Source organism: Bufo gargarizans, chromosome 5, assembly GCF_014858855.1.
Source record: "Bufo gargarizans isolate SCDJY-AF-19 chromosome 5, ASM1485885v1, whole genome shotgun sequence".
Lineage (NCBI taxonomy): Eukaryota > Metazoa > Chordata > Amphibia > Anura > Bufonidae > Bufo > Bufo gargarizans.
The window spans coordinates 49695825-50272540 of NC_058084.1; the positions used below are offsets into that span (position 1 = coordinate 49695825).

At 43.7% G+C, this 576716-nt stretch overlaps 1 protein-coding gene across 2 annotated transcripts; it reads left to right on the plus strand.

Annotated features, from left to right (window-relative positions):
* The first annotated feature begins 56830 nt into the window (after positions 1–56830).
* Positions 56831–383349, plus strand: ANGPT1 (angiopoietin 1). 2 transcript variants are annotated; one of them, XM_044294293.1, is made up of 9 exons: positions 56831–57512; positions 222373–222528; positions 226963–227084; positions 258792–259024; positions 305552–305679; positions 311336–311437; positions 320370–320536; positions 362786–362916; positions 379756–383349. In XM_044294293.1, the coding sequence occupies exons 1-9, from the start codon at positions 57195–57197 to the stop codon at positions 379914–379916; spliced, it is 1518 nt and encodes a 505-aa protein (XP_044150228.1). In that variant the 5' UTR covers positions 56831–57194; the 3' UTR covers positions 379917–383349. The 2 variants fall into 2 exon arrangements, with proteins under 2 accessions (XP_044150228.1, XP_044150229.1); XM_044294294.1 differs by lacking the exon at positions 56831–57512 and having other exon boundaries at positions 222499–222528; positions 226963–227081; positions 258788–259024.
* The last annotated feature ends 193367 nt before the right edge of the window (positions 383350–576716 follow it).

The window sequence follows — 576716 nt, forward strand, 5'->3', positions numbered from 1 at the left end:
TGCTCAACACTATTGGCTAATAGTCCAGAGGTTCAACTAGAAAAATGAGGCAGCACTCCAATGTTTGTAGAAGGGTAATGGACCAGCTTTATTACCCTAAAATGCAACATTTCATCCCAGTTCAAGAAAGGCTCCATTGAGCTGGGCTGAAATGTTGCATTTTGGGGTAATAAAGCAGGGTCTATCATCCTTCTACCAACATTGGAGTGCTGCCTAATTTTTCATTTATCTATCTATCTATCTATCTTTCTATCTTTCTATCTATCCACTCTATCCATCAACCCTGTTTATTTGTAAGCCAATGTATAAGTGCTTATGCTGTAATATTAACTGTTGTCACTACATGTCGCTGTTGTTGCACAAGCAAGAGGGAAGTTATATAAAGTGCTGGTAGCAGAAAGTAGTATCAGCGTGTGGTTGAATCCACATGTAGTGCTGGGGAGGCTATTAAAATTAGCCTTGTGTATATAGAACACAGTGAGTAGGGTTAGAAACCCAACTTTATAACCAAATACAGCGGGCTTCACAGGCTGGCACAGTGATCATAATGGGAGATTTTAACTTCCCAGACATTGACTGGGGTCATGGTTCTGCCTTAACCGCAAAGGGGAGAAATTCCTCAACTTGCTGCTGGGCCACTTTATGGGCCAGTTTGTAGAAGCTCTTACTAGGGGCGATGCTCTGTTGGATCTGGTAATTTCTAGTGATGCAGAGCTTGTTGGAAATGTTACTGTTCAAGAAACACTATGTAATAGTGACCACAATATAATTATATTCCCCCTAAACTTTAAGAAGCAAACTCTGTCAGGCAGAGCAAAGGCACTGAATTTTAAAAAGGCTAATTTCCTTGGGTTGAGGACAGCATTTCAGGGCATAGACTGGGAGCAGCTACTGTCACATACTAATACTGAGGATAAATGGGAGAACTTTAAATCCACATTGAGTAATTGCACTTTAAAAATGTATTCCTTTAGGTAACAAGTATAAACAACTAAAATTAAACCCCCAAGGCTTACAGCTACTGTAAAAAGGGCAATAAAAGAAAAAAAATGGGCATTTAAAAAATAAAAATCTGAGGTATCAGCTGTAGCGTTTGAAGTTTACAAATGGCTTAATAAAATCTGTAAAAAAGAGATATAATTAGCAAAAATACAAAATGAACAGCAGGTGGCAAAAGAGAGCAAAACAAATCCCCAAAATTCTTAAAATATATAAATACTAAAAATCCAAGGTCCGAGCAGGTAGGTCCCCTAAATAATGGTAAAGGGGACGGGTTTAGCACAATTTCTATTTCAGCAGATAACACTAAGCTGTGTAGCACTGTGCAGTCTATGGAGGATGCCCATAAACTACAAGCTGACTTGAACACTCTGAGTGATTGGGCATCAACTTGGCAATTGAGGTTCAATGTGGACAAATGTAAAGTTATGCATCTTTGTAGTAATAATCTCTGTGCTTCATATGTCCTAGGGGATGTAACCCTGCGGGAGTCACTTATAGAGAAGGATTTGGGTGTCCCTGTAGATCATAGATTGAATCAGTGGCGTAGCTACAGGGGCCCCCCCACCGCCTCCTATTCAAAATCCAGGCCAGGGCCCGCCCCGGGGGCAGTGTGCACGGCGCAGCGCAGGCTGTTGGCCGGGCGGCTCGCTCATGTGTCTGTCATGTCAGAGGCGCGGCCTTGAGTGAGGTCTGACTGAGGGAGGAGGAGCCGGAGGCGTGGTTTCCGCGCATCTCCGGCTCCCAGTCAGACACACTCAGAAGCAGGCGGCAGTGCGGAAGTGCGGTGGCTGGCGGCGAGGTGAGTTAACTGTCTAGTGGTGACACTGACAGTCCAGACAGTGTCTCTCTACTCTGAGTCCTGATCCACACGACCTTGAACCTGCAGCTTGTGCTCATTGTTGATGTTTTCAGTGCTCAGTGAAGCAGAAAATACCACATTGAGGCAAAAAAAAGCTAAATTGCTGCCCATAAAGCCAAGGACCAAAGCAGAGCTGATTCTGTCAACGCAGCAGAGCTTGGTGTTCTCATCTAAATGAACATCATGACAATGTAACCAGCGGCTTTATATAAGAGAGCAAACAAGCTACAGTATCATAAGAAGAAGACAATCTCAACTCTGCTACATCTGCTCTTCCTACTGAGTATAAACGCAAACCGGCATAAACAAAGCAAACAAGTGCTGGTCCTTCCTGTCCTGGGATAGGGGGTGTAGTAGTGAGGACCGGCTTACGTGGCTTACTGTTTTCAGTATGCCACTGGCCTTAGACGTGAAGAGTAGACCCATTTTTGGTGACCAAATGCTACATTTTGCACCCATAAGGTACAATTTCTGGAAGGGTTAGAAAATGTGTCTGAAGGTGCTCATACCAAAGTGATGGTGGAAGTGAGGAGAAGGTGTCAGTGCCTCAAACCTCGGCCAAGTCTGTAGCAGAGGATGTGTTGATAAGAGGCCTGTGGGGAGCATTAATATCATAGAGACTTGGGAGTGCGGCTTGTATCAGCACAATGACTACCATCACATGTAACAGGAACCTCAGAGTGCAGATCACCACCTCTGATAGAGCGCACCAAATGGACTTAATGGATCTCTTCACCCTGAAAATTACCCGATGCTTCCCTCACAAGGGGTGACCCCATCCCTAAAAGCTTTTCTGGAAGAAATGCCTCTCCAAAGAGTTCAGCAATCTGCAAAGATCATCGATCCGGTGCAAAAACTCAATAATTAAGAGAGAGAAGAGAGAGCGGCACAGAGGAATAATCTGACTAAAATGTCTTCTATCTTAAGTAGAAGCACAAGAAGCTAGAAGTGAATGTGTAATATATATATATATATATATATATATATATATATATATGTATATATACAGTGCTGCCCATAATTATTCATACCCCTGGCAAATTTAAACTTAGTTACTATTATTTAACCAGCAAGTAATTTTTTGACAGGAAATGACATAGGTGTCTCCCAAAAGATAATAAGACGATCTTTAGCTCCCTCCACAGATTCTTAATTGGATTCAAGTCTGGACCCTGGCTGGGCCTCTCCAAAACGTTAATGTTGTTGTCTGCTAACCATTTCTTCACCACTTTTGCTGTGTGTTTTGGGTCATTGTCATGCTGAAATGTCCCCTGGTGCCCAAGGCTAAGTTTCTCTGCAGACGGCCTGATGTTGTCGTTGAGAATCCTCATGTATTGCTCTTTTTTCATGGTGCCGTTTACTGTAATTAGGTTCCCTGGTCCATTGGCTGAAAAACACCCCCAAAGCATTAGGTTCCCACCACCATGTTTGATAGTGGGCAGGGGCGTAGATATAGGGGGTGCAGAGGTAGCAGTCGCTACCAGGCCCAGGAGCCTGAGGGGGCCCAAAGACCCTTGTGCCACATAAGAAGACACTGGTATTATGGAAAGTGCATGCAGGTCAAGTTACACCTCTGGCTGCAGGGAAGGGGTCAGGTCAAGAATTTGGTATGAGGGGGGTTGGGGGTGCCGTTTCAATTTTTGCCTCCCTGGTCATAAAGCGCTGAGGGAAGGGGGGCCCAAGCTGAAATCTTGCACCAGGGCCCATGAGACTTTAGCTACGCCCCTGGATTGAATAACAGCATACAATGTCAATCAGCTGCTTCTAAGGCCACCAGGATATTGTCATGTATTAGAAGAGGCATGGACTCGCTGGTCAGGGATGTAATATTACTAGAGTTGAGCGAACACCTGGATGTTCGGGTTCGAGAAGTTCGGCCGAACATCCCGGAAATGTTCGGGTTCGGGATCCGAACCCGATCCGAACTTCGTCCCGAACCCGAACCCCATTGAAGTCAATGGGGACCCGAACTTTTCGGCACTAAAACGGCTGTAAAACAGCCCAGGAAAGGGCTAGAGGGCTGCAAAAGGCAGCAACATGTAGGTAAATCCCCTGCAAACAAATGTGGATAGGGAAATTAATAAAAATAAAAATTAAATAAATAAAAATTAACCAAAATCAATTGGAGAGAGGTTCCATAGCAGAGAATCTGGCTTCCCGTCACCCACCACTGGAACAGTCCATTCTCAGATATTTAGGCCCCGGCACCCAGGCAGAGGAGAGAGGTCCCGTAACAGACAATCTGGCTTCATGTCAGCAGAGAATCAGTCTTCATGTCATAGCAGAGAATCAGGCTTCACGTCACCCACCACTGTAAGAGTCCATTTTCATAAATTTAGGCCCAGCACCCAGGCAGAGGAGAGAGGTCCCGTAACAGAGGATCTGGCTTCATGTCAGCAGAGAATCAGTCTGCATGTCATAGCAGAGAATCAGGCTTCACGTCAGCCACCACTGCAACAGTCCATTGTCATAAATTTAGGCCCAGCACCCAGGCAGAGGAGAGAGGTCCCGTAACAGAGGATCTGGCTTCATGTCAGCAGAGAATCAGTCTGCATGTCATAGCAGAGAATCAGGCTTCACGTCAGCCACCACTGCAACAGTCCATTGTCATAAATTTAGGCCCAGCACCCAGGCAGAGGAGAGAGGTCCCGTAACAGACAATCTGGCTTCATGTCAGCAGAGAATTAGTCTGCATGTCATAGCAGAGAATGAGGCTTCACGTCAGCCACCACTGCAACAGTCCATTGGCATATATTTAGGCCTAGCACACAGGCAGAGGAGAGAGGTCCCGTAACAGACAATCTGGCTTCATGTCAGCAGAGAATCAGTCTGCATGTCATAGCAGAGAATGAGGCTTCACGTCACCCACCACTGCAACAGTCCATTGGCATATATTTAGGCCTAGCACACAGGCAGAGCAGAGAGGTCCCGTAACAGACAATCTGCCTTCATGACAGCAGAGAATCAGTCTGCATGTCATAGCAGAGAATGAGGCTTCACGTCACCCACCACTGCAACAGTCCATTGGCATATATTTAGGCCTAGCACACAGGCAGAGCAGAGAGGTCCCGTAACAGACAATCTGGCTTCATGACAGCAGAGAATCAGTCTGCATGTCATAGCAGAGAATGAGGCTTCACGTCACCCACCACTGCAACAGTCCATTGGCATATATTTAGGCCTAGCACACAGGCAGAGCAGAGAGGTCCCGTAACAGACAATCTGGCTTCATGTCAGCAGAGAATCAGTCTGCATGTCATAGCAGAGAATGAGGCTTCACGTCACCCACCACTGCAACAGTCCATTGGCATATATTTAGGCCTAGCACACAGGCAGAGCAGAGAGGTCCCGTAACAGACAATCTGGCTTCATGACAGCAGAGAATCAGTCTGCATGTCATAGCAGAGAATGAGGCTTCACGTCACCCACCACTGCAACAGTCCATTGGCATATATTTAGGCCTAGCACACAGGCAGAGCAGAGAGGTCCCGTAACAGACAATCTGGCTTCATGTCAGCAGAGAATCAGTCTGCATGTCATAGCAGAGAATGAGGCTTCACGTCACCCACCACTGCAACAGTCCATTGGCATATATTTAGGCCTAGCACACAGGCAGAGCAGAGAGGTCCCGTAACAGACGATCTGGCTTCATGTCAGCAGAGAATCAGTCTGCATGTCATAGCAGAGAATGAGGCTTCACGTCACCCACCACTGCAACAGTCCATTGGCATATATTTAGGCCTAGCACACAGGCAGAGCAGAGAGGTCCCGTAACAGACAATCTGGCTTCATGACAGCAGAGAATCAGTCTGCATGTCATAGCAGAGAATGAGGCTTCACGTCACCCACCACTGCAACAGTCCATTGGCATATATTTAGGCCTAGCACACAGGCAGAGGAGAGAGGTCCCGTAACAGACAATCTGGCTTCATGTCAGCAGAGAATCAGTCTGCATGTCATAGCAGAGAATGAGGCTTCACGTCACCCACCACTGCAACAGTCCATTGGCATATATTTAGGCCTAGCACACAGGCAGAGCAGAGAGGTCCCGTAACAGACGATCTGGCTTCATGTCAGCAGAGAATCAGTCTGCATGTCATAGCAGAGAATGAGGCTTCACGTCACCCACCACTGCAACAGTCCATTGGCATATATTTAGGCCCAGCACCCAGGCAGAGGAGAGAGGTCCCGTAACAGACAATCTGGCTTCATGTCAGCAGAGAATTAGTCTGCATGTCATAGCAGAGAATCAGGCTTCATGTCAGCCACCACTGCAACAGTCCATTGGCATATATTTAGGCCTAGCACACAGGCAGAGGAGAGGTTCATTCAACTTTGGATAGCCTCGCAATATAATGGTAAAATGAAAATAAAAATAGGATTGAATGAGGAAGTGCCCTGGAGTCCAATAATATATGGTTATGGGGAGGTAGTTAATGTCTAATCTGGACAAGGGACGGACAGGTCCTGTGGGATCCATGCCTGGTTCATTTTTATGAACGTCAGCTTGTCCACATTGGCTGTAGACAGGCGGCTGCGTTTGTCTGTAATGACGCCCCCTGCCGTGCTGAATACACGTTCAGACAAAACGCTGGCTGCCGGGCAGGCCAGCACCTCCAAGGCATAAAAGGCTAGCTCTGGCCACGTGGACAATTTAGAGACCCAGAAGTTGAATGGGGCCGAACCATCAGTCAGTACGTGGAGGGGTGTGCACACGTACTGTTCCACCATGTTAGTGAAATGTTGCCTCCTGCTAACACGTTGCGTATCAGGTGGTGGTGCAGTTAGCTGTGGCGTGTTGACAAAAGTTTTCCACATCTCTGCCATGCTAACCCTGCCCTCAGAGGAGCTGGCCGTGACACAGCTGCCTTGGCGACCTCTTGCTCCTCCTCTGCCTTGGCCTTGGGCTTCCACTTGTTCCCCTGTGACATTTGGGAATGCTCTCAGTAGCGCGTCTACCAACGTGCGCTTGTACTCGCGCATCTTCCTATCACGCTCCAGTGCAGGAAGTAAGGTGGGCACATTGTCTTTGTAGTGTGGATCCAGCAGGGTGGCAACCCAGTAGTCCGCACAGGTTAAAATGTGGGCAACTCTGCTGTCGTTGCGCAGGCACTGCAGCATGTAGTCGCTCATGTGTGCCAGGCTGCCCAGGGGTAAGGACAAGCTGTCCTCTGTGGGAGGCGTATCGTCATCGTCCTGCCTTTCCCCCCAGCCACGCACCAGTGATGGACCCGAGCTGCGTTGGGTGCCACCCCGCTGTGACCATGCTTCATCCTCATCCTCCTCCACTTCCTCCTCATCCTCGTCCTCCTCGTCCTCCAGTAGTGGGCCCTGGCTGGCCACATTTGTACCTGGCCTCTGCTGTTGCCAAAAACCTCCCTCTGAGTCACTTCGAAGGGACTGGCCTGAAAGTGCTAAAAATGACCCCTCTTCCTCCTCCTCCTCCTCCTCCTGGGCCACCTCCTCTTGCATCATCGCCCTAAGTGTTTTCTCAAGGAGACATAGAAGTGGTATTGTAACGCTGATAACGGTGTCATCGCCACTGGCCATGTTGGTGGAGTACTCGAAACAGCGCAACAGGGCACACAGGTCTCGCATGGAGGCCCAGTCATTGGTGGTGAAGTGGTGCTGTTCTGTAGTGCGACTGACCCGTGCGTGCTGCAGCTGAAACTCCACTATGGCCTGCTGCTGCTCGCACAGTCTGTCCAGCATGTGCAAGGTGGAGTTCCACCTGGTGGGCACGTCGCATATGAGGCGGTGAGCGGGAAGGCCGAAGTTACGCTGTAGCGCAGACAGGCGAGCAGCAGCAGGATGTGAACGCCGGAAGCGCGAACAGACGGCCCGCACTTTATGCAGCAGCTCTGACATGTCGGGGTAGTTGTGAATGAACTTCTGCACCACCAAATTCAGCACATGCGCCAAGCAAGGGATGTGCGTCAAATTGGCTAGTCCCAGAGCTGCAACGAGATTTCGCCCATTATCACACACCACCAGGCCGGGCTTGAGGCTCACCGGCAGCAACCACTCGTCGGTCTGTTGTTCAATACCCCGCCACAACTCCTGTGCGGTGTGGGGCCTGTCCCCCAAACATATGAGTTTCAGAATGGCCTGCTGACGTTTACCCCGGGCTGTGCTGAAGTTGGTGGTGAAGGTGTGTGGCTGACTGGATGAGCAGGTGGAAGAAGAGGAGGAGGAAGCCGAGAAGGAGGAGGTGGCAACAGGAGGCAAAGAATGTTGCCCTGCGATCCTTGGCGGCGGAAGGACGTGCGCCAAACAGCTCTCCGCCTGGGGCCCAGCTGCCACTACATTTACCCAGTGTGCAGTTAGGGAGATATAGCGTCCCTGGCCGTGCTTACTGGTCCACGTATCTGTGGTTAGGTGGACCTTGCTACAGATGGCGTTGCGCAGTGCACACTTGATTTTATCGGATACTTGGTTGTGCAGGGAAGGCACGGCTCTCTTGGAGAAGTAGTGCCGGCTGGGAACAACATACTGTGGGACAGCAAGCGACATGAGCTGTTTGAAGCTGTCTGTGTCCACCAGCCTAAATGACAGCATTTCATAGGCCAGTAGTTTAGAAATGCTGGCATTCAGGGCCAGGGATCGAGGGTGGCTAGGTGGGAATTTACGCTTTCTATCAAATGTTTGTGAGATGGAGAGCTGAACGCTGGCGTGTGACATGGTTGAGACGCTTGGTGACGGAGGTGGTGGTGGTGGTGTTGGTGGTACATCCCCTGTTTGCTGGGCGGCAGGTGCCAACGTTCCTCCAGAGGCGGAGGAAGAGGCCGAGGCGGCAGCAGCAGAATAGGCCGAGGCGGCAGCAGCAGAAGAGGTAGCAGGGGGAGCCTGAGTGACTTCCTTGGTTTTAAGGTGTTTACTCCACTGCAGTTCATGCTTTGCATGCAGGTGCCTGGTCATGCAGGTTGTGCTCAGGTTCAGAACGTTAATGCCTCGCTTCAGGCTCTGATGGCACAGCGTGCAAACCACTCAGGTCTTGTCGTCAGCACATTGTTTGAAGAAGTGCCATGCCAGGGAACTCCTTGAAGCTGCCTTTGGGGTGCTCGGTCCCAGATGGCGGCGGTCAGTAGCAGGCGGAGTCTCTTGGCGGCGGGTGTTCTGCTTTTGCCCACTGCTCCCTCTTTTGCTACGCTGTTGGCTCGGTCTCACCACTGCCTCTTCCTCCGAACTGTGAAAGTCAGTGGCACGACCTTCATTCCATGTGGGGTCTAGGACCTCATCGTCCCCTGCATCGTCTTCCACCCAGTCTTGATCCCTGACCTCCTGTTCAGTCTGCACACTGCAGAAAGACGCAGCAGTTGGCACCTGTGTTTCGTCATCATCAGAGACATGCTGAGGTGGTATTCCCATGTCCTCATCATCAGGAAACATAAGTGGTTGTGCGTCAGTGCATTCTATGTCTTTCACCGCTGGGGAAGGGCTAGGTGGATGCCCTTGGGAAACCCTGCCAGCGGAGTCTTCAAACAGCATAAGAGACTGCTGCATAACTTGAGGCTGAGACAGTTTCCCTGGTATGCATGGGGGTGATGTGACAGACTGATGGGGTTGGTTTTCAGGCGCCATCTGTGCGCTTTCTGCAGAAGACTGGGTGGGAGATAATGTGAACGTGCTGGATCCACTGTCGGCCACCCAATTGACTAATGCCTGTACCTGCTCAGGCCTTACCATCCTTAGAACGGCATTGGGCCCCACCATATATCGCTGTAAATTCTGGCGGCTACTGGGACCTGAGGTAGTTGGTACACTAGGACGTGTGGATGTGGCAGAACGGGATATAAATTCAGCGGGATATAAATTTGAGGCCTAGTATTTAGGCGCTGGGTGACCGGTATGGATTTAGTGACAGAATTAGACTTGGAAATGCACAGAAGCGTGTGTGTGTGAAGTTATTCTGAATGACCCAATGTGCACCTTGAATATTATATACCCTTTTAGGGATAGATTTCAAATAGCTCTGATATAGCAGAAACCACTAAATTATGAAATTGTTAAATTGGGAATTGTATTTAAACCCAGAACAAAAAATGTGCTTTGACGGACACTAAATAACTTTCCCAGCCACAACAGGACAGCGTTAACGAGAGATTTAGCTGGATATAAATTTGAGGCCTAGTATTTAGGCGCTGGGTGACAGGTATGGGTTTAGTGACAGAATTAGACTTGGAAATACACAGTAGCGGGTGTGTGTGAAGTTATTCTGAATGACCCAATGTGCACCTTGAATATTATATACCCTTTTAGGGATAGATTTCAAATAGCTCTGATATAGCAGAAACCACTAAATTATGAAATTGCTAAATTGGGAATTGTATTTCAACCCAGAACAAAAAATGTGCTTTGACGGACACTAAATAACTTTCCCAGCCACAACAGGACAGCGTTAACGAGAGATTTAGCAGGATATAAATTTGAGGCCTAGTATTTAGGCGCTGGGTGACAGGTATGGGTTTAGTGACAGAATTAGACTTGGAAATACACAGTAGCGGGTGTGTGTGAAGTTATTCTGAATGACCCAATGTGCACCTTGAATATTATATACCCTTTTAGGGATAGATTTCAAATAGCTCTGATATAGCAGAAACCACTAAATTATGAAATTGCTAAATTGGGAATTGTATTTCAACCCAGAACAAAAAATGTGCTTTGACGGACACTAAATAACTTTCCCAGCCACAACAGGACAGCGTTAACGAGAGATTTAGCAGGATATAAATTTGAGGCCTAGTATTTAGGCGCTGGGTGACAGGTATGGGTTTAGTGACAGAATTAGACTTGGAAATACACAGTAGCGGGTGTGTGTGAAGTTATTCTGAATGACCCAATGTGCACCTTGAATATTATATACCCTTTTAGGGATAGATTTCAAATAGCTCTGATATAGCAGAAACCACTAAATTATGAAATTGCTAAATTGGGAATTGTATTTCAACCCAGAACAAAAAATGTGCTTTGACGGACACTAAATAACTTTCCCAGCCACAACAGGACAGCGGTAACGAGAGATTTAGCGGGATATAAATTTGAGGCCTAGTATTTAGGCGCTGGGTGACAGGTATGGGTTTAGTGACAGAATTAGACTTGGAAATACACAGTAGCGGGTGTGTGTGAAGTTATTCTGAATGACCCAATGTGCACCTTGAATATTATATACCCTTTTAGGGATAGATTTCAAATAGCTCTGATATAGCAGAAACCACTAAATTATGAAATTGCTAAATTGGGAATTGTATTTCAACCCAGAACAAAAAATGTGCTTTGATGGACACTAAATAACTTTCCCAGCCACAACAGGACAGCGTTAACGAGAGATTTAGCAGGATATAAATTTGAGGCCTAGTATTTAGGCGCTGGGTGACAGGTATGGGTTTAGTGACAGAATTAGACTGGGATATGGCCAAAAAATAACCACACTATTGCTGGTTAAATGCACTTGGTGACGGGCGCAGCTTGCCCCTGATTTAGTATATGGCCAAAAAATGAACAGACTATTGCTGGTTAAATGCACTTGGTGTCACAGCTTGACGCACCACACTACTGAGGGTTAAATGCACTTGGTGACGGGCGCAGCTTGCCCCTGATGTAGTATATGGCCAAAAAATGAACAGACTATTGCTGGTTAAATGCACTTGGTGTGACAGCTTCACCCTGATGTAGGCTTTAGCCAAAAAACAACCACACCATTGAGGGTTAAATGCACTTGGTGACAGGCGCAGCTTGCCCCTGATTTAGTATATGGCCAAAAAAATGAACAGACTATTGCTGGTTAAATGCACTTGGTGTGACAGCTTCACCCTGATGTAGGCTTTAGCCAAAAAACAACCACACCATTGAGGGTTAAATGCACTTGGTCGCAGCTTGGATGCACTTGGTCGCAGCACCGCACAAGACACAAAATGGCCGCCGATCACCCCAGAAAAAAGTGACTGACAAACGGTCTGGGCAGCCTAAAAACAGTGAGTGAGCATTTGAATTTCAGCAGCTCAATGATGCACAGCTGCAGATCGATCGATTAATCAAGTGAAGTCCTTTGGAGGAGTTAATCTGCCTAATCTCGCCCTACTGTCGCATCCGCAACCTCTCCCTACGCTAATCAGAGCAGAGTGACGGGCGGCGCTATGTGACTCCAGCTTAAATAGAGGCTGGGTCACATGGTGCTCTGGCCAATCACAGCCATGCCAATAGTAGGCATGGCTGTGACGGCCTCTTGGGGCAAGTAGTATGACGCTTGTTGATTGGCTGCTTTGCAGCCTTTCAAAAAGCGCCAAGAAAGCGTCACAAAAGCGCCAAGAAAGCGACGAACACCGAACCCGAACCCGGACTTTTACGAAAATGTCCGGGTTCGGGTCCGTGTCACGGACACCCCAAAATTCGGTACGAACCCGAACTATACAGTTCGAGTTCGCTCATCCCTAAATATTACAACTTTACAAAGCGTTGGTGCGGCCTCATCTGGAATACGCAGTTCAGTTTTGGGCCATACAAAAAATACGGTGAAAAACTGTTCCATGTAAAATGCCCTCAAAAGACAAGGGGGCACTGCCTCCGACTGGAGAAGAAAAAGTTCAGTCTCCAGAAGTGTCAACGCTTCTATACTGTAAGAACTGTAAATCTGTGGAATAGACTTTCTCAGGATGTGGTCACAGCAGGAACAGTTTTAAAAAGGGTTTAGATGAATTCTTAAAAGTAAATTAAATTAATGCTTATGAAATTGTGTGGAAATCTTAGTTTCATTTCCTTCTTGGATTTGTGTCCCCACCCATCCCTTGGTTGAACTTGATGGATTTATGTCTTTTTTCAACCGTATTAATCATGTAACTATGTAAGGTTCAAATATGGCAAGTAACTGCCTGATGAGAGTGTTTTGGCACTTGATGGAACAGAATGCAGATAACCTGCTTGTTGGTTGCTAGAAGACCTGGGATTGGTATATGTAGTTGTTAGGCCTGTGTATGTCCATGACAGTGAGCTGGAGGCGAGAATAGATTGTGCATTGTGATAGTAACAGTGGGCTGGAGTGAGTGACTAGGAACCATAACAGAAAACAATCCAGCTCCACCACAATCAGGAGCACACCGCCACTGGGGCGAGGTGAGGCAATTGTCTCACGTGGCACCACCTAATGAAGAGTGTACATTAATGGTTAGGAATCTTGCTTAGTTGATGGAAACATGTCATTTGTACTCACTATTGTTACCTGTGATTTTTTTAATGTTCTAAATAGAGATGAGCGAATTTCAAAAAAATTCGATTCGGCCGGTTCGCCGAATTTTTCTAAAAAATTTGGTTCGATCCGAGTTTATTTGTGGTGAATCATGCTAAAAAACTGCTATTTCCTGGCTGCAGAGAGCCTTTATAGTGGTGTAGAACACTGTGCCTTGCAGTAACACACATAGGGAGTCTGCTGTGGTAGTGAAACAATACTGTAAGTCAGTATGACATGCAGATGACAGGCGTCGCTCTTAGAATCACTGCACACTTCACTTATTTAGGCAGTTACAGGGCCAAAACTGTCTGAATAACTCAAGTGTGAACAGAGCCTAACAGGTCAATGTTAGTGTCAAGAAGAAGTGCACTCCTTTTACAGCGTCGTCAGCTGATTCCACATAGATGTCTACAGAACCTATTCTATTAAACACTTATACAAGTAGAGCCCCCCTGAGTGGAGAGGGTGTCAGCAGTAAGTTTGTGTTGACGTCACTGATTATTTTGCCCTTGATCCGTCAGAACAATAACCCCCAAAAAACGGATCCTCTCTGTGGAGCATCCACCTTCACTTGGTCAGCATTTATTCAGTATCCATCAGTATTGCTAAAGCAAAAACAAAACAGTAGTGGATCCAAAACAGAGATAACACGTGAATGGAATATTTGCATGTCTTCTGTGTTTTGTACCCACTCCTGCTTTTGGCTACCAAATCATAAGCTTCTGATGCAAAATAGGGACCATATCATGCAGACCTTACAGCTGTTACATAGACAGGATCCGTTGTGCGTCTCATTTTTCCTTCCTCCTGACAGATCAGAAGAAGGATCAAATAAATGATTATGTCAGCCAAGCCAAAAAGGCAAAATAGTGGCCAATCATGAAGTGGGGAGGGTGGTAACAGCATGAGAAGTCCACAGAGTGGCCCTATGACATAGTGGTGAGGTTGATCAAAAATTGTACAACAACCTCAATGCACTTAAATTCACAAGTGTCGAGGTATACCGTCACACACCAATATATATCATTAAACTACAACGTGGACCGGATTTATCTTACAATATAAAACATAACTTTTACTAAATATGCAATAGAAATCACTATAGAGACAGAAACAGTGAGTGTGCTAAAAATACTGGATCCTAATCGACCCACCTAGAAAGTTGTCTAATAAAGATGGTAGGTTCAATCTTACCACCTCCAGACGTATGAACCATAGAACAGCAAACGATGCCAGTTGCGGCCACAAATCCAGTTTGGCTGCCCAGTAGTCCAGCGGATATTCAAAGTGGGGTCGCAGGGTGCTGTCCAAGTATGCCACCACCTGCTGGTTCAGGTACTGCTCCAGGTCTAGCTGCTGGTGGTGAGTAGTTACTTTACTTGGTGGGTGAAGAAAGCTGCTCATCAGCGACTCTAGACCCAAAGTTACTGCTGATGGAGCTGGGACTTCTCCCATCCCCCACCAGAGGGGAAAGTGAGCACAGAGGGCCCGGCTAACATCGAAGTTACACAGCGGAGTACTCCTGTCCGCTTGGATCATCAAGAAATCGTTTATGGCCTTTCTCTGTTCGTATTGTTGGTCCAACATATGGAGGGTGGAATTCAAACAGGTGTAAAGTCGCATATCAGCCTATGTTGGGGGATGCTGTTCTGCCGCTGCAGCTCAAGGAGGGTGTGCTTTACGGTGCACAAGTGGCTGAAGTGCATGCAAAGTTTCCTGGTCATTTTTCGGATGTCTTGCAGATGGGTGGAAGACTTCATGAACCGCTTGACAACCAGATTGAACACGTGTGCCATGCAGGGCGCATGGCTCAGCCCTCCTTGATGCAGCACCGACACCATGTTCTTTCTGTTGTCACCAAGGTTCCGATTTTGAGTTGTTGTGGAGAAAGCCAGGATTCGATTTCTTGGTGAAAGACAAGGAGCAGTTCCTCCTTCGCCCAGTCAAACGAGGTGCAGCACGTTTGGCTCCCGCCCTCCCACTGATGCCACCCTGCTGACTTCCAGCCACGCTAGCGACCTACTGGCTCCGCCGCTACCTCACGGGCAAGCTGCCTCCCTCTTCTCCTTAGGCTACATGCACACGACCGTGTGTGTTTTGCGGTCCGCAAATTGCGGTTCCGCAAAAAAAACGGATGACATTCCGTATGGCATCCGTTTTTTTTGCGTATCCGTTTTTTGGGCGGATCCATTGTAATAATGCCTATCCTTGTCCGCAAACTAGAAAAAAATAGGACATGCACTATTTTTTTTGCGGAGCAACGGAACGGACATACTGATGCTGACAGCACACTGTGTGCTGTCCTTGTTTTTTGCGGACCCATTGAAATGAATGGGTCCGCATCCTATCCGCAAAAAAAACGGATCGGACACTGAAACAAAATACGGTCGTGTGCATGTAGCCTAATGATGATAAAGCCCCTAATTCACCCTGCTTCCAAGTGCGATCAGCTACATCATCATCATCGAGTACTGTCTGCACGTCACTGATGTCCTCCTCAACTGTCTCTGGGTCAGAAGCCTCACCACTTGCAACACCAGCTCCCACGCCACTCTCCTCATCACTACTTGCCCACCTACTGGAGGAAGCGGCGGATATCTCCTCCACATCTTGGCTGGGCAGTAGCTGCTGACTGACCTCTAGTAGCTCGTCCTCGCTGTATAGTGGGGCTGAGCCCACAGCATATAATACTTCTCTGGCTGAGGGAACAGAAAAGGACAGAGGCATGTTGAGGACAGGTGAGGGCACAGGGCCTGCTCCTGGGCCTTGCCAACTAAGGGTTGTGTCAGAGAACCCACGACTCTTGGCTGGGGGTGTCAGATGTCACTTGTGATGAAGTGGATGACCGAGTCAACCATTCAAGAACCGCTGCATTGCTGGTCAAGACATGACCGCTAGATGACACCGGGAGTTCAGGCTTCTCACTGCGACTCCTGCTGCCACGCCCCCTTACTCTGCTGCGACCTGTGCCAGAAACATTTAGTCAGGGCCTGTGCAGGGCCTGTCACTTCTATGTGTGACATACTGTTAGATCAAATAAATAAATAGACAGGAAATTAAAACACCCCAAAAAAGTCTGTAATTTTCTCACTTCACCACACAACGGCTAATAAGTGCTTTTTTTCCACTAATACACTCCAAAAAGGGCTTTAGAACATATAAGGGTTCGTTCACATCACCGTTCAGCCTTTCCGTTCTCCTGCTCTGTTTAGGAGCAGGAGAATGGAAAGGACGGATAAGCACATAACTGACGCCAAACTGAGCCCTTAGGACCCCATAGACTATAATGGGGTCCGTTATGTTTCCGCTCAGAAGATGATTTTTAAGCGGAGACAAAAGTTGTGCATGCAGGACTTTTGTCTCCGCTTAAAAATCAATTTCTGAGCGGAAACATAACGGACCCCATTATAGTCTATAGGGTCCTAAGGGCTCAGTTTGGCGTCAGTTATGTGCTTATTCGTCCTTTCCATTCTCCTGCCCCTAAACGGAACAGGAGAATGGAAAGGCTGAACGGTGATGTGAACGAAGCCTTACTGCACCGCTGAATGGCAAATATATATATTTTTTGCCACTAACACATGCCAAAAAGGGCTGTAATTTTCTCACTTCACCACACAACGGCTAATAAGCCCTTTTTTCCAAATAATGCACACCAAACAATGCTTTAGAACGTATAACTGCACCGCACAAGGGCAAATAAGACATAGAAATATTTCCTTGTAATAAACCCTGTTAATGGCTGTATCACCCAGCACTTGCCCCCCAATAACAAGAACGGTTTGCTAGAATTGACATACTGGTAGATCAAATAAATAAATAGAAAAGAAATTAAAACACCCCAAGAAAGTCTGTAATTTTCTCACTTCACCACACAACGCCAAATAAGCCCTTTATTTTTCCACTAATACACGCCAAAAAGGGCTTTAGAACATATAACTGCACCGCTGAACGGCAAATATATATATTTTTTGCCACTAATACACGACAAAAAGGGCTGTCATTTTTTCACTTCACCACACAACAGCTAATAAGCCCTTTTTTCTCATTTCTCTTTTTTAAATAAAGAAGGATATTTTAATTTTCATTCCTGTGGAGCTCGATTCCTTTCTGTTTTGATTCTTTTACCTACACTTGCTGGAATGGAATGAACCTGAATCTTCCCTGGGATGGATAGCGGTGATTATACTACTCCATGAGTGACAAGGAGCCTGTGGAGATACTGCCTAGTGCAGTGATGGCTAACCTTGGCACTCCAGCTGTGGTAAAACTACAACTCCCAAGATGCCCCCCTTGCTTGGCTGCTCCCAGAACTCTATAGAAATAAATGGAGCATCATGGGAGTCGTAGTTTCACCACAGCTGGAGTGCCAAGGTTAGCCATCACTGGCCTAGTGGGTCGCCTAGTGTGCTTTTGGGGACCCATAGGTGATAGGTGCTATTGCCAGCAAGGCCTGGAGAACATCACTGGAGGGCAGATGGTGACTCAACATAGGGTGTCTTTGCCAGTGGTAGTGGGATGGGATAATGTAACCGTGGAAAGGAACAGCTTTTGGGCTGAGGGTGCTGTTACTGATAGAAAGAGTCAGTTCTGGGGAGCCAAGAGAAAGCCAAGAAACAAGTGTAAGGCCGATTCATTGGCCTGGATTTGTGGGAGGGGCTGGGCTGCCTACTTCAACGGCTAGCACCCCTCCCACCTTGTACGTCGTTCAGCGTTCCTGATAGAGCACGTACCTGGTATCGATCCTGCAGGCGAGGGTAAGGACATTCGGGTCCGGTCAGCACGGTCGGCCCCTTGGTGAGTGAGGACCCCGTGCTCCGGACAATCTTGTGACCGGAGGGGAACTCTTCTCCCCCCCCCCTCGGAGTGCCGGTGAGACCGCTTGCAGCCGGGGGCGGTGCACGCCGGGGAGCTCTCCGCTCCGGTAATGTGTCAGGAGGCCGCGCTGACTCCCCACGCGGCGGAGCGCACAGCCGGCGGCGGGCCAGCCCCTTAGGCGAAGGGGGGCTCCCCCGCACTGTGCGCTCTGCTTGGGAACATGTGGCATGCTCGTTTGTCCGGCGGGGGGCAGAGCCAGGATGTTTCGGACCTCCCCCTGCCCGGCTATGTGTCAGGGGGTTGCGCTGGGTCCCCACGTGGTGGAGCGCCCAGCCGGCGGAGGGTCAGCCTCTTAGGCAATGGGGGTCCCCCGCTCTGGGCGCTCTACCTGGGAGCAGTGCTGCCCCCCTCGTGGCACGCTTATTTTCCGGGGGGGGGCGGGGCTTTGATGTTTAGAGCCTCCCCCTGCCCGGCTCTATGTCAGGGGGTTGCGCCGTGTCCCCACGTGGTGGAGTGCCCAGCCGGCGGAGGGTCAGCCCCTTAGGCTATGGGGGGCTCCCCCGCACTGGGCGCTCTGCCAGGGAACGGTGCGGCCCCCCACGTGGCAACATTTCACTGACCGGTGGGGGCGGGGCCCACGTTAGTCTGGCCTCCCCCCCTTACCGGTTCATGCCAGGGAGCTGAGCTGCTCCCCACGCGATAGAAGCGCCCGGCCGGCAGGTGGGTCGGCCCATGGACGTCGAAGGGCTCCCCCGCACCGGGCGCTCTATCAGGGAGTCGCGCGTGCTCCCCACGTGGCTCACGAATGGTGTTCGTGTGGGGCGGGGGCCACCGAGCAGAGAGAATCCCCCCGCGCCGTCCCACGATGCCAGGGAGTTTCGCGCTCCCCACGTGGTTATCGTTGGGGGGCGTGGGCGGTGCGGTGGCCCCGCCCCTCACCTGCATTAAAGTCTGGCACGGGCCGCCGTGCCGCATAGATAGGGGGAATGGGTCAGGGGGAACGGGTGTTAGCCGTCGGCTGGCCTCCTCCTACCGGCTGCTCTCTAGGTTCACTACCACGTCTTCATGTCTTACTTTTTCGCTTGGTTAGTTGCTACACGTGCACATCCAGAGTTGATGCTTATTGTTTTGCTTCTAGGTCCTAGTCTGTCTTACATCCTGAGGTTGTGGCCTGTCGGCAAGGTAGTAGGGGTACATGCGGGGGTAGGGGGTGAAGAGGCCGTACTAGCGGGGTCGTGTCTCATGCACTGTCTCACGTTCAGGTTGCATTGTTTACTAACTCCCCGCGGTGGTCTTTCTATAGTTTTCCAAACCGGTAAGTATATCATGTTCTCTCTGCATGGTACTTCTGGGTGTCGGTTACGGTCCACTTCCTCACGATCCTTCTGGTGTTAATGTGTGGAGCTACACGGGGGCGGGTCACCTTTCTATACACGGCTGGGCAGGTCACTGGTGCTGGCGGTCGTCCAGTGTAGCCGGTCATTTATGTTACTGTTTCCACAGCTGTGATGTCGCACGCATCGGACATTGTCGAGGCGTCTGTGGATGAGAATGTGGCAGGAGTGTCTGAAGGGGGCAGTTTACCTTCTCTGAGAGCTTGGACTATCCCTAGGCTCATGTCGGAACTGACAAAGAAGGGTATCCCCTTCCCGGCTGCCGCCAGGAAGGCGGAATTATATAGATTGTGGAAAGACTCTGTGGCGTCCAGTCAAGATGTACTCCCCATGTCCACGGTGCAAACATCGCTCGCGCAGCTACATGTCATGCTGAACGGCCTTACGGCAGCTGTAACTTCCTTACAAGCGAGGTTGGAGTCAGTTGAGTCTCGCGACTCGGTCGTTCCTGCTCCCCCCCCTGAGGTTCCGGTAGCCACTACCTCTGCTCTAGGGGAAACCCGTACTACCCTGGCTGTTCCCAATGTGGCTCGCTCTCATTTTGTCCCGACCAACGTCAGGAAAGACATCCTAGAGGGTAGGGATGTTAACCTTGCATCTTTACTGATAGCTTCCAGGGATTTGTCCGATAATAAGGTTATAGCTTGCGGGGAAGTCTCGGTGGTACTGAGAGGCTGCGACCACAGGCTTAACCGCAAATTAACAATTCCCGAATTTGTCATGGCATTTAGCCTTTTCAGAGATGTTATATGTTCTGCTAGGCCGGATAGGAGGGAGGAACTTGATCTGTACCTTTTTCGTGTGACGGAGTTGGGTCATAAGTACGGAGGGGTTTCGTTTTATGATTACCATTGTTCTTTCTCGGCCAAGGCAGCTGCGGCTTTTACTCAGTTTGGTTATGTTACAGATTGGTCCAACTTGGATACTGAATTATTTTGCCGGCATTTTGCGGGTCTTAAAGCTCCCTCCTGTTCGGCCTGTCAGTCCATCTTCCACTCTACCGAGTGGTGCCACAAATCAGCCATCAGTGCTCAGTCTTTCCCTTCCGGCTCGTCGGCTGGGCCACTCGATGTGTTCAGACCTCCCAGCTCAGTCGACAAGTTAGGCCGGCCCATCGTGCAGTTGGGTAGGTCCCAGATTTGTAATAATTTTAATTTCGGGTCTTGTAATTTTGGTCAATGCCGTCTGCTACATATCTGTACCAATTGCTTTAGGGCCCACCCCAGAGCTGCATGCTCATTAAAATCAGTTAAAGCCTACATGAGTGTGATCAATACCGATTGTTTACTAAAGTTTTTGCAGGGACACCATAATCCAGGGTTCGTGCAGTTTCTAGTTGCTGGATTCTGCAAGGGCTTTCATACGGGGTTGATCACGACACCCGAATACACGTATGAGTGCAAGAATCTCCAGTCTGCCGACAGGAACCCCGAGTCTGTTGACAAACTAATAGAGTCCGAGTTGGGCAAGGGTTTCTTGATCGGTCCTTTTGAGGTGCCCCCCTTTCAGCGGTGGAGAGTTAGTCCTGTGGGGGTGGTCACGGGCAAATTTAGTAAGAAGGAGAGACTCATCATCGACCTGTCAGCCCCACATGGTTCCCATGTCCCTAGTCTTAACTCCCTTATCCCTTCTGAGGAAGTGGGCATGAGGTATTCTTCCATCGATCAGGCCATCGCCATTATTTTACAGTTAGGGCCCGGAGCGATGTTGTCCAAGGCTGATATTTCGGACGCCTTTAAGTTACTTCCCATTATGCCAGCGCTCTGGCAGTGGCACGGCATTAAGTGGAAGGACCAATATTATTTCTCCACCAAGCTTACCTTCGGTTCTAAGAGCAGCCCCTGGCTCTTTGATCAGCTGGCTCAGGCCCTTCATTGGATTTTAGAACAAAAAGTCCGCTGCGAGTTTGTCATCCATTATCTAGATGACTTCCTGCTGATTGAGAGGCCAGGGGCAGCTCCCCTAGGCTTGGGGAAGTTACTGAGGTGTTTCTCCCAGCTAGGTGTACCAGTCTCCCCCAAGAAAGTCGAAGGCCCGTCCACAGTCATCACCTTCCTGGGCATTGAGCTTGACTCGCAGGACATGTTAGCCAGGTTGCCGTCAGACAAGTTAGTTAGGATTAGGGAAGTCATCCACAGGTTTTCTGTCACAACGGTGGTCACCAAGGCGGACTTACAGTCGCTACTGGGCATGTTGAATTTCGCCATGCGCATCATCCCGCAGGGCAGGTCATTCATCTCCCGGTTGCTGGTGCTTCTTGCCACGGCCCCGGAACAAGACAGCCCAGTGCGTCTGGACAGTCAGGCCTTGGCAGACCTTCACATGTGGGACCACTTTCTTTGCCAGTGGAATGGGGTGTCTTTGTTTATCCCTGAGTTGTCCAGCCAATCCCCGGTAGTGTTTTCTGATGCAGCTGCTAGCTCAGGGTTTGCTGCTATTTTTGGCACCCACTGGGTCGCAGACGAATGGCCGGCTGAGGTGAGACAGATCCCAGGTTTCCTACATTCCTCAGCACTGTTCGAACTGTACCCCATCGTGGTAGCCGCCCATGTGTGGGGCAGTAACTGGGTAAATCGCTCTGTCTTGTTTATTACTGATAACGCTGCGGTGGTTGACGTTTTGAATAGTGGGTTGTCTAAATCCTTGCATGTCATGTGTCTCTTGAGACGTTTAGTTCAACTCTCCCTTCATTATCATTTCCGTGTCTGTAGCACGCATGTACCAGGCTCACAAAACGTGGCTGCTGACGCCTTATCTAGGGCTAATTTCTCCCTTTTCTTGCAGGTCATGCCAGAGGCAGATGTCGTGGGCGCTACCGTCCCTCCCCACGAGTCATTAATACTAATGTGACCAGACACCTAGAGACGGCCCACGCCTTAATATCCAAGTCCCTTTCACAAAACACGACCAGGGCGTATAACACCGGGTGGAGGGTATTTTATAGGTTTCAGCAGGAGTGTCCTCAGGGGGAGTCCAGTTTCGTGGAGTATATCCTTGCTTTCATTGGCCACTGCCACGCAGAGCTTAGGCTATCCCATAACACAGTGAAGACATACTTGTCGGGGGTGCAGAATTTCCTTTCGGTCAGTCATCCCGAACGGGCATCAGTTTTTCCATACATGCCGTCAAAGCTGCATTGAGGGGTCTGGGCAGATGTGGATCTGGAGGCCAAGTGCGCAGACAAGCTGTCACCGGGCTCCTTTTCCGCAACTTGTCCGACGTCCTGGATAGGAGCCCTTTTGGGGCCTTGCCTAGCCTGGTGCTTAAATACGCCATTTATTTAGCCTTCTATGGTTTCTTAAGACCTGGGGAGTTCACTTGTTCTCCTGGTAGTGGCAGGTTTCTCACGGTCAGCCAGTTGGTTCAGTGCACCGAGGGTTACGTGCTACTACTCAGGACGTCCAAAACCTCGCAGACGGGTCCCCCAGTTCCGGTGTCCTTTTTCCCCACGACTCATCAGTGGTGCCCTGTTGCAGTCTTCCGTCAGTTGCAGTCAGCGTTAACTGGGCACGGGCCGGATAGTCCTTTACTGCCATTCGGAGTGATGCCACTCACTACTCATCAGTTCGTGTCCCATGTACGCTCCTTAGTGGCCAGTTTGGGTGGTGATCCAGCTGCGATCTCAGGACACTCATTTCGCATAGGTGCCGCGTCCGCGGCCTCTAAGAATCAGGTGCCAGCGCATGTCATCCAGAAGTTAGGGCGTTGGCGCTCCGCGTGTTTTAGCCGTTATGTACCTCATCCCAAAACTGAGATGTCTATGGCTTTCCAAAGTTTGGTTTTGTGAGTTATGTTGTAATAAATTATTCCTGCTAACCAGTGTGTCTTTTGCCCTCTTTCAGGCGTCCCCACTACGGCGCGGTTGCGGCACAACTCTAACCGCTTAGGGAACAGGGTAGTTAGGCAGGGCAGGGACGCTCCCCTGGTTGCCACGACCACAACATAAAATAAGCTGGTTGGCTGGAAAAAGAGGAAAGTTTCAGGACAGTCAAGAGTTTCACACCACCAGGAGTAAACAATAACCACAATGCATCATGCTGCCTTCTACAGTGTATTGTAACCATCAAGCTTCTGTGCCATACGTGTGAAATGAAAGCATTAAGTGTCTTGTGCTATTAGTTTTTGAAGAAAACTGTTGGAGCATTACCTTAAGAAGTTTGAAGTTTGCCCCAACTGGATCTTTGCTTGGAATACTAGAATGGAAAGCTGTTTCAAAGAGTGGCTCCTGCTCTGGTTGATTAGTTGAGAATAGGCATTATGCATTTTCCCTGCAGTGGCTGATTTACAAAGATTAGGAAAGCTATGGAAGAAAGAAAAAACTGAAGAAAAAAAAACAATGCAGCCAAAATAATAAAAAACTGGGGTTGTATAAAAATAAATCCTATATTCTAATCAGGAATGCTGAGTTCATAGATGGGGTGACCCCTGTTCAGGATCCTCTTTATTTAGCCATTGTATAGGGTAACTAAAAAGGGCATCCCTCACTCTGGAGGACCTGTCCTGCATTCTACATTAGCTAAGGGGCTTCTGCAAGGGAACACTTTGTGATCAGCCTATTCTCCAGGAACCCCTCTAAAAAGTAGGGATTGCCCAAAAGTAGAGAAACCAATTAAGGATGGCCATTATCCCTCACAAAACCTTCATAAAACATTGGGATACATAGTTAACAATGGAGGTAGTGTTGCCCTCACATATTTCCCATCTGCCTACAGAAACCTCAGGAGACAGCAGTTTTTGGTTGCCCATATCCTGCTGTATGTCATCCATGTAGACGAGAACTTGGTTAATTGCAGTTTGTACTGTGTGGGTGGACTAATTCTTACTATTTCTTAGATGTGGACAGATCATACTACTTTTATTCGCCAATACTCAAAATGCCATAATGCCAAATTAAACTTTTTGACTACCAGTTGGCCAGCCTTACCAAATGAAAACATTGAAGTTAAAGTATTTCTATAAAAGCTTTATAATTGGGATATACTGGCTCAAAGAAAGAAAATCCAACTGTATTAGCTTGATGTAATACAGATACTCTAGGGGAATGTGTTGTTAATTAATGCCAGCAGGTTGCCGACTTGACCAAAACTGCTGACGAAGCAGATTGCCAATGTATGTGTGACAACCACTTCTTTATCCAATTCTTTACAGCTAATATCCTGTCTGCAGGATCTAGGGTAGTTTCATAAGTCGTCACAACTGATGCTGAACATTGTAAAACTAGTAAAAAACTATGTAATCTTCTGGTTCTAAGCTTGGCTGCTATACAGAACCTGAGGATCATTCGAAAACAAAACTGGAATGTTCTACGCTGTTGATATAAAGTGATGGTGCTGTGTCCCAGAGGACAACTGCAAAGGGTTAATTACTGCTAAAAGGGCTCATATACTGTTGCTAAATTAAATGTTGTGATTTGTTATTAATACACATTTCTTTATGCACTGTGTATACCTGATAGCAATGTATTGGGCAATATATGGTTAATACTGGCAGACTGGTTAGGTTACCAGAGTAAAGGACTAGGTCTGCCCCTTGGTAAGTGAGTATAGTCTTAGCAGAGCTACAGACAAGATCTTCATGTGCAAGATCCCGCAAACTAGGTCCAAGTCCAGACAACTTTTCTCTCTGATACTACAACTGCCAAAGAAGCAACTTTGTCATCACAGTACTCCTGAAAGAAAAATACCGAGATCTCAGAAGGTCGAGAACCATCAAGACGGTGCAGGATAAAGACACCAAGGTATTCACTCGTTTATGGCAAAAAGACTTTGCTGCTGTGGAAAGGGTTAATTGCCTCCATCATTTGCCACACTCTAAATTTTGCACCCCTCAGCCCGAGAACTACAGAAAGGGTTGACAAGTACGGAACAGCATGCCTGTGGTTATTTAGAAAGACTGAAAATGTCCTCAGGAGTGTCAGAGAGTACTACCATTACCATTAACCTGTTCGCTACCAGCGATGTGTAAACATGGCACCCGCTCGCACGTGCAGCAGGCACCATGGCCGGCCGATCTCGGTAAATAAAGGCTTTAGATGCCGTGATCAAGTGTGGCCAATGTGGGCGTCGGTAGTTGCGCTGAGCACTGTAAGCCTCGCTGACGAGGTTTATAGTGTCCATGCTGCAATTCTTATTTTGCTTACCAGATGGCAGTCCAGGATAAGTAATTAGCATATTGTAGTGTAAATCTCATTGTAAAAATCCCTGATAGAACATAGTAACATAGTAACATAGTACATGAGGCCAAAATAAGACATTTGTCCATCCAATTCGGCCTGTTAGGCCTCATACGCACGACCGTTTTCTTTTAAGGTCCGCAAAAACGGGGTCCGTAGGTCCGTGATCCGTGACCGTTTTTTCGTCCGTGGGTCTTCCTTGATTTTTGGAGGATCCACGGACATGAAAAAAAGGCCGTGCAGAGCCAAACGGATCCATCCTGAATTACAATGCAAGTCAATGGGGCCGGATCCGTTTGACGTTGACACAGTATGGTGCAATTGCAAACGGATCCGTCCCCCATTGACTTTCAATGTAAAGTCAGGAGTCCCTTTTATACCATCGGATCGGAGTTTTCTCCAATCCGATGGTATATTTTAACTTGAAGCGTCCCCATCACCATGGGAACGCCTCTATGTTAGAATATACCATCGGATTTGAGTTAGATCGTGAAACTCAGATCCGACAGTATATTCTAACACCGAGGCGTTCCCAGAGGCGTGATGGGGACGCTTCAGGTTAGAATATACTAAAAGAACTGTGTACATGACTGCCCCCTGCTGCCTGGCAGGTGCTGCCAGGCAGCAGGGGGCAGACCCCCCTCCCCCCTTGCAGTTAACACATTGGTGGCCAGTGTGGCCGGCCCCCCCTCCCTCCCCTGTAGTTAACACATTGGTGGCCAGTGCGGCCGCCCCCCCTCCCTCCCCTGTAGTTAACACATTGGTGGCCAGTGCGGCCGGCCCCCCCTCCATTTCCTGTAGTACTGTAGATTCATTGGTGGCCAGTGGGCCCCCCCTCCCTTCCCCTCCTAATTAAAATCTCCCCCCTATCATTGGTGGCAGCGGAGAGTACCGATCGGAGTCCCAGTTTAACCGCTGGAGCTCCGATCGGTAACCATGGCAACCAGGACGCTACTGCAGTCCTGGTTGCCATGGTTACTTAGCAATTTTTGGAAGCATTATACTTACCTACGAGCTGCGATGTCTGTGTCCGGCCGGGCACTCCTCCTACTGGTAAGTGACAGGTCTGTGCGGCGCATTGCTTATAGCACAGACCTGCCACTTACCAGTAGAAGGAGCTCCCGGCCGGACACAGACATCGCAGCTCGCAGGTAAGTATAATGCTTCTAAAAATTGCTAAGTAACCATGGCAACCAGGACTGCAGTAGTGTCCTGGTTGCCATGGTTACCGATCGGAGCCCCAGCGATTAAACTGGGACTCCGATCGGTACTCTCCGCTGCCACCAATGATAGGGGGGGGAGATTTTAATTAGGAGGGGGGGCCCACTGGCCACCAATGAATCTACAGTACTACAGGGGAGGGAGGGGGGGCCGGCCGCACTGGCCACCAATGTGTTAACTACAGGGAGTGCAGAATTATTAGGCAAGTTGTATTTTTGAGGATTAATTTTATTATTGAACAACAACCATGTTCTCAATGAACCCAAAAAACTCATTAATATCAAAGCTGAATATTTTTGGAAGTAGTTTTTAGTTTGTTTTTAGTTTTAGCTATTTTAGGGGGATATCTGTGTGTGCAGGTGACTATTACTGTGCATAATTATTAGGCAACTTAACAAAAAACAAATATATACCCATTTCAATTATTTATTCTTACCAGTGAAACCAATATAACATCTCAACATTCACAAATATACATTTCAGACATTCAAAAACAAAACAAAAACAAATCAGTGACCAATATAGCCACCTTTCTTTGCAAGGACACTCAAAAGACTGCCATCCATAGATTCTGTCAGTGTTTTGATCTGTTCACCATCAACATTGCGTGCAGCAGCAACCACAGCCTCCCAGACACTGTTCAGAGAGGTGTACTGTTTTCCCTCCTTGTAAATCTCACATTTGATGATGGACCACAGGTTCTCAATGGGGTTCAGATCAGGTGAACAAGGAGGCCATGTCATTAGATTTTCTTCTTTTATACCCTTTTATGCCAGCCACGCTGTGGAGTACTTGGACGCGTGTGATGGAGCATTGTCCTGCATGAAAATCATGTTTTTCTTGAAGGATGCAGACTTCTTCCTGTACCACTGCTTGAAGAAGGTGTCTTCCAGAAACTGGCAGTAGGACTGGGAGTTGAGCTTGACTCCATCCTCAACCCAAAAAGGCCCCACAAGCTCATCTTTGATGATACCAGCCCAAACCAGTACTCCACCTCCACCTTGCTGGCGTCTGAGTCGGACTGGAGCTCTCTGTCCTTTACCAATCCAGCCACGGGCCCATCCATCTGGCCCATCAAGACTCACTCTCATTTCATCAGTCCATAAAACCTTAGAAAAATCAGTCTTGAGATATTTCTTGGCCCAGTCTTGACGTTTCAGCTTGTGTGTCTTGTTCAGTGGTGGTCGTCTTTCAGCCTTTCTTACCTTGGCCATGTCTCTGAGTATTGCACACCTTGTGCTTTTGGGCACTCCAGTGATGTTGCAGCTCTGAAATATGGCCAAACTGGTGGCAAGTGGCATCTTGGCAGCTGCACCCTTGACTTTTCTCAGTTCATGGGCAGTTATTTTGCGCCTTGGTTTTTCCACACGCTTCTTGCGACCCTGTTGACTATTTTGAATGAAACGCTTGATTGTTCGATGATCACGCTTCAGAAGCTTTGCAATTTTAAGAGTGCTGCATCCCTCGGCAAGATATCTCACTATTTTTGACTTTTCTGAGCCTGTCAAGTCCTTCTTTTGACCCATTTTGCCAAAGGAAAGGAAGTTGCCTAATAATTATGCACACCTGATATAGGGTGTTGATGTCATTAGACCACACCCCTTCTCATTACAGAGATGCACATCACCTAATATGCTTAATTGGTAGTAGGCTTTCGAGCCTATACAGCTTGGAGTAAGACAACATGCATAAAGAGGATGATGTGGTCAAAATACTCATTTGCCTAATAATTCTGCACTCCCTGTACAGGGGAGGGAGGGGGGGCGGCCGCACTGGCCACCAATGTGTTAACTACAGGGGAGGGAGGGGGCCACACTGGCCACCAATGAGTTAAATACAGAGGGGGGGGAGGGGGGTGGGGCAGTCATGTACACAGTTCAAAGTATATTCTAATGAGAAGCGTCCCCATCACTATGGGAACGCCTCTGTTAGAATATACTGTCGGATCTGAGTTTTCACAAAGTGAAAACTCAGCTCTGAAAAAGCTTTTATACAGACGGATCTGCAGATCCCTCTGTGTGAAAGTAGCCTACGGCCACGGACGCAGATGCCAATCTTGTGTGCATCCATGTTTTTTCACGGACCCATTGAATGGGTCTGTGAACTGTTGTCCGTCAAAAAAATAGGACAGGTCATATTTTTTGACTGACAGGAAACACGGATCACGGATGCGGCTGCAAAACGGTGCATTTTCCGATTTTTTCACGGACCCATTGAAAGTCAATGGGTCCGTGAAAAAAAACTGAAAACGGCACAACGGCCACGGATGCACACAACGGTCGTGTGCATGAGGCCTTATCCTGTAAGTTGATCCAGAGGAAGGAAAAAAAAAAACTGTGAGGTAGAAGCCAATTTTCCCCACTTTAGGTGAATAAAAAATTCCTTCCCGACTCCAATCAGGCAATCAGAATAACTCCCTGGATCAATGACCCCTCTCTAGTAGCTATAGCCTGTAATATTATTACGCTCCAGAAATACATCCAGGAACAAAATCTAAAATTTAAAAACCTTATTTATAGGCTCATATATGAGCTTTAAAATCATCACAAAAAATATATATGTACCGTATATAAAAAATAACAAAAATATAAAAAAGTTTAAATCACCCTCCTTTCTGTATTATTAAAAAATAAATACCTAAATAACAATAAATATAAACATTATGGGTCCCATCCTGACCAAAAACACCCGTACTATTTAAACATAAAAAAATATATAAATATGGGGTGTTGTTGTAATCATACTGACCCAGAGAACGAATGGCATGGGTCAGTTTTGCCGCAAATGAAACTCCATGGCAACCCGTAAAATGGTGGAGTAATTGCGTTTTTTCTTTCCAATTCAATCCCATTTGGAATTTGTTTACCTCTTCCCACTGATTTTATGCCATTATTAATGGCGGCATTAGAAAGTACAACTTGTCCTGCAAAAAATAAACCCTCATACAGATATGTGAACGGAAATATAAAAAAGTTATGGCTCAAGAAAAATAGTGAAGACAAATGAAAACGCAAAAAACAAAAAATCTCCAGTATCCTAAGGGTTAATATTGCAACCAACAGGCCTTATTATTGACTTCATCATCCATCTGCTGACCATGCATCCATACTTCTGCCTTGCACCTTTCCAACCACTTAACATCAATGGCAACTCAACAACCATCATGCATTTGAATCAGGTCAAATTGATTCTACCTGAATCAAATATGCTCTAATTGCTCAGAAAATTTGTATATAACGCTCTAAGTTCTCTATGGACTCATATGTTTTCTCTCAAGAAGACGAGAGAGAAAAAGAGAATTCTTGGGGGTCCTCTTTCTCATTAAGGTGACTAACTAGTATGCATGAGGAGTATTGTAGTCCAGCCAAAGGTCTTCTGCATCTCCTGGAACCATATATGCAGATCTCTTGCTTTGAATCTTTGAGTTGTCCAAAGTGAATCACAAGAAACTCGGGTTTGTTAGAATTCAAAGTTTTGGGGAAATTCAGGATGAACTCCAAATTGATAGAATTGATTTGCTCATCTCTAGTGCAGGGGTGCATTGATTTAGTTTAGGGCAAAGAATTAAAACTACAGTACATTTAATATATAAAGCTGAGTATATGTATGTATGTATGTATGTCCGCTAAAGGAATCTGCACCGTCGCATTTACAGTCACGAAATTTGGCACACAGGTACATCAGGCGTCCAGAAAGGTTTTTGACCAGGTCTCAGCTCTCTAGAACTTACCGTTAATGAGATAATCCCCCAAAAAGCAAATATTGCACCATCATATGACCTACAGTAGCCAATTAAAGCCTGTAGGTCTTTCTCTTCATATCCCAACTGCCATACGCATGGTCACATGATCCTTATCAGCCAATAGAAGCTCGCAGGCCCTTAGTCTGCACATACACACAGTTTTACATCATGTTCCCATAACAACCCAGTCATTTTTCTTCACTGCTGTAGGTCAGCTTTAAAGGGGCAGGGCACTGTGGATGACACTGTTAGGGCTGTTTCACACGAGCGAGTCCATTGCGGGAATCACGCTCCGTGTGTGAGTGCGATCCTCCGCTTTGGACTTGCAGGAGCGCACGGCATTATCATGATTTATAATGCTATGTGTCTCTGCATGGCCTTTTTTCCACAGAATCATAGTGACACAAAGCTGTCAGTATGATTCTGTAGAAATAAGGTCAAGCAGAGACACATAGCATTATAAATCCTGATAATGCCGTGCGCTCCTGCAAGTCCAGCACACTCACACATGGAGCGTGATTCCCGCAATGGACTCGCTCGTGTGAAACAGCCCTTAAAGGGAACTTGTCACCAGTTATATGGTGTCCGAACTACGGGCCACATAAATAAGTGACTGATTCTCTTAGAAAAATGCTGGGTCACTTTCTTTAATTGACCCAGTCAATCTGCCAACATCTTGTTTTGAAAAGCTCCAGCTGATAATGATGAGTCATGAATATTCATGAGCTCCTGACTCTCCCCGCCTACCTGCTGCTGATAGACAGTAATTTTCCATATGAATCAGCAGCAGGTGGTCAGGAGAGTAGCTATAGCTCTGGACTCACTGACATCACGCTGGACTAAAATCAGCTCATTAGCATGCGGCATGTGGCATCTTTATGTGTATATTATGAGGTAACCATCTGTCACACCAGTAAGTGAATACATCTAATGCACTTTTTAGTAGTTAATGATTGTATATAATTAGTTAGATTATAATCAAATATCCACATGACAGGTTCCCTTTAAGGGAGCAGAATGCTGTGGAGGTCACAGTTAAGGGGACAGTCCACTATGGAGGTCAGTATTAAGGGGCAGATTGCTGTAGAGGCCACTATTAAGGGGGCAGGGCGTTGTGGAAATCACTGTTAAGGAAATGGGGTACTGTGGAGGTCACTAATAAAGGGGCTGCCGCTGTGGAGGTCACTGTTAAAAGAGCAGGCCACTGTGGAGGTCGCTGTTAAGGGGGTGGGCACTGTGGAGGTCACTGTCAAGAGAGGAGGGGACTGTGGAGGCCACTATTAAAGGGGCAGTGGGGTACTGTGAGGTCACTGTTAAAGGGGCAGGCGCTGTGGAGGTCTCTGTTAAGGGGCATGGATTGGTGGCGGTCACAGTTAAGGGGACGATCCGCTATGGAGGTCAGTGTTAAGGGGCAGAGTGCTGTAGAGGTCACTGTTAAGGGGGCAGGGTGTTGTGGAGGTCCCGCGCATGCACAGTTTACCACTGCCCCAGGCATGCGCTCTGGCCGCTGGTTTTGTGCCAGCGCATGCGCACTAGATGTATTGATGCTGCTGCCCACAATGTGCATCACAGTGCTCATGCCCGGGCCGGCGGTGAACTGCACACACGCGGGATCTTGTCCGGTACTGGGGATGACGCAACGGACTTACAGGGCAGGATAAGAAAGAGGCTGGGGAGGAGTAATGTGAAAAAAAGGCAGAGCGGCCTGGGCACCTACACCACGAACCCCGCCCCGGGGCACTTGCGAGCCCTCATTTATATATGGCTTAAACTTCGTATTTTCAGCTGCTGAAAGTGACAACAAAAGAACAAAGGTACCATTGGAATCATGGCTAGTTGTGCTAGAGCCACATGTAAGCAGTGTATAATGTCCAATTTTGGTGACAGACTCCCTTTAAGGAGATGGGGTACTGTGGAGGTTACTAATAAAGGGGTAGCCACTGTGAAGATCACTGTTAAAGGGGAGGGCGCTGTGGAGGTCACTGTTAAAGGGGCGTACACTGTGGAGCTCACTTAAGGGAGGAGGGGACTGTGGAGGCCACTATTAAAGGGGCAGCGGGGTACTGTGAGGTCACTGTTAAGGCTGCGGAGTACTGTGAGGTCACTGTTAAGGCTGCGGGGTACTGTGAGGTCACTGTTAAGGGAGCGGGGTACAGTAGAGATCACTGTTAAGGGAGCGGGGTACTGTGGCAGTCACTGTTAAAGGGGCAGTCTCTGTGGAGCAGGGTGCTGTAGAGGTCACTGTTAAGGGGGCGGGCCCCTGTGGAGGCCACTGTCAATAGGGGTTGGGTCCTGTGTAACTCACTGTTAAAGGGGCAGGCTGCTGTGAAGATCAAAATTAAGGTGGTGGGCTGCTGTGGAGGTCCCATTTTAAGGAAGTGGGGCACAGTGGGGGGGGGGGGGCAGTTTTAAGGGGTGTGATGTGGAGGTCACTCTTAAGGGGGAGGGGTGCTCTAGAGATCACAGTTAAGGCTGCGGGGTACTGTGAGATCACTGTTAAGGCTGCGGGGTACTGTGAGATCATTAAGGCTGCGGGGTACTGTGAGATCACTGTTGAGGGAGCGAGGTTCTGTGGCAGTCACTATTAAAGGGGCAGTCTCTGTGGAGCGGAGTGCTGTAGAGGTCACTGTTAAAGGGGTGGGCCCCTGTGGAGGCCACTGTCAAGGGGCTTGGCTGCTGTGGAACTCACTGTTAAAGGGGCAGGCTGCTGTGAAGGTCAACGTTAAGGTAGTGGGCTGCTGTGGAGGTCCCATTATAAGGAAGTGGGGCACTTTGGGGGGGGGGGTCAGTTTTAAGGGGTGGGCTGTGGAGGTCACTGTTAAGGGGGAAGGGTGCTGTAGAGGTCACTGTTATGGGGGATACTGTCAATATCTTTTAACGACGCACAGAAACATTAAATGAAATATACCCGTGCAAAGCCGGCTCCTTTTGCTAGTTTTATCATAAACATCAGGTCACAACTCTGTCTTGCTGATACAGAGCTTCAAATCGCCTGCTTCCTATAACCCAGCTATAGAGTAACATCCTAAAATTCTTCATTCCTGCTGCCACCAATAGGGGGAGCTCACTGTAAGGGGATTCAGCTCTAAATTAAATCCATACACAGTGATCTCTCTCCAATACTGAAATAATGTCTTCCATGGGCCATAGGTTTCACAACATTCCCTTACCTTTTGGTTTATAACATTGAGATTGTACTTTATTCTAGTTTATACTGCTTTCATTGTACTGAGATTACTAACATTACTTCCTCTATGTGAGGTGGCAGCATTATATAAACTTAGCACTGTGACCAGATGTCTGATACTGCTCTGGTTTTTGTAAAATTCATCAGCCATGTCTACTAGGAAACTCTTGTCTTGTCATGTCTGGTGAAAGCCTGTATTGTTCCCGACTCATCTACAAATAAGAATGTGCTGTTTACATCTCAAACATATCTATATGCACAGAGAGCCTTCCTTTTCTACCAGGCTCCAGCCTACTTATGGAAAGGATAATGGCTTGTGTATACAGCTGCATTCATAAATCAAGACTCCTGCGGATCTTTTTGTATTTACTTAAAGGTACAGTGAAATAAATGGCATTTGTGCATGGGAAAATGGGAAATAACTTTAGTTGCTCTTGCAAACATTGCTCTAAAATTTATATTGCTCCCAAATTATGCTATACCCTATGCCACTATGCTTCTGTGTTCGGCTACATTATGAAAAAGATAAAAGTTTCTCTTGGTTGTAGTCAATAGGGATGTTTGTCATGGCGACACTTCATGCCAGCTGCCATCCCACTTTCCCGGGCAAGCCTCACTCACTTAACTTCTGCCCAGGGCCAGCTGCCATCCCACTTTCCCGGGCAAGCCTCACTCACCTAACTTCTACCCGGGGCCAGCTGCCAGACCACTGTATCCCATGCTGCAAGCTGCCGCCTGGGGGACGGCTAGGTCTCTAACTGTGTGTTTATTACTGTCTTTTCATTGGACTTCACCATGCAACACTACATCAATTAATTCCCTTTTGCTCTATGTTTAGCTGTTTGACTGTTGAGTTAATCAGTTCTCCTAAATATACTGGACTGTTTGTTCCACTTGTGGCCTGAGCAATCCTTTAGATTCCTTTTTAAGTTTCACTTGCTTGCTAGGCCTTGCAAAGGAGCTATAATCCATTTGTCTGTGTACTGACTTCTGCCTGATTCCTGGTTCCTTACTCTCTGCCTTCCGATCTGTCCCTTGCCTTTTCACTGTACTGACCCTCAGCCGCCTGCCCTGACCTCTGGACTGTTTCATGGATTCACACGTTCTCTGCCTGCCCTGACATTTGCTTGTTTCCTGAATACTTGTATTGCCTGATACCCAGAAGATTTGCACCGGTGTCTCTGATACCAGTGGGTTAGCAGCCAACCACATTGGGACTATTCAAAGAGGTAGCCGTCTGGTGGCTCCCCTGCAGCGAAGGCCAGATTCCTGTATAGCGGTTAAAGTGTGAAAACCAGGAAACGTCCTGGACAACGCCCTCAGGACTACCCAAAGGCAAACTGGTTGGTTGGCACAGTGGGTCCACATTCATGGCCTATAACAATGTTTCATTATTCTAAGACTTCTCATACATGGTACATGGAAGATGTAGCCAATGTAGAAAATCATTAGTTCGTTATGAACTGTTGTTCTGCTTAGTGCTACAAAATGGCTGGAAAATGAGCACTTCCCCCTGCCTCAGCCCTAAGCCCATAAAGATATGACATCATAGCTGCATTTAATTCCTTACACTCAGTCTTTGACTTACAGTAACTGTTCGAGTACTACGACCAGTCCAGCACACTCGCATCTACTACCAGACTTGGCACTAGCTACCCTCTTCAGCAAGAGCTGGCAAACTTGCCCTGCAAAAGGTAAATGAAAGAAAAAGAGAAACCTGTCAATGGCGCCACATACCTAGAAAAGCAATACTATCCCTCTAAGTAGTAGTCACTGGTTAGATATGCAATATTCAGTTATTGACTGTATAGTAAACAACACCTATACCTCTTAGGTAGAGTGGTCCAGTTATTAATTGATAATAATGGGATACAGTTGTGTCCTATGAACGTTGAATAAAACATAGGCATAAAAACATTAAAAGGCACTCACTTCACCCAGGAGGGGCAGGGTGGGATAAAGCTCAAGACACCCACTCTGCTTCCTCCTGCGCCTGGATCGCCCGTAGAGTATCCGGAATTGACAGCAGTCACACTTGGTACTTCTGGTCAAAATATTCTTTATTAAGCACAGGGTATGGGTGGGGTGCAGGCTCATCCCACCCATACCCTGTGCTTAATAAAGGATATTTTGACCAGAAGTACCAAGTGTGACTGCCGTCAATTCCGGATACTCTACGGGCGATCCAGGCGCAGGAGGAAGCAGAGTGGGTGTCTTGAGCTTTATCCCACCCTGCCCCTCCTGGGTGAAGTGAGTGCCTTTTAATGTTTTTTGCCTATGTTTTATTCAACGTTCATAGGACACAACTGTATCCCATTATTATCAATTAATAACTGGACCACTCTACCTAAGAGGTATAGGTGTTGTTTACTATACAGTCAATAACTGAATATTGCATATCCAACCAGTGACTACTACTTAGAGGGATAGTATTGTTTTTCTAGGTATGTGGGGCCATTGACAGGTTTCTCTTTTTCTTTCATTTACTCTTTTGCACTAGGTCCATATAGGAACCTTCCTAATTGGACCATATACCTGTGGCTGCCTGTACTTTCTCAGTTACCGATTATACTCTTAACCACCAATACGGTCTTTCCTTTGGCGCCCTGCCAGGATATCCCAGACCCTTTTTTCTAAAAGGCCCTGTGACTAATCCCCTCTCCTTTTTTTCTTTTCCTTGTCTTAAACTTGCCCTCCAACACCCCTATCACTGCAGGGTCCCTGAATTACAGTGGAATAGCAACCGTGATAAGGACGATCACACTTAGGATCCTAACTAGTTAACTCTGATTGGTCCCTGTGCGTAATATAGGATTCGATCTTGTGTTCACCAGGTACCTGTTAGCAAGTGAAGTGAACAGAGTCAGAACCACAGGGAAAAGAATGCCAAAGTCAGATCAGTAACCAAAATCCACATCAGAGACAAGCTAGGTCAAACACAATAGAGATAAACAGCACAATAACAAAAGGCAGGAGGGCGGTCAAGATAATGGTCAGAGGTCATACACAGTAGCAAATTCAAGATAAAGGCAAAAAGTAGTCAGGTAAACGAGCCTGGTCAAAAACAGAAGAATAATCACAAAATATACTAAGCAAACTAGCATACACAGGCACCAAGAAGAAAGTCCAATAATGGCATTCAGCAATATCACAGCGGGGAGTAGACTACAGGTCTCACTCTTTGACTCTCAAGTCATGTCCCCCTTGCCTCTCTGCTCCATGTTAAGTGCCAGACCAAATTAAGTTGTCACAGCTCTCAGGCTATGCCCTCTCCTACCTCTTAGCCTGGCTTCTGGAGCACAGATTGTTACTTTCACCTGAAGAATATATCCCACATCCACTCTCATCCAGGCTCTAATCATTGCTCACGTGACAATGTAACACTCATTGTTCATTCTTATTATGTTAACCAAACTGGCCCTTTCTTAAACCATTTGGAACACAGGGGTCAGAGTTTCTCTCTGAAGGGCATAATTGTGCCTACATTGATGACTGATCCTTATAGCAGAATTTAAAACTCCTAGGTCATATCAGTTCTCCTTGTAGCTGGTGTAAGGAGTCTATAGGGCAATGTACAGTATATTTCGACAATATTTTGGCAATATTTTTCTCCCTCAGAAGGAGGAAAATGGTCTAGGTAGTGCCACCTATAGGTAGCTAAGTCCTTGTCCAACCCTGTAAAGAGCTTTGAAACCTGACTAGGGATATCAGCCAAACCAGAGATCTGTAGACAGCATTGTCTCTGAAGTTTTGCTCCTTGTTAGTTCAAAAAGCTTTGTTCCGAAAATCTGAAAGGGTTCGTGTCACAAAACATATGGTAAATTTTTTAAACCAGCACCTGGATCTAAATACTCTTGTATTTGCATGTAATTATATACTTAGCATAGCCAGTGAGTTATTCAATAAAATGTATCTGTATAGCACCACCTGCTGTCTGTGCTTTTCCTTATTTTTTGTCCATCTCTCTGAGCTGGTCGCACACACTCAGTTTAAATCTTTAACTGCCACCAGTCATATGTTCTGTTAGAAGCTTTGTTAAAAAGGTATTGTCATGTACTTTATGGCCATTAATCATGGCATAACTCCTTTAAGTTTAATAACTTGAGTATCCCCTTTAAGAGCAATTATCTTCATTAATTGTTTCTTGTATCTGAAAATAAGATTTGCACATCATCAGAATGGAGTTCCTTGGGCCCACTAGAGGAAATTACTCTCCGGGACCAACTCCTACGTCATTGATAAAGTCTAATTGATTCAAAATGTAAGGCATAGACCGTGGTGGACAGTGATTAGCTCGAAAGGCATCTCCTAATGCAATTTTTCTCATTATAGACAAGGCCCAGCGGAGGATCTTCTGGTACTCTGGTAGGCCACACTGATCCTGGATTTACACAACATCGAGGACACATTTTGAACCACATGGAGAGAGGTTATAGCTTGTATAAAGCTCCAACACCTTCATCTTCATTACCGTCACTGAAAGGGAGACTCCAGGGCAGTGTTATCATCTCCCAGGGAAGCTAGATACAAAGTCTGAAGGTTCTCATCAGTGGAGACGCAGCCTGGTGGAGTAAGTCTACTATTACAAATAGAGAGTGTGTTACCAAGCACATTGCTTCTAAGTAAGCCTGCACCTTCAAAGAGACTGTTGTAAAATGTAACCATTAAGCATTGTTGCCCAATATGAGACTGTAACCATTAAGTCAGTTTCCTTATGTGAGACTCTTGTACCTACCAAGCTTGTTGCCCCACATTCGCTCAATGAATAATGCTGTTCAAGTTAGACCTGTGTTCATTTGATTCCTTCTGCCATCCTTGAGTGGAGAAACCATTTATGCCACTCGCTGGCCAAAGACATTGTGACTGCCGTACAAATGTAAATAACCCATAAACTGTACATTATGCTATGTGATTATGCAATTTCATGTAGAACAATGGGTAAAGAATTTCTCGGCTCCTCGCATAAGTCTTGCTTGATGTGGTCTAACCATTATTGGACATAGATGGAAAGGATGAATATAATTTGCAATGATCTGCTGCCAAAACTGCATTTATTTTGCACGCTTTCTATAAACATCAAAGCTATACAGCTGAAATGCATTATATGAGCAAATATTTCAAACACGTAGGAACAACTGATCTGTTTTTGTGCTTTAAAAACTATAATTTCTTGGCTTTACAGTTTAGGTCTGTAAGAAAACTTAATCTGATTATCCTAAAGTTCTGTGGTGGAACAATTTATGGTCACATTGGATTTGACGTAGAATTGTGGTTTGTTAATAAGGAAGGTTGACCTAAACGCTTTAAGTATTTGCATTGTTTTTCCTATAATGATCGACTTGGAATACGTAGCAGTGACCATGTGGTGCAGCATTGTGTTCGTGACACAGTAAGCACTTGCATGTCATCTTTTCCATCCCAAATTGTAAAGAAGTTTTATTCCTCTTTTTAATGAGTATTTGGCGCCGATGGAAAATGAACAGTTTGTTCCCGATACCTGCCAGCTAATCAGAGATGGTGAGAGTGGCAGTTACATACAGCAATCATCTCCTCTGTATGGGGACGAGTGATCACTACTGCGATCAATCCTCCTCATTCAGATTCATTGTTTCTTTGCAGCAGTTTTCTGTTCACACGGGAGGATCTGCTGAATGAAAACCGTGATTTAGGTGTCTACATCAGTGATGCCTTTCCTCCAATGAATGAGCGCTTGCTTGTTCATCCGGTGACCATTGTGGGAATTGTGCTGGTTACTGGGGGGTTTCATGATACTGTAGTTTTTCTACCAGTTGTATTTGGCTATTGTAACTTTAAGAGTAGCTTTAAGAAATAGAAAGACTGAGGTATTCAAAGCAAATCACTGATATTATATTTGTAATATACAGTAATCAGTGTCGGACTGGGGTGCCTATGGCCCACCAATAAAATGTATTTTGGGGGCCCACTGTATGGATATATTCAAATATTACCTGCTCACACAGCAGCAAGATGCTACCAGATGATTGAATATGGGGTTCCCTGCAGCAACTTTAAGAAGGTAGGTCCTGGGGAGAAGAGGACACTGGCAGCTTTCCTCTCTACCTAGAAGTCATCTCATCTCTGATCGTGTCTATAATAACAAACTGGGGAGTTTCTTTAATAATCGATCAAGTGTTTTAGATGAATATAGGCTGGTTGAGGTGCTGTACATTGAATATATGTATATAGTACAGTAAGTCTACTGTGTTATGTGCCACTTGTGCAGGGAATGGGAAACTAAGGGACCACCTTGCTCAGGGGCCCACCGGGGGGATTCACCTGTAACCCTGTGGGCCAGTCCGAGACTGACAGTAATACACATCAATGGAAAGTTTCCATTGCCATGTCTGCGAATAACATTACCTTCCAATGTCAGAACTTGATGAATCTAAAGAGATAAGTGGGGGTGGAAGGGATCAGAACCCACAGGAATGTCACATAAGCTTTTTAAACAGTAGTACTCACACAAAGGCACATAAAGCTTTATGGTTACAGTCACTTTTAAGGGGTTTTTCATTCTCAACATTTATGGCATATCGCTAGGATAGACCAAAGATGTCAGATAGTTGAGGGTTCCAGCTCTGAGACCCCTCCTATCTTCAGAAAAGAGTCCCTGAAGTGAAGGAGATACCCACCATGTCAGAGTTCCCACCACTCACCATTCTCCACTATGTTACTGCTGGAAATAGCAGACCCAGCGCTTGGCTATTTTCAGAGCTCGTATAACAGTGAATAGAGGGTGGCCACACAGAGGCTTATCTGGTTACCTTTTCACAGGTCTTCCTTTAGGCTTCTAGGCAGTGAATCCTCAATGTCCTTGACTCTGAGGTGATACGTTTCTCTGCTAACATTAACTCAGCTTTGGCTCGCATACACAACAGTCTCTCTGTCACTCACTAGCACTTCTCTCTCTAATACCTCCAGGGCTTTACTGTTCACTCTCTGTCCCTTTGGATCCAGTGGTCACACTACTAATATGCACCAGCTTTCTCATGGCAGGTACTCTAGACAGTCTTTTATAGATGCACCTCTACGGCCACCTACCAGTGTTGCGATGCAGCATCTGTTTGTTCCATGCTGTAGCCTCTCGACCTCCTGCCTGCTGTTCTTTGTCCCCTTAGGGTGCGCACACTCTCCCCAGCCAATTGAGGCATTACTTGGGGTATTTAAGGCATTTCCCCCTGTTGGAAGGTGCCTGAGCAAAGACCGCTTACCACGCTCTTGTCTGTCCCCTTGGTGCCATGCACTGGTGTCTCCTGGCCCTCTTGGGTCAGCTGTGACTGAAAGGATTCTAAATCAAAAGATAGCAGATAGTGATTCCCCCTCAGCAGAGTCCAGATCCCTGTACAGGAATGAAAGATTGAAAACCAAGGTGCATTAGCAGTAGACCTAAGTCAAATCTGTTCAGTGGATCCACACCTGCTGCACTACATAGATGCTAGCCAGTCACAGATTGTTTTAGAGGAGGCTCACTCTCTTGTGTGAATGACAAGTCTTAAACAAAACTGGTTCTTCAGAGGCTGCACTTAGTATTATTTAGACTTGCCCTGCTGGTGCAAAACAAAGCAATACCCACCTCAGATGTGGACAATCAATTGTGGACAGGAAGGCCATTTCCCATTAATCTTCAAAAAGAGGTTCTACAGAAGCTTAGTTATATATTATAAAGAATAATATACGCACTACAGCCATCAATAATAGGACCATTGAAAGTTGGCTAATGAAAGTGTTTGGCTGCTTTGTACACTCTCATTCATATCTATCGAGCGAGACATTGGATTCCATATTTTTCATTCAGAGAACAGATATTTGGTGTCCATTGTTCTCAGCATCATGGTGGTGGTGGTAGGGATCCCAAACATACGATGTCCCCTTATCTGAATTTTTTCTGATAACGTGTCGCATTGATGAATCCTAAAAGTCAATCACTGCACAGGTCTTGCGGCAATATTCTACATCTAATTTTCTATTGTGAGGAATTATCCAGTATTGAGATAACTAAATCCTGTCCATAGCAATAGGTCTTGATGTAGAAGAAGTCTCCAAAATCCTCCTTTTGAGAGACGCAACAGCAGAAGAAACCTAAACCTGTTAGGTCAAAACAGAGCAACGATATTCACTGCTCGCTTCTCCACTGTGATCTTCAGTATTATTCTTGACATGAAGCAAGCTTGAGGAAAGCTGTACAATAATTGGTTCCTCTAACTGATAGACAGACAACCACCACCACTGGTTGATCTGCAGCCTGCAGAGAGCATAACTTCTCCAGCTTTCAGTTGATCCTGCTGCTCATAGTCTACATCTACAGCGTTGGACTGGACCAGAAGTGTACCAGGGGATCCTTCAGTGGGCCTAGGCTTTAATACCATAGAAGACCCAAAGATCCATGAGAAAAAAAAAACATTTGGAGCTGCCTTTGTGGTCAATCACTTGCCACTAGGGTCAACTTCTTTGAATCAAAACCTATTAGACTTTATTGGTAATATCAGAATATTTTCCTCTGCTTGACCCAAGGATCTTCTATCTGACACGTCATATCTGGATTTCCTATTTTGTCCAATGTGCTGGATATACTTTGGATTCAGCACCCAGTGTGATTGTATCAGTCCCCTTTGACTATGAAAAATTGGCTGTATCTATTGTGTATTGATAGATCATCTGCAATGCACTGGTTTGAAAAATACTCATTGTCACGGATCAGCGGGTGTGAACCCACTGTGCCACTGACTGGCTATACTCTGGAGGGGCGTGTCTAAGCAACTACCTGGTTTTCACTAAAGCCTAGAGAGATAGTGAGGATAGACTTAAGCCGGTAGGGTAGTTGCCAGGGGCTAAACATAAGAAAGAAGAAAAGTCCAGCTTCCCAAAGAATGTGTTAAACTTTAATCAAAAAGTGCCATAAAAATCCGACATACAGTCCATGTCTACGCGTTTCAGATCATTAAATATAGATCCTTACTCATCAGGCCAGGGGCTACTCCAGAGAAATCCCTGAGTCAGTGGCAGCTTGTCAAGGTGGACCAGGAGATACCAGGGTAGGTACCAGAAGTACACGTGCAGTCATGCAGGCAGGGTTGTAACCAGGATCAACAGTGCAGTACCAAAGGATGAGGCAGAGGCGTAGTCAGACAGGCAAAAGGTCAGGGCAGACGGCACAGGTACAGGTCAGGCATTCTGGGTTGGCAACAGGAGAGACAAGGAAAGCAGGGAGGGATCAGACGATAAGCAGAGTCCAGGAATGAACTATAGGACAGGAGCACACATGAGTATCAGGAACTAACAAACGCAAGGACCTTAACACTGAGGCATCTGGGAGTAGGGCTCGGCCACTTTAGTACCTGCAGGAGAGCCAGGGTTGGTCAGCAAGGTCACCTGAACTAACCCACACAGCCCAGGGAGTGATGCGCTCTGCCCTTAGAGCAGTAAAACATGAAACCTGCTGAACACTGGCTGTGACCAGGGCTAAGTGGAAGCTGAGGAGCAGAATCCTCAGAAGCAATAGCAGAATCCCGCAGAACACAGGACTGCAGCGGTAAGCGGGGGAACAGCTGCGCCCCACAGCCACTGTTACACTCATCAGAGAAGGAAGTGCCTTCACCTTTTGCAGCTCTTCAAATGATGGGTTTTTCTTGAACCACCATGATCTTAGTATCATACAGTTCCTGACAAAAGTTCCTTATGAAAGGTGCATTATAACCATTTACACAGTTCTAGTAGGTAACAGGCCTGCACGATATATCGCCAAAGAAATCGTATCGCGATAATCGATTATTGTGATATGGCGATTTGGCCGACCCAGAAATGCTGCGATTACTTACAATGATACCTGGCCGCCGCGCAGCGCGGTCGGCGGGTGTATCAACAGAGGGAGGAGGGGCTGGGGGCCGGCATCTGGATTAGGAATGACAGCGGGGACCGGTGCAGTCTCTGTATTCTAATGCACCGGCCCCGCTCACTGTTGTATAATCTTATCTAACCTGTAGGCCTTGTTATAATAATCATGTGTTATTCAGCTGTATTACTTACAACTAAATCTGTAGCAGAGAGGAGGGAGGAGTCAGGCCAGGAGGGCGGGCGGCGCGTTACTCACTACGTCATGCACCTGCGCCGCCCACTTTATGAATGGAACAGGTGGCGCGTGACGTAGTAAGTGACGCGCCACCCGCCCTCCTCTCTTCTATGGAATTCAGTTGTAAGTAATACAGCCGGATTACACATGATTATTATAACAATGCCTACAGATTAGATAAGATTATACAACAGTGAGCGGGGCTGGTGCATTAGAATACAGGGACTTCACTGGTCCCCGCTGTCATTCCTAATCCAGATGCCGTCCCCCAGCCCCTGTATTGGGGGTCATTCACACTACAGGGACACTGTTATGGGGGGGGGGGGGATCTGTGGATGGCACACAGCATAAGATGCTATTTATGTGTCATCCACAGATCCCCCATAGCAGTGTCATCCCCAGATGCCCCCATCACAGTGCCATCCAGTGATCCCCATAACAGTGCCATCCAGAGATCCCCCATAACAGTGCATTCCACAGATCCCCTCCATAACAGTGTCATCCACAGATCCCCCATAACAGTGTCATCCACAGATTCCCCCACAACAGTGCCACCCACAGATCTCCCCATAACAGTGTCATCCACAGATCCCCTCCATAACAGTGTCATCCACAGATCCCCCATAATAGTGTCATTCACAGATCCCCCCATACTAGTGTCATCCACAGATCCCCCATAACAGTTTCATCCACAGATCCCCTCCATAACAGTGTCATCCACAGATCCTCCATAACAGTGTCATTCACAGTGCCCCTCCATAACAGTGTCATCCACAGATCCCCCATAACAGTGTCATCCTCAGATCCTCCATAACAGTGTCATCCACAGATCCCTTCATAACAGTGTCCTCAACAGATCCCCCACAACAGTGCCATCCACAGATCCCCCAAAACAGTGTCATCCACAGATCCCCTCCATAACAGTGTCATCCACAGATCCCCCAAAACAGTGTCATCCACAGATCCCCTCCATAACAGTGTCATCCACAGATCCCCCATAATAGTGTCATCAACAGATCCCCCATACTAGTGTCTTCCACAGATCCCCCATAACAGTGTCATCCACAGATCCCCTCCATAACAGTGTCATCCACAGTGCCCCTCCATAACATTGTCATCCACAGATCCCCCATAATAGTGTCATCCACAGATCCCCCATACAAGTGCCATTCACAGAGCCCCCATAACAGTGACATCCACAGATCCCCTCCATAACAGTGTCATCCACAGATCCCCTCCATAACAGTGTCATCCACAGATCCCCCATAACAGTGTCATCCACAGATCCCCTCCATAACAGTGCCATCCACAGATCCCCCCATAACAGTGCCATCTACAGATCCCCCCATAACAGTGCCATCCACAGATCCCTCCATAACAGTGCCATCCACATATCCCCTCCATAACAGTGCCATCCACAGATCCCTCCATAACAGTGCCATTCACATATCCCCTCCATAACAGTGCCATCCACAGATCCCCCCATAACAGTGCCATTCACATATCCCCTCCATAACAGTGTCATCCGCAGATCCCCCCATAACAGTGCATCCACAGCAAATAGAACTCTAGCACAATTCCCTTAAAATATTGCATCGCATATCGTTATCACAATGTTTAGGGCCCTAATCGCAATCGCACAAAATTCCCATATAGTGCAGCCCTAGTCGGGAATAAAACATTAGTGATCTAGAAAATATGTGTAACCACTAATTAATACATGAGTCGTGCAGACATCTTCTTGTAATACAACTTTACCAATAACAATCAATGTAATAAGTGACTCGTCTGCAGCACAGAAGGTCATACAAGGATGATTATGGCAACTACATATGAGAAACGAATCGGCATTTCCTTAAGTCTGTGAGGTCAGATACAAAAAAAGCTGTTTGTTTGCTACATTCCACAGACGCTCATTTGGAAATTATTAATGTCTTGGACGATCTATTAGGAGACTCCGAATATTTGAAAATTACATACAGTATATAAAGATGCAAAGGAAGATGCTGACATTACTGGAATAGTCAGAATTTTAATAATGCTTCACAGGTTGGGTTATCGGCAAGAGCAGTGTTTAGAGCGTGGTGGCCAACCTACCAAATGACTCTTTCTGAGGGCCGCACTTTATATTCAATGTTCTATGTGCAGCACATAGGGCCACCAATGCACAGTTGATCTCCATTATATTCTTTAGGAGATATGGAAAAAGCCCATATGTGCATACTTTAAGTGATTTACGTACTCACTGTATTGGAGAGACCCTGCATGGAAAGCTTGCCTTTTTCATGACAAATCCCCTCGATGTAACATAGATGTGGAAAATATAAATGTTCAGACGATGCTCACACAAAAAAATAAATGGTAGTTTTGTAAAGGTCCATTTACACTGGGTGAACATCGGCTAAATAATCGCTAACAAGTGTCTGTAGGAACGCTTGATAGCGATTATCTGCTGATTTGTTCCAGTCTATGGCTGGCCACTTATGTGTATTTAAGGCCTCATGCACACGACAGTATTTTTTTGCTGTTCCGTTGTTCCGTGATCCGTGTCCGTTTTTGTTTCCATGTGTCTTCCTTTATTTTTGGAGGATCTCCAGACATGAAGTCAAGTCTAAGTCAAGTTTGCCATGCAAATGATAGGAAAAAAAACGGACGCGGACGCCGTAGGCCTCATGCACATGACCGTTGTTTAATTCCGTGTCCGTTGTTCTGTTTTTCGTGATTTTCTGCGGACCCATTGACTTTCAATGGGTCAGTTGAAAACTCGGCTAATGCACCGTTTGTCATCTGCCTCCGTGATCTGTGGTTTCAGTCCGTCAAAAAATATAACCTGTCCTATTTTTTTCACGGAAAACGGTTCGTGGACCCATTCAAGTCAATGGGTCCGTGAAAAAACGCGAAGGCACACAAGATTGTCATCCGCGTCCTCGCCCGTTTTTTTCCTATCATTTGCATGGCAAACTTGACTTAGACTTTTTTTTACTTTCCTTTATGTCTGGTGATCCTCCAAAAATAAAGGAAGACACACGGAAACAAAAACTGAAACGGATCACGGAACAACGGAACCCCATTTTGCAGAACTGAACACAACAACGGTCGTGTGCATGAGGCCTTAGACAGGTGTAGAAAATGGTAAATGAGATGGGCCTGCCAGCCCTTCCCAACCACGCCAACTTTTTTAGACCTGGCCTGAGCATGGAAAAGTCGCAGATTGTGGCACAAAGGACCTTTGAACCGCATTCTGCACCAGAGGTACGTCTAATATAGGCCTCCATTGTGTATAAAACTATAAATCCTCTTTCCCAGGAGATCAAACAAACCCTTCTCTTTCTCCTCAAGATACTGTGTATGGCTGTAGGTCAACTGACTGCAGCAAGAGCCTCTCCCCTCTGTGCTGTCTGCAGTGTGACACAAGTCTTGGTGAGCTCTACTTCCATGAAGGTCATGGCCCTCAGGGCTGACTATCAGGAAATTAACCCCTGTGTTAGGATTCCTGCGATAACGTTTGCTTCAGGAACATACAGAAAATTCTGGAGACTAACAAGCACTCTGGGAAATCATTGTTTTCTAGGTTTAACGTTCCTTTAAGACCAGTAGGGGAATAGTCAGAAGGCTTAACCTCCAATATACAGAACCGTGTCCATTGTTATTATGATCACTGTCCATGGGAACGTGATAACAGACACAAAGGTCAACAGGTTGAGAGTGCGACTGTTCCTCGTGTGTTTATATGGTCGAAAGGTCACGTCACATTAAATCAAATCTAAGATACTTTCATGTAGTGCCCTTATATAACCCTGTAAACAATGAAAACATTCTCAGGTTAGTAATCTGATGATTCTGAGACCACCAATGGGCTACTGACAAAATCTCTCAGAAAGCCCTGATTACCATCAATTTCATTTCTGTTGCCCCCTATGTGACCTAATTCTGACCTAATGACCAACTTTGGTTGCAGAGCTGAACATTGTATGGTATGGCCTGCTTTATCATACTACAATGGTTATATCCATTCCCTTCAAAGGCTGAATTAAAGGGGAGGATGAAGATCAGAAAATAGGTCAGCTTTTATCATAAATAGTGCCACTCCTGTCCGTGGGCCGTGTCTGGTATCACAGTTCAGCTAACAAATATTTTTGAAGAACTTTTTTCAAACTTTAAAATTTCATTTCATCAGTAAATTGACAAATGTGAGTTACTAATCCCCTGGTCAGAAGAGTGTGTCCCTATACAGTCTGTTAGTTCCCGCTTAACTCCCACTGCTGCTGTCCCCCACTCTCCTGAGGATCTTGTGCCTACTTTTACTTGCCTCTTTAAAGAAGTGCTTCCACAAAAATCTTTATTCTCTGGCTCACTAGAAAGGTACATGGGCTAGTAAACTGTAGTGAAGGCAGTCTTCTTACCAGTGACTGTATTTGTGAGTTATAACCTCCCTTCTGCTCCTCAGTTGTGTCATGTGACCAACACTATGACTTTCCAAATAATACATTATCTTATGTATGGACAAGAAGCTAGTTTCTCTATGTATTCCTATGGGCGTCTCATTGTCAGCCTCATAGGAATGAATAGAGAAGTGATTGACTTCCTGTCCTTTGTCAGTTGGAGATCAGAGTGTTGGTCACATCTCTTTAAACGGGTTGTCCAACTAAAAATATCATACAGCTTTCAAACCAGCACCTGCATCTGAATACTTTTGTAATTTAATTTAATTTTTTTTTTCCATAGCCCCTGAGTTATTCAATAAATTGTATCTGTATAGCGCCACCTGCTGTTAGTTTTCTTCTTATTTCTTTGTTCTGCTCACTGAGAAGGCCGCACATGCTCAGTTTCATCCTTCAGCTGCCTCCTGAGCTGTGATAGGGAGAGCTGAGACACACCCCCTGAGCTGTGATAGGAAGAGCTGAGACGCGCCACCCGGAGCTGTGATAGGGAGAGCTGAGACACGCCCCATGGGCTGTGATAGGGAGAGCTGAGACACGCCCCCTGAGCTGTGATAGGGAGAGCTGAGACACGCCCCCTGAGCTGTGATTGGGAGAGCTGAGACACACCCTCTAAGCTGCAGTAGAAAATAAACTCCCATTGGGCTTTCAGCTTTATATAAATCTAGCAGAACAATAAATGTGGAGATCTCTGGATCCATGTGAGGTACAGGGCTGGTTCTAGCTTTGTTAGAAAGAGATTGTCATGTTCTATATCAGGTCTGATTTTCATTTTTTACATTAGCTATAGGATAACCCCTATAAGGAGAGCCAGGACCCTAAGTATGTCATGTTGCAAAGAGGGCTGCATCACATGACCTTTACCTAGGCCCCTTATTGGATTTATTTCCCCTTATAAACTAGAAATGTTCCCCATTAAAACCACTCCTCCTGAGGAAGCAAGACGGTGAAACGTACGTCGAGGAGCCAGCGACCACTCACTCAGTCATCACTTGGGTATGATTTGTTTTATTATTAGATTGGATCTTCCAGTTACTTTGTCACATTATGTCTCACTAGCAACAGCACCCGCCCATTTTGGTATCAGGAAAAGAGCCACTATATATTTTCCTTACTTTGTCACTTTATGGTTATAGCCTTTGGGAAGGTACTTAGACCAGTGCAGGCAGTCACTTATTTGTGAGGATGGATTTCCCTATGTACTAACTGAGTATGCACAGATAATATTCCACCTTAAGTGCCTTTTCACTGGCTACAAAATAATCAGTAGATGATTTGGGTCGGGTGGCGCTGTTGATTAGAATTTTCTACATATGTTGGCAATTACATATTGAGTATGAACATGTTTTGTCATTTTATTGTTGTCAGTTAAATCGCGGTGGCATCGCGGCGGGTGTATCAGCTGAGCGGGAGGAGGGGCTGGGGGCCGGCATCTGGTTTTATAATGACAGCGTGGCCCGTGCAGTGACTGTATTCTACTACACGGGCCCCGCTCACTGTATATACCGTAATATTATCTATAATTGTAGGCATTGTTAATATATACATATTTAGGGTAATCAGCGCCTGTATACTTACAACAAGCGCTCGGTAGCAGAGAGGAGGGAGGAGGCAGGCCGGGAGGACATGCGCCTGCGCCGCCCACTTTATGAATGAAGCAGGCGGCGTGGGCGCATGACGTAATGACATCACGCTGCCAGCGCCCGTCCTCCTGGCCTGCCTCCTCCCTCCTCTTGCTACTGAACGCTTGTAAGTACCGCAATACAGGCGCTGATTACCCTGAATTTGTATATATTAACAATGCCTACAATTATAGATAAGATTATGGTATATACAGTGAGCGGGGCCCGTGTAGTAGAATACAGTCACTGCACGGGCCACGCTGTCATTATAAAACCAGATGCGACCCCCACCCCCTGTATTGGGGGTCATTCACACTTCAGGGACACTGTTATGGAGGGGATCTGTGGATGACACATATATGTGTCATCCACAGATCCCCCATAACAGTGCCATCCAGAGAACCCTATAAAAGTACCATCCAGAGACCCCAATAGGAGCCATCCAGAGATCCCCATAACAGTGTCACCCACAGATCCCCCATAAGTCCCACAGATCCCCCATAACAGTGTCACCCACAGATCCCCCATAACAGTGTCACCCACAGATCCCCCATAACAGTGTCACCCACAGATCCCCCATAACAGTGTCACCCACAGATCCCCCATAACAGTGTCACCCACAGATCCCCCATAATAGTGTCACCCACAGATCCCCCATAACAGTGTCACCCACAGATCCCCCATAACAGTGTCACCCACAGATCCCCCATAATAGTGTCATCCACAGACCACCATTAGTTCAAAACCCACCAAAAGCACACCTTTTTGTTACAAATATTTTTTTTCTTATTTTCCTCCTCAAAATAGGGCGAAAAATAAGGTACTTTTTAATGATTGTATATAATTAGTTAGATTATAATCAAATATCCACATGACAGGTTCCCTTTAAGTTGATTTAGACCTATTTGTATATTAAATGTTGCAAAGAGGGCAAACTATCGTAGAGATTCACCTGTACCCTCAGATGCTCTAGATTCTGGAAAGTTGGGGATACACACCTTGTATATGGTGATGGAGCCACAGTACACCCTGAACTCGATAGACATTTTAAGAACATAACTCGAATGAGAAACCTAATGTTTCCTTATGGGGTTTTAATGATGTATTATGGATGGAGGAAGAACTAAAAGAGCCGTTAGCCCGATGATGACTATTTACCTATAGATGTTGGAGGTTATACCCCCGATTAAACCAATAATTTAATACAATTTACTTTGTCTAAGAAAACAATGTAGAAGTTACCCAGTTACAGTGGTATTTCCTCCGCTTTGCTGATCACATTAACAACGTGGTCGATATTTTGGACAAAGTAGTTGTGCAAATCTCTCAAATAGCAGGTCGCCATTATTTACGCTCGGGTCAGTTGATTCTAGTTCCAAGCTGATGATGGTAACGCTTTAACTCTGGTGACAGGACTTTCTTTCTATTGAAGGGTAATTATTTAACTAATGTGTTTGGAGTTTTCTTGACCGCTGATAAATGAGCTGAGGAGCTGAAGGTCCCAAAGTAAAAGCAAGCCTGCATTTCCCGGAAAAAGACAAACAAGCAACGTCCTGTGTCAGGTCTAACTTGGAAAGACTCTGGAGAAGAGATCAAGTGCTTTCCTGAGAAACACCACAAGGGGGTCTCGTCTAATAGCTTTCCTCACAATTACTCCATGGGCCGTAGCCTTCTCATCCATCATCTGTCCCTGGACTGATTGCTGGAGGTTCAGACTAAAAATCAGGGTATTGTCATCCCTCGTAGAACATAAACCAAATATCCCGCACTAAACAAACAGGACTCTGAGAATTAGAGGGGCACGCTCGGAAATCCAATTTCTGCATATTCACTCATTAACCCATAAACAATAACAGCTTTTATATCTTCTGCGTAAGCATTGGTGGACACAATGAGATATGTTTGCTGAAAGGTGCCATTTCAGTCACAGGAGATTAATGGCTTCCCAGGGGTGAAAAATAACTCCGTGCTGAGTTATTTCAGGCAGTCAGTAAATCACTTTTGTTGGATAATATTGGAATTGGTTAAGAGCTTTGTAAATACGGACAATGAAATCCGCTTGTAGAGTACAAAACTTACAGCTTTGAGCAAACGCCTTTAAGGATCTGCTCACACTAGGCCAGACCCAACTAGAGATATATGCAGTCCCTTCGTTGACACAGTCACAGTGGCCCAGATGTCTACTTCACTCTTGGCTTGACAAGTATAGGGCATGTCTATCTGGACTGGCATGGACCCACACATGTCCTATTGGGCCCTGCTAGCTAACATTTGATTGGTGCATCAGGGGCGTAACAAGGACCTATGGGGACCCATAGCAAAACTTTGAATGGAGCCCCACACCACCATGACCACCTTCAGTAGAATGGATATCAGAAGCTTCTGATTAAATTGGTCACAGTGATGTCTCAATGGTGGAATAACGTACTCTATGAAGTTACAGCAGCGGCATAATGTGCACAATCATGTCACAGTACAGCAATAAGGCTCATAGCGGTACCACAATAGTATGATAATAGGCTTGGTGATGTACAGAAATGAAATAAGTGATGTCACAGCACAGAAATAATGCAAAAAGTGACGTACTCACATGTTTGAGTGTAGATGACCCACTGCTACCCCCGGTAGTTACATGCATCCTGGTGCTTATGTCATCCCTTCCCTCCCCCCAAGTGATGACATCATCCAACATTGTGTATATAGTCAATACGGACATCATGTCATCATGTTGTATTGTCAGCAAGACAGCGGGGAAGTTAATTAGTTGTCTTCATAATTCCATCCCTTTCCATAGGATATGCAATAAGTATCTTGTGGATGCAGGTCCCATCTCTTTCCTCTGACCCCAGTCCAAACTAGTGAAGTGGTCATCACATCCAAGTGGAAAATAAAAGGAGAGGTGGCTGGGCAAACACCATCATTCAAGATGGGAATACACTTTTAAAGGGGTTCTCTTAGGATGATAGTCCCTGCTTATGTGCCCTATTAGGGCGTATGGACATCATAGAGGAGCCTTCCCTGCTCTGGAGCCCCCTCTATGTGCCAGAATAGACAGCTGCTTTATACAAGCTCCTCCCATCCTCTGGCAGGCTTGGAATGTCCATGATCTACATGGTGGGCCATTCATTAGAATGGCCATCATGCAGTGACAGACCTACCATGGAGGCAGACCAGATAACTGCTATGGGACCTAAGAGAAGTGGAGGGCCCAGTGTTGAACTGCATCTCCTGTTCTCAACATAGATTTGTGGCATTTTCCTGCAGCCGCCACTAGGGGGAGCTTAGTGCATAGAGATTTTTGCAGCTTCCTCTGAGTGGAATGATAACCGTACAAATTCCTATGCACTGAGCTCCCTCTAGTGGTGGCTGCAGGCAACCAATTTTTATATTTATTAGATGAAAGGAAGCAGAGGTTTTAGAGCTTTAAGTAGGAGATTTATCAGTGTATTTATGTGTGCTGTAAATACATTGAAAAATATGATGTTCTGAATAAGGCCCATATGTAAGAAGCAAGTTCAATTTTTTTTCACAATTTGTTAAAAATAATGCTCTACTTAATTAATAATGTAATTTTATCAGAAATATCAATAGGGAGGTCCTATGAGATCTGCTCCCTACAGCATCCCAGATGTGGTTGCTGAGTCCAAGTTCTCTCAACACTCGGTGAAGATCTCTGTGGATCTCTATGTGAATGCATTTACATGTATCTCTGGTTTTATTACATTCAGGTGTTTCCCCCATTGACTCTAGTCTTCAGAAGGACTCACCTTCAGCATGCGGCGATATAAAAAAACGTGAAAAAAAGCACAAAAAACTGAACTCTCAAGAAGCACACAGCAGAGCATCAGGAAAATGGAGATGACCAACACAGAAATGAATGCTGCATGTATTGTAGTTACTTCCATATATCATCATTACAGTCACACATACAAAGGTTCCTTCAGTTCCACCAGCTCCTTCTTGGGGCCGGATTCTTTTTGGCTGTGACTGTATTTACTGACTTATTAATCCTGCAGAATGTTGCGTTCGTATCATTAGCCAGAGTTACGTTTCTTGCCCCGGGTCACAGCACAGATAAGAATTCAATAAGTCTGATAATCCGACAACTTGTTTTTGTAGCTCGCAACTGCAAAATAACGTACAGATCTTTTCTTTTGGCTCGAGTAGGGATGTTGGGATGAGTAGTCTAGCAAAGATAACAACATGCAGACTTCAGTATAATATCCAGTAATTACTGGGAAGGATCCACCCAGGTTTGGTAACATGCCTTACAGCCCACATGTGGATGGCTGGGAGTGCTGCTGATTGTGATGTACTATGGATCCCAGGATAAGTGTCGCCAGGTGACCATCTTTAAGAAATAAGGCCTTTACGTTACTCTGGTACTGCTTGTGCTATAGGTGTCTGTGAGAGAATTGTGAGAAATTGGAGCCCTTAAAGGCGTTACCTGGGCTTTTTCTATTAAAGACCTATACTCAGGATAGGTCATCAATATCAGATCAGCGAGGGTCTCACACCCGGCAACCCCACCGATACGCTGTTTAAGGAAGTGAGCACGTTCCGTCTCTCTTCTCTCTTCCTGTACCATAGACATACAATGGAGAGCAGGAAGAGAGAAGGGAGATGGCACTTGCGCACTGCTGCGTACAGCTGATCGGTGGGGGGGGGGGGGCGGCAGGTGTTGTCTATCGGTGGCAGCCAAGGACAATTACAATTTAGCAGTAAAATCATGTGGCCATTGGCGCCATCTGGTCGTACTATTACTTTCTCTCCACTTGCTTACCGTATACAGCCTCATATATTGCCCAGCGCTCTACTGATGCTGTCACCATTGACATCAGTCTTCTCCCCGGTAGGACTCACAATCTAATTTGCTAATGAACGTCATACACATAAATTATGAGGTCCATTTCATACCAAACCAATAAATCGCTACATATTTTTTTTCTTTTTGTACTGGGGAAAGGGGCAGAGAAAACCCAAGCAAACACAGGAGAACCTACAAACGTCATGGAGTTGATGAAAGCCAGGGCTTCAACGTTGCAAGGTTCGGTTATATTCACATATCAGCACTAAAGGGGTATTCCCATATCAGACATTGGTTGCATATTGCTAGGATATGCCATACATGTCAGATAGGTGTAGGTCCCACCTCTGAGAACCCCCAAAGTGTTGGAGAATGCACTGAGCAAGAGCAGCCACTCTCCATTCACCGCTATGGGAGTTCTAAAAATAACCACTTGGCTTGGCAAATTTCTGTAGTCCTATAGGCGTGAATGGAGTGTGAACAGTGCTAATTACTGAGCCATGGTGGCCAGATGCATAACTAGGGGGAGCCACCAGTGCATGTGCCCTGGGTGCTGAACGCCAAGGGGGTCGCCAACAGCCAGTCTAGTGCTGCAAACTGAATCTTTGCCCCTGATGAAAGAAAGTCTAGTTATGGCTCTGACTGCTGCTTTTAAATACGAAAAGGATTACATTTTTATTCTGACTTTTCTTCCTGTGACCCCCACCCTCCATATGACTATAGGGGTGGTGGAGCACGTGCGCTATTGCTGTATTCGCCTCTACGGTCTGCTGGAGATAGCTGAGGGCTGTACCCTATAGAGATGAGTGGGGCAGCATTGTGCATGCTCAACAGCCTTTCCTTTCATATGGAACAACGTTCATGGATCAGGGGGGTCCCAGTGGTCAACCCCTCACTGATCAGACACTTATCACCGTTACTGTGGATAGCCGATAAGTTTAAACCTCAGGACAACCAGAATATTGATCTTCAGGATAGGTCATAAATATCAGACACCAGGCACCCTTACCGATTGGCTATTTTGGGCAGCCACCGGTGATGGAAATTTTACAGTGGGCGGAAGGCTGCCGACGTCGGTGTACTGAAGTTCAGCTCTCATTCACCTGATTGAGAGTTGCGATGCAGTACCCGACCTATACACAGTAGACACAACTAGTGATGAGTTAAGTATTGGAAAATTCGATTTGGATGCTTTGCCGAATTTTACAAAAATAAAATCTTGGTGATGAATGACTTTGTCATGAAGCACATTTCTTTGTAAGTAGCGGGTGCAATGACAGAGAACGGCGATTGCGCTGCTCCCCGTCACTATACCCCTCAGATGCTGTGTTTATAGCTGATCGTGGCATCTGACAGTAATAAAAAATAATAAAGAAAAATAAAATCATACTTACCTTATCCATTTGATCGTGGAGAGCCGGCCGCCGCCTTCTTGATTGATTGAACATCACGTCGGCCAGTGTGGTGATGTCATGCGAGTTCTTCAATCAAGACTATGGCAGCCGGCTCTTCACGCTCAAACGGAGGTGGGATTTTTATTTATTTTTTTACCGCCATTCAGGAAAAAAATTTATTCACTACCACGAAGCACGAGGAAATTTGCCTTTGCGGCGAATCGAATTTTCCCTGAAATTCTGATCGAATGGAGTTCGATTCGCTCAACACTATACGCAACCTTATGCTTCTGACTCCTCTGACTTCCAGAAACAGCTGATTGTGAGGGTGCCAGGTGTCAGACCCCCACCGATTTGATATTGATGACCAGGCTATCAATCTAAGCGAGGAAATTCTCTACCCCTGATAACTGTCTGACAATCCAGAATATCTGAAAACCCAACACTTGTGAAGTCTCAAATTTTTGAGTTTTGTCACATTTTCTGTGACGCACAGGAGCAATGTCACCTCGCCACCCTCATTGTCTATTAAATCAATTGTTTTAAAAATGCCCGTCTGTGAACTCCTAATCTATAAGACCCGCAGTAGATTCACGCTGCCCCCCTTCCCCTCGTTGTTTCACTGCGTCTCCTTCACCTCCATTGTGTTGGGTAGTTACCTGCAAAAAAAAAGACAAAAATAATCCCGTCAACCTTTAGGTTGTCATCGGCCGACGAGGACAGGCTGCCTTTTCCTAGAGCTTGTCTGGGGCTGTTAGTTGTTGCGAGGAATAAGCCTGATTGAGGTGGTGCATGCAGCCAACTTTTGTAAACTGATATCTTCCTCCTCAAACCACCAGCTACGCTTTGCATAGGGGCGCACTCGAATTCCTGTCAAGCCATCTCTTAGGCTGCTTCCAGCTTGAATGCCTTCATAAAACTCTGAGGGTCTGAGTGGAAATCACAGAGCTGCTGCAGCCAGAGCACAGGCGAGGGGGACCAGGGCTTTCCATGTGTGCAGCCGACTGGTTAATCTTTAGACTGCAAATGAGGATAGACAATAGATCCCTGCACTAAATATATCTATTGGAGCTGAAGATATCGCAGGGGTGAAATCAAATTGTGCAGCTGGACGTTTCTCCTTCTGGCTCTTTCCAGACTTCTCGAAGAACTTCGAAGGGAAAACTTCACTTTTTTTCTTTTTTCAGATTTTATTTTTTTTGGGGAAAAAGAATTCTTCTTGCAACACGGGGATGGCATCTGGATTTTTATTCGCCCTTTGCCTTGCACTGATTGCCTGGACGGAGTGCAACGTGCCAAGGAAAGGGACGGACGGCAACGGCAGAAGATACAGTCGCATCCAACATGGGCAGTGCACTTACACTTTTCTCCTTCCTGAACACGACGGGAATTGTCGCGAGGGCGCCACCGCCGCCGCCACCGCCACCGCCGACCAGTACAATGCCAACGCTCTGCAGAGGGACGCGCCGCAAATGGATCAGGATTTCCCGTCCCAAAAAATTCAACGTCTGGAACATGTGATGGAAAATTACACTCAATGGCTGCAAAAAGTAAGTGACGTGCCTTTAAGAGGTTTCATCTATTTTTTTGGGGGTGCTAATAATAGTGCGTTCCCGGAACGGGAGAAAGGATAACAGGGCTCGGAGTTTGTTCTTAAGTTTCGCTGGTGTCTTGTCCTTGTATATAAACGGGGGGCGCTATATTTGACTCCTGCGATGATAAAGAATGTCTTATCCTCTATATATAGAGCTGCTACCCTGAGCAAATGTCACCCAACATACCTGGGACGTAGAATCAGGGCAGGATCTAACGGCTGGATGAAGGGGGCTCATTGTAAAGTCAGCCGCTCAGGACAAGGCAGTGAGAAGGAAAGGGGGGGCTGCTCTGGAGGAAAGCTGCTCACACAGGGGGTCCCCGGTGATCAGCGGATGTCACCAGGTGAGCTGCAGAAAAAGGACGCAGCCCCTCCGAAAGCAAAATGACACCTCTGGCTTTTACTTCTTGCTCTCTGTATCTCTGTAAAGAATGTTACGTTGGGGTATACAATGTATCAAATAGTTACTGAGATGAGGATATAGCAGCGCCATTGGCCGTGGCGTTGTACAGTCTCTAATATTCAAGGTTGCACATAGGTGTAGTCAAATATGTGCCGTTTGGATCATCTTGTATACATAGGATTATCTGTATAATGTAGCAGTTATCAGTGACCGCAATGTAGCAGAGAAGGGTTTGTCATTTGGCACAACACAAGGGGAGATTACAAGGTGTTGCCTGAGGCAGAGCATTGCACCAGAGGTGACGCTATTTTAAACTATTTTGTTATAGTTGCATTAAACCGCGGCCATTATCTGTGTATTATCTATGTGTCTGATTCTGCGGGAATCTAAAGGTGAAGTGTTATAGGGTTTGTATTGTGACGCGACACATGGTGATACCACAGTGCCCGGCGGCTACAGCCGAAAATCATGTACATTTACATCTATCTGTCTATCTATCTCATATCTATCTATCTATCCATATATCTATCTATCTATCTATTATCTATCTATCTATCTATCTATCTCATATCTATCTATCATCTCCTAGACTTCTCCTATCTATAGGTTGAACTTGATAGACCTGTGTCTGTTTTTAGCCTTGCCATCCATGTTGCTCTGGGATCAGTGACAGGTCCTATCAGAAGAACGGGGTGTAATGATTTCACAACATTCCTAATGAGGTGGCGAGTAAGGTCAGTGGCATGTAAATGAACTCTGCCACAGTTTTCTACAATCAGACCTTTGTATGTGACATTCTTCTCTAGTAAGACATTGCATCCACACATCGTACCCCTGTTGTACTGGGAGGGAGTCTGCTATCTGCCTATACACCCTGTATGAGGTGGTACATGTAGTGGTGTATGTGGTGGGATATGAGGTGGTGTATATGTAGTGGTACATGAGGTGGTGTATGAGGTGGTACATGTAGTGGTATATGAGATGGTACATGTGGTGGAGTATGAAGTGGTGTATCAGGCGGTACATGTGGTGGTGTATGTGGTCGTATATGAGGTGGTGTATGTGGTGGTGTATGACGTGGTAAATGTGGTGGTGTATGGGGTTGTACATGTGGTATATGGGGTGATATATGAGGTGGTACATGTGGTGGTGTATGGGGTGATATATGAGGTGCAGTATGAGGTGGTACATGTGGTGGTTTATGTGGTGCTATATGAGGTGCTGTATGTGGTGGTACATAAGGCAGTGTATGTGGTGGTGTATGAGGTGATACATGTGGTGTATGTGGTGGTGTATGAGGTGGTATAAGAGGTGGTGTATGAGGTGGTATATGTGGTGGTGGTGGATGTGGTGGTGTATCAGGTGGTACATGTGGTGGTACATGTGGTATATGTGGTGGTGTATGAGGTAGAATATAAGGTGGTATATGAGGTGGTACATGTGGTGGTGGTGTATGTGGTGGTGTATGCGGTGGTACATGTGGTGGTGTATCAGGTGGTACATGTGGAGGTACAAGTGGTCACGTCGCTTATTTTATGCTATTAGCTTTGTTGCTGCATGTCTTTGCTGTATTAGCACTGATTCCTGCTTGTTACTAGTATGGCTCGCCTATCACACAGTCATGTTTTCTGGTGGCCACTAGGGACCTGCTGGGATCTCTGCTTGGACATCTAAGAATATTGCTTGTAAACTCTGAGAATACTTCCGGCCCCAGAAGGTGTCATGTCTTAGGAACTGATGAGGGATCCTGAAGGAAATCTGTCCTGCGATCCTTATATAAAGAGATAATGGCCTTCCTAATGCCGAGGAACAGCCGACCGCCGCAGCCCTCATGTGATATCACAAGCTGACCCAACATGTCAAGAAAATATTTGGTTTCCCTCTCGCCTTTGCATCTGTGAATTTTTAAAAGACACATTTGACCTGTAAAATTAACTGTAACCAGATTATATTCACCGCAGCCGAGGACCATACAGGACATTTAACCCTTTCCGAAGGATTTAATACTAAACATCGTTTATCATATCAGAGTTTATTCATCTCAGCACAATGTTTGTTTAATATTTTAAACTAGAACATGAAAGTAAAAAACCTCCCCTGTGCTTCATGGTCCACCTAATGGTAGTGTCACTAAGTGTTATCCATATCATCTATCTATCTATCTATCTATCTATCTATCTATCTATCTATCTCTCTACCTATCTCATATCTATCTATCTATCTATCTATCTCCTATCTATCTATCTATCTATCTATCTATCTATCATCTATCATCTATCTATCTATCTATCTACCTCATATCTATCTATCTATCTATCTATCTATCTATCTATCTATCTATCTTCTTTATATCTATCATCTTTCTATCTATCTATCATATATCTATCTATCTATCTATCTATCTATCTATCTATCTATCTATCATCTATCTATCATCTATCTATCTATCTATCTATCTATCTATCTATCTATCTATCATCTATCTATCTATCTATCTATCTATCATCTATCTATCTATCTATCTATCTATCTTCTTTCTATCTATCTATCTATCATATATCTATCTATCTATCTCCTATCTATCTATCTATCTATCATCTATCATCTATCTATCTATCTATCTATCTATCTACCTCATATCTATCTATCTATCTATCTATCTTCTTTATATCTATCATCTTTCTATCTATCTATCATCTATCTATCTATCTCATATCTATCTATCTATCTATCTATCTATCTATCTATCTTCTTTATATCTATCATCTTTCTATCTATCTATCATCTATCTATCTATCTATCTTCTTTCTATCTATCATCTTTCTATCTATCTATCATATATCTATCTATCTATCTATCTATCTATCATCTATCTATCTATCTAACTATCTATCAAGCTCATATCCATCTATCTGTCTGTCTATCTCATATCTAATCTCTTATCTATCTCATGTCTATCTATCCATTTATTATCTACAGTATATATCAATATCCATCCATGTTATATCTATCTATTTCTTATCTAATGTATTATCCATCTACCTGTCTATCTATCTATCTATCTTATATCTATCAAATCAAATAAGCTTTATTGGCAGGACTAAACACATTGTAGCATTGCCAAAGCAAGTGGAAAATAATTGGGTAGGGTTGGGGGAGGTGGGGACACGTCCAGGGTGGGGATAAAGGAGTCCAAGGTATATCAGGCTCCTCTCAGTCCATGGTAGGCAGTAATATATTATGCTGCTATGGCCGCTGTGTTCTCCTCTTCTCCCAGCAGTATAGAGAGTCTCTCTTCCTCCTCAATGGAGGTGAAGTCTGGGCAGAGATCAGACAGTCTCCTGAAGTCAGTCTTCCTCACTGCTGAGTATTTGGGGCACCGCAGCAGGAAATAAGCCTCATCCTCCACGGCCTCCTGGTCGCACTGCTGGCACAGTCTGCTCTCCCTGGGCATGTACCTCTGTCGGTGACGCCCGGATTCAATGAGCAGGCTGTGGGCGCTCAGTCTGTACCGGCTCAGGATCTGTCAGTCTCTTGGATTGGAGAGTTTCTCCAGCTATAGGGCCAGCTATTTCCTCTCTCTGCAGGCCCTGGTATACTGTCAGCTTCTGTGATGTTTGTATGTCATTCTTCCAGACGCTAATATACTCTTCTTTGCTCTTGTATATCATCCTCTGGATTTCCCCCTTTGCCAGGCTGTATTGGTTGGTGGCTTGGGCAGGCTGGGTTTGGGTGACTTGTTGCAGGGTGCTTTGTTTTTCTGGGGCTTCTTGTAGTGTAACAAGGCTTTGTGATGGTAGGAGCTGGGACTGCTGCTATACAGATGGGCTCTGAAGGATAGCGCCCTCTTCTGGACAGCAAAGTAAAGTGGGAATCTCCCCAAATCTGCTCGACGGGCGCTGTTTGAGGTGCTCCTGTGGACCTGGAGAAAGTGTTTGCAGAGTTCTAGGTGGAATAGTTCTGTTGGCCCAGAGTCCCACTTTGCCCGATCTGGGTATATGTCTGGGCCCCAGACTTCGCTGCCATACAGGAGGATTGCAGCGATGATGGTGTCAAGGATTTTAAGCCAGACGGTCACTGGTGCTTTAAGGTGATACAGATGCCTTCTGATGGCATATCTATCTATCTATCTATCTATCTATCTATCATATCTATCTGTCTGTCTATCTATCAAGCTCATATCTATCTGTCTGTCTATCTATCTCTTATCTAATCTCTTATCCATCCATCCATCTATCTGTCTATCTATCTCATGTCTATCTATCTATTTTGTATCTACAGTATATATCAATATCCATCCATGTTCAATCTATCTATCTATCTATCTCATATTTTTATCTATCTATCTATCTATCTCATATTTTTATCTATCTATCTATCTATCTATCTATCTATCTATCTATCTATCTATCTATCTATCTATCTATCTATCCATCTATCCATCTTTCTATTGTGATCACTAGGCATTCTTCATACTGACAGTTGAGTTGATACAGTAGATCCCTCAGTCTGACTCTACATAGTATTCAGTCGTTACATAATAATACCCATCGTTGGCACCTGTATCTCATACCCTTGTGTCACTAGGAGCTTTGCCTTTCTGGATTTTAGGAAAGTTGGGCGACCGCCGCTGTGATTGCTCTGATGGTTATGATTTATTTTCTTTTTTTCACACAACAATCTAGAAGTTTAAACTCGGTGGGAATTTCAGCTTTTCTTAGAAATAAAATTGCTTCAAAGTGACGGGGGTTGAACCCCACAGCTGGAGGTTCACCCTTATCAATGGTCGTCATACATGAAGTTTCATTTGCATTAATCGCGTGTTGTTGTGTCTAAGCCCCGTATAATGAAAACCTCCATCTGACTTGTTATGAATTGAAAATGATCCGCCAGGGTTATGCTGTTTGATCTGTCCGCTTGTGTTTATAAGCTGGCGTGATGAAAACTGTCACAACATTGTATGACTGGCACTTCAAGGAACGGACCATAGGAAGTGACTGTGCCGAGGTGTTTATACAGCTCCACACGTCTGCCATGACACGAAGTGAAGATTTGGCATCGCAGTAAATGAAAGTGTTTACTTTATCCTGACAGCAAATGGTGCAGGGCGCTTTTAGGGAATATCCACCCGTCCCGCCACTTGGAGCATAATAGGTTTCTTGCTGCTTGGACGCCGGAGCGATGGGATTGTCAGTTCATTTTACATCAAGTGGATCTGCGGTGGTTGTTGCTGTTGGAAGCCGTTCCATGCTGAGCCCCGCAGTGTCTGGAAGCATCAGCTCTTAGGACACCACCAGGCATCTGCTAGGTTTTTCTTGGCCCTTCTACTTCTGTTTTGACGGATCTGAAATCATAATCATATTGAGGAGCAAGTGGATTAAAATATTCTAGAAATCAATACATTGTTTCATGATCTGTTCTACATTGTATCGTTATTTTGAGGGTTTGTCTATTTGCTCATTTGTAGGATCTGAACTGAGGGTTACCTTGGAGACATACCGTACTTTTCAGTTGATATATATATTAAAGAGTTACTCTACTTTCACACAATTTATTTTAATAGAGAATGGTGTAAATAGCAAATGTCCAAATCACTTCATTTTAAAAATATGCCTGGATCATGCCTGTAAAGTCATGGCCACTAGGCGGTCTCAAGTCTTCCACCTAAGCTGCAGTCCCCTGCCTGCTGTCCATATAAGATCCGTCCCTGGTAACAAGACGGATCTTAGATGGCTAAGAGAAGAAGTCAGGGGCGTGTCAGAGGTAGCTAAGCTCCTTAGTCTGATAAAAGGACATCTTTTACGCTGCTTCTGACATCACATGAGCCTCCTGTGTGTCTTTAAATGGAACCTCTCAAGTGGATATTTGAATATAATCTAACTAATTATATACAATCATTAACTACTAAAAAAGTACCTTAGATGTATTCACTTACTGGTGTGTCAGATGGTTACCTCATAATATACACACAAAGATGCAACATGCTAATGAGCTGATTTGAGTCCAGCTTGATGTCAGTGAGTCCAGCGTTTTTTTGAATTCAGAAGCTATAGCCACTCCCCTGCCCACCTACTGCTGATTCATATGGAAAAAAACTGTCAATCAGCAGCAGGTAGGCGGGGAGAGTCAGGAGCTCATAAATATTCATGACTCATCATTATCAGCTGGAGCTTTTTAATACAAGATGTTGGCAGATGGACTGGGTCAATTAAAGAAAGTGACCCAGCATTTTGCTAAGAGAATCAGTCACTTATTTATGTTGCCCTTAGTTAGGACACCATAAAACTGGTGACAGGTTCCCTTTAAGTGTCATTTATCCCTCCTTATCTGTTCTGTGAGCTCAAGAGCTGAAAATAAACATAATAGGATGTCACAGTAGTACAGTGCTGGTACAGTGCTTCTTAGAGAAATGCATCTAGCTGTACAGCTGAAACATGGTATAATATGGCTAAAAAAAAACATTAGGGAAGCCCAAACATAACTCTCCCTTCACAGTTATGATTGTACAAAGAAGCATTACCATTATGCAAATGTATAAAAAAAATTATATACGCTTTGCTATATATATATATATATATATATATATATATATATAGTGAAACACAAGCTATTGGTAGCTATAGACATTGGATTGTTGTCGGCCAAACCTGATGATTTTGGTAGGACTTGTTGATTATCTATGTCTTTGATGTCAATCTTGTGATCCTCCAGCTGTTGTGAAACTACACCTTCCATCACGATTGGACAGCCTACAGCTATAATGGCATCCTGGTAATTGTAGTTTTGAAACAGCTTGAGGGCCACGTGTTTGACATCCCTGATCTATTGAGTACGGGAAAATTTCACCGATAGTACATATTGGGGGAAGAAGAATTGGGCTATTAAAATTTGACATGCCCATTCACTTTGATCTGAAAGAGAACCAGTCAGCAGGATCAAACCTATTAAACTACCTGGTAGGGTAGATCCTGCTGCTTAAAATAATACCTGTTTTGTAAAAATCAGATTTGGTGCTCCTGAAAAAAATACTTTTTATGCAAATGAGGGCTCCAGTGCACTGAGGGGTGGAATCCAGCCCCTCAGTGTAGCTCAGCTTGCCAGTACTGGCATGCCCCTTGGTGCACTGAAGCCTCTTATTGCATCATTTTAACCCTATCAGCCAGTATGCCTAGTTGAATAGGATTTTTCTACTGAGAGGTAGGAGGTAAGGGAGGTAAGAGTGGCAGGGGTTTAAGCTTGCCTTACTGATAAATGTTAGATGAACCCAGTGATGTATGGGAGGCCTTCTGACTCTCCCCCCCCCCCTTCCCAAGGAAAGAGGGGGGAAAGAAGGATCACGCATGTTAGATGTTGGATTTGAACATGCCCAGTGGCTTATCCCCTTCTATCCAGTCTGGACACATGCACACTTAGCCAATCATGCATGTGTATATGGGGAACAGGACAGATAGTTGTCAGCTCACTGAGAACAACTGGCCATGCATGTGAATGGGGTGCGGTCTGAAGGATGTTCAGCCAACACTAATCAAAACTGTATGGCCAGTCTAAATTTGCAATACAGAAGGTATTTACGTGCTCACTTCCATCTTCTATCCACTTGACAAATAAATCCTCACTCTGGGATACAAATTTGTCCACCCCTGTATGCAGAATAACTGGTGTGAAGAACAGATACAGCCTTACTGTGAAGGTACACAAATACTGTAGGTTTTGTGACCTTTTTGCTGCTCTTTTATAACCCAATTTTCTCAAAAAAAACACCACAAAACCTTTCCATGGGTTGCGTCTGGAATTGAAGCTCAAGTTCCATTGGAGTGAATGGGACTGAGATGCAATATCACACAGAACCTGTCAATAGGAATGGCAATGTCTTTCTATGACCAGCTTTGATTTCAACAGTTTCTTGATTACTGGTCACATGCATGAATGACTAATACCAAGATTTGTGGAGAGAGCACCTTAATCGACAAGGAGAGATAGTACCCCCCAAATACTCTCACCCAGGTAAGCCAGTACTCTCTGCTCTGCACAGATGAGGGGAAATCACCCAGACACAGATGTCTGCAGATGAGATGCTGACTTATTTAATATCCATGTCATGTCTCAAGGCCTATTTAAAGGGTCAAACATTGACTTATAGGATAGCTGCCTTACATCTGGTGGCATCAGAGGTGGAGCTTGTGAAGAGCTCATTTACATCCCTTTTTTGACTAATACCAAAGAATGGAACAGAAAGTCCTATAGTTTCTATAGCCCTAAAATACACAGATTGAAAGCATTCATACTAATCCCAGAAAAGTCCCCACAGTAATACATATTTGGAAATACATATTTGGAAAATGTGAAGAAGCCAAAGCACCACACAGAACCCCTCAAAATAAAATAAAAATATTCTTTAGGTACAACTTTTGCAATACTGTAGTGACACCTTTGAGTTGTTTTTTTACCATAGTCCCAACTAGTGGTGAGCGTGAGGTGCCATATTCGATTTCGACGAAATTCACGAATATTCGCTAGAATATTCGTTTCATATTCGTCAAAATCGAATATTTGTCATTATTCTAGTTATCGCGATTAATATGCGATTTAAATAATTGCGTATTGCGATTGTAACTTAAGGCTACTTTCCTATTGGTTTGATATCTAGAATTAGCGAAGATGACGAATATGACAACTGTATTCGTCATATTCCTCAAAACGAAGATAACAAAGTATTCTCCAGCTTCGTTTTAGCTACCTATTCCTCAACTTCGCTAATTCTAGTAATCATATAGGAAAGTTGACTATAGAGACAGCTAAGTTTAATTCGCTATGCGATTGATATTACTTTGCTTTTTTTTTATATAAATAGAATAATTATAATACTTGATAATTATTATAATTATTTTATTTATTAAAAAAAAAAGTAATATAATCACATAGCGAATTAAACACAGCTGTCTCTATAGTCAACTTTCCTATTTGATTGCTAGAATTAGCGAAGTTGACGGATATCGAGCTAAAACGAAGATGGAGAATACTTTGTTATCTTCGTTTTGAGGAATATGACGAATACTTTTGTCATATTCGCTAATTCTACCAAGCCAACCATAGTAAACCGGGTCTAAGTTGAAATTGCAATGCGATTAATTCAAGTTATATTAATTGCATTGCGATTTCAACGTAATTCTCAAATCCGACAGTACATTCTAGTATGGAGACTGTTCCCATGGTGATGGGGATGCTCCATGAGCACGGAAGTTGGCAGAAGCGGCAACGGGCACTGACTGGAGCAGCCAGGAATCCTAAGGACAGGTAAGAACTACTTTTGGAAGTGGGAAAGAAAAAAATATAACAATAAAAAAAAATAACGAATATTCGAAATAGCGAATTTATAGCACTATATTCTAAATATTCGCGAATTAGCAAAGTGCCGATATTCACTAAAAAAATTGATATTCGAATATTCGCGCTCAACACTAGTCCCAACATTTTTGGATAGTAGACCATCAATAAATAGCCATTCTGAAATGAAATGACTCAGAACTAGAGCTAATTTCGTAAAGTTTGATTCAGGTATTATTTTTCCAAATCAACATGGAAATTAATTTTAAGAAAGTCTACATACATTCAAACTATTCTGAGTGCCTGAAAAATCTTTCTTCTTTTATCTCTATTTCCTTAGAATCAACATTTACCCTCATTTTTTTCATAAGGGATCCTGATGGATCTAAATAAAAATTAAAAAAATCCGGAATTTTGATTCTAAAGAATTGATTTTCAGATTTCTACTCAGAACTAATTGATAACCTGCATTTCGCAACTTCCTTAAAGGGGTTTTCCTGGAATTAAGAAAATGAAAATACTTAAATATTACTTTATAATGAATATATTCACAAATACCTTCATTAATTATCAGGCTCATTTTGTTTGGGGAGCAATCATCAGGGGAAACAAAATGGCCACCATCCTATTATTTCACACAAAACCTATCCTAATCACACAGGAGGACAAGTTACTTCACAACACTGAGGTAAAGAGTTAACTCATCCTCCTTTCTGCCCTACTGGTCAGGGATTATGACCTGAATACAGATGATAAGAACTTTAGCTGAATCTCTGTGGAATTTAGTTCATAGGAGACATGAAGTACAGAGAGGATGGACACGACAGGCTGTGGTAATGTGTTACTGTGGTAATGGAGACTGTAAACAAGTGCTGCTGCTCATTAGCCACACCTCACCTTCCTCTCATGTCTCCTCATCTTCTCCATTCCCCCAGAAATTTACCTGTATTCAGAATCATGATTCCTGACAAGTAGAGCAGAGAGGAAGATGAGGCAGATGTTTACCTCAGTCTTGTGAAGTAGCTTCTCTTCCTGTATGATTAGGACAGATTTTGTGTGCACTAATAGGACGGCGGCCATTTTATTTCTCCTAATGATTGCTCCCTAGACAAAATGAGCCATTATAACTAATGAAAGGTATTTGGGAATATATTTATCATAAAGTAATATTTAAATATTTTCATTTTCTTAATTCCTGGAGAACCCCTTTAAATGAGTTATCCCAGGAACATATCTGGAGTAATGCACACCATTATTGTAACATTGCTGTCGTTTTTTCTTTCAGTTTATTTCTTTACTCACCCCTCTGTAGCTTTGGTATCTTCCATTTCTATTACTGGGCAGTAGCTTGTCTCATGTAACTGTCAAGCACCTTCATCTCCCAGGAGTCCATTTCAGTCAGCTTTTGACAACCCTTTCCTCCCCTGCCTAGAAAACAGTCCCCCCCCCACACACAGCGCCAGAACCTTCACTAATAAATAGCACTATAGTATGTAATGCCCCCCAATATTCTTGTCTACTGTCTAGAAAGAGATATACAGTAGATACATACTTCTATGAATTTAGAAGTTGGGGCAAATGAAAGAAAGGTGTCTGGAAGACTTCTTGAGATCATTCCAGAGGAGGAAGAGTGGGGACATCAGAGGGTGCTACTAGAGAGGAAAACAGAATGTCCATAAAAAAAACCTTAGTATATTTTTATTGCATGTATAATGCAATATTACTTCACTTGAAATGCTCTGTGCATTGCATAGAGACAACACCTGTCCTTATGCCCAGTGAAGGCATATGGGACAGTCCTTATGCTTGGTACATCCCTCTATGAGCTAAATATCACCTGTTCTGGTGGACTCAAGCCGTCCATCTTTTACATGGCTGCCCATTCATTTTATTATGGAATTATCAGTTCCTCTTGAAGACCATTTTCTAATTGCAAGTTTTTGGTGGTAACTGGTCACCTCAAAGAAGTTTTGCTGTTTTTTGCGTCCACCGATGGTCTGGCATGTTCCTTTTGGCTTCTGTTTTTAATGTTTCTACTTGAAGGAACTTGAGTGAAATTGTGCTTATGGCCTAAGATATGTCTGGAAGCTATGGATGATACCACCATTTGCCGTTACATGGATTTTTTTTATTTTATCAAAGTTCTTTATATCATTTGGAGACATTGTATCCTATACTATACTGTAAGACTGAAATCAGGCCTTGCTGTGTTGTCCACAGAGATTTACTCATAGTTGAGATATTCCTGTCTGGTCCTAAGTCCACTGTATCTCTTCTTGAGTCATTCCTGTACATGTTTCAGTGATTTTACTCCAGATTTCACTGTATCCAAAATTCTGTTTGGCTGAATATTTTCAGTGGGATTAGGTGTTTTTTTTCTGGAATGTAAAATATCATATGCAGAAATAATAATTTAATTTTCGAATCTGGCAATCATTAGACTTATTTTTATATTTTCTTCTAAAGAGAAAATAAATTCCGGCTATTAATGGTTTGTAGGAAATGAACAGGGAGAACACATGGGGATATTTCATGAATTCAACAGAGATAGAGGGAAAGAAAATAAAGAAGGACCATTTTGTACTCTATGTCATAGATAAGAGATGTTTTCCATGTCTAGATCTGGCTGTCATCATGCAACAGGCTTGGAGGAACATTTTCTTGGAGATATCATATGGTCTCTCCACAAACCATAATAGGACATGCTTCATATACAGTACACATGGCGAGAGTGTCTCATCTTCATGCCTTCACATTCCATGTGTTGTATTAAGTCACCAAACAATGGAGATGAAAAAATGTCCTCAGTTCCTTACATAGTTAAATACAGATGGAATTTCATTTTACGTATGGGACACAGATCTCAAGAAATAAACATGGTAAGCCAAAAGAGCTTACAGGACCATAGAGCAGTACTTAAAAAGATTCATGGCTGGTTCTGGATATGATATGTGGCGTTTCATAGAAAGGATGTGCAGATTAAACTTAGTAGTTCACAAAAATGCCTCAAGATGGGATTATTGGAAATAACTTTCCCATTGAGACAAGAGAGCAAAATGCTTGTTTGTCAGATGGTCAGTTTATGCAGCACGTAATATAATTTGCCGGCAGAGTGTTGTCCTGTGTAAAATGGTCTATATGGAGATGAATGATCATAGGAGCGATCATTCATCCCCATACAGAGGGGATGATCGCTGCATGTAAATGTAAAAATCAGCATGCAGTGATCAGGAATGAATTGTTCAATCCCAATCATTGCTCTGTGTATTGGCCCATGGAAATGGGTCCTTATTCACAATGCTTGTGATTGCATCCTTCCATTAATGACATTCTTCTATTTTGTAGTTGGCCACCCTCCTCCTCTTTTCCCATACACTTGCTTACACATTACTATCTTTCTCAATGACCTGAGCTTGCCCATAATGTGCCAAGAATAGGAGAAAAGTTCAGTCTTTCAGTGAAAGTTGCAACTTCATTTAGTCAAGGATCCACTTATTTCTTTTCCCTTCTATCCAAAGCTTCTCAAAAGTCTTTCCCAACATCATTGTCCCTTTCACATCCTTCAAAAGCCACAAAATAACTGTTCAATGAAAGCAATCTCCACCTCTCTTCTCCCATTGTGTGTATTCACCATATGATCAACTACTATTCGTGTACCCAAAACAGTTTACATAGCGTAGAGGCACACCATGCAGCTGCTATGGGTTGAACTGGTTGAACCCATGTTCTTTGGTATTAGGTGTTGAGGAACCCCATTCCAGATGACCTACATTTTCATCAAACGACCCAAGGAAGACCACATACCATCTTCTCCTGGGTGGCACAACCTGGCATCCCTGCACCTGAACTAAAACTTGTTAAAAATGCTTCATTTGCAGCACATGAATCCTTTAGCTTAGCTCAGGGGACGTCATAGTTTAGTGGGAGATTTCCAGTTCAGATACATATGTTATTTTTTGAAAAGTTTATCAAGAGTTTTAGAAATCCCAACTTTCCATAAACTTAAGGTCCATCTACTGACTGACACATGTATAGTCAATACATTTGGCATTTCCACTATTGGATTGGATGTTTATTAAGCATCCTGCTGAAATGTATGTTTCCACTACACACAGATGTGGGTAAAGCATTTTTAATGATATCTGTTTCCAAGCAAATATTTCACAGTGACGTTGCCTCTATTTTCTCTGGACAGGGACAACAATAAACTGAGCTGTCTATGAACATATTCCAGTCCTCGATTGTTCTCCTTTAATTGTAATACTTAGAACTTTTCTATTGTGTTTTCCTTAGTAATTATTTTTACAAGTTTGGCTCACATTCTAAGTCAATGCACGTTTGTGGTTTAGCTAGGCATGTTGTCTTATTTAGCCTGAATCCTACATGGTTTTGCTTCTACCCAATCTGGATTTACCCTTTCCAGACCTCTGTCTTATATTTACTGAGTAAGTCTGGTCTTAAACATAGTGCCCGCTCAGAGTCTTATGTTCTGTTTTAAAAAGAAGACACCCGGAGGCAATGTCCATGATAAGCGATAACATTGATCATCAACAATTAACACCCAGATGCCGTGTTCAATTTCAACCATGGCGTCTGATACGGCTCATTGCTCCTGGGACCCAAACATCTTCCCCGAGCTGAGATCAAGGGAACAGTTCAGTTGCTGTGGCAGCCTTGGGCCTTCTGGATGCTCCGAGGTCTGCACAGTGATGTTCCTGTTTCATGGCTACATAGGAAAACTGAAAACTTCCTAAAGACTGCAATGTTAATTGTGATCAAAGTATGGCATGTTCATGTCCGCATAAAAAAAATTAAAATCATCCCCCTCCCCATTTTAAAAATAAATATTAAACAATAAAAAAAATCATTGTCATTGCCATGTCCTAAATGGCCGTACTATATAAACATATTTGTGCCATACGGTGAGCGGTGTAACAGAAAGAAAATATCAGATTATTCATCGCTTCACCTCCCAAAAAATAAAAATTCAATAAAAAGTTGTCAAAAAGTCAAACACACTACAAAATTATATGAATAAAACCTACAGCGCCATGACAAGACTATGAATCCAATAGATGGCACTGTTCATGCGTAGTGTAGATCGTGAATATTGTAATCGTGAATTTTTATCGCTAATTTTCCATGCAAATGGTTTTTCAGCTGAAAAACAAGGCAATAAGGATTCTGCTCATTTGCATGTCTTTCCCATATGCCCATGTTTATGAGTTTACATGACAAAACTGTATAGGAAGGTTATTGAATATTATGTTAGGACAATCAGAAAACTTTTTGTCGCTCTAATAATATTGATCTAGGTGCGCAGGTCCACCCAAGGTCCACCCAAGGTCCACCCAAGCCATCCAACAGATGCAAAGTGACTTTGAGGTTTACTGGTTCTCAGTCAGATGAAAGCTTTTTTTGAATATCGCATAGTGCACAAGGCTGCTATTGTAAGGTATGCTGGCTGTTATCTGTCTTGTGGATAGATTGTTGGCTTGCACATACTCGGCTTTTGGCCTTTGTGTGGTTGTCTATTGTATGTAATAGGTAGTAGGAGTCCAAGATGCATCCAGATGCCCTCTCCATGCTGTTCCCGAACCATTTCTGTGGTGTTTCCATCAATTTTTTACCTTTTTCTGTGAACCAGGCACCCTCTCCTCTTCAGAGCAGGGGTTGCCTGGTTTAATGCTCGAGTCTCCCATTCACTTCCATTGTGCTCAGGTGCTCGCTAGAGCACCCGAGCATCCTGCTGTGTTCGGCCCGAGCACTTTGGTGCTTGATCAAAACTAGTAACTGTGTGTCCACTGTGCTCCACAGCTAATTTTGCTCTGCTAACATTGCTCAAAAGAATAGGGTTGATCTTCCTGAATTTTATAAATTTTCTCCAAATCCTGTATACTTCTACTTTTGGTCAATGTTCTTCTCTTGCTCTCACTTCTATCCATTGCCTCCTCTCCCTTACATGCAATCAATAAAGAGTCATTAAGACATGTCAAGACCAGGCAAACTACATAATACAATTATTAGAGTTAGAATTTTAATTAGAAGCCCTGGATATGAAATCATTAAAACGGGATAAACAAAAACATGTCAGCCATCGATGGTTAGTCTTGTCTCCTGCTGATATTGGCTCTCCACCAATGTAACACTCAATGAGCTTACCCTCTTAATCCACTTACCTTTGCTGAATAAGACCTCAAGTCATTCCTGCTGTATTTTTATGCAAATTAAATTAGATTAAATATTCCATAATGACCACCCGGGAGGCTTTTCACAAGCCATGAATTGACATTGAAGCCATAGTTATTTTACTGAAGCATTGTGTTAGCCCCCTCCTCATACTAAACAAGGTTGCACACGTCCATTTTCTTGTATGGACTTTAATGTCTCCTTTGTGTGTAAAGAAATTGTCAGGAAGGACTTGATTTAAAGAATCTGTTGGCTACTATATTGTGACAATTCGTAGACCTCTTGCTGCCCAAGACAACCCCTGCCCTTGGTGTGAGGTAACGTTGGAGAGGCCTAATTTACACTCAGGTTGTTTTCATGGTGCATTCTCTAATTTGGTGTTTCTCACCAGTGAGGTACCTAACAGCTCATGAGGGGGCATGGCATGCCTCCTGAAAGCCGGTAGAGGCAATCTTTCACAGATCAATCAATCATGGAAGACATCTTCCTGTCCAGATCATTACATGAAAGTATGAGTTATTAGGAGTTTGAAAGAGCAGAAGAGCTAAGAGAATGGAAGGGTAAGTGTTTTCAGTGTTGGGACCACTGTGGTTGTCTTTGGGACATTAGTGCTCTCTCTGTGGTTGGAATCATTTGGGGGCAATATGAAATTTAGCATAAGAAATTTGCTATATCCTTTCTATATGTGTCCGTTGTTCCATGAATGTTGACTTCTGGTGAAGATCAGGTATTACTATGGTTTGGCTGGTGAGGTCCTGGAAGAAACATTTTTAGAAGATCTGTTCTAACTGAGCATTACTCATTTTCAAGATTGGCTTTAACACCGAGGAAGATTGACCTTAGTATATCTCAGTTACCTGATAATCTTTTTCTCACTGGTGGAGTAGTAAATTGTAATTTACAATCATTCTATTCTTCATCTAATGGAAATCTTTGGTTTGTGTGCTGAATTTTTGGTGGACTTGTGCTTAAAAACAGTAGCCAGTCAGAGACTCAGAACATGTAGAGCTGCAGAAGAAACCAGCAGCCTCAGCCTATGACGAGGGATTTGTTGGATTTTGGACTACCCAAGTAGACAATAAAGCTAAGCAGGATTCACTTATCCCAGCTGCACTGTTTTAATGCAACATAAAAAAAGAGGTACGTGGTGTCTGTTCAGTGATGTGGGACTAGATACTCTGTGGGTAGTAAATACTATGGTGGACTAGATACTATGTGGGTAGTACATTCAGTGTTTATCAAGGCAATATCTGGGCATCATAAGGTTCTGTGTTGACTCAGATGAGCACCATGTGGATACTAAGGCCTCGTTCACACTTCAGTGCTTGGTCAGTGATTTCCATCAGTGATTTGTGAGCCAAAACCAGGTGCAACTCTAAACACAGAACAGGTGCAGATCTTTCCCTTCTACCTCATGTCTGTGGAGGTTCCACTTCTGGTTTTGGCTCACAAATCACTGATGGAAATCACTGACCAAACATTGAAGTGTGAACGAGGCCTAAATGTAAGCAATGCCATTGAGTCTGCATGCCCTTTTTGCATGATGGTATCATTTGGCACTGTATGGACACTATAGCTATAGCTCTACCTTGGTATTGTAATATCTCGACATGAAAACGTAAATAGGACAACATTTAAAAAATGTCTGCTTTCTGAAAGAAGCTTGGGTGGTATAACTGTGCAGAGGGCTAGATCTAAATTCATGCAGAAAAACGCCCTCAGCAGAACTACCCTTTCAATGACAGAGAAGAGAAGGAATCTTCATAAAAACATCCAATAGTAGTAGTCATCAAATACTCCAAATGGGCTACATGTATCATGTTTTGCCACAAACCCCACTCTGGCACTACTTATCTTTTCCACATGTTTATTCAATGTAATTGGTTGTACATAGAATGATTAACAATGCGGCCTAAACGTAGCGGAACCCCCCATTATTTTTTACGTAGCTCTAATCTGGTTTAAAATCATGGCTAATTTTCAGGAATTATGTTAATTTCTTTCATAGCTTTAGTTGTTTATTCAGATGTCCTAGCAATCAGCCTATGATGAATGAGGCCATCGCCCTTGTATTTAATTGTTTTGTATTTAAAGACATTTTCCTCCTTGTAAACTGTCTGAAAATTTGGTATATTGTCTTTTCATGCAAATTATTGAAATCTATGACATTATTATGAATTGAAATCTTAATACCGCTGCTACCACCACTATAATTTATACTACTAGTAATAATACTACTTGCCAGTATTATTTATGTTTAAACATCATCACATATTTATTTATTTTTAATTGTTACTACGAGTTCTGTTACTTTGTGTTCATTGAACTGGAAAGTTCTTACTGCAATTATATGGAGAAAAATCTAAGTTACCAAGCTAGATGGAGGTAATGGTCCAATTAAAATGCAATATAAATAAGCACAAGCATGCAACAGACCAAGTCTAATGTGATCATATTCTGTGCTGCGACAATGGGACGTCGTGCTGTGCAATAGTCAGGCAATGTGAAAAATCAATCAGCTGAACTCAACATAATAGGCGCTGTCAGCACATTGTTTCAGCTAGATTGTAAAGGTGGTGCGTTTTTGGGAATCACTGAGTGTCGGTTTCTTGGGCATAGGAGGATGTAGATGAATATTTTACAAATCAACACCTTTAGGCATTATGTGGCTGTATACCGGCCCACAATAAATCCATGCAAACACTGTTTGGCTCTATGTTGGCAAAGTATGTCTTTGTGAGCTCTACAATTTAGTTGGGTATCTACAGTACTTTCTGTGAACCGGCCATGTAGATCTTCTGCTGAGTGAGTGGGAAAGACCATGCACATTGTAGAAGACTGCATTATCTTAGTACCACAGTATGTGGTATCATGCATCATTCCATGGTAAACTATGTATAATATTTGACTCTAGAATGGTACTGAATAGCACATTGTGAACACAGTTTGGCTCTACTTTGGTAATGTATATGGCTCTATGAAACCTCCCTTAATTGGGTATTTTTTTTTTTTACAGTAACTGACCATATAGGTCACATGATGAGGAATGAGAAATGCTATGTTTATTGTTGAAGACAGCTCCATTTTGGGATTAAAGGGGTGTTCCACCTGTGACATTGTTGGCATATGGCTAGGATATGCCATCAATGTCAGATAGGGGTGGGTCCCTCATCTGGAGCCTGCTCCTTTCTCCAGAATGGGACCCCCAAAGTGAGCAGAGAGCAGCAGCGAAAGCACGGCCACCCTTCCTTTCTCTGCTATGGGAGTTCTGGAAATAGCTGACTGCTGGCCCAGCTATTTCGGGAGGTCCTATGGCTGTGAATGGAGAGGTGGCCGCACTTGTACAGTGCACTTTCCATTCACTGTTATGGGACTTCTGAAAATATTTCCAGGACTCCCATAGCAGTGAATAGATAGTATTCTGCGATTGTGCGGTATGCTCTCCTTCACTTTCGGCGGCCCGTTCTCTAGAAAGGAGCAAATCCCAGAGATGGAACCCGCACCTACAGTTGCAAGAAAAAGTATGTGAACCCTTAGGAATGATATGGATTTCTGCACAAATTGGTCATAAAATGTGATCTGATCTTCATCTAAGTCACAACTATAGACAATCACAGTCTGCTTAACCTAATAACACACAAAGAATTAAATGTTACCATGTTTTTATTGAACACACCATGTAAACATTCACAGTGCAGGTGGAAAAAGTATGTGAACCCATAGACTAATGACATCTTCAAGAGCTAATTGGAGTGAGGTGTCGGCCAACTGGAGTCCAATCAATGAGATGAGATTGGAGGTGTTGGTTTCAGCTTCCCTGCCCTATAAAAAACACACACCAGTTCTGGGTTTGCTTTTCACAAGAAGCATTGCCTGATGTGAATGATGCCTCGCACAAAAGAGCTCTCAGAAGACCTATGATTAAGAATTGTTGACTTGCATAAAGCTGGAAAGGGTTATAAAAGTATCTCCAAAAGCCTTGCTGTTCATCAGTCCACGGAAAGACAAATTGTCTATAAATGGAGAAAGTTCAGCACTGCTGCTACTCTCCCTAGGAGTGGCCGTCCTGTAAAGATGACTGCAAGAGCACAGCGCAGACTGCTCAATGAGGTGAAGAAGAATCCTATAATGTCAGCTAAAGACTTACAAAAGTCTCTGGCATATGCTAACATCCCTGTTAGCGAGTCTACGATACGTAAAACACTAAACAAGAATGGATTTCATGGGAGGATACCACAGAGGAAGCCACTGCTGTCCGAAAAAAACATTGCTGCACGTTTACAGTTTGCACAAGAGCAGTCTGGATGTTCCACAGCAGTACTGGCAAAATATTCTGTGGACAGATGAAACCAAAGTTGAGTTGTTTGGAAGAAACACACAACACTATGTGTGGAGAAAGAGGCACAGCACACCAACATCAAAACCTCATCCCAACTGTGAAGTATGGTGGTGGGGGCATCATGGTTTGGGGCTGCTTTGCTCCGTTAGGGCCTGGACAGATTGCTATCATCGAAGGAAAAATGAATTCCCAAGTTTATCAAGACATTTTGCAGGGGAACTAAGGCCATCTGTCTACCAGCTGAAGCTCAACAGAAGATAGGTGTTGCAACAGGACAACGACCCAAAGCATAGAAGTAAATCAATAACAGAATGGCTTAAACAGAAGAAAATACGCCTTCTGGAGTGGCCCAGTCAGAGTCCTGACCTCAACCCGATTGAGATGTGGTGGCATGACTTCAAGAAAGCGATTCACACCAGACATCCCAAGAATATTGCTGAACTGAAACAGTTCTGTAAAGAGGAATGGTCAAGAATTACTCCTGACCGTTGTGCACGTCTGATCTGCAACTACAGGAAACGTTTGGTTGAAGTTATTGCTGCCAAAGGAGGTTCAACCAGTTATTAAGTCCAGGGGTTCACATACTTTTTCCACCTGCACTGTGAATGTTTACATGGTGTGTTCAATAAAAACATGGTAACATGTAATTCTTTGTGTGTTATTAGTTTAAGCAGACTGTGATTGTCTATTGTTGTGACTTAGATGAAGATCAGATCACATTTTATCACCAATTTGTGCAGAAATCCATATCATTCCAAAGGGTTCACATACTTTTTCTTGCAACTGTATCTGAAATTGATCTCATATCCTAGAGACATGCTATGAATGTCCCAGATTGTCCAACCTCTGTAAAAGAAACCATATTTATACTAATCTCTTCTACTGATAATTTCATAAAATGAATGAAAACTAATGCTATTTTTTAACATACATTGAGGGACATGTACTAATGTCTTTATGCCACAATAGTGGAATAAATAAGTAGCAAATTATGGCCCATGCCACATGTGCGCAATAATTTGCAACATTTTAAGCCTTAGAAAAGTGGCAAGATAAAAAAGTGGCAGGTAAGTATGAGTATTCTGTTTCAGGGGACAGGGTGCTGACATTTGATTAAAAAAATTAATGATTGCCAGAAAACCCCTTTAAAGGGAATCTGTCAGCTCCAAAACACTCTTCAAACTAGAGTAAGCAGTGTATAGTGTAACTGACATACAGTCCGGTCATGTAATTTTCATCTCCATACTCACTTGCGTTCTGACGCTGTGCTCCCAGACAAACCAGCAGTAAAATGCATTGAGAGGACTCCGGAGCTCACACACCTAATGGAGGGGACTCAAAAAGGAGTCCTCTCAGTGCATTTTACTACTGGTTTGTCAGAGCTCAACTTCGGAACTCAAGTATGAAGACAAAAATTACATAATCAGACTCAGCATCACTTGTGCTATACACCGCTTACTCTAGTTTGGTGGGTGTTGGAGCTTTTGGATTCTCTTTAAGTTCACAGATAGGGATGAGCAAACCCGTGGAAGTTCGGGTTTGCCAGGTTCGGCCAAATTCAGGTCAAAGTTCGGGTTCGGGACCCAAACTTGACCCCGAACCCGAACCCCAACCCCATTGAAGTCAATGGGGACCCGAAATTCACGATTTTATTTTCCGTTATAACACGATTATATCAGAAAATAATAGCATTCTTAAGACAGAATGCAAAAGAATATGGCCAGTTAGTGGTTAAAAAAAACTAAAACTCACCTCATCCACTTGATCGTGCTGCAGCAGCTTTTTCTATCTTCACTGAATAGGACCTGCCAAAGGACCTGCAATGTGCGCGATGACATCACCGCACTCTCCCATGTGGTGAGCGCAGTGGCGTCATTGTGCACATTGGCAGGTCCTATTCAGTAAAGATAGAAGAAGCTGCTGCAGCACAAACAAGTCAATGAGGTGAGTTTAGTTTTTTTAACCCGTAAATAGCCATACTCGTTTGCATTCTGTCTAAAGAATGCTATTATTTTCCAATATAACCATGTAATAACGGAAAATAATAAAATCACCCGAACACCAGACCCGAAACTGGACTTTTGTGAAAAAGTGCGGGTTTGGGTCCAGGTACTCAAACTTGCAAAGTTTGGTACAAACCCGAACTTTGCAGTTTGGATTCGCTCATCCCTACTCTCAGACCACTGCCTAGGCTCAATACAATTGTAAGTCTTTGCAGATTTTCAGACAGTGCTCCTAAGTGATCCTTTACATTTTAATTCCATAATATCACAATCCATTTATTTATATAAAATATTGTTATTATTGTGTTGTAAATTTGCAATATTTATATTTGCCTTATATACTGTATTCATTTTACATAGAAATATAACATAAAAGTCATTTCATTTGTTTATCTTCATTTTCACATAAAAGTGAAGATCATATCGGTTTGGTCTGTGAAAAATGTGTGGTGGAAACGAACTGCTATTTAACCTGCCAAAGTGGAGTTTAAAGAATGATTTGTGGGCAATTAGATGACGGACTCATTTAAACAAGGAAATCCATTTTTTTCCAGCGCCACTCTCTTGCTAAATATTGCAATGGATTTCACATCTGGCTTGATGAAAATTGAATAAAGTGAGATGTGACGTGTGGGCATGGAATAAGTATATACGCGGCTGGCAAGCATTTCCAGGATACAAATATATCACCGATTTTCCTGTATGTTATTATTAGAAGTTCTCTTGTCTCTTAGCTGCATCTTTTTCTAGGAAAAATGGATGATAATCAAAAGAGATGAGCGAAGTTATGAAAACTTTGATTCGGCTGCATCACCAAATTTCACAAAGAAATTCACTTTGTGAAGAATTACTTCGTCACGAACCGCATTTCTTTGTAAGTAGCGGGCGCAATGATGGGGAACTGTGATAGAGCCGCCCCTCCATCAGTGAACCCCTACAAATGCCCGTTCTCTGCTGATCGTGGCCCATCATGTAAGAATGGAGGCCTTTTAGGGTTACAAAAATAAAATAATACCCACCTCATCCGTTTGAGCAAGAAGAGGCCGTCGCCACCTTGATTAAAGATCTCACTCTGTGCGTGATGACGTCATCACACTAGCCTGCGTGCACAAGATTTTGCGCAAGATCTTCAATCAAGATAGCCGCGGTGGCCTCTCCGCACTCAAACGGATAAGGTGATTATTAATTTTTTTACACCATTTTAGGGAAATTCCATTTGTTACCTTGTGCTTAAACTGGTGTAAAGTAGAACTGGCTTAGTTGCACAAAGCAACCCATAAGATTCCCTTTCATTTTTGACTGGTCCTTTGGAAAATGAAAGGTGGAATCTGATTACACCAGTGTGATAAATGACCCCATGACTCGTGCCCCAAGAAGGCATAAAAGTGCTTCCCCTGCTGCCTTAAATAAAGGCTCTCAGAGGCTACTTTGGGGTACTGTACCTGAGAGATTGTCTACTGCTAGGCATGCCTCTATGATGCAATCAAAGACATTTTGCCCAGTTGACAGATTTTGAAAAGGGGCACATCATTGGACTGAAAAAAGCAGGAGAGTCCTTTTGACGAATTGCCTGCCATCTAGGCCGTTCTAACTTAGCTGTTAGGAGATGTTGGAAGCAGTGGTTACATGAGGGCAGTCACACAGCAAACAAGCACAAGCGGCTCCCACAGTTTCATTGTCCACCATCCAGACACAGGTTGCACACCTTTGGTGTCACAACACTCATTATGTGTCCTGCCATTAACAGCCACCGTCTCCTTTGTTTGCAGTGGTGTCATGAACAAGAAACCTGGACTACTACGGACTGAAACCATACTGTCTTTAGCAGTGAATCCAGGTTCTGTTTGGGATCTCATGACAGTTGGGTTTCAGTATGGAGACCTCATGGTGAGCGCTTCAATCCTGCCTTTACTGTGAAGCGACACACTGCCCCAACAGCTGGTGTGATGATCTGGGGGGCCATCGCATACAGCAGTCGGCCCCCCCTAGTAATGATACGAGGGACACTAACATCTGTGATATGTGCAGGACATCCTGCCACCACAAGTGTTCCTCTCATAGCAGGGCTTCCAACTGGCATATTTCAGCAGGATAATGCTCTCCACACACAGCAAGATTTTTCCAGGAATGACTCCCTCAGATTCGAACACTTCCTTATCCTGCCCAGTCACCAGATTCATTGCCAATCCAGCATTTATGGAACTGTTAGGACGCCAGCTACGGCAACCTACGAATGTGCAGGATCTATAGGCCCAACTGCAACATCTGTGGGCAAATGTGCTGCAGGATACCCTACAGAACCTGTATGTCCCCATGCCCAACTGTATTTCTTCCTTGTATCAAGTCTCCTTTCTATTGTACAGTTCTCCCCAATAATCTGAGGTGTGTTTTTTTTTTTGTATCGCTCACACATATTCTCAAATTCAAGGGGTAAAACAAAGAAAAGCGGTGCCGAGCAGTCCAGTCCCATCTGGTGAGAGCTCCTGTATACTGGGAGATTATTCTGTTAGTATGACTAACTCTATAAAAACAAATAGAAAATACTTTCAAAAGAGCAAAATAAGATTTTAAAGATTCGCACACAAACATTTTGTCATGAGGAAGTGGAAGCTTAAGTATGGCACATTCCCTTGCTAATCCATTACTGATGCGTTGCTGCATTTTCTTCTTTGGGAACACAGATACTTTCACAGTCAGTAAAGGAAATTAAACAGGCTGTCCAATAATAAAATAAGTTATACCCACCTCACCTAGCCTTTGCCTATTCATTCCAGCACATCACCGTCCTCCGTCATTCTTTACTTCCTGGTCCCTCTTAAGGAATGTAAAATGACCACTGAGCCAGTCATTGGCCAATGGTGACCTTACTCACTCAGCGATTGGCTGAGTGGTCATTTCCTGTGGGTCAAGAGGGACGAGGAAGTAGAGAACTGGGAAGCATTGGAATTAGAGCAGCGCCGGATCAGGAAGGTTAGTAAGACTTTTTATTTTTAAAAGTTACCTACTCATGTTCTATAGGGCTTAATAGTCTACATATATAGATAACCAAATTTACAAATATACAACCAATTTTCATTCACCCTACATGGATGTTCTGAATTGATAGGTAGGTCCTGGTGCTTTAGGCAGGGGACCCAAAGGTCCTTCTGCACCATTGAAAAAAACACCAGTATTATGAAAGGTACATGGAAGGTGGGGAGTCCACTTCAGATTTTTGCCTCCAATGTTATTGAAACGTTGGCTGACATTGAAGTACTGGCATGAAGTAATAGTGCTGGTAAGGTACGTGGAGCTATACCGAAGACAAATATACAATAAGACAACACAGCAGGAACATGCTAATGTGTGATTGGAAAAACTAAATTAAATAAAAATGTACATCATGCCAACATTTTTGTTGTATCTTTTTTGTTAGATTATTCCCTAAGTAGTGACATGCCAAAATCAAAATAGCCTAGACTAAACCTGACAGCATGTAATTAAAGTAAGACATAGCTTTTATTTGGAAGCCACAACTCAAGGCTCGATCCTTCATGGTAACATTTTGGTCATTTTCAGAATCCAAAAGTTTACATTAAAATCTTGTCAACTTACTTTGGCAAAGACATTAAAGACACTGTAACTTGACGTTGCATGAAATTCTATATATACACCTTTTAACCTAAATATAGTATGCAATTTAGTAATTGCTGATAGAAGACATGATGGAGGATGTGTTTACCACTGAAGCACGGTCCTGGATAATCCTGTACAAAAATGTCCACATGGTATGTTATATTTAGATGGATCTAGACGTTCCATCAACCAGAGCAAAGATGAAATTTGCTGTACTAGCCCTACTTATACCATGGCCAAGGCACAGTTATGCCCCCCCCTCCCGGACGCAGGGTTTACGTCCTCCATCTAGCTACGTCCTTGCCCATTGATTTTCTCGAAATCTGCATGTTAGCTTGGTATGGTATACTCAATGAGGAAAATGTATGCTTATTCAGTTTTTGTATTATTGAATAGGGAAGGACCAGTTGCATTCTCTAAGTTAGCAGTCAAAAGTAATATTTTCTTTCTTTTTTTATTTGCTTTTGGTTTCATTTTGCTAAATGGTCCCTTGAAAATAAGATGACCACAGGAAGGCCAGCTGCATTGATCAATCATAATTTTTAGGAGAACCTAATAGTAAGTGTCCTAATTCCCAGTAGCACCCCCACAAAAAAAATAAGCATTACATAATGCCAGTTGAATTTAGTAGGCTATTGTGTGATGCAGGGACAAGTTGAGTCCTCCAGGGAGGGTAAACACTTTTTATAGCTTCAACTAATTCCTGCAGATCTTAAATAAAGAAGTGAAGAAGTGAAGGAGTGAAGAAACTTGGTTTTCTATGCCAGCCAAATCCTTAAATTACAATAATTCTAAGACCAATAATAATAATAATCAATTAATAGTAGTTATGTTCAGTTTTTATTGACGCTCCGCCACACAGTTTGAGAGTATTGGGTTCTACAACTCATTGTCCATAGTAATTTGTTCCATCCTGCACTAAAAGGCTAGTAATTTTGGTCCTCTGAAGATTTCTACTATTCCTATTTGACCCTATTATGAGATATAACAATACCCGTCCTTCACTAATGGCTATTTAGCTGATTAGTCCTCCTTAGAATTCTAGCATTGAACCTTTCTTCCGTATCTTATCCTATGTAGTCCCTCTTGTTCCCAAACCTTTTTGTTCTTTCCTTATTCACAAATCCACCGCCTTGAGGTAATATGCTGGCACATGGTTAAAAAAAAGGTTCCTGTCAGTAACACATGACGAATCAGATATCATGTTGTAAGTTATTTTGATGAAGGAAAAAATTGGTTGGATATTTTTCTAAAAATCTTCTTCATCTTGCAATCTTATAAAAACTTCTTTATCTTACAAGATGGTTACAGATTCAAGACCAAAAAAGTAAATTTCATTCCAGGACTTTAAGATGTTAACATCCAGAACAGCAGTTTATTCCACTTTTACATTCTGGTGCCAATATCAGTTATCAAACACCAATGTAATAAGAAAGTTGTTATAACATGGTCCTTACTGCATTATTTTGAAGGTCAAGAGATGGTTCAGAGTAAACAATGAGAGGTTATGGTTCAAATTATAGACTATTTCAGAAGTTGGTTTGGAAGAACTCCACCAAAATGGCCCTTCCTTCAGTAGATAGTAACCTGTTGATTTTTATTTTGTAATGGGGAAGACACTAATGTTGTATCTATAGATCTATTGTATGGTAAAACACCTCAGCAACTTCTGCTATTGGGCGCTTTACAGATTTTTACTGTTCATCCAAATTGTATAGACTCAAGCTCCAAAAATGCATCCAAAGTTGAGGAAAGTGAAAAATCTTAAAGATTTAAAGATAGGTCTAGTTAGTTTTGATTTATCACTTTGGAATAAAGGTTGCAAACAGATGTTCAAGAAATCTAACTTTAATGATAATTTTGTATTTGTGAAGATCAGGGTTTCCAGTTTTAAATGTTCTCAATAAACATAATGGCTGATTACTGTAAAGAAAGATATAAGAGGGAAGAACCAGGGACTCAGCCAGGCCACTACCTCCTGGAGTAGTCCTGGTATAGTTGACTGCTGACCCACTGGAGTCAGAGACACCAGTGAGAAGCACCAAGCACACAGGCAAAAAACTTTGTATGAACACAGTTCAAAGTCAGGGCAGGCTGAGTACTTGCGTGTTCCAAATAGCAATTCCAAGATCAGGGCAGATAGAGTATATGCATAGTCTAGGAGCAGAATTGGTTGACAGGTAAGGTTCGGTACACGAGTATTCAGACAACAGATTACCTTAGCTGGTTACTAGATAACCTACACGCTCAGACTAGGAGGTGAAACCACAGCCCAGCTAAATAGGGAGACTGATCAACAACTTAACCAGCACTTGGACAGGGGCAGGAGGAAAGCATTAACTTTCTGAGTGCTAAAGTAAATTTCACTGAACTCTACTCCCAATTCAGACAGGGAGAGCAGAGCAATGTCCGGGCCTGTGGTTACATGACATCACGTCATCCTCCTTGATGGTTCTCTAGAATTAGTGGGGTGTTTGAATGCTTCTTTGCCTTCATATTTTGATGTCTGTAAAGTGCTGAGTAGGGATGAGCGAATTGACTCCGGGTGAAACATCCGAAGTCGATTCGCATAAAACTTCTTTCTAATACTATAGAATGTATTGGCTCAGATGAACCAAAATTATTGCTTTGCGAAGTCTCGCGAGACTTCGCATAATAACTTCAGAAATTGATTTATACTGAAAAAAAAAAAACATTTTCCGAACTCGGGTTCTGTTCCAAGTGGTACCTGCTTCGTACAGTATTAGAACAAAGTTTTATGTGAATCGACTTCGGATGTTTCATCCGAAGTCGATTCCCTCATCCCTAGTGCTGAGAAATATGTTGCCGCTATATAAGTGAGTCAAATAATAATTAAATAATAATGTTGGTCTGGATATAATTTGGATGAGTTGAGAAAGATAAGTGAATTTTAACTTTGGGTTTCTTCCTATAATTATTAATCTACGGATATGAAGTAATATCTTTCATGTTCAGACAGAGCACTGTAAATATGGTTAGTTTTTCAGAAACCTAATACAATGGCTGGTTTACTTAACACGTGTAGTCACAGTGATCAGACATTACAAGGCGTTCTTGTTTGCTTTTAGTATGTTGGACTGTTCCCTACATCCGCCAGTTTGAGCTTAGATGTAGTTTCTCATTTACTTATTCTTATAGCTTCTGGACAACATCCATTTGGAGTTATTTTGGAATGTACAAGCCTATTAAATATTTCAGTCCAAAGCTAATGTTCTCCAGTCACCATTGGCTTCATCTCTCTCTTTTTTTGCTAATCTGAACACGACAGTTAAAAGTTGGTAATTCTTAATTTGGTGGGTACTATCTCTCCTTGGGGAGAGAGCTCCTTTATCGGCGTCAGGAGACTTATAGGCCATACATGTTCCTCTGAAATTCTGGGATGAAAGGGATGCAAATGAGCTCTTAACATGCTCTGCCTATAATGCCACCAGATGTAAGGCAGCTATCCTAGAAGTGTTCCACCCTTTAAATAGGCCTTGCGACCTGACCCAGATATTAAATAAGCCAGCACCTCATCTGCAGACAGCTATTTTGGGGTGATTGCCCCTCATCAGTGCAGAGCAGAGAGTACTGGCTTAACTGGGTCAGAGGCCAAGTCAGGATTTAGGGGTATTATCTCTCCTTGGGTAGACAGCGCCTTAGTCGGCGTGAGGAGACTTATAGGCCATACATGCTCCTCTGGAATTCTGGGAGGAAATGGATGCAGATGAGCTCTTCACAAGTCCTGCCTCTAATGCCACCAGATGTAGGGCAACTGTCCTATAAGTCATCCGAGTCATGTCTCAAGGCCTATTTAAAGGGTCGAACACTGAATTCTAGGATAGCTGCCTTACATCTGGTGGCATTAGAGGCAGAACTTGCTAAGAGCTCATCTGCATCCCTTTCTTCCAAGTTGGTAATTCAGCACACTCAGGATTGTGCAGTGTACCGTAAGTTAGGGTTAGGGTTAACGCTAACTAATTGATTGATTGAATTGATTTGATTCTGATACAAATGTCATTACAGAGGTATTCTGGGACAAAAAGAGCTCTTAGGATGGGCTACTAATTTGTGATTAGTGGGGTTCTGACCACTAGGAAGCTGACTGGTTTGAATAATGAGTGGAATGGGACTGATTGACAGTACTAGGCACGACAGCACATATCCATGACCTGCTGTCTCGGGATAGACATTGAAAAGGTTGCAGGGCTCCGGTGAGACACTATGACTCCTCTGTAAGGCTAAATGTGGAGGAACTGGTAGTCAGACCTTCCCCAATCACTCATTGATTGCGTGATTCTAAGGATATGAATCAATGGAAAAACATTCATCTCTACTTCATCTCCTGAAACTGCAAATACATGTTTCATGCAATTGGACATACTGTAGTCAACCAGATCACATTGCAATGATGACAAGAGCAGAAGAGAAGTGTATGGATCTCATGGGTGAACTGGCCATAGACACTTTAGGAAAACTTCCTTGTGGGCCGATGACCAGAGGGGCTGCCTTAGCCCTCCTCATGGCTGTCAGCCAAATAAGTGATCATCTTACACTCCCCTCCTGACTCCTGAATTTAACTAGACTAGGAGGACAGAATGTGGCAGCTGGCTCTGGCCACCACGAATAGCACTTTTTTGGGGAGGCATTTTGTGATGCACTGAAGTATTTGGCTCTGCTGGGTGGTATAATGTGCTGCAATATGGTATTGCTGGTCCTACCTACTTGTGTTGGCCCTGCCTTCTGTCAATGTTGACCCATTTACAAAATGGGGCAAATTTTTTTTTTTTCAGGGCCAATTCAAGTTCCCAGTCCGCCCCAGTGAGTCTCTTATGAATCTTGCAACAGGCAGTGACCAGTCTTAGTCTATTATTATTTTTGTATCAGCAGCATCCATAGAGTGCAGGTTGCAAAGATAAAAATGAAGCCCCTGTCTGCAGGTCCCAGTGCCCTCATTCCATTTTCATAGCTGAAGTACATTTTCCACCTTGTTTGCTCATGTTACAGAATCTGGGTGATAACATCTCTGTGCAGGTTCTCACCACCCATTAAAATATGGACAACAGTGACCTGAGATAAGCCCCATTTTACTCACAGCCCCATAGGAAGGAGAGAGAGGGTGGTAAGTGAGTACTTCTCTCTCCTTGTTCAAGCGATCGGTGGTGGACTCAGCACTCAGACCCCCCTCTGATCAACACTTTTTCTACTTTTGACAGCACTTTGGTTGCTTCCTTTTGATAATATTGCAATCATGATGTATTTATTCACATTGTTTTACACTGGTTTCTATGTCTTCATAACATCCACAACTATATGTTTCATGTCACGGAGCAGTAAGTACAAGCCGGTGTATTCGCTTACATGCTGCATAACACGCATTCATGGTACAACCAGTAATGAGGGACTGTTGTTGTGAAGTAAGGCTTTAAGTGAAGACCTGTCATCTGTTCAACACTAACAAGTATAAAGTGACTGGCCACCTTCTAACACTGTTGTTTTTAGGCCCAGCATTCTTCTCTGACAAATTTTTTTAATATATCATTCTAGTGATCAGAGCGCTGTTTTCTTGATATAGAAAAAATTCTAATATTCTGCATGGTGACCACTTGCATGTTAGAAGCTTACCTACAGTTTTATTGTTCAATTTACATAGACAGTATGCAGCAAGCTCTTTAGCTCCATCTAGTGGTGACTGGAATTGTTTAAATGAATGTGTTTAATTGCTGTTTATCAACCCTGCCTTTCAAAAGCCATAACTGTGCCGTGGAAGAGCTTGTTTTTATATGGGGAGAGCTATAGTTCTGAGGTACATACAAGTATATGATCACCTCTTATTGATTAATTTTTTGGGTGGAGGAGAAAAAAGCAAAGATAAAAAACATCAATGTAGGCATTGTGATTTTTAGTTATTTCTTAATTTTTTTTTTGCAGTGTTGATTGATATCATAATATACCATAGTAATGTTTCTGGCATTTTTGGACACGATGATACCAATTATGTTTACTTTTTTATTGTTTATATTTTTACCTAAAACATGAATTTGTTTTTTAATGATATTAAACTTTAATCACGTATTTGTTTTAGGGGACTTTACTATCCGATCACTTGATTGCTTATAAAGAACGCAGTAAATGTATTCTGTCTGTCTGCACCCCACCTCTAGTACTGAGATGGTGATGTCTTTTGTGAGGAGGAATGGTGCTGTTTCTGGAAAGAAAGTTCTATTAGTAGAGTGTCCAGATCTTTTACTGAGGCCTGTTTCTAAGATAAAACACAATATGATATTAAAGGGGTTGCCTGGGACTCCTAAATTAATGACCTATCCTCAGGATAGATCGTCAACATGAGATTGGTGGGGGTCTGACACCTGACACGCGGATCCGCTGTTTGAAGAGGTTGCGACCTTCTCTGGGCATACTTTAGCACAGTGCCATACATTGCATAGTGGCTCTGCTTGGTATTACAGCTCAGGTCCATTCACTTGAATGGGACTAAGCAGCGTCTAGGCCATGTGACTGATGAATGTGACTTCATTGGTCTAGGAGGAGGCCACAGTGCTCATCAGAGCACCGTGGCCTCTTCAAACAGCTGATTGGCGAGGGTGGTGGGAGTCAGACCCCACAGATTAGATATTGATGACCTATTCTGACAATGGGTCATCAATATATAAATTCTGGAAGACCCCTTTAAAAAATATATATATATCCAAATATATATCAATTGATTAATACTGTGAAATTTGCTATTTTTCTGAGATGCAGCTGTGAAGAGCTCCAGTTAACCTTCAGCTTATACTGTCTTTGTAGGCTCATAGGGGGAGTTCATATGATACCTATTAAGTACAGTAATGGCCTCCATGAAGTACTTGTAGACAGGCCACCTGTCTCCTGATACTGATCAATGATCTCCCTTCTTTGCAAAATTGTAACAGCTAGCCGTGGAAAACTGGACGCAATGTATCTAAAAACTATTACATGTGGTTATTTAGTGAGAGCATCTCATTTACAGAAAATATATACCCCCTTTCCCCAGGACGCCTTTAATTACTTCACTTACCTTGAACATGAATCTCTCGTCTGATTAAAATAAAGCAAGTTTGGTAAAACCTCAGAGTTTTCTGCAGGGATGTCATTAATTAATGTATCCTGTAGTAACCGCTCATCTGGTAGCGTTCAGAAAATGATCTTACTGTACGTGTGCGAGAAGTGACTGAATCACGGATGGTCAATCTAGTAGGAAAATAACTGAAATTCCAACGCACAGATTACGTTACTTCTATGGGTCCTATAATACACGTGAGCCGCAAATTTCTATTATAGCATATGTAAAGAAGTACCGGATAGTCCCGTCGTCAGAGAGCACTGGTTATATACCGACCGAAATGAGCTCCTCACTCTCAAAAAATGAATGTTAAGCAGCAAGGCTATTTTTGCACAGGGGCCTTCTGTTGGCATGTCCTCTCCTGGGGAAAACATTACCCCATATATGAAATACAACTGCATTGCATTTAGAGATAAGCAATTTTCTTTAAAAAAAATTGGTCTTATAAAGCCAAAATCTGAATAAATTCTACTAGAATTGACAGTGATCTGGTTGTATCTCTCTTTCTCCTGTCCATCTCTCAGTCTATCTCTCTCTCTCTTGTCTCTCTCCTATCTCTTCTCTCTCTCTCAATATCTCTCCTCTCTATCTCTCTCATCTCTCTCAATCACCCTCTCTCTTTCTTTCCCCTTTATCTCTTCTTTCTATCCTCTTTCTCCTCTCTCTCCTGTCTCTCTTCTCTCTCTCACTCATCTCTTTCTTCTCTCCCTTCCATCTCTCTCAATCCCCCTTTCTCTTTCTTTCCCATTTCTCTTCTTTCTTTGATCTTTCTCGTCTCTCTACTGTCTCTCTCTCAATCTCTCTCCTCTCTTCTCTCTCTTCCCTCTCTCTTAATCTCGCTTTATCTTTCTTTCCCCATTCTCTCTTCTTTCTATCCTCTTTCTCCTCTCTCTCCTGTCTCTCTTTCAATCTCACTAATCTCTTTCTTCTCTCTCTTCCCTCTCTCTTAATCACCCTCTCTCTTTCTTTCCCTTTTCTCTCTTCTTTCTATCCTCTTTCTCATTTCTCTCCTGTCTCTCTTCCACTCTCTCTCTCTTTCGATCTCCCTTCTCTCTCCTTTCTATCATCTTTCTCCTCTCTCTCCTGTCTCTCTTCTCTCTCTCACTCATCTCTTTCTTCTTTCCCTTCCATCTCTCTCAATCTCCCTTTCTAATTTTTTCCCATTTCTCTTGTCTTTCTATCCTTTTTCTCCCCTCTCTCTCCTGCCTCTCTTCTCTCTCAATCTCTCTCCTATCTTTCTTATCTCTCTTTCATATCTCTCAATATCCCTTTCTCTTTCTTTCCCCTTTCTCTCTTCTTTCTATCATCTTTCTCCTCTCTCTCCCACTCTCAAGCTCACTCATCTTTTTCTTCTCTCTCTTCCATCTCTCTTAATCACCCTCTCCCTTTCTTTCCCCTTTTTCTCACCTTTCTATCCTCTTTCTCCTATCTCTCCTGTCTCTCTTCTGTCTCTCAATCTCTCTCTTCTCTTCTTCTCTCTCTTCTATCTCTCTCAATCTCCCTCTTTCTTTCTCCTTCCTCTCTTCTTTCTATCCTCTTTCTCCTCTCTCTCCTGTCTCTCTCAATTTTTTCTCCCCTCTTCTCTTCTCTCTCTCCTCCTTTTCACTCTGCTGGATCTTTTTTTTTAATAGTGTTGAATTTCCAAATTGCAGAATTGTTTAATCTCTAATTATATTCTATACTCTTACAACTTGTAAACAGGCGGAACCCGTGATTTGAGGTGGACTGATTTTCCTTGCAGAGCGGGACTTCACTAGAACATGTTACAGGCAATGGCAATCTGTTGGTGATTAGCACCCAACTGCACCACTTTCCTAATCACTCTGATCACATTTGGGCAGTTTATTGTTTCTTTAATCCTCTGCGCAGAGGGGAAGTCAGCTCTCGTCTTCTTGGTCGTAGTATGGAACGGCTGAATTTACTTTACAATGCAAGCTTTCTCCACAATAACGACTAAATGCTCCTTTAACCGCCAATGTGTAATTCTGCTCAGTAGATGGAAACCAAAATTACAGGTTTGGGTGAGATGCACTGAAATTTTATCCACAAGGAATTCTTTTGCTCTTGCAGGGATTAGTAGCTTGCAGTCAAGGGAAGGAGGCAGAGGGGTCATTGGGAAAAATATTTGTCTGTCCTTAACCACAGACATAGACACGTACATGATTATTGATAAGTAGCTGCAGTCTCGTGAGCTGTGCATGATGTGGCTCTGTTATAAGACTGCTGCTTCAGTCTTCATACTTTTGCTTTCCAGTAATATTATTTACATAGTTCTTGGTGCATTTTTAAATATCTTAATTGATATGTTACTCACATATGTAACCGCTTTACACTTTATATAAACACAATCATCTGAAAAGTAAAGCAACTTTGTATCTACTTGCATTACTTGTCTTGCACTGGTCCTGAATCACTACACCTATTGTATTATACTCCAGAGCTGCATTCACAATTCTGCTTGTCATTATTTGCTCACAAAGCTCCTGAGTATGTAATATGTTGTCTAATACTTAGAAATGTGTTGCATTTTATACAAAAACATATAGATGCGTTTATTTCTGTGTAAATTGGTGTTCTGGAAGGCTGTCTGTTTTGGCTGCACTCGGACTATAAAGTCTAATTAAGGCTACTTTTACACTTGCGGCAGAGTGATCCGGCAAGCAGTTCAGTCGCCGGCAAAACGTATGCCAACTGATGGCATTTGTAAGACTGATTAGGATCCTGATCAGTCTGAAAAATGCCTGAACAGTCAGAAAAATGCATCGAAAAGCCTGAACCGTATTTCTGGTGTCACCCGGCAAAAAGGATCCGGCATTAATTTTTTTCTCCTTTTTGTCGGTCTGCGCATGCGCAGATCGAAAGGACGGATCCGGCATTCCGGTGTTTTGAATGACGGATCCGGCACTAATGCATTCCTATGGAAAAAAATGCCGGATTCGACATTCAGGCAAGTCTTCCGTTTTTTTTGGCCGGAGATAAAACTGTAGCATGCTGCGGTTTTATCTTTTGCCTGATCAGTCAAAAAGACTGAACTGAAGACATCCTGATGCATCCTGAACGGATTGCTCTCCATTCAGAATGCATGGGGATAAAACTGATCAGTTATTTTCCTGTATAGAGCCCCTAGGACGGAACTCTATGCCAAAAACTCTATGCAAGTGTGAAAGTACCCTAACTTTAAACCATGTCTAACTTTATGCAAATGAACTATTTGGATCGTTTGTAAATAGACAGTATTCACTTCCGTCTCTGCACAAATGCAAAAAAAAAAAACAACAAAAAAAAGAAGCCCTACAGAGTAACAAAATGGTGACGGTATCTCAATATCTGGTGATTATCTTACTTATAAGTTACATTCTGATTCCAATTCTTCACATTTAAAAGGCAAGCTTCACAAGATAACTAGGTTGTCTTTGCAACTATCAGGAGGGGTGAGGGCTTCAAAAAAACAGTCCTTAAAGTATAACTGTCATTTCAGAATAAGCTGCCATGTGGGTTACATGGGGAATAACACATATTTTGGCCACTATGACGTGTATCTGGCATTTTTAGCAGTTTTATGCTCTGCAATCTGTCTGCAAGTGGATGCAGAGCAGAGGGATCATGTCTGTCACAAATAGGACATGGAGAAAAAGAAGAATCTGCTACTTAAAGAGGTTGTGCCACCCAAAATATTTGCCATTTTTAAAAACGACACCTGGATCTGAATACTTTTGAAATTGAATGTAATTAAAAATTTTGTATAGCCACTGAGCTATTCAATAAAATGTATCTGTATAGCGCCACCTGCTGTATGTTCTTCTCCTTATTTCTCTGTCCACCTCACTGAGATGGCCGCATATGCCAAAGGCTCAATTTTCTGTTAGAAATTTTGGCAATTACAAGAAAATAGATATAGCAGAAAGGACATACCTCCTGAGCTGCCAGCCTGAAGAGAATCTGACACAACATTTAAAGCAACCATCTCTGGTTCCATGTAAGGTACAGGGCTGGTTCATGTATAGTATGAAGTCCGATTTGCATTTTTTACATCAATTATGGCATAACCCATTTAACGCTCTGTAGCCCACCCTCTGAAGCAGCAGCAGTAATGGTAGACATTACACAACAGTACTGAACAGTATAGATTGCAAAAGGAAAAAAGATTGTTGGTGCACTGGTGTAGTGCACCAATTGATACCTTCTGGCGCAAAATCACGACCTCAGTGGATAGATAAAGGGGTCTTTTATTGATGATAGACAACGCGTTTCGGAGTTGGTACACTCCTTTTTCAAGTCTGTAGGGTCCAAGTCCCAGTACGGACCCTACAGACTTGAAAAAGGAGTGTACCAACTCCGAAACGCGTTGTCTATCATCAATAAAAGACCCCTTTATCTATCCACTGAGGTCGTGATTTTGCGCCAGAAGGTATCAATTGGTGCACTACACCAGTGCACCAACAATCTTTTTTCCTTTTACAACACATATCACTCCTCTGGAGCTTTGGCTACTCCACCTACGAGGACTGAGAAGATACCGGCTGCACCGACCCCCTGTCCTCACGAGTGTTGTGCCTACGTACGCACAACACCAGAAGGTGAGCATAACTTTTGATGTTTTAATTACATATATCTTTAACTGAATCTACTACCCTATGAGCGCCTCCCATCTTTTTCCGCCACTATCGCTGAACAGTATAGATGTGATTCTAGCAGTTATATAGGACAGTAAATCACCTACAAGCCAGCAGCAATCTCTCCTTCATCCTCCTCCTCCCTTCCATCTCCTCAGACTTCTATGTAATCAAATCCTTAATAAGTATAGGTGAATAAGTGGGGGAGCAGGAGAGGAGTGTGATAAGAGGAGAAGAAACCTAATTGTCCTGAAGAAGAGGGTGATGAGCACTTGAAACGCGTAGACAAAGAAATAAAAGTAACGTTCTTCCTCACCAAGTATAACTTCTTGATTCCTGCTGACACTGCCGAACTAACGGTTCTATCTCTGGTTTTCACACCTATTTACTTACCGTTCCTGTACATCGCGCCTGCGGTGTGGGACTCAGAACCGGGTCAGAAGTCCAGGATCTCCGTTTGCTGGTTAGACAGAAACCAGCAAGGGGCTCTACAGCTGTTGTGACTACTCACAACAGGATCTAGTAGGCACAACCATTACAGTAATTTATCCACACATCCAGACGACGCTTCCTCCTGTTTTTCTTTTTTGTCTTACTTATTAGAAAAATACAGACATATTAAGAAATCAATCAACACAACATATTCAACCTATTTAGATTGGTGTTCATAGGTGGACCTTCATTTTAAAGATTCGTACAAAAATAATGATGAAAGATTACAGATACTTTAATTGAATTAAAAGTCGGCGCTCGTCTCCCATAGATATGCTGTGATATATATAAAAAAAGATGACATTTAAGAAGATAACACAGACACATATCTGTCAGAGCCAAGTCCGATGAAACACAGAACCTTGGAATATGCTGACACTAAGGCATAGCACTAAGCGTCTCAGTATTCCATATCCTTAGCATATTTCATCCTAGGAATAATTTTATAGTATTTCCTTTAGCATTGTTCTACCAGACACTTCCTATATTGCTCATATGTTATATACACTGATTTTGACCTTTTTTGTTTCTGAAATCCAAGTACAATCTCAGCTTTATTTCTGCCGAATAGATATATTGGACCATGATTCCGTCTCCAATTTATCAAGTATAAGTTGTTTTTCTTATCTAGAATTCCCATTAATGGTCATTAGGAATTGCGGAATCTCCCCAACCATTGATGAATCTATGGCTTATCTCCTTTTTTAAGTGATAGATTTGGGGCTTAATTTCATGCAAAACCTTTAGCCATGTATCACAATTAGAAAGCTGCTCATAGAGAAAGTCTACTGTAACAAATAACTTAAGTTTTGTGAAAGTATTAAATCTTTACCAAATTCCATCTCAGACAGGAACATACATACATATCGTGTATGGGCCCATAGCAAGGTTCAGAATTGACCCCACCATCACATATAGCTAGGAATGGGCCTTCAGCATTTTAAGAGCATGTTCACATCTGCGTTAGAGGCTCCATTTGGGGCCTTTGTTGCAAATTCCACCAAAAAGAGCTGACCCGAACGGACCCCATTATAGTCAAGTCAATGGAGTCTGTCTGGCCCGTTTGTATCAGTTATGTACCGGATCCAGCACTTCTCTAACAGATCAGAATAATGAAAAAAACTAGCGCTGATGTGAATGCACCCTAATAGTGCTTGAGGACACTCCTGTATATTTAAAAAAAAATAATAATCTGTTTTTTTGTTGTTTTTTTCCTGTATTTTTTTAGTCTGCTGTCATGTCTTAAACCTAGGACCTGCAAAAAGAGATACAGAAACTTTAACATTTAAGCCACAGACTTGACTATGGTAAATGGCAGGATTTTCTCTGACCAAAGCCTCAATAGTATTCTTCCCATATACAATGTACCGTCGTACCGATATCTATAAATACATCTCAAATTCTCTACATATCGGTACATTGGATAGGATAACAGCAAAATAATACTTTATTTAGCAATTACAAAAATGTAATGGAGCAAAATAAATGACAATAAACACATTTTTAGCTCTCTATCGCTTTCCCTTTCTCTCTCTTAGAGCAACCCCCGAAAAGAGGGAATGGCCAAACCATGACTCTTTTGAGAAGTGACAGGACTCTTTACAGTGTCCTGGCCCCATAGTAACTGTCTGCTCTCTGATCTCAGACCTCTCAATGCCTTTCTTCTGGCTAAATTCTGGAGCACAACAGCAAAACAGAAACCCAGTTTAAATAAGGGTGGCTTATTCCCCAAAACTTTGTGCTATGACGGTGTCTTCAATAAAAATCAAGAAAGTTGCATTTGGTCATACATGCTGATGAAAGGCCAATCTTGTAATTCATGTATGGGCAGAGTCTAGCAGAGCAAGATATCCTCTATGTTACATGGGAAATCAGTAGTCTCAAACCCTTTCCATGGCCTACTGGTCCTTTAGACTGGTACCTTATACAAGATGGCAAAGATCTACTGAATAGAGATGCACCAAATTCATGGGTCTGCCAGCTGTTCAGTATACCCACAGAAGAAAAGAAGCATCTTGTCATATAGGAACATATTGTGCAGGTAAAATACTGAACAAAGCAGACATCCAGTTGATAGACCAAAGAACCGCCTTAATGTTTGGCTCCTATGTGAGAAGAAGCTCGTCACCAGTTTCATCATTATGAATAGTGTTAGAGGACCCCATTATAATACACATACATGTAATTAGTTGAGAAAGCATCACTAAACCTCTCTAGTGGTTATTCATGGCTCGCCATCTGTCTAGTGAGGTCTAAGCCTACTTAATTGGAGAACATTTAACACAGTGGAGCCATTTAACTTGAATTGGCCTTTGGTGATATAAAGACAATGCATCAGCATTCACCCTACAGATGTTCTGCGCATATTTGTGAGTGAACTCATTAACTCTTCTTGTCTAGTTCTGATATCTTGCTTTTCATGTCTCTTCATTCTAGATCAGTAGTAAGAAAGGAGCAGCTTGCACTCAATAGTGTCTCATGGATGGAGGTCTTGAGGGTTAAGATGTCATGCATAGTGATTATGGGGACTAAGACTTGGCATAAATCAGGATTCAGGGTATTTATAAAAAAAAAAAACATCTTCAAGATGGTAGGTGACCTAAAAGTACAATTTTATCAGTGCAAACATGTAGGTCCAATTTTATTGATTATTATTAATGTTCTATTAAAGGGGTTGTCCACCAACAGCCTCTTTTAACTTGTTAATCAATCAAACAGGTTATAAGTGACCCTTACTGTTTCCAACAGATCCATGAAGTCTATAGAGAAATTGCATGCTCATCCAACTAAAAACAGCCCCTAATTATTTGCAATGGCAAGGATCCTAGAGGCTGGTCCCCACCAATCTGACCTTTATAAGCTGGCTGATTGACATTCAAAAGTGATTGTTGTAGGGCAAATCCTGTTAAATAATCAGGGTATGCCAACAAAACGGCATAGGAAACAATAGTCCCATACCAGATCTTCAAAATACTGACCTGATATTCTGCCACAATTCTTTGCATCATCTATTTGATACTCATAGCAATGTTGGTTTGGATAAAAAAAAAAAAAATAATAATGAAAAAATCCTCAAACATCCATTCAGTCTACTGGGTCCTCCCTTAATAACTATAGGCCTCCAATGGCATGTGGAAATGTTCACATTGAGATGTTGGCAAAATGATCTTCATGTTCCCATGCCACTTCGGATGCCTTATGGTCATTGTAGGCTCCTGCAATGGGACTACATAGCTTATTATGTTACACAGTGATTAGGGCTACTCCTCAGGCATTATCCTGGCAGTCTTCTGGTGTTCACCCTTTAACCCCTATCCAGGAATCTGGACTTTTCTGCATGGGAACCATCAGGTCGATGCCTCCTAGAGTAGTCTCTGCTTGGTTGAAAGGAAATCAGGCAGATGTCAGATCAGGCAGGGAAGAGTCAAATCCGAAAAACAGGCAGAAGTTGGTACAAGGACAGACAAACATATAACAATACACAGGACACTAGTCAGTACTCTAAGGAGGCCAGCCATTGGCTGGTGTGGATTAGGGTGTAGACATGATGGTCCTTTTAGAGCCAAAGGGATTGTGCACCATAAAGGCACAAGAAGAGAGGCCTTGATGGCAAAAAACAGGCCGCAGCCTGCTTGGAGAGACAGACAAACTTCGGCGGTCAGGCCCTCTGGAAGGAGGAGAATGGACAGTAGGACTTTGCCTGGAGCAGCGGCAGCCATGAGCCGCAGCTGTTATACATTAGAGAATCAGAGATTAGCTCCGCTACATGTGTATGCACAGACTCTGAAGATGGCTGCACAATATCACTAGTAGTGTATATCACACTTTTGCAGCCTCTTTTGGTTTCTTTGTGCGGTTAGGACTCGTCATGACCTCTTTTAACCAACAATGTTTGTTTGTTTCCAAATTTATCACTAACTTTCTGATTGGAACGGTCAGATCTCAGCTCAGTATCCGACAGGAAATAAACATTTACATAAATTAATTGAGATGGGAAACCATCAGATGTTACATAGCGAGCTCTGCCGAGGGAACGTAGAAGCAGATTGTGGACTTTTTTTTACATAGATCGTTCCTCAAAGACTTTACCCTGTTCTTGGGAGATCCCAGAAATTCTTTGGGCTTCTCAGGCTTTCGTAGATGTCTACCCAGGAGGATAGGAATAGATTGTTATATTAATCCCTAAAAATACAAAAGTAATCCCTAGCAGTGTTTCTTCTTGACTTGTCTATGAACAGTTTAAAGGAGATGTCCACTTTGCATACTTCATTTTTATGACCATGGTGTCTCGATTAGGGATGAGCGAATCTGGTGAAGTTCGGGTCCGCCGGGTTTGGCCGAACTTCAGGTCAAAGTTTGGGTTCGGGACCTGAACTTGACCCGAACACCGAGCCTGAACCCGGACCCCATTAAAGTCAATGGGGACCCGAACTTCACTTTATTATTTTGCGCTATAACATGGTTATAACGGAAAATAATAGCATTCTTAAGATAGAATGATAAATAAAATGGCCACTGAGGGGTTAAAAATAATTTAAAAAAACTCACCTCCTGCAAAAGGACCTGCGATGATGACATGGTGAGCGCGGTGAAATCATTGCAGGTCCTTTTGTAGGTCCTGAAGAAAGAAGAGGATACCGTGCGATCAAATGGATGAGGTGAGTTTTTTAAATTATTTTTAACCCCTCAATGGCCATTTTTTCTTAAGAATGCTATTATTTTCCGTTATAACCATGGTATAACGGAAAATAATCAAATAACCCGAACACTCAACCCTAGTCTCGATGACTAGCAGATCACTGAGAGTCCTGCTGTTGAGACTCACTGTGATTAGTAGCAGCAAATGTTCAATGCTCATGCAGTGCCACTGGATGAATGAAGAATGACACAATTCTCAATGACATCAACAGACTGTCCATGTAATGCATGAACGTGTCAGGTCCTTCAGTGAGAAAGGGACATTCTTGGTAGGTGTTCTCTGTCTGGCTAATAGGTGATTGTCCTGACCTGGGGACTTCCCTCCCTATTAAAGGGCATCTGTCAGCAGATTTGTACCTATAAAAGATGCTGGAGGCCCACTGGGAAAATTCCCTGTAGGGTCTATGGCCAATCCGCCCCTAGTGTTGCCATTACACCTAGAGGCCCTGCTCTCCCTGCAGCTGCTGCACCCTCTGCACCTTGATTGACAGGGCCAGGTAGTGAAAATGTCATCATGACTGACCCTGTCACAGCAGAGAAAGAGGAGCCTCTAAGTGTAATGGTAACGCCCCCGTTGCTCCTAGAGGCTCATTTGCATATATTAAACCATCATATTTCTCAGCAATGCGGGCACATATGAATATGTGGCCAACACAGATGTCTTCAGCTGCCAAGTGCACATGTAACAGGTCAGCCAGTGTCATAGGTATAAAAGTGTTAACAGGGTTTTATCACAAAACGGATTCTCCATTTTTAAACCAGTGCCTGGATCTGAATACTTCAGTAAGCGCATGTAATAAAAAAAATTGTTTATTCAATAAAATGCTTCTGTATAGCACCACCTGCTGTTTATTTATTTCCTTTTTTTTTTGTCCGCCTCTCTGAGCTGGTCGAGCGTGCTCAGTTTAAATCTTCAACTGTTACCAGTCATCTGTTCTACAGGAAGAGTGCTGCAGCAGAAAGGACATGCCCCTTTTGCTGCTGGCTGAAGATAATCTAGCAGAACAATTGAAGCATGGGGGAGATCTCTGGATCTATGTGAGGTACAGGGCTGACATCTACTATATGATGTCTGATTTTCATGTTTTTACATCATTCTTTGCATAACCCTTTTAATCTAGACTTCTTTTGAAAAAGTTCTACATGTTTCTTATAGTACTAAAACTCAGTACTGAATACCTGAAAAATCTACCTTTTTCTATGGTACATGTAATTTGTCAAACGTTGTCCTTGGGTCCCTGTAGACCACTATATGTTACATGAGCACAATATGTAAAAAGTGCATCTGGATGGAGTAATAGAAACTGATAGCCCTCTTCTTAAGATGAAGGCTCACTATTTGCCTTCTGCTGCTGTTGGATCCTTGCTGAAGAGGATAAATAGCAAGTGGCTTTGGTTCTGGAAGAGTTAACATGGTTCCCATGGAGCGGAATTTATCACATCTCTGGAATTAATTGATAGATAAGCTCCCCTTCATCCCCCCATCACAGTCTCCCTAATCCTTCAGGAGATGGCACAATCCTTGGTGACACAACGCAGAGCCTGAGCTTTTTTCTTGTGTTGTCTTAACATTTACAATAGGTTTAGGGTTCCCAGTTTTATTAGAAGGGTGTGCAGGACAGCTACATCTGGTGAGCTCGCCCGCTGTATACAGTAGCTATCAAGCTCTGGTATGCATAGAAAATAACTTTCACTTCCACTACACAAACTAATTTTTTCAGAAATACCAGGGATTCGCAAAAAAATGACTTCAATACGAGACCTAAAAATGTTCTCCAAAAAGTGTGATGACCGCTGCAGCCATGTGTCATCAAGGTCCCACCACTGTAATGGCAGGGTCCAAGGAGGTGAATTTTTTAAGGTAACTATAAACTATCTTATAATATTATGGGAGAACTAAGGAAGTTTTCCCAATTTTGAAAGAGTTTGGTGATGCAATGGGTACTATAAGGGCTGACTTTAATAGTTGTCACCCTGCAAAACATATCAGCTTCTTTCCAAAAACAGCACCATGTCTGTCCATGGGTTGTGTCTGATTTTGCAGCTCAGCTCTATTGAAGTGAATGGGGCTGAGCTACAATGCCACAAAAAATATGTGGACAGACATCAGACATGGGGGGGGGGGGGGGGACTGACATATTTTTATAATTTTGGAGAACACATGTATGAGACCCAAAGAACTGTGGGAAAAAAATCTTGACCCCATACCATACAATAAAACAACTCAACTTTTTTTTATGACTTAAAGTGGCTGTTGCATGAAGACCTATCTCTTTTCATATGACCTAATAGTAAAGATGGGAAATACTATGTGAGCCCCCCTTCTGTTAGGTCAGAGCAGATAGATGCCAAAAAGAGCAGTTCTAGAGTTCTGGAGGACTTAGGCCATGTATTCCACCATCATCCACTGATTAGAATGGCCATCATGTAATACATGATTTGTACTCTAGTGGCCGCTGTAGGGAATATGCTTGTCACTGGGGCTTTTGAAAAAGGGGTTATAATTATGAGACAACTCTTTCAATTCAAGCGTGCGGTTGCTACAACAAAAATTGTGTTTGTCAGATGATCTCTAACGGGTGGTGTTGAGCGAATCAAAATATCCGGAATAGACCTCATTCTGAATATCAGGGAAAGTATGATTCGCCGTGAAGCTGAATTTCCTCGTGTTTCATGGTAACTAATACATTTTCACTGAAATGGCAGTAAAAAAAAAAAAAATCATACTCACCTCATCCATTTAAGCATTTAAGTGGCCACCACATCCATCTTCGCTGAAGATCCCGCACAAAATCTTGTGCGTGGTGATGTTTGACGGCACCATGCCGGCCACTGTGATGATGTCATCACACACTGGGCAAGATTTGGAATAGGATCTTCAATCAAGATGGTCACGGTGGCCTTTTTGCACTCAAATGGATAAAGTGAGTATTTAAAAAAAACTGATTAACCCCTGAAATCCCAATTTTTTTGTCTCAGCTGCCGTGATCAGTGATGAATGCGCCATCTGAGGGGCTCAATGACAGGGGGTGGCACAATCTCTGTCCCCCGTCATTGCGCCTGCAATATACAAAGAAATTAACTTTGTGACAAAGTAATTCATCACAAAGCAAATTTCTTTGTGAAATTCAGCAAAGCAGCCAATAAAATTTTTGTAAACTTCGCTCATCTCTACTAATGAGCGTCCATACGAACGCTCGTTAGCAATCACCTTAACAATAAGCTGCCCGTGTAATAGGGCCGTAAGATTCACTATGTCCAAATTTGCAAAATTAGTTGAGTAGAGGCCTCTGTACACCGTGAACTGATACCACAGGGAGGGCCAATGTTAGAAACTTTAGGTTTCTATAATACTACATAGTTTTTCAGGATATTTCCGATTTAGACCATGTTCACACAGTTTTTACATTTCTATTGCTTTTTTTTTTTCTTTATCTAGTGTAAAAAGAAATCAGCAATCAGGTTGTACACATTACTCTATATAGTAATAGGATTTCCACTCAGATGACATATTTCTAGAAATGGCTTTTATTCAAATTTTGTGGGAATTTTTCCACATTGACTTCAAATGGGATAAAACAGACAAAACAGCAATGCAAAAAAAACAAAAGAAAGCAAACTGCCCATAATGCAAAAAGGAAATAGCAAGATAGTGCCTGATTGCAGAAGACTGGTCAAGGGGGTGGAGTATGAGAGATTGGGATATATAGACTCAAATGAAAAAATATAATGCAGGTACCTACAGTAGAATATGGACATAGGGTATATACCTGATACGATCCATTTTACAGAGGTATCAGATTAGAAAAAGAGGATATGCTTTTTTCCAAAACAGAGGCCATGGGTTTTGTCTGGTTTCGGTAAAGTAAGTAGGGTTGTCGCAATACCAGGCACAACCATGAAGAAAAGTGTCAGACCTTCTTTTGAGCCTTATATAACCAAAGCTTCATTATAGACATTTCACAATACAAAGACATGTGGCTGGAGAACCCTCATAGTGATTGGGTTTGGGTTGTGACCAGGGACGGACTGGGGACTTAAAGTGGCCCTTGAAATAATACTAAAAGTGGCCCTGTTTTGTAGTCTGGTGCAAATTGATGGAAGGCAGAACCAGCAATACCATATTGTGGTACATTATACCACCCCAACAGAGCCAAATACCACAGTCCATCATAAAATACTGCCAGCAGCACAAAATACGTTCCCCAAAACTTCCACTGGCCAGCCGCGAGGAGAGCTCAGGCGGCCCCCTGGGCATTGGCCCACTGGGATGTTTCCCTGTAAGGTCTATGGCCAATCCGCCCCTGGTAGTGACTTGGTAGTATGGTGAGGGTACTGAGGTTCTTACACTGTAGCCATGCTCCGCGACACTGTACCGTGACATGATGTGTCTGTAGTGTTTGTGGTGCTAAAGACAAGGAACAGCACAACTTAAGTTGCCCATACACCTTCAACAGCTGTCAGCTGAACTCAACAGCTATCTCTCCCGACTCGCCCATACACATGCACGCTTAACTCAAGCATGTACTGTATGTGTCTTCAGTGGGGAGAGAGGAGAAAGCTGCTGCCAGAGACCTCTGTCGGTGGCTTGTCTGCCAGGAGGACAAAAAGAACAGTTGCTGAAATTCAACAAGCCCCATCTTTTTCTCCCCCACCATCATCTACCAGGGAAGAATCAGGATATCTACATACCCATTAGATTGTTGGCCAGCAGAGGCATACTGGGAACTTAAAGTAGCCATGGAAAAAGTACTAAAAGTGGCCTGTTTTGTGGTTGGGTTCAAATTGATGGAAGGCAGGGCCAGCAATACCATATTATGGCACATTATGCCACCCCAACAGAGCCAAAAACCACAGTCCATCATAAAATACTGCCAGCAGTACAAACTACATCCCCAAGAACTTCCACTGGTAGACTTGGCATCGGCCATTTCTCTGTTAGGTCTATGGCGAATTCGCACCTGTCAGACAGTCCTGCTGACAATGCTAATGTGTATGCGAGCCTTTGAATTCAAGGCTGTATTAGTGGATTCAAAAGGATCTGTCATTTTTGAAGATTTTATACAAAACAATCTCCTAAGGGTACAGCCACACGGTCAACTTTTTTAAATTAAGTTTTGGAAGCCGAAACCAGGAGTGAATTTTATGATCCTTCCAAAACTGCATCAGGAAACCTGTCTGTCTGGTCGTACCCTATCAGGATGGATGGAACTTGAAACTTCAGGCCCCAATGCAAAATTTGTAACAAGGCCCACCTACCACGTGCCATTTTACTGAGACCTCCTTATGTGGCCTTTGGGTCCCCTCAGGCACCGGATCTGGACACGCTATATAGCTATAGGCCTGCTTTCAATATAATCCACTATAAAGTGGCCATTACCGAAATGAGATTTACTCTAAATTGTGGTTTCCTTCACCACATGCTCCCAGCATCCTTTGCCAAACTGTGCCACATGCAACTTTATATGTGTACTCTGGGGGTAGATCACACTTTGTGGTGGATTTTACTTTGTAGTGGTGCTTATAAGCTGGAGGCCCTATTCCAGATATCAATTCTATATATATACATTTGCATCAATTTCCGTATGAATTTGCTCTGCCCCAAGGCTTGGCGCGCAGAGGATCTCATGTGTTCACTAAACATGTCATAACACATTAAAACCATATTGCAAGCTGAGAGTGGTCCAATGTTCCTAAATCTATAACATTCCTATAAAGCCCCGTGGACTCTATAATTCTCTTTCCTCTAACTATACGGGCTACCTAATCCCCAGTAATTTACAGAAGCCTTAGGATAAGCCGATCTCCTATCTCTTTTATACGTCTCTTTTTCGAGAATTATAGCATAGCGCAGACAATTTTCTTCATTAGAGAGGTTGAATTATATGAACCCTGACTGATTGGATCCCTATAAAAACAACATTATCTCAATGGGGGAAACTCTTAACCTAAACCGGGATTCAGTATTGTGGACACAATCACAGATCTCAGCGGGAAATCTCTGCTCCTGGAGGGTCTTTGGCAGAGCCGAGGAGCCGTCTTCTTAGACTTGATTAGCTCAAGCTGTGTGGTTTTGCTGGTTGGGAGTCGGAGGTGCTAAGTAATGTACTGGTGGTTACGGCCCTTTTGAAATCTAACTCAAATAAAAAGAGAAATGAAACATTACTCTTTCATAAGCAAAAAAAAATCCCTCACGAGGTTGACTCTTTTCATCCTTTTGTTCTTCTTGGGTGGGTTTTGCTTAAGAAATGCAGAGTGGAACTTGCAAGGATAATTAAACAAAGTATAAGTATCAGTTATTAGAATGTATCGGGCTATGTTGTGAACCGATTTAGCAATTTTTTTGCACTTTTTAATGTATTTTTTTACAATAGAACACTATAAGTACAGTATATCAATGCTTTAAGCGCACCTGTCAGCAGATTTGTACCTATGACACTGGCTGACCTGTTACATGTGCACTTGGCAGCTGAAGGCGTCATTGTTTGTCCCATGTTCAAATGTACCCGCATTGCTGAAAAAAATTACATTTTAATATATGCACATAAGCCTCTAGGAGCAACGGGGGCAGTTGCCATTACACCTACAGGCTCTGCTCTCCCAACTGCCAGGCCCTCTGCACATATGAACATGGGACCAACACAGATGCCTTCAGCTGCCAAGCGCACATGTAACAGGTCAGCCAGTGTCATACGTACTACTGATAGATGCCCATTAAAGTGAACTATAAGACATGAAAAAGGGTTAGACCTATGTGATTTAATAAAGAAGTTCCACATGTCCTACAGTAGCTCAACCTGTCTAAAAACTCAAGCTTTTGTGAAACTATTGTCCAGCCTATATCCTAAATGGCCCTCTACACGGGCCGAGAATCCTAAAGACAATTGGTAACGAGTGTTCATAGGAATTAGGAACTCATTAGCGATTAGCAGGCAGTGTAAATTTACTGCCCTTTACCCAAGGAACGAGCAAAACACTCATTAATTGGGTAATGCGATCATTTTTGCACACACAAAAATTGGTGGTTGCCGGCAGGAGATGGCGCTGTGTAATCACGATCTGCTGCCGGCAAACAACGAGTCAAACAACGAGCAATGGCATTAGCGATCGCACCTCTCCAAACTCTGGAAGACATCGCTGCATTTAAATGTTCCACCAGCGAGCATCAGATTGTCGGGAAGGAACGCTTCCTTCCTGACAATCTACTGCTCTGTCATCCCATGTAAAGGGACCATAAGGACACTGTCACAGTCAGAGTCAGGAATACAGTTTTGGAAGCCAAAATCAGAAGTGGATCATAAATGGAGAGAAGGCATAAAGGACACATACTGCTTCTCCTCTTTTTCAAATTCACTCCTGATTTTAGCTTATGGCGTACCCTAGACATATGGCATACCCTAAGGGGTTGTACAGTTTATATATGGACTGGATCTTTTGCTTGGGATCTTATTTTAGCCACAGCAGAGATCCTCTAAAGGACCAATCTGATCCCTGTATTTTATTTTTTTTTGCATGGCCCTCTGATTTCCATGGGTGGCATGTAACACAGTACTGCATGTCTACTGCTAGTTAAAGAAGCATGGGGCCAGTTGCTTCTCTGCACATGGTAGAGGGATGCATCTTTAATGTAATGAAAATATTCAGATTTCAAAATATTTTTACCTTAATTTCTTGCCAAAATTTCTGCTTTGAAACAATAATTGCTTAAAGAACTCGAGCAAACATAATGCGTAACTCACTGGCAATATTCCAGCGGCGTAGCTTGTATCATCATCATCATCATCTACACATTTTGAATAGTGTTGAGCGAAGCGAGCTTCAGATGCTTCATCCGAAGTCGCTTTGTTCAAAACTTTGGAATAGTACTGTATAGAGATTTGTCTCTATACAGTATTAGAATGTATGGTCTCCGATGAGCTGAACTTAGTTATTCACGAAGTCGCACGTGAACTCGGCTTCGGTTCTGACTAGTACCTCGGAAATAAAGCCGAGTTCGGCTTCAAGTTTTAAAGTGGTTTTCCACTTTAAAAATCAACTACCAAAGCTATTCAAAGAAGTCAATCGTGACTTTGTGAAAAACTAACTTCGGCTCATCGGAGCCTATACATTCTCATACTGTACGGTGATGAATCTCAGTACAGTATTATTCCGAAGTTTTGAACGAAGAGAATTCGGATGAACATTATAGGCCATGTAATTCCCAATCTGACCACCAGTCCAGAGCCTGCTCTCCTAGGAAGACAGGAGATAAGTCCACCCTGTGTGGCTGACTTGCTGTAAACTACAGGAGTCCACCATCCTCTCTCAGATCCTTTCTCATAGTTTTCAGATCTCCCCACCAAGCTTCACCCTCCTTGTCCCTTTTTATGCCTCCCTATGTATAAAATGCTGCTGCTGATAACATTTCTGCCTCTAAGAGACCACAAGTGCTGTGATATAGTAGATGAGTCCATACAATGACTAGCTGTCGAGTTATAAAACGACATTGGCGCACACTTTCTGTCTTTGCTGTGGGCAGAATCTCCAAAGTCATCATGGGAGTTCAGTGCAAAGACCCGCAATCAAATAGGAACTCACTAAACCATAACTCACCATGATGCAGTGAGTCCTTGTCAGAGAAGCCACTGTCAATCCAGGAGATGCGTCTGTGTTTCCTGGGCTGCACATGGTTGTTGGTAGCATTGAGCGATTCGAAGTCCACAAAGTGAACTTTAAGCTGAACTTCATGCAAAATTCGATTCGCCGCAAAACTGAATTTCCTTGTGCTTCATGGTAACAAATCGATTTTCCTGAAAAAAATCATACTTACCTCGTCTGTTTGAGCACAAAGAGCCGGTCGCCGCCATCTTGATCAAAAATTTGCAAAATCTAGTGCACAGTGACGTATGACGTCACCACGCAGGCCAACATATTGACGTCATCACGGGCCGTGCATTATTTCACGCTAGATCTTTAATCAGAATGGCGGCGGCCAGCTCTTCGCGATCAAGGTAAGTATGATTTTATTTATTTATTTTTTATTTTGCACTTTAATATTAATCTCAGATGCTGCGATCAGCGATGGACGCGGCATCTGAGGGTTACATGACGGGGAGCGGCGCAATCACCGCTCCCTGTCATTGCACCCACTACTTACAAAGAAATGCGCATTGTGACGAAGTAATTCATCACAAAGTGAATTTTTTTGTAAAATTCTGCGGACCAGCGAAATCGAATTTTCCAATACTTCGCTCATCTCTAGTGGTGGGCATTAGCCATTAGTCTAGATTGGGTGCCCACCACATCTCTAAATGCTTGATATGGACAGAATGTGGTTGTGAATGGGTTAATATTAGGTCTGCTCTATAAAACCAGAACCTGTCTTAAGTGGAAAGATTACTCAACGTCCTATCACTTCTTTTCCTCCCGAAATATTTCTCATTCCCACCTGTAACCCCTCATCCTCGTGAGGTATGTGGAAGATTTCATCTACAATACACAGCAATTTGTTTAACAGTGACGAGGCACCAGAACGCGGTTTTCTATAGCAGAGCAGAATGACGATTTAACCCTTGACCTGTGCTCCGCTGACATATGCAGATCATTACTGGAGGGCAGACAACCTGTTTGAGAACCTTGAAGGGTATGGTCGAATGCCACTTTTTTGGCATTGGTTTCAGCGCTGATTTGGTGCTGAATTTAAAGGGGTTATCTGGGTTTTTTAATATCAGATCGGTGGTGGTCCGACACCCGGGACCCCCGTCGATCAGCTGTACGGGGAGCATGTGCCTTCTGTCTTCCTGTCTGCTGCTGTATGTCTATGGGACAGCGGCAGCGGGTAGGAAGAGTGAAGGGACGTGTGCACCGTGTGCGCCGTCTCCCCGTACAGCTGATCGGCGGGGGTGCTGGGTGTCGGACCACCGCCGATCTGATAGTAAAAAGCCTGGACAATCATTGTAAGCTGAAACCTCCTTCCATTGTTTTCAAGGTTGTTCCTGTGCAGTTTTCCAGACAGAGCCAAGAATGTACATGTCTTTTCTTGGTGCGGTTACCAAGAGGAAACCTCGGAGAGCCATAGTGGGAGCCGTAGTGATGCTAACTCGAGAGTGAGACAGAACCATTTAAAATGTAAACCCAGAGCAGAACTCGCAGCGTTTTCTGCCATGCGATACGTGGCAGATTTCAAAATCCATCTTGTAAACCTTCCCTAAGGCCAGCTGCACACATTGCGGATTATGCACTTTTTTTTGGGCGTGGGAAAAACACAGAATAAGGGCTCATGCACACAAACATATTTTCTTTCCGTGTCTGTTCCTTTTTTTTTGCGGATCGTATTCGGAACCATTCATTTCAATAGGTTCGCCCAAAAAATGAAAATTTATTTGTGTGCATTCTGTTTCCGTATGTCCATTCTGCCAAAAAATAGAACACGTCCTATTATTGTCTGCATCACGGACAAGGATAGGACTGTTCTATTAGGAGCCAGCTGTTCCGTTCCATAAAATATGGAATGCACATGGACGTCATCCGTATTTTTTGTCGATACGTTTTTTGCGAAACGCGGTCGTGTGCATGAGCCCTTATACAACAGCAGCAGTGTATGAGATTAGACAAATCTCATGTACACTTAGCTTTTTCCTCCACTTTTTCCCCAGTAAAATTATGCGGATTGTGAAATCTGCTGCACGTCCATTGTTTGTGCGATTCCAGGCCTCAACACTATATAGTGATTTTTTTCCCATAGACTTCAATGGAGTTGTTAAACAGGAAATGTGTACCAAAATTCACACGAAAAAACGCACAAAAAATGCACCAAAACCTCTATAAATAGTGGTGATTTATGTGAGTTTTATGTTGTTTTAGTGCAGAATTTATCGGTGACATGGACTCAGTAACTCAGTCCTATTAATGTGAATGAGCCTGGCTGCAATACCAAGCACAGCCACTATACAATGGACAGCGCTGTGCTTGATGAGCTGTGAGGAGGCCGTGGCGCTCGCAGCCTCTTCAAACAGCTGATCAGCACAGATCACATACTGATGACCTATCCTAAGGATAGGTCATCAATTTAGAACACTCGGAAAAGTTCTTTAAGATAAATACCCTATTTCCCTGTAAATATTTGTTGCAATCTAGGGGGCAAAATGTATAATATATATATATATATATATATATATATATATATATAAATATATATATATATATATATATAAAGTTCAAAAATATCAGAACAAATTATTTTATGCAAGATAGTTTACTGGTGCACAAACATCTGTGGAATGGTGCTACTGAAAAAATAAAAAATATTAATACTATAGTACAAAAATCCCCTTGTGATGATCGTGTGCATTGTAGAGACTAGAGATGAGTGTAAGTATTGTAAAATTCGATTCGGCTGCTTCGTAGTGATGAGTGGCAGGGGCAATATTCGAATTTGCGATATTTTGCGAATATTTGGGCAAATATTCGCCATATATTTGAGAATTTGTGAATTCGTGATCTCCAGACATTATTTTCTTGATTGCAAAAATTCGCATAAAAATTCGCATACACTGTTGTTTAAAAAAATAAAAGAATATTCGTGATTACGAATATATTTTGCGAATTCTCGAAGTGCCGATATTCGCGATTAAAATTCCAATTAGAATATTCGTGATCAACACTACTGCTTCGCTGAATTTCACTAAAAAAATTTGCTTTGTGATAATTTACTTTATCATAAAGCGCATTTCTATGTAAGTAGGGGTACAATGACAGGGAGCGGCCATTGCGGCGCTCCCCATCATTGTACCGCTCAGATGCTGCGTTTATGCATGATCACGGCATCTGACTTTAATGTTAAAGTGTAAAATAAATAAAAAATGAAAATAAAATCATGCTTACCTCATCCATTTGATCGCCAAGAGCTGGCCGCCACCATTTTGATTGAAGATCCAGTGCGAAATCTTGCGCGGCCCATGATGACGTCACCACGTTGGCCAGTGTGGTCACACTGTTTGTGCGATTCCACAGGATTTCATGCGGGATTGAGATAGCGGCGGCCGGCTCTTTGCACTCAAACAGATGAGGTAAGTATGATTTTTATTTTATTTTTTACCACATTTTCAGAGAAATCGACTTATTACAAGGAGGAAAAAATTCGGCTTTGGGGAGAATTTAATTTTCCCTGACATTCGGATTGAAGTCCACTTTGTGGACTTCAAAATGCTCAACACTGGTAGAGACTTTTTGTATTTTCTTTGCTATCTGTGTGAAATCTGAAAGATTTCTTGAGAGCTTTACTGCTGCCTCGATTCAGGTATCCGGCCCCGGTATTCCTTAAATATTTACATTGTAGTCATTCCAGTAAGGAAAACCGCTGGAGAAAGCAAATAAATTTGCTTTTAGAGATACCGATGCTTTGTCAATAATTACCAAAGAGACTGGTTAGGAAAGCCAGGGGATATTTTTACTGGGTGCCATGTGTGAGATGTCATTGCTGGAGCAGATGTAGCCATCATTCTTGGCCCTGGGCATGCGTCTTAGGAAATTGTAAACACGTCTTTTCTCATATTAGTCATGCTTCCTAGGAACAAGCATTTCATGTAGAATAAAGTGGGCCAAGAAGACATCTGCTGACAGTATAGAAGCAATATCTAGAAGCAGGACTAGTAGTCACTGTAGTAGTGTACTTGGAAATATGTAGCTTGCATAAGAAAATTAAAAATATCTTTCCATAGAAGACGTCAAATGGGATGCTCCTCCATGACCTATGACTTTTCTCACATCATGCAAATAACAGTTTCTTTGGGTAGATTTTGGTATTACACAGTTGAGTTGGATCCCCCTAGTGTTCCTTTGATTCTAACTCAGAAAGTCCATCGTATGTGTACAGAGTCAGTGGTCACACACCTCCAATAGCTCAGTCCGACTGCCTGGAAACTCTTGCAGCTGGGCAGGGGAGTGATCTCTGTGGCTGATGAACACATTAAGCTGACAAAGGATAAATTCATCAGACTAAAAGGATCTTCTGTAAGGATTTATTATGACTCAACTATGCTGAGTTTTAGGGTGCAAGGACCCCCTTTTCAGACTAAGCATATTGTACCCAAAATATGTAATAGTCGCAATTTGATAAAATATTTGAGGAACAGTCCTTGTGTCTGATGGTGACCATATACATTGGATGAATGTTGACCAAATATGCCAATTTTGACAGGATCAGCTAACCATGTATGGGATTTTTCCAGCTCTACTTCAGCATTCAAGGTGGTGATGGCTGAGGAGCCTGGACTCCTGGATCCTCTATGACGTGATGGTGGGAACTAGTATAAAAAACCCAGAAGTGCTAACCAGCCACCATACTGCCCACATCTCGTAGGGCGAATGATGGGGAGGTTACCATGTAGAAGAACTGACATTGTTTCAGATTCTGGTGTTGGTTCCTGTTGGATTATATTAAATGTGAACTGTTAATCTCTGATTAGGTAATTTTTATTAAATATTGTACTGTCTGAAAAAATATCTGTGATTTTTCGTAGAACCAATAACTTGTGATGAACTGCAAATCTTTCATCTAATTTATCTCTAGCCATCAGTTTGACAAGAGCAAGGCCTTGCTTTATTACAATGAGCAGTGCACTCATTACAGTCTTGACGCATGCTTGAGTTGGAAAGAAAGGGATTTAGGTCTTGGATCGTCTCAGTGTGATATTTCCTTTAGATAGTAAAGTCTAAACTCTTCAGGGGGTTTAGGTCAGAATATGGTTAAAAATGCGAAACAGTCTGGATTAGTTCCCACCGTCACGTGGAAGATCCAGGAGTCCAGGCTCCTCAGCTATCACCGCTTTTCATGAGCACTCAGGCAGGAGAAGAGATAAGACACCTTCAGGTCCTCTTTACAGACTGCATATCAGAGATCTAGTATCTGTAATTGATTGCTCCTGTGTTTTGCCAATTGAAACTGTCTCACAGTCCGGAGCTCCAGCGCTATTCTTCAGCATGTTTTATAGAGTTTGGTTAAGTAAACATCCTCAAACAAATCAACCAGAGAGAGCTTAAAATAAACAGCGCTACTGTGCCAAGTTCATAATTGCTTGCACATTTGATGCTTTACCCCCAGCCCTGTCCACGCACATCTAAAACGGTTTCTTCTTTGTGACCGTAATTGTTTTGAAATCACAGCTTCCCAAGTTCTATGGGATGTTTACATTTTTGGAATTTTCTTCCACAGATGATACAAGACCCTCACTCGAAAAATACAGATTTCTTAGTACTGTGCAATGTACTATGGATGAATTGACTGAACCAGAAGTTCTTACTTTCTTAGAACTGGATATTTTCTGACCATTTTACCCAGAAAATAAATAGAATAAACCTTCAGTACTATATCTTTATGACATAGACTACTTCATGCTCATTAGAAGCTACCTGTGCTTTCTTCACACTATTGCTTCCTAAGGCCATGCAGTGAAAGGAGGGAGTACACTTTCTTCCCCCGGGGCAAATCCTGATGTTGGGGCTCCTACCTGATTGTGCCCGTGATGTTAAGTGTAAAGGAGTGCAAAGGCCAGTATATTCTGTAGGACCCAGAAAACTAGGCCAATGGTAGAAAAATAAATGTCTCTCTTTACTCAAGTGCATAATAGAAGTTGTATTACAGCCAGTTCCAAGTGTACACAGTGCAATTCTCTCCCAGATAACACTATATGGATTTAGGCAAGGATGGGAGTTATTGCCATCTTTCCTTTCTTTCTTGCTAAAGTCTCTCTCAGTAGAACCTATGGCTGGCAACAGTAACTTGACAGTAGTGTCCACAGGATTTTGATTGCACATCTGGCCAGGATGTGTCCAAGTGTGAAGGGTGTCTTAATGGTGTCCCTCACTGCAGCAAAGTCTGAATGGTTGAAGTAGCAGGTTACCTTGCTGACTTTTATGCTTGGTCCTGCAGATTCTAAGTTCGCTTTTAGCTTCCTCTCTTTCTCTCCTTCTATTTCTGAAGATCTATCAGAGGTATGTTAGTCTCTGAACTGCTTTCTGGCCCCAAGGAGAGGGATCTTGAGGCAACAGCTTCCTCTCTCGACAAACTCTCCCTAGAACAACCTCAAGCTAGGGATGGGGCCATCCACCAGCTAGCTTCCTACAAGGGCTGAGCCAGGATTATTAACCCTGGCTGTACCATCCATCCATACAGTAGCTATACTGGTTGCAATACCTAACATAACATTACAATACATACCATAAAACTACATAATAGTATATAACAAACCATTTGCAGATACCCCCTGCTTTGGGGTACTGCAATTACAGATGGCAGTGCTACCACACAGTTAAACTCTCCACCGATGCTAATGATTTCACAGCATGGTCTTTTCAGGAATTTACAATGGGCAATAAACAAATGATAATGCATTCAGCTAAATACTCAGCGCAATATTCATGTTTTCGGATTGGATAGAGGAGAGATTTGGCATGTTGAAATCCACAGCCCGATCTTTCTTTGAGAGAATTATGGGACACCTCCATATTAGATGGACGGCATTTCCCAGTGATATAGATTTGGGGAAGCACAATTTGGGCCTTGTAGTAGCCAACTTGGATGCCTCTACAGTATGTACTCCTTTAACCATATGCCCTTTACAGACTAGACCAGGGATGGCCAACCTGAGGCTCTCCAGATGTTGCAAAACTACAACTCCCAGCATGCCCAGACTGCCTACAGCTATCAGCCTACAGCAGGGCATGGTGGGAATTATAGTTTTACAGCAGCTGGAGAGCCACAGGTTGGCCATGTCTGGACTAGACTTTGCTGCCTATAGACTATTGTATGTCAGAAGATTCTCAGAACCTTACTATAGCAAGCTATGAACTATATATCCATAGGTTGTACATTAGAACATATGTAGTAGTAGTATCTCCCACACCTGCAGGGTGTTACATTTCTTCTATGTGATAACAATTATAACGCAGATAATCCTGTAGAAATATTGAGCAGTGTTGATACAAAGAAGGTCAAGGATGGTCAAATATGTAGGTCTTATCAGACTTGACTCTCTAATTAATATTCTTGTTTGGGCATAAAATACCATCAGGTGCAACTTGACATTTTTTGCCTACATTCAGTAGGCAAAACAAATGATCCTTCTATCTGTACAGTACATGTCTATTTTATATTGAATCATAAAGTTGTTGCTGTAGACAGTGGTTGGCTTCTGAGGAACCTTTGCGATCCATTATTGTATCAGATCCTGGACCCACGTGAGGATCCTCTGGTACAGTCTGGGCCTATCCATGCTATATTTTTGAAAAGGAATTAGGCTATAAAGGTGGGTATGTTGCCCAGAGGAGAGATACTTGTGCATTGCTTGAACAATAATCTGACATTAATCAATGGACATTTGAAAGGAAAGAAAAGAAAATACAATAGTTTTTTTTATAAAGCTTATATGGTATTTTTAACTCTTTATGCACTCAACAGCACTAGCTATTCTTAAGATTTCCAGAAAAGGTTGAGTTCACACTTCAGTTATTTGGTCAATTATGTCCACCAGTTATTTGTGAGCCAAAATCAAGAGCGGATCAAAAACACAGAACAGGGGCAAATCTTTCCAATATACCTTATCTCTGTGTAGGCTTCACTACTGGTTTTGACTCACAATAACTGATGGAAATAACTAACCAGATAACTGAAGTGTGAACTCGGCCTAAAATGTATTCTGCTTCAAAGCATCTCTCGTAATCTATCTTGACCAATTTATGTTTTCCAACATTGAACACTTTTATTGGATGGTTGATTCCAAATGAAATGACCACGTCTGGGCACCTTTAGACCATATCCAGAAGACCCTACTATGGCTGCTTTTCAGGGACTATATTATTAGAGCACCAATTTAGGTTCTTCTGCACCGAACCACAGGAAGCAATGGTTGTTCAGTTTAGTTCAGTAGAACTTGAGAAGATCAAGGTGATACTGCTAAAATAATGGACCCTAAAATGCCACCATTCTAGTGCGGGCCGAAGATGGATTTATACTGTGCCCCTTTCTAGAGCAGCAAACACACTTTCAATTTTATTGCCATCTTTTTTTCTCCCTAGTTACTAACTATGTAATTTTAAATTCAACCGAGATGCCAAACCATGACAGAATTCTCAGGTGTAATTTAGTACAAGTTCCTCTAGCTGACTGTATTAATAGCTTTTTCCACCTGTTATTCAGTTCTGCGCCAACGATGGGATTTCTGCTGATCTGTAGCCAACGACTGAAGCAGCTGAGTCGCAAAAGGATTTCAATGGCTGCAATTTTTTTTCTAGTTTTTTCAAAAAATTATATTGTTAGAATCTAATTGTTACTACAGGAAAATGCTATTATGCAGTTGTAATATACACTATGAATAAAAACTTAAGTCCCCAAATGCTGTTCCTACCATGAGTACAGCTGGTCTCCGGCGAAGTGAGTCCAATTCACAGCAAGGTCCAATTAATAGTCATAAAGACCGCGCAGCTCCAGATAGATACAGATCCGACTCCACCATAACTTTCGTCTGCCATTCTGTCCTTTCCGATATAGGAGGTGTAGATGAGAGTTATTGTTGAGTCTACGCTTGACATAACAGTGATTGACTATACCGAGACAGTTGTCTATCTACTACAATTTGGTCGGATCTGTATCTATCTGGAGCTGCGAGGTCTTTATGACTAGTAATATACACTATGTATACCATTGTAAAATAAAAAATCAATGTGAGCCTACAAGGTGTTCTATTGCAGCAAAAGAATATAAATTTCAAGGGGTTTACCCTACTAATGACGGGTTTACACCGCCAGATAATCGGGTTTTGGTTTGGTTGGATTGGTTGGACACAGCAATCAGAAACATGGAAACACCCCAAAGGGATTGGTTTACATGGTGAAAACAGGTCAGGAGAGTCCAAATAAAAAAAAAAAAAACACATAGGGAAGATGTACATGAGGTGAGTAACTACATAAGCCTATCTGTTAAACACTGTAATAATCCTGGAAAAACCCTTTAAGGGAGTTCCTTATACAGTTACTCAGCCACTCTGCCCCGTAGCACATTCTTATCACCACTACATAATAAATTCAAGGTAAAAAACATAGATGCTTAAAGGGGTTATCCAGTAATTAATATTGATGACCTATCCTCAGGATAGGTCACCAATATCAGATTGGCGGGGGACCCCTGCCGATTAGCTGTTGGAAGAGGCCGGTGCTCTGTGAGCACGACAGCCTCTTTCAAGGCCCTGTGATGTCACGTTCATTGGTCACATAGCCTAGGAGGTACATAGGGCTGGGCTGCAGTACCAAGCCCAGCGGTTACACAATGTACAGATCTGTGCTTGGGAGAGATGCCATAGCTCCGGTGAGTGCAGCGGCTCCTCGTAAAAGCTGATTGGTGGGGGTGCCGGACCCCTGCCGTTCTGATAACAATGACCTATCCAGAGGATAAGTCATCACTATACAGTATATTACAGGATAATCCCTTTAATAAAAGTTGATCAATCAACAGCAACTTGACTGGGGGTTCAATACCGTGCACTTGATTGTCTCCATGTATATCGTAAAGATGGTAGATTTTATCTCTGTTATAGCAGTTATTATGTTATAGTAATGATATGTAAGTGTTCATTCATTCATTCATTCGATCGTTGGTGTAATTCAATCTGACATGAACCAGGTGGTTACATAGACTGAGAAGGAATGCGCTGAACTCCCGGGTACAGATTTGTAATCTTCCCTTTTCTTCCGTTTCTCTATTATCGCAGGCTGTAATGTATGGGTTTTCCAGAAACCACTAATCTCTAATGATTTTTGCTCCGTTTAGGTTGTTAAGTGCTTCGTCTAGGTCATGTCAGGCTGCTGTAAAGTGCTGACATTTATTAACAATGTACAAATTAGGGAAGATATACAGTACAATGGGATGTCTGGACCTCCGGGGCCGCCCCACACAGAGTGTTTACTTCATCTGATGGTATTCCATAAATCAGCCACACTTTAGAAGACGTCTGCTGGCTACTTATTGGTATGTGGCCACCGATACATTGACATTGGGAATAGTTTCTGGTTATATGTTGATAGATTAATATAGTACATGCGGTGCCTGTGTGTACAGTGAGGTACGTGCACTACACAGAGACACATCAGTCCACATCTGGTAGATGGTACCATACACCCAAAGTCTATGCGCTGACACTGAGCACACTGAGCCACAAATATGCAAGAGCTATAAGAGCAATGCCCTAATAATCATCATCTCCTAAAGTCACCTCCTCATAATCAAGAGGTATATGTTCATAATGTTGGCTTAGGCAGGGTGCTCAATCTGCTTAAAGAAACCAGTCCTGTATGGAGACTTACTGGAAGTGCTCCAGGGAATGGAGACTTATTGGAAACAAATATACAAAGAGGTATCTCCCATGGAAGAGAACAAACTCACCAGGGCCACCTATTGGAAGTGGCTCTCTATGAGTCTAGATCTGACTTTCCAACAAGCCTTGGGATTTGACATGGCAATTAGTCAGGTCATATACCTATATGTATGGGTATGTAGCCTGGTTATATTCCCTTGGCCTGGCAGCTTCCCGAAACACCTGAACGGCAGGTGTGCTGGAGTCAGATCTCCACCGATATTGATGACCTCTAGTGATGAAAGGTCATCAATATTACTTCCCGGATAACCCCTTTAATGGATGAACCACTGACTGTCTTGAAACAGATGTCATCACGGACATGAACGTATACAAGATGCCTACAGTAACTCCCAATTTAGTGAATGGGATCATGCTCATGGATGCCGTCTTTCTTATATATGCCTGCTAGAAAAAGATCAGGTAATCTAGTTCCTCAGATGGGCTGAGGCCCTCACCAATCTTAATCTGGCCTTAGAGAGACATCATAATCAGCTGCTAGGAGAAACACTATGTAACAGCTAGTGATGAGCGGCAGGGGCAATATTCGAATTTGTGATATTTAGCGAATATTTAGGCAAAGTCGCAAATTCACCATTATTTTCTTGATTGCGAAAATCGGCAATGTAATATGCACATACAGGCGTGGGTCACTTTTGCTAAATTTTTCAAGCTCCTAGAAGTTTCCTAAGACTGGAGAAAATGGTTGGCACGGAAGAACATTACAATAGCTGTATATTAGATAGAGTGCTCCAATATATTCGTGATTTCACATATCGGCACTAATGATGCGCATATTTTGGCGCAATACATGCAACTTCACATTTTGCGGTCTGACTACATATTACTGATTGGTGCACTAAGTATTGTTGTGACATCACAGCACTATGTCTGTAGCATGTATGTATGGACAGCAGAGAAACAGTAATCCCCATCACACCACCTAACACCCTGCACTGGAACCTATCAGCTACACTATATCAGGATCTAACCTACACTGACTATCTCCCGCTAACTATCTGTATTATATATATGAGCTAACTATATATCTAATGTAATGACACAGGGAAGCACAGAGCACAGCAATAACACTGCTCTCTCTCTCAGAACTGCAATAAACTGCTGAAAATGGCTGCTGGGGAGGTTCTTATATAGTAAGGGGTAGGCAGCTTTCCTATTGGTTGCTAGGGATGTTGCTAAGCGCAGACAAAGACATTGCAGCCTTCTCATTGGCCGACAAGCAAGAAGGGAGGTTACTGATGAAAAGAAAATCTAGAATATTTGCGAATACGAATATATAGCACTATATTCTACATCTTCGCGAATTTTCAAAGTGGCGATATTCACGATTAAAATTCGCGATTGGAATATTCGCACCCAACACTAGTAACAGCTTCTGCCATAACCCAACTGGTCATGAGGTGGCGGTGAAGTGGTGGCCAGGCATGTACCAGTCGAACAAATGTATGGCAGGTTGAGAGATATCTGTGTGAGAGCACTTACTTGGCATATGGCTCCTAAAGCCCTCATCATACGTTATAGATGTCCATGCACATTAGATTGATGTTGGTAGGTCCACTGGCATGAGCCGGTTTAAGAGCAAAAAGCTTAGCGAAGAGATTCTGTGCAGACACTGAACAAGCAGGGAAACTTGTGAGATATGATATTGGTATTTCGAAGCCGGCAGCTTTGTGAATGTAGATATGATAAAGACAACACTCCAGACCTTAACTCAGCTTCAGCACAGGAGAAGAGTAAAGCAATAGGAAACGAGTGGACTTTTTCTATACATTGAAAAATAGTGCTGAAAGGTGACCCGTCGTGTTAATTATGAAGCACAGAGATCAGTCTGATCCTCATCTTCTGAGTTCCAATCCAGCTCACACAGTCCATGAGAAGGTTTGCAGCCAAAATACACTGGATTTAGATTTATTGCGTGCAGGAATCTCTTTTGCAATAAAAACATAACATCTAAAATGTAAAGTTTCTAAATTGATAAAATATACAGAAAACATGATGTTTCAATAAGTTTCAAGAGAATGTGTCAACGCTGAGCTCATCTAACTCCTGTGAGCATATAGCTGTAGTCTCCAACCTCTGGCTCCCGAGGCTGAAGGCTATCAAAGCTTGCTGAGGGTTGTAGTTCTGTAATAGCTAGAGAGTCACAGGTTGGAAAGAATTGACTTAAAGGGCATCTGTCAGCAGATTTGTACCTATGACACCGGCTGACCTGTTATGTGTGCTTGACAAGTGCACATGTATCAGGTCAGTCAGATTCATAGGTACAAATCTGCTGCTAGATGCCCTTTAAAGAGCATTTGTCAGCAGGACCAACCCTATCAAATCAGCCATAATGCCTGGTATTGCTGAGTAAATCTGTACCTTTCTTACCCTTATCTGTTGCTGTATTTAGGACAATATATGCTTGTAAAATATGTAAATTAGGGATTAAGTGCACTGAAGGAGTATCCTAGACATTCAGTGCATTTTTGCTTCTCTACTTAGCCTCCTTGGACACTCACAGTGCAGCGTCCACTTACAGTATGTGTGTACAAGTGGTTCCGTTACATTTCTGTATAATTATTTGTTTTTAATGTCTTGTATTTCCTAATATCAGGCTGGCATTGTCATTACTACTATTCGCCCCTAGGTGGTGCTGGCGCCACATACTATATAGCCAGGGGTTTGTTAATAAAGATAGTTGAGTAATGTAGGAAGCAGAGAGGAGAAGGAGTGTATGGAGGAGCAAAGCAGGCTCAGTCCAGAATGTAGCTGCCTTTCTTTTATCTGGGCCCTGATCAAGAGTTTACTGCAGCCCAGCACAAGACAGTAAGTCTAAGTACGGCTATAAAGCAAGCCTAGTGAAGATTAGAGCTGAGTCTAGCCAAGGGACTTCACCAGCACCAGTGACCAGGAGGAACTTAAAGGTACCTGGACACAACTGGACGATTAGTGCGCAGAATTATCCTTTTCCACTAAACACCTGGAACATAGTGAACCTGAATACTTTAGGAGAGCATCCTGCATCAAATAATGTAGCAGAGAGTTTGCCTGCCACGAGGGAGAACGCCCTTATTGGATTGCTCAAGATAAATAGGAAATCATTATATTCAGTACCTGAGTGCTAGAAAGTGGACTTAGTGCAAATTTACCCATTCTTTGCCTGTAAAGTAACAGCATTAAGAGCACTCCTCAACTGACAATTGCCAGACCTGCTATAAGGAATTCCAGTTAAACCAACACCTGGATTATTGCTTTTGCTGTATTGATGAACTGTAACAACTGCCCTGAGACGATTGATTCAGTAAATGTTCAACTGTTTTACTACAACTGACTCCTCATCCTTTCTACTACTCTCAACAATTGCACCTTACGGTGCTGGTGTCACGAACACAGGAGCCCAGCCACCAAAGCACCCTGAGCATACCCACCTACACCATCAAGGGCACCTCAACTTCCATCTGTCTGGTGTTCCCTGCAATAGAGAGTGCCCCGAAGGATTTAGTGCTGTCCTCCCATCACTACACGTCGGCCCAGGGAGGCTCTGCTAACCGTGAGTAAATAAACTACTACCCCCATCGGCCCACCGTGAGCCTCACGTGTTGCCCCTGCGGCCTGGTACGTTGCAGCGCCACTTGATTGACAGGACATCCCGGTGAAGGGAGGTGTCCATGAAAGCAGAGAGGAGAAGCTAAGGTGCATTAAGCAAAAACACTTTTTTCCCCTAAACACAGTAACAGATCGGGGGAAGAAAGGTACGGATTGCATCAGCAGGGTCATCCCTATCAGGCATTATGGCTGTTTCAATGGAGTTGACCCTGTTGGAAGTTGCAGTTTAAGGCCTCTTTCACACAAACGATACAGATTGGCTCTGGATGCGTTCAGGGTGCTTTCAGTGAAGCTCACACCATTTTGCAAGCAAGTTCAGTCAGTTTTTTCCGCGAGGATGCAATGCATTTTGATGCGTTTTTCATGCGTATGAAGATTTACAAACAACATCTCTTAGAAACCATCAGTGAGAAACGCATTGCACCTGGACTTGCTTCCAGATGCGTTTTTCACGGAAGCCCCATTCACTTGTATGGGGCCAGAGCTGCGTGAAAAACGCAGAATATAGAATATGCTGCATTATTCACGCAACGCAGAACTGATGCATGAAAATCATGTTCACAGACCCATTGAAATTAATGGGTCAGGATTCAGTGCGGGTGTAATGCGTTCACGTCACGCATTGCACCCGTGCGGAAAACTCGCTCGTGTAAAAGGGGCCTAACAATTCAGTAGCGACTCCTCTATGTGTCTCATGGAGACCCACCATATAATAATGTGCATGTAGCTGAACTTTCTTTAGCGGACGATGAGAAGTACCAGGTGCCAGAACTCACATGCAATAGTATGAGCAAGTCATAAGCCTAGCCAACATAGAAGCATGGGTGCCGGCTGCCAGGTCTGGGCTGTGGGAACAGTCTGATAGAAGGCAGATATACTTCTAGGTCAGAATACGAGGTTCTGAAGGAAGAAAACATGTGACGGACTAAGAAAAGATGAGCATGTTGTGTCCCGTGAGATCAATCACAGACGCACTGGCAAAAGGCCTACAAACATTAGCTAACATAGGACCACAGCTGGAATCAAATTATACATGGCAACCCTCCCAATACGTCCATGACTGAGTTGAAAGAGCCTGAAATTTATGCAAATGAACCCAAAAGTGCCTGGTTTAGGGAGGTGCTAATGTTGGGAATTTTAAGAGGACCTGTCACCCCTCCTGACTGTCTATTTTACCAAGTGCTTACTTTTTTCCATGTTTCATATCACTCTGTGATCTCGCCCAGTCATTCCTCTATTATTCCTACTAGAAGTTTACAAATAAATAACTAGCAGCCTGCACAGTGAAGTTCCAGTTGGGGATGTGTGCCTGCACAGTCTGACACAATCCAATCAGTGCTGCCAGTGTTAGACTGTCCTGGTAACACCCATCTGGACCTTTATTGTAGACTGCCAGCAATTAATTTATAAACTTCTAGTAGGATTAAGAGAGAAATAGTACAATTTAGAGTTATATGAAAAGATGCTCCAGAATTGTTATGGCATGGGGAATCCAAGTAGTTACTAAAATAGACATGTCAGAAGAGGTTGGGGGTCCTCTTTAAATGTTGGAATGGACTACCCATGGAATTAAAAAAATTGACTGTAATGCAACCCATGCCCTTCAGACAGGCTACAGTGATCATCAAGGTAGACAATTGCAAACCAGTGTTCAGCATGGTTCCTCAATGGTTAGCACTTGCAGCTCTGGGGTCCTAGGTTCAACATGTTCATAGAGTTTGTATGTTTTCCCCGTGTTTGTGTGTGTATCCTCAGGGTACTTCCCACACTCCAAAAATATACAAATAGGGAAATTGGCCTCCTATGAAATTGACCCTAGTGTATGTTGTATATTGGGGTTCAGCTCCTATATGGCAGCCATTGACTTCCCCAGGAGTGGCCCCAGCCACATAGTCCCTGTGAGAAAAGCGCATTACAAATGTTTGTCATTGTCAAGTGTTCAACTTCACTACAGCGCCCTCAGAGGAGAAATGAAGAATTACACAGTTCCTGCTGAAAGAAATGTAGATCTTCATGCTTTCACTAATAGATGTGAGTGCACAATGTATCTATTAAGGGGGTATTCCAATACATAGATATTGATGACCTATTCTAAAGATAGGCCATCAAAATCAGATCAGTAGGAGGCCAGCACCTGGCACCCCTGCTAAGAAGCTGTTTTGGGTGTTAGAAACTATGCAGTAGACAACAGGCTCATTCACTTGAATGGCAGCTGAACTATGGCTACTACACAGTGGAAAGAACCTTTTGCTTCATGCTCCATCCATAGTATCCAGTGGTGGCTCTATCCATTGTATCCAGTGGTGGCTCCATCCAGATTATCCGGTGCTGGCTCCATCCAGAGTATCCGGTGCTGGCTCCATCCAGAATATCCAGTGCTGGCTCCATCCAGAGTATCCAGTGCTGGCTCCATCCCTGTATCCAGTGCTGGCTCCATCCATATTATCCAGTGCTGGATCCATCCCTGTATCCAGTGCTGGCTCCATCCAGAGTATCCAGTGCTGGCTCCATCCAGAGTATCCAGTGCTGGCTCCATCCAGAGTATCCAGTGCTGGCTCCATCCAGAGTATCCAGTGCTGGCTCCATCCAGAGTATCCAGTGCTGGCTCCATGCATATTATCCAGTGCTGGCTCCATCCAGAGTATCCAGTGCTGGCTCCATCCAGAGTGTCCAGTGCTGGCTCCATCCAGAGTGTCCAGTGCTGGCTCCATCCAGAGTGTCCAGTGCTGGCTCCATCCAGAGTATCCAGTGCTGGCTCCATCCAGAGTATCCAGTGCTGGCTCCATCCATAGTATCCAGTGCTGGCTCCATTCAGAGTTTCCAGTGCTGGCTCCATCCAGAGTATCCAGTGCTGGCTCCATCCCTGTATCCAGTGCTGGCTCCATCCAGAGTATCCAGTGCTGGCTCCATCCATATTATCCAGTGCTGACTCCATCCAGAGTTTCCAGTGTTGGCTCCATCCACAGTATCCAGTGCTGACTCCATCCAGAGTTTCCAGTGCTGGCTCCATCCAGAGTATCCAGTGCTGGCTCCATCCATAGTATCCAGTGCTGGTTAATGCCCAAAACAACTGATCGGTGGGGGCGCAGGGTGTCAGACCCCCACTAGTCTGATATTGATTACCTATCCTGAGAATACATTATCAATATCTAAGTATTTGAAAACATTGTTAAAGGGGTTGGCCAGTTTCCTATATTGATGACCTATCTTCAGCAAAGTGGGATGATTCCTTCCTATTCAAATGAACAGCTGATTTGCGGAGGGGGGGGTCAGGTGTCAGCCCTTCTCCGATCTGATATTGATAACCTATCATGAGGGCAGGTAAAAAAACTATATAAAAAGTGTATAAACCTCTGTAGGTTGGCTTATCCTACAATGATTTTTCTACAGTAGACATCCGTACATGCCCTTTGAGAACATTTAGCTATATTTGCAGAGTGAGATGTCTACATACCTTGATCTAAGAAAAGTATTTTCTACCTGCAAGAATCTGCCAATGCTTTGTATTGAACAGACCGCAGAAACCGCTAGCCCGTCCATAAACACAAGGAGGCCAATATGGATTTGATTATTGGTGTTTACCTCAGAGACATATTGTAGAAGATTATTCCTTCAGATTTTATATTTTTTTTACAAGCTGTTATTATAATGGATAATGGAGAACTAAAATCAGAAGACATTGTTTAATACGAAGCAAATATGTGCAGCAGAACCTATGGCCAATACTATGACGGATGCTGGATAGTTTTACACAGTGAGGCTGGATGCTCCAGCTGGAGGTCTGAGGCCGGGATCTGGCCCATGGGGGAATTTTATGTGTCCAAACTATTATTGTGTGCTGTAGTAATTATTTTTCTTTTTTTAGCCTCATCCAAATATGACCACGAAAAAACACAGGCTTCCCGCATGGCCTCACCAGTACTGTTGTCTCCAGTATAATTTATTATCAATATAAGTGTATTATATTATTTGCTTTGTATTATACTTTGCTTATATCGTACAATAATCCGTGTCTTATTAGCAATTGTAAAATAGTATTATTTTATGAACAGTAGTAAAAAATAATAACACACTATAAATCCTAAATCTTACATATAAAGTGGATCCGCGGTGGTCAGACAGAAGAGGTCATGTTATAGGACATTTTTATGACAATGAAAAAAAATTGTGGGAAATAATTGGAATTATCAATATTATACTGAGGCATGTGGGATAAGCTACAGGTGGCCTTGAATATGCTTCTTCTGTATCATAGTAGGGGCCTATTGTCCCTTCACTTTATATCAAAACAGCAGCCATAAATTATAATCCTGTCTCTCTGTCCAAAACTATGAATGCATAGGTCAAATATACTCTTAAAGGGTTTATCCAATACCTATAATGCCCCCCCCCCCCCCCCCCCCCAAATGGCTGGGCCCCTCATATGGATTATACTTGCCCCGCTTCCCGGCACCCGCGTTGCTCCTGATCCCATCACGGGTGGCGCTAAGGAGGCTCGTCCCCCATCACGGCCTACTATTGGCTGCCCCCGTCGCCAGATGTTTTGATCTACGCAACGGGACGATGCAGCAGCGACTGTGCGAGGATCAGAAGCTATGCGGGTGCCGGGGAGCAGGGTAAGTATAATCCATATGAGTGGCCCAGGCATTAGGGGGGGTCATTATAGGGTGGATAACCCCTTTAAACTTGCTGGTGTGTAGCTATAAGGGATGCAGAGAAAGCAGTTTGCCTGATCTTTTGTGCCTCAAGGAGGCTCATAGGCCCTTTCAGTGTTATAAATGGCACATGGTTGTGTTACAGATTTTGCACTGGGGTCCAGGATCTTTAAAGTTTAACTGCTGTTCTATTTTTATTTGTGTCACGTATGGGGCAGTCATACTGACCATTTTTGTAATATACTTTAATTACTGAAATCGTACATTTCTATTTAAAAAATTGCTGTAAAGCCGTCATTTTGAGCCTTAGCAACGCTCCTCTGTCTTCAGTGTTAGCAAGTCTCCACTGTTATGTAAACAGAAGATAAGAAACGTTGCTAAGGCTGAAAATGGGCGACTTTACAGCTATTTTTCTAATAGAAATGTACGATTTCAGTAATTAAAGTATATTACAAAAATGGTCAGTATCACTGTCCACATACAGTACACAAATAAAAATAGAATGGCAGTCACACTTTAAGTTACACCTTTAAATATTGAAATAGAAAATTCATGTTGTTCCATTTTTGTGTTAGGTTCTGGTTTATTAATGTTTGGCCTACATAAATGTGAATATTTTTTCATAAGTTATAATTTCTTTTTCATATTTTTTTTATTTATTTGAACTGGTTTAAATCATATATGTGGATCTTAAAATTTGCATCTGATCTTACCTACAATGCAATGTATTTGGATTCAAAGACCATATTAGGCTCCTTTAGATATGGCTGGTAGCTGTTGACTGTACATTAAAATAACCTTGAGAGGGACTGGCTGAACGCCCCCATTGAAGTTGAGGAATTACGGGAGACACTGAAAACTATTCAAGGGAACTCCAGCCCTGGGCTGGATGGTCTCCCTTTTGAGATATATAGAAGATATGGAGATGTCACTCTTCCAGTGTTAGTTCAGGTTTTAAACGAGTCAATGGATAGAGGCGAACTCCCGCCCTCCCTCTCGGAAGCTGTAATAAGTTTAATAGGCAAAAAGGGTAAGGACGAGAAAAAGGTAGATTCGTATCGCCCCATCTCTCTTCTCAACACCGATTTCAAAATATGTGCTAAATTACTTGCAAACCGTCTAAGAAAAGTTATTGAGAAGTTAATACACCCGGATCAATCAGGGTTTGTACCCAAACGCCAGGCTCAGACGAATATTCGACGGACATTACTGAACATGCAGATGGGTGGGGAGGGTGCCCATTCCATCCTGTCTTTGGACGCTGAGAAAGCGTTTGACAGGGTGGAATGGGCATACCTCTGGAAGGTTATGTATGAGTTTAATCTGGGAGGAAAATTTATTAAATGGGTACAGCTTTTATATAAGAACTCGAAAGTTAGGGTAAAAATCAATGGAGTAATATCAGAGCCAATACCTTTGCAGAGGGGAACCCGTCAGGGGTGCCCTCTCTCCCCATTATTGTTCGCCATATTTGTTGAACCATTGGCCTGCAAGGTCCGGGCAGATGAAAAAATAAGGGGGTTTGGGGGAAATGGTGCACTGGATAAGATATGCCTCTATACTGATGATATTTTGTTTTTTGTGGAAGGGGGGGTACCAATGGTACTGTACCTGATGGAAATAGTAAATCAGTTTGGCCTTATCTCCGGCTTCAGGGTGAACTGGACAAAGTCGGTATTGCTCCCAATTGGCCAGGAAATTGGGCCGGAGGAAATTAATGTTAAAATTCTGAAACCCACGGAGTCGTTTGAATATCTGGGTATTAAAGTTAGCTCGAGGATACAGGAGTATCTAGAACTTAATATTGAGCCTCTTTTAAAAAGGTTTAGGGAAAAAACGAGTACTTGGCAAAAATTGCTGATCCGACAAGTGGACCGAATAGCGATAATAAAGATGGTCTTGTTACCACAGATTTTGTATGTTATATCCTCCTGCCCAGTCTGGATAGGGGACCATTTTTTCAATGCACTAGAAGGAGCGATAAATGATCTTATCTGGGGGAGAAAAAGGGTCAGGCTGAAACAAAAATACTTATGGTTAGATGAGGAAGATGGTGGCCTGTCCGTCCCATGTTTTAGGGGTTATTATTTTGCATCCCAGCTTCAGTGGTTAATGATGGAGGATGATAGACTGCGTCGCTTATTGGAGGGGGAAGTGGGAGGTCTCCAATATAACATTATCAGTACTCTAGAAACAGGAATGATAAAAATAAAGGGTAGACAGTGCCCAATTAGTAATATGATACACTTAGTCTGGGTTAATGTTAAAAAATTACTAGGAATAAATCACTCACTAAAGATTTCCCCCATCTGGGGAAATATAAACTTAAAAGAATTTTGGAAGTCTGAAGATTTTGTATTCTGGGATAAAAAGGGTATTAGGTTTGTTCCCCAGATGGTGGTGGAAGGAAAGTTGAAGACACCAGAGGAAATGGGTCTAAGTATAGATAAAGATCACCTCACATGGTTTAGATATGTTAGATTAAAACATGCTTTTGATAAAACGGAGAATAGAGAATATTTTATTACGAAGCACTCAGATTTTGTTGAATTTTGTTATCAGGGAATAGGGAGTAAAGTTTCAATCTCACAGATTTATAAAAAAATAAAGAAGGGATTGGGAGGGGTGATTAGCTTTAATAGTGAAAAAAAATGGGCACAAGAGGTGGAACCCGTAATCTTGGATTGGAGAAGTATATATAAAAATGTTAAAAGGAGTACAATCTCCAGTGGCTTCCGATTGACGCAGTTCTTTATCCTCCACCGGACCTATATCACCCCCATGGCGTTGAGTAAGATGTACAGAACAGGGGAGGCAAAATGTTGGAAGTGTGGAGAGGAAAGGGCTGATTTTGTACATCTGATCTGGCTCTGCCCGATTGTACAGGGGTACTGGATTCAAGTTTTCGAGACCCTTGGGAGAGAGACAGGGAGATCTGTACCTCTGGAGATCAGTATGGCAGTTCTGGGAGATACCAGAAGAACCGGGGTAGATAGAGAAAGTGAAAGGAAATGGGAAAAAGGGTTGATGCTGGCACGTGTTGTGTTGGCCAGAGGATGGGGAGCGGACCGTCCACCAAGTATAGTAGAATGGAAAAACCTATGTGAAAGGGTGTTAAGCTATGAGAAAGCTAGGCAGGTGAAATTGGTGGGCAAATAAGGAGAAATAAGGAGTAGAAAGGGGGAGATACAGATACAGATATAAATATAAATATAAGATCTTGAAAAGAGGTTATTGAAAGGAAATACCTTGATGACACTCCCAAGACAACCAAGAGGGTGGAGGGGAGGCAGGAGGGGAGGGTTAGGGTGGGGGTGGGGATGTGAGGGGGGGGGGGAAAGTTCTGTCTCTTTATGGATTGTTGTAAAAGTAACAAGGATGGGGAAAAATTGTTATGGTACACCTTTGTAAATTATGATGGTGTATATTTGTATTTTTTGTAATGGCTATTCCCTATCTATGTCCTTGATTTAAGAGAAGAAGAAAACAATAAATAAACTTTGAAATAAAAAATAATAATAACCTTGAATGGGTGAAAATTCTTTATGGGGGATGAGAAAGATAGCTGTCAAGTGATCAAAAGAATTGGGCATGCCCAAATCCAACATTATGACTCTTCTTTACCTCTACCATCAGGTCACTGCTGGCCGCCCTAAGGCCCCTATACACATTCAATAGCTGTCGCCAAACAGTTATCCCTCCCAGCTCCCTCCTGACTTCCGCATACTGTCACAAACGTTTCCGCGACAGGTGGTAGGAGATCGGTGAGACTGGCAACACGTGGTTTGATCTGACAGGTTTTGCTTGTGGATCAATAGGTATCTGTGTTGTTTCTGGTAATGGCCACACCCTTTGCCTCCAGGTGTTGCTTATGTGGTCATTTAACCTTCCTTATTTATAGTTGCTTCTCCCACTATTTTGTACGGTTTATAGCTTCTGTGCCTGTTGATTGTTTGAGGTTGGATCTCGGCAGAGTTCCTGGAGCTTCACTAGCCCCTTTGAAGTTAAGTATTTCCTTTCCCTTTTGTATTTTGTTTGGGTTCTGTGTATTGGTTTTCCCTATTGTTTGTATTAGGCCTGAAGGAGACTCTTGTTCATCTTTTCTTTTGGAGGAACAGGTAGTCTTGTCCCTGCAATTAGTATCAGGGTCCTATAGGGCTAGATAGGACTCTAGGCATTCCTGTGTATGAAGACACCTACCTCTGGGGTCTGTTCATATTGGTAGTCAGTCAGGATTTTGGTTAGGGTTTTACTAGGAGGTGTCCATCTTCCTTCCCTAGTTCTCAGGCCCTGTTCCCCCCTTCCCATGAACTTGGCTGTCTCTATAGTTTATATGGTTAGCTTTTAGTTGGCTTTATCTGGCAGGCACTCCATTAAAATGTTTGTGTGATAATTATGAACAATGTATTGGGGGTAATAACTTTTTTCACCATTTAGGTATTTTACATGCATTTAGACTTTATATGCCTGAAGATTTTTAGATAATTTGGCAACACCGATAAGGTCTCCAGATTTAAATTTACAGCAATGTTGGCTACAATGTTGCTCTGGGTTTCTTGGTGCCAGTGTCCAAGGTATTTTTAAAGGCCAACCATGTACATTACATATTATATAGTAGCATGTTGATGGTAATTGGGCAAGTGATGTCTCGTGTGGGCAACACAGACCCTAAAATTACAACCTACAATAAAAAAGATATTATGAACCAAGTGTATATACTGACCTAAGGATTGATAATAACCATTGAGATAATTAAGGGTCCATTCACACGTCCGCAAGTGTTTTATGGTCCGCACATTGCGGATCCGCAAAGCACGGACACAGCCCATGTGCGTTCCGCATTTTGCGGACCACACATGGCTGGCACTATAATAAAAATGTTTTTTCTTGTCCGTATCTGTGGACAAGAATAGAACATGTTCAATTTTTTTTGCGGGGTTGCGGAACAGTGCTGTTCGCATCTTTTCCGGCCCCATTTAAAATGAATGGGTCCGCACCTGTTCCGCAAAATTGCGGAACGGAAGCGAACCCATTTTGCAGACGTGTGACTGAACCCTAAGATGTATGAAGCCAAAGAAATATCTTCACATCTGTAGCCAGTCTGACTCAAGAGAAACCCTTTTCAGTAGCCTATATCTGATGTGCTTTTGGTTTCCTTTATGTTCGCTATATAATAGAGTCTATTAATACATCAATCTCCCATTGTATAGGCTGTCATGAATGGTAAGGGATCAATCGAGAGGCTTACTTGTCCTCCTACTATTGACGATGACCTGAGGGCCCATCAGACGAATTTGTTGAGGTCTATATTTGGACACAGGAAGTAGTGAATCTCACATAAAACAGATTTCAGGGCTTAAAAATATATATATATCAAACCTAGGCTTTTGTTTGGACTGTGTCTGGAGACTATTGGCTTTGAGCTGGTAATTTAGTTTTAGACATAAAGGACCATCAGTAGTATCTCAGGACTTGTAAGGAACATAGCTCAGGATGCTTTTTGTCTCAATCCTGGTGTTCTGTACTGCTGCACATTTTATCTCAACACTCAAGGAAAAGTGTTTGTGGAAGTGCTTTGACACTGCATTTGTTAAGGAAGAAAACTGTCTGGAGGAACATTTGTCTGAAAGCAAAGGTTTTGTCCCTTTCAATTAGTGTCCTGACCACTGGATATTTTCTGAATGAAGAGTCCAAGATGCATCGACAAGACTAGGAAGTGTTTAACTGGCTTAAAAAAGCAATTCAAAGATGATAAATCCAGAGGTCAGACATTAGTTTAATTATATTATTTCCTGTTCTGCCTATAAAGCTTAGTACATATAATTTGATTCTACAAGTGGGAATATAAAATACATAATTGCCACGTGGAGCCTGGAAAACACTTAGAATTTGCAAGAATAACATCATGTTATTACACGTACAAAACTAGCTCCTTTGCGGGGTTATCTTTTCACTATTAATTAATTTGTTGCATTCTACTTTACTATAACTGTTCAATAAAAAACTACGTCCGCTTTGGGCCAAATAGCAGATTGTTGTGATTTTATTTCTTGTTGAAAGGATAGGAATGTAGTCACCATTTTTTTTTAACTGACCATCCCCCCCACTCACTGAGAGGCTATAACCAGCCTAAAATGTACTAAAAAAAAGACTGTTAAAGACTGTATATAATGGGATGTTAGTGTTTACCTTCTCCTAGTGGCTGACATCCCATCCTCTCCGCCACCTATGCCTGAGCATTTCAGGGTGTTTAAGGCAGCCTTGCATGCCTTTGTTTGCCTGAGCTACAGAATCACTTTGTTCCTGAACTGACCCTATGTCGTTAAGGTTACAAATTGATGAAGTCTTAAGGTAGCCATACACATTAATGTCAACAAGACCCACCAATTTCAGCAGGACCGGCCAATCATTGAAAGTGAATGGGTTGTCCACAATAGCAGATGTCGGAAACAAGGACCGGGCTGTTGGATTTCAACTTTCTTATGTTCTTAGGGGAGATATGCCATCAAAAAGAATGTACTGTATGTCAGTGGCTTATTTCCATCTGCCCATTCAGAACATTTGTGGTTAATACAGTGGGTCCACTTTCTGTTGGCCTCCATGACACTTTAAGGGTACAGCCACACGGTCAAGTTTCTGCATGAAAGTTTTGGAAGCCAATATCAGGAGAGGATCATAAAAAGGAGGCAAAGTATACAGAACAGATACAACTTCTCCTCTTTCCCCAACCCCCTGGATTTGGCATCCAAAACTGCATGTAGAACCCTGACCATGTGGTCGTACCCTAACTTTCAAATTTAACATATATTTTTTTTACCCCCAAAAAGAGATGGATGTTGAGTACAACAATATAAATAGCTGACAATAAACCCCCTAGAGATGAATAGATTTGTTAATAGACAAAAAGCCACTTTTTTGGCCTTAAAAAACTAAAAGCAATTGATCAATGTGCACAAGCCTTAAGACTGACAACCTCAAAGAGTTTAAAAAAAAGAATTAGCTGCTTTTTGGCCAAGTATAAGTATTTTCCTAACCAAAGAAGCCTGGACCTATAGGCTCCTGCAGTTTGGAAATTCCTGAGGAAGGAAAATCAAGGGAAGCCATCTGGAGTCCCACTTTATATATCATTGTTGAGTATGTTACTATTTCTACTGTACATAGGATCACAATGAATGGAGCAATGTACAGTTTTGACCGGATCGTTTATTATGACTTGGTGATTGGGGAGTTTTTGGTATTCAATAAGATCCTAATGATAACCTAAAAATTGTAAGTTTACAGATCGTTTGGGAAATCACTTGTTAAGTGCACGCCGTTCTGTAAGCAACCATCCAGTCTTTGTTCTTGAAACCACAATATAATTGGGAACAGTGTTTCGGAGGAGCTATTTGGCACATATCTTGATTAATGTGTTTAATTGTTGATAAGAGTGAAAGGTTACATGATATGACATGTTAAATGTCTACGAGCTGACAGAGCGCAAACATGACCTGACGGTGCGATCACACAGTGTTCCCTTTAAGGATTAGGACAAATCAATAGCAAATAGTTTAATGGAAAACTATATTTGCAAGCCCTGCTTACTCAGTGTCTCACGTTAATATGTTTTTAATGTCTTTTTGAAAACCCAAGACTCAAGGCATTAAGTGGCTGAGAATTATTTCTTTGAAATTTCTTTTAGGGATTTGCCTTAGGCTGGCCACACACATAAGAGCATTTGACTGACAGCTATCCTGCCGACCCCACCATATACATGCATTCCTCATTTGGCAGCAAATCTCTGAAGAGAACAAGCCTATCCCTTGAAATCCAACTTGCTTGACCCTTCCTCCCCCATCCCTGAAATCTGCCACGGGGGGGAATGATTATACATTATTAATATACATTATTATCCAATTGTGGTATTATATAATATATATTATATTTATCATATATTATGTTTTTTATTTTGTCTATATATATATTTTTTTCCAATATATAATAAATGAATATAGAATTATTATATATCCTAAAGCAGTGTTTCCCAACCAGCGTGCCTCCAGCTGTTGCAAAACTACAACTCCCAGCATGCCTGGACAGCCTTTGGCTGTGCGGGCATGCTGGGAGTTGTAGTTTTGCAACAGCTGGAGGCACACTGGTTGGGAAACACTGTCCTAAAGCATGGATGCCCAACCTGCAGCCCTCCAGCTGTTGCAAAACTACAACTCCGAACATGCCCTCATAGCTGTAGACCCTCTGGGTATGCTGGGAGTTGTAGTTTTAAAACCTCTGGAGGGCTGCAGGTTGAGCATCACTGTCCTAATGCATCATTTAATATTATACACTGGATGAACAGCTGGTGCCACTGAAAATGTTGGGTTCAGCTAACATTGACCTAAGGCCACGTTCACATCTGGTTGCACTATTTTGACTGGCAAAATGCTGGGTCCAGTTATGGAAGCCCAGCAGACTCCATTGTAGTCAATGAGGTCTATCGGGTGCTGTTCATGTCCATCATGTGATGGAACCAGCACTTTGTTTTTTTTGTTGTTGTTCTGATCCTATAATGAAGCAGAACAATTGAAGGAGAAGTGTGAACATGGCCTAATGTGTATGGCAAGCTTAAAGTTTTTTTAAGAACTTAGATACTAATGACCAATCCTCATGATAGGTCAACAATATCAGATCGGTTGGGGCCTCACACTGCCATCGATTAGCTGCTTCGGGCAGCCGTCGGTGCCGAACACTATACAGTGGACAGAACTAGAAGAAGTATGTAGCGGCTGTGCTGAGGTACTGCAGCTCAGCCCGCAATTAAGTAAATTCAGTAAGCTGGAACTCCACAGAGCCTTCCATTCACTGTATGATTTGTGTCAATGGCTACCCGACACAGCTGATCGGTTGGGAGTGCCGGGTGTTGGACCCCCACTGATCTGATATGGGTGACCAATCCTGAGGACAGGTTGATAGCCGATTGTAGGGAAGGAAGCGCTCCTTCCAGAAAGTCAGCTGCTCGTTAAGTGGAGATGAAGCGCTACAATTGAGATCTGTATGTCCTCATACAGCTGCATTGTTTCTGGGCAGCAGATCGCTGTTTAGACAGCACGATCTGCTGCCCAGAAATGATCATTTATGTGCCTGCCCTAACGATCATTTCATCCGATGAATGAGCGTTTCACTCTTTCATCAAGTGATCAGCGGCACCTTTACACAGGCAGACCGTCGAGAATGAGCGTGTAAATCCACCTTTAGTCCCAGAAAACCCCATTAAGTCTTCATCACCATATTTTAGAGCAGTTTTTTTAAGGTGTGCCCGCAATTGAAATTAAAGGAAATCCCAAGAGGAAAAATAGGCATGGCTAGCTCCTACTTTGCATAGGGGTTGGCAGAGTTGACAATGTCTATGTATGCACAAGTCGGGAGTAGGAAGAGCCAGATGTTGGGAAAACAACACAATGCACAATGCCTAATAGCAATGCCCCATAATAAGTGTGCAAATACTACCATAGAGTGCTACAATAATACCTTCATACAGTGACCAAATAACAGCTCCATAAAAAAAATAACATAATGTGTAGGTTTACAATTATTATAAAGCCATGTGGTGGTCTCAAGCCTAGGGTGCTGGACCATCTGTGGTTCCCTGTACTATTATATAGCTGAAGACTGCCAAAGTACAGGATCTGCAAAAATCTAAATGAGGTCTATGATGTCTGGTGACTGGGGGCCCGAATAATTCTCAGAGGAGGACTGTAATGTTTGTTTCCTTCAGGGTCTGTTAGATGAAGAACATATTAAAGGACTTCACAAAAGAGGTCAACTACATGTTCGTAATTTGGGAATGCCAATGCCCATTAACAAAAAAAAAAGAAATTTGAGCACAACCATTATCACATACATTCAATTTGCTGTCCTTTTATTCACTTGAATTCTGGCCACTGGGAAACAGAAACGACAGAACTAATTTACATCACTATGGAGTGTTGGCCATTATGTCTCCCCCAACTTACTGTAGGAGTCTGGAGCTTATAGAAAACTCTGTTCTGCCCCGTTGAACTAGTGATTAGGAAAGTTCCTAAGAAAAATCTCAGCACGTAAAGCAGACTGGAATACGACGGATCGCTCCATATTATGCATTAAGCAATTCATTACTGCGTAATTGCAGACATAATGACTTGCAGGTCTGTTTCTGTAGAACTGTGTCCTTCTCCCATACCATGTAGATTGTAAGCCCTCGCGGGCAGGGCCCTCTCTCCTTCTGTACCAGTGTGTACCTCGTCTTGTTCATGCTTTGTGCAATTGTCTGTATTATGTATGTGCACCGCTTATCATATGTACAGCGCCGTGGAATGAATGGCGCTTTAATATTAAATAATAACTGTATAGAAAGTGTGGGACTTGAAGAAGCAATGTAGACATGTTACTCATAGAGGAAATAGTGATCCATTTCAGGGTGAAGGCTTATTTAAAGATGACATAACTAGGTTACGTAGGATCACACTTCTCTCATCTCACACCTGACGTGATGTAGATTTGAAGTCATATGACTTTTTCATGGTCCTAAATCGGGGACTGTATTTTACTTTCATCTCAATACTGAAGGTCATGTATTATGTAACTTAAAGGAAATATATTACCTATTAATTAAAACCAGATAGTGATATGTATTCCTTTTTAATGATGTGCTTTTATTGCTGAGTTTTCTACATTTTTTATTTTATTTTATTTACATGAGGTGCTGTTAAACGCATTTAGAGATATTCTTTACAGCAGCCATACTGACTATAGGCAGTACGGACATGAGATTTTAATTGACTTCTATGAGAGAATTTTGTAGGCATGTTCTTTGATCTGCTCAGAGGTCATTGTGCAGGGAGAGGTGCAGAGGTCATTGTGCAGGGAGGGGAAGCATGTAAGCAGTACCACCATTTAAAATGACCTGTGAGATGTTATGTTATGTTATCTATATAGAGGTGATATCTATTATTGTGATAATGTCTGGGATAATAATGAGATTTTTTTTTATATAGATAATAAATATATCGATAACATGGAAAATTTAAAAGAACATCAATAGCCATTTTTAAAAATATGTTTAACAAAAACAACTTGATTTAAACATTTTCTGATGAAATATTCCTTTTAAGGTGGCTGTACACATTAGACAGAAGTAGGTTGATAGTTGAACAACCATTAAACTAATGACTGTCTACATATTTGAGTTTATGTTGGCCATTACATTCAAACTAGCCATATGTGTTGAATCACATATGGAGGAATTATGATCTTTTACCATAGAATGTTCTGGAATGTTCTTTCACTGAACAATCAATCATGCAACAGCCGACTGCACCATACACAGTGAAGGACTATTGACTATTGTATAAAAAATTTCACCCAGAGTACTGCATTCCAGACGATGATGGCCTGTTATTGGTCAGCTAAAACTATTGTTCCTTGTTAAATTTTACTCAAAGACTGATCCTTTTCCTTGTTCTGGTGCTTTTGTAACAAGCCCACCGGGGGCATCTTGGGTATTCCTTGCCCCGTAGGAGGTTTCTACAAAATATGTCCCTCTTATAGAGCAAGTAATCATGACGCCAGTTGCAGTTCAGCAACGAGGACATGGAGCCGCCTTTGTAGATGGTAGTGTGGGTACCCAGATGTAGGATTGCCAGAGTGGTGTAGAGTGGCCTACAGTCTCTCTGAAGGTGTAATAGGCATGGGTCATGGTGCTCCTACCTGGATATCCTTTGATCCCAGACGTGGTGGTTTGAAGCAGTGCCAAAAAGGGGGTCAATAACTTGGATGGTGAAGGAAGTAGAATAAACGGAGTCCAGACTTTGCATTAACATTTAGCATAGCTTTACTTGGCATAAACGGCAATTCAGTTTCCAAACGATATCTTGGTCATCAGCAGGTATTGGCTTAACTTTAGCAGGCAAACACTTCTGCAACAATCTCAGCACTGCTATGCTGTAGATTTCTCAGCTGTGCTATGTTAGCTGGATTAAATAGGAACTTTTCCTCTTCTGCTGGAACTTAGCTTAGTTGTAGTCTGTCTTTTACTTTAATCCTAGGAGCTTCTTCCTGGCATCAAGCTCTCTTAGCTTGGAGTTTAAGCCAATGCATGCCCAGGATGGGACAAGCAACCATGTAGAACTTTTGCAGGCAGGGCCCGCGGGCCCAGCAGAGCAGACAGAGCTTTGCTGGTCGACACAAGCTCTCCCTTAGGAGGGTAGACTAGACACAGGCTCCCTAACACTAAACTCCTCCCTCTCTAGAGAGGGCTGGAAGGAACTGGAAGGTTCCTCTCCAGGGAAACTATCACACTGCCAATGTTACTGCCACCCGCTGGTGAACCAGGCACATCACATAAAATATTACAGTTACATAGAGATAAATATGCACATTATACAGAGTTATATAAGTTAGCAAATTAGAGATAGTAGCAAGGTTCAAAAGAGTAGTAATGGCACTCTGGGTCATTACATTTCCAGATCTGTCAGGAGATTCTAGGTTTCTGTAGTAGATACAGAGATCCAGGAGTCTTCAGCCGGTGGAAAGTTCTAGGAGTATTATAACTAAATAAGGTAAAGTATTCTGTGTCAAGACAGAAGGAATCAAGTAGGGTTTAAGAGTTTAAGTAGATGTTCCATTAAGTTCTAACAATCGCAATTTGTCATGCTTTAAAGCATAGTTAGATTGCAACCCATGTCCGTATTAGTGTTGCCACAGAGGCATCACATTCTCTAATTGGCACGTCTCCATGCTGGCAGCCTGGGAATAACACTGGCGCTCTATAGCTGTGCAGTGACCTCAAAATGGGCCATCATTTCACTGCAAGAGCAGTTTTCTTTTTCAGGGAAAGATGTAGCAAGGCTATTTGTGTTACTGTGGTTATTTTCTTGTATACATGTTCTCGAGTTTATTACATTAGGCTTTATCTGCGCTTACAGGTTCAATGGGAAACTTCTTCTATAATATAAAAGAGTTTTCCAGCTTGTATCAACATCCATTAAAATAATCATTTATGAAGTTCACTGTAATTTTGTAATGTATTTCTTTTACCTTTATTGCTCCTATCTCCTGCTCTGGGATGTGGTCACATGACCATGTCCATGCAGCTCTTTCTTATTTCCTGTAATGTTATGTCTATTGGCGGGACAGTGATAGGGGAATATCTATGTAACTAGCTGGGTGGGAGGAGCTATAAACTAGCTGGGCATTGTTAGGGGCAAGGATAGGGGAGTGTCTATGTAACTACCTGGGAAGGAGGAGCTATAAACTAGCTGGGTGTTGACATGGGTGGTGATATGGGAGTGTCTATGTAACTAGCTGGGTGGGAGGAGCTATAAACTAGCTGGGTGTTGTTAGGGGTGGTGATATGGGAGTGTCTATGTAACTACCTGGGAAGGAGGAGCTATAAACTAGCTGGGTGTTGTTATGGGTGGTGATATAGGAGTGTCTATGTAACTACCTGGGTAGGAGGAGCTATAAACTAGCTGGGTGTTGTTAGGGGCGGTGCTGGAGCTGTGGCAGAGAAAGGAGAAGTGCATCATGGGTTTGGTTGGATACAGCAACAGGAAGTGCTACATACAGGATGGAAACAAATCAGAGGGATTGGGTTACATGGTGAAAACAGGTCAGAAGGGTCCAAACTGAAAAAAATAAAAATAAACATGAGGGAAATGTACATGAGCATATTCATTAAAACCATAGTAATCCCAGAAAACCCTTTTAAGAGGTTTATGAATTATTACATGTTGTTAAACTTTCATGAAACCAATGTTCAGTCCAAAGTTGTCCATAGAGTCTCTGATCATTCAGAGAACGATCCGATAAAACTGAGACCGATCTGCCTGCCAATAGTTTGTGCATCCATGGAGCAATACTATGGGGAAGATGTATCAAAACTAGTGCAGCAGAAAGATGGAGCAATTACTTGCTTTCATTTCAGCCCTGTTAAAAGTTCTGTGCAATCCGATTGGCTGCCGTGGACAACTACTCCACTTTTCTTTTGCACAAGCCTTGAAACCGAGTCCCATCTGAGGTGCTTTCAAATCAAAATCTGTTTCAGTGGTGAAAGAATTTTCCTGTATCATGGTTTAACCCCTTCTCAATCAGCGCTGTACATGTATGTCTCTGGCCGGGACTTTAAAGATGGCACCCACTCACATGGCAGCAGGCACCCTGCAACTTTTCACCGCTCAGGCCAGGTCTAAAAAAGGGGGCGTGGCAAGGGCGGGGAAGGTGGTGGGCCACAAGGACCGTCTCATTTATCCTTTTCTTCTCCTCTTTTAGGAGTAGAAAATGTTCTAAATCTGAGCTAGCTTCCTTGCTGGAACGGCGGTGGATGCGCTGTGTTATGTAGAGGCCGGCGCATTAGCCGGAGTCTAATGATTGCATGTTATAGCTCCCTTTGGGAAAAAGTGTAAAAAAATATATAAATGTAAAAAAAATTTTTTTATATATATATATATATATATATATATATATATATATATAATCCAAATAAATGTAACGCAGCACTCCTTAGATAAAAAGTGAAAAAATACAAATTTATTCAACACATGTTGATACAGGCCTGTATCAACATTTGTTGAATAAATTTTGTATTTTTTCACTTTTTATCTAAGGAGTGCTGCGTTACATTTATTTGGATTGTGTTTGGACCCCAGGACCAAGGGGAAATGCTGGCACCTGAATCCTTTGAATCACTTGAAGCTAGGAGTGCTGCCCTGCCATTTTCTGGACATATATATATATATATATATATATATACAGTACAGACCAAAAGTTTGGACACACCTTCTCATTCAAAGAGTTTTCTTTATTTTCATGACTATGAACATTGTAGATTCACACTGAAGGCATCAAAACTATGAATTAACACATGTGGAATTATATACATAACAAAAAAGTGTGAAACAACTGAAAATATATCATATTCTAGATTCTTCAAAGTAGCCACCTTTCGCTTTGATTACTGCTTTGCATACTCTTGGCATTCTCTTAATGAGCTTCAAGAGGTAGTCACCTGAAATGGTCTTCCAACAGTCTTGAAGGAGTTCCCAGAGATGCTTAGCACTTGTTGGCCCTTTTGCCTTCACTCTGCGGTCCAGCTCACCCCAAACCATCTCGATTGGGTTCAGGTCCGGTGACTGTGGAGGCCAGGTCATCTGATGCAGCACCCCATCACTCTCCTTCATGGTCAAATAGCCCTTACACAGTCTGGAGGTGTGTTTGGGGTCATTGTCCTGTTGAAAAATAAATGATGGTCCAACTAAACGCAAACCGGATGGAATAGCATGCCGCTGCAAGATGCTGTGGTAGCCATGCTGGTTCAGTATGCCTTCAATTTTGAATAAATCCCCAACAGTGTCACCAGCAAAGCACCCCCACACCATCACACCTCTTCCTCCTTGGTTCACGGTGGGAACCAGGCATGTAGAGTCCATCCGTTCACCTTTTCTGCGTCGCGCAAAGACACAGTGGTTGGAACCAAAGATCTCAAATTTGGACTCATCAGACCAAAGCACAGATTTCCACTGGTCTAATGTCCATTCCTTGTGTTCTTTAGCCCAAACAAGTAGTCTTTTCTGCTTGTTGCCTGTCCTTAGCAGTGGTTTCCTAGCAGATATTCTACCATGAAGGCCTGATTCACACAGTCTCCTCTTAACAGTTGTTCTAGAGATGTGTCTGCTGCTAGAACTCTGTGTGGCATTGACCAGGTCTCTAATCTGAGTTGCTGTTATCCTGCGATTTCTGAGGCTGGTGACTCGGATGAACTTATCCTCCGCAGCAGAGGTGACTCTTGGTCTTCCTTTCCTGGGGCGGTCCGCATGTGAGCCAGTTTCTTTGTAGCGCTTGATGGTTTTTGTGACTGCACTTGGGGACACTTTCAAAGTTTTCCCAATTTTTCGGACTGACTGACCTTCATTTCTTAAAGTAATGATGGCCATTCGTTTTTCTTTACTTAGCTGCTTCATTCTTGCCATAATACAAATTCTAACAGTTTATTCAGTAGGACTATAAGCTGTGTATCCACCTGACTTCTCCACAACGCAACTGATGGTCCCAACCCCATTTATAAGGCAAGAAATCCCACTTATTAAACCTGACAGGGCACACCTGTGAAGTGAAAACCATTTCAGGTGACTACCTCTTCAAGCTCATCAAGAGAATGCCAAGAGTGTGCAAAGCAGTAATCAAAGCAAAAGGTGGCTACTTTGAAGAACCTAGAATATGACATATTTTCAGTTGTTTCACACTTTTTTGTTATGTATATAATTCCACATGTGTTAATTCATAGTTTTGATGCCTTCAGTGTGAATCTACAATTTTCAGAGTCATGAAAATAAAGAAAACTCTTTGAATGAGAAGGTGTGTCCAAAACTTTGGTCTGTACTGTATATATAAATAAATTATAAACAATGGGCAGCACTCGAAAGATGAAAAAGTATAAAAAAAACTTTATTCACCCATAGTGACTCATCACAACATCATCTGGTAAGAGTTTCCACTTACTTTTTTTATCAATCATTCTACAACACCACACATGAGGCGCTGCCTCCTATCTCTCTTTTATCTTCTTATTAAAATATCAAAATATTTATCTCATACAGAAAACAGCGAAACGATAAAAAATTCACCGTTTTTTGGTCGCTTCTCCTCACACAAAAAATAAATAAAAGTTATCTAATAGTTGTATGCACCTCAAAATCAATGAATAGTGCAAAACGCACAAAATGAGCCCTCACACAGCTCCATACACATAACTATAAAAAAAGTTATAGGGGTCAGAATATGGCGACGAAAAGAAAAAAAAATATTTTTTTAAGGTCAGGGAACACTGTAAACAAAATCCATAAAACTGTTGGGGAATTGTTTTGTTTTTGTTTTTTTCATTTCACCCTATTTGGATTTTTTTTTTTTATAGCTGCCCACAATATGATATGCAATATTAAGTGGCAGATTTAGAAAGTGCAACTTTTTGGCACGTCTACATGCCAAAAAGAACCGTGAGAGAACCAGAAGAATGTAATGTCATAAGGTCCAGGGAGTCAACAGATGTCCCCAATGTGTCCCCCCAAGTACCTATTTGGATCCCACTAACCTCACTACAGATGTATAGCATAGTATGCAATCTTTCTAAACAGGTGAAAAGTGATTTATTAGAGAGGGGAGCATGGACCCTTCCTCAGTGTACAGCCCTAAACATCTGAATATTTTTAGTAAGTTATTCTTTTTGGTGGTCTTTGTTTTCATTTATGTCTACACTAATCCATACATACGGGTGCCAGAATGCAGAGCAGAGGATTAGTGTTAATCTTGCAAGAGGATGCAACATCTTGATTGTATGGTTCTGGGCAGTGTTTCCATGTGACAGCTCAAGAACAATGTCATGGAGTAGGATCCAAGTCAATCGACGGTATGGTAAAGCTCGGTGAATGCATATATTGGATATAAAGAGGGCTATAGCCTCTATCCAGACGGTACTGGACTGGTATTCAGGGTTCAGGTAGGGTCATACATTGAGATATTTGAAAGCGTTGCCTTGTCAAGTGGGAACCAGAAGGTTACCAGAAGATATGGATTTTCAAAAATATCAAGAACATAAGAACATATATAATTCTCTTTCAATGAAAACCAGGCATTTCTGCTCCTCAGCATCAGGATATATTCATCAGCATCAGCACATCGATCTACAACAGTACAAGAAACAGATAAACCTGTTTTACATTATTCTTTAATTTATTGGCTTAATAGCAATGATGAAGCTGGAGATCAAAAAGGCCTACACTGAACAAAGTTCTGCCAGCAAGATGGAGCCGCGTTTCATTCTGGAGTATATTAAAGCCATGGAATTATATAGATCCTGACTAGTTGACAGCACTTATATACATTTTCATGAAGTGTGTGATGTATTTTAAGAATAAGATGTCACAATGTTTTACTATGTAAGATTTATAGTCTTTTTTTCAAGACTGCGACCCACCACACTTGTACTTGGTTTTCCATAAACTTGGAATAATTATTTAAAGTATCTACTCAGTTTCAGACATGTGTAATATGGATAAATGAGCTTGACCCAGGTCTAATGATGCAAAGGGATCAATGATGCAGTCATTGAGCCAAATGTTATGTATATAATACATGAGTCTAATGGTGCCCTTACACCTTCAATAGCTCTTAGCCAGTGGTAGAGCTGCACTAGACATGGTATAAATTTTGCAGGCCAGAACCAGGTAGCTTTGCCAGAAAGAAATGCAAACACTGTGAGGGGGCAGGTGTGAGCATTACTACTGTGAAGGGGCAAATATCTGGGCATTTTTTCTGTGAAGGGGCACATATGAGCATTTTTACTGTAAAGGGGGTGCATCTGGGCATTTTTACTGTGAAGGGGGCACATTTGAGCATTACTACTGTAAAGGTGGCACATGTGAGCATTACTACTGTGAAGAGGGCACATGTGAACATTACCCCTGTGAAGGGGGCACATCTGGGCATTACCCCTGTGCAGAGGGCACATCTGGGCATTACCCCTGTGCAGGGAGCACATCTGGGCATTACTACTGTGAAGGGAGCATGTGAGCATTACTGTGAAGGGGGCACATCTCTGGGCATTACTACTGTGAAGGTGACATATCTCTGGACATAGCAAGACTAAGGAGTGGAATGCAGGAAACTCTCCCTAGAAATGCCTTGTGGTGCAATATTATGAGTCCTCTCTCACTCATTAATATTGCTAAGCGCGTTCTGAGGAGCAACCCAGGCGGCCCACATGGGTACCAGACATAGTGATCACATATTAAGAAAAAGGCTGAGGTCCAATCACTTCCACCACTACCACACCTCGCCAGTCACATCCTTCATAGACCTCCTGCTCCCATCTGACTCGTCCTCACCTTCTCCTTCGACGTGCTCTGATGCCTGGCTGAGAGTCCAGAGGGGGTCTGTACAGGCGGGTGGGTTAATTTTTTGCCCCCTCTGTATATATATCCATTTTGCCCCCTCTGTATATATATATCCATTTTGCCCTCTCTTGATATATATATAGTCCATTCGTCCCCTGTGTATATATTCCATTTTTTGCCCCACTGTATATATATATATATATATATATATATATACATTTTGCCCTCTCTTTATATATCTTCCATTTGTCCCGTGTATATATTCCATTTTTTGCCCCCACTGTATGTATTTCATTTTTTTAATGTTTTGCGTTTTGCTTCTATATATTTCATGATTTTGCCCCCAGGGCCGGGCCCCTATGAAGGATTTGCTGCCAGTGCCGTGTCGGCGTGCCACTGTGCCGAATTGCCAGGTTCCCCCCTGTGAGTATAAAGCCGGCGTTGTGTGCACATTTACACATACAAAAAAAATATACTTACCTACTCTGCTCCGCTCCCGCCGACTTGTTCTCGCACAATCCCCTCATCCAGCGTGCGTTGCGTGATCCCGAGAGACCCGGCGCTGAGGTCACGGATCTGGATCATCATAGCAAGAATAACGCAGTGCTGGATGGGTGGGGGCAGAGTCAGGGATGGTGGTCTGGTTATGTAACTAACTGGGTAGTGCTTCGCCGATGGCCAGGCACAGAGTCCGGGCTGACCCGACTGGCCATTAAACCATTAAAAGTATTTGCTCCGCAAAACTAAAAATAGTACTGCAACTGTGCCAAAGCACGGGCCGCATGACACAGCTTTGCGGGCCGGATGTGCCCCGCGGGCCGTAGGTTCGGCATCACTGCTCTTAGCCAGACAACTCTTCCTTCTGGATTCCCCACAAAATGAACATTTGGTTGGGGGCGAGTGTATATATGTTTTTGAAGGTAAGAGAGAGAGCTGCTGCCAAACACCTGCAGCTTATCTTCCTGGAGAACAAAGGGATTGAACATTAAAATCAAACACTTTTAAATCCTGGACAACTTCTTTAGGGGTGTATCATCCGAAACTGGTCTAAGGGTGTATGTACAATAGTGATAACCTCTGCTACTGGTAGGGGTCTAATAAGAGGGTTAAGCCAATTAAGGTTGGTCTTTTTTTTTTTTTTTTACGGATGTTAGTATGAACCCAGGCAGGGGTCTCACTTTTAACAGGCTCTGCAAAAAATGCCCAGCTTTGGACAATCCTAATTGTTAGATAGTTCCCTTATCAATATGCTGACCACAAAATGTCCCCTTGCTGTGACCCCCAGTAATCATCTGTAACTTAAAGAGGTTATCCCATGATTAATGTAAAAATGAAAATCAAATATAATCTAGTACATGATAACCTCTTTCTAGCAAAGCTAGAACCAGCCCTGTACCATACCTCACATGGATCCAAAGATCTCCCCCTTCATTGCTCCAAATGTACTGCTACATTTATTTTAAGTGGCAGCTTAGGGGGTTTGTCCTTTCTCAGAGGACTGTATGCTGCAGCTGGTGGCAGTTGAAGGATGGAACTGAGCATGTGCGGCCGTCTCAAAGAGCAGGACAGAGAAAATAGAAAAAGTGCAAACAGTAGGTGGCGCTATGCAGAAATATTTTATTGAATAACTCAGTAGCTATAATACATATTTAATGACATGCAATTAGAAAAATATTCAGATCCAGGGGCTGGTTTGAAAGCTGTAGAATATTATTCATGGGACAACCCCTTAAAGCTGTCGGAAAACCTGGCAGCAAGTGTTCAGCATACCTGCAGTGGGGCCACAGTGGAAATTAAGCATTACACAGTGTCCAATCAAAAAAGTCGGTTGACTGTATATTACATGACAGGTTAGCTCCTCCAGATGTAGTCAGGACATGCTGGGAGTAGTAGGTTTGTAACAGCTGGAGGGTCACAGGTAGGAGGCCATTGGTTTACATAATACATATACTAAATTCAGAGAGCACGTGTGCTGTATTTTTTTTTTTTTTTAAGGAGAGTAGAATACGCTGTTCATTTTTAGCAATTAAAGTAACATTTTGTTATTTCGACATTGGAGAAGACAAAGTTCTGTTCTTTGTGAAATTTATAGCCAATATTTTCCAAGTTGTATGATGGAACCCTAGATATAGAGCAGTATCTTGCCAATGAACCTGCCAATGACCCTAATGAATCTCAGCGATAGCAAGAGCAGGAAATAAGCTCTTTCTGTGGAAGCAATCATTTCTGATATCCAGAAAATTTACATCGATTCTCCAGAGCAAGATATTAAAACGTCCAGTGGTTCAGAGAACTTAATAGATTGATTACATTTGCATCTTTTGAAATAAAACAGAAATATCATGGATTATGTTTGTAGTTGAGCTTGTCACTGATACTTTTAATAAAAGATTAAAGGGAACCTGTCACCGGGATTTTGTGTATAGAGCTGAGGACATGGGCTGCTAGATTGCCGCTAGCACGTCCACAATATCCAGTCCCCATAGCTCTGTGTGCTTTTATTGTGTCAAAAAATCTATTTGATACATATGCAAATTAACCTGAGATGAGTCCTGTCCCCGACTCATCTCACACACAGGACTCATCTCAGGGTAATTTGCATATGTATCAAATCGATTTTTTTACACAATAAAAGCACACAGAGATATGGGGACTGGGTATTGCGGATGTGCTAGGGGTGATCTTGCAACCCATGTCCTCAGCTCTATACACAACATCCCGGTGACAGGTTCCCTTTAAGTTTTATCTTCTTTGGGATAGATCCATGGACCACTGGTTCAAAACTGAATGCCTATTTTATTGTATTTTGTTTTAGCATAGGTAATGGAAATTATGTTAGCTCAACGTGTTGAGGCCCCGGAATAATAATAATCAGAAAGTGAAAACAGAATATTCAAAAGCTGTGCTAATTTATTGAAACTGAAAAACTAAAATCTTGCATTGACATAAGTATTCAGACCCTTTACTTTGGACTTAGTTGAAGCCCCTTTGGCAGCGATTACAGTCTCCAGTTTTCTTTGGTACAAAGTTTGCACACCTGGATTTGGGGACTGTCTACTATTCTTCTCTGCAAATCTTCTCAAGCTCTGTGAGGTTGGATGGGGACCATCGGTTGACAGGCATTTTCAGGTCTCTCCAGAGATGTTCAATTAGGTTCAAGTCAGAGTTCTGGCTGGGCAACTCAAGAATATCACAGAGTTAGATTGGGCTACACTGGGGTATGAAGTCTCAGGGATCACCTGGTTTTCACCCTTAACCGCCACAAGGAAGTGTGGGGAAGTGGGAAAGTGTGTAGGGATATCCCCAGGTTAAAGTCCCCAGGATAGTCATCTGTTTTTAGCCAGGCGCTACTGCAATGAACGGACAGAAACTAGACTAGATGTAGAACATGGAACAGGAATGTGGTCACAAGACAGGTTTGGATGTGGTCACATGACAAGTTATAACATCGATAGAGGACATACTTGAACGTGGACGCAGAACAGGCTCGAACATCAATGAATGACAGTCTAGAACATGTACAAATTAAGGGCTAGAATGAGGATACAGGACAAGCTGGAACACGCAGGGGTGCACCACCAATGAGGCCTCAGGCAGCACTAGGTAGGGGCAAGAGGGGGGCAGCCAAAGGGCCATGGGCTGAAAGGAAGGGGTTAGGTTAAGAAATTTGCGTTGGGAATGGGGGGGGCGCTGATTCAGTTTTAGCCCCAGGCAGCAGAAAGGCTAGGTGCACCCCTGGGAACACGGACACGTTCCAGCCTTTCCTGTGACCATATTCTTGTTCTAGGACGCACATTCCTTTGCTGTGACCATGATATCATCCCATGCTCATTGGTCCTGTCTCATGCACCAAGTCTGGTCAACTTTCCTCACTGTTACTGCTACTGCATTCAGCCGAAAACTGTAGGCTATTTTGAGGACCACAATCCAAGGATCTCCCAGCAGGAAAGTTCATAACGCATTGTGGGGCTAAGGTTAAAAGTCAGGGAAGGTAAAAAAAACATATTATGCAGATTAGACACACCATTTATTACTTCAGTACATCTAACATACATCTGGAGGGAATTAATTCAACATTTTTTAGAGGGCAGTTTTTCACAGTTAGGGATGAGCAAATTTCATATTTTAAAATTCGAGTTTGGGTTGTGGCAAAATCTGAATTGCGTTGTGGTTACCACGCACCATAGCGCAATTCCATGATGGAATGCATTCCGTTATTCATTCCATCATAATAGAAGTCTATGGCCTGCATAACAGATCCGTCCGGTTTCCGTTATACTGGTGTCCTCTCCTGCCTAACGGAAACTGGACCGATCAGTTATGCAGGCCATAGACTTCTATTATGATGGATGCCTCTAAAGGAATTCCGTTATGCATTCCGTCATAGAATTGCGTTATGGTCCGTGGTAATTTTTGCCACAACCCGAACCCAAACTCGAATTTTAAAATATGAAATCACAGTACTAGAAACCCCTTTAATAGAAAGCATTGTTAACACATTAGTGCTCATGGAATTGAATGCGCTCATGTTACATCCATATGTATTACCTATAGTATATACACATTCAAACAATTGTTACTGAAGTGGAAGAAATATTTGTGCAGTATAATTCATATTAGGATCCAGCCTTGGCCCCCTGGTGTCAGATGTAATATTTTGTTTGCCAAATATCACAGGAATTACATTATTTTTAGCTCTCGTTCAGTTTAAATGTTGCAGACTGATCTGTGGTCACCAAAGAAAATATTTGCATCTGTTGTTTTTGTACAAGTAAATATGCAGAATGTGTCTGGTAACCAGTGGAATACTACAGGGACTGGTGACTCCTTGTGTAACTGGTAATGTGCTGCATATTCAAGTAGGATCGATCCTCTCCATTGTGAAGATACCAAGAGCAGGGACAGAACGACCAGACAAAGCAAAATCTGAACTACTTAATAGCCTTTCTGACTCCTTCAATCATCCTGCTCTACAGCAGGCTCTAAGGCCATTCTCCAAGTCTTCTGCCAAAAAAATAATCCTTAGGTGCATACATTTTGGCTGCAAAAACACCATAGTCCTGCAGAGAGGTCTCTTGAGCCCATTGCTCTTGGATGACCAGTTGACCCCTTTTAATACGTAGTCTACTGGGAAGTTACAGCAACTGTGTTGAGTTCAGCCTACATGGAGTTATATGAAGTGATGAAAGTGTACTCTAAGATTTCATGAGCAATGGGAACCAACTCCAGAATGGGCTTGACTTCAATGAGTTCTGGCCTCCAATGTATAATCTTGGGCTTTCGATAAAAACATTTTAATCGTCTACATTTTATGTATATTTTAGACTACACTAGTTCTTAATAGTCCATTACACCCTGCCATCTGGCCATACATAGTCCTCTACTCTAAATCATACAATGGAAGCTTTCATTGTACTTGGACAATTTCCTCATTATGTCATGATCCTTAAAGGGGTTGTCCACTCTTTTAATATTGATGGCTCATCCTCAAGATAAGTGATCTATATCTGATTGGCAGGGGTCTGACACTCTTCACCCCTGCTGATTAGCTGTTTCAGAGTACCTATCCATTGTGCAGTGGACGAAGCTTCTAACTTCAGCTCTGCCCCCTCTGAACTGAATGGACGGAGCTGTGTCTTTCTGGAGCCAACTTACGGCACTGGAGCTGCTCTGAAATGGCTGATCAGCAGAGGTGCGGGATGTTGGATCCTCACCAATCTGATAGACCATCGTTAGTAAAGGAGTGGACAACTGCTTTAAGTAGCAAGGATCAAAACTTGGGCCAATGTTGCCCTCCCTTTGATGCAGTTAACACTAGCTCGATAAAACTAGAAATAGGAAAAACTCCTTACAGTATTTTTGTGCATATTATTCTATTATAAGGTGCATTCACATATGTACTGAATCCGACATTACTTTCCTTCTGGCATGTTACAGAAAAACCAAACAGGAACTGATGCCAGAACTGTTTCAGTGACTTTCTCTGGGATCCGTTCTGGTATCCAGCACATCGGTTTTTACACAAGACAGAAAGAAGTAGCATGTCATACTTCTCTTCCCAACACTTTCCGACTATGGACCCAAGACCAGTGAACGCAAATGTCATCAGTTGTGACTGGCTCTAGCATAACACAACTGGTTGGAAGCAAATGATGGACAGTATGTGAATGCACCATAAGAATACAGTAGGTAGGGTGAGTCTAATAATTCTGGAAATAGAGCCGCTCTTGTCCACAGGCTGCATCTGGTACTGCCCCTGATTCCAATTTAAGTGAATGGATCTAAAGATGTCGGGCAAATACTCAGATGGATGTCAGCTATTCCTTCCAACCCCTGTACATAGGCACCCTCAACAGGAAGAGAGGAATAAGCTATTACCAGACACCTTAGACAGCAGCGTATGTCTCTTTAGAGAAAAAAAATTGAGCATATTGAAATTCATCATTATTCCCAATGTCTTTTTTGGCCCGACATCTGTTATGTGGAGTAAGGACACCCTCATACATCTTAGATGCATGGCTGGTCCCACCAAAAGTGGTTATTCTAGATTCATCTAGAGTGTATGACCACCTTAAAGAAGTATTTTTAACTCAGTTTTCATAGTAAACTATTTTTAAGACTTTTTGGCTGTTTTTATTTTTCATTTCAGCAGTGCTATGCCATTAACACTTTAATATAACATATTGTCCTCCATTAGCAGTCAGCACAAAGAGATAAACCTACTATATGGATAGGTAATCCATCAGCTTACTGCTGCTATAAGTGAAAGCTGTTATCTGCTAGTGTAATAGTAGATTAGTAGATTTGTGATAACAATATGACAGCTCCATTGCTCTCTTGATAGGCCAGGATAAAGATGTCCACAGAAGTGTGTTGCACTTATCAGTGTAATGTGTGATACTGTCATTTTGTCACTCTTCCCTCTCTCGTCGAAGTGATGGTCTATCTGAGAAAACCAAGCGAGGTTGTTTCCTGTGCTAAAAGTCCAAACAAAAGAAAACAGTTAAAGAGCCAGAAAAGGAAGTAGAATACATGGGGTAACTTCAAATAATCATAAATTTTTGAAAAAAAACAATTACATAGAATATTCATATATATAATGTTCAGATATGATAAAAAACGTTTTGATGGTATTGTCCCTTTAAGTCACAAAACTAGACATATATACAAAAAACATATGTAGCCAATGATATCGAGTAGAGATGAGTGAATTTATAATAAATTCGATTCGGCTGCTTCACCGAATTTTACAAAAAAAATCTGCTTTGTGACAAGTAACTTTGTGACAAACTTGTAATTAGTTGGCGCAGTGACAGGTAGCGGCAATTGTGCTGCTCCCCTTCATTGTACCCCTCAGATGCCGCATTCATACATGATCGCAGTATCTGATATAAATTACAGTGTAAAAAAAAAAAAATTATACTTACCTGATCCATTTGGTTGTGACGGGCCGCTCGCCGCCATCTTGATTGAAGGTCTGGCGCTAAATCTAGTGCGGACAGCGATGACGTCATACGTCGCTACACACTGGATTTCGTCCGAGATCTTAATTTTTTTTAACTATTTCAGGTTGAATTGATACACTATAAGGCCTCCTGCACACGACCGTTGTGTGCACCCGTGGCCGTTGTGCCGTTTTCAGTTTTTTTTTCGCGGACCCATTGACTTTCAATGGGTCCGTGGAAAAAACGGAAAATGCACCGTTTTGCAGCCGAGGCCGTGATCCGTGTATCCTGTCCGTCAAAAAAATATGACCTGTCCTATTTTTTTGACGGACAACGGTTCACGGACCCATTCAAGTCAATGGGTCCGTGAAAGAACACGGATGCACACAAGATTGGCATCCGTGTCCGTGATCCGTGGCCGTAGGTTGCTTTCATACAGACGGATCCGAAGATCCGTCTGCATAAAAGCTTTTTCTGATCTAAGTTTTCACTTCGTGAAAACTCATTTCCGACAGTATATTCTAACACAGAAGCGTTCCCATGGTGATGGGGACGCTTCTAGTTAGAATACACTGCAAACTTTGTACAAGACTGCCCCCTGCTGCCTGGCAGCACCCGATCTCTTACAGGGGGATATGATAGCACAATTAACCCCTTCAGGTGCGGCACCTAAAGGGGTTAATTGTACTATCATATTCCCCTGTAAGAGATCAGGGCTGCCAGGCAGCAGGGGGCAGACCCCCCCCCCTCCCCAGTTTGAATATCGTTGGTGGCACAGTGTGCGCCCACCATCGCCCCCCCTCCCTCCCTCTATTGTAATAAATCGTTGGTGGCACAGTGTGCCCCCACCATCGCCCCCCCTCCCTCCCTCTATTGTATTAAATCGTTGGTGGCACAGTGTGCCAACCACCATCGCCCCCCCCCCTCCCTCTATAGCAGTAACATTGGTGGCAGTGTGCGGTCTCCCATTCCCCCCCCCCCCCCCCCCATCATTGGTGGCAGCGGAGTTCCGATCGGAGTCCCAGTTTAATCGCTGGGGCTCCGATCGGTAACCATGGCAACCAGGAAGCTACTGCAGCCCTGGTTGCCATGGTTACTTAGCAATAGTACAACAGTAGAAGATTCATACTTACCTGCTTGCTGCTGCGATGTCTGTGAACGGCCGGGAGCTCCTCCTACTGGTAAGTGACAGTTCTTTAGCAATGCGCCGCACAGACCTTTCACTTACCAGTAGGAGGAGCTCCCGGCCGGACACAGACATCGCAGCAGCAAACAGGTAAGTATGAATCTTCTACTGTTGTACTATTGCTAAGTAACCATGGCAACCAGGGCTGCAGTAGCGTCCTGGTTGCCATGGTTACCGATCGGAGCCCCAGCGATTAAACTGGGACTCCGATCGGAACTCCGCTGCCACCAATGATGGGGGGGTGGGGGGGGAAATGGGAGACCGCACACTGCCACCAATGTTACTGCTATAGAGGGAGGGGGGGGTCGATGGTGGTTGGCACACTGTGCCACCAACGATTTAATACAATAGAGGGAGGGAGGGGGGCCGATGGTGGTTGGCACACTGTGCCACCAACGATTTATTACAATAGAGGGAGGGAGGGGGGGCGATGGTGGGCGCACACTGTGCCACCAACGATATTCAAACTGGGGAGGGGGGGGGCTGCCCCCTGCTGCCTGGCAGCCCTGATCTCTTACAGGGGAATATGATAGTACAATTAACCCCTTTAGGTGCCGCACCTGAAGGGGTTAATTGTGCTATCATATCCCCCTGTAAGAGATCGGGTGCTGCCAGGCAGCAGGGGGCAGTCTTGTACAAAGTTTGTAGTGTATTCTAACCTGAAGCGTCCCCATCACCATGGGAACGCCTCTGTGTTAGAATATACTGTCGGATCTGAGGTTCACGAAGTAGCTCATATCCGACAGTATATTCTAACATAGAGGCGTTCCCATGGTGATGGGGACGCTTCAAGTTAAAATATACCATCGGATTGGAGAAAACTCCAATCCGATGGTATAAAAGAACTCCAGACTTTACATTGAAAGTCAATGGGGACGGATCCGTTTGAAATGGCACCATATTGTGTCAACATCAAACGGATCCGTCCCCATTGACTTGCATTGTAATTCAGGACGGATCCGTTTGGCTCCGTACGGTCAGGCGGACACCAAAACGACTTTTTTTTCATGTCCGTGGATCCTCCAAAAATCAAGGAAGACCCACGGACGAAAAAACGGTCACGGATCACGCACCCACGGACCCCGTTTTTGCGGACCGTGAAAAAAAACTGTCGTGTGCAGGAGGCCTAAAGCACGAGGAAATTCGGCTTCGTGGCAAATCGAATTTATCCTGAAATTCGGATCGAAGACTTCAATTCGTTCACCTCTAATAAGTAGCTAAATTTCACTCCAGAGCAACATAAATGGTTCTTTAAATTTCCATAACGACCACTGTAAGAATCTGCTTTATGTCCGCTATTAGGATTATAGTTGTCCTATTAATACAAAGCCAGAGACAAGTTATATAGGGAGGCACTGAACCGTTTAATGTCATTGATGACTTTTACCAAGCTACTGCTGAAATATTCTGCATTCTAGAATTGGAGACTAGAGAAGATCCTTCCAAATCTGATAACAGGGAAAGTTCTTTAGTTAAAAGTAAGAAAATACTTTCTGTTTTTACACTCACTCATAGATAGATATCTTGGAGGGATTTTGTTTTGGCAAAGGCGATAAGGTAAAGACTGAGGCTCTTATTCTAAGAAACAAACAGATTTTTAGAGAGATGAAAGAAAATTCCTAAGCAAATGTTATTTAGACTCCCTGTCCTGATAAGGAATGAGCACAGGCCGCCTTCTGTTAGGAATATATTGTTTTTTGTAACAGTGGTTGTGGACCCACTGTACCTACTAACTGGTTTGGCTTTGGGCTATCCCTAAGGGCATTTTTCTGGTGATTCCATGGTTTTCACCCTTTAAGCCCTATACAGGGATCTGGCCTACGCTGTAGGGGACCAACTAAGCAACTACTTCTTAGAAAAGCCCTGGTATAGTTGTTAGCTAACCCACACTGAAGTCAGAGATATTAGTGCAAAGCACCACAGAAACAGGCAATACTCATAGTTAGAAGCAGCCCAAGGTCAGTGCAGGCAGAGTTCATGCATATACGTGAAACAAGTCCAAGTTCAGATCAGGCAGCTGAAGGATCAACACAGTAAAAAGACTAAGGTCAGGGCAGGCAGCAGAGTATCAGAATCGGTAAACAGGCAGAGGTTCGATACATGGGCATACCTTCACTAGCTAGCTAGGAAAGGAACTAAAGCTCAGATATCCTTCTTTAGGAGAGGACATCTCAAATACCCCAAAATGGCCTGTTATAGAATGGGGAAGACTAAGTGTGCGCGTGTTCTAGCCCATTAAGAGCAGAGGAGCGCTTGCCCTGAGGTAGAAGGCCTGAGAGGAGAGTGCGGGCTATGTTTTACAACAGAGGAGCGGGGATGCAGTGGGCACATGAAATGCTGGTGACTGGGCTCTCTGCAGGTGGCAGAGGAGAGCACGTGGATCCAAATTTTTTGTAAAGTAGGATGAAAAGTGGGGTAAGAGGCACGGCACCTGTTCCTGCTCAGAGTAGAGGGACAGGGGTGGGCACGGGCCGCCACTATAACAGTTTTAACAGATCATTGTAATTTGTATACAGTCCTGATGGTGATGATTATTAATTTTGATATTTAACTTAACTGGACAGGGCCAAAGATAATGCATGAATATGTTAGTGGGTCTATTGAATTCTAAGGTGGTACCATTTGTAGAGAGATGCAATAATGCATAAGCCAGAAATACACATAAATTGTAATGCTCAGTATAGCATCAGTTTATCAGGGGTGTACGTATACGGCAGAAGTAGCAGCGAGAGGTCCCTTTGTCTCATGACAAGGCACCAGTGTTATAAATGGCATTTGGGAGGTGGGTGGGAGGCTGTTAGAGATGTTACATTGAGGAACTTCATGATACATCTCTGGTTATCATGTAATCAGCATACTGCCAAGTCACAGGGCGGACGCCATGTGGAATTACAGCATAGACAAAATTAGCAATTTATCTGTGTTACCTTTCTACACAGACCGTGATTCTGTGATGCTGGTGCTTTGAAGTCAAGAAGAAAATGAACACAACAGTGTAACTTGATTATATCAGATTGGATATGTGGGACTCTTGATGGGTTGTTGCTTCTTTATCACCTCCAGGTCATTGAGATTATGTGGCAATGGAGAACCCATGAAGAAAATAGCACAAAGGTTTTAATAAGTTCTGCTAGAAAAGTCTTTGAAATAGGTGCTGAGTTTACAACAGAAGACGTTTGACCCTTTGGAAGCCTTCAAGCTAGGTTTGGTCTACAGGAAGGTTTATGAGTTTCACACCTCAGTAGCAACGTGCATTCTTTTTCTTGGAGGATATATAGTTACTGAAATGTTTTTCCTCCACTAATGTTTACAACCTATGTATAGGATCTGTTTTAAATGTATCCACCACCACTGGTGTGGTTCAACAATTGGAGTGGACTGCTGTGGTTGAGGAGTTGGGTTGAGCATGCATGGTGTTGCTGATCAGTACTCTGTGGGAGATACAGTATAACCAATGTATATGGCAAATTAATAATTTAGTACCAATAAAACTAAATACTAAATCTTTTTTACTTCATATGAGGTATAGTCATCTTTAATAAAGGGCATCTGTCAGCAGAAGTAACCCTATTAAACCAGCAATAACACCTGGTATGGCTGATCCCGCTGATTTAAAAGATATCTTACTTCCCCCCAATACAGGTCCTTCTCAAATAATTAGCATATTGTGATAAAATTAATTATTTTCTGTAATGTACTGATAAACAGTAGACTTTCATATATTTTAGATTCATTACACACCAACTGAAGTAGTTCAAGCCTTTTATTGTTTTAATATTGATGATTTTGGCATACAGCTCATGAAAACCCAAAATTCCTATCTCAAAAAATTAGCATATCACGAAAAGGTTCTCTAAACGAGCTATTAACCTAATCATCTGAATCAACTAATTAACTCTAAACACCTGCAAAAGATTCCTGAGGCTTTTAAAAACTCCCAGCCTGGTTCATTACTCAAAACCGCAATCATGGGTAAGACTGCCGACCTGACTGCTGTCCAGAAGGCCATCATTGATACCCTCAAGCAAGAGGGTAAGACACAGAAAGAAATTTCTGAACGAATAGGCTGTTCCCAGAGTGCTGTATCAAGGCACCTCAGTGGGAAGTCTGTGGGAAGGAAAAAGTGTGTCAGAAAACGCTGCACAACGAGAAGAGGTGACCGGACCCTGAGGAAGATTGTGGAGAAGGACCGATTCCAGACCTTGGGGGACCTGCGGAAGCAGTGGACTGAGTCTGGAGTAGAAACATCCAGAGCCACTGTGTACAGGCATGTGCAGGAAATGGGCTACAGGTGCCGCATTCCCCAGGTCAAGCCACTTTTGAACCAGAAACAGCGGCAGAAGCGCCTGACCTGGGCTACAGAGAAGCAGCACTGGACTGTTGCATGTCATTCGGAAATTAAGGTGCCAGAGTCTGGAGGAAGACTGGGGAGAGGGAAATGCCAAAATGCCTGAAGCCCAGTGTCAAGTACCCACAGTCAGTGATGGTCTGGGGAGCCATGTCAGCTGCTGGTGTTGGTCCACTGTGTTTTATCAAGGGCAGGGTCAATGCAGCTAGCTATCAGGAGATTTTGGAGCACTTCATGCTTCCATCTGCTGAAAAGCTTTATGGAGATGAAGATTTCATTTTTCAGCACGACCTGGCACCTGCTCACAGTGCCAAAACCACAGGTAAATGGTTTACTGACCATGGTATTACTGTGCTCAATTGGCCTGCCAACTCTCCTGACCTGAACCCCATAGAGAATCTGTGGGATATTGGGAAGAGAAAGTTGAGAGACGCAAGACCCAACACTCTGGATGAGCTTAAGGCCGCTATGGAAGCATCCTGGGCCTCCATAACACCTCAGCAGTGCCACAGGCTGATTGCCTCCATGCCACGCCGCATTGAAGCAGTCATTTCTGCAAAAGGATTCCCCACCAAGTATTGAGTGCATAACTGAACATAATTATTTGAAGGTTGACTTTTTTTGTATTAAAAACACTTTTCTTTTATTGGTCGGATGAAATATGCTAATTTTTTGAGATAGGAAATTTGGGTTTTCATGAGCTGTATGCCAAAATCATCAATATTAAAACAATAAAAGGCTTGAACTACTTCAGTTGTGTGTAATGAATCTAAAATATATGAAAGTCTAATGTTTATCAGTACATTACAGAAAATAATGAACTTTATCACAATATGCTAATTTTTTGAGAAGGACCTGTATGTTGCTGCAATTTAGGAGAAATATGTATTTTAAACAATATGCGTATTAGGACTTAAAGGGGTTGTCTCAACTCATCAAGTTATATTTATTATGTGCATGACATTGATATAAGTAACTTACTAATGTAGATGAATTAGCAGAAATGGCTCTGGTCTCCACTATCTTACTTCTTCGTCCTCTTTATACACTGTTCGTCTCCAGGGGTTACAGCCACCGCTACAGTGCAGCAGCGGTGGCCGCGATTGTGCACAGCTAGAAAAAAAAACTGTCTTTCTGGTGACCGGGAAATGATGGAGTGGGCGTGCATGGGGCCGCGTGCATGCGCAGCAGCTCCCATTCCTGTCCACCTCTCTGTCATTCTCTCCTGTAAGATACAAATCGCTGCAACCACTTACCATAGGTTGTCACGATCTGTACAGGGTCTGCTCCGCCGGGTGTAGATGTGACGTCATCGGCGCAGGCGCATTGAGGATGGAGCGGACGAGCGAGCGTCCTTCTCTCAGTGCACCTGCGCCGACTGAAGACCGGTGCGGCGCAGGCGCAAGATTTAGAAGGCAGACAGGGCTAGCCAGAGAACGAGAGCGGTCGCTGGCCCTGTCAATCAGCAGGAGGAGGGGGCGTTTATTTGAAAGGAGGATGCGGCTGCTACCCGCAAGTAACCGCCCTACTTGCTGGTAGAGAGGTAATTTACATATTATAAAAGTGCGTTTTGTGAAGAAACTACTGAATGAAAAAGAGTAAGAGGACTATATATTGATAAATCGCAGTATAAAGGATTTTAAGTATCTAAAAAATGAAAAATGACTTTAGTGGGGTGACAGAAGCCCTTTAAGTGCCCTGAGGGCAGGCCTTAGCTACTCGGTGCACCTTAGCTCCTTCCTTTTGCTTCTCTGGACACTGCCCTTCACCTGGACTTCTAGTTCTGTCAATTTAGTGGAAGAGAGATTGTGCAGAGAAGCAAAGTGATGGCGCTCAGGTGCACTGAGTGGCTGGGAACTTGGTGCACTTAAGCCCTAATTTGCATATGTATAATAAAAAAACTTGTATTTCTCCTAAATTCAGCAACCCATCAGGGGAAGAAAGATATGTATTTAATCAGTGGGGTCATTCCTACCAGGAATTTTGGCTGGTTTAATAAGATTAAAATCTGTTACCAAAATTTTTATCTGTCAGTTACAACCAGGTAGCAACGCATATCCTTTTTTATTATCAGTTTTTATTTTCTGATTTTAGATTTTTTTATTCTATTTACTGAACATGATTATGGGGGCAACCATCTTGCCTGAGCTCTTCTTAACAGCATTTACACAGCATTAAGAGAATTGCTTTACTGCAGCCCCACGGGCCATAGACGCAATGGCCAGGAGGGGACCTCAATGACTTCTATGGGAGAGTTTTCTAGGCATGCTCTGTGACCTGTGCTGAGGACATTGTACAAGGAAGGAATAGATCAGCTCTGACAATCACCTATTGTGAATAGTGGATCCTGTCTTATCTATACACAGAGGTGATATCATTACAGGCAGGATTAGAATGACAGATTAGCAAATAACTGCATGAAAGGGATCTGTACAGACCAAGAAGTGGCGCCTGTTATAAGGCTTAGTGGTCAGTGTGAAAACTGGGGATTTTATGGTTTTTGTTTAAATATAGAGATTGACATGTCATTTTCTGATGACACATTCCAATAATATCTTAACCTCTGTGTTGGTAAGACCACTTCTCTTGGAGAGAGAGAGAGATATAGCTTGGTAAAGTTATTTCATCAGGACAGCCTATGTCCAGATGAATGCTAAAGAGAAGAGTAACCTGGGAACCCTACTATTAGCCAGATGTTAGATACTCTGCAACAAGGGATAATTGAGGTCTGAGCCATTGGACTGGATGGGTCTTTTTGTCCTGATGCATAATCCCTTTCAAGCCCTGAATGCTATTTGCTAAATTCTCCTGGGAAACTATCAGTAAGATTAAAAGTAATATCATAACCATTAACATAAAAGGAAGGTATTTCATAAAAATGCATTGTATACAAATTCACTTGGAGAGGTTTATTAAGCATAGACAGTTTAGGGTACTTTCACACTTGCATTGTTTGATTCCGGCAGGCAGTTCCGTTGCCTGAACTGACTGCCTGATCAGGCGAACTGTATGCAAACGCATGTCATTTTTTCTGACTGATCAGGCATTTTTCTGACTGATCAGGATCCTGATCAGTCTGAAAAATGCCTGATCAGACAGAAAAATGCATTGTAATACCGGATCCGTTTTTCCGATGCCATCAGGCAAAACGGATCAGGTATTAATTTTTTTCTCATTTTTAGAGGTCTGCGCATGCGCAGACCGGAAGGACAGATCCCGCATTCCGGTATTTTGAATGCCGATCCGGCACTAATACATTCCTATCGAAAAAAATGCCGGATCTGGCATTCAGGCAAGTCTTCCGTTTTTTTTGCCGGAGATAAAACCATAGCATGCTACGGTTTTCTCTTTTGCCTGATCAGTCAAAATGACTGAACTGAAGACGTCCTAATGCATCCTGAAAGGATTACTCTCCATTCAGAATGCATGGGGATATGCCTGATCAGTTCTTTTCCGGTATAGAGCCCCTGTGACGGAACTCAGCGCCGGAAAAGAAAAACACTAAGAAAGTAGCCTTAAAGGGATTTTCCAGGGAGTACCTTCAATTTTACATAGCCCCCTTGCATGTTTGAGCTAATGGAAAAAACATACTCAGGGTGGGTTTGCATTAGCGTTATGCCATTCTGTTATACTGTAGGTTCCGTTTATAACGGAATATAACGGAATGGTCAGACAGGAATGCAAAACAGAAGCCTTTAAGAGGCATTATGTTTTGCTCCATCCTAATAGAAGTCTATGGCAAGCATAATGGAGCCGCCTGGTTTCCGTTATGCAGGATGGAAAAAAAAAAGTCCTGTCGACAGGACTTTGTTTCGGTCCTGCATAACAGAAACCAGACGGATCCGTTATGCTTGCCATAGACTTCTATTAGGATGGAGCAAAACACAATGCCTCTTACAGGCTTCCGTTTTGCATTCCGTCTGGCCATTCCGTTATATTCCATTATAAATGGAACCTATAACGGAATGGTATAACGCTAATGTGAACCCATCCTTACCTGATCCTCATGGGCCCAATATTGTACCCTGTGTGCGTTTGGTGATCTTCCGGCCCCACGCCTGCTTACTTCCAGCCAAGCAGTGGACATGGTATTCAGATTGGGTTCAGCAGGGACGCGTCTCCAAAAGGCACATGACCCAGCAGTGACAAGCTGTTTGGGGACATGACACAGCTGAGCTAAAAATCCTGGAAACAGGGACTTTCATATCAACGTCAAACTATTTCCCTTCCTCTGCCTTCACCCGGTTCAGTTATATTTTTGTCATGTGTCTGCCAAATATGTGCATGAATTTCCTTCTATTTCAATATCTGGTGTAAAAATGTCAGATAAAGTTGAGTAGAAAAACACATATTTTGTATGCATTTCAATTCACCTTCACCGAATATCCCCAAAAGTGTAGTTTGGCGTGCTTGACGGCCACTCCTGTTGGGGGAAATCAAAGTTTAGAAGAAACCTAGAGTTCTCTCCTCCACAGAACACAACTGGCAAAGTGTCAACGTCTAACGAGACATGGGCCAAACATGATTTCAATAACAATGAAAGGTCACTGTCAGCAGAATGTAAAATTTATCATTGTGATCTGCGTGACCACATGTTTGGAGTCAACTATCGAGGCTGAGCGTGGTGTAAAAGAAACCGCAAGGCAATTTTATATACACTCCTCAACAATGAAATAACAACACCTAGAAGGGAAAGGCATGGAATTATGAAAAACCCAAGATCGATAGACATAATAATCATATGCAAATGATTAAAAAACTAAAATGAAATATTCAAGACATCTCAATTTCTTTATTATTGAGTATTAGGGCCACGAGCGGAAACACACGCACTTATACACCTTGGCTTGCTATCACTGAGGTTATTTATGGAATGTTCTACCACACTGAATGCACTTGGCAACGCAAATCATCAAGATCTGCTGCTGTTATCTCCCTCTGCATTACTCACTTATGACGTCCTAGGTGTGACATGTGAGGAAACCACACCATAAAGATACATGGAAAAAGTTAAATATATTGTGAACACCCCGTTAGAAAATTTCCTCCAAAAATTTTAATGTAATAGGTTCATCAGCTTCCTAATAAATTGCTATCTAATGTGCGTGTCAGATAAGGAAATAAAGTTGTGAGTCATACCGGGAATAAGGAACTGATATGACAATCTCTGTACAACATTGTGGAATATGTTGGTGCTGTAGAAGCACAATTCACAGTAGTAGTTTAGATTAAATATGTTGTAGGAGTATATATATAAACTGTATCACTGGTTAATTGTCCTACTAAAACGTAACTTTTATCTTAATTATTTAAAAAATAAGTCCCACGTATTCAGTTATAGATGACTGCGTATTATACATCTGGCATATGACAAACTGTACACACATATAACAGTACAGGGCACTGTGTCATGGATGAGAATACAGTTAAATCAATTGTTTCAGTCACCACTCACGGTTTGTTGCATGAGGGATTCGCAATACTTTTTCGGTATCCAGGCAGATAGGTGGTCCAATAGTTATTTAATTACTGGTTCTCTGGTCATGGAACAATTAGATAGGAGATGTATCCCTAACAAACTAATTGTGCCCTGCCTGAAAGCGACCCCACTTATTGGTGGCTGTCCCTGTTGTTCTCATCCTACAAGTGGTCTCCAAGTGCCAGCATAGCCAGATATTTTTTCTTTCCCAACGCGTTTCCTCTGACAGACAGTACTGTCAGATTCATCAGGGGGTGTAAAAATGATGAGGATACGGCTGGACTGCATCTATTCAGCTGGGTTACCAAAAAGAGAGCGATTGAGCCAACGGTTATTAGGCCGTATCCTCATCATTTTTACACCCCCTGATGAAGAAAAAATATCTGGCTATGCTGGCACTTGGAGACCACTTGTAGGGTGAGAACAACAGGGACAGCCACCAATAAGTGGGGTTGCTCCCTTGGGGGTGATTCTCCCGCATTTAGGCGGGAGACCTCTCCGCTTTCAGGCAGGGCACAATTAGTTTGTTAGGGATACTGTACATCTCCTATCTAATTGTTCCATGACCAGAGAACCAGTAATTAAATAACTATTGGACCACCTTTTCAGCCTACAAAACTTGCTATAGAAGCAACAAAAATAAATATATAATGATACAAGCAATGTTCCTGGTGGAGTTTCCAATCGATTCAGATACCTCAGACATTTATTCTATGTTAGGACCAATTTCATGAAATGTCTACCAACAAGCTTAGGCCGGACGCCTCGTCTTTCCCTTCCAGTAGAATAAGTCTATGCATTGATTCGCTTCTACATGTGCACCATAACAAATGTAGGGATTCAGCCTTTGTGCTCCTAAAGGGTTGGACATTACCAGACAGGGAGCTCCATTTTTAGTCTTGCTAAGGTTTGCTGGTAACATGTAACTCAGGGGACACATCACTCTTGTGGCCAGTCATTGGCTACAGCAGAACTGGTGACCCCTTATTCCCCCTGTTGACAATCAGGGAACCGGAGGGCAGTGAATCAAAGGAACCAAAACTGAGCACTGGAGACCAGGTAGGTATGTTTCTCTCCACAGGTCTGACGGGGGAAAGGGGGGAAGGGTAGTTGACAATTGTTTCAAAGCTGGAGGTCACAAGGCAAAAAAGTCACAAATTTGAACTCAAGCTACATGGACTGGAATCCATCTATGCCTAGTGCTGGCCTCTGCTGTTCTTTATCTAGAAGATGAAGGCACATGTAGATGATGTGTATAAAGCACCTTTAAACATCCCAAGTTTCCAAAATTTACTTTGACAACTAAAAAAGCTGAAAAAAGACCCGAGCTTAGCTTGTCAGCCAGAGTGTTAGTGAATATACTATAAATTGACGACTGCGAGTCAGAATGTCTCCAGATTGAAATAAACCTTTTTTATAGACCCTGTGTTTGGCCCTAATATAGAATTCATATTGGAAAGGTTTGTGAATTTTTTGGTCATAAATAAACCAGGCTGATATTTCTATTATTAACATGAAGTGTGAAATACCTGTACATTGAGAAGAGCTGTAATGCTGGACAGGAGCTTCTCCTAAGAACTGTCTGTATTTATTAGGGCATGATACAGAAAGTACTGGCACAAGTAGGAAAATTTACTAATCCTGCCTAATAGTTAGACAGTGAGCTTAGACTAGACAGTCTAAAAATGTGCGAGATTTCTCATACTGGCTGATACTGGATGATAAATCTGGTGCATATTTAGACTGCCTACTTTTAGTTTAGACCACCTTTTAATTCTGGTGTAATTCTAGCATAGTGTCGCAACTGGCACTTTTTCATATCATTTTCAATCTGCCCCATCCCCTTTTTCAGTATTTTTTTTAATGGTAATTGTTGACCCTGCCCTGACCTCGGAACTGTTTCATGGATTCGTATAAACTCTGCCTGCCCTGACCTTGGCCTGTTACTGACTATGAATTAGCCTGACCCCTCGGTTCGCTCCACTGGTGTCTCTGATCCCTGTCGGTTAGCTGTCAACCAGACCAGGATTACTCAAGGAGGTTGCGGCCTGTTGGCTCCCCTGCAGCAAATCCCAGATCCCTGTATAGGGGTTAAAGGGTGAAAACCAGAGGACTGCCAGGATAACTTCCTTAGACATAGATCAAAGTTAAATCTGTTGGCTGACACAGTGGTTCCACACCCACTGATCGTTACAGGCACATAAACCAGCATGCACTAAACTGCTAAATTGTAACTAGTCATTATGGATTGTGGCCAAAATACACCTGTATTTCACTGGTATAACTGGTATAGGGTATACGTTCCACTTATCAAAATTAAATCACTGTCGTTTGGAACGCTATAATACTGTTAAAACTAATACTTTATTAATCAGAACAAGGAAGGGGAACTAACCTATATAAAAATTCTAGGACGCCATCCAATCAGTATAGGGTTGATGAATAGGACCTGTAAAGCCGCAAGGTGCGGTAGGTGCAACTGTGCATGGGGTCACTAGAAATACCGCAAGCTAGTGCTGTACTGCAGGCTGGAACATAAGGCCATGGGGCCGTGCTAGATCAATTCCACAAGAGTTATGCACTGTGGCGCGGTCAAGGTGCTCTGAACCACTACCAGCTAGTAGAGCCCTGGACTAAAATTATTCATAGACTAATCCAGTGATAAACATCTGCCTGCAGAAGCCGACCTCAATTGAAACCATCCGTTCGATGTGAATCAGATGTCTGAAAGTCGGCCTTGCAAGCACGAATCAATGGACCTAGGCTAAGCTGGGTGGAACAGAAAAGCTGAATTGCAATTGCTCAACAATCTGCAGAGGGCTGAGAACCGCAGACCTCAACTGCAGTGTGAGCGCAATACAGACAATATAAACATTAATTCATCCCCACACCACACTCGACGCGTTTCGCCATAATAGGCTCGTCAGGAGCGTGAATCTGTGGATATCAGGACAAATAATCAAAGCTGCTAAGCCTCCGTAACAGAGACTGCAGCTGTTAATACGAGGTGGCCGAACGCGGCCGCTCAGGTGCACGAAATATAAGGAGGGTCCTCCTCCCCTCTGCTGAGCCACGCCTACAGAGCGGCCAATGAGGATACAGGAGGCGCGGCATCGCCGCATCATCCATCCCGCCCCCATTGTACCGCCCCCTCTAAGAGACCGGCCCAGATGAATGTCACAACATTCCTACATTAAAATAGAGTTAATATATACGGCGACTTACTGATCCGGCGGCATGGTACAGCACCGATCGGGACGAGGATCACAAAGCAGTCTTCAATACATTATGTTGAGGACACCAATCGGTAATGGTAGGAACAACACCACAGGATCACCGATTGGTGTCCTCAACATAATGTATTGAAGACTGCTTTGTGATCCTCGTCCCGATCGGTGCTGTACCATGCCGCCGGATCAGTAAGTCGCCGTATATATTAACTCTATTTTAATGTAGGAATGTTGTGACATTCATCTGGGCCGGTCTCTTAGAGGGGGCGGTACAATGGGGGCGGGATGGATGATGCGGCGATGCCGCGCCTCCTGTATCCTCATTGGCCGCTCTGTAGGCGTGGCTCAGCAGAGGGGAGGAGGACCCTCCTTATATTTCGTGCACCTGAGCGGCCGCGTTCGGCCACCTCGTATTAACAGCTGCAGTCTCTGTTACGGAGGCTTAGCAGCTTTGATTATTTGTCCTGATATCCACAGATTCACGCTCCTGACGAGCCTATTATGGCGAAACGCGTCGAGTGTGGTGTGGGGATGAATTAATGTTCATATTGTCTGTATTGCGCTCACACTGCAGTTGAGGTCTGCGGTTCTCAGCCCTCTGCAGATTGATGAGCAATTGCAATTCAGCTTTTCTGTTCCACCCAGCTTAGCCTAGGTCCATTGATTCGTGCTTGCAAGGCCGACTCTCAGACATCTGATTCACATCGAACGGATGGTTTCAATTGAGGTCGGCTTCTGCAGGCAGATGTTTATCACTGGATTAGTCTATGAATAATTTTAGTCCAGGGCTCTACTAGCTGGTAGTGGTTCAGAGCACCTTGACCGCGCCACAGTGCATAACTCTTGTGGAATTGATCTAGCACGGCCCCATGGCCTTATGTTCCAGCCTGCAGTACAGCACTAGCTTGCGGTATTTCTAGTGACCCCATCCACAGTTGCACCTACCGCACCTTGCGGCTTTACAGGTCCTATTCATCGACCCTATACTGATTGGATGGCGTCCTAGAATTTTAATATAGGTTAGTTCCCCTTCCCCTTCCTTGTTCTGATTAATAAAGTATTAGTTTTAACAGTAATATAGCGTTCCAAACGACAGTGATTTAATCAAAATACACCTGTCCTAAAGGGATTGCTTCATCATGACAATTTTTTTGAAATTGAAGTGGCCTACAGCTCAGCTCCCATTCACTTGAATAGCAGGATCAGCTCCAGTATCCGAGAATGGCCGCCACACAGTGGCACACTATTTACTTCCAGAACTTGCAACTAACAGTAATAGCTGATGGGTTTGTGGTCTCAGGTGTCCAAACTAACCTATCTGATATTGATTACCTATCCTATGGATCATCACTAGTGTTAAGCGAATCGAACCCGACGAAGTGGAATTCTATCTGGATTTCAGGTAAAATTCGATTTGCCGCGAAGCCGAATTTCCTTGTGCTTTGTTGTAGTGAATCAATTTTACCTGAAATAGTGTAAAAAACAAATCCTACTTATGTACCACCTCTATTTGCTCGTGACGGGCTGGCTGTCATCCTGATTGAAAATCTGGTGTGATGACGTCATCTTGGGCCGCGCAAGGTATTCAATCAAGATGGCAGTGGTCGGCCTGTGGCGAGCAAAAGGAGGAGGTAAGTATGATTAAATGTATTGTTCTGTTAATTTTACACAGTGTATTTACTATTAGATGTCGTGATCATGTATGATTGCGGCATCTGAGGGGTACAATGACGGCCAGTGGTGCAATCGCAGCTCCCTGTCATAGCACCCACTACTTACAAAATTCTTGTAAAATTCTGCTAAGCAACTGAATCTAATTTTGAATACTTCGCTCATCTCTAATCATCGCTGTATTGGTGACGTAAATCCTGGGCAGCTAGAGCAGGAGCAATGCAAAACCTTGCTTTTTAAGGCCTTTATTAGAGTTGGGTCACTAATGGTAACCATCTTCAACAATGAGATGTGAAGCGGCACTCACAGTCCTCCGCTAGACCCCGGTGTATGGGAATCGACCACAAATCAGCCTCCTTGTTCCAAGACACAATCGGTGGTGCTCAGCTCTAATAGAGTATGATGATACAGGTACGACCATGTAGAGAAACGAAGAAGGGCGGCACTCACCAGTGTACAAACTTTGATTGTTGCTTTATTCGATAAGTTGCAAAAGGCGGCATCGGGCAGGACGCCAAAAGCTTCACACAGGTAAGACAGCGACGGTCGTTTCGCGCTTGACGCGCTTCGTCAGGCTGCTGCGATAGAGCACAGGTGCTCTCCAGCTTCTTAAGCCGTGGAATCGATGCGTTACCTGGGTGACCAGTGACGCTGCCACGACGCTCCCCGAAGAAATGAAAAAGATAAAGTATACAGAAACAACAGCACATACAGAAACAGCTTTGCAGAAACATTTAAAAAAAAACATACTTAAATCAATTCTATAGTTGAGGCCCAATTCATCCGCCGCTTGGGTGCGGAGAATCCACCTCGCCTCCCGCGGTAGGAGAAGCCGATGTTTCTGTATGTGCTGCGCTCTGATGAAGCGCGTCAAGCGTGAAACGACCGTCGCTGTCTTACCTGTGTGAAGCTTTTGGCGTCCTGCCTGATGCCGCCTTTTGCAACTTATTGAATAAAGCAACAATCAAAGTTTGTGAGTGCCGCCCTTCTTCATTTCTCTACATGGTCGTACTAAGGGTAACCATGTTTTATCGAAAATAGAGAACCAACATGCATCATATAAAGACCAATAGTTGCTGCCATCATGTAGAAATGTCACAACTATGTATGTTTACCCAAAATGCATGCATTTTTCTATTATTCTTACTATTAAAGTTTATTTAATGATGTATTAAGAAATGAAAATAATTAACCAATTTTGAAACAAATGGATTATTACATAATAATATATAAAATCATTTGCATCAGTTCTCCCATTGTTGTGTTTATTTAGCTAGCCGCCATCTCCAAAAATCTAATTTCCTTTCCCGTTGAATGTTTATAATGAAGTCACGTGACGTCGTCCTTTTCAGCGCCGTGATCAGAAAAGCTAATTACAATAAATGACTATTTGGAAGTAAAGTGAGACTTTCACATCATCTATAAGTATTTAAAGGAACGCGGCCTCTGGATACGGAGTCGGCAAAGCTTTGATGATTCATTTTGGGGGGAAAGATTGACATGGGAAGTTTGCTCATTTAATGGCTGCTTGATTCTTTGCACCTAAGCACTTTACATGTCAGCGATGTGGAATAATATAACATTATTTGCGTTGTTCGAGGTTCTGCCCTGATAGTTAGATTCCTGTGGTGACCGAGTGAAGTTTCTCAGGCACTGGGCACATTTATTAATCAGAAGTCAAACACTGCAATTCTTTGTCTGGGCTCACAACAATCAGCAATGTCCCAGCAGCCATGCTTCTATTATATAATGTTACGTAGATTATGCTATAGAAAAAAAATCTGATTTTGAGACACTAATAGTCTTTTCTGTGAGTATTTTGAAGATTTTTTTATAGTGGCAATCTGGTGTCATGCTATGGAGCTGTAGACGCTCTGGCGGAGATTTAATCACACCAACGTTTTACACTCTGGTCTTATTCTATCCTCTAATGGTGTCAGATGCTCTAAAATATTACGAGTCGTACATCTGTCAATTTTGTCACATCTGTGTAGCTGTGCACCAGAACCCAAATCTTTGCCAGCAAGGGAGCTGATGTGGATTTCAGATTAAATCTATGTCCGTTTCCTGGCATGGATTGTAATAAATGTATTGGGTCGGATTTAGCCACCCCTCGCTACCCATTCTCTACCTTGCTTCACCCATTTTTGGGAAAAAGTGAGCAGAGCAAAAACCCCTTCAAAAGCCTCACAATTTTATGTAACCGGACATGCGCCAAACTTTGGGACTTTTTGATGTCAGTTTTTGGTGTTAAGGGGTTTATAAATGCCCCCCCCCCTTTGTGTGCAGCGTACAGCCGCAACACGCCCGGAGAGGAGTGTGATAGGGAGGAGAGGCATTGATGACAAGGGTGGTAGTAGTTCCGATGCTCACGGTGGCTTTGTCCCTCTCCCTTGCTCCCAGGCAGTTACAGTGAAGAGGAGGCAGCAGAGTGATGGGTGTAGTTTTTCCCCGAGGCCTGTCCAGGTTGAAGTCTACTTCCCAGTGGAAAGTGTGGTGCCTTTGGTGTCAGAGTGAAGTTTAAAGGGGTTTTCCGAAATCTTACTACTAATGACCTATCCTCAGGATAGGTCATCAGTACCTGATCAGTGGGGGTACAACACTTGGGACCCCCTGCCGATCAGCTGTTTGAGAAGGCACTGGTGCTCCAATGGGCACACTAGCCTTCTCGATAACTAGTGTTGAGCGAGCATGCTCGGCTGAACACAAATTTCATGCTCGAGTCTCCTCCCCGTACGTTTGTTGGCTGCGGTGAAAGTACTGCCATTCACTGTAATGCCGTAGCCATGTTGGCTTCTGGCATTACAGTGATTGGCTGGCCTGAACGCGTCATTGGGTGCTATATAGCACTCGATGACACGTGTTCGGCTCAGTATTAGTCAGGGAGAGCTGGAGACCAGAAGGGAGAGATAGTGTAGGGAGTGAAATAGCAATATTTTAGTTTTTATACTTGTTATAGACCCAAAAGTCTTTTTAAGGACTATTGTTGCGTGCGGCAGCAATATATATTTTTAGCGCAACCTGCGCTAAATAGCTTGCAATTGTTTGGCCGCCGCAGACGGCAACATTATCTGCGCTACCCCTCCTTTGTAACGTGTGCGCAGCCTAAAAATATCTGTGACATCCAGTGTACTTTTTCCGTACACGGTGTCCGCTGCGGACAGTTACATTACCTGCACTACATCTCCTGTATAACGTTTGCGCATACGAAATATCAGTGACATTCAGTCAAATTTTTTTGCTGCTGGTGGCAACGACATTACCTGCACTACATCTCCTGTATAACTATATATATAAAAATTTTGAAAGATGGTGAAGGAGTACATAGCAGACCGTGTCAGCGTCCTCAGTAATCCCTCTATGCCTTACAACTATTAGGTGTCCAAGCTGGACACGTGGCACGAACTGGCGGTCTTGGAGGTGCTGGCATGCTCCGCCCCCAGCGTTTTGTCAGAGCGTAGATGGTCAGTTCAGCAGCAGGCCCTCACCCCTAATGTTTTAGATGGTCAGATCAGCAGCGGGCCCTCACCCCTAATGTTTTAGATGGTCAGATCAGCAGCGGGCCCTCACCCCTAATGTTTTAGAGAGTCACCAGCAGACCCTTGCTCCAATAGTTTTAGAGGGTCACCAGCAGACTCTTGCTCCAATAGTTTTAGAGAGTCACCAGCAGACCCTTGCTCCAATAGTTTTAGAGGGTCACCAGCAGGCCATTAATCATATTTTTTCAAGGCTGTGTATGATGTCCTCCTTTATGTGTAATAAAGGGTGTATTGAAGTGCCGGTTCCTTGTAATTTTTGGCAGCCCTTTCCCTTAGTGCATAAGCTTTCTGAGTGTAGGAGTCCCACTACCTGAACTATTGTACCACAATGTGAATGAGGCCCTCCTTTATGTGATATATAGGTTGTATCGGAGTGCCTCTTCCTTGTAATTTTTGGCAGCACTTGCACTTTATATACAAGTAAATATACAGGAAAGAATGTTTCCAAAAATTTTTTCCTCTAAAATCGATTTTATCTTCGGTTTTGTGCGTATTATTGTCAGTCTGTAAAAGTGGCGTACTACTCGGACAACATCGTTCCCAGCAGCGACCTGGGAGTCCAAGATGCATCCAGACATCCTCCCCATGCTGCTCCCGAACCATTTCAGTGGTGTTTACATCAATTTCTGACCTTTTCCTATGAACCAGACACCCTCCCCTCTTCAGAGCAGTTTAATGCTCAGGTTCTCCAATTGACTTCTATTGTGCTCAGTAGAGCACCCGAGCATCCCAAAGTGTTCTACTCGAGTACCCGAGCACTTTGTTGCTCGACCAACACTAGTGATGACACGTTCTGTGTTACGTGGCCTAGCAGCAGCTCAGCCCCATTCAAGTGAATAAGGCTGAGCACAATACCAAGCACAGCCACTATACAATGTACAGCGCTGTGCTTGGTAAGCGCCAGTGTCTTCTCAAACAGCTGATCAGCAGGGTTCTTTTACCGATCAGATAGTGATGACCTACACTGAGGATAGGTCATGAGTAGTAAAATCTCAGAAAACCCCTTTAACAACAAAAGACTAGACGAGGAATTGTGCTGGAGGTGCAGGTTAACATTTACCAGAAGTCTTTACTAGAGAGCATGTTGTAAACAATCGGCCACATAAAAATGGAGGCACAAATCTTGGACAGTTTTAACAGGTTCAGGACAGAATCAAGGGGGTTATCTATCTTTGAAGATGCACTTATTCGTATAACACTTTTCTGCATTTCGATCCAGCCTAGTGGTGCAGTTCTCACAAAACTTGTCTACAATTCCCACTGAAGCACATTGACCCTCAGAGAGAAGCACAGTCTGTCACAATAGCATAGGTCAGTGGTGGCGAACCTATGGCACGGGTGCCAGAGGTGGCACTCAGAGCCCTCCCTGTGGGCACCCACACCCTGGAAAAAGTCTAAATATGCCTTAGACTTTTCTTGCCATTCATCAGCGCAGGGCGCACTATGAACAGCACAGGCAGCGCACTGAATGTAGCTATTATAGCTAAATGATAAAGTACATGGAAGATATACTATATTGGACTGTAGTATTCAGGGTAAATTGCCGTGTTGGCACCTTGTGATAAATAAGTGGGTTTTGGGTTGCAGTTTGGGCACTCGGTCTCTAAAAGGTTCGCCATAACTGGCATAGGTTATGCCTGGCCATAGTGTGTGAAGTCCAGGAGCCATAAACATGCGTTACTTTCACAGACTACTTCCACGCACCTTCATTTTTGGCTGATCAACCATATCAATAGTTATTTTCTCCTCTCAGTCTCATGGGTTCTCTGGATCCTTCCTAGGTCCCAAAATGCTGACTGTGTCACTGACTATGACCACTGACCACAGGGATGCAGACAGCTGGAAGTACCAATTCACTCCACAGGAAAAAGCCAAGCCCAGGGGGTGGAAATGAACCCTGTGTTTCAGTTCTACATTGAGTTCAAACAACAGAAGAACAGTTTAAAATGAAATAAAGCCACAAAACCTCAGGTACATATCTGACACTGTCTTTGATCATTTAGCAGTGGCCCACTGGGTCACTACACAGCAACAACTGTATGTCCATAATACACCTCTGTATGTCTTCATGTGAAGTTGAAGACAAATGGAAATAAGTCCCATAGACTGGTTTAGGTGCCATGTCACAGCTCTGTAGAGCTTGGAGCTTTCTCAAAGCCATAATACAACAGCAGGTAAAATTATAGTTAATTATCTGATATATAAGAATAGCTGACATTTATTTTAATACTTTGCTCTCTGGAAACTTTTTAGTTCAGCTCTATTAGGAAACAGCTGTGATATGTGACTACAGTTTAGTATGAGTAGTCTGAGACACGCCTCCTGTCTCATCATTGGTTCAGGCTGCAGATGTCTCCCTCCCCCTGTTGCTCTGCCACCTCAGATTGGCTGCTGTGCTCAGCAGAGGACAACCCCATCTGGAGATGACTTTGGAGACAATCATTCATCACTAGAGTCAAGGTGATTCAAAAATAACTGATTATATCTTGTTGATAAGATTGATATTGTTTTGTGGGTTGATGATAATTTATGTAATTCATAATGGACATGTTTTGTACAAAGGATGGACCCTTAGCTGGGTCCAAGAAACCTCAGTCCAATGGTTTAAATACCTATCTGAATCTGTTTCTTAACCCTTATGTTTTACAATAAATTATCTTCCCTCTATACCTAAATATCACACCATAAGGTCATTTTCTGAATGTTTGTACAATATGGCCTTTGTGACTGTGTATCGTGTGCAAATATGTATCCAATCTGCTAAGATGGGATTTTCCACCACTAAAAAGTATGTTTGCTTACACAAATCTTCTTCTTACTAACTGAATTGCTGGAAGGTTTGAAGAATTTGAGTTAGACATGCCATCATCCGTTTGTTTGCTGCACTTACAACAGTTTGGTTAATCTCCCTTTCACTTTAGACTGATTTCATTTGTTAAACCAGATGTTCTCAAGATGCAAGTCTTTGGTGTTTCTCCATGGACCAAAGCAAATAACAATGGCATATGGAGCCGTTCCAATTTCTTTCCATGAAAAGTAGTCTCAGAACAGTTCCAAATGTTGAAATTTGTCACGGTATGTTATTAATAAAGCCTTACCTACATCCAGAGCTCTAAACTCCATTCCACGGGTCTGATCATACGGTTCCGTTTGGTCGCCTGCTGCGATCAGGTCAGTCAATAAGGGTTCCATTTCTGTATGTGTCTTGTAAGGGAGTGTAAAAATGATTAATGAGGATATTGAGGGTTGTATATGTGATGCTATTTCTATTGAGAACAAACACTAAGGACATTGTGGGGTAGACCAATGTTCATGACAATGGTGTAATTCATCATTTCAATAGGGACTGGTCATATTGCGATGGTACCACTTGACAGAGACTTGATGTTCATCCTACATAAACATGACTACATAAATGACTACTACAATTTTTTTATTGTTTAGACTATAAGCACTCTAAAACTTTTTAGCAAGAAAAAATCTTACTTAAAAGTCCCTTTGTCTTATACAGGTGAAACTTGAAAAATTAGAATATCGTGCAAAGTTCATTTATTTCAGTAATGCAACTCAAAAGGTGAAACTAACATATGAGACTCATTACATGCAAAGCGAGATATTTCAAACCTTTATTTGTTATATTTGGATGATTATGGCTTACAGCTTATGAAAACCCCAAAGTCACAATCTCAGGTCCCCTTTGCTCATGAGATATGGATTAATTAGCTGACTAGAGTGTGACACTCTGAGCCTAGAATATTGAACCTTTTCCCAAAATTCTAATTTTAAGTTGCATTATTGAAATAAATTAACTTTTGCACGATATTCTAATTTTTCCAGTTTCACCTGTAGTTTGCAGTCATTGGGCCAGATTTATAATTAGCTCAGGTCAGAATTATGGAGTGAAAAAGTCCCAAACGCTAAAACTGAGCACAAATTTGCGACTTTTTTCTGCTCCGCACTATGCTCGACAGTTTTCTGAAAGTGGGCGTGTTTTCTTATGTAAATGAATCTCTAGACAGATTTACTATTGGGACTATTTAAAAAGTCGCAAAAAAGTCAATTTCACTCCAGTGAGGACCATGCTTATCTTATGAGACTTTTTAATAGAACATGTGACTTTTTCATAAAACGTGTGACTTTTTCGTAAAGATGTTCGACTTTTGTAAAGCTGCTTACTGACGGATAAACTGCTACCGTCAAACCACATTTATTGCAGTCTTAAAGGGCCGATCATAAATCTTACTTGGCTAAAACAGTTATGTCCGGACTGAGGGCGTAGCCTTAGGGGAGGGCGTCATGACGGGGGTTTGGTTTAGGGAGACCCCAGTTAGGTGGGTAGGTGGAGTTTAGAGGGGATAGGAGGAGGAATTGGGAATGTGGGGGATTGGTGGGTTTGAGTGTAAGGGGTGTGGTTAAGGGGTTAAATAGGTTAGCTGAGGGGAGACCAGGGGCCATTTTGGAGGATCTTGGAGCGAGCTGGTACCTGTCGTTGTAGCTGAAGACCCATCATGGAACAGCTGGAGGAGACCATCGCTCGGTTAAGGGCAGCAGCGGAGGTCTGCGGCGCCGATTGGATCCAGGCGCAGGTGCAGCAGATGCTCCAGGGGGCGGCTGAGGCTCCAGCTGGGCCTCAGCCAGTGTTAATCCGGCCGCGGCGGGCCGGGCCGCCGGCGCGCTACAGCCCGTCGGCTTCTCAGTCGGCTCCGCCCCCTCCTAAGGCTCAGCGCCGCAAACGGAGCCCCTCAAGGGACCCTCCACGCCGGGGGTCAGCGGGGAAAGCTTCCTCCGTTACTCCCCGGCGTGGGAGGAATCCGGCCAGTAGGCGGAGCCTGCGAGGTGGCCGGGCCCGGTCACCTCGTCCTTCATTGACGATCGGCGAGGGAGATGGACCAGGTGCGGGGGTCTCCAGCCCGGGACCGGTGGCTGTGACCCCCCAGCGTGTGCAGGACGTCGGGAGGAGCGGGGCTGCCGCAGTTGCAGTGGTGTCCGGCGGCAGGCCCCTAGCTTCGGTGGTTACAGTTCCAGGAAGAGCAGGCTCCGCCCACTCGCCTGCAGCCCGGGAAGATGGATGTCCTAACGTCCCTGGCCTGGGCCTGGCTAGGGGACTGGATGAAGAGGCGGCGACGCGGAGGGATGTTCAGCAGGATTCCGGATTGTCGGCTGGTGGGGACACAGCACCCAGGCAGCCAGGTGAGGCCTCTTGGGGATCATTAGCGCAGTTTGTTGGGGGGGCTGGGGGTGTTGGGGGGTCCCCAGTAGATGTTAGCAGGGGTTTGGGGCAACTGTTAGGGGGGCTGGCAGGTTTGCTTGCGGGTTGGGGTATGGGGGGGGCATCTCCGTTACCTGCGTGGGGGGTGTCCGGCCCCTCTGGGGGAGCGAGTGCGGTTGGGGGGGCCAGTTCAGGTGTGGGGTCTGCGGTGGCGTCGGGGCAGATGCAGGCGGGGGGCGCGGTTGAGGACGAGACGGTGCGGATGGACGATAGGGCAAGAGGGGAGGTGTATGTTTGCTTTGAGGGTCCATTGGGGGCGCATTTGAAACAGGAGGTGAGGGAAAAGATTTGGAGGGGGGAGTATGTAGAGATTTTTTCTTTGCTTCCTTTGGACAAATTTAACCTGGATAGGGCGAGACGGGATGAGGGCAAGAAAGAGGAGGAGGAGAAGCGTAGGTACCGCCTAATACCGCGGACGTTTGCAAACTGGCTGCAGGCGTTCGCGATATTAGCGAGCGTGATTGGGGAGAAGGCGCCGGAGTGCTGTTCGGCGTTGTTTTGTTATTTGGATGCAGTGGGCGAGGCGTATAGGGTGTATGGGGGGATAGCGTGGCTGCGGTACGACGAACAGTTTCGGCAGCGGAAGGCGGTGCGGCCCGAAATTAAGTGGGATCACAAGGATATAGCCTTGTGGTTGAAGGTTACCGCGCCGGTGAGACAGGGCCAGTCCTTTCGGGGGGAGGCAGGAGGCGGTGGGCAGCCCAATGTTGCGGCAGCTTCAGCAAAGGGGCTTTGTTTCGCATTTAATGACGGAACATGTAAGTTTGGAGCAAAGTGTAAATTTAAACACGAGTGCTCGGTGTGCGGAGGTTCACACGGTGCGGCGCGGTGCTTTAGGGGTAACAGACAGAGGGGGGGGGGGGATTTCAATAGCAAAGGGGGAGACGCCGGTGCGTCTGGGAAGGATGGGCCCGTTCCTAGACAGATATCCGGATAGGGAGGCGGCAGTTTTATTGCGGGAAGGTTTTTCAGTTGGGTTTCGGATCCCGTTTGTTCAAGGGGAAGCGGTTTTGGTTAGGAAAAATCTGAGGTCAGCGTTGGAGCATCCGGAGGTGGTGGCCGAGAAACTTAGGAAGGAGGTCAGTCTAGGCAGGATGGCGGGCCCCTTTTCGGCCCCGCCGTTGCCGAATTTAAGGGTGTCACCATTGGGGGTGGTTCCGAAGAAGGAGATGAATAAGTTTCGGCTTATTCATCATCTGTCTTTTCCAAAGGGCTCGTCGGTCAATGACGGTATAGACCCCGCCTTGTGTTCGGTGGTTTATACCTCATTTGATGCGGCAGTGCAGTGGGTTAAGAAGTTGGGGAGGGGGGCGCTATTAGCAAAGACTGACATCGAGGCTGCGTTCAGGTTGCTGCCGGTTCACCCAGATTGTTTACACTTGTTGGGGTGTTTTTGGGGGGGGGAGTTTTTTGTGGATAGGTGTTTGCCTATGGGCTGTTCCCTGTCCTGTGCATATTTTGAGGCGTTTAGTTCATTTTTGGAATGGGCGGTGGTGGATTCGTCGGGTTGTGAGTCTATTATTCATTACCTGGACGATTTTTTATGCATTGGGCCGGCGGGTTCCAGGGTGTGTGCCTTGTTGTTGCGAACCTTGGAGTCGTTGTTTGGGGTTTTCGGGGTACCGTTGGCCACGGAGAAGACGGTTGGGCCGGTCACGGAATTGAGTTTTTTAGGGATAGTGATTGACACGGATAGGATGGAATGTAGGTTGCCCCTAGATAAGTTAGGGGATTTAAAGGGGGAGGTTGCGAGGGCGTGTCGTTTGAAAAAGCTACAGTTGCGGGAGCTTCAGTCGCTGCTCGGTAAACTCAATTTTGCGTGCCGAATTATGCCTATGGGGAGGGTGTTCTGCAGGAGGTTGGCTATGGCAACCGCGGGTGTGGTCTCACCGCATCACTATGTGCGTTTAGGGAGGGAGTTGAGAGCGGACTTGAGAGTGTGGGCTTCCTTTTTGGAATGTTATAACGGTCGCTCTCTATTTATGGGTGATGTGGTGAATTCGTTTGATTTTGAGTTGTTTTCAGATGCAGCAGGGAGCGAGGGTTTTGGGGTCTATTGCCAGGGGCAGTGGTGTGCGGGGCGGTGGCCGGACAGCTGGGTGGAAAGAGGTTGGGTGAAGAACGTGGCCTTGCTAGAACTGTTTCCTATTGTGGCGGCGGTGGTGTTATGGGGGGAAGTTTTTCGGGATAGGAAGGTGCGGTTTCACTGTGATAACTTGGGGGTGGTGCAGGCGATAAATGGGTTGTCAGCTTCGTCGGTGTTGGTGGTGCGGTTGTTGCAACGGTTGGTATTGGAGTGTCTGTTGATCAATGCGTGGGTGGTGGCGGTTCATGTGCCTGGAGTGGATAATGGCATAGCTGACGCTCTTTCTCGTTCACAGTGGGACCGTTTCCGGCAGTTGGCTCCAGGCGCGGAAGAGTTTGGGAGGGAATGCCCGAGTTGTCTTTGGGAGGTACTGGAAGAACGGTAGCAAGTCTCATTCAGGCATCGCTTGCGCCTAGGACGTGGGAGTTGTATCGGAAATCGTGGCGGTACTGGGAGGATTGGTGCAGTAAGTTGGGTGTTGGGGAGGAGGAGCTGGAGGTCCCGATGCTGTTGTTTGTGGGTCACTGTAGAGAGGCAGGTTGGTCCGTGGCAAGGATGAATAGTTGCATGGCTGGATTGGCGTTCGGGTTTAAATGTAGACACCGGCCAGATGTGACTAAGTCATTCTTGGTCATGCGGGCGCTGAAGGGGTGGCGCAGGGCAGGTGCGGGGGGTGATAACAGGAGACCGGTGTCCTTCGGGTTGTTGTTGAGACTGGGGGAGCAGCTGGGAGTGGTGTGTAGTTCGGACTCAGAGGTCCGGTTGTTCCGTTTGGCCTTTTCATTTGCGTTTTTTGGGGCGTTACGGGTGGGGGAGTTGGTCAGTCCGTCGGTACGTAAGGCTGGGGGGTTACAGACGGCAGACGTGGAGTTATTCCAAGACAGGCTGGAGTTTGTTATTCGTCGGTCTAAGACGGATGTTGAAGGCCGGGGGCGGAGAGTGGTGTTGTTTGGTGTCCCGGATTGCGCCATGTGCCCGGTGAGGAGTTTACGTGACTACTGGGGTGACAGGAAGAGCGGGATGTTGCCATTGTTAGTGCATAGGGATGATTCCTTTTTGTCGCGTTTTCAGTTTGCGGCGGTTTTTTCGAAATGTTTGGTTCGGTTGGGTTTGGGGCCTGAGGGGTACTCTAGTCATTCTTTTAGAATTGGGGCGGCAACGGAAGCAGCAAGGTGGGGGTTGGGAGACGAGATCATTAAGAGGATTGGGCGGTGGGAATCTATGCGGTTTAGATCGTACATTCGCTTGCACAGTTTATAGGGGAGCGGCTGGGGGGCGGGGAGGGGTAGGAAGTTGGAGTATAAGCAATGTCTTTACGGTTTGCTTTGGGTTTGTTGTTTTCTTTTTTTCCTTTTCTTTTTCGTTACAGATGCAGTGCCGGCCCTAGTTTGGATCCTCGGGCATTCTTATGTCTTTTGGGGGGCTGTCCGGGCAGCGGTTCGGCCGGATGGTCAGCAGTTGGGGCTCCCGAGGTCTGTGGCAGTGGTGAGATGGCTAGGGCGGCGGGGTATGGTCTGGGCGGGGGTGTTGCCTGAGTTTCACAGGTTTGTGAGGCAGGATAGGGCACCCGAGGTGTTAGTTCTGCATGTGGGCGGTAATGACCTGGTGGCGCGGCCGTTCCGCGAGTTGCTGCAGGGGATTAAATTTGATTTGCTGCGGATATGGGCTATGTTCCCGCGGATGGTGACAGTATGGTCAGATATTGTGCCTAGGATGGTTTGGAGGGATGCACGTTCTGTGGTGGGGGTGAATAGGGCCCGTATTAAGGTGAATAGAGCGATGGGCAGGTTCATGGCCAGGAATGGAGCGGTGGCAGTGAGGCATATGGAACTGGAGAAGGGTGTAGGGGGGTTTTGGCGTGCGGACGGTGTGCATTTAAATGCGGTTGGCTTGGACATGTGGTGCTTGGCAATCCAGGAGGGGATTGAAGTAGCCTTGCGTTTGTGGAGGGACGCGCAGACTTAAGGTGGTCAAGTCGGCGCGTCAGTGGCGGGGGGAGGTCCTTGAAGTTGGTCACATTCACAGAGGAGGATGCTGGGAGGGCTCCATGGTTGGGGCTGGACTCCCAGTGGTGACGGATTTAAAAGGGGCCATTCAGTGGTGCTTCTGAGCTGGTGGGCAACGGCTGGAGGCAAGATGGCTTACCCGGTGGGGTATTTGCAGTTGTTTGGAGGCTTCAAGGACCTCCCCTCGGGGGGGAGAATTGTTATTTATTATATATATGTTATGTTTATATGTTAATAAAAGACGGCTGCTGTGGCCGATTTATTCCAAGCCTGGTGTCCGTCTATCATTTGGGGCATGTTAGTGAGGAGGCCTGGGTGGAGGTAGGTTATGGGGGGTTTGGTGGGAAGGATTGGCGTAGAGTTAGGGGTCGGACGGCAGATAACCAATACCACCGTCAAGTTATGTCCAGACTGAGGGCGTAGCCTTAGGGGAGGGCGTCATGACGGGGGTTTGGTTTAGGGAGACCCCAGTTAGGTGGGTAGGTGGAGTTTAGAGGGGATAGGAGGAGGAATTGGGAATGTGGGGGATTGGTGGGTTTGAGTGTAAGGGGTGTGGTTAAGGGGTTAAATAGGTTAGCTGAGGGGAGACCAGGGGCCATTTTGGAGGATCTTGGAGCGAGCTCCCGCCCACCCTCCCTTTGTTTAAGGTTTTGGGGGTTGGAGCTTAGGGGGTAATAGGCAGGTGGGGTGGTTTAGGTGTCACGGTGGCTGTGGCGGGGGGAGGTCCTTGAAGTTGGTCACATTCACAGAGGAGGATGCTGGGAGGGCTCCATGGTTGGGGCTGGACTCCCAGTGGTGACGGATTTAAAAGGGGCCATTCAGTGGTGCTTCTGAGCTGGTGGGCAACGGCTGGAGGCAAGATGGCTTACCCGGTGGGGTATTTGCAGTTGTTTGGAGGCTTCAAGGACCTCCCCTCGGGGGGGAGAATTGTTATTTATTATATATATGTTATGTTTATATGTTAATAAAAGACGGCTGCTGTGGCCGATTTATTCCAAGCCTGGTGTCCGTCTATCATTTGGGGCATGTTAGTGAGGAGGCCTTGGTGGAGGTAGGTTATGGGGGGTTTGGTGGGAAGGATTGGCGTAGAGTTAGGGGTCGGACGGCAGATAGCCAATACCACCGTCATGACTTTAGCCATATGTTAAAGTGGAGTGAGCTGTCAGAGTAATGATAAATCTGGCCCATTGTGTTAATGTAGGAGGAAGATCTACTTTAATCACTCATATCTCCAGAGTGGGATCGGCTATATACATGATTCTGAGAGTCTAAGCTTTAAAACAAGATCAGCATCTCAGCATTTCCACTATATCAGGAGCTATAGCTGTTAAAAATTAGGATGGGAATGATAGCAGGTGAAAGTGAAAGCAGGTTTCCTCTGTTTTGACTACAGACCAGATTTCTAACAGCTAATGTATGTCTCCCAATGTAGTGGAGAAAATGCTGGCATTCAAATCTTGTTTCAAAGCTTAGACTGTCAGCAAGGCCAGAACCATGTGGAGAGTATTGAAATTCTCCACTTAGAGTTTTGTCCCCATATTCTAGGTACTTGTGGAGTATTCGTCGTCTTTTTTTTTTTTTACTTTTGCAAGCTTGATTTAAATTTTATTTTATTTATATTAATTATGCTATCCACCCTTGAAATATTTTATTACATTGTGCCTTCTTGAATGAGCTCAATCACCCTTAAGCTGTCACCCAGGGAGCAAAGGATGGTGTTTGTATGTGTGTGTGTGTGTGTATATATATATATATATATATTGTAAGGGATCGCTCTCTCACGGGGGGTCGCAATCATGGACTTCTCCTCTGACAACGGGGTTCAAAGTCCAAATGGTGCTTTATTTTGGCACTTCAGCACCAGCACAAACATAAACATAATGAATTAAACACCTCACTGATTTTATCTGACGTCTATGTTGGAAAAAAGTGCTTCATAAATAAAGTACTTATTTTAAACACCATTTTTCTCAATGGATTTACACCAGACAATCGTCATGAAGACACTGATAAGTCTCACAGCTCTTTAGTGCTTCTATCACAAGGTGTATTATGCAACTCTCTGCCGGGGGCCCCCACTAGATGTAGCTCAATGCATAGGAATCTAAACAGTTACCATTGACTGCCATAGAAGCTGTAAAATCTCTTTGCAATGAGTTCCACCTAGTGGTGGATGCAAGAAAATGTAGTCTTTTTTTGTCGGGAACAGAAGAAAGAGTTCAGTGCTTGGCTTGATTCCTCCTGTACCTCATAGCAGTTGTGCAATTGTTGAGTTGTGCTTGGAAGCAGCCATACTTGACTGAAGAAAAGACGTCTGTAGCACTCCTCAATATACCGTATTACTGGTTGTCGAGAGGGAGGGAAATAATTCATTAGAAAGATCGTAGAGGAATAAAAAAAGTAGATGTGACCCTCAGCGATTGCCATTCTGAAGCTTACTGGGTTCCCAGTGGTTTATTCTTGGCACACAGGGAATTCCTGATGTTTGCTTAGCCAATTACTGCTTTTGCTAAAATACATAGTAACCTTGTTTCTAAGGCTGAGAAAAGATTTGGCATAAGTTGACAAGTTCAGACTATTATTGTTCAATACTGATACATAAGGTGGGCACACATTCATTAAGTGAAGGCAACAGCGCCGTTAGAATTTGGAGCCATCAGGCACGAGAGTCATCTTGTGAGGGTCATCAATTGGCCATCACTACTATATATAATACACTCCAAATTTACAACTATGAGATATGTAAAAGCTGTACTCAGCTTTTTTCTATAAATTTATTATTTAGGAAAAATCCCTATTATTTAGGAAAAATAAGTAACTTTTACATCTGCAATGTATAAAAGCAAATTACTCCAAAAGTTTGTGAATTTTACTTTTTTTTAAACTCATCAACTTCTTTCTTCCTACTTTTCTTCATTATATAGAGATGCTATTGAGTACAAGTCCACATAACTGGACTTCTTCTATAGCCGTCACCTTTCCCAAGTCCTAACTGTGGTTCTTGGTATTCAGATACAGACAGGATTTACAGTAGGGCTGAACTGCGCAAAAACAAAATACTGTGAATGATATCTATCAACACAGGCAGAAAACAGACAGAAAACGAAACTCACTGGTGAATGACAGTAACTGAATACTGAGGGTCATGGAAGCAGATGATCCAGCAAAGCAGGGGGTGCAGATATACGCTATACAGGTACATAGCGGATTAATAGGAGTGAACAGAAATGAGAGCAACACTGAACTGACACTATTTGAACTCAAGTCAGCAAATCAGTCTGAACAATACAACAGCACACATTCTATAACTGGTGACGAGAATGGAGTAAGACTTGGATATATACTGTAAATGCTTAACAATCAACAACTCCACCCTAATCAATAACGCAAAGCCAGGTAATAACCAAACCTAGATTCAAATGCTGAGTTGGTACAAACATATTTAGTACCTTGGTGCACATGAATCGTCAGGGAGACTTCTGCTGCTCCTCACAACATAGTAGAGTTTAATCAATGACTTTATTGAATACTGGAATGTGATAGCACATTCCATAAGGGCATTTCTACTAAATTGGATTGTACAGCAACATAACCTATATAATGGGACATCACCTTCAAAATAACCCATGTTACTTTGACAGAAGAGAAGTAACCTCTACTCGTATTATGTTTTGGATAGAATGGGGAAGGGGAAAAAATCTTAGGGAATTCAGTGTTATAAAATAATATACATTTAATCTGAAATGTTATGATGAGAAAGACATCTAAGATTAAATAGGTCTACATGTTCTCCAGCTGCAGATATGATAGCATCTTCAATGGGTGGGTTTGTTGGGTCTTCTAGACATGTGATGCCAAGTGATTTATAAACATACTTCATCTCATCAATTTTATTTGCTTCAAATTTCTCCTATTGATGTCTATTTACTGCACATTATCTCCAGTCAGCTCAGTGGGGTCCAAGCATTTAGTTCCAGTGGTCTACGTCTCCACAACAAACACGCCAATGTACTGTATCTGATGGAATAATGTAATGTATACCCCTGGGTTGGATCTCCTGTGCTGTAGTGCACATTTCTTTAAATATGGAGTTTGTTTTAGTTTGTCTCACTGTATTAAAGTCTCAGATCAACATATGTAATATATTGTATAGACGAGCACTCCTCATCTGGTCTTATGCAGAACTTGGTATTTTTTTTAGTTAAGGTATAGATATAAGGCTACTTTCACACTAGCGTTGTTTAAATCCGGCGTTCAATTCCGACACCGGAATTGCCCGCCGGATCCGGAAAAACGTGTGAAAACGGATTACATTTGAATCCTGATCAGGATTTTAATCACAATGTAAAAATGCATTGGAAAAAACGGATCTGCCATTTATGGGCTTTAACTTTTTTTTCACATTTTTCAGGTTTAACATGCAAAAGCCGGATCCGGTTTGACTGAACACACGGCACCGGATCCGGCGTTAATGCAAGTCAATGGGAAAAAGGCCTGATCCGGTGTTCAGTCAAAGTGTTCAGGATTTTTGGCCGGAGGTAAAAATATAACATGCTACGGTTTTCTGAAAAGCCTGATCAGTCAAAAAGACTGAACTGAAGACATCCTGATGCATCCTGAGGGACGGACTCTCCATTCAGAATGCATTAGGATAAAACTGATCAGTTCTTTTCCGGATTTGAGCCCCCAGGACGGAACTTAGCGCCGGAAAAGAAAAACGCTAGTGTGAAAGTACCCTAAGGCCTCTTTCACACTTGCGTTGTCCGGATCCGGCGTGTACTCCACTTGCCGGAATTACACGCCAAATCCGGAAAAACGCAAGTGTACTGAAAGCATTTGAAGACGGATCCGTCTTCAAAATGCTTTCAGTGTTACTATGGCACCCAGGACGCTATTAAAGTCCTGGTTGCCATAGTAGGAGCGGGGAGCGGGGGAGCGGTATACTTACAGTCCGTGCGGCTCCCGGGGCGCTCCAGAGTGACGTCAGAGCGCCCCATGCGCCTGGGGCGCCCTGACATCACTCTGAAGCGCCCCGGGAGCCGCACGGGCGGTAAGTATACTGCTCCCCCGCTCCCCGCTACACTTTACCATGGCTGCCAGGACTTTAGCGTCCCGGCAGCCATGGTAACCACTCTAAAAAAGCTAAACGTCGGATCCGGCAATGCGGCGAAACGACGTTTAGCTTAAGGCCGGATCCGGATCAATGCCTTTCAATGGGCATTCATTCCGGATCCGGCCTTGCGGCAAGTCTTCAGGATTTTTGGCCGGAGCAAAAAGCGCAGCATGCTGCGGTATTTTCTCCGGCCAAAAAACTTTCCGTTCCGGAACTGAAGACATCCTGATGCATCCTGAACGGATTTCACTCCATTCAGAATGCATGGGGATAATCCTGATCAGGATTCTTCCGGCATAGAGCCCCGACGACGGAACTCTATGCTGGAAGACAAGAACGCAGGTGTGAAAGAGCCCTAAGATATGCAAATAAAATGGCGTATACAGTTGCTTATCTGAATTCCCACACAGACATGTATTCAATGCAAACTTGATTGCAATATGTGCAAATGCTGGTGCAATAAGTGCATGTGCAATAGAGAAATAAGTGGTTAAAAAGTTGTAAAATAAAATAATAAATATAAAATAAAAATAAGGTAATTTAGAAAAGGTAGTGTCCAATATGTTTGGTGGAAAAAATGATCCTGGTGGTGGTGAATTGGTTAGTGTAAGTATTCTTGATGGATAATTAAAAAATAAAAAAATAAAAAGGAAAAATGGGTAAAAAATATATATAAAACATATATAGTGAAATATATAACAAATGTGATAAAAAAAGTCCAGTGTCTTCTCCTATTGTAGTCTTGTAGTCTCCTTTCCTCTGTTGGATGATTGTGTCCTTCTATAGTGGTTAATATTGCCAACAGTAATGAATTGCTAAAGTTTCTATTGCACAATGTCCCAATGGATTAGTGATGGTTAGTGGAGTTCTGTTGAATATTATTAAAATATTTCGATACAGTAATATTCACACTTGTTAGGTGGGTGAGTGTAACTTTAAGGCAGTGGGTTGACAGGTCAGCCGTGGCGTCCCACGTGGCCGCCGATAGCAACCTCAACTGCTGTTACCTGTCTGGTGTCTTCGTGGCTATCCTGCTTGTAGCCGCTCTTGTGAATCCGGCTCTCCTTCTCTAGGCTCGCGGTAGGACAAGTGCGCGGGTAAGACGTCAGTCTTTCAGCGTCCCACGTGTACAGTGCCGATCCTGTTTTGGCCAATCCGCGGACAGGGTTTGCCGTGATGACTGGAAGCGCTTTCTGATGTCTGTATTCAGCCCATAGCAACCATAATTCTCTGTGCCGCTATTTCAGCATCTTCCTCTGCTGCTCTTCCTGTGTAACAAGCTGTAATACTCAGACCAATATATGAATGTTTTTGTAAAAACATATTTGATGGTAAAATAATCTATATATTGAATCTGTTGTTTAAGCACCGTGTCCTTGTGATATTTACGTGTGCGGACACGCTGTGAACAAGTCCTATGTATTTGTTGATAAAGTTATGAAGAAAAAAGTAAATGAATGGAATTAATCTGTGTTAAAACCTTATAAGATGTTGAAAGTAGTCCGGTCATGAACATATACCACAGGCATTCTGGGATCAAGACCAAGAACTATATGAGTCTCAGATGGTCACTAATGTGCTGACTGATAGCAGTGAATGGTCATCAGTTTACATTAAAATTGTTATAAAGTTGATATATCACCTTAAATACCACTGTTGAATATAAGATCTAGGTAAAAATAATTTATTGTATAACATTTTCAAGAAGGCTGCTTTTATCCAGTTTTTTATTTTGCATTATTTTTTACTGAGCTGATACAACTGTGTTTATCCAGGACTCGAAAAAGGCTGAAAATAGTTGCTTTCTTTCAAAAACATCACTACAAGTGTCCACAGGTGAGATTCAGCTCATGGACAGGTGTCCTGACATTTTCCTTTAGAATTTGCTGGCATAATTCAGATTTTATTGTTCCATCAATGATGGACAGCCTGGCAAACCTGGCCCAGATGCAGCAAAACAGACCCAAACTATGATACTGTTTTTTTTACGTTGGAATGCAGTGTTTTCCTGTCTCTAAACAGAACGCTCATTTAAACCCCAAAAAGTGCTACTTTGGTCTCATCTCCACAAAACATTGTTCCAATAGCCTTCTGGCTTGTCCAGGTGATCTTTAGCTAATTGAAGTCAGGTGGCAATGTTCTTTTGGGAGAGCCAGCAGGCTTTCTCCTTGTCATACACATCAGTGTTGCCCTGATCGTGGACTCATGAACATAACATTAGCAAATGTGAGAAAGGCTTTTAGTTGCTTAGAGGTTACCTTGTTTTCCTTTGTGACCTCATGCACTATTACACTTCGTGCTCTAGGCATGATCTTTGTTAGTCGATCACTTCTGGGGAAGGTAATAATGGTCTTGAATTTCCTCCACTTGTACAGTCTCTCTGACTGTAAGTTGCTGGAATCCAAGCTGTTTAGAGATGGTTTTGCGACCTTTTCCAGCCTGATGGGCATCAATAACTCTTCTTCTGAGGTGCTCAGAAATCTTTTTTGTTCATGCCATGATGCATTTCCACAAGCATGTTCTGAAAGATAAGACTTTGATAGATCCCTTTCTTTAAATAAAACAGATCGCCCACTCTCACTTGATTGTTATTCTATCCATTAAAACACTTGACCCTAATTTCTACTTTAAATATCTGCTTCTAAAGGTTTACATACTTTTGCCACTCACAGACATCTAATATTGGATCATCTGATGGTGTGAAAATCTGATGTAATTCTAGGTCAAATTTATGGAGAAATATAGAAAATTCTGAAGGGTTCACAAACTTAAGCACCACTGTACAGTACTTGTCATTTCAGCTAATTTTTCTGAATACTCCATATGTGTATACATGAGAGATAGTCTATATCTGACTATTATATGACTTGTATGTGCTATTTATTAGCAGTTTTCACATGCATGCTGCATCTCTAGCTCTCAGTTGTCCCTGGGTGGAGACTAGCTGTAATGATGTCTGCCCATAAAATACATATGGAATCAGCCTCTCAAACTCTCTCTGAAGAAGCACCACATAGGACATTATATAAAAGTGTAAATAATGCACCTTGGGTGATATAGAACACTATTAGCTGCTGAATCTGTTGAATAATTTCCGTGCTACTGTACAGTATTGTCTGTTTCTCTCTGCACTTCTTCTGTCCTCCTCCACCCTCTCCATAGACTTCTATAGGATGATGTCATCTGATCCTTCAGTGAGAGGCAGCCTATTGTTGTCTCACAAAATGGACTCCTCACACATTTCAGAGAGAAAGTTAGTTTAGAAAAAGGGAGAGTGACAACTTGATAACTCTAGACCAAGGCAATTTTTCAATTTTTTTTCTGTTAGGATGGATTACAAAGTTTGGTGTATACTCCTTGTTTTATGCAAAGTTGTATGAAAGTACTGTACCAATTTAAATGTAAGATTTTTGGTGGCCTCGAGCCTTGAGTGACAGGTCATCAGAGGTTCCATCTCAAGGGGCAGCTGATGCAACATACACAACCCAACATGTCGCACATCCCAAGGACCAGCCCCGGTCCTACATTGTGAAATACTTTAGGTTGCAAGGTCCACTGGAGTAGGGACTGATGTGATTGTTTCATTCTCAAAGCCCTGTGGAATACAACAGCACTACATAAATAAAGGAAAATAATAATGCGCTCAGACATTTTAAAAACACACAAACATGTGTGTAACATCTGGGCCATCATATTTTTCCTGCATGTAATAATAAGAAATGTCTGTTGTAAAGATAGTGTTAAAAGAATTGTGTTAAATGAAATGTAAAATTATACACTATATACAGGTCCTTCTAAAAAAATTAGCATATTGTGATAAAGTTCATTATTTTCTGTAATGTACTGATAAACATTAGACTTTCATATATTTTAGATTCATTACACACAACTGAAGTAGTTCAAGCCTTTTATTGTTTTAATATTGATGATTTTGGCATACAGCTCATGAAAACCCAAAATTCCTATCTCAAAAATTAGCATATCATGAAAAGGTTCTCTAAAAGAGATATTAACCTAATCATCTGAATCAACTAATTAACTCTAAACACCTGCAAAAGATTCCTGAGGCTTTTAAAAACTCCCAGCCTGGTTCATTACTCAAAACCGCAATCATGGGTAAGACTGCCGACCTGACTGCTGTCCAGAAGGCCATCATTGACACCCTCAAGCAAGAGGGTAAGACACAAAGAAATTTCTGAACGAATAGGCTGTTCCCAGAGTGCTGTATCAAGGCACCTCAGTGGGAAGTCTGTGGGAAGGAAAAAGTGTGGCAGAAAACGCTGCACAACGAGAAGAGGTGACCGGACGCTGAGGAAGATTGTGGAGAAGGACCGATTCCAGACCTTGGGGGACCTGCGGAAGCAGTGGACTGAGTCTGGAGTAGAAACATCCAGAGCCACCGTGTACAGGCGTGTGCAGGAAATGGGCTACAGGTGCCGCATTCCCCAGGTCAAGCCACTTTTGAACCAGAAACAGCGGCAGAAGCGCCTGACCTGGGCTACAGAGAAGCAGCACTGGACTGTTGCTCAGTGGTCCAAAGTACTTTTTTCGGATGAAAGCAAATTTTGCATGTCATTCGGAAATCAAGGTGCCAGAGTCTGGAGGAAGACTGGGGAGAGGGAAATGCCAAAATGCCTGAAGTCCAGTGTCAAGTACCCACAGTCAGTGATGGTCTGGGGTGCCATGTCAGCTGCTGGTGTTGGTCCACTGTGTTTTATCAAGGGCAGGGTCAATGCAGCTAGCTATCAGGAGATTTTGGAGCACTTCATGCTTCCATCTGCTGAAAAGCTTTATGGAGATGAAGATTTAATTTTTCAGCACGACCTGGCACCTGCTCACAGTGCCAAAACCACTGGTAAATGGTTTACTGACCATGGTATTACTGTGCTCAATTGGCCTGCCAACTCTCCTGACCTGAACCCCATAGAGAATCTGTGAGATATTGGGAAGAGAAAGTTGAGAGACGCAAGACCCAACACTCTGGATGAGCTTAAGGCCGCTATCGAAGCATCCTGGGCCTCCATAACACCTCAGCAGTGCCACAGGCTGATTGCCTCCATGCCACGCCGCATTGAAGCAGTCATTTCTGCAAAAGAATTCCCGACCAAGTATTGAGTGCATAACTGAACATAATTATTTGAAGGTTGACTTTTTTTGTATTAAAAACACTTTTCTTTTATTGGTCGGATTAAATATGCTAATTTTTTTAGATAGGAATTTGGGGTTTTCATGAGCTGTATGCCAAAATCATCAATATTAAAACAATAAAAGGCTTGAACTACTTCAGTTGTGTGTAATGAATCTAAAATATATGAAAGTCTAATGTTTATCAGTACATTACAGAAAATAATGAACTTTATTACAATATGCTAATTGTTTTAGAAGGACCTGTACACTCACCTAAAGAATTATTAGGAACACCATACTAATACGGTGTTGGACCCCATTTTGCCTTCAGAAGTGCCTTAATTCTACGTGGCATTGATTCAACAAGGTGCTGATAGCAATTTTTAGAAATGTTGGCCCATATTGATAGGATAGCATCTTGCAGTTGATGGAGATTTGAGGGATGCACATCCAGGGCACGGAGATCCCGTTCCACCACATCCCAAAGATGCTCTATTGGGTTGAGATCTGGTAAATGTGGGGGCCATTTTAGTACAGTGAACTCATTGTCATGTTCAAGAAACCAATTTGAAATGATTCAAGCTTTGTGACATGGTGCATTATCCTGCTGGAAGTAGCCATCAGAGGATGGGTACATGGTGGTCATGAAGGGATGGACATGGTCAGAAACAATGCTCAGGTAGCCCGTGGGATTCAAACGATGGCCAATTGGCACTAAGGGGCCTAAAGTGTGCCCAGAAAACATCCCCCACACCATTACACCACCACCACAGGCTGCACAGTGGTAACAAGGCATGATGGATACATGTTCTCATTCTGTTTACACCAAATTCGGACTCTACCATTTGAATGTCTCAACAGAAATCGAGACTCTTCAGACCAGGCAACATTTTTCCAGTCTTCAACAGTCCAATTTTGGTGAGCTCGTGCAAATTGTAGCCTCTTTTTCCTATTTGTAGTGGAGATGAGTGGTACCCGGTGGGGTCTTCTGCTGTTGTAGCCCACCTTTCTTTCCCATTCTGACATTCAGTTTGGAGTTCAGGAGATTGTCTTGACCAGGACCACAACCCTACATGCATTGAAGCAACTGCCATGTGATTGGTTGACTAGATAATCGCATTAATGAGAAATAGAACAGGTGTTCCTAATAATTCTTTAGGTGAGTGTATATATATATATATACTGTATATTCAACACAAGATGTCACCATGAATTGCAACCACAAGTTTAAAGCAAAAACATTTTGGCGAAACCTGCTGATTTTGGTGGGACCATACAACCATCTAATGTTTACTGGGGCCTCCTGACTTTTCCCCAACATCAAACATTAGGGGACATAAAGATTCAACTGGTCAATTCTTTTGTTCTCAGGGAGATAAGTTACCACTACTGATGAGCGGCAGGGGCCATATTCAAATTTTCTATATTTCGCTAATTTTTGGGCAAATATTCGCCATAAATTCACAAATTCGAGAATTCGTGATCTCCAGTCATAATTTTCTTGACTGTAAAAATTGGCAATCAGAAAATTCGCAATAAAAATTTGCGATAAAAAAAATTGCGATATGAAAATTTGCATTCAACACTATTCCGAAAGTCAAAGATATTGCAGCCTTCTCATTGGCCCACAAGCAAGAAGCAGTGAGGGATCATTGAGTACTGATGAAAGAAAATCTAGAATATTCGCAATTACGAATATATAGCACTATATTCTAGATATTAGCAAATTTTCTAAGCGCCAATATTCGCGATAAAAATTAGCGATTAGAATATTTGTGATCAACACTAGTTACTACCAGGGGAGTCTAAGAACAGCTTTCTCCCCTCTACCCATTTAGTACACAGTAGAGATAGTTGGATCCTCATCTATCTCATGCTTATGGCCAACCTCAGGCACCATATTACTTGACTGGCGTTCCTGGAACCCACCAGAGGAAATTATTCTTGAGGCCCGACCTCTATAACCTCTATAGTTTAATAGGTTTTGAATCACAGAAATAGACCCTAGAGGCGAGTGATACGAATGTAGCCAAATGTTTGCTATTTTTTACTGGATCTCTGGGCCTATTATAATATCAGAGCCTGGGCCTACCCGAGGATCCTCTGGTGCTCTGGTGGGCCAGTCTGTCCCTGGACTCTAGCTCAGAGAAAAAAATGACTACGTTATCTGTTGGGGTTGTCTCAGGAGAGTCATTAATGGCATATCGTCAACTGATGTGAATCCCCCCCAAAAAAATAAAAATAAAAAATAAAAATTGCTATAGTGAACTGGAAAAGTTTAAGAAAATTTCCTTCCTACTTTGTCTCCTGTTGCCTTTATTAGGCTTTTAGCTGAAGGCCATACACTCATTATGATCAAAGTGTTCAGAGCTATATGTTGTCAACCCTTTAAATTGCAAAGATTCCCTTTAAAACCCATTATATTTTATTATACAGTTTTTGCATTCAATGCTAAATGTTATAAATTTGATGACAGACAGCCTTAGACTTGGAATATGGGATAACGTTTGGCGTTATATGATGATTAACGTCTTACTTAATCTTTTTGACATCACACATTTTCTCATATTCTTGAAGGTTCATCCTCCTCTACATGACGGCCAATAACAAGAATAATACAAGGCTGAACGCCTTTCAAGGACAAGTGCTGCATCGCAACGTTTTGTTTGGGCAACTAAAAATAATTTGGACATAAGAATAAAGCTGAATCCAAATTTTATTTTCCCAGAGATTTCTGAACACTAGATACAGAAATGTTACTTACAACATGAATATTTTTTCGAAATGTATCCACAACTTGGCAATATATTTTACAGTCAACTTATGTTTCCATTGTAATTATACTTTAGGGTAGTGGTCCCCAATGGATGGCTCTCCAGCTGTTGCAAATCTACAGGCTGCTGTGTCATGGTAGGAGTTGTAGTTTTGTAGTTCAGCCATAGTTTGGGGAATACTCTTTGGTCAGGGGGTTGTATGAATGGAACATGCTTTGGTCACACTGTTAGCGGTAGTATATATTAGTTTTGCACATTTATGTTTTTCAGCACATTTTTCTTGTCATATTGAAATTCCTTAGGATGTCTTTCATATTCTATGACATGCTTTTAAAGGGACATGACAGATTTTCCCCTGCAGTATTTCCTTTGTTTGTGTAGAGGGTCTTATGTCCTATACACAAATTTCTCCCAAGAGTTAGCAATATGTCTTGGTATTATAGCTCTCTCACAGGCGGACATCTGCTTCTGCAGTCATGCAAGGAAGTAACTGCTTAGGGCTCAGTATAACTCTAATAAGCACAAAACTTTCTGTTGTATGATTGCTTGGTTGAGCGTCTACTACTCTACTTAGGGATCATAATGAACAAAGGCATATAAACCTACATGGAGGCCATAGTATGAAGCTGCACACCGTCAGTTTGCTGCATAAAGGCACTGTGAGGTGTAATATGTACCTCTAGTGTAGCCTGTAACACGGTTGCATGCAGGAGCCCTAAATCTTGATCATCTGTAGCTGGATTCTTTGTAAACTATTAGTTGCCTACTTAGGAGACATCATGCTCAGGATGATTGAGATTGGGTAGGTCAGGAAATGTAATATACAGGGTCTGTAGCTATGTACTATTTAAAGGTTATGGACTAGGTTTTAGTGGTTATCTTGAGATAAAAACTGATTTGAGACTGGAGTAGAGCTCTGGCAGATTTATGTCCCATTCAGCAGCACCACCAGCTAGGTGAAGGACTTACACAAACTCTGTGGCACAACATTTTTAATGAAGACTATTTAGAAATTTGATACATTTCCTTTTCAATAAAAAATCAGGCCAAAGGTGTCCATAGCCTTTAAAGCATAACTTCAGTCAAAAATGACATCTTGCCGGTGCTCCAGAATCCGAATGTCCAGTAAATATATTCTTATAGTCTTGAAGCTCAGTCCTTCATGCTCCATATCTGTTAGGCTACATTCACATCTCCAGCATGTAAATCCAGACTGGTAGTCTGTTCTGACAGAGGAACACACTACTGGAGTTACTGTATCTAGCATAGACAGACACCAACTGCTCACATGCCCTATTAAAGGGGTTGTCTGGGTTCAGAGTTGAACCCCTACATAACCCCTTCTTCACCCAAGCAGCCCCTCTGAGTTGAGCTTCAGAGAATTTCATAGGATTGGATTGGACAGGCATCCGGCATAAATGCCAGCTCATTGCTAGACTAATACCACTGCATGGAAATCCGGTGGTACCCAGCAGTGTGTGCCACTGCCCAGCTATACAGGATAAGGTACTTCTGGTAGCCTATTCCTCTGGAGGAACAGACTACCAGATTTATATGCTGGAGATGTGAACGTACCTTTACTGAAATAATATAAGTAATTTTCTGGCAGCTATCATTGTCAGCCATATTTGCTCTAACTGAGTATATATCTTGTCACAGAGCCAATTACAGTAGATACTCCTTTGCTCTCTCTGGTCTCCAAGTCAAACATAGTGAAAAAGCCATTGCTGCCACTGTGCCTATGAGAGAAGTAGGACTAGCTATCACACTAGCCATACTTTGTCCATAAGGGTAGTGACAACCAACCAGAACCTTTGGCGGTTTATAGCCTATACCTTACGAGGTTTAATTTTTGTTTATTTTTTATACTTATGAACAAGTTGAAAAATAAGAAATACTTGGAAGAGTGGTAATATGGGAACAACAGTCAGGAGGGACGTAGCTAACTTCTCCTCATACTTGGATTTCAATAGACTTTTTTTTCCAGAAACTTCAATTGAAGGCCTATCAATGGCCGATCTAACAATGTGTGATCAGTGAAGGTCTGAATCTCACTGACCTTCAAGTCCCCCCTTTAGGTTAGTACCAGATATATCAGCACTTCCATACCTGGTAGAACATCCAGTGGGCTGAAGCGCTTGTAGTTTGGTGAAGTTCTAAATCCTCACTTGTAGTTTTCTGGGTTAATTCAATGTTCTTCTAGACACAGCACCACTGCTGTACCTGTGAATGTGCCTGGTATTGCAACTTGGTGGACTTAACAAGGCTTATTTCCACCTAGAAGAACAGTGAATGAGCCATAGCATTTAAGCGAGCAACACAGCTCCTCCACTCTAATTCTTAGGACCCTACCAATTAGATCATGATGGCCTATCAAAAATTTTACGGTAAATCATGTAACCAGTAGGTTTTTCTTATACCAGATACTGGATTATTATATACAACCTCCCAAAAGGTGATTACAGTAGGAAAACTTGAAACATAATTATCAGTCTTGGTCGTCATTCAAATAAATTGCAGCACGTATCCACCTTGACCCAAGGAGCAATTTGTTTTCTGAGAATTGCAGCACAACGACACATAAAATACAAGTCAGAATTCAAAATTTAACGCACGTGTTAAAAGATGAAAAATAATATTTGATAAAAGAACAAGTCTCAAATTATATAGACCATGCTGTAAATGATCCCTCCGTCCATAAAAATACATGTAATTTTCTTTCATTCTCATTGTAATTGCTTCTTTGGATCTCTGCCTGTTAGACTGTAAAAAGCCCCAACTTTCCGAACCCTTGCTCTTTAATCCCCAAGGCAGCTCTTCTGAAAACGAAATAATCCAGATTGAAAAAAAAAAAAAAAAGCCTGCTTGCATGCTTTTCTCTTCTCACACTTTCTATATATTTTTTTTCTTTAAAGTTTTGCAATAATATTTTTTTTACTATATAAGCAGAAATGTTGAAGAGGTTAATGGCAGCAGGTTATTGGACTATATGGTAGAGTCACATACAATCTGTCATGACCCGCAGCCAAGACGGGACGATGATGGGTCAGCGTTACTTACTGCAGTGCTTTTCTAAGATTTCCTCTTGGGCTCCCAGTAAAGTGCACCATCCAGTAAAGTGCACCATTTGCACGGTCATGATAAGTAACCCTGGGTCTGACTCCTCATTGAACAACTTTTAACAGGAACCCATTCTGCCAAGAACACCATTAGAAGAAAATGAATATGGGATTTGATATATTTTCAGTGCTCTCCCTACATTACTTGGCACATCCTGTCCAAAGCAATCACTAATTTACCTTCACCTAGGAGGCTCTCTGCAGATGGAGACGCTCCCCCCACCCCATTACCAGGTCCTATAATCACTTCTGTGTCTACTGTCCCAACTATCCTGCATTTGTCACGGCAAATTTGGACTGTTCTAGACTGAAAATAGATGGTGCTAATGTTAATCCCGTTCCTGGGAGGAGTTGGGGTGTTCCCACAGGTGGGACGCCCGAATTTATGAACTTAAAGATCCTCTGTCAGCACGTTTCTACCTATGACACTGGCTGACCTGTTACATGTGCACTTGGCAGCTGAAGACGTCTGTGTTGGTCCCATGTTCATATGTGTCCGCATTGCTGACAAAAATAATGTTTTAATATATGCAAATGAGCCTCTAGGAGCAATGGGGGCGTTGCCGTTACACCTAGAGGCTCTGCTCTCTCTGCAACTGCAGTGTACTCTGTACTTTGATAGACAGGGACAGTCAGTGCAAACATCACCACACCTGACCCTGTCAATTCAAGTGTAGCGGACACAGCAGTTGCAGAGAGAGCAGAGCCTCTAGGTGTAATGACATCACCCCCGTTGCTTCGTTGCTCCTAAAGACATAATTTTTCTCAGCAATGCGGACACATATGAACATGGGACCAACACAGATGCCTTCAGCTGCCAAGTGCACATGTAACAGGTCATCTGCTGACAGATGCCCTTTAGGTTGGTGAATTTGGCGCATTTAAAACCCACAGATGCCCTTTAAATGTTGGTAAGTATGCTGTGCTGTCAGTAAAACTCTTGGGCATACACAGAGGACATTATAATCATTATAAAACCAAGGCGAAAACACCAGAGCAGATGTATGACACGGCCTACAAGAGAAACGGACTTTGTTGCCCCTAGCAACCAATCACAGCACAGCTTTCATTTCTTATGGTGCCCTTGAAAAATAAAAACTGCGCTGTGATTGGTTGCTATAGGCAGCAAAGACAGGTTTCCCTTTTAGACAGCTTTCATAAATCTGCCCCGTAGTCTAATGCGGAGGTTCTTTGACAGGCCTCCTGTCAGCAGAGCATCGGGCCTGTGCCATTATCTTACCTGTAATAGAAGTGTAAAGGGGTCATGCCAAGTTCTGAAGTATCTTCTATCCACAGCATAGGGAATAACTAAGTGATGCTGAGACCCCACCAATCAGTTAGTTATCCCCTATCTTGTGGATAGAAGAACTTCAAAACTTGGCACGACAGAGGCACAGCCATAGACAATTCACTTGTCCCAGCCCCAAATTGAATGGGGATTACATAACCCCCGCCCAGAAGTGGCCGGTTCGGGTTTTGGACATGTCTGAGGAGGGGCTTAAAAGCCCCCAATTTGCCAACACAAACTGGTTGTTATGAATTCAGCGTACCTATCATAGTACAGAGCAGCTAGAGAAATGTAGCAGGAAGTTTTGTCATGGGAACACAGTAGCTCTCCAGTTCCTGATACATCGGGGAACCATTGAGGCCGCAGACAAGTCGAGGTGTTGCTTTTGGGAAATGTTGCTGTGTAGCCTGGTATTTCACTTAAAGAGGACCCGTCAACATCCGTGAACAGTCTGTTCAGGAATAATATTTTTCCAAACTGTATTGTACAATTCCCAAGTTGTTCCTCCTGGAAATAAATAATTAGGCATCATCTTTAGGCCCCATGCACACGGCCATTGCCCAGCTGGGCCCGTATTGCGGCATGCATTCTGACTGCAACACGGATACGGACCCATTCACTTGAATGGGTCGGCAATCCGGAAGGTGCGGTGTGGAATGAAGGCACGGAACCCCACGGAAGCACTAGGGAGTGCTTCCGTGGGGTTTCTCTCTGTGCCTCTGCACCGCAAAAAAAAAAAAAAAGAACATGTATTATTTTTTTTTTTGCGATGCGGACGGATCACGGACCCAGTCAAGTCGAATGGGTCTGGATCCGTTGCGACAGCCGCACGGATCACGGTTGTGCATTGGGTCCACAAAGGCCGTGTGCATGAAGCCTTACCCTTGTCAATAGTGTTGATATCTCCACAGTCTGATACCGCCGACTGTACAGTGTCAGACTCTATAAGAGCGACCCACCCCCACTGACAGGGAACAGTGACACCCAGTAATCAAGTATGCATATATTTCCAGCAGGAATAACAGAGGAATAGCATAAAACAAGCCCAGCTTTCTTATTTCATGGAAAATATCATATACTACAGCCGCCAAAACAGCTTCAAAACTAACGTAATGGGGAAATTATACATTTACTGTATCTCGCATGTGAACCCACTTTCGTCCTACGTTCGCCTTCATATGTTATGTTTAGTCAGGGATCTTGATTAAATCATTGAACGGCTGTCAATTCTACTTAAAAATTTGATTATGGGATTCCGTTCACATCTATAACTCTGCAATATACATGGGGTGAACAATACGGCGCATGTACTGTACATACACAGAGTCAAATCTGATAAACTGACGTAAAATGTCCCGGTGCAGTCGAGATATTTGGGAAAAGCTTTCTCAGAGTTAGGGCTCATGCATACGACCGTATGCCCTCCGTACTCCCAGACTGTTTGGGGGCACACCCCTTTGACAAAGAGAATGGTAGTTGTCAATTTTTTAAATAAATTTCTAAAATGAATAACAGAGGAACAGTACATTGCAGCAGATTATAAGAAAATGTGCTCCCGAATTATTTCATGGGGAACACATGTATTTACTAAAAAAGACATCAGGTGAGGTCACAGGTCAACTTTAGACTCTATTGACTGCAACAAGAAAACTCCTTTAATATGCAAATTAATCCATTTAATATGCAAATGAGCACGTTTATTGAGAAGTACAGAATTCTGGGTAGAAGTAATTATGCTTTACCAGTGGGATTCTAGAACATGTCAAGCTAATGGTCTCCATCCGGTTACTTTCTAACGCATCATTGCCTAGCCTCTGGCAGTCAGGACATGTTGGGAGTAGTAGTCTCAGGCTGGAGAACTATAGGTCCATAGGATTTTAACTTCTTTAACTGAATTTTTTTTAACTATAAACACTAAAGAGAATTTCTGCGATTTTCATATTGATGGCCTATCCTCAGGATAGATCATCCATATGAGTTTGGGTGCATAGGGAGAGGCATTACCAGTAGAAAGAGGGAGGTGCTCATGCCGCTCTACAGAGCACTAGTGATACCTCATTTGGAGTATTGTGCTCAGTACTGGAGACCATATCTTCAGAAGGATATTGATACTTTGGAGAGAGTTCAGAGAAGAGCTACTAAACTGGTACATGGATTGCAGGATAAAACTTACCAGGAAAGATTAAAGGACCTTAACATGTATAGCTAGGAAGAAAGAAGAGACAGAGGGGATACGATAGAAACTTTTAAATACATAAAGGGAATCAACAAGGTAAAAGAGGAGAGAATATTTTAAAGAAGAAAAACTGCTACAAGAGGACATAGTTTTAAATTAGAGGGGCAAAGGTTTAAAAGTAATATCAGGAAGTATTACTTTACTGAGAGAGTAGTGGATGCATGGAATAGCCTTCCTGCAGAAGTGGTAGCTGCAAATACAGTGGAGGAGTTTAAGCATGCATGGGATAGGCATAAGGCCATCCTTCATATAAGATAGGGCCAGGGGCTATCCATAGTATTCAGTATATTGGGCAGACTAGATGGGCCAAATGGTTCTTATCTGCCGACACATTCTATGTTTCTATGTTTCTATGTCAAGTGTATCAAGATGTTAACATGTGGTGTGCCAAATTACAAATTCAGCTCAACTACATTTGACAAACCTTGCTGGTTCAGAACATCAAGCCATAAAGGGGTATGTTCATCATGTGGAAAATGTTAAAGTCAATTTTGCTCAGGTGCTTTGTACCACATTTATCAAACATCATATGTTGCTTTAAAGTTTGGAGCATTTTTAAAAATGACACTTTTATCTCAGCTGTTATTCCAGTTTTACGTCACCCCCTCACTGGAGGGAGATTGCCCCTCTTTTATCATTTGATAGGCCTGGTGTATCTCTACTCACCTTCCTAACTATATCCAGTTTTCCACAGCTTTTTAAAAGTTGCACAAGCAAAGTAAAACCACAAACAGTCAGAAACTTGTGCGCACCCAAATTATTTGTGACTTTTTCACAACAGAAATCTACCACGCAGGTCCTCCTAAGTCCCCTATATGTCATCTTAGCCTATGTTTTCTAACAGCATTAGCAGCAGTAAATCTCAGTCTAAATAGTTACAGAACGGCAAACACAGGAGGCCAGACAGTCATCACAAAATTCTTCATTACAACAGAGGTAAACCTTCCAGGACATTGTTAAGACGTAGAAGATTATCATGTTTTACTATGACCTCAACCAGGACTGAAGATAAAGAAAACAAAAAGTGTAAAATTACTTCACATAGAGGAAAGATCACAATGAAAATGCTGATATCCAAAGTTATATGATTATGTTGTATTTGTATGTTAATACTGCATCATCTACAGTGTGCCCCTATACATAGCATCAACGTACTCTCTGTACATATTCAGTCATAGTGTGCCCTCCTAGATAGCCTGCAACTGTGTGCCCTCCATACATAGCCTGTAACAGTGTGCCCTCCATACATAGCCTGTAACAGTGTGCCCTCCATACATAGCCAGCAACAGTGTGCCCTCCATATATATCCAGTCATAGTGTACCCTCCTAGATATCCTGTAGCAGTGTGCCCTCCTAGATAGCCAGCAATAGTGTGCCCTCTATACATAGCCAACAACAGTGTGCCCTCCATACATATCCAGTCATAGTGTGCCCTCCATATATAACCAGCAACAGTGTGCCCTCCATACATAGCCTGCAACAGTGTGCCCTCCATACATAGCCTGTAACAGTGTGCCCTCCTAGATAGCCAGCAACACTGTGTCCTCCTAGATAGCCTGTAACAGTGTGCCCTCCATACATAGCCTGCAACTGTGTGCCCTCCATACATAGCCAGCAACAGTGTGCCCTCCATATATATCCAGTCATAGTGTGCCCTCCTAGATAGCCAGCAATAGTGTGCCCTCCATACATAGCCAGCAACAGTGTGCCCTCCATATATATCCAGTCATAGTGTACCCTCCTAGATATCCTGTAACAGTGTGCCCTCCATGCATAGCCAGCAACAGTGTGCCCTCCCTCCATACATATCCAGTCATAGTGTGCCCTCCTTACATAGCCAGCAACAGTGTGCCCTCCATACATAGCCTGTAACAGTGTGCCCTCCATACATAGCCTGTAACAGTGTGCCCTCCTAGATAGCCAGCAATAGTGTGCCCTCCATACATAGCCAACAACAGTGTGCCCTCCATACATATCCAGTCATAGTGTGCCCTCCATACATAACCAGCAACAGTGTGCCCTCCATACATAGCCTGTAACAGTGTGCCCTCCATACATAGCCAGCAACAGTGTGCCCTCCTAGATAGCCAGCAACACTGTGTCCTCCTAGATAGCCTGCAACTGTGAGCCCTCCATACATAGCCAGCAACAGTGTGCCCTCCATATATATCCAGTCATAGTGTGCCCTCCTAGATATCCTGTAACAGTGTGCCCTCCATACATAGCCAGCAACAGTGTGCCCTCCATACATATCCAGTCATAGTGTGCCCTCCATACATAACCAGCAACAGTGTGCCCTCCATACATATCCAGTTATAGTATGCCCTCCATACATGTGCAGTTATAGTATGCTCTCCATACATATCCAGTTATAGTATGCCATCCACACATATCCTGTAACAGTGTGCCCTCCATATATATCCAGTCATAGTGTGCCCCCATACATATCCTGTAACAGTGTGCCCTCCTAGATAGCCAGCAACAGTGTGCCCTCCATACACATTCAGTTATAGTATGCCCTCCATACATATCTAGTTATAGTATGCCCTCCATACATATCCAGTTATAGTATGCCCTCCATACATATCCAGTTATAGTATGCCCTCCATACATATCCAGTTATAGTATGCCCTCCATACATATCCAGTTATAGTATTCCATCCATGCATATCCTGTAACAGTGTGCCCTCCATACATATCCAGTCATAGTGTGCCCCCCATACATAGCCTGTAACAGTGTGCCCTCCTAGATAGCCTGTAACAGTGTGCCCTCCATACATATCCAGTTATAGTATGCCCTCCATACATATCCAGTTATAGTATGCCCTCCATACATATCCAGTTATAGTATGCCATCCATACATATCCAGTTATAGTGTGCCCTCCATACATATCCTGTAACAGAGTGCCCTCCATACATATCCAGTCATAGTATGCCCCCCATACATAGCCTGTAACAGTGTGCCCTCCTAGATAGCCTGTAACAGTGTGCCCTCCATACATATCCAGTTATAGTATGCCCTCCATACATATCCAGTTATAGTATGCCCTCCATACATATCCAGTTATAGTATGCCCTCCATACATATCCAGTTATAGTATGCCCTCCATACACATTCAGTCACAGTGTGCCCTCCTATATAGCCAGCAACAGTGTGTCCTCCATACATATTCAGCCACAGTCTGCCCCCCGTACATAGCCAATGACAGTCTGTCCTCTATACATATCCAGCCACAGGGTGCCGACATACTTAGCCAGCAACAGTGCGCAGTGTCTTTTGTTATTACTAGTATTATTACTACTAATATTGCTTATTTTTTCTGTATTTTATTACTTTCATTGTTATAAATATTATAAAAATGATTGTTATTATTTGTTTTTACAATATTCACTTTTTTTTTTTTTTATGGTTTGATTTTTTTAAGGGCATGATTTATAACTAAAGGTTAACTGGTCTTGTGTATAAAATATTATCAGGGTAACTTTATATTTCCTAACAAGCAGCCGGCAGAAAAAGGAAATTCATTAAGGAGCCCTCATAAGTCAAAGCGTGGCAAACCATCTGTAAAATAAACGTTTACTTTTCCCATGGGCAGATTCCAATCCGGCACATTAAAATAAATAGAAAAGCTTAATTGTGGAATAACATGTTATCATTTAGACATGTGACATCACCAATAGAGTTGAGCGAACACCTGGATGTTCGGGTTCGAGAAGTTCGGCCGAACATCCCGGAAATGTTCGGGTTCGGGATCCGAACCCGATCCGAACTTCGTCCCGAACCCGAACCCCATTGAAGTCAATGGGGACCCGAACTTTTCGGCACTAAAAAGGCTGTAAAACAGCCCAGGAAAGAGCTAGAGGGCTGCAAAAGGCAGCAACATGTAGGTAAATCCCCTGCAAACAAATGTGGATAGGGAAATGAATTAAAATAAAAATTAAATAAATAAAAATTAACCAAAATCAATTGGAGAGAGGTTCCATAGCAGAGAATCTGGCTTCCCGTCACCCACCACTGGAACAGTCCATTCTCAGATATTTAGGCCCCGGCACCCAGGCAGAGGAGAGAGGTCCCGTAACAGAGAATCTGTCTTCATGTCAGCAGAGAATTAGTCTGCATGTCATAGCAGAGAATGAGGCTTCACGTCAGCCACCACTGCAACAGTCCATTGGCATATATTTAGGCCCAGCACCCAGGCAGAGGAGGGAGGTCCCGTAACAGAGAATCTGTCTTCATGTCAGCAGAGAATTAGTCTGCATGTCATAGCAGAGAATGAGGCTTCACGTCAGCCACCACTGCAACAGTCCATTGGCATATATTTAGGCCCAGCACACACACAGGCAGAGGAGAGAGGTCCCGTAACAGAGAATCTGGCTTCATGTCAGCAGAGAATCAGTATGCATGTCATAGCAGAGAATGAGGCTTCACGTCAGCCACCACTGCAACAGTCCATTGGCATATATTTAGGCCCAGCACCCAGGCAGAGGAGGGAGGTCCCGTAACAGAGAATCTGTCTTCATGTCAGCAGAGAATTAGTCTGCATGTCATAGCAGAGAATGAGGCTTCACGTCAGCCACCACTGCAACAGTCCATTGGCATATATTTAGGCCCAGCACCCAGGCAGAGGAGGGAGGTCCCGTAACAGAGAATCTGTCTTCATGTCAGCAGAGAATTAGTCTGCATGTCATAGCAGAGAATGAGGCTTCACGTCAGCCACCACTGCAACAGTCCATTGGCATATATTTAGGCCCAGCACACACACAGGCAGAGGAGAGAGGTCCCGTAACAGAGAATCTGGCTTCATGTCAGCAGAGAATCAGTCTGCATGTCATAGCAGAGAATGAGGCTTCACGTCAGCCACCACTGCAACAGTCCATTGGCATATATTTAGGCCCAGCACACACACAGGCAGAGGAGAGAGGTCCCGTAACAGAGGATCTGGCTTCATGTCAGCAGAGAATCAGTCTGCATGTCATAGCAGAGAATCAGGCTTCACGTCAGCCACCACTGCAACAGTCCATTGTCATAAATTTAGGCCCAGCACCCAGGCAGAGGAGAGAGGTCCCGTAACAGACAATCTGGCTTCATGTCAGCAGAGAATCAGTCTGCATGTCATAGCAGAGAATGAGGCTTCACGTCACCCACCACTGCAACAGTCCATTGGCATATATTTAGGCCTAGCACACAGGCAGAGCAGAGAGGTCCCGTAACAGACGATCTGGCTTCATGTCAGCAGAGAATCAGTCTGCATGTCATAGCAGAGAATGAGGCTTCACGTCAGCCACCACTGCAACAGTCCATTGGCATATATTTAGGCCTAGCACACAGGCAGAGGAGAGAGGTCCCGTAACAGACAATCTGGCTTCATGTCAGCAGAGAATCAGTCTGCATGTCATAGCAGAGAATGAGGCTTCACGTCACCCACCACTGCAACAGTCCATTGGCATATATTTAGGCCTAGCACACAGGCAGAGCAGAGAGGTCCCGTAACAGACGATCTGGCTTCATGTCAGCAGAGAATCAGTCTGCATGTCATAGCAGAGAATGAGGCTTCACGTCAGCCACCACTGCAACAGTCCATTGGCATATATTTAGGCCCAGCACCCAGGCAGAGGAGGGAGGTCCCGTAACAGAGAATCTGTCTTCATGTCAGCAGAGAATTAGTCTGCATGTCATAGCAGAGAATGAGGCTTCACGTCAGCCACCACTGCAACAGTCCATTGGCATATATTTAGGCCCAGCACACACACAGGCAGAGGAGAGAGGTCCCGTAACAGAGAATCTGGCTTCATGTCAGCAGAGAATCAGTATGCATGTCATAGCAGAGAATGAGGCTTCACGTCAGCCACCACTGCAACAGTCCATTGGCATATATTTAGGCCCAGCACCCAGGCAGAGGAGGGAGGTCCCGTAACAGAGAATCTGTCTTCATGTCAGCAGAGAATTAGTCTGCATGTCATAGCAGAGAATGAGGCTTCACGTCAGCCACCACTGCAACAGTCCATTGGCATATATTTAGGCCCAGCACCCAGGCAGAGGAGGGAGGTCCCGTAACAGAGAATCTGTCTTCATGTCAGCAGAGAATTAGTCTGCATGTCATAGCAGAGAATGAGGCTTCACGTCAGCCACCACTGCAACAGTCCATTGGCATATATTTAGGCCCAGCACACACACAGGCAGAGGAGAGAGGTCCCGTAACAGAGAATCTGGCTTCATGTCAGCAGAGAATCAGTCTGCATGTCATAGCAGAGAATAAGGCTTCACGTCAGCCACCACTGCAACAGTCCATTGGCATATATTTAGGCCCAGCACACACACAGGCAGAGGAGAGAGGTCCCGTAACAGAGGATCTGGCTTCATGTCAGCAGAGAATCAGTCTGCATGTCATAGCAGAGAATCAGGCTTCACGTCAGCCACCACTGCAACAGTCCATTGTCATAAATTTAGGCCCAGCACCCAGGCAGAGGAGAGAGGTCCCGTAACAGACAATCTGGCTTCATGTCAGCAGAGAATCAGTCTGCATGTCATAGCAGAGAATGAGGCTTCACGTCACCCACCACTGCAACAGTCCATTGGCATATATTTAGGCCTAGCACACAGGCAGAGCAGAGAGGTCCCGTAACAGACGATCTGGCTTCATGTCAGCAGAGAATCAGTCTGCATGTCATAGCAGAGAATGAGGCTTCACGTCACCCACCACTGCAACAGTCCATTGGCATATATTTAGGCCTAGCACACAGGCAGAGCAGAGAGGTCCCGTAACAGACAATCTGGCTTCATGTCAGCAGAGAATCAGTCTGCATGTCATAGCAGAGAATCAGGCTTCACGTCAGCCACCACTGCAACAGTCCATTGTCATAAATTTAGGCCCAGCACCCAGGCAGAGGAGAGAGGTCCCGTAACAGACAATCTGGCTTCATGTCAGCAGAGAATTAGTCTGCATGTCATAGCAGAGAATCAGGCTTCATGTCAGCCACCACTGCAACAGTCCATTGGCATATATTTAGGCCTAGCACACAGGCAGAGGAGAGGTTCATTCAACTTTGGGTAGCCTCGCAATATAATGGTAAAATCAAAATAAAAATAGGATTGAATGAGGAAGTGCCCTGGAGTCCAATAATATATGGTTATGGGGAGGTAGTTAATGTCTAATCTGGACAAGGGACGGACAGGTCCTGTGGGATCCATGCCTGGTTCATTTTTATGAACGTCAGCTTGTCCACATTGGCTGTAGACAGGCGGCTGCGTTTGTCTGTAATGACGCCCCCTGCCGTGCTGAATACACGTTCAGACAAAACGCTGGCTGCCGGGCAGGCCAGCACCTCCAAGGCATAAAAGGCTAGCTCTGGCCACGTGGACAATTTAGAGACCCAGAAGTTGAATGGGGCCGAACCATCAGTCAGTACGTGGAGGGGTGTGCACACGTACTGTTCCACCATGTTAGTGAAATGTTGCCTCCTGCTAACACGTTGCGTATCAGGTGGTGGTGCAGTTAGCTGTGGCGTGTTGACAAAAGTTTTCCACATCTCTGCCATGCTAACCCTGCCCTCAGAGGAGCTGGCCGTGACACAGCTGCCTTGGCGACCTCTTGCTCCTCCTCTGCCTTGGCCTTGGGCTTCCACTTGTTCCCCTGTGACATTTGGGAATGCTCTCAGTAGCGCGTCTACCAACGTGCGCTTGTACTCGCGCATCTTCCTATCACGCTCCAGTGCAGGAAGTAAGGTGGGCACATTGTCTTTGTAGCGTGGATCCAGCAGGGTGGCAACCCAGTAGTCCGCACAGGTTAAAATGTGGGCAACTCTGCTGTCGTTGCGCAGGCACTGCAGCATGTAGTCGCTCATGTGTGCCAGGCTGCCCAGGGGTAAGGACAAGCTGTCCTCTGTGGGAGGCGTATCGTCATCGTCCTGCCTTTCCCCCCAGCCACGCACCAGTGATGGACCCGAGCTGCGTTGGGTGCCACCCCGCTGTGACCATGCTTCATCCTCATCCTCCTCCACCTCCTCCTCATCCTCGTCCTCCTCGTCCTCCAGTAGTGGGCCCTGGCTGGCCACATTTGTACCTGGCCTCTGCTGTTGCCAAAAACCTCCCTCTGAGTCACTTCGAAGAGACTGGCCTGAAAGTGCTAAAAATGACCCCTCTTCCTCCTCCTCCTCCTCCTCCTGGGCCACCTCCTCTTCCATCATCGCCCTAAGTGTTTTCTCAAGGAGACATAGAAGTGGTATTGTAACGCTGATAACGGTGTCATCGCCACTGGCCATGTTGGTGGAGTACTCGAAACAGCGCAACAGGGCACACAGGTCTCGCATGGAGGCCCAGTCATTGGTGGTGAAGTGGTGCTGTTCTGTAGTGCGACTGACCCGTGCGTGCTGCAGCTGAAACTCCACTATGGCCTGCTGCTGCTCGCACAGTCTGTCCAGCATGTGCAAGGTGGAGTTCCACCTGGTGGGCACGTCGCATATGAGGCGGTGAGCGGGAAGGCCGAAGTTACGCTGTAGCGCAGACAGGCGAGCAGCAGCAGGATGTGAACGCCGGAAGTGCGAACAGACGGCCCGCACTTTATGCAGCAGCTCTGACATGTCGGGGTAGTTGTGAATGAACTTCTGCACCACCAAATTCAGCACATGCGCCAAGCAAGGGATGTGCGTCAAATTGGCTAGTCCCAGAGCTGCAACGAGATTTCGCCCATTATCACACACCACCAGGCCGGGCTTGAGGCTCACCGGCAGCAACCACTCGTCGGTCTGTTGTTCAATACCCCGCCACAACTCCTGTGCGGTGTGGGGCCTGTCCCCCAAACATATGAGTTTCAGAATGGCCTGCTGACGTTTACCCCGGGCTGTGCTGAAGTTGGTGGTGAAGGTGTGTGGCTGACTGGATGAGCAGGTGGAAGAAGAGGAGGAGGAAGCCGAGAAGGAGGAGGTGGCAACAGGAGGCAAAGAATGTTGCCCTGCGATCCTTGGCGGCGGAAGGACGTGCGCCAAACAGCTCTCCGCCTGGGGCCCAGCTGCCACTACATTTACCCAGTGTGCAGTTAGGGAGATATAGCGTCCCTGGCCGTGCTTACTGGTCCACGTATCTGTGGTTAGGTGGACCTTGCTACAGATGGCGTTGCGCAGTGCACACTTGATTTTATGGGATACTTGGTTGTGCAGGGAAGGCACGGCTCTCTTGGAGAAGTAGTGCCGGCTGGGAACAACATACTGTGGGACAGCAAGCGACATGAGCTGTTTGAAGCTGTCTGTGTCCACCAGCCTAAATGACAGCATTTCATAGGCCAGTAGTTTAGAAATGCTGGCATTCAGGGCCAGGGATCGAGGGTGGCTAGGTGGGAATTTACGCTTTCTATCAAATGTTTGTGAGATGGAGAGCTGAACGCTGGCGTGTGACATGGTTGAGACGCTTGGTGACGGAGGTGGTGGTGGTGGTGGTGTTGGTGGTACATCCCCTGTTTGCTGGGCGGCAGGTGCCAACGTTCCTCCAGAGGCGGAGGAAGAGGCCGAGGCGGCAGCAGCAGAATAGGCCGAGGCGGCAGCAGCAGAAGAGGTAGCAGGGGGAGCCTGAGTGACTTCCTTGGTTTTAAGGTGTTTACTCCACTGCAGTTCATGCTTTGCATGCAGGTGCCTGGTCATGCAGGTTGTGCTCAGGTTCAGAACGTTAATGCCTCGCTTCAGGCTCTGATGGCACAGCGTGCAAACCACTCGGGTCTTGTCGTCAGCACATTGTTTGAAGAAGTGCCATGCCAGGGAACTCCTTGAAGCTGCCTTTGGGGTGCTCGGTCCCAGATGGCGGCGGTCAGTAGCAGGCGGAGTCTCTTGGCGGCGGGTGTTCTGCTTTTGCCCACTGCTCCCTCTTTTGCTACGCTGTTGGCTCGGTCTCACCACTGCCTCTTCCTCCGAACTGTGAAAGTCAGTGGCACGACCTTCATTCCATGTGGGGTCTAGGACCTCATCGTCCCCTGCATCGTCTTCCACCCAGTCTTGATCCCTGACCTCCTGTTCAGTCTGCACACTGCAGAAAGACGCAGCAGTTGGCACCTGTGTTTCGTCATCATCAGAGACATGCTGAGGTGGTATTCCCATGTCCTCATCATCAGGAAACATAAGTGGTTGTGCGTCAGTGCATTCTATGTCTTTCACCGCTGGGGAAGGGCTAGGTGGATGCCCTTGGGAAACCCTGCCAGCGGAGTCTTCAAACAGCATAAGAGACTGCTGCATAACTTGAGGCTGAGACAGTTTCCCTGGTATGCATGGGGGTGATGTGACAGACTGATGGGGTTGGTTTTCAGGCGCCATCTGTGCGCTTTCTGCAGAAGACTGGGTGGGAGATAATGTGAACGTGCTGGATCCACTGTCGGACACCCAATTGACTAATGCCTGTACCTGCTCAGGCCTTACCATCCTTAGAACGGCATTGGGCCCCACCATATATCGCTGTAAATTCTGGCGGCTACTGGGACCTGAGGTAGTTGGTACACTAGGACGTGTGGATGTGGCAGAACGGCCACGTCCTCTCCCAGCACCAGAGGGTCCACTAACACCACCACGACCATGTCCACGTCCGCGTCCCTTACTAGATGTTTTTCTCATTGTTATGGTTCACCACAACAACAAATATATTATTTGGCCCAATGTATTGTATTCAAATTCAGCGGGATATAAATTTGAGGCCTAGTATTTAGGCGCTGGGTGACCGGTATGGATTTAGTGACAGAATTCGACTTGGAAATGCACAGAAGCGTGTGTGTGTGAAGTTATTCTGAATGACCCAATGTGCACCTTGAATATTATATACCCTTTTAGGGATAGATTTCAAATAGCTCTGATATAGCAGAAACCACTAAATTATGAAATTGCTAAATTGGGAATTGTATTTCAACCCAGAACAAAAAATGTGCTTTGACGGACACTAAATAACTTTCCCAGCTACAACAGGACAGCGTTAACGAGAGATTTAGCAGGATATAAATTTGAGGCCTAGTATTTAGGCGCTGGGTGACAGGTATGGGTTTAGTGACAGAATTAGACTTAGAAATACACAGTAGCGGGTGTGTGTGAAGTTATTCTGAATGACCCAATGTGCACCTTGAATATTATATACCCTTTTAGGGATAGATTTCAAATAGCTCTGATATAGCAGAAACCACTAAATTATGAAATTGCTAAATTGGGAATTGTATTTCAACCCAGAACAAAAAATGTGCTTTGACGGACACTAAATAACTTTCCCAGCCACAACAGGACAGCGTTAACGAGAGATTTAGCAGGATATAAATTTGAGGCCTAGTATTTAGGCGCTGGGTGACAGGTATGGGTTTAGTGACAGAATTAGACTTGGAAATACACAGTAGCGGGTGTGTGTGAAGTTATTCTGAATGACCCAATGTGCACCTTGAATATTATATACCCTTTTAGGGATAGATTTCAAATAGCTCTGATATAGCAGAAACCACTAAATTATGAAATTGCTAAATTGGGAATTGTATTTCAACCCAGAACAAAAAATGTGCTTTGACGGACACTAAATAACTTTCCCAGCCACAACAGGACAGCGATAACGAGAGATTTAGCAGGATATAAATTTGAGGCCTAGTATTTAGGCGCTGGGTGACAGGTATGGGTTTAGTGACAGAATTAGACTTAGAAATACACAGTAGCGGGTGTGTGTGAAGTTATTCTGAATGACCCAATGTGCACCTTGAATATTATATACCCTTTTAGGGATAGATTTCAAATAGCTCTGATATAGCAGAAACCACTAAATTATGAAATTGCTAAATTGGGAATTGTATTTCAACCCAGAACAAGAAATGTGCTTGAACGGACACTAAATAACTCGCCCAGCTACAGCACTAAGGACAGATTTAGCTGGATATAAATTTGAGGCCTAGTATTTAGGCGCTGGGTGACAGGTATGGGTTTAGTGACAGAATTAGACTTGGAAATACACAGTAGCGGGTGTGTGTGAAGTTATTCTGAATGACCCAATGTGCACCTTGAATATTATATACCCTTTTAGGGATAGATTTCAAATAGCTCTGATATAGCAGAAACCACTAAATTATGAAATTGCTAAATTGGGAATTGTATTTCAACCCAGAACAAGAAATGTGCTTGAACGGACACTAAATAACTCGCCCAGCTACAGCACTAAGGACAGATTTAGCTGGATATAAATTTGAGGCCTAGTATTTAGGCGCTGGGTGACAGGTATGGGTTTAGTGACAGAATTAGACTTGGAAATGCACAGTAGCGGGTGTGTGAAGTTATTCTGAATGTCCCTATGTGCACCTTCAATATGATCTACCCTTTTAGGGATAGATTTCAAATAGCTCTGATATAGCAGAAACCACTAAATTATGAAATTGCTAAATTGGGAATTGTATTTCAACCCAGAACAAGAAATGTGCTTGAACGGACACTAAATAACTCGCCCAGCTACAGCACTAAGGACAGATTTAGCTGGATATAAATTTGAGGCCTAGTATTTAGGCGCTGGGTGACAGGTATGGGTTTAGTGACAGAATTAGACTTGGAAATACACAGTAGCGGGTGTGTGTGAAGTTATTCTGAATGACCCAATGTGCACCTTGAATATTATATACCCTTTTAGGGATAGATTTCAAATAGCTCTGATATAGCAGAAACCACTAAATTATGAAATTGCTAAATTGGGAATTGTATTTCAACCCAGAACAAGAAATGTGCTTGAACGGACACTAAATAACTCGCCCAGCTACAGCACTAAGGACAGATTTAGCTGGATATAAATTTGAGGCCTAGTATTTAGGCGCTGGGTGACAGGTATGGGTTTAGTGACAGAATTAGACTTGGAAATGCACAGTAGCGGGTGTGTGAAGTTATTCTGAATGTCCCTATGTGCACCTTCAATATGATCTACCCTTTTAGGGATAGATTTCAAATAGCTCTGATATAGCAGAAACCACTAAATTATGAAATTGCTAAATTGGGAATTGTATTTCAACCCAGAACAAGAAATGTGCTTGAACGGACACTAAATAACTCGCCCAGCTACAGCACTAAGGACAGATTTAGCTGGATATAAATTTGAGGCCTAGTATTTAGGCGCTGGGTGACAGGTATGGGTTTAGTGACAGAATTAGACTTGGAAATACACAGTAGCGGGTGTGTGTGAAGTTATTCTGAATGACCCAATGTGCACCTTGAATATTATATACCCTTTTAGGGATAGATTTCAAATAGCTCTGATATAGCAGAAACCACTAAATTATGAAATTGCTAAATTGGGAATTGTATTTCAACCCAGAACAAGAAATGTGCTTGAACGGACACTAAATAACTCGCCCAGCTACAGCACTAAGGACAGATTTAGCTGGATATGAATTTGAGGCCTAGTATTTAGGCGCTGGGTGACAGGTATGGGTTTAGTGACAGAATTAGACTTGGAAATACACAGTAGCGGGTGTGTGTGAAGTTATTCTGAATGACCCAATGTGCACCTTGAATATTATATACCCTTTTAGGGATAGATTTCAAATAGCTCTGATATAGCAGAAACCACTAAATTATGAAATTGCTAAATTGGGAATTGTATTTCAACCCAGAACAAGAAATGTGCTTGAACGGACACTAAATAACTCGCCCAGCTACAGCACTAACGACAGATTTAGCTGGATATGAATTTGAGGCCTAGTATTTAGGCGCTGGGTGACAGGTATGGGTTTAGTGACAGAATTAGACTTGGAAATGCACAGTAGCGGGTGTGTGAAGTTATTCTGAATGACCCTATGTGCACCTTGAATATTATATACCCTTTTAGGGATAGATTTCAAATAGCTCTGATATAGCAGAAACCACTAAATTTTTAAATTGCTAAATTGGGAATTGTATTTCAACCCAGAACAAAAAATGTGCTTTGACGGACACTAAATAACTTTCCCAGCCACAACAGGACAGCGGTAACGAGAGATTTAGCGGGATATAAATTTGAGGCCTAGTATTTAGGCGCTGGGTGACCGGTATGGATTTAGTGACAGAATTAGACTGGGATATGGCCAAAAAATAACCACACTATTGCTGGTTAAATGCACTTGGTGATGGGCGCAGCTTGCCCCTGATGTAGTATATGGCCAAAAAATGAACAGACTATTGCTGGTTAAATGCACTTGGTGTCACAGCTTGACCAACCACACTACTGAGGGTTAAATGCACTTGGTGACGGGCGCAGCTTGCCCCTGATTTAGTATATGGCCAAAAAATGAACAGACTGTTGCTGGTTAAATGCACTTGGTGTGATAGCTTGACCAACCACACTACTGAGGGTTAAATGCACTTGGTGTGACAGCTTCACCCTGATGTAGGCTTTAGCCAAAAAACAACCACACCATTGAGGGTTAAATGCACTTGGTCGCAGCTTGTGCTGGCGCACCACAAGACACAAAATGGCCGCCGATCACCCCAGAAAAATGTGACTGACAAACGGTCTGGGCAGCCTAAAAACAGTGAGCAATTGAGGATCAGCAGCTCAATGATCCACAGCTGCAGATCGATCAGTTAATCAAGTCCTTTGGAGGAGTTAATCTGCCTAATCTCGCCCTACTGTCGCAGCCGCAACCTCTCCCTACGCTAATCAGAGCAGAGTGACGGGCGGCGCTATGTGACTCCAGCTTAAATAGAGGCTGGGTCACATGGTGCTCTGGCCAATCACAGCCATGCCAATAGTAGGCATGGCTGTGATGGCCTCTTGGGGCAAGTAGTATGACGCTTGTTGATTGGCTGCTTTGCAGCCTTTCAAAAAGCGCCAAGAAAGCGTCACAAAAGCGCGAAGAAAGCGACGAACACCGAACCCGAACCCGGACTTTTACGAAAATGTCCGGGTTCGGGTCCGTGTCACGGACACCCCAAAATTCGGTACGAACCCGAACTATACAGTTCGAGTTCGCTCATCCCTAATCACCAACAACACCAGAGAGCCAGGGCCCATGGATGCAGCTTTAATCAGCGTCGCTTTCCAACTTTACAGTGTTATTCCTATTATATATACACACTTCTAAAATGATTTTTATATGTATTTTTCTTGTTGTTGCTTATATAGCTTTGCCATATTCCATATCAGTGTGCAGACATTGTCACCTTCACATCAGTCTCTGTCCCAAAATGGACTCACAATCTAATTGGTCCTTTTACAGAATTAGGCCAATTATTGAGAATACTTGTTCCTGATAATTAGCTCGATTAAGGGTGCCTTCACGCAGGGCAGATTTTGTTGCAGAAAATTCTGCAACTGACTATCCATTCCCTTCTTCTAATTTAAGTTGTTTTGGCAAAAAGCCCTTGGTATTCTGCAAGATCCATTCAGGTGAATGGAACTTATTTTCTGATATTTCCACACAAAAAATCAGCCCCTGAAAAAATGTCTGCAAAAAAATCAGTCCCTAAAGGTGCTGCAGATCACCCAAAAAATGAACAAATACCCATATATTTATTTTTATAGGCGGCTTTCGGCTCATAAAAGGTTCTCCAGGAATGATTGAACCCCTTCCCAACCAGTGCAGTACCTGTATGGGGCTGGTCAGATCTTTAAAGATGGCCGAGGCTAAGGAGCGTAGTGGGCAGGTCCTAGAATGTGAGCAGTGCTGGATAGGGGAGAGGGAGCAGGTCCTAGAATGTAAGCAGGACTGGTTAGGGGGAGAGGGAGCAGGTCCTAGAATGTGAGCAGGACTGGTTAGGGGGAGAGGGAGCAGGTCCTAGAATGTGAGCAGGACTGGTTAGGGGGAGAGGGAGCAGGTCCTAGAATGTGAGCAGGACTGGTTAGGGTATTTTGGTCTGCAAAAGAAAGTTACATTACTGCTACACTTACTATATGAAAATTGGATATTTTTGGTCAAGAATATGTCGGGCCCATCTACCAACGACAAGGTAGCTTCTATCAGACAGGACCTACACTAACAGTCTTGCCTCTCTTAGACTGTGCACTTCCATCCATTTGCCCGGTGCTTTTAATCAGAGTATCCCATAACTAGATTTTACGTCACCAAAAGCCCAGGAGAGGAAAGACTGTTAGTGCAGGTCCCGTCTGTTAGAAGCCACCTTGTTATTGGCGAGGGGCCCGACATATTCTTGATCAAAAATGTGCGCAAAGAGCTTCTAATTTTCATATAGCAAGTATAGCAGTAATGCAGTTTACATAATTCACGTTTTGCAATGTTTGCATGTGCTGCTACTTGTAGTCCTTGTTTGCTTTGTGCATTATGCACTACGCTCTGGCACTTGCATGTACTACAGATCGGTCACCATTACTGTCAGGCTCCTCAGCCCTAATGGCATATCGTAGGCAGTAGCCAATCATAGCCACTTATTGCAGTGTATTATGTGGTAAAGCGTCACCACCTCACCCCACAAGGCACCTCTGCAGGTGGTGGCAGCCAGTCCTGCTCACATTCTAGAACAAATTGGAAGAGGCCCTTTTAAATCATTCCCGAAGAACCCCATTAAACTGTATGGCAAGTAACAAATAACAAAGAAGCTTTGCTCACTTCTCATGATCCCCGCTGATTCCATTCTGCCACTGCTTCAGTTCCCGCTGCTTTGCACTTTCTCTCCCAGCTCAGCAAGCTGTAATGGGTAGCCCCCCAGTCAATCATTGGCTGAAATGGGTCTTTGCTGAGGCTGCAGACTGGCTGAGTGGGTCTTTCCTAGCGGTTCTAGCATATCAAGCCAGAACAGGAAGTGCAGAGCAGCAGAGACTGGAGCAGTGCCATAATGATAGCGGCAAGGAATCGATGGAGGTGAGTAGGGCTTTTTTTTTTTTATTCTCCATGGAAAAGTTCTTAAAAAAAATGGGTAAAAAAAAATGAAAAAATTATGTTAAAAAAATACAATATAACAGACATAATCAAAAAATTAAAAACCCAAACAATATAACCAATAAATTGAACACATTATCTAAGGTGACTAACGTTAAGTAAAGAAATACATTTGAAATTGATTGGGAAATATCAGAATGTGTGGGGACATGCGCCATGGCAGCAAGGTGGCTCAGTGGTTAGCACTGGTGCCGTGCAGCGACGGGGTCCTAGGTTTGAATACGACCAAGGACAACATCTGCATGAAGTTTGTATGTTCTCCCCATGTTTGTGTGGGTTTCCTCCGGTTTCCTCCCATACTCCAACAACATACTGATAGGGACCTTAGATTGTGAGCCCCATTGGGGACAGCTTGATGCGGTGTTTGTAAAGCGCTGCGGAATGTAGCAGCATTATATAAGTGAGTAATATAAAAATAAGAGTAATGGAAACAGGCAGTTGTTAATGTATTCATGCATTTCCAGGAGGAATAACAGATGAGAGTTACTTTCATAGAATTGATAATTACTTTGGGAATCCTAGTAGTTTCCTCGGCAGACAGGAGAACTGTCAGGCCCTATCAGTGATGGAGTGGTCAGCTTCGAGAGCTGAAGACACATGAACCTTTCCTGCCAGGGAGAATATGAACAATGTAACACAAGACGAATCGTTTCAGAAAGAGGTCAAATGACAGAAGATAATGCTTAAGGTCTGTGATTTCTAGGTGATCTGATGAAATATCATACGCTGCTAACATCACTAAGTACTTTATGGAAATAGATATAATCAGGAGAGTTCAGAGAGGAACTCAGATAATATCCGGCAGAGCCTACTAGACTGGATTTGTCAAAATGGAATTCTATACATTTGAACAGTTCATTTCAATTTTCTAAATCCTGAAAAGTTTTACAATTGGTAAAATGAAAACTGAAGGCTCAGCAGAGAAAATGTATGCAGGATGTGCAGAACGGCTAATGGCGGGGCTCGCCTTCTCAGGGCATACTATGAGGAAAGCAAAGAGTGAGCTGACTGAGTAGACACAAGACCACCACTGACTCCCAGTTACATTGTCTTTTAATAGGAGCTTTGGAATAATTTAAAAAGGATAGATAGATAGATAGATAGATAGATACAAATAGAGAAAGAAAGAAAGAAAGAACAGATAGACAGATAAATATGAGATAGATCGATACCTAGATAAATAGATAGATATAGATAGACATGAGATAGATAGATAGATAGATATGAAATATATAATATTAGATAATAGATGGTAATGAGATATGGGTGGGTAGATAGGTAGGTAGACAGATAGCGCTAGATAGATAGATAGATAGATAGATAGATAGATAGATCAGATGGGTACACCCATGGATATGTAGCTAAAAAGATCTATAGATATATATCCAAAAAAATTACATAGTCTTTTTAAAAGTCCCATTCTGCTTAAACCGGAGCGCCACCAAAGGTTTAACTGAGTATTACATGATGCCCATTAAAATCAGTGGATAGTAGTGCATGGACATGCCAGGACCTCCAGAGATAGGAAGAGACAATCCTCTTAGGCTACTTTCACACTAGCGGCAGCCTTCTCCGGCAGGATATTCCGGCGGGTGCACAGCCTGCCGGATCCGTGCTGCCGCTAGTGCACCGTGCCGCCGGCCCCATTGACTATAATGGGGGTGGGCCGGAATAAAACTACAACTTATTTTTTTTTAACCCATCATGGGTTAAAGGATAAGGATCCTGAGAAGGAGACTCCTGTGTGTATTTTTTATTATGTGGTTTCTCAATCAGACAAACCCTTTAAATGCATAAAAATTGAAGTTGTGCCTATAATATGTGTTATGAAGCAGCCAGTGATGAACTCCATAGAAGACCATGTACAAGCAGCTAAGCCACCCAGAGGACCTCTGAAGACTGATGAATCATCTGCAAAGGACAGAACTTGTACTTGGTTTCTCTTGGGACAAGGAAATTATTTTTTTTCCCCCCAAAACGTCCAATTAATTCCAACAAATTACAAATGATCAGTTTCCTTTCCCCTCGGCCCTTCTTATGTGATGACCTTGTTGTAATTAATCAAGTGATTACTGTCCGGGGTTATTGCAATGATTAACACTGCACCGTGAACGCAGATTCCTTACTTCACTGCAACCACGGTAAACAGAGCTGGTAAAGATATTGTGCGCCGTATCCTAGACAATAATTAAAGGGGTTTCCAAGATTAGGAAAAAGGTCTTTTTTTTTTTCTGAAACAGTACCGCTTTGTCCAAGTCTAGTAATGCAGCTCGCCCTCACCCCTTACCCTATGATAAGAGAAACATTGTTCCTGGGGGAAAAAAACTGGAAAACCCTTTAAGTTAGGTCACCGTGCTTATTGTCCTTTTTTATCACTGTAAAATAATACAGAATTCAAAATAATTATACTTATTAGAAATCTGCCTACGTGGATCTCATATGGGATATCTGTCACTGTAATCCTGCCTGTTATGACATTGAGATGACTGCTGAAAAGTGATATGTACAGATCAGTAAGAGCCAGTGGCACCTATTATTGGCTTAGTAGCCAGTGTGAAAAGTACAGGATTTTATGTTTGTTTGTTTTTGTATGTTTTTATCATAGATATTTAACATCACCAATAATTATTTAATAAACAATAGGTCCTTTTCTGACTATACATTCCATTTAATGCAGGGTTTTTTACAGTGACTCTTTCTGGTTTCTTATGGATGTATATGTTATTCCACAGCTGGAGAACTATATTGTGGACAATATGAAATCCGAGATGGTCCAGATGCAGCAGAATGCAGTTCAGAACCAGACAGCAACCATGTTGGAAATAGGAACGAGTCTTCTAAGCCAAACAGCAGAGCAGACAAGGAAACTTACAGACGTGGAAACACAAGTAAGTGAGCTTGTAACTATAAGAAACATGTTTGTCACCTCCAATGGAAGCTATGCAGGAGGGGATTTATCAAGGCTGGCACCTGTAACGTCCCGCCAGTCTCGATCTAGTGTGCGGTGGAGATATGCTGTTTTTTGGTGCTTAATATTGATGACCTATCCTCAGGATAGGCATTTTGGAAAGCTGTAATGTCTTTGATTGTTTTTTTTATTTTTTTATTGTTTATTTAATTTTTGTTTGCATGTAGGGAAGAGTGATTAGAATTTTTAAATGTTATGTTTTAAAACCTTGTTATTTTTTTTTACACTTTTTTAAAGCCCCCCTAGGAGACTTGACTATTGTGGGCAGGGCTTCATAGGAATATTGCTGTGGCAGCCCTTGGAGCCTTCAGAAGGCCACAGCAGCCGAACGGCTCGATCTCGCTCCCAGGAAAAGACCTCTCAGATGCGGTAATATCAATTGACCACTGCATCTGAGGGGTTAAAAGTCAATGATCGGCATTATAGTCGATCACAGACATTGCCTCCAGGACAACATACATATAAGGTTGTTTTTCTAGCTCACCTCCTTGGCTTTTGTCCTCCCGTGTCTCCAGAAACCTTTGGGTGTGTCCCAGTGAAACAGCAAGAAAGTAGAAAAAAATGTTGGGCACTAAAGATGTAATCCAATAAAAGCTTCTTCTTTATTGATACACATATACATCAGCAGACATAACCACAGAGGTTTTGTGTTGGGGTAGGGGATGTTGGCCTTAAATATCTTAAACCAACATGGAACATTGTTACGACTAAGGACAGACAGTCCGAAACCCGTCAACGATTACCGCATGCTCCGTGGTTATGTCTGCTGATGTATATGTGTATCAATAAGGAAGAAGAAGCTTTTATTGGATTACAACTTTAGTGCCAAAACCATTTTTTCTACTTTGCTATTGCCTCCAGGAGTCTGGTGTGTAAAACAGCAGAAACCCAGCGGCTAAGACACCCGCTCAGCTCCTGAGTAGGCACCATCTTTAGAAACCCGACATTCCACTGAGTGCTCTTTAAGTAGATTTATTTTGCTTGTGGAACTATTACGCTGGCTTCAGAATAATTACACATGTGACATGTCCAGGATTAGAAAAACATGGCTGCTTTCTTTATAAGGCAATGCTGCACCACGTATTACAGCTCGATTAACGTGATAGGGACTGAGCTGCAATATCAAAGGCAACCTGTGAACAGGTGTGGTGTAGGGAGGAACTAATCGATTTGTATGTAATATCTGTGAGGGAGGGTGCTAATGCACCGGCAGATTAACATGGCCACAAATCTTGCATGGCCATGGTAATCTTGCGCATGTGCTGTTACTCGAAGTATTGGCATATACGCAAATTGGCGGAATCAGGAATTACATAAATGCCATAAAATTCATGCACATTGTGCTTACCAATACATTGAATCGGTTTGTAGCCACTAGCCAGATCATTGTGAGTTGATCTGCCGGCAAAGAGAGCATCCTGAGCAAGACAACAATTATTATCCATTATTAAATAACCTATATAGGAAGTTGGGCCAAATCACATCACCAATCCGTACCCAGAGACTAAAGCTATTACACCTACAATTACTCTGTATGCAAAGTACATAGATAGAAATATACACCGATCCTATCGAAATATATTTATTTTATAGTCCGCAGCTCTTTACAGACTTTGCATCGGGCTGTCCCCAATGGCACTCACAGTCTAAGTATATTCCTCTTTATTATACATGCACAGGAATTTAAGACAATGTAAGGGTGGGTTCACACTAGCGTTAGGGATTCCGTTATGGCTTTCTGTTATAACAGGGTTATAACGGAACATAACGGAATCCATAAGACGGAAGGGCGGAACCGTTTTGCTGCCCATAGACTATGGGCAGCAAAACGGATCCACCCTTCCGTCTTATGGATTCTGTTATGTTCCGTTATCACCCTGTTATAACGGAAAGCCATAACGGAATCCCTAACGCTAGTGTGAACCCACCCTAATGCTGGTATTGCACAGTCTTTTTTTATGGCTTTATTTTTTGCCATTTTGCATATTTTGCTGGTGTTTTTTTGCAATGTTTTCTATTTAAAAAAAATGGCAGCTTCAGATGTTACACAGAAGTCTATGGAGAATATTAAACGCAGAACAAATAGTGCTTTTTAATAGTGTTTTTTTCAATCCTTGAATAGTGTTTTTGGCTCAGTAGCATTTTACGATGCATTGTCTTAGTTGCTGGCAGGGGAGAACATATTTCCTATATAAATAGGCAAGGCATGCAAAAAAGTCATAAAAAAATGTCCACTACACTACAAAATGCTGTAAAAGACAAGCATATTTGGAAATGTTTTCTTTATAGGCCACACCCTATAAAAATAACCAAATTCCATGGGCAGTGGGTGCAGAGCCATTGTACCAACTAAGGCCTCCTGCACACGAACATGTGCTCCCCGTGGCCGTATTGCGGACCGCATTTGCGGATCCACAATACACGGGCGCCGTTTCGTGGGTATTCCGCATCACGGATGCGGACCCATTCATTTCAATGGGTCCGCAAATGCGGAGATGTGGAATGGTGCAGAACAGATGTATCGCAAACCCATTAAAGTGAATGAGTCCGCGATCCGCTGCGGCTGCCCCACGGTCAGTGTTCGTGCATTGCGGCCCACAATTTGCCATGGGGCGCACACGTGTGCAGGAGGCCTAAGGCTGAGTTCATATGATCGTTTAGCTTTCCGTTCTTCTGATACATCAGAAGAAGAGAAAAAAAAACAGGATCCTATAAAAAAAACTGATCCTGTTGAATCAATTTTTTGTACAGGATCCGTTTTTTTTTCTCTTCCTCAGACAGATCAGAAGAATGGAAAGCTAAACAGTGATCTGGTCTTCTCTGGAGCAACCAGGCCGCCATCTCTTGAAATAGTCCTGGTGTTTGGCAGCTGAGCCTTTGCGGTCAGAGACACTGGTGCAATTTTCATAGTCCGGTAAAAGGCCAAATTCAAGCAGGCAGCTTACAAATCAATCCGCAAAACAAGTTCAAAGTTAGGGCAGGCAGCAATAGGGCAATACAAGAAACAGGTTAAGGTCAGGGCAGATGGATAGGAGTAAGTTATCAGGCTGGAGTTTGGTATACGCGTCATCAGACAAAGGATCACATCTTTGCTGGTCACTAGAGACTAGGATCCTAAAAGCTCAGGCAACATCCCACTATAAAAGGTACCTTAAATACCCAGGGACTTTGGGTGCGCCCAAAGACACAGGGCTGGAGGCCTTCTACAGACTGCAGCGTAAAGCATACACAGAAGACGCTGGAGCCCAGGACTACTCCTAACAGAGGACAGAGAGAGCGGACCCCAGCATCCTAGTAAATTGAGAGCACGGCTGGGTGAGAAAGTGTGCCCTACTCTCCAGCTCGGACTTTTTTGATATATCACAGCAGGTGGTGGCACTTGCGTGGATGGCTCAGCAGTGAATGGAGGGGACGCTGCACATGCATGTTGTTCTTCACTTTGTGAGCACCGTTCTGGAGATGGGAGTGGATCCCAGAGGTGGGTCCCACTCCTATTTGATGGCATATCCTAGAGATATGCCGTCAATGGCCCAGATGGGAATACCCCTTTATTCTACATATTGATCCAGTTTGCATTCAGGATAATTTTAGGTGTAATAAAATAAAATAAAAATATGCTAGATATTAGCCACCCGCCACTATAATCCAGAATTCTTCTTCTCTTATGCAATGTACAAAACTATCTGCTATATGATGGATTCTGGAAACGTCTGTAAGTCCTGTGGTTTCCAAAGAAAATATGAGAAATCTGTTATTAAATATGAGAATATGAGAATTCCGAAATATGAAAAATATGAAAATATGAGAAATCTGTTATTAAATTGTTTCACCAAAATAATCAAGCTGAATGTGGGACTCGCAGACCGAGCTATGCTGTCAATGACGACCCATGCTAGTCCTGACTTTTACACGCGTTTTGGTTTTCTTTCAGCATTCTGGTTCAATCGCAGCAATTATTTTATCATTTAGGATGAAATTCTAGTATTTTCTTGTTCCCCAGAGACCTCAGCTCCATTAATTCTGCTGCACCAAAACCCCCTGCAAAATAAAAATGGCTGTCAAACCCCACGAGTCTCATGGGCCAATATGAACTACCCCGTCATCAAATAAGGCTTTCTGTAGGACCACCATGAAATGACCAGGGGGGATCTATAACTGCAGGTTTACAATAACATTTACTTATGGTTCAGTGGCATACAGTCAAAGCTTAGGACTGCCATAACACATCCTTACACTATCGCGCTGGGCTTGTTTGCTTTACATCACGTGTTAGGTTAGATTTTTATGTCACTGCACTAATGTAAAATGACAGTTTGATATATCGCAGCTATTTATTCTCTCTTTTTTTTTCCAGGTTCTCAACCAGACGTCCAGACTAGAGATTCAGCTGTTAGAAAACTCAGTGTCGACCTACAAGCTAGAAAAACAACTCATTCAGCAGACGCACGAAATTATCAAAATCCATGAAAAAAACAGGTAATTCAATCTTCGACAAGATGTTTACCAGTAATTAATATAATTTAAGGCAATGATTAGTATACAGTTATTACCATCAATCTCAGGCTGCGGCGCCATAAATTGTAGCAAAAATATCTTAAGAGAATAATCAGTATATCATTTTGGAGTGGACCTAAAGAAGACTTCATGGCATATCCTTTATTAAGGTCCAAAATTCTGTGCAGATTATTTTCTTAAAATATCTTAATAGCGAGCGGAGCTCCATATGTCTGATACACAGCTTCATATCAGCTGTACACAGATTTAAATGAAAAAATTCTTGCAGTCTGCAGTCACCACTAGGAGGAGCTCAGGAGCTCATTGCATACGGTGTTAATAAAGGGGTTGTGTCATCTGGGACTTTGATGGCCTATCGCTAGGATAGTCCCACCTCTGAGACTCGCACCTATCTCCAGAACAGGCCACGGAAACTGAAGGAGAGCGCACAGCACATGCGTGGTGTGCTCTCCATTCATTTCTATGGGAGTCTTGAAAATATCCACGCTCGGCTCTTTTAGGCAGTGCAATAGAAATAAATAATGAGTGCACTGCGCAAGAAAGGCCACCACTGCATTTACTTCTATAGGAATGCCGAAGATAGCCAAGCCAGTGCTCAGCTATTCTTCGTATAAACAGTATGCAGTAAGCTTCTTAGTTCCCTCTAGTGGTGGCTGCTGGTAGCCAGAATGTTATCCATTAAATCTGTTTATTAGTGTTCGGCGAGTATGCTAATCGCGATGCTCGGCACATTGCGGTGTAAGGCCGAATACCGCGCGTGCTCGAACGCGATGCTCGAGTCTCCTCCCTGCACGTTTGTTGGCTGATACGCAGTAACTAATGCCATTCACTGTAATGCCATAGCCATGTTGGCTGCTGGCATTACAGTGATTGGCTGGCTGAAATGCGGCATCGGGTGCCCGATGACACGTGTTCAGCTCAGTATTAGTCAGGGAGAGCTGGAGAGCAGAAGGGAGAGATAGTGTAGGGATTTAAATAGCAATATTTTAGTTTTTATACTTGCTATAGACCCAAAAGTCCTTTTAAGGACTATTGTGTGTGGCAGCAATATATATTTCTAGTGTAATGTGTGCGCAGCCTAAAAATATCTGTGACAGCCAGTGTACTTTTTCTGTAGATGGTGTCAGCTGCGGACAGTTACACTACCTACATCTCCTGTATAACGTTTGCCCATCCTAAATATCAGTGACATTCTGTGTACTTTATTTGCGCATACTCTAGCAAAACCTGCGCTACTGTACGTGTAACATACTTGGCGAGCAGTAAGAGACGGGGAAGTGGCCGTGCTGCTGATGGTGCACGCAGAGGCCGTGTCACTGGGCGCGGTGAAACTGCCTGCTGCCAGAGCACAAGAAACACACTCATCCACAATACCTAGCTTCATGTCCCAGTTTGCACGGCGGCGCAGGACACCACTCTCAAAGTCAGACCAGTGCGACCAGGTGGTCGGTTGGATTGTAGCAGATAATGCTTCCAGTCGGTGAAGCACCACCCTGTCTTCCACAAAGTCCAGTCTCAGTAGCCAAGAGTCTGGTCAACAGAACCCTCACCCTGATCCTCCTTCCTCCCACCATGGAAAGTCTTGGCAAACAAGTGATCCCACACTCGGATATTCCGAGGAGCTCTTTTCATTGCCATTCCTTAATTTGGGCCTCTCGTGAAGCCCACTTGAAGCATCCACAGTCAGAAGAAGATGACGGTGAGGAACGGCAATTAGTGTTTCAAGAGGTGGATGATGATGATGAGACACAGTTGCCAATAAGTAAACCGCAATTGGTGTCTCAAGAGGTTCATGATAAGGATGAGACACAGTTGTCAATAACTGAGGTTATTCTTAGATCAACAAGTCAGAAAGATGACCAGAGTGAGGAAGTGGAAGAGGAGGTGGTGGACGATGAAGTCACTGACCCAACCTGGGAAGGTTGCAAGCCGAGCAAGGACAGCAGTACAGAGGGGGAGGGATCCGCAGCACCGCAACAGGCTGGAAGAGGCAGTGGGGTGGCAAAAGGGAGAAGGCGGGCCACACCAAACAGGCAATCTCCCTTGCCAAGGGGTAGGTGTTCCGCAGTCTGGTGCTTTTTTGAGGAAAGTGCGGACGATAAAAGAATTGGCATTTGCAACCTGTGCAGTACCAAAATTTGCAGGGGCTTGTACACTAGCAACCTCACCACCACTAGCATGATCCACTACATGGCATCAAAGCACCCTAATAGGTGGGCCGAATGCCTGGGTCTACAACCAGTGTCTGCGGGTCACACCACTGCCTCCTCTTCCCCTGTGTTACGTGCTGGCCAATCCCCTGTCCAAGACGCAGGGCCGGATGCCTCCTGCCATGCACGTGGACCTTTGCAAGCACCATCAGCTAGCACATCTAATTCTGTGTCCCAGCGCAGTGTACAGATGTCTATACCCCAGGCCTTTGAACGAAAGCGCAAATACCAAGCCACCCAGCCGCAGGCCATAGCACTAAATGCGCACCTTTCTAAATTGCTGGCCCTGGAAATGTTGCCATTTATGCTTGTGGACACTGAGGCTTTCCGCAGCCTGATGGCGTACTCTGTTCCCAGCCGCCAATATTTTTCACGGTGCGCAGTTCCAGCCTTACACCAGCATACTGTATGTCCCGTAACATCACCCTTGCCCTGACCAACGCAGTTATTGAGAAGGTCCACATAACGACTCATGGACAAGTGCTTTTGGCCAGGGACGCTACATTTCCCTGACGGCACACTGGGTGAATGTTCTGGAGGCCGGGAGCTAGTCGTACTTTGGGATGGCACAGGTGCAACTAACGCCAAGGATTGCGGACACTACTTCCATCAGGTTTTACGCCGCCACCTACATTAGTGACTGCAACCCCTTCTTCTCCTCCTCTGCCTTCTCCTCCACTTCCACCTCTAAATTATCATCTTGCAGCACTAGTCAGACATCAGTCAGTAGCTGGAAGCAGCGTAGCACTGCTGTAGGGAAGCGGTAACAGACTGTGATTAAACTGATCTGCTTAGGTGACAAACAGCACAGGGGCAGGGGATAAGGGACAAGACTGACCTGTGACTCTCGCCGCTTAACCTAGAACCAGGAATGGTTGTGTCTGATAATGGCCGTAACTTGGTGGGGGCTTTGGAGCTCGGCAAGCTCACACACACACCATGCCTAGCCCACGTGTTCAAACTAGTGGTTCAGCGGTTTGTCAAAACCTACCCCAATTTGCCTGAGCTACTGGTGAAGGTGCGCCGCGTGTGTACCCATTTCCGCAAGTCATTGACAGCTTACGCCGGTCTGGCAACGCTGCAGCCGACTGTTGAGCGGCGTGAGCAAGCGCTGGAACTCTCCGTTACACATGTTGGCCAGGCAGCAGAGGGCAGTAGCGGAATACCAGCTGCAACATGGTCGTCACCTTTACAGTCAGCTTTCAAAAGCGATGAGTGGGCATTGATGTCTGACCTCTGTGAGGTTTTACGCAACTTTGAGGAATCAACACAGATGGTGAGCAGCGATAACGCTATTATCAGAGTCACCATCCCACTTCTGTATCTACTTAAACGCTCGCTGCTCACAATTAAGGCGGACGCTTTGCATGTGGAAGAGGTGGAAATGGGGGAAGACAGTACACAGGGTGATAGCCAGATCACCCACAGTTCATCTCAGCGCAAATTGGACGATGAGGAGGAGGAGGAGCAGAAGACGGTTGCCTTCACTACAGAGGTTGGCACCCATGGAAGTTTAATTCCATCTGTTCAGCGTGGATGGGTAGAAGAGGAGCAAGAGGAGATTGAGAGTCATCCTCCTGATGAGGACAGCGAAGTCTTGTCTGTTGGGACTTTGGCACACATGGCTGACTTTATGTCAGGCTGCCTTTCCCGTGACCCTCGCGTTGTACGCATTTTGGCCAACACCGATTACTGGTTGTTCCCCCTTCTCGACCCCTGCTACAAAAAGAACTTCTCATCTCTCATTCCTGTGGTGGAGAGTACGTGCAAAATTGTGCAATACCAGAAGGTCCTTGTGGAAAAATTGGTCCAAAAATTTCCATCTGACAACGCTGGCTGCAGAGTACATAGTTCCTTGGCCAACTGAGGAGGCGAAATTAGGGGAATACACAGCAGTTCTAACAGAGGCAGGGCAACACTCTCTAAAGCCTGGGACAGTTTCATGACACCTCGCCAGCACCCTCACCCTGATGCGTGGCCTAGTGTCACAAGGAGGGACAAATTTTGGAATATGGTGAAGGAGTATGTAGCAGACCGTGTCAGAGTCCTCAGTGATCCCTCTGTGCCTTACAACTATTGAATTTCCAAGCTGGACACATGACGCAAACTGGTGCTCTATGCCTTGGAGTTGCTGGCCTTCCCCGCCGCCAGCGTTTTGTCAGAGCGTGTATTTAGTGCTGCTGGGGGCATAATAACTGATAAGCGCATCCGCCTGTCAACTGAAAATGGTGACCGGTTGATTCTTATAAAAATGAACAAGGCCTGAATTGCCCCTGACTTCTCTACTCCACCAGAGGAAAGAGACTGAACATGAAAGCACTCTAAATGTGGCTTTTATGGTGTACTGAATACAATGTATTCGCATGCAACCCTTCCACCACTAAAAAGGGTATATGGTTCAATCTCCATTTTCTCGTCCTCCTCCTCCATCATTTTAACATGCTTATTAGGCTGCCCTTGCTCCTAATGTTTTAGAGGTTCAGATCAGCAGCGGGCCTTTACCCATTATGTTTTAGAGGGTTATCAGCAGGCCCTCACCCATAATGTTTTTGAAGGTAACCAGCAGGCCCTCAACCATAATGTTTTAGAGGGTCAGCTCAGCAGTAGGCCATCGCCCACAAAATGTTTTAAATGGTCAGCTCAACAGCAGGCCCTTGCCCACAAAATTTTTTAGATGGTCAGCTCACCAGAAGGCTCTCGCCCCAAAAAATTTTTAGATCGTCAGCTTGGCAGCAGGCACTCGCCCACAGAATTTATTAGATAGTCAGCTCGGCAGCAGGCGGTCACCCACAAATATTTTTTAGATGGTCAGCTGAGCAGCAGGCCCTTGCTCCTAATGTTTTTGAGGGTCACCAGCAGGCCATCAATCAATAATTTTTCAACGGTGTGTATGATGCCATCCTTTATGTGTAATAAAGGGTGTATTGTAGTGCTGGTTCCCTGTAATTTTTGGCAGCCCTTTCACTTAGTGCATAGGCTTTATGAGTGTAGAAGTCCCACTACCTGAACAATTGTACCACAATGTGAATGAGGCCCTCCATTATGTGATATACAGGTTGTATCGGAGTGCCTCTGCCTTGTAATTTTTGGCAGCACTTGCACTTTATATACAAGTAAATATACAGGAAAGATTGTTTCCTAACAATTTTTCCTCTAAAATCGATTTTATCTTCCGTTTGGTGCTTATTATTGTCAGTCTGTAAAAGTGGCGTACTACTCGGACAACATCGTTTCCAGCAGTGACCTGGGAGTCCAAGATGCATCCAGACATCCTCCCCATGCTGTTCCCAAACCATTTCAGTGGTTTTCCCATCAATTTCTGACCTTTTCATGTGAACCAGACACCCTCCCCTCTTCAGAGCAGGGGGTGCCTGGTTTAATGCTCGGGTTCTCCTACTGACTACCATTGTGCTCGGGTGCTCGACCAACACTACTGTTTATGCAAAGGATTTGAAATTCTGTACCAGAAAAAAAGCAGATCTCTATTCACTCTGAAAACATGTTAGGAAATTAAAGGGGTTTGCCACCTCATATATAATAATGTACAAAAGAGTGGGTAAGGTGGATATATGTAACTTAATAATAAATAGTGTTCAGAATTTCTTAACTGACCTTTAGCACTGGGAAGCATGGCTGCTTGTCATCCAGGTCTTCTCCAAGGAAAGCCCTTTAATGCCTGACCTGAAAATGAGGGGCATGTAATTAACACCCCCCCCCCCCCTCTTTAAGATCATCAGAATAATTTTTTCCTTTCATTATACACTTTGTTGCTTTTATTTTACAAGCAAGATATGTCAATACAATGTGGTCAATGATGGTTCCAAGGTCAGCTCCAAATGGGGTTGTCCTACTGGATCTTTGTGCCCATGAGCCCTGCCAGCCATTTCCAAGCATACCTCTTCTGCTGGAACACATGGCCTAAACATTATATAACACTACATAATACATAATATAACAGTCTGTGGTACTGCAGTGGCAAAACTCTTAACAATACTTCAATTCACAAGAAAACCACATATAGACACATACAGGAAAGACATCTCATGACACAATATATTTTTTTTTACAAAGCTTGTCATCTTGTAATTTACATTTTACAATATACTGAGCCAAGAGGAAAGGTATGGAAGGAAATATGTGAAATGATAAGGTATAATTATGAGGATGAATGAAAATAATCTTTCATAGAACACTTCTGAAAGTTTTTCTCTAAAATGTACGTCCAGCTTTCGGCGATCTCCATCTTGAGTGTCAGTCATTGTGTAAAATAAGAAGGTTTATTATTGTAATTTATTACATCACGTATCCATCTTGTAATTTGGAATATTTTCTTTACACTTTATTTGGATCTTTCATATCTTTTTTTTCAATCCCCCATGGTAAGCCTAGTATTGAGAATCTGTACAGTGTGTCCTACTGACAAAAGTGAAGACCGTATGAGATAAATATAATGAAGGAGTGATTCAATTGTATTGGTCGGTAGATTCATGGCAGGAATATCATGTTCCTAACAGATTTCTCATGTGGAATCTGCCTAACTGGAAATGACACAAACAAGTAACTCTTAATAAGAAAACTTGGCAAGAAGTCATAAAAGACGAGGCCAAGACTTAGTCTGCCTACAGTATTATCCAGCCAGCAATTTATTATGAGATCTTTATGATCGTCTTTAAATATAAAGTCATGATTTTTTTTACTACTTGGTTAGTTTGTGGGCCTAAATGCAAAATCTGAGACAACTGTTGTACCTTGTACATAGTCATGATCTCCTCATATCGAGCAAAGGGACTTTTTGGGCCTACACAGACTTCAGGGTCTGGGTGCAACCATAACAACTGCACTTCCAATAGTTGAACCCCTGAATAGATAAGTTCCACAGATCTGCACAAAGGAAGTTGTTAGTTTACTCTAGTTTGCTATTTTTGGTGTAAATGTTCTTTTATGAGAATGTCAACCCTTCAATACCAGTGTTTTTATCAAGTAAAAATGATATCATTCTGTCTTATTGTAGACACCACTAGGGGGAGCTCAGGAGCTTACTGTTTATATATTATAGTCAATAATAAGGCAGTATTCGAAAAGCTCTTAAGCTCCCTCTAGTGGTGGCTAGAGGCAGATAAAAATGTATTTGGTTCTATAGTTATGAAGGGAATTATGAGCTGTGAGGAAAATATACAAAAAAAAATTATTAGCGCTGAGCATTTACTGTACATTAGAATATGACACTCCCCAGACATGCGTTGTACATCGATTTTTATCAGTATGAGAATATATCTTTGTCACCTGCTATTATAAAGCAATGCATTTCTCTGTATATTTCCACACGGATCATAAAAAAATCCAGAAAAGAGCTGAAAGAGCATGTCAGCCCTGCAACCAGACAAAAGCCATACATACAAAAGATTGACAGCTGCTCACACTAGGTGCTTTGTCCCAGGGATGTGTACCCAGGCCAAGAAGGAGGATGAAAGCGTGATATTCACTCTTGCAGAACTTGTTAGCAATTTTTCCTACCGCCCAACGTATTGTGTCTTCTCACTTGCTATAAATTACTATGACACAATCCGATGTGAAATGTGCCACTCTTGGAAAGGTATCCCTGCCCATGCTGGGAATTTGCAATTTGTGCAAACGGTTCTTTATCTATAGACAAAAGTACGTTGACACCTGACCATCACACTTACCGTATAAGAGCTTGGCAGACATTTCATTCCAAAATCATAGGTGTCAATATGAAGCTGGTCCCCCTCCCCATTTCTGTTGTGGCTATAAAAGGCTCCACTCATTTGGGAAGGCTTTTTACAAGATTTTGGAGAGTGTCTGTGGGAAATTATGCCCATTCAGCCAGAAGAGTAGTTTTGAGGTCAGACACTGATGATGGATGAGAAGGTCTGGATGAGAAGGTCTGGCTTGTAACTGGCATTCCAGTTCATTCCAAACACGTTGGATAGGCTTGAGGTCACAGCTCTTGCATGCCATGTCATTATGGGGCACAGTCACGATGGAACAGGAAAGGGTCTTCCTCAAATTGTTACCAGAAAGTTGGACACAAAAATTGTCAAAAATGTCTTGGAATGCTGTAATAATAAAATTACCCTTCCCTGGAAATAAAAAGCCAGCCCTTAAATAGTCCTGTACCATTGCCCTTCATCATCTAATTTTAATGGCAGTATTATGTATTGTATTCCGGTAGGTAGTGGTCTCTGGACGTCATCAGAACCATAATGTCAGACTGCCAGATAGTAAAACCATGATTCATCCCTCTAGAGAACACGTTTCCTCCACTCCAGGGTCCAGTGGCGGCATTACGCACATCCAGCCCATGCATTGCATATGGTTATCTTAGGCTTGCATGCATTTGAAGAACCCAATGTACAATTCTTGTGCTGATGTCACTTCCAAAGGCTATGAGTTATGCTAAAGGGTACATGAAATATTTTAGTTGCCATGCACTGTTGCCTATAAGTATTAACAAGGTGAAAAAATTTATTTTTATCGTAGGCTGTAAAGTAAGATTTATGATGCCAAAATTATTGTGCTGATATCTATTTACCAATATCACAAATATTTTTTGTTCTCTTTTTCTAGTTGTGAAGGGTTTTCTGGGGGAGAATAAAAAAAAAGTGGGGCTAGATTGGGTTAAAAATTAAAAAATATAAAACATTACTCACCATACCGATCCCATGCAATCTCAGCCAGTGGTTAGCTGTGTTGTCAATTCCAGTCATTTCTTGTGTTTCGAGCCAGAACCAGAAAGTGGAGAGCAGCGAGGACCAGAGCAGCATCAGAGTGAGTAGTGTTTACTTTTTTAAGTCTAACCCATTCTTTCCCCTCACTCCTCTTACTCAGGAAAACGCCTTTAATCTCAGGCACTTTGCATAATATGTTTTGCATATTAGAATAGAAAACTCCACTTCCAATTTTTCTAGAGCAAGATTAATAGCAAAAATGAGATCTGATTGACTTCTATGTGCAGCACTGATCCTTATTCATAATCTTTTCTTATACAGGATGCCCATTGTGGTTTTAGCCTTTGTTTCTTTTTGTTACTTTATTGTATTGTACTATTGAAAACATTACTGAAATGTATTTAAATATAAAACCAACATCTAGGAATTATTATAAAAACATAAAAGAAAAAAAATGTGAAGTATATTGTAAAGGAGTTGCTGACTATTAGAAAAAGGGTCTGTACCCCCCCCGCCCACACACACAGGGTCTTATGGACCCCCCCCACGTTCACACAATTTAATTTAGTTTAATAGAGAATGATGTAACTAGCAAATTTCTAAATCACTTTATTTAAAAAATCTGCCTGCATCCATCTGAAAAAAAGCCGTAAAGTTGTGGCCACTAGAGGTCTCACATCCACCTAATTTACAGTTCACTGCCTATTATAGGGCAAGATTTCACAGAAAATAGGGGGGGGGGGGGTCACAGCTAGCTAAGATCATGATCCTGATAAAATAAAATTATAGGAGCCCCCTGTGTGTCTGTGCTGGCAGAAGGGAGACACCCTCTGCTTCTGAGTGAAATGCATCCAGCTGTGCAGCTGAAACAAAGATAAATATGGCTGAAAAAGACTTTAGGGAAACCCAAAAAACACCTGTTCCATCGCCTCTATCATTGTACAAAGAAGCTAAGCCATTATGCAAACTTTTTTTTTTTTTTTTAACTCAGCTATGCTTTAAGCTGGCATACTAGACAGTCCGTGGACAAGAGTGGCACCATTTCTGGAAAAAAAAGAGCAAATTCCTTATAAATCTACTACTTTTAAAAATATAACTTAAAAAATCTGTGTTTGATATATTAATAGTGACAAGAAGAATTCATTTCTGCCATAATGACAGTATTCAGCACAATGCAATTTCATTTTGTTAAACACTTGATTAAATTAGAATCTAGATGTCTATCAATAAAATGTCCTAATAATGTTTTCCTAAATGATATTAAATTCTTAATATGTTTCAAATTGGTTCTGTTTCCCAAAGTCATGATCAAATCTATAAACGTTCGGCTTTTATGGAAGGATAACATTGGGATCTGGAATTATCAGGGAGTTTGACTGTTCAAGGCCAATAAAAATATGATTCTTAGTCCATGAACTAAAATTATTTCTGTTATCAATGATGACTTCAAAACCAGCTTTCATCTCTGTCCAAATCCCTGAAGGCACCCATATAAATGCTTGCCATTTCTACACAGTCAGGACTGAATCAGTAACTGTACATGTCTGATAGATTTTTGCTCATGAAAAATGATTTTGTTATAACTTAGTCTGAAATGTATCCACTATAATTATTTTGGCAAATCACACGGCCTATCACGTTCATCAAACCATTAGTTTTGGAAATGGATGAACGTTAAATATTTAGTTTCATAACTAGAGTTAAACTAATATTACTTACATTGTGTTTAAAGAATTATTTAATATATGGAATGTCTATCCACCCATAATATAATTCACATTGTGTGTATAGATTTGTTTAATACAATAGAACTTCTATGAGACAACCACCAAAAATTGCATTGAAAATGTATCTTCTGGGGGTGGTCTCAAAGATGATATCCAGTGTGCATAATATATGGTGGAACTGAAATCTGGTCTGGATATGGTGGTAGTCTTCTCAAAGAGGTGGTCTTGTGGAAAGGTTTTCACTATGTATGAAATGTCTCTCAAGAGGTTCTTCACAATCTAGAACAGGCTACGAATATTTGATTGGTGGGGGTCCAATTTATAGAACCTCTACCGGTGCGCTGAATTTAGAGGCTTCAGTATTATTCATTTAGCTCTGCGTCATACATACAGTTAAAGCGGTTGTCCACGAACACATAATTAATAATAAATATATATTAAATAAATATATAATAATATTAATAACATAATTGTGTAATATACAATAATTACGAACATAGTAATAACAGGTGCCAGCAACCTGTCTCCCCTACTGAAAGGATTTTATTTACCTGATCTCCACCACTCCGGTCCTCCACTCTGACTCCTGAACCTCCATCTTCCGGTCTAGGGCTTATTTCTTCTTCCTCAACATGGGCATGGTCACCTGATCAGCTTCAACCACTGGCTTCAGCAGTGAACTGTCTCTTGTGCAGCTGAATAGGGTCAGGTGACCAAACCCATGCTGTGGTAATAAAAACCAAACCCCAGACTGGAAATTGGAGATGTGGGAGACAGCACAGAGGACTGGAGTAACTGGAAGCAAGTAAGTAGGATCTTTTCAGTATGAAAGGTTGTGCCTGGTACTGCTGCTTGGTCCCATTTGGGACTGAGTTGCACTAGCAAGCACAGCCACAGCTGTATGTATAGTGCTTTGCCTAGGTAAACTATGAAGGCAACACTGTGCCCATTAAAGAACCACAGTCCCTAAATTTAGCATTTAGCTAATTGCAAAAAGTGTTGGGAGTTGGCCTCCACTTATTAAGTCAAGTACTGAATTCCATTGTTAAGGATAGGCTATCAATTTTAAGCTCTCAGAAAACCCATGTCAGCTTTGGATAGGGTTAGACTGGCCTAGCAGAGTACCAGAGAATCCTCCACTGGGCCCATGCTGTGAAACCATATCGGGCTCCAAAGATCCAGGAGAACAAAAACACATTTGGCTAGAGCCAACCACCTTCCACTAGGCTCTATTTCTTTGATTCAAAACCTATTAAACTTTATTGATATTATAGGGCTTGAGACTCATGAATAATTTTCTCTGGTGGGTTCCAGGAACCCCAGTCGGACACTGGCTTTGGACAATATTTTTTTGTTAGGCTACTTTCACACTAGCGTTGATGGATTCCGACAGGCAGTTCCATTGCCGAAACTGCCTGCCGGACCTGGAAATCCTGTGCAAACGGAGATCATTTGTTTCCGGATCCGTCTGACAAATGCATTGAAAGACCGGATCCATCTCTCCAGTGTCATCCGGAAAAACAGATCCGTTATTTTTTTTTTTCACATTTTTAAAGGTCTGCGAATGCGCAGACCGGAAAACCGGATCCATCAATGCGTCAATTTCCTGAACACTTGGTACCGGATCCGGCATTAATATATTTCAATGGAAATTAATGCCAGATCGGGCATTCCGGCAAGTGTTCCGGAATTTTGACGGAACAAATACTGTAAAAGGGACGGAACGGAAGACATCCTGATGCATACTGAACAGATTGTTATACATTCAGAATGCATTAGGACAAAACTGAAGCATTTTTCCGCTATTGAGCCCCTATGACGGAACTCAATACCGGAAAACCTTAACGCTAGTGTGAAAGTATCGTTAGATAGGTCCCGAAAAGCAAGTTGTCAGCTCCTGGGATCTCAAGTCCTGAACATTCGTCAGCTAGAGATGAATGAATCGAAATTGACAAAGTAGAATTCGATCCGAATTTCAGGAAAAATTTGATTTGCACCGAATCCAAATTTCTTTACTCTTCGTGGTAACAAATCACATTTTTTCCTAAAATGGCTGCTGCACATGTTAGGACATGGAGCAAGGAACTCTGGGAACGATGGATCACCCACAATGCCATGCATGCAGCCAATCAGCAGTCAGCCAGCCCTGTAATGTTACAGCCCTATAAATAGCCTCAGCCATCTTGGATTTTGCCATTTTCCAGTGTACTTAGTGCAGGAGAGACGTCAGCAGGCGCTGGGGACAGTGCTAGGAAAGACTTTAAAACTTTTATTTTGCTGTATAAAAGTTCAAGGAAAGGATAGGAAGGAATCATTCCACAGTATTGAAGCAGAACAGGGTTCCGTAGGGGAGGTCACAGCCTGGGTAATAGGAACAATCTGATAACTCCTTGCTGCACTGACTGCGGATCCAAATTGCCATTATACAGCTCTGTAATTCCAGCAAACCATTCTTGTTATTGGGGTGCAAGTGCTGTTTGATACAGCCATTAACAGGGTTTATTACAAGAAAATATTGTAAAGTCTTATTTGCCCTTGTGCGGTGCAGTGATATGTTCTAAAGCATTTTTTGGCTTGTATTAGTGGGGGAAAAAGGGCTTATTAGCCGTTGTGTGGTGAAGTGAGAAAATTACAGCCCTTTTTGGCGTGTATTAGTGGGAAAAAATATATATTTGCCGTTCAGCAGTGCAGTTATATGTTCTAAAGCCCTTTTTGGCATATATTAGTGGCAATAAAATATATATAATTTGCAGTTCGGGAGTGCAGTAATATGTTCTAAAGCCCTTTTTGGCGTGTATTAGTGGCACAAAAATTGTATTTGCCGTTGTGTTATGAAGTGAGAAAATTACAGCCCATTTTGGCATGTATTAGTGGCAAAAAAAGATATATTATTTGCCGTTCAGCAGTGCAGTTATATGTTCTAAAGCCTTTTGTGGAGTGTATAAGTGGAAAAAATAAGGGCCTATTTGCCGTTCAGCGGTGCAGTTATATGTTCTAAAGCCCTTTTTGGCATGTATTAGTAACAGAAAAAAAAGTATTTGCTATTGTGTTGTAAAGTGAGAAAATTACAGCCCTTTCTAGTGTTTTAGTGGCAATAAAATATATATTTGCCATTCAGCAGTGCAGTTCTATGTTCTAAAGCCCTTTTTGCATGTATTAGTGGCACATAAAAAAGTATTTGCGGTTGTGTGGTGAGGTGAGAAAATTACAGCCCTTTTTGGTGTGTATTAGTGGCAAAAATATATATATTATTTGCAGTTCAGAGGCGCAGTTATATGTTCTAAAGTCCTTTTTGGCGTGTATTAATGGCAAAAAATATATATATTTGCCGTTCAGCGGTGCAGTCATATGTTCTAAAGCCTTTTGTGGCAAGTATAAGTGGAAGAAAATAAGGGCCTATTTGCCGTTCAGCGGTGCAGTTATATGTTCTAATGCACTTTTTGGCGTGTATTAGTGGGGGAAAAAAAGGCTTATTAGACGTTGTGTGGTGAAGTGTGAAAATTACAGACTTTTTTGGGGTGTTTTAATTTTCTTTCTATTTATTTATTTGATCTTACAGTATGTCAGACAGAGAAGTGCCAGGCCCTGCACAGGGGAGTGGCACAGGCCTAAATGTTTCTGCCACAGGCACAGGTCGCAGCAGAGTAAGGGGGCAAGGCAGCAGGAGTTGCAGCGAGAGGCTTGAGCTCCCGGTGTCATCTAGCGGTTGTGTTTTGACCAGCAACCCAGCGCTTCTTGAATGGTTGACTCGGTCATCCACTACGTCCCAAGTGACATCAGACACCCCCAGCCAAGAGTCGGTGGGTTTGTCAGACACAACCCTTAGTTGGCATGGCCCAGGAGCAGGCCCTGTGCCCTCACCTGTCCTCAACCTGCCTCTGTCCTTTGCTGTTCCCTCAGCTAGAGAAGTATTATATGCTGTGGGCTCAGCTCCATTATACAGCAAGGACGAGCTGCTAGAAGACAGTCAGCAGCTACTGGCCAGCCAAGATGTGGAGGAGACATCCGCCGCTTCCTCTTGGAGGAGGAGGATGACGACATTGGAGCACAAGAAATGTGTAGCGAAATGGGTGTTTTTTCTACACAGGTGACAGGAGACGAGGAGCAGGAGCAGCCAGAGGAGCTACAGGGCTAAGACGAGGCAAAGGACCCAGACACACTGTGGCAGTATGCAGTAGAGATGGAGGCAGGGAGTCCCTGCATTCTCACTTGCTTGCGTAGTGACAGCCGAATTGTCACCATTCGGCAGAGGGATGACTTCTGGCTCTCCACCTTGTTGGACCCTTGCTATCGGTCCAAAATGGGGGCCTTTTTTACACCCACTAAGAGACAGGACAAACAGAACTACTATAGAGACATCCTATGTAGTCAGTTGGCCGCTGCCTATCTAATCCATTTTCCATCCTCTCGCAGGTCTGACCGGGGGGCCCTCTGCGCTCATATTTCTCTGCTATGGCTGCTGTGGCAGGGTACGGGGAGTAGTAGCAGTTCCAGCTCCATCAGCAGCAACTTGAGTCTAGAGTCGCTGACGAGCAGCTTTCTTCACCCGCCTAGTGAAGAAACTACTCACCAGCAGCAGCCAGACCTGGAGTAGTACCTGAACCAGCAGGTGGTGACATACTTGGAAAGCACCCTGCCACCCCACATTGAAGATCCGCTGGACTACTGTGCAGCCAAACTGGATTTGTGGCCACAGCTGGCAGAGTTTGCCCTGGAAAAGCTGTCCTGCCCGGCCAGTAGTGTGGCATCTGAGCGGGTGTTAAGTGCGGCAGGTGCCATAGTTACCCCAAAAAGAACTCGTCTGTCCACCTAAAATGTGGAGAGACTGACCTTTGTCAAGATGAGTCAGGCGTGGATCAGCCAGGATTTCCACCCACTAATGCCTGGTGCATCAGACTAGATCATCCATGATGCCACACCAACACCGGTTTCTTCTGGCTACCTGCCTCAGCTACTATTCTGACGCTGCCACCCGCCTGATGCCACACATCTGATGCCAAGTGCTCCTTCTTTCACCCACCATCTTCAGCTGGTACTGGTATTGCCACCCACCTCCCCACTCTGTCACTGGGTCACTCTGTGGTCCCCTGATGCTGCTGCCACCTCCACACTATGTCACCTTGCCACTCTGTGGTCTCTTGATGCTGCTGCCACCTCCACACTATGTCACCTTGCCACTCTGTTGTCTACTAATGCTACTGCCACCTCCACACTATGTCACCTTGCCACTCTGTGGTCTCTTGATGCTGCTGCCACCTCCACATTATGTCACCTTGCCAGTCTGTGGTCTACTGATGCTGTTCCTACCGCTATACTCTGTCATTGTGCCACTCTGTGGCCTCCTGATGATGCTGCTGACACCTCCACACTGTCATTGTGCCACACTGTGGCCTCCTCCTGATGCTGCTGCTGCCTCCACCTTCACACTCTGTCCATTGTGCCACTCTGTGGCCTCCAGATGCTGCTGCCACCTCCACACTGTTGTTGTGCCACCCTGTGACCTACTCCTAATGCTGCTGCCACCACCTCCACACTCTGTCATTGTGCAACTTTGTGGCCTCCTGATGCTGCTGTTACCTCCACACTGTAATTTAGCCACCCTGTGGCCTCCTCCTGATGCTGATGCTGCCGCCACCTCCACACTCTGTCATTGTGCCACTCTGTGGTCTCCTCATGCTGCTGCTGCTGCCATCTCCACGCTTCTCATGCTGTTCCCACCCTCCCCACTTTATGACTGGGCCACTATTTTGCCTTTCGTCCTGGCTGAAATCATCATTTATTTGACCCTTCTTCTGATCTATCAGAAGGAAGGAAAAATGAGACGCACAATGGATCCTGTCTATGTAATAGTTGTAAGGCCTGCATGACATGGTACCTATTTTGCATCAGAAATGGCTTATGATTTGGTCTCCAAAAGTAGGAGTGGGTACAAAACACAGAAGACATGCAAATATTCCATTCACGTGTCATCTCTGTTTTGGATCCACTCCTGTTTTTTTTGCTTTAGTAATACTGATGGATTACTGACCAAATGCTGACCGAGTAAAGGTGGATGCTCTACAGACAGGATCTGTTTTTTGGGGGTTATTGTTCTGACGGATCAAAGGAAGGGCAAAATAATCGGTGATGTCAACACAAACTTACTGCAGACACCCTCTCCACTCTGTTGGGGAGGCTCTACTTGTATAAGCGTTTAATAGAACAGGTTCTGTAGACATCTATGTAGATCAGCTGCCGACAGTGTAAATGGATTGCGCTTCTTCTTGAAGCTAACATTGACCTGAAGAAAAAAAATATGTATATAAATACCCTAACACCACTGCCATTGTATGCCCATCAACCAGTTTTCTAGCGGCATGTTGACTCCTGCTAGTCAAAAAAAATGTAGCCACCACTAGCAGAACAATAAATCAAAAGAAACAGCAGACATGCCAACACAGGGGCCTAACATAGGATCAGGGGACATTATAGGAGATGGAGGTCACCCAAAAATTTCTCTTAACCCCATCTCTTCGACTGGAGAACTGGAAGAAGTTAATAATATTTTACTATTATTTTTTCTCTATACTTCCGCAACTAACCCAGAACCACTTGTGTGGTTTTGGATGTATAGACCACTTCTAAGTATATAAATACTTCGGCCGTGCAAACTAATGTTGTAAAGCAGAAGGTCTGGTGCCCAGACAACCCACATTCCATTTTTAGAGCACCCGGGACATCTAGCAACTTGTGTGTTCTCTAAATCTGTTTCCTCTTACACAGATTAATTAAGCAAACATGAAGTAACCACTGAGATGGGAGAAGCTTTCATAAATGTTCAAGCGAACACAATTCATGTTCTACGCGAATGTCATATGTTGTCGACAGGTGATAATCCATAGTCATAGCTTTACATGAGACAACACTTCTGTATGTGTCAGATGTGTTTTCTGAGGGGCACACTTTAAATCAGTATGATCAGAATAAAAAATATATAGTTCTTTGATGAAATCTACAACTAAAATAGAAAATTAAATCTTACTATGAACTCAACTGCTTTTCTTTTTGGGTAAGAACAATATATATGTCAATATAAGTACTGCAGGTTCTGAAAGTATCGTAAATACACAGAGTATGCACTGTCTAACATCATCATTATCAGGGCATGTGGCTCAAGGGAAGGGTAACACACAAACAAGCCACTTAAAGGCTATGTACACCTTCTGGGACACATTTTTTCATGATTGCATTTTACTAATTTTTGTTTTTATTAAAAATATTGAGCCATTCTGTCACAAAGGGTTTACAGTTTTTTTAGCTGTGTGAATAGTACTTTCACTTTCACTTTGTGCCGATCATCTAATAACCCTTATCTCTAAATTACTAAAAGGTTATAAATAGAGTTGAGCGAACACCTGGATGTTCGGGTTCGAGAAGTTCGGCCGAACATCCCGGAAATGTTCGGGTTCGGGATCCGAACCCGATCCGAACTTCGTCCCGAACCCGAACCCCATTGAAGTCAATGGGGACCCGAACTTTTCGGCACTAAAAAGGCTGTAAAACAGCCCAGGAAAGAGCTAGAGGGCTGCAAAAGGCAGCAACATGTAGGTAAATCCCCTGCAAACAAATGTGGATAGGGAAATGAATTAAAATAAAAATTAAATAAATAAAAATTAACCAAAATCAATTGGAGAGAGGTTCCATAGCAGAGAATCTGGCTTCCCGTCACCCACCACTGGAACAGTCCATTCTCAGATATTTAGGCCCCGGAACCCAGGCAGAGGAGAGAGGTCCCGTAACAGAGAATCTGGCTTCATGTCAGCAGAGAATTAGTCTGCATGTCATAGCAGAGAATGAGGCTTCACGTCAGCCACCACTGCAACAGTCCATTGGCATATATTTAGGCCCAGCACACACACAGGCAGAGGAGAGAGGTCCCGTAACAGAGAATCTGGCTTCATGTCAGCAGAGAGAGAATCAGTCTGCATGTCATAGCAGAGAATGAGGCTTCACGTCAGCCACCACTGCAACAGTCCATTGTCATAAATTTAGGCCCAGCACTAGTGTTGAGCGGCATGTCCCATATTCGAATTCGCGAAATTTTGTGAATATTCAAAAGAATATTCGTAAAATATTCGCGATTATTCAAATTCGTTATTATTTCGCATATGCGATAATTCGAATTATCGCATAATACATATGCTATGCAAAATTCACATGTGCGCTAATGAAATCGCCTTACGAAGATTCGCAACTCAATTCAATCACTAATGTATGAATGCAATGCCCTTTGCCTCTGTTCTGGGACAAGTGTAGATATTCGCATGTGCGCTAATAAAATCGCCTTACGAAGATTCGCACCTCAATCACTTTCTAGGGAATGTGAGACTTTTGGGAATCAATCGAGATACAGTGGGGGGTGATGACAGTAGTTGACAGAGTACAGATCAATGTAATCTGTAAGGTGGAAAGTAAAATAAAAAATACGAATATTCGTAAATCGAATTTTACGAAGTTCTACGTATTCGCGAATATGGTGCTATACTATATGAATGCACAGGCCTTTGCCTCTCTGTTCTGGGGACAAGTGTAGATATTTGCATTTGCGTTAATAAAATCGCCTTACGAAGATTCGCAGCTCAATTCAATCACTAATGTATGAATGCAAAGCCCTTTGCCTCTGTTCTGGGACAAGTGTAGATATTCGCATGTGCGCTAATAAAATCGCCTTACGAAGATTCGCAACTCAATTCACTAATGTATGAATGCAAAGCCCTTTGCCTCTGTTCTGGGACGTGCCGATATTCGCATGTGCGCTAATAAAATCGCCTTACGAAGATTCGCAACTCAATTCACTAATGTATGAATGCAAAGCCCTTTGCCTCTGTTCTGGGACGTGCCGATATTCGCATGTGCGCTAATAAAATCGCCTTACGAAGATTCGCAACTCAATTCACTAATGTATGAATGCAAAGCCCTTTGCCTCTGTTCTGGGACGTGCCGATATTCGCATGTGCGCTAATAACATCGCCTTACGAAGATTCGCGCCTCAATCACTTTCTAGGCAATGTGAGTAAGATCTGAGCTGTTGGACCTTTGGGAAACAATCAATTATATGTGTACTGTAATTTTGTGGGGGGGGAAAAAAACAAAAAACAAATATTCGTTTTTACGAATATATAGCACTATATTCAAAATATTCGCGAAATCGCGAAGTTGCGATATTCGCGAAAAAAATTTGCTTTTCGAATATTCGCGCTCAACACTACCCAGCACCCAGGCAGAGGAGAGAGGTCCCGTAACAGACAATCTGGCTTCATGTCAGCAGAGAATCAGTCTGCATGTCATAGCAGAGAATGAGGCTTCACGTCAGCCACCACTGCAACAGTCCATTGGCATATATTTAGGCCCAGCACCCAGGCAGAGGAGAGAGGTCCCGTAACAGACAATCTGGCTTCATGTCAGCAGAGAATCAGTCTTCATATCATAGCAGAGAATCAGGCTTCACGTCACCCACCACTGTAAGAGTCCATTTTCATAAATTTAGGCCCAGCACACAGGCAGAGGAGAGAGGTCCCGTAACAGAGGATCTGGCTTCATGTCAGCAGAGAATCAGTCTGCATGTCATAGCAGAGAATCAGGCTTCACGTCACCCAACATTGGAACAGTCCATTGGCATATATTTAGGCCCCGGCACCCAGACAGAGGAGAGGTTCATTCAACTTTGGGTAGCCTCGCAATATAATGGTAAAATGAAAATAAAAATAGGATTGAATGAGGAAGTGCCCTGGAGTCCAATAATATATGGTTAAGGGGAGGTAGTTAATGTCTAATCTGGACAAGGGACGGACAGATCCTGTGGGATCCATGCCTGGTTCATTTTTATGAACGTCAGCTTGTCCACATTGGCTGTAGACAGGCGGCTGCGTTTGAGGCCTAGTATTTAGGCGCTGGGTGACCGGTATGGATTTAGTGACAGAATTAGACTTGGAAATGCACAGTAGCGTGTGTGTGAAGTTATTCTGAATGACCCTATGTGCACCTTGAATATTATATACCCTTTTAGGGATAGATTTCAAATAGCTCTGATATAGCAGAAACCACTAAATTATGAAATTGCTAAATTGGGAATTGTATTTCAACCCAGAACAAGAAATGTGCTTGAACGGACACTAAATAACTCGCCCAGCTACAGCACTAACGACAGATTTAGCTAGATATGAATTTGAGGCCTAGTATTTAGGCGCTGGGTGACAGGTATGGATTTAGTGACAGAATTAGACTTGGAAATGCACAGAAGCGTGTGTGTGAAGTTATTCTGAATGACCCTATGTGCACCTTCAATATTATATACCCTTTTATGGATAGATTTCAAATAGCTCTGATATAGCAGAAACCACTAAATTATGAAATTGCTAAATTGGGAATTGTACTTCAACCCAGAACAAAAAATGTGCTTTGACGGGCACTAAATAACTTTCCCAGCTACAACAGGACAACGGTAACGAGAGATTTAGAGGGATTTAAATTTGAGGCCTAGTATTTAGGCGCTGGGTGACAGGTATGGGTTTAGTGACAGAATTAGACTTGGAAATACACAGTAGCGGGTGTGTGTGAAGTTATTCTGAATGACCCTATGTGCACCTTCAATATTATATACCCTTTTATGGATAGATTTCAAATAGCTCTGATATAGCAGAAACCACTAAATTATGAAATTGCTAAATTGGGAATTGTACTTCAACCCAGAACAAAAAATGTGCTTTGACGGGCACTAAATAACTTTCCCAGCTACAACAGGACAACGGTAACGAGAGATTTAGAGGGATTTAAATTTGAGGCCTAGTATTTAGGCGCTGGGTGACAGGTATGGGTTTAGTGACAGAATTAGACTTGGAAATACACAGTAGCGGGTGTGTGTGAAGTTATTCTGAATGACCCTATGTGCACCTTCAATATTATATACCCTTTTAGGGATAGATTTCAAATAGCTCTGATATAGCAGAAACCACTAAATTATGAAATTGCTAAATTGGGAATTGTACTTCAACCCAGAACAAAAAATGTGCTTTGACGGGCACTAAATAACTTTCCCAGCTACAACAGGACAACGGTAACGAGAGATTTAGAGGGATTTAAATTTGAGGCCTAGTATTTAGGCGCTGGGTGACAGGTATGGGTTTAGTGACAGAATTAGACTTGGAAATACACAGTAGCGGGTGTGTGTGAAGTTATTCTGAATGACCCTATGTGCACCTTCAATATTATATACCCTTTTAGGGATAGATTTCAAATAGCTCTGATATAGCAGAAACCACTAAATTATGAAATTGCTAAATTGGGAATTGTACTTCAACCCAGAACAAAAAATGTGCTTTGACGGGCACTAAATAACTTTCCCAGCTACAACAGGACAACGGTAACGAGAGATTTAGAGGGATTTAAATTTGAGGCCTAGTATTTAGGCGCTGGGTGACAGGTATGGGTTTAGTGACAGAATTAGACTTGGAAATACACAGTAGCGGGTGTGTGTGAAGTTATTCTGAATGACCCTATGTGCACCTTCAATATTATATACCCTTTTTGGGATAGATTTCAAATAGCTCTGATATAGCAGGAACCACTAAATTATGAAATTGCTAAATTGGGAATTGTACTTCAACCCAGAACAAAAAATGTGCTTTGACGGGCACTAAATAACTTTCCCAGCTACAACAGGACAACGGTAACGAGAGATTTAGAGGGATTTAAATTTGAGGCCTAGTATTTAGGCGCTGGGTGACAGGTATGGGTTTAGTGACAGAATTAGACTTGGAAATACACAGTAGCGGGTGTGTGTGAAGTTATTCTGAATGACCCTATGTGCACCTTCAATATTATATACCCTTTTTGGGATAGATTTCAAATAGCTCTGATATAGCAGGAACCACTAAATTATGAAATTGCTAAATTGGGAATTGTATTTCAACCCAGAACAAGAAATGTGCTTGAACGGACACTAAATAACTCGCCCAGCTACAGCACTAGGGACAGATTTAGCTGGATATAAATTTGAGGCCTAGTATTTAGGCGCTGGGTGACCGGTATGGATTTAGTGACAGAATTAGACTGGGATATGGCCAAAAAATGAACAGACTATTGCTGGTTAAATGCACTTGGTGTGACAGCTTCACCCTGATGTAGGCTTTAGCCAAAAAACAACCACACCATTGAGGGTTAAATGCACTTGGTGACAGGCGCAGCTTGCCCCTGATTTTGTATATGGCCAAAAAATGAACAGACTATTGCTGGTTAAATGCACTTGGTGTGACAGCTTCACCCTGATGTAGGCTTTAGCCAAAAAACAACCACACCATTGAGGGTTAAATGCACTTGGTGACAGGCGCAGCTTGCCCCTGATTTTGTATATGGCCAAAAAATGAACAGACTATTGCTGGTTAAATGCACTTGGTGTGACAGCTTCACCCTGATGTAGGCTTTAGCCAAAAAACAACCACACCATTGAGGGTTAAATGCACTTGGTGACAGGCGCAGCTTGCCCCTGATTTTGTATATGGCCAAAAAATGAACAGACTATTGCTGGTTAAATGCACTTGGTGTGACAGCTTCACCCTGATGTAGGCTTTAGCCAAAAAACAACCACACCATTGAGGGTTAAATGCACTTGGTCGCAGCTTGTGCTGGCGCACCACAAGACACAAAATGGCCGCCGATCACCCCAGAAAAATGAGACTGACAAACGGTCTGTGCAGCCTAAAAACAGTGAGCAATTGAGGATCAGCAGCTCAATGATCCACAGCTGCAGATCGATCAGTTAATCAAGTCCTTTGGAGGAGTTAATCTGCCTAATCTCGCCCTACTGTCGCAGCCGCAACCTCTCCCTACGCTAATCAGAGCAGAGTGACGGGCGGCGCTATGTGACTCCAGCTTAAATAGAGGCTGGGTCACATGGTGCTCTGGCCAATCACAGCCATGCCAATAGTAGGCATGGCTGTGATGGCCTCTTGGGGCAAGTAGTATGACGCTTGTTGATTGGCTGCTTTGCAGCCTTTCAAAAAGCGCCAAGAAAGCGTCACAAAAGCGCGAAGAAAGCGACGAACACCGAACCCGAACCCGGACTTTTACGAAAATGTCCGGGTTCGGGTCCGTGTCACGGACACCCCAAAATTCGGTACGAACCCGAACTATACAGTTCGAGTTCGCTCATCCCTAGTTATAAACACTTATTTAAGTCACATTCGTATCAGTAAGATAAGAACTGAGGTGTTTATAAGGTTAGATAAAAGACATAAGGAGCCCGTCAGCTCCCTGCTTGAGGGAGCAGAAATAAAATACAGATCCTGCTAGGGAAAACGGCTCATCGTTTTTTTCTAAAGACTAATTGAAAAAATTATTTTTAGCTTAAAATGTGAGTACAAGGTAATAATAAAAATGCCACCAACAGTGTACATACCCTTTCACCCTGCTCCAGGGGCGTAGCTATAGTGGGTGCAGAGGTAGCAGTCGCTACCAAGTCCAGGAGCCTGAGGGGGCCCAAAGACCCTTGTGCCACATAAGAAGACACCAGTATTATAGAAAGTTTATGTAGGTGAAGTTACACCTCTGTCTGGAGAGAAGGGGTTGGGTCAAAAAATTGGCATGGGGAAGGAGTGCTGTTTAAATTTTTGCCTCAGGCAGCCCGAAGGCTGTGTGGTTCCCGGCCCCTGGCCACAAACCCCTGAGGGAAAGGGGGCCCAAGTTGAACTCTAGCACCAGGGCCCATGAGCCTTTAGCTACGCCTCTGCCCTGCTCATTATATATTAACACAAGGCTAGGGGAGCTAACTAAATTTTTGCCGCAGTCAAGAAAAGCCAAGCTAAAACACTGTTGGCGAAAATACCTTCTGGAGTCAATGAAGGCTCTATTCTGTTCAGAGCACAAGTGATGATACCATGATTAGTGTTGAGCAAGGATGCTCGGCCGAACTGCTGTTCGGCTCGAGCATTGCTATGCTCAGCACATTGCAGTGTTCAGCTGAATACTGCGGGTGCTTGAGTACAATTTAATACAATGAAAGTCAATGGGAGACCCGACCATTAAACCAGACACCCCCTCCTCCGAAGAAGAGAGGGTGTCTGGTTCACAAAAAAAGGCTAGAAATTGATGGAAACCCCATCAAAATGGTTTGGAAACAGCATTAAGAGGATGGCTGGATGCGTCTTGGACTCCTATTATCTATGACATACAATAGACAACCACACAAAGGCTATATGACAAAAGCCAGGTATGTAGAGGCCAACAATCTATCCATGAGACAGATAACAGTCAGCATACCTTACAATAGCAGCCTTGTGCACTATGAGATATTACAAACCAGCTCTCATCTGACTGCAAGTCAGTAAGCTTTAAAGTTGCTTTACATCTGTTGGATGGCTTGGGTGGACCTGTGCATCTAGATCAATATCATTAGAGTGACAAAAAGTTTTCTGATTGTCCTAACATAATCATCAATAACCTTTCTATACAGTTTTGTCATGTAAAAACTCATTTGCATAAACATGGGCATATGGGAAAGACATGCAAATTAGCAGAATCTGCCTTGTTTTTCAGCTGAAAAACCATTTGCATGGAAAATTCGCAATTTACGCTACTCATGAACAGCACCATTTATTAGATTCATAGTCTTGTCAAGGGTGCCCCACTTACTAGCGCCCCAACAAGATGAACAGCGACATCTATTGGTTTCATAGTCTTATGAAAAGACTAATAATCTTGCCATAAGACTATGAAACCTATGAAACCAATAGATGGCGCTGTTCATGACTCATGAACAGTGCCATCTATTGGTTTCATAATTTTATGACAAGACTATGAATCCAATAGATGGCGCTGTTCATGAGTAGTGTAGATCGTGAATTTTCCATGCAAATGGTTTTTCAGCTGAAAAACAAGGCAGATTCTGCTCATTTGCATGCCTTTCCCATATGCCCATGTTTATGCAAATTAGTTTTTACATGACAAAACTGTATAGAAAGGGTATTGAATATTATGTTAGGACAATCAGAAAACTTTTTGTCACCCTAATGATACTGATCTAGGCGCACAGGTCCACCCAAGCCATCCAACAGATGTGAAGCAACTTTGAGGCTTACTAGCACTCAGCCAGATGAGAGCTGGTTTGGAATGTATCATAGTGCACAAGGCTGCCATTGTAAGGTATGCTGACTGTTATCTGTCTCATGGATAGATTGTTGGCTTCCACATACCTGGATTTTGTAATATAGCCTTTGAGTGGTTGTCTATTGTATGTCATAGATAATGGGAGTCCAAGACGCATCCAGCTATCCTCTTAATGCTGTTTCCAAACCATTTTGATGGGGTTTCCATAAATTTCTAACATTTTTTTTGAGAACCGGACACCCACTTCTCTTTCGAGCAGGGGGTGCCTTTGGTTCTCCCATTGACTTCCATTGTGCTCAGTGGAGTACACGAGAGTACTGATGTGTTCGGCCAGAGCAAGCTAGCACACAAGCACTTTGGTGCTCGATCAACACTAACCATGATTGATGAAATTTACAATAGATTAAAATGATGCCCAACAAACTTAAAATGTTGTCTATTTGGGTTCCTCCAAGGTTTCCCATACTTTGTCAGCTGCTACTCCATTTTTGCTATCAAAAGTGAGAGAAACCCCAACAGAAGTATGAACTTAGCCATAGATATCATTTAGGATTAGAAAGACCTGGCTGTGTTCATCAGCTCAAGAACCTATACATGGTCCGTGTCTTTTATTACAGCTGAGCTCCATTGAAGTAAATAGGGATAAGCTGAAATATCACTTACAACATCTAGACAGATGTGGTTCTTTTTCTGGAAGAAAGCATTATGGAATTCTTGATGACTCCTTTAATATTCATGGCCAAGTAGTGTCCAGACTTCTCTGATGCCGTTTATCTTGTGTTGCCATTGGACAGATGAAATCCAGTCAGTCAAATTAATTTTACCTCATTATCATAGGCATGATTAGTAAATCCAAAATCATTAGGACCTGTCAACCAATTTTCAGAATGTTCTTTTACAACCAGTGGCATGCTTTGATGTACTCTCTTCTTCTTTTTCTTAGCATCTAGCACCAAAATATATTTTTTTTACAACAGGCTGTAACAGAGGCAGTTTTGTAGAGTATATCAATAACCTCCCAAATGTAATATTCACAAATAATCTAATAAACTAGACAACAACCCTGGTGCTACTACCATAGTGGTGGACATATGCCTTTCCTGTGTGACCATGAAGATGGTAGGACAGTGCTGAATTCTCTCTCCCACAAACTCTGTAATTATTGCCCCATCAGGAGTCATGTGGGAGATGTAATCTTAGGAAGGGGGAACTAAAGCAAAAATGAACAATAACTATTGAGTGCCTCTTTGATTATAGTCTTCCCCCCATATCAAAATGTGTACATAGAAGGACTATGGGATATGTAAAAACAGTGAAATTAAAATACATAAATTAAATTATGCAGACATAAAAGAGTTAATGTAAAAGTCAGCTGGAAGAAGGAGTCAGTACACTTGCAGATATTAGAATGGATTTTCATACATAGGTAGGGGGTAGCTTATTGATGGTCAAGCAACTCTCATAAAAGCATTTGATTTAAGTATTTTTCCATATTGGATTTCATTGTGCAGAATAACCATATGTTCTTAGTGTTATTGTCTGCTGGAAGAAATTTCTAGGTTTCTTAGTCATGGTTTGCTGCAAAGTCGTAAGGAAGTCCTCACAACAGGGGGTTTACAGTGTAATTGTGCTGTACGACTGAAGATTTATGATCATCAATGGTATGGGACTATACTTCTGAGCAGGTGCTATTGTTCAATACTCCATACACCTGGAATTTGTTATGTATGGATTATAACTATATGGATATAGGTCGTTTTCTTCAAGTGATGCCCCTGCTGGGATCATAAAGGAGGAATTAAATGAATGTCTGTCCTTACAAATAATAAAACCTGGTTTATGGAATGATATGAGGTCTACAATGTTGTCTTTGTCCTACTGGGAAATTGCTTTGGATGTCTGGAGATTGACTCCTAGAGAATGAATAGTGCACCGGTGGATTATACATTATACGTGCAATTAAGCAATGAAATATGTTATGTTCTGGACTTTTATGCAAAAAGTTACATACAGAAGTCAGAAGCTTACAAGAACAGTCCATTGTTATATTTATGTAACCACGTCTCGTATACTTGACATGGGGGCCTCCAATAACCTACTGAAACATAAGTCTTTAAAAAGGGGTTTTCTGGGAGTTTCATATTGATGGCCTGTCCTCAGGAAAGGTAATCAATATGAGATCGACGGGGGGTCCGACTCCTGGCACCTCTGCAGCTTCATTTGAATGGGACTGAGGTGCGCTTAGGCCATGTAACCAATGAACGTGGACCATAAAAACACAAAGTGATGTCACATGGCCTAGGGACAGTGATGGCTAACTTCCTGCACTCCAGCTGTAGTGAAACTATAACTCCCAGCATGCTCCATTCATTTCTATGGAGTTCTGAGAACATACAAGCAAGTGTATATTTTGGGAGTCTTAGTTTTACCACAACTGGAGTACCGGAGGTTAGCCATCAAAGGTAGGAGCAGGCCTAAGCATGCACAGAGCTCCAGCCTCTCCTAACAGTTGATTGGCAGGGGTGCTGTTAGTCGGACCCCAACTGATATGATATTGATGACCTATCCTGAGAATAGGTCATCAATATGAAAATCTCAGTGTTTGAGCATCTGAACACAGACAAGACTCATACAGTAGCAACTAACTTCAAGGATAAGGCCCTTTGAGGTGAAAAGTAGCATTAGTGATTAGTCCATTTACGATGGATATGTCAAAGTGGAAACCCATCATTTCAAATAACTGAGCGTCTTGACTGTAAGAGGAAATATTGACATGCTCATCAGATCAAGGGCAAAGGTATTCATCTATGGCCAACTTCAAGGAACTTTACAGGCAAAACCTTATGCTTAGTGTAGAAGATGAGGGGGCGTAAGGATGAACGATATTCCTATCGTACACTCCAGTTCACCCCTTGTGAGGCACAAAAAAAAGTGTCTAAAACATAAAATAAACATTGAACATGCACCCTGATTTTTTGATGAAATGGGTTGTACCACACAAAAAATATTCTACAGTTTTCAAATCTGCACCTGGATCTGGATACTTTTGTAACTTCATGTAATTAAAAATGTATTATAGCTACGGAGTTATTCAATGAAATTCATCTGCACATTTTTTCTTTTTTTTTACAGTACCCATGTGACAACCCCTTTAAACAGGGGCGTAGATAAAAATCATTGGGCCCCATAGCAAGAATCTGAATTGGGCCCCCATGTCTGGATGAGCCAGATCCGGCAATACAGTGATTTTCATTGTTGTGCTCCTATAACACGGCAGAACAGTGAAAGTCCCTAGCGCAGATGTGAACAAAGCCTAATAAACACAGAACATCATAATCGCGATAAGAGAACTACAAGTCTCATCATGATCAGGTTAGGCCCGTTTCATACTGTCGGCACCAGTTCCAGTAAGCTGTGCTGGGTACAATGGGGCCAGCGGGCACTCCGATAACCTCTAGCAATGCTGGAACTACTGCCGGCAGTGTAAAACAGGTGAAAATGAGTGGGCCTTACATGGAGGGGTAAAAGAGGAGAGAACTACAACCCCCCAGCATTACCAGACTTTCATTATACAGCATCAGTGGATATTATAAGAGGAGAGAACTACAACTTCCAGCATGCTCATAATATTATTGTAGGGCATCAGTGAACATTGCATGGAGGGGATACAGTAGGACAAAACTACAACTCCCAGTATTAGGATATTATGGGCTGTCCCAGGACACTACTGACACAGGGACTCACAGAAGTTCCTCTCAACACAAATGCGCGCCACAATTTCCCGATTTTCATTTATTAAAAATATTGAAAATCACGTATCTGTCTTTTTTCAATTCACACTTACTTACTACTTGTGTTGGTCTGTCACCTAAAATCTCAATAAAATACATTTGTTTGTGGGTGTAACGTGAAAAAATGCGGGGGTCTGAATACTTGTTCAAGGCACTGTAGTGGCAAGGTAAATTGGGGGAAAAAATCACCAAAACTTAATTTAAACAATGGGTCATTTTCTGCTGACAAATTCTCTTTTAGAAAATTCTTTATTAAGTGACCAAAGAGAAAGGGAGTATTAGATGCTACGCGGCTCATTACATGTAGCTCTGCCGCGGAGACTCTCTACCTGATTGCGCTGTCAGCAAGTCCCTTATTTAGTATGTGATGTAGCTCCGGTGGATTATACGGAGCGCATTGTGTGACATCGAAGTCTTGTAAAGGATTTATGTAGCATGGGGAAAAGACAATCTGTTGCATTTCAGTAAAGAGGCTGAATGATATGCACTAATACCCTGCCAAAGTGGGAATAAAACAGCTGGTTTTGATATGTGAGCAATAAGGGAGTATGGGCGAGTGAGTATGCAGGAAAATAACGGAGCGTCATCACTTCGGAGTGCTGTGACCATCCTCTGACTGATGTCAATGGAGTTGGCTCTGAGGCTCCTTACAAGAAGTAGCAGTCAGCGAGCCTGTGTTTTACATGGCACATCCCGTAAGTTCAGAAAGGAAAGGTAATATGGGCTGCGTTGCAGTTTTTCATATTCTGGAAAACATAATAGGGGATAATAGTGAGCCAGAAAACTAATAGGGCCCGAGGGGAACTTCAAATACTTAACTCCATCTCATCAAGGAACAGAGGAAAAGGAGCTTCCAATTCGAGATGTAAATTCAAGGTCAAAAATTGAAAAAAATAAATAAAAATGCATGTGCAGCGATGGGAGTGGTAGTGGCCCCGATGAAGTGTTGTTTCACGGTGCACTCCCTGAGGCTGTTTATCCCTGGGGATCGGTGCAGTGGAAGTGTAGTATTGAGGAACAAGAATTAAACGTCTGAATGTTTTCTTTACTAAGCTCAACATAGAACTTCAAATGCAGACGATGTTAAGGAATATTGGAGGCAAGTTGGATGGCTGCGGTGAAGCACTATACCGGCCTACTGGTAATCTGGTAATGGGATGGGTGTATTGTCTGTAGTCCCTCACCTCACAGCAGTGTCGGCAGATATAGAAGTTCACTCGGCTTTCTATCTTTTCAAGGCTTCACTTGAGGACAATTTGAGTAGTTCTCTCTGGAGACTCCGTAGCAGAAGCAGGAGTAGGAGCTCAGCCATGTGCTTGCTCTTCTTTCCTGTCTCTAGACAGGAACTCCTTGCAGGAAGCAGGACCAGCCCACTTCTACCAGGAGAGGAGAAATAGGGTGGTTATCGCATTAAGAGAGATACTAATGGACTGTCCAGGATTACAAAAAATATGTCTGCTTTCATCTAAAAACAGCACCACATCTGTCCACAGGTTGTGTGCATCATTGAAGCTCAGTCCTATTCACCTCAAAGAGTCTGAGTTTCAATACACTATATTATGAAATTTTCTTTCTCTACTATAAATATCTATATTCGGGGGGCTCCCAACAATAGGACCAGCCCTAAAATATGTCCTACCAGAAATTATTTGACAGCTTGGTTGGTCTTTGTTAAGCCCTGGGCTGTCACTGTAAAACGGGCATTTCCTAGATTTATACTGATTATAGGGTTTACAGGGGTTTCCAGGATTAGAAAAACATAGCTGCTTTCTTCCACACCAGTCCTGGGGTTGAGTCGGTGAATGAGACTTAGCTGAAGCCACCGAAAGCAATTGGCTGCAGCGGCGTCAAACCAGAGGTTTACATCCAGGGACCCGAGCAGCGGAGGCTGAAGAGTGCAGGTGCTGGTAGCTGGCATCGGGAAGTAGGTCAGTATGCTTCTCTTCGCAGGTCTGGGCAGGAGGGGATTGCCTCGCCACCCCCCTCCAAACGTGCACAACCCATTTAACGGTTATAGTTGGGGTCAGAACTTTCTGTCAGTCTGTTACAGCCGTCTGTTAGCATTCTTTCTTTACCATATATTACAACATTTTGATTTTTTTGTTTTGTACAGCTTGTTGGAGAACAAGATTTTGGAAATGGAAGTCAGACACAAAGTTGAACTGGATACACTGAAGACGGAGAAGGAGACATTGCAAGGTCTAGTGTCCAGACAGAACTACATCATTCAAGAGCTGGAGAAGCAGCTGACTAAAGCCACTACGAACAACAGCATATTACAGAAGCAGCAGATGGAGCTGATGGACACGGTGCACAACCTGGTCAAACTCTGCTCCAAAGAAGGAGGTCAGTGACATTTTGGCTTTAGGTCTCATAGCAGGAGGTGATCTACTGAGGGGATATTAGGGATTTGCACACAATAAAACCTTATGGGGAATAGGTGTAACTGGTGAGGCGCATTCCCAAGTGCTGGATGCCAAAAGAACCACCAATAAACCATTCTATCTTGTCTAGGTACTGGAATAGCGTAGCAAGAAAAGTCTAGTTATGATTAGAGATGAGTGAATTTTAAAAAAATTAGATTCAGCCGGTTCGCAAAAATTTTTGAAAAAATTAGGTTGAATCTGAATTTATTCGTGGTGATTCGCGTTAAAAAACTGCTATTTCCAGGCTGCAGAGAGCCTTTATAGTGGTGTAGAACACTGTGCCTTGCAGTAACACGCATAGAGAGTCTGCTGTGGTAGTGAAACATTACTGTGAGTCCGTATGACATGCAGATGACAGGAGTCGCTCTTAGAATCACTGTACACTTCACTTATTTGGGCAGTCACGGGGCCAAAACTGACCAAAGGCTTTAGAACATATAACTGCACCGCTGAACGGCAAATATATTTTACTTTTGCCACTAATACACGGCAGAAAGGACTGTAATTTTCTCACTTCACCACACAACGGCTAATAAGCCCTTTTTTACCACTAATACAAGCCAAAAAATGCTTTAGAACATATCACCGCACAAGGGCAAATAAGATGTAGAAATATTTCCTTGTAATAAACCCTGTTAATGGCTGTATCAAACAGCACTTGCACCCTAATAAGAACGGTTTGCTGGAATTACAGAGCTGTATAATGGCAATTTGGATCCGCAGTCAGCGCAGCAAGGTGTAATAGGATTGTTCCTATTACCCAGGCTGTAACCTCCCCTATTGAACCCTGTTCAACATAAATGCTGTGGAATGATTCCTCCCTATCCTTTCCCTGCGCCTTTAATAATATTTTCCTGCACTTATAAATAGTTTTTTTTTTGCACAATGAAGTCTTTCCTATCACTGTCCCTAGCGCCTGCTGACATCTCTCCCTGCACTAAGTACACTGGAAAATGGCAGACTCTAAGATGGCTGAGGCTATTTATAGGGATGTGACATCACAGGGCTGGCTGGCTGCTGATTGGCTGCATGCATGGCATTGCGGGTAATATCGCCTTCCAGAGTTCCTTGCTCCATGTCCTCACACGTGCAGCAACCATTTTAGCAAAAAATTTAATTCGTTACAACGAATCACTAGGAAATTTGGCTTTGGTGCGAATCAAATTTGTCACTCTCTTCTCCCCCTCCCTCCTTTGTCACTCTCTTCTCCCCCTCCCTCCCTTATCACTCTCTTCTCCCCCCTCCCTCCTTTGTCACTCTCTTCTCCCCCTCCCTCCTTTGTCACTCTCTTCTCCCCCCTCCCTCCTTTGTTACTCTCATTCCCCCCTCCCTTGTCACTCTCTTCTCCCCCCCTCCCTTGTCACTCTCATTCCCCCCTCCTTTGCCACTCTTATTCCCCCCCTCCCTTGTCACTCTCATCCCCCCCTCCCTTGTCACTCTCTTCCCCCTCCTTCCCTTGTCACTCATTTCCCCCCCACCTCTAGTGTAGCGTGGCCGAGCTCTGTTCGGTCCGCGGTACAGGAGCATTTGTTTCCTGTACCCGGCCGGACTGAAAGGAAGTGCACACTAAGTGAGCACTTCCTGTCAGTCCGGCCGGGTATAGGAAACAAAAGCTCCTGTACCTCGGACCGAACAGAGCTTGGCCATGCTACTTTAGAGGCGCTTCCCTCCTGTCAGTTCCTCTCTTCAGGCTGCGCCTGGGCGGTGCACAATCATAGACGCGCCAGCCCGGGCAGTGCGGCAGCCGCCTGGTGCGGGGGAGGGCCCGCCGCCTTACTTTAAAATAAAACCTGCATCAGGACCGGCCCGGCCGCCACTTAACCAACGCTTTTTTTTTTAAACGCATGGGGCCGGTGCCCCCTGCTAAATTGTGCCCTAGACGGCTGCCTAGGTCGCCTTACAGGTGGCGCCGGCCCTGCCAGTATCCACAAGTTATTTGTTCGAATGGAGCAGCGCTGAGCATGAGCACCACCACTCTGTTCACACGTGGAACTCTGGGACCACCATCCTTGTGTGAATCTCAGCAGTTGGACCCCCAGAGATTATATATTTATCATCTATCCTATGGATGGGTACTTAATCTTGTCAATAGCAAAACCTTTGCTACATTTAAATGTTACTTTATTGCAGATACCACAGTCATAAAGTAAGAGGTCAGGATTTAGCAGAACAACTTGAAAATAAAAGAAGTGGATCCAGCTTCCAATAAAAGCAGTGACCTTTATTTTCCACCGATTAACATACAATGGACACAATACACCCTCGTCTACGCGTTTTGGATCACAAGATCTTGATATTTTGATCCGAAACGCGTAGACAAGGATGTATTGTGTCCATTGCATTTTAATCACTGGAAAATAAAGGTCACTGCTTTTATTGGAAGCTGGATCCACTTCTTTTATTTTCAGTCTCAGGCATTTCCTTGCTTCCTGGGAGGATAGCAGGCGAGTGCTTTTAAACTTCTTTGGACTAGGATTTAGCAGAAGTAACATTTCAAAAAATAAACGGGGATTCTTTGGCGATGCAGCTGCAACAGCAACACTGGCATGCAGATACAGTCGGTTAGGTAGTCCGTGTTACACTAGCAGCCTATGTCCACTGATCCAGTTGTGTGTATCTCACCTCAGGTTCAGCACAGCAAGGCTTACACCCTTTCTCTCCTTCATCTGTGTTTTAGTGTCCATATGATGACTAGCTCATTAGTTCTCCTTGCTTGTCTCTCTCCCTCTTGGCCTGATCAACACAGGTCCTACTAGGTTCTGCTAGTCTCCTGATCAACACAGGTCCTACTAGGTTCTGCTAGTCTCCTGATCAACACAGGTCCTACTAGGTTCTGCTAGTCTCCTGATCAACACAGGTCCTACTAGGTTCTGCTAGTCTCCTGATCAACACAGGTCCTACTAGGTTCTGCTAGTCTCCTGATCAACACAGGTCCTACTAGGTTCTGCTAGTCTCCTGATCAACACAGGTCCTACAAGGTTCTGCTAGTCCCCTGAACAACACAGGTCCGACTAGGTTCTGCTAGTCTGTTTTAGCTTGCTATCTGAGCTATATGTTTACACATCAGTATTCTGACAGTTGCCTTCCTGGACTTTGATCTCAGCCTGTTCCTGACCACAAGCTAGCCTGGTTCCTCTGGTACTCCGCTCTGGTGTCCATCATCCCTGTTGGTCAGCAACCCACCACTCAGGGTGGTTGGCACAGTGGATCCACATTCACAAATTGTAAGAGTTGAGCTGTCCAAGAACAAATAGGATAGGTTAGCAGAGCCAAAGTTCTTTACTATGGAAAGCAGATGTGAGTTTTTACTACTGAAAAATATAATTAATTGTCTTAGGGCTCATTCAGATGACCGTGAGTTTTTTGCTGTCCGCAAAAATGCGGGTCCGTTTTTTGGCGGACAGTTCAGCATGTCCGCAAAAAATGGATTGCATTTTGCATTTTTGCAGACCCATAGACTTCAATGGGGCCACGTCCTGATTTACACCAGCAAGTATAGGACTTGTTTTACTTGTTTTGCGGGACCGTGGGATGGAAGAAAAGATGTGGCCAGCACACTGTGTGCTGTCCGCATCTTTTGGGGCCCTATAGAAGTGAATGGGTCCGCATCTAAACTGCAAAATTGCGGATCAGGTGCAGAAAGCAACATATGGTCGCCTGAATGAGCCCTTACTGTGGAAAGGAGAGCTGAGTTTCTAACTGTGGAATAGCAGAGTTGCCACACACAGGGAGGGCTCCGGAAAGCCAACGTTCATAACTGGGGGATTGTCAAAGTCCAGCACAGGGGCATTTTCATGCACTGGAGCCCCAAACAAAGACAACAGGAGCTGAAGTGGTGGCCCTGGGGCTGTAACCTGTAGCAGAGCATGACGTGGTACTTGTAGCCTTTGGCCAGTGGTCAAGAATGTAACCAAGAATCATAACCAGGAGCAGGGACAAGGCAGAACATAGTGACAGATAAGCATTAGTGTCACAAATACCAGGAATCACTTGAAACGAGAAACTGACTTGAAGCAAACGTTAAACAAGGTGATTTGAGGCAAAACCTACAAGAGCAAAGGACCAGAGGGGCCCCTCCAAGAATGCACTTAGATCCATAGATCCACCACGCCACTCATGAGCATCGCTGCTACAGCAGGGTGTGAAGAATGAGCATAGCAGAGCTGGATTTGTAAACGGGATAGCAGTAGCTAACGTGTATGCTAGCTATGATTTTTTGACCTACATCGTCATATACATTTATTTTACATCGACTACATCTTAGAATGAGTAATATATCTAAAGGAATAGCGCACATTACATTGGAGAACACAGGCTTGAGCTGTATGATTTATTTGGACTAACCTCAGGTCAATTACATAAATTCATATACCCCCTTATCTCAAGAAATATAGAATTCTAAATAAGATCTGGTGTTCAGCACATATAATATCGCTGGGTCACCACCTAAAAAACTATCTCTCAGCAGACACAAGTAGCCAGCTCTTCCACATCTTTTTGTTCTAGGAACCCTTCCAAAAGCCTAGGAAAGTATCGCCATGTGTTTTGCATTTTATTTGATAAAGGAAAATTGCTCATTTTTTGCTGTCACAGTGATAGATTCATTCACTCAAACATGATGGAACACCCCGCAAACATTTATAGGGCATTAGTTGTGTAGCCGTTATAGGTAGAGTTGAGCGAACACCTGGATGTTCGGGTTCGAGAAGTTCGGCCGAACATCCCGGAAATGTTCGGGTTCGGGATCCGAACCCGATCCGAACTTCGTCCCGAACCCGAACCCCATTGAAGTCAATGGGGACCCGAACTTTTCGGCACTAAAAAGGCTGTAAAACAGCCCAGGAAAGAGCTAGAGGGCTGCAAAAGGCAGCAACATGTAGGTAAATCCCCTGCAAACAAATGTGGATAGGGAAATGAATTAAAATAAAAATTAAATAAATAAAAATTAACCAAAATCAATTGGAGAGAGGTTCCATAGCAGAGAATCTGGCTTCCCGTCACCCACCACTGGAACAGTCCATTCTCAGATATTTAGGCCCCGGCACCCAGGCAGAGGAGAGAGGTCCCGTAACAGAGAATCTGTCTTCATGTCAGCAGAGAATTAGTCTGCATGTCATAGCAGAGAATGAGGCTTCACGTCAGCCACCACTGCAACAGTCCATTGGCATATATTTAGGCCCAGCACCCAGGCAGAGGAGGGAGGTCCCGTAACAGAGAATCTGTCTTCATGTCAGCAGAGAATTAGTCTGCATGTCATAGCAGAGAATGAGGCTTCACGTCAGCCACCACTGCAACAGTCCATTGGCATATATTTAGGCCCAGCACACACACAGGCAGAGGAGAGAGGTCCCGTAACAGAGAATCTGGCTTCATGTCAGCAGAGAATCAGTCTGCATGTCATAGCAGAGAATGAGGCTTCACGTCAGCCACCACTGCAACAGTCCATTGGCATATATTTAGGCCCAGCACACACACAGGCAGAGGAGAGAGGTCCCGTAACAGAGAATCTGGCTTCATGTCAGCAGAGAATCAGTCTGCATGTCATAGCAGAGAATGAGGCTTCACGTCAGCCACCACTGCAACAGTCCATTGGCATATATTTAGGCCCAGCACCCAGGCAGAGGAGGGAGGTCCCGTAACAGAGAATCTGTCTTCATGTCAGCAGAGAATTAGTCTGCATGTCATAGCAGAGAATGAGGCTTCACGTCAGCCACCACTGCAACAGTCCATTGGCATATATTTAGGCCCAGCACACACACAGGCAGAGGAGAGAGGTCCCGTAACAGAGAATCTGGCTTCATGTCAGCAGAGAATCAGTCTGCATGTCATAGCAGAGAATGAGGCTTCACGTCACCCACCACTGCAACAGTCCATTGGCATATATTTAGGCCTAGCACACAGGCAGAGCAGAGAGGTCCCGTAACAGACAATCTGGCTTCATGTCAGCAGAGAATCAGTCTGCATGTCATAGCAGAGAATCAGGCTTCACGTCACCCACCACTGCAACAGTCCATTGGCATATATTTAGGCCTAGCACACAGGCAGAGCAGAGAGGTCCCGTAACAGACAATCTGGCTTCATGACAGCAGAGAATTAGTCTGCATGTCATAGCAGAGAATGAGGCTTCACGTCAGCCACCACTGCAACAGTCCATTGGCATATATTTAGGCCCAGCACCCAGGCAGAGGAGAGAGGTCCCGTAACAGACAATCTGGCTTCATGTCAGCAGAGAATTAGTCTGCATGTCATAGCAGAGAATCAGGCTTCACGTCAGCCACCACTGCAACAGTCCATTGTCATAAATTTAGGCCCAGCACCCAGGCAGAGGAGAGAGGTCCCGTAACAGACAATCTGGCTTCATGTCAGCAGAGAATTAGTCTGCATGTCATAGCAGAGAATGAGGCTTCACGTCAGCCACCACTGCAACAGTCCATTGGCATATATTTAGGCCTAGCACACAGGCAGAGCAGAGAGGTCCCGTAACAGACAATCTGGCTTCATGACAGCAGAGAATCAGTCTGCATGTCATAGCAGAGAATCAGGCTTCACGTCAGCCACCACTGCAACAGTCCATTGTCATAAATTTAGGCCCAGCACCCAGGCAGAGGAGAGAGGTCCCGTAACAGAGAATCTGGCTTCATGTCAGCAGAGAATCAGTCTTCATATCATAGCAGAGAATCAGGCTTCACGTCACCCACCACTGTAAGAGTCAATTTTCATAAATTTAGGCCCAGAACCCAGGCAGAGGAGAAAGGTCCCGTAACAGACAATCTGGCTTCATGTCAGCAGAGAATCAGTCTTCATATCATAGCCTAGAATCAGGCTTCACGTCACCCACCACTGTAAGAGTCAATTTTCATAAATTTAGGCCCAGAACCCAGGCAGAGGAGAAAGGTCCCGTAACAGACAATCTGGCTTCATGTCAGCAGAGAATCAGTCTTCATATCATAGCAGAGAATCAGGCTTCACGTCACCCACCACTGCAACAGTCAATTGTCATAAATTTAGGCCCAGCACCCAGGCAGAGGAGAGAGCTCCCGTAACAGAGGATCTGGCTTCATGTCAGCAGAGAATCAGTCTGCATGTCATAGCAGAGAATGAGGCTTCACGTCACCCACCACTGCAACAGTCCATTGGCATATATTTAGGCCTAGCACACAGGCAGAGCAGAGAGGTCCCGTAACAGACAATCTGGCTTCATGTCAGCAGAGAATCAGTCTGCATGTCATAGCAGAGAATGAGGCTTCACGTCACCCACCACTGCAACAGTCCATTGGCATATATTTAGGCCTAGCACACAGGCAGAGCAGAGAGGTCCCGTAACAGACAATCTGGCTTCATGACAGCAGAGAATCAGTCTGCATGTCATAGCAGAGAATGAGGCTTCACGTCACCCACCACTGCAACAGTCCATTGGCATATATTTAGGCCTAGCACACAGGCAGAGCAGAGAGGTCCCGTAACAGACAATCTGGCTTCATGTCAGCAGAGAATCAGTCTGCATGTCATAGCAGAGAATGAGGCTTCACGTCACCCACCACTGCAACAGTCCATTGGCATATATTTAGGCCTAGCACACAGGCAGAGCAGAGAGGTCCCGTAACAGACAATCTGGCTTCATGACAGCAGAGAATCAGTCTGCATGTCATAGCAGAGAATGAGGCTTCACGTCACCCACCACTGCAACAGTCCATTGGCATATATTTAGGCCTAGCACACAGGCAGAGCAGAGAGGTCCCGTAACAGACAATCTGGCTTCATGTCAGCAGAGAATCAGTCTGCATGTCATAGCAGAGAATGAGGCTTCACGTCACCCACCACTGCAACAGTCCATTGGCATATATTTAGGCCTAGCACACAGGCAGAGCAGAGAGGTCCCGTAACAGACAATCTGGCTTCATGACAGCAGAGAATCAGTCTGCATGTCATAGCAGAGAATGAGGCTTCACGTCACCCACCACTGCAACAGTCCATTGGCATATATTTAGGCCTAGCACACAGGCAGAGCAGAGAGGTCCCGTAACAGACAATCTGGCTTCATGTCAGCAGAGAATCAGTCTGCATGTCATAGCAGAGAATGAGGCTTCACGTCACCCACCACTGCAACAGTCCATTGGCATATATTTAGGCCTAGCACACAGGCAGAGCAGAGAGGTCCCGTAACAGACGATCTGGCTTCATGTCAGCAGAGAATCAGTCTGCATGTCATAGCAGAGAATCAGGCTTCACGTCAGCCACCACTGCAACAGTCCATGGTCATAAATTTAGGCCCAGCACCCAGGCAGAGGAGAGAGGTCCCGTAACAGACAATCTGGCTTCATGTCAGCAGAGAATTAGTCTGCATGTCATAGCAGAGAATCAGGCTTCATGTCAGCCACCACTGCAACAGTCCATTGGCATATATTTAGGCCTAGCACACAGGCAGAGGAGAGGTTCATTCAACTTTGGGTAGCATCGCAATATAATGGTAAAATGAAAATAAAAATAGGATTGAATGAGGAAGTGCCCTGGAGTCCAATAATATATGGTTATGGGGAGGTAGTTAATGTCTAATCTGGACAAGGGACGGACAGGTCCTGTGGGATCCATGCCTGGTTCATTTTTATGAACGTCAGCTTGTCCACATTGGCTGTAGACAGGCGGCTGCGTTTGTCTGTAATGACGCCCCCTGCCGTGCTGAATACACGTTCAGACAAAACGCTGGCTGCCGGGCAGGCCAGCACCTCCAAGGCATAAAAGGCTAGCTCTGGCCACGTGGACAATTTAGAGACCCAGAAGTTGAATGGGGCCGAACCATCAGTCAGTACGTGGAGGGGTGTGCACACGTACTGTTCCACCATGTTAGTGAAATGTTGCCTCCTGCTAACACGTTGCGTATCAGGTGGTGGTGCAGTTAGCTGTGGCGTGTTGACAAAAGTTTTCCACATCTCTGCCATGCTAACCCTGCCCTCAGAGGAGCTGGCCGTGACACAGCTGCCTTGGCGACCTCTTGCTCCTCCTCTGCCTTGGCCTTGGGCTTCCACTTGTTCCCCTGTGACATTTGGGAATGCTCTCAGTAGCGCGTCTACCAACGTGCGCTTGTACTCGCGCATCTTCCTATCACGCTCCAGTGCAGGAAGTAAGGTGGGCACATTGTCTTTGTAGCGTGGATCCAGCAGGGTGGCAACCCAGTAGTCCGCACAGGTTAAAATGTGGGCAACTCTGCTGTCGTTGCGCAGGCACTGCAGCATGTAGTCGCTCATGTGTGCCAGGCTGCCCAGGGGTAAGGACAAGCTGTCCTCTGTGGGAGGCGTATCGTCATCGTCCTGCCTTTCCCCCCAGCCACGCACCAGTGATGGACCCGAGCTGCGTTGGGTGCCACCCCGCTGTGACCATGCTTCATCCTCATCCTCCTCCACCTCCTCCTCATCCTCGTCCTCCTCGTCCTCCAGTAGTGGGCCCTGGCTGGCCACATTTGTACCTGGCCTCTGCTGTTGCAAAAAACCTCCCTCTGAGTCACTTCGAAGAGACTGGCCTGAAAGTGCTAAAAATGACCCCTCTTCCTCATCCTCCTCCTCCTCCTCCTGGGCCACCTCCTGTTCCATCATCGCCCTAAGTGTTTTCTCAAGGAGACATAGAAGTGGTATTGTAACGCTGATAACGGTGTCATCGCCACTGGCCATGTTGGTGGAGTACTCGAAACAGCGCAACAGGGCACACAGGTCTCGCATGGAGGCCCAGTCATTGGTGGTGAAGTGGTGCTGTTCTGTAGTGCGACTGACCCGTGCGTGCTGCAGCTGAAACTCCACTATGGCCTGCTGCTGCTCGCACAGTCTGTCCAGCATGTGCAAGGTGGAGTTCCACCTGGTGGGCACGTCGCATATGAGGCGGTGAGCGGGAAGGCCGAAGTTACGCTGTAGCGCAGACAGGCGAGCAGCGGCAGGATGTGAACGCCGGAAGCGCGAACAGACGGCCCGCACTTTATGCAGCAGCTCTGACATGTCGGGGTAGTTGTGAATGAACTTCTGCACCACCAAATTCAGCACATGCGCCAAGCAAGGGATGTGCGTCAAATTGGCTAGTCCCAGAGCTGCAACGAGATTTCGCCCATTATCACACACCACCAGGCCGGGCTTGAGGCTCACCGGCAGCAACCACTCGTCGGTCTGTTGTTCAATACCCCGCCACAACTCCTGTGCGGTGTGGGGCCTGTCCCCCAAACATATGAGTTTCAGAATGGCCTGCTGACGTTTACCCCGGGCTGTGCTGAAGTTGGTGGTGAAGGTGTGTGGCTGACTGGATGAGCAGGTGGAAGAAGAGGAGGAGGAAGCCGAGAAGGAGGAGGTGGCAACAGGAGGCAAAGAATGTTGCCCTGCGATCCTTGGCGGCGGCAGGACGTGCGCCAAACAGCTCTCCGCCTGGGGCCCAGCTGCCACTACATTTACCCAGTGTGCAGTTAGGGAGATATAGCGTCCCTGGCCGTGCTTACTGGTCCACGTATCTGTGGTTAGGTGGACCTTGCTACAGATGGCGTTGCGCAGTGCACACTTGATTTTATCGGATACTTGGTTGTGCAGGGAAGGCACGGCTCTCTTGGAGAAGTAGTGCCGGCTGGGAACAACATACTGTGGGACAGCAAGCGACATGAGCTGTTTGAAGCTGTCTGTGTCCACCAGCCTAAATGACAGCATTTCATAGGCCAGTAGTTTAGAAATGCTGGCATTCAGGGCCAGGGATCGAGGGTGGCTAGGTGGGAATTTACGCTTTCTATCAAATGTTTGTGAGATGGAGAGCTGAACGCTGGCGTGTGACATGGTTGAGACGCTTGGTGACGGAGGTGGTGGTGGTGGTGTTGGTGGTACATCCCCTGTTTGCTGGGCGGCAGGTGCCAACGTTCCTCCAGAGGCGGAGGAAGAGGCCGAGGCGGCAGCAGCAGAATAGGCCGAGGCGGCAGCAGCAGAAGAGGTAGCAGGGGGAGCCTGAGTGACTTCCTTGGTTTTAAGGTGTTTACTCCACTGCAGTTCATGCTTTGCATGCAGGTGCCTGGTCATGCAGGTTGTGCTCAGGTTCAGAACGTTAATGCCTCGCTTCAGGCTCTGATGGCACAGCGTGCAAACCACTCGGGTCTTGTCGTCAGCACATTGTTTGAAGAAGTGCCATGCCAGGGAACTCCTTGAAGCTGCCTTTGGGGTGCTCGGTCCCAGATGGCGGCGGTCAGTAGCAGGCGGAGTCTCTTGGCGGCGGGTGTTCTGCTTTTGCCCACTGCTCCCTCTTTTGCTACGCTGTTGGCTCGGTCTCACCACTGCCTCTTCCTCCGAACTGTGAAAGTCAGTGGCACGACCTTCATTCCATGTGGGGTCTAGGACCTCATCGTCCCCTGCATCGTCTTCCACCCAGTCTTGATCCCTGACCTCCTGTTCAGTCTGCACACTGCAGAAAGACGCAGCAGTTGGCACCTGTGTTTCGTCATCATCAGAGACATGCTGAGGTGGTATTCCCATGTCCTCATCATCAGGAAACATAAGTGGTTGTGCGTCAGTGCATTCTATGTCTTTCACCGCTGGGGAAGGGCTAGGTGGATGCCCTTGGGAAACCCTGCCAGCGGAGTCTTCAAACAGCATAAGAGACTGCTGCATAACTTGAGGCTGAGACAGTTTCCCTGGTATGCATGGGGGTGATGTGACAGACTGATGGGGTTGGTTTTCAGGCGCCATCTGTGCGCTTTCTGCAGAAGACTGGGTGGGAGATAATGTGAACGTGCTGGATCCACTGTCGGCCACCCAATTGACTAATGCCTGTACCTGCTCAGGCCTTACCATCCTTAGAACGGCATTGGGCCCCACCATATATCGCTGTAAATTCTGGCGGCTACTGGGACCTGAGGTAGTTGGTACACTAGGACGTGTGGATGTGGCAGAACGGCCACGTCCTCTCCCAGCACCAGAGGGTCCACTAACACCACCACGACCATGTCCACGTCCGCGTCCCTTACTAGATGTTTTTCTCATTGTTATGGTTCACCACAACAACAAATATATTATTTGGCCCAATGTATTGTATTCAAATTCAGCGGGATATAAATTTGAGGCCTAGTATTTAGGCGCTGGGTGACCGGTATGGATTTAGTGACAGAATTAGACTTGGAAATGCACAGAAGCGTGTGTGTGAAGTTATTCTGAATGACCCTATGTGCACCTTCAATATTATATACCCTTTTAGGGATAGATTTCAAATAGCTCTGATATAGCAGAAACCACTAAATTATGAAATTGCTAAATTGGGAATTGTACTTCAACCCAGAACAAAAAATGTGCTTTGACGGACACTAAATATCTTGCCCAGCAACAACAGTACAGCGGTGGGTAACGAGAGATTTAGAGGGATTTAAATTTGAGGCCTAGTATTTAGGCGCTGGGTCACCGGTATGGATTTAGTGACAGAATTAGACTTGGAAATGCACAGAAGCGTGTGTGTGAAGTTATTCTGAATGACCCTATGTGCACCTTCAATATTATATACCCTTTTAGGGATAGATTTCAAATAGCTCTGATATAGCAGAAACCACTAAATTATGAAATTGCTAAATTGGGAATTGTACTTCAACCCAGAACAAAAAATGTGCTTTGACGGACACTAAATATCTTGCCCAGCAACAACAGTACACCGGTGGGTAACGAGAGATTTAGAGGGAATTAAATTTGAGGCCTAGTATTTAGGCGCTGGGTCACCGGTATGGATTTAGTGACAGAATTAGACTTGGAAATACACAGTAGCGGGTGTGTGTGAAGTTATTCTGAATGACCCTATGTGCACCTTCAATATTATATACCCTTTTAGGGATAGATTTCAAATAGCTCTGATATAGCAGAAACCACTAAATTATGAAATTGCTAAATTGGGAATTGTACTTCAACCCAGAACAAAAAATGTGCTTTGACGGACACTAAATATCTTGCCCAGCAACAACAGTACAGCGGTGGGTAACGAGAGATTTAGAGGGAATTAAATTTGAGGCCTAGTATTTAGGCGCTGGGTCACCGGTATGGATTTAGTGACAGAATTAGACTTGGAAATGCACAGAAGCGTGTGTGTGAAGTTATTCTGAATGACCCTATGTGCACCTTCAATATTATATACCCTTTTAGGGATAGATTTCAAATAGCTCTGATATAGCAGAAACCACTAAATTATGAAATTGCTAAATTGGGAATTGTACTTCAACCCAGAACAAAAAATGTGCTTTGACGGACACTAAATATCTTGCCCAGCAACAACAGTACAGCGGTGGGTAACGAGAGATTTAGAGGGATTTAAATTTGAGGCCTAGTATTTAGGCGCTGGGTCACCGGTATGGATTTAGTGACAGAATTAGACTTGGAAATGCACAGAAGCGTGTGTGTGAAGTTATTCTGAATGACCCTATGTGCACCTTCAATATTATATACCCTTTTAGGGATAGATTTCAAATAGCTCTGATATAGCAGAAACCACTAAATTATGAAATTGCTAAATTGGGAATTGTACTTCAACCCAGAACAAAAAATGTGCTTTGACGGACACTAAATATCTTGCCCAGCAACAACAGTACAGTGGTGGGTAACGAGAGATTTAGAGGGATTTAAATTTGAGGCCTAGTATTTAGGCGCTGGGTCACCGGTATGGATTTAGTGACAGAATTAGACTTGGAAATGCACAGAAGCGTGTGTGTGAAGTTATTCTGAATGACCCTATGTGCACCTTCAATATTATATACCCTTTTAGGGATAGATTTCAAATAGCTCTGATATAGCAGAAACCACTAAATTATGAAATTGCTAAATTGGGAATTGTACTTCAACCCAGAACAAAAAATGTGCTTTGACGGACACTAAATATCTTGCCCAGCAACAACAGTACACCGGTGGGTAACGAGAGATTTAGAGGGAATTAAATTTGAGGCCTAGTATTTAGGCGCTGGGTCACCGGTATGGATTTAGTGACAGAATTAGACTTGGAAATACACAGTAGCGGGTGTGTGTGAAGTTATTCTGAATGACCCTATGTGCACCTTCAATATTATATACCCTTTTAGGGATAGATTTCAAATAGCTCTGATATAGCAGAAACCACTAAATTATGAAATTGCTAAATTGGGAATTGTACTTCAACCCAGAACAAAAAATGTGCTTTGACGGACACTAAATATCTTGCCCAGCAACAACAGTACAGCGGTGGGTAACGAGAGATTTAGAGGGATTTAAATTTGAGGCCTAGTATTTAGGCGCTGGGTCACCGGTATGGATTTAGTGACAGAATTAGACTTGGAAATGCACAGAAGCGTGTGTGTGAAGTTATTCTGAATGACCCTATGTGCACCTTCAATATTATATACCCTTTTAGGGATAGATTTCAAATAGCTCTGATATAGCAGAAACCACTAAATTATGAAATTGCTAAATTGGGAATTGTACTTCAACCCAGAACAAAAAATGTGCTTTGACGGACACTAAATATCTTGCCCAGCAACAACAGTACAGTGGTGGGTAACGAGAGATTTAGAGGGATTTAAATTTGAGGCCTAGTATTTAGGCGCTGGGTCACCGGTATGGATTTAGTGACAGAATTAGACTTGGAAATGCACAGAAGCGTGTGTGTGAAGTTATTCTGAATGACCCTATGTGCACCTTCAATATTATATACCCTTTTAGGGATAGATTTCAAATAGCTCTGATATAGCAGAAACCACTAAATTATGAAATTGCTAAATTGGGAATTGTACTTCAACCCAGAACAAAAAATGTGCTTTGACGGACACTAAATATCTTGCCCAGCAACAACAGTACACCGGTGGGTAACGAGAGATTTAGAGGGAATTAAATTTGAGGCCTAGTATTTAGGCGCTGGGTCACCGGTATGGATTTAGTGACAGAATTAGACTTGGAAATACACAGTAGCGGGTGTGTGTGAAGTTATTCTGAATGACCCTATGTGCACCTTCAATATTATATACCCTTTTAGGGATAGATTTCAAATAGCTCTGATATAGCAGAAACCACTAAATTATGAAATTGCTAAATTGGGAATTGTACTTCAACCCAGAACAAAAAATGTGCTTTGACGGACACTAAATATCTTGCCCAGCAACAACAGTACAGCGGTGGGTAACGAGAGATTTAGAGGGAATTAAATTTGAGGCCTAGTATTTAGGCGCTGGGTCACCGGTATGGATTTAGTGACAGAATTAGACTTGGAAATGCACAGAAGCGTGTGTGTGAAGTTATTCTGAATGACCCTATGTGCACCTTCAATATTATATACCCTTTTTGGGATAGATTTCAAATAGCTCTGATATAGCAGGAACCACTAAATTATGAAATTGCTAAATTGGGAATTGTACTTCAACCCAGAACAAAAAATGTGCTTTGACGGGCACTAAATAACTTTCCCAGCTACAACAGGACAACGGTAACGAGAGATTTAGAGGGATTTAAATTTGAGGCCTAGTATTTAGGCGCTGGGTGACAGGTATGGGTTTAGTGACAGAATTAGACTTGGAAATACACAGTAGCGGGTGTGTGTGAAGTTATTCTGAATGACCCTATGTGCACCTTCAATATTATATACCCTTTTAGGGATAGATTTCAAATAGCTCTGATATAGCAGAAACCACTAAATTATGAAATTGCTAAATTGGGAATTGTACTTCAACCCAGAACAAAAAATGTGCTTTGACGGACACTAAATATCTTGCCCAGCAACAACAGTACAGCGGTGGGTAACGAGAGATTTAGAGGGAATTAAATTTGAGGCCTAGTATTTAGGCGCTGGGTCACCGGTATGGATTTAGTGACAGAATTAGACTTGGAAATACACAGTAGCGGGTGTGTGTGAAGTTATTCTGAATGACCCTATGTGCACCTTCAATATTATATACCCTTTTTGGGATAGATTTCAAATAGCTCTGATATAGCAGGAACCACTAAATTATGAAATTGCTAAATTGGGAATTGTACTTCAACCCAGAACAAAAAATGTGCTTTGACGGGCACTAAATAACTTTCCCAGCTACAACAGGACAACGGTAACGAGAGATTTAGAGGGATTTAAATTTGAGGCCTAGTATTTAGGCGCTGGGTGACAGGTATGGGTTTAGTGACAGAATTAGACTTGGAAATACACAGTAGCGGGTGTGTGTGAAGTTATTCTGAATGACCCTATGTGCACCTTCAATATTATATACCCTTTTTGGGATAGATTTCAAATAGCTCTGATATAGCAGAAACCACTAAATTATGAAATTGCTAAATTGGGAATTGTACTTCAACCCAGAACAAAAAATGTGCTTTGACGGACACTAAATATCTTGCCCAGCAACAACAGTACAGCGGTGGGTAACGAGAGATTTAGAGGGAATTAAATTTGAGGCCTAGTATTTAGGCGCTGGGTCACCGGTATGGATTTAGTGACAGAATTAGACTTGGAAATACACAGTAGCGGGTGTGTGTGAAGTTACTCTGAATGACCCTATGTGCACCTTCAATATTATATACCCTTTTTGGGATAGATTTCAAAGAGCTCTGATATAGCAGGAACCACTAAATTATGAAATTGCTAAATTGAGAATTGTATTTCAACCCAGAACAAGAAATGTGCTTGAACGGACACTAAATAACTCGCCCAGCTACAGCACTAGGGACAGATTTAGCTGGATATAAATTTGAGGCCTAGTATTTAGGCGCTGGGTGACCGGTATGGATTTAGTGACAGAATTAGACTGGGATATGGCCAAAAAATGAACAGACTATTGCTGGTTAAATGCACTTGGTGTGACAGCTTCACCCTGATGTAGGCTTTAGCCAAAAAACAACCACACCATTGAGGGTTAAATGCACTTGGTGACAGGCGCAGCTTGCCCCTGATTTTGTATATGGCCAAAAAATGAACAGACTATTGCTGGTTAAATGCACTTGGTGTGACAGCTTCACCCTGATGTAGGCTTTAGCCAAAAAACAACCACACCATTGAGGGTTAAATGCACTTGGTGACAGGCGCAGCTTGCCCCTGATTTTGTATATGGCCAAAAAATGAACAGACTATTGCTGGTTAAATGCACTTGGTGTGACAGCTTCACCCTGATGTAGGCTTTAGCCAAAAAACAACCACACCATTGAGGGTTAAATGCACTTGGTGACAGGCGCAGCTTGCCCCTGATTTTGTATATGGCCAAAAAATGAACAGACTATTGCTGGTTAAATGCACTTGGTGTGACAGCTTCACCCTGATGTAGGCTTTAGCCAAAAAACAACCACACCATTGAGGGTTAAATGCACTTGGTCGCAGCTTGTGCTGGCGCACCACAAGACACAAAATGGCCGCCGATCACCCCAGAAAAATGAGACTGACAAACGGTCTGTGCAGCCTAAAAACAGTGAGCAATTGAGGATCAGCAGCTCAATGATCCACAGCTGCAGATCGATCAGTTAATCAAGTCCTTTGGAGGAGTTTATCTGCCTAATCTCGCCCTACTGTCGCAGCCGCAACCTCTCCCTACGCTAATCAGAGCAGAGTGACGGGCGGCGCTATGTGACTCCAGCTTAAATAGAGGCTGGGTCACATGGTGCTCTGGCCAATCACAGCCATGCCAATAGTAGGCATGGCTGTGATGGCCTCTTGGGGCAAGTAGTATGACGCTTGTTGATTGGCTGCTTTGCAGCCTTTCAAAAAGCGCCAAGAAAGCGTCACAAAAGCGCCAAGAAAGCGACGAACACCGAACCCGAACCCGGACTTTTACGAAAATGTCCGGGTTCGGGTCCGTGTCACGGACACCCCAAAATTCGGTACGAACCCGAACTATACAGTTCGAGTTCGCTCATCCCTAGTTATAGGCTGCTGGTCAACAACAATGCATGTGATTGTCTATGGGAGCAATTTGTATAAGCAGCATCACCGGCTCCACTACTGTACGGAGGGGGCGAACCAGACAAAAAGGGTTATGCTTCTTATGTATACGCATCCCTGGCATCCAGTCCAAGACACTGCGTCCATTACTGCCTATGTACAGTATGCTCCTCTAATAGAACGCATGGCTTGTGTTCAAATATATGTAAGAGATAGATAGATAGATAGACAGATAGATACAAATAGAGAAAGAAAAACAGATAGACAGATAAATATGAGATAGATAGATAGATAAGATAGATAGATAATAGATAGATAGATATTAGATTAGATAGATATTAGCTAGATAGATAGATCGATAGATTAGATAGCTATGATAGATAGAATGATAAGCTAGATACCGATAGATAGATATGATAGATAGATAGATAGATAGATATGATAGATAGACTAGTAGATAGATAGATAGATAAGATCGATAATTAGTATATGATCGATAGATAATATGATAGATAGGATTAGATAGATAGATAGATATGATAGATAGATATGATCGATAGATAGATAGATAGATAGATAGATATGATAGATAGATAGATTAGATAGATAGATAAGATAGATAAGATAGATATGATAGATAGATAGATTAGATAGATAGATTAGATAGATAGATATTATAGATAGATAGATAGATAGATAGATAGATACTACAATGTTGTGCTGAGTGCCGGCTACTTCCCCCAGAGCTGGAACCAGGGCATCATCACCCCCATACACAAGGGCAGAGACAGGTACGACCCAGCCAACTATAGAGGGATATGCGTCAGCAGCAACTTGGGAAAACTCCTCAGCAGTATCCTGAATAAGAGGATCCTCAGCTTCCTCACCCAGCACAACATCCTCAGCAGAAGCCAAGCAGGCTTCATACCAAACCACCGCACCATGGACCACATCTACACCCTGCAGAGCCTCATCAAGAGCCATGTCCACAATACACAGCATGGAAAGATCTATGCCTGCTTTGTGGACTTTAAGAAGGCCTTTGACTCAGTGTGGCATCCGGGCCTATTCCTGAAACTTCTTGAAAGCGGAATAGGAGGAAAAACATATGATGTCATCAGAAGCTCCTACACTGAGAACAGATGCAGCGTGAAGGTAAATGGGAGGAGAACGGCTTATTTCCGGCAGAGCCGAGGAGTCAGACAGGGCTGCAGCCTCAGTCCAACCCTGTTTAACATCTACATCAATGAGCTGGCGGCGGGTCTGGAGTCCTCCTCAGCACCTGGTCTCACTCTCCATGACACTGAGGTGAAATTTCTCCTTTATGCAGATGATCTTCTGCTACTATCGCCAACTGAGAAAGGTCTCCAAGATAACCTGAAAATCCTGGAGAAGTTCAGTAACACATGGGCACTGCCCATCAATCCAAAGAAAACCAACATCATGGTGTTCCAGAAAAGAAATCGAAAAGCAGCCGGGCGTCCTCCCTTCCTGCTAAACAACTGTCCAATTTCAGAAACAGACAGCTACACCGACCTGGGCCTAGAAATCAGCCAATCAGGGAATTTTAAGAAAGCCATGGAAATACTGAAAGACAAAGCGAGCAAAACCTTCTATGCCATCAGAAGGCGTCTGTATCACCTTAAAGCACCAGTGACCGTCTGGCTTAAAATCCTTGACACCATCATCGCCCCAATCCTCCTGTATGGCAGCGAAGTCTGGGGCCCAGACACATACCCAGACCGGGCAAAGTGGGACTCTGGGCCAACAGAACTATTCCAGCTAGAACTCTGCAAACACTTTCTCCAGGTCCACAGGGGCACCTCAAACAGCGCCTGTCGAGCAGAACTGGGCAGATTCCCACTTTACTTTGCTGTCCAGAAGAGGGCGCTATCATTCAGAGCCCATCTGTATAGCAGCAGTCCCAGCTCCTACCATCACAAAGCCTTGTTAGACCAAGAAGCCCCAGAAAAACAAAGCACCCCGCAACAAGTCACCCAAACCCAGCCTGCCCAAGCCACCAACCAATACAGCCTGGCAAAGGGGGAATCCAGAGGACGATACACAAGAGCAAAGAGGAGTATATTAGCGTCTGGAAAAACGACATAAGAACATCACAGAAGCTGACAGTATACCAGAGCCTGCAGAGGGAGTACAAACTGGCCCTATAGCTGGATAAACTCCCCAATCCAAAAGACCGACAGATCCTGAGCCGGTACAGACTGAGCGCCCACAGCCTGCTCATTGAATCCGGGCGTCACCGACAGAGGTACATGCCCAGGGAGAGCAGACTGTGCCAGCAGAGCGACCAGGAGGCCGTGGAGGATGAGGCTCATTTTCTGCTGCGGTGCCCCAAATACTCAGCAGTGAGGGAGACTGACTTCAGGAGACTGTCTGATCTCTGCCCAGACTTCACCTCCATGGAGGAGGAAGAGAGACTCTCTATACTGCTGGGAGAAGTGGAGAACACAGCGGCCATAGCAGCACAATATATTACTGCCTACCATGGACTGAGAGGAGCCTGATATACCTTGGACTCCTTTATCCCCAGTCTGGACGTGTCCCCACCCCCAACCCTACCCAATTATTTCCCACTCGCTTTGGCAATGCTACAATGTATTTAGTCCTGCCAATAAAGCTGATTTGACTTGATTTGATTTGATTTTGATAGATAGATATGATAGATAGATAGATTAGATAGATAGATAGATAGATATGTGGTAGATAGATAGATAGATAGATAGATATGAGATAGATAGATATGAGATAGATAGATAGATAGATAGATAGATAGATATGATAGATATGATAGATAGATAGATAGATAGATAGATATGTGGTAGATAGATAGATAGATAGATAGATAGATAGATAGATATGAGAGAGAGCTAGATAGATACTATGGATAGTTGATTAAGAAGAAAGAAAGTAGATTGATAGATAGGAAGATAGATACATTGATATGAGATAGATATTCAGCAAGCCCGTGAGGAGCAGGAGCAGAGGATGGGAGTGGTAGTAGCTCTGGCTCCAGAAAGTCAATTCTAATGGCTTCCTTCACTCAGGTGCTCCCTTGGGCCAGTGCAGCGCTCGCAGGGTGCGCTCTTTCTTCTCTTGGGGCACTCCCAGTGTTAGGGCTCCTGCCTGATGGTAGTTTGGGGTGCCCTTGGTGTCAACATTTGCATGGGTGCATGGCAGGGCATGTAGGGTGTGCAATGGCCGGCGAATCGTGTAGGATTCAGTAACCAGGATTTAACAGAAGAAACTGTTTACTCTAGTGTAAAATGAGGGCTGTAGTACTTCCAACAGCCTTTATAACACAGTTCCAACAACGTCCGAGTCTTCCCCAGATGGTTTTCTATGGGTGTAGGCCAGGTTTCCAGAGCGATACCGTAGTTGTCAGACGTGTATGGGCACCTCAAGATATATTTTATTAAGACGTTTTGTAGAATATTTTTATTTTTTTCCGTTATAGAATGTGTTGGAGCAATAAAAAAATAGTTGTGAAGGTGGATCTTACCTTTAGGATAGAGGGCACTGAAAAATGCCATCAAAGAGCACAATGGCGATCCTTTCCGCTGCCACAATGACTGTAAATAGGCAACAATGGCTGGAAAGATGCAGAATTTAGAGGAAGTGCCCCTATTCAAAGATACAACGTAAGAAGCCCCTCGGTGTGGTCCGAGTCAGAAAGCGACTTCTCACAGACACAGCAAAGACGGAGACGAAGTGAAATGAGAATAACATCGCAATGTTGGTCTCAGTCCAAGCGTGGATGTCTCTGCTCTTCTTCTGGCGAGATCTTGTAATGAGCAGACGGTGATTTACAGTTTATATTAAGGCTGAGGAGACTTTACACATTTCATTCCTCGGACCCATGTGACTACTTTTTAAGCACATGCAGTCTCTTCTGTAGAACAGCCGATCTGCGCCCAGCAGCTTTTACCCATCGCATTTTCAGGAGCGAGGAACAGGATCCAGCTCGGACTTAGGCCCCTTTCAGACGGGCGAGATTTCCGCGCGGGTGCGATGCGTGAGGTGAACGCATCGCACCCGCACTGAATCCGGACCCATTCACTTCTATGGGGCTGTGCACATGAGCGGTGATTTTTACGCATCACTTGTGCGTTGCGTGAAAATCGCAGCATGCTCCTCTTTGTGCGTTTTCCACGCAACGCAGGCCCCATAGAAGTGAATGGGGCTGCGTGAAAATCGCAAGCATCCGCAAGCAAGTGCGGATGCGGTGCGATTTTCACGCACTGTTGCTAGGAGACGATCGGGATGTGGACCCGATCATTATTATTTTCCCTTATAACCATGTTATAAGGGAAAATAATACAATCTACAGAACACCAATCCCAAACCCGAACTTCTGTGAAGAAATTCGGGTCTGGGTACCAAACATGCAGTTTTTTCTCACGCGCGTGCAAAACGCATTACAATGTTTTGCACTCGCGCTGAAAAATCAGGCATTTTCACGCGACGCACCCACATCTTGTCCGGCCCAAAAACATGACGCCCGTGTGAAAGAGGCCTTACACGTTATGATTTAAAGGGATTGTCTATTTTTGGAAACCTCATTTTCAAATGGAAGGGTTCAAAAGTGGACCCCAAACCTCCCCTTTCACTACAGCTTCCCTGCACCGCTGCAGCTTCTCCTTGTACATGGATGAAAACATCCGGTGTTGGGGGGAGGCATCCAATGGCAGGCGGGGACGGGGGACAAGCCTCCCTAACGTCACCCGCGGTGCTAGGGAGGGTCGTCCCCGGCTGCCATTGGCTGCCGCCCTTCCCCGCCGCCGGATGTTGTCATCTATGTACAGGGAGAAGCAGGAGCGGTGCAGGGAGCAGGGGCCAGATAAGTATTTTCCCACAGAGGGGCCCCGCACTTGGGGGGCTGTTGTAGAGACTGGATAACCTGGATAATAGCCAAGCCAGTATCTCATCTGCCAACAGCTCTTTCCGAATGATTACCCTTTTAAGCAGAGAAAATAGGCTTTGCTAGCTGAGAGGCCTTGTTGGGGTCTGGCAGGATACTCTTTTTCCTTATGGAGAGAGCCTAGTGTGCGTGAGAAGTATTATCAACCACTTGCCCCCTTAAAGAAGATCTGACACCTCTCCAGACATGTTTGTGTTAGGCCTCATGCATATGACCGTTGTTGTGTTCCGTTCCGCAAAATGGGGTTCCGTTGTTCCGTGATCCGTTTCCGTTTTTGTTTCCGTGTGTCTTCCTTTATTTTTGGAGGATCACCAGACATGAAGGAAAGTAAAAAAAAGTCTAAGTCAAGTTTGCCATGCAAATGATAGGAAAAAAACGCGGACGCGGAAGACAGTCTTGTGTGCCTCTGCTTTTTTTCACTGACCCATTGACTTGAATGGGTCCGCAAACTGTTTTCCGTGAAAAAAATAGGACAGGTTATATTTTTTGGACAGACTGGAACCACGGATCGCGGACGCGGATGAAAAAAGGTGCATTAGCTGAGTTTTCAACTGACCCATTGAAAGTCAATGGGTCCGCAGAAAATCACGAAAAACGGAACAATGGCAGACGGGGACGAGCCTCCCTAACATCGCGGGTGACACTAGGGAGGCTCGTCCCCGTCACCGCCTGCCATTGGCTGCTCTCCCTTGACACCGGATGTTTTCATCCGCGCATGGGGAGAAGCAGCAGCGGCGGTGCAGGAACCAGGAGCGGAGCAGGGATCGGGGAGCCAGATAAGTATATACACTGTGAGGGGCCAAGAATATGGGGGACATTTTTAGAGTATCGGATAACGCCTTTAATTGTGCCGCCATATGTCCCCTTGTCAAACCTATATAATAAAATTGCCCCTGGGAAACTACCGCGGTCCAACAGCACACATTTCCTCCTCTAGTCTCTGCTGGCTTATTTAAAGGGGTTATCCAACCCCTATAATGACCCCCCTAATGCCTGGGCCCCTCATATGGATTATATTTACGCCGTTCCCCGGCACCCACATCGTTTCTGATCCCTGCACGACCACCACTGCATCTCCCCGTTGCCGTTTGTTTTGATCTGCGCGATGGGGAATTGCAGCGGCGGCTGTGTGGGGATCCAAATGAGGAGCCCAGGCATTAGGGGGTCATTATAGGGGTTGGATAACCCCTTTAAGTAAACCTTTATGATGTAATGCAAAGGCAGACGTCCTAAATCTTGGATGAGATGTAGAATAGAGAGAAACAAGAAATCTTGAATATCCAAACATTTGTGGATAGGAATTTGACATTCGTATAATGGCATCCAAATTGGCATCTTTTGGTAATACGAAATGCCTACAATAATGTAAATTGCCAATGCATATGGGAATAACTGAGGATTCCTATGATGATCCCAGTGTGGCTCCTGAGCCACTGCTTTGAGGCCAATATAGTAATGATAGTGGTCAGGAGAACATCAGGACATCTCCTGACCACAGTCTTGACCACCCCTACATCAAATGTCTTAGGGACAGGCAGGGATCCCTGGGAGAGGATATTTTTTCAGGGGTTCCCCTTTGCTAATAACGTTGGGAACCACTGGATTAGTATACACCATTGAATAGCTTTGATACAGAAGCTTACTGGTGCAGGGCCAAAACAATGCTAAGAATGTGAAGGTTCTGCCAGTGACCTGTCAGGGGTGACAATAAGCCGTGTTGACAAATAGTCTCTCTTTGTAGATCACGGAATCAAATCGGAACGGCATGAAAAACACACAGGGATGAAAATGACAGAAAACGTTGAGGGTTAATGCCATGCATCACATCTGCACCGCGTCTGTGTATAAGAATATGGCTACACAGCCGTCAGGTGCGCCGGCACGTCACCTAATACATGTGAGAGAAGCCTGCGGCCATACAATGTCCATTGTCAGGCAGTCTGAAGGACACAAGAAAAGTAATTGGCAAGAATAGCGACCTGAAGATAAAATGCTACATTTTTAAACAAAATAAATAAATAAACAAATAAATAATTAGATAGATAGATAGATATTAGATATGAGATATATAGATAGATAGATAGATAGATAATAGATATGGGATAGATAGATAGATAGATATTAGATATGAGATAGATAGATAGATAATAGATATGGGATAGATAGATAGATAGATAGATAGATAGATGATAGATATGAGATAGATAGATAGATAGATATGAGATAGATAGATAGATAATAGATAGATAGATAGATAGATAGATAATAGATATGAGATGGATAGATAGATAGATAGATAGATAGATAGATAGATAGATAGATATGAGATAGATAGATAGATAATAGATAGATAGATAGATAGATAGATAATAGATATGAGATGGATAGATAGATAGATAGATAGATAGATAGATAGATAGTATAGATAATATATGGAGTAAAGTGCACACATTGTGCAGCCCTTCTCCTGGCTGACAGATCCGATCTGTGACCGCAGTTGTATGGAATTCCCTATTATAATGTCCCTTACATCTGCCCAGGCTCCTGTGTGACCAGACTCCCCGAATAGCTTGTGAGGACCCTACAGCTCCGGCATACGTGACAGCTTACAATTATCTGCTCCATTGCTATTGAAATGCTTCTACTTTCCCACCAGGCAGTGTTGACTCATGTCAGCGCCGAACGTCCACATTTTCTTTTAGTCTCTCATGCTCGTGAGGGGTCTCATTGTAGGCAATGCCATAGCAGCACCAAAATCCACTTCATATTGTTTAATGATCTGTTAGAGTACGCAATGGTACAGGAACAGCAGAGCTGAGTTTGTCATTGGCTTAATATCTTTTTATTCACTGTGAGTTTTAGGGCTCATTCACACGACCGTTGTTGTTTTGCGGTCCGTTTTTCACGGACCCGTTGTTCAGTATCTAAAGTTTTATTTTCTCTGATTTAAGTCCTCTTCCGTTCCTGTTATTCCACAAAACATATCCGTATGGTTTCCACATGCGACCCGTTTTTTGCAGATCGGAAAAAGTAACTTATCAATCATAATAACATAGCAATTCTACAGTATGGATCCGCAAAATATGGATGAAATACGAATGTGTTCCGTCTGCGTTCCGTATTTTTTGCGGACCCATTGACTTGAATGAGGCCTCGGACCGTGATTTGCGGACAATAATAGGACATGCACTACTTTTTTTGTGGAACGGAAATACGGAAACGGAATGCACACAGAGTACCTATCGATACGGTGCGCAAAAAACCCGGAACAGAAGCGGAAAGAAGATATGTTTGTGTGCATGAGCTCTTAAAGGGGTTTTCCAGGCTCCTGATGCATAAGACATCAATATCCAATCAGTGGGGTCCTAGTTCTAGTGCCGTAGACTTCAGTGAACATAGATACATATAAAAGAGGAATTTATCATATTCTAGTTTTTATGACATAGAAAAGGTAAAAATTTTGGGTGTTGTGGGGTTTAGTGGCCGCTAGTTTTACCATAGCGTAAATCAGAAATTTTAAGATTTGCTTTTCTGGTGCACAATCAACCACAAGATGGACCAAAGCTATTGAGCGTTGTGCACCTCTTAATACATTTTATAATTTTTTACTCCAGTTAACTTTACATTAAGACCAGGATATGAATAACAAACCTCCCTTGTCATTCAGTGATACAGTGATGGCTCCCCCTAGTGGTCGCTGAAGGCAGCCAAAATGTTATCATTTAACCTCCTCCCGTCACACTAACGCCGAAAGGCGTCATCTCTGCGGCGCTCCCAGGTCACACTAACGCCGATTGGCGTCATCTCGCGTGAGCCGAGATTTCCTGTGAACGCGCGCTCACAGGAGCGTGCGTTCACAGGATTCCGCAGTTCACAAGTTCATCTGCAGCCTGCCGGCCGCGATCATTGGCTGGCAGGCTGTGGATTTTTGAATCGGCCAATGAAATGGTTATGTCAGACGCTATTTTGAAAATAGCGTCTGATATAACTCCTGCCTGGTCCTCTGGTGGTCCCTTTTGCTTGGATCGACCACCAGAGGATACAGGCAGCTCAGTAAGTAGCACCAAACACCACACTACACATTAGATATTACCCTGTCATTTATTTAACCCCTTATTTAGCTCCTGATCACCCATATTAGACACCCTGATCACCCCCTTATCCACCCCCCTGTCATTGATCACCCCCCCTGTTAGGGTCCCTTATCACCGCCAGGTAGTTAGCTACTTGTTAGGCAGTTAGCGCCCACCGCACCGCACCGCAGTCACCGATTAGTCGCTGATTAGCATCATCGCTGTCGCTAATCAGCACTAGTACTATATAGTATCTGTAAGTGATCAATACTGATCGCAATCAGATCTATATAAGTACATTAGGGTCACCTTAGGTTCTACAAAAAACGCAGTGTTCGCCCGATCAGGCCTGATCTTGTGCGCACACTTGCGTTCAGTCCGCCCCACCGCAGTGACAGAATTTTTTTTTTTCTGATCACTGCAAAAACCGTAAAATCGCTGCGCCGCTATAAAAGATCACTTTTGAGCTTTTTGGATCTTTATTAGCGATCGCAGCTTTACTTCGCAAGCACTCCTTTTTACTAAGCAGGTTTGCTCTTTTTCCTGGGTAGTCTCAGAGGAATACCCCCTAAATTTAGTGAACCCAAAATGTCAAACAAGGGGTATTCCACTGAAGAGGCCTACAGGATTCTGACCGTGATGGATGAAAGCGATGGGGACGCCTTATCCGCTGAATCCAGTGGTTCAGAATATGAACCTGTAGACAGCAGTGGCACTCTAACGGCTAGTGAGGATGACGAGGTAGAGGTCCCTGCTACGGCCAGACGTACCCGATCCCATGTAAGAGTTCTGCCTACCCTGCATGATGATCCTCATTTGCAGCAGAGTGGTGCTAGCGCTGATCTTGTTTATGGTGCGGCATACACCAGCAGCGCAGCACAGCCTGGACCTTCTACCTGCACTGCCGTAGTCCCTGGTGAAGTGGCGAGCACCAGAAGGGCAGTTCCAGCTGGTACGGTGGCACGTGCAATAACTCCCCCGTCACAGCCACCGCGTTCACAGGCCCGTAGAACCCTTAGTCTCCCAGAGGTGCTGGCAAATCCTAATTGGCAATCCCCTGATTCCGCCGCACCCGTACTGCCCCCTTTCACCGCCCAGTCTGGAGTTTGCGTGGAGACGGCTCATTTAGGATCGGCCCTTCAGTTTTTTGAGCTGTTCTTCACCGCGGATCTCTATGACCTAGTTGTGGCTGAAACCAACCGCTACGCCACACAGTTTATTACCGCCAATCCGGAAAGCTTCTATGCCCAGCCTTACCGGTGGAAACCAGTCACAGTTTCCGAGTTTAAAATTTTTTTGGGCCTTATCCTCAGCATGGGTCTAACAAAAAAAAATGTATTGCGGTCATATTGGTCTAAAGACCCAATACATTTCATGCCCATGTTCTCTGCTGCAATGTCTAGGGCACGTTTTGAGGTCATCATGTGCTTTATGCATTTCGCGGACAATAGCACCTGTCATCCAAGAGGCCACCCTGCTTATGACCGGCTCCACAAAATTCGGCCCCTCATAGACCATTTGTCATCCAGATTTGCAGATGCGTATACCCCTAATCAAAACATCTGCATAGACGAGTCCCTAGTACATTTTACCGGGCGCCTTGGCATAAAACAGTACATCCCCAGCAAGCGCGCCCGGTATGGGGTCAAACTGTATAAGCTCTGTGAAAGGGCCACAGGCTATACATATCGTTTTAGGGTCTATGAGGGAAAAGACTCAAAACTGGAGCCGGTCGGATGTCCTGACTACCTGGGGAGCAGTGGCAAGATTGTCTGGGACTTGGTGTCACCCTTATTCCACAAGGGGTACCACTTATACGTGGACAATTTTTACTCAAGCGTGGCCCTCTTTCGGCACTTACATATAGTCGGAATTCAATGCTGTGGTACCGCGCGACCTAGTCGCCGGGGCTTCCCCCAACGGCTCGTTAGTACCCGACTTGCACGGGGGGAGAGGGCTGCCTTGTGTGACCAAGAACTGCTCGCGGTGAAGTGGAGGGACAAGAGGGACGTTTACCTTCTGTCCACCATTCACGCAGACACGACTGTCCAAATTGAACGGGCAACTGGAGTCATTGTGAAACCCCTCTCTGTCCACGACTATAACCTTCACATGGGAGGGGTGGACTTCAATGACCAGATGTTGGCTCCCTATTTAGTTTCCCGCAGAACCAGACGCTGGTATAAGAAGGTGTCTGTTTATTTGATCCAATTGGCGATGTACAATAGTTTTGTTCTCTACAGTAAGGCTGGGAGAACAGGATCCTTCCTAAAATTCCAGGAAGAGATCATTTCGGAAATCCTGTATCCAGGAGGGTCCGTGCCCCAAGGCCCTGATGTAGTGAGCCGGCTACATGGCAGACACTTCCCGTCTGTCTATCCTGGTACCCCAACTCAACGTTCCACAAGAAAAAGATGTCGTGTCTGTAGCAGGGGTGGAATAAGGCGTGACACCACCTTTTTTTGTCCTGACTGTCCTGACGAGCCTGCCCTATGCTTAGGGGAGTGTTTCCGCAAGTTCCACACTCAGGTACACTATTAGCATAGGGATTGCGTACACAGGACAGGCACATAGGGGTCTTAGGCCCCTTTCACACAGAGCTGCCACAAACCTCTCCTTTCACCTGGGACAAAGTGCATAATGCACTTCGCCACATGTTTGGGCGATTTGCGCTTTGCACATTGACCCATGGGGAAGGAGAGGTTTGTCCAATAAAGGTAAAAAAAAAAAAAAAAAAAAAGAAAAAATCACCGGTAAGCAAAAAAGTTATTGTTCTGTTTCAAAAGTTTAGAAAAGTTAATGTTCTCTAAAGTTAATGTTAATAAAATTATTGCGTTGCGGCCTGGTTTTTTCTTTTTTGTTTTTTTGTTTTTTTACCTTCTAGGTGGACCAAGCGATCAAGCAGCTGCAGCACTGATGTGCATTCTGACAGAAGCATTGCGCTGCTGTCAGATTACACGCAAGTCGGTGTATGCGGCGCTGCAAGACGAGATTTCTACTCTGCAGTGACAGATACGTTTGCCGAGGCATACGAGCTGAGGAGGAGGCGGCGTTCCTATGCTTTGGCAAACACTTTGTATGTAAAAAAAAATAATCCCGGCAATGATTTATTCATCCACATCGATTGATGTGAATGGAGAAATCGGGTTTGCCAGGGCATACGAGCTAAGTGGGTATGGATGTAGGGCGGAGCTCCTATGTCCTGGCAGACGCCTTTCCCCTCCTTTTTTTTTTTTGGGCAGAGATTTTTTCATCCACATTGATCGATGCGAATGAAGAAATCTGTGCCGTTCATTTTTTTCTTTCAGCCCAGAGGCTGAACGGGAAAAAAATCTCATTACCTGTATGCTCAATATAAGGAGAATAGCAGAAACTCCTAATGCTGGCCATACATGTAATGATTGCGGAGACCCTCAAATGCCAGGGCAGTACAAACACCCCACAAATGACCCAATTTTGGAAAGAAGACACCCCAAGGTATTTGCTGAGGGGCATATTGAGTCCATGAAAGATTTAAATTTTTGTCCTAAGTTAGCGGAAAGTGACACTTTGTGAGAAAAAAAACAAAAAAAAAATAATTTTTGCTAAATTATGCCCAAAAAAAAATTTCGATGAACTCGCCAGGCCCCTCATTGAATACCTTGGGGTGTCTTCTTTCCAAAGTGGGGTCACATGTGGGGTATTTATACTGCCCTGGCTTTTTAGGGGCCTTAAAGCGTGAGAAGAAGTCTGGGATCCAAATGTCTAAAAATGCCCTCCTAGAAGGAATTTGGGCCCCTTTGCGCATCTAGGCTGCAAAAAAGTGTCACACATCTGGTATCGCCGTACTCAGGAGAAGTTGGGGAATGTGTTTTGGGGTGTCATTTTACATATACCCATGCTGGGTGAGATAAACATCTTGGTCAAATGCCAACTTTGTATGAAAAAAAATTGGAAAAGTTGTCTTTTGCCAGGATATTTCTCTCACCCAGCATGGGTATATGTAAAATGACACCACAAAACACATTCCCCAACTTCTCCTGAGTACGGCGATACCAGATGTGTGACACTTTTTTGCAGCCTAGGTGGGCAAAGGGGCCCACATTCCAAAGTGCACCTTTCGGATTTCACCGGTCATTTTTTACAGATTTTGATTGCAAACTACTTCTCACACATTTGGGCCCCTAAATTGCCAGGGCAGTATAACTACGCCACAAGTGACCCCATTTTGGAAAGAAGACACCCCAAGGTATTCCGTGAGGGGCATGGCGAGTTCCTAGAATTTTTTATTTTTTGTCGCAAGTTAGTGGAATATGAGACTTTGAAAGAAAAAAAAGAAAAAAAGAAAAAAATCATCATTTTCCGCTAACTTGTGACAAAAAATAAAAAATTCTAGGAACTCGCCGTGCCCCTCACGGAATACCTTGGGGTGTCTTCTTTCCAAAATGGGGTCACTTGTGGCGTAGTTATGCTGCCCTGGCAATTTAGGGGCCCAAATGTGTGAGAAGTACTTTGCAATCAAAATGTGTAAAAAATGGCCTGCGAAATCCGAAAGGTGCACTTTGGAATATGTGCCCCTTTGCCCACCTTGGCTGCAAAAAAGTGTGACACATCTGGTATCGCCGTACTCAGGGGAAGTTGGGGAATGTGTTTTGGGGTGTCATTTTACATATACCCATGCTGGGTGAGAGAAATATCTTGGTCAAATGCCAACTTTGTATAAAAAAAATTGAAAAGTTGTCTTTTGCCAAGATATTTCTCTCACCCAGCATGGTTATATGTAAAATGACACCCCAAAACACATTCCCCAACTTCTCCTGAGTACGGCGATACCAGATGTGTCACACTTTTTTGCAGCCAAGGTGGGCAAAGGGGCACATATTCCAAAGTGCACCTTTCGGATTTCGCAGGCCATTTTTTACACATTTTGATTGCAAAGTACTTCTCACACATTTGGGCCCCTAAATTGCCAGGGCAGTATAACTACGCCACAAGTGACCCTATTTTGGAAAGAAGACACCCCAAGGTATTCCGTGAGGGGCATGGCGAGTTCCTAGAATGTTTTATTTTTTGTCGCAAGTTAGTGGAATATGAGACTTTGAAAGAAAAAAAAAAAAAGAAAAAAAATCATCATTTTCCGCTAACTTGTGACAAAAAATAAAAAATTCTAGGAACTCGCCGTGCCCCTCACGGAATACCTTGGGGTGTCTTCTTTCCAAAATGGGGTCACTTGTGGGGTAGTTATACTGCCCTGGCAATTTAGGGGCCCAAATGTGTGAGAAGAACTTTGCAATCAAAATGTGTAAAAAATGGCCTGCGAAATCCGAAAGGTGCACTTTGGAATATGTGCCCCTTTGCCCACCTTGGCTGCAATAAAGTGTGACACATCTGGTATCGCCGTACTCAGGAGAAGTTGGGGAATGTGTTTTGGGGTGTCATTTTACATATACCCATGCTGGGTGAGAGAAATATCTTGGTCAAATGCCAACTTTGTATAGAAAAATGGGAAAAGTTGTCTTTTGCCAAGATATTACTCTCACCCAGCATGGGTATATGTAAAATGACCCCCCAAAACACATTCCCCAACTTCTCCTGAGTACGGCGATACCAGATGTGTGACACTTTTTTGCAGCCAAGGTGGGCAAAGGGACCCACATTCCAAAGTGCACCTTTCGGATTTCACCGGTCATTTTTTACAGCTTTTTATTGCAAAGTACTTCTCACACATTTGGGCCCCTAAATTGCCAGGGCAGTATAACTACGCCACAAGTGACCCCATTCTGGAAAGAAGACACCCCAAGGTATTCCGTGAGGGGCATGGCGAGTTCCTAGAATTTTTTATTTTTTGTCGCAAGTTAGTGGAATATGAGACATAGTAAGAAAAAAAAAAATTAAAAAAAAATTTCAGCATTTTCTGCTAACTTGTGACAAAAAATAAAAAGTTCTATGAACTCACTATGCCCATCAGCGAATAACTTAGGGTGTCTACTTTCCGAAATGGGGTCATTTGTGGGTTTTTTCTACTGTTTGGGCATTGTAGAACCTCAGGAAACATGACAGGTGCTCAGAAAGTCAGAGCTGCTTCAAAAAGCGGAAATTCACATTTTTGTACCATAGTTTGTAAACGCTATAACTTTGACCCAAACCATTTTTTTTTTACCCAAACATTTTTTTTTTATCAAAGACATGTAGATCAATAAATTTAGTGAAAAATGGATATATGGATGTTGGTTTTTTTTGCAAAATTTTACAACTGAAAGTGAAAAATGTCATTTTTTTGCAAAAAAATCGTTAAATTTCGATTAATAACAAAAAAAGTTAAAATGTCAGCAGCAATGAAATACCACCAAATGAAAGCTCTATTAGTGAGAAGAAAAGGAGGTAAAATTCATTTGGGTGGTAAGTTGCATGACCGAGCGATAAACCGCTAAAGTTGTGGAGTGCCGATTTGTAAAAAAGGGCCTGGTCACTAGGGGGGTATAAACCTGTGGTCCTTAAGTGGTTAAAGGGGTTGTCTGGGCTACAGATATTGATGACCTTCCCTCGAGATAGGTCATCAATATCAGATCAGTGGGGGTCTCACAACTGGGAACCTACACAATACAATGTACATAGATGAAGCAGAAAGCTCTACTACACTGTGTAGTCTCCGGCACTTGAATAGGAGCTGAGCTGCAGTACCCGGGCATGGCATCTATGCAGTGTATGGACCCCCACCAAATGGATACTGATTACCTATTCTGAGGATAAGTCTTCAATATCTTTAGCCTTCTTTTACTTTTCCTATATACAAATGATTTGTAGTATTATACGAGCTGCAATAGTTATAAGATGTACAGTCTAAAATGAATTACACAGAAATTTTTAACATATTTGGATGAGATAACGGTCCTATGTGAAAAGCATTATTAGGGTGAGTTCCGCCAAACGACAAAATCCTCTCATCTGACAAATCCGGCTCTGCTACATCTGTAAAATAATTAAAACATTCCCCTTTAACCATTCACCACCACTCCTAAGACTCCTAAGCATCGCACATAAAACTAGAACATATGAGAACCTTATTGTGAATTAATCTCCAGTAGATCCACAAGTCGGATATTTTACGAAGTCAACAACAATTTTATGGGAACGGAATATCTTTTTACATTTCCCTGGTGCCTCGGCGCGGAAGAAGGGCCTATAAACCAAGTGGGAATGTAACAATCTCATAACATGGTGAGCATGTATCTGTCCCTTGGTTCTGACTTGATTGATAACATCTACTCCTTTCTGACCGAAAAAATCTAATTTCAAAATAATTTCGGAGACTTACACTATTGTTGTTACTTTTTTTATTATTAAACCACCCAGGAACTTTGGGTCACACCACAATTTTTTTTTTTGCAGGCAGCCTAAAAGCTCCATTACACCGGGCTTTAGGTAGATCCCTTGAGCCGATGGTATGTGGTAGGTAATTCCATGACTGTAAGTGTTTACGATGATCTATTGACACGTGGTCGTCATTTCCATCTATGAAACGGATAGATACAAAATTGCCCTCAGAGGAAACAAATAAGATACGACCCATGTCTAAGAAATGCTGCAATAAAAACCAGATGCTGAGCGTCTGAAGGAGAACTTATCCTTACAGATATACAACCTCTGAGCTCCACCACATCAGGAAGAGCATCTCAGAGATACTCTCACTTCACTATGGTCCCAGGCCGGAAGGGCCATCCCCAAGGAATGTATTAATCTGGTGAAAATTCGGCATTTCTTTTCACATGGATTTGCCTGCTAGAATAGACAATGCCATGCATGACTGATTGAAGAGAGGGCTTCAACCTTACGATCATGAGATCTTCACAAGCATTGAGCGCATCTACAATACGTTCCATCTGTCCACTTGCTATAGTAAGAGCAGTGTGGTAATAGTGTCAGATTAGGGAACACGGTCAGGTTTCCTGATGCAGTTTTGAACCCAAATTCAGGAGTGGATCATAAAATGAGAGAAAGTATACAGGACAGATACACTTAGGGGCGGACTGGGAACTTAAAGTGGCCCTAGAATTTTTTTTTTTAAAGTGGCCCCATTTTCAGACGGGTCAAAATTGACAGAAGGTGAGACAACCTAAGTAGGGAAAGTTAGCTATACTATAGCGCAAAATACCATCCCAGCAGAACCATATACCACAGTGCATCACAATATATTGCCCCAAAAGCTGTCCCTTCGTTGTGGTCATAAATAATGTACCTGCCATTTTGTGTCCTTCTCCTCCAGTTGTCTTTGATTAAGATATGGAGCAGGAAGTTTATGAAGTCAGATGTTGGCCACAGCAGTTGAATTCAGAAGGGCATGTGCGGCCACTGGCCAGGTTACATGAGTACCTAATTCTCATAGCATTAATTACCTCTGAGAGCACATTGTCTACCCAGCCGGTGGCAGTGAGGAGGGCTGGGGTGGCCCACTGGGCATCGGCCCACTGGGAAATTTCCCTGTATGGTCTACTGCCAATCTGTCCCTGGATACAACGTCTGCTCTTTTTTTAATTCACTCCTGATTTTGGCTTCCAAAACTGCATCAGGAAACGTGACCCATGTGGCCGAACCCTTAGGCCTCTTTCACACGGGCGAGATTTCTGCGCAAGTGCAATGCGTGAGGTGAACGCATTGCACCTGCACTGAATCCAGACCCATTCATTTCTATGGGGCTGTGCACATGAGCGGTGATTTTCACGCATCACTTGTGCGTTGTGTGAAAATCGAAGCATGCTCTATATTGTGCGTTTGTCACTATAGAAGTGAATTGGGCTGCGTGAAAATCGCAAGCATCCGCAAGCAAGTGCGGATGCGGTGCAATTTTCACGCATTGTTGCTAGGAGACGATCGGGATGGGGAACCGATCATTATTATTTTCCCTTATAACATGGTTATAAGGGAAAATAATATCATTCTCAATACAGAATGCATAGTACAATAGGGCTGGAGGGGTTAAAAAATTATAATAATAATTTAACTCACCTCATCCACTTGTTCGCGCTTCTCTTCTGTCTTCTTCTTTGATGCCCAGGAGGAAAAGGACCTGTGGTGACGTCACTGCGCTCATCACATGGTCCGTCACATGATCCATCACCATGGAAGAGAAGCCAGGCTGAAGTGGATTAAGGTGAGTTAAACAATTTTTTTTTTTTTTTTTAACCCCTCCAGCCCTATTGTACTATGCATTCATTATGTATTAAGAATGCATTTATTTTCCCTTATAACCATGTTATAAGGGGAAATAATACAATCTATACAACCTTGAACCCGTGAAGAAGTTCGGGTTCGGGTCTGGGTACCAAACTTGCTGATTTTTTTCACACGTGTGCAAAGCGCATTAAAACGCTTTGAACACGCTGGGAAAAATTGTGCATTTTCCCGCAACGCACCCACATCTTTTCACGCACATCACCCGCAACGCCCATGTGAATCCAGCCTTAGGCCTCATGCACACGACCGTTTTTTTTTAAGGTCCGCAAAAACGGGGTCCGTAGGTCTGTGATCCGTGACCGTTTTTTCGTCCGTGGGTCTTCCTTGTTTTTTGGAGGATCCACGGACATGAAAAATGAAAAAAATATCTAAGTCAAGTTTGCCATTGAAATGATAGGAAAAAACGGACACGGATCACGGACACGGATCACGGACACGGATGCCAATCTTGTGTGCATCCGTGATTTTTCATGGACCCATTGACTTGAATGGGTCCGTGAACCGTTGGCCGTGAAAAAAATAGGACAGGTCCTATTTTTTTCACGGCCAGGAAACACGGATCACGGATGCGGCTGCCAAACGGTGCATTTTCAGATTTTTTCACGGACCCATTGAAAGTCAATGGGTCCGTGGAAAAAAACGGAAAACGGCACAATGGCCACGGATGCACACAACGGTCGTGTGCATGAGGCCTTAGGGTCTTATTCTGAAGATACATTACAGTCTAGGAGAAGGCAACCCCATTTGAAGCCGGTCACCACCAGGGTCTATTTCTTATGGGATGATTCATAAATAACCAGTTGCATGCCATGTATATCATTGAAAAGATCTTTTCCTTCGTTTGCTCCATGGAACCCCGATCTGATTAGTAGAGATTGGGAAGAGCCTTTCACAGGGATATACTTGAGCAGTGAGTAATGACAAATCAAGGAGAGACCTTCTAAAACGGCATGGCTAAATATACTCATCATATCAGACTGTACCCCAGAGCCCTTTATTAATATCAGACCCTCACATGCCAGACACACTATATTAATTTCAGACCAGACACCTCAAATATGTTCAAAGCCCCATTTTTGATATATAGTATTTGCGGGTGCCAGAGGTCGGACCTGCACCTATCGGATATATTTTAGCAGAATATGTCAAAAATTTCAAGATGGGAATACGTCTTTGATATCAGACTCCAGACCAGACCCCCTCGATATGTTCACACTCCTTATATTAGACCCCAGACAGAGCGCTACATTAAAATCAGACCTCAAACCAACCCCCTATACCTCCGTATTATATTCAGACCTTTTCTCTATTGACTTCCGTAAGTCCATGAACTGCATTTTGAGAGCAAGCATAGGACATGTTCTATCCTGTGAAACGTCATCCAGACGCAGAAAGCAAACTCATGCCTCCGTGTGCATCCCTCATCTGTATGTCCATTCCTCAAAAGATAGAACAAGTCCTCTTCTTGGCTGCAAATGTGGACCATGAACCCATTGAAGTCAATGGTTCCGTAAAAAATAAACGTATGCAAGATGGATTTCCCATGGACGTTATCCATATTTTGCAGATCTCTAGTTTTGCAGACCGCAAAATACATACGGCCATGTGAATGTCTCCTAAATGGAAGCTACTTTTGTACATTTCACTGACTTTGCCCAAAGTGACTTAGGAATTAATGAAGGTATTTACTAGAGAGGAGCGACGTTTAGAAAACTTTGATTCGGCTGCTTCATCGAATTTCACAAAGAAATCTGCTTTGAGACAAATTACTTCATCATGAAGTGCTTTTCTTTGTGAGTAGCAGGTGCAATAACGGGGAACGGCGATTGCGCCACCGCCCGTCATTGAACTCCTCAGATGCCGCGTTCATCACTGATCGAGGCATCTGAGATAAAAAAATTAGGGCTTTCAGGGGTTAATTGGAAAAAAAAAATATAATACTCACCTTATCCATTTGAGTGCGAAGAGGCTGGCGGGATCATCTTGATTGAAGATCCCTCACAAAAAGCGCATGATGACATCATGCTGGCCAGAGTGGTGATATGTCACCGCACACGAGATTTCACCTGGGATCTTCAATCAAGATGGCCGCCGCGGCGTACGTTTTTTTTTTTTTTACCACCATTTCAGAGAAAATTGATTCATTTCTACGAAGCCCGGCGCAGGGAGCGGTCCGACAGTCACTGCGCCTGCGCCGAGAGAAGTAGGCTGTCAATCTAGAGGAGAGGGGCGGGCTGGAGGGACGCGCTGGGCGGCCGAAATAGTGAGTAGACGGAGCCTCTAGGTGCTGAAAAGACGTGCCCCATAGCATCTAGAGGCTCATTTGCATAGGAATAAAACTATGTTTTTTAAGATTAACCGCTCCAGACAAAGGTAATACATGAACATGGTTAGGTACGGCAGACACTAGCAGATCGCTAGTGTCAGACAGCTAAATAGGTGAAAATCTGGTTATAGAAACCCTTTGAAGCAGGGGTGGGGAACCTTTTTGCTGCCGAGGGCCATTTGGATATTTGTAACATCGTTCGCGGGCCTATAGAAAATTCTCAATATTTGACTGCTATATTTGGTCAAACATATAATTTACTTAGGGGTAAGTTACAGAAATTGAGGTTCAATAAAAAAAAAAGTCTCGAGCGCTGTATTTTTGCAGTACAAAATGGTGCCTGCCTGCACTATATATATTACATATAGTACAGGCGCCATTTTGACCAAACATAGCAGTCTAATTTTTAAGTTCAGAATGTTCTGTATTTAGTTCTTTATTTGACATTAATGGCAGCCAAGCTAAACCCAGGTGGGTCCAGAGAGGGGTTTAACCAGCATTCACTCCCCCTGCCACTGTCCCTGCCTCTTCTTTCGCAACTGTCCCTGCATTTGTCCATTTCTCAGCCTCAGATATGCACCTCATCTCCATCAGCCTCATATCAGACCCCCCAGCCACAGAGCAGACCCCCATCAGACCCTCCAGCCTCAGAGCAGACCCCTATCAGACCCCCCAGCCTCAGATCAGACCCCCCAGCCTCAAATCAGACCCCCAGCCTCAGATCAGAACCTCATCAGACCCCCAGCCTCAGATCAGAACCCCAGCAGATTCCCCAGCCTCAGATAAGACCCCTATCAGACCCCCCCCCAGCTATAGATCAGACCCTCCCTAGCCTCAGATAAGACCCCGATCAGACCTTCCCTAGCCTCAGATCAGACCCCCCACCCACAGATCAGTTCCCCATGAGACTCTGCAGCCTCAGAACAGACCCCAAAGCCTCAGATCAGAACCCTAGCCTAAGATCAGACCCCCAGCGTCAGATCAGACCCCCCCCAGCCTCAGATTAGACCCCAGCCTCAGATCAGACTCTTATCAGACCCTCCCCAGCCTTAGATCAGACCCCATCAGATCCTCCCCAGCCTTAGATCAGACCCCCATCACACCCTCCCCAACCTCAGATCAGACCCCTATCAGACCCTCCCCACCCACCATTAACCTCATATCAGTCCCTATAAGACCCCAAAGCATCCAATCAGACCTCAGATCAGACATTTAAAAAAAAAAAAACGTACCTCTCTAGTCGGCGTTGCCACTTGGCAGATTCACTTATCCTCCCTTGTCTTCTTCCCGCCGTGCTGTACTGTGACCTGACAGCGCACAGCGTCAGGACACAGAGTGGGGCCAGAAGAAGACCAGGGAAGGTGAGTACAGCCAGTGCAGTGCTGTTCTCATCTTCCTGTGCCTCCCGCATGCTAATTATGGAAGCGGTCATTAGCATTTTCATTATGTGTTCTGGCAGGGGGCTGGGGGCCACATGAGTTGATCCCGCAGGCCGTATGTGTCCCGTGGGCCGGAGGTTCCCCACCCCTGACTTAAAGTGTTTGACTCATCACAGACAACCCCTTCAACCTGAGAGGTGCTGTGGCAATCGCATGATTCATGGAAATCTCGAAGATGCGCCAGCGGGAGCTGCCGCTTATCAACAACTTTCCTTTCTGGCTCATAGAGTGGGATCACAAGCAGGAGATTACCCTCTACGAAGTCAACATGTTGTAATATGACAAATGGAGATTTTTTTTTTTTTTTGCTGATATAATCCTAAATTGTTTTATGTGATAATGCAAGGAATCGAATGCATGTTTACAATTATATTTGTCTCTGTGATATTATATTTTGGGAACATTGTTGAGAATACCCACATTGATCCCAATGGGATTATTCTGGTGGTCATAACAAGCCCCGGTGAAGTGTAATAGATTCAGCTTGTTATTCCAATATACTTCACATGTTGTATAATTCATTAAAAAAAACTGTATCTTACTAATTTAGGTCTACAGCTTCTATGAATATCAGTTTGTTTCCATAGTAATAGACTACAAATAAAACCCTGTGTAGTCTGAGCCTGCAGTCATACTCCCTACTTCCCCTACTTCCTATGGATACATATTCAGTAGGTTAGAAGGAAGTAGGAAGGAAGACTAATGGAAGGGAATATGACTGCAGGACCAGACTATACAGCAAGCGTTGGTGAAAATAATTGGTCTGCATATGAGATGTACTGTATACACTTTTATTATACCTGATGCATTGGAACAAAGAAAAGATGGATTGTATTGTGGCACTTAGCCTTTAAAGTGAGTGAATAGCCTGAAACCATCAGAAGCAGAACCTGTGGTATTTTGGTCCGGACACTGGAGGGGTTAGAATCACACTTGTTTTTCTTTCTTATACTTGAGTCAGCATTTTCTCTAGTGGGAAAGTGCCATGTAACATTCTTGTTTCATAATTACTGATTTTCTAATAACAGTGACCTTTCATCTAATGTATACTCTGTGCATATAAATATTAATGTTGGAATGGGAAGAGGGACAACATTTCACATGGTCTGTGTCAGGACTTCTGCTTCTCATGATGAATTCTCTATTATTTCTGGTGTAGCCTAGGTGGAGTTGTCTGTTTTGTACCCTTCCTGGTGATGAATTTCCAAGGAATGCCAGAGTAGTGTACCGCGGCCTATAATGTCCCTTAATGGTGTTACATGTGTCACGGTGCTCCTACATGGAACCCCAGATGTGGCCGGGCAAAGCAGAGCAAGGGATCTGATGAATGGTTGATGAAGAGGGTAATGAAATAAATTGAGTTCAGACTTTGTATATAGTTGATAACAGCTTTACTTGAAAAAACTTTCATAAGGAAACAATCTTCCAACTTCGTCTTGGTCACCAGCAGGCTTTGTCATTAATTTCTGGCAGGCAAACACTTTCGGGTCTCCTACATCTAGTCCTCTTTAGCTCTGCTGTGCTATCAGAATTAAATAGAAACTTTTCCTTTCTCTTGAACTTAGCTTTCAGTAGTCTGACTCTGTCTTTATCTTTACCTTTCCTGTTATCTTTATCTTTATCCAGGGAATCTTTCTTCCTGGCTTCTGAGGCTCTTTGCTGTTTTTTTCTTGTTCCAGCAGAACTGACGGTGCTCTGCTGGCTAGAACACAGCTTTCCCCTTCAGACTCACTTCTGCAGGCCTCGTCCAGCAGGGACGAGGACCTGCTGCCTTCCCCATATAGGGGGTAATCTAAACTGACTCCTGCAGGACTCGTCCAAGAGGGACGAGGTCCTACTGCCTTCCCCAAGCAGGAGTAAGCTAGACTTACCTTCACTAACTAAAACTCCTCCCTCTCTAGAGAGGGCTAGAATGGACCAAAAAGGTTCCACTCTAGACTAGGTAGCTCTGCCATTATTGCCGCCATCTGCTGGTGAACCAGGCACATTACATGTTAGCATAACATTACAGGGAAACGAGAATACACAATATGCAGGACCTGGCAATAAATAAACATGATGACATTGAATAAACCATAGAAGATAGTGGGGAGGTATAACAGGTGGTAAAGCACCTCTGGGGTGTTACATATATGTATGTATATTTATATAAGAAACAGACAGCACATCCAGTGGAAAATACGCAGTGGTTTATTCACCCATGTGGTACAGTGAGGCAACGTTTCTGCTCATACACAGAGCCTTTCGCAAGCAAAATCTTTGCTTGAGAAAGGCTCTGTGTATGAGCCGAAACGTTGCCTCACTGTACCACATGGGTGAATAAACCACTGCGTATTTTCCACTGGATGTGCTGTCCGTTTCTTTGACTATTTTATTGGGTAAGGAGCTATACCCTTGGACATAGCACCCACTATATTGTTTGTTCATCGGTGCCGCCATTTTTTCTATTATATATATATATATATATATATATATATATATCTGACAAAGCAATGGAGCCACAATTCATAAAATTCCCGTGGTTCTCGTGGCTATAATGGGCAGGTTCTTTAGGAGCTAAAACAAACAAAAAGGTTAGAAGAAAAAATTAACCTAATGAGACAAAAAAAAAGGTTAAAAATATGTAAAATAGAGTGATGTGAATGTTATAAAGACACTTTTAAAGGGGACCGTCACCTAAACCTTTGGTGAAACTATGAAGGGGCAGCACAGATACTCAGAGCGCTCTGCACATTTGGGTTTCATCTGCTCCAGTCTACCAGTGTGCAGAGTACAGGTCCCATATGCTTTCCATGGATCTGTACTCCAAGCCAAGCAGAGTTGATGAAACCCAAAGCTGCAGAGCCCCTTGAGAATCTGTGTTGCATCTTGATGGTTTCACCAAAAGCTTAGGTCCTCTTTAAAAAAAAAACTGGTATAATTGCTTTATTTTCTGTTTTTTGACACTTATACAACAATTCATATAACGTAATTGCTTTGATATATGTATCTAAAGAGATTCAAATTGATACTTCCACTTACATAGAACTCAAGATGGTGGTGGTTCCATGATTTACCCTAACATGAATGCCTTGCTGGCTGTCACCCAGCTGCATCCACTTCTGAGAAGGTGCAGATACAGAGTTTTCTCTTGGTAGGTACTCACGCATTGAATGCAGTCACTACCTGTGCAGAAGTAGATCCAGGTAGGAAATCGGTCATGTAGGTAGATCACCTGACTGTGGCCACCTTCACTCCTATGGATGCAAGGCCACCAAATCCATTGTTAACACAGCCTATCCAAAGGCAGCATGGGGCCTTGAAATGAAGAACTGAGGTAAGCAATGAGGAGTTTTAGGGTTTCCTTTCACAGAACACAGCTGGTAATCCCATTTTGAAAATTTCACTGGAGACTTCCAAACCCTTTTATGCAGGGCAGCATAGCATGCTGACAGATCCACTTTCAGAAGACATTTAGATCCCTCACAAGAACCATATGTAGAGTAAGATGTTGGAAGAAAGAAATTGAGAAAGTCGGTGATATCAAGAGACTTGTCTGTGTACATTTGAGGAATAAGCAGAAACTGAGGTCTTCATTTTTTTCGACAGCTATATTATCTAACCGGAGAATGACCACATTTCTATTGAGTTGAGGGTCTATTGGGAGTTTGTTTTTTTTTATATAAATCCGCACTTTTCTTCAGTTTACATCATCCTCCTTCTGACTACAAAAGGCTTTCTGGAAAGTTCACTTGAGTTGAAATGAAGCAGAACCTGGGTCATTTCATGTTCTGGTTTCTGGTCAGTGCCTTGTGCATTCTCAGTCTCTCTGAGGTCTGCTGGAATGAATGGTCAGTGTGGTCTATTAGCTCCAATGAAGCGTTATCCCCGTCTCAGATTTCCATTCCATAGTTCACTGTGGACAGAAGGACAGATCCGGTTCATGTACAACCACTCAGGCACCTGCAAAGTTTGCTGAGCACTTAAAGCCATGTCAATATGATGGAGCCGGGTGGGTGAACTTTAACAAAGTCATCTTCATTGTAATAGTGACAGGAGGAAACTGGAAGGGAAGGATTTTTCTGTGTTGTGGTTCGTTACCTCAGCTCATCAATGGTTTAATCTGCAGAATTTAAAGCATTTTTTTTCTTTATTAGAAGCTAGTGTTGAGCGAAGAGAAGCATTCAGACCCTAATTCGGTCCAAAGTTTAGGGAAACTTTGATTCTAAACTAATCCGAATTTCCTCTCGCTTCATGGTAACTGATCAGTTTAACAAAAATTGCGGTTACACGTGTTAGAAAGTGAAAGTTAGTGTAGAGGGAACCCAGCATCACTCATAATGCTGTGCAGCCAGCCAATTCGCAGGTAGCCATCTCCTGTGATGTCACAGCCGTATAAAACCCTCATCCTGCACGGTATCCGCCATTGTCCTGTGACCTCAGCATAGGAAGAGACGTGGCAAGCACTCATGTGCTAGGGACAGTGTTGCTGCAAACAGTTTTCAGTTACAATATTGGAGAGGGAGAGTGCAGGGAGAGTGCAGGGAGAGTGCAGGGAGAATGCAGGGAGAGTGCAGGGAGAATTCAGGGAGAGTGCAGAGAAAGTACAAGGAGACAGCAGGTAGAGTGTATCACCATGTGCATCACTGTGCAGTGCATCGACATTCATAGTAAATCCGTTCTGTTAGGGATACGGATACTGTACCTCAGCATTAAAGGCAGGTGTAATACTTATCCCCATGTGCATCACTGTAAAGTGCACTGGCATTCATAGTTAATCCGTTCTGTTAGCGATACAGTTGTTGCCAACAGACAGGAGCCTAGGCCCTTCAAAGCTGACACAAGCAGCAGCAGAAGAAGAGGGGGGTGGTAGCAGCCGCAGTAACATGCCAGAGCTGCCACTGTCATCCAGCGGTCGTGTTTTGACCAACAATCCAGCTGTACTGGAATGGTTGACTCACTCTTCACAGTCATCTCAAGTGACAACAGATACACACAGCCAGGTATCGGTGGGTTCCTCTGCTCAGCTTTTCAGCGAGGATGAACTTTGTGAAGACAGTCAGCAGTTACAGGCTAGCCCAGACTCGTAGGAGAGGTCCACTGTGGACTCGTTTACGCATGCAAAAACCGACTATGGCAGTCGGGTGCATCTTCCACTGGCCTACACCCCCTCTCCAGCATTCAGGGCTTGTCAACATCAGCAGAAGGAAGCTGTCATTCCTTCCCATCAACTTCAATGTCGTCTATTGTGCCTGGTGCTCCTCCTCCTTCTCCTCGTCACTTGTTTCGATAGAAATCAATCACTGTGGGGATTGCAAAAAGACAACAGTATGCGTGCACTCATCCAGTGGCACATAAGCTCAATGTGCACCTGGCCAAGTGGCTAGTACTACAGTCCCAACCTGTCCATGTAGTTGACTTTGCACATTTCAGAGAACTGATGGCTTGTGCCCACCCAAGGTGGAGAGTCCGAAGCAGACATTACGTTTCTAAAAAGGCTGTATTAGTGCTGCACACGTATATTGAGCAGAAGGTGGGCCAGTCCTTGGGCCTCTCGGTGTCTGCTAGAGTTCACGCCAGCGCTGACATATGGAATTGTAACTATGGTCAAGGACAATATATGTCATTCACAGCCCACTGGGTAAATGTCGTTCCAGGCCAGGCACACCAACAACTTGGCCATGTGATGGCAAAGCCGCCTCCGCATTGTAATCATACGATTTCTGTGCCAATGTCCTCCTCTGCCTTCTCATCCTCCACCTTGTCTTCACCCTCCCCTCTAGGCAAAGTTCACAGTGGTCCTCCTTTATATCACCTATGCAAAGCTTATCGTTGTCACGAGGTTCTGCACCTCGTCAGCCTGGTTGAGCGGAGCGACACCAGAGAGGAACTGCTCCGTGTCATCAATAAAGAAATCGAACATGGCTGTCTCCTCGCAAACTGGAGATAGGAACCATGGTTACTGATAAAGGGAAGAATATTTTGTCTGTGCTGCATCAGGGAGGACTGACCCCTGTGCCCTACATGGGGCATGTTTTCAATCTTGATGTCACTCGGTTCCTCAAGTTTTCCACTGAACTGCAAGAGCTGTTAAAAATGTCCAAGAAACTGTGCATGGACTTCAGCCACTCTTACCGTGCAAAACGCATCCTCCTTGAGTTGCAAAGGCAAAATGCTCTTCCCACAACATCGCCTGATATGTGACATTTCCACCCACTGGAACTCAACGCTCCATATGTTAGACTGCCTGTACAAGCAGAGGAAGGCGGTCAACGATTTGTTCATGCAGAAGATGGACAGGTCTACTCCCTGGTGTAACTTCCTCGTTAGACAGTGGCAGCTCATGCGTGACAGGTGCCGTTTGCTCAGGCCGTTTGAGGAAGCCACTTAATTTGTCAGTTGTCAGAACTACAGGATGAATGATGTGATTCCACTTCTACACATCGGTGGTGCCTGCATGAGCGATAGCATCACCTGTTTCGCTCATTCATTGGGTGATCAATGGCACATTTAGACGGTGCACCGTTCGCAGGAATAGTCATTCCCGATAATCTGGACGAATATTGGTGGATTTAAATGCACCATTACTTCTACTTGATTTACATTTTATCTTTTGTTTTCACAGTTTCCATAAAGAATTCAAAGAGAGAAGAGGAAAAACCATTCAGAGACTGTGCAGATCTGTATCACGCAGGGTTCAACAAGAGCGGCGTATACACCATATATATTAACAACGTATCCGAACCCAAAAAGGTAATGGCATTTACTACACTACATGACTGATCCCTGTTCAGAACACCTCAGCCACATGTCTGCCGATACTTCCTACTGACATGTTCTGTATGAGGAGTGACTTATATCATAAGCTTGGAATTAGTTTAGAACCAGCAAAGCTGTAAATAATAGTGAAATCATGGCTGTCACCTGGATCACCCCAGTAGTCACACTGACAGATACTATAAAATCAGATCTTACTGATGGGAATACTTATGTAACTAGATACCAAAGGTAAAAGTTCAGAAAAACCTACTTAATAAATCCAACTTTGACTTTGCTTTGAACCTCTGAAGTTCTATTCCAGTTCTCCTAATTATTACAAGGGCTATATAAACAGTATACTCCATGCAGCCCCACCAGTCAGCCAACTGAGGAGACTGTGCCCTGCTCGTTAAAGGAGGTATTCCGGTTGTTACAACGCATAACTATAACTTTTAGATCATGTTGGGTCCTCACTGATCACGAGACCTGACTGCCACTCCATTCATTTCTACGGAGTTCCCGGAGAAAGCCAAGTACAGCGCTCCACTATTTCTGGAACTGACCTAGAAAAAAATCGAGCAGAAGTTGGCATGCCCGACCTGTCGCTTCTTATAATTTGGGGGGGGGGGGGGGGGCTCCGGGGAGGGGGGTCCACTTTGTAGAGGTAAGACCGATCTAATAGCTATCTCCTATCATATGGATAGGAGGTAACTTGTAACAACTGGACTACCACTTTAATATTTTACCAGGCACAGAGTCATACATTTCGTAATGGATGTGACCGGTACTGGCAGCTGCCTGTAAGGCTACTTTCACACTTGCGGCAGAGTGATCCGGCAAAACGTATGCCAACTGATGGCATTTGTAAGACTGATCAGGATCCTGATCAGTCTGAAAAATGCCTGATCAGACAGAAAAATGCATTACAATACCGGATCCGTTTTTCCGGTGCCATCAGGCAAAACGGATCAGGTATTTATTTCTTTCTCATTTTTAGAGGTCTGCGCATGCGCAGACCAGAAGGACGGATCCGGCACTAATACATTCCTATGAGAAAAAAATGCCGGATCCGGCATTCAGGCAAGTCTTCAGTTTTTTGGGCCGAAGATAAAACCGTAGCATGCTGCTGTTTTATCTTTTGCCTGATCAGTTAAAATGACTGAACTGAAGACATCCTGATGCATCCTGAACGGATTGCTCTCCATTCAGAATGCATAGGGATGAAACTGATCAGTTCGTTTCCGGCATTGAGCCCTTTTGACGGAACTCAGCGCCGGAAAAGAAAAACGCTAGTGTGAAAGTACCCTAAATCGGATTGAGCTGCAATATCAGGTACAGCCACTACAAATTGTATGGTGCTGTGCCTGGCAAACAATACCAGGCTACTGGGAGTCAGGCTGAGTTCACATCAGCGTTCAGCCTTTCCGTTCTCCTGTTGCGTTATAAGAGCAAGAGAACGGAAAGGATGGATTCTGCACATAACTGAGCCGAACAGAGCCTACGGACCTCATAGACAATAATGGAGTCCATTAGGTTTACGCTCAGAAGATGATTTTGGAGCGGAGACAAAAGTTGTGCATGCAGGACTTTTGTCTCTACTTCAAAATCATCTTCTGAGCGTAAACCTAACGGACCCCATTATAGTCTATGAGGTCCGTAGGCTCTGTTTGGCTCAGTTATGTGCCCAATCCGTCCTTTGCGTTCTCCTGCTCCTATAACAGAGCAGGAGAACGGAAAGGCTGAACAATGATGTGAACTCAGCTTTAGATGATCAGTCACTGATGATACTGATGGCTTATCCAAAGGATAGGTTATCAATATCCTGAAAACACCTTCATGGGGTGTGGACTTTGCACGGAACCCCTGATCACTTACACGGCGTACTCTCCAATAGCGTTCACTGATGACTTGCAGATAGTATATTGTACCTTGCAGATTTGTAAGCTAGCCTACAGCCAGACGCTGAAGCCTGGAGATGTCCGGGGCACACACAGCTGAGCTGTAACAGTTATGGCATGTACAGCGTACAGCACATTCACTTTTGCCTGAAGATTCTTCTTAATTTACTTCAACAAAGCACAAGACATATTAGTCTATTATTTCCTAATCTACTCAATATTGCACTTCCTTCCCTGAGAGATGATGGCCGGGAGTGCAGCTGCAGAAAGGATTACTAACGTCCTAATCCAAGGAAGCAGGATACGTCCATACAATCCCTGCCTGCGCACATACCGCTTGTCCGTCTGAGTAAGCAGAAATCTCTCCTGCAGCCGTGGTCTCCTAGACAGGACTGTGACAGAGACTATTAGCAAATTAGAGCCCCAGGGGCGTACACAGATCTCATAAGGCCCCATAGAAAAACTTAGTATGGACCCCCCTTCTGCACCCAGTATTCCAGTACATGTGAGACAATCACTCCCAGGCAATGCAGAATACAAAGCACAATACCTAATATTATTGACAAAGTTATGTTTTTTTAATTAAGCAGAAGAAATTTTAAATAAAAAAATTTGACATCTACGTCAGAAAAAATGGAACAGGTGCCTTATAAATATGGTGCTCATTTTGACCACCAGACCAGAAAACTGGCTGAAAATATATTGATAAATCTCCTCCTTCCCTTCTATGACAAATCTGTCTGCCCGCAGCCACCACTAGGGGGAGCTTAATGCCTAATAATGTGTACAGTTGCCCTTTACTGGAAGCTGACACAATATCTTTGCATTTAGCTTCCCCTAGTGGCGACTACATGAAAATTCAGTGTTTGCCTTATAGCAGTTGCATGGTCTGCCTTCATTGAAGGTATGCTACTGTATCTTGAGCCTTGCTCTGCATTTATGCATTTCCAAAGAATCCCTTAGTACAAATGGCTTCCTGCCCAGTGCCACTTAGGCCATTCCATTTTCACACCTGCTTCATACTTCTCTAATCCAGAAATAAGCCGTGACTTGTATAAATGACAGGTTTTCCAAGTTTCTAAGATTTCAAGACACCGCTGGTTTCCATAAGACATAAATCCACTGTAGAAGCTTTGTTTTATCACAGATTGATGGCCGCTTATTTGAGATAATCTGAGAACGTGTGAGAGGGCAGAGGGATTATGGAGAAGTGTGTTTGGGCACGCTAGATTTGACTCTGTACCAACACATGTACCCATGGTGCTTGTTAGGAGGAGCAGCTCTGCTTATAAATAAGACCAACATATGGAAAGCTAGAACTGAGAAGATGCAGACGGTCTCATAAAAGTTGAAATTGTTCCTCGGTCATACTTTAGGTGCCACCCAGCTCCTTCCTAAAGCTTCCTAGATTATATCCAGAATTATAGTGAGGACTAAGCACTAAATGCGGTAGCTCCCTACTCCGTCCACCACACCAAGCAGTCACTAGGCTACAAAAACATGGCAGCCTGACCTGCCTCAGAATACGTCTGCTATTACAGATTTATTTTGGTTGTTAATCATCTCAAGATTGGCACAGATGATGGGGGAGTTCATGTTTAGTTTCGGCACAGGTTCAAAGAGTCCATTAGAAGGAGACAAAGACGCCATTAGAAATTTCACACGGCATCAAGTCCTCACGATGTATGGATTTACTTCTCCAAATATACAGGGAATATCTCATTTATGACAACGAGGGAGGTGAAAGTTAGTGGATATATTTTAATCGAAGCCAGTGAACCATCAGCAGAAATTATTTAGAGCCTTTCTAAACAGAAATCAGAAGGTTGTAGCACCAGTGTTCCTCCATTCCCTGCACATACTGTAGGGGGCGATTTACACTCTGGTCTTAAAGGGAACCTGTCATCAACTTTATGCTGACAGTACTGCGGGCAGTATAAAGTAGTGACAGAAATGCTGATGTCAGCGGTGTGTCACTCATGAGCTAAAAGTAAGTGATTGCTGAGAACCAGCATCATAATCATTGCAGCCCAGGCCTGGAAAAGAGTCAAATCTACCTCAGAAGAGTCCTGGTTATACATGGATTCCTGCTCTCCTGCCCACCTGCTGATGGCTGACAGTCTTCTATCTAGTTTTCTCTCTTTCTCTCTAGGAGAGAGCTGCCAACCATCAGCAGATGAGTGAGAGTGCAGTAGATTATGAATAACCAGGACTCTTCTCAGGTAGATGTGACTCTTTTCAAGACCTGGGCTGCAATGATTATGATGCTGGTTCTCGGCAACCACTTACTTTTAGCTCATGAGTGACACACCGCTGACATCAGCATTACTGTCACTACTTTATACTGCCCTCAGTGAGGTTAGCATAAAGTTGATGACAGGTTCCCTTTAAGTGTCTCTATACTGCTAGAGGAAACACCAAAGTTATGTGGAGGTGCAACCCTCTACATAACGTTGGCACTTCCTCCAACAGGCCGTGCGGCAAACTTAAATCTACACCAGCTCCCTTGCTGGTGTAGATTTAATCAATTTTCGATGATAAAAAATGCTGTAGAAAATGAATGAGAAGGGCCTGCCAGTCCACCCTCTTCCCTGTCCAAGCCAATACCCCCTTTCTCGACCTGTCCAAAAAGTGGTGTGAGTGAGGAACAGTTGCAGATTTTGTTGCAAAATGGCCGATAGCCATTGTAGATCCCAGAGTAGAGGCTATCTGATCATAAAACAAAGTACAGGAACCCCACCAATGAATCTGTGTACAGCCTCGCTGTATTCTATCTATGGTACATGAGATGCAACACCCTAAAATGACAGCTAGCTGTAAGAAAACGGGACCATTGCCAGCAAGCTCTAAATCTACAACTAATCTCCCTTCACCATTCTGGTTAGCATATCTAATACTACTCCTATGTAGCCAAGTTCACCAGAGTCCAACATGAGGCCAGCTAGGGACACAGGTTACATCTGTGGAGTTAGGTGGCAGAAAACAGGTGCAAGCTCACAGGTAGCAGACCTATCAGATGCCAAGGAGTAGCAGGAGAGTAAAAGAAGCTAGATTAGGAGGGTCAGTAGAAGACAAGGGGTTAATCCATAAATAAGCTTAGGCGTCTTAGCCAGGATAATCAGTAGAAACCTAATCATTAGACAAGAGGTTAATCCAGAAACAAGCCAAAGAATCAGTAGAAACCTAGTCAGTAGACAAGAAGTGAATCCTGAAACAATCCAGGGTCAATACTCAGTAAGGTCCAACAGAAATGCAGCACTGTTCTGAGCACAAGGACCAAACTGGAACCAGGAATTTCCAGGAATCAAAGACTTACAGGCTCTGACAAGCAGTAAATGCCTGAGTTTAATGCCCTGCTTAACTCTGGGATTGGACACCAAGTCAGTGGCCCGAATGGCCTGATATCCAGACTCACTGATAGGTGACTGGCAACTCTCCTGGAGCAGGAAGGTGGATGGATAAGTTCCTGACACCAGTCTGGTGATCAAATATTGTCATGGGTCCAGTTTGATAAACCAGATGTATCTACCATGGGTAGCTGGAATTGGCCATACAGTACAGGGCAGTTGCAAGCTCTCCATACAATACATGTATGAGCCGCATCCACCTGAGTGACAGACACCTATTTGCAGCAGCTCTCCTCCTCTATAGGAAATAAGGGATATAGGAAGTGGTAGTCTTAATTACCCTCTTCATTCACTCTTTATCGCCTGTATCTTCACCAGGTTGAATCTTTACTTTTCTTATTTTAGGTACACTGCAATATGGAAACTACCGGTGGAGGCTGGACAGTAATTCAGCACAGAGAAGATGGAACAGTCGATTTCCAGCGAAGTTGGAAGGAGTATAAAACGGTAAGTGCCACAACTACAGTAGAGATGCAAAGTCACAGAGTAGTGTTGTATCTGACAAGTAATTGGGATTTAAAGTGCAGTTAAACCTTCACCTAAACTTTATTAAAACCTTTTGTAAATTAGATATTTAAAGAATATTTGTAATATACTTTATATAGTTATTCATGTTTTTAGTTTTTTTGGGGGGAAGTAGGCACCTAAAGTTCAGGTGCCTATTCGCGGTTTGGAATTTGTACTCCAGAAATGCAGACATGTCAGAAATGCACTGGTGTACGAATTCCTCTGGGGCTGCACTAAGGGCTGCTGTAGAGGCCTTGGCACACATCGCTGCTCCTTCCTGTACAAGCTCAGCTCGCTATATACTCTGCATACTACATCACCTATCTACTACGTCAGGCTTCAGTGGAGTGGGCACAGGCAGGGGCATAGCTATAGGAGGTGCAGAGGTAGCAGTCGCTACCAGGGCCAGGAGCCTGAGGAGGCCCAAAGACCCTTGTGCCGCATAAGAGGACACCGGTATTATAGGTTACACTTCTGGCTGGATGGAAGGGGTTAGGTCAAGAATTGGTGGGGAGGGGGGGAGTTCCAATTTTTACCTCAAGCAGCACAAAGGCTATGTGCTTCCCTGACCCTGGCCACAGACGGCTGAGGGAAGGGGTCTAAGCTGATCTCTTGCTCCAGGGCCCATGAGCCTTTAGCTATGCCCCTGGGCACAGGCAGGAACAGTCATGTGCTATGTGAGCTTCTGCAGCAACTTGGGGGGAGACAAGGTTGGAGGGGTGATAGTGACTATGATGCTAGTAGTAGTACTCCCCCGGGCTGTGCACAGTGAGTGGAGGGTGAACCGTTTATTTCCCTGGGTCACTCCTTAATTTTCTGGGGCTCCTGCATGGTTGTTTTTGGGGTGCCCTTGATGTTAGGTGGTTAATAGGGTGCAGGGCTGGATGTCACGGCACAGTGTGGTAAATACACTCAACACTGAACACAGAAGGAAGGGAAAAGGTATTAGGCCTGGAACCTAGGGAAAGGGAAATGGTCACACCTAGAGAGTCCCTACGCCAAGCCCTGACTGCTATCAGTATGAAATAAACCCGTACTTGTCAAAACCGGTTGTGATTTGCGCCTCACGTCCACCAGCTTGCCAGACCACATAGGTCGTGACAGGCACTGTCAGTATTTCTAGTAATCAACTAAGTGGCGACTTGGCCCTCGCCCCTTGGTTCCTTTGGACGTAGCAGCTCCAACCTGACACCTAGCTAATCCAGCGGACCTTCATCACGGTTGCACCCAATCGGTGCAACCTAAACAGGTGAGCAGCACATACTCATCTTAAATTGAAGAACGCTGTTTCATCTTTACCTATTTACCCTATGAGCGCCTCTCTCATCTTGTGGCCACATATTATCAGTATGAAAAGACCCGGATGGTAGAAATGTTCATACGCAGGAAACTAGGCCCAATCTCACCCTAACAGGGCCCTGCAGATAGTGTCAGGACACGGATGGCCTATTCCTTTCCCAGATGAAGAAATAAGAGACCCTTTCAGGCCTAATATCAGCTGGTAGGGGAAAACAACAAACAACAAAGAAGATCAACTTCCATAAATTTGCGGACGAGCAGGAACTCAGAGATAGAAAACATCAGTACTTCCCCAAACAAGGAGCTATCAACCGCATAGCATGATAGGTGAGGTCAAATTAAATAGAGGAGAAGGAATGACCACTTAAGCTACACCTGAGACAAGAGGCGTGGTTATCACCAGCAACAACACTGAAAGTGAAACCAAAGAGACTGTCAATCACATGCAGCCAGTCTCCTCAATCTTCTAGTCCCTGTCACAGGCAGGACCATGACACTGGAGTATGGATACAAGAGCCAGCGGATAGTGAAGGCAATAACCAGACCCAGTTTAATTAGAATAAATAAAGTCTCTCTTTACTGAGTAGATGATGAGAGTGGCAGTACAGGTAGCAATTATTGGTACAGTCCTAAGGTATATCAATGGTTTTGTATAGCCAACGGCAATGATTATGGCAGTAGTCCTCCCTGAGTCTTACTCTAAATTTACTTTGCAATCCTCCAAAACAACCACAGGCGTGTAATACCATTCTCATTAAAGGTGTTATCAGTAAAAAAGTGGCCAAGACCTGCCAGACCCAGGGTGGGGATGATGCTGACCTGATCCCTACTGCTGGATTCGGTCTGTTTGGCTCCCGGGCTGGCAGTTCCGCTCCCAAATGCGCCAAGGACAATCTCAGTTGGCGGGGGTACATGTGACTGCTGCAGCCAATCATAGGCCACAGCGGTGATTTTCTATTGTGTCCGAGCAAATGGATCCGGCAACATTGACTTACATTGTGTGTCCTGCCAGATCCGTCTTGTTTCGCATCTCATGACGCACTCAAAAACGCTGCTTGCAGTGTTTTTCTATCCGGCATGGGAATGCAACCATGTGGCTCTGATTGGTATTGCAGATCAGCCTATAGCCCCCTGCTACAGTATATAATATTGATGACTAGGAATGAGCGAACCCAAACTGCAAAGTGCGGGTTCATACCGAACTTTGCAAGTTCGGGTACCTGAACCCGAACCCGGACTTTTCCACTGAAGTCCGGATTCGGGTTCAGTGTTCGGGTGATTTTATTATTTTCCGTTATAACAGGGTTATATCGGAAAATAATAGCATTCTTAAGACAGAATGCAAAACAATATGGCCATTTAGGGGTTAAAAAACAACAACAACGCACCTCATCTACTTGATCTCGCTGCAGCAGCTTCTTCTATCTTCACTGAACAGGACCTGCGATGTGCACAATGACGTCACCGCACTCTCCCACGTGGTGATGTCATCGCGCAAATCTTAAGAAACACAGTACCATATTATAATTTTTTCCTATGTACAAATGTATGGAGGATATCCAGAACTTCAGAGGTTTTGCCTGTAGGATTATATAATGCTCACCAGAAGAAATTTACAATAGGTCATGAAATATTAGAATGGACTAGGAAAACATGGAAGCGTTCTCTGCCAAGGTTCTCCTCCAGCGTCCCACTCAGGAACCCTCTCAGGTTACAAAGTCTCAACCTCTGCCCAGTTCTTAGATCGATAGTCCTTACTTTTGGCACAACAGACAACCAGGTCTAAACTATTTCTGTTATTATTCCACTGATTTCAGGAAATTCATTCAACCACTATTCTTTCTGATTTTCTAAGTACCGTATACTTCCTTTATGTGTTGTCCATTCATTATCTTAGAGCTCAACTGCTCATTTAAAAGCTTTGTGTCACAAAACATATTCTACATTTTTGAAGCCAGCACCTGGATCTGAACACTTTTGTAATTGCATGCAATTATTCAATAACATGTATCTGTACAGCGCCACCTGCTGTTTGTTCTTTTCCTTCGTTTTTGTCCATCTCACTTTGCTGGTCGAGCGTGCTCAGTTTAAATTGTCAACTGCCACCAGACAGATGTTTTGTTAGAAGCTGTGACAGTTACAGGGAGATAGCTGCAGCAGAAAGGACATGCCCCCTGAGCTGGAAGGCTTAAGATAATCTAGCAGAGCAGTTGGAGATCTCTGGCCCCATGTGAGGTACAGGGCTGGTTCTAGCTTTGTTAGGAAGGTATTGCCATGTATTATATGGTGTAAAATTTTCTTTTTTTACATCAATCATGGGATAACCCCTTTAACTGTGAGGATATCTGCAGTCTTATGAAAATCGCACCAAATGATAAAGGCTCTGTTCATAAATCCCTACAGAACTGCTATCCAAAACAAAGGACACCAATATGGAATCATATGAGGTCCACTAATAAAGAGTACCTTCTCAGCAGGATCAACCCTTCTAAACAGGCATGCTGCCTTATAGGGTTGATCCTGTTGATTAACACAATACCTGTCTTACAAAAACGGGTTATGAAATTTCAAAGGAAAAAGATTTATATTCTTTTCGATAATCTTTTGCCAGCTCCTCCCTCTCCTTCTTGATCGACAGGGCCAGGTTCCCACATAGCTATCTAGTGAGGCCCTGTCAATCAAGAAGGAGAGGGAGGAGCTGGCAGAGGCAGCAGGAGGAGCAAAGGTGCACAGAGAGGTGTGAGCCCGCCCTCAGTGCACTTAACTGCTCATTTGCACACAGACTAAAAAATACTCTTTCTCCAGAATGAAGCAAGGGATCTCTAGGTGAAAGGTATCATTACATTAAGCTGAGCTAGTCCTACAAGACACTGTGCCTGGTTTAACAGTGATTTTTGTGGTGACAGACTCCCTTTAAAGGGGACAACCCTTTTACTATCATTCATTTCTGATGTGCTTTGGTGAAATCACAACAAATCTTAAAATGCTAAGTTGGGCTCTGCTACATCTCCATTCATAATACAGTTCCAGGATTTCAGAGACCACACTGAAAAGTCGACACTTACGTTAAAATCAACTCTATCTTCATTTCATGAGAACGTTGACTGATGTCTCCTTGGGGTCTGGGATGAGCAGCTGGTGGACCGCCAGAACCTGGACTTTTGATGTATTGAATCGACAGGGGGCTCTTTATTGATATTTGCAGCCAATTCTTCTTGGGAGATTGTTCTGCAGCAGCCAGAGTTGCCCGTCCGCCCGGCTTAGGTCATCTCCAGGCAAATTTAGTTATTTAGTGATGTTAGCCAATTCTGAGTTCCCAGCAACGTGGCTTCATTTGATATCTTTCTTTGGAGCCAGTTCTGTTCTACACCATTCACCATTCAAGGCAATAATTGTGTACTCAATATGTTGGTGTTATAGGGCTCTTCCGTGATTAAAGATTTTGTGATATTGATGACTAGCGTTGAGCGAAATTATGAAAACTTTGATTCGGCTGCTTCGCCAAATTTCACAAAGAAATTTGTTTTGTGACGAATTGTAATTAGCGGGCACAATGACGGGGAACCTTGATTGTGCCTCCCCCTGTCTTTGAACCGCTCAGATGCCGCATTCATTGCTGATCGTGACATCTAAGAATAATTGTGAGGGCTTCCAGGGGGTAAAAATAATAATAATCGCCTTATCCATTTGAACGCAAAGAGGCCACACAAAATCTTGCATGGTGCGTGTTGACGTCATCACGCTGGCCGACAAGGTGACGTCATACATCACCACGCACGAGATTTTGCACGGGATCTTCAATCGAGATGGCCGCGGCGGCCTCTTCGCTCTCTCAAATGAATGAAGTTAGTTTGTATATTTGATTCCTTACCATTAGTTTTGAGCGCAAATATTAGAATCACAAATTTTAATCGCGAATATCGCCACTGAATTAGAATATTGCCTATGCCGCTCATCACTAGTTACCATGCAGCACGAGGAAAGTCGGCTTCACGGCAAATCCATTTTCCCCTGAAACTCAGGTCAAAGTCCACTTTGCTCAACCCTACTGATGACTTATAATTAGTGTGATTGAAGCGAAGCATCCGAAGTGGAATTCGGTCCGAAATTTAGGATTTTTTTAATCTAAATGAATCTGAATTTCTTTGCGCTTCGTGGTAATGAATCAGTTGCAAGTTTTAGAAAGTGAAAGTAAGTGTAGAGGAGCCAAGCATGGGGACGCCTATACCCATAATGCCGTGCAGCCATCCAATCCGCCAGCCCTTGTGATGTCACTGCTCCAGCTCTTTGATGAACATATTATCCTATATTAATGGGGTTGTCCATTATCTGTCCTCAATAACTGATCGGTGGGGGTCCAACACCCCACACCTACATGATCAGCTGTTATGGGCGGCCACCAATGTTGGAAACTAAACAGTAGATGGAGCTGGACGCAAAGGGTTTCGTTCACTGTATGGTAGCCAGGCACTGCAGCTCATCTGTCTTTTAAGTGAATAGGAGCTGAGCTCCTATCAGTGACGTACATAGAGAAGTAAGGGCCCCATAGCAAGGATCAAACCAGGCCCCCCTCACAGGACAGAAGGGTTTCCACCTAAACCCCTTTCAGTGACCTTTGGGCCATTTTTTTCCACTGCCTCTTTTGCTAAATGTTGTTTCTTTAGAGGGTAGAGTCCTGACCACGTTTTCACATCCAGAAGAAGAGGAGATGATCCCAACTGAGCCCCCTCTTGCCCTGGGCCCTATAGCAGTCGCATGGTCTGCCACTATGGTAGTTACGCCCCTGGGTCCTATTCCAACACCAGAAAATACACCGTGGAAAGAGCCTTACATCCACTGTATAGTTTCAGATGCCAGCGACTGCCTGAAAAGGCTGATCAGTGGGGGTGCTGGATATTGGACCCCACCAATCTGATATCCTGAGGATTGGTCATCAGTATAAGTCCCAGAAAATAAACCCTTTAAGGCCCCCTACACATTTGTATATCAGTTGTGTCTGTCTCCTGGCCTAAAATTCCTGGCCGGACACAACTGATATATGTGAAGCCTTACTTAGAATGCCCTAAATGGGTTTTCTAAATCGAACAACCTTTTTAACTGTTCCAGGAACTGAAAAAAAAAAAAGAAAAATTATTGTCTCAAACAATCAGATATCTAGAATATTATGATAACAAAGTGGCAAATGGGACATGTGGTGCCTATGCATTTGTAGTAAAGAGCTGCACCTTAAACTGCCTCAAAAACGGCATGTGTGCCCAGGCTTAAGCCTCATTCACACGTCAGTGTTTCACGGACGTGTGGTGTACGTGTTCTCCACGGACAGCAGCACGTCCCCATTCATTTTAATGTGTGTATTCAGACATCAGTGTTTTAGCACAGCCCGTGGGTCTGTGTTTTTAGCACAGATGCATGCTCTATTTTGTCCGTGTTCTGTGAAAACACGGATGCATCCGTGTTTCATGGGTCATTAAGAAAAGATGCTTTAAAAATAATTTTTCAGCTGTTCAGTGACAGTGAAACACGGATGGCAGACGGACTGCAAAAAACAGACACACAGGACCCAATACGGACATCTTCGCGGATTTGAGCACAGATACGGACGTGTAAATTACATGGCTTTACAGTATGATATAAACAGGGTGACAACCCCTGCAGGAGCCGTAATGATCGCCATATTGTTCATTACCCAGTGTCCCAGGATCAGAAAGAGCTGAATATCATTATTTCTAAAGGAGAAATCTATTCGTTCAATCAATGTAACATTAAACCTTTTTATGTCCAAAATATTTCAAACAACTTATATAATAATGTAAACAAACGTGTGCTACAATGTAACTGATACAATCAGCTGGGAGATGAATACATGTTTTATATGAGGGGCAATTACTCGAATAGCTCGCCCAAAGACTCCCATTACAGACAACTAAAATGTCAGGCTGTCTGCTCTAAAGCCGATAAATACTTGTATTCATAAAATAAGACAGAGGATATTTTATCCCATTTGTGGACAGTTACATCAGCCTCTCAATAAAAACTTAAGCTTGCTTTGTTTGCACAGGTGGGAGCTGTCATGTTTTGTCTTGCAATATAAAAATGTGTATTATATGACTGGTAATGATCCAGGGGATATACATTTACTGCCGTAGAGTCAGTGGAAGTTTACAGTTCAAGTACGGTATATGGTCATTTATAGTAGCGATGTAGCCCTGAGGCACATACGGTAGATAATAATGGGTATAGACTCAGATGTGCTCCATATAGTGCCTCATTCAAAAACAGTTTAGCTCATTAGCTATAATGAGTGTTTAGGAGCTGTCATGAGTTCAGCTAATAAGGGCTACAGATTCAGCTATCAGAGCAGGACCCTGACGGATCCAGTGTGAAGCAGAGACCCTGCTGGTCTACATTGTATTGAAACTTCAAGCTGCAGAAGAAAACTATAAAAAAAAAAAAATTTATAAGGAGTAAAGACCAATTTTAAAAATGATTTTTGACCAAATAAGTAATGCAAGATTAAAAAAATGCCCTCAAGGAGTTCATAGGGGTTGTCTCATCTCAGACACTGACGGCATATCGCTAGGATAGGTGTGGGTCCCAACTCATAGATCTGCTCCTATCTCCAGAATGAGGCCCCTCCAATGTGAACGGATAGAAGCCATGCATGGACGGCAACCCTACATTCACTGGTATGGGAGTTCTGAGAGTAGCTGAGCTCCGGCAGTCCCACAGAGTGGAGCGGAGGCCATGCTTTCAAGGTGCGCTCTCCATACACCACGAGGTAACTTCTGAAAATAGCCGAACGGTCTCACTCGGCTATTTTTGAGACTCCCATAGCGATGAATGGAAGTGTGCTCTACTTCAATTTGGAGGTCCCATTCTTGAGATAGAAGCAGGTCCCAGAGGTGAGACCTTTACCACACTGACATTGAAGGCATATCTTAGTGATATGCCATCAAGGTGTGAGATAAGCCAACCCATTTGAGGTCCAAACAGAAGCAGAGTTACATTATCCTTGCATGGTCACTACACTTCAAACAGTTGTGCTTCCAGTAGCTCCAGTGCTGGAGGTTTCACGGAACAGCTGATCATTGGGGTGCAGGGTATTGACCCCCCACTCATCAGATACTGACGACCTCTACTGAGGATAGGTCCTCAATATCAGGCGCCGAAAACCCCCATTTAGGGGACTAAAGAATTATATATCTATCTAAATTTAGGAGAATTATTGTAACGATTCTAATTGAAAACACTGCTACATTTTACATAAATGAGTAAATTATTGAGGCCACTGTTTCATACCTAGGACAGATAGATAACGCCTGATGTGTCTCAGTATACAGGTTGTCACCACGTGACCAGAATGCAGTTGTATGAGGTTTACAAAATGATTAACTATGGTTCCCACCAGTTACAATAGGAAGAGCAGCTCTGGAGCACAACATGCTGCTCCAACATTCAATGACCTGTCAGCTCAATGAGGGCTGTATAATAACTCATAATGACCTTGTAAAAATCATTAAAACATTTCTGTGCTCAGAAGATAAATGTGTGCTTTCTGCTCCCTTCTCTCTAGGGGTTTGGCAGTCCATCTGGTGAATTTTGGCTGGGGAACGAGTTTATATTTGCAATAACCAGCCAAAGGCAGTACTCGCTGAGGATCGACTTAATGGACTGGGAAGGCAATCATGCACATTCACAGTATGACAGATTCCACATAGGAAATGAAAAGCAGAATTACAGGTAAGAACCGTGATGGTCTGAGCGAGTTTTATATCAGTCCGCAGAGCTGTCCAGCGTGTTCGCGTAATGGCCTCAATAAAGCAAGAAACCTCCAGAGGAATGATCCGTACGGGAGAGAAACTCGTTACATGTTCATGACATAACTCACAGAACAAGGCAAACAGAACTCAGCTCATAAAGAGACAGGGACAGGATGAAAGTGCACATCCTAATCTCATCATAGGCACTTACACAGGCAGAGCAGTAGAAGTGGGGGCATGCAGGTCGCCATCTGTCCCCCTCCTCCAGCAAATAGGTGCTTAAAAAAAAAAATTGTCCATTGAAAAAACATGTTCTCCATAGAAAAAGTTTTGTGGGTTTTTTATGGGGGACTTTGACATGCGATCCTCCGATCACCTCCATAATACACTGTTCTACTTATGTAGCGCAGTGTATTATGCTTTCAGTAGAAAACCAACAGAAAATCGATTAGGCTGCATTCTTGGACCCCCGTGAAGACATTGGCACACAGCGATCTCAGTTGCAGCAGTGCCGATAGGGTGACAGGGGGGTTCCCTCCCTTTGAAACCACTTAGATGCCGCAGTCGCTATTGACAGTGGCTGCTAAGAGGCTAAACAGTCAGGAAAACCGCTTCTACGTATGCCAGGCCATTAGAGCCGAAGCCTGGCTGTCATAAGAGGGCTGAGCTCCTGTTCTTTGCTGCGCTGGAGACTCGTGTTGCGCTCAGACTAGACCGCAAAAAGGCGCCTTAATGACTAACGTATCGGGGGTCATTAGGGGGTTAAATAATAAACTCTGCAAAACTGGTATATGTGCCCATAGACATGTATTAGGACGGAGCAAAACGAAATGCCTCTTAAAGACTTCCGTTTTGCATTTGTCCTCAACTTCCGTTATATTCCGTTATAACTCTGTTATAACGGAACTCTATAATAAAATTTAAAACGCCAGTGCAAAGCGCACGTTCTGTTTTTAATAGCATTTATGCATGACATCTTTTTTCTCAATGTATTTTCCCCAAATTGGTACATTCTTATAAAAAAAATATGCAAGAAATAAAAAATAAAAAAACGGCCTTTACAAATGTCAATTGCTGAACAAACTATATGACAAAAATGCCTTTAAAATCTACAAAAACCACTAATCGAGTCACACATTTTTTGTACATTGCAAAACTGTGTGTGGCCTCATCCGAGGAGAGGTGAAACGTCTGCTCATATTCCGAGTGATTCCCTGACCTGTGGTCGGCTCTACAAGCCTCTTCACAGTGGCAGACATGACTACATCAATTGTAGCTTAAAAGGCGCTCAAATCCCCCAGCCCTCGTGTCACATCCCCCTACTTATCTGATGCAAAGCTCTTTCTTCGAGGTATCAAGTAACAGTCACTTGAAAACCAATAAGCCATTTCCATCTTGAAGGGTTTACATCTCCCCTTTAATAATGTCGACTTTAAAGACAATTTATTCTGCCAGCTATTCTCATACAGAATGACTTTCCCCCATGAAAAGGTTACTATAGGGACCCAAATCTCTAGGCGTCTATGAAGGAGTCATTTTTTTTTTCTTCTCATGCCTGAAGTCCTAATGGTCTTAAAAATGATGGCTTAGGAAATCATGGCACGTCAGAAACCTGGATGTGAATGTATAAGCATCTCCTCCTTTGAACTGGGATATTTTTTTTGGGGCCAGTTACTAAGAAACTGATGCAAAGAATCTTTGGGGGTCGTTGGTGCAAACAAGACGGATGAAAAGCTGGCAGAGTTGTGAGCATGGTGATCATCATCACTGCTTACTTCATGATATTGTACAACATGGATGTCCTACATACGGGAAACATGTGGTATATTGTCTTCTACGAAATAATAGACGGTGGAAAGTTTGCCACCAGGGGCGTAGCCACTAGAGCGGCAGACCATGCGATTGCTGTGGGGGCCAGGGCAAGAGGGGGCCCAGTTGGGATCATCCCCTCTTCTACTGGGGGTGAAAACTTGGTCAGGACTCTCCCCTCTAAAGGAACAACTTTTAGCAAATGAAGCAGTGGAAAAATAGCCCAAGGGTCATTGAAAAGGGTTTAGACATTTATACCTTAGGATAGACCATTGGGGTCCAACCCCGAGACCCCCACTGACTTTTCCTTGGGCTGTGGCTCAGTCTATTTACAAGGGTAGAGTGGTGCTCCACTGCGGGCCTAGGCAGGGTTGCACCCTGTGGACATTGTTGTGCTGGACAGACTTTTTTTTTTGCTGACTTGGGGATGCCCCAGGGGCAGACCCCAACAGATCATACATTGATAGGCAGATCTCAGTTTTAGCTATGTGTAATCTTTTTTCATCCAGTTATGCAAAGTCCAAACTAGCTGTGTGTGTGAGAAATAACTAATTAGCAGTAGCCATTTTTTAGCAGCTATTAAAGGGCTGTTTTGAGATTGAATACTGATGATCTTTCTTCTGGATAGGTCATCAGTATCTGATCAGCGTGGGTCTGATGCCCAGGACCCCCGCCAATCAGCTGTTTGAGAAGGCACCTGTGCTGTGGCCCTCTCGCATCTTACCAAGCACAGCGCCGTTCATAGTATAGTGGCTGTGCTTGGTATTGCGCTCAACCCCATTGAAGTGAATGATGCTGAGCACGAAACCAAGCACAGCCGCTATGCAATAAACAATCTAACCACGAGAAGGCCACGGCACTCACAGGTGCGCTGGTGCCTTCTCAAACACCCGGGTGTCAGACCCCCACCTATCAGATGGCCCCTGCTCCCCGCTCCCTTCCTCTTTTCTTTCATTGATACTTCCTGTTAGGTCTTATAGTGAATTCAATGCAGCACCAGGGTTGGCTCTAGGGGGGAAATAAAAAAAAAGAGTGTTTTAATACAGTGGAGGAGATGCATTAAGACTAGTGTTTGATATGCCAGCCTTACCCTGGAGTGAAATGCACCAAATGTATTAAGAGGCGGTCTTTGGCATCTTGTCTTAAAGACAGAGAGTAATGTTATGGTCAGCTTAAGATTGGCTCTACAATATGTACTGTTTCTGTGTATGCCTTGTATGCCATGATAAGTCTGTCAGATAGTTCTGGGTCTTGAGTCTTCCGGGTTAGCTTTGCCCAATTTTGTTGGTCTTGTCTGTGAAGGTTCTCATTCATCCAGGTCAAGATATATCAGAAGAGATAATTCAGAGCAACTGGTCTTTTTTTTTTTTTTTTTCTCTTGAAGATGTGTCTCTGGTCATCCGACTGGCTTTCTCAATCTGAATGACTTGTACTTTTCTTAGTGCTTTTAACATCTATTGTCTGCCACTGACGGTGCTGTTCTAACACCTCTTTAGAGGCATTTTAATCACACCTTATAACTTTAGTCATGCAAATGCAATCAACGTCTTACCTCAATGAGATCCTTTATGAAACTGTATAATACATATCGTTAAATCCCTGTAGGTGAAGCTAGTTAAAGGGGTTGTCCAGCGATAAATATTGATGACCTATCTTCAGCTCCCACCACTTTTCTCCATTCTCCTGATCACTCCAGATTTGGCTTGACAAAGGCCTATATGTGCCAGAAACGTTGCTTAAAAGAATCTGGATTTTTTTATATACATGCTGAGAACAGTCTGCTTTTGTTATGTGGGTTAACCCTTTCATTATCTAACAAATGTAACTTACTTTGTGTCAAAAAGTGTGCCGAAAAACGACTATATCATCGATTGGGCTGAAGAGCCCTTTCTTGTGAGCACCTTTGAGTGTGCAGTACCATTGCTTTTTGGACTATCCTCAGGAAAGGTCATCAAAATCTGATCGGCATGGGTCTGACACCCGGCACCCCAGCCGATCAGCTGTTTGAAGAAGATGTGGCGAGCGCTGCTTCCTCTTCATTACACTATGCATCGTCTCCCTTGCAGCAGTTGTGCATTGTAATTACAAGGCACCGCCTCCTCAGCTAATTGTCAGGGGTGCGGGTGTCGGACCACCACCAATCAGATATTGCTGCACAACCCCTTTAACAAACCTATCTTATCATCTATGGAAAGTCCACTACAGTAACCTGCCAGGTATCTGCATTGTAATGTGTATGGCCAACCTTACTCAACATGGTAAGACGGTGAGATGAGAAATATACGTATTTAAAGAGACCACAAATTCCGAAGCCTTTATATCCGTCTAGACATTTAGCAAACACTGAGACAGTGTTGGTCCAGTTCCTTACCATTTGAAAGATTTTTGTTTTTCGCCTCGGATTCAGGGGCTTATCTAAAAGCCGAGGAACATCCACAGTGTATTGACACAGATGCCTTGGCGTCTATATAAATACACGTTGTACACATATACATGCCAACTACTCTCCTGAGTCTTACAGACCATGGATGCCAGTGGACAGAATGTGTTTTTGCTGGAGCCGTTTCTGCGATATTTCTATTATTTTTACATAGAAGAATTTGTTTTAATTACTAATGGGCATAAACTCAAAAGACTAAAGTTTGGATAAACAATTTCCTCCAACTTATCACAATAAACCCCTCGTATAACATCTAAGCTGAAGGTTGACCAACTTGACCCAAAAAAGTTTTCTTTACGAACTCACGCTGTTTGTTACATCGGTTTTCCGGTTATGTGTATCCATTTACTGTGATTTTACTGTTAGTTATAAAAATCTCAGGATTAAGATCGAAGCTTTGGTTGGAAATCCAACTGAAGCAGCGTGAGATGTGGGATCTGGACAATGTAGGAAATATGCTTTAAAATGTGTAATATTGGATCTGTGTCTTATGTTGCAATTGTAATGTACTTACCGGCTCGGCCCCTGGGTGGCGGCATCTTCATCGTCGTGTCATTTCCAGGGAGATGCGTCTGTTTGATATTGGGTCGGACGCCTCAATGGGGTCACATGGACAACAAGCCAATCAGCTACTGCACCAGCTTTCCGTGAATGCTGAGGTCAATACTGGTCCATGTGGGGCCCCGGCCCAATCAGATTCAGCGTCAGCACCCAAGGCAGGTGGTATGCAGCATATTTAAGAAGGATACTGCTGTGGGCCATTTGCCTGTGTTTAGTTGTTCTAACTCAATACCTACCTTTACTCTCTGTGGACTGCTGGACCTCTGAGCCTTGACTGTATTCGACTACAATTTTGGACTTCTGATTCAACTTTTGATCCACACTCTTGGTATTGACCGTGGCTTGTACTGACTATTTTAGCATTTGTCTTCTGCTTTGGTCTTCATTGTTGCTCCTGTTTCAGACCTGGTTCTGTCTGACCTTCATTTTGTCTTGTGGACCTAGCAGGATAGGGACTGCCATCCAGTTGGGGGCCAATGTTTAGGGAAGATTGTCCAAGTAGGTAGGGACAGTGGTTAGTTGGAGACTTGGGGGTGTACTATTCCCTACCTTTTGTGACTATATTTTCCGGCAATATTGCTCAGAGCTTAGATAGTTATGTGCAATGTCTTTGTGGATATTATCCCTTACAACGTTTAGTCATTTGTGCTGCAGATCTTTCCATCTTCCTGATGCACTAACAGGAAGTTATCATGGCACGGCATGCTATAGATACAGTGGAGATGCAGCCCGGTCACTGGTCACTGTTTCTTCTATTACACTTATTCATTGATACTATACTATGCATTATTTACAAGAGAATGCCGACTACTTAATAGCGGTTGCGCAGGATATTGCAACTTTGTTCCAAACAGCTTTGTTCCTGTTTGTTACATCATTTTTCCAGTTACATGTATTCATTTACTGTGATTTTCTGTTAGTTATTATAAAAATCTCAGGCTTAAGAGTCGAGGTTTAGTTGCAAATCCAACTGAAGTAGCGTGAGAATTGGGTTCTGAACAAAAAGGAAATATGCTTTATGTTTGTTATGTTGAAATATTACATAAACGGGCTCAGAGCTCAGATAATCATGTGCAGTGCCTTTCTGGATATTTCCCGTTACAAAGCAAAGGCATTTGTGCTGCAATCCCTCCACCTTCCTGATTCACACAGGAAGTTATCATCAAATGGCAGAGGAGATGCAGCCCGGTCACTGGTCACTGTTTCTTCTATGATACTTATTCATTGATACTATACTACAGTGTGTCCCGTACTTAAAGGGGTTGTCCGAGTTATTTTTTTGTTCTTTCTATGTTCCTAACTAAGCAAATGTAACAGCTTTCCAATTCACTCACTTTATCTCCGGTGGCTGGTTTCTCAGATTTCACTGAGGGTCACATGACCTGTGATGTCAGCTTCTCTCCCTGCTCTGATAAAGGTCGTTTACAAGCCTGTAAACGAGACGTCACTGTGCTGGCCACGCCCCCCTTCACTGCCGTCTACTCTCTGCTAGGATTCTTAACCCCTTCAGCTGCACAGCTCTGCAGGCAGCAAGGAGACGATTCTGGGCACAGAAGCTGAAGGACTAGAGAGAGCATTGCACAAGAAGGTAGGGGGAAGATTCTGTGTGTATTAGCAGTGTCATTATACATGTGGGACTTGTAGTCCTCCACATACAACATGCTGCAGAGTCTCCCAGCACTCAGGGCAGCTCTTGTATCCACTCCCTTAGCAGTGTCATTATACAGCTGGGACATGTAGTCCTACACATACAACATGCTGCAGAGTCTCCCAGCAGGCAGACATGTCACTCAGGGCAGCTCTTGTATTCACTCCCTTAGCAGTGTCATTATACAGCTGGGACGTGTAGTCCTACACATACAACATGCTGCAGAGTCTCCCAGCAGGCAGACATGTCACTCAGGGCAGCTCTTGTATTCACTCCCTTAGCAGTGTCATTATACAGCTGGGACGTGTAGTCCTACACATACAACATGCTGCAGAGTCTCCCAGCACTCAGGGCAGCTCTTGTATCCACTCCCTTAGCAGTGTCATTATACAGCTGGGACATGTAGTCCTACACATACAACATGCTGCAGAGTCTCCCAGCAGGCAGACATGTCACTCAGGGCAGCTCTTGTATTCACTCCCTTAGCAGTGTCATTATACAGCTGGGACGTGTAGTCCTACACATACAACATGCTGCAGAGTCTCCCAGCAGGCAGACATGTCACTCAGGGCAGCTCTTGTATTCACTCCCTTAGCAGTGTCATTATACAGCTGGGACGTGTAGTCCTACACATACAACATGCTGCAGAGTCCCCCAGCAGGCAGACAGGTCACTCAGGGCAGCACTTGTATTCACTCCCTTAGCAGTGCAGGGGGAGGGGCAGAGATTGTTTTTATTGCATGTAAACAAAGGGCCAGAAGAGAACCAGGGAAATGAGAAAATATATTTTTTTTTTGCATAAAACTTGCTTAGCTTAGTTATATATTGCTGCCCATCAGATTTTCAGTGCTATATTTTTTTCATAACTCGGACAACCCCTTTAATACTGGTTGTGCAGCATATTGCAGCTTTGTCCCATTCGTATTAATATTGTGAACCCAGAAATCCACTTTAACCCCTTCCAGCTTTGTGCCATACATTTACAGCACTGCAGGAAGATAGTTAGAGCTCAGAAGCTGAACCTGTGCTATCTGCAGTGGAAGCCAGCTCTAATGCACAGTCAAGCTTCCATTGCAATGGCCAAGATGGCGAGCTCTGATTCAGGCCATTTGATGCCTAAGAGTTTTAAATAAATTATATGAAACAACTATGGAGTCGTTATGTGCCTAGATGACATCCATGAGGGGTGTAGATTCCAAAATGAGATTTTTTGGGGGGTTGTCTCTTGTTTTGGCTCCTTGAGGCTTCAGCAAACCTAAAAAGGTGCTTAAACAACATCCCAATAAAAAGGCCCAAGAATCCACAAGGTGCTCTTTCTCCTGAACATACTAGGGGCACATATTACATATTTATAAAAACTGCAGACAAATACTGAGTTTGATCAAAAATAGAGATGAGCAAAGTTTTGGAAAATTCAATTCGGCTGCTACGCCGAATTTTACAAAAAAATGTGCTTTGTTACAAATTACTTCTACAGCTTTTTTTTGTAAGTAGCGGGTGCAATAACAGGGAGCTGCGATAGCGCCGTTCCCCATCATTGTACCCCTTAGATGCCGCGTTCATACATGATCGAGGCGTGGTGACGCCATACGGCACCACACATGGGATTTCGGCCGAGCTATTCAATCAAGATGGCGGCAACCGGCCCATCACGAGCAAATGAAGGAGGTAAGTATAATTTTTTTTTCACACTATTTCTGGTTAAATCGATTCGCTAACACGAAACACAAGGAAATGCGGCTTCGCGGCGATTCAAATTTATCCTGAAATTCAGATCGAATCCTACTTCGTTGGATTCAATTCGAACATCTCTAATTAAAAACTTTGATTACATTTGAAATTCTGGGGAAAGAAAGTAATATTTTTTTTTATTTTACCTCCACTTTCCTTTAACCCCTTCAGGACATGTATGGAGAAAGTCCGTTCTCCAAACAAGATGCCTGCACCCTTGGCGCACACAGCAGACACCCGGAGGCAATGTTCATAATCGGTGATAATGCAGATCACAGACATTTAACCCCTCAGATGCTGTGGTCAATTGTGACAATGGCATCCAAGTGTTCTTCCCTTGGAAACACTGCACTCTCGGGATCCAAACGGCTCCCCCCGCGCTGAGACCAAGGGAGCTGCTCAGTTGCTGTGGCAGCTTCGGACCCTCTAAAAGATCTGACATAGCAATGTTACTATGGAGTTCTGCCTGTGGCAGGGCTCCTTAGGGACATAGTGATCCCTCCATAGATTGCAATGGTACTTCATTTCATTCTATGGGAGAAGGGATCGGACGATCACATGTTCAAGTCCCTTAGGGAGCCTGGAAAGAAAGCCATCGGCTGCTGCAACCATAAAGAGGATAAATGAAAGAGACCTTGCGTGTGTGCCGCTCTCTCTAGTAATACTGTAACTGAGCAAGCATGCCAGCTCTCCATCCATTCTCCACCTGGATGTGTGAGGCCAAGCCTGCATGAATTCTACCCTGAATACCGCGGCTGCCTCTCCAGGTGGGTCAGGGGCACTGCCCTTTCTCCACATAGGCGTGGGTCTAACATCTATCAGACAATTATGCCGTATCCTGTAATGTCTTAAGTGCCTTATTTCAGAATGACCCTTTAAATATGACAGGGCACACGCAGATCTCCTTTTTGATTACTCAGCACTTTGTCTCTAGCTGTCACATTAACTATTTCCATGGTACAACAGTGTTATGCGCATTCAGTCTATGACACTTTACCAAAGATATAACTTGAATTCCATGGACCCCAATGCACCCCCCTCCCTCCCACCTACCACGTGCCATTAATATGTGTTAGGCCCCTTTCACACGGGCGAGGTGTACACATTGCAACCACACTGAATCCGGACCCATTCATTTCTATGGGGCTGTGCACATGAGCGGTGACTTTCACGCATCACTTGTGCGTTGCGTGAAAATCGCAGCATGCTCTATATTGTGCGTTTTACACGCAACGCAGGCCCCATAGAAGTGAATGGGGCTGCGTGAAAATCGCAAGTATCCGCAAGCAAGTGCGGATGCGGTGAGATTTTCACGCACGGTTGCTAGGAGACGATCGGGATGGGGACCCGATCATTATTATTTTCTCTTCTAACATGGTTATAAGGGAAATGAATAGCATTCTGAACACAGAATGCTAAGTAAAATAGTGCTGGAGGGGTTAAAAAAAAATACAACTTTTTTAACTCACCTTGATTCACTTGTTCGCGCAGCTGGCATCTCTTCTGTCTTCATCTGTGAGGTAAAGGACCCGTGGTGATGTCACTACGCTCATCACATGGTCCGTCACATGATCCATCACCATGGTAAAAAGATCATGTGATGGATCATGTGATAAGAGCAGTGACGTCATCAAAGGTCCTTTCCCTCACAGATGAAGACAGAAGAGATGCCGGCTGCGTAAGCAAGTAGATTAAGGTGAGTTAAATTTTTTTTAAATTTTTTTTAACCCCTCCAGCGCTATTGTACTATGCATTCTGTATTCAGAATGCTATTATTTCCCTTATAACCATGTTATAAGGGAAAATAATACAATCTACGCAACCTTGAACCTAAACCTGAACTTCTGTGAAGAAGTTCGGGTCTGGGTACCACATTTATTTTTTTAGCACGCGCGTGCAAAACACATTGCACCAGCGCGATAAAAACTGAACGTAATCGCTGTCAAAACTGATGCAATTGCGTACCTACTCGCGCAGGTTTTCCGCAATACACCCGGGACGCATCCTGAACAAATCCCTCACGCCCGTGTGAACCCAGCCTTACAGGCATCTTTGGGCTCCCCCAGGCACCAGAGTCCCAGTGTGACTGCTACCGCTTCCCCCCTTTTAGACACCCCCTTTCCTATCTTTATTCCCTCCATTCTGTATAAGCTGTAAGACCGTCTGTCGTCTTAATATCCTTTATATAGAATATGATTTCTGGGCCGTGACGGCGGCATCTCATGGTATATCGATGCCAGATGGTGACCACAGTATTCAGCAGTTAAAGGGCAAACACGACTTAAGCTAAATATGCAGCAAATATGCCTAAAACGTGTGAGGATTGCTAAACAATGCGGTTTCTACATACCACAAGTCATGCGGTGAAATAAAGGTCTTGTCCTTAGGAGTTTGGCAGTGGACACGAGAACTTGGCCTGTGTCCGGGTGGTAATCAGGATTTCACTAAATGATTCACAAGTGATGCCAAGGGACCTGAAATGCGTCCAGCCGCCTGTTTACATCCTATTTAGCGGCACATAATTCTTCATGACGCATGGATTAACTCTGTGTGAAGAGAAGAAATTCCGGCAAATTGTGATCTGAAGCAAGCAGTATTCTCATCATTATCATCATCACCATCATCATCATTTCTACTATTATCTTCTGAATAACGTCCTCCTACATTAGAAGGAGTTCAGTGACCGTATAAAAGCTTCAACATCATCACGCCTGACCCTGTCAATCAAAGTGCAGAGGGTGCTGCAGTGGCAGAGAGAGCTGAGCCTCAAGGTGTAATGGTAACGCCCCCGTTGCTCTTAGAGGCTCATTTGCATATATTAAAACAGCATTTTTCTCAGCAATGCGGACACACACGAACATGGGACCAACACAGACGTCTTCAGCTGCCAAGCGCACATGTTACAGGTCAGACAGTGTCATAGGGACAAAACTGCTGACAGATGCCCTTTAATATTGAGACATAAATATATATGTTTTTTTTCTTCAGCTTTTCTCCCTGAGAAGCACACGCTGCTCTCCTGACCTGTGTATTTCGGGGGTATTATAGAGTGCTGCGTCTGCGGTATGCTGTAATGAAGGCGGTGATGATGGAAGGATGCAGTAATCGTTGGGATATTTCCTGTGTCATGTCTTAGGTTACATGTTCATATTACATTACATGATGCAGCAATGGACACTGAGAAGTAGTGATGAGTGGAAGCAAAATAAACTCCTTGTGTCTTCACACTCGCGTTTTGTGGCGGATTCGTCATGAATCTGCAAAAACTGATCCGTTACAATAATACAACCGCATGCATCCGTCATGAACGTTTGTATTATCTGTAACATAGCCAAGACAGATCCGTCATGAACTCCATTGAAAGTCAATGGGAGACTGATCAATTTTCTATTGTGCCGGATTGTGTCAGAGAAAACGGATCCGTCCCCATTGACTTACATTGTGCACCAGGACGGATCCGTTTGGCTCAGTTTCGTCAAGCAGATAGCAAAACGCTGCAGGCAGCGTTTTGGTGTCCGTCTCCAGAGCGGAATGGAGACTGATCGGGGGCAAACTGATGTATTCTGAGCGGATACTTTTCCATTCAGAATGTATTAGGGCAAAACTGATCAGTTTTGGACCGCTTGTGAGAGCCCTGAACGGATCTCACAAACGGAAAGCCAAAAAGCTAGTGTGAAAGTAGCCATAGCAGAGCTCATTGTATCGCCCTTAGGGATTATGCACACGGACGTATTTTCTTTCCGCTTCCATTCAATTTTTTTTGGAATGGAAGGTACTCCGTGTGCATTCTGTTTCCGTATTTCCGTTCTGTAAAAAAGTAGTGCATGTCCGAATATTGTCCACAAATCATGGACTGAGGCCCCATTCAAGTCAATGGCTCCGCAAAAAATACGAAACGCACACGGAACACATCAGTATTTCATCTGTATTTTGCAGATCCATACTGTAGAATTGCTATGCCCAGCCCATATTGTCTCATGTGTTTGGTGATTAAAAAATTACTATTTCTGTTTCCGATCCGCAAAAAACGGATCGCATACGGAAATGTTTTGTGGAATAACGGAACGGAAGAGGACGTAAATCAGAGAGAGAAAAAAAAACTCAGATACTGAACAACGGATCAGTGAAAAACCGCAAAGCATCCACGGTCGTGTGCATGAGCCCTTAGTTGAAATAAACTTGCTGCATACTTCTCCCTGTTCTGGTGACCAGCGGTGGTCCCACGCTCCACATGTATTCAGAAGTCTGCCGAGGAGTCAGTTTACTGGAGTGGGAAGAATATCAAGAACAGTGAAATATTTAGAAGAAAATAAAGAAAAGGTCAGCAGCAAACTGAAAAAAAGGCCGTGGTTCATAGAATAACAAGAGAAACCAAGAACAGGGGAAATGACAGAGAAAAATAAAAAGATAAGATTTGTATTTGTTAGTGCATATGATGGACGAACTCGGAGGATGAAGAAGATCATGAGAAGATATTGGGGTAAACTGCAAAGAGATTTGAAATATGATAGTTTATTTCAAAATTATAAATTAATTAAAGAGAAATCTATCAATATATATTTTTTATAAGAGCAGATATTAATAACAGAAAGATTTAGAATACAGAAAAAAGTGCATTTCCGTGTCTTAAAGGGGTCGTATTCACTTTTCCATCACATTATGCACTGCTCATATCCATGGGTTACGACCACCCTGTAATCCAGGACCACAAGAGTGCGCACAGGCACGAATGTGCAGCAGATCCCATCGGTGGTCGTGCTTGCACACTATAGTAAAAGGCACCGTCGTCTCTGGTGGCCGGGATTTTAGGACTGCACATAGGCATGCCTGCGCAGAAGATTCCATCCCTGCCACCTCGTATCTGCTCTGCAGCAGCGGCTGTAACCTCTGGAAATGAGCAGTGTATAAGGAGATGGAAAAATGAATCCAGCCAGGAAAGGAGGCAATATGGACAATCACAATACATTAGTAGGTGCCTTGTATAACTTTCTCTACATGATAAATGTCACTTGCTGAAGCGAGAGACAACCCCTTTAACTGTCAGCATTGTCAGTCGATTATAAAAGGGGATGTGGTGCACCATACAAGAAGGGGGAAAATGATTCAATTTAAACATTTTTGTACAAATTACACTAAGGCCTCTTTCACACGGTGAAACTCGCACTTTTTTGCAAGCAAGTTCAGTCAGTTTTGTCGGCGATTGCGTTCAGTTGTTTTTTCTGCGCGAGTGCAATGCGTTTTGATAAAAAAAACTGAAGGTTTACAAACAACATTTCTTAGCAACCATCAGTGAAAAATGCTTCGCACCCGCACTTGCTTCCGGATGCGTTTTTCACTGAAGCCCAGTTCACTTCTATGGGGCCAGGGCTGCGTGAAAAACGCAGAATATAGAACATGCTGCGTTTTTCACGCAACGCAGAACTGATGCGCGAAAAAAACCTGCTCATGTACACAGACCCATTGAAATGAACGGGTCAGGATTCAGCGCGTGTGCTATGCGTTCACGTCACACATCGCATCCGTGCGGAACACTCGCTCCTGTGAAAGGGGCCTAAGTCAGTGATACATTTACTGAAATGCCCTTGTGGCTAATGTTAGATGGGACAAATGTCAACTCAAGACCTGCCCCGATGTTTTTGGACTATGCTCTGGAAGTAAGCTAGCCGACACAACAAATGCAAAGTCAAGAATGAATGACAACGCAGACGGTTCTGGACTTATGTGAATATGGACTAACGTCATTTGTGTAAGGTTTTTAATACTTGTTTTTTGATGGGATGCTGTTCACACATAGTGTCGATGAGGTATGGAGGATAACAGTGATCCAGCTCTGTCGGATTTGTCCTACAAGTTATTGATTTCTAATGGGTTCTTCTGGAGTTCCACTGCAGTTTCTGTCACTTTTACGTATTCTGCTGCGAAGTCCTTGCCATGTAAAGTCACAATAATGCCAAACCAACCCCCCCCCCCCCCCCAACAGCAGTGTGAGCAGAGCCTTGTTTGGGGTTTGGGTGCAGTCATTGGTTTCCTTGTCTGGGCAGGAAAAAGTCCTAGATATGAAAATGATTAATGACCTAATTGCTCCTGTGTGGCTTTAGCTCTCATGGCCCCCAGATGAGCCTCTAAGCCGCACTGAGTGATGCCTCCATTACATGACAAGACCAAATGGGCAACATTTATAACAGTGACAGCTCTTCAGGGTTAGAGGTGTGTGCTGAGTACTTACATTTTTGGGGGATTTGACAGACTTATATGTTTTGAGGAGACTCTTGATGGATGTGATATTATGAATGTAACTTTATAAAGACATACTGTATACATCTAATGTACATCCACCAATATACCGATCTATCCACCCTTAATAAGAATTTTGGTTAAAGGGATTGTCCCATGAAAAATATTCTACAGTTTTCAAACCACCACCTGGATCTAAATACTTTTGTAATTGCATGTAATTAAAAGTTTAGCATAGCTACTGAGTTATCCAATAAAATGTATCTGTGTAGCGCCACCTGCTGTTTTTTTTTTCTTATTTCTTTGTCTTGCTCACTTAGAAGGACGCACATGCTCGGTTTCATCCCTCAACTGCCTCCTGAGCTGTGATAGGGAGAGCTGAGACACGCCCCCTGAGCTGTGATAGGGAGAGCTGAGACAAGCCCCCTGAGCTGTGATAGGGAGAGCTGAGACACGCCCCCTGAGCTGCAGCAGAATAGACACTCCCCTTGATCTGTCAGCTTGATATAAATCTAGCAGAGCAATGAATGAGAAGATGTCTGGATCCATGTGGATAACAGGGCTGGCCAAGAAAGTCATCACGCAGCCGCAGGATCTCGCTGAGGGGGAGAGAAAACAGATAGGCGGACAGAGGAAGAGGCTGGGCGGGGATAAGAGCAGAAGAGGCAGAGCTGCCTGGGCACCAACGCGGTGGACGCCGCCCTGGGCACTTGCGAGCCCTCATTTACATATGCATCAAAGTTCATTTTTGGCAGTTTTACAAGTCCACAAAAGCATATAAAGGTACCGTTTTAATCATCTGTGTTGCTGCTACAGCGCTATGGGAACTGTTAAAAAGGGGTAAATGTGCTGACAGACTCCCTTTAAGTTGGATGGCTTGGGGGGACTTGCGCACCTAGATCATTATCATTAGGGTGACAAAAATTTAATTTTTATTTTGGATGCCAGGTAACTCTTCACTCACTGCTTAGGAGGGCTGCATAAAAAAATTCTAATTGTCCTAATATTATATTCAATAACCTTTCTATACTGTTTTGTCATTTGCATACACTTGAATATGGGAAAGATTACAGATGTATTTCATTTAGATCTGAACCTTTTTTGTCTCCTACCATTTTCCCAGCCTCTTGCAACCACAGAGGACATTCATTTGCATTTCACTGTCCCTTTAAAGGGGTTTATTTTTCTTTATAGATGGGGCCCCTGGTGTCCCATTGCTGGGATCTCCAGTGATCAGCTATAGTCTATAGAGTAAGACAGCAGCAATGACTCAGTTTCTCTGCAAGCGCCACCACAGGAGGAGTAAAGAATTTCACAGTACTCCTTTTTAACAAGATGGCAGATTTGAGAACGCAGCTCTGGAGTAGAATATGGATTGCGACTCAGGATCGTTGCACACAATATACAGTATAGAAAAGTTTGTATGTAGATCTATTCTATATGCAGTCTATGCACTGAAGTCCAAAAAGTGAAACCAAATGTATGGAACCAAATTAGGGTAGGTTCACACCTCTGTTTAACTGATTTGGCAAGCTGCTCCGGCAGAGATCTGGCCGGATTATGCCACCGGAACCCATTGACCATTTTGGGATCTGTCAGGGATCCGAAAGCTTTCCGTCAAAATTCCAGCTTTTGGAAAGACAAAGACAGTTGCATGCATTAATGGCTAAAAGCTTTCATTTCGACGGCGGTGAACTGTAGTATCCGGATAGGCCAGATCAAGTGAACTCCGGCTCAGCCGGAACCACATACCGGATCCAAATATGAGTCTAGCTTTACACAAGTAGCGATCTTTATCTTGTAAACGACGGCAAGAAATTGTTAATGGACTTTTTCAATGCCTTTCGTGTCGTGAGATGTGATATGACACTGGAGTTAAGATCTGCTACATCTGTATAATGGATCACGCTGTAGCCAATAAATTCCATGTTGAACCCCTCCTTCCATCTGAGCTGACCCCATCATTTAAGGTGCTTGGCAATGGATTTAACAGCAGATGACGGGTTAGTAATGACTGAAGGGTGACATTTATCGAAGTTGCTAGATATACCGATAATCTCTGCTGGTGATTTTCCCACAGTTTAGATGTATGTATTAATATGAAACGCCAGCCAAAACATGACAAGCAGTCAGACTAGTGGAATCAGTGCAATGTTCTCCCTACGGGTCCGCTCACTCACTCCTACAATGTGCATTGCCATTGTTTTGTGTAATGCTATCTGCTCGAAAACCATATCCAAGGAAACAACTCTGCAAAACAGGGTGTATTGCGTGCTCGGTGTGAAAAGTTCTTGAGAACAACCAAAGTTTTGTGACTGTTTGTATTTCCTGCCACAAGCTACAGTGCAGCTCTATTCACATAAAAGGGAAGGGTCTCTCACTGATTACCGTATACATCATGTCAGACTCTGAATATTGGGTTCACTAGAAGGAATTATAGATGGAGAGCATACCCTCCATCTGTACACAACATATGCGTGGGCACTTTGAAAGTGGACCTGCCATCAGACTATGCCCTCCTGTTTAAGAGCAGGATAGCAGCGCTGTGTAGGAGAAAGCAAAGAATGTATAGGACTCATAGTTACATAGTATTCATGAGGGGAGCGCTCACCTTTCTCCACCCTCCCTCACCACTCTGACCAGTATTGGTTGTGTGTATATTCTTTCAGTCACTGGTGAGATGATGGGTGAGTGTTCCCCTCTTGGATACATGCAGACTGATAACTATGAGCCCCCTGTATTCTTTGACCATTCCCACACAATTGAGTCTTGTTATTATGACCACCAGCTAATATCCAGAGTAACCTGCCACGTGCACTGCTGAAATTAGCTAGACGGGCTTCGAGTGACTCAATAAAGTCCTGGTAGGTGGTCACAGGTATCTGGAGCCATGCTGACTACAGGGCATCACACAGCTGCTGAAGGGAGCGTGGGGGAGGATCCATAGAGCGAACACAATCATCAAGGTGGTCCTACAGATGCTCAATTAGGTTCAAGTCTGGGGAATTAGGGGGGCAAGGGTAGTACTTGGAAGTCTCGGTCATGCTCTTCCAACCAATGTCAGACATTTCTAGCCCTGTGACATGTCACATCGTCTTGTTAGACTATCCCATCCGTCCCAGGAAAGACAATCATCATGTATGGGTGTATGTGATCTGCTAGGATGGATTCGTACCCAAATCGGTTAGGAGTGCCTTCCACATGGATGAGTGGGCCCAGAGAATACCAGGAAAACATTCCCCAGACCATAACGCTGCCACCACCAGCTTGTGTTCTTCCAGCAATGGTTGCAGGGTGTTTGTTCTCTGATGTTTCACGCCTGACACATCAACTTCCATCTGTTCAGTAAAGCAAAAAACGTGACTCATAGGAGAAGACAACTCTTTGCCAATCAGCAGAAGTCCAATTCCGATACTGCCTTGAAAATGTAAGCCTTTTCTGCTTATGCAACTTCATTAGCAGAGGTGCAGTGACCATCCGTCTGCTTCGGGGCCCCATATGCAGTAGGGGTCACTAAACTGTTGTTTTAGATCCACATCTCGTAGCCCTCTGGCTCATTTTGGTGGTGAACTGCTCCACTAGCTTGTCAGTCCACTCTCGTGCACTTTTGCAGCCGACATTAACCTCTCGCATCAATTGCACATGGTGCTCTGGAGTTTGCACGTCACTTATTTGCAGTGGTGCTATTTGTCCTCTGACCGTAGACTTTCACCACAGCCGCATGGGAGCAGTTCACAAACTGTACAGTTTTAGTTATACCGCCACCCTTGGCCCAAAAGCCAATAATTATTCCTTTTAGTAACTCTGATAAATCGCCCCTTTTACCCATGACCGTAACGAGGGATATGTGTGCGGACAGCCTATCACACACCGTATACAGCCAACGAGCCAGCGCAGCACACGTGACTTCCTTCATATACCTTAGTGGCAAGGGATTGACTTTGAAGTCATCTCCAAATTGCTTTCTGCTGGCCAGTAGTGTCAGAGCCTGGGCTCTCTGTAGGATTCTCTTGGCACTTTGTTGGGCCAAGTCGACCCTCTTTAGCAACAACAACGATGATATAAAAGACAACTATTTTGTCTTCACCCCTCTTAATATACTTCTTCAACATACTCAGCTCGGTTGTCATCGACCAGCATTAGTGAATACATCTTGGGATAACAATGATTCACATTTCCTGTGATTATTTGTTTCAGTTTCGAGTGCATTTGATGACAATGTAAGTGTTTCGAAGGAGAGTTTTCAGCAGGCATCACTTGATATCTTGTTAACAGCACGGTAGTATTACCACATAATCAACCTTGTCTAAACAGAACACTTCTAGGGAGTGAGAACAAGCTAGTCACATATGGTCCTGCTACATTCTCGCTTATTTTTCCAGCATGGTATAATCTTTGATCTGAGTTTAATACTGATGGCGAAAAACACAGCCGTTAGAAATCGAGGGTCTGATGGGCAGTTTGTGTTCACGGCTGAGCGGCTCATTACATTTCTATAGCGTGTTATAATGTGGATACTGTAAACAGATGAGCTTTGATTTACTTTAGAACATGATTTTGGCTAAAAAATACTTAAAAAAATATTTATAGCGAACATGTATGCATCCTTAGGGCCCTTTTACAGGAAATATTGATCATTCTCGATCGTTCCCCGGGTAAGAATGCTGCCGACAGAGCCGAGCACCCGACAGATGAGCAAATACGGAATTATCTATATTTTATGCATTAGAAATCATTTCTTGGCTGCACATCTTTCCATGTAAACTGGAGATGAGCTGCTGATAAATGAAAACTGTACGGAGATGAATGATCGTATAAGGGTACTTTCACACTAGCGTTTTTCTTTTCCGGCGCTGAGTTCCGTCCTAGGGGCTCAATACCGGAATAGAACTGATCAGGTTTATCCCCATGCATTCTGAATGGAGAGTAATCCGTTCAGGATGCATCAGGATGTCTTCAGTTCAGTCTTTTTGACTGATCAGGCTTTTCAGAAAACCGCAGCATGTTATATTTTTACCTCCACCTCCGGCCAAAAATCCTGAACACTTTGACTGAACGCCGGATCCGGTCTTTTTCCCATTGACTTGCATTAACGTCGGATCAGATGCAGTGTGTTCAGTCAAACCGGATCCGGCTTTTGCATGTTAAACCCGAAAAATTTGAAGTCCATAAATGGCGGATCCGTTTTTTCCAACGCAATTTTTCATTGTGATCAAAATCCTGATCAGGATTCAAATGTAATCCGTTTTCACACGTTTTTCCGGATCCGGCGGGCAGTTCCGGTGTCGGAATTGAACGCCGGATTTAAACAACGCTAGTGTGAAAGTAGCCTTACCAATTGTTCGTCCCCACACAAAAGATAACTGCCCCATGTAAATGCAAGTCCAGTTGATCTGACTTATTAATACTTACAGTGTATATACCATGACCTGGATAAAGACAGTGCTTCAAAGGATGAATACCTCCATATTAAGGCGTGTGACAGGGCATGCCACAATTATTAAAGAGGTTGTCCCACAGAAAATATTCTACACTTTGTAAGCTAGTACCTGGATGTGAATACTTTTTCAATTGCCTGTAATTTAAAATATTGTATCACCACTGATATTTGGCCCAGGGTCCCATATGTAGTGTTTGCTACTCATACTGTATCACTATCCTCAGGGTGGCAATACAGTCCAATAGGGTGGCAGGGCATTGGAGCCAATTGATTTCATACCACTAGGTCTGAAACCTATAAGGCAATAAAACGCTGCAGACAGTTGCAAAGTTATGACATCACCTGCATCGGGTCTCAGGGAACTCAATGATGTCATTGTGACCACCAGTGCCAAGACGCATGCGGCACAATGGCATATTGTGGCAACAATTACAGATGATGGCATGGACCAGTAGTCAGGTGAGTATTTAGATTTTTTTTTTTACTTTGTTTCTTTTGGGGGAACATACTACTGGGGGATTGTAAGGGGCATTGAAAGTATTGGGGGGAACTGAAGGGAGCATTATAACTACTGGGTGCACTACAGAGGACAATATAGCTACTGGGGACACTACAGAGCAGTGATGGCGAACCGTTTACAGACCGAGTGCCCAAACTGCAACCCAAAACCCACTTATTTATCGCAAAGTGCCAACACAGCAATTTACCCTGAATACTACAGTCCAATATGGTATATCTTCCACATACTATCATTTAGCTATAACAGCCTGCTTGCATTCACTGCGCTGCCTGTGCTGTTCATAGTGCGCCCTGCGCTGATGAATGGCACGAAAAGTCTAAGGCATATTGGTACTCCATAGACTTATTCCAGGGTGCGGGTGCCCACAGAGAGGTCTCTGAGTGCCGCCTCTGGCACCCGTCCCATAGATTTGCCACCACTGCTATAGAGGATAGTATAACTACTGGGGACACTATTTGGGGGCATTTTACCTATTAGGAACACTACAGGGGACATTATAGCTACTGGGGGCAATATAAGGGGCCTTACTAGTACTGTGACCACTACACAGGGGCCTTAATACTACTGGGGGCACTATAGAAGGGCTTTATTACTAATAAAGGTTCTATAGCGGGGCACGACAAGGGGTCTTATTAGTACTGGGGGCACTAAAGGGGGCTTTATTACTTCTAGACACATTATGGGGCTTTATTACTACTGGGGGCACTATGGAGTTTTTGTTTTTACTACTGGGGGCCCTAAAGAGCATTATTACTATTAGGGGTACTAATTACTACTAAAGGGGGCACTCTCAAGGAGCATTATCAAGTAGCATTATTGGGGGCACTGTATTACCCTGTATGTTTTGTAGCACTGAATGTAATGTCTTTACAAATATATCTTTATCACGAGGGCTGTGGGAAGGGGTTGGATTGAGAATTTGGCACAGATGCAGTGGTGCTTGGGCCCTGGTTCTTTTGGCATTTGACACCTTAGCAACACCACTGGCGGATAGGACATGCCACCTGAGCTGCCAGCTTGAAATATACAGTGCCTTGCAAAAGTATTCACCCCCTTGACTTTTTTCGTATTTTGGTGCCTCACAACCTGAAATTAACATGGATTGTTTGAGAATTTGCATTATATAATTTACAGAACATGCCCACAACTTTTAAGATGTTTTTTCTTTTTTTATTGTGAAGCAAACAACAATTAGAACAAAATAACAGAAAAAGTCAATGTGCATAACTATTCACCCCCCCCCCCTTCCCCCACAGCTCCAAGTCGCTTTGGATAAGTCTCTATGAGTTTGCCACATCTTACCACTGGGATTTTTGCCCATTCCTCCTGGCAAAACTGCTCTAGCTCCTTCCAGTTAGATGGTTTGCGCATGTGAACAGCACTCTTTAAGTCTGACCACAGATTTTTTATTGGATTGAGATCTGGGCTGTGACTCGGCCATTCCAACACATTTACATGTTTCCCTTTAAACTACTCAAGTGTTGCTTTAGCAGTGTGTTTGGGGTCATTGTCCTGCTGGAAGGTGAACCTCTGTCCTAGCCTTAAATCATGCACAGAGTGGTACAGGTTTTGATCAAGAATATCCCTGTATTTAGCACCATCCATCTTTCCCTCAACTCTGACCAGTTTCCCAGTCCCATCCCCCCAGCATGATGCTGCCACCACCATGTTTCACTGTGGGGATGGTGATCTTTGGGTGATGTGATGTTTTGGGTTTGCGCCAGACATAACATTTTCTTTGATGGCCAAAAAGATAAATTTTAGTCTCCTCAGACCAGAGCACCTTCCTCCATACATTTTGGGAGTCTCCCACATGCCTTTTCGCAAACTCACAACGTGCCTTATTGTTTTTAGCGGAAAGTAATGGCTGTCTTCTGGCCACTCTGCCATAAGGCCCAACTCTATGGAGCGTACGGCTTATTGTCGTCCTATGTACAGATATTCCAGTCTCTGCTGTGGAACTCTGCAGCTCCTCCAGGGTTACCTTAGGTCTCTGTGCTGCCTCTCTGATTAATGCCCTCCTTGCCCGGTCCATGAGTTTTGGTGGGTGGCCATCTCTTGGCAGGTTTGCTGTTGTGCCATGTTCTTTCCATTTGGTTATGAAAGATTTGCTGGTGCTCCTGGGGATCATCAAAGATTTGGATATTTTTTTATAACCTAACCCTGACTTGTACTTCTCAACAACATTGTCCTTTACTTGTTTTGAGAGTTCCTTGGTCTTCATGGCAGTGTTTGGTTAGTGATGCCTCTTGCTTAAGTGTTGCAGCCTCTGGGGCCTTTCAAAAAAGATGTGTATATGTAATGACAGATCATGTGACACTTAGATTGCACACAGGTGACATCATTTCACTAGTTATGTGACTTCTGAAAGTAATTGGTTGCACCAGAGCTTTTTTATGGGCTTCCTAACAGAGGGGATGAATACATACGCACATGCCAAATTTTCTGTTTTCTATTTCTAAACAATAGTTTTATTTATATATTTTACTCATTTCACTTCACCGACTTAGACTATTGTGTTCTGATCCATCACATAAACTTCAGATTAACAAAACATTGAACTTAAGGCTGTAATGTAACGAAATACGGAAATAGTCAAGGGGGGGGGGGTGAATGTATCTAGATATACAATTAGAGAAATAAATGGGAGAAGCTCTGGATCCATGTTAGGTAGAAGGGAGGTGATATCTTTATTAGAAACCCCCCATTCTGCCAGATCTTCAACAGGAAAATGACTTACCTGATTTCCGGTGCTGGCTCTCTGCTCCTTCTCCTGAAGGCCTGAGATGGTACGCCGGGCTCCATCAACGTCAACATTCGGTTCGGCAATGTCCGTCTCCCCTTCTGTCATGTGACCATTGGTCATGAAGCAAGGGGAACCGGACACCGCCATGAACTGTGATTGGTTGCAGTGATATCAAACTGGATGTTGACTACCATGGAGTCCAGCAGAGCAGGCCTGCAGGAGAAGGAGCAGGGGAGCTGGTGCCAGGAAGCAGCAAAGCCAATTTCCCTTTGACGATCCAGCAGAAACCCCTGATTCTTGCGCAACCCCTTTAAGAACCCTAGTCAGTTCCTCCTTCGATCATTGTCCCATCGGCACTGGCACCAGTGTCAACATCAGAATTGTCTATGTGGTAAGCTTCAGCTATTCGAGCGATGACATCAGTTATATAATCTATAATAAGACAATCGGCAGTGTGCAGCTTCAGCTCTTTTCATCTGTCCCATAAGTCTTGTTATGTAATTGTAGCCAAAATCCGGAGGTGTTAAAAGCCTGCTATCATTTCCAGCTGACTACTGTAATGAAACACTATAATTCCTTGGCGGCTGGAAGCCTCGGAGCCATGTTACGTTAATGACATGTAATGTTTTTCAGCAGTGTTAATTCTTAGCTTACTTACTGTACGTGGTTTCTAATGAGTTATGTTTCTGTTCTTGAACCGCAGGGTCATGCTTACAAGAAAAATGCTGCTAAGTGAGATGAACTAGCATAACCATAATAATAGTAAGACAGCAAAAGGTGGAAGACGTCAAGTCAAAAAGTGCATTGAAGAGACTATATAAGACTAGAATTTTTTTTTACTAATAAGAAAAATAGAAAAAGCACAACTTCAGTCTAAGGCCAGTGTCTGGTATTGCAGCTCATCTCCATCGAAGTGCAACAATATCATATACTGCCTATGAAAAAACCTCGGGCTGCTTCTGAGGAAATAGAAAACAGACTAAAAATAATCCAATGGAACCCTTTAAAGGGAGGTTTTACCAAATTTTAATTGATGACCAGGTGGCCGTCTACCTGACCTCCATAAATAAGTAGCATACAACATCCTTTTTTTCTGTTTATCCAGTGATAGCGCCATACATGTGGATGTGGCTGTGTCTGGTACTGCAGCTCAGCCATGTTAACTTGAACGGGCTGGTGCGCAGTACCAGGTACATCCACCAGTGTGCATGGTGCTTACTGGATAAACTAAGAAGGGGCTGCAACCTCTTTGATCTGCGGATCGGTGTGGGCTCCGGGTCCACTTATTTTCAGTGAAGAAAGTATCATTGTGAAATGAAGATCTTACAATGGGAAGAACAGTTTGCAAATTAACTCTCCTCCAAAAAGAAGAAATCTCTTGTCAACCAATTCAGAAAGTCTTCCAAATGGAAAAGGAGTTTCTGGTTTGGCTGAGGTTTTTTTCTTTCTTCTGGAGGAGAGCAAATTAGCATATTTTTCCCATGGGGAATTGCTTGTACTCAAGAACAGCTCAGACTAGATGGCAGCCCCCATGAAGGAGTGTGAATAAGACATAATGACATGGATATAAGGCTTTTATTACTTTTTTCTGTCGTGAAGGCTATTTTGCAGGTGATAACCTCACCAATAAAGCGGAGGCAATAAACAAATGGCACATGATAAATAGAACATAGATCTGAAGAAGACATTCATATGAACGCATTTTCCTGGAAACTGCCCCATGCAAATGTGCCACCAAAAGTGCTCAACTGTCAGGGAGTCCATTTATCCTGCACTGACCCAATTGCCCTCCAGGTTCCCCGAAATACTGTGCCCACTCTGCCCAATTTCATTGTGCCTAATATGCCCCTTTTACTGTGTCTGCTGTGTCCTTTGTACTGTTCCTTCTTTGTGTCCCATGCATTGTGCCCACGTGTACTGTACTCATTTATTTAGCTGTCTGTGTCCTCATGTATTGTATCTGCAGATCCTTCATTTTGACTACTGCACAAACTTGTCCTGTGCCTGCTGTCCCCCCATATATTGTTCCTAACACCCTCTAATACTGTGCCTTCTGTCCAGCTGTTCCCCCATGCATTGTGACCAGCATCCTCTTGTACTGTAACATTTTGTTCTGTGTCTGCTGCGTCTTCATGCACCTGCTGTCCCATTTTAGTGTGCCTGCTGTACCCCGTTACTGGGCCTGGTACCCCACCTCCTTGCTTTGTGCCTATCCCTCCCTTGTACTGTGTTGCTGTTCTCCTATGTACTCTGCCTGATGTCCCATTTTACTATGCCTGCTATCACCCAATATATTGTGCCTACTGGTCCCTTATACTGTGTCTGCTTTGCCCACAGTACTGTGCCTTCTTTTCAGTTGTTCCCCCATGTATTGTACGGCCTACCGCCCCTGTGTACTGTTCCTCTTTGTACTATGTCTGCTGCTCCCTCATGCATTGTACCTGCCGTGTCCTTTGTGCTGTTCCTTTTTTGCACTGTACTGTATCTCCTGTGCCCCATATATTGTGCTCACTTGCACTGTACATTCATTTATTTAGCAAGCTGTGTCCTCATGGATTGTATCTGCTAACCCCTGTGCCAACTTGTCCTGTGCCTGCTTACCTCCGCTATATTGTGCCTGATGCCCTCTTATTCTGGGCCTGCTGTGTCCCCTGTACTGTGTCTTCTGCCCCCTCTTGCATTGCACCTATCGTTCCCCAGTAGTGTGCTACTGACCCATTTTACTGTGCCAGCTATCACCCCAATTATTGTGCTTACTGGTCTCTTATACTGTGCCTGCTTTGCCGCTCTACTGTGCCTTCTTTTCAGCTTTTCCCTTATGCATTGCGCCTACTTCCCCCTTGTACTGTTCCTTCATGTACTGTGTCTGCTGTTCCTTCATGTACTGTGCCTTCTGTTCCTTCATGTACTGTGCCTGCTGTTCCTTTATGTACTGTGTCTGCTGTTCCTTCATGTGCGGTGCCTGCTGTTCCTTCATGTACTGTGTCTGCTGTTCCTTCATGTACTGTGCCTGCTGTTCCTTCATGTACTGTGCCAGCTGTTTCTTCATGTACTGTGCCTGCTGTTCCTTCATGTGCTGTGCCTGCTGTTCCTTCATGTACTGTGTCTGCTGTTCCTTCATGTACTGTGTCTGCTGTTCCTTCATGTACTGTGTCTGCTGTTCCTTCATGTGCGGTGCCTGCTGTTCCTTCATGTACTGTGTTTGCTGTTCCTTCATGTACTGTGCCTGCTGTTCCTTCATGTACTGTGTCTGCTGTTCCTTCATGTACTGTGCCTGCTGTTCCTTCATGTACTGTGTCTGCTGTTCCTTCATGTACTGTGCCTGCTGTTTCTTCATGTACTGTGCCTGCTGTACCTTCATGTGCTGTGCCTGCTGTTCCTTCATGTACTGTGCCTGCTGTTTCTTCATGTACTGTGCCTGCTGTTTCTTCATGTACTGTGCCTGCTGTTCCTTCATGTACTGTGCCTTCTGTTCCTTCATGTACTGTGCCTTCTGTTCCTTCATGTACTGTGCCTTCTGTTCCTTCATGTACTGTGCCTGCTGTTCCTTCATGTACTGTGCCTTCTGTTCCTTCATGTACTGTGTCTGCTGTTCCTTCATGTACTGTGCCGTCTGTTCCTTCATGTACTGTGCCTGCTGTACCTTCATGCACTGTGCCTGCTGTTCCTTCATGTACTGTGCCTTCTGTTCCTTCATGTACTGTGCCTTCTGTTCCTTCATGTACTGTGCCTTCTGTTCCTTCATGTACTGTGCCTGCTGTTCCTTCATGTACTGTGTCTGCTGTTCCTTCATGTACTGTGCCTGCTGTTCCTTCATGTACTGTGCCTTCTGTTCCTTCATGTACTGTGTCTGCTGTTCCTTCATGTACTGTGCCTTCTGTTCCTTCATGTACTGTGCCTGCTGTACCTTCATGCACTGTGCCTGCTGTTCCTTCATGTACTGTGCCTGCTGTTCCTTCATGTACTGTGCCTGCTGTTCCTTCATGTACTGTGTTTGCTGTTCCTTCATGTACTGTGCCTGCTGTTCCTTTATGTACTGTGCCTGCTGTTCCTTCATGTACTGTGCCTGCTGTTCCTTCATGTACTGTGCCTGCTGTTCCTTCATGTACTGTGCCTGCTGTTCCTTTGTGCGGTGCCTGCTGTTCCTTCATGTACTGTGCCTGCTGTTCCTTCATGTACTGTGCCTGCTGTACCTTCATGCACTGTGCCTGCTGTTCCTTCATGTACTGTGCCTGCTGTTCCTTCATGTACTGTGCCTGCTGTTCCTTCATGTGCTGTGCCTGCTGTTCCTTCATGTACTGTGTCTGCTGTTCCTTCATGTACTGTGTTTTCTGTTCCTTCATGTACTGTGCCGGCTGTTCCTTCATGTACGGTGCCTGCTGTTCCTTCATGTACTGTGTTTGCTGTTCCTTCATGTACTGTGTTTCCTGTTCCTTCATGTACTGTGCCTTCTGTTCCTTCATGTACTGTGCCTTCTGTTCCTTCATGTACTGTGTCTGCTGTTCCTTCATGTACGGTGCCTGCTGTTCCTTCATGTACTGTGTTTGCTGTTCCTTCATGTACTGTGTTTCCTGTTCCTTCATGTACTGTGCCTTCTGTTCCTTCATGTACTGTGCCTTCTGTTCCTTCATGTACTGTGCCTGCTGTTCCTTCATGTACGGTGCCTGCTGTTCCTTCATGTACTGTGCCTGCTGTTCCTTCATGTACGGTGCCTGCTGTTCCTTCATGTACTGTGTTTGCTGTTCCTTCATGTACTGTGTTTCCTGTTCCTTCATGTACTGTGCCTGCTGTACCTTCATGTACTGTGCCTGCTGTTCCTTCATGTACTGTGCCTGCTGTTCCTTCATGTACTGTGCCAGCTGTTTCTTCATGTACTGTGCCTGCTGTTCCTTCATGTGCTGTGCCTGCTGTTCCTTCATGTACTGTGTCTGCTGTTCCTTCATGTACTGTGCCTGCTGTTCCTTCATGTACTGTGCCTGCTGTTGCATTTTACTGTGGCGACTGTCAGGGGCATTGCTAGGGTCTCAAAAGATCCAGGGTCCAAGCCCCAATGAATATGTCCCAGTTCTCTAATTCGTCCCCCCTCCCCCCACACACCACATTTTGCTGTACTTGCTATACAGCAGCACATAACTCTCATATCCAGGGCCTCCCAGGTGATGTCTCCTCGGATGTAAATGTTCTCTGTCATTATCTTCTCCATTTAGTCCGTACAACTTCTCTCAGCCGCCTCGTCTCTGCAGAGTGTTACACACAGACATCTTAGCTTCCTCAAATTTCTATCATCATCCCTGGAGGGTGTACAGTGTCGGCGGGGTGAGAGACTCCCCAGCGAGGAGCAGCGATGGCAGATGCGACTGGCCCTGCGAATGCCCCTCCTGGGAGAGCAGCCCCTGGAGGAGTGGGTGAAGGAGCTTGAGCTCCAGGTGCGACAGGAGCTATGCCTGGAGGCTGCCTACCCGGCGCTCTGGTGGTATATCCCGCTCGGCATACTCCCTGGACAACGGAGCACGACCACCCAGAGGGGTATAATTATGATGGACCTGGTCTGTTGTGACAGGCTTTCACAGAACTGCAGCCCTCGGGATTCAGGAAGCACTAGGAGCATCCATCAACAAAGGTACCCAGTCGGGGTGCCAGGAGATCCGTTACAATTTCATACTATGGGTGTCTGCCTTTCCTGTTTAATGGCTTTTTTATTCTCATACTTTTATTATTCTCTTACTTACAGTTCACATGTCCAATGAAACAAGCCCGGAATTTATAAGCAATTATTAAGGTACTTGATTTCTATCTTTACAATAGAGAGTCTGCTGAAGGGAACGAGATACACTTGTAAGTGATATTTATGAGTATAACCCAGCCCCGCTCCAGACTCTGAGCAAACATTTTAATGCTAAAATAAGCCAAATGAAAAATAAACTGATCCGATCTATAAAGAATAAGTAAAACAAGCAGTAATGCTTCATTAAGTCGCTGTGTATTCAGGTGATTTTTTTAAAGACTGTTATGAGACATTTGCAGTGAAGGCTCTTAAAAAAATAAATCCTTTTATATCATATTTCTTGTGTTCCATGCTTTCTGCTACTGTCATTCAAAGGATTCTTTAGTATTCTGGCTTGCGGTTGCACACCTGAACTAAACAATAGGGCAGAGACGTAAATGGGCTCTTCGATCCAAATGCAAAAATGGTCCCCTGATTTCATAATGTGCCATTTAATAAGACTTCTATATGGTAGAGGACCCCATATAGTCTCATCAGGTACCAGGTCAGGCTGTAATCGCACCTCTACAGAGGTAAGAAAACAACTGTTAATTTTGCATCATCAGTGGAAGATAAGAGTTCCTTGGGCCCACCAGAGGAAATCATTCTGAGCAACCCTCCATCTATACTTTTTGTGGCATTGTAATATTTGTTGTTATCATTGTACACGCAGGGAATATCATTAATATGACTTGATCTATTAATAAATATACCTTTAGGGCTCTGTTGTATTAGTAGCCCTTTATTGAGCCAAAACATGGATTAATTGAGGGACCAATGGGTCCTTTGGTGGACCACACCGGCCTTGTGCCAGTCCTATTCTTTGTGCAAGCAGATGCACTATGGATCCATAATACCATGACCATAATCTTTTATGGGTCCACACTGTACCTCTGTGCTTCCGATTTAACACAGAGGCACTCAGAATTTTTGGGCGCTGTTTTTCTGTGAAATCATGTAGCATCAGCACTGGATTGGAGGTGGCTTGGGAAGCGGAGTTTAAGTTTTTGCATTATTTTACCAGCCTTCCTACAGTTTGCACCAAAACATTCCTTTTGGAAAGTCCCTTTAAAATATAACATTAAAGGGATTCTCCAGGACTTAAAGGGATTGTGATACATTTATCCTCTACAGCAGCGGTCCCCAACCACCGGGCCCTGGAAGATGGTTTGCTGGGCCGCGGCGATCAGGGCAGTCTTTAACTCTGTACTAATGAAGCGCTTCCATTATGGAAGCGCTTCATTAGTACAGAAGGACCAGGAAACGGTGAAGGATCTGTACTCACCGCTTCCTGGTCCACGGCTTGGCTATCGGCTGTGCAGGGCTGCGCACAGCGTGAGGTCGCTCTGTGACCTCACACTGTGCGCCGCTATACACAGCCAGCCGACAGCAGAATGAAGAGGATCGCGATGGTGACCAGGAGCAGGAGAGGTAAGTGTTTTTTTTTATTTTATTTTATTTGCACTGGGAGCTGATGGCTGACCTGGGGGACATATGGCTGACATGAGGGGCAGACATGAGGGGCAGACATGAGGGGCAGACATGAGGGGCAGACATGAGGGGCAGACATGAGGGGCAGACATGAGGGGCAGACATGAGGGGCTGACATGAGGGGCTGACATGAGGGGCTTACATGAGGGGCTGACATGAGGGGCTGACATGAGGGGCTGACATATGGCTGACATGAGGGGCTGACATGAGGGGCTGACATGAGGGGCAGACATGAGGGGCAGACATGAGGGGCAGACATGAGGGGCTGACATGAGGGGCTAACATGAGGGGCTGACATATGGCTGACATGGGGGGCTGACATATGGCTGACATGGGGGGCTGACATGGGGGGCTGACATGAGGGGCTGACATATGGCTGACATGAGGGGCAGACATATGGCTGACATGAGGGGCTGACATGGGGGGCTGACATGAGGGGCTGACATATGGCTCCCATGTAAATAACATCACTCCCTCCCCCAGACATCTTTTACATACAGTCCCATGTAAATAAAATCACTACCCCTCCCCAGCCACCTCCAACATGCAGTCCCATGTAAATAACATTACCCCTCAACATTCAGTCCCATGTAATTTCACTCCCTCCCACAGCCGCCTTCAACATATACTCCCATGTAAATAACATCACCCTGCTACAGCCACCTCCAACATGCATTCCCATGTAAATAGCATCACTCCACCCCACTGTCCTATGTAAATAACTTCCCTCCCTTCAGCCCTAACATACAGTCCCAGTTAAATAACTACAACTCCCAACATTGCTCTGCTTCTCACACTGAGTAATATACCCCTTCACTTACCTCTCCTCATGTAGCAGACCTCACCACAGCTTCTTCCCAGGACTTCTCATCAATGCTGAGTCGTCCTCTCCTGCACTGGTCACATGATGGTGACATCATCCTGAGGATGGCAATACAGTTGGATCTGTCTGGCAGGCAGGACATTCGGGGCCTGGGACAAAACATCAGGGGTTCAGGGCCCAATTTTTTTAACCTAGCAATGCCCCTGGTATACCCTACAGTATAACCAGGTCACACCACTGCACAGTGTACAGACCTTTGCAGTTCCAGTGCCATTATACGGTGGTCAGATTATGGGAGTCAGACCCCCACTGATCCGATATTAAAGACCTATCCCAAGGATAGGCCATCAGTAGTAAATTCCCAGCAAACCCCTTTAAAGGAGTTGTCATGAATAACACAGATACTGTACATCTGATCTACCCAAGTCTCTTCAATGGAACCAATTACTGATAGGCATGATTTTATACTAGTGGGCAAAGTTTATTTTTGCTACTTTGAATTGAGTAGCAATTTGACCGTCAGGTTTTCTTCAGATTTTTGTTTCTTTCAGGCTGTAGAAAAAGAATGGTGCTAGCCTGAATTAACATGCAGAGATGGGAGCAAGATACCTAAGCGACCTTCTTGTATTCAGGAGGAACTTGTTTTAATGACCATTATCTTATAGGACTATGACCAGACAAGTCTATGATGTGATGTAATTGGAGCATTAACACATCAGAAGGGGAGGGGGTCATGTAGTACATCTTTTATGTTGCCTATATATTGACATGATGGATTCCATCGAAGACGCCTAGAAGAATCTATCATTTAGAAGTGACTGAACAAGTTCAAGGCTGCTTTTCTGGCAAACTTGTAATCTCAATGTCACTTGATGGGGCCTCCCGATGTGATTACCTCTATGCTATTGAGACTTTGTTCCAGCCAGCTGGCTTCTATCATCCATTGGAGGACTGTGAACTGATAATTAATCCCCAGTACAGTAACTGCTCAACATCCATGTCCTCGACTAATTAATTGCATTAATTAAAAAAGAGTATTCTATTGTGGTCTTTACATCAGGCATGCTTAATATATCTGCAGCCCAAAAAATCTTGAAAACAAAGAAAACATACAATACAGTGATGGCTTCATTTATGCTAATACAAGACGTTTACAATAATAATTTTTCATTCAGATTTTTTTTTCATTTAGAATTTGAAGGAAAAAAAAAGAATCTTGAGAATTTGTAGCAGGAAACTACATCACTAATTATTTTACTAGTCATGTAGACTTTGTGGCTTCTTTAGAATTAGGAACAACTCCACTAGAGGAAATATCGTGAGCTATATATACTTTTAATTAACAGGACATGTCAAGAAGAACCATAAACGTGAAGCAATTACTAGGCCGTCTAATTAGGTTGTTAACGTAAAGAAGAAGTATTCTGAATAATTAAAGGGGCATTTTATAGCAGTTCATTTGTATTCTGGAAATTCTGAAACTTTATCTAATGAGATTTAAAAAAACTATGACTACTATCAAAAGGAGACATATTACAGAAGTTAATTCGGGGTTACTAAATAACTTTTGAAGCAAATCAATCTGTTGAATATATATATAGTATACAGTATATACTAATATAATATAGTACTTCACCATACACATCCGGTGGAGGCTTATCTCTGCTGAGAACATGAAAAAAGGTATCTCCCAAGAAAGAGAATTATCTCTCCAGCGCCAGCTATTAGAAGTGGCTCCCTGTGAGTCAAGATCCGACTTTCCAACAAGCCTTGGGATTTGACAAGGGAAAATATCCAAGTCAGATAGCCATCCATAGACAGCTGTTTCAGGGTGCTTGACACTCATGAGTACAGTGAAGGATTCTGGCTAGCTCAGTGTGATACCTTGAAAGTAGTGTAGGCAGGGTGCTGAATCTCCTTGAAGAGACCAGTGTATGGAGACTTACTGGAAGTACTCAATGGTATGGAGACATATTGGCAATGTTCCATGGAAAAATAATATGCAAAGAGATATCTCCCAAGGAACAGAACCATCTGTCATTCAGCACCCTGCCTAAACAGCTTCCAAGGCATCACACTGAGACAGCCAGAAGCCTACTCCGTACTGTTGAGGGGCAAGCACCCCAAAACAGCTGGTTATCTGTCTTGGCTATATTATCTTGTCAAATCCGCAGGCTTGTTGGGAAGTCAGATCTTGACTCATAGGGAGCCACTTCCAATAGCTGTCAAGATGGTTCTCTTGCTTGGGAGATACCTCTTTGCATATTTGTTTCCCATGAAGTATTGCCAATAAGTCTCCATACCATGAAGTAATTCCAGTAAGCCTCCATACAGAACCAGCCCATCACCCTGGGAACTCTTTGGTGTCCATACACAACCATTTGGGATACACAGTGCATAAAATTAACATTAAATTGCCACATTTAACACTTCAAAACAATTATCTTTTAGCAGTGATGCGCTGGGTCATTGCATATGGTTTCACACGGTACCTCCATGTGCCCTCAAGTTCATATGGAGGTAGCATGTTCAATTGCATGCAGAAATATAAGGGAATTCTCCCATACAAGCAGAGCATATAGGATGCTAAGGCCTAAGGCTCTGTAATACAGAACCATAGAGACACCATGTGCCACTGTTCAGACTTTGTGTGCTCAACTTGATCGTCCAGATGAACCATCATAAATCTTTATTGAGTCACTCATTAACTTCATCCTAGCAAGAAAAATACAAATGGAGAAAAAGAGAAAATGTGGTGGAGGACGGGCCCAATAAAACAGACTTCACAAACCCTAAACCACTTTACATAGCAGTTTTGCTTTTCAGCAGTTCATTTGTGTCCTTGTCAGTTTGATTGTCCACAGTGTTTGTTTTACTTGTACCCATAGATTTACAATCAATTAATTGGAAGCATCTGTGCACTGAGCAATCATTTCAACCGGCCCCATAATAGACTTGCATGTTGTGTATATGCCAAGAAAATGTTCATGTAATTTTTTATTTATTTTTTCTATACACTTGCAAACATTCCTCTTGATTTGACAAAAAATGTCAGCCTGGTGAATATGGCAGCCCTAATATTTCCTCATCTTAGGGCTTATGAACATGACCATGTTAGAATTCATTTTTACATGGGTTCCTAATAGGATATTTATGGGGCCTCTACTGTACCTCTATATTATATGCTTAGGTTGGATACAAATCCAACAGAAAAAAAAATTTGAGGCATGCTCCACCAGATAATTGTGGACATAGGTATGTTTGTCCTAGAAACATGGCTTCTAGGTCTATAAAAATTCTTATTCATTCAGGTCCAGTAATTATAAGTTAGGGCATCAATTAGAATGACTTGTACAAGGAATAATTAAATACTGGTGACTCATGCTTCAGTCAGCATAATCTATTTATCATAATCAACATAATTATGCTGTTCTAACACCTCTCCCAAGACAGTTTAACCATACCTTATAGCTTTGGTCATGCAATACAATCACCGTCTAACTGCCATGAGCGCCTTGATCTGATGTTGATTATGAGAAACAGAATATGCTGACTGAAGCATGAGTCCCCAGTATTTTATGCCAGAGATTCCTTGCACAAGTCATTCTTTTTGAGAAAGTCAGTCTGATGACTAGCTAAATGTTTTCAAGAGAAACCTCAACGAGTCCACTTTATGTGACTTATTGCTACTGAAACACGTTAATTCTATGGGAAAATACTCTTGTATAGAGTATATGTGTGTGACCAAGCTTGTAAGGCACTGATGCTCTGAAGTAAACTTCACTTCTAGAGAGAATATCAACATACTGTATGCCGAGACTCTGAAATTAGCATGTACTAAGGAGCCATGTAGATCCTGCAGTAGGTTTGCATACAACCTGTCTGGCTGTGCATAGAAGCCGTACATCTTTGCATGAGGCCAAACAGCCTCTGGGCTGTACCATAGAGGCCATATGTTTTGACTTTAAAGCACTGATTCTAGGGGAGAACACCTTCATACATAAATTCCATAATTTTATTTCTGCTGAATTTGTCTGAAATCCATTACAAAAAAGGCTCCACATGAAACATAGAACTGTGGGTGCAGCCAAAATCCGCCTTCTTTCTGCTCTCCTACATACAGTAGCTCTCAACTTGCTTCATACAATGTGTCTACATCTATAGGACATCAATGCTTCGGCCTCTATTGGACCCAGCGATCATGTGATTTCCAGGTGCCCCCTGGTATCGCAAAGCTGCTTGATAGCAGACCCAAATCAGCACTGTCAGTTACTACTCTCATCGTTGAGGGCTGCCCCAGTAATAGTGGAAAACAGCAAAAGAAAAAATATATACATAACAGTAGTGATGTTATATAATATTATAAAATATATTATTTTAAAAACTGTTAAAAAATAAATAGTGTCTTCAGGACAACTACTATAGATATGTGGTAGACTATACATATTATGCATCAAAACAATACGGGGAATCCATGCAAACATTTTATTTTAATGAAAATTTATTTTAATGAAAATTTTTTGCACACAAAAAAACAACCATATAAAGTTGAAAAACATTATTTTATTCTTTTTTGACTTTTTTTATATATTACCTCTGATTAAAACTAAAAATGGAAGAAAAAAAATGATAAAATATAAAAAAAAACTGTTCTTTATGGCATGAAAAAAATCTGCATAAATTACTTTGGTGGCCCAAGAAAAATAAAGTTAGGGCTATTGAGTCAAAATTGCTGAAAAGTGTCTGGTCAATTAGGAACAAGCCAATCCATATCCATAGCACCACTTAGTAGACCGGGAATATCTACCATTGTCCTTATCATGTTGTGAAAATGCTATATGTATTTTTTTAAAGGAGACTGGAAGTCTCCCCATAATGTGGCAGCAGAGCGGTGGACATATCTGTGGTGACTAAAAATGAGCTGAGGTTACACAGAATTGTTGATTTAAATATCACTTTCGATGCATTTATAAATCTTCCAGAGAAGAATAATTGCTTTATAATTTTTTTCGCGTCTGTTGACAGGGCTTCTTTAAGTGGAAGCGTAAGATTTGATTCAAATGAATAGCTTCTTCACCACAAAACTTGGGAAAGAGTCGGAGAAATATCTTTATTTTGATTACACGTTTTTATATTATTTCAATTTCTCCGTCAGTGATGATTTATAGGCTTGGACTTTTTATACTTAAAAGTGAAAAGTCAGACATTGTAAAACTGTTTAACTTTCCTTCAGCAACATGGGAGTGTGACGGCTCCTTCTGCTGTAGAACATGCACTACAGTTGATATATTAGCGTAACCCCGGCTAACATTAAGTTGCCGAAAGATACGTATAGGCAATGTATGTTTGAATTTTGGTTTCACAGATACAAAAAATATAATTTATCTTAGTGTTGGTTATAAAATATAAGGCAAATCAAGGGGAGGTTTCTATTATGAATAACTAGATAGATAGATATTTCTAAAAAAGGGCAGCGCTCCTTATACGTAGCAATCCGGGGGCCAGCGTTCAACCCTCGATCCTGGGTACGTGAATATACAAGAAACCCAGGCACTCCTGTAGACGGTGAAGCAAACAGTGACTTGTGCATGAATACACTTGTTTTTTTCACCGTCTACAGAGGAGTGCCGTGGATGTCTTGTATATAACTAGATAGATAGATAGCATCAATTCTTCCAGGTACTCATAGTTATTGAAGGAACTCGAGAGGAAGGTTGTTCCAAACATCTTGAAGAACTAACTATAGATCTTCCATGGAATGTAGGCTTACTCAACTCCTTCTGTCTCTTCATGTAATTCCAGACAGATTCAATGATGTTGAGATCAGGGCTCTGTGGAGGCCATACCATCACTTACAAGGCTCCTTGTTCTTCTTTACACCGAGCAGAGTTCTTAATGATATTAGGCTGTGTATTTGGGGTCGTTCTCCCTGCTGCAAAATAAATTGGAGACAATCAGATGCCTCCCAGACTGCCTGTAATTCTCAGTACTGAGGACACCACTAGTCCTTCTGACCAAATTCCCAACTCCATTTGCTGAAATTCAGCCTGAAACTTGCAAGAAACCTCCACCATGCTTCACTCATTTTTGTATGGCTCTCCAGCCCTTCAGCAAATAATTTGCCTTCTGTTACGGATGGACATTTTAAATTTTGACCTGCCAGTCTAGAGCACCAGCTGCCATATTTCTGCAACCCAATTCCTATTTTTTGTATGTAGTTGAGTCACTTGGCTTTGTTTCCATGTCAAAGGTATGGCTTTTTGACCACAATTATTACATTGAGACCACTTCTGTCCATACTTCTCCAAACTGTAGATGGGTATATCTGAGTATTTCACCAGTTCTGAACTGATGAACATCTTCCAATTTTGAAGGGAAGCAAGTATGAGTTTCCTTGGCTGACCACTGTGTCTATGGTCGTCATGATCGGCCTACATCAGCAAACCAGATAGCTAAGCCGCTAGTCTAGTAAAAATAAAACTCCACATAGCGTCCCACAAGCCCCAGAAGAAGGCAACAAATTCAGTCAATGTATTAGTTGCTCAAAGGCAGCTAGAAAGTATGTAATATTGATGACACTAGCATTAGAAAATTAAAAACAAGCTAGTAATATATACAGTATATAATACATATTTTTTTTAATATTTTTTAATTATAACTAGAGATGAGCGAATTTTAGAAAAATTCAATTCAGGCTTCTCCAAATTTCACTAAGAAATTTGATTCATGACAAATTACTTTGCCATGAAGAACATTTCTTTGTATTCTAGCGGGTGCAATGATGGGAAACGGCAATCATTGAACCCCTCAGATGCCACGTTCATCGCTGATCGCGGCATCTCTTACTACAACTGTGGGCTTTAAGGGGTTAATCCAGTGGGAAAAAAAACTCAACTTATTTGCTCGCGTAGAGGCCGTCACAGCCATCTTGATCGAAGGCGAGATTTTGCACGGTGATGTGATGACATCATCACGCTGGCCGGACGCAGTGACGTAGTCACTGATGATTTCACCATGTTCAGTCAGCGGGCTAGCGCGGTGATGTCACACGTCACCCCGCGCGAGATTTTGCGTGGTATCTTCAATGTAGATGGCCGCAATGTCTTCTCCGCAAGCAAATGGTGAGTATGTTTTATCTGCTTTTTTTCTGGCATTTCAGGAAAAATAGATTTGTTACCATGAAATGCAAGGAAATTTGTCTTTGCGGCGAATTCAATTTTCCTGAAATTTAGATTAAAGTCAATTCGTTTGGCTTCAATTCGCTCAACACTACTTATAACCTACCGGCTTGATCTCCATTGGAAAAATAAACATACTGAACCTCCTTAAGAGGCCCCTTGGCCAGTAAGCTCACAATAATGAAAGGGGCTGCTTTCTCTCATCCTGACGTGAGCTGATTTGTGAATTATTTTGTCTGGTCTCATGAATTGGTGATTATTTTTGTTATTAGTGAGGTCTTCGTGTAGTTAGTAAAACGTCTCGTCCACGGTCTGAATGGTATCACAGCCTGTGTCAGTAAAAATAAATGGAGGGCAGGACATGAAAGACCATGCAGCACTAATGTCCTACTACTGCTACCAGGACCTCAGACTCTATAAACATTTGGGATTATCGGGCGCTCAGTAATACTGCGCCCGTGATTAGTGCGCTTACAGCTGCTCCTAACTGATGTCAAACACAGCATGTTAATGATCAACTCCAACCTCTACTAATAGCCGGTGTCAGCACTCCCCGCTCTCTACCTGCCATCTCTCACCACTCACTGCACTGTGCCTTACAAATGAGCTACAACGTCTTCTACTTCCCTAACCACACATGGTGGGATTAGAGGGATCATTTCTGACTGTGAATATGGTCGTTATTCCATTTTCTAAATAAAATCAAGAACAAATTCCAAAGATAAAAATTTCCTCATACACATATATAGACACTATGGGGGGCATTTATTAAGACCGGCATTTTAGACACTGGCCTTAATAAGCCCCTGCGTTGGCGGCGGATCTGCGGAAGTTATGAAGAGACAAAAGCTTTCATGGAGTATTATTGTATCTCTTATACTAGAGCAGCAAATGTCTACTAATACAGTAGATATGAACAAAAAAGATCGATAGATATGAAATAAATAGATATAGACCAATAGATAGATAGATGGATATTATATAGATGAATAGATAGATATGATTGATAGATAGATGATGAGAAAGATAGATGAGAGATAGATAGATAGATAGAAGACAAATGGACAGATATGAGATTAACAGATAAATTGGAGAGAGAGAGAGAATGAGATAGAAAATAGATAGATAGATGGATAGATATGCAATAAATAGATATAGACCAATAGATAGCTAGATATATTATATAGATGAATAGATAAATATGATTGATAGCTAGATAATGAGAAAGATCGATGATAGATAGAAGACAAATGGACATATATGAGATCAACAGATAAATAGAGAGAGAATGAGAGAGAGAGATAGAAGACAAAAAGACAGATATATATGAGATAAACAGTTAAATAGGAGAGATAGATAGATAGATAGATAGATAGATAGATAGATAGATAGATTGAAAAAAAAGGAAGGCAGCACTCAAAAAATTGGGAAGAAAATGAGTGATTTATTAACCCATAAATCCCCCATTTTCTGCCTTCCTTTTTTTCAATGTATTCAGCAAGACCTTGGCCGTCGGTCTTTTGAAGGAATTTGCACTGCTATTGCTGTTTGTGTGCTGCTCTTCACTTTTTGTTGTTTTCCCTTTTTTTTGGTTTTGCTATTTAGATAGATAGAATACCTGCTGTACTGTGGTATTAGGGGCACATTGGTTCCTCCAAATTCTGGATACAGTAACATTTTTGCTTCTACTTTCTGTTAAGTGTTTACATTGTAATTACCCCTTGGCAGCATTGGGTGACATGCTATTTATTATGCTTGGTGCATGTAGCCGTGCTGCAGACAGACGATGCGGGCTCTACCGGAGGACGGGGCCTTTCTGTACAGGATTCTGGAGCTCTCTTCATTCACCACCATGAAAGCTGTTTGTTTTGCCTTAAGTGAAAAATGAGTGTTTCTAAACTCCTAATACACAACAGGGTCTCTGAAACTCCCATTAATCGTCACATTGTATCTTTACACATATCCAAAAGATCAACATACAGCAAGCAGTGGATGGATAACTGAGGCGCACAATGCCCGTGTTATAGAAAGTATGTAGCCGACATCGCGCTCTGTACAATCACAGCCTGAAGCATATAAACCTTATAGAGGTATGCGAAAATAGAAAAATATGATTGCAGTTATGGCAAGAAAAGGGACAGGGTCATTAGCTAGAGTTCAGGATGAACTTTCTTACCCTTGTTAGATTTTGTCTTTTACTTCATCATCTTATTATTATTAAATTTTATATTATTTTATGCTGTTATACTATTGTTGAGTGATGTGGGTATGGAGAGTTGGAACCCCACTGATTTGATATTGATGGCTTATCCATAAATAGACCTTGAAACTGCAATATCCATTGTAACAGTGTCTGGTAAAGTACTGGAGGGGGTGTATATCGCACCCAGATTTCTTAGTAGTGTGAGGCATAGGAATGCATAAAAGCTGGGTTGCTTCAGCAAAGTGTAGTTTACTGAGACACTTTTGTTCAAGTAAGTATAATCAGCTGAATTTTTTTTAATGGTAGGTTGGTAGTAGGACCTGCCATTCCCTCCACACTCCAGTACAACATTTTCTTCTATCTGAAGCCAAATCCAGGTGTAGCTACTGACCTCATCACTGGAGGGATACATATAGGTCTGGGAGCCTCATTCAGGGTCACAGTCTGAAAGCTGCAAGACATTCTTGCTGTGTAAAGTCCTGATCTGGTGTTTATGCTGGGCGCACAGGTGAGGAAGACCTCGGTGTATAGTTAGCGCCCTGACGAGCAGCTACGGATTTTCTTTATGTTAACGTTCCTGTGAAATTGCTCCAGAGTCGAATGCATAACCGTGGCAATATTATTTTGGAAGGAAAATAAACTGTATTTTGACTTATTACTCTTGATAGCCTGTGCAGTGTGTCAGCAACGCTTTCAGCCCAGCACAATTAGGCCAAAGCACTGAAATAAGCCTCATTGTGATGAGCTGAAATGTTGCAGTTGGGGAAATAAAGTGGGTCCATCACCCTTTCACATGAATTGGAGGCTGCCTCATTTTTTTTTTTGTATAATTCGTTATATAGGTGGATGAAATGATGGACGGACAGATTGATAAATGGATAGATTGATGAATACATAGATAGATCAATAGATAGGAGATAGATAGATAGATAGATAGATAGATAGGATATAGATAGATAGGATATAGATAGATAGATAGATAATACTTGTTTTATTTGTGCTTAGTGCATATAGAATGTAAATTGTGAAAATTTTGATGTCAACTATTTTTTAATTACCATAAACTTTAACTTCTTTTTCATTATTTCATCACTGACAAGTCAACTCAGCCCAAAACTATTACAAAGTCCATTCAGATTGCGGCAAGCTATTGTATTGTATTGTACTAATTGAGTTTTTGCTCTAATGCAAGGTTTAGGGTCCATTCACACGTCTGCAAAATGGGTCCGCATCCGTTCCGCAATTTTGCGGAACGGGTGCAGACCCATTCATTTTCACTGGGGCCGGAATGTGCTGTCTGCATCCGCATTTGCGGATCCGCACTTCCGCATCTGTGCTTCCGTTTCCGCAAAAAAATAGAATATGTCCTATTCTTGTCCGCAATTGCGGACAAGATTAGGCATTTTCTATTATAGTGCGGGCGATATGCTGTCCGCAAATTGCGGAATGCACATTGCCAGTGTCCATGTTTTGCGGATAAGCAATTTGCGGATCCGCAAAACACTTACAGGACATGTGAATGGACCCTTAGATGTCCGGTGTGTTCAGTTATTTTACCAAGATCCTTAACTGGGGTTAAAAATCTACTATTTAGTAATTACTAGGTAAACGGCTTATCTTTTGTCTTCTGGTCTGTTCCAGATTATACTTGAAAGGTCACAGCGGAACAGCAGGAAAACAAAGCAGTCTGATCTTACACGGGGCGGATTTCAGCACAAAGGATGCCGATAATGACAACTGTATGTGCAAGTGTGCATTGATGCTAACAGGAGGTGAGTTCAGGAACAATTTATTTATTTTTTGTCTAAAAGAAAGATCACCTCCCTCAAAAACTACTTACCTATCTGTATCCTGACCGTAATCATGATCTCTGATTTCACTGCTGTCTCTTACAGGGTTCTGAGTACTAAAATATCAGAATCAGTCTGGGTTATAGAAAAAAACAATCCAAGTTTGCACTGGGTGATGATCACTTACCTTCTTCACCCTGTGTAATTTGCTACGGTAACTACGGTCTCCTCCAGAATTTTTCCTGTAGATTATCCATATCCTCCCTGCAGTGGGATACTGCCTGTGACATGCATGCTGCTGTAAAAGGCGCAGTCACCCTCCTCTCCTGTGCCTTACACCTACAGCTGTGGCTCCCCAGCATCCCGCTTACATCCTGCTCCTAAGATGCATCATCATTAGTGTTGAGCGAGCATGCTCGGCCGAACACTATTTTCACTCTAGCATCGCGATGCTCGGCATATGACGGTGTTCGGCTGAACACCGCGTGTGCTCGAGCGCGATGCTAGAGTCTCCTCCCCGCATGTTTGTTGGCTGCTCGGCAGCCAATAAACGTGCGAACAAGTACTAGCCCTCACTGTAATACAGTAGCCATGTTGGGTACTGGCATTACAGTGATTGTCTGGCCGGAACGCGTCATCGGGTGCTATATAGTCTTAGTCAGGGAGAGCTTCAGCAGAATGGAAAGATAGTGTAGGGACAGAAATTGTTTACTGTTGAAAGGTGTTTGAGACCCAAAAGTCCTTTTAAGGACTATTGTTTTATCTGGCTGCAATATATATTATTAGCGCAGTCTGCTCTAAATTACGTGCAATTGTTTGGCCGCTGCTGACAGTGACACAACCTCTGCTACATCTGTTCTGGTACATTAGCGCATCCGAAATATCTGTGACATTTGTTTGGCTGCTGTGACAATTGTTTGGCTTCTGCTCACAGAGACATTACCTGCGCTACATCTCCTGTATAACTGTTTGCGCATCCTAAATATCTGTGACATTCAGTCTGTCTTCCACAAAGTCCAGTCTCAGTAGCCAAGAGTCTGGTCATTAGAATCCTCAGCCCTGATCCTCCTTCCTCCCACCATGAGAGTCTTGGCAAACAAGTGATCCCACACTCGGATATTCCAAGGAGCTCTTTTCAGCGCCATTCATTGATTTGGGCTTCTCGCCAAGCCCCTTTGAAGAGGGACATGAGGAGATCTTGGGCTCTGATTCTCAAACTCTTGAGCATCCACAGTCAGAAGAAGATGACGGTGGGAAACGGCAATTAGTGTTTGACAAGGTGGATGATGAGGATGAGACACAGTTGTCAATAAGTGATTTTCTTGTTAGGTCAGCAAGTCAGGAGGATGACCCGAGTGAGGAAATGGAAGAGGAGGTGTTGGACGATGAAGTCATTGACCCAACCTGGGAAGGCGGCAAGCCGAGCCAGGACAGCAGTACAGAGAGGGAGGGATCCGCAGCACTGCAACAGGTTAGAATAGGCAGTGGGTTGGCAAAAGGGAGAAAGCGGGACACACCAAACAGGCCCGCAACTGTTCCCAGGAGCACCCCCTTGCGGCAATCTCCCTTGCCAAGGGGTAGGTGTTCTGCAGTCTGGCGCTTTTTTGAGAAAAGTGCAGACGATAAAAGAATTGTCATTTGCAACCTGTGCCGTACCAAAATGAGCCGGGGCGTGAACACTAGCAACCTCACCACCACCAGCATGATCCACCACATGGCATCAAAGTACCCTAATAGGTGGGCCGAACGACTGGGTCCACAATCAGTGTCTGCGGGTCACACCACTGCCTCCTCTTCCCCTGTGTTGGCCAATCCCCTGTCCAAGATGCAGGCCCAGGTGCCTCCCGCCTTGCACATGGACCTTCGCAAGCACCATCAGCTAGCACATCCACTTCTGTGTCCCAACTGCAGCATACAGATGTCTATACCCCAGGCCTTTGAACAAAAGCGTAAATACCCAGCCACCCACCCACAGGCCATAGCACTAAATGCTCACCTTTCCAAATTGCTGGCCCTGGAAATGTTGTCATTTAGGCTTGTGGACACTGAGGCTTTCCGCAGCCTGATCAAGGCGGCCGTCCCTCGTTTCTCAGTCCCCAGCCGCCACTATTGTTCCCGATGTGCCTATCCCTGCCTTACACCAGCATGTGTCCCATAACATCACCCGTGCCCTGACCAACGCAGTTATTGGGAAATTCCACTTAATGACTGACACATGGACAAGTGCTTTTGGCCAGGGATGCTACATTTCCTCGACAGCACACTGGCAGCAAGTCGTACCCTGGGATGGCACATGTGCTACCGACGCCAAGGATTGCGGGCCCTACTTCCATCAGGATTTCCGCCACCACCTACATTAGTGGCTGCAACCCCCCCTTCTCCTCCTCCACTTCCACCTCTGAATTATCAATTTGCAGCACCAGTCAGCCATCAGTCGGTAGCTGGAAGCAGTGTAGCACTGCAGTGGGGAAGCGGCAACAGGCTGTGCTGAAACTAATTTGCTTAGGTGACAAACAAAACACCGCCGCAGAGCTGTGGCAGGGTATAAGGGACCAGACTGAGCTGTGGCTCTCGCCACTCAACCTACAACCAGGCATGGTTATGTCTGATAATGGCCGTAACTTGGTGTCAGCACCGTTTGCAATTGCCAGCTCACCGGCTGTTGTGTGATGTGAGCACACGCTGGAACTCCACGTTCCACATGTCGACCAGGCTTTGTGAGTAGCAGAGGGCAGTAGTGGAATACCAACTGGTCGTCGCTTTTCCAGTCAGCTTCCGGTCTTCACAAGCGACGAGTGGGCATAGATGTGAGGTTTCACGCAACTTTGAGGAAACAACACAGATTATCAGCATAACCATCCCACTTCTGTGTCTACTGAAACGCTCGCTGCTCACAATGAAGGAGGATGCTTTGCATGTGGAAGAGGTGGAAATATGGGAAGACAGTACAGAGGGTGATAGCCAGACCACCCTCCATTTATCTTCTCAGCTCGAATTGGATGATGATGAGGAGGATTAGGAGAAGGAGCAGGGGACGGTTGCCTCCACTACAGAGGGTAGTACCCATAGCAGGTTTATTCCATCTGTTCAGCGTGGATGGGCCGAAAAGGAGGAAGAGGATAAGGAAATTGAGAGTCATCCTCCTGATGAGGACAGCGAAGTCTTGTCTGTTGGGACTCTGGCACACATGGCTGACTTTATGTTAGGCTGCCTTTCCCGTGACCCTCACGATGTACGCATTTTGGCCAACACCGATTACTGGTTGTTAACCCTTCTCAACCCCCTCTACAATAAGAACTTCTCATCTCTCATTCCTGTGGTGTAGAGGACTAGCAAAATGGTGCAATACCATAAGGTCCTTGTGAAAAAACTGCTCCCACAATTTCCAGCTGACAACGCTGGCGGCAGAGTACGTAGTTCCTTGGGCAACCGAGGAGTGGAGATGAGGGGAACACACAGCAGTTCCAACAGAGGCAGGGCAACACTCTCCAAGGCCTGGGACAGTTTCATGACACCCCGCCAGCACCCTCACCCTGATGCATGGCCTAGTGTCACAAGGAGGGGAAAGTTTTGGAAGATGGTGAAGGAGTACGTAGCAGACTGTGTCAGCGCCCTCAGTAAGCCCTCTGTGCCTTACAACTATTGGGTGCCCAAGCTGGAAACGTGGCATGAACTGGCACTCTACGCTTTGGAGGTGCTGGACTGCCCTGCCACCAGTGTTTTGTCAGAGCATGCATTTAGTGTTGCTGGGGGCATAATAACTAATAAGAGAATCCACCTGTCAACTGAAAATGCTGACGGGTTGACTCTTATGAAAATGAACAGGGCCTGGATTGCTCCTGACTTCTCTACTCCACCAGAGGAAAGCGTCTGAACATAAAGGCACTTTAAATGTGTCTTTTATGGTGTATTGAATACACTGTATTCCTATGCACTCCTTCCACCACAAAAAAGGGTATATGGTTCAATATTACTTTTCTCGTCCTCCTCCTCCTCCATCATATAAACATGCTTATTAGGCTGCCCTCGCTCCTAATGTTTTAGAGGGTCATCAGCAGGCCCTCGCCACTAATGTTTTAGAGGTTCAGCTCAGCAGCAGACCCTCATCCCTAATGTTTTAGATGGTCAGCTCAGCAGCAGATCTTGCTCGTAATGTTTTTGAGGGTCACCAGCAGGCCATCAATCATATTTTTTTAAGGTTGTGTATGATGCCCTCCTTTATGTGTAACAAAGGGTGTATTGGAGTGCCGGTTCCTTGTAATTTTTGGCAGCCCTTTCCCTTAGTGCATAGGCTTTCTGAGTGTAGGAGTTCCACTACATGATCAATTGTACCACAATGTGAATGAGGCCCTCCTTTATGTGATATACAGGTTGTATCGGAGTGCCTCTTCCTTGTAATTTTATATACAAGTAAATATACAGGAAATAATGTTTCCTAATTTTTTTCCTCTAAAATGGATTTTATCTTCGGTTTTGTGCGTATTTATTGTCAGTCTGTAAAAGTGGCGTACTACTCAGACAACATGGTTCCCAGCAGCGACCTGGGAGTCCAAGATGCATCCAGACATCCTCCCCATGCTGTTCCCTAACCATTTGGGTGGTGTTTCCATCATTTTCTGACTTTTTCCGGTGAACCAGACACCCTCTCCTCTTCAGAGCAGGGGGTGCCTGGTTTAATGCTCTGGTTCTCCCATTGACTTCCATTGTGCTCGGGTGCTCGGTAGAGCACTTGAGCATCCCAAAGTGTCCTACTCGAGCACCAGAGCACTATGGTGCTCGATCAACACTAATGATCATACCTCCAAACTTTTGAAAACAATAAAGAGGGACACTATGTGCGGCAATTTTTTTCTTGCTAGGCCATAACTCTAACTCCACCGAAAACATAACTATACACACCTAATCCAACCCAGTCCCCTAAATGCCCCCACATAGTAATCATTCATTACCCTTTATACCACCACAAAGTAGTTATGCCAACATTGTTTCCCCCTCACAGTACTTATGCTCACATTGTGACCCCTTCATCATAGTCATGCTAACATGTGCCCCTTCACAGTAGTTATGCCCTGATATGCCCCCCTTCACAGGAAGTAAAAAAAAAAAAAAAAAAAACCTGTACATTCTTACCTGGTTTCTCCGATGATCTGCACTCCCCAGCAGCAGCCAATGGATGAGGTGAGTATGTAATTTTTAGTTTTTTACCACCACTTCAGGAAAAATTGATTCATTAACTTGAAGATTTGAGCAACAATAATTACAGGTGACCCATATCTCATTTCTAAACTACAGTCTTGTCACCTACGAGTACTCAAGACTAAAGTGTGACAATTTCTATAGGCGCCATAGGAGCCTAAAGCGAACCAAAGGCGGCTACGAGGTCCATTTAAAGGGGTTGTCCCATCTCAGAAATAGGTGGCATATCGCTAGAATATGCCATCAATGTCAAATAGGTGCAGGTTCCACCACTGAAACCTGCTTCTATCTCCACTGATCAGCTATTTCGGGCTGCCGCAGTGCTGGTGACTGGTTTCCAACGCTGAACCTTCACTTGAACAGGATCTGAGCTGCAGTACACCAGCATGGCCACTACATGGTGTACTGAGCTATCTCCCTTCAATTCCATACACTGTATAGTTCCTGGTGCCACAGCAGCCCTAAACAGCTAATCGGTACCGGACTCCCAACGATGTGATCTGGAGGATAGGTAATCAATATCTCTAGCCCAAAGAAGAAAAAAAAAACTATTTCCATCATGTATATATAAAACATGTCCATCTAAACCCACCACTAATCTCAAAATACAGAGAGTGGCTGCTGATAGTGTCGGACCGGCCCACTATAGTACCAGAGGATCCTTTGGAAGGCCCAGGCTCTGATACCACAGTGGGCCCCAAGGGTCTAGTAGAAATAAACCCATCTGGAGCTGCCTTTGAAGCCAGTCACTTACCACTAGGGTCTATTTCTTTGATTCAAAACCTATTAGACTGTATTGATTATATACAGGTTGGGCCCTAAGGACAATTTCTTCTGGTGGGCCCAAGGGACCCCATTCGTACATTGGCTGCAGTTGACATGTTTTGTGATTTTTCCATTAAATGATCATCAGAATATTCTTCCAGCAAAAAGGGATTGTTCAAAGTAGACAGTCCCTTTAAATTGTTATTTCCAAAGGTAATTTTCTCTTTATGCTAGAGAGTCCGCTTGGTAATGCACATTGCTTATTTGTGACCATACAGACAGGACTGACATTGTACTAATCACTTCCAGACTGTTATCATGCTGCAGGTAAATTATTACTCTCTGGTACTCAGCTAGGTCTATGCATAGAAGGCACTTTGTGGGCGAGTAATACAACAGCCCTATTGTTTCATAGACCTCGTCTGGTGTTTTTATTGGCCGCTGTCATGTGCCATTAACAGTTCCTATCGCTCATCTGGAAGAAGCACTTTGAGAAATGTCTTTGGAAGCAGAGAGAAAACATTTACATTATTACTTATTGTGTTATTCATTCCCCGGGATTTGCTTTGAAGAGCAGATTGGCTTTAATATTATCGCAGACGTATGGTCATTTTCACGGATTTTCATGCAGTCATATGCCACTGACATGAACTCACTTACTTCCACTCAATTCATTTTTTAAGCATTTCCGATGGAGAATTCCCTTGATCCCTTACCGACCCTTCAATCCGACATAACACTGATGTAGTCAGTGAAAGATGGGAGTGCAAGCAAATATACACGCCTTGTCATACAAATGTACCTCCAAACCCAAAGCTGGAAGGAAAAGAAAAACATGACCTCCATTTAAGACTGTATTAATGTTTTTGGAGAATGTCGGCACATTGTATCATACATGATGTGATATTTTATAATCATACAGAGGTAGCGGCAATGTATACAAGTGCTATGAGGAGCACTTAGGCCTCACGCACACTAACGTATTTTCTTTATGTGTCTGTTCCGGGTTTTTTTTTGCGGTCCGTATGCAGAATTATTTATTTCAATGTTTCCGTATGTCCGTTTCGCCCAAAAATGGAACATGTCCTATTATTTTCTGCATTATGGACAGGGATAGGACAGTTCTATTGGAGCCAGCTGTTCCGTTCCAGATAATACGGAATGCACGCGGACGTTATCTGTATTTTTTGAAGATGCGTCTTTTTACAAACAGTCGTGTGCTTGAGGCCTTCTAGAGGATGAACCGCCGAGTTCACTGTCCTATGTGTAGCTGTCTGATAGGAGTGGTCAGTAAATTCTAATTAGAGATCAGCAAAGTATTTAAAAATTCGGCTGCTTCGCTGAATTTTACAAAATAATTGGCTTTATGACGAGTTTGTGGGTGACAAAGTAGTGGGTGCAATGATAGAGAGCAGCGATTGCGCTGCCCCCCATCATTGTGCCCCTCAGATGCCGCGTTCATAGCTGATTGCCGCATATGACAGTAATAACGCAGTGTCAAATTTAAAAAAAGAAATGAATGAAATCATACTTACCTCCTCCATTTGCATTGAAGATCTAGCGCGAACTGATGTCGTCATGTCAGCCGGCGTGGTGATGTCATACGTCACCGTGCATGGGATTTAATGCAAGATCTAGCGGCCAGCTAGTTGTGAGCAAATGGATGAGGTTAGTATGATTCTTTTAATTTTTTATCGTAATTCTGAGAAAATTGATTCGCTACCATGAAGCACGAGGAAATTCGGCTTTGTGGCAAATCTAATTTTCCATGAAATTCAGATCGAAGTCCAGTAACTAATTCTAATCATTGTTTCTGCTATTAAGTGAGCACTATAGACGGTATTATGCATGATCTATGAGCTATTACTGCTGCAGTATGGAGTTTCGACGTGTACTGTTTGAGTGTTTTTGAGATCCTGATGAATGTGCCGCAGATCGCTTGTTCTCGATCATCGCCCAGCGATATCGGCCCATTGCCGTGAGCTCAGTATGAATACACATCAGGAGCTGTTGGACAGCCCTGTTGAATAGTAATGAATGAGATCACCAAATAACTGAATTGTGCCTTAGATTATTTGCAACTTTTTTGTGTGTAAAATCGTGTGGCAATTTGTAGGAGTCAATGACAACTAATAACGATAGTTAACAGTCAGGGGCAGACTGGGAACTTATTGTAGGTGAGCAAGGGTGTAACTATAACTTATAGGGGCCCCATAGCAAAATATAGCCCCACCACCTAGTGTAAGAAAATAAAAACAGCAGCAAAAGTAACAATTAAAGGTATGTATAATAGCATCATATATCGGAAAGCCCACATCCATGCAATAGCCACTATATTGTTATTCCCTACAGGAAAATACAATGTTCTTGCACCTCATTGTCGCCCCCAACCTCTGGGCCTCATATGGCTATAACTGCGCCCATGTATCAGGCAAGGCCAACCCAAGTAGAAGGGTACGTCAAACTGTTAGCTGTAGGCACATTGCTGGTAGATGAGGCCAATGCAAAAGTACATTGGATAGCCCCTCTATGATAACCGGAGAGAGCTCCTCGACCCTAATATATGCAGCTTTATAGTCAAATATGGAGCACCATCATTGTATATATTTATATATAGCCTTATAGTGATATGCAGAACTCAGTCATTAGCTTTATAGTTCTATAGTGACACAGGCAGCATTGTAGCTATATATATAAAGAGCCTATAGTGTGACAAGGAGCACCATAACTACGGTATATACAGAGATATGGTATATACCAGGAGCACCATAACTACGGTATATACAGAGATATGGTATATACAAGGAGCACCATAACTATATACAGAGCTGTATAGTGAGACAAGGGGCACCATAACTATATACAGAGCCGTATAGTGAGATAAAGAGCATCATAACTATATATAGAGCTGAATAGTGAGACAAGGAGCACCATAACTATATATAGAGCTGTATAGTGAGACAAGGAGCACCAACCATAACTATATATAGAGCTGTATAGTGAGACAAGGAGCACCAACCATAACTATATATAGAGCTGTATAGTGAGACAAGGAGCACCAACCATAACTATATATAGAGCTGTATAGTGAGACAAGGAGCACCATAACTATATATAGAGCTGTACAGCGAGACAAGGAGCATCATAACTCTATACAGAGCTGTATAGTGAGACAAGGAGCACCAACCATAACTATATATAGAGCTGTATAGTGAGACAAGGAGCACCAACCATAACTATATATAGAGCTGTATAGTGAGACAAGGAGCACCATAACTATATACAGAGCTGTATAGTGAGACAAGGAGCACCATAACTTTATACAGAGCTGTATAGTGAGACAAGGAGTACCATAACTATATACAGAGCTGTACAGCCAGACAAGGAGCACTATAACTATATACAGAGCTGTATAGTGAGATAAAGAGCACCATAACTTTATACAGAGCTGTATAGTGAGACAAGGGGCACTATAACTATATACAGAGCTGTATGGTGAGACAAGGAGCACCATAACTATATACAGAGCTGTATGGTGAGACAAGGAGCACCATAACTATATACATAGCTGTATAATGAGACACGGAGCACCATAACTATATACAGAGCTGTATAGTGAGACAAGGAGCACCATAACTATATACAGAGCTGTATAGTGAGACAAGGAGCACCATAACTATATACAGAGCTGTACAGCGAGACAAGGAGCACCATAACTATATACAGAGCTGTATAGTGAGATAAAGAGCACCATAACTATATACAGAGCTGTATAGTGAGACAAGGAGCACCATAACTATATACAGAGCTGTATAGTGAGACAAGGAGCACCATAACTTTATACAGAGCTGTATAGTGAGACAAGGAGCATCATAACTATATGCAGAGCTGTATAATGAGACAAGGAGCACCATAACTTTATACAGAGCTGTATAGTGAGACAAGGAGCACCATACAGTCATGTTAAAAAATTAGGACACCCTTTGAAAGCATGTGGTTTTTTGTAACATTTTTAATAAAAGGTTATTTCATCTCCGTTTCAACAATACAGAGAGATTAAAGTAATCCAACTAAACAAAGAAAACTGAAGAAAAGTCTTTTCCAGATCTTCTGTAAATGTCATTCTACAAAAATGCCTATTCTAACTGAGGAAAAAGATAGGACACCCTCACATGTATTCCCTCTTAAATTGGCTCAGATCTCACACAGGTATATCACACCAGGTGCACATAATTAGTAGATCGTTACTCTGCATGTTGAATGAGGCTTGCCCTATTTAAACCTCAGACATTTAGTTTGGTGTGCTCCTGACTGTTGAAGTGAGAGTGAGCACCATGGTGAGAGCAAAAGAGCTGTCAGAGGACTTCAGAAAAAAGATTGTAGCAGCCTATGAGTCTGGGAAGGGATTTAAAAAGATCTCAAAAGATTTTGAAATCAGCCATTCCACTGTCCGGAAGATAGTCTACAAGTGGAGGGCTTTCAAAACAACTGCCAACATGCCCAGGACTGGTCGCCCCAGCAAGTTCACCCCAAGAGCAGACCGCAAGATGCTAAAAGAGGTCTCCAAAAACCCTAAAGTGTCATCTCGAGAACTACAGCAGGCTCTGGCTACTGTTGATGTAGAAGTACATGCCTCTACAATCAGAAAGAGACTGTACAAGTTTAACTTGCATGGGAGGTGTGCAAGGAGGAAACCTTTGCTTTCCAAGAGAAACATCGAGGCCAGACTGACATTTGCCAGAGATAAAGTTGACAAAGACCAGGACTTCTGGAATAATGTTCTTTGGACAGATGAGTCCAAAATTGAATTATTTGGACACAACAGCAGAGGACATGTTTGGCGTAAACCAAACACAGCATTCCAAGAAAAGAACCTCATACCAACTGTGAAGCATGGAGGTGGAAGTGTCATGGTTTGGGGCTGCTTTGCTGCAGCAGGACCTGGTCAGCTCACCATCATAGAATCCACGATGAATTCTACTGTGTATCAGAAGGTGCTTGAAGAACATGTGAGACCATCAGTTAGAAAATTAAAGCTGAAGCGGAACTGGACCATGCAACATGACAATGACCCAAAACATACTAGTAAATCAACCAAAGATTGGCTGAAAAAGAAGAAATGGAGAGTCCTGGAATGGCCAAGTCAAAGTCCAGATTTGAATCCCATTGAGATGCTGTGGGGTGACTTGAAAAGGGCTGTACGTGCAAGAAACCCCTCAAACATCTCACAGCTGAAAAAGTTCTGCATTGAGGAGTGGGGTAAAATTTCCTCAGACCGATGTCGAAGACTGGTAGATGGCTACAAGAACCGTCTCACTGCAGTTATTTCAGCCAAAGGAGGTAACACTCGCTATTAGGGGCAAGGGTGTCCTATCTTTTTCCTCAGTTAGAATAGGCATTTTTGTAGAATGACATTTACAGAAGATCTTGAAAAGACTTTTCTTCAGTTTTCTTTGGTTAGTCGGATTACTTTAATCTCTCTGTATTGTTGAAACGGAGATGAAATAACCTTTTATTAAAAATGTTACAAAAAACCACATGCTTTCAAAGGGTGTCCTAATTTTTTCACATGACTGTAACTATATACAGAGCTGTATAATAAGACAAGGAGAACCATAACTATATACATAGCTGTATAATGAGACAAGGAGCATCATAACTATATGCAGAGCTGTACAGCGAGACAAGGAAAAAAAATACAGAAAATGTACATACTGTATATATAAAGTTACATAAAGTTGTCTGGGACATGCAAAAATTAGGGGATGTGATAATATAACAAAATACCTATTAGTCATCTGAAAATGTCACTACCGTTCCAGCGTTGCCACCTAAGCGCTGTCCCTGGTCTATGCTGTGACTACCATGACTGCTACTGACAAGTTCTAAACCCCAAATTTTAACCAACACGGGCTCCGTAAATATTATATATTTAACTTCTACGTTATAGTTTTGAAAGTTCAGGACCCTCCATCTAAAATTAAAATGAATGCCCAGCACTTGATTTACATGCACTGCTCTACTCTAATAGATGTGATGTTGTCCATATGCCTGATTTAAAGCATGTTAGGGCAGCAAGTCCTTCCATAGAAGTCAAGAGAACAATTAGCATGTACAAGTCTAAGATGTTTAATGAGCGAACTGTTCTGGATGCACAGTGAGGAATAGCACACGCTGACCGAATAACAAACCCTACAAAGGAATAGCTATGGGCATTGATGGACGGAGAGCAGGCCCGTGTCACAGCTGCTTAGTCAGAGCTTGACACTTGGCAGAAAACTCTTTGATCTACCCTATGCTAATTCCAAAGAATCAATGTCTTCCATCAAGTTGTGTACAGTGATGTATTGTGTTATGTTAGCCGTTCCAGTACAGATAACAGTACATTATATTAACTAGGTATCATAATATTACATCACTGGGCGTATATAGAAATATAGAATGGCTTTTGTTACTGCCGCTGGAACCATGGAAGACCATGCAGCTTGGTAGCTCTCATAGGAAAATTGTAAAAACAAAATATGGCATAGAATAAAACAAATCAATATAAGGCTGCTTTCACACTTGCGTTGTTGTTTTCCCGAATTGAGATCCGGCAGAGGATCTCAATACAGGAAAAAAACGGTTCTGTTTAGTCTTATATATTCTGAATGGAAAGAAATCCGCTCAGGATGCATCAGGATGTCTTCCGTTCTGGCAGCATTCCGTTGTGTGACCGGACACAAAACTGCTGCAAGCTGTGGTTTTGCGTCCGGTGATAAAAAAGGAAAAAAACTGATCCGGCACTGAAAACAATGTAAGTCAACGGTGACGGATCCCTTTTTAAGGAGCCTAAAAAAAGTATCCATCACCCATTGACTTTTAATATATTTAGTGACGCATACGTTCTGTTCGGTTTTGATTTCACACAACCGCATCCTAATGGAACGGATGCATCCTGATGTGTAAAATCAAAACGGATCAGTTTAATTCCGGTATTGAGATCTTCAATTCTGGAATTAACAACGCAAGTGTAAAAGTAGCCTAAATCTAATTTGAAAAGTGAGACGTAAAACAAATTGAATTGCCATCCTTAGAGAAAATAAAATTATAGCAGTGGAGAGTGCTACAAGTAAAACCATTATTATTATTAGTGGAAAATAAATCTTATAAATTAACACATCATATATTTAATATTATCAAAATTAAGAATTAATGTAGACATTACTACTACCACTAATATTGTTATTAGCAAAACTAGAAATTGGTGAATTAGTGGATTTTTTTATTTTACTCCCATCAACTGGTTACACATTATAGGATTAAAGGTTTCAAGTGAATGTCCACAATGCCAACATAAGGGCGCCACCCTGATCCTATTGACCCAAATATTTTGATACTGGGGTGGGATGGTGGAGCCTCTGGTAGGGGCATAATTGGTTGGATTGATTATAGACCCATTTGTTTTCACCCTTCGAGATGTCTCTACTCTGTCTGATCTATTTTTTGCTAAACGGGCAGTTCTAAAGTTGTTGATGCTGGCACATATTGTCCGAGAACATAGCGCTATATATTCAGTTTGGAGAAAGCAATATGTTCTAAGAAAGGAAAATAGATCATTTCTGTGTGTTGTTGGAAAGTTGGACTATTACATACAATATCCAAGAACAGCAGTTATATCGGGCACAGTATTTCTCTTTTTCCTTTTCTCTCAGCAGTGGGCAACACAGAAGGTTTGCAGAAATTGGGTTTTTGTATTTGTGATATATCATTTTGTATGATACATTGTTTTGTATTTATTAGAGGGAGAAATAAAGAATCTTATAACAAAAAAAGAAAAAAGTAGGTACTAAATTCAATAAAATACTATGCTTTACATTTTAAAAAAAAAACATTAGTAGCACTTGGTAATGTTGAAAGGGTTCTCCGAACTACAGATATTGAGGAACTACGGTATTCCCTGGGTGTGATATTGTGACTCAACAGCCATAGATGACATCACAAGATCTCCACTGCCCACTTGAGTGCTAGTAGCATGTCTACTCCTGTACGTACCACTGATGCTGTTTTTATTAACATCGGGTGAAAACTTACTAGGAAGAGGGCACCAAGAGGAAAAACACTAATGATGACTTTTCTTTCTCTAGACAGTGGGAGGAATATCAAAAACCACAACCTATCCAACATGTTTGTGATCTATACAGAAATGGCCTGCCGGATGGTTTTAATGCTAGTGTGAAACTAGCCTTAGACATGGGAGCCGTAAACTATCTAACAATGGTGCCTATTAGCTTAAATGGGGTATTTTTCTTAGAAAAGTGATGACCTATTGCTAGGATATGGTATCAGTTTTTGACTAGTAGGGGTCTGACCTATAAGACCCCAGGCCAAATCTTAGAATGAAGGTGCTGTGGGGCTGGTGTAGCTCTGCATTCCCTTCATCGGGGCACAGCTCCATTTAAATGAATGGGGTCAACTGCAGTTTTCTACTCAGAGGGGTGGTTGGGAGTGTTGCCGTGCCCGGAAAACACCAGCGCGGAGCCTCTTCATTCTCAGTATAGGTGGGAGTCCCAGAGCTTGGACCCCCCCACCGACTATAAAATGATGGCATTTCCTACCAATATGCCAACACTTTCTAAGATGGGAATGCCCCTCTAACCTTTAAAAATATCTTCACTCTGAAATGCTGTAAATTGATGTCTTCACATCTATGAAGGATTAAATATTATTTTTCTTGATGTCGGTCCAATTCCCGTTATTGTGCAATCAAAACATCATGAACTAGAAGAAAACAAAAAGATGCCAAATAATGTGATATAAATCTGTCTCCATGGACTTCACTGTGAAGGGTTACCTTAGAAGAGGGAATCCAAAATGGATTATCCGAGAGAACGGTGCCGACAAGCCCGAATGATATTTTCCTGACACAACAGGCAGTGCTCATATACAGTGCACACATAAATTAACTCCCATGGCAGCCAGCCCTTTGTCATTGCCAAGGAGATAAATGATATTCCTTCAAATTAGATGAATTACTGTACCTCAGAGTAAAATTCCACACAAAGGGTTTGAGACTGGGAGCTTAGATCTTGGGGTCCGAACAAGGTCTCTTTGGCTTAGGGAGAAACAGAGAACAACTCTGAGGTGTCTGGGTATCGGGAAAATCATTTTTTATCATTGTTATTAAGCTGAGTCTGAAGGTTCAAAACCCAAAAAGGAAAATAGATATAATAAGAAGCTTGACACTCGGCTGTGCCAGGAACGACAGTCGGCACCATTTATTTGACCCAGTGCTGCAGGAAAAACCAGTGAAGAGAATACAGAACTGAATAATGTGCTGCTGCCTCTTCATCCTCAGGACTGGTGGAGATCCCAGAGGTCAGACCGCCACAGATAAAAAAATTATTATAAAAATAGACATAGATTTTTAATTTATGTCTCAATTAAATATATTTGGACACAAAAATAGGCTGCCTTGAGTGCATTTTAACTCTAAGTACCAGTAACATTTTTCCCCTCTTTGTTCTAACTTTTTTCTTATATTTCCTTCAATGTAGCTGGAAGAGAACTTTAATTTTACTGGATGAGTTGTAGTTATGGTTGATTGAATTCAAATTTCAGGGAAAATTTGATTCACCACAAAGCCGAATTTCCTTATGGGTTAAAAAAAACGCAAAAAAAAAATGATACTTACCCCATCCATTTGAGCGTGATTATCTGGCCGCCACCATCTATATCAGGAATGGCCAACCTGTGGCTCTCCAGCTGTTGTAAAACTACTGTTCCCACTATGCCCTGCTGTAGGCTGATAGCTGTAGGCAGTCTAGGCATTCTGGGAGTTATAGTTTTGCAACAGCTGGAGAGCCACAGGTTGGCCATATGATATGTCTAATTTGGTCAAGAAATTCAAATAAAAAACAAATCGATTTTACCCAATTTAAAAGTGCATTAAATGCCTGGAAAAGCTCTCAAATGAAAAGTTAATGCTGAAACCCGTACAGCGACGGGAGGAAGGGTCTGTGATCTTCCTTCTCTTCCTCTACCCAGCATGCTCATCTCATTCCACCCATCTCTACTCTTCACACAAGCTGAAGGAGAACTACAAGTACAGCCTATACAGCTCTCAGCTCAATCTGCTCAAATTCAGCCTAGATTGGTATCAGAGCCATCACAAAGGTTGTGGTTCTATCTTCATTATAACTTGAAGTACCCTCAGAACCACTCTCCTAGCCACACAGCCCAAACTGGACTTGTTCAAAACAGTGTTGTCCTTTTCTGCTTGAACAAACAAAGGTCGGGGAGATCATTGAGGGAGTGGGGTTCAAAGGAGTTTTCTGGACTAAAAAACATTTGTCATACATATACTATATATTGTGAGTAGAGGAAGTATCATATGTTTTGCCATTGTTCTTACTTCTACTGGTGCTGCTGTTTTACTTCTTTAAAAGAGTCCTTTGATGTTCTCCACTCAATGTAGCTTCTGTCCACTCTTGCTCCCTCACCTTCTAGCCCACCATAGTCTGAATGACTTGTACTCGGTAGCAATGTATTGCACATGATTGATGACGTGGTACACACTGTAGGGATTTACTCAGCTGAAACCCTATATGTGATGCATGGTAGCAATGTTATCCATCACAGATAACAAAGGGAAACCACAAGCACATGACCACAACTTAAATAACATTTAGGATGTCATTTTTGTAAGGTATAATGCACATAATTAATTGTATCTGTGTTGTGGTCTGCGAACCACACCGGGCCTACCTCTATTTGTTTAAAGTTTCTGTAATTAATAAAAATATGGTGGACATTCATTTAAAATGCTGCTCTATATCTATAACACATTGACTTACATATTCATTCTGCCTCTTCACGCAGGTTGGTGGTTCGATGCCTGTGGTCCTTCTAATCTTAATGGAATGTATTACACCGCTGGTCAAAATCATGGGAAGTTGAATGGCATAAAGTGGCATTATTTCAAAGGTCCAAGTTACTCATTACGCTCAACAACGATGATGATTCGACCATTGGACTTCTAATCCAGAAGAGCAGGACAATTGACATACAGATATCAATGGGAAGTTTCTCTTTTCAGTTGAATTACCAATGTAAGATGAAGACTTAGGTATATCCAGAACTCGGAGCTGTTTAGTATGGATTGCTGATCTCATGTTGCTAGCAGGACTTCGCCACTGGAGGTGCTGGGATTTCAGCTAAAGGCTCGAACCTCGGTTGACCCATTATGGACATGTTCTTCATGATCACCATCATCAATATTTTCCATCAATTTATCTGAAAACTTGGCATAAGCAATTATGTAATAAGTATATTGCATGGACCAGAGAATTTCAAGGATTTAAAGACTCTATGCCAATAATCAAAAATGATGTGGAGTAGCAATAAAAGAATGCACAAAGGAACATTCTGGATTTTACTATGGAAACTATCTGCATCATCAGGAAGTGTAACTGTACATCTAGTGGCTCAATTTCATTTCGATTTAAAATGTGCCATTCTTCATTATTGTTTCAGGTGCTAGAGAACCAATGAGCAATCTAAAAAGGACCATCTGACAACTTAGAGGATTTATCTCTAGCCTCTTGGAAAACCACAGATTACTCAATGTGATATCACAGCATGTTGTGTCAAAGTAACATCTGCTACATCTGTCTAGGTTGCAAGAAAACCTGAAGTATACACGTATAACTTCCCTCACGGATCGTGTCCAACACATACTCTTGAAAGGGAAACGGCACCACCTTGCAACTTTAACATTTACAGTATCTACTAAAAAACAATCGAAACAACCTAATATTTCTATAGTATATTTTTACATCACAAAATGTAGTTACACATATTTTCTTAGCACAAATATTAAGCTGAAACGATACTTCTCAATTCTCCTTAAACCAACCAGCAGTATTATGGTACTGGCAAAAGTTATAATGGTATGCAAAGTAAACTCAATGTAAAGACATGTTTTATCCTCTAGTGTTTTCATAGCTTTGTTTGCTATTATTAAGCCTTAGTATCCATGTATGAAGTATGGGTTTTATGATGTATTTTATGCATATTTTAGGTACAGATACAAACAAATGTGACATTCAAAAACAGCATTTTCTGAACATATGCATCTTCTAAATGAACTATGTACTAAAGGGTTTTTATTTTCAACATCTACACAATAAATTAGGAAATGTTTTTGTTATAGGGATTTTTTTATTTTTTAAGAATCCTCCAGTTACCTATAGTATAATCATTAAGTATAATGTGTAGCTCTAAATTAGTGTGCAGTCCATTAAAAGGGAAGCAAAGGTTCCTTAGCTATTATATCATAAAAGGAATAAATTATTCCAGGGCATCCTAATCTTATCCCTGTGAGGAGCACATATGATGACTGTAGTAAGATGAAAAACCACTCAAGACAGAGCATCTATAGGATGCTAATATTCAAGGATCCTTATAACATACTAATTCCTACTTGTGAAAATTTGGAGGGCAAAAATTGGAAAGGGGTTGTCTCACCTGAGACATTGGTGGCATATCTCTAGGATAAGCCCACCAATGTCAGATAGGTGCGGATACCAGAGGTGGGATCTGTACCTATCTCTAGAAAGGAGCTTCTAAAGTGAAGGAGAGCAAACAGCGCAAGCGTGGTCACCACTGCATTCACTTCCATGGAATTACTGAAAATAGCCGAGCCAGCGTTCAACTATTTTCTACGTTCCCATAGAAGCGCATGTGTGGTGCACTCTTGCTCACTTTGGGATTTCCATTCTAGAGACAGCTGCAGGTACCAGAGGTGGCACCCACACCTATCTGACATTGGTGGCATATCCTAGAGACAGGTCACCAATGTCTCAGGTGAGACAAGCCCTTTAGGTCTCCTCCCTGATGCCTATTAATGAACCCAAAATGCTGGGAACATCAATTTTAGGTAAAATGTGCATTAATCTTGACCCTTTAGTTGTCCAAATCCTGGAATTGCTCCAGAAAAATCAGTTATCTTAATTACAGTGCTTCCAAGCGTATGATCACAAAGACATGAACAGAAAATAGGAATCTTTGAAGTGGAAGTGGAGCTTGATATCTGAAAAATGGATATTGAGTTATGGAGCTCATTGCATATTGTGTTGCTAAGCTCTCCCTAGTGGTGGCTGCAGGCAGCCAGACTGTTATTATTTGAAGTGGTTGTCTGGGCAATAAGACTATTCTGGAAAAAAAACTCAGAATGCTGTAAAAAAAAATACAAAAAGTCATACCTCACCAATTCATTGTGGTTCCTGTTCCAACGTTCCCCAGTCCTCATGCCAATCTCTATTTCCTGGTGCCTTTTTCACGCACAGAAAATAACTACTCGGCCAATCACTGGCTGCAGCAGTGACCCACCTCAAGCAGTGATCGGCTGGTTGTCCTGTGTGTTGAGAGGTACCAGGAAATAGAGATTGGCATATATATTTTTTTGCCTTTTGGGTCGTTACAAAAATGTTATTACCTGGACAAACCTATCACAAAACTAGATGCCTGACTGATATAATGATGATTTAAAACATTAACATACCACAGATCCTGGACCTAAGATGGATCTGAGGTTATAAGGTGGGCATTCATTGTCATTTTAGAATATATGTATTGTACTTTAGACACCAATCTCTAAAAGGGAAAATGGTTTTTGAGGAGAACCAAATCTGATGTAATTGTACATACATCTGTATACCGTCCATTACTGAAATGATTTGTATGGAATGTTTTTGGTAAATTGTGGTACTGCATAATGGTTGTCTTTTCATCTGCTTTTCTTTATATTGTACTTTAAATGTTGGGGAAATTGTCCACAATTGAGTATTATGAACTGAACATCCTATAAGGAGCATCAATGTTCCATTATGTTCTGTTTATGGCGCCCGGCAGGTACGGGAAGATGAATGTTGGCAAGAAGAATGAATAATCCTTAAAGAAACCAATATTCTAAATATATAATGTATGTGTTCAGTGTTTTTTGTGTCCGTATGGGCAGACAAAGCAAATACTGTCTATATGTGTGCAAAGTTAGGCTTAACATGAATGTCCATAATTAAAAAATTTTTAAACTCCCAAGACCTGTTTCACACTTGCGTTGCTGTTTTCCGGTTTTGAGATCTGGCAGGGGATCTCAAAACCTGAAAAAAACTTTTCCGTTTAGTCCTCATGCATTCTGAGTGGAAAGATATCCGTCCAGGATGCATCAGGATGTCTTCTGTTCTATCAGCATTTAGTTTTGTGACTCGACACAAAACCGCTGCATGCGGTCATAAAAACGGAAGAAAAAAATACGGATCCGGCACTGAAAACAATGTAATTCAATGGGGAGGGTTCCGTTTTTTAAGGAGCCTAAAAAAACGGCTCTGTCACCCATTGACTTTCAATGTATTTAGTGACGGATGTGTTTTGATTTCACACAACCGAATCCTAACGGAACGGATGCATCCTGATGTGCAAAATCAAAACGGATCCTCTGCCGGATCTCAATACCGGAATTAACAAAGCAAGTGTAAAACAGGCCTAAGGCCTCATGCACATGACCGTTGTTTGGGTCCGCATCCGAGCCGCCGTTTTGGCGGCTCGGATGCGGACCCATTCACTTCAATGGGGCCGCAAAAGATACGGCCCCGTTAAAAAATCTAACATGTCCTATTCTTGTCCGCGCTTTGTGGACAAGAATAGGCATTTATATTGCCGTTGCCCGTTCCGTTCCACAAATTGGGGAAGGCAACATGGGCGGCTTCCGTTTTTTGCGGATCCGCGGTTTGCGGACTGAAAAAAACGGCACGGCCGTGTGCATGAGGCCTAAAGCTGCTTTCACACAGCCAGTGTTTGGTCAGTGTTTGATCAGTGATTGTGAGCTAAATTCAGTTGCAGGTCAAAAACACAGAATCTCTATGTAGGCTCTGCTCCTGATTTTGGCTAGCAATCATTGATGGAAACCCTGGACTGTGTGAAAGTGGCCTAATTGGTTCATTTCTTAATATACCTTTATCATTGTTGGAGCTTTGTGGTCCAGACACAGATCTCCAAATTCCCTGATTGGACAGAGACTGATGTAATAAAATTTTAGTCACTTGCAGCCGACACTAGAGGGAGCCTAGGAACTTACTACGTACTGTTTCACAGCTGAGTTCAATGAATAGACAGTATTCAGTAAGCCGCTTAGCTCCCTCTAGTGGTGGCAGCCAGAATTCAGGAAGTTTAGTGCCCTGTATCAGGAAATCAGAGCACGGACTGCTATCGATATATTAAAAAATATGTAATTCCAGGCCTATTAAGAATAAATTGTGTTAAATTTTGTCCATTTACTTTAAAAGCTAATGCTAAGCTAATAAAGAAGTGAGTTCCTAACGCCTCCACTCCCAACACAGGCCCTCTGAATGCCTTTTATTAGCGAAAGCTCAGGACTAAAGCCTGTATTACACCTGCCAATTTTTTGTCAGATGATCACTAACCAGCGCTCGTATGAACACTCGTTAGCCATCATCTGGTGGTGTAATACTGCTGCCGATTGCCGATGAACAAGCAACGCTCGATCCTAATCTTTTGGCATGTTAAAAAAATGATTGTTTGCAGGCCGCAGATAGTGGTGTCTAATCATGATCTGCTGCCTGCAGACCACTATACAGCATAGCGATCATTCCTCCCCATGCTGCGGAAGAGATCACTACATGTAATAATAGCGGTCTCCTCTGCTATTGAGCAAGCGATTGCCAGGAGAGAACGCCTCCCTCCCGATAATCGTCTGCCGCATCAGGCAGTGTAATACAGCCCTAATTCTGTGAATGATTACAAGTGTCGATTGACAGCAATGTTTGAGTGGAAGTTGTGTGCTGTAATACCTTGTTCTCCCTGCAGGGGGCGCTGTGTATGCAGTCGACTTCTCCCAGTTCAGAATAAATACAGCCGGAAAGTTCTAACACTCGACAAAAGCGATTTCCACTAAGCAGAATGTGACATTAATGATGAGAGTATGGAGCACGTGGAGAAACTTCTAATGTGTACTATGTAACCGGCAGGATAAAGTCTATTGTAAAAACGTTTGGAAATGTTTTATACTTTGTTGTTTGATAAAAATTTATAGTTTAAAAAAAATATTCACAAATACAATAATGTGTACTCCAATATTTTTCAAGAAGTCATTTGAAATAATATGTCATCACTAGGGATGAGCGAACTCGAACTGTATAGTTCGGGTTCGTACCGAATTTTGGGGTGTCCGTGACACGGACCCGAACCCGGACATTTTCGTAAAAGTCCGGGTTCGGGTTCGGTGTTCGTCGCTTTCTTGGCGCTTTTGTGACGCTTTCTTGGCGCTTTTTGAAAGGCTGCAAAGCAGCCAATCAACAAGCGTCATACTACTTGCCCCAAGAGGCCGTCACAGCCATGCCTACTATTGGCATGGCTGTGATTGGCCAGAGCACCATGTGACCCAGCCTCTATTTAAGCTGGAGTCACATAGCGCCGCCCGTCACTCTGCTCTGATTAGCGTAGGGAGAGGTTGCGGCTGCGACAGTAGGGCGAGATTAGGCTGATTAACTCCTCCAAAGGACTTCACTTGATTAATCGATCGATCTGCAGCTGTGCATCATTGAGCTGCTGAAATTCAAATGCTCACTGTTTTTAGGCTGCCCAGACCGTTTGTCAGTCACTTTTTTCTGGGGTGATCGGCGGCCATTTTGTGTCTTGTGCGGTGCTGCGACCAAGTGCATCCAAGCTGCGACCAAGTGCATTTAACCCTCAATGGTGTGGTTGTTTTTTGGCTAAAGCCTACATCAGGGTGAAGCTGTCACACCAAGTGCATTTAACCAGCAATAGTCTGTTCATTTTTTGGCCATATACTACATCAGGGGCAAGCTGCGCCCGTCACCAAGTGCATTTAACCCTCAATGGTGTGGTTGTTTTTTGGCTAAAGCCTACATCAGGGTGAAGCTGTCACACCAAGTGCATTTAACCAGCAATAGTCTGTTTATTTTCTGGCCATATACTACATCAGGGGCAAGCTGCGCCCGTCACCAAGTGCATTTAACCCTCAGTAGTGTGGTTCGTCAAGCTGTGACACCAAGTGCATTTAACCAGCAATAGTCTGTTCATTTTTTGGCCATATACTACATCAGGGGCAAGCTGCGCCCGTCACCAAGTGCATTTAACCCTCAGTAGTGTGGTTGGTCAAGCTTTCACACCAAGTGCATTTAACCAGCAATAGTCTGTTCATTTTTTGGCCATATACTAAATCAGGGGCAAGCTGCGCCCGTCACCAAGTGCATTTAACCAGCAATAGTCTGTTCATTTTTTGGCCATATACTACATCAGGGGCAAGCTGCGCCCGTCACCAAGTGCATTTAACCCTCAGTAGTGTGGTTCGTCAAGCTGTGACACCAAGTGCATTTAACCAGCAATAGTCTGTTCATTTTTTGGCCATATACTACATCAGGGGCAAGCTGCGCCCGTCACCAAGTGCATTTAACCAGCAATAGTGTGGTTATTTTTTGGCCATATCCCAGTCTAATTCTGTCACTAAATCCATACCGGTCACCCAGCGCCTAAATACTAGGCCTCAAATTTATATCCCGCTAAATCTCTCGTTACCGCTGTCCTGTTGTGGCTGGGAAAGTTATTTAGTGTCCGTCAAAGCACATTTTTTGTTCTGGGTTGAAGTACAATTCCCAATTTAGCAATTTCATAATTTAGTGGTTTCTGCTATATCAGAGCTATTTGAAATCTATCCCTAAAAGGGTATATAATATTCAAGGTGCACATAGGGTCATTCAGAATAACTTCACACACACGCTACTGTGCATTTCCAAGTCTAATTCTGTCACTAAATCCATACCGGTCACCCAGCGCCTAAATACTAGGCCTCAAATTTATATCCCGCTAAATCTCTCGTTACCGCTGTCCTGTTGTGGCTGGGAAAGTTATTTAGTGTCCGTCAAAGCACATTTTTTGTTCTGGGTTGAAGTACAATTCCCAATTTAGCAATTTCATAATTTAGTGGTTCCTGCTGTTTCTGCTATATCAGAGCTATTTGAAATCTATCCCTAAAAGGGTATATAATATTCAAGGTGCACATAGGGTCATTCAGAATAACTTCACACACACGCTACTGTGCATTTCCAAGTCTAATTCTGTCGCTAAATCCATACCGGTCACCCAGCGCCTAAATACTAGGCCTCAAATTTATATCCCGCTAAATCTCTCGTTACCGCTGTCCTGTTGTGGCTGGGAAAGTTATTTAGTGTCCGTCAAAGCACATTTTTTGTTCTGGGTTGAAATACAATTCCCAATTTAGCAATTTCATAATTTAGTGGTTTCTGCTATATCAGAGCTATTTGAAATCTATCCCTAAAAGGGTATATAATATTCAAGGTGCACATAGGGTCATTCAGAATAACTTCACACACACGCTACTGTGCATTTCCAAGTCTAATTCTGTTAGTAAATCCATACCGGTCACCCAGCGCCTAAATACTAGGCCTCAAATTTATATCCCGCTGAATTTGAATACAATACATTGGGCCAAATAATATTTTTGTTGTTGTGGTGAACCATAACAATGAGAAAAACATCTAGTAAGGGACGCGGACGTGGACATGGTCGTGGTGGTGTTAGTGGACCCTCTGGTGCTGGGAGAGGACGTGGCCGTTCTGCCACATCCACACGTCCTAGTGTACCAACTACCTCAGGTCCCAGTAGCCGCCAGAATTTACAGCGATATATGGTGGGGCCCAATGCCGTTCTAAGGATGGTAAGGCCTGAGCAGGTACAGCCATTAGTCAATTGGGTGGCCGACAGTGGATCCAGCACGTTCACATTATCTCCCACCCAGTCTTCTGCAGAAAGCGCACAGATGGCGCCTGAAAACCAACCCCATCAGTCTGTCACATCACCCCCATGCATACCAGGGAAACTGTCTCAGCCTCAAGTTATGCAGCAGTCTCTTATGCTGTTTGAAGACTCCGCTGGCAGGGTTTCCCAAGGGCATCCACCTAGCCCTTCCCCAGCGGTGAAAGATATAGAATGCACTGACGCACAACCACTTATGTTTCCTGATGATGAGGACATGGGAATACCACCTCAGCATGTCTCTGATGATGACGAAACACAGGTGCCAACTGCTGCGTCTTTCTGCAGTGTGCAGACTGAACAGGAGGTCAGGGATCAAGACTGGGTGGAAGACGATGCAGGGGATGATGAGGTCCTAGACCCCACATGGAATGAAGGTCGTGCCACTGACTTTCACAGTTCGGAGGAAGAGGCAGTGGTGAGACCGAGCCAACAGCGTAGCAAAAGAGGGAGCAGTGGGCAAAAGCAGAACACCCGCCGCCAAGAGACTCCGCCTGCTACTGCCAGCCGCCATCTGGGACCGAGCACCCCAAAGGCAGCTTCAAGGAGTTCCCTGGCATGGCACTTCTTCAAACAATGTGCTGACGACAAGACCCGAGTGGTTTGCACGCTGTGCCATCAGAGCCTTAAGCGAGGCATTAACATTCTGAACCTGAGCACAACCTGCATGACCAGGCACCTGCATGCAAAGCATGAACTGCAGTGGAGTAAACACCATAAAACCAAGGAAGTCACTCAGGCTCCCCCTGCTACCTCTTCTGCTGCTGCCGCCTCGGCCTCTTCTGCTGCTGCCGCCTCGGCCTCTTCCTCCGCCTCTGGAGGAACGTTGGCACCTGCCGCCCAGCAAACAGGGGATGTACCACCAACACCACCACCACCACCTCCGTCACCAAGCGTCTCAACCATGTCACACGGCAGCGTTCAGCTCTCCATCTCACAAACATTTGAGAGAAAGCGTAAATTCCCACCTAGCCACCCTCGATCCCTGGCCCTGAATGCCAGCATTTCTAATCTACTGGCCTATGAAATGCTGTCATTTAGGCTGGTGGACACAGACAGCTTCAAACAGCTCATGTCGCTTGCTGTCCCACAGTATGTTGTTCCCAGCCGCCACTACTTCTCCAAGAGAGCCGTGCCTTCCCTGCACAACCAAGTATCCGATAAAATCAAGTGTGCACTGCACAACGCCATCTGTGGCAAGGTCCACCTAACCACAGATACGTGGACCAGTAAGCACGGCCAGGGACGCTATATCTCCCTAACTGCACACTGGGTAAATGTAGTGGCAGCTGGGCCCCAGGCGGAGAGCTGTTTGGCGCACGTCCTTCCGCCGCCAAGGATCGCAGGGCAACATTCTTTGCCTCCTGTTGCCACCTCCTCCTTCTCGGCTTCCTCCTCCTCTTCTTCCACCTGCTCATCCAGTCAGCCACACACCTTCACCACCAACTTCAGCACAGCCCGGGGTAAACGTCAGCAGGCCATTCTGAAACTCATATGTTTGGGGGACAGGCCCCACACCGCACAGGAGTTGTGGCGGGGTATAGAACAACAGACCGACGAGTGGTTGCTGCCGGTGAGCCTCAAGCCCGGCCTGGTGGTGTGCGATAATGGGCGAAATCTCGTTGCAGCTCTGGGACTAGCCAATTTGACGCACATCCCTTGCTTGGCGCATGTGCTGAATTTGGTGGTGCAGAAGTTCATTCACAACTACCCCGACATGTCAGAGCTGCTGCATAAAGTGCGGGCCGTCTGTTTGCGCTTCCGGCGTTCACATCCTGCTGCTGCTCGCCTGTCTGCGCTACAGCGTAACTTCGGCCTTCCCGCTCACCGCCTCATATGCGACGTGCCCACCAGGTGGAACTCCACCTTGCACATGCTGGACAGACTGTGCGAGCAGCAGCAGGCCATAGTGGAGTTTCAGCTGCAGCACGCACGGGTCAGTCGCACTACAGAACAGCACCACTTCACCACCAATGACTGGGCCTCCATGCGAGACCTGTGTGCCCTGTTGCGCTGTTTCGAGTACTCCACCGACATGGCCAGTGGCGATGACGCCGTTATCAGCGTTACAATACCACTTCTATGTCTCCTTGAGAAAACACTTAGGGCGATGATGCAAGAGGAGGTGGCCCAGGAGGAGGAGGAGGAGGAGGAAGAGGGGTCATTTTTAGCACTTTCAGGCCAGTCTCTTCGAAGTGACTCAGAGGGAGGTTTTTGGCAACAGCAGAGGCCAGGTACAAATGTGGCCAGACAGGGCCCACTACTGGAGGACGAGGAGGACGAGGATGAGGAGGAGGTGGAGGAGGATGAGGATGAAGCATGGTCACAGCGGGGTGGCACCCAACGCAGCTCGGGTCCATCACTGGTGCGTGGCTGGGGGGAAAGGCAGGACGATGACGATACGCCTCCCACAGAGGACAGCTTGTCCTTACCCCTGGGCAGCCTGGCACACATGAGCGACTACATGCTGCAGTGCCTGCGCAACGACAGCAGAGTTGCCCACATTTTAACCTGTGCGGACTACTGGGTTGCCACCCTGCTGGATCCACGCTACAAAGACAATGTGCCCACCTTACTTCCTGCACTGGAGCGTGATAGGAAGATGCGCGAGTACAAGCGCACGTTGGTAGACGCGCTACTGAGAGCATTCCCAAATGTCACAGGGGAACAAGTGGAAGCCCAAGGCCAAGGCAGAGGAGGAGCAAGAGGTCGCCAAGGCAGCTGTGTCAATGCCAGCTCCTTTGAGGGCAGGGTTAGCATGGCAGAGATGTGGAAAACTTTTGTCAACACGCCACAGCTAACTGCACCACCACCTGATACGCAACGTGTTAGCAGGAGGCAACATTTCACTAACATGGTGGAACAGTACATGTGCACACCCCTCCACGTACTGACTGATGGTTCGGCCCCATTCAACTTCTGGGCCTCTAAATTGTCCACGTGGCCAGAGCTAGCCTTTTATGCCTTGGAGGTGCTGGCCTGCCCGGCGGCCAGCGTGACGAGGGTATTGGTTACTCCCGTTCGCCACCTCTTATTCAATATAAAACCCACCTCCAACTACCCTTTTAACACCATTACACTTCCCCCCATTGAGCCCATAACCAATAAAACACAGACCACCGACTGGAATGTAATGGCCACAGCAGCCGTTTATTAAATAACAAAATACAACATAACATATATAATACTGTAAACCCCAATGGGGGGAGGTCCTTGAAGCCCCAAAACATCGAGCTGCCGAACCAGGGTGAGCCATTCTTGCCTCCAGCCGTAACGCCCAGCTCGAAGGCACCACCGAATGACCCCCCCTCGATTCACCACAACCACTCGGTCCACCTGGGAGTCCAGCCCCCACCGTGGGGCCCCCCCAATTGTCCTCAGCTTCTACCATGACCAACTCCAAGGACCCCCCCCACCGCCATCAACGCACGGACTTGACCACCTCAACTCCGGGCGTTCCTCCACAACCCCAGGGCCACCTCAATGCCTTCCTGCAGCGCCAAACTCCACATGTCCAATCCCACAGCATTCAAATGCACACCATCCGACCTCCAATAGGCCCCCACTCCAGCCTCCAACTCCCTGTGCCTAACCACCACGGCCCCGTTCCTAGCCATGAAACGCCCAACCGCCCTATTGACCTTCACCCTCGCCCTATTCACCGCCTCCACGGACCGCGCCCCCCTCCACACCTGCCGAGGAACAACGTCCGACCAAACCATGACCATACCCGGGAACAACGACCATAACCGCAAACAATCCCATTTAACCTCCTTGATCAGCTCCCGAATCGGCCTCGCCGCTAAATCATTGCCCCCCGCATGGACCACCAACACATCCGGCGCCCTATCCATCCGCACAAACCTATGCACCTCAGGCAACACTCCCTTCCACACCATACCCCGCCTCCCAATCCATCTTACCACCGCAGCCTCTCTATCAAAACCGAGCTGCTGGCCGTCCGGCCGAACCGCTGCCCGGACGGCCCCCCAGAAGACGTATGAGTGCCCCAGAATCCACACCAGAGCGGGCGCCGCACCTGCAACAAAAGAAAACAAAAGAACAATACCACAACCTCACACTGATATACCAACTCATCACACCCGGCTATAACCGATCCAAACGAACATAGGACTTAAACCTCGCCGACTCCCAACGCCCAATCCGCTTAATGACCTCCTCGCCCAAGCCCCACCTAGCAGCCTCCGTCGCCGCACCAATCCTAAAGGAGTGGCTAGAGTAACCCTCCTTCTCCACCCCCGCCCGGATCAAACATTTAGAAAAAACCGCCGAGAACTGAAACCGAGACAAAAAGGAACCATCCGCATGCACCAACAAGGGGGACGCCACCCCCCCAGCCCCCAACCCATACTCCCGTAAACAACGAACCGGGCACATGTCGCAACCGTCAATCTGGAAAAGTACCACCTTCCGACCCCGCCCCATCGTATCCGTTTTTGACCGCCGGATGACAAACTCCACTCTGTCCACAAACAACTCCACATCCCCTCTGCACTAGCCCCCCGCCCGACTCACCGAAGGACAGACTAACTCCCCCACCCGCATAGCACCAAAGAACGCCAACGAGAAAGCCAACCGGAACAACCGCGCTTCCCCTTCCGACCGGCAAACCCCCCTCAACTGACGCCCCAACTGAATCAACAAACCAAACAAAACCGGCCTTCTCCCATCCACCCCCGCACCCAACCTCCGCCACCCTTTCAGCGCCTGCACCACGAGAAACGCCTTCGTGACATCCACCAACCTCCGCTCCTTAAAACCGAAAGCCAACCCCGCCATGTAACCATTGACTTTGCTGACCGACCAACCCTGCTCCCTGCCATGACCCAAAAACATTAACAACGCCAATTCCGGCTCCTCAGCTCCCCCCCCCAACACCGCACACCAATCCTCCCAGGCCCTCCACGCCCTCATATACAAGTCCCACGTACCCGGAGCTAGGGACGCCCGAACAAGCCCCATTAACGTTCCTCCAACAGCTCCCACAGGCAATTCGGACACTCCAGACCCACCGCGTCCGCTTCCGGGACCAACTGCCGAAAACGAGTCCACTGCGAACGAGAAAGGGCGTCAGCGATACAATTCTCCACCCCAGGCACATGCACCGCCACAACCCAGGCATTAAGCGACAAGCACTCCAACACCAACCGCTGCAGCAGCCGCACCACCAACGGCGACGATGCCGACAGGCCGTTAATTGCCTGAACCACCCCCAAGTTGTCACAATGGAACCGCACCTTCCGGTCCCGGAAACGCTCCCCCCACAACAAAACCGCCAACACAATGGGAAACAATTCCAACAGAGCCAAATTCCGCACCCAACCCCGCTCAACCCAGGCCTCCGGCCAAACCCCCGCACACCACTGACCGCCACAGAAAACCCCAAAACCTGCCCCCCCCCCCGCCGCATCAGTGAATAACTCAAAATCAAAAGCCTCCACCACTCCCCCCATAAACAGCGAGCGACCGTTGTACTGGTCCAGAAAAGAATTCCAAACCCGTAAGTCCGCCCGCTGCTCCCTCCCCAACCGAATAAAGTGATGCGGAACCACCACCCCCGCAGTCGCCTGCGCCAACCGCCTACAGAACACGCGACCCATGGGCATTATCCGACACGCGAAATTAAGCTTCCCTAAAAGCGATTGAATCTCCCTCAACTGCAACTTCTTTACCCGAATCGCCCTCGCCACCAACATCTTCAGATCCTCCAGCTTATCCCCCGGCAACCGACACTCCATTCTCACTGAATCAATCACTATGCCCAGGAAACTCAATTCCGCCACCGGCCCCACCGTTTTACCTTCCGCCAACGGAACCCCAAACCTCCTAAAAACAGAGCCCAACGTTTCCAACAACAACGCGCAAACCCGTGAACCAGGGGGGCCAATACACAAAAAATCGTCCAGATAATGAATCAGCGAATCACAACCCAACGAGTCCACAACCGCCCACTCCAGAAAAGAGCTGAACGTTTCGAAGTAAGCGCACGACAGCGAACACCCCATGGGTAAACAACGATCCACGAAAAACCCCCCATCCCAAAAACACCCCAACAAATGCTGACAGTCCGGATGAACCGGTAACAACCGAAACGCCGCCTCAATGTCAGTCTTCGCCATCAACGCCCCCGCCCCGAAACGCCTCACCCAACCCACTGCCGCATCAAACGACGTATAAACTACTGAACAAACTGCCGGGTCAATCCCATCATTAACCGAAGAGCCCTTCGGAAACGACAGATGATGTATAAGGCGAAATTTATTCGCCTCCTTCTTGGGCACGACCCCCAACGGCGACACCCTCAAATTGTCAACAGGCGGCACCAAAAAAGGACCCGCCATCCGCCCAAGCAGCACCTCCTTCCCTAACTTTTCCCCCACCACCTCATGATGCTCCCTAGCCGACCGCAAATTCTTCGTAACCAAAACCGCCCCCCCCGGCACAAACGGAATTCTAAAGCCTTCCGCAAAACCCAAACTCAACAAGCTCGCGGCCTCTCTATTGGGGTACCTATCTAAGTAAGGCTGCATCCTTCCCAGCCGCACCGGCGTCACCCCCTTTTCCAGCACTATCACCCCCTCTCCCACCGGGTCCAGCCTGCCTGCCCCCCCTAAAACACCGCGCAGCCCCATGAGCCCCCCCACAGCCTGAACATTTGTGCTTAAATTTACATTTTGCACCGAACCTACAGTTTCCTTCATTGAAGGCAAAACACAGCCCCCTCGCCGAGGCAACCGCCTTACCGCCCGCGCCCCCACTACTTCCGTCCCCCCGAAAGGACTGCACCGCACGCACCGGAGCCGTAACCTTCAACCACAAGGCGATGTCCTTATGGTCCCATCGCATCTCAGGGCGCACCGCTTTCCGCTGCCGGAATTGCTCGTCATAACGCAACCAGGCAACCCCCCCGTACACCCTATACGCCTCACCGATCGCGTCCAAATAGCAAAACAACCCAGAACACGCCTCCGGCGCCTTTTCCCCAATCACACTTGCCAATATCGCAAACGCCTGCAGCCAATTTGCAAACGTCCTCGGTATCAGCCTATAACGACGCTTTTCTTCCTCCTCCCTCTTACCGTCCTCCTTCCGCACCCTATCCAAATTAAACCGCTCCAATGGGAGCAGGGAGAAAATCTCCACATACTCCCCCTTCCAGATCCTTTCCCTCACCTCAGACTTCAAATGCGCCCCCAACGGGCCCTCAAAACAAACATAAACCTCCCCTTTCGCTTTGTCATCCACCCGAACAGCCTCCTCCTCCCCCTCAGTCCCCGCCTGCGTTTGCACCGACACCCCGACGCCCGGCAACCCCCGCTGCTGCTGTTCCCCCGACGACCCCGCGCCTGCAGCCCCACCTTGCACCCCCCAGGCCTGCAACGGGGTCCCCGCACTCAAACCCCAACTCGCCACCAGTCCCGCCAATCCCCCCAACAACTGACCCAAACCCCTACTCAAATCTAACTGGGAGCCGCCCCCCACCCCGGCCCCCACACCCTGCACTACCTGCGCAAGCGTTCCCCATGAAATCTCACCTGGCTGCCTGGGTGCTGTGTCCCCACCAGCCGCAAGTCCGGACTCCAGTCGATCACTCCTCCGCGACGAACCGTCACCATCCCGCTGTCCCCCGATCCCGCTAGGACCCGGGACGTCCTCCTCCGGATAGACCAAGACGCCGAACCGCTCCTCTTCACCCTGCCTCCCGGCAGGGCAGGAATGCACCCCGCAGCAGGACCCCTCAGAACAGCTCCTGGGACTGGCCGTCACCTGTCCCCTGGCCCCACACGGACCAGGGACGCCGGGGTTAACCGCAGGGCTCTGTGCACTCCTGGGGGCGGAGCTTCCCTCATCGCCGGCATCCTGAGGCCTGCTGCCACCAACGGACTGTCCTGCAGCAGCCCCGCGCTGACCAACGGCCCTCCCACGTCGAGGGGCCGCCTCTGTGCCCGGAGTTACAGAGGCGCCCGCAGTGCCAGGTCCCGCTCCCCCGCCGACCTCACACGCTGGCGAAGATGGCCGCGACCGGCCACCCGCAAGGCTCCGCCTACCGGGAGGATTCCTCCCACGTCGGGGCCTGGAAGAAGCAGATGACAGAGGCGCCCGACGTGGAGGGTCCCGCGAGGGGCTCCTAATGCGGCGCTGAGCCCGAGGGGGGGAAGCCGATGGCGACAGGCGCACCGGCGGCCTGGCCCGCCGCGGCCGTAACGCCCGATGTGGAGGCAAAACAGGCGCCTCCACCGACCCCCTCAGCAATGTCCGGATCCGCTCCTGGGCCCACGCTGGGCCCCTCACCTCCGCTGCCGCCCGCAACTCCTCCAGCATGGCTTCCAGCTGCTCCATCCCGCGGTAAGCTAGCTAAGCTTCTTCTGCACCTAAAATGGCTCCCTGACCTTCTCCTCTCACCCTATTTAACCCCCTTAACTCCACCCCCCAGCTCAAACTACCTATCCTAACCTCCGTCCCTACCTATAGCCCTCCCCTTCACCTAAACTGACCCAACCCTCCCCTCCAGCTCACTAAACCAAACCCTAGTCATGTAGGCCTCCCCTAAAGGGGGCTACGCCCCCCCTTAGTCCGGCCATTGCTTTTTGTCTGAACGTGTATTCAGCACGGCAGGGGGCGTCATTACAGACAAACGCAGCCGCCTGTCTACAGCCAATGTGGACAAGCTGACGTTCATAAAAATGAACCAGGCATGGATCCCACAGGATCTGTCCGTCCCTTGTCCAGATTAGACATTAACTACCTTCCCTTAACCATATATTATTGGACTCCAGGGCACTTCCTCATTCAATCCTATTTTTATTTTCATTTTACCATTATATTGCGAGGCTACCCAAAGTTGAATGAACCTCTCCTGTGTCTGGGTGCCGGGGCCTAAATATATGCCAATGGACTGTTCCAATGTTGGGTGACGTGAAGCCTGATTCTCTGCTATGACATGCAGACTAATTCTCTGCTGACACGAAGACAGATTCTCTGTTACGGGACCTCCCTCCTCTGCCTGGGTGCTGGGCCTAAATATATGCCAATGGACTGTTGCAGTGGTGGCTGACGTGAAGCCTGATTCTCTGCTATGACGTGAAGCCTGATTCTCTGCTATGACATGCAGAATGATTCTCTGCTGACATGAAGACAGATTCTCTGTTACGGGACCTCTCTCCTCTGCCTGTGTGCTGGGCCTAAATATATGCCAATGGACTGTTGCAGTGGTGGCTGACGTGAAGCCTCATTCTCTGCTATGACATGCAGACTAATTCTCTGCTGACATGAAGACAGATTCTCTGTTACGGGACCTCTCTCCTCTGCCTGTGTGCTGGGCCTAAATATATGCCAATGGACTGTTGCAGTGGTGGCTGACGTGAAGCCTCATTCTCTGCTATGACATGCAGACTGATTCTCTGCTGACATGAAGCCAGATTCTCTGTTACGGGACCTCCCTCCTCTGCCTGGGTGCTGGGCCTAAATATATGCCAATGGACTGTTGCAGTGGTGGCTGACGTGAAGCCTCATTCTCTGCTATGACATGCAGACTAATTCTCTGCTGACATGAAGACAGATTCTCTGTTACGGGACCTCTCTCCTCTGCCTGTGTGTGTGCTGGGCCTAAATATATGCCAATGGACTGTTGCAGTGGTGGCTGACGTGAAGCCTCATTCTCTGCTATGACATGCAGACTGATTCTCTGCTGACATGAAGCCAGATTCTCTGTTATGGGACCTCCCTCCTCTGCCTGGGTGCTGGGCCTAAATATATGCCAATGGACTGTTGCAGTGGTGGCTGACGTGAAGCCTCATTCTCTGCTATGACATGCAGACTAATTCTCTGCTGACATGAAGACAGATTCTCTGTTACGGGACCTCTCTCCTCTGCCTGTGTGCTGGGCCTAAATATATGCCAATGGACTGTTGCAGTGGTGGCTGACGTGAAGCTTCATTCTCTGCTATGACATGCAGACTGATTCTCTGCTGACATGAAGCCAGATTCTCTGTTACGGGACCTCCCTCCTCTGCCTGGGTGCTGGGCCTAAATATATGCCAATGGACTGTTGCAGTGGTGGCTGACGTGAAGCCTCATTCTCTGCTATGACATGCAGACTGATTCTCTGCTGACATGAAGACAGATTCTCTGTTACGAGACCTCCCTCCTCTGCCTGGGTGCTGGGCCTAAATATATGCCAATGGACTGTTGCAGTGGTGGCTGACGTGAAGCCTCATTCTCTGCTATGACATGCAGACTGATTCTCTGCTGACATGAAGACAGATTCTCTGTTACGGGACCTCCCTCCTCTGCCAGGGTGCTGGGCCTAAATATATGCCAATGGACTGTTGCAGTGGTGGCTGACGTGAAGCCTCATTCTCTGCTATGACATGCAGACTAATTCTCTGCTGACATGAAGACAGATTCTCTGTTACGGGACCTCTCTCCTCTGCCTGTGTGTGTGCTGGGCCTAAATATATGCCAATGGACTGTTGCAGTGGTGGCTGACGTGAAGCCTCATTCTCTGCTATGACATGCAGACTGATTCTCTGCTGACATGAAGCCAGATTCTCTGTTATGGGACCTCCCTCCTCTGCCTGGGTGCTGGGCCTAAATATATGCCAATGGACTGTTGCAGTGGTGGCTGACGTGAAGCCTCATTCTCTGCTATGACATGCAGACTAATTCTCTGCTGACATGAAGACAGATTCTCTGTTACGGGACCTCTCTCCTCTGCCTGTGTGTGTGCTGGGCCTAAATATATGCCAATGGACTGTTGCAGTGGTGGCTGACGTGAAGCCTCATTCTCTGCTATGACATGCAGACTAATTCTCTGCTGACATGAAGACAGATTCTCTGTTACGGGACCTCTCTCCTCTGCCTGTGTGTGTGCTGGGCCTAAATATATGCCAATGGACTGTTGCAGTGGTGGCTGACGTGAAGCCTCATTCTCTGCTATGACATGCAGACTGATTCTCTGCTGACATGAAGCCAGATTCTCTGTTACGGGACCTCCCTCCTCTGCCTGGGTGCTGGGCCTAAATATATGCCAATGGACTGTTGCAATGGTGGCTGACGTGAAGCCTCATTCTCTGCTATGACATGCAGACTGATTCTCTGCTGACATGAAGCCAGATTCTCTGTTACGGGACCTCCCTCCTCTGCCTGGGTGCTGGGCCTAAATATATGCCAATGGACTGTTGCAGTGGTGGCTGACGTGAAGCCTCATTCTCTGCTATGACATGCAGACTAATTCTCTGCTGACATGAAGCCAGATTCTCTGTTACGGGACCTCTCTCCTCTGTCTGGGTGCTGGGCCTAAATTTATGAAAATGGACTCTTACAGTGGTGGGTGACGTGAAGCCAGATTCTCTGCTATGGGACCTCTCTCCAATTGATTTTGGTTAATTTTTATTTATTTAATTTTTATTTTAATTCATTTCCCTATCCACATTTGTTTGCAGGGGATTTACCTACATGTTGCTGCCTTTTGCAGCCCTCTAGCTCTTTCCTGGGCTGTTTTACAGCCTTTTTAGTGCCGAAAAGTTTGGGTCCCCATTGACTTCAATGGGGTTCGGGTTCGGGACGAAGTTCGGATCGGGTTCGGATCCCGAACCCGAACATTTCCGGGATGTTCGGCCGAACTTCTCGAACCCGAACATCCAGGTGTTCGCTCAACTCTAGTCATCACAGTTCTTAAACTAGGTTACAAAGGACAGGGTGAGCACCTATGTATTATCTACAAATCTGGGCCCTCGGGGACCAATCACAAAAGCTAACATATGATAGAGGCAAACCATGTGGCTACTGGGGGGCGGCCTAGCCCCAAATGCTTTGGTCACCTTTGCTACAAGATCCTATGTAGGACTTTGCTGTCTTCGGGAACTGGGCAAACAAATAAGCGAGGGCAAAGAAGAAAACTAGCACCTTGTGTCCTGGGGCAGAATCCCATTTGGCCAGATCTATTGTACAAGGAATCTATCCGGTGTCCGGCAGACCCTATTGGCTTGCTGTATCCTGCAGTCAGTACAGTGCATTAATAGTCATTTGTATCTAACGTGGCTTCTATAATAAACCCTCACAATGTGGACATCTTTGTCCAGAGCAACATAATTCTGATTGATCGCCATGGACAACAAGCCATGTTTCCTGATAGTTTTGATAAATGAGGTCCTCTTATAAAGTACATTTTTAATATAACCAATAGCAATGTAACCACCATATATCCACTGTCTATAATTTCACACTTCACCATCTTATTTTAACATTACCATCTTAACATCAGAATAACACATGTCAACTTCATATTCCTCCCAGATATCCAAGCATGAGCTGAGCAAGCAGTTTGTGGCAGTAGACCTCTAATTACTCCTTCCCTGGCTAAAGTCTCTCTTGGGACTCTGGCTAGCAATGACAATCTGACATCTGTGGCTGTAGTGTCCACTAATCTAGGGGAGCATAGGATGTCTTAATATGTTATCCCCTTTGCAGCAGCAGGGTCTACAATGCATAAAGCTGGGTTACCTTGCTGACTCAGATACTGTGACCATGCAAATCATTCTTCAAAACTTCTTCTCTTTAATGTCTTGGAGCTCTTGGTGATGTAGAAAGTTCTGGGGCTCTGGGGGAGAGAAGCAAACGTGTCTGCCCCCTACCTCCACTCTACTCAAACTGGAATCTTCTGGAGCCAGGGGAAGAGCCAGCCCCCACCTTAAGCTCCAGGGAGGGCTGGACCAGGATTGTTAGTTAGTTACGTCTAGCTCATGCTGGAAGATACTGAGTAAAAGGTGCATTACATTAACATTACAAACTGTACAAACTAATTGCAGCAGATGCCCCCTGTCATACTGGGGTCCTGCAAATATAACTGTGAGATGGATAAAAAAGCTGGGCGGTGCATATACACAAATTGGACCAAATCCATCAACATAGTGTATGGAACCATAAAGCAGGTTTAGTCAGACAGTCCTAAATTTATACAGCATAAAATTACATGTCCCAAGCAAAGCGCACAACATTTTCAAACACCATATAGGCATGTGCGGTGTGAGAAATTTGTCACATCTTGACAGACATGTCAACACCCACAGATCATGCCGAGACCCACAGATCTCTAGAATGAGGAGAGACATGCATGCATATAGCTCTCCCCCTCCTCACTGCAGGAGACGGAAGCGAGCTGAACTCAATAGAAAGTCTATGGGCCTGCCTCCTGCAGCGGGAGACACAGCGCACTATGTGAGCTCTTCTCTCTCCTTGTTCTAGCGATAGGTTGGCGTCTCAGCACTCAGACCTCCATCCATAAAAACCTTTGCTATGTTGCTGTGACATATGTAGCAAAAGCTTTTTTCAAAGTTCAAATGACACGGTGCCCAATAAAATCAATTGGCTGACCGTCCAAATGCATGGACAAGCAGTTGCAATGTGTCAACATCATATCCCATTGAAATACATTAAAGGGGTTGTGCACCTTTGGGGGGGTAGAAACCTCCCACCCTCTTGGGCAGACCTATGAAACGAAGCATACTTACCTGCTTTCTGAAGCTGGCCAGCTGCTCCTTCTCTCCCCAATCTCGGTTGCTCCAGCCAATCACTGACCGCTGCGGTGACCTGCTCCCCTTGTGTCAGGTGACCATTTGACATGACACAAAGGGAGCAGGTCACCTTTGCTGCCAGCTAGTTGCTGCAGCGGCGTCAAAACTGAAATTTACATCCTGAGAGTGCAATGGAGCAGCCAAGGCCGAGGAGAGAAGAAGCAGGGACCCAGAGCCAGGAAGCAGATAAGTATGCTTGCCAAACCGTCCCCCCCTCAAAAACACAACCCCTTTAAGACGAACGAGTTCCACACTCCGGACTTGCACATTGAGTATACGGCAGCTCCGGTCCTGACCTCCCAGAACTGCTGGGGTCACATAGCATTATATTGATTTATGATGCTATGTAACCCTTACAGTTCTGGAATGTATTAGATAACTCTGACAGCATTATGTCAGTGTTGTACAATACATTCCAGACCTCTAAGGGTTACATAGCCTCATAAATCAATATAATGCTATGTGACCCTGTCAGTGCTTGGAGGTCAGGACGGGAGCTGCCGCATACTTGTGCTGCAAGTCCGGAGTGTGGAACTCATTTATCTGAAAGAGGCTTTTGGCTTTTGCAGAAAGGCTCTGCTTTTGTCATAATAAATTATTACATAAGAACTGACTATCCTCAGCGGTTTGACTGTACAATCATCCGGATTAACTGTACTGGCGAGATCAGGTTCTTAGAACTTTTTATTGCATTTGAAAACAAAGCAAGACTTCGCTCATATAGACAAAGAGAGGACTGTGGTCATATTCTGGTAACGGTAATACATCTTTATTCATTGTAAGGGATCGCCTCTTATCCGGGGGTCATTCTCACAATGATCTTCATAACCACTGGGTTTCAGGTCCAAACAGTGCAATTTATTTTACACTCTTCATACACAACATGGCATAAAACAAAAGCCTGCCCATCTGGGCTCTACCTAAACATAATAAACATTGTATCCCTAACTCGGCTATACGATAGCGTTCCCACATGGAACCAGGTGCGGCTTACCCCAGCCCTCAGGCTGTAACAAATGCAGTACCTTTGGAGGGGGTTGTGGTCTAGCAGTCCTCCCGACTCTGACCTTTCAATGCTTGTTCCCGGGTGTCGCTGAGTCCCCCAAAGTCCAGGCTATTGCAGAGCCTCATGGCCCCTCAGTCTTGCCTAGCTGAGACCACACTGACAGAGCCTCACCAGGCCTCTGTCTGCGCACTCTCCAGAGTGAGACCCACCCAAGATCCAGTAGCAGGATTAAATAGGATCCCTGGACATGAGCATGCCCTAAGTCCCGGACTGGAACCTGGGGAAACAACACCTCAATGTTCACATTGCCACATCATCTTTTAGATATTTGTGTTTCTGCTGAACTACAGATATCGCAAAACCTTAGAGGGAGTCTATCACTGAAAAAGGTACTGTTAAACCAGGCAATATCTTGTAGGGCTAGCTCGCTGAACATAATGATACCTTTCACTTAGCAATCTGGTTCTTCATGCTGAAGAAAATGTAAATACATATGCAAAGGAGCAGTTAAGTGCACTGAGGGCAGGCCTAAGCCACTCTGTGCACCCTTACTCCTCCTGCTTCTTCTGTTAGCCCCTTGGTCTCATTTTTGATTGACAAAGTCAGGAGAGATGAATATGCAGGAACCTGACCCTGCCAATCAAGTAGGTGAGGGAGGGGCTGGCAGAGATAATAAAGTGCACAGAGGGGCTTGGGCCCTACTTCAGTGCACTTAGCAACTAATTTGCATATAGATTAAAAGTACTTTCTCTCCAGAATGAAGCAACAGATCGCTAAATAAAAAGTATCATTACATTCATATATACAAACTGAAAAGAATAGCGTGGTATTAGCAGGAGGTGCTCAAATCCACATGCAGTTGTGCATATATATATATAAAAAGAAATATAAAAAGAAAAATGTGTGGCAGCACCAATTTATACCAAAGAGAGAAAATAGGGTGCTAGGTCCAGGGAATTCACTGCTTACCCTTGTATTTAGACGAAAACGGACAGCAACTCCAAGTAGTACAAAAAATAATAATTTATTGGGCCACAGTGGCCCAGAGGCGACGTTTCGGCTCAAAATCCAGAGCCTTTCTCAAGCATCAAAATACAAAGGTGAGTGCACATATAAATAGGTGTACACAATTATAACATTATAATCAATTGGGTTTCACAATTAATATCAAAGTAACAAATACATCAATAAATGGTGTTATAAAAAATAGTAGCATACAGAGATGAATCTAATAATCCATAATAGTGAATGTGATTCATAATAAATACATGGAAAGAAGTATAATTCATAGTGTAAACATAAGTGGCTCCAATGTAAATCATCTGTTTCACATCTTCTTTAATAAACTATAATTAAAAACAAGGAGGTGCCAGAGAGATAGGGGTGACGTACCACAGAGTTCGCTTGTATCCACATCCTGATAATGGCCACACTTGGCGTCTAGCTGAATGAAGTGCGCAGGCGCCAGTATCCGTCCCTACAGAATCACGTCATGTTACGTCCTGCTGCGGCGCGCCCGCATCATACCTTACGTCATCAACTGCACGCCACTAGCTCAACATCAGTGCGCATGCTCAAGGCGTTCTATGCCACGCCATATTTGCTTCTGGACGGGTTGCCCATAGTTCCTGAATCTATATTTGGGATGGCTACCAGGAGGCAAGAATAGGAGAACCATAACCCTCTGTCAGGGGATCATGGTAATCCCATGTTGGGCATGCTTTGTGGTCCCGACCGACACCCCAGTATCGGTCGCGTACCAAGTGCCGCCTCTATCTCGTCACCCATAGCCACTCAATAAGGGTTCTCCTTGGTGTTACATATTCATAAAAGAAACAGGTATATACAGTATGTCGGAACATAATCCGACACCAACACGCAATCCAATCCAGATCAGCCCAAAAATGTGGATATCATTGGACGTGGGATACAGCACACTTCCATGTGGAAAAACGGCACCCAAACTTCATGGCTCCTTTTTCTCTATGTTCATTAATCATCTGCAATATAATGACAATGACAATTAATAATGTTCAATTGAGAAAGAACAAATTCAAGTTAAATCTCATGATGACCTTTGTATAGGATCGCCACCTACAGTCAGGTGAAAGACATATAACGAATGACACAAGATCTGCCAAGGGGCAAACCACCTCTTCAAGTACATACCCCTAAATTAAAATCTACATTGAGACCATTTGGTCTTAAGGTGTTTAACCTATGTATCCACAGTAATTCTCTCCTTTTTAATAATAAATTCCTATTACCCCCCCGTCTGGGCATGGGAATGTGATCAATGATCCAGCATTTTAGTTGGTATTCTGTATGATCCATCTCGACAAAATGTTTAGGGATAGGTAAATCCCGACGTTTTTTTCTTATGGTGGAGCGGTGATTGTTTAGTCTGGTTTTCAGATCAGTGGAGGTCTCACCTATATATAGTAAATTACACGGGCAGCTCAAAATGTAAATCACATAATTAGAGCTACAGGTGAGATAAAAAGGAATGGGGTATCTTACATTGGTCACCGGGTGTATGAAGGTTTTTCCTTTACAGATATATTTACAGTTCACACAGCAGAGACATGGGAAACATCCCGTGCTCTGCTGTGTCAATGTTCTCTGTGTTGAACCAGGTCCTGTACCTATATCCGCATGTACCAATTGGTCACGATGGTCTCAATGTAGATTTTAATTTAGGGGTATGTACTTGAAGAGGTGGTTTGCCCCTGGTAGATCTTGTGTTATTTGTTATATGTCTTTCACCTGACTGTAGGTGGCGATCCTATACAAAGGTCATCATGAGATTTAACTTGAATTTGTTCTTTCTCAATTGAACATTATTAATTGTCATTGTCATTATATTGCAGATGATTAATGAACAGAGAAAAAGGAGCCATGAAGTTTGGGTGCCGTTTTTCCACATGGAAGTGTGCTGTATCCCACGTCCAATGATATCCACATTTTTGGGCTGATCTGGATTGGATTGCGTGTTGGTGTCGGATTATGTTCCGACATACTGTATATACCTGTTTCTTTTATGAATATGTAACACCAAGGAGAACCCTTATTGAGTGGCTATGGGTGACGAGATAGAGGCGGCACTTGGTACGCGACCGATACTGGGGTGTCGGTCGGGACCACAAAGCATGCCCAACATGGGATTACCATGATCCCCTGACAGAGGGTTATGGTTCTCCTATTCTTGCCTCCTGGTAGCCATCCCAAGTATAGATTCAGGAACTATGGGCAACCCGTCCAGAACCAAATATGGCGTGGCATAGAACGCCTTGAGCATGCGCACTGATGTTGAGCTAGTGGCGTGCAGTTGATGACGTAAGGTATGATGCGGGCGCGCCGTAGCAGGACGTAACATGACGCTGATTCTGTAGGGACGGATACTGGCGCCTGCGCACTTCATTCAGCTAGACGCCAAGTGTGGCCATTATCAGGATGTGGATACAAGCGAACTCTGTGGTACGTCACCCCTATCTCTCTGGCACCTCCTTGTTTGTAATTATAGTTATTAAAGAAGATGTGAAACAGATGATTTACATTGGAGCCACTTATGTTTACAATATGAATTATACTTCTTTCCATGTATTTATTATGAATCACATTCACTATTATGTATTATTAGATTCATCTCTGTATGCTTACTATTTTTTATAACACTATTTATTGATGTATTTGTTACTTTTGATATTAATTGTGAAATCTAATTGATTATAATGTTATAATTGTGTACACCTATTTATATGTGCACTCACCTTTGTATTGTGATGCTTGAGAAAGGCTCTGGATTTTGAGCCGAAACGTCGCCTCTGTGCCACTGTGGCCCAATAAATTATACTATTTTTGTACTACTTGGAGTTGCTGTCCGTTTTCGTCTAAATACAAGGGTAAGCAGTGAATTCCCTGGACCTAGCACCCTATTTCTCTTTTGGTATAAGATTGGTGCTGCCACACATTTTTCTTTTTATATTTTTTCACTTGTTGGCTTCAGCACAATTTTTTCATATGGACTATTAACTGTTCTTACTATGGATATTGAATCTCCACGTGGCCCCACCTACTCTCAGGAGGAAGCGGAGCGAATTATACGAGATATCGGGGGAGATGCTACCTTTTTAAATACCCCATCAACAAAGGAATTGAAAAAACAACTGGAATTTCTCTCCAAAAAAACAGTGTCCCTGGGTCTACACATGACTACTCTGGGTGAATATTATAAGGCTCAAAGAATCCCGAGAGGTATGAGATCCAATTTACGTCCTAACTTATTTTTTCATAATCAGAATTATTGCAAAAAGTTTGAAGCACTTTCGAACAGATACTCCTTGGACTTTATTCTTTTAAACATTCAGTTTATCCAAGAGGAATTAACCTACTACAGCTGTGGAGATTGGGATATTGAGCGGACTTTACAGGCCTCCCTCACTGTGGAAGATTTACGGTATTTTCTGATAATGTGACGTCACATACAACTAAACTTAAAAGTGAATTGGAAGAAGGCAAACGCTCCAAATGGATCCGAGACTTGGAAGACTTACAAAAGGGGATTCATTTATACATGGCAGTTTGATAATAATCAGTCCAACCAGAAAGACAGAAAGAAAAAGAGAAATGGACAACCATTGGTATCAGAGGATTCTACACCTTTTTTAGGATACAGAGGCAGTCACCAGCACAAAAAAGAAGCCGCACCAGACGCGGTGGTCGTAGACATCGACGAACCGCCAAAATTACGAAACAACAAAATTCGTGTACAAGGCAACAAAATACAGACACAGAAGAAGAAGTAACTGTTATTAACTTGTCATCTAAAATACTTACCCCCATGCAAGTAAGTGTCCTGAATAAGGGTCTTACTTTTTGTCCGTCGACGAAATTGAATATGTTTGATTTAGATGTTGATCTGGCTGCTTTTTTTCGCAGGATCAAACTTAAAGCATGGTTTAGTGAGAGGATGCAGACCAACACTGCCCAGCATAGTGAGCTTGCGCTGGGTAGTTTTGATTTGCACCTCAAGAGTAATTTTACCCCTGTGATTGGCGAGTCTGCCGTTGATGCATACATAACAGCTGTAAAATCTGAAATACTACAATACAAGCAATCATGTAATGTGAATGTGTTCAAGAACCCCAATCTCACTCGTTTGGAGATTGAGGCGATTGAACAATTGAGGGATGACCCCCTCCTTACAGTAAAACCTGCAGACAAGGGGGGTGGTATAGTCGTCCTTAGATACCGCTAAATACATTGCGGAGATCAGACGACAACTGAGCGATACTGAAGTATATCTAGTACTTCAATCTGATCCAAAGTTTGATATTGCCAGGATCATCCAAAAGTGTTTAAATAATGCTGTTATGGCTGGCATCATTGACAGTGATCTTGCTGACTTCTGTACTGTGAGTCATCCGGTAACACCAGTACTTTACGTACTGCCTAAAGTACACAAATCTTTGGTCGACCCTCCTGGTCGTCCAATAGTGTCAGGCTTCAGATTCCATATTCAGCAACATTTCCATCTTTCTAGATAAACTTTTGAATAGCTATGCCTGTGGAGCGAAATCCTATATCCAGGATACCACAGATTTTCTGTGTAAATTGCGAGAGGTGGAATGTGAGGGATATGACAATCTGATATTGGCGTCGTTTCGATGTGACATCGCTTTACACGTCAATTAATCATGATCTAGGGATTAGAGCAGTTAGACACATGTTGGAGAAGTCATCTCTCACTACAGAGGCATGTGAATTTGTGATTGATCTTTTGAATGTTATCCTGAGACAGAACTATTTTCTGTTTCAGGACTACATTCTATAAACAAATCAGAGGCGTAGCGATGGGGTCCCATGTGGCCCCCACATACGCAAATATTTTTATGAGGTGTTTTGAGGAAGATGTCGTCCATGTATCCCACCACAGCAACAAAATCTTGAGGTGGTGGAGATACATCGACGACATCTTCCTCATATGGACTGGTGACTGCCTGGAACTGTTGGAGTTTCAGGAGTATCTGAACAGTGTTAATAAAGAACTACAATTTACCCTTGTGTACTCTAGTACTGAAATCCAATTTTTGGACACCACTGTTATGTATGATGAAGGAGGTCTAGCAACTAGGTTATTTACTAAACCTACGGATAAGAATACCCTTTTACACTACCAGAGTAGCCATCCACGTAAATATGGTGAAATTTCTTCCTTATTCGCAGTTCCTCAGGGCCAAGAGGATTACCTCTGACCCTGATGTACTAGAGAAAACATTGGATACTATGGTAGACAAATTTAAACATAGGGGTTATCCGACTGAACTATTAGTATCCCAGATAGACCGGGTCCATGACTTTAAATAGAGATGACACTTTGGTGAGGAAGATAAGAAAGGGTCCTCACAATAGAATCCCTTTTATCACAAAATATACAGAACATAGTGGTATCATCAACCGCATTATTGTCAAACACTGGGGCATCTTGGGGGGATGCCTCAGTCAAATACCTGAATTTAAATCCCCTCCATTATTTTCTTACAAAAGATCTAAAAAATTTACGTGACCAATTGGTACATGCGGATATAGGTGCAGGACCTGGTCTAACACAGAGAACATTGACACAGCAGAGCACGGGATGTTTCCCATGTCTCTGCTGTGTGAATTGTAAATATATCTGCAAAGGAAAAACCTTATACACCCGGTGACCAATGTGAAGATACCCTATTCCTTTTTATCTCACCTGTAGCTCTAATTATGTGATTTACATTTTGAGTTGCCCGTGTAATTTACTGATATATAGGTGAGACTTCCACTGATCTGAAAACCAGACTAAACAATCACCGCTCCACCATAAGAAAAAAACGTCGGGATCTACCTATCCCTAAACATTTTGTTGAGATGGATCATACAGAATACCAACTAAAATGCTGGATCATTGATCACATTCCCATGCCCAGACGGGGGGGCAATAGGAATTTATTATTAAAAAGGAGAGAATTACTGTGGATACATAGGTTAAACACCTTAAGGCCAAATGGTCTCAATGTAGATTTTAATTTAGGGGTATGTACTTGAAGAGGTGGTTTGCCCCTGGCAGATCTTGTGTCATTTGTTATATGTCTTTCACCTGACTGTAGGTGGCGATCCTATACAAAGGTTATTATGAGATTTAACTTGAATTTGTTCTTTCTCAATTGAACATTATTAATTGTCATTTCATTATATTGCAGATGATTAATGAACTATAGAAGAAAAGGAGCTATGAAGTTTGGGTGTCGTTTTTCCACATGGAAGTGTGCTGTATCCCACGTCCGATGATATCCACATATTTGGGCTTGATCTGGATTGGATTGCGTGTTGGGGTCGGATTATGTTCCGACATACTGTATATACCTGTTTCTTTTAAGAATATGTAACACTCAAGGAGAACCCTTATTGAGTGGCTATGGGTGACGAGATAGAGGGCGGCACTTGGTACGCGACCGATACTGGGGTGTCGGTCGGGACCATAATGCATGCCCAACATGGGATTACCATGATCCCCTGACAGAGGGTTATGGTTCTCCTATTCTTGCCTCCTGTTAGCCATCCCAAGTATAGATTCAGGAACTATGGGCAACCCGTCCAGAACCAAATATGGCGTGGCATAGAACGCCTTGAGCATGCGCACTGATGTTGAGCTAGTGGCGTGCAGTTGATGACGTAAGGTATGATGCGGGCGCGCCGTAGCAGGACGTAACATGACGCGATTCTGTAGGGACGGATACTGGCGCCTGCGCACTTCATTCAGCTAGACGCCAAGTGTGGCCATTATCAGGATGTGGATACAAGCGAACTCTGTGGTACGTCACCCTTATCTCTCTGGCACCTCCTTGTTTTTAATTATAGTTATTAAAGAAGATGTGAAACAGATGATTTACATTGGAGCCACTTATGTTTACACTATGAATTATATTTCTTTCCATGTATTTATTATGAATCACATTCACTATTATGTATTATTAGATTCATCTCTGTATGTTATCTATTTTTTTAACACTATTTATTGATGTATTTGTTACTTTGATATTAATTGTGAAACTAATTGATTATAATGTTATAATTGTGTACACCTATTTATATGTGCACTCACCTTTGTATTTTGATGCTTGAGAAAGGCTCTGGATTTTGAGCCGAAACGTCGCCTCTGTGCCACTGTGGCCCAATAAATTATTATTTTTTGTACTACTTGGAGTTGCTGTCCGTTTTCGTCTATATATATATATATATATATATATATATAGGGGAGCAAATCCTGCACTTGTGGCCCGCTGCTAATGACGATCCCCAGCAAAAATGCATACGGTAGAGGATGCCCGCAGTGAACCACAAGTACCACAATAGACATCCCACACAAGATAGCAATTATGTGGATGTGATAATCAATATAACAAGATAACAAAATAATAGCAAAGACAGGTGCACTCTGTGGTCTTATTAAACCCTCAAACTGATTTTAAAATTGAGAGATTAGCCAACATGTCCGCGCCAAGGTTTCTCAAGTAGCCTGGGACCTAACACTCTCCTACCTGAGCCGTATGGGCATTACCAGGAGCCAGTGGGCAAATTACAGGAGCATGAGGCCGACTCACAAACAACTCACCAGTAACCTCCAGCATGTAACCATGCTAGCAATGGGAGGAGTCTGCGAGTCCCACTCAAGACTGGCTGATATGGCCCAGGCCTCACAGGTGCACCTAAATGTGGCCTGTAGATGGAAAGGTAGGAGAGTGTTAGGTCCCGGGCTACTTAAGAAACCTTGGTGCGGTGCCCGGGCTCAGACATGTCCTACACCGTAGGACATGTTGGCTAATCTCTCAATTTTAAAATCAGTTTGAGGGTTTAGACCACAGAGTGCACCTGTCTTTGCTATTATTTTGTTATATTGTTATATTGATTATCACATCCACATAATTGCTATCTTGTGTGGGATGTCTATTGTGGTACCTGTGGTTCGCTGCGGGCATCCTCCACAGTATGCATTTTTGCTGGGGATCGTCATTAGCAGCGGGCCACAAGTGCAGGATTTTCTCCCCTATATACAGAACAGACCAAAAGTTTGGACACACCTTCTCATTCAAAGAGTTTTCTTTATTTTTATTTTGAAGGCATCAAAACTATGAATTAACACATGTGGAATTATATACATAACAAAAAAGTGTGAAACAACTGAAAATATTCTAGGTTCTTCAAAGTAGTCACCTTTTGCTTTGATTACTGCTTTGCACACTCCTGGAATTCTCTTGATGAGCTTCAAAAGGTAGTCACCTGAAATGGTCTTCCAACAGTCTTGAAGGAGTTCCCAGAGATGCTTAGCACTTGTTGGCCCTTTTGCCTTCACTCTGCGGTCCAGCTCACCCCAAACCATCTCGATTGGGTTCAGGTCCGGTGACTGTGGAGGCCAGGTCATCTGGCGCAGCACCCCATCACTCTCCTTCATGGTCAAATAGCCCTTACACAGCCTGGAGGTGTGTTTGGGGTCATTGTCCTGTTGAAAAATAAATGATGGTCCAACTAAACGCAAACCGGATGGAATAGCATGCCGCTGCAAGATGCTGTGGTAGCCATGCTGGTTCAGTATGCCTTCAATTTTGAATAAATACCCAACAGTGTCACCAGCAAAGCACCCCCACACCATCACACCTCCTCCTCCATGCTTCACGGTGGGAACCAGGCATGTAGAGTCCATCCGTTCACCTTTTCTGCGTCGCACAAAGACACGGTGGTTGGAACCAAAGATCTCAAATTTGGACTCATCAGACCAAAGCACAGATTTCCACTGGTCTAATGTCCATTCCTTGTGTTATTTAGCCCAAACAAGTCTCTTCTGCTTGTTGCCTGTCCTTAGTAGTGGTTTCCTAGCAGATATTTTACCATGAAGGCCTGATTCCCACAGTCTCCTCTTAACAGTTGTTCTAGAGATGTGTCTGCTGCTAGAACTCTGTGTGACATTGACCTGCTCTCTAATCTGAGCTGCTGTTAAGCTGCCATTTCTGAGGCTGGTGACTCGGATGAACTTATCCTCCGCAGCAGAGGTGACTCTTGGTCTTCCTTTCCTGGGGCGATCCGCATGTGAGCCAGTTTCTTTGTAGCGCTTGATGGTTTTTGTGACTGCACTTGGGGACACTTTCAAAGTTTTCCCAAATTTTTCGGACTGACTGACCTTCATTTCTTAAAGTAATGATGGCCACTCGTTTTTCTTTACTTAGCTGCTTTTTTCTTGCCATAATACAAATTCTAACAGTCTATTCAGTAGGACTATCAGCTGTGTATCCACCTGACTTATCCACAACGCAACTGATGGTCCCAACCCCATTTATAAGGCAAGAAATCCCACTTATTAAACCTGACAGGGCACACCTGTGAAGTGAAAACCATTTCAGGTGACTACCTCTTGAAGCTCATCAAGAGAATGTCAAGAGTGTGCAAAGCAGTAATCAAAGCAAAAGGTGGCTACTTTGAAGAACCTAGAATATTACATATTTTCTGTTGTTTCACACTTTTTTGTTATGTATATAATTCCACATGTGTTAATTCATAGTTTTGATGCCTTCAGTGTGAATCTACAATTTTCATAGTCATGAAAATAAAGAAAACTCTTTGAATGCGAAGGTGTGTCCAAACTTTTGGTCTGTATTGTATATGCACGACTGCATGTGGGTTTGAGCACCTCCTGCTTATACCACGCTATTCTTTTCAGTTTGTATATATAGAGATTCTTGGAGGTGTATAAACTCCAATTTAAATGTGCCTGTTTTCCATCTACAGGCCACATTTAGGTGCACCTGTGAGGCCTGGGCCATATCAGCCAGTCTTGAGTGGGACGTGGTTACATGCTGGAGGTAACTGGTGAGTTGTTTGTGAGTCGGCCTCATGCTCCTGATATTTGCCCACTGGCTCCTGGTAATGCCCATACGGTTCAGGTAGGAGAGTGTTAGGTCCCGGGCTACTTGAGAAACCTTGGCGCGTGCTGGGGCTCAGACATGTCCTATATCGTAGGACATGTTGGCTAATCTCTCAATTTTAAAATCAGTTTGAGGGTTTAGTAAGACCGCAGAGTGCACCTGTCTTTGCTATTATTTTGCTATATTATCATTACATTCAGCTGAAGTAGTCCTACAAGACATTGTGCCTGGTTTATCAGTGAATTTCCCGGTCACAGATTCCATTAACTAGTCATTCATAATGCATTGAATATAGTGTTTAGCGAATCAAAGTTCACAAAACGGACTTCAATCCGAATTTCTGGAAAAATTCTATCTGCCATGAAGCCGAATTTCCTCATGCTTCGTGGTAACAAATCTATTACAGTAAAAGTAAAAAAAACAAATCATACTTACCTCGTCTATTTGAGTGCGAAGAGGCCCCCGCCGCCATCTTGCTTGAAGATCTCGCGCAAAATCGTGTGCCTGGTAACGTATGACATCACGTCTGAGATTTTCCACTGGATCTTCAAGCAAGATGGCCACGGCAGCCTCTTCACGATCAAATGGATAAGGTAAGTACAATTACATTTCTTTTAAATTAGCACTGCTTTAATATGGATCTCAGATGCCGCAATCAGCGATGAATGCGGCATCTGAGGGGTTTAATGACAGGGGCGGCGCTATTTACAAAGAAATGCGCTTTGTGACCAAGCAAATTTTTTTGTAAAATTGGGTGAAGCAGCTGAATCGAATTATAGAGAACTTCGCTCATCTCTTTGTGGCTGCAACTCTTTCTTCAGGAAGATACCATTGCAGAGGCCCATGCAAAAGCACATCAGCTCTTTAAATCAGGGTACGACAAACCGAAGGGATATATTGGGCCTGGTACAAATGGGACAAACCCCAAACATCCCCGAAAAGGGTGAGTGCTAATCCCTAGTGAAAGAATGTAGGATTAGCTGTACAGTGGGGTAGCAGGTAGGACCTCTGACCTGTGGAGACAGCCCAACTGCTGCTTGAGAGAAAATCTGCTGCTAAATATAAAAAAGAAAAGAAAATCAAAGCGGCATGAAAAAAACATAAGGTACAAGGAGTGCCAGCGATTGTAGATCCGACAAAGATTACCAAAAAGATAAAAGAAGAAGACTTCCACGGCACCTCTATATGGTGGAATAAATGTGTCCTTTATATTGGTGAATAAAGGACACATTTCTTTCACCATACGGAGGTGCCGTGGAAGTCTTCTTCTTTTATATACTGTATATATTTGTGAGCAGAACAAGGAGCGGAGGACAAACGGTGCCAGACTGATGCATTCTGAGCGGATCCACTCAGAATGCATTAGGGCTGGACGGATCCGTTCGGGGCCGCTTGTGAGAGCCTTCAAACGGAATCCACAAGCGGAGCCCCGAACGCAAGTGTGAAAGTAGCCTAAAATTACAAAAATACGTGGTCTCAAAGGGCAGGAAATGCTCAACCCCAAATGCAGAAAAGGACAGAGGCAGGTTGAGGACAGGTGAGGGCACAGGGCCTACTCCCAGGCCATGCCAACTAAACATTGTGTCTGATGAACCCATCGACTTTTGGCTGGGGGGTCGGATGTCACTTGGATCAAAGTCGAAGATCGAGTCAACCATCCAAGAAGAGCTGTGTTGCTGGTCAAGACACGACCGCTAGATGACATCGGGAGCTAAGGCCTCTGGAAGTGACCTCTGCTGCTACTTCCCCACACAACGGATAATAAGCCCTTTTTCCCACTAATACAAGCCAAAAAATGCTTTAGAACATATAACTGCACCGCACAAGGGCAAATAAGACACAGAAATATTTCCTTGTAATAAACCCTGTTAATGCTTGTAACATCCCAATAACAAGAACGGTTCGCTGGAATTACAGAGCTGTATAATGGCAATTTGGATCCCCAGTCAGTGCAGCAATGTGTAATAGGATTGTGCCTATTGCCCAGGCTGTAACCTCCCCTACTGAACCCTATTCAACATAAATGCTGTGGAATGATCCCTCCCTATCCTTTCCCTACACCTTGAATAATCTTTCCCTGCACTTGTAAATCGTTCTTTTAGCACAATTAAATTTTTTCTAGCACTGTCCCTAGTGCCTGCTGACGTCTCTCCCTGCACTAAGTGCACTGGAAAATGGCAGAATGCAACATGGCTGAGGCTATTTATAAGGCTGTAACATCACAGGGCTGGCTGGCTGCTGATTGGCTGCATGCATGGCATTATGGGTGATCCCGCCTTCCCAGAGTTCCTTGCTCCATGTCCTCACATGTGCAGCAGTCATTTTAAGAAAAAATATGATTCATTACCTCGAAGCGTGAGGAAATTCGAATTTGCCGCAAATCGAATTTTTCCGGAATTGATCCGGGTTGAATTCACTTTGCCAGCTTCGATTTGCTCATCTCTAGCTTAAAGCTTCCAGGGATTGATGCCAAATCTGTATCAGAACCCATTCTAGTATTGCAGATGGACTTTTTGGTCCTCTGAAGCACCAGGCTCTAACTTTTTATTTATGAATGTGTGAACATATTTACAACGGAAATCCCCAAATTGTGTGCTATTTATTTCCCAATATATCTTAATAGAAGTGAATTCTTTGAACAAGAGCCCCAAATCCTCTCTTTTATACAATTCTGTCTGCCTGTAGCCACCACTAGAGGGAGCATTTTGTATACAGTTGTACAGTGAACTCAATAACTGACAAGAATACAATAAGCTCCTATGCTCTCTCTAGTGACAGATTCTGGTAGTCAGAGTTATCATTTAACTATATTTTTGCAGTGGATTTGGAATTCTGGGTCAGAAAACTGGAGCTGTAAATGCTGTAAAAAGATATTACAACTTAAAGTGGACATTCACTCTAAAGTCCAAACAATTAGTATTTAGTGTGCATAGGAAAAGGAAGACTCCAGCATCTGTAATTTAACTCTCTGTCTAAGGTGTCACTCAAAAGTGATGATGGGAGTAATTTTTGTGCGGACAGTCAATGGAAGAAACATTGACTCTGCCACATGTTAACCTCTGTGCTTTGTTGCGTAGTCTTTTACTTCTATATAATAATGTCATTCTTTGGAAAGCCTTGACGTTTTCATCCAACTGATACTAAAGGTTTGTTAGTCTTATTGTTGTTCGCCCCATGACAACCATTGATGAGAGCGCCCAGTGACTCTTCTACTCTCTGTCTTGTCAATGTTCTTCACTTCAGTTTCGTCTGCAGTAGGCGAGTCCATGATAGCCTTTTCTTGCAATTAATTGTCATTTTATGTTCCCAGGATCTTCATCTGCATGAGCCCCGAATTCATTATGGGCCACACAATTCACAGCTTGAATGGGTACAAATTCCTCGCCTCTTTGCTGACTAATCCATCAGTGCAGATGAGCATCGTTCATATCATTCACTTTAGACCTTGCCCAGTAGGTGTGGGTAACGGTAAATTGTAGAAAATGTACCCATCATGTCTCAGCTAAAAGCATTGCTTTAAGATGGAGTAACCTATACCGGCCATAGTTATACTTCCCAACGTTGTGGCATAGCCATCCAGTAGAGAGGGAATTATTTTTTTTTTGCTGGTAGGGGATGGCTAGACAATGGTGTCCCCTTCTACAAGCCATGCCTGCTTTAAAGACAGGTCCAATCCCTTTTACACGGCCACCCCACTGTGTGTAAAGACACAATGACCGTGACTGACTATGCAGCCCTGGTGCCACACATAACCAGGAGCTGATTTCCAGGAGGTGTTGGGAGACTTCTCCATCCCCGTGGTGATTTGACAACTTTTCCAGGAGTCTGGCAAGTCTCCTGTTTTTCCAGGACATTCTGGAAGATGTGGGCATGTAGTAACTCAGTACAGGTGGTATCTGCAAATGGCTTGTTCCATCCAGCATTACTTGGAATGGCTGGCAAGGACAGGGTTAACCATACTGTTTCTTCCTTGCAGCAGTGGGCTGGTCTGACTTCCTGTCTAGAGGGAAGATGCTAGTCTAGTGAGTCAGGAGGTAGGAAGCAAGTTTATGTGCAACTACTCCTTAGGCCTCAGAAACCGGAGACTAACAGATCTCTGTGGAAGTTACTGCTGCTATAGCAAGAAAGAAAGAGAAAGAAGAACTTAAAATTTGCATGGTCAATCATAGTAGTCAGCAAAGTAACCTGTGACTAAAGCTACAATTGCCAGATTACAGTTGCTCCTCAGTCCGACTTTTCAATGGCTTGCTGCAGGCATATAAGTAGGGTATATTCACACATGGCAGATTCTCTATAACTGTCCCATTTGTAACACCCCAGAGTTGTGTTACTGCATGCCTCTACCCTTTCTACTATCTCCTGAGAGCCTTTATACTGTCATCTGATGTAATTTATATTATGTCCTCCACAAATGTGCATATAAATCCATGTTAAATGCAATTGTTCCTGTAATTTGCCTGGTTACCAGTAGGTGGCAGCAACACTTTGCCAGGTACAAGTTTAGTGTTTAGTATATCTGAGCTGGAATGGATTATTCCGGCTTATCTCCCCCTGTGTGTGGAGAAGTGGACTGGTCCTACATCCTGCAGCATGGGTGGAGAAGGAAGTTAGAAGTAGTGTTGCCTCTCCCTGCTAGGGGAAGGCTGTGTGATAGTGTCCAGGAGACCTCCCTGCATAGGGAAGACAGCAAGGACCTAGTCTCAGCTGAGACTTGGCCATATACCCAGTCTGGGCACCTTCAGCTTAGCTGGATGAGGAAAGCAGAAACTACAGAATAACTCTAGAGTTCCAGGAAGAAAGCATCCCCTGAGACTCCATCTGTGAGATAACTCCAGTGCCTAGGAGAAGCCATATCCTCCTCAGCTAGTCTGTCCCCACACAGCAGAAGTTGCAGATAAGTGCAGAAGCTAATCCTGCCACAGTTACAGAGCTAACAAGCAGACGTTTTATCCTGCAAGCTCCACATTTAAATCAAAAGTATTCATTCCTGCCAATGATTGCCAAAACCTGCTGGGACCATGAGACCAAAGCTGTATACTGTTTGGATGAAAGTTATTTCAAGTAAAGAAACGTTTGAACTTCATCTAAAGATCTGGACATCATTTCTTATGAAAAATTCCTCTATTACTCCTACCATAACTACACTCAAATTTATTGCAAGTGAGCCAGGAGCCAGGAGTCCAGCCGTACCCAGGTAGGAGACACTGTGACACAATTATCACTATCCTACAGAGACATTATAGGCCATTACACCACTCTGGCATTCTTAATCTGGGACGTGCGTTATAACACCTTGGAAGGGCCCTGGGATAGTACCCTGCGCACGCTGCAATTGGCGTCACGACAAATACAGGATATATTATCCACCTGACCCTGCCACTGCATTAAAGTGGCGTCAGCGAACCCGTTCTTGGTCATTTGCACATTTATCTGAATGAAGCTTGAAGAAATCAAAGAACATATATGGAATGGATTTTTCAGGTGCCATAAATTTGCTTCGTGTTCACATACTCTAAATGGTTTATCAAAATAATTTAATAAAACATCTACATTAATTGCACACTATTATTTGTAATGTTCAATCCTTTAGCTTCTTTACTCACCCCTCTGTTGCTTAGGTCTCTTCTGTTTCAGTGGAAGGGCAGAAATTTGCCTTATGTGACAATCAAGCACCTTCATCTCCCTAGAGTGCATTGTAGTCAGCTCTTGTTAACACTCCCCTACATCAAAAACAATCCCTCTGACACTGCCCCAGAGACTCCACTACTAAATATCACTGTAGTATGTAATGCCCCCAATTTCTTTCTCCGCTATCTAGAGACAAATACTTCTGTATGCTTCTATGAACTTAGAAGGATGGATGGATGAAGGTGCCTGGGATCCTTCACGAAGAGATCAGGGAAGCTAATGAGCCTGTCAGTCCACCATTGAATGCAGCAGAAGGTGGACCAGAATTTCAGCCACAGGGGAAACAGCAGAGGGCGCTAAAAAAGAGGTAAAGGTAATGTACATAAAAAAAGAAACACTTTACAATATTTTATTGTATTTTGTTTGCAATAATATGTATATGAAAATGCCCTTAATTGCATTTTAATACTTATTCTGGGATTATCCTTTTAAGAAGTACCTTAAAGGGATTTTCTCATCTCAGACAGACAATGGGGGCATATCGCCAGGATATGACCCCGATGTCTTATAGGTGCAGGTCACACCGCTGGGAGCCCCGAAAGTAAAGGAGAGCGCACTGCGCATGCGCAACCACCCTCCATTCATTTCTATAGGGGTGCCGAAAATAACCGAGCGTTGGCTCGGCTATTGCCGTCTTCCCCATAGGAATGAATGGGAGCATGGGCTGCGCATGCGCGGCACGCTCCCATTCACTTCTATGGGAGAGGCGGTGATTAGCGCTTGGTGGTGGACGGACTCTGGGAAATCTGGGGTCCTCCAGCCACAGCGCTCCCCGCTCCGTTCTCGATATAGGTGCGGGTCCCAGCGGTGGGACCAACACCTATCAGACAATGGGGGCATATCCTAGAGATATGCCCCCATTGTCTAAGATGAGAATACCCCTTTAAGTAAAGCTTTCAGAACCAGGGAATATCATTCTCCTCTGCATGGTATTCAAAGGTATGCCTCGTAACATTCCCTGACATTTTCCTCTACTTTTGCTGTTCAGGTTACATGTATTTGGGTGCAGTATGTATGGTAAAAGAAAAATAAAAAATAAGTATAGTGTATGGCAGAGATCAGCAACCTCCGGCACTCCAGCTGTGGTGAAACTACGACTCCCAGCATTCACACTTGCTTGGCTGTTCTCAGAACTCCTATAGAAGTGAATGGAACATGCTGGGAGTTGTAGTTTCACAACAGCTGAAGGTTGCTGACCACTGGTGCATGGTATGCATTTTTGGATGATGTATGTAAATATGCAACATCTGAAACTCTATTATGAGACAGTTGCATGCTCCACATATAGCGTATCTCAGGAGCATTTCTCCACATATACACTGAATAAGATTGAGATCTATACAGAGCTTTAGCCAAACAAATATAATTTGTAAAATATTTCACCTCTTGATTAGAAAAAAAGAGCAGAAACATGTTCATTGCTTCTAGTGGCAATCTAGGGTGGCACAGTGCCTACAGGCCCATAAGAACACTATGGGCCATGATACAATTTGTCATTTGGTTTAAAAAAATTTATGGGATCAATACATTTCCCTTATTAACACTATACTTTAGCAAACTTTTTTTATTTTTTATCAATTTTTATTTTCTGATTAATTTCTTTTTTTTTTTCCGTTTCATGATTATGTAGGCAGCCATCTTACCTGAGTGGCTGTTAACAGCATTCAGAGACTGGCTTGAAAGCAACCACATAGTCCTAGGAACATGATGTCTGGAGACGCCTCTTTGACTTTTATGGGAGACTTTTCTAAGGAAATAGGGAGTTGTCTTTATCTTTTCTCTTGGTTGCAGTTGTCCTGAAGTGTTTGAAATGAGATGAACATCTATGAAAAAAAAACATGATTTTAAGATATTCTGTCACAAGATCTCTATTCTATATGTGCCTCTATTTATTGCCACCCAGTGGTTGGGAGGTGCGTTGCGGTTTGTCAATGTTTTTTTGTGCTCGTTGCAATTTTGGGTTTCTTCCATCAGAACTTGGAGTACAGCAAGGAGCTGTGCAATATTCTACGCTGATCAGCTGTTTCAGAGCAGCTCGAATGCCAAAAGTTCATGCTGGAAATATACATTTCTGATCATTGAGCTATGGATGGAAATGGTTATTGCCATGCACTACATCACCGATGGTGCTGTGTAGTTTTGGTCGTAGGAGCTACTGCAAAACAGCTAAACATTGCTGTATGGGTGTCAACCCCACCCCCATGTATTATTGATGCCCCAACTGGGCAATGGACCATGACTTATAAAATCCTGTAAGGATGCACATATCGTTAAGACACAAAAAAAACATCAAAAAGCTAAAAAAAAAAATGTGTCACTTTCATCCCCTCTATGTTTGTGCTGTAAAAAATTGATGAAAGTGTTAAATTAGGAGGATGCACAATGACTTTGTCTGCAGCTCGACTTTCTCAGATGATCATTTAGATTTACTCACTGACCCAGAGCACCAGAGAAGACCCTGAAAAATACAAGGCAAGCGACAACAACATCATTTTCAGTGTTGCAGAGCATGCAAATGTTTGCATACATTACAAAAGCAAAAGTTCAATAAGTAGAATTACCAGCCATTATGTGAAATCGTTCCCGGTTCAGCGAGCTCCGAAAAAGAGGAAGCAGGGCTCCGGCGAACTGAAACGCTAACTACGTGCATTCATAGAAGCATGTAACTTACTCGTAGCGGTGCAACAGTGACACACACTGAAAAGATGACACAGCAGGTTCTAATCTGAGAACTACCATCTACACATATAGCTGTGTATATGGACACACCGCAGGCCTGCTTTCCTGCATCCCTACACACAACTTCCAGCCGCTCCACAACCTGCTATGCTCCTTGGATTGTAGAATTGCAGCAGGAATAAGCAGCAATGCATCTAGAATGTTCTGTTATAAAAAAACACTAAATAAAAAATGCCTCCAGTTTAACTCACGTTTCACTTATAAAGCAATGAGTCCAGAGTCTGCGAATAAAAAAATCAGCCAACAGTGCTCAGAAATGTTTACTACAAAAAGTCTCAATGATTTTTGAAGGGTTTTTACAGTGGATGAATTTTTGGGAAACGAGAGATGATCCAGTTTGATTAAACAAAATAGACAGACAGACGGACAGTTAGATAATTACATATCGATAGATGATACATAGATTCTGTAGACAGACAGACAGATAGAGACAGGTAGATAGATGGATAGATAGATAGATGCCTAAAATAGATATTAGGTATATACAACTACTCACAAAACGATAGGGATATTTGGCTTGCGGGTGAAATTTCAGGATGAACCTAAAATGCCCTCTAACCTTTACAGGTGAACTTAATGTGACCTTCTCTAAACTTTTGAATGCACATGTCCAACGATTCAGAGTTTCAGTACTTTTTGCAAAACTTGCTGTTCTCTAACAAGGAGCTTAATGGCAAAATTCACAACAGGTGTTTGATCCATGAATCGCCCAAAATTTCCTGGTTCAATTACAATTTGTATTTAAAGGGTTTCTACCATCATAATTTCTGTTATGTAGCTGACTGATATACAGGCCCTTCTCAAAAAGTTAGCATATTGTGATAAAGTTCATTATTTTCTGTAATGTACTGATAAACATTAGACTTTCATATATTTTAGATTCATTACACACCAACTGAAGTAGTTCAAGCCTTTTATTGTTTTAATATTGATGATTTTGGCATACAGCTCATGAAAACCCAAATTTCCTATCTAAAAAAATTAGCATATTTCATCCGACCAATAAAAGAAAAGTGTTTTTAATACAAAAAAAGTCAACCTTCAAATAATTATGTTCAGTTATGCACTCAATACTTGGTCGGGAATCCTTTTGCAGAAATGACTGCTTCAATGCGGCGTGGCATGGAGGCAATCAGCCTGTGGCACTGCTGAGGTGTTATGGAGGCCCAGGATGCTTCGATAGCGGCCTTAAGCTCATCCAGAGTGTTGGGTCTTGCGTCTCTCAACTTTCTCTTCCCAATATCCCACAGATTCTCTATGGGGTTCAGGTCAGGAGAGTTGGCAGGCCAATTGAGCACAGTAATACCATGGTCAGTAAACCATTTACCAGTGGTTTTGGCACTGTGAGCAGGTGCCAGGTCGTGCTGAAAAATGAAATCTTCATCTCCATAAAGCTTTTCAGCAGATGGAAGCATGAAGTGCTCCAAAATCTCCTGATAGCTAGCTGCATTGACCCTGCCCTTGATAAAACACAGTGGACCAACACCAGCAGCTGACATGGCACCCCAGACCATCACTGACTGTGGGGACTTGACACTGGACTTCAGGCATTTTGGCATTTCCCTCTCCCCAGTCTTCCTCCAGACTCTGGCATCCTTGATTTCCGAATGACATGCAACAGTCCAGTGCTGCTTCTCTGTAGCCCAGGTCAGGCGCTTCTGCCGCTGTTTCTGGTTCAAAAGTGGCTTGACCTGGGGAATGCGGCACCTGTAGCCTATTTCCTGCACACGCCTGTACACGGTGGCTCTGGATGTTTCTACTCCAGACTCAGTCCACTGCTTCCGCAGGTCCCCCAAGGTCTGGAATCGGTCCTTCGCCACAATCTTCCTCAGGGCCCGGTCACCTCTTCTCGTTGTGCAGCATTTTCTGCCACACTTTTTCCTTCCCACAGACTTCCCACTGAGGTGCCTTGATACAGCACTCTGGGAACAGCCTATTCGTTCAGAAATTTCTTTCTGTGTCTTACCCTCTTGCTTGAGGGGGTCAATGATGGCCTTCTGGACAGCAGTCAGGTCGGCAGTCTTACCCATGATTGTGGTTTTGAGTAATGAACCAGGCTGGGAGTTTTTAAAAGCCTCAGGAATCTTTTGCAGGTGTTTAGAGTTAATTAGTTGATTCAGATGATTAGGTTAATAGCTCGTTTAGAGAACCTTTTCATGATATGCTAATTTTTTGAGATAGGAATTTTGGGTTTTCATGAGCTGTATGCCAAAATCATTAATATTAAAACAATAAAACTTGAACTGCTTCAGTTGGTGTGTAATGAATCTAAAATATATGAAAGTCTAATGTTTATCAGTACATTACAGAAAATAATGAACTTTATCACAATATGCTAATTTTTTTAGAAGGACCTGTAGTGATGTGCTAATGTCAGGACTACATTTGTCCCTGCAGCCGTTCTGCTAAGGGTTCTTTCACACCTGCGTTCTTTTCTTCCGGCATAGAGTTCCGTCGTCGGGGCTCTATGCCGGAAGAATCCTGATCAGTTTTATCCTAATGCATTCTGAATGGAGTGAAATCCGTTCAGGATGCATCAGGATGTCTTCAGTTCCGGAACGAAACGTTTTTTGGCCGGAGAAAATACTGCAGCATGCTGCGCTTTTTGCTCCTGCCAAAAATCCTGAAGACTTGCCGCAAGGCCGGATGCGGAATGAATGCCCATTGAAAGGCATTGATCCGGATCCGGCCTTAAGCTAAACGTCATTTCGGCGCATTGCCGGATCCGACGTTTTTTTTAGAGTGGTTACCATGGCTGCCGGGATGCTAAAGTCCTGGCAGCCATGGTAAAGTGTAGTGGGGAGCGGGGGAGCAGCATACTTACCGTCCGTGCGGCTCCCGGGGCGCTCCAGAGTGACGTCAGGGCACCCCACGCACATGGATCACGTGATTGCATGGCACGTCATCAATGCGCATGGGGCGCTCTGACATCACTCTGGAGCGCCCCGGGAGCCGCGCGGACTGTAAGTTTACCGCTCCCCGGCTCCCCGCTCCTACTATGGCAACCAGGACTTTAATAGCGTCCTGGGTGCCATAGTAACACTGAAAGCATTTTGAAGACGGATCCATCTTCAAATGCTTTCAGTACACTTGCGTTTTTTCCGGATCCAGCGTGTAATTCCGGCAAGTGGAGTACACGCCGGATACGGACAACGCAAGTGTGAAAGAGGTCTTAAATACACACTTTTACAATATGCTAATGAGCCTCTAGGTCAGGCATCCTCAAACTGCGGCCCTCCAGTTGTTGCAAAACTACAACTCCCAGCATGCTTGAACAGCCTACAGGTATCAGCCTACAGCAGGGCATTGTGGGATTGTAGTTTTACAACAGCTGGAGGGCCGCAGTTTGAGAATGCCTGCTCTAGGTGTTATGTGGGCGTAGATTCAGCACCTAGAGGCTCGAAAAACTAACCATGTATCCCGCCCAAGTCCTCTGTTCTGCCCGCCCGGCTCCTCTTGATTAATATCCAAGTTCCATGCATCGTTGAGGAAATCCCGCGCCTGTGCCATTCACTTCTGGTGACCCTCTAAAACATTAGGGGTGAGGGCCTGCTGCTGATCTGACCCTCTAAAACATTAGGAGCGAGGGCAGCCTAATAAGCATGTTGAAATGATGGAGGAGGAGGACGTGAAAAGGAAGATTGAACCATATACCCTTTTTAGTGGTGGAAGGGGTGCATGGAAATACAGTGTATTCAATACACGATAAAAGCCACATTTAAAGTGCCTTCATGTTCAGCCGCTTTCCTCTGGTGAAGTAGAGAAGTCAGAATTTTCAGTTTACAGGTGGATGCGCTTATCAGTTATTATGCCTCCAGCACCACTAAATACCCGCTCTGACAAAACGCTGGCGGCAGGGCACCTCCAAAAGCGCCAGTTATTGTCACGTGTCCAACTTAGACATCCAATAGTTGTAAGGCACAGAGGGATCACTGAGGACCACGGTCTGCTACGTACTCCTTCACCATCTTCCAAAACTTTTCCCTCCTTGTGACACTAGGCCAGGCATTCTCAAACCGCGGCCCTCCAGCTGTTGTAAAACTACAACTCCCACAATGCCCTGCTGTAGGCTGATACCTGTAGGCTGTTCAGGCATACTGGGAGTTGTAGTTTTGCAACAGCTGGAGGGCCGCAGTTTGAGGATGCCTGCACTAGGCCGTGCATCAGGGTGAGGGTGCTGGCGGGGTGTCATGAAACTGTCCCAGGCCTTGAAGAGTGTTGCCCTGCCTCTGTTGGAACTGCTGTGTGTTCCCCTCGTCTCCCCTCCTCGGTTGCCCAAGGAACTACTTACTCTGCCGCCAGCGTTGTCAGCTGGAAATATTTGGAGAAATTTTTCCACAAGGACCTTCTGGTATTGCACCATTTTGCTAGTCGTCTCCACCATAGGAATGAGAAATTAGAAGTTCTCTTTGTAGCGGGGGTCGAGAAGTGTGAACAACCAGTATTCGCTGTTGGCCAAAATGCGTATAACGCGAGGGTCACGGGAAAGGCAGCATAACATAAAGTCAGCCATGTGTGCCAGAGTCCCAACAGACAAGACTTTGCTGTTCTCATCGGGAAGATGACACTCAATCTCTTCATCCTCTTCCTCCTCTTCGGCCCATCCACGCTGAACAGATGGAATGATCCTGCTATGGGTACTACCCTCTGTAGCGGAGGCAACCGTCTCCTGCTCCTCCTCATTATCATTCAATTCGCGCTGGAAAGATGAACTGAGGGTAATCTGGCTATCACCCTGTGTACTGTCTTCTTACATTTCCACCTCTTCCACATGCAAAGTGTCCGCCTTCATTGTGAGCAGCGAGCGTTTCAGTAGACACAGAGGTGGGATGGTTACACTGATAATAGCGGCTTTGCCGCTCACCATCTGTCTTGATTCCTCAAAGTTGCGTAAAACCTCACAGAGGTCAGACATCCATGCCCACTCGTCGCTTGTGATTAGTGGAAGCTGACTGGTAAGGCGACGACCATGTTGCAGCTGGTATTCCACTACTGCCCTCTGCTGCTCACAAAGCCTGGCCAACATGTGGAACGTGGAGTTCCAGCGAGTGCTAAAGTCGCAAAACAGTCGGTGAGCTGGCAAGTGCAAATGCTTCTGCAGCGTTGCCAGACCGGCGGCAGCTGTAGATGGGCACACACGTGGCGCATCTTCACCAGTAGCTCAGACGAATTGGGGTAGGTTTTGAGAAATCGCTGAACCACTAAGTAGAACACGTGGGCTAAGCATGGTATGTCTGTGAGCTTGCTGAGCTCCAAAGCCGCCACCAAGTTACAGCCATAATCAGATACAACTATGCCTGGTTGTAGGTTAAGTGGCGAGAGCCACAGCTCAGTCTGGTCCCTTTTACCCTGCCACAGCTCTGCGGCGGTGTGCTGTTTGTCACCTAAGCAAATTATTTTCAGCACGTCCTGTTGCCGCTTCCCAACTGCAGTGCTACACTGCTTCCAGCTACCGACTGATGGCTGACTGGTGCTGCAAGATGAGAATTCAGAGGTGGAAGTGGAGGTGGAGGAGGAGAAGGGGGGGTTGTAGCCACTAATGTAGGTGGTGGCAGAAATCCTGATGGAAGTAGGGCCCACAATCCTTGGCGTTGGTAGCACCTGTGCCATCCCAGGTTATGACTCGCTCTCGGCCTCCACAATGCTCACGCAGTGCACCGTCAGGGGAATGTAGTGTCCCTGGCCAAAAGAACTTGTCCATGTGTCAGTCATAAAGTGGACCTTCCCAATAACTGCGTTGGTCAGGGCACGGGTCATTTGATGTTACGGGACACATGCTGGTGAAAAATAGTACACCGGGAAAAATAGTGGCGGCTGGGGACTGAGTAACGAGGGCTTAGCAGCCAACAAACATGCGGGGAGTAGACTTGAGCGATGCTCGGCTCAAACTGGTGTTCAGCTGACCATGCTCGCCCAACACTACTAACAACTGATCAACAGTCAGGATGTTCTCAGACAAAGTGGCCACTGAGCTTAGAGTGTCGCATAGTGTCATCAGCAGGTTGCAACAGAGATACAGAGAGATTGGAAGAGTCACAGAAAGGCATAGAAGTGGACTGTCCTTTGGCCAGATCCCATACTGATTACATCCCGCTTCATTGTGAACAATGCCCTGTGGAACAGGATTATGAATGCTACACAACTCCCAGAACATTTAAGGTAGGTAAGATGCACTCAAGTGTCACGTCAGACCATTCCAAACCATTTATATCAGTGTGGTCAGCGTGCTAGACGATCTGCAAGGGTACCTGATCACACAACCAGGCACAGACGTCATTGTCTTGCATGGGCCAGGGAGCATCTACGCAGGATGAGGGACCAGCGGGCCTCAATGCAGTTCACTGATGAAAGATGATTCACACTGAGCAGAATTGATGGCCGCCATCGATGTTAGAGACGTCAAGGAGAGTGCTATGCATTAGAGACTGTTGTCACCAGATGGTGGTGGTGTTACAGTGTGGGCAGGTGGACAGAACTGCGCTACACTTTTTGAATGATCCAGTGACAAGCCCATATTACTTGAATAACATCATTAATCCAGTCATTGTGCTTCTGCATAAACAGCACAGGCCTAATTTCATCTTCATGGATGACAATGCGCCAGCCCATCGAGGTCGCATCATTAGGGAACGGCTGCTGAAGACTGGGGGACCTCAAATGGAGTGGCCTGCACTTTCTCCAGACCTGAATCCCATTGAAAACCTATGGGATCAGCTGAGTCGTCGTGTAGAGGCTTGTAACTCTTTACCCCAGAACCTCAATGACCTGAGGGCTGCCCTTCAAGAACAGTGGGATGCCATGCCTTAGCCAACAATAATTTGACTTGTGAACAGCAAGAGACGTTGTTGTCAAGCTGTAATCGATGCTCAAGGCCACATGACGAGTTATTGAGACACTGACATCTTTGTGGCGGTATATCCACCAATGGTGTTGGCTTTTGTTTCAATAAATTGTTTGAGATGAGGAAATAACCACTGCTGCTTCTACTTAAATGCCCGACTTTCATGATATAATATCACCGTAGCATCAACTTTTGACATTTTCTATAATTTTTACCCGAAAGCCAAATATCCCTAACTTGTTGTGAGTAGTGTAGATAGATAAATGTTAGATAGACAGATATTAGATAAACAGAGAGATCGCTGTATACTGTATACTTCATTGTGTACTTTACTGAAGTAAACAATATCCATTCACTTCCTGAGCTCCCCCTAGTGGTTACTGCAGGCAGTCAGAATTGTATCATGTATTTGTATGTCTATGCATGGGATTTGGAGCTCTGTATCAGAGAAACCAAGAAAAACCAAGCCCTGGCTACTATAAAAATATACTTAAAAAGTTAATCAGCCCAGAATTGTTAACATATTTAGTTTAAAAAAATGAATGTTCAAGGGCGAACATTCCCTCTAAGATCCTAAACTGTATTTATGATGGTTCGTTTACTCCTTGCTGATTGTTACGACACTTCTTTTACTTTAAGGTATGCACTTGGGCCGGTCAGGTGTCTAAATACAGTGTATTATGTTTCTGAGTACGGTGCATTGCCTGGACATAGGCTCACTATAGGGGATGTGAATGCCTTATGACATGCCAGTCATTATTACATTATCATTCATGGATCAGCCATGTAAATCGGATTAGGCAGGTGACCGTCCCAGAGGTTTCGGCAATGTGCTTAGTGCTTTTGTTGTCCCGCACCTGCATGAAGCTGAAGCACTTTACATGGTAAACTTTCCCGAACTGAGCTGAACGTCCTGCTGCTCGCACACAAAGCTGCTGCCTGGCTGTTAAGTAAGCGGTCGCTTCCCTCCGCCTGCTGCCTGTACAATGGATAATCTGCTTAAAGTTCCATCTATATTAAAGCTGAGCTGTGTTATTCACCCACCTGTGTCTTCAGTCGTCCATTATTCTATAGATGAGGCCAAAAATGAAGCCGCAGTCTGCAGCAGCGACTTGGGGGTGAAGGAGCCAGAATCCCAGTGGAAGTGCATGGCTCATCATAAGGCCTTTTTGCACATGACCGTATGGCTTTTTCAGTATTTTGCAGTCCGCAAAAAACAGTATACGCAAAAAATACGGATGACATCCGTGTGCATTCCATTTTTTGCGGAATGGAACAGCTGGCCACTGATAGAACAGTATTATCCTTGTCCGTTAGGCGGACAATAATAGGACATGTTCTATCTTTGAACGGAACGGAAAAATGGAAATACGGAAACGGAAGGCATACGGAGTACCTTTAGTTGTTTTTTTTGCGGATCCATTGAAATGAATGGCTCTGTATACGGTCCGTATACGGAACGCAAAAAAACTGAACGTAAACTGAGGAAAAAAGCTTTCGTGTGCAAGAGGCCTAAGACAGAGCCATGCACCAGTGTGTCCATCATATGGCCAGGACAGTGCACAATGGAGGATCCGATGGAATGACAAGTAGCAGAGATCTTGTCAACTATGAGAAATTGATACAGAAAATATACTGAAAAACTGTAAAACTTTTCCAAATTTAAAGAATAACATGTTTTTGCTGAAAAGCGAATAGCCATAAAATCATGATTCCCCTCAACGTTAGCACCTAGTGTGGTCCATGGTCCAAAATAATGTGCTGCCTGCAAAATAACACTTCTTATTGCAAAATCAATGAGAAAAGCAATCTCCAACCTGGTACCCCTCAGCTATTGCAAAATTAACAACTCTCGGCATGCACTGTTGTAAATGCTACATGTTGTAGCTAGACTTAGCTCTCAGCGGATCCACCGATATGCTGTGGCTCTGACACCATCATAGGCCCCCATTAGAGCAGCACCATAGAGGTTCTCAAATGGATCCCGATAAAGTCTGGTGGATCCCATTCATTAATAGTGGGTTGATCAGGTTTCTAGCACTTCAGACTAATCTTGTCCTAAAAAAATAAAATAAATAACAGAACCCTTCCGTAATGGGAAACCCTCCAGTATGAACAGAACTCACTGGTTTTGGGGCACTGTTATGTGGCAACATGTTATAAATAACAATACTATACATCAAGATCTTTTGACTTGTTCCTGCTGCAGCAAAAATTTGCAAGACTCACACCAAAAACTAATTTAGCCCTGTAACCGCTATCACCCTAAACCAGCCGTCATGGTATTTCGATTTGCTCTGTTATATGATCACCTCTCGCCGGTGGCTTTTCTCCTCGTTTCCAAAATTCGATCTGATTCGATTGTAACAGTGAGGTGGGAAATTCTAAACGCAGGCCATGTTTTCTGTGATCTGTAAACCACAACGGTTTATATTAGGCAGAAACCAAAAGGATAAACCTCACAAGGGGATGAAGTCAGGTCACGGAGCTTTTGTTGAAGATGAAATCAGCAGGATCTGTGGCCGGTGCCAAAGCATTGCAGTAAATGCGAAGAATTCGATGAACACATGTACACCAGGAACGTCCAATTGCATTTTTTTAGACAAATTATAAATATATGTTTATTTATTCACAGCTAGGAGATCAAAGCGCGTCAGCACAATCGCATCTGGCAAATGTCTGTTTATGTCTGGTGAGCACCTGCAATGGCTGCTTCTACGTAGCGCTGTACAGTAATGAAGAATGAGAATGGGACGGCCTTCAGATAATGGGAAAGAGATGTCCAACTACAAAAATGTTTTATCATGAAATGATATGTAGCATATACAAGTAGCTGGAGTCAGTATCACTGTAACATCCACACACATTAAAGGGGACTGGAAAAACTTGGCCAAACCCCCCAAAAAATGCCATAAAATAACAAAAGAACCATTACATGCTTCCTAGTGCTCCTCATCACTATGCAAAATTGATGGCTGCCTATCCCCCGACTACTGCAGCCAATCCCTGGCCTCAGCAGTGCACAGCATAAGACACTGGGAACAGTGATTGGCTACATCAGTCACACGGTAGATGGACAAGTCATTGCCACAGCAAACTGACCTAAGATCGGCAGGGAGCACTAGAACAGCAGTGCTGGAGCGGAGGGGGAGTTATCAGGTCAGTAATGGTTTACTGCCTTTGGCCAATTTTTCTGATCTTGAAATATCCTGTAACAGAGTTGCCCAGCCCCGTATCAACCTTTAAACTGTCCCCACCATCCTGCTGGACCTGCCAGGTGAAGCATACTTATCTGCTCCCCGAAGATCGGTTCCACCTCCAGCACTATCTTCTCCAAACTTTAGGCTCAGTATTACAACATCTGGTATGAACAGGGGTCCCATCCAATGACTGGCCACAGTGGTGACATGTTCCCTTAGCGACACATTGCTAGAACCGAGTGTTTTGGGGAGCAGGTAAGTATGCTTCACCTGACAGGTCCCACATGGTGGGGGAAAGCTCTAAAAGTTGATATCCAATTAAAGGGAACCAGTCACTTCTCGGCTAGCATTTAGTACTTTTACAGTACTGACGGACCCAACCCCACTGTGCACTCCTAGCGCAGCGAGGGAAATGAGTCAGATGAGACTTGTGGCCCTGCCTTCCCACCTACTGACCATGGCTGGCAGATTTCTTTCCTATTTTTAACAGGACACAAACCTACCAGTCATGAGTAGAAGGCCGGGTTTACAAGTCTCATCAGACTCATCTCCCTTGTATCTCTGTTGCCAAGGCTTCGGCCTGTCAGTGGTGTAAAAGTACTGCAAGCTAGTCCAGAACTGACAGCTTCCTTAGAGCAACGGGTCTGTTACTATAGTAGAGGTGACAGGTTCCCTTTTAATTTATTAGATGAGCAACCATCTGATGTGATGGCGGTCTTTCTCTCAAATGTACAGGTTATGTTCGATACTGAGCCCGTATATTTAGAACTTAATGAGTTTTCTGGGACTTAGACATTGAAGACCTACTGTACCCTCAGAGTAGGTTGTCAAAGTCAGATCGGGGAAGTTCAAAACCCAACAGCTCCATTGATCAGCTGTTTCAGACAGCCACTAGTTGCCAAAAACTATACAGTAAAAGGAGCCAAAAGCACAAAGTTCTGTCTACTGTGTAATGACTGTGTCAGGGTATTGAAGCTGAGCTCCCAATAAAGTTAATGGGTGCTGAGCTGCAGTATGCCAGCACTGGACAGTACACAGCGTATGTACTGTGTACGATAACAGACATGGATGGGCACATTGGCAATTGGTGGTGGTGGGGGGTCTCTGCACTTGGACCCCCTTACTGGTCATAATTTGTAATGTGTCATCATGACACTACAGACATTTGCTTACATGATCAGTGGCCTATAAAAGGGTAGTTCTATTTGAAAATGTATGGCATATCTACAAGATAGGGCAACAAAGTCCAAACTCTAGGAACCCATCCCAGTCTCAAGACTGCGCCTGTCCTATGTAGCTATGAATGGATAGGAGGATGCACATACAAGGACTCTCCTCCTTTCACTGCTAAGGGAATTCTGAAAATAGTCAAGCGCACTTGCTCAGTTATTTTCAGAAGTCCCATTAGCAGTGAATGAGAGAGAGAGCTGAGCATTCGTGGCCTTGTCTCTATCCTAGTGGTGCCTGATGGCGCCCCATTCTTGAGATAAGAAAGGCTCCTCGGGATATGCCACAAATGTCCAGATGGGAGAATGGCTTCAAGGAACATGGTCAAAAATTAATATACTGTGGTGTAACTATTGCAGAGCCTGGGGTGATGGCCTATAACATAGGGAATCAAATAACACCAAGATAGAACGTATGCAGCTCCACATCGAACCCTGCACAATGTTTAACACAGAGGCCCAGATGTACTAATGTGTCTGTGCTTAGTCTCTGTCTAAAATGTGGTGCAAATTGGTGCAATTTTAGCGTGTCTAACTTTGTTTCTCCAATATTTTTTTTGCTAGCTCAGAAATAGGTGGGCTTAAAGGAAAGGGTGTGGCTTTACATGAAAGAGGGGGCGTGACCTAAGATGCAACATTTGTGCCAAAATTGTGGAACAATACTGGAATAAAATTCTGTCTCAAAATAAGTCAACCATTCCTTGGTACAGAGTCCGAGAAAAATGTCTGCCCCTGCACCAGATTTATCATCCAGCCTGAGCCCCGGGTCAGTCTGGAGCAGGTCTATGTTTATCATGAAGTGTCCCTTTAAAGTTTCACTTGCTAAAAAATAAATTAAATCCAATCTGGATTTAGTAAAACTAAGGCTAAACTGTGAGTAAAGTAAAATACCAGTTTAGTAGAGAGGACACGTTATTTTTGGTATAGATACAACACATGTTAAAGATGGAGACCACCTAAGAACGCTGAGAACCACAAACACATTTGAATAACGAATAAGCTGAACTCTAGGACAGGCACACATGGAAGGCTACTAGAAATGCATCTATTCTTTCTTTACTGTCATCTTATTGTTGTTGGAGACTCGTTTTATTGTATTCGTTGCTGCTAATGCACAGACAGATAAGCATATCATAAAATATTAGAGGGGTTAGGTCAGCAGATCAATATACCGAAATATGTTCCAAGCAACAGAGCACAGAACTGAGCACTTTGGCTCAAATCTAAAACAAATACACAAAAGTACAATAACATACGGTATATGTAAATGATGGAATAGGCCAGGGATAAATCACATAAAACATACACGGTAAATGGTTCCTACAGTAGGGTAGGTGTCTGGCAAAAGATATAGGTAAGATGTGGCAGACTTTGGAAATATAGAAGACATTGATTGACCTTGTCCTTTACTTGATGGTAACCACCTGGCCTGATCTTTTCAATCAATTATTGATACCTACTTTTCCTTGCTGTAAATCATTCTGAGGTTTGTAGGATATCATAGCTGAATGATCTTCAAGAATACCACAAGCAGATGTCTATGAAGTAAAGTGGTTAGATCATAATGGAGTGTGGTTTACGGGCTGGAGAAACATAAGAAGACGTCGTTTTCCCATAGAAGGTCATCCAAGTAATGAGAAAGCGTGCTGCAAATGTGGAGAGAATGAGAGTTATAAGAGGTTCTTCCAAAAACAGTGCCGCAACTGCCCGTAGGTTGGTGTGGCTAAGGTAGCTACTTCCTGTTCACTTCAATAAAGCTGACACATGGATAGATGAGGTGCTGTTTCTGGAAAAGAGCAGCCATGTTTCCTTAATCCAGTACAAATCCTTTACAGGAAATGTGTCATCAGGAAATGATCTTTTGTTTAAATCACGTTTTTATCTTAAAGGGAACCTGTCACCGGGATTTTGTGTACAGAGCTGAGGACATGGGTTGCTAGATGGCTGCTAGCACATCCGCAATACCCAGTCCCCATAGCTCTGTGTGCTTTTATTGTGTATAAAAACAATTTGATACAGGTTCCCTTTAAAGTTATGTTTAAAGAATTTTTGGCAATGTTATTTTAACACATGTCACTATGTATAGATATATATATATATTTTTAATCCTAAAATCCCACAGTTTTCACACTGGCGATAGAGACCAATAAATAGAACAGATTTCTGGTCTGTAGAGATAACTTTTCAGGAGTCATCTTATTATCATCACAGGTAGGATTACAATGACAAATAACACCTAGAGGATGGATAGATAGATCAGGTCACAGAGCATGCCTAGTAAATTGTCCCATAGAGGTAAAATAGTCCTCTCCAGGCTATTGTGTCTATGGCCCATGGGGGCTGCTGTAAAGCATATCTGTTAATGCTGTTAACAACAGCTAGGGCAAGATGGCTGCCCCCACAGTCATGTTCAGGAAATAGAATAAAAAATCTACAATCAAATTAGAAAAAAGAATAAAATTAATACATGTCACTATCGGGATTTAAACAGGGACTTACCTAATGATGGCCTATCCTCAGGAAAGGTCATCAATATGAGATCGTCAGGGGTCTCAGTAGTTTGCGGCTATACGAAGAATCCTGAGAACTCGTTTAAGTGCCAAAAAATTATAGGTGACTCATTCCCTCTAACCCTTTCTCGACCTCCATTGTATATGTACGGCAGACTTCAGGTGTAGTGTCCTAGAGCGGGGGTACTTTGATGTTTGGAAATTTTTGGACATTTGCCTATTTCACATACAAAATTATAAACTTCTTACTTTATTTCTCTTCAAAGGGTTAACTTGCACTGTTTAATACTGTTTAACTGCATTTTATATGTATGTTATGTTATATGCATGTTTTATATGACGCTTCAACGCTTAAAAAAATGTAATAAAAGGTCAAACACACTCCAAAATGATATCAACAGAAAACTTCAAATCACCGCACATAAAATGAGCCCTCACTCTGTTCCGTAGATGTAAATATTAAAAAGTTATGGGGGTTAAAATATGGCAATGCAAAGAAAAAATTAATTTTTCCAAAGTCATTTTTTATATTAAAACACAAAAATTATATAAATGTGGTATCGCTGTAATCGTACTGACCCATAGAATGAAGGTAACAGGACAGTTTAACCACATAGGGAACACCATAAAAACAAAACCCATAAAACTGTGGAAAAATTCAATTGCATGCCGAACCAGAAGATTGGGACTGCACACATGATGCCGCGGAATCAGAGGGTATGCCCGAATCCCCGCCAGGGCCTGTCCGGTCCAAGTATCAGCAGAAGTAATCTTTTATAGGCCCCGACATCTTCTGGCAGCCGACTGTGCTGGAGGGAAATGCCAATCCTTACCCAGCGTTTGAGCGTAGTCAGCTAGCCCAAGTCAAGGCCGAGGTGGAAGTGCAGAAAACGCTGCAAGCCTACCTGGAGAACCAACACCAGATGACTGCACTCCAGGAAATCCATGATCTTCTTAAACCGGAGCCCGAAACTTGCATATGTAAAAGAAAAATTGTGCTATACTCGGTCCAGAATCCGTACTCAAGAGGAGATATTAGCGAATGCCATGGAACCTACGGAGGTCCGGATACAGATCTTGTCTCCTGATGGTAGAGTACTGTGACCCATACCGGTGGAGGACCCAGAGGAGGAAGATACCTATTTGTAAGTAGGCCTGAAGGCCATTCTACGAAAACTGTCACATGGAGCCAGTGTTTCTTTTGTCCCAGTATGGACTGACGCCAGTTCACCACAGCAAGTGGCAGTTCACTAGGCCACTACACAGCCTGCTGGTTCTTTAACATTCAGGACTCCCTGCCTTATAACCACTGTTTTTGCCCAAGTTGCGCCTGGTTTGCGCACAGTTTTTTCCTTTCCCATTCCCTCTTCAGGTTGATGAGGGTTGTGCAACAGGACTATCATGTTCTTTAAAGTCATTTTACCCAGAAAGACATTTTTCTGTGACTTGTTTATGTCCAATTCCTATGTTTGCAATTTGAACAGACTTTTAGCATTTTTCTTATTATGCTGCACTTAAAAGTTTTATGTGCTAAAGACTTATTTACTTGGACTTTGCCATGGACTTTATATTTTGTTTATGAGATCAATGCCGATTTGTGTCACCGGCAAGATCAGAAGAAAACGCCGGCCCATATCCCATTTTGCGTTGCAATCACTTAAGATATTATGTCCTTCTATAAAGTGTATTTTCATAATGTGAATTTTCATGTTACTTGTTATCTATAGAAACGTAAAAATACAAAATGCAATCGCACACTGCAACCAGCACTCTGCCCTGCCTTTATGCTGGATGTTGAATAAGGCATTGGTGTACATTTTGGCCAAAGCGTAATAAGCCACTCACCACGTCAAGGTCGCCTCCATGAGTGGTCCCTAACACTAGTTCCTACCTGTTATGGGCCACGACAGCCACACAAAGTCCAGGGAGGGCAGGTACAGCATGCACGCCAAGCACACTCTGCTTTTAACCCCGTCCGGTGCCATTACAGCTTTCATCGGATCCAGGGATGCAAGTACCAACATGCATGCTGAGCCCACTATATACTTCACCTGCTAGGGGTTGTGCGGGCTGAATCTTCCATGTTTTTTCTTTGTAGTACGTATTGGAGGTGTGGCGATCTCCAAGCAGTCAAGCACACCTGTCCAGTTAATCTGCCCCCTGGAGGCTGGTTTTAAAGTCAGTATAAAACATAGCACCTACCAGTAGCCATTAGGCTCCAGGAGAAGTATATAGTGGGCTCAGCATGCATGTTGGTACTTGCATCCCTGGATCCGATGAAAGCTGTAATGGCACCGGACGGGGTTAAAAGCACAGTGTGCTTGGCGTGCATGCTGTACCTGCGCTCCCTGGACTTTGTGTGGCTGTCATGGCCCATAAAAGGTAGGAACTAGTGTTAGGGACCACTCATGAAGGCGACCTTGACGTGGTGAGTGGCTTATTACGCTTTGGCCAAAATGTACACCAATGCCTTATTCAACATCCAGCATAAAGGCAGGGCAGAGTGCTGGTTGCAGTGTGCGATTGCATTTTGTATTTTTACGTTTCTATCTGTATTTCGCCATAGCAATCTGCACCTGCTAGGGGTTGTGCGGGCTGAATCTTCCATGTTTTTACTTGTTATCTATACCTGTATGCTTATTTGCATGCTTGCCTCTTCAGGAGACTTTGTCCAGAATGTGTCGAGGTCGACACATATTAAACAAAGGGTGTATGCAGCGTCCCACTAGCTTATGTGGGAACTGCAAAAGCTTTTTGTTATCATCTGTAATATAATACTGTATTGTGTTATCCTGTGATATTCCTTTTTACCAGGTTGTCAGGTGCACTACATACATCCACCACTAGATGGGGGTAGCACCACAGTATAAATAGTGTAGTTCAGGCCTAGTTAACCACTTCAAATCCAGGCCAGTTGCCCCCTTCCTGACCAGGCCTAATTTTGCAAATCTGACATATCTCACTTTATGTGGTAATAACTTTGGAATGCTTTTACTTATCCAAGCCATTCAGAGACTGTTTTCTCATGACACATTGTACTTCATGATAGTCATAAACTTGAGTCAATATATTCCACCTTTAATTATGAAAAAATCCCAAATTTACCAAAATATTTGAAAAATTCGTAATTTTCAAAATTTCTATTTCTCTGCTATTAAAACAGAAAGTGATACCTCATAAAACATTTATTACTTAACATTCCCCATATGTCTACTTTATGTTGGCATCATTTTGGAAATGTAATTTTATTTTTTTATGACGTTAGAAGGCTTAGAATTTTAGAAGCAATTCTTAAATTTTTTAAGAAAATTGCCAAAACCCACTTTTTAAGGACCAGTTCAGGTCTGAAGTCACTTTGTAGGGCCTACATAGTGGATACCCCATAAATGACCCCATTGTATAAACTACACCCCTCAAGTTACTTAAAACTGATTTTACAACCTTTGTTAACCCTTTAGGCGTTCCACAAGAATTAAAGGAAAATGGAGATCAAATTTTAAAATTTCACTTTTTTGTCAGATTTTCCATTTGAATCCATTTTTTTCTTTAACACATCGAGGGTTAACATCCAAACAAAACTCAATATTTATTACCCTGATTCTGCGGTTTACAGAAATATCCCACATGTGGTCGTAAATTGATGTGAGGGCGCACAGCAGAGAGCAGAGGAAAAGGAGCGCCACATGGTTTTTGGAAGGCAGATTTTGCTGAACTGTTTTTTTAGATGCCATGTCCCATTTGAAGCCCCCCTGATGCACCCTTACAGTAGAAGCTCCCAAAAAGTGACCCGATTTTGGAAACTAGGGGATAAGGTTCCAGTTTTGGGATAAGGTTCCAGTTGGTACTATTTTTGGGTACATATGATTTTTTGATCATTCATTATAACACTTTATGGGGCAAGGTGATTAAAAAAATTGGTTGTTTTAGCACAGTTTTTATTTATTTATTTTTACAGCATTCACCTGAGCTGTTAGGTCATGTGATATTTTTATAGAGCTGGTTGTTACGGACGTGGCGATACCTAATATGTCAACTTTTTTAAATTTATTTCACTTTAACACAATAATAGCTTTTTTTTTAAACAAAAAATGATGTTTTAATGTGTCCATGTTCTGAGAGCTATATTTTTTTTCTTTTTTTTTTCTTATGTAGGTGCTCATTTTTTGTGGAATAAGGTGACGGTTTTATTGGTACCAGTTTGTGGGACATACGCCTTTTTGATCACTTGGTGTTGCACTTTTTGTGATGAAAGATGACAAAAATAGCTTTTTTCGACACAGTTTTTATTTTTATTTTTCTACGGTGTTCACTCGAGGGGTTAGGTCATGTGATATTTTTAGAAAGCTAGTTGTTACGGACGCGGCGATACCTAATATGTATACTTTTATTTAATTATTTCACTTTAACACAATAATAGCACTTTTGAAACAAAAAAATGATGTTTTAATGTGTCCATGTTATGAAAGCTATAGTTTTTTTTATTTTTTGATCGATTTTCTTATGATGGGGCTCATTTTTTGTGGAATGAGGTGATCACTTAGTGTTGCACTTTTTCTGATGTAAGGTGACAAATATTGCTTTTTTTGACACAGTTTTTATTTTTTTATGGTGTTTATCGGACTGGGTGGATCATGTGATATATTTATAGAGCCGACTGTCACGGACGCGGAAATACCAAATATGTCTATTTTATTTTACTTTTTCTATTTTTAACTTTTTTTATTTCCTTACTTGGGGAATTTTTTTTTTTTACATGTGAAACCTTTTTATTTTTTTATTTTAACACTTTATTTTTTTATTTTTTATTTTACACTTTTTGGCTGCCATAAGGTCATACAAGACCTCTGGGGGACATTTAACTTCACTTTGACTTACCAGCCAGGGATATTTAAACAGGCAACCAGCTGGCCACAGGTTGCCTGTGATTGGTTTTATTTCATTCACCAGCATATCGCCTGTTAGTGTTTGTTGTGTTTAAACATCGGATTCGCATTTTGACCTCGCTCTTGCTACCTCCTGCGTTTGAGATGACTTTGACCCTGGCGTGAGTTTGACTTGATCTTGTTTTCCCTTTTGTATTGTTGTTCCTCCTGGCTCCTGACCTCGGCTCGTATTTACTTTGATATTTGATTAACCCCTCAGTGCCTGCCTGTCACTTTGTTTTCTCCTTTATTTTATTCTTTCCTTTAAGGCCCTGCATGTACTCAGATTAGGGACCGCCATCAAGTTGTACACCGTTGCCTAGGGCGGACCGTGCAAGTAGGCAGGGACAAAGGTGAGGGTGGAGTTCAGGGCAGCACACACTCCTCCCTTACGTGACACTCTACTTATGAACTCTTCCAGTCCTGTCATAGCGAGCTGGCTACAGAGCCGTGCCCGAGGTATTGCTTGTCAGGCTGGCTTGAAAATTCCATAGGCTTCACATGTTCAAGTTCCCTAAGGAAACTAAAAAGTTGTAAAAAGTTAAAAGTTAAAAAATTCTAATCATTCTCCTTTCTCAATATAAAATAACCAATAAAAACAGGTACACTGTATCATTGCACACAAAAATTTCCGAACAATTCAAATATCAAAATATTTTTCATGGAAAAAAATAAAGAATGCACGATTTGGCATTTTCTGACACCTTGTCTCCCCAATAAATGAATAAAAATGCACAAAAAAGTTGTATGTATCCCAAAATGGTATCAATAAATTTACTTAATTTTTTGCCCTATAAGATGCAGTTTTTTCCCCCAAAGTGGGGGAAAAATGTCCCTGCGTCTCATGAGGTGAATGCTAATGAGCGCTTCCCTCCGCGTGGCTGTCTGCTGTGCTGTACAGTGGCTGCGCACAGCATTAGTGCGCTCTGTGACCTCACGCTGTGCGCGCCAGTTCACAGCATAGCCAACAGCAGGAGGATGAAGAGCTTGGGCAGTGAGGAGCGGTGGTGTCCAGGAGCAGGAAGGGTAAGTGGTTTCTTTATTTTACATGTTCTGAGGCTGCTGGGGTCTGAACTGAGAGGCATGGGGGCAGTAATAAGAGCATGGGCAGACATAACAGGCATGGGGGCAGTAATAAGAGCATGGGCAGACATAACAGGCATGGGGGCAGTAATAAGAGCATGGGCAGACATAACAGGCATGGGGGCAGTAATAAGAGCATGGGCAGACATAACAGGCATGGGGCAGACATAACAGGCATGGGGCAGACATAAGAGGCATGGGGCAGTAATAAGAGGCATGGGGCAGTAATAAGAGGCATGGGGGCTGATATTAGAGGCATGGGGGCTGATAAGAGATGCATGGGGGCTGATATGAGAGGCAGTGGGGACTGATATAAGAGGCATGGGGCTCTTATCTGAGATCTGATTCGGGTAATTCACATTGGGGTCTGATCTGAGGTCTTATTGGGGTCTTATTACCATTGGGGGTCTGATTGGGGGGGCTGTGTGCTGAGGTCTGATTAACATTGGAAGTCAGATTGTTGGTCTGACCTGGGGTCTAATGAAAAATATTTTTTTCTTATTTTACTCCTTTAAAAATGTCTTATAGGGCGAAAAATACAGTAAAATTTGCTCTGCAAAAAACAATCCCTTACAAAGCTCTGTAGATGGAAATATAAAAAAGTTATAGGTGTCAGAAAATGGTTATGCAAAGGTTTTTTTCCTTTTTTAAAAGAATATCTTTAAAAATAAATACAAATAATATCTACAGTATACAAATTTGGCATCACCATAATCATACTGCTGACAGAATAAGGATGTTATTTCAAAAAAGGTAATAAAAAATTTAATAATATATATTTTTTTCATTTAAAATTGAAATCACCCCCTTTCCCTACTTTACAAAAAAAATTAAAAATTAAAAACGTAATTGATATAGCCACATATAACAATGCCCAAGCTATTAAAATATAAATGTATTCATCACTAGGGTGAATGGTGTAATGGAAAAATACAAATGGACGATTATATATTTTTTGGTAACTACCTCCCCAAAAATTTTTAAAGGGCTTCTGTCACCCCACTAAACCGTTTTTTTTTTTTTGTTTACTTCTAATCCCTATACTGCGATTTATGGCTACATAATCTAATTTTTCATTTTGGTCCAGTGGATTGTGTTAAAAATGTGCTTTGAAAATATGCAAATTACCTTGCTACCAGCAAGTAGGGCGGCTACTTGCTGGTAGCAGCCGCATCCTCCGATCCTAAAGATGCCCCCTCCGCATGTTGATTGACAGGGCCAGGGAACCGGATCGTCCTCTGCTGGCCCTGTCTGCTATCAAGATCTCGCGCCTGCGCTGTAACGGTATTCAGTCGGCGCAGGCGCCTCTCAGTGCGCCTGCGCCGATTGAAGACAGGTACGGCGCAGGAGTGAGATTTTGAATGCAAACAGGGCCAGCAGAGAACGATCCCATTCCCTGGCCCTGTCAATCAACATGAGGAGGGGGCATCTTTAGGATCGGAGGATGCGGCTGCTACCAGCAAGTAGCCGCCCTACTTGCTGGTAGCAAGGTAATTTGCATATTTTCAAAGCACATTTTTAACACAATCCACTGGACCAAAATGAAAAATTAGATTATGTAGCCATAAATCGCAGTATAGGGATTAGAAGTAAACAAAAAAAAAACGGTTTAGTGGGGTGACAGAAGCCCTTTAACAAAAAGTGATCAAAAATGAATGTACACTCCATACAGAATGCCCTGAAAAAAATGAGAACTCACACAGCTCTGTAGATGAAAATATAAAAAGTTATAGGGGTCAAAATATGATAAAGCAAAAATAAAAAAAAGTTTTTTCTTTTAAAGCTTTTTTTTACGTATGCAACCACATGAAAAAGTAGAAAAATGTAGTATCGCTGTAATCATACTTACCCACAGAATGAAGTTAGCAGGCCATTTTTTACCCCAAAGTGAATGCTGTAAAAACTGAAACCATAAATTAATTCCAACTCCATCCCATTTAGATTTTTTCCAGCTTCCCACTGCATCGTATGCAGTATAAAAAGGAGCCGTTAGAAAGTAAAACGTGTACCGCAAAATAAAAAGCCCTGATACGGCTATGTGAATGGAAACATAAAAAGTTATGGAAGTAAAGTCCTGGAAGTTAAAGGGAGTAAAAAATTATAACTGAAAAACAGAAAATGGCTGGGGGTTAAAAAAAAAAAAGCAAAAAAATAATAATAAATAAATCAGAAGAAAATCTGTGGATATTAGACCTTATTTAACATATACAATCATTCTTTGGACTATGGCATTTATTTAAAGGGAATGTGTCATCAGAAAATGAATGACCTATTGTTCAAATCAAATTTTTATGTTTAACATATTTTTTAAGAATATTTTATGATATTTTTAATTTTCCATGTCACTGTGTATATTTAAATAATAACCATAAAATCCTGCAGTTTTCCCAATGGTCACTAAGCCTAATAATTGCCACCACTTGGTCTGTACCGATCGCTTTACTGCAGTTATCTGCTTATCTATACACTGAGGTGATATGATTACAGGCAGGATTAGAATGACAGATAAGGTGATTGTCAAATCTTATCTATTCTTCCCTTGCACAGGTCACAGAGCATGCCTAGAAAACTCTCCCATAGAAGTCAATAGGGTCCTCTCCTGACCATTGTGTCTATGGACCATGGGGCTGCTGTAAAGTAATTTTTTTTATGCTATGTAAATGCTGTTAAGAAGAGCTCAGGCAAGATGGCCGCCCCCATAATCATGCTCAGAAAATAGAATTAAAAAAATCTGAAATCAGAAAATAAAAATAGATTAGAAAAAAGGAGATGTGTCATTATCTGGTCCTAAAATTTGGGCGACACATTTCCTTTAAAGGCAGGGTCAAATTGCAATTAAATGAAGGCTATATCTGGTCCCGAGTTCTCAGGCCTGTCTGCTGCAGATAGCCTGCAGATCGGATAACACTTTGTATATCACGCCTAAAACATACTATGCACTTTTCTGAAGGACAAAACGCTGCAATGAGAAGCATTTGGTAAATCCCCAAGGTAAACATCTGTAGGAGATTCATATGTTACTTGTTTGATTTCAGGCTCCTCGGATGATGACCTCTCAATGTGAGGGTTATATATGTCTCATATGTGTTACCACTGAAAAGCACTCCGCGGTCAGGACATAAGCCTTTCTTGGCGTCACATTTTTTCACTTGTCAACAATATGATCATAAGCCGATGTATCAATCTTTGGCATACAGATAGTTCAACAGATCATAAGTCAACTCTAAGGCATAGTAATACGGAGGCACAAGGAGCCTTTACAACTCGTTGCTATAAAGCCATAGGAACTCTCTGTGCTGCCATGTTATTCTCCATGCAGTGGATTATTGTAAGGTTGTCCTCCTCCTCTAAATAATACGTTTCTCCATAAAAGCTCATGGTTTGTACATATACAGTACCCAGTACGGGTGGTATCTGCAAATGGTTTGTTCCTACTGTTATGCTATGGTTATGTACACCCAGCATGACCTGGTATGTGGTTGGCAGGGACAGGGTTAACCAGCCTGTTCCTTCCCTCTTGGCAGGTGTGGGCAGGTCCAACTTCCTGTCTAGAAGGCAGAGTCTAGTCTAGAGTGTGAGGAGGTTGGAAGTAAGTCTGTGTGCTCCTCCACCTTGGGCCTCAGGATTCAGAAATTAAAAATCTTAGTGGGATTTATTCTGCTACAGCAAGAAACAGAGAATGAAGTTAAGACAAGAACTTAGAATCTTCATGGCCAAGCATAGCAGTCAGCAAGGTAACCTGCAAATACAGACTTTGCTGCTTGTGAGGGATTACAGTTAAGACACCCTTCACACTTAACCACATCCTGGCCAGATATGCTTCTAAAGACCTATATACCACAGTGGATACTACAACCATAATTGCCAGATTACACTTATCGGCCAGAAACTCTAGAGAGAGATACTTTAGTAAGATAGCATACCAAGAATGCCAGTATTTGCCACTGTGTAGGCCCCATACCTCGCCATCTGGGAAAAGGATTTGCACTGTGTACAGATTATTGTTGGATATACTACAACTCTTATTTTGCACTCAGGTAAAAACAGATGTTTATTCTTTTGCTTCTGGCCTGGTTTCCTGACTCCTACTACACCATACTCCTGTCTTCTGATAGGCACCCATAAAAACACCAACATCAACGGCACCCCAAACTACCATCAGGCAGGAACCCCAACTACAGGGAGTGCCCCGAGGAAAGAAAGGGTGCATTGGCACTAGTGAAAAAAAGCCTGGGGGAAACCACTGTGACATGTCCTATAGTCAGAGCCAATACCGCGCTCATCCTCCACTTTGGGTCCTCAAGGGCTCGCTGCAGATATTGCATAGTTTTTTTTTCTGAACCATAATAGGCCTTACACAGAGATTAAGAGAGTACTCTGCTGTACTTCTCTATACTTCTTTCTTATGGAGAACATAGAGATTTCCTTTCTGCTGAATTCCATATGAACCTAACCAAAAAAAAGTGCAATGCTCCACTGGACTCAGTATGTATGGCCTAATAGGGAAACGTTGCATCGAGACTAGATAGAATATCTCGGTACAGATGGAGGCTCCATAAAGACATTATACACATAGGCCCTGCCATGCACATAGGCACTAAAACATCATTTAGAGGAGCATACAGTGGATTTCTAAATGTAATTTTCAATTTGACATAATTTCTGTATATACAGCCATGGGCACAGGGCCCCTAGACCTCATGCACATGTCCAAGTAGAAGCACATTGGGCCCATGAGGCTTCCTACTACAAAACTGTAGTCATTCCATGTGTTACCCAATGGTACCTCTGTACCTGTGCAAGGTAGTTTTAGTAAAGGATTTATGCTACTTTTACAGGATAAAAAAGTCACAAATTTCCAGCACATGCCATATTTGCACTATAATTTGTGACTTTTTATACTTCTAAATACTTTTCTAACTTCGCATGAGAATAATTGATCTTAGTGGGAGGGGCAGTTCTCACCCGATTGATTTACTATAATTTATGGCAAAAATCTGACATAGATTATATTTTCTGGCACATGCCTGGGAAAAGCTGTGCTATATTGATTAAGAGGCATGATCTTCTCAAAGTAGGTATCCCATGATCAGTGTGAAAAAATGTAAATCAGACATCAGTAACAAAGCTAGAACCAGCCCTGTACCTCATATGGATACAGAGATCTCCCCATTCACTGCTCCAATTGCTCTGCTAAATGTAATTCAGGCTGACCCTCCAGGGGTTGTGTCCCTTTTCAGGGGTCATGCTCTTTCTCAAGGGTGTGTGTCCTTTCTTCTCTTCCTGTAACTGTTCCAGAGGAAAATGCTTCAGTTTTGTCCTCATTCATTGTCAATGAGGACTAAACTGAACAAACCGGAAAGGAGTGCACCAGAATGTGTTCTGTTCCATTTTGTTGCGTTCCCACGCCGGACAGAAATCCGCTGCCAGCAGAGTTTTTGTGTGCATCATGGAATACTGATCAAGACAGATCCGGCATGAAACACAATGTACAGTAGGTCAGAAACACCAATCTTAATAAATGTGCCCCAGCGTTTCTAGGGTATAATGCTTAGATAAAATAGGCATCTGATGGAACATGACACAATTTTGTTTCACAGACCTGTACTATGGCACCCAAACAAATCTATGGGTCCTTGTACTTCCTTTGCCTCTATACACTACGTGCAGAATTATTAGGCAAATGAGTACTTTGACCACATCATCCTCTTTATGCATGTTGTCTTACTCCAAGCTGTATAGGCTCGAAAGCCTACTACCAATTAAGCATATTAGGTGATGTGCATCTCTGTAATGAGAAGGGGTGTGGTCTAATGACATCAACACCCTATATCAGGTGTGCATAATTATTAGGCAACTTCCTTTCCTTTGGCAAAATGGGTCAAAAGAAGGACTTGACAGGCTCAGAAAAGTCAAAAATAGTGAGATATCTTGCAGAGGGATGCAGCACTCTTAAAATTGCAAAGCTTCTGAAGCGTGATCATCGAACAATCAAGCGTTTCATTCAAAATAGTCAACAGGGTCGCAAGAAGCGTGTGGAAAAACCAAGGCGCAAAATAACTGCCCATGAACTGAGAAAAGTCAAGCGTGCAGCTGCCAAGATGCCACTTGCCACCAATTTGGCCATATTTCAGAGCTGCAACATCACTGGAGTGCCCAAAAGCACAAGGTGTGCAATACTCAGAGACATGGCCAAGGTAAGAAAGGCTGAAAGACGACCACCACTGAACAAGACACACAAGCTGAAACGTCAAGACTGGGCCAAGAAATATCTCAAGACGGATTTTTCTAAGGTTTTATGGACTGATGAAATGAGAGTGAGTCTTGATGGGCCAGATGGATGGATTGGTAAAGGGCAGAGAGCTCCAGTCCGACTCAGACGCCAGCAAGGTGGAGGTGGAGTACTGGTTTGGGCTGGTATCATCAAAGATGAGCTTGTGGGGCCTTTTTGGGTTGAGGATGGAGTCAAGCTCAACTCCCAGTCCTACTGCCAGTTTCTGGAAGACACCTTCTTCAAGCAGTGGTACAGGAAGAAGTCTGCAAGGTACAAAAAACATGATTTTCATGCAGGACAATGCTCCATCACACGCGTCCAAGTACTCCACAACGTGGCTGGCAAGAAAGGGAATAAAAGAAGAAAATCTAATGACATGGCCTCCTTGTTCACCTGATCTGAACCCCATTGAGAACCTGTGGTCCATCATCAAATGTGAGATTTACAAGGAGGGAAAACAGTACACCTCTCTGAACAGTGTCTGGGAGGCTGTGGTTGCTGCTGCACGCAATGTTGATGGTGAACAGATCAAAACACTGACAGAATCCATGGATGGCAGGCTTTTGAGTGTCCTTGCAAAGAAAGGTGGCTATATTGGTCACTGATTTGTTTTTGTTTTGTTTTTGAATGTCAGAAATGTATATTTGTGAATGTTGAGATGTTATATTGGTTTCACTGGTAAAAATAAATAATTGAAATGGGTATATATTTGTTTTTTGTTAAGTTGCCTAATAATTATGCACAGTAATAGTCACCTGCACACACAGATATCCCCCTAAAATAGCTAAAACTAAAAACAATCTAAAAACTACTTCCAAAAATATTCAGCTTTGATATTAATGAGTTTTTTGGGTTCATTGAGAACATGGTTGTTGTTCAATAATAAAATTAATCCTCAAAAATACAACTTGCCTAATAATTCTGCACTCCCTGTATGTACATAGGTGCAGTATGGGTTCATAGACTTCTATGGGCGCCATATTACACATCCATCTAACGCTGAATTTGCAGTCAGTTCAATGTGAACCAGCCGTGTCCATGAGCCTTTCCCTTGGAGAAATTTTTGAATGAAGATGATTTTTATTCCAAGTTCTTGTACATTTTTAAAACCAAACATTAATAAAATGAAGTCTCTGACAAATATCTGGAGTAAAACAAGCATCTTAAAACTTCCTTTCCAGTAAACAGATAACTAAATATTTAATAATCAATTAAGATGCATCAGGAGACTCATGAAGTTCAATGGATTTACATGTAGGGCTCTGGCTTCCTTCATACAAATATGAACTGACACTCAACTCCACCTAATCCACTGAGAGATAGAAATCAATATGTATTACTCAAAATTCAATTGTAATAATTATTTGTAAGGAGTAACCGAAATAATGACATGTAGAATTCAGTAATAATGGGATTTTAATTGGGATCTACTATGATGGGAATTTGTATCTTAAGTTGATCTAATGTTTGGCACCTCTGCAAGAACTCCAGCCAAAAGACTGAGCACAATTTGTTTTATTCTAGTGAATTGAAGTAAGATATTAGATAATGTCAGACAGCGTTTTATTTAATAAAACTATAGTTTTCAACCTAAGAAACCCTTAAAGGCATAGTCCCAACCTGACGACCACTCCTCTGAAACAAGCCTCCACATTGATCTCCATGGGTCCAGCAGCCAACCCCAGCAATCATCTCATCACCAGTGTAAGCCCTGTGTTCTGTAGGGCAAAATAGTATTACATGGAGCCCACTCAAATCAATTAAGTGGCCATGTAATAAACAGTCACATGAAGTCCATCCATGGGGAAGGGGTGGGGGGGGGATCTTTTCTAATTTTTGTTATTCTGGAACCCACCTCTATTTTGTCATAGCTGATAAATATTTGACTGGTGTGGGTCCGCATGCTAAGATCCACACCAATCACTAGAATGGGGTACCCTGGGCCCCTCCACTAGCATGAATATTGTACGAAAGAGTTTTTGGTGTGTTGCCTTAAAACTGACATGGTACCCCACTCAAGGATGGCACAGTAATATAGACTGAAAGGAACAGTTTTTAAATTGTGTCAACAAACATAATAGTAACAAACAGGGAAACCTGGGCTTTATAGTATGTACACACAGCTTGGTGGCTACAGTCTCTAATGGACACACAGTTTGGTGGCTACAGTCTCTAATGGACACACAGTTTGGTTGTGACAGTCTCTAATGGGCACACAGCTTGGTGGTTACCATCTCTAATGGGCACACAGCTTAGTGGTTACAGTCTCTAATGGACACACAGTTTGGTGTTTACAGTCTCTGATGGGCACACAGCTTGGTGGCTACAGTCTCTAATGAACACTATGCTTAGTGGTTACAGTTTCTAATGGGCACAGATCTTGGTGTTTACAGTCTCTAATGGACACACAGTTTGGTGGTTACCATCTCTCATGGGCACTCAGCTTAGTGGTTACAGTCTCTAATGGACACACAGTTTGGTGGTTACCATCTCTCATGGCATGGGCACACAGCTTAGTGGTTACAGTCTCTAATGGACACACAGATAAATGGTTACAGTCTCTAATGGGCACTCAGCTTGGTGTTTTCAGTCTCTAATGCCCACCGCTTGGCGGTTATAGTCTCCAATGGGCACACAGATTAAAGGTTACAGTCTCTAATGCACATATGGCTTAGAAGTTTTAAGTACTTGCAAATGACTTGACAGTACATTCTCTGTTAAAGAGTCTTGATGACAGTTTCATGATAATGAATAGAGAACTGACTTCCTGTTTACACGGCAGGTGATGTGGGATCCATGAGCTAACAGAAAAAATAATGGAAGCTGAAAATACATAAAAAAAATTGTTATGTGATTTTTTTAAAACAAATAATTATGTATATTTTCTGGGAGTGTCTCTATAAGCCCTCAGAGTAATTCAGGGTAAAGCCTTGTGCACATGACCGTGTCCGTATTTTTGTCAGCAAACCACATAGCCACAAAATAGGGACACCTTCTGTATGCACTCCTCGTGTTTCTCACTCCTATTAATAGAAATGACTATTCTAATTCGCAATGCAGACCAGAATACATCAAGTTCTATAACTTGCTGAACAGCCACAAGGATCTGCAAAAATTACGGATGCTGGCAGTGGGGCTGCATTGACACTGCATATCAGTCTCTACCATCTTGACTCATTTCCTTTAGCCCATTATTGCAGCATTACAGTTCCAACTCTTAAAGGGGTTATCCCATGATTAATGTGTAAAAAATGAAAACCAGACATCACATAGTACATGACAGTTTTTTTCTAAAAAAGAAAGCTAAAACCAGCCGTGTACCTCACATGGATCCAGAGATTCCTTGTTAGATTTATCTCAAGCTAGCAGCTCAGGTCATGTGTCCTATCTGTTCTATCTGTTGCAGTTCACAGCAGCTCAGGAGGCAGTTGAAAGATGGAGCTGAGCATGTGTGTCCACCTCAGGGAGGTGGAGAGAGAAATAGGAAAAAGAACAAACAGCAGGTGGCGCTATATAACTACATTTTATTGAATAACTCACTGGCTATGCAATTTTTTAAATTATATGCAGCAATTACAAAAATAATCAGATCCAGATGCTGTTTTAAAAAATGTAGAATATTTTATGGGACAAACTCTTTAAGTTTAAAAGCTATCTTTTAAATAAAAAGGCAAACATCTTAGTGGTGGAGCTCATAATGTGGCTGGTAAAAGAACATGACAGAAGAATTTTGTAAAAATATTAACAAGATTTCTGTAAAGAGGGTAAGTAATGGGATACAGAACTGGGGGACAGTTATCACGGTTGGGGTAGATAGGAGGAATGACATGGTTCATGCCGCAGTTGTCCTTGGTGACAAACTTTGTGGCCACTTCAAAGGGCTTTAGCACCCAACAGGCGTCTCGGATGAACACTGCCTGACCCCAAAGCAACACATGCTCCCTGCTGCTGAGGCCGTCTAATGCATGCCAAAATCGTTCACGGTTTTCCTTGGCTCGTAAAGACGCTCCAGCAGGTACAATGTTGTATTCTAGTGAGTTTGCACATCGCGGGTTAAGCAGTTTAGCGGCAGGCCATTCTGTTGCTGTAGGTCCAAGAGATTGTTCCTCACCACGTAAGAGTGGATGGAGTGCTTGGACAGTCTCCTGGACTTTGCCAGCACCTTGCATAATCCAGTGTATTTAACAAAGCGTTGCACCACAAGATTGATGATGTGCCGCCATGCAGGAAGCATGTGCTATTTCTTCAAGTTTTAGGGCGGCAACACAGCAAGAATCGCAGAGAGCAGCCCACGTTCTCTGCTACGTGAGAGTACAAGGCAGGGATGGATTTTTTTGAGAAATAATGCCAGCTAGGAATCTTCCAGCGGGGCTGAGCGCATGCCATTAGCTCTCTAAAGGCAACAGATGCGGCTAAATGGTACAACAGCAGCTGCAACTGCAGGTGTACATAGCCTTTAGGTTTGTGCACCATTGGATTGTTGGGCCAGTAGAGTTATTTTCTGGCCACACATTCTGTTATCGATGACTGACGATGGAGCAGAGGAGGAGGAGTCTGAGCGGAAGAAGCGGAAAGGTGTGGTGCCTACATTTGTGTTTGCCTGCTTACATCTTATTTTGCTCTCGCACAGTTTACAAAAGGCAATGATTTTGTCTTCCAGCAGCATGGAGAAAAAATGCCAGAAAGGACATACATCACAAGATCCCAAAGCAGACATGTCTCTGGCTTTTTTTTTGGAAAGTACGTGGACTCTGCTCTCTCTTGCTGCCGCCATCACCCTCTTCCTCTGATGTTGCCTCCTCCTCAGCACCTCAATCAGCTCCCAGGTCCTGTTCAGCACACAATCACTATCGGAGTCCTCATCCATCCTTCCGCTTCTATCACACTGTGGGATATTATGGTGGGTTCTTTGGTCTCCTTCCCTTGCTCTGCCTCAAATTCCACTGTGGCTGTCCCCAATGTCAATACCATGGCTATAGGTGCCACTGTTACCACCATCAACACGGCTATGCCTGGGGTCTGCAGGTTCCTCCTTCAGCTCCTCCTCAGGGTGGTACAAACGCTGACTGCTCTCACGCTCTTGCCACTTCTTAGGAAAGAGAAAGGTGCCACACTAGGAAGGGGCAGTGAAGAATGAGATGACTCTACTGAAAGCCTTCTTAGGGGCTGCAAGGATGAGGAGGAGGAGCAGGAGGAACGCTGTGACCCCTGACTCTGAAGTCACCTCCACATCATCCTATTGTGACTGAGAGGAGGAGTGAGCTATCCAATCCACAATCTCATCCTCTTTCTCCTCAATTATAATGTTGGCCTTTCCAAATCCGGCAGGGAAATCGGTGTGCATACTTTCTGCTATTTCCCCAAAAGTTCTTAATGTTCCATGCTTTTTATATTCCACAAAACCTACACAGAAGAGTAATGCAGCCCAATATATTATAATTCCATTAAAGAAGGGAATGCCATTTGAATGCTACTCAACTGGTAAAACTCACATGTTTCTTGTCTGTTGGGTTGGCTTTTAGATTCCTAATACCAATTAACATAATTTTTGCACACAATTAAAAGGAAGATAAAAAGATGTTAATGACTCACTCCCAAGATAGCGGATGGAGCACGGTCTAGTACATAAACACATCACCACTAAATATTTCCAGCCCAAAGAGTTAATAAACATCAGAAGGCACTAAAGTAATACACACTCCCAAAAGAGCATCTAATAAATTGAGCGTCAATTAGATTACATTGCTCAGTAAAAATCATACACAGGTCTAAAAGTAATAAATATAAACCAGCACAGTGGCTACAGGCCTAACAGTATTTATTACCTTATTTCGTGTAGTTGAGTTTTTCTGAGTAATGGAATCTGCTTGAAGCTCTATTTATCAGATGTGCTCTACTGGGGATATTGCATTGGTGCCTTTGGATATGTATTAACTCTTTGGGGTGAAAATATTTTTTGGTAATGAGTTTATGCACAGTAAGCCCCAGAGGAGCCAGTAGAGAGGATGGAAATGATAGTGGACCTGATGAAGTGTTGTGTCACGGTGTACTCCCTCAGGCCATTGGTCCATGGGGATTAGTGCAGTGGAAATGTATTACTGAAAAAAGAGGCCAGAAATGAACGTATATGGCCTCATGCACACGACCATTTTTTGGGTCAGCATCTGAGCTGCAGTCTTTGCGGCTCGGTTGCGGACCCATTCACTTCAATGGGGCCGCAAAAGATGCGGACAGTACACCGTGTGATGTCCGCATCAGTTGCTCCGTTCCGAGGCCCCGCAAAAAAAATATAGCATGTCCTATTCTTGTACGTTTTGCAGGCAAGAATAGGCATTTCTACAATGGGCTGCCCGTTCTGTTCTGCAAATTGCGGAAGGCACACGGACGGCTTCTGTTTTTTGCGTATCCGCGGTTTGGAGACCGCAAAAAATGGCACAGTCGTGTGCATGTAGCCTAATAGTGTTTTTTATAAAGTGCAAAGTGTAACTTCAGGTACATTCAATAGCAGCTGATTTCAAGTGCAATTCTCTGGCACCAGTAAGGAATGTGGAGGAAGGTTGGATGGCTACAATTTTTGTATTACTGGCCTAGTGGCAATCTGGTGATGGGTGTCTTAGCTGTAGTCCCTCACATCACAGCAGTGCATGTAGATGCCAGATATAGCTTTTAACTCTGACGTATACCTTCTAAAGATTTCATTTGAGGCAATCTGTTGATATTTTTCTCTGGAGGATCCAGTCACACTCGTCTGTGGGAGGAAAACACCCCACCGAACATAGGAGGGAAAGGGCATACAGTTATAAGGCTTGGAAACTAGGGAAGGAAGATGGACACCTCCTAGTGAAAACCCTAACTCCAGTCCTGACAGACTACCAGTATGATCAGGACCCAAAGGTAGGCAAGTTCATACACTGGATACCTAGAATCCTATCACACCCTATAGGACCCTGGAACTAATGTCAGGACTGAGTCTACCTGTTCCTCCAAAGGGAAGGACGAACAGGAGTCTCCCTCAGACTTAATAACAAACAACAGGGAAAAGCAACACACATATATATCAAAACTAAATACAAAAGGGAACGGAAACACTTATCTTCAATAAAGCTTTGGTAGCACCAGGAACTCAGCCGAGAACCAAACACAAGCTAAGTCCAACAGAAGCTATAGACCGCACAGCATAGTGGGAGAAACAACAATAAATAGGGAAGGTTAAATTACCACAATAGCAACACCTGGCGATAGAAGGTGTGGCAAGCACCAGAAACAACACAGCCGTAATTTGTTAAAAAAGGAAAACATGTCAGATCAAACCACGTGTTGCCAGTCTCACAGATGTCCTGCCACCTGTCGCGGGAACGTCCACATGTCTCGGTACGTCCGTGATAGATCCTCTTTATGAGCAGGAGCACAGCAATGTGCTTCCTCTCCCTTCTCAGGTGATTCAGGAACTCCCCCTCCTGGCAGAAAGCAGGACCAGCCAAGTCCTACAAAGAGGGAAGGATCAGGGTGGTTAGCCCTGTTCCTTTTTAACCCTTGCCATCCATGTTCTCCTGGTAGTTACGACCATAACATACAAAATACATAACATTATATAACATAACTATTTACAATTTGTAGTACTCCCACAATTGGGGTACTACATATGTACTGTAGTTAACCACAATCCAACCGCCATCTTTGAGTAGGTGATTTCCTCATTTTTATCCGTTTACTGTGTATAAAAATGTGTTTCATATCTAATAAAGCTATTATATGCTTTAGTATTATTTTGGTGTTGTGTCATCTTCTGTATGTTTGATTACACAGTCTCCTTATTTTTTTTTAGACCTGCATATTCTGAGGCCAGGTTTATGTGTTGCACCTGCAGTGTCTAATTAGGGGTGGTCCTTACTATATGACCCCTGTTGATCAGCAGAAAAGTTATAGCAGCAGCGCTCCTTCCACTTTATTGTTTACACAGGCACATACAGGTCCTTCTAAAAAAATTAGCATATTGTGATAAAGTTCATTATTTTCTGTAATGTACTGATAAACATTAGACTTTCATATATTTTAGATTCATTACACACAACTGGAGTAGTTCAAGCCTTTTATTGTTTTAATATTGATGATTTTGGCATACAGCTCATGAAAACCCAAAATTCCTATCTAAAAAAATTAGCATATCATGAAAAGGTTCTCTAAACGAGCTATTAACCTAATCATCTGAATCAACTAATTAACTCTAAACACCTGCAAAAGATTCCTGAGGCTTTTAAAAACTCCCAGCCTGGTTCATTACTCAAAACCGCAATCATGGGTAAGACTGCCGACCTGACTGCTGTCCAGAAGGCCATCATTGACACCCTCAAGCAAGAGGGTAAGACACAGAAAGAAATTTCTGAACGAATAGGCTGTTCCCAGAGTGCTGTATCAAGGCACCTCAGTGGGAAGTCTGTGGGAAGGAAAAAGTGTGGCAGAAAACGCTGCACAACGAGAAGAGGTGACCAGACCCTGAGGAAGATTGTGGAGAAGGACCGATTCCAGACCTTGGGGGACCTGCGGAAGCAGTGGACTGAGTCTGGAGTAGAAACATCCAGAGACGTGTACAGGCGTGTGCAGGAAATGGGCTACAGGTGCCGCATTCCCCAGGTCAAGCCACTTTTGAACCAGAAACAGCGGCAGAAGCGCCTGACCTGGGCTACAGAGAAGCAGCACTGGACTGTTGCTCAGTGGTCCAAAGCACTTTTTTCGGATGAAAGCAAATTTTGCATGTCATTCCGAAATCAAGGTGCCAGAGTCTGGAGGAAAACTGGGGAGAGGGAAATGCCAAAATGCCTGAAGTCCAGTGTCAAGTACCCACAGTCAGTGATGGCCTGGGGTGCCATGTCAGCTGCTGGTGTTGGTCCACTGTGTTTTATCAAGGGCAGGGTCAATGCAGCTAGCTATCAGGAGATTTTGGAGCACTTCATGCTTCCATCTGCTGAAAAGCTTTATGGAGATGAAGATTTCATTTTTCAGCACGACCTGGCACCTGCTCACAGTGCCAAAACCACTGGTAAATGGTTTACTGACCATGGTATTACTGTGCTCAATTGGCCTGCCAACTCTCCTGACCTGAACCCCATAGAGAATCTGTGGGATATTGGGAAGAGAAAGTTGAGAGACGCAAGACCCAACACTCTGGATGAGCTTAAGGCCGCTATCGAAGCATCCTGGGCCTCCATAACACCTCAGCAGTGCCACAGGCTGATTGCCTCCATGCCACGCCGCATTGAAGCAGTCATTTCTGCAAAAGGATTCCCGACCAAGTATTGAGTGCATAACTGAACATAATTATTTGAAGGTTGACTTTTTTTGTATTAAAAACACTTTTCTTTTATTGGTCGGATGAAATATGCTAATTTTTTTAGATTTTGGGTTTTTTAGATTTTTTTAGAATTTGGGTTTTCATGAGCTGTATGCCAAAATCATCAATATTAAAACAATAAAAGGCTTGAACTACTTCAGTTGGTGTGTAATGAATCTAAAATATATGAAAGTCTAATGTTTATCAGTACATTACAGAAAATAATGAACTTTATCACAATATGCTAATTTTTTTAGAAGGACCTGTACATACGAGCATGACTATGCCTATTACTGGGTCAAAGATACAGAGCATAAAAAGGATGAGTTTAGCTTGTTTGGTTGCCATTACTACTGCGAGTCACAATCCACCATACTTTCCCACTAGTAATGTCCCGAACTATTCGCCGGCAAATAGTTCCCGGCGAACATGGCTTGTTCGCGTTCGCTGCTGTGGGCAAACATATGCGATGTTCGGTCCGCCCCCTATACATCATCATTGAGTAAACTTTGACCCTGTACCTCACAGTCAGCAGACACATTCCAGCCAATCAGCAGCAGACCCTCCCTCCCAGACCCTCCCACCTCCTGGACAGCATCCATTTTAGATTCATTCGGAAGCTGCATTCACAGTGAGAGGAGGGACAGTGCTGCTGCTGCTGATTCAATAGGGAAAGCGTTAGCAGGGCATTGTTCTGTGTCCACAGACTCATCTGCTGTAAGGACAGTGTCCTGACAGCACCCCAAAAAGCCCTTTTCAGGGCTGGTATATCAGTCTGCTTTTTTTAATTATTATTTTTCATATATATATATTGCAGTTGCCTGGCTGCCCGTGTGTGAGAGGCTGCAGGCTCAGTTATAGACAGCACTGTGTGCACAGTGCACACCATTCATACAGGGTGTGACAGAAAATACCTCGCAGATAAAAAAAAATTCTATTTAATATTTTTCTGTGACATAATCACATTTGCAAGCCCGTGTGTGTCAGGCCAACACATTCTGTATTGTGGCCACTGGCTAGTGGCTAGGCCTCCACTCATACCGTTACAGGGTGTCATTCACCAAAATACCTTTCAGAAAAAAAAAAATCGATTTAAAATTTTTCTGTGATCTAATCACATTTGCAAGCCCGTGTGCGTCAGGCCCACACATTCTGTATTGTGCCCACTGGCTAGTGGCTAGGCATGCACTCATACCGTTACAGGGTTGTCATTCACCCAAATACCTTTCAGAAAAAAATTAATGTTTTAACATTTTTCTGTGATCTAATCACATTTGCAAGCCTGTGTGTGTCAGGCCAACACATACTGTATTGTGCCCACTGGCTAGTGGCTAGGCCTGCACTCATACCGTTACAGGGTGTCATTCACTCAAATACCTTGCAGATAAAAAAAATTCTATTGAAAATTTTTCTGTGAAATAATCACATTTGCAAGCCCGTGTGCGTCAGGCCCACACATACTGTACTATGCCCACTGCCCACCACTTATATAGGGTGGCACAGTACCTTGCACGCATAGTAACACTTATCTAATCAAAAATGACAGGCAGAGGCAGGCCACGCCACAGGGGCCGTCGTGTTCGTGGTGCTGTGATTTCCACTGGCCCTGGAATAATGCCCAGTGTTCAGAGGCCACGTACCCTGAACCCAAAAAATTCTGAGAAAATAGTTGACTGGCTTACACAGGACACCCAATCTTCAACAGCTTCCGCTAAGAACCTTGACGCACCATCCTCCTCCAGCTCAGCTTTGGTCACCACTCTCCCACCCGCCGCCACCACCACCACAGCCGCTTCACTTGATCCCTCAGAGGAGTTATTTACACATCAGTTGGATGAAATTAGTACACCGCCACGACTTGCAGACAGGCCTTCTGCCACCTCCTCTACTCCTCCTACTCCATCCTCTTCCATAACCTCCTCGGCTGAGTCCGCTTCTGCTGCGGCATCTGGCTGCACATCAACTGAATCCCCCCAGCTCCCCAGGGGCTATTCCACATCCTGGATACGACAGTGTCACGCTGTCTTGGGGTTGACTTGCCTGAAAGCAGAGAGCCACACCGGACCAGCACTCCTGTCCGCCCTGAACGCACAGGTGGATCAGTGGCTGACCCCGCACCAACTGGAGATCAGCAAAGTGGTGTGTGACAATGGAAGCAATTTGTTGGCGGCATTGAATTTGGGCAAGTTTTCACATGTGCCGTGCATGGCACATGTGTTGAATCTCATCGTACAACGCTTTGTGTCTAAGTACCCAGGCTTACAGGACGTCCTCAAGCAGGCCAGGAAGGTGTGTGGCCATTTCAGGCATTCCTACACGGCCATGGCGCACTTTTCAGACATTCAGCGCAATAACAACATGCCAGTGAGGCGCTTGATTTGCGACAGCCCGACACGTTGGAATTCAACACTCCTAATGTTCGACCGCCTGCTCCAACAAGAAAAAGCCGTCAACAAGTATTTGTATGACCGGGGTGCTAGGACAGCCTCTGCGGAGCTAGGAATTTTTTTGCCACGTTACTGGACGATTATGTGCAAAGCCTGTAGGCTCATGCGTCCTTTTGAGGAGGTGACAAACCTAGTCAGTCGCACCGAAGGCACCATCAGCGACCTCATCCCATTTGTTTTCTTCCTGGAGCGTGCCCTGCGAAGAGTGCTGGATCAGGCTGTAGATGAGTGTGAAGAGGAAGAGTTGTGGTCACCATCACCACCAGAAACAGCTTTGTCATCATCGCTTGCCGGACCTCTGGCAACGCTGCAAGAGGAGTATGAGGAAGAGGAGTCAGAGGAGGAATGTGGCTTTGAGGAGGAGGAAGACCAACCACAGCAGGCATCCCAGGGTGCTCGTTGTTGTCACCTATCTGGGACCCGTGGTCTTGTACGTGGCTGGGGGGAAGAACAGACTGTCAATGACATCAGTGAGGAGGAGGAACGGGAAATGAGTAGCTCGGCATCCAACCTTGTGCAAATGGGGTCTTTCATGCTGTCATGTCTGTTGAGGGACCCTCGTATAAAAAGGATGAAGGAGAATGACCTGTACTGGGTGGCCACGCTACTAGACCCCCGGTATAAGCAGAAAGTGGCGGAAATGTTACCAAATTACCGGAAGTCAGAAAGGATGCAGCAGTTCAAAACCAAACTAAAAAATATGCTTTACACAGCTTATAAGGGGGATGTCACAGCACAGCGGGAATCTAACTGGGGAAGAGGTGAAAGTAATCCTCCTCCTACCATGACCACGGCGGCAAGGACAGGACGCTTTACAGATGTGTTGTTGATGGAGGACATGCGGAGCTTTTTCAGTCCTACACATCGCCACAGCCCTTCGGGATCCAGCCTTAGAGAACGACTCGACCGACAGGTGGCAGACTACCTCGCCTTAACTCCAGATATCGACACTCTGAGGAGCGATGAACTCCTTGACTACTGGGTGTGCAGGCTTGACCTGTGGCCTGAGCTATCCCAGTTTGTGATAGAACTTCTGGCCTGCCCCGCTTCAAGTGTCCTGTCAGAAAGGACCTTCAGTGCAGCAGGAGGCATTTTTTAAATCATAATAAAGTCTCTTAATAGCTTATTAGAAATAATGCAGACAATTTAAAAAATCCCCATCAATTCCAATACAAATCAAGTACAAAGCTCAGAACTAAATTATTCCAGGATGTCGTAATGGTTCGTTAATTCGACAATGGTTAATCAATTCGACACACGTCCCCGGATAGGGGACGTAACAGGGATTAAACTGATAGGAATAGTACTAGTTAAGACACCACTCATATAGGGTGTCACAGCACATTGCTCCGTGCACGTGCAGTGCCCCAACTTGGGAGTAAGAGGACCGACCAAGCTGCTTTTTCCATCTCCCGGTCCCTAAAATCAATTCAGTTTGGTGTATCAGAGTTTGGTCTGTCACTGTGAAGGCAGTCGAAGGTACCCGGCCTAAATTTTTTTTCACAAAAGGCAATCCCACCCTGATATTGGACGTAACAGGGATTAAACTGATGAGAATAGTACTACAGAAAATAGCACTCATATCGGGTGTGACAGTAAATTGCACGGCGCAGACGCAGTGACCGTGGCGTGGATTCAAACAAAGGGGAGGGAGCCAGCAATTTTTTAACCATCTCCCCGTTCGAAAAATCCATTTAATAAATGGACCCCAGATTGGGGACGTAACAGGTATTAAACTGATGAGAAGAGAGAACTATAGAAAATACCACTCATATCGGGTGGGACAGTAAATTGCACTGCACAGACGCAGTGACCGTGGATTCAAACAAAGGAGAGGGAGCCAGCGTTTTTTTTAACCATCTACCCGTTTGAAAAATCAATTCAATTCACCTTTCGGGGACCCTTGGTGTTGTACGTGGCTGGGTGGAGGAAGAAACCTTCAATGACATCAACGGGACATGGCTAGCTTGGTATCCAACCTTGTGCAAATGGGAAGTTTGCTGTTGGGCAAATGGACCGTTTGCGGTTGTTTGCGGTGCATTAAAAGGGGAGTTTGGTCTGTCAATGTCTGTGAAGCGGGCGTAACCCTTACACTACCTGATCGATACAACATCATGCCTTATCGTATACACACACTGGATGTTTTAAACCACGTTGTTCAAAAAAAATTGGGATTGTTAGGTGATTGATGCCCTTTATGGATTAAAATCCAACTCTGCGTCAACTATGTAATTTTCCATGGGAGTTTTGCCATGGATCCCTCTCCGGCATGCCACAGTCCAGGTGTTAGTCCCCTTGAAACAACTTTTCCACCACTATTGTGGCCAGAAAGAGTCCCTGTGGGTTTTAAAATTCGCCTGCCTATAGAAGTCAATGGCGGTTCGCCCGGTTCGCACGTTCGTGAACATTCGTAGAAATTCGCGTTCGTCGTTCGCGAATGGAAAATTTTATGTTCGCGACATCTCTGTTTCCCACACCTTGTAGACAACACTGACTTCAGAGCATACCAGTCTTTACTAATTCTATATGATAATCAAACTAAAGTAGTTTGCTGGGTCAGAAGTCCAGCTTTTACCATCCAACTGGATGGAATCTGTAAATATGCCTTTATTTTTTAAAGGAATAAATAGATATTGCTCCTTTAAGGCTTTGGAGGCTTTGTCACGAGCCTGCATCACAGATGTCATCATATTTGATGGAAAAGGAGCTCTGCATGCTTCATGATGGAACTCGGTGGACCTAATTAAAAGTACATTATAGGTCCTTCAGGTGCCAATAGTGTCCATCGCATGATAGTTTTGGCCCTTATGTCAGTAACAAAGACTTAGATGTGAACAGAGTCTTAGACAAATGGTTTCTGACAAATTCTCATTGGGAAAGGAACTTATCAACATTCCTGGTCTTTAAAATGTAACCTTACTCTTCTAATGTCTCTAATCCTCAGAGACTTCTCATATTAAACCAGATCAGAGTAAGCATCAACTACTTTGTCCAAATAATTTAAGACTTTGCCTATAGGAGCAGCTAAGAATATCCACCAAACTGTCCTACACCTTGTAGACAACACTGAAAATAAATCAGGGCTACCTACTGTAACCCTAGAATCAAGGGATGACACCAAAACTATGAAGTTTTACCTCCAAGGTATTGTCTTCTGTACCTAGATCTACACATTTTCTTTGACTTCAGATCATACCAGTCTTTACTAATTTTGTATGGTAATCGAACTAAAGTAGTTTGCTGGATCAGAAGACCAGCTTTTACCATCCAACTGGATGGAATCAGTAAATATGTCTGTATTTTTTAAAGGAATAAATAGATATTGCTCCTTTAAGGCTTTGGAGGCTTCGTCACGAGCCTGCATCACAGATGTCATCATATTTGGTGGAAAAGGAGCTCTGCATGCTCCATGATGGAACTCGGTGGACCTAATTAAAAGTACATTATAGGTCCTTCAGGCGCCAATAGTGTCCATCGCATGATAGATTTGGCCCTCATGATGGTAACCAAGACTCAGATGTGAACAGAGCCTTAGACAAATGGTTTCTGACAAACTCTCATTGGGAAATGAACACAGCATTTCTGGTCTTTAAAATGTAACCTTACTCTTCTAATGTCTCTAATCCTCAGAGACTTCTCATATTAAACCAGTTGAGAGTAAGCATCAACTACTTGGTCCAAATAATTTAGGACTTTTGCCTATAGGAGCAGCTAAGAAGATCTGCCGGCTTAGCTAATTCCCATGGTTGTCAAAGGGAGTTAACAGGTGAAAACAGACAAGTTGGCTTTATTGCTTGTATTAAAGCTGCTTTGCAGTTTCAGTTTACACTGGAGATTACGGAAAGCGAAGGAATTTAATTGCGAGAGGTACAGATTCCATAAAAATGGAATTTATCAAGAGAATTGAACTTGGTTGCCAATTTAAATATAAATCAGTAATCAATTTTCTATAAAAATAAAAGCCATTATTGTAAGTGCCGTATAGCAGGTCAGATGTTAAATTAAACTGTCCGACTTGACACGGTGAAGCCATATAAACTGATGTACACCCAGCAAAATCAATGTCATGTACTTCACTGGGACACTCTACATTCCCTAACAGAATTCATCAAAATTAATCTACACAACAATTTTAATCCAGGATTGGCTGGATTTAAAATTACTGAAACATTGAGACATTGAAGAGAAGCGTGGGGGTTGAGGTAATGTTTTATTCTTTTCATATTAGAGAAATACATTATTTAAAGGGTGAATAAGAAGTCCATTTCAGCAATATGTCCTAAACTCTGCAAGCTTTATTTCATGACCCATGAGTAAGGACAGGATGTAACTGTCCGAAACACGTTGGCTGTGCCTTTTCTACTGTATGCTCCTCATTTTATCATGAAGAGTTGTTGTTGGATTGGACTTCTTTCTCCAGTAGCCGCGGCTGAGGTGGCATGTGCCTGTGCACCGTCCTACGCCTGGGGTCGGGATTGTGAGACACTGAGCTGGGAGCTGAATTGGTTTCCTCTGTCTAGTTGTATTGCCTTTATTTAAAGGGTATCAGAATAAAAAAGGCAGTGTACCTCTATTATGCAGGCAGATGAAAGTTTACATAGTGTTTTTGTTGTTCATACCTTTTATTTAATCCATATTAGGTTCCATTCAGACATCTGTAAGTCTTTTGCAGTCTGCAAATTGTGTATCTGCAAATCATGGATACAGGCCGTGTGCATTTCACATTTTGCAGACAGCACATGACCAGCCCTGTCATAGAAATGCCTATTTTTGTCCACGATTGCGGGAAAGCTCTATCTTTTTTGCAGAGCCACAGAACGGAACTACGGATGTGGACAGCACACAGTGTGCTTTCCGCTTCCTTTGCAGCCCCACTGAAATGAATTTCGGACGTCTGAATGGACCCTTAGGCTAGTTTCACACTAGCGCTAAAATGTTCCAGCAAGCTGTTCCTCTGCTGAAAAGACCCCCAAGCCCCAATGAATATAATGTGACCTAGGGAGTATCCGGCCTACCTCTGGCATTAGATCCGGGATTCGTCCGGACGAAAACCACTGAAGCTAGGAGACACCTAGTGGTCAGTAGTTTAGAGGCCTTTTTCTTGTGAAAACAATTAGTTGGATAATGTAAATTGAAAGTATCTCTTTTTAGCAAATACCTGTATTCCCCATGTGATAAGAATACTAGAATTTCTTTTCTTAGAGATCACTGTGCTGTCCCTAATTTATACCACTTGGAAATGTGTACATTGACAGCAGGATGTACTTATTAATGGGACTCTCTGAATAAAAAAAACTAATGAAAGCTTGTACAATATATTTGCAATAAATAATGTCACTAAAAAATACAACTTATCCCACAAAAAAATCAAGCCGTGTCAACAGATCAATCAAAAAGTCATGGCTCTCAAAAAGACGTCAATAAAATCATCAAAAAATTGTTTGTCTATGATGAAGGCTCAGATTGCATCTGGGGCAAAGTGGTTAAAAGGGTTTTTTGGAACTTAAAAATTCACAACCCATCTTGATCATTTTAATTTCCTGCCCATCAGCTGTTTGAAGGTCAAGCTCTGCAGCTGGTGATGTCCATCGATCACACGGCCTTTGTGCAGCACAGTCCCAACAAACTGAATGGGACTGAGCTGCAATACCTAGCATAACTACTAAACAATGTACGCCGCTCTGCTTGGTGTTCTAAGAAAAGGACAGCACTGCAACTCTTTGAAACAGCTGATCGGCAGTAGTACGAGAAAGAGTCGGACCTCCACCCATCTGATACTGATGACCTATCCTGAGAACTGGGATAAGACATATCATCAGTTGTTTAATAAAAGACCCTAGTGGCAAGTGATTGGCTCCAAGATCAACTTTGGGTTATCTTCTTTTGGACCTTTAGGGCCCATTATTGTGTAGTTGGACAGTCTGACCCTATTAATGTTCCCCCTGATTATGAAGTACTGCAAAATGTGTTGTAATGCTAGAACTAAAGGTTAGTGTTTGAAATGAAATTCGCATGACTAACATCAGGACAACAATTAGAGGCTCTCTGTATGTCGTTAGCACCACATTTATTCTACAGCCCAGTCATGTTATGGCATCAGCGTCTTAGCACGTTCATTAAATGAGGTGTCTCACATTGATTTATGTTCCATATTTCCCAACTCAATGACTAGATGCCTCTTTGAATCATAGCCCTTGTTTTCCTTTTCTCCTGCAGACAAAGCCTTTTTTACTTTGAGAACCTCCAAATAACTCCCCTACTGGGCAATAACCACTTTATATCACCCTTTTCTCACGGGCTGAGCAAATCTACCTAATAAATGTGATCACACTTTATGACACTGTTTAGTATCAGGATTAAGAGTTCCAAGCCATCCATTTCAATTCGTGTCGCGGATCTGTCTGTTTCTTCATCGTTCCCATCTACTCCGAGCTACAAATGCTGACACGTGCAGAAGAGAGCTCTGCTCAGGGAAGACCATGTGGGATTCCGCTCAATTATAGTCACATTCAGGATTTAGAAGAAGCAAATGAAGTGCAGGAGGAAGGATTAATGGATAGCCAAATGTTTATTGGAATGCAATGTAATTCTATAATAATAAAATGTTAATATAAAAGAAGGAGCCAGCGAGCTACGACCGCAGATCTGCTGACTTTTAAAAATGAGATGACAGAGACATTGGAAAACTTATACTTGTTGTAAGACATGTCAATTTTTGCATTTCATTGCTTTTTTACCCCAAGCTTAGGCCCCCTTCACATATGTCCAGCGATCCAGTTCTGTTCCCCTCCAGCATGAAATAGAAAACGCTGGTGAGGAACTGAAGGCAGAACCGATCCCATAGTTATCTACGGGTTTCTTCTCATACATCTGATGCATCATTTGCACCGAACAGAAAAAACTCTACATGCTCAGTGTTTTCATCCAGCGCTATCAGCCGATAGATGCCGGATCTGTGCACTAAAGTGCTGTGTACATATATCAATTGTGTCCACCATCCGGCCTAAAATCGTTGGCTGGACACAACTGATAGAGGTGAAGTGGCCTTTACACATTTATGTACCAGACTAGAATTTGCCAAATCTAGAGTAACTCGGGAAGGCAATTTTTTCTATCCATTAATATATGTCCTATGTTGACCCCATTTCCAAATAATCTGCCCAATTACAAATCTGGTCTTCAGTTCTTTTGGCCGGAGATAAAACCGTAGCATGCTGCGGTTTTATCGTTTGCCTGATCAGTCAAAAAGACTGAACTGAAGACATCCTGATGCATCCTGAACGTATTGCTCTCCATTCAGAATACATGGGGATAAAACTGATCAGTTATTTTCCGGTATTGAGCCCCTAGGACGGAACTCTATGCCGGAAAAGAAAAACTCAAGTGTGAAAGTACCCTAACATCGCAGATATAAAGATATGAGCGCCGTACAATGTGTTCCCATAAGTGATTTAATGCTTCTGATTTGCAGACTCTGCTCACAATTGCACAGTACTAACCCTGTACTTGTAGTATCATGTACCGCATGTCAGATACCTGAGATGTGACTATGTACGTGTGATAGCGACTGTTATATTGTAGGCTTATATTATTGTTGTCCTCTGGAGGGTGGGTCCATCACCACTGGAATCATAAAGATAACAGTGGACAGAGCTGGAAGCAGAAGACTCTGTCCACTGTGTAGCGGCCATGCTGGGTACTGCAGCTTGGTGGCGCGATCGCCGTTCTCCATCATTGCGCCCACTACATACAAAGAAATACGCTTTATGATGAAGTAATTCATTACAAATTGAATTTCTTTGTGAAATTCGACAAAGCGGCCAAGTCCAATTTTTCATAACTTTGCTTGTCTCTAGTAATAATGCATAATTAAATTCAAATTGCCCAAAAAGCATAACAAAATGTTTAACCCTAAAATACAAATAATGAATTTACAGTAAACAATGCATAAAAAGGATCCAGATTTTCAACTTTATTGAATCGTGATCAGCAGATCTTTTGACTATAGATATGCAATATTTATGATTGGAGATGTCAGGTGAAAAAACATACTGTAGGGCATTCCAGAAGTCTATGGGGGAAAAAAACGAAAGGCTACATCCTGTTGGGGTTTTGTTATTTTATGCGTTGTTTACTGTAAAGTCATTATTTGTCTTTTGGGTTAAACATTTTGTTATGCTTTTCGGACAATGTTGTATTTTTTATCTTTAATTCAACTATGTACTATGACAAGAGATGAACAAAGTTATGAAAAATTTGATTTGGCTGCTTCGCCAAATTTCACAAAAAATTCTATTTGTGATGAATTACTATTATGACAGACAAAAACGGAATGCCTTCTGTTTTGCATTCCGCTTGGTCAATTGTTTTAATCACATTTAAACGGATTGCTAAAACAGAAAATAGAACGGTAGTGTGAAGCCGCCCTTAGATTGCTTTGCTTCTTAAAGGGAGTCTATCACCTAAAATGACCATTATACACCCCAAACATGATGAAATTCATTACATTCCCCATTTTATAATCTTACCTTTGATATTGCTGTCCGTCGCCTATTCGCTCTTAAAAACACTTTTATTCCATATGCTAATCGGGTTCTGAAGGTGCCCAGGGGCGGCGTTTATGCGGCCGGTGCCCAGGCTCCACGGCGCTGTTCAAATCAAACTCCTCCCCTTTCACCCCTCTGGCCCGCCCTCGGTTCTTCAGATACCATCCTCCAGTCAATGAGCAATCCGGCGCCTGCGCCTGCGCCCTCCATTACTCACTAGGGCAGAGGCAGCAGAGCGTTTAATGCGCATGCGCCGGCCCGTACATCCCGATATTTTGGCAGTTTACTTCCGCCGGCTAGATCGGGATGTACGGGCCGGCGCATGCGCATTAAACGCTCTGCTGCCTCTGCCCTAGTGAGTAATGGAGGGCGCAGGCGCAGGCGCCGGATTGCTCATTGACTGGAGGATGGTATCTGAAGAACCGAGGGCGGGCCAGAGGGGTGAAAGGGGAGGAGTTTGATTTGAACAGCGCCGTGGAGCCTGGGCACCGGCCGCATAAACGCCGCCCCTGGGCACCTTCAGAACCCGATTAGCATATGGAATAAAAGTGTTTTTAAGAGCGAATAGGCGACGGACAGCAATATCAAAGGTAAGATTATAAAATGGGGAATGTAATGAATTTCATCATGTTTGGGGTGTATAATGGTCATTTTAGGTGATAGACTCCCTTTAAATGCAGCTTTTGCTTTGAATATGCGAATTAACTGACATAAAGCAGATTTGTAATATTGTGTCGCTATACAGTGGAGCTGCGTTTTCAAGATACACAGAGCATTATCATTACAGGAGGTGTCTCATTGCTGCCAACAAAACTTTTTTCCTTTTTTTTTGCATTTCTTTGATGATATTGCATTAAGTGCCTCCTGGCTAGTGATGGGGCAGGGGCAATATTCGAATTTGCAATATTTTGTGACGATTTGGATGAATATTCGTCATAAATTTGAGAATTTGCGATTATTTTCTTGATTGCGAAAATAAGCAATGTAAAATTCGCATAATGCGCACGCAATTACAGGCGTGGGTCACTTTTGCTACATTTTTCAAGCTGCTAGAAGTTTCCAGAGACTGGAGAAAATGGTTGGCACGGCAGAACATTAGAATAGCTTTAGGCCTCATGCACACGACCGTTGTGTGCATCCGTGGCCGTTGTGCCGTTTTCCTTTTTTGTTCGCGGACCCATTGACTTTCAATGGGTCAGTGGAAAAATCGGAAAATGCACCGTTTTGCAGCCGAGACCGTGATCCGTGTATCCTGTCCGTCAAAAAAATATGACCTGTCCTATTTTTTTGACGGACAACGGTTCACGATCCGTGATCCGTGGCCGTAGGTTACTTTCATAAAGACGAATCCGAAGATCCGTCTGCATAAAAGCTTTTTCAGAGCTGAGTTTTCACTTCGTCAAAACTCAGATCCGACAGTATATTCTAACACAGAGGCGTTCCCATAGTGATGGGGACTCTTCTAGTTAGAATATACTACAAACTGTGTACATGACTGCCCCCTGCTGCCTGGCAGCACCCGATCTCTTACAGGGGGCTGTGATCAGCACAATTAACCCCTCAGGTGCTGCACCCGAAGGGGTTAATTGTGCGTATCATAGCCCCCTGTAAGAGATCCGGGGCTGCCAGGCAGCAGGGGGCAGACCCCCCTCCCTCCCCAGTTTAAATTTTATTGGTGGCCAGTGCGGCCCCCCCTCCCGCCCTCTATTGTATTAATAACATTGGTGGCACAGTTTCCCCCCCCCCTGGCCCCCCCTCCCCCCCTCTATTGTAATAAGAACATTGGTGGCCAGTGTGCGGCCTCCCCCGGCCCCCCTCCCTCCCTCTATTGCATTAATAACATTGGTGGCCAGTGTGCGGCATCCCCTCTCCCCCCCCCCAATCAATGGTGGCAGCGGAGTTCTGATCGGAGTCCCAGTTTAATCGCTGGGGCTCCGATCGGTAACCATGGCAACCAGGACGCTACTGCAGTCCTGGTTGCCATGGTTACTTAGCAATAGTAGAAGCATCATACTTACCTGCTGGCTGCTGCGATGTCTGTGTCCGGCCGGGAGCTCCTCCTACTGGTAAGTGACAGTTCATTAAGCAATGCGCCGCACAGACCTGTCACCGGTAGGAGGAGCTCCCGGCCGGACACAGACAGCGCAGCAGCCAGCAGGTAAGTATGATGCTTCTACTATTGCTAAGTAACCATGGCAACCGGGACTGCAGTAGCGTCCTGGTTGCCATGGTTACCGATCGGAGCCCCAGTGATTAAACTGGGACTCCGATCGGAACTACCGCTGCCACCAATGATGGGGGGGGGGGGAGAGGGGAGGCCGCACACTGGCCACCAATGTTATTAATGCAATAGAGGGAGGGAGGGGGGGCCGGGGGAGGCCGCACACTGGCCACCAATGTTCTTTTTACAATAGAGGGAGGGAGGGGGGCCGGGGGAGGCCGCACACTGGCCACCAATGTTCTTTTTATAATAGAGGGAGGGAGGGGGGCCGGGGGAGGCCGCACACTGGCCACCAATGTTCTTATTACAATAGAGGGAGGGAGGGGGGGCCGGGGGAGGCCGCACACTGGCCACCAATGTTCTTATTACAATAGAGGGAGGGAGGGGGGGCTGCACTGACCACCAATGATATTCAAACTGGGGAGCAGGGGGTCTGCCCCCTGCTGCCTGGCAACCCTGATCTCTTACAGGGGGCTATGATACGCACAATTAACCCCTTCAGGTGCGGCACCTGAGGGGTTAATTGTGCTGATCACGGCCCCCTGTAAGAGATCGGGTGCCGCCAGGCAGCAGGGGGCAGTCATGTACACAGTTTGTAGTATATTCTAACTAGAAGCGTCCCCATCACCTATGGGAACGCCTCTGTGTTAGAATATACTGTCGGATATGAGTTTTCACGATGTAACTCATATCCGACAGTATATTCTAACATAGAGGTGTTCCCATGGTGATGGGGACGCTTCAAGTTAAAATATACCATCGGATTGGAGAAAACTCTGATCCGATGGTATAAAAGGGACTCCAGACTTTACATTGAAAGTCAATGGGGATGGATCCGTTTGCAATTGCACCATATTGTGTCAACGTCAAACGGATCCGTCCCCATTGACTTGCATTGCAATTCAGGACGGATCCGTTTGGCTCCGCACGGCCAGGCGGACACCAAAACGACTTTTTTTCATGCCCGTGGATCCTCCAAAAATCAAGGAAGACCCACGGACGAAAAAACGGTCACGGATTACGGACCAACAGAACCCAGTTTTGCGGACAGTGAAAAAATACTGTCGTGTGCATGAGGCCTTATATGCAGATAAAATCAAGTGCTTCAATATATTTGTGATTGCGCAAATCGGCAATTAATGATGCGCATATTTTGGCGCAATATGTGAAACTTCACATTTTATCAGGTCTGACTACATATTACTGATTGGTGCACTAAGTATTGTTGTGACATCACAGCACTCTGTCTGTAGCATGTATGTATGGACAGCATAACCTCAGCTACAGCTACACTATATCACTATCTAACCTACACTGACTATCTCCCCCTAACTATCTGTATTATACATATAAGCTACAGTACCTAACCATCTATCTCATGTGGTGTGGAAAGCACAGAGCACAGCAATAACAGCTCCTCACTTGTCTATTTGAGGGTCCTTAAGTGATGGATTATTAAGCCCCATTAGGCGTCTTTGACACGGGCGAGTATTCCGCGCGGGTGCAATGCGTGAGTTGAACGCATTGCACCTGCACTAGATCTGGACCCATTCATTTCTATGGGGCTGTGCACATGAGCGGTGATTTTCACGCATCACTTGTGCATTGCGTGAAAATCGCAGCATGCTCTATATTGTGCGTTTTTCACGCAACGCAGGCCCCATAGAAGTGAATGGGGCTGCGTGAAAATCGCAAGAGCAGATGCGGTGCGATTTTCACATGCGGTTGCTAGGAGACGATCGGGATGGGGACCCGATCTTTATTATTTTCCCTTATAAGTGAAAATAATAACATTCTGAATACAGAATACATAGTACAATAAAATACATGGAGAATACATTTAGTACACTCGTCAAATGTTGTGCCTCCTAATAAATTACGTACCACCTGAGAAAGGACACATCTCCTGAGCTGCCAGCCTGAAGAGAATCTAGCAGAGGAGTTGAGGCAATGAATGTGAGCAAGTCCTGGATCCATGTGAGGTTCAGGGCTGGTTCTAGCTTTGTTGAAAAGAGATTTTCATGTCTGATTTTCATTTTTACACCACTCGTGGCATAACTGCTTTAAAGGGATATTCTGGTTGCATGACATCATCTTCTATCCTCATCCAACCAATGGAGCGGCAGGCTGAGCATGCACACTGCTACTTCATTCATCTCATATAGGAATGCTGAAAATAGCCAAGTGTTAGTACTCGGCTCCTAGAGAATGAATACAGTGGTAGCGCTCTTACTCCGCCTACTGCTCAATGCATAATGGGGTACGGGGCCCCCGTCCTTATGATCAGTTGAGGAGAAGACATTTTTTGTTTTTAGCTTTTCACATTCTGGCTTGCTTAACTTTCTTTAAAAAAATTTTTTTTACTTTATGAAGCTTTGTTTTTTAGTTATACGGTACATGTGGGAAAAATACAAATATTCATAATATGGGAAAAAACTATTTTGTCTTAGCGTTCACTTCGGGGAGCCATGTTCTGAGCAGGTCTCAGAGGTGGGGCACCTACCTGACGGTGAGGGCATATCCTTAATGTACAAACTAAAAAGACAGGGTGGCATTAGCAGGAGGTGCTCAAACCCACATGCAGTCGTGCATATATACAGGGGAGCAAATCCTGCACTTGTGGCCCGTTGCTAATGGCGATCCCCAGCAAAATGCATACGGTGGAGGATGCCCGCGGTGAACCACAAGTACCACAAGAGACATCTCACACATGGTGACAAGTGCGGATGTCATCATCAATATAACAATATAACAAAACAATAACAAAGACAGGTGCACTCTGCAGTCTCACTAAACCCTCAAACTGATTTAAAATTTAGAGATTAGTCAACATGTCCTACGGTGTAGAACATGTCTAAGCCCGGGCACCGCGCCAAGGTTTCTCAAGTAGCCCAGGACCTAACGCTCTCCTACCTGAGCCGTATGGGCAATACCAGGAGCCAGTGGGCAAATTACAGGAGCATGAGGCCGACTCACAAACAGCTCACCAGTTACCTCCAGCATGTAACCATGCTTGCAATGGGAGGAGGGAGGAGTCTGCGAGTCCCACTCAAGACTGACTGATATGGCCCAGGCCTCACAGGTGCACCTAAATGTGGCCTGTAGATGGAAAACAGGCACATTTAAATTGGAGTTTATACCCCTTCAAGAATCTCTATATATACAAACTGAAAAGAATGGCGTGGTATTAGCAGGAGGTGCTCAAACCCACATGCAGTTGTGCATATATATACAGGGGAGCAAATCCTGCACTTGTGGCCCGTTGCTAATGGCGATCCCCAGCAAAATTCATACGGTGGAGGATGCCCGCAGCGAACCAAAAGTACCACAATAGACATCTCACACAAGGTAGCAAGTGCGTATGTGATAATCAATATAACAATATAACAAAACAATAACAAATACAGGTGCACTCTGCGGTCTCACTAAACCCTCAAACTGATTTTAAAATTGAGAGATTAGTCAACATGTCCTATGGTGTAGAACATGTCTAAGCATGTCTTGCTATTGTTTTGTTATATTGATTATGACATCCGCACTTGTCACCATGTGTGAGATGTCTATTGTGGTACTTGTGGTTGACCGCGGGCATCCTCCACCGTATGCATTTTTCTGGGGATCGCCATTAGCAACGGGCCACAAGTGCAGGTTTTGCTCCCCTGTATATATGCACGACTGCATGTGGGTTTGAGCACCTCCTGCTAATGCCACCCTGTCTTTTTAGTTTGTATATATAGATTCCTGGAGGTGTATAAACTCCAATTTAAATGTGCCTGTTTTCCATCTACAGGCCACATTTAGGTGCACCTGTGAGGCCTGGGCCATATCAGCCAGTCTTGAGTGGGACTCACAGACTCCTCCCTCCTCCCATTGCAAGCATGGTTACATGCTGGAGGTAACTGGTGAGCTGTTTGTGAGTCGGCCCCATGCTCCTGTAATTTGCCCACTGGCTCCTGGTATCGCCCATACGGCTCAGGTAGGAGAGTGTTAGGTCCCGGGCTACTTGAGAAACCTTGGCGCGGTGCCCGGGCTCAGACATGTCCTACACCGTAGGACATGTTGACTAATCTCTCAATTTTAAAATCAGTTTGAGGGTTTAGTGAGACTGCAGAGTGCACCTGTCTTTGTTATTGTTTTGTTATATTGTCATATCCTTAATGCCTGAGATGTGCAAATCTATTGCGCATATCATTCTAGTTATGGAGATGCAAAATATGTATATTTATAAATATTTATGCATTTATATAGCGCTACTATATTCCGCAGCACTTTACAGACATTAGCATCACATCATTTGGAGTCTTTCAATGAATTTTAAACTCATAATCTGAATGAATCGAAGGAAATCTATTATGCAGTAAAACCATATTTTGTTTTATGACTTTTATGCTTTTTTTAAGATTTTGTTATTCCAGAAAGGGTTTTCCTTAATAATTTTTTTATATGCTATTATGTTACAGTATCATGGGTATGGTTAGTTACAAAGGCAGTTGCTAGGATATCCATAAGTACCATATGCCCTAGCAAATATTAATACCGAAAAAACAACTCAACAACCAATCATAGTGATCGGTAGATCGGTGTTTTGGCATGATAGGGGACAGATACTGTAATGATATGGTTTATTCTTAACAATTCCTTGTTAGTAGCACGACCTGCAGACAATAAGAGGATCACAGTGTGTTCTTCTGCCGAGAGCACTACGGGTCACCTGCCATCTGTGGCCGAACCTGGTAGCAAGTGTTCAGTTTCCCTGCAACGCCACCACACAACAAAGCTTTACCCAGCTCTCATTGAAATCAATGGTCTCTTCGTGTAATGCTAAGATGTACTGGATCCTCCAGCCAATGAGATACCTTTGTAGTGACTGACTAGGCTACTCTCACACCTGCGTTCGGTGCGGATCCGTCTGGTATCTGCACAGACGGATCCACACCGATAATGCAAACGCTTGTATCCGTTCAGAACGGATCCGTTTGCATTATTCTTGGAATATGGAAAACGGATTCGTCCTGAATTACATTGAAAGTCAATAGAGGACGGATCCGTTTTCAATTGCATCATATTGTGTCAGTGAAAACGGATCCGTCCCCATTGACGTACATTGTACGTTTGACTCCGCATCGTCAGGCGGACACCAAAACCCTTCAGAGCGGAATGGAGGCAGAACGGAGCCAAACTGATGCATTATGAATAGATCCTTATCCATTCAGAATGCATTGGGGCTTAACTGATCCGTTTTGGGCCGCTTGTGAGAGCCCTCAAACGGATCTCGCAGGCGGACCCAAAAACGCCAGTGTAAAAGTAGCCTAATGAATGAGGGTCCTGAATGGGTGACTTTGCTCAGAATTTGCTAATGGGGCATTTGAAAATGGGTTTTCTAGACCGGACCATCACTTTTGTATGATGCAGTACCTCATGGAAAAAAGGAGTTTGCCACCGGTTCAGACAGAAGGTAACATTTGACAGGTGAGCACCTGCTACATCTGTATCTGCTTACATGGGTAGATTGGCCATAGAACCTACAAGGAAATTTCCCGGTGGGCCTATGCCCAGGAGGCCACTCATCCTAACGATGATACAGCTTCAGTATTTTGTGTTGTACTGTCGTATCTGGTTCTGCTAGGGCAGTATATTGTGCTACACTGTGGTATTTTGTTCTGCTGGGGCAGTATGTTGTGCTACACTGTGGTATTTTGTTCCGCTTGGGCAGTATATTGTGCTGCACTGTGGTATCTGGTTCTGCTAGGGCAGTATATTGTGCTGCACTGTGGTATCTGGTTCTGCTAGGGCAGTATATTGTGCTGCACTGTGATATTTGGTTCCGCTGGGGCAGTATTTTGTGCTGCACTGTGGTATTTGGTTCCGCTGGGGCAGTATGTTATGCTGCACTGTGGTATTTGGTTCTGCTGGGGCAGTATATTGTGCTGCACTGTGGTATTTGGTTTCACTGGGGAAGTTTATTGTGCTGCACTGTGGTATTTGGTTCTGCTAGGGCAGTATATTGTGCTGCACTGTGGTATTTGGTTTCACTGGGGAAGTTTATTGTGCTGCACTGTGGTATTTTGTTCCGCTGGGGCAGTATATTGTGCTGCACTGTGGTATTTGGTTCCGCTTGGGCAGTATGTTATGTTATGCTGCACTTTGGTATTTGGTTCTGCTTGGGCAGTATTTTGTGCTGCACTGTGATATTTGGTTCCACTGGGGAGGTATTTTGTCTTGCACTATGGTATTGTACCGCCTTCTGTGAGTTTGGACCCACCTACAATATGAGGCCACTTTAGATTTTTTTCCTCAGGGCCATTTTAAATTCTCAGTCAGCCCCTGATCTGCTTCCACTAGAAATGGTTAGCCCACCAGCCAGAGACATGTGGAATGACGACCATCGAATTCAGATTAGATGGTCGTCACAGTAAAAAAAAGTTTTAGCGGAGATGATGGTCATACTAAGTGAAAGATGAAATAGGACAATAGACAGTTACTGTAGAGGATATTTTTCCTCTTTTTTCCTTGAGCTTTATAAGAGTGGAATGAAAATATATTCTAGAAGCTTCAAAAAATCTGACAACCAGCCAGTGTGCAGATTCATTGGTCTTCGAGGATAGATATCAAGCCAGAAAACGTAGAGAAAAAAAACTTGGGCATTCACTGAAGCATGCTGATGAAACAAAATAATAAAAATGCTCTCATGAAGGAAAACGGAGATGGAAGAAATTAATATAGTGAGTGCGCCAAATAACAGCCCACAAATTGTCTTCTGACAAAGCAAAATGCTTGGAGAGAAGGCCCAACATTCCTTTCCATGTTACATCTTCCCATAGCGTCCACGGGAAGAGTGTAACTGCCGGTGATTGTGTAACCTGGTGAATTCTTGCAATTGGTTTTACATTCTACGGTGTTTCCATAATATAAGTATCTCCCAGAGAACCGTCTTGTTAGTGCCACCATCTGGAAGTGGCTCCCTGTGAGTCACTGTCTGACTTTTTTACAAGCCTTGGAACAGGGCAAGAGAAAATAGCCAAGCCAAATATCCATCCGGTTGGATATTTGTCTTGGCTGTTTACCTTTGTCATGTTCCAAGGCTAAAAAGTTAGACAGTGACTCTTAGGGAGCTACTTCCAGAAGGTAGCGCTATAGAGATGGTTCTCTTTCTTTGGGAGACACCACTTTGCATATTATTTTTCCATGGAGCATTGCGACTTATTCTCCATGCTCAGTTGGTCTCCCTAAGGAGGGCCGTTACCCCCTAAACCATAATATAACTTAAATTCACATTTCTTATTTTCTTTTAAAGAATTATTGTGAGATAGATTGATTCTACTTCAAATGTTGAGTAGCTTTGTAAATATACTCAGTGACTCTGGGTTACAGCTTGTATTATACTTTAGGGCTGGATTTACAATGATGTAGGCTTCAGAGCTGAAATCTCCAAGCATTTTTTGCTGACTTAATATCTGGAGAGATCTGTCTTTGATGATTTGCCTTCTGGGAAGAGTAATATGTTCTCTGACCACTGTACAGTTATCTGATGTAAAGTAGGAAAACTATCCGATCAACGGCATTATAAGAGCTCAGCTAACGTTTTACCAATCCAAAGGAGAATTGGATTAATGTTTTTTTTTTTTTAACCTAAATCCCCATAAATTTGTACCATATATTTAGATTAGGAAACCAATAAAATTGGCTGTCTTTTTCCTTGTGGTGATCCCATTATCACCCATGAACCTATTATTTGGATACAGTGTTCTTGGTGGTTCTTAGTTTTTTTTGTTTTGTTTTGTTTTTTACCTAAACTGTGTTCATTATTATCTTCATTGCTGTATGCATCATATCTCATCTACAGTACCAGCAGCTTTTGGTTCCCATTCCCAGATTTCAGCTTCTCACTTAAAGGAATTATCAAATGAATCTAAAAGTGCTCTTTTAATTCCATATCTGGAAGGCTTTCTTCTCTTTCTGTGGGTGGGCAGCAGCTCATCAAGCACCTGCATGTCCCAGGAAGCATTGCAATTAGCTCTTGTTAACCCCTTCCTCCCCTGCATAGAAAATAGTCCCTTACACAAAGCCCCCGAGATACATAGGGTAACAATTTTCTTCTCCGGTGTTAGCTACAGTATATACTTCTATGAATTTAGAAGTAGGGACAAATAAATGAAAGGTGTCTGGGCTGCTTAACTATAAAATACCTACACCAGTACTAAGAGGAGGAAAGGTGCAGGGAAGCTTCTGACCGTCTTAGTCCACCACTGCATGCAGGAGTAGGTGGATCGAAGGGATAAACAGCAGGGGGCGCTAGCAGACACAATGTAATGTACATAAAAATTAGCACTATTTTTATTGCATGTGTATTGCTATAATACTTTATTTAAAATGCTTTATTCATTGCATAATACAACTTTTTGTGGGATTACCCCTTCAGGAAACTCCTCAAGTCACCAGACAAAAATCCATCTGGAGCAAAACAGTAGATAAAAGACAGGGAGTGAAGATGCAGTTTCTCACTCAGAAAACTGCAGGAGGGGAGGAATGTGAAGATGAGGGGTGAGCATGCGGTGCATAAAGTGGTTTTAGAAGATGGAGACCCTGAAGGTCAAACTGGAGGTAACAGGTAACAGGCTTCTCAGCCGAGAGGTACTTGCAAAACTTGCTTGAGGCAGCGGTGGTTTCAACTTCACACCTGTACAGCTGGTTCAGGGCAACTTTATCCCTCTCTTGTTTGGCAGCTCACCTCCCCTCCTAATTTTTCCTTTAAAGGTTTTTTTTGAGATTTTAATACTGATGACCTATCCTGAGGACAGATGAACGTGACGTCATGGGCCTAGGAAAAGCTGAGAGAAGGCAGTGGTGCTCACAGGCATGCCGATGCCTTCTCAAACTTCTGATCAGCAGGGATCCCAGAGGATACGTTATCGGTTTTAAAATCTTGGAAAACCCCTTTAAAGCTGTCTTGCAGGCCTTTATATCACTTATTCCGTTGGCAATCTCCCCACCACATACACACTCACTCAATGGGTGATATACAAACATTCAGAGGAGGGGGATCTCCTCCAACACCTACCAGGAGACCACCACAGAACTACAGCCTCACTCGAAGAAGAGTCCCCTCACTCAGTGAGGAAAGGAGAGAGAAGGTGAATTTACAGAAAGCAACAGAGGGAAGAAAAAATACCCCAAATCTGAATATTATACACAGTTCTGCCTACAGCACATCTAATATAAATCTACCGTTTATGGAGGGACTTTGCCTTTTTTTTGTTACACAAACTGAAAAAACCTATTTACTCTCATAGTCTATACTTTCATGTATGCTGTATGGGAATTTTATGAAGTTGAGGTAAGGAAGCCTGAGAGCACAGACATGTCATATGTAACACCTCGTAAATTACTGAGAAATCAGCATGGGAGCGGGGAACATTTGTTTTCTGTTTAATAGGTCATTTTGTCTAAAAAACAAATACAGAAATTTTAACCAGGTATTTCAGGTCAGAATCCACAGATTGGAAACTATATAAAAGACTGATGCATATTAACTCTATCCATCCCAGTCATTCGGGGTAAATCCCAAACAGAGCATTGGTGAGCATCAAAAATTGCTAGAATTTCCTACACCTCCTTGGAAATATAGTCCACTCTGCTGCTATGCAGAGATGTCGCGAACATAAAATTTTCCGCTCGCGAACGCGAATTTCTGCAAATGTTCGCGAAGGGCGAACCGGGCGAACCGCCATTGACTTCAATAGGCAGGCGAATTTTAAAACCCACAGGGACTCTTTCTAGCCACAGTAGTGGTGGAAAAGTTGTTTCAAGGGGACTAACACCTGGACTGTGGCATGCCGGAGGGGGATCCATGGCAAAACTCCCATGGAAAATTATATAGTTGACGCAGAGTTGGATTTTAATCCATAAAGGGCATAAATCACCTAACAATCCTAACATTTTTTGAACAACGTGGTTTAAAACATCCAGTGTGTGCATACGATCAGGTATGATGTTGTATCGATCAGGTAGTGTAAGGGTTACGCCCGCTTCACAGACATTGACAGACCAAACTCCCCTTTTAATGCACCGCAAATAACCGCAAACAGTCCATTTGCCCAACAGCAAACTTCCCGATTGCACAAGGTTGGATACCAAGCTAGCCATGTCCCGTTGATGTCATTGAAGGTTTCTTCCTCCACCCAGCCACGTACAGCACCAAGGGTCCCCGAAAGGTGAATTGAATTGATTTTTCGAACGGGGAGATGGTTAAAAAAACGCTGGCTCCCTCCCCTTTGTTTGAATCCACGCCACGGTCACTGCGTCTGCGCCGTGCAATTTACTGTCACACGCGATATGAGTGGTATTTTCTATAGTTCTCTCTTCTCATCAGTTTAATCCCTGTTACGTGACGTCCCCAATCTGGGGTCCATTTATTACATTGATTTTTCAAACAGGGAGATGGTTAAAAAAACGCTGGCTCCCTCCAGTGGCGTATCTTTCACGAGGCAAACAAGGCATTTGCCTAGGGCGGCACTTGCCAATGGGGCGGCAAAATGCCTTGTTTGCCCCTTGTCACATCCGTCTTATATGCCGCCGGTATACTCAGAATATCCGATGGTATATTCTAACCCCCAGGCGTTCCCATGGTGACGGGGACGCTTGCCTGGGGGTTAGAATATACCATCGGATCTGAGTTTTCACGCTCTCAGTGAGAGCATGAAAACTAAAATCCGATGGTATATTCTAACCCCCAGGCGTTCCCATGGTGACAGGGACGCTTGCCTGGGGGTTAGAATATACAGGGCCACGCCGCTCACAGGAGAACATTTAAAAAACAAATCAGTAACTTTAACTTTATTCATTGGTGATCTCTTAACTGGATTCCTTACTCTGTCTTTCAGCTCCGGTAACAGCAGGCAGTGCGGGCGGGCGGCGCTCACTCACTGACGTCACGCGCCTGCACCGCCTAGTGGGAGGAGCAGGCGCGTGACGTCAGTGAGTGAGCGCCGCCCGCCCGCACTGCCTGCTGTTACCGGAGCTGAAAGACAGAGTAAGGAATCCAGTTAAGAGATCACCAATGAATAAAGTTAAAGTTACTGATTAGTTTATAAATGTACTCCTGTGAGCGTCGGAAGGGGGGGGATCTGTTGATGGCACTATTTAGGGGAGGGGGATCTGTGGATGGCACTGTTTAGGGGAGGGGGATCTGTTGATGGCACTATTTAGGGGAGGGGGATCTGTGGATGGCACTATTTAGGGGGGCGATCTGTGGATGGCACTGTTTAGGGGAGGGGGATCTGTTGATGGCACTATTTAGGGGAGGGGGATCTGTGGATGGCACTATTTATGGGAGGGGATCTTTGGATGGCACTGTTTAGGGGAGGGGAGGGGGATCTGTGGATGGCACTGTTTAGGGGAGGGGGATCTGTGGATGGCACTGTTTAGGGGAGGGGGATCTGTGGATGGCACTGTTTAGGGGAGGGGGATATGTGGATGGCACTATTTAGGGGAGGGGGATCTGTGGATGGCACTATTTAGAGGAGGGGGATCTGTGGATGGCACTGTTTAGGGGAGGGGGATCTGTCGATGGCACTGTTTAGGGGAGGGGGATCTGTGGATGGCACTGTTTAGGGGAGGAGGATCTGTGGATGGCACATAGGAAGGGGTGTGGTTTAGAGAGAAAGGGGTTTGGCCTTGACAGGAAGGGGTGGGTCAAATTAATATTAGGGGGGTGCCCGAGTTTAGTCTCGCCTAGGGCAGCACAAAACCAAGATACACCACTGGCTCCCTCCCCTTTGTTTGAATCCACGCCACAGTCACTGCGTCTGCGCCGTGCAATTTACTGTCACACCCGGTATGAGTGGCATTTTCTGTAGTACTATTCTCATCAGATTATTCCCTGTTACGTCCCCTATCCGGGGACGTGTGTCGAATTGATTAATCATTGTCGAATTAACGACATCCTGAAATAATTTTGTTCTGAGCTCTGTACTTGCTTTGTATTGGAATTGATGGGGATTCTTTTAATTGTCTGCATTATTTCAAATAAAAAAAATCATAATACAGTCTCTTAAAAGTTTATTTTATGTATTAAAAACCCATACAACTTAAATTTTTTAAAAAAAAAGTAATGTTTTTTCTATGAAAAATTATCCAGCCGATCGCTTTTAGTCTGATCATAATAAAGCAACGGCCTTATCATCTGGGGTGTGGCAACATTGCCAACACACTCATAGAGGTGATGATCGCTTCATTGTGATACGCAAGCCCCTTCACCACAACAAGGTACCGATCACGAAGGGCAATTGACACATGTATGTGCCTTTTTTTTGTTTTGTTTTTGCAGCCACAGTGCAGCACTAGAGGCCAGAAAAATTAGGCATGTACACATGCCTGAAAAATCAGGTATTGTTGCAGCCGCTGCTGTAGCAGCGGCCGGAAAAATTGATGTTTTCCAGGCAGAAAGGTGACTAAAACATTGCGGCTTGAACCCTAGTTGGTGGCGGAGAATTCACGAAAGTCATCCGGTATGCAGACATTAAATACAGCATCGTGGGGACCATTTTGAGGCCAAGGCATGTCATCAGGCCTTTTGTTAGTCAAACGTATCCCCCACTGTCAGTCCCTTCGGGATCCATGCCTCATTCATCTTAATGAAGGTGAGGTAATCAACACTTTTTTTACCGAGGCGACTTCTTTTGTCAGTGACAATGCCTCCTGCTGCACTGAAGGTCCTTTCTGACAGGACACTTGAAGCGGGGCAGGCCAGAAGTTCTATCGCAAACTGGGATAGTTTAGGCCACAGGTCAAGCCTGCACACCCAGTAGTCAAGGGGTTTATCGCTCCTCAGAGTACCGATATCTGCAGTTAAGGCGAGGTAGTCTGCCACCTGTCGGTCGAGTCGTTCTCTAAGGCTGGATCTAAAGCTCTGGATGTCCTCCATCAACAACAAATCTGTAAATTGTCCTGTCCTTGCCGCCGTGGTCGTGGTAGGAGGAGGATTACTTTCACCTCTTCCACAGTTAGATTCCCGTTGTGCTGTGACATCCCCCTTATAAGCTGTGTAAAGCATATTTTTTAGTTTGGTTTTGAACTGCTGCATCCTTTCTGACTTCCGGTAATTTGGTAACATTTCTGCCACTTTCTGCTTATACCGGGGGTCTAGTAGCGTGGCCACCCAGTACAGGTCATTCTCCTTCATCCTTTTTATACGAGGGTCCCTCAACAGACATGACAGCATAAAAGACCCCATTTGCACAAGGTTGGATGCCGAGCTACTCATTTCCCGTTCCTCCTCCTCACTGATGTCATTGACAGTCTGTTCTTCCCCCCAGCCACGTACAACACCACGGGTCCCAGATAGGTGACAACAACGAGCACCCTGGGATGCCTGCTGTGGTTGGTCTTTCTCCTCCTCAAAGCCACATTCCTCCTCTGACTCCACTTCCTCATACTCCTCTTGCAGCGTTGCCGCAGGTCCGGCAAGCGATGATGACAAAGCTGTTTCTGGTGGTGATGGTGACCACAACTCTTCCTCTTCACTGCTCATCTACAGCCTGATCCAGCACTCTTCGCAGGGCACGCTCCAGGAAGAAAACAAATGGGATGAGGTCGCTGATGGTGCCTTCGGTGCGACTGACTAGGTTTGTCACCTCCTCAAAAGGACGCATGAGCCTACAGGCATTGCGCATGAGCGTTCAGTAACGTGGCAAAAAAATTCCCAGCTCCGCAGAGGCTGTCCTAGCACCCCGATCATACAAATACTCGTTGACGGCTTTTTCTTGTTGGAGCAGGCGGTCGAACATTAGGAGTGTTGAATTCCAACGTGTCGGGCTGTCGCAAATCAAGCGCCTCACTGGCATGTTGTTTCGGCGCTGAATGTCTGAAAAGTGCGCCATGGCCGTGTAGGAACGCCTGAAATGGCCACACACCTTCCTGGCCTGCTTGAGGACGTCCTGTAAGCCTGGGGACTTAGACACAAAGCGTTGTACGATGAGATTCAACACATGTGCCATGCACGGCACATGTGACAACTTGCCCAAATTCAATGCCGCCAACAAATTGCTTCCATTGTCACACACCACTTTCCCGATCTCCAGTTGGTGCGGGGTCAGCCACTGTTCCACCTGTGCGTTCAGGGTGCACAGGAGTGCTGGTCCGGTGTGGCTCTCTGCTTTCAGGCAAGTCAACCCCAAATGAGTGTGACACTGTCGTATCCGGGATGTGGAATAGCCCCTGGGGAGCTGGGGGGATTCAGTTGATGTGAAGCCAGACGCCGCAGCAGAAGAGGACTCAGCCGAGGAGGTTATGGAAGAGGATGGAGTAGGAGGAGTAGAGGAGGAGGTGCAGACCAGGTATCAGTGGTCAGATAGACCCTTGCCCCAACACTGTATGCCAGAGATGCCATGACTTCCTTTTCAATCACTGAGTAGAGATTTGGGATTGCCTTATTTGAAAAAAAAAATTGTCCGGGTACCTTCCACTGTGGTGTCCCAATAGCGACAAATTTTTTGAAGGCCTCAGACTCCACCAGCTGGTATGGTAAAAGCTGGCGGGCTAAGAGTTCCGTCAAGCCAGCTGTCAGATGCCGGGCAAGGGGGTGACTCTGTGACATTGGCTTCTTACGCTCAAACATTTCCTTTACAGACCCCTGACTGTGGGCAGATGAGATGGAACTGCTGAAGGTGAGAGGCAGAGTGGCGGGTAGTTGAGAGGGGGCAAGGAGGACAGCAGTGGTTGATGTGGCTGAAGATGCTGGACCAGGAGGAGGATGGTGGCTTTGAGCTTGTGCGCTGCTTCTTCTCGTCATCATGTGTTGATCCCATAGGCGTTTGTGATGTGCGATCATGTGCCTTCGCAAAGCAGTTGTACCTAGGTGGGTGTTGGATTTCCCACGACTCAGTTTCTTTTGGCACAGGTTGCAAATAGCATCGCTGTTGTCAGAGGCAGACACACAAAAAAAATGCCACACTGCTGAGCTTTGCAATGACGGCATTCTGGTGGTGGCAACAGCATGCGTTGATTGGCGTGCTGTCTGGCTGACCCCGGGTGCCGATACATGATGTCTGATTGTGCCACTAGCTCCTTGCGACGACATCCCCCTGCTTCCAACTCGTCTCCTCCTTCTCTCTGTCTCCCCTTCTGAACTTTCCCCCTCTTCTTCTTCTCTTCGATCAGGCACCCACGTGGCATCCACGAACATCATCAACCACTTCACTTGTATCTGACACCTCAGCAAAGAAAGCAGCAGCGGGTACAACATCATCATCATCATCACACTGTATGTCCATGTGTGTAATGCTGCCTGACTGAGACATATCCCTGTTATCTACATCCCCGGCAATAATGATTGCGCATCACTAATTTCATCCAACTGATGTGTAAATAACTCCTCTGAGGGATCAAGTGAAGCGGCTGTGGTGGCTGTGGTGGTAGTGGTGGTGGTGGAGGCGGCCGGGAGAGTGGTAACTTGAGAGTAGATGACCAAAGCTGAGCTGGAGGAGGCTGGTGCGTCAAGGTTCTTAGCGGGAGCTGTTGAAAATTGGGTGTTCTGTGTAAGCCAGTCAACAATTTTTTGGGTTCAGGGTACATGGCCTCTGAACACTGGGCATTAGTCCAGGGCCAGTGGAAATCACAGCACCACGACCACGACGGCCCCTGCGGGGTGGCCTGCCTGACATTTTTTTTTAGATAAGTGGTACTATGCGTGCAAGGTACTGTGCCACCCTATATACGTTGTGGGCAGTGGGCACAGTACAGTCTATGTGGGCCTGACACACAGGGGCTTGCAATTTGCAAATATGATAATATCACAGAAAACATTTTAATTGAATTTTTTTTATCTGCAAGGTATTTGAGTGAATGACACCCTGTAACGGTATGAGTGGAGGCCTAGCCAGTGGCCACAATACAGTCTGTGTGGGCCTGACACACACGGCCTTGCAATTTGCAAATGTGATTATATCACAGAAAAATTTGTAATCAAATTTTTTTTATCTGCAAGGTATTTGAGTGAATGACACCCTGTAACGGTATGAGTGCAGGCCTAGCCACTAGCCAGTGTGCACAATACAGTATGTGTGGGCCTGACGCACACGGGCTTGCAAATGTGATTATGTCACAGAAAAATATTAAATATAAATTTTTTTTTATCTGCGAGGTATTTTCTGTCACACCCTGTATGAATGGTGTGCACGTGCTGTCTGTGACTGAGCCTGCAGCCTCTCACACACGGGCAGCCAGGCAACTGCAATATATATATATATATAAAAAATATAAAAAAAAGCACACTGATGTACCAGCCCTGAAATTGGCTTTTTGGGGTGCTGTCAGAACACTGTCCTTACAGCAGATGAGTCTGTGGACACAGAACACTGCCCTAGCTAACGCTTTCCCTATTGACTCAGCAGCAGCAGCAGCACTGTCCCTCCTCTCCCTGTGAATGCAGCTTCCGAATGAATCTAAAATGGATGCTGTCCAGGAGGTGGGAGGGTCTGGGAGGGAGGGTCTGCTGCTGATTGGCTGGAATGTGTCTGCTGACTGTGAGGTAGAGGGTCAAAGTTTACTCAATGATGATGTATAGGGGGCGGACCGAACATCGCATATGTTCGCCCGCAGCGGCGAACGCGAACAAGCTATGTTCGCCGGGAACTATTCGCCGGCGAATAGTTCGGGACATCACTATCCAAGATACTCTGCTATGATGTAGGTAAAAAGCCACCAGTAAGTGTGTATAAAATCACCTCATACTTTCAAGTGATGTCTACCTGGTGTCTCACCTCCATCTTACTTCTTGTCTACGGCACAAAGGGGCGCATTTGTGAAGGTTATTAAAAAAGGTTGTGTCACAAAACATATTTTACATTTTTTAAACCAGCACATGGATCTGAATTCTTTTGTAATTGCATGTAATGAAAAATTTGTGTAGCCAGTGATTTATTCAATATAATGTATCTGTATAGCGCCACCTGCAGTTTGGTGTTTTTCTTATGTTTTGTCTGTCTCTCTGAGCTGGTCGAGCGTGCTCAGTTTAAATCTTCAACTACCACCAGCCATATGTCCTGAGCTGTGACAGTTACAGGGAGCAGGCTGCAGCAGAAAGGACACACCGTCCTGCGCAGCCGGGCTGAAGATAACCTAGCATGGGAACTGGAGCAATGAATGGGGAGATCTCTGGATCAATATGTGGTACAGGGCTGGTTCTAGTATTTTTAGAAAAAGTTTGTCATGTACTATATCATGGCTAATTTTCATTTTTACATCAATTATGGCATAACACCATTAAGGTTTCCCCACCATCCAGGGTCCAAGGAAATCATGTAGATGATTACATTTCTCTTGTTGCTTTATGAAGCTTGGACAAATGAAGCCAGTCTGGTGATCAGATGGTCGCTATGGGTGTGACTACAGAAGCCTAAGTAATCTATATTCTGGCTCATAGTAGAGGGGTCTGGAGCATGAGAACTCCGTCTATGATGTCCATAAGTATTTCCTTAGTGAGACAATATCTTTAAAGGGGTTTTCCAGTTTGCATCAATATCCTATAAAAATAATAATTTATCAAGGTCTCTGTAACGTCGTAATGTTTTTCTTTCCCCTCTATCACTCCTATCTTCCGTTCTGGGTTGTGGTCACATGACCATGTCCATGTAGCTCTTTATTTCCTGTGATGTTATGTCTATGGGTGGAGCAGGGATAGGGGAGTGTCTATGTAACTAGCTGGGTGATGTTAGGGTCTGGAGCTGTGATAGAGAAAGGAGAAGTGCATCATCGGTTTGGTTGATCATTGTGAGGATACTAGAGTTATAACAATATAATGCCAGTATATTCCACTGGTAAAATATCACAGCAGTGATGTGTCAGCCGTGCAGCAGATGACCCAGTGACATGCCGCACAGGTGACATGTGACTGTTGCGGCCAGTAATTGGCTGCAGCGGTCACGTGGCCCAAGTCAAACTAGATGTTGATGTAGGGAGACCCGGGACCTTCAGAGCCAGAGGGGCAGAGATGGAAACCAATGGCAGGGATCAGGTAAGTATGTTAGGATCCCGAAATTTCTATATGATTTTGATCATCCCATGTTGTTATGTGGTGGTTTTGCCAGGAGTTTTCCTGCCAAAAGTGGTGGTCAGGGTGGCTAAAATTAGCCATTGTCTTTGGGTAGAGGGTAAAGGTTTAAGGATTGGATACTTGGGGCACCTATGGTGGGTCGTTGCTGGGCAGATTAAATGTTGATGCCCAGCAACAGTTGGGGCATTGGGTAATGTGTTATTGGGAGGGGGATCGATTTGTGTATATATCGCGGCAGCTGACGGTGATATTGCTGTCAGCCAAGCCGCCAGTGTGGAGCTGCACCCGCCCGCCCCCTTATTTATCCGCATTGTCACAACTGCTTTATTAGAAGGTGGGGTAAAGTCGCTCACTGAAATGGTGAGCGGACGAGTTTATTCTGGTATTTAGGCCGAGCTTATGGCTGGTCTAATCTGTGGTTATTAAGTTAGATTGTCCGAGCTTATGGCTGGTCCAATATGTGGTTAAGTTACAGTATATGGTTCATGGTTTTAATGTTCTAATTCGTTTAAGCTGTTCTTTAATAAAGCTGGTCGTGGCCAAATCCTTCCACCATATTAAGTGTCCACGTGTCTTATCTTATTTATGTCTTATTTTATTTATGTTTATTGACGGTGAAAGAATATTGCTTTATGCACTGATAACTATGATCTATAATCCCATGATCACCACCATGGGTCCTGCCATACTGTGGGGTCTGAAAAATGCATAAAGGTGCAAAACCACTTTAATGAATAAAGGTGCCCATACACATTAGAGGAAAAATTTCTGAGTACTCCAATTTACAACAACACATGTCAGTGGAAAGAAGAATTTGAATAGTTGTGTTTTAACATGGATTCAACGTGGATTCCAACAGGAGATAAGCCACCACCAGAGGTGTTGACTAAGCGTGAATATTCACTGTATAAGGAAGAATAACTGAGCAAGCAAGCATCCAGCCCACAGCTGTTGTAGGTGTATGGTCACCATAAAGATGTTTTCTGAGAGTTTTTTTTTTTTTGCTGATGACCTAGGTGCCAGACTATCACCGAAAGAATAGGTCATCAGTAATAAAAACTCTGAAAACCCCTTTAAGACATACAGTATGCAGTGAGCTCCTATGCTCCCTCAGGTAGTGGCCTCTGGCAGCCAAATTTTCACATTTAAAGGGGTTGTGCCAAGTTTGCAAGGTATACTCTACCCCAGGGATCAAAATCATTCGGCACTACAGCTGCTGTGAAACTACAACTCCCAGCATGCAAAAATGCTCGGCTGTTCTCACAACTTCCATATAAGTGAATGGAGCATTCTGGGAATTGTAGTTTCAGAACATCTGGAGTGCTAGTGGTTGCTGATCCCTGCTCTATCCACAGAATAGGAGGTATCAAACTGATCTCTGGGGGTCTAACCACAGGGTCCTCCACCATTTTCAAGAACCAGGGTTCCGTTCCCCCAATCTGGCGGAGCGGCAGGTCAGGCACGTGCCCTCCCACTCCATTGATTCTCTATGAAACCACCAGAAATAGCTGAGCGCGACCTGCCGTTCAATCAGATTGGAGGAACAGGACCCCCGTCCTCGGGATTGGTGGGGGTGGATAGGGAATAACTTGAAAACTTGGCACAACCCCTACATAGGTGATTTAAAGCTTCAGAAAATTGGAGCTTGAATCGCTATAAAGATATTTTTAGAAATCAATTAGAACAGTACCTAAAATAACTAGATGTTAAAATGTGAAGATTTACTCTAAATTCCCTATAAATTCTAATTTTTTCATTTTTGTAAATTTATCTGCGATTTACAAGCCAACATACAAATCACGCTGAGCTGTTACATGCATATCAATAACCATAACCTCCATATACCATGTTTGTTATATCTTTTTATAGCCTCTGTTTTAGAGTTTCTGAGAATTTACATTTTTAGATTTGCAGATGATTGATCTACACATATTGCGGACAGGGCCGTAGTAATTATTTCAGTCTAGCAAACCAAAAAAAAATAATCCCTGATAATATACTGAACTCTCACTTAAAGTGGAGCTTGATGGCTGTGCCAAACCACTTTCATTTTGGCACATGTAGTGTTTTCTCTGAACTCAACTGCAGCCTCAGCTGCCCGTACTGCTTATATAAAAAAAAAAAAAAAAAAATCTATACATAGGAACAGCCTTAAATTTAACCCTGTTTCTTGTAATCCTTGATCAAAAAGTCACGCACAACCCACAATGGCATCAGTAAAAACGACATCTTGCCATGCAAAAAAGAGCCAGCTCTGTAGAGAGAAATTAAAAAAAGTTATGGGTGTCAGAATATATATATTTTTTTTTTTCAAATGTTTTCTATCTTTTAAAAAATAACATTAAAACAGGACAAAAAATATATTGTACTGGCCTGCTGAATAAAGGTAACATCATTTATACCACCCAATGAATGGCATAAATATAAAACCCATAAAATTATGGCAGAATTTTGTTTGTTTTTTTTCCAATTAAAATCCCTTTAGAATTTATTTCCAGTTTCCCAATGCATTGAATGGAATAATAAATTGTGCTATTATGAAGTACAACTTTTCCCCTGATTTGGCTAAGTAAAAAGGGGAAGTTATAAAATTATGGCAGAGGAAAAAGCAAAAATTCAAAAATTAAATAAAATTGGTCTGGTCTTGAAAAGGTTAATGTCTGCTGCCTCCAAACACCTTTTTATCTAGATAAATTCTAAATGCTTTGCTATATACATTTTTATATATATATCTTTATGATGGTCATTGCTCAATTTTTCTGAAACAGAGCATCAGATTACCTGCATGGATACAGAACTAAAAGATTACATGCCTACAACCACCACTAGAGGGAGCCCAGCAGCTAACTGCATACTGTATGTGCTTGTGTGTGTTCATGTTTCCTGCATCTATACCAGATTTTCTTGTATGTAGGCTTTACATTTGGCTAGGACCCCATGGTAATATTTAGTCATTAGCAGATGTGGTAAAATCAAGAAATCACTGCCACGTGTGCACAACCTCAGTGTTGTGCTCTGTTTATCAGACATCAGACACTTTTGGTGACGCGTCAGAAGGTAAAGTAGGATGGGTTTGGCAGTTACATGCTGTGGGAAATACAGGTATTTACCAGAAAATGAAATGGATTATACATAGATAAAAGTGGTGGGGAGCTCTAATAAAATAAAATGGTGCATGGCTCAGTAGTATACCAATAATAATAAATATGACCACTGGTAGATTAAGTAGAACATAGGCTCTGGGCAGTTCTCAAAACTTGTCATCCCCCTTCACCACTGCTACCCGACCATACAGTGACTTAAGTCCACACCACCTTTCTGCTCTAGAATTGAGCACTCAGTGCTACCATTCCTCTATTATAAGAGTATCAGACTGCATAGGGACACATTATCTTGATATGGAACATGGTAACACCTATGATGGACAGAGCAGGTACAGGAATACAGACTAAGGCTGGCACACACACTAATAGAAGGACACAAACAACCCATGACTCCAAAGGAATCAAAGCAAGACATGTTGCACAACCAGGGCAGGTAACAGAACTCAAGAGACATATATCAGAACATACAAAGGAGCATAATAGTAGACTTAAACACATTAGCCAAACATGCAAAGACAAGGCCAGGGAACATTAACTCACAAAATACTGAACAGAGGAGATACACAAGTACGTGACACAATTCACACCTCAAGCAATTGAGGCCAGGTTGTACAGAACAGTGGCAACGTGAACCGCTATTAAACACAACGGCACCAATTCAAACCTAAAAGCACCCGGCGCATAAACACATGATACAATGGTGACAAGTTAAACGCCATTGTAAGAGTGGATGTTTCCTATTCTTTTCTACTTCATCCTGCCAGACTGTCATGATGACTTCTTCTGATGAGTGCAACGTTGCTGGCAAGACATCCTTTAGCCTTCATTCTGCATCAATGAATAAGCATTGACCCAGGAATTCAGGCTCCCTTAAACAAGTACAGACTCCAGATGCCCTAGAATATTACAGTTAATACTCCATAAACACTGTCATGGAACCATGAACCAGACGTACAACAAGAGATAAGTGGAAATAAGAAGGCTTTATTGAAAATCAAGCTGTGGCAAAAGTCCAAACGGATGGCTAAACCGAAGCAGGGTCTTGCGTAGACAGAGGTCAGGAACCAGGAGGGTAGTCAGACGAAGCCTGGATCAGGAACCAGCAGGGTAGTCAGACGAAGCCAGGATCAGGAACCAACGGGGTAGTCAGACGAGGCCAGGATCAGGAACCAGAAGCAGCAGCAGTCTTAGAAGCATGTGAACACAGGAGGACCAAGCAAGGAACTGAAGCCACAGACCTCCTATATATATGAGCTAGGCATCCAGCTCCTCCCAGTGGGAAGGAGAAGCCGCAGGGTGGGAGGCTACAAGAAACCCAGAAACCAAGATGGCCGCCAGCACATGTCAAACGAAGGAGAACAGTGAGAAGGAGAACAGTGAGACCATGACAGTACCTCCCCCTCAAGGGCCCCTCCTCCGCGGAGTAAGGAACGGTTTCTGAGGGAAGCGTGCGTGGAAGGCTCGGAGCAAAGCAGGAGCATGGACATCTGCGGAGGGAACCCAGGAACGCTCCTCTGGACCATAACCACGCCAATGGACCAAAAACTGCAACCGACCGCGGACCAGGCGTGAGTCCAGGATATTGCTCACCTCATATTCCTCACGATTGCCCACTTGGACCGGACGGGGCCGAGGAACCGAGGAAGTGAAACGATTACACAATAATGGCTTCAACAGGGAGACATGAAACACGTTGGAGATCCGCATGCCAGGAGGAAGCGCAAGGGCATAGGCTACCGGGTTTACCCTGCGAAGCACTCGGAAGGGACCAACAAAGCGAGGCGCCAGCTTGGGAGTGGGCACTCGAAGGTTGAGGTTGCGTGTGGACAACCATACACGGTCTCCGACCTGGTAGGAAGGAGCGGGCGCTCGTCTGCGATCAGCCTGGAGTCTCTGGCGCTGCGCAGAGACCTCAAGGGACCTCTGGATCTATACCCAAGAAGCACGTAGGACGGAAAGGTGATCCTCCACAGCCGGAATATCCTGGGGAGAGAATACCTCCGGTAACACGGCAGGTTGGAACCCATAATTGGCCATGAAGGGAGACGTCCCAGAGGAAGAGTTCACCGCCGTGTTCCTGGCAAACTCAGCCCAAGGCAGGAGGTCAACCCAATTGTCTTGGTGATCGGAGACATAGCAACGAAGGAATTGCTCCAAGGCCTGATTGGATCGTTCTGCGGCCCCATTGGACTGAGGGTGGTAGGCCGAGGAGAAAGAGAGATGAATCCCCAACTGGGAGCAAAAAGCGCGCCAGAACCTGGACACAAACTGACTCCCCCGATCCGACACAATCTCCTTGGGCAAACCGTGCAACCGGAAGACCTCCCTGGCGAAAATCGTGGCCAACTCTTGTGCAGAGGGTAACTTCTTGAGAGGAACACAGTGGCACATTTTGGAAAACCGATCCACAATCATGAGAATGACCGTATGGCCTCGGGGTGCAGGGAGGTCCACAATGAAATCCATCCCCAGGTGTGACCATGGGCGCTGTGGAAGGGGGGCAGAACCGGTCATACCCCGAGACCACCGAGTAGTGTGGAGACGAAATCACCTGGAGACAGACTGACTCTCTGTGAACGGCACCAATGGCTATCCCCACTGGAAGGGTCTCATGAGTCACGTGTGGCGGCAGAAGGGGTCTGCCGTCTATCGCCTCAAGAGCCAGTGGGGAACCTCGAGGCTGCAGAGGAATGGAATTGGCGGCAGCGAACACACTATCAATGAACAAACCACCAGCACCAGAGTCCACCAACGCCTGGGTCGTCACCGAGCCCCCGACCCAGGAGAGGACAACAGTGATCAGTGGTTTGTCAACACGGGAAACTGGGGACGAGGAGACTCCACCCAAGATCTGCCCCCGACAGGATCTCAGGTGCGAGCGTTTCCCGGACGGTTCGGACATGCCAACCGAAAATGCCCACCGAGACCACAGTACATGCATCGGCCCTCGCGTCTCCGGAGTACCCTCTCCCCCTCGGACAGGCGAGCAAACCCCAGCTGCATGGGTTCACCCCCAGACAAGTCATCCCCAGGAGGCGTGGGAGGAGAGGGAGGCACGGGTGGGACAGCAAACGTAGGCGCCAATCTGTTAGAAGACCTCCGCAGGCTCTCCTTAAAGGAAGGTCTCTCCCTGAGTCTGGTGTCAATCAAAATCAGGAAAGAAATAAGAGACTCGAGCTCCACTGGTAGGTCCTTAGCTGCAACCTCATCCTTCAAGGCATCCGAGAGACCATGAGAGAAAGCAGCGACCAGAGCCTCATTATCCCAACCCACCTCTGGTGCCAGGGTACGAAACTCAATGGCGTATTCAGCTACGGATCGTGAACCCTGTCTGATGGACATAAGGAGCTTCGCAGCAGAGGCAGCACGAGCCGGCACATCAAATACCTTCCGAAGAGAAGCAACAAAACCGGAAAACTCGGCAACCACCGGATTGTTGTTCTCCCATAAAGGGCTGGCCCAGGCCAAGGCCTTGTCCGAGAGCAGCGAGATCAAGAAGCCCACCTTTGATCTCTCAGTAGGAAAGGCATGTGGCAGCAACTCGAAATAAATGCCCACCTGGTTAAGGAAACCTCGGCACTGAGTTGGCTCTCCCCCAAAGCGCTGTGGAAGGGGGGCAGAACCGGTCATACCCCGAGACACCGCAGGCACAGCAACAGGTGTCGGGGTAGACTCTGGCGCAACAACTGCAGCGGCAGTAGGAGCGGGCCCAGGAGCGACAACCGACCCATCGGCAACGGAAGCGAAATGAGCCGTGCGTTCAAGCAGGGTTTGCAACGCCACAGCGAACCGACCCAACAGGTGATCCTGCTGATCAAGTCTGGCAACCAGCGTAGGTAGCGAGGATGGCCCTGTACCGTCAGAATTCATGGCTTGGTCCTAATGTCATGGAACCATGAACCAGACGTACAACAAGAGATAAGTGGAAATAAGAAGGCTTTATTGAAAATCAAGCTGTGGCAAAATTCCAAACGGATGGCTAAACCGAAGCAGGGTCTTGCGTAGACAGAGGTCAGGAACCAGGAGGGTAGTCAGACGAAGCCTGGATCAGGAACCAGCAGGGTAGTCAGACGAAGCCAGGATCAGGAACCAACGGGGTAGTCAGACGAGGCCAGGATCAGGAACCAGAAGCAGCAGCAGTCTTAGAAGCATGTGAACACAGGAGGACCAAGCAAGGAACTGAAGCCACAGACCTCCTATATATATGAGCTAGGCATCCAGCTCCTCCCAGTGGGAAGGAGAAGCCGCAGGGTGGGAGGCTACAAGAAACCCAGAAACCAAGATGGCCGCCAGCACATGTCAAACGAAGGAGAACAGTGAGAAGGAGAACAGTGAGACCATGACAAACACATAAAGAATCCAAAACAGACAAATAAATACACACCCCAAACCAGATAAATATACTCTAAGGGTGACGCGATGACGTAGGGCTGGCTGCGTGCCACTCCTCCTCCTCTCCTCTTACCTTGCTACGCCGAACTTGTTCCTGCTAGCCGGTTGCCTCGAGAGAAAAGGGGAGAGAAAAGGGGAAAAGGTGGAAGAAAAAAAAATGGATCAGTGGATCTTTCAAAAACAGGCCAGAAGCACCCAGACTCGGTCAAAATTGATCAGTTTATGAAATGCCCTAATGTAATGACAAGAGCGGGGGCAGACCAAAAAGGGACTCTAATGTTAAAAGAGGTGCTGGAAACAGAGGGAAAGAATTGATGGGTGATTATTCTCAGGAGGAGGGGAGGGCGGGAGAGGTCACAAACAATCTGCCTACTCCTGAATCCACCCCATTGAAAGAAATCTTAGTGGCAGTTAAAAAAAAACGGAGAGCTAATTCAAGATATTTCTATGCAGCTGGGAACAATCCAGACCAATGGGATGTTGATAAGAGAAGATGTCTCAAAGATACGGGACAGAGTTAGAACCATAGAATAATCTGTGGGGGTTCCCACCCTGAGTATGGATACTAATTCCCTTAAAAAAAAAAAGGTGGATCTGGAGGATAGGTCCAGGCGATGCAATGTGAGGATTATATGTCTATCTCAAGGAATATAAGGGAAAAACTTTGCTGAAATAATACAGTCCTCAATCCTTTAGAAATTTGGAAAGGAACATTTTTCGTAATTATTCCTGGTGGAAAGAGCACACCGGATCCCAGGAGGAAAACCTATCCCAGGAAGTTACCCATGGGTACTTCTGGAGAAAATTTTGGTCTCACGAGACAGGGATATGATTTTGAGAAGGGCCAAGGAATGCCTTCCTATTTTATATAAAGGAAGTAAAGTGTCCTTCTTTCCTGAGTTTTCTAAAGAAATCCAAGAAAAGAGACGTCGTTTTATCACTGTGAAAAAAAGGCTTCAAGAAAGGGACATTAAGTGTTCATTTGTTTATCCAGCGAAACTCTGGATAGTATTTAATGGGGGAACTCTCTTTTTTGATACCCCTTGTCTTGTGACAGACTGGCTCGACAGGAATAATCTATAGGCATTCGTTATCTAATGTTCTTCTTTATTTTTCTTGTGGTGGTGGTGTAGGTGGAGGAGAGGGGGAGGAGTGGTCTTGGGTAAGAGATCTGGTGCAGTAATGTGGAGGATCAAGAGGTTTCATCATGGCTATAGAAGACATAATACAACCGGATGCGCTCATGACGGATGCATGCAGTTGTATTATTGTAACGGAAGCGTTTTTGCAGATCCATGACGGATCCGAAAAGAACGCTAATGTGAAAGTAGCCTTAGTCCATAAGCAGATTGATTTTGTCTGGCATCCACTATTGACAAGCAAGGTAGATTTGTGTTTCTTTATGGACAGCTTGCTGGAACATTATGTATGTTGGCCTTTATTTATATTCCGCCACCCTTTTTTTTCATGTACTTAATTGCTAACCTTCATGGATCAATGGCCTGAATGTCCCACAATAGTCAATGGGGACTTTAATTGTGTCATTAATCCAGGAACCGATAGGATCTCAATGGGGGGGTGACCTCTATACTCATGCACAAGGTTCCCCCAGGCACGATTTTTTGGGGAATCTGGTTTTGTAGACATCTGGGGGCATTTAGGGAAGGGAAAGAGAGCTCTGATAAATAAAAACTATCTTAGATGTATAAAGTGAATGAAATATGAGGCCAGGGCTTTATCAGATCATGTACCATTTACTCTTGAAGTATCTATGGTGGTTGACAAACATTGGGTAAGATCCCCATTTAGATTAAATCCCCATTGGATCTCCTTAATGGACAACCATAAAATAATGGAACATGAAATTGTCAGTTTTTGGGGTACCAACTATAAATCTGCTAAAATCCAAATGGTATTTGATGTCTTTAAAGCCTATATGAGGGGCTTATTCGTTAGCAACATCTCTAAGAAAGGGTTATGGTATGAAAGAGAGGGAAGTAAAATAACTAGTTCTAGGTGCCACTAAGGAATTTTTTAGAAATAATACAGAAGAAAATAGGGAAATTATGGAAAACTGAAAATATTTTGCCGAATCGGGTCGTCCAGGGAAATTACTGGCTAAGGTGATCGAGAATCAGGAACAAAAAAAAGAGATAGCAAGTATTCGCTGACCTGAAGGTTCAATTATAGAAGATCCAGATTCTATAAAAGAAATTTTGGCTAAATATTTTGGGGATTTATATAAATCCGATAAAAACAATTCCGATGAAATGATGGATGCATATTTGGACTCTATCTCTCTACCAGTCCTAATAGACACTCAAAGAGAGATCCTCGATCATTTATTCTCTTTACAGGAGTTAGAAGCTGCAATAAAGGTTTGGTCGGGAAACTCCTACCCTGGTTCAGATGGATTTCCATATGAATTTTACCGTAAATATAGGGAGGTTATTCTGCCTTGTTTATGGGAGGTATTCACTGAATCTTTGGAGGATGGTATCCTTCTGGAATCAATGACAGAAGCTGTTATAATAATATTTAAAAAAAGACAAGGATCCCCTAGATGTACAGGCATATAGGCCGATTTCTTTATTGAACACCGATGTAAAGCTTCTCTCAGAGGTTCTGGCCATGAGCCTTGCTAAGGTTATTACATCAATTGTACATTCTGACCAGAATGGCTTCATTCTCAATAAGGGTACGCACTACAATTTGCATCGCCTGTATGCCAATATAAAATCTCCTGGGGGGACCTCTCGCTCCATCCTGTCGCTGGATGCCTCAAAGGCCTTTGATAGGGTGGAGTGGAGATTCCTCTGGAAGGTATTGGGGAAGATGGGATTTGGACTCAGGTTTATAAACATGGTTAAGCTTTTGTATAAGTCCCCTAAGGCTAGTTTAAACATTAATGGGAGCTTGACAAATAGTTTCGTATTGAATAGAAGTACTCGTCAAGGATGTCCTGTTTCCCCGTTATTATTTGACATATATATCGAGCCACTTGCAGCTAGGGTAAGGCAAGATTCTGTGATTGAAGGGTTTGGGACATTGGGAAGAGAGGATCGTATTTCCTTATATGCAGATGATGTATTATTTTTTATAAATAATACTAACATTACACTTCTAAGAATTATTCAGACAGTTAATTTCTTTGGCGAGGTTTCAGGTCTTGATATTAACTGGTCAAAAATCACTCTCATAGACTTCATAGATAGACTTCAGCTTTCCAATGAGGGGCCCCTAAACACCTTGAAGATTTCTGAGTGCTTTAAATATTTGGGTATGAGGATATCCCCTAAGATTGAAGATTTTCTGCATCTTAGGCCTCATGCACACGACAGTATTTTTTCACGGTCCGCAAAACGGGGTTCCGTTGGTCCGTGATCCGTGACCGTTTTTTCGTCCGTGGGTCTTCCTTGATTTTTGGAGGATCCACGGACATGAAAAAAAAGTCGTTTTGGTGTCCGCCTGGCCGTGCGGAGCCAAACGGATCTGTCCTGAATTACAATGCAAGTCAATGGGGACGGATCCGTTTGACGTTGACACAATATGGTGCAATTGCAAACGGATCCATCCCCCATTGACTTTCAATGTAAAGTCAGGAGTCCCTTTTATACCATCGGATCAGAGTTTTCTCCAATCCGATGGTATATTTTAACTTGAAGCGTCCCCATCACCATGGGAACGCCTCTATGTTAGAATATACCATCGGATTTGAGTTACATCGTGAAAACTCATATCCGACAGTATATTCTAACACAAAGGCGTTCCCATGGTGATGGGGATGCTTCTAGTTAGAATATACTACAAACTGTGTACATGACTGCCCCCTGCTGCCTGGCAGCCCCCGATTTCTTACAGGGGGCTGTGATCAGCACAATTAACCCCTCAGGTGCCGCACCTGAAGGGGTTAATTGTGCGTATCATATCCCCTGTAAGAGATCAGGGGCTGCCAGGCAGCAGGGGGCAGACCCCCCTCCCTCCCCAGTTTGAATATCATTGGTGGCCAGTGCGGCCCCCCCTCCCTCCCTCTATTATATTTATAACATTGGTGGCACAGTGTGTGGCCCCCCCCCTCCCTCTATTGTATTTATATCATTAATGGCACAATTTCTTAAGGGTTACTTTATTACTGCACAGTTATGGTTATATTGTCATTGGAAGGAAAGCCCATTATGTACCATCCTGGTGAACAGATCTTTTTATGATTGCATGTTCACCTTATTGGAATCCGGGCTGGTGTCTAATATGCAACAGAACTATAGAGAGGCTGGGAAATTGTTTAGTAAGTCCTGGTGTATTATTAGAGGCTGAATGGGAATAAAGGGCTCTGGGCTGTACCCCCCTGTGGCACAATTATCACTTACAGAGGTGTTAGATGAATTGTTAGGGGATCACTATTGGCAAAAAAATAATATTTTTTACGTGGCACAGGTAGTGAAGATGGGGAAATACTTTCATTTTCTGAGTTAGCAGAAAGAGAGAATATAAGTAATTTATCTTGGTTAAGGTATTTTCATTCAGCACTGCACAGTATTAAAGAATTTTTTTTTATTAGAGGTAGATACCTCTAGACCCTTAAATCAAGTAATGGGGAATGTAGGACACAAGGTTAAGATTGCTCAAATTATTACCGTATTTTTTTTACCTATAAGACACACTTTTTCCCCAAAAAATGTGGGGGAGAAATGGCAGTGCGTCTTATGGGGCGAATGCTGCCATTTTTACTCTGCTAACACTGATACATCGCCGGCCGGGATGCTGCACAGCGCGGTCTGCGATGTATCAGCGGGAGGGAGGAGGCCGGCAACTGGTGTTGAGCCGGGCACCACTCACAGCAGTATTCATATGTAAAATCAAGTCATGGGTAAAGCTTTGTTAAGGTATAGCAATCCTCTGCAGCAGTAGCGCAATCCACGTAGTACTCACTATGAAACTCCCGTAGCAGGCAGGCTGGCCACGCACTTTGTGGTGCGCATGCTCCTCCCTGCGATGGGAGTTTCATAGTGAGTACTACGTGGATTGCGCTACTGCTGCAGAGGATTGCTATACCTTAACAAAGCTTCACCCATGACTTCACTGTACATATGAATACTGCCGTGAGCGGGGCCCAGTGTAATACATTACAGTGACTGCAGCGGGCCCCGCTGCAATTTTAACAGCAGTTGACGACCTCCACCCCCTGTATTGGGGGGTCATTATTTACACAAGGACACTGTTATTGGGGGATCTGTGGATGACACATACAGTGCCTTGCAAAAGTATTTACCCCCTTGACTTTTTTGTATTGTGTTACATTACAGCCTTAAGTTCAATGTTTTGTTAATCTGAAGTTTATGTGATGGATCAGAACACAATAGTCTAAGTTGGTGAAGTGAAATGGGAAAAATATATAAATAAAAGTATTGTTTACAAATAGAAAACAGAAAATTGGCATGTGCGTATGTATTCACCCCCTTTGTTAGGAAGCCCATAAAAAGCTCTGGTGCAACCAATTACCTTCAGAAGTCACATAACTAGTGAAAGGATGTCACCTGTGTGCAATCTAAGTGTCATATGATCTGTCATTACATATACACACCTTTTTGAAAGGCCCCAGAGCCTGCAACACCTAAGCAAGAGGCATCACTAACCAAAAACTGCCATGAAGACCAAGGAACTCTCCAAACAAGTAAGGGACAATGCTGTTGAGAAGTACAAGTCAGGGTTAGGTTATAAAAAATATCCAAATCTTTGATGATCCCCAGAAGCACAATAAAATCTATCATCAGTGTTGTCAGTGGTGGCAGCATCATGCTGTGGGGATGTTTTTCAGCAGCCGGGACTGGGAAACTGGTCAGAGTTGAGGGAAAGATGGCTGGTGCTAAATACAGGGATATTCTTGAGCAAAACCTGTACCACTCTGTGGGTGATTTGAGGCTAGGATGGAGGTTCACCTTCCAGCAGGACAAGTGACCCCAAACACACTGCTAAAGCAACACTTGAGTGCTTTAATGGGAAACATGTAAATGTGTTGGAATGGCCTAGTCAAAGCCCAGATCTCAATCCAATAAAAAATCTGTGGTCAGACTCAAAGATTGCTGTTCAAAAGCGCAAAACATCAAACTTGAAGGAGCTGGAACAGTTTTGCAAGGAGGAATGGGCAAAAATCCCAGTGGTAAGATGTGGCAACCGCTCATAGAGACTTATCCAAACAACTTGGAGCTGTGATTGCCGCAAAAGGTGGCTCTACAAAGTATTGACTTTAGGGGGGTGAATAGTTATGCACATTGACTTTTTCTGTTATTTTGTCCTATTTGTTGTCTGCTTCAGAATAAAAAAATAAAATAATAAATAAACATCTTCAAAGTTGTGGGCATGTTCTGTAAATTAAATGATAAAAGTCCTCAAACAATCCATGTTAATTCCAGGTTGTGAGGCACCAAAATACGGAAAAAAAAAGTGAAGGGGGAGGGGGGTGAATAGTTTTGCAAGGCACTGTATATAGCATAAGATGCTATATATGTGTCATCCACAGATCCCCCATAGCAGTGTAATCCACAGATTCCCCACCATAACAGTGTCATCCACAGATCCCACCAATAACAGTGTCATCCACAGAACCCCCCATAACAGTGTCATCCACAGAACCCCCCCCATAACAGTGTCATCCACAGATTCCCCCGATAACAGTGTCATCCACAGATGCCCCCCATAACAGTGTCATCCACAGATTCCCCCGATAACAGTGTTATCCACAGACCCCCCATAACAGTGTCATCCATAGATCCCCCATAACAGTGCCATCCACAGATCCTCCATAACAGTGCCATCCACAGATCCCCATAACAGTGTCATCCACAGATTCCCCACCATAACAGTGTCATCCACAGATCTTCCATAACAGTGCCATCCACAGATCCCCCATAACAGTGCCATCCACAGATACCCATAACAGTGCCATCCACAGATCCCCCATAACAGTGCCATCCACAGATCCCCATAACAGTGTAATCCACATATCCCCCATAATAGTGTCATCTACAGACCACCATTAGATCAAAACCCACCAAATGCACATCTTTTGGTTCAAAATATTTTTTCCTATTTTCCTCCTCTAAAACCTAGGTGCGTCTTATAGGGCGAAAAATACGGTAGTTAAAACACTATTTAATAACACATGCTCTCTTAGACAAAGGGTCTGGGATGCTGAATGCTCAACTTTACAAGCAGATGATTGGGAGAATATATTGCTCAACCTAAAACTAGTGTCCCAAAATTTTAACCACGTTTTAGTTAAATTTAATATTCTACATAGAGTTTACGTTACACCATGATGACTTAATAAATGTGGCTTAAGGAGTACATCCAATTGCCCATGTTATGATGCAACAGGAGCAGATTTTATCTTTTATCATGTTCTGGCTTTGTACAGAACTAAAAGAATACTGGGCAGCAATCAATGACTTTATTATACAAAAATTGAAAGCTGTGATTCCATTTAGTGCTGGATATTGGGTGTTCTTTCTAGGGTAAACGGTCATAAATATAAAAAGATTTTGCTGATAAAGGTAATCTTCTTGGCAATACTGTTGATTACACGGGTCTGGTTTTCACAGGATATTCAAAATTTGACTAAATGGCTCAATTTGGTTAATAAGATAAAAAGATATGAAAATTCTAAATCCTTTTTTTTTTTTTTTACTTTCCCCTTTTTCCGGAGAGATGCACCGCAGTGGGAGCGTGAGTTGGGAGGGTATTAGGAGGTTGGGTAAAAAATATATAAAGTAATAATGATTTGGATATGTATTTGTATGGGAAATATTGTTTGATTTGCAATAAAAATTTCTAAAAATAAATAAACACCAAAACATAAATACACACCAAGTTCAGACAACCTAAACAAATTTAGACTCCAAAGCCCTAAACCACTACAGTTTCTTAAACTAGGCACTCTTAATTCACACACAGGACAGACCCCTAATACGGACCCAGACAAGACCCCCTAAATAAATTCAGATCCCAACCCAACTAAATGCAGACCTAGAGCAAGCTCTTCAAATAAACTCCTTTCCCAGACCTCCTAAATACAGACCCTATACTAGACCGCCTAAACTAACATAGAGCCCAGACCAGACCCCGTACGTTTACTTGGCAAATCATTTTGTACAAAATTATTTGAGCCCGTCTGCCGCACGTCAAGGCGATCTCTAGTTAGACGGGTTCCTAACACTAAATTCTACCTGTTCTGTGCCATGACGGCTACCATATAATTCAGCGAGTGTAGATTTCACATGCATGCTGGGCCCGCTTTAATTTTTGTCATTTTTTGCTGCCAAAATGGCCTCCATTATATCCAAGGAAAGCAGGTACCAACATGCATGCCGGGCCCACTCCACACCACTCTCGGCGCCAAATGGCAACCAAGGACTGCAATGAGAGTCCACAAACTATCTCTCTCCTGGGGCCAAATGGCTTCCAGTGAGTGAGGAAGAGCAGGCCTGACTACATACTCACACTAATTAAAACCAGCCTATGGGGCAGGCGAGCTGATCAGGAGTGCACGGCTGGGGAGGCAGCCACACCTCCAGTGCAAACTGCAAAGAAAAAAGGGGGCAGTCAGCACATCCCAAAGCGCAGGGGCACATTGCTATGGCTGAGAACAAGACTGTAAAACAAAACATGCAATGCAACAGCTCACTGCAAACCAAATAAAATACAAAATTGCATCATAATTGCAAATGCTATACTAATAAGGTAGAGATGCTTGGCAAATCACATTGGTACCTGCATTCCTTGGATATAATGGAGGCCATTTTGGCACCAAAAATGACAGAAATTATAGCAGGCCCAGCATACATGTGGAACCTACACTCGCTGAATTATATGATAGCCGTCATGGCACATAACAGACAGGTAGAATTTTGTGTTAGGAACCTGTCTAACTAGAGATCGCCTTGATGTGCGGCAGACGGGCTCAAATAATTTTGTACAAAATTATTTGCCAAGCATCTCTAACTTATTAGTATAGCATTTGCAATTATGATGCAATTTTGTACTTTATTTGGTTTGCAGAGAGCTGTTGCATTGCATGTTTTGTTTTACAGTATTGTTCTCAGCCATAGCAACGTGCTCCTGCGATTTGGGATGTGCTAACTGACCCCTTTTTTTCTTTGCATCCCGTACGTTTACTGTATGCAGCCTCTTTGCTGCTCTCCCCTCTAGCCAGTGAATCTGCAGAAGTCATGCAACCATATGGAGGTCCTTCTGGAGGTCCTGCTGATTATAGTACAGGGCAGCAATAATATGGTTTTTGCTGCAATTTGTGGACAAAAAAATGCAATCAGACTGTAATGTGCATGTTTGCCCAGGGATAATTGCACCAAGCAGTCTTGTCACAGTTTTCGTTGTGATTCTTAGCTAAATACCTAATAAAACTATAATGTGAGTCATGTTGGAGCCCAAACCAGCCATAGTATAATTCACCATTGAATTTGACCAATTGGGACATCACAATAGAGATGTATCAGAACTGGTGCAAAAGAAAAGTAGAGGATATGCCCATGGCAACCATATAGCTTCTTATATGTTCAAAATGGCCTCTTAAAAATGAGAGCTGGAAAGTGACTGGTTGTTGGGGGCAAATGCATAATTTTTGTTAGCTTTTACTGTATCTCCCATCCCCACACTGTGCTATTTATCAGAAAAGTGACCTATTAGAGAGCAATTAAGGAATTGACTGATTCTCATCCATGGCTTTAAATTAACCCCTTTTAGGACTTTTTTGTTTGGCTTAAAATGATTGTCCAGAATTTTACTGTTCCTTAACCTATACTCGGCACAGGCCATCAATATCTTATTGGTGGAGGTCTAACACACCGCACCCTCTTCATACAGCTGCTCCGCAGTAGTTCCGGCACCAGAAGTCGGTGTCAGAACTACACAGCAACGTCCACTGTGTAGAGCACAAAGCTGGTTACTGCAGGACATGGGCAGCACAATGACTCAGGGGTTAGCACTGAATCCAACCAAGGGCAACATCTGCATGGAGTTTGTATCTTCTCCCCGTGTTTGTGTGGGTTTCCTCTGGGTTCTCCAGTCTGCTCTCACACTCCAAAGATATACTGATAGTTGACTTAGAGCCCCATTGGGGACAAAGTAATGCTGATGTCTGTAAAGCGATGAGGAATATGTCAGCGTTATAGGTGAATAAATAAATTGTCTTCCACTGGAGTAACCAACTCTCGGCAATATACACTTCCCGCTCCTGCGCTACTCCCAAACTGCTGATTGTCAGAGATGTGGGGTGTTAGACCCCTGCCAATCAAATATTGATAGCCTATCCTGAGTATAGGTCATCAATATAAAACCCCCAGCACTACCTTTAATAGGGAATTTTGAGACCAGCAGGAATTTTTGGAACCTTGCAACGCAAAGATTCTTTGTGCCGCAATCTGAGACTTCTCCCTGATCACACCAGGTCTAAAAAAGTGGGCTTAACATGGGACAGGAAAGGGGACGGGCGGGTATGTATTTTTACCATTTTCTACGCTTGGTTTAGGGAGCTCGGAAGTGCAGAGGATCCACAGAAATTATGTTGAGACCAGGCGCCTCTACATAACTCCGGCGGATCCACCGTCAGGTATAGGGGTTATTAATACCGGCATCTAAAATGCTGGTCTTTAGAAATGTGCCCCAAAGAGATGGAATACGACTAAAACCATTGTCTCATTAGCAGTTGGAAGGCAAGGGACAACATTGTCTTGCACAGAGCCCCTTGCTGTCTGTCTTCTTCTCTGATAAACCCACTCTATTTCCATGCAGTAGTTAAACTGCAAAATCAGCTCTGCTACATCTGCCTCCACAAGATCTATTAGTTCCAGACTATCCTCACATCACTAGATATTTCCGCATACCACACAATAAACCGTAGCCAGCTATTTCGCTAACCACCGTGTTACATCCATTAGACTGATTCTTGGGTATGTTAGGGTCAGGAGACATTTTATAGAATTTGTAAAAATCATTTCAGCACATTTCCCAGACCTTTTTAAGTAAAATGTTTAGCAGACATAAAGGCATAAATTATTTCATCTTACAAAGCACATCTGCCCTAAACAACCTCTATGGAAGGCAAGTTGCATAATCATTTTGGCTTTGTCTTTCACCTCCCATGCGTTATGTTGATTCTCTTCGCAAATGGGGATTTCAAACTTTTCTGTAACAAAATAACAAAGTACATGAAATAAATAGACATAAAGAATCTGCCCGAGTCCAAATCTGGGAAGATTAACAAGTCATAACACTGCCTGCGCCATTTATCAATATGGATCTCGAGTTCATTCCCTCATCCCTTATATGATGTTGGATAAACCGGCCTTGAGGATAAATACAAGAACTGCATTAGTAGCAATTTCCTTACAGATACCTGTTCCCCTGTGGGCCAGTCTGGGCCTGCCCGGGGGCTACTGAAATATTTGTATCCCTCAGGGGCGTACATAGAAATCACTGGGCCCCATAGCAAGAATCTGAATTGGGTCCCCTAACCCCGCCCACTACCCACCCCTGGCCCATCCCACCTCCTGTCATGGCCCCTCCCCTGCCACACTCCCATTCGCCAAGAAAGAAATGTATACATGACCTACTGAAACCGTTAGGGATACATAGAGGACTCAGGAGTACAGTGTGCCATCAAGAATACCCATATCCAACCATATATAAACTTTTTATTAAAGGGAGTCTTTCACCTAAAATCACCATTATAGAACATCGGGATCTCCATTACATTCCCCATATTAGAATGCGACCTTCCATATTGCTGTCCATCACCGTTTTTTGTTCAGAAAAACACTTTTATTCAATATGTTAATTAGCTTCTGAAGATGCCCAGGGGCGGCGTTCATGCGGCCTGCACCAGAAACATTTAGGCCTGTGCCCCTCCCTGTGCAGGGCCTGTCACTTCTCTGTCTGACATACTGTTAGATCAAATAAGTAAATAAAAAGGAAGTTAATACATGCCAAAAAGGGCTTTTTTTTTTCTCACTTCACCACACAACGGTTATTAAGCCCTTTTTCTTTTTCCCCACTAATACACACAAAAAAAGGCTTTAGAACATATAACTGCGGCCGTGACCAGCAAATATTACTTCTTTTTTTGCCACTAATACACACCAAAAATGGCTGTAACTTTCTCACTTCACCACACAACAGCTAATAAGTCCCTTTTCTCCACTAATACACACCAAAAAAAGGCTTTAGAACATATATATAACTGCACCACACAAGGGCTAATAAGACCCCAATAACAAAAACGGTTTGCTGGAATTACAGAGGTATCTATTGCAAACCTGAAATGAGCAGCAGTATAATGGCAAATTGGATCCCCAGTCAGTGCAGCAAGGTGTAATAGGATTGTTCCTATTACCCAGGCTGTAAACTTCCCTATTTGACCCTGTTCTGCTTCAATACTGTGGAATGATTCCTCCCTATCCTTTCCCTACGCTTCTATTGCTCTTTCCCTGAACTTATATTGAGCAAAATATGTTTTCAAGTCTTTCCCAGCACTGTCCCTAGCGTCTGCTAAGATCTCTCTCTGAACTAAGTAGACTGGAAAATGGCTGAATCCAAGATGTCTGATTCTATTTATAGGGTTGTGACATCACAGGGCTGGCTGACTGCTGATTGGCTGCATGCATGGCATTGTGGGTGATCCCTCGTTCCCAGAGTTCCTTGTTCCATGTCCTAACCTGTGCAGCAGCCATTTTAGGGAAAAATGTGATTCATTACCCTGAAGCGTGAGCAAATTAGGATTCTGTGCGAATCCAATAATTTTTGAAATTCGGATCGAATTCCACTTCATCATCTTCGATTCACTCATCTCTAGTGAATACCAGGTGGGCTACTTTGAAAACACTCAGGAATAGCCTCAAGTACACCATGGATCCACATCCAGCTTGTAACATTAAGCTTGATCAAATAACTATTTTTGGTTGTCATATTGCGGTAAGCCAATAAGAGGAAGTCAGGTGACGGACAGTTGTATTTCATTTGCCAAGTTAAACCCAGGAATCTACCTACGATGATTCTGCTTCATGTATGACCAGTTGTACTCCATAAAAATGTGACCATGACATTTGGATTGCTGTATAGCGTAGCGTTTTGAGCAGACATGGTGCTCAGCACCCCATACATCCTTGTCTGCACTGCTTACTCCACACTCTGTACTCGACCTTGCTTGTTTGACATATGCAAGATATTATGGGGCTGGATTTTCTCTGGTTATGATATTAGCTATTATATGAAATGTAGACCGTTTATCGGCAGTGTGCTGTTCTTTGTATCCTCTCTCTATTCTCCATATTGTAATAATTAGAGCGATGGATTTAAATGGGATTAACCCCATTTTCTGTTAGTAATTTTTTATCTCCATTCTGACTTACATGACTGTTCCTCTGGCAAGTATTGATTTCTATGTGACTCATTTGGTCTCTACATGTATAAGATGTGATAAATTTCATAGTGAAGTTGCTTTATATGAAATACTAGGAACACTATGAATTATATCAGGGGCTTGTTATAACCTATGATGCTTCAGATAAGTTTGTGGGTTACAGGGAATGTTTCTAAATGTACAACAGACTTCCTGTCTCTTTTAGATCTGTCAATTATTAAAAATATAGCACAGAAACGTGTATGTAAGTGTATGGCTGTATGGCTATGTTTACGTATACTCTATATGAACAAAGGTATTGAAACACCTACATATTATACCTACAGGAACTTTTATGACATCCCATTCTAAATCCATAGGTATCCATATGGAGTTGCCCCTATCCCTCACCCCCTCTTTTTCAGGTAAAACAGCTTCCAATCTTCTGAGAAGGCTTTCTACAAGACTTTGGAGTGTGCCTGTGGGATTTTTGCCCATTCATCTAGAAGAAGACACTGATGTTGGACGAGATGGCCTGGCTCACAATCTCTATTCTAATTGATCCCAAGTTGTTGATGGATTTGAGGTCAGGGTTCTGTGAGGGCCAGTTAAGTTCTTCCACACCAAACTCAAAAACCATACCTTTATGGACGTTCCTTTGTGCACTGGGGCATAGTGATGCTATAATTGTGCTTGAATGGCCATGGCTTACTTTAATTGTGCAGATTTTGTACACTGCTGTGGTTTTGTGTGCAAAACTTGTGGAGAAAAAATGCCATACGAGAGTTGCTCGCACAGAGGTACAGGCAGCCAAGCTGGGCTTAGCTCTGGCACGTTTTGGGCCATAACCCACCCACAGCATCAGCGGCATCACCAGATCCCAAAGCAGACGTGGCTCTGGCTGTTCTTTAGGAGGTATTGCTGCTGCCACCAGCCTTTTCCACGGATGTTGCCTGCTCTTTAGCCCCCCCAATCCAGCTCCCAGGTCCTGTCCAGCACACGATCGTCATCGGAGTACTCGCCCTCCCTGTCACTTTTTTTTTTCTATCAGATCATTTTTTATGGCAGATTCTTTCCATTTTCCAAACACAGAGCAAAATAACTCCTGATGTATACCTATTTTGAAGATATTAATTACAGGAACCATAGATACATCTCTACAACATTTGACATAATGAACCCATTACCTCAACCTACCCTCTAAACAAAAACTAAAAGAAAAAATAAATCATAATATAGCATAACAAAGCAGAAGTGGAGTCACCAGAGGAGGTAGCCCAACGCATCATTTAGCACCAGTAGCTGAGCTAATACATATATAACACTTATAACCTTATCATGGTGAATAGCATAAGAGATAATATATTCCTTTCCAGAACAGTATATATCTTACCACCCATCTATATCCCCTAATATGTCTCTTAGTATCTTCTATACCCTGATACCCTAAATTAAGGATCGGGGTCTAAAATCTAATAGAGCCTGAGATGGTAGTCCAAATGTAGTAAAGAAAATCCCAGCGGGCGTAAATCTTCAATTGATGTATCCTTTATTTCATTATAGCAGGAATGCAACAATGTAACAATGGACGCGTTTCGGCCCGTACAGCCTTCGTCAGCTCAAAGATAGTAGTCCTTCCTGCCGCTTTTATCAGACTGTGAGATATCATGGTGGGCTCCTGGACCTTCCTCCCCTGCTATGCATTTTTCCCATCTGCCACTGTCGCAGCCTCCACACTAATGCTGTGGTAAGAAGTGCAACTATTACCATCACAATCAACACCACAGGTATGCATGGTTTCTCCAGCATCCTCTCCAACCTCCTCCTCAGGGCAGCCCAAACGATGAGGGCTCTCACGCAAGTCGTCAACAGGTAGACTCTCTTGACTATCTGCCCTAGGGCATGGTGGGGTTTTCTTGCCAATTCTTAAAAAATGTAAGGCGTTCCTCTAGTAAGGGGCAGTGAAGACTGGGAGGACTCCTCTAATAGCTTTATTTGGGGCTGCAAGGAGGGGGAGCAGGAACAACACTGTGTCTTGTGGCTCCACACCACGGTGTGAGACTCTAGTCACCTCCACATCACCCTGCTGGGACTGAGAGGAGGAGTGAGCCAGCCAACCCACTATTTCATCCTCTTTCTCCTCAACTATGATGTTGCACCTTTCCAAAGCTAGCAGGGACAACTGCGGCCTGCTACTATTACTTCTGGACAGATAATTGGTGCTTCTACTACCCACATTCTGGCTCTTGGTCTTTCATTTGGAACCCTTCTGTAGCTCATTGTTGGGCCTCTCAGATAATGTTGTGCACTATCTTGTGTCTTGGTGTAGTAAACAGGTATATATGCTGCTAGTTTGAATATAATCAATGACACTCCCCCCCCCCCCCAAAAAAAAAAAAAAACATGTAAATATTCGAAAACTGATTTAGGCCTAAATTCGTTATGCCTCACAGATACATTTGTGTGCTGGCCTGTGTATTAGTGTTGATCACCTACATGTTGGTTTAATTAAATAAAACAAGTACCCCACATTTTTTTTATTCCAACCGTGTGGAAATTCAGTGGGGGGGATATGTACTAGATAAGTACAGATGCGATACCTTCTTGGCGCAAACACGACTTCAATGGATGTTGGTATTACTATTATTTTATTATTAGATGAAGTCGCTAATCATAAAATAATAGTAATACCAACATCCATTGAAGTCGTGTTTGCGCCAAGAAGGTACCACATCTGTACTTTTCTAGTACATATCCCCCCAATGAATCTCACATCACTCCTCTGGAGAACCGGCCACTCCACTCATGAGGATTGAAAGGTACCGGCAGCACTGACCTACCACTAGCACGAATATTGTGCCCATTGATGCACCACATCAAAAGTAGGCACAAAAATTGGCAACTTGTGATCTTTTTGTTTTAAATAACCTTTTAATCTCTCATTACCCTATGAGCGCCTCTCCCTTTTGTCGCCACACGTAACCATGTGGACATAGCATTCACAGAAATGGACAATTGGGGTCTGATGTTCATATTCTCGTTATCCCTCACAGGTAGATTGCTGCCCTAACTTGTGTCTTGTAGTAATCATATATATTTATATATATATGCTGATTTAATTACATTTAACAATTCCTCCCAAAAATGTTATTCCAACCGTGTGGAAAATGAATATACATAAACAAACAATTGAGGTTTGATGCTCAATTTCAACTTAACACACACAGGTTGATTGCTGCCACACCATGGGTATTGCTGCAGTAATCACATATATATGCTACTTAATTAAACTGAAAGACCTCCCAAAAAATGTAAATTGTGACCATGTGGAAACTGAAAATATGTTAAAGGACAACTGAGGCTTTACGCACAATTTCTTGTAAATACACACAGGTAGATCGCTGCTATACCTTGTGTCTGTAGTAATCACAGATCTATATATATGCAGGTTACATTACATTTAACAACCCACCCCAAAAAAAATGTAAATTCCAACTGTGTGGAAACTGAATATACGTAAAAACGGATGACTGACGCATGACGTTCAATTTCAACTTAACACACACAGGTAGATTGATGTCACACTGTGGGTATTGCTACAGTAGTCACATATATATGCTGCTTAATTAAATTGAAAGACCCCACAAAATATGTAAATGGACGACTGAGGCTTGATGCTCAGTTTCAACTTAACACACAGGTAGATTAATGCCACACTGTGGGTATTGCTACAGTAATTTTATATATATATAGCAAATAAAATCCGCAGCACTCCTTGAAGTATAAAAAATGTGTAATTTTATTCACACATGTCAAAATTAGACAACGTTTCGGTTCTCTCACAGAACCTTTCTCAAGTCAGGTGAACATAAAGTGCATATGTGCAAGTATAAATACATCATCACATTGTAACCAATTAATTCATCAACCAATACAAAACCAGTACACTCCCATATTTAAGGCATGTTACAATTCATTCATTATCTCAATGTGTATAAAGACGGCTCACAGTGCTTCCTCATCATTTCAACATCGATCATGATTATTCATCACAATACTTAGTGAATGAAAGTGCATAGAATAAAGTGCAAAGTGCGGTGTAGATAATACATACTAAAATACCTTGCTGTGGCTTCATGCGGTGAAACAGAAGGAGATGGCGTCTAAACTTGTATGGAGGCACGCCACTGCTCCGCGTCTCTTCCTCCTCAATGCGCATGTGTCAATTCCTTCCCCACTAAAGACGCAGTACATAACTCCTATGCGTCATCTGTAGGCGGAGACCCAGCGTCATGACGTCAGATCCACTCCGTCAGCGGCTACCAGCTATCAGCACGCTGCGGTAGTAATCCGAGCCCTGTAATAGGTCTATTCCGCCATTTTTCATTAAGGCACTGATTTAGGCAATATCTTGCGCCTTTTTCTCCTTCTATTCCCTCTTTCCACTTGCCAACCAGCAAAGGTAAACGCCTGAACCATACTTTCAAAGAGTACAATTATACAAAATACATCACATTATAACATAAATCAATCCATGTAACAACCATTGGTTCCACCCCATACAGCATACTAGATACAACAGAGATAGGAACAGCAAAGAGCTATTAACTAACCATCCCTCCTGTCACACTAAATTCGACATTTAACCCTTTGGGTTTCAGAGTATCCAACCTGAAGACCCACCTGAGCTCAGTTTTCTTTAAAATGGTTAATCGATCACCTCCTCTATCTAATGGTCTTACATGGTCCAAGATCATAAATCTCAGATCATTCTCCTTATGATTTTTTTCAAAAAAATGTTTCGAAACAGGCAAATCTCGTCTTTTGTTCCTAATGGATTGTCTGTGGTTGTTTAACCTGGTTTTTATATCACACGTGGTTTCGCCCACATAGAGCATTTTGCAAGGACACCACAAAACATATATCACCCATGATGAGTCACATGTGAGATAATGCTTTATGTTGAAGATTTCTCCCGTGTCTGGATGCGGGAATACTAATCCTTTATGCATCAGTTTACAATTCACGCATCCCAGACATGGGAAAGATCCCATACGTTTTGTCTTAAGAAACATCTGTCTTAGCTGACCCTTTTCCGGCAGTCTAGAGTGCACCACCTTATCCCTAATGTTGCCTGCTCTTTTGTATGCCATCATAGGCGGATTTTTAAAGGCAACTATCCTGGGATCCCCACTGCTAAGCAGCCCCCAATGGCACCTCACTATCCTTTCAATATTTAGACTCAACTCATTGTATGTTGACACAAAAGGTAATCTGTCACTAGTCTGTCTTTGTTTTGACGTTAGCAATTCCTCTCTCGGGATTTCTCTTGCTCTATCAGCATGTTTTTTCACCAACCTACTAGGGTACCCCCTATTCATAAAGGATTGTTCCATCTTAGTTAATGCTGAAGTCATATTCTCATCCTTATCCACTATTCTCCGTACTCTAAGCATTTGGCTGAACGGCAAGGAGTTCACCATTCTCCTTGGATGTCCACTTGTAAACTGCAGTAATGTGTTCTTATCAGTGGGTTTGATATTCAAATCCATATGTATTTGTTCATCTTCAATGTATACCTGAGTGTCTAAAAACTGTACCCGGTCAACCGATGCCGTTAACGTAAATTGGATCTCCCGGTCAAGGGAGTTCAAAAATGCGTGAAAGTCCATCAGCTGCTCCATGGTACCGGTCCAGATGAGGAAAATGTCATCTATGTATCTCCACCACGTCAAAACCTGATTGAAGTGGGGCGATACATAGACGAGACGCTCCTCAAATGACCGTACAAATATATTTGCGTAAGTGGGCGCGGCATTGGACCCTATTACCGCGCCCATTACTTGCAAATAGAACTGCCCCGGAACACAAAATAATTGTTCCTCAGGGACAACTCCAATAGTGTCAACACAAACTGGCGAACTAACGCGGGGTGTTCCGAGTGTTGCAACATCTCCGCTACATCAGCCAGGCCCTTTTCATGGTTAATCGAGGTGTATAATGACACAATGTCAAAAGATGCCAAAATCACCCCTTGCGGGATCCGCATCACTCTGATCTTGCTGATGAAGTCTCCAGTGTCCCTAATGTATGATTTAGCACCCGTAGCATATTCCCTCAAAATTTTGTCAAGGAAGACATTAATATTTGAGAGAATCGAATTCCTACCGGAAATTATTGGCCGACCCGGAGGGTCAATCAGCCTCTTATGTATTTTGGTTAATACATATATAGTCGGTGTAACTGGAGACTTCACCACCAAGAACTCTTTAAGTTGTTTGTCAATGACACCATTCTGTTCCGCAATGGTCAACTGTGTATCAATTTTCCTGGCAATATCGAATCTGGGGTCCTTGGCCAATGGTTCATGGACACCAGGTTCTCCTAATTGCCTATGTATTTCTTTTATGTATTGAGAGGTGTCCATAACCACGATCCCACCACCCTTATCCGCAGGCTTAATGGTGAGATCGGGGTTCCTGGACAAACTCTCCAAAGCAGACATTTCTTGTGCCGTAATATTTGGTTTTACAAGTACATCAGATTTAGTTTTTTGTCTTAACAGGGCGACATCTCTCTTAACCGCCTCGATAAAACACTCTAGGGCATGTGAATTTACAATAGGAAAAAAATCACCCCAAATTTTTTTTATTTCAACTGTGTGGAAATTCAGTGGGGGGATATGTACTAGATAAGTACAGATGCGGTACCTTCTTGGCGCAAACACGACTTCAATGGATGTTGGTATTACTATTATTTTATTATTAGATGAAGTCGCTAATCATCTAATAATAAAATAATAGTAATACCAACATCCATTGAAGTCGTGTTTGCGCCAAGAAGGTACCACATCTGTACTTTTCTAGTACATATCCCCCCAATGAATCTCACATCACTTCTCTGGAGAACCGGCCACTCCACTCATGAGGATTGAAAGGTACCTGCAGCACTGACCTACCACCAGCACGAATATTGTGCCCGTTGATGCACCACATCAAAAGGTGAGCACAAAAATTGGCAACTTGCCATCTTTTTGCTTTAAATAACCTTTTAATCTCTCATTACCCTATGAGCGCCTCTCCCTTTCTCGCCACACGTAACCGTGCGAACATAGCATTCACAGAAATGGACAATTGAGGTCTGATGTTCATTTTCTTGTTATCCCTCACAGGTAGATTGCTGCCCTAACTTGTGTCTTGTAGTAATCATATATATTTATATATATGCTGATTTAATTACATTTAAAGGGACTCTGTCACCAGTTTCTAACCCCCACATTTAAAACTATTGTTCTGTCCATGGAGCCCTTGTGATTACTAAGGTGTTCTTATAAGCTAAATCTGCTGGCTCGTTTTGATAAAAAAAACTTTTATCTAACCTGTCAGTCATGTAGTTAAGGTGCCCAGGGCGTTTCTCATGGTCTGAAGATGCCGCCCGCCGCCGTTGGTGCCCAGCTCCTCCTCTGCTCTGGTCAGCGCCGCCTCCGGCTCTCCCTCAGTCCCCCCTCCTTCTTTTCTAAGATCCCGCGCGTGCGCACAGGCCTGTGCCTGATGCGCCCGTGCGGACTTTTCGATTCAGCCTCATTGAACGAAGTGCGCATGCGCACTTCGCTCAACCTCCCGATAACGCGAACACTGCCGCACGCGCGGGATCTTAGAAAAGAAGGAGGGGGGAGTGAGGGAGAGCCGGAGGCGGCGCTGACCAGAGCAGAGGAAGAGCTGGGCACCAATGGCGGCGGCGGCGGGCGGCATCTTCAGACCATGAGAAACGCCCTGGGCACCTTAACTACATGACTGACAGGTTAGATAAAAGGTTTTTTTATCAAAATGAGCCAGCAGATTTAGCTTATAAGAACACCTTAGTAATCACAAGGGCTCCATGGACAGAACAATAGTTTTAAAAGTGGGGGTTAGAAACTGGTGACAGAGTCCCTTTAACAATTCCTCCCAAAAATGTTATTCCAACCGTGTGGAAAATGAATATACATAAACAAACAATTGAGGTTTGACGCTCAATTTCAACTTAACACACACAGGTTGATTGCTGCCACACCATGGGTATTGCTGCAGTAATCACATATATATGCTACTTAATTAAACTGAAAGACCTCCCAAAAAATGTAAATTGTGACCATGTGGAAACTGAAAATATGTTAAAGGGCTTCTGTCAGCCGACTAAACCGTTTTTTTTTTCCCGGTTAATATTAATCCCTACACTGCAAGCTCCCTGTACATATGCTAAATATTCATTTTTGTTCAGTAGATTTTGTTAAAAATCAAGTTTTATAATATGTAAATTACCTTGCTACCAGCAAGTAGGGCGGCTACTTGCTGGTAGCAGCCGCATCCTCCTCTCATCATGATGCCCCCTCCGCCGTTTGATTGACAGGGCCAGGGAACGGGTTCGTTCTCTGCTGGCCCTGTTTGAATTCAAAATATCGCGCCTGCGCCGTACCTTTCTTTAATCGGTGCAGGCGCACTGAGAGGCGGCCGCTCTCCCGGCCGCTCCATCCTCAATGAGCCTGCGCCGGGTGTAGATGTGACGTCATCGGCGCAGGCGCACTGAGAGGCGGCCGCTCTGTCGGCCGCTCCATCCTCAATGCGCCTGCGCCGATGACGTCACATCTACACCCGGCGCAGGCGCATTGAGGATGGAGCGGCCGAGAGAGCGGCCGCCTCTCAGTGCGCCTGCGCTGATTAAAGACAGGTACGGCGCAGGCGCGATATTTTGAATTCAAACAGGGCCAGCAGAGAACGATCCCGTTCCCTGGCCCTGTCAATCAAACGGCGGAGGGGGCGTCATGATGAGAGGAGGATGCGGCTGCTACCAGCAAGTAGCCGCCCTACTTGCTGGTAGCAAGGTAATTTACATATTATAAAACTTGATTTTTAACAAAATCTACTGAACAAAAATGAATATTTAGCATATGTACAGGGAGCTTGCAGTGGAGGGATTAATATTAACCGGGAAAAAAAAAAAACGGTTTAGTGGGCTGACAGAAGCCCTTTAAAGGACAACTGAGGCTTGACGCACAATTTCTTGTTAATACACACAGGTAGATCGCTGCTATACCTTGTGTCTGTAGTAATCACAGATCTATATATATGCAGGTTATATTACATTTAACAACCCACCCCAAAAAAATGTAAATTCCAACTGTGTGGAAACTGAATATACGTAAAAACGGATGACTGACGCATGACGTTCAATTTCAACTTAACACACACAGGTAGATTGATGTCACACTGTGGGTATTGCTACAGTAGTCACATATATATGCTGCTTAATTAAATTGAAAGAGCCCACAAAATATGTAAATGGATGACTGAGGCTTGATGCTCAGTTTCAACTTAACACACAGGTAGATTAATGCCACACTGTGGGTATTGCTACAGTAATTTTATATATATATATATATATATATATATATTATATATACTGCTTAATTATATTGAACCCCACAAAAAAAGGGTTTCTGTGAAAATGGGGAAAAAAGATGAAAGTATTTGCTTGAAGGTAGCTGCTTTTGAGGTGCACCTGCACTTCTGATAGCAGGCACAGCCAGCCACTGTCTCTTCTTTTCCTGTCTGTCAGCTGCCCTGCTTCTCTCTATTGATTGATTTCTGACTGTCCCTAAATGATTTTTCACTGTCCCTGACTCTCTAAGATCGATTTCCTGCCAGACACAATCACCCTCTATCACAGCCCAGCACAGAATGGTGTTCTGCTTATTCTGCTATGGCACCTCCCTGCCTGCTTCAGCACTGATTGGCCCATCCAGACCGTCTGTCAACCTGGGAGCCAATCAGGGCAAGCCCCCCCCCCCACACTTCCTCTCAGGGTCATGTAAGAACCCTTCTTCTTCTTCCCCCGTTCTTTTTTCCCACCAACATGTGCACTAAAATGGAGCTATGCACCATATTAGTGGATTTGTCCAAAACTAACCCAGAAAGTCTGCCATCCGAAAATAGAAAAGTTTGGACTAAACTCAGTTCAGTCCAAACTGGTTCGCTCATCCTTAGTCCTTATATGACCAGCTTTCTAGCTGTTGACTGTGTGCAAAAATATTGTCCATATTGTATGCAACTGATTCCGTTTCTACCAGAATCCCATGACTGTAGATGTAGCAATCCCAAGTTCCACCTGCTATCAATGGCAGTAATGCAGTAAAGGTCTCAATCATGCAGGATGAATTGTGGTGCAGCCCTTAAGACGATAGACAAATAGCGGTCAGCATCCTGGTTTCAATTGGAATGTTCTATAAACACTAAAAGAAGCTGCACAGACTTAAATTCACTGGAAGAAATGACGAGTCACAGTTTGTTTAGTATCACTTCTTTAGTGTGTTCATGGATGTGAATGATGCTCCCGGATTACACAAGGGCTTTGAAGTCTAAGGAGTAGAATAATCGATGACAAATGCTCATCCTAGCACAGGCTTAACGGCTCAAACTTCAAGAAAAGTAAACTGCTTTAAAAACAAGGGGGGAAAAAGGGGAAGGTTTTTAACCCATTAACAACCGGAACCGTTTTCCCCCTGGTATCCCTTTAGTGATTTTGTACATGTCATCAGGTTAACAGCACTAGCTTTTTTATTTGTTGGATTTCTAAACAAAATATTGGCGTTGCCTTTGTGACATTTACACTTGTTTTTATAAACACATTTTTAAAGTAATCATGTTTTTTGTTTAGGTATAAAAATGTGTACAAAAATTCCAAAGAAAAATATATTTTTCTAATTTCTATTGATTTCAATTTTAAAGAGGTTGTCTCACCTCAGTAACTTGCATTTATCATGTCGAGAAAGTTAATACAACCCATTACTAATGTACTATCCATATTGCTTCCTTTGCTGGTGGAATTTATTTTTTCATCACATTAAACACTGCTCGTTTCCATGGTTAAAGACCACCCTGCAATCTATCAGTGGTGGTCGTGCTTGCACACTATAAGAAAAGGAATCAGCCTCTCTGGTGGCCGAGACCATGGGAGTGCACATAGGCTAGTGATGGATTGCAGGGTGGTCTGTTACCATAGAAACGAGCAGTCTATAATGTGTTAGAAAAATTAATCCAGACAGCAAAGGAAGCAATATGGACAATCACATTACATTAGTAAGTGCCTTGTATCAACTTCCTCTACATGATAAATGACACTTACTGAAGTGAGACAACCCCTTTAATTTTGCATTTTGGGGATTTTTTTAAAATAATCTACGGATTTTGCATACTGCTGTGGTTTTGTGTGCCGGCCGCCATACGGGAGAAACTCACACAGAGCTAGAGAGCCGAGCTTGGCATAGGTCTGACACACTTTGAGAATACGCCCACAGTATCAATGGCATCACCAGTTCTCAAGCTGACCACAATAGAAGCATATCTGGCCCTGCCAGTTTATTTGGAGGTTTTAGCCATATGTTTCCTTTGCTCTTTACTGCCAAAGTGGTCATCATCCTTCTCATCTGACATCTCATCATCCTTCTCAGCATCTTAATCTGGCTTCCAACACACAGTGTCATGGCAGGGCGTGGGGGAAACCCCCAGCCGTGCAATGGCGGTGGCTGCTAGCCAGGTAGCAGGGAACAAGGAGAAAGTCACCTCCTAATGCAACCCTAGGTTCTCCTTAGACTCCTAGCACCTGAGCCGCCTCAGATGGTAAGGGGGCTCATGCTCACCAACCTAGGACCCTGGGAATCCCTGCTGTGCCCTAATCCTGATGACAGGGCAGAGACCACCCATTCATCCTTCACCACGGATGAATGGTGTCTCCTGAAGCCCAGCAACTGACCACCAACTAGACAGGGCCACAGCCGAACGACAGGTAAGTACATAAGACAACAGACAACAAAAGTTATCAGGACTTACCTGTCACCGATGAGATGGACCGGAAAATCACAGTCTAGCTGTTTGCTTAAACCCCTCCAGGAAAGCAAGCCCCATTAGGAGCACACACACCAGCAAATGAGGCCCACACCATACAACATACACCACAGGTGGGTAAGGGTAAACAGAAGCAAGCAGGAGGGAAAGCAAGGGAAAACAATATAACAAATAATGGTGGCTCACACAGACATAATCACAGCTGTGTTATATCATGGTTTTCTTGGGCCCCATCCTGATTCCCTCTGTATTTGCCTTGAATGTCACTGTCACTACCACTGCCCCTACCACCACTGTGGCTAGAGGTGCCACTACTACCACTACTACCACCAACAACAACACAGCTATGCATGGTGTCCCCCGCCTCCGCCTGAACCTCCTCCAAATGGCAGTCCAAACACTAACTATTCTCATACAACTTATAACCAGGGAGACTCTCTTGACTATGTTCCATTGCGTGGGGTGGGGTTTTGTTACCTCTTCTTAAGGTGCCTCACTCTTCCATTTACCAGACATTTTATTATAAGGCCTATAACTGCAAAATCTGTTTGGTACACAGATTATTAAATGGTACTAGCAAAATTGTTAGTGACTTTTTTGTAATCTAAAGACAGAAGTGCAATTAAATATCCCTTCCGTTCTAGAAACACACTGCACACTGGTAGTGACAACTTGCAGTGGTGATAGTGTAGTGGTTGCTGTAAAATGTGTATACTGTAACTGAACGGTACCTTGCAGTAACATAAGACATTTGCTAAAAATTAGTATAATAATGGCTTTCTTGATGTAAAATGTGTTTGCTGTAACATTAAATGGTATATTGCAGTAATATACAACACATTTAATAACATGGGTATAATGATATTGCAGTAAAATGCTTTTGCTGTAACCACCGTTATCTTGCAGTGATACGCGTTCAATAATATGGGTATAATGCACTGAAATGCGCTGAAATGCCTAATTACAAATGGTAAATAGAAAAAGGTACAATTTGGGTGCTATCATGAACTGTAATTATTTTTTTTAAACAAAAACCTGACTACATCCACATATGCTCCGGATTTATAAATGGATTTATAACAGACACAACTTATGCAAATGTCCATCATTCGTAAAATTCATCCTTATGCCTATATCTATCTATCTATCTGTTGCCTGTCTATCCATCAATACATCCATCCTTCCATAACTGACATGTAACTGACAATGCGGGAGCTGCTGTGAGCATGTGCTTCCTGTATTAAAAGGCTTCACTACAGGACGTAACCAACAGCAACTGAAATTGAAACCGATTTGCCACAGGGTGCAATGGTCGGCTAATAACTTCAGAATAAGGCAGTTTTGATAGATGGTGGTATTTAGGGAAAGTTATTTAACAGTTATATCTGTTGGGTGGGATACATTTATTAGTGGCAAAACCCCTTTAAGATAATAAAATGATTCCATCTGTAGAGGTAGCCAGGGAGAAGACTAGCAGGGGAACCTTGGTCTGCTAGATGGGAATTTTCTTTCTGGACTGACTTTTCTATACTTGTATCTTCTGACCCTCTGCAGATTTATTGTACTCCTCTTAGTCTAGAACAGCAGCAAAGCCTTTCTCCGGATGTTCCTAAATTACTTCTAATCTAACCTTATGCTCCCTTAAGAGAAAAGTCCATATTTATATACTAATATCAGTAGGTTAGGTCAATGTGCTATATCTTACACTCATTTCCTGAACCAATAGAGTTCAAAGCAGTTCAGAGACAAGTTCTCGAAATCCATGAAATGTTACTGTAAGAATTTTTTCTGTAGAATGCCTGTCGAAAATAATTCTAAGGCCCCTTTCACACAAGCTAGTATTCCGCGTGGGTGCAATGCGTGAAGTGAACGCATTGCACCCGCACTGAATCCTGACCCATTCATTTCTATGGGGCTGTTCACATGAGCGGTGATTTTCACGCATCACTTGTGCGTTGCGTGAAAATCGCAGCATGCTCTACTTTGTGCGTTTTTCACGCAACGCAGGCCCCATAGAAGTGAATGGGGTTGCGTGAAAATCGCAAGCATCCGCAAGCAAGTGCGGATGCGGTGCGATTTTCACGCACGGTTGCTAGGAGACGATCGTTGCTATGGAGACCCGATCATTATTATTTTCCCTTATAACATGGTTATAAGGGAAAATAATAGCATTCTGAATACAGAATGCATAGTAAAATAGCGCTGGAGGGGTTAAAAAAAATTAAAAATAATTTTAACACACCTTAATCCACTTGCTCGCTCAGCCCGGCATCTCCTTCTGTCTTGATCTTAGCTTTGTGTAGCAACAAGGACCTTTGGTGACGTCACAGTCATCACATGATCCATCACATGATCTTTTACTATGGTGATGGATCATGTGATGACCGGAGTGACGTCACCACAGGTCCTTTTTGTTGCTACAAAAACCTAAGATGAAGACAGAAGGAGATGCCGGGCTACGCGAGCAAGTGGACTAAGGTGAGTTAAATTATTATTATTTATTTTTTAACCCCTCCAGCGCTATTTTACTATGCATTCTGTATTCAGAATGCTATTATTTTCCCTTATAACCATGTTATAAGGGAAAATAATACAATCTACAGAACACCGATCCCAAGCCCAAACTTCTGTGAAGAAGTTCGGGTTTGGGTACCAAACATGCGCAATTTTTCTCACGTGAGTGCAAAACGCATTACCAATGTTTTGCACTCGCGCGGAAAAATCGCGGGTGTTCCCGCAACGCACCTGCACATTTTTCCGCAACGCCCGTGTGAAAGGGCCTTACTGGGATATTTTCATAGTAATTAACTAGAGCAATGAGAAAGAATTGCACAAAACTAGAGCAATGAGAAAGAATTGCACAAAATATTTTAAATTTACAGAATAGAAGTAGTATAACTTTTGAGACTGGAAAATATGGGGGTTCCTTTTTTATTGTAGACGTTGATTTTACCATATGTCTTTCAATATGTCTAATTGGGGTCCCTTAATGGAAACCTGATATGTTGCACATGATGTCAGATATACAAGCAAAATGTTATAGAGCAGGTCTTAATAACCAGGTCTTGTACTGCAAGTAGGTAGAGAAAGCAGGCTGGGTTCTAGTTCAGGGCTCACTGTCTGTGTGTGTCCCTACCTATAGGCGTAACACATAAGTGTAGTGTATATATTCATTTTAACTGTATTGAATAAATGTTATGTTTTTATCTAAGTATTGGGATGAAAATAAAAATGGGAATGTCTATCCTTTCAGCTACGGTTAGCAAATCATGTTATATTTGGTATCACAAATGCTTAATACCACTCCTCTTGTTCTGACTGAGTTCTGCCTGGATCAAAGGCATGCTGAGGAATGTGATCTCTGATAAAGACCCTTCTTATCATACAATGGTAAGATATATACCATAAATGATTACTCTTGTTTACTTCTTTAAAGGCTATGTAGACCTTTATGTGCATTTTTATTATCGCATTGTACTGATTTTCCAACTTGTCTTTATTAAAAAAATATGTTGAGCCCCTTTCTCTGTACAACCTTGAGAGTCTCTAGTAGCAGGATCCTAATTTTTACTGTTTCCCTTCGGGCAGCTCAGCTGACAGCTCCTTATCTCTGATCTCTGACCTCCTATACACTCATTATAGCTCAATTTTTATCTTACTGCTAAGAATGTGGGTTAAATAAGTGTTTATGACCTTTTATTAATTTAGAGCTAAGGGTTATTAGATGAATGGCACAAAGTGAAAGTGAAAATAAATCGACACAACTAGACAAACAGTGCTATGGATTTTAAACAGAGCAATGCCATTTTGTCCCCTGCTGGTAATCCAATGGTCAGCTAAAGCTTAATGAGTCATTCTAATATCTACAAATAATATATCAATGCTGTGTATACGATCTACTGCAAGCGGGGCATACCTAGGATTGGTCTGACAGTTACAGCAGGTACTGAGGGGCACCAACACACCAACTCTGTATTGACCAGGGTATTCAGATACGTGGCTACACAGTAATTGCGGCCCCAAATGAGAAAAAGACTGGCCACAGTCTACATGAAGGAAAGATTAGACCCATGTACCTAAAACACAAAGACAGAACGGGAGGCAGGTTACAGATTTGTGTCAAATCTGTATTCTGCATCTGTATATTAATCAGTGTTCTCCCTTCAAGAAAAATTTCCACTTAAATATGCAGCCATGTGACACGTGGCATAGAAGCTCATTTTCTGTGACGGATGGACATGTGGCAGAGATTACATTGTAATCTGATGTACTGGAAGTACACATAATCTATTGGTAGTGATGCATCTGGATGTACTTTAAAAGCACTTTATTTTATCTATAAACACCACTAAGCATTTGGACCTTATTATGTGATTGTATGTTCCCTCTCAGAACGGTTCTGTCCCTTATTTGCAGCATGTTCCCAACATTTGGAGTTCAGATACAATTGTCTTCGGTATACTCACCACATACAGTAAATTCAAAGTGACTTCTTGGTTTTAAAAATCCATTCTAAAATACTGTATGCTATCAGGAAATTATGAGTTATTAGAAAAGGGTTTTCTTTATGGTGAACAAGACGGTGCCTGTGCCCACCCAGAGGACCTCCATTTAGCCAAAGAAAATATCAGATACAAAGAGAGTATCTCATTCAGGAGGATCTAGCACTTTTTTGAATTTCATGGACAGCACATTTATTTTAATAGGACCTATCTATGTAATTCTTAATTTTCCCTGTGGTGGGACTGCTGGGAAATTGAGCAATTGCTGCTCTGTTCCCTCAAAAAACAGCTTATTCTAACGAATTTGATTAGAGTCTGCATGGATTCTACTTGAATCAAAAGTGCTCCAATTGGCCTGAAAATTGGTATATGACACTAAGGTCTCCTAGGACTTACATTTTTCCCACTTGTCTTTCTCTCTCTTATTTTTATTGTTTTCTATTTCACCACTCCCCCTCTTCTCAAGCTCTTTTACAGAGCAATTGCAAAAACTGTCAGAGTGACACTAATGTATACATAGCTATGGGTAAACACATGGTTGATGGTGTTAACAAACAGCTTGTTTAAAAAAACACTGATCCAAAAATTGTCCCTTCTTCAAGGCAAATGCCTGCCAGTGCTTTTACACACAGTAGTGTTAAATAAAGCAGTGGCTTGTTCTGAACAAGTGTCCAAAAATTATACCTTAAAGGGGCTTTTCAGGCTACTGATATTGCTGTAGAACCGAAAAAAGAAGAAAAAGGCCTCCCTATAATACCGTAAATAAGGGCAAACAGAGAACCAATCATATAAACCTATAAGTGCTGCTATAAAAACAACCATAGAATGCCCGGTGGAAATATAAATATTTTATTAGATCATCAATTGATCACAAAAAATTCATAAAATATTATACACAGAATTGCTATGCAGAATAATCAGCAAAACAGACTGGATGCAATAGTCCCCCCCGTCGGTGCCTCAAACACCCGCCAAACAGATGGAATACATGTCAATGTAATATGCAGTGAGGTGATTCACCAGTAGAAAATATCAATAAACATCTACTACAAGTGTCTGTGATGTTCAACTCACTGCACAACCCAGCGGAAGATTAATGTATGAGAAAATGCAGCCCAAAAATAGTAATACAATGGAGCGCAGAGTCACATAACATCCACCAAATACATCCAGATGGAATATACCCATATACAATAAATCAAAAATAACAGGCTGCAAGATCAAACTCCTACACAGAAATATCCACTGGGGACGTGAACATACCCACAGACATGAGGAAGGGTTAAGGCACCGAACACAGGGCAGAAGAGAACCCCGACGCGCGTTTCGCCTCAGCTTCGTCAGGAGGATCCTGTGTAAGAGTTTGATCTTGCAGCCTGTTATTACTGATATTGCTGACCTATCATCAGGTTACTTCATTAATATTCAATCAGTGACGCTTGACACCTCCCACCCTCACAACTAGCCGATTCCTTCAGCCTCTGAGACTGGAACTAGCATTTTGAATGGAAGAGGAAGCACAGCTCAGTTCAAAGTTATTGCAGCTTAGCTCCCATTTGCTTCAATGCGAGCTGAGATGCAGTAACCCAGCACACCCATAACACTTTGAAAGGAGCTGTGCTTCCTCTTCCATTCATGGGACAGTTGATCGTGGCACACTTATTTAAATTGCAACAGGCTTTTTGGCAAAAAATAAATAAATACAGGTTGAATTACACGCCACCCTGGCTGTGATCACACTATATATGTACTGCAATTGATGCACTAAAACATGCTTAATTGCGCACTTATAAATGGTAGAAAATGTGCAATTGCTCAGTGTATGCAGTGAAATATGCCTATTGTTATGCATTGTAGAAATTTTACAACAGTTTTTTTGACAAAAAAAGGCTGGATTATGCACATAAAGAAACAAGTACTGTCTTTTTACAAGACTGTGTCTTGTCTAGTGCACTGCAACACATGCCCTGACTGTAAGACACACAGCACATGAACTGCCCCTAGTCTCTGTCTAATGATACAGTCTGACTTTCTACTTAATAATTCAATCTATCTAACTACAATAAATATATCTTCTTCACAATCCTACACTTTCCCTACACTTTCCCTATAATGGCTATCTTGTTCTGTGTCTATTGCAGATGGAAACAACATATCTTGCCACAATAATAGCTGAGCTTACAGTGGCATCTGTGATTTACAGCTAGCTTAGAGCCTAACAGACCAGCCAAAATCCTCCTTCTCTGTTTTAGGCTTCATGTCCAGTATGACTGTGTCTGTATTTTCGTCCTCAAACAACGGGTCCATAAAATATGGATACTTAACGTGTGCATTCCACATCTTTCTCAATTCCATAATAAGAAAGAATTATTCTTGTCCGCAATATTGACCAGAATAGGACATGTTCTATAGTTTGTGGAACGACCACACGGTTCCGTAAAAAAATAAGGCGCCATAGAAGTGAATGGGTCACTGTAGATATCACATGGATGAAAAATATGGCAGTGTGCATGATGCCTTATTCCTACCACAAATATGGGTTGGATGCAAACTCAACAGGGGGAATCCCTCAACAATATATCAGTGGAAATTGGGTGCGTGGAATCAATGACGTACTATGCCGGCAAACTCACCAAACAATTGAAATGAATACTTTGCTTACCTACATACTATACAGTCTGATATGAAGTTGCAGTGAATGGGTGGTGGTAACCCTACCGAAGCCAAGGAGTTCATGTCTGGACAACAGTGTTGGATGTTATCACCTTATAAGTTACAAGTAATAAATAAATGATAGATTCATGCCTTAATATCTTCCCAGAGAAATTGAAATGAAAATATCCAGAGCAAAAACATGACAAGTTTATGACCAATTGGAAAGATCACAAAAACATGATGTTTCCACTTAATATAGGGTTGAATCAATCTTGTCCATCTCATGGCTGATACAACATTCTTCATAATACGATCTAACTTCTCCGATGAGCTGCCGAGAAACAAACGATTGATACATCAATCCCTCTGTTAGGACTCAATTTCGTTTATTGGCCATGTACTCTTTGATTTTTTTGTATTATCGCACCCCCTTCTCTGCTTCAATTTTTTTTCTCTGTTTGAAAATATTTGATCCCTTGTCAATTGTAATGTCTGACATCATCTTTCCTTCATGTTCAAATTCAGTTATTTCAACTCGAAACACATTTGTATTTGTCCTCAAAGTATTTCTTTTTCTGTATAGTAAATTATTAGGCCAAGTCTATAAAACTTTTTATTTTACATCAGAGTATTATTTGGCTGGATTACAGTAAAATCAGATTGCTGCTGATGTGCCATTTAGAAATATATCCTATTTTCAGTTTTTTTTATGATTCACAGACATGAAATAAAATTATGATATATGTGTGTTTTTGGACTGGGCCCAGTCGGGGGCCAGTTACTAATCACAATATTTATAAAACACCTGATTAAAGTGCATTTGCTCAATATGTATATTAAGTTTTGTTTTATATATTTTTTTTGTACTTTTATGTATCTAACTCTGGGACTGTGCATTTCTTCTGGCTGTGGGCCCTTGGGTACTTTACTAATGCCCACAAAGGTCAGTCCACCCTAGTGAGTGTGTATATGCATTGTTTAATTGCTAAAAGCACTGGCAACACAAGATGCATACACTATAAGACCTCATACACACAACCATATACAAATTGCAGACAGCAAACCATGGATCTGCAAAATACGGATATCTTCCGTGTGCAATCCGCATTTATCTCTCTCCCATTACTAGAAATGACTGTTCTGTTCTCAATATGGACAAGAATAGAACATGTTACACAGACTGTTTTATTTTTTTTATTTTATGGATCCATAAAAATGAATGGATCCATGTGCAATCTACAAAAAATATGGATCGACATGGATACAAAATATGGTAGAGTACATGAGGCCTAAGACCAAGAGTATGTGGACACAACACCAAATTATTGAGTTCTGAAATTTCCATCTGACCCAATGCTAACAGGTCTATAAAGCATAGAGTAATGCAATGTCCATAGACAAACATAGACTTAGACAAACATTGGTAGTAATATGGGTCGTACTGAAGAGCCAAACTATTTTGAACGTGGCAAGTTTGGTTCTGATAGATCTTCCCTGGTCAAAGTGAGTGGAAGTATCTAGAAGTAACAACAGCCAGTAGATCCCACAAACTCAGAGTGGAAGTATCTAGAAGTAACAACAGCCGGTAGATCCCACAGCCGGCTGGTGAAGGCTGAAGAGTGTGGCATGTAATAAAAAGTATGTTCTGTTGCATCCCTCATTACAAAGTTCCAAGGGCTCCTGGAAATGAGCTGTGAATCGGGAGCTCCATGAAATGACTTTCCATAATTGAGAAGTTATTTACAAGCCTAAGACCTCCAAGCATAATATTAAGCATGGGCTGGAATGGTTTAAAGTAAGGAACTGGGAAAAAAAGGCTTCTGGACTGATGAATCATGTTTAACAACATAGAAGTTGAATGGATGAATCTGGATTTTGTGTATGTAAAAGACAGTGTAGACCAGAAATGCACCTGCACTCCAGATATATGGTGGTGCCTAATGGAAGGTTTGTGAAGCCAAACAGTTTTAAATGATTACCATGACACTTCGTGAGTTATGCATCCATGAGCTTGCTTTATGCAAAGAAATCCAGTAAGGTCCAAAACATTTCATATATTTGTATTATGCAACCACTCATGAACAGGGCATTTCAGTCATACAGTATACTGACCTTCCTCAGTAGCATGAGTCTGTGGCTGAAGTCAGGACAATGAGGCGCTTCTGCTCTTGAAATACTCTTCTTCTCTCTGACATGGAAAATACCGTACAAATGCGCAGACACAAGACACAGATAAACAAGTCAGTGACCATATAGTTGGAGGCTACACAGAATGGCATTGAGGTCTGAATGAGGCCACTGGGCCAAAGGTTGTGCACCTTTGTTTAAGGCTAAGGCCATATGTTCAGATTTTTTATGTATTTTTTTAAGTCAAAATCAGGATTGCACCATAAAAGAATAAAAAGTATTAAGGGTACATACTACTTCCCTTTTTGAGTCAACTTTTGTCTTCAAAAACTGTATGTTCCAACTTTGTGGTAACAATTTGGGGAAGGGTCTTTTCTGTTCCAGCGTGACTGAGCACATGTTTACAAACTGAGGTTCACAGAAACATAGTTTTATGAGTTTGGTGTGGGGGTAACTCGAGTGGCCTACAGAGCCCTACCCTAAACCCCATCGAACACTTTTAGTATGAACTGAAAAACTAATTGTGAGGCAGACCTTCAACATTCAGATTCAATATCAATGCCTGACTTCTCAAATGTCCTTTGGGCTAGTCTGGTAAAAACTTCCAACAGACACACTCCAAAATCTTGGACACCAAAAGGGATACAACTCCATACTAACAGCTATGGTTTTGAATTGGGTCATACAACAAGCTCACATAGACATAATGGTCAGGTGTCCACATATCTTTGACCATATATTGCACTTGAAAAGACCATATGAGCCTTATCTGATGTCCCAACACTCTGTAGCCAAGGCCACAGTTCAGTGGTGTTTTTAGAGAAAAGGAGGTCCCAGCAGGTACCAAATAGGAGTCCACAACTGGTGGAAAAAATTCATCATGGATTTTTCCACAAATGCTACTTGTGAGTTTGCCTTGGATCTCAATCTTGGAATTCAATGGGTTTTGCCATGATGTATGTTAAAAATGCAAGGCAGACATCATCTAAAACATGACAGTGTCTTTTTAACAAAGCTAGAACCAGCCCTGTACCTAACATGGACCCAGAGATCTCCCCCATTTATTCTGCTAGATTTATATCAAGCTGGCAGCTCAGGGAGGGTGTCCTTTGTCAGGGGGTGCAAAAAGAGGTTGAAAGAAATCCAGCTCCACTTGAATAAAGGAATGTAGATTTATTTTGCTTGCGGTAAAAACTCATCCATGAATTACAAAAATAGCAGTCTTGTCTACGCGTTTCGGGCTACCAGAGACAATTCCAGCCCTTCCTCATGACACGGGGGGTGTATCATTTCTGCTGTAACACTTTCCCTGTAACTGCCACAATTTCTAACAGAAGATATAGCTGGTCACAGTTGAAGATTTAAACTAAAGTGCGTGCGACCACCTCAGTGAGGTGGACAGAGAAATAAGGAAAAGTACAATCAGTAGGTAGCGCTATACGGACACATTTTATTGAATAACCCACTAGCTGTACTAAATTTTTAATTACATGCAATTACTAAAGCATTCAGATCCATGTGCTGGTTTAAAAAATATTTTTCGTGACAAAACAGATTTAATTTGATGGCAAAAATCCATCATAATAGAAATGCTGCAGATTTGAAGATCCACAGAATGCCCTCAAATTGCTAATTACCAATTCACATATATTACACTGTACTTTGTTGCTTATTTTCAGAGCTCTTTGTTTGCCTTCCCCATCCCCATTTTTATGATCCCTTGTGCTCATTCCCATCTGTTTCCCAATAGAATATGGATCCGACCGCCATAACTGGGCGCTCTCTCACCAGCGGACCCATAGCAGTCACACAGGCTGCCTCTGTTGTAAGTATAGCAGTGGCCATGATAGAAAATATTAGATTTCCTTCCACAGTTGCTAACTTTAAACAAAACATCTATTACAGAATATAAAATTCATTATAATGAAATATTTCCATAAGATTGATTACCGTGTCATATCAGAATAACCATCACAGGCAGCGGAGGCAGTGGTTCTGCTCGTTTGTTTGACTTGCTCTTAAGCAAGTTTTTGGACCAGTCGATCCTCTCCTGAATGTAATTATTTTCTATATTTTCATCTGTAAGTGATCTAATGACAAATACCTTCTGATTTACATAATTCTTACACAGAATCAACAATTTACCATTCTTGTAAAATTATCTAAATAAATCCAATTACTATAGTTTCATTGTGCTGGAACTTACACAGAACCAAAGTTATAAACTCAAAAAGTTATAAAAGACAGCTGTTCTGTTGAAATAGTGGAAGCACATGGCTCCTTACAGCTGTTATATGAGGACCAACATTTTATTTCCAATTTATTTATGATTTACATAAGTGGAGTACAATAATCGCTCTCAGTATGTATTATTTTAGAGCTTTGGGTATCCATATTGTCCAGCTCTTAGATGCCACTCTTTCCCTATTAGGGCCTATGGGCATCATGGTAAGTAAGAGCACCAGCTCCCAAACTGGACGACCTGTCTTATACGTGTGTTATGTGGTCAGTCATTCCTTTAAGCCCTTAAAGGGAACCTGTCACCGAGATTTTGTGTATGCTAGATGGCTGCTAGCACATCCGCAATACCCAGTCCCCATAGCGCTGTGTGCTTTTATTGTGCATAAAAACTGATTTGATACATATGCAAATTAACCTGAGATGAGTCAGAGCTTGAAAATATGACTCTTTGTCACCGCCAGACATCTGAGAAGCTCTGACAGATGTTCTTCAGAACCTCCTGCTTGAGGTTCTTTTGTTTTGCTTTCGTTTTGTCATCTCGTTTCCCTCTCTCAGCTGTCATCTAGTTGAACTGATTGCATCCCTTTAAATCTCCTCCCATACTGCATCACTTTGCGGTTTATACAACTTCCTGGAGTGTGTGCATGCTGGATGCTACAACTGAGGCTTCTACAGATAAGTCTGTTCATTTATTTGTGTTTTCCTGTTTGCTTGATCCCAGGTGACCCTGACTCCCTCTGTATTAAGTGTAGGGAGCCAGTGGTCGTGTCCCCTCACTATTATAGGGTGTTCAGGGTTTCATACAGTCGAGGAACGAGGGTATGCAATTATCTACCATAGAGATTTCTGCATAGGCTGAGCAGTAAGGGAGAGAGCCGGGTCTGTTACATGGCTTACCCTTTGGTTCCTTAGTTTTGGATCAAGTCAGTCGGATCTTCATTTGTGTCTTCTAGTTTTCTGTAACACCTTCCGTGACACTCTTCTCTGGTCACACAAGTAAGATATGACTCTTTTATGTTAATTTGCATATGTATCAAATCGTTGTTTTTTTTACACAATAAAAGCACACAGAGCTATGGGGTCTGGGTATTGCGGATGTGCTAGGGGCCATCTAGCAACCCTTGTCCTCAGCTCTATACACAAAATCCCGGTGACAGGTTCCCTTTAATGAGCAGCAAAATATTTTCATATTATAGCCTCGTTGCAGTTCAGCAACCATACATTTTTATTTATCAATTGATGTGGCTCTGTAAGGCCTTGTTTAATTGGAGGAATGCTATTATTTTTTTTGGGCATTGTTCAGGGGTACATATAAGTTATAAGTTTTTTTATTTGTTGCAGAAATATAGATACAAGCAATTTTTGGTTTACAAGTCAATGGATCTTCCAGATACAGAGTGATGTTTCAAATTAGATGGCTCTAGTGAAATTGGTTATATGTTGATATTTCCAAACATGTCCATTTAAAGAAACTTACAGTATATTACTTTTTGTTGTTATACTGCACTTAGATTTCCACACAATAGGGGTTATGGATGTTGTAAATTTTCCATGAACACGATGGTAACTTTTCATGGAACATTTACACAATAGAGTCACATAGCATCTGCATACCAAGGCCAACGCAGTGTTCATCTAAGACAGCAATCCAGTTCCTGAATAATGTCTCATACAGTCTCCAAATAATACTACCACACACTGGAGCTTCTTCCTTTATAACGGCGCCTATATTTGTCACTGAATATCTCATAAACAATAACATTCACTGACAGAGAACTGTCCGAGAGATAAATGAGCACAAAGGTAAGAAAAGATACATAACACATGTACCCAACAACTGAGAGATTCTTTACATAAATGTTTTGAAATATGAAACATATTTTACGTGCCCAAGTACAAAATTTCCACAATGCAAACTGATTAAAAGGATCTTTTATAGGCCAGATATGAACTACAACAATATATGACTTTGATGTGTGTTTTATATCTATATTACAGTATTGCTTGTTTAACTAGAGATTGAACCATTGAATACATCAATCAGAAACAGCTATTGTGGACTTTAGTCTCTGTGTGCTTTTTGTTACATGCAGTATAACAATCATACAAGACATATTTGGCAATTGTTAGAGGACACAACGGTTATGAATATACAGATATAGCAGCGCTAAGTCTGAATGAGGATTTCCAGAAATATACACTGATCGTCCATCCTTAATCTGTGGGGGGTCCCCTGTGAGCCCTTGAGGAGCAAGAGCAGAGGATGGGAGTGGCTCCAACTATAGGATGGGCCACAGTGCAGTGACGAAGGGGTCCACTCTTTCTTCCTTTGGAGTACTCCTTGTACCTGGAGCTCATGACGGTAGCATATGGTGTGAAATAGAAGTTACAGTACATCCAACAATAATCTGTCCACAGTGCAAATCATTTTCCCAGATGGCAAAGTAGCAAATAATGGCACTCTTGGCATGCTATCCTCCTAGTCTCTGTCTCTCTCTAGAATCTCTGGCTAGCAACTCTAATATGGCAATTGTAGCTGTAGTGTACACACCACAGGTTTCACAGGCACGTCTGGCCAGGATGTGGTTAAATATGACAAGGGTCTGAATTGTAGTCCCTCACTAGCAGCAAAGTCTGTACAGCTATAATCACAGGTTACCTCGCTGACAGGGTGGAGAGAATCGAAGTATCTGAAGTGGACGTTCGATCCGAATTTCAGGAAAATTTGATTCGCTGAGAAGCCGAATTTTCTCGTGCTTGGTGATAACGAATACATTTTCCCTGAAATGGCGTTAAAAAAAAAAAAAACACACTCACCTCATCCATTTGATCGGCATGGCCATCCTGATTGAAGATCTTGTGTGAAATCTCGCGCGTGACCTGCCAGCGTGATGACGTCATCACGCACCGCGTGAGATTTCACATGGAATCTTCAATCAAGATTGCCGCAGCGGCTCTCAAATTGATAAGTTATTATTTTTTTAACTGATTAACCTCTGAAAGCCCTCATTTTTATCTGAGATGTCGCAATCAATGATAAACGCAGCATCTGATGGGGTTCAATGATGGGGGACTGGGCAATCGCCGTTCCCCCGTCATTGCACCCGCTGCTTACAAAGAAATGCGCTTTGTGACGAAGTAATTGCACCACAAAGCGTGTTTCTTTATGAAATTTGGTGAAGCAGCCAATTCTAATTTTAGTAAACTTCGCTGACTTCTACACTTTAGCCGCGCAGATCCCAGACTTCCCTTATCTCTCTTGCTAATTTTCACAGAGATCGGTTAGTCTCTGAATTCCTTGCTTTCTTCCTCCTCACTCTCTAGACTAGATTCTCCTCTAGACAGGAAGTCTGACCAGCCCACTCCTGCCAAGAGGGGAGGAACAGGGTGGTTAACCCTATGCATGCCAACCATTCCAGATGCTGGGTGTACATAGCATTACATAACAATAGGAGCAAACCATTTGCAAATGTCCCCTGTACTGGGGTACTGTAATAGTAACCCTGAGAACCAGCAAAGGGCATTTGGTCTTCACAAGTACTGAAACATTAGCAAACAGAGAAATGGAAATTGTACTTTCACTATAAAATAACCCTCCAAGTTCTCCCTTACCATTGCTTTTTCCCAACCCTATATGTCGAGATATTACCTGATAATCATTTTCTCACTGGTGGTTTAGTAATCTCTACTTAATAATATTCCGCCCATGCTGTAACAGATATCAGCTCTATATGCACTGACATCCCGCTGAGCCTGTGATAGACTTGTGTTTATACAAAGTAGCCAATCAGAAGAGGCAGAGCTGCAGAGGGAGTGAGAGAGTAGGATTGTGAACCAATGATGAGGCAGGAATGTAGTGTCCTGGACCAAGGGTACTTGGACTATGGTTGTCAATCATTTGCACCTATTGCTACTACTCACTACTTTAGTGCACTTGGAAGGGTTAACTTGCACTATGATTTATCCCGTTGTTTACTCATACACTGTTTTATACTATATCGTTGGACTGCATTTTATGTGTTTATTGTAATATATCCTGTTCATTTGCGCTGTTCTTGCATTATATGTGCACTGCAATGTGGAAAGGGTTAATGCACATCCAGCTAATACTGAGAGACTTTGGGTACACATTGGCCCAGTGACAAAGTCAGGGGGAGATGGAAGGTCCTTAAAAATGATTTTAGGGAACTAGGAGAGAAGCTCAAGTCCAGGCCCTCCAAGGTAGTGTTTTCAGAAATACTACCAGTGCCACAAGCGTCACCAGAGACACAGCGGGAGCCTAGGGAGTTAAATAAGTGGCTCAGAAGCTGGTGCAGGAAGGAAAGGTTTGGGTTCATGGAGAACTGGGCCGACTACAGTAGGGACGGGCTGCACCTTAGTGGGGAGGGTGCAACTACCCTGGGGGAAAAAATGGTTAGATTGCTGGAGGAGTGTTTAAACTAGGATATGGGGGGAGGGTGGGGGATCATACTAATAAGGGGGTAGATAGTGTAGATATAGAATGGGATATAGGAGGGGACAGTGGGGATTTAGTGGGGGCTGGGGTTAGTGAGGAAAGTAGGGAAAAGACTGGGCAGAACTATACACCGATGAAAAATAGAACTGCTGGTAACAAGGACCTGTTACATACAAACATCAACCAAGGTAACCCATGAATCCCAAATATTCACTTTACAGGTAATAGTAATTTTAAATGTATATTCACAAATGCCAGAAGTCTAGTTAGAAAAATGGGGGAGCTGGAGGCTATGGTACTAGAAGAAGACATAGATGTAGTTGGTGTGGCTGAGACATGGTTGGACTCTTTGCATGACTGGGCTGTTAATATTGAGCGTTTTACACTATTCAGGAAAGACCGGGTCAATAGAAAAGACGATGGTGTGTGCCTGTATGTGAGGAGTGATCTGAAGACTAGTGTGAAAGAGGCAATTGTGGGTGCGGATGGTGATAGTACCACTTTACAAAGCGTTGGTGCGGCCTCATCTGGAATAGGCAGTCCAGTTCTGGGCACCAGTGCATAAAAAGGTCGCTCTGCAGCTGGAAAAGTACAGAGGAGAGCGACTAAACTGATAAGGGGCATGGAGGGTCTTAGTTATGAAAAAAGATGAAAAGAATTGAATTTATTTAGTATTGAGAAGAGACATCTAAGGGGGGGACATGATTAACCTATACAAATATATAAATGGGCCACACTAAAAATACTGTGAAAAACATGTAAAATGCCCTCAAAAGACAAGGGGGCACTGCCTCCGACTGGAGAAGAAAAAGTTCAGTCTCCAGAAGCATCAAATATTCTTTACTGTAAGAACTGTGAATCTGTGGAATAGACTTCGTCAGGACGTGGTCACAGCAGGAGCAGTGGACAGTTTTAAAACCCCATAAGATGCACCTAGGTTTTTGGGGAGGAAAATAGGAAAAAAAATTATTTTTAACCAAAATTTGTGCTTTTAGTCAGAATGATTTTTATTGAAATATCACAAATATATATCGGTTTCGACATAAATGATACAAGTTATATGAGGATTATTCATTACATATTATTATTTGCAAAACATTAGTGTATCCACATTATGGTACAGTTTATATCATGTCTTGTCGATATATTTTATTTTTAAGAGAGGGTAGAATATAGTTAACCTACCAAAACATTTTAACATTTGCTGTTACAAACTTTCTTTTGTCATTTTTGACACATAAAATTATTATAAATTCTTACAAAATGTTACAGGTTCATGTGACCTGTAATTCTTAACTGTATATAACCGTACATACAACAGTAATTTAAGTATGATCGGCTCTTGCCATTGCCTCATCTTCCGTTATTATTCCTGGAAAGTGCTTTAACCAGGTGTCCCACTTTAGTTTTATGTAATTGCTTTTCCCTACACATATTCCATACATTTTTTCGTTTATGTAGTTCTTTGAAACCATCTCAATTACATTTTCTATCTTAGGGATATTGTTTGACTTCCAATTTTTAGCAATCTTTGATGGGTTTGGAACTAATGGTGGTTTGTGGATGGCACTATTACTGGGGATATGTGGATGGCACTATTATGGGGGATCTGTGAAAGACACTGTTATGGGGGATCTGGGGATGGCACTGTTATGGGGGATCTGTGGATGACGCACTGTTATGGGGGGATCTGTGGATGACGCACTGTTATGGGGGGATCTGTGGATGACACACTGTTATGGGGGGATCTGTGGATGACGCACTGTTATGGGGGGATCTGTGGATGATGCACTGTTATGGGGGATCTGTGGATGACGCACTGTTATGGGGGGATCTGTGGATGACACACTGTTATGGGGATCTGTGACGGACACTGTTATGGGGGATCTGTAATGGACACTGTTGCAGGGGGGATCTGTGGCTGACACTGTTACAGGGGGATCTGTGTCTGACACTGTTACAGGGGGATCTGTGGCTGACACTGTTACAGGGGGATCTATGGATGGCACTGTTATGGGGGATCTGTAGGTGGTACTGTTATATATGTGCCATCCACAGACCCCACCACCCCATAACAGTGCCATCCACAGACCCCCCCACCCCTTAACAGTGCCTTCCACAGATGTTCCCCATAAAACTGTCATCCACAGATTCCCCCCCCCCACCACTCCAGTGCTGCAGTATACAAATATAAAATGTCTCATTCATTAAAAGTGATTAAACATGCCCCCTCACTCCTAATATTACCATATATCCTAACAGCTTCTGTACAATGCAGCTTCTGCTTCAATCAGAAAGAAGGCGGCGCAGGCACACGACATCAGGGAGTTATGCTGCCGCCCGCCCGGCCTGACTGCATTCTACAGAAGCGGTCAGGGTGTACGGTAATATTAAAAGTGGGGGGGGGGGGTTTAATCACTTTTAATTGAATGAGACATTTTATATTTGTATAGTGCAGCACTGTAGCGGCGGGGCTATAGTACAGTGACTGTTCCGGCCCTGCCGCAATTGCCGGCCCCCAGCTCCTCCTCCCAGTCCCTCCCCACTCGCTCGTACATCACAGCCTGCAATGTAAAAATGTCAGCATTCGCCCCATAAGACGCAGGGGCATTTTTCCCCCATTTTGGAAATTTCCTTCTGGGATTCACGTCCCCACCTATTCTTGGTTGAACTTGATGGACTTATGTCTTTTTTTAACTGTATTAACTACATTATGTAACTATGTAATTGACTTTAAATCTATGCACTGAGAAGTAAGAAATCTTCAACAGTTACTATAAGGGACTATGAAAAGTTTTGGCGGGAAAACAGACACACTGATCTTTTGACTGTATGGTTTAGCTCTGTTGTTTATGTCTGAAGACTTGTTTATGTTGGGAAAACTGTTTAGTCATTCGCATAGACTTGTATTGAAACTCTATACCAGTCTATGATAGACTGAAATTGTAATATTGCTTCTGTTTAGCCTATGAGTCTCTACTCACCCCTCCCACTAGAAAGTTCTAATTTAGCTAGGAACTGTATGTAAGGTGATCCGTTAGAGCCGCTAGTTGTCTGCAGATAGGGTCTACTGTTGAGTAGAGCAGACTCCAATTTTTTGTGGAAGAGACAGACTTCATGAGTTACTAAAAGAAGATGCTAAGACAGGGATACTCTGTCATAGACTCGGATTAACCAGCCGTTTGAAAAGAGGGCCAGCAGGGTGACTGAGCCACAGACCCACCACCAGCCCTTTAGTCAAGGTACCAGCCGTCTGAGAGAGAGAGAGATAGAGAGAGGGGGGGGGGCAGCTAGCTCAGTCCTTTCCTCAGCACAGAAACTTCTTCTGCCAGGGATGAGATTGGAGAGGTCAGCTCAGTGCCTTGTCTGTGTTGTTTTGCACTTGAGTTCCTCTATTAAAGATGCATACTAGTTTATTGCAAACCCTGATTCTCTGTATTTCCCTCAATGGTGTCCCGGGAATCCAGCTTACCATTGGAAATACCCCCAAACTGGCCACTGCAGAAGAAGTGTTTCAGACCACCTCAGACTCCCTGTAGGCACAGTAGCTATGCTGTAGTCACAGATTACATATCTGCCCTAATGGCGTTGAACTACAGAGCAGCCAAGGAGCAATATCTGAGGAAAAGAAATAACAGGTGATCATCAACTGTAGGTACTGACTTACACATCACTTTTGAGCTCCTGACTGAACTATCATTTTAAGTCATGTAAATGGTTATGAGCACCAGGACCTCCTGTTGTGGCCATTAGCAGTGTGAAGCAGCTCCTGTAAGGGGTCTGAGTTTTATCTTTTTTATGTGGCACCTAATCCTTTATGTACACTTCTGGTGGTTGTCATGACTATGAAGTCTATACTGTTCCCATGATGCCATCTCTTTGTTTGTATATAGCTTCTAAAACATTCCTGATACTTTTTTGTTTTCATTTTGGATAATAAAATGGATGAAAAACATAAACAATAGATAAAGGAGAGATAGATTGTCTGAACATAGATTAGGTATTATGTTCCAGAATTTGATGATGGATTTGATTGCTTCATGACATAAAATAAGGGTAGAAACAAACTAAATAATGGAATAAAACATCCAAATTATAATTACTGAATAAATTGTTCGACTTGTCTTCGTCAGTTTTTACTTTATTGCCTCCTGATGACTGTCAGGGTTACTTACATTTGTGTATGCTTATAAGATTGGAAACTCTGTGCCGTCCTGGGGTGCATAATTTAAAACAGCTTTTTACATTGGACCAAAAATGTTATCATAACGACATTCCTACAATTTTGCTTTATCACTTCTCTAAACAAGATGTGGAATAAATCAATGCCCTGGTCTCTGACTTTCTCATATGTAGCAGTTCTCCATACAGCTTCAAGTCTCATATTCTGGTCCTAAAATAATGAATTTGGTTGGCACTCTAGATGGTAGTGTTAAAGGGGGTTTCCTGGGCCCACTACAGGAAATTATTCTATGGGTCCAAGCTCCATATCATCAATAAAGTCTGATAGGTTTTGAATCACAAAACTAGATCCCCAATTGATTTTCTTCCAAGGCGGCTCCAACTTTGGACCTACTGGGCCCACTATGGCTTCAGAGACTGGGCCTACCGGAGGATCCTCTGATACCTGGCCGTCCTTGGTAGTAGGTGCAATGTAGTAGTATGGCACTCCTATAAATGAAGAATACAAGTCCATGGCACTCAAAGGGAATTAAATCAGTTAAGATGTTTTTTATTGATCCAGCAGAACATAAGAAATATTCCTCTTATTACCATTGGCCAACTTTTCGACCCCTCTGGACCATGATCACATGATTGCCTGCTGTGCAAAGAGAAGAGGCAAGATGCAACTGATGGCATCCAGACAGCTCCAACATTTCTCTTCTCTTTGCACATCAGGCTATAAAGGTCCAAGAGGTACAGTTGGCCTATGCTACTGTGTGGAATATTTCTTATGTTCTTCTGTTGGATCAATAAAAAGCACCTTCACTGACTGAACTCCATTTGAGTGCCATGGTCTTTTTGTCTTCATATTCTGGTCCAACATATCCATAGTGTTGTAACACTCCCAATTGTCACGGGACACTCCTGTTAATGGACCTAAAAAGTGCTTGGCCATATACTAATACAGACTGGAACTTGCAGTCTTAGGATGTCTATATGTCTAACCCATTGTTTCAGGAAGTCAGGAAAGTAAAGACAATTTAAGTAAGCTTCCCAAACACATATACTGTTCTTCGGTTCCTTGCCTAAAAAAATACAAGAACATAAATATCATTGGCCAAACTATGGATAGTGATTGGATCTGATAGCTTGCCTACTGACAGGTAAAGATTCATCTGGGATTTCATCTGCTGCCAAAGATTTGGACTATTGTTCTCCTCGTGTCAGCATTAAGAACTCTTGAAACCTCTTCAGTGAACCCAATAATTTTGTTCTACCAGTTGGACAATAATGAGCAATGAAGAATTTAGTACTTTCAAATGGAGAAGTCATGCACTGTGTCATTATTGGACTAGTCTGTAAATCATGTTTTTGCCTGACCAGTCTTTAATCTTTTCTGCTTTTGCAACATTGATTACTTCAGCATAGATAACTGTAAAACAGAATGAAGTGTTGATTTGAGAGTGACGTGCTTAGTACTTGAGCCCCACATGTTACATGGATTGATGTTAATTTATGTGTAGAATTCTGCAACTAGAAGCAACAAATGCTGTCTGTATTGTGAATTAACCTGCGGACCAGTCACCCAAAATCTTCATTTACCTGCATGCTGCATTGGAGTGTTTGCCGTCCCCATTATAGTGAATAGGGCTGGAGCCGACTTCCCCTGCCGGACCGTGCTAACGTTAATGTGAAAGTAGCCTAAAGCAAAGATATTATTGCCCTTTTTATCTGCATCAGTACTACTCAACAGCCTAAACCTTGCCTTATAGTCAGGATTGGACTGGTCATCAAAGTAGTATTTTCTAATGGACCTCGGGTCTAACACAATATTAGTCTCCAAACCTCCAGCAGGAGGTCTCTAGGGCATGGGGGCACAACCTGAGGGCCCACATTGCTGTTTTGTGTACCATGTCCTGTATCAGGAAATGCTTCTTGAAGCCCTTATAGGGGTTTTCCCATCTAAAGTGAAGGGAGAGCAGCCGTGCATGCACAGCTGGCCCCATTTACTCCTCACAAGAGGTTACAATCTACGAGGAGATAGGGGTGACAAAAAAGGTCCAAAATGCTTGTTTTGTAACAATGGTGCAAACCATCTTGACGCAATAGGAAAGTATATACAGGTCCTTCTAAAAAAATTAGCATATTGTGATAAAGTTCATTATTTTCTGTAATGTACTGATAAACATTAGACTTTCATATATTTTAGATTCATTACACACAACTGAAGTAGTTCAAGCCTTTTATTGTTTTAATATTGATGATTTTGGCATACAGCTCATGAAAACCCCAAATTTCCTATCTCAAAAAATTAGCATATTTCATCCGACTAATAAAAGAAAAGTGTTTTTAATACAAAAAAAGTCAACCTTAAAATAATTATGTTCAGTTATGCACTCAATACTTGGTCGGGAATCCTTTTGCAGAAATGACTGCTTCAATGCGGCGTGGCATGGAGGCAATCAGCCTGTGGCACTGCTGAGGTGTTATGGAGGCCCAGGATGCTTCGATAGCGGCCTTAAGCTCATCCAGAGTGTTGGGTCTTGCGTCTCTCAACTTTCTCTTCCCAATATCCCACAGATTCTCTATGGGGTTCAGGTCAGGAGAGTTGGCAGGCCAATTGAGCACAGTGATACCATGGTCAGTAAACCAATTACCAGTGGTTTTGGCACTGTGAGCAGGTGCCAGGTCGTGCTGAAAAATGAAATCTTCATCTCCATAAAGCTTTTCAGCAGATGGAAGCATGAAGTGCTCCAAAATCTCCTGATAGCTAGCTGCATTGACCCTGCCCTTGATAAAACACAGTGGATCAACACCAGCAGCTGACATGGCACCCCAGACCATCACTGACTGTGGGTACTTGACACTGGACTTCAGGCATTTTGGCATTTCCCTCTCCCCAGTCTTCCTCCAGACTCTGGCACCTTGATTTCCGAATGACATGCAAAATTTGCTTTTATCCAAAAAAAGTACTTTGGACCACTGAGCAACAGTCCAGTGCTGCTTCTCTGTAGCCCAGGTCAGGCGCTTCAGCCGCTGTTTCTGGTTCAAAAGTGGCTTGACCTGGGGAATGCGGCACCTGTAGCCCATTTCCTGCACACGCCTGTACACGGTGGCTCTGGATGTTTCTACTCCAGACTCAGTCCACTGCTTCCGCAGGTCCCCCAAGGTCTGGAACCGGTCCTTCTCCACAATCTTCCTCAGGGTCCGGTCACCTCTTCTCGTTGTGCAGCGTTTTCTGCCACACTTTTTCCTTCCCACAGACTTCCCACTGAGGTGCCTTGATACAGCACTCTGGGAACAGCCTATTCGTTCAGAAATTTCTTTCTGTGTCTTATCCTCTTGCTTGAGGGTGTCAATGATGGCCTTCTGGACAGCAGTCAGGTCGGCAGTCTTACCCATGATTGCGGTTTTGAGTAATGAACCAGGCTGGGAGTTTTTAAAAGCCTCAGGAATCTTTTGCAGGTGTTTAGAGTTAATTAGTTGATTCAGATGATTAGGTTAATAGCTCGTTTAGAGAACATTTTCATGATATGCTAATTTTTTTACATAGGAATTTGGGGTTTTCATGAGCTGTATGCCAAAATCATCAATATTAAAACAATAAAATGCTTGAACTACTTCAGTTGGTGTGTAATGAATCTAAAATATATGAAAGTCTAATGTTTATCAGTACATTACAGAAAATAATGAACTTTATCACAATATGCAAATTTTTTGAGAAGGACCTGTATATAAAGCTGCATGAGCTGCCACCAGCTGATATCGGTAGTGCTTGAGTGCATGAGGTGTGGTGGATACATTTGGATGATGGATCAGATTCAGGATTAAGTTGGGGGGGGTGAATGGAGATGAGTTGGATTAGATGATGTGATAGGCCACTCTAAAAAGAGGTGTTTTTATGGAGAATCTAAAACTGTGGATGTTGGTAATTAGACTGATTACATGGGGTAGAGCATTGAAGAGCTCAAGGTAAGTCTTGAAAACAGTAGTGAGAGGTGCAGATTTTTGTGTATTTTAGGCTACTTTCACACGTTAGTTTGTCCGCCAGGCTGTTTCAGTAGTTGAAAGCCTGCCGGATCCGTACTAACGCTTGCACACATGTGCTGCTGGAAGTCCGGTCCGGGCCCACTATATTCTTCACTTTAATGGGGACAAGTGGGAGATGTGGCTGCAGCACGTCAAACATGACAAGAGGCGGCTGGACAAAAAACGCAGAATGCCGGGTCGGACTACCGGCAGCACACATGTGCATGTGTTAGTACGGATCCGGCAGGCTGTTCCCCTGCTAAACTTAATGCTAGTGTGAAAGGAGTTGTAGGGCAATTCATCACTGGGGAGAGCTTTGTGAGTGAGAATGAGCAGTTTAAATTGGATTGGATTACTGTATGGGCAACCAGGGTGGAGGCATCAGAGTAGCGGTTAGACAGAAAGATCATCCTGGCTGTTGCATTCAGGGTGGATCAGAGAGGGGAAAGTTTAGTGAGCGAGAGACCAATTAGTATCTAGTTACAGAAATCAAGTCGAGAATAGATCAGGGCAACAATGAGAGCTTTTGTAGTTTCCACAGTAAGAAACGGGTGAATTCTAGAGATGTTTTTGAGGTGCAGGAGGCATGAGCGGGTGAGTGATTGAATATTTAAGGGGTCAGTAACCTGACACCAAAACAGCGAGCGTGCTTTCTAGGCATTATGGTAATGCCACACACTGAGAGGGAAATATTAGGTTTAGGTAGGTTAGTAGATGGAGAAAAAAATAAGTAGTTTAGTTTCAGATAGAAAGAGGATGTGATGTTAAAGACAGCGGACAAACAATCACTGGTAACCCCTTACGATACCATCAACAGTGTCTGGTTGTCATAAAAAGGTAGGGATAAGTGCAGCCCTAAACCCCACCCACTCCTCTATCCCTACCTACTTGCACGCTCCGCCCTAACCGACGGGGTACAACTGGGCGGCAGTCCCTAGCTTATGTACATGCAGGGGCCTAAAGGGAGGAAACAACAAGGCGAGAAAACAAAAGACAAGGAGAAAAAACACAGAAGCAACAAGCTTTCCAGGCTGGGTAAAACCACAACTGAAACCAATAGAAGCCAAGGTCTAGACCCAGGAGGTAACAAGAGCACAAAGGGATAATTCAAGATCAAAGTCAATACAAGCCGAGGTCAGGAGCCAAGAGGTTGCGTCAGTACAAGGGGTAACACAAGATCAAAGTCAAATACAAGCCAAGGTCAAACAAAAGTAGTCACACGTGCAGAGAACGCTAGTGAGGTAACAAGACCAATCACAGGCAACCTGTTGCCAGCAGGTTACCTGTTTAAATAGGTCTAATTGATGGGTCACGTGACGTGGCCAGCGTCACGTGACCCATGTCCAGCACATCAATACACCTGAGCGCCAACTCATTGACATCGGCGTTTAGTCGCCGGCTCCCCGTTGCACTGGTCTCTGGACCAAAATTTATTTCATAGATCCAGTATGTTCAGATGATACATTCACTCGATCAAGATATTTGGCTTTTCATATGGGTCATCTGTCTATAGTAACAAAACACACATACTGTGTGTGTATATATATATATATATATATATATATATATATATATATATATGAAAAATTGAAGTTCTTACCAATTCTGTTCCTCTATGTCCATCTTCGAAATTGTTTGAGATTTGATTAAACAAGAAAAAGAACACTGATTCCCATAATCCTTTTCAATAAACTGGACATATTTTGTAGAGATCATAATTCTTTATGCATTTCTTGATGGTTATGTAAAAATCATGGCCAAGAAGAGAGAGAGTGCAGCAAAGAGTAACGACAAGACCCTAGAGAAGCTCCACTGGAACAACACCAAGGTTCCACTGGATAATGAGTTCAGCTGTCATAAGAGAAACAGATCGCTGCTTTTTTTCTTTCTTTTGTATTTCTTTTTACATTTATTTCATTTTTATATTTTGTTTAGCATTGGCCTTAAAAGCCTCCACTCGTACAGCAGATGTCAAAACTGTAAATCATGCATTACCAGATATCCAGTAACTGAAACCATACAGTATGTGGCATTGTCAGAGCTGACATGACATCAGAACAACTTTCTGAAATGTTTTAACTGTTTAGAAATTCTTTTAGAAATATTACATTTTTTTTTATTACTGTGCGAACATTTTATTATTTACAGCATATATTCTCCTTCTCTCCTACACGGAACCACTTTCTAAAAGGTTGTATCACCAGGGCTGTCACTGACAGATTCATTGCCCATAGTCAAGCCTGGAAAATATTATGTGACAGCTTTTTTTATTTTTTTGTGAGACTTCTAAATGAATTATTTTTTGGCAGCAATATGCCATTAAACAGCCGGGAGTTATCTTTTATGAAACATGTCTGTCATATCCTGGCTTATCTGCCTGTTATGTTATATACTATGCTATACAATTATTGATTTGTATTTAATGAGGAACTGATTCGTTTTTAGAAACTACAATATTTATAGTCATTATAATTTGAGGAGTGAGAAGTACAAGATAAACATTTATTTTTACAGATAATTGCTTACATGTTCGTAGTAAAAATAATAATAATAATAATAATAATAATGATACAGTAGAGTTGTGATAATCTGCACTCCTTGGCATGCTATCAGTGAGGTTATTAATGGTTATCTGAGGAATGTTCTGCCACGCTGAATGCACTTGGGCACAGAAATCATCAAGATCAGCTGCTGACAGCATCTTTTGCAATTGCCAACCAATGACATCCCCGATGTGCTCGATAGGAGTGAAGTCCAGAGATTCTGCAGGCCATGGTAGCACATTTAAGCCATGAAGGCTGCTCATTGTAGCATGAGCAACATGTGGACTGGCATTGTCCTGTTGAAAAACGCTCCTGGGACACTTTGGAGAAATGGCCATACTACTTGTTCCACAACCAAATCAGTGTAAAGCCTCATTCACACGCTAGTGTTTTGGTCAGTGATTTCCATCAGTGATTGTGAGCCAAAACCAGGATTGGAGTCTCCACAGAGATAAGGTAGAAGGGAAAGATCTGCACCTGTTCTGCTTTTAGAGCCGCACCCGATTTTGGCTCACATAACTGATGGAAATCACTGACTGTGTGAATGAGGCATAACGCTGAGCTGTTACTCTAACTGAAATGAAGACTAGAGGGGTCCAGCTACAGTACGTTATGCTCCTCACATCATAATCCTGGAAGAAAAACTGGTGTGATGTTCCCTTTTGAAGTCCTTTACGGCAGTGGCCCACGTGGTCTCCAGACCAATATCTGGCTATCATTGCACAAAAGCAGGACTCATTGAGGAAGAGGACAGAACTTTATTCCAGCTTCCATTGCCATGATAGCACTTGAGAGTAGTGTTGAGCGAACCCAAACCCACCGAACTTTGCGAGTTCGAGTACCCGGACTCAAACCCGAACTTTGCAGGAAAAGTTGGGGGTCGAGTTCGGTGTTTAGGCATCTAATAAAGCTTGTTGAAAGGCTGCAGGGCAGCCAATCAACAAGCTTTTAAGCTCTGGGCACTTAGAAGCCATCACAGCCATGCCTAGTAATGGCATGGCTGTGATTGGCCGGTGCATCATGTGACCCAGCCTCTACATAAGCTGGATCACATGTAGTACCGCCCATCAGCTCTAAATAGTGAAGAGACAGGAAGCAGGCAGCTGAAGTGAGGGGAGAGTGTTAGGAATCTCATCTGGCTATTTATTCTGTGGGTGACCTATAGTGATTTTTTTGTGGGTGCAATACACCAGCTTTGTACTCCTGACACAAAAATATAATAGTTAATCTGTCTGTTAGTTTAGTGGGTGACATATACCCATTTTTTGTGTGAGGTACACCTGCACTGCATACGTGACAGGGAAATTAATATACTTAATCCATCTGTTAGTTCTGTGGGTGACATACCATATTTTTCGCCCTATAACACGCACCGGCCCATAAGACGCACCTAGGTTTTTGGGGAGGAAAAAAAGAAAAAATAATTTTTTAACCAAAAGGTGTGCTTTTGGTGGGTTTGGAACTAATGGTGGTCTGTGGATGGCACTATTACTGGGGATCTGTGGATGGCACTATTATGGGGGATCTGTGAAGGAAACTGTTATGGGGGGGATCTGTGAAGGACACTGTTATGGGGAGATCTGGGGATGGCACTGTTATGGGGGATCTGTGGATGACGCACTGTTATGGGGGGATCTGTGGATGACGCACTGTTATGGGGGGATCTGTGGATGCCGCACTGTTATGGGGGGATCTGTAACGGATACTGTTATGGGGGGATCTGTGAAGGATATACTGTTACAGGGGGGATCTGTGAAGGATACTGATACAGGGGGTATCTGTGGCTGACACTGTTATAGGGGAATCTGTGGATGGCACTGTTATGGGGGATCTGTGGATGGCACTGGTATGGGGAATCTGTGGATGGCACTGTTATGGGAGATCTGTGGATGGCACTGTTATGGGGGATCTGTGGATGGCACTGTTATGGGGGATCTGTGGATGGCAATGTTATATATGTGCCATTCATAGACCCCTCCAGCCCATAACAGTGCCATCCACAGACCCCCCACCCCTTAACAGTGCCATCCACAGATTCCCCCCCACCACCACTCCAGTGCTGCAGTATACAAATATAAAATGTCTCATTCAATTAAAAGTGATTAAACATGCCCCCTCACTTCTAATATTACCGTACACCCTAACAGCTTCTGTACAACGCGTCACTCACTGGCATCACATGCCTGCGCCGCCTGCTTCATTCATAAAGTAGGCGGCGCAGGCACGTGACATCAGGGAGTTACGCAGCCGCCCGCCAGGCCTGCCTGCCTGCATTCTACAGAAGCTGTTAGGGTGTACGGGAATATTAAAAGTGGGGGGGCATGTTTAATCACTTTTAATTGAATGAGACATTTTATATTTGTATAGTGCAGCACTGGAGCTGCAGGGCTGGAGTACAGTGACTGCACCGCCCTGCCGCAATTGTCGGCCCCGAGCTCCTCCTACCAGTCCCTCCCCGCTCTCGCATACATCGCAGCCTGCGATGTAAAAATGTCGGCATTCGCCCCATAAGACGCAGGGGCAAAGTGCGTCTTATGGATCGAAAAATACAGTATACCCATTTTTTGTGTGAGGTACACCTGCACTGCATCCATGACAGGGAAATTAATATAGTTAATCTATATGCTAGTTCGATGGGTGACATATACCCATTTTTGGTGTGAGATACAACTGCACTGCATATGTGATAGGGAAATTAATATAGTTAATCTGTATGTTAGGTCAGTGGATGACCTTAAAGAATGAGGAGAGCATCAAATAAGGGACGTGGTCCTGGTCGTGGAGCTGCTGGTGTTGGTGGAGCTCCTGTTGCAGGGAGAGGACATGGTCGATCTGTGCCAGCTACAGTCAGGTCCATAAATAGTGGGACATCAACACGTATACAAACACGTATACAAACACGTTTACATAGACATCACCAGACATCTGGTGATGTCTATGCGTTCCAGACTTCAGGCTGTAATTGACTGCAAAGGATTTGCAACCAAGTATTAAAAAGTGAAAGTTTGATTTATGATTATTATTCTGTCCCATTACTTTTGGTCCCTTAACAAGTGGGAGGCACATATGCCAACTGTTGTAATTCCTCCACCGTTCACCTGATTTGGATGTAAATACCCTCAAATTAAAGCTGACAGTCTGCAGTTCAAGCACATCTTGTTCGTTTCATTTCAAATCCATTGTGGTGGTGTATAGAGCCAAAAATGTTAGAATTGTGTCGATGTCCCAATATTTATGGACCTGACTGTACATGCCCAAATGAAACACTTTCCTCAGGTGCACGTAGGCGACAGAACATTCAGTGTTATTTTGTAGGCCTGAATACTGGTTTACGAATGGTGAGGCCAGAACAAGTAGAGGCGGAAGTAGATTGGGTTGCTGACTGTGCCTCCAGTTCCTTCACATTGTCTCCCACCCGGTCCCCTGCTGAAAGCGCAGAGTTGGTAAGTGCACATGGGATGACCACCACAGCACGTCTCTGATGATGACGAAACACAGGTGCCAACTGCTGCGGCTTTCTGCAGTGTGCAGATCGGCAAGGAGCAGGGGTGAAGAGTGGGTGGAAGATGATGTGGAGAATGATGAGGTCCTAGACCCCACATGGATTCAAGGCATGCGAGTGACGTGTACAGTTCAGAGGAAGAGGTGGTGGTCACACAGCACCAGCCGCACAGCAAAATAGGGAGCAGGGTGCAAAAGCAGAGCGGCCGACCCCTAGTTAGTACCCCTGCTACTGCCCACAGCATCCAGGGACCGAGCACACCAAAGTCAGCTCCGAGGAATTCCCTAGTGTGGCAGTTCTTCGGACAATGTGCTGACGACAAGATGCGAGTGGTTTGCATGCTGTGCAATCGGAGCCTGAAGCGAGACATAAATGTTCTAAACCTGAGCACCACCTGCATGACGAGGCATCTAAATGCAAAGCATGAGCTACAGTGGAGTACACACCTCAAAAACCACAAAAGATCTCATGCTCCTCCTGCTTCCTCTATTGCTGCGGTCTCGGCCTGTTCCTCCCCCTCTGGAGTGACAGTGGCACCTTCCACCCCACAAACAGAGGATGTGGCAGCAACACCACCACCTCCACCACCGTCACCAAGCATCTCCACATTGTCCCATGGAAGCGTTCAGCTGTTCATCCCCCAAACACTGGAGAGAAATAGGAAGTAACCCTCTACCCACCAGCGATCCCTGGCCCTAAATGCCAGCATTTCCTGGTGGAGACGGAGACTTTTAAAAACCTTATGGCGGTGGCTGTCCACCGGTATGTGGTTTCCAGCCACCACTACTTTTCAAGGCGAGCCATCCCTGCTCTACACAACCAAGTAGCGGACAGCAGTTTGGCGCATGTCCTTCTGCCACCGAGGATTGAAGGACGTTTCTCGCTGCCTCCTGTTTCCTCCTCCTCCTACTCCGCTTCCTCCTCTATCGCATCCTCATCCGGTCAGTGTAACACCTGCACCACCAACTTCAGCACAGCCAGGGGAAACGACAGCAGGGTGTTTTAAAACTCATCTGTTTGGGGGGAAAAAAACACACCGCGCAGGAGCTGTGGACGGGCATGGAACAACAGACCGATGAGTGGTTGGTGCCACTGAGCCTCAAGCCCAGCCTGGTGGTAATAATGGGCAAAATCTCGTAGCAGCTCTGGGCCTAGCCGGTTTGACGCACATCCCTTGCCTGGCGCATGTGCTGAATTTGGTGGTGCAGAGGCTGAAAAATTACCCTGATATGTCAAAGCTGCTGCAGAAAGTGTGGGCCGTCTATTTGCGCTGCAGCATAACTTTGGCCTTCCTGCTTACCGCCTCATATGCTACGCACCCACAAGGTGGAACTCCACCTTGCACATGTTGGAGAGACTGTGCGAGCAGCAGCAGGTTATAGTGGAGTTTCAGCTGCAGCACGCTCTGCGGAATACCACCACTTCACCACCAAAGAATGGGCCTCCATGAGGGACATGTGTGCTGTGTTACGCTGTTTTGAGTACTCCAGAAACATGGCCAGTGTTGATGATGCCGTCCTCAGCGTTACTATCCCTCTTCTATGTCTCCTTGAAAAAGCGCTTCGGGTGATGATGGAAGAGGATGTGGCACAGGAGGAAGAGGAGGAGGAAGAGGTATCATTTCAACAGTTATCAGGCCAGTCATTCCCAAGTGGCTCGGAGGCTGGGTTCCTGCACCAACAGAGAGCAGGTACACAACTGTTCAACCAGGACACAGTTCTGGAGGATGAGAAGGAGGAGGATGATGAGGAGGAGGAACCGTAATCACAGCAGGGTGGCACCCAAACCAGCTCATGGCCATCACTGTAGTGTGGCTGGGGGGATACAGAGGACACAGACGATACACCTTCCACAGAGGACAGCTTGTCATTGCCTCTGGGCAGCCTGGCACACATGAGCGACTGCCCAGTTGCCTGCAGAGTTGCCCACATTCTATCCAGTGCTGATTACTGGGTGGCCACCCTGCTGGATCCCCGCTACAAGACAACATGACGTCCTTAATTCTGTCACTGGAGCGTGATCGGAAGATGCGCGAGTACAAGCGCACGCTGGTAGACGGGAGGCTGATAGCATTCCCACCTGACAGCGGGGGCTCAGTGGAAACACAATGTGAAGGCAGAGGAGGAGGAAGAAGTTGTCAACGCAGTTGGGGCCCTGCCAGAATGGAAGGTTAGCATGGCCGATATATGGGAAAGCTTTATCCGCACGCCTCAACAACCAGCACCACCAGCGGATACGGAACGTCTTAGCAGGAGGCAGAATCTCAGCAACAAGGTGTAACAGTACGTATGCACATGCCTACACGTACTGAATGATGGGTTTCCCCTTTCAACTTCTGGGTCTCTAAATTGGGCACATGACCTGAGCTTGCTCTTTACGCCTTGTATGTGCTGGCCTGCCCTGCGACCAGTGTATTGTCCGAACGTGTGTTTAGCACGGCGGGGAGCGCGATCACAGACAAGCGCAGCCGTCTGTCCACAGCCTATGTGGACAAACTCACGTTCATTAAAATGAACCAGGCATGGATCCCACAGGACTTGTCCGTACCTTGTGCTAAATAGACAAGTACACTGGTCTTACCCAGCCATTGTTATACACCAGCCCCATTTCTCTTTGCGTTCTCTTTTCCATTTCCCAATGTTTTGGGGCCTTTCTAAATTTATAAAAAATAAATAAGTAAAGGGGGGGGGACAGTCTTGCTATCTCCTCCTCCTCCACCACCACTTCCACCTACACCGCCACGTCCACCGGCTCCTCAACCTCCTACTCCACTTTGACCTCCACCTCCTAGTTCAAGATTATTATTATATATATTTTTTTTATTCTATGTTATTTTAAGTCATTTCCCTATCCACATTTGTTTAGAGGGAAATTGTCCTGCCCTTACCCCCATTTTGCTTCCATTTGCAGCCCTGTAGCCCTTACTATGACTATTTTACAGCTATTTTACTGCACCAAAGTTTGGGTCCCCATTGACTCCAATAGGGGTTCGGGTTCGAGTTCGGGTCCAAAACCTGAACTTTGACACGAAGTTCGGCCGAACCCGGTGAACCCGAACATCCACGGGTCCACTCATCCCCACTTGAGAGCCGTGGCGTGAGGTCAATGAAAAAGGTCCAATTAAACTTGTAGTACAGAATGGATCACTAGGCACCATTCTTCTAATCAGACAATCTATCAATGCAGAGGGTGGCATCTGTGCTCCTCTTGCTGTCATTCCAGTTTGTTGTTGTTCTTTTAACCCTCGGGACATGCAACATTGAACAGTGATGACATCTCGGCCTAGGTGTGTAGAGATCTGCCAGAGCGATAAACCATGGCCTCTCAGTTCAAGGATTTTGTCTCTCTCAGTTTGTGACAAGTGGCGACAACTGGCACATCGCCAAACAGTAGGCATCGCACAATCATCCTACATGTGTAGACACTGTTTGCCACCCTACCCTTGGGGGTGATGTCCAATTTCACTTGCAGCACAGAATGGATTCAATACACCTCTGTCCTTGCCCAGAACACTTCCAGGCATTACCAGAAGGAAATTTGGTGTCATGTGAAGCTGAATACACGTTCTGCCATCGCCTTCGTTTCCAGTAGTGTTGCAAATGAGAATCCTGGACTGCTGCTATGGGACCAGCTAGGATGTCAGCTTTAGGCAACCCATGAGTGGGCAAGATCTACAGGCCCAGCTGCAACATCTGTGGGCATTTATGCCACTAGATACTACACGGAACATGCATGCCTCCATGCCCAACAGTATCTCATCTGGTATCTGGGCTAGAGGAGACCAACAGGGTCTTAGAGCCTCCTTTCAATTGTACAGCTCTCAGTTTTCCCCAATAAACTTATTCTTTCACTATAATATTGTAATCGCTTACATGTATCTACATTACATTCACTCATTGATTCCAACAACCCCTTCTTGGTGCATTATTTTTTGTGTTAATAAGTGCATATAGTAATCTATACATAGATGACATCCATTGCCCTCTGAGACATTCAAAGGTGAGAGATCAGAGCTCCACCGCCCTGATATCATGGCCAATGTATGAACTTCATCACCAGTTTGATAAAGTTTAGGAGTGCGATTCATGAAGCATTGTACATTTAAGGCCTCTTTCACACTTGCGTTGTCCGGATCCGGCGTGTACTCCACTTGCCGGAATTACACGCCGGATCCGGAAAAACGCAAGTGTACTGAAAGCATTTGAAGACGGATTCGTCTTCAAAATGCGTTCAGTGTTACTATGGCAGCCAGGACGCTATTAAAGTCCTGGTTGCCATAGTAGTAGTGGGGAGCGGGGGAGCGGTATACTTACCGTCCGTGCGGCTCCCGGGGCGCTCCAGAATGACGTCAGAGCGCCCCATGCGCATGGATGACAGTGCCATGTGATCACGTCATCCATGCTCGTGGGGCGCCCTGACGTCACTCTGGAGCGCCCCGGGAGCCGCACGGACGGTAAGTATGCTGCTCCCCACGCTCCCCACTACACTTTACCATGGCTAGCCAGGACTTTAGCGTCCCGGCAGCCATGGTAACCATTGAGAAAAAGCTAAACGTCGCATCCGGCAATGCGCCGAAACGACGTTTAGCTTAAGGCCGGATCCAGGATCAATGCCTTTCAATGGGAATTAATTCCGGATCCGGCCTTGCGGCAAGTCTTCAGGATTTTTGGCCGGAGCAAAAAGCACAGCATGCTGCGGTATTTTCTCCAGCCAAAAAACGTTCCGGTCCTGAACTGAAGACATCCTGATGCATCCTGAACGGATTTCTCTCCATTCAGAATGCATTAGAATAAAACTGATCAGGATTCTTCCGGCATAGAGCCCCGACGACGGAACTCTATGCCGGAAGACAAGAACGCAAGTGTGAAAGAGCCCTACTTTAGTTTTATAGCTATCCTTTTCCCTGGTTATTTATGATGTGTGAGTTTTCAGGGCATAGCTTCCTCCCCTGTGTACAGATATATGATGGAGTACAGTATACACAGATAGGAACATACTTGAACCTAAACTGGCAGGATCATTAGTTCTTCTGTCCCACGATTTCACTGGGGTGTGAGAGGTCTAACTGTAACTTTTCCAGATGTTTCCTTCATGTATTGGGTGTTCTTTCAAGTCACATTACAAATAATATTCATTACTAGGTCACACATAAGAGCACAGAGGTTCCTGAAGTATGGATTTTATCAGATACAGCTTATCCATAGTGTATATTGGTGAGCTTGTTATAGGATCTCACTAGTTATACAGAGAATGTAATTAATAGATAAAAGTAAAATGGATTCATCATTTATTACTAATATTATATGCAATATATAGATAATTTACACTCCACTGAAGACGCCAGTCCGCATGCACTTATACAGGTCACAGAACTCCAAGTTGACTTAATATTCCTTTAAATGAAAGGGGTTATCCTAAACCCTTCAATGCCCCCTCTAATGCCCGGGCCCCTCACACAGGTTGTACTTACCTTGCCCCCCGGCACCCGCATCGCTCCTGCTCCCCGCACGGCCGCCACTGCATGTCCCCATCGAGTGGATCAAACTATCCGTCCACAGGGGGGCAACGAATACAGGCTGTGTCAGGAACAAGCCTCCCTAGCGTCACCCGTGATGCTTGGAAGGCTCATCACCACCTGCTATTAGCTGACCCCCGTTGCCGGATGTTTTGATCCGCGCGACAGGAAGATGTAGTAAGACTCCATAATAAAACATAATACATTTAAAAAAAAATATATATATATTGAAAGAAGGTACAAGGAATCATCGTGGATGATACGTGTCACCGAGGTTCCTGGCCTCCGTGGAGTAAGAGCAGTTTTTTATGTGTCAGCAGCAGTTGCTGTTTGACACCTTGATACTTAGTATGGCTGTAATAGCTGATCCGGGATGGCTCTTACTGGGAGTAGTCAAAGTGCTGGGTGGGTGACTACTCCCCATGTTCCAGGCAGAGTTTTGCCAGGCATAAAAAACAGCCAGCACTGCCAGGTGTAGAGGATAACCTCCGTCTGACAGTGGAGCTCAGGAGGTCTCTGTGTTGGGATCTAAGGTTTTGTGCTGGACTGGAGGGCTGAGACCCGTGTGCAGGGAAAATAGGCCCCCTAAAGCCTGCTGTGGACTACTGGAGGCAGAACTGCCAACAAGGTGACATGTTGTTTTGTGCAAATTGAACTTTCCATTTGTGTGTGAATTAACACCAAAGACTGCAAAGTGACACGTTGTTTTATGCAACTGCCGCAAGTGTGAATAAACACTGAAGTTTGAGTTAAGAACTTGTATTTTGCCTCTGTACTGCGTCCGCTTACCCTATCTACCAGAGTGAAACCCCACAATATTTAAAGGGGTTGTCAGATTGGATTAAACATTTGAGAAAAAGGACAGAAGGAGGGTAAAATAAGCATTACCCACCTCACCAATCTCCACCTGCTGCTGTTCCGCTGCTTACATGATCTTCACTTGTCCCGTTTTGACACAGGAAATGGAAGTGGAGACTAGCAGGGACCTTAGTGACCATTAATGAATTGGGCGTGGCCGGAGCGCGACTGAGTGAGTGACGTGCGCTGCCGGCCTGCGCGCTGCGTGCATGGTGAGCACTGCAGAGAAGCGATTACAGCTAGTTTAGCAAAGCAGCACTGCTAGAGGCATTTTATATGTGATGGCTGCTCTGAGTGGGGCCCGGCTTATTAAAGTTCAGTGACTGTGCTTGGCCCCGCTACTACCCTGATAGTGCCCCATGTGCTGGCCATGTAATACTGCTCTATTCGCTTTATAAGACACACGGCGACTTTCCCCCCACTTTTGGTGGGGGGGGGGGAGTGCATCTTATAAAGCAAAAAATTTGGTAGCTGTTCAGATACAAGGCAGATGACAAGTTTTGTCCTGCATTAGCCCTTGACTCAGTCTTGTATACATTTTCTGCAAATCCAGGTCCCTGCCAATCAAGCTAAGGCCAAGACTCGGTCAGGATACCCTCAAATCTGAGGTGGATACCCTTTTAAAGGAGTTGTCCCATTAAGAGGGAAAAGAGAGAGGATAAGTGTCTGATCGGTGGGGTTACAACTGCTCGAGCTCCTGCTGATCAAAAGAACATGGGCTGTAATCTTTATTCGAATGGACAGGCAAACACGCAAGTGTTTCAACTCTATTGTTATCGCAGCTCAGCCCCATTCACTTCTGACTATCTCCGGCTATCATGGCTATCTCCGGCAGCCCCATATGCGTAACCACAGCTCTATTTAAATGGAGGACAATAGGCATCCATTCTCCTGATCAGCAGGGGTCCAACTGTTGTGCCTGTGAATAGGGGATATGTTAGAACAATAAATAAAGAAAATGGACAAAAAATATTCCACCTCTTCCTCCAATAATCTCCACTAATTTGACCCATATTGTAATTAAAACTGAGAAATACTTTATATAAAGAAATCTTCCTTTGTCCCAGAAGCTCAGCCATGTCTCCCTTTTCATTGTCCTATGTCTGGTTGTAAGACAGGTGGCTGCAGTAGAGGCCTCCCCCGCTACCCCATCAGATGTTCACCTGACAAGAATGGAAGAGATCAGCAGCAGATTAAATCAATATAATCTCTGCAGAATTTCTACGAGGCGGTCTGTTTCGGGAACATGCAGAAAGTCCATCAGACTAACCATAATTGGGCCAAGATTATCTTCTACTTGCTGTTATCATTCATTTCTAGGTTAGCGTTCCTTTAGTTGTATAATCAGAGTAAAAATTAGGAGGAAGTTCACAAGACACAGAATTACAATAAACCAAATTCTGAAAGAAGTCTTGTTTGATCTGTCATTGAAGAATTAGCCGGAACATCTTGTGAACAGGTTTTGACCACTGTCATATATTTAAAACTGCACCCCAGGCCCATACATTGTAAACAACTATATATATTTGTATGACCTTCTGCTCTCCTCCAAAATACAGTATGTACCAGTAATTTAGCAAGACAGGAATGTGACCTTGTGTAACAGCTGCTTCCAGTCATGCCTTCTCCAGCTTCCTTCATTCGCTTTCCCCGGCTTTGTTCCTGCATGGTCATGTATCTGATGTGGTGAAGGGTCAAATATCTACACATGGAAAAGGAAATGATGCATGTTACAGCAGCGGGGGACACCAAACTGGTCAGGACATTTGTCAGAGAGACATAAGAAACTATATAAAATGTACATAAAGCAGGGATAGTGCTCTCAGGGTGTAGTAGGGAGGGGTAGTGCTCCGACGTTGCAGTAGGGAAGGGTAAGGTTTCCAGGTTGCGGTAGGGAGGGGTAAGGCTCCCAGGTTGCAGTGTTTCCCTCCTTATCATCTTAAACAAGAAACTATATAAAATGTACATAAAGCAGGGGTAGTGCACTCAGGGTGTGGTAGGGAGGGCTAGGGCTTCCAGGTTCCGGTAGGGAGGGGTAGGGCTCCCGGGTTGCGGTAGTGAGGGGTAAGGCTCCCAGGTGGCAGTAGGGAGGGGGTAAGGCTCCTAGGTTGCTGTAGGGAGGGGTAGGGCTCCCAGATTGCAGTAGCGAGGGGTAGGGCTCCCAGATTGCAGTTTTCTCTCTTTATCATCTTAAACAAGAAACTATATAAAAGGTACATAAAGCAGGGGTAGTGCTCTCAGGGTGCAGTAGGGAGGGCTAGGGCTCCCAGATTGCAGTATGGAAGGATAGGGCTGCCAGGTTGCGGTAGGGAGGGATTCATCTCCCAGGTTGCAGTAGGGAGGGATAGCCTCCCAGGTTGCGGGAGGGAGGGATAGGGCTCCCAGGTTGAGGTAGGGAAAGGTAGAGCTCCCAGGTTGCAGTAGGGAGGGGTAGAGTTCTCAGGTTGCAGTGTTTCTCTCTTTATTAGTACATTTTACGACTTTCTTCGCAAAGTGTCACAAGCAATAATTTCACAATGTAATTTTTTTGAGCCATGTAATTTCTAGTAAGATCTTATAAGCATGAAAATATTTTATTTATTTATTTCGAATCTTTATTTATTAAAGATAAAGCAAGGTAAATATAATTACATAACTTTGAAATAACAAGGGCAACAAGCCCACGGGTCTCATATTAGCATGACATACATATGATAGAATAAAGCTACAGTACTGGAGGCATGAAACAGAGCAGAAATGTGAGCAGCCAGATATATATCCGGACTAAACTTCCAGAATAGATATGGTTACAGGAGACATATTTATATGTAGGCAAAGAAGAGAGTACAAGTTAACGACAGGGCCTAGGTTCACCAAAAAGCTAAAAAACCTAACAAAAAGCTAATCTTGGATGAGGCGGGTAATATTAGAGTGGTCTTTGGACCAAGCTAACCAGGGCGCCCAAGTGACCAGGAATTTATCATCGGAGAGGCTCTCCCAACTAGACAACTCCTCCATCTTACAGATTTCCTGAGTCCGGCGGTGCCAGTCCGCCAACGCAGGAATATTTTCGGACAGCCATTGTAGTGGAATGAGCAATTTAGCTGCTGCTAAGAGGTGCGAGATTAGAGATCTGGTATGCGAGGGGAGCTGGGTGTTGAGCAGGTGAGGAGAGCCATTGGAGGAGTAATGGTAAGGTCCACTGAGCATATTTGTTGTGCTGCCATTGAGACCGATCTCCAAAATGGGGTAATATTTTTACAGGACCACCATATGTGGAAGGTCGTGCCTTTTTCGGAGTGGCATCTCCAGCAAGTCGGTAATAATAAGGGGTCCATTCTATGCAACTTAGCAGGGGTACGATACCAGTGTGTGAGCAGTTTGTAGGCGTTCTCCTGAATCCTAATGCACTTAGAGAATCCATGAGAATGCCCAAGAATCCTCGTAATTTCATCAGATGAAAAGGCAAGAAGACCCATTTCCTCCTCGCATGCTCATATAAAAAAAGGGCTATTCTTTCCCATCTGCGTCAAGCAGCTTATTATACAGAAGTGATATCAGACATTTCCTAGGGGCCTGAGATTCTCAAATGGCATCATACCATGAAGGGCAGTAGTCCCTCTGTGCTATGTTTAAACACTGCTAGCAAATGTTAGAAAAGTGTGAATAATGAAGATAAGACCAGTTTGAGGTCCGATACGGTGCCCGGAGGTCCAACAGCGGCGGGATCACCCCATCCCCCTTTAAGCACATCCCCAACCCTAGCATTATCAAAGGAGGACCAAATGCCTCCGGCGTCTGAGTACATGTGGTGGAGATAATACGGGAGAAGTTTTATGGGCATGAACGGGAAAGGGCCTCCAGGGAGACTAAGCTTCAGAGCCACCGCGGCCCATGAATCCAGGAAATCTGCAATAGAGGCAGGCAGCGGATGGTCAGGGCCCCTCTGGGCTTGTGCCTTCCACAAGGATGCCAGACCAGTTAGGGAAATCAGATTCCTGGCAATGCAGCATCCCGGCTTCGGGGTGAATGGGCTAATTAGTTCCAAATGCAGCCTTGACTGAATGGCCAGATAATACTTTTTAATGTCCGGCATCCCAAGGCCCCCTTGGTGTTTTGGTCTGGTTAGGATAGAGTAGGCCCATCCAGGAGAGGTAGAGGATCTGAGGATCCTTTAATTGTTTTTGTATATCAGAAAGGAGTGGGGGGTAATTTAGCTGGAAAGCTTGGTTCATGTTCTTCGGGACATTTATCCCTAAGTAATGTATGTGTGAGTCTGCCCAGGTAGATGTAAAGCTCTCGGCTAGCTTTGAAGCAGAGTTTGAAGGAATTTTAATGCTCATAGCCGTGCATTTAGATAGATTAATTTTAAAATTGGACATCTGCCCGAATGTCTCGAAAAGGTCTAGTATTACTGGGAAGGCCTCAGTCGGGTCTGTCAGTAGGAATAACATGTCGTCCGCGAACGACGCAATTTTATGTGTCTGTGGACCTACCTCCAAGCCACTTATTAGGGTGTTCTGTCTAATTGCCTGCAATAAAGCTTCAAGCCCCGAAAATATTTTATTTCAACCCTACTGTGAAGGGTGTCTTCGGAATCCCTTGCCCCTTAGGAGGTTTCTACGAAATATGTCCCTCTTATAGAGCAAGTAAACGTGATGCCAGTTGCAGTTAAGCAAAGAGGACATGGAGTACCCTTTGTAGATGGTAATGTTGGTACCCAGGGAGGGATTGCCAGAGTGGTGTACAGTGGCCTACAGTCTCTGTAGATGTATACACGTGTCACGGTGTTCCTACCTGGATATCCTTGGATCCTAGACGCGATGTAGTCCGAAGAAATGCAAAAAGGGTAGTTGAACTTGGATGATGAATAAGTAGACTTGTAGTAACGTTGAACACAGCTTTACTTGGCATAAACGGTAGCTGTGCTATGTAGTAGCTCTCTCAGCTCTGCTATGCTTGACTGGCTTAAATAGGAAACTCTTCCTCTTCTGCTGGAACTTAGATTAGCTATAGTCTGTCTCTTACATTAATCCTATGAACTTCTTCCTGGCATCAAGCTCTGTGGGCTTGGGAGACAATGCAAGCCCAGGAGGGGACAAGCAACCATGTAGCTATCGCAGGCAGGGCCTGCAGGCCTAGCAGAGCAGGCATTGCTCCCCTAGCCAACACACAACCTCTCCATAAGGAGGGTGCACTAGACTGCAAACTAACTAACTAACTCCTCCCTCTCTAAAGAGGGCTGGAAGGGTACTAGAAGGTTCCTCTCCAGAGAAACTATCTCTGCATGGATTTGCTGCCACCTGCTGGCTAATCAGGCATATAACATTTAAACATTACATTTGCAAGAAAATGAATATACACATTTCAGGAAATGACATAAATATGGGAGATGACACAGGATGCACCAACCAAGAAAGTGGTGTTACAAAAGGAGATGGTAATGCCACTCTGGGGTATTACATTTGCAACATAGACAAATCCAATCAAAGAATATCTAATTTATTGCAGTGGAAAAGAAAAAGATGTCAATAATAGAGACAAAACTGAAGCCCGCCTATCGCTTCGGGAATCAGTGTGACGGCGCATGCATGCTCAGTACAAATGACTTCAGCTCTAGAAAGCAGCAGGGCTTTACTGTGTGTGCACCGAATACCAAAGCAGGGTGCATGCGCAGTAACACAGGGCCAGGCAAGACTACATCACAGCCTGGAGTAGGGAGTATGCCTTACAGTCCAACGAGGTGCAGCAGTGACGTCCTCATTGCCTCAACCTGAAAATTTGCATATGGAAAAAAGATGAATTTCTCCAGAAGGCAACCAAGAATCTGGATATAACTCAGGGGACCAACGCACCCCAAGCAGTTCATTTGATTGGATATCAAGGTATGTGGTGACAGATTCATTTTAAGTCTGACCTAAGGTATAATTGATTTACTCTACCTATGCGAGATGGGTCGAATTTTTGGGTACTAAGTAGACATGAACTAATCGATTCTAAATCATTAAAGTTTTACCCAGAATTTGTAACATTTTTGGTTACTCGATTCAGGTGAATTTTGGGAACATAAGGAGATAGGGAGAGAGAGAATGAGTGAGGAGGGAGAGAAAAATATGAGTCCTAGCTGACCTATCATACACAATTTTTCAGACCAACTGGAGTACTTTCAATTTGGGCAGAATCAATTCAGACCTGGATCTAATCCGTTGACGGATTTAGCCAAATTGAACCCGAACTGAATTTGGAGCGAATTGCTCATCTCTAGTACTAAGGGCTTCCTCTATACAACTCTTAAAATTGGTATCGGTACATTGCGCCTGGCATCCAGCTGAAAAGGAAATTTAGGTGGAGGTTAGGCAGCAACCCACAGGGAGAGCGCTAAGATGACTAGGATGGGAGCGATAGTGGTGGCACATATAAGAGTAGTAGTGGTTCACGGTGATGTTCCTCACTCTGGTGTTCCCTGGAGCTGTGCAGTAAATGGAGAGTGCACCCTTTATTTCATCAGGGTAAATCCTGAACCTTCTGGAGGCTTCTGGCTAGAGTTAAGTGTGGTGCCCTTGATGTTATGTGTATAGCAGGGTGCGAGGCAGGAGGTCGGGTGTTGAGAGGGCCAGTAAGTGGATGATGCAATGACTAGGCCCAGTTTAGTTGAAAGAGATAACAGCCTCAAGGTGTTGCAGTACAAGCATATAAAGTAGTCACAAAATTTTAGCTAAGTCTGTCCAGTTTACGCACTCTTACCAAGGCTGAATATGGGATAATAAGCTGTAAGGCAGCTGACTCGGAGTCTCTCTCTAAATACACTTCACAATCTTCCTGAATAACCAAGGCATGCAAGGCTCTCAAAAATGTGGCAGGCGCCCAAGGGTACAACCTGTTCCACATGCAGCAAAGTCCAGTAATCTTTACCGTCCTGCACCCTGTAGTTACCCAATTCTAAACAGTCTGTGATGGAAATTTTTACTTCTCTCCTCTCAGGAGTTTGACACTTGTCCTCAGCATGAAGGGATGGAGGATCCTTGGAGTTGGCCTGATACTTCACAGACCCATGCAGCTCCTCACACTTCGACTGCCTAAGCCGGACTCTCAGACTATACAGCGTCTTCCTCAGAGGGGGCAGATCCAGCTAGCCAACTTCTTAGTGGGGCACAATAAACTAAATGGTGTTACCATTCTCAGCTCTTGGAATGACATTAAAGGGCACAAAATACATTAACCAAAATAGCAAATGTTAACCCTTTGCAGTGGTCCCCTAGGGCACTCCGCAACTGCTTTTAGCCAATCAGTAATCGTTGTCCTCATCTGTTTTTTTCTGAAAGAGCATTACTCACGTTGTGCATTGTACCCATTGTTCATGAGTCTCCACTTAATGTTAGTCCCCATTCACACAACAGTGGGGCCGCGGGGGCCCATGTGGCTGGCTGGAAACAACGGATCTACAAAACATGGGCACTGGGTGTATAAAAAAGGTTATGAGTTTCACCTGCTGGTAAAATGACATGATTGTGTATTGGCGATAGCTGCAAGATGTCCTCATAAGTGCAACGTACTACAACTTGAGGTGCAAAACACTGGCACTGGCTGTGTGCACTCCGCATGGGGTTGCAGACCTATTGACTTCAAGATGCGGCAAAAGATAGAACATGTTCTATCTTTTACGGTACGGAGGCATAGACCCGGAAGCCTATGGAAGAGTTTCTGTGTGTTTCCATGGACTTCTGGGTCCGTGCTCCTACACTGCAAAAGATAGGCCATGTTCTATCTTTCGCCGCATTTTGCAGATTGCAGACCCATTGAGGTCAGTGGGTTTGCACCGCCATGCAGAGTACACATGGCCGGTGCCAGTGTTTTGCACCAACAGTTGCAGTAAGCTGCACTTACGATGACATCTTGCAGCTGTCCTGAATATCCTGAATACACATGTCATGTCATTTTACCGGCAGGCCATCTTGGTGAATTCCTGTCTTATTAAACTCATAACCTTTTCATATATTTGTATAAAACATCTAATTCTATCATAAACTGAGAATAAACCAAAGTTGTAACTGAATACAATGATATTGGCTGCTGGATCTGCAGGTGTTCACAGCTACAGCCCAAACAATGGCCTATTGTTCTAAGCCAGGATTTCGCACTGCTATATCTGCCCCAGAAAATATACTGCGCACATTCTTGGTGTTGTATTTTGTGTGCTTTACTTTTTAAGTGTGTCATTTCTGCCTTATCTCCAGAATCACTGAAAACAAGACTGATCCAAGCCTCGCAGTTTCCAACATCCAATAATCCTGTGACTTTCAGATAAGTCAGTTCATATTGAAACAACCACTACTTCTACTCTACTATGTGTCTAGATACTTGATCTGCTTACATTCCAGGTCCATAAGGACAGAGCAATATTTTTCAGCCATGTTTATGAAAGTCTTAAAGGAATCAGACTTGTAGCGTCACAGGATTGCCTAAAAAATGTCTGCAGTCCCTAGGATTGCCACCTGGCCGATATTGCACTGGCATAGCCGGCGTTTTGCTCATGCTGCCATTACAGGGCCCATTAACTTGCCAGTGTTTTCTCTGCTCTGTGCTGCTTGAGAGTCCCTGCTCCACAGATGGATTTAATGGAGGCCGTTATGGCACCAAAAATGGTAAAAAGCAGAGTGGACCCAGCATGCATGTGGAACCTGCACTCCCTGAATTTTATGGTGGCCATTATGGCAAATAACAGGTAGGATTTAGTGTTAGGTTCCCGTCTTACAGAGATCGCCTTGACGTTTGGCAGACGGGCCCAAATAAATTTGTACAAAATGTATTTGTCAAGAATCTCAAATTTGCAAAGTAAGCATCAGAATGTTTTCTATGGCATTATTGCACTTTATTTGGTTTGCAGAGTGCTGTTGCATTGTCTTTTTTTCTTTATGTTTCTAGCTGACATGGCAGTGTGCACCTACACATTGGGATGTGCTGACTGACCCCTTTTTTTGCTGCTGCTTGACATTTGGAGTCTGTAGTTCTGGATGTCCCTGCTCTATCTCCATATATGGAGTCAGTGCTACCGCTTGGACCCCCACCGATCACGAGAATTGGAGCCCTGTAAGCCCTGCTGCTCCCCTGAAATTACCAGAGCAGCCAGTCGCACACGCATGCGGCCACTCCATTCATTTCTATGAGAGTTCCAGAGATAGCTGAGTACAGCGCTCACCTATCTCCGTAACTCACATAGAAAGGAAAAGAGCTGTAGTGCGCATGTACAATCAGCTGCTCCATTCTTTTCAGAGGAGCTGCAGGGGTATAAGGCCCCTATTTTTGTGATTGGTAGGACCATCTTCGATCTGATAATTATCACTAGTGTTGAGCGAAGCGAGGCATTCGAAGCATAATTTGGTCTGAAGTTTAGGAAAACTTTGATTCGCAGCGAATCTGAATTTCATTGCGATTCGTGGTAACGAGTCAGTTTTTCTTAACATGGCAGCTGCACGTTTTACAAAGTGACTGTAAGAAGCCCGGGAAGGCAAGATCTCCCATAATGCCGAGCAGCCAGCCAATCCGCAGATAGCTGTCCCCTGTGATGTCACAGCCCTGCTCGGTCTCCGCCATTGTCTTGTGAGCTGAACATAGGGAGAGATGTGACAAGCGTTCATGCGCTAAGGACAGTGTTGCTGAAAATGATTAATAGAAGAATATTGGAGAGGGAGAATGCAGGGAGAATGCAGGGAGACTGCAGTGAGAATGCAGGGAGACTACAGGGAGAATGCAGGGAGACTACAGGGAGACTGCAGGGAGACAACAGGGAGAATGCAGGGAGACTGCAGTGAGAATGAAGGGAGACTACAGGGAGAATGCAGGGAGACTACAGGGAGACTGCAGTGAGAATGCAGGGAGACTACAGGGAGAATGCAGGGAGACTGCAGTGAGAAAGCAGAGAGACTGCAGGGAGAATGCAGGGAGACTACAGGGAGAATGCAGGGAGACTGCAGTGAGAATGCAGGGAGACTGCAGGGAGAATGCAGGGAGAGTGCAGGGAGACTTATTCTGCATCAGTTTTATTTATTCCTACATATACTTATTCCTACATCAGCCATAAATATAATGCATATACCATCCAGTCTGCACCCCTTAGAGGGGCCAGGTCTTAATGATGACCATCCTCATCTTTTGCTGGATTTACTGTTCCCAAATCATCCTTCAAAATCTCCATGTCCAAGAAAAGTCATCAAGATGCAGAGAGAGAGGAGGAGCTGGATGTTCCTGATGACATATCCTCATCGATATTAGATGATGTGGAAAAGTAGGAAAAACAGATGGTAGAAGAAGGGCTCCCACCTGTAGGGCAGGAGAGCGCTGGTGTTGGAGAAGCGGGTATGCCAGAGCTGATTACTATTCAGTGTTTACTATCAAATAACCTGCAGATTAGAATAGCAATAATATTCATATTGTAGTAATATGTAGAGGATATGGTCGGCACTGCTGTAGGTGTGGGATTTAATTTGGTGCTGCACTGTTCGAATGTGAGTAGTGGTGGTGCTCAGCATAAAAAACAAGTAGTATTTGCAACAAAGGAGAGAAAAGAAAAAAGAAAAGAAAAAGGAATGTGGCACTCACCAAAAAATACTCTTTGCAGCTTTATTAACATAAAAAGGTCAGCGGGCAAAACACAGCTAAAAGGCAACAGCCGTTTCGTGCTTGTTGCGCTTTTTCGTGCTTGCTGCGCTGTGTTTTGCCCGCATGACGCTGACCTTTTTATGTGAATAAAGCTGCAAAGAGTATTTTTTGGTGAGTGCCACATTCTTTTTTATTTTATTTTTTCTTTTCTCTCCTTTGTTGCAATACGCATATTGTGCCCCTATCTAACCAGCCAAACCCCACACCAGCAACAGCCCCTGTTTAGCGGTGCCACGCTGCCATTAACAATGAATATCGACTATGCAGTTCAGTCTTCATTATTAAAGGGAACCTATCACCTCCAACAAACATCCCAAGCCGGCAGCAGTACCTTAGAGTAGCCAGCAGCAGTACCTTAGAGTAGCTGGCAGCAGTACCTTAGAGTAGCCAGCAAGCATGTTTGTAACGATCATTTTCTTCCTGCAGGCAGATGAAGCAAAAGCTGTAAAAACTTTCTTTAATCCCCTGCCCGGCGCGCTTATCTAGTCAGGCTTGAAGTCACTGAGGCAGCGGCCTCCTTGCTTCAAGTCACGGTAACCTGAACTACCTGGTCGTGGCAGAAAGAAGATGCTGACTTCGACTGCTGTGCGCTACCTGAAGCGCAAAGTGGAGAAAAGTCCCCGTGTGACTGCTGAGGAACTGAAAAAAGATTTGTCAGATGTGGGTACTGAAGTTTCAGCTCAGACAATAAGGCGCACACTGCGTAATGCAGGCCTCCATGCCAGAACTCCCAGGTGCTCCCCCTTGCTGTCTCCAAAGAATAAGAAGAGTCGACTGTAGTATGCCAAAAGTCATGTGGACAAACCACAAAAGTTTTGGGATAGTGTTCTGTGGACTGATGAAACAAAATTAGAACTGTTTGGGCCCATGGATCAACGCTATGTTTGGAGGAGGAAGAACAAGGCCTATGAAGAAAAGAACACCTTGCCTACTGTGATGGTGGAGGGTCAATCATGCTTTGGGGCTGTTTTGCTTCTACAGGTACAGGGAAGCTTCAGCGTGTGCAAGGTACCATGAATTCTCTTCAGTACCAGGAGATATTGGATGAAAATGTGATGCAGTCCGTCACAAACCTGAGGCTTGGGAGACGTTGGACCTTTCAACAGGACAATGATCCCAAGCATACCTCCAAGTCCACTAGAGCATGGTTGCAGATTAAAGGCTGGAACATTTTGAAGTGGCCATCGCAGTCACCAGACTTAAATCCAATTGAGAACCTCTGGTGGGACTTAAAGAAAGCAGTTGCAGCGCGCAAGCCTAAGAATGTGACTGAACTGGAGGCTTTTGCCCATGAAGAATGGGCGAAGATACCCGTAGATCGCTGCAAGACACTTGTGTCAAGCTATGCTCCACGTTTAAAAGCTGTTATAACTGGAAAAGGATGTTGTACTAAGTACTAAGATTGAATGTCACTTGGGGGTTGAATAAAACTGATAATGATGTGAGCACAGAAAAGACATTTGTGGTTATTTCATTATAAATGTTATGTTATATTTGTCTGACTTACAAGGGCCTCTGTGATTTAAATGTAAACAAGATGACTGAAATGATCAAAATCAATGTCAAACTGGCCAAAACACTCAATTTCAGTGGGGGTTGAATAATTTTGAACTGTAATAAGGGGGCACTCTGGCTACTGGCACATGATGGTGGGGGGGCTCTTATTACTGGCACATGATTGGGGCATCTATGGGGGCACATCTTACTGGCACATGATTGGGGGGCTCTACTGAGGCTAAGAAGAAGGGGTATTTTATATGGGGGGCTCTGTATAGGGGCATTTTATACTGGGACACATTATGGTGGGTAGGTACTGAGCATGCTGAGAGTTGTAGTTTTGCAACAGTTGGAGGCATCCTGGTTGGGAAAACACTGTGATAATATGAACAATGGGGGTTCTACAAAAGAGCTATCGTGGGGCAAAGTTCATATTCGTGTTTACACACGTGTTTTAAAATGAATGCTTTCTCCTATTATAAACAAATAAATAATGACGCAACGCTGTGGGGCTGGTGTGCAACTTTTTCCAGGGCTGGTTTTTATCCCCGGTCCGGCCCTGCCAATATCATGTGTCAATAGCCCCCATATCATGTGCCAGTAGCCCCCCCTTATCATGTGCCAGTAGCCCTCCCTTATGTGCCAGTAGCCCCCCCCCCCCCCATCATGATCCAGTATTGTACCTATATAAAAAAAAAAAAAAAAAAACACTTATAGTTACCTCTTCCGGCCTGTGTCCCTCGCTATACAGCTCAGGCGGCGCAATGACCTCATCGTGCCGCCTGCACCGGCCTCTGATAGGCTGCCAGCACTAGGCCGGCAGCCTATCAGAGGAACAGGAGGGGACACACCTCTCTCTCCCCTGCCGCAGCATAGACATCTGTATGGCCGTCCAGAGGACGGTGATACAGATGACTATGGAGATGAGTGCTTCCACAATGGAAGCGCTCATCTCCTGCTACTGTGCCCTGCCGCTGCCCCCCACTTGTCACCAGGGCCGCGGCCTTGCGGCACTCAGGCCTGCCGGCCTAACGGGAAATTTCTCGGTATCCCGGCAGGCCAGTCCGGCCCTGTATCTATCCTGTGGATAGGGGAACATTTTAACCAAACAGAGTATCCCTTTAACTTTAGTCTCTAGTTTTAAATTGTCTCTGCAGGGTCTCAAACCAACAACCGTCTGCATTGAAGGCAAAACTCTAACCATAGATCTATAGGGTTCAATGCTAGTAAATGGAAGTTGTATGGAATGTATTATGTGTTCAAATATACAATGTACTGGAAAGTACAGATAAATCTCTATATATTTTAGCATGTTGTATAGGAGTTTTTTTTCAATATATATATCAGGAATATTTTTTTATTTTTTTTTAGCAATTGCAAAAAAAAAAAATAATGGCACAAAATGAATTACAATAATCACAAAACTGTCCACTATAGAATGAAAACAATTAAAATAATGGAAGCGCCGTCTCCATCAAATGACGAAAATGAACATCACCTGATGAACGGCTCTGACTATAAGGCCTCATGGACACAACTGTATCAGTTTTGCAGTCTGCAAACCACGGATCCGCAAAATACCTATACTGTCCGTGTGCTGTCCGCATCCGTATGTCCATTGTCCAAATTATAGAACATCTACAATTGTGGCCTGTAAAATGCAGTCTACAGACCTATTTATACAGGCGCCATACGGATGGCACAGGAATGGTATCACTATCTTGCTGATCTGCAGTTTGCGGACCAGAAAACATATACAATCGTGTGCATGAGGCAGTATTTTTTAGACAGTATTCTGTGAGCGACAAAAAAATATATAATTTTTCCATATATGATAGCACACCTCTAAATAATAAAGTCATACAGTATAGTACCACTATACAAGGGGTACTTTCACACTAGCGTTTTTGTTTTCCGGTATTGAGTTCCGTCCTAGGGGCTAAACAATCAGTTTTATCCTAATGCATTCTGAATGGAGAGAAATCCGTTCAGGATGCATCAGTCCAGTCCCTCTTACGTTTTTTGGACGGAGGAAATACAGCATGCTGCAGTTTTCTCTCCAGCCAAAAAGACTGAACACTTGCCGGAATGCCGGCTCCGGCATTAATTTCCATTGAAGTGTATTAGTGCCGGATCCAGCATTAAGTGTTCCTGGAAAACGGATCCGGCTTTCCGGTCTGCGCATGTGCAGACTATTAAAAATGCAAAAAAAAATTATACCGGATCCGTTTTTCCGGATGACACCGGAGAGATGGATCCGGTATTTCAATGCATTTGTCAGATGGATCCGCATCCAGATCCGTCTGACAAATGCCATCAGTTTGCGTCCAGATTGCCGGATCCGGCACGCAGTTCCGGTGACGGAACTGCCTGCCGGAATCCTCTTCCGCAAGTGTGAAAGTAGCAAATATTACCACCATGCTGTTACTTGAAAAAATTGTAAATCAAGACCAATATTATCACTATTAATACTGGCAAAATAATACTGCCAGACCATGAACACAAATTGCCACCACCACACAGTGACTTACATTCTGACACTGAATAGAAATCACTATACTAAGACCAAAGGTACCACCATACAGTGGTAGATATCCGTTCTAAACAGGCGTTCTGCATGCTATATAAAGGACACCAATTAGGAAACCCCACCAATAATAGTCTTTATGCAAGCACTCAATACATATACCAACCAAACACTAAACATGCAGGACAGGGTAAATGAAAAATATGTAAATCTTTATTGATTTTACAATACAATTAAGAGTAATAATATGCAATTAAAATTGAATCCACACAGACTAACCCCCCCCCTCCCCTCTCCATATGACCCTCTTTTTATGATCTGTGTGGATTCAATTTTATTGGCAATTTAATAAAGATTTACATATTCTTCTCTTTACCTTGTCCTGCATGATTAGCTATATAAGTGATTACAATACGGTTTTAATAGTGGAATAGTAGTGATTTACAGGTGACACCTTCTCTGACTGGAATCCTTCACTTTCCCTTTTCTTCCTCATCTAGTCCAGACCACAATGAAGACTTCCTCCAGTCACAAAAGTCTACAGAGTATAATGTAAATCTTTGACTCCCTGTTTTTCCAGGATTTACTCCAGTAGTGACATCCCTGTTTGTGCCCGTATACAATAGTAATGCCCCTCCTTTTGAATCCCCATAAAATGGTATGTCCAACTTTATAACAGTAACACGTGCCCCTATATAACACCAAATTCCCCCTGTGTGCCCCCATATAACAGTGACTTCCCTTTCTGTGCCTCCATATAATAGTAATGCTCCCCATGTGCTCCATATAACAGTAACATCCCCCTGTGTGCCCCCATTTAATAGTAATGTCCCCCGTGGGCACCCATGTAACTATAACATTCCCCTGTGTGTTCTCATATAACATCAACTTCTCTTTCTTTGTCCCCATATAAAAGTAATGCTCCTGTGTGTCCCCATATAACAGTAATGTCCTCCCCCCTGTGTGCCCCCATAGAAGTAACATAACTTGAGTTCCCCCATATAACAGTAATGTCCCCCTGTGTGCCCCCATATAACAGTACTGTCCCCCTGTGTGCCCCTATGTAACAGTAATGTCCCTTGTGTGCCCCTATGCAAATGAAATGTGGCCCTTCGTCCTCCCACATTAGTTAATCATATGTGTATATGTAGAGAGAGCATACTGCATACATTGAAGTCAACAATAAAACGTGGTTAGCTCCCTCTAGTGGTGACTGCAGGTGGTCAGAATGTTAAATTTTTGGGCAGCACGGTGGCTCAGTGGTTAGTACTGTTGCCTTGCAGAGCTGGTATCCTGGGTTCAAATGCGACCAAGGACAACATCTGCTTGAAGTTTGTATGTTCTCCTCGTGTTTGTGTGGGTTTCCTCCAGGTTCACCGGTTTCCTTCCACCCTCCAAATACATATTGATAGGGAACCTAGATTGTGAGCCCCATTGGGGATAGCTTGATGCCAATGTCTGTACTGTAAATCATTGCGGAATATGTCGACACTATATAAGTGAGTGTAATAAATAAATATAATAAATGTTTACCCTTTATAACATTAAAAATAAAAAACTGAAATTCACCAAACCCTGTGCCAATGAATAGTTCTACCTCCTCCCTTCTGCTGTGAAAGGACTGGCGCAGGCGGCACAATGCATGGACGTCCTCTGTGTGTTGTCAACCTTCTGGATGCCGATGCATTGTAGGAACCACCAGGGGCATAGCTAAAGTCTCATGGGCCCTGGTATAAGAGTTCACCTTGGGCCCCCCCTTCCCTCAGTGCTTTGTGGCCAGGGGCAGGGAAGCACATAGCCATCGTCCTGACTGAGGCAAAAATTTAGATGGCAGCCCCCCCATGCCAAATTCATGACCCAACCCCTTCCCTCCAGCCAGAGGTGCACTTTCTATAATACTGGTGTCTTCTTATGTGGCCCAAGGGTCTTTGGGCCCCCTCATGCTCCTGGGCCCGGTAGCGACTGCTACCTCTGCACCTCCTATAGCTACGCCCCTGGGAACCACCTATGGTAGGCCACAGTCCTAAAGCAGCCTGTGGCTTACCAGAGAAAGTGGCAGGGCATGGAGCCAAAATCTCTGGATCCACATCCTGAAAGTGGCACTTGGAAAGTGTTTGGGGTGGTCCCGGGACCCTCTTCCTTTCTAGGCCTGTTTATTGTCACACCCCCTACAGCCACTAATGTTATGCCCCTGCTTGAAGCCACATCTCTGCTCTCCTACTTACTATACATATTCTATAAACACCTAGATGGTCTCATATAAAGTGAAATATAGGTATAATGCTGAAGACTAGAAGACTGCTTCCTTTTTCCATCTGTCTGTCTTGTATCACTAGCTGCAACTAGTAAGACAAACAGCTAAGACAGACAGCTTTTACAGTAAGACAGACAGCTTTTACTGTATCTCTTCACTTGATCTAATGTACTTCTCAACTGAGACGTGAGTGAGTGACAACTCCAGCCTTCCCCATGTATTGAAAGTAAGTTCATACTACTAAGATAGTCCCCAATTGCCTAAAAGAGGAAATATTTGCAGTGACCTTCCCTGAGGGAGCTTTCTATTCAGAGCACAGTCCTGGTAATACAGCTGCTCGGGAACAGATTAATGAAGATACAGTGAAGATTTTGTCAGAATAAAAACATTCTACCAAACTCCCAATTATTAAGGAAAAATGATCTATTGCCGAGCCTGAAAAAATTTAAATCTGTGTTTTTGTAATAATATTTAAAGCAAATATTAAATGATATTAAAATAATGATGATTAACGGAGGCTGAACTCGAAAGACAAAGTAAAACATTACCAAAGCACAATTATTGTTTTAAATTATGGCCCATTAAGATCTCCTCTTTATTTGTCCTACTATTTTTATCCATTCATATATTATACATTTAGAATTCTAGATGAGTTAATTCTGTATTTCTGGCCCAATTTATCATAATCACATAGTTTATTTTATATGACGTTGACAGTATTTTATGACTACATGCATCTCTGTATTACGCCATCGAAGGCTACAGTAGAATAATGAAGCTTTGTGTGAACCAGAGGCTTCACAGAAGAGACATACTGTACCATAGTTGTGGGAAGTACAGAGGTGGCAGCTACACCCAGGTCCTGGTGCCTGGATAGGACAATGGTCCCTTATATTCTGGTATTCTGGGGCAAGTTGGACAACCACCTTATCAGGAAGTTACTGTGCATGACTATGCTGGGGGAAGGAGATTGCCATGCCTGCTGGCTGACCTACAGTATAAGCCAGTCAGGTTCCTGATTCTGTGTCCAATTCCAGAGCTAGGCAAGGGATTTAAGACTGCAGATCTTTAATTGACTTGCCTGTGATTTTATTTTGTATCCTGGCTCCTGAGCAATATGCTACTCATTAGCAGAGTATTTCATTTCAAATCCTGGTATCTGACTGAATTGTCTTCTGGAATAGCCCATCATCTGCTTTTTTGGCTTCTGATTCTCCTGGCATCCTGACTGTGTCTTCTCTTTGGATAAACCTGTCAACCACTGTTTTTGTTCTACCTGTTTTTCCAGGTCTTGTGCCTGTTTTTCTACTACTCTTTGTACCCCCAGTCATTCTGGTAGATCTGCTTATAGCAAGCTGACACCAGTTTTCGGCTACCTTACTCCGTAGATGCAACCTAGGTAACTAGCAACCAAGTCAGCTTTCCAGCTGGCTCTGGTGAAGAACCTAAGGGTAGCTTTAGCTTCCTATCAGAGTAGTTGAAAAAGACTGGTAGCAGTTTCTGATTTTTCTGGCTGTCGTTCCAGATGGGGACCATAGTATATCCTTACACACCTATCTCCTTTCACAGTGATAAGCAGAGAATTCCTGACATTGCCACCTACCAGAGATTATAGCTGGCAATATTCAGGCACTAGGATGAAAATACTATGATAGGACCCATACTACAAAATTGTTGCTCTGAGCAGCTTTTTCTGGACCCTAAAAATTTCCTGGGGTACAATGTTCTCAGAGAAGATTATTTTAATTCTCTTTTCCAATGTCCAGTGCTGAGCTTCTACCCCCCTAACAATGACTTTAATATTCTTTTACATTCCCATACCAATGTGCAAACCTCCAACATGGCAACCAATGTTACTCAATTACATCTCTGATCGAATTAAATTGTTATCACCCTTCAGGCTATTTTTGAATGTTAAAATTGTATTCTTGCCTTTTGTTTATGTAATTGCATGCTGAATGTGTTTAGAAACTTGCATCATCCTGACTACACTTCTATACCTTATACCTTGCCTTTGTTTGTATCAACCACAGCTCCCTTTTCTGACTACAGCCTGCTCA

Bases quoted from the DNA above. Each gene is read 5' to 3' on its own strand.
- ANGPT1 (XM_044294293.1), top strand. From the start codon at position 57,195: ATGGCATCTGGATTTTTATTCGCCCTTTGCCTTGCACTGATTGCCTGG. The intron at 57,513-222,372 runs GTAAGTGACGTG...GTTATTCCACAG, and splicing joins ACACTCAATGGCTGCAAAAA to CTGGAGAACTATATTGTGGA. The intron at 362,917-379,755 runs GTGAGTTCAGGA...CTCTTCACGCAG, and splicing joins TGCATTGATGCTAACAGGAG to GTTGGTGGTTCGATGCCTGT.